The 408,726-nt window shown below is 42.2% G+C and overlaps 6 protein-coding genes and 1 long non-coding RNA gene across 17 annotated transcripts; 2 read left to right on the forward strand and 5 right to left on the reverse strand.

Moving 5' to 3' along the window:
- Positions 1–384: 384 nt before the first annotated feature.
- On the forward strand, positions 385–46,976 carry DCAF1 (DDB1 and CUL4 associated factor 1). Its single transcript, XM_021529161.2, has 24 exons — positions 385–522; positions 5,433–5,550; positions 10,104–10,180; positions 10,434–10,507; positions 11,460–11,573; positions 13,263–13,400; positions 14,199–14,699; positions 15,842–15,943; positions 17,142–17,300; positions 18,574–18,753; positions 19,945–20,154; positions 21,326–21,495; positions 22,683–22,807; positions 23,891–25,151; positions 26,025–26,223; positions 26,913–26,995; positions 27,770–27,854; positions 29,184–29,417; positions 29,912–30,005; positions 30,465–30,569; positions 31,264–31,337; positions 32,266–32,370; positions 43,010–43,265; positions 46,726–46,976. The coding sequence occupies exons 2-24, from the start codon at positions 5,441–5,443 to the stop codon at positions 46,782–46,784; spliced, it is 4,515 nt and encodes a 1,504-aa protein (XP_021384836.1). The 5' UTR covers positions 385–522; positions 5,433–5,440; the 3' UTR covers positions 46,785–46,976.
- Positions 46,977–52,459: 5,483 nt separating this feature from the next.
- RBM15B (RNA binding motif protein 15B) lies at positions 52,460–55,485 on the reverse strand. Its single transcript, XM_031505952.2, has one exon. It carries the CDS (start codon positions 55,483–55,485, stop codon positions 52,741–52,743), a length of 2,745 nt encoding a protein of 914 aa, XP_031361812.1. The 3' UTR covers positions 52,460–52,740.
- A 353-nt stretch (positions 55,486–55,838) lies between these two features.
- MANF (mesencephalic astrocyte derived neurotrophic factor) lies at positions 55,839–60,550 on the reverse strand. Its single transcript, XM_021529223.2, has 4 exons — positions 60,406–60,550; positions 58,014–58,141; positions 57,120–57,261; positions 55,839–56,171 (listed from the first exon to the last, which is right to left on the reverse strand). Exons 1-4 carry the CDS (start codon positions 60,491–60,493, stop codon positions 55,987–55,989), a joined length of 543 nt encoding a protein of 180 aa, XP_021384898.1. The 5' UTR covers positions 60,494–60,550; the 3' UTR covers positions 55,839–55,986.
- Positions 60,551–64,599: 4,049 nt separating this feature from the next.
- Positions 64,600–248,434, reverse strand: DOCK3 (dedicator of cytokinesis 3). Of its 8 annotated transcripts, none has more exons than XM_021529156.3 (55): positions 248,196–248,433; positions 229,104–229,187; positions 220,938–220,978; positions 219,061–219,116; positions 216,724–216,820; positions 188,743–188,891; positions 180,799–180,883; positions 173,215–173,256; positions 171,321–171,475; positions 156,353–156,434; positions 152,310–152,370; positions 150,161–150,308; positions 145,589–145,677; positions 143,358–143,483; positions 134,017–134,141; positions 129,909–130,071; positions 129,338–129,444; positions 128,469–128,640; positions 127,917–128,014; positions 126,176–126,259; positions 125,731–125,831; positions 124,396–124,477; positions 120,210–120,380; positions 116,089–116,281; positions 115,042–115,169; positions 113,990–114,094; positions 111,842–111,940; positions 109,660–109,754; positions 108,080–108,155; positions 107,099–107,199; positions 106,766–106,824; positions 105,229–105,377; positions 102,873–102,958; positions 101,094–101,120; positions 100,876–100,971; positions 99,153–99,213; positions 98,572–98,665; positions 97,741–97,889; positions 93,039–93,125; positions 91,341–91,445; positions 87,425–87,566; positions 86,559–86,725; positions 85,934–86,020; positions 85,296–85,475; positions 84,237–84,320; positions 82,886–83,002; positions 82,341–82,462; positions 80,731–80,866; positions 80,142–80,223; positions 78,107–78,259; positions 74,623–74,741; positions 73,634–73,721; positions 70,205–70,327; positions 69,556–69,638; positions 64,600–69,077 (listed from the first exon to the last, which is right to left on the reverse strand). In XM_021529156.3, the coding sequence occupies exons 1-55, from the start codon at positions 248,230–248,232 to the stop codon at positions 68,571–68,573; spliced, it is 6,255 nt and encodes a 2,084-aa protein (XP_021384831.1). In that variant the 5' UTR covers positions 248,233–248,433; the 3' UTR covers positions 64,600–68,570. The 8 variants fall into 8 exon arrangements, with proteins under 8 accessions (XP_021384831.1, XP_021384829.1, XP_021384828.1 ...); XM_021529154.3 differs by having other exon boundaries at positions 74,623–74,723; positions 113,948–114,094; XM_021529153.3 differs by having other exon boundaries at positions 113,948–114,094.
- Positions 248,435–286,324: 37,890 nt separating this feature from the next.
- LOC144246995 (uncharacterized) lies at positions 286,325–292,548 on the reverse strand. Of its 2 annotated transcripts, XR_013340713.1 has the most exons (4): positions 292,471–292,548; positions 290,913–291,240; positions 289,391–289,457; positions 286,325–287,563 (listed from the first exon to the last, which is right to left on the reverse strand). It is a non-coding gene; the product is annotated as an uncharacterized LOC144246995 (long non-coding RNA). The 2 variants fall into 2 exon arrangements; XR_013340712.1 differs by lacking the exon at positions 292,471–292,548 and having other exon boundaries at positions 290,913–292,424.
- A 1,080-nt stretch (positions 292,549–293,628) lies between these two features.
- MAPKAPK3 (MAPK activated protein kinase 3) lies at positions 293,629–343,245 on the reverse strand. Of its 3 annotated transcripts, none has more exons than XM_077786078.1 (11): positions 343,135–343,245; positions 342,020–342,386; positions 310,068–310,207; positions 309,167–309,231; positions 307,019–307,098; positions 305,462–305,585; positions 303,942–304,017; positions 303,638–303,762; positions 301,726–301,811; positions 299,004–299,084; positions 293,629–297,667 (listed from the first exon to the last, which is right to left on the reverse strand). In XM_077786078.1, the coding sequence occupies exons 2-11, from the start codon at positions 342,260–342,262 to the stop codon at positions 297,509–297,511; spliced, it is 1,179 nt and encodes a 392-aa protein (XP_077642204.1). In that variant the 5' UTR covers positions 342,263–342,386; positions 343,135–343,245; the 3' UTR covers positions 293,629–297,508. The 3 variants fall into 3 exon arrangements, with proteins under 3 accessions (XP_077642204.1, XP_021384825.1, XP_077642205.1); XM_021529150.2 differs by having other exon boundaries at positions 343,131–343,245; XM_077786079.1 differs by lacking the exon at positions 343,135–343,245 and adding an exon at positions 342,504–343,121.
- Positions 343,246–350,711: 7,466 nt separating this feature from the next.
- CISH (cytokine inducible SH2 containing protein) lies at positions 350,712–359,386 on the forward strand. Its single transcript, XM_021529151.2, has 3 exons — positions 350,712–351,266; positions 355,664–355,887; positions 356,368–359,386. Exons 1-3 carry the CDS (start codon positions 351,220–351,222, stop codon positions 356,868–356,870), a joined length of 774 nt encoding a protein of 257 aa, XP_021384826.1. The 5' UTR covers positions 350,712–351,219; the 3' UTR covers positions 356,871–359,386.
- The last annotated feature ends 49,340 nt before the right edge of the window (positions 359,387–408,726 follow it).

The raw sequence follows: 408,726 nt of genomic DNA on the forward strand, positions 1-408,726 counted from the left end.
ACGTCCAGCCCTGAGAATGGAAGAGCAGCCGCAGCTGGTGATGGTCCCGCCGTGGGGCTGGAGGGCGGATGGCGGCGTGCCCAGCAGCACGCCGCTATCGGGGCGGACACGCAGGTATCGGGGCCGACAGCTGCTGCTCGGCGGCTGCTCCGGGCCGCGGAGCCAACAGGCTCGCCCCTCCCCTGGAGCGCCTGGTAGAGCACCGACCCCTCCGCCCGCAGCTACACCGCTGGGCAATGGCGGCGCCCAGCGGGAACTACAGCTCCCAGCACCCTCTGCGGCGGCCGCTCCCGGGAGGACACATGCGCCCTGCGCGAACTCCCTTTCCCGGCAGGCCGGCCGAGAGCGTGGCCCCCGCCCCTCTCCCTCGCGGCCGTGACGCGCTCGCCGTGACGCAGCGCGGTGACGCAAAAAAGTGTGCGCCCTGCACAGCGATCGCGGCCGCCGCGGGGTGCGCGGGGCCGGCAGCAGGGGCCGGGGGCGGCGGTACCACCACCACCACCACCGCGGGGCAGCGCGCAGGTACCGGGGTCGGGCTGGGCGGGACGCGCCGCCGCCGCTTCCCCGGAGCCGAGCCGGGCCGGGTCGGGCCGGTTGGCGGCCGCGGCCTCCGCTTCGGGCAGGGGCAGCGGCGCAGGGTGGGGGAGGGGGGGCGCCTGAGGGGCGCGGGGTGGGCTGCGGGTCCGCCCCCACGCTAGGGGGCGCCCTCGGGGCGGGGGGCCCGGCCTGACCCGGCCCGTCCTGTCCCGTCCTGTCCCCCGGCCCGTCCCGGCCCCCCCGGCGGCACCGGGCCTGCGCCGCCCCGCCCGGCCCGCCCCCTGCGCCGGGCTCTTCCTCCTGCTGCCGGGGCCCGCTCGGGCGGGCGGCTCGCTGGCTCCGCGCTGCCCCGCTCTGCTCCCTGCCGGCCTCCAAACCTTGGGCCGCCCGTGCGTCCCGCCGGGCCGGGCGGTGCGGGACCCGCGGGAGCTGTTACCGGCCTCTTTCCCCTTGCCGCCGCCCGGGGAGGAATTGGTGTTGAAACGGAGCGGGGCTTTTTTTTTCCTTTTTTTTTTCGTATTTTGTAGACAGCAGAAGTTTGTTCCTGTTTTTTGGGCTTGTCCTGCTAGATCAGAACGTAGTTCTGAGTTTGTTTTGTAAAAGGAGAATTTCCGGGAAACTGAATAACCTTGTGGTTTTCCCTGTCCTTAAAATGCCTTAATAGTAATAAAAAAACAAACAAAAAACGAAAACAAAACCGGAAAAACCCTCAACAACTGAGTTCTTAAATACTTAAAATCAACAATAGGGATATATTCAGTATAACAACCAATTTGGAGCTCTGTTAAAGAAGAAGTTGAACAAACGTAGACTTCCCTTAGCGTAGGACACACCAAACCATGTTTTCCTGCTCCAGAGATTGTGAGGCTATTCTTACTTGGTGGTATTTTGTTTCCTCAAGTGAACTTCAATGTTGACAGTTTGTGATACTTTAACTTCCACGTGGTTATTTCAGGCTCAACAGTTTTAGACAAATAGCTGTCAGATACCTCATCTCTTTGAAGGATATTTGTGATGTGAGGGAGAATTTTGTTTTTTCTCAAAGTAAGGAATTCTTTGTGTTAAAGCATTAGTGTGAAAGAACCCACAAATGTACTGCTCAGCTTTGCTGGATAATTAATTAGATTCCAACTCATTAGTAGTGTTGCATTTTTACATTAGTCTTTCCCACATTTTGTCCTCAGCCATACTTTGAATCAAGTTTGGGAGCAATGTCAAACTGGACTATTTAAGCTGGCCCAAAGTACAGTTATTAGAATTTGAGTTGGCCCTATGCATGTGGAATTACAAATCTTCATGTAATTTCTGCCCATTAAATGTGCACATTAGTTTAAATGTGTAATCTTCCTACAAATTTGATCAAAATGGTGATTTTCAGGAGTTGGTTTTTTTTTTTTTTTTTTAGGTATAATTTTTTGTTTTATTATGTAGCTCATTCATTTTGCATTTAAATTGCACAGTTAGGCCTTTTGTGTAATTTGCCAAATAACCAAACTGTTGGTTTTCAGATTTTACAAGTATATTTATATTCACTTAGAGGTTTCATGCTTTCAGATGTTTATCTGTGGGAAGTCAGTGTGTTCAGAAGCTGCTGATGCTTTCCCTGAGCACAGCATCAGTCAGGGAATGAGCTGCAGTGTTGCACTTGCTGTGAGGCTCCAGTGGACAGAAGGGTGGAGCTGAATTGCTCCAGCTGTTCCAGGCACTCAGTCAAGGTTTGTGGTTGGAGGTCACTGGAATTTTATTTCCTCACTGTTCAGAGGTGTCTCACTAAGGTGACTCAAGCACTGAAGTGTCTGGGTTTCAAAAACATGAGTGTACCTTGAGGAATCTGTGTCTCAATACTCTTTGGTTTTCTCTTTTGTGTCACATTCTCACAGCTAAGCCGGAGGAGTGAAATTGGCACAGCAAGAGCAGGTAGTGTTTGACATTAAAGCAATACCACGTGTGCCAAGCACGGTGTGCTGAAACAGCCACTGGTGGGTTTTCAGTGGCAGTGGCCACCATGGTAGTTGAGACTGCAAATATTAGTCTTTCAAAGTCAAATCTTTTGAGGAAGTGCTTTATGTTTTGTTAATATTGATTCTAAATACATTGTGGCACTGTTTGGGGAAAAATCCCATTCCTTAGCTTATTAGGGGTTCAAACTGAAATCTGTAGTTGGCTGTGATTTTCAAAACTTATTAAGAGAAAAAAATTACATCCCTCTGCTCCCTTCCCCTCCCCCTCCTGAATTTCAATCTGATCAGTTTTGCTGGTGCTTGGAGAGCAATTTAAGATGGAATTTTTTCAACAGCTTGTTCAAGGGAAATGGTGCAAGTCAGAGCTGTTCTCCCACGTTTCTTCTCTGTCAGGCCAGGTGTGTTGCTGACAGTTACAGATTAGTTCATAGCATTTATGTTCTCGTCTTTTCTGCAGAGCTCTTCACTTTGATTTCAGATGGAATTCTTGAAAAAAGTGAGCACAGTAGGAGTTTTTGTGGTGCCATCTAAAATTATATTTATTTGAATAGATTGGAAGTCTTAAGCCAAGCCTGTGGAAGGGAGGAGATGCCTTTGCAAGACATTCACTGTCAGTGCTGTGTCCCAGTAGAAAGGGTGGCATTTCTATGTTATAACTTCATTTCAGCTCTCTGTCAGCACGTTATTTATTCCAATAATGAGCTTTATTGCGGCAATACTCCAGGTTTTAGGGATAGCTGGGATTTTTCACTTGATTTTGGTATAGCACAAGGTGTCCCAGAGGGCAGTGAGCAGGTTTGTGGTCTTCCTGGCTGGGACTTCGTTGACCTGCAGATATTGCTGGACCGTTTCTATCTTCCAGCAGGAACAATTAAGGGTTGTTAGAGGAAGTAAATTGTTTTCCAGATTGCAGGAGAGCCTGCACAGGCCCCGTACAAGCTCTGAGTTCACAGAGCCCTTTCTGCTGTGTCCCTTGAGTACAGAATAAAGGTGGTGATGTCTGCAATGGTTGAATGTGGGTTTGTTACAGCACTTGTATTCTGTGGCCCAGAGTGGATTTGTCTGAATGTTCTTCTGTGATATTGAAAAGCTCTGAAGAACTGCTAGCAAGTGGTGTTCAATTAATGTAAAAGGAAATGGAGCTTTATGAGCTTAGAGTAGTTTTTATTTTCCAAGGTGTTTTGGGAGTGTGTGTGTGTGTGTACAATCTCATTATGGTTTTGCCTGCATCTAGGTAGTGTTTCTTCCTAGGCAATTTATGCATTTGCATTTAATTTACTGATGTAGTTCTGAAATGAATGAATGAATAATGAGTACCCTAGATAAAATCATAATTCCTTGTGAATTAGGAAACATCATCTTTCTTCATGCTTAGGTAATTTTATTTTGTTAGCATATGCCCACTTCATACAGTACTTAACAAAACAGTGTTCTTGTAGTCACAGGTTTATCTTTTCAGTGTCTTTGGGTGATGACTTCTGTGCAGCTTCTGCCAGTTTAATCTTCAGCTAGTGTTCTTAACTTCATGTTTCCCATTTAACTAACCAGTCGCAGTACATTAAATTGAGAAGCACCTATGAGACAAGAGGTAGAACTGTAGGATTGTTCATCCATTCCCTGAGTGAGGAGAAGTTTTAAACCGATTGGAGGTGTCCAGCACACAGTTAAATTACGGTGATGTTTTTCAGAGACAACTTGGGCTATAAATGCATATGTAATCTATGCTATTGCTGCCTTTAGAGTCTGTCATTTGACTGACTCCTGAACATGTATTTCAGGAGTTGATGTGTATGTCACTGTCTTAAACACTTCTGTATTTTACACTGGTTTTAAAACTTCTTTCTCTGCGTCAGTTATGACAAATGGGTATTTAATCTCATGACAGATTGGCTATGTTATGGCTAATGAAATGCTGAAAATCTTTGTATGTTTTTGGATGTGGAGAAATCTGTTTCGCTTTGTGTACTCTCCTCTACCTCCAATACAAAGTCAGTTTATAAATTACCTTTGGGCATTCCTTCCTCCAGAAATTGCAACTCTTCACAGCAATCACAGGCTGTCAGGTTGGAAACTAGGGGCATGGCAGTATCTTGAGACAGATTTTGTTCTAGTTTAAGCTGTTAATATTTCTAGTAGGTTTTTATCAGATCGACAAAAGCTGACACCTGGAAATTTAAAGGCTTAAACAGAACCTACAGTGATAGTTCCCCTCATTAAATGATACTTCAACAAGTCACTCAATACTGTAGGAGTTTCTCACTTTTGAGGATGGGAAGATAAATCTTCTGTCAGCTGTTGTCATGCTACTAAAGGCTGATAAATCTGAAGTATGCTCCAGTGCTCCCTCCTGTGATTATCCTTCCTTCCACTGGCTGTTGGTGGAAGCCCTGAGCGAGCGGTTCTGCCCCCGCGGCTGTCCTGGGGCTGCTCCCGCTGCCCGCAGCGCTCAGGGGCTGCCTCTGCTCCTCAGCACTGTGGGCCCGAGGGGTTTGTTGGCACCTCCACCGCTGGCTGCAGGGCATTAAACTGGGATAAGGACACTGATCACAGTCTTGCTGCTCTGGCTGGGTTGGTTTTTGAGTAAATCACCACAAAGGGTAACTCGGGTCTGCTCCTGGAGTTGAGGTAGAGCTTTAAAAGGCTCAGGCAGTGAACACAGCTGTGGTGAGCTGTGCATTCCAACCAGCCTGGTCAGGGCTGGGAAGCACCAGTCAGGACTTGTGTTCAGAGATGCACATGTTCTTTAGTCTGCAGGCAGAGGACCAGAAAGAAACTTTCACATTTAAAAGCACTGTTCTGTCACTTCTCACTCCTTTTTGCTGAGTATTATTTGCCTCTTTCAAATGACTTGTAATATTTGATTTAGTAAAAGACTGGGACTTCTTGCTCATTTTTATGCCTTTTTTTTTTCCCTGGTTGTTACCTCTGCCTCAGGCTAAGCCATGACTTCAGGATCTGGGCATGTGGACTCCAAGGCTGAGCTCACCACTTTGCTTGAGCAGTGGGAGAAAGAACATGGCAGCGGGCAAGACATGGTCCCTATTCTCACCAGGTAAGATCTACTAAGCAAATCCCTATAGCTGAATAGCTGATGTTAACATGACAGCAGCTTTTACCATGTGTCTTCTTGAGATGTTTGCATACCTGATAACCTGTAATTAATTTTCTTGGTCTGGGAAATGCACTGTTAGTGTGGTATTTAAATAAAAACTTTTAATAAGAAATTTATATTACAAAGATATCTTACACTGCCTCTAAAACATGAATCTGATTCTCTGAAATAGTAGAAGTCAGGAGCATCATTAAATGTTTGAAATAACTTTGGTATCTTCACTTGAACCTTGTAAAACATTCATGGAGACAGGAAGCAAGGTGTGAGGGGTTTGAGATTGCAGTGACATTGATCAGATTAAATGAAAGGGCGAGAGTAGGATGAGTAGGAGGAGCTATATTGAGAAGGTGTTAATGAAGCTGATAGGGCATGTTTAAAGTGAAATTTTAAAACCTGATTTTAAAATCAGGTTTTTTTAAGCTGTGTGATGGTCAACTGGCATTGTATTGTGAGAAAAATTCCCTAGACCAGTAAATTATTTGGGGCTTAACACCATTAAGTATAAGACAGTATCTAGTACAAAAGAAAGATTTGAATGATGAGTTGCATTTGTATTTTCTCAAGCTAGGCTTCATTTGGGTAGACTGACATTAATTCTTCACAGTTCTGCTGGCAGATCCATGGCCTGCCTCATGTGTGCAGGACTCTGCAGTTCAGGGGCAATCCAGGTGTCCCTTCTGCCTTGTTGGGTCAGACAAGTCAGTGCACAGAGCTGGAGCTGGCACTGAGTGGAGGTACCAAGACTCTGGTGGAGCTTTTTGCTCAGGTCTGTGCTGTGCCTCACCCACTGGGCACAACTTCCTTGCTGTTCTTACTGCATTTTAAAAATAGCAGCATAGGAGGAGGAGATGAGCAACAGAAAGCCAACCCTAAACACTTAAAAATTAGTGGGGTTTTTGAAAATCATGAAACAGGTTTTGGTGTATCTTTGTATATTCTCTGGAAGAAATGTGCTATTTCAAGGCTTTTTCTTGTAGGCATAGCCAGAAATTTACTGTATTCTAAGAAATTTAAAGACATTTGAGCAAAATATGTATTTTTTTGTGCTTATAGCAGTCTGGCACTTCTTGCTCCCACTCAGCTCCTGGAGCTCCCAATATTATTTATGCTCAGACAAGTCTGATAACTTTGATTCTCAAGGTTTCTGTGCAGCAGACAGAGTGGTTATGAATGGTGAAGCCTTGGGTATTTTTGCTTTAGCTGAGATAGTACAGATTTATTTAAGGTAGCATGGGGATTTGGCCAGAAGTTAAAATCAGAAATCAGATTTACAGTGCTTCAGTTATCAGCGAGAACCATGTTTCTGTTTGTAGGAGACAGTTTTAGCTATTTAGAGTTTGCTGGTAGAGATGCTCCTGAGGAATGCTCACTGACTGGAGCTTTCATGGGCCAGTGTCCTGAGGCAGAGCAATGCCCTTGCATATTGGTTTGGTCTTAGGGCAGAGGGAGCTGTGGTCATACTTGTTGGTGAGTGATATTTTTCTGCTTCCTTCCTCCTTGTGAGTTAAATGGAAGAAAACTTCCCTGTGTGGATGGGGGCTTGTTGAATGTGATGCTGAAGCAGCACAGGTGAGAGTGCAGTAACAGGACAAGGATAGCAGCAGTAATAGCACCAGTTACAGACCACATCTGAGCTGTCTCTTCCAAAAAGCTGGATTTATAAACTTGAGTGTTAGAAGGTATGAACTGAAGAAATTGCTTGGAAAGCCTATCAGCAAACAACAGGTATTTAGTATACATGGTTTTCAAAACAACTGTAAATTGAAATGATCCTGCAATAGTGTTACTTCACAGACTGGATGCAATTCATATTCAACCACTCAGGCAAATTGTGGGACTCAGATAATTTATTGCATCCCATGAGCCTCTTTCATCAAGGGAATAAATCAGCAATTTAACATTGTAACTTCATCTCCACAAACCAACTTTATTGTGGTGTGAGATCCTAGAGCACCTCATGCTGTTGCAATCTGCTGTAAAGGCTCAAATTGGTCATTAATACCAGGTGATGACACAAAGCAGGATTAGGATGGCTTTGTTGTTCCATCTAGATTACTGGGGGCCTTGCAAAGTTGACAAACCTTTCTGTATACCCCTGTCTCTTCCTTCCCTGCTCCCAAAACATGAGCTCAGTTTGTGGCAGGTGAAAATGAGGATCTGACTAACTTTACAAAGACAGTTGTAAAGAGAAAAAAATTATAAGTAAATGGCTCTGTAAATCCTGCATCTTGTCTGCAGATTTGGAAATGGCTGCAGAACCAGTATAATGCCAAGTGAATGAAGAAAATCTTGAAACTTGAGTAAAAGCTCTGTGATTTTTGTTGATTGTGTTTTGTTACAGCCCTGTATACCAGATGCCCGTGTTAGAAGGCAGAAATGAGCTTTGGTAGTTATGTGACACTCAGTTGCTTCAATAGAGAATTGACAAAGCTGTTGATCTAGATAGATTTATCTAAGTCAAATCACAAACCACCTTTGTATGTGTTAGTTAAAAGAAGGGTATTTTAAGCAAGCTTGATTTTTCTCTTTGAAATTGTTTTTTTTAAAAAAGACAATGTTTGTGTGGTTTCAGTTTTGGATTAATTTATTTATTTTAAATTTTTTATTTTGGTCAAATAATTGTGAATAGTTGTCTCAAAACCCTCCATAATTAGCAATTCACGTTTGTCTTTCATTGAGCCTGTGATAATGTTGTTGTCCCTGAAAGCATTGGGAGCTGGCTCACTGTTTGGCTGCCTACCCAGACAGGATGCACTGGCCAGAGTGTTGTGCTCACTTTCCATGCTGCTTGTCTGTCCTTTCTGGCACATCACCAAAATGCTAATTATCACCTCAAAAGACCTGACAAGGCGAGAGTGCTGCTTCCCAGCTCCCTATTTGTCTGAGTTTCTGTCAGCAGACATCCCTCCAGCTATTAGTTCTCATGGAAAAAAATGAGGAGCTGGCAGTGGAGTATTTAAGTAACTTGCTTGTGCCAGAATTTCTTGAGAGCTCAAGCTGTGCCACCTATTATTAACAAGGGACACAATTTGCATCCTTTCACAATCAGGCTTGTAAAAGTAAATATTGGAACCCCACAGGATCAACAGTTTGTTGAAAGATAATTGTCAGATCGAAGGCAAGCAAGAAAGTTCTCTGCTCATTCCCAATGAGCTAATTTGCTGTTCCTAGAATCTGGCAGGAGTCATCCTCTGTTGCACTGGCAAGTCAGTGTAGCTCACAGAAGCAGGACTTGGTACATTTTGCCTCTAGTCATGCCTGGGAACACTGGATATTTACTGGAAAGTAACTGGCGTGGAGTAGAAGTCAGCAGTGTTCTGTAAGGGAAGTCCTCTGTCAAAGACAAATATTTTTCCACGGATTACTACAGCCTCCCAGCAGTTTTCCCTCCCCTGTGATAAACTCTGCCTAGATAACTAAGGTATTAAGACCTTGTTTTAAAATACTGTGCTGCACATAGATGCTGCCTCCCACTTTGGACCTCTGTAGAGGGGAAGGAATAATGTTTTATACCAAGGAAATGAGATTTAATTTCCTAATGCTTTTTCAATTGAATTGAGTGCTCTTTATTTCACCTCAAATTGCATATGTTTCTGCTTTAACACTACATCGAGAAAGACAGGTAATGACTATGGAATTATTTATTGTTTGACCATGAGATAATTTTTCCTCTTCTTGATCTTGTGTAAATAAAAATAATAATTCTCTTACTAGTCATTCTAAACTAATTAGAGCATAGGATTTCTTATGTCTATTGAGGCTGTTTCTCAGTTTAGAGGAAGGCATAGCTCCAAAACAACTCAATTTTGTTTTTCTGATGCAGAGGAGCATTGAATGTATTTTGAAGATCTGTGAACAGGGAGCTGGCTGAGTTTCTCCTTGTCTTATCCGTGGTGGTAGTTGACGCATGGTAAAAGGTTGATAACTGAATAGAGGTTACACAGCACTTAATAAAAGTATTTCATATTTATTAAATATTTATATTTAATTCTACAACACAGTTGAAATTTAATATGCAAAATAACAAAACACCGTGCAGACAGTTTGAACAGCTGCCTCTGCACAAACTGAACAGAGAGGAGGAGTAAGTCACCTATTCAGGACTTGCTCTGCTGCAAAAGAAAGACACTGTGGTGGTGAGAAGTACTGCTGAAGCCTTTTATTTACTCTAGTTCTCTACACTGTGTTCTAGAACACCACAAGGAGTCTAACATGAGTAAATAAAAGGTGTTGGCCCTTGAGAGTGCCAGTGTTTGTGCATCTCTGGGGTGTCACTATGGGTTCAGTCCAGTTTGGAACTAAAAATGAGATGAGATAGTAGAAGCCAGTGGTTTTTCTCTCCCCGTGTTGTGGACAGTGAGAAATCCTCTGGTGGCACTGAACACTGGGTGAAAGCTGATGGGCTGTTTTGGAGTGCTCTGACATATTGTGGCTGTGAGGAGCTGTGCTCCAGGAGTGTGAATTCTGCTCACTTTGTGTTGTTCCTGCTGCAGAATGTCCGAGCTGATTGAGAAGGAGACTGAAGAGTACCGTAAAGGGGACCCAGACCCGTTTGATGACCGACACCCAGGTAAGGTGTCCTGAGTGGTTTTGGCAGCACCAGCTGTGTCCCAGTGCTTACCTGGTAGCTCATATTCAAAAGTAAACAGCTTTTAGCCTGAGTGTGTCAGCTTCTGATCGAGGTCTGACACTGCCTTGGCACTGGGAAGCTGTGCTCTGTAGTGCTGACTCTAGAGCATCCCACAGTCAGTTTCAAGGTAGCAGTTCAATATTAATGTTGGCATCTTGTGGTAGGAAGATGAGTTCTCCTGTTTGTTCCACAGGTCGGGCAGATCCGGAGTGCATGCTTGGTCACTTACTGAGGATACTCTTCAAGAATGATGATTTCATGAACGCGGTAGGTTTACTCTGAGGACTTTCTGTGTCAGTTTCTCACAGCACCTTATTGCTTTTATTTTCTCTGTGCTGGTTGACCTTGTTACTTGTTTAATATTTTTTTAGTGGTGTCAGAATTCTCTTTTCCATAATACTGGTTTTTAAGACGGGTTTAAGAGCAACTCTTTTGCCACTGTAAAGTGACTCAAGTAAAGGGGAGTTTGTGAGCTATTGGAAGGTGTGTAGCAACAACTGAATTAGTTGTTTGCAAGATTTATCAGCCTCTTTAAAGAAAATTAGCTTCTCTAATACAACTCCAAAATGGTTATTTCTTTCTATAATGGAAATGCATACCATTAATTCCACTATTAAGTGCTTTGTTTCTGAGTGCTTGGAACTACTGGGCTGCCTGCAGGAACAGAAGAACATGTCAACTCTAGAAGACTCAGGCAGAGAATCAGGAGGCAAGAGTCTGCCTTTCCACTTGCATTGCTAAACTCTAACATGACTTAATAGCTAGAATTTTGTGACCTTTGCATGCCTGCAAGCACCTATATCAGTACATGTTGCTGGAAGGATTCTGACAGATTGCTCACACAAGCTGCAAGTGATGAGCAAATACATGTGCAATTAAAAATGTGCAATTCCTTATGTTAATTTTTTCATTATCTTTTAATGTTTGTACTGTTACAGTTTTTTCAAGGGACTTGTCTTTACAAATCAGTTCAAGATAGATATTTAGTCAGTGAACAGCAGATCAGAGGCTCTCTGCTTCTCCAAAAAGTAGTTGTTTGAGACATTTAACTTCTAAGGCACTGAGGGAGCAGGCTAAAGGCTGGTCATGTTGAGATCCAGGGCTTAGACTGGCATTCCTTACTTTATTGTTTTGCTGCCGTGGGAGCTGTAAGGCTTTCACTGCTCTAGGTTTGGTCAGAGTTGAATTTCAAACCTGTGCTGTTCCTGATCTTCTCCAGCTAGTGAATGCTTATGTGATGACAAGCAGAGAACCTCCACTAAACACTGCTGCCTGCAGACTTCTGCTGGACATCATGCCGGGACTGGAAACAGCTGTTGTGTTTCAGGAAAAGGTATCACGTGTACTAAAGCTTGGGTTTTATGCTTTCTTTATTTTGTACTCCAACAAGACTTCCCAAAGGAGAAACCAGTAAAAAGCTATATTGAAATCCTGTGTCTGAGAGCCAGTCTGTTCAGTCTCACTAAGGGTTTGGGTCTTTTTGCTCTTGGCTTGTTCAATTAATCAAATCTTGGCTATTTCATAGCTTTTTAAAGTGTGATGTGACCAAAACAGAGGAGCTGGAGTTTAATGTAATGTTTTGGGAATTGTTACTTTATAGGCCTGTGAATGGAGCAGGCTGTATAGAACATGGAGGACTTGCCCAGTAATCCCCAGCTCTGGCAGAGCAATAGATTTCCTAGAGCTAAGTGATAAGCAAGTCATACTTTAACTAAGCAGTCTAAAATCCACAAGCTTTGTAAGCATTATCTGGAGCTGTGATGGACAGCTGAATCAGACTTCACGTGTTGACAAATGAGTTGTTCTGAAGGAATGCACACAGAGTGGAAAGTGAGGAGAAAGTGAATTTCACTCAAGCTACAGTTTCCTCATCTGTAAGAATTAAGGTTTTTCTGAAGTTTGGAAATGAGGCAGTGGTGTATATTAAAGTTCTAAATTAATTTCTCTACTATTGAAAATATGCGGATGAATGCTAAAGCATGATAAAAGAAAATAATGTGCTCCCTTTGTGAAAGATTTAATTTAATTTGTGCTCTTTGTGATCTGTCCAGAAGCTGAGGCTGGGAAGCCTTGATCAAAAAACAAAACCAAAAATATTTCCCAATTTGAGGAGAATATAGCTATTTCCAGAGACCAAAGCTTTCTGTAAACTGAAATGAAATTAAGTTTTGCGCTGAGGGACTTTTTTCCTTTTGACTTGAGAATATCCAGAGCTCTGTTCCGGCATTAGGGCTCCTGTACGTAGGAGGCTTAGGGAAGAGGGTGCTGTCCTTGTCACAAAGGGGCCCTCTAGTGACGAAGGGATTTCACAGCTCATCAGTTAGACTTTTTTTTTTAAATTACATAAGTGCATTGAAATAATAATGCAATTGTCTTTAAGTATATAACAGGCAACTCTAAAAATCTGTAAGCTGAGAGTTCCTGTTAAAATGTGTCTCTTCATTATTACTTTTCACTGATCTTCTATTGTATTGTACCTGTAATTCAAATTCTGTGCAAGATGTCTGTCATGGTAATTGTTGATGTTTCTGAACCCAGTGGCAATTTAGAGGAAGCAAATTGATCTTTCATTCTAAACCGCTGTCTTTCTAATTGTCTGTTATGAATTTAGCCAAATTTCATTTTATTTGATATAAGTTCAACACAGCTTATTTGAAATTTGCTAAATTGCTGGAGATTTTTATTAGTGAAACTGGCCAGAACTTTGGGCTTGTTCATTTGGACTAATTCATACCTGTAGTGTTTTGCTGCTTCCTAGGAAGTACTTTAACTGGCCACTTTTTGCAGGTGTGCAAATCCAGTTATCTGATGCCTGGGCATAGTTTCATGCAGCTTAAAGATTTAGACTTCTTTTGTTTGTTTGTCTCCTGTTATTTTTATTCATTACATGCTTGGTAGGAAATCCAGACTGATCATTATTGTAATAAGAGAGAATTCTTCCCAGCAGATGCTTTCACTGGGACTGAGAAGTTCAAGATGAAATGTAACTGTTAGAACTGGTTTCTTGTTTTCTCCCTTCTAGGAAGGCATAGTTGAAAATCTCTTTAAGTGGGCACGAGAGGCTGATCAGCCACTAAGAACGTATGCAACAGGACTGTTGGGAGGAGCTATGGAAAACCAGGACATTGCTGCAAATTACAGGGATGAGAACTCCCAACTGGTAATGATCTCTCAATCACTTTCCCTTTGTGGAGTACAGTTACCTCTTTATAATTTTTATTTATGGGGAGCTCACATTCACGGGTTAATATATGAGTCTTAGTCATTGTAGTACTATCTGTAAGAGTCATGGTTTCCATCCTTTCCTGTCTGAGTTGGAACATGCAGCCTGATTATTCTGTTAACAGCAGTTGTATTCAAAATGCCAATGGAAACCTAAGAAGTCAAATACTTTACTTTTTAATGAGGCTCATATTCAAACTTCCCTTAAAGAAGAACTTTCAGAAGCTTTACAAATGTAACTATTGCACATTGTGATTTGCCCACCAGATAGTTTTAAAATGAAAGGTAAGTCAACATGGAGACAGCTGTGACTTCTCTTCTAAACATTAAAAGTAAAAGCATGACCCTTGGTTTTGTGGAACTGCAATTTACCAAAGCTGCTGCTTCCAAAGGGAATGCTGCCTTTATTTCAGGCTGGGCAGAGATGGTGGAAGGATGCTGCAAACTGGTATGTGGTTCTGTTAGCACCACTATAGCTCATCTGCTCCTAATGGCTTTCCAGCCACTTCCTTCTCACATGAGAGACATGGTGCTGATATTTTAGAGAATTGCTGTAGCAAAATGGATTTGAGTTCTCTCAGTCACTTTGAAGTTATTCTCTGGGCAAATGTACACCACAGCATACTCAGCACTGTATGCTATGGAGGGGTTATATGATGATAAAAAATATGGCTGAGGAGAGTTGCATGATGAAAGCAAGGGGTGTATTCTCATGAGTGCTGCTTTTCTGAAACAGGTGGCTCTGGTGCTTCGTCGGCTGCGAGAGTTGCAGGTCACCGAAATGACCACAAAACAGGAAAACAAGCGCCCCAGTCCTCGGAAAGTGCCATCAGATCCTCTGCTGCCCCTCGATGAGGAGGCTGTGGATATGGATTATGGGGAGATGACAGTAGATGGAGAGCAAGAAGTTTCTGGTGATATGGAGATCTCCTTTCATCTTGATTCAAGTCATAAGACGAGTAGCAGAGTAAACTCTGCTACAAAGCTAGAGGATGGGGGACTGAGAAAAAGCAGATCAGGGAAGCAGCATGAAAGAGATGGCTTTCGGAAGGCCAAGCAAAAGCTGGGCTTCTCCACCTCAGAACCGGAGAGGATATTTGTTGAGCTGTCCAACAGCAGCTGGTCAGAAATGTCCCCGTGGGTCATTGGCACTAATTACACACTTTACCCCTTGACTCCTGCCATAGAGCAGAGGCTGATTCTTCAGTACCTGACTCCCTTGGGGGAGTACCAAGAGGTGAGCATATGAAGGTGGGAGGAAGCACTCTGTTCTAATTCTCTGTACAAAGCTGAGTGGAACTGTGGGGGAAAATTGGCAGAACTGTTATATCACGCTCTGATATTTCCTGTCATGATTAAGACTGGTAACTTTTCCTGAGTTGTTGATGACTTCAAAACTGATGAAGTCATTAGTTTAAATATTACTTTGTGGGTAATACTCAAACCTGAACCTAGCAGATATGTGGTCTGCTAGTTGAGCATGGCTGGGAATTTTGTCCCATGTTCCCACTAAATTTAGCGCTTGGAAGCTTTGTTTGAAATGCAGACATTTTTCCTGTTTCCGATGGTGGATATAATGGAATCCTGCAAGTAAAAGTCTGAGGAAATAATCAACTTGAAATTCTAAATGAAGTGGTTTGTGTAACCTCTGTAGTAGTTCTGAGGAGAAGTGGCAGGGCCTGTTATGCAGATGCTTTTTGATAACTGAGAGTACTTCAATGGACAGAATAATGTGACTGTGTCAGATTTACCAAAGAGTGTTTCCTTTCTTTTGTTTTTTTTTTTAATTGTTTGTTTGTGGTTTACCTTAATTAGTAACAGAACAAAGCAACACAGTTTTGCCTTGTGGCAGATGTTATGTGTGTGCACATGTGTGCTTTGTTTCTGTGAGAGCCAATGAAACCATTACCCCCTAACAACCTGCATGCAGACTGGATTGTTTCATATGCCAGCAATAATAGGCTATAAAAATAGGAATTACTAGCATGAAGGTGTTACAAAGAATGATGCAAAGGGTTTTGGTCTGTTGCCCTGCTCTCCTGTTTTTTCTGTTCAGTTGTTGGGTAGTTGTCTTTGCACAGATGGAAGGTGGAGCCTCTCTCCAGGGTGGTATCTGTGTGGACTTCCATAGCCGCACTTGGAAGAGAGTCTTAAGACTTCCGTGTGGCAGCTGCCATGCACCTTGCTGCAGTCAGCAGATGTATTACAAGAGGTCTGTTAACCTTTATTGCTTCCTATGGATGGAACTGGTTACCTCTGACCTCTCATAACAGGTATCTGCTTATAGGGGAAAACTGGGGGTTTGAGAGAGTATAAACCAAAAAAGACCTTGTAATTCCCATGAAACATTCAGCTAGTGTCCCATTTTTATCTTCTCAGCTGCTACCCATCTTTATGCAACTGGGGTCAAGGGAGCTGATGATGTACTACATTGACTTGAAGCGAACCAGCGATGTGCTCCTCACTTTTGAAGCCCTTAAGGTAAATTAATTTCATAATATATAAAATATACCATAAACATTGTAAAAACATGGAGTATATGCTTGCTATGTGTCAAAGGCAAGTGCTCATCTTCTTTAGGCTGATGTCTTGCAGCATTCCCTGGGATTGGAAATGGCTTTCACTCAAGTTGAATGTCTTGCAGTTTTGGTTTTTGAAGTGTCAAGCACTAAAAATGAAAAAACAGGAAAGGAAGGAGGGAATAAAAATATCTTAATTGTGCAGGAAGGGCCATTAAGTTCACCTTTCATCTACCTATTTAAAGATGATAAAATTCCTTTTTCTGTCAAATTATTGTGTTCCTGCTGCCCTTAGATGGCATTCCTGAGTTATTCCACTGCCTGCCATCTCAAAGAACACTTGTGAGGGAGCATAAACATCTTACTCCCAGAAGCCCCAGTATGACATCTCTGAAGTCAGTGGTTTAAAAACTAGTTTTGTGTGAGTAGTCTTTAAGGTTACCTCCCCGAGGTAAAAAGCCACACAAAATAACCTTATTCAAGCCAAACCTGCCGTGCAGCAGAAGTTAAACTTTCCTGTGCATTCTTTCCCTCTTTCACAATAACTTCTCTGCCGCTGATCCTCCAGAGTCTTCCTCTCTGTATCTTTGTCATTTGAGAATTTATTTTGAAGGAACAGTGTTCCTACAGTAGCTGTAGATTACTTCAGTTGGGAGTAGAGTGGGGTTTACAGTGGCTCTTACATCATCTTAGGATGTAGGTAATACAGAAAAGCAGTGTGCAGTACACTTCAGTGCAGTTGCAGGCTTCCCTTTAATTACCTTTATAGCTAATTTTGTAAAATTCCTTTTGTCAGCAATATGTCATAATCAAAATATGAATGGAAATTTAAATCTTTAGTAGTGATAATAGAAAGTGAGTGAATTTGAAGCCAATAGAAAGACCTTAAGGTGGCCTGTTGGATAATTTCTGAGTTGCTCTGTTTTTCTTGTATTTCTTTTGCAAGATGTGTAAAAAAAAAAAAAAGTCTGGTAGTGTCTCTTTTGGTTTTGTTATTGAGATAAATACTACATTCTGGATTACATGTAATGGGAAGAGGAAGTGAGGTACACAAAGCACAGAGCAGTTGCTTTTTCTACTCTCTGTTTTTCTATGGGATGGGGATGGAATTGATGACAGTTTGAAGAATCCTAGTCTAATCTGCTTTTATGATTCCTTAGCATTTGGCATCATTGCTGCTGCACAACAAGTTTGCTACAGAGTTTGTTGCTCATGGAGGAGTGCAGAAGTTGCTGGAGATTCCTCGTCCTTCCATGGCAGCAACAGGAGTGTCCATGTGTTTGTATTACTTGTCATACAATCAAGATGCTATGGAGAGGGTAAGGGTTGTTCTTGTACTGTAACTGCAGTGATTCCCATAATTTCTCAGTGTTTCTAGCTGTGTTCAAACAGTGAATAACCATCTTCTAAGCTTAAAAGCAAATTGATATGGATGATTGATTGCTATATGCAGAGGCATTAGGAGGTATATGAATAATAGTGTATTGTTTCAAGGTGTATATTTGAATAACAGTGTTTTGTTTCAAGGATGTGGATTTCAGTTTCTAGGGAATTAAGAGAAGACCTTGTCAGCATTGTCTTAATACTTTAATCACCCTGTTCATTCTATTCTTCCCTCTTTCCCTCAAAAAATCACAACAAAAACCTCCTTCATTCTCATTTGCCTTTCTTTTCCTGTCTGTTCCAATGGACTACTACACCTGAGATTGTTTTTCTCCATGCATGGTGCCAGATGTTATCCCAAATATGTTCAGACACCAGGTAGAGCAGGTCTCTGTGGTACATTTTGGATTTCAGAGGAAGCCAGCTTCAGGGTACAGTCCCTTGTCAAGTAGTCCATGCTGGTAGGTCTGAAGCTGGTAGCACTGTATTCTTTGAGTATATCCAACACCAGCAGAGGAGAGATGGAAAACTCTGCCAACTTGGCACACAGCCCCTGGTGCCAGCACTTCAGGTCCACTTGTCACTGACCCTGACAGAGGGTTCCCAGTTCCTCCTCAGTAGAAGTAAATAGGCAAATGGAAGAGTGCAGCTCTGAGCACATGGTCTGTACATCTCAGAGGCATGGCCTGAGAGCAGAAAAAGACCAGCTCAGTTGTCTGCTTCCAGAGAAGACAGGCTTTAGTCTTGCATTTGGACAATCCTTGTGATTCCCCTAGGCTTCAGTGCTGCCAGAGTTTGCTAGTACCCCAGCATTGCATATGGTATTTGGTTTTACTGAGTAGAATTTGTGTTTCTTCAATGGAAACTTGACTACCTCTAGTGAAGCATTCTTTGGATATGTAAAAGTGGTATGGAGAAGGAATCTGGAATTATACTACACTAAGGCTGCTGTATTCATTGTGCTTTGCTCTGGGAGTGGACCAATTTTTAGTCCTACATTGCCAAATCATATTCTTTTTTAGTCTTTATTAGTCAGCAGCTATTCTTACTGGTCTGGAAATGGGACTTCTTATTTCATGTCTCAGATGTCCCAAGTCAAGCTGGGAATAGCTAATACTTGTCCTCTCAAAGAGTCTTCATTCTTCTTGGACCAAATCTCTTAAGAAATCTGTTTGAAGTCCTCCTCAGGAGTGTTTTTTTACTTTCTAGGTGTGCATGCACCCCCATAATGTGCTTTCAGATGTAGTGAACTACACCCTGTGGCTGATGGAGTGCTCCCACGCCTCAGGCTGCTGCCATGCCACCATGTTCTTCTCCATTTGCTTCTCTTTCCGTGCTGTCCTGGAGCTCTTTGATAGGCACGATGGGCTGCGACGTCTGGTTAACCTGGTAAGGGCTGTGGCTTTAAGTAGGGAACAGGGGTTTAGTGGCAGGTTTGGCACGTTATAAATGCAACTGTGTAGAGTTTTGTTCTTTGGTTTTATTTGGGGTTTTTCCTCCTCAGTTCCCAAGAGATGGAGAGGTGGGTTGAATTTTCTGAGAAGCATTCACATGCATCCTTTTATCTTTATTACTTTTATTATGATGATTATTGTCTAGAGGCTTTATACCCTTTGGGAGCTTTTTTGTGCAACTCCTGGGTTAAGTAATACTTACTCAAACAGTGGTGGCTTAGTGATAGTCCAGATGTTTCTTACCACTCCACATAGACATGTGTGCTGTTAGATGTGGGTAAATGCAGCTTTGTTCCATGAAGAGGAATGGCTGTGTGTGTGCTGCAGGAGCTATGGTACCTTCTGGGCACAAGTTCAAGACACTGTTCAAGTAGAAAAGCTGCAATGTCTGCAGGGTGTTGCTGTGCACTCCTGCAGCTTGGGCTGTGTGTAACTCAGGGACAATAGTGCTGCAGGGTGCAAGCACATGGTGCCATATTATGCCTAATAGTACTCAGCACAACACTGCCTCCAGACCTACACTAATGTAACTTCTTTAACCTGGAAAAAAGGAGGCTCAGGGGTGACCTTATCACTCTCTACAACTACCTAGTCAGGTGGGGGTTGGTCTCATCTCCCAGACAATGACTGACAGAACAAGAGGACACAGTCTTAAGCTGTGCCAGGGGACATTTAGGTTGGATGTCAGAAAAAAAATTCATTGAAAGAGTGATTGGGCACTGGAACTGTCTGCCTAGGAAGGGGTTGGAGTCACCGTCCCTGGGCATGTTTAAGAAAAACTGGATGTGGCACTCAGTGCCATGCTTTAGTTGATGAGGAAGTGTTAGGTCATAGGTTGGACTTGATGATCTCAAAGGTCTTTTCCAACCTAGTTCATTCTGTGATTCTGTAATTTCTGTCTTCATAGATACTGAAGGAGAGGGCATGGTTCAATTTTGGCTGTTAACACACACAGACACCCTTTTCTGTTTAGACAGCCTTTGTCAGCTTTCAGTGTGCTTCTATGTCCTGCACAGAAAAGGCAGTGTTAGGGTTTGGTACAAGAGTGGCTGAGAGTTGTAGATGCTTTTTTCCTGAAGACTGAGCTGATGGAACTTTTTCTCCCACACCCAACTTCTTTCTGAAGATAAGCACTCTGGAGATCTTAAACCTGGAAGACCAAGGAGCCCTCCTGAGCGATGATGAGATCTTTGCCAGTCGCCAGACGGGGAAGCACACCTGCATGGCGCTGCGCCGGTACTTCGAGGCTCACCTTGCCATCAAACTGGAGCAGGTGAAGCAATCACTGCAGCGCACTGAGGGCGGCATCCTGGTGCATCCACAGCCCCCCTACAAGGTGAGGGGCACATTGCAGGCTTTTCACATGGTTGTTGCATTTCTCAGTTGAATCCAAGCTGTAGACATGGGTAAGTACCCTTTGAAGCCAGGATAATAACTAGGCAGGCTGCAAGTGTTTCATCTGTACTTTTTTCCTGTTGTGTGGAATGGCACTGTAATAGGAAAATACAGAGGAGCCGTTGAGGTTTTTCTCAATTACATTTGATTAAACCTCTTGCTCATGTGCTGTGCCCTTTCCATCTCTCAAAAACTCAAAGGCATGTTGTTTTTGATATTTGTGAGGTTTTCTATGCTGTGAATCTCTGAAAGGACAAAATTTGTATGTATATGGAGGTATATAATGCTGAAAAACTCAGAAATAAGTTTAATTTAATAATGATAACTGAAATGTCTTTTGAACATGACTGTTTTTAGAAATTACCGTGGGATCCAGATAGATAATAATCCATAGTCTTGGTTATGATTATTTTTTTCCCGATTCCTCCCTGCAAAGCTGGTTTTGTTGATTTGTGTTGGGTTTGTTTGTTTGTTAGGCTTTAATTAAACTAGATTTTAGGGCTGCTGGTTTTGAGAAAGTACATTCACCTGTGGTTTCTGATTTAATTTATTATGATTTTCTGGAGGAACTGAAGTAAGAAAATAAGGGAGTTTTTGTTTCTGCAGAAATCGCTTATTTTCAGTAACTAAAAACGTACATAAAATGTTGCTTTCTCACATAATTAAAAATACTGAAAGGCAAACTTGTTAGGAATCTTTTTTATTCAGTATCCTTTGTAGTAAAAACTTAGAAACTGTAATTGAATATTTTCAGCAACCTTTTTAGTATTTTAGCATAGATGTGTATTGAGTGGTGGGGGTAGTAACTACTAGATTAGTAGCTTAAAAGCAGAGTAGAATTTTAATTTAATATAACTTCTTAAATTTGCTCTAGCTTTTTGAGACTGTAAAGAAACTTTAAGGATATTATCCTTAAGCTTATTGTGTATTATAGTGACAGTTGCTATGTTCTTTTATAACTGGGGAATAAACCTAGAAGTAAATACTTAATCTTCAAGACACAGAGTAGTCTGATCTTATAGATGCAGTTTTCAGTCAAATCCCAGCAGTGAGGGATTTGATGTGCAAATTTGTAACCCTTGTGATCTAATGGTGTCCCTTGGACCCTGCAGGCCTGCTCCTATACTCATGAGCAGATTGTGGAGATGATGGAGTTCCTGATTGAGTATGGTCCAGCACAGCTTTACTGGGAGCCAGCAGAGGTTTTTCTCAAGCTGTCTTGTGTCCAGCTCATGCTTCAGCTCATTTCCATTGCCTGCAACTGGAAGACGTACTATGCAAGGTGAGCTGTTTGTGTAGTGCTGTATTTGAGTGCGGCACTTGTGACTCTTGGGCAGGACATTACATTTCCAGATTTTCTACCCTGATAGTGTTTAAAACAGGCACATGCTGGTTAGTGCTGTTAGGGCCTGTGCTGTGGCAACACAGTGATTATCAAAGCTAACTCTGGGGAAAGCAGGACTAAAATTTTAAGGTAGAGAGAAGGATGTCAAGAAATTTCTGAAGAGCCAAAATGCCTCAGGCCTTTGATTAGTATGGCACTGATTTCTCAGAAAAGCTTCATCACAGTTCTGTGCCTCTTTCTATCTGTCTTAATATTTGTTTACCTTTTTTTAAGAGAAAGGCTAGAAAATGCTCCAGGAAGAGGGTGAAATTAAGACATATCTTAATCCTGGAATGAGGTGGTCCAGGACTTCCTCCTTATTTCTGCTGCCTACAGGAGCTCCTTGCCTAACTTAAATGGAAAGTCTTTGAAATCCGTTTTGCTTCTGAAGTTCCCTGTCTCCCTCCCACTCCTAGGTTGCACTCTCCTGCCTGAGTATCTTGTGTTGTTTCTTTCCTTCTGCAGCTGTTTCCTAATTGCTAACCTAATCTGCATTAACTCCTACTTTTCCAACCAGGTTAAAAATCTCATATTTTTTTCATTTTTCTGCTCTCTCACCTCTTGCTGAACATCCCTTTTCACCTTCCACACTCCCGCATCTTTCTTGAGCTAGAGCCTAAGTTGGTGTCTTTTTGGCTATTAGAGTTGTCTGGTTTACTGCTAATAGTTTCCCTTGACTTCAGAAAAACTTACTTCCCAGTTAACTGGTGACAGAGTATTTTGGACAGCAGTGTTTCCCAGCTAAGATGTGGAGTTAGATTAAATTTAGCAGCTTAATTTAGAATGGTTTCATTAGTAAGTGCTAACATTCTTATTTTTATAAATACAGAATTACTGTGTTTTTAGGAGCCTGTGAGCTGTGTAAGATAAATGTTGGCAGACTGCAGGCAGTGGTGTGCATGTGAGCCCTACCTTCTGTGGAGAACAGCCCTTTTCATTCTAAAATCAAAAGGCACCATCAAATGCAGCAGATGTGACTGGTTTATGTCAATATCTTAGAGTAGAGTAAATGGAATACTATTTTATGCTATTAAAATGACTCTGTACATGCAATTTCAAAGAGTTCTTCTGTTGCTGTCTTCCAGGAATGACACAGTACGATATGCTTTGGATGTACTGGCCATCTTGACTGTAGTACCTAAAATCCAGTTGCAACTGGCAGAACCTGTGGATGTGTTAGATGAAGCTGGATCTACTGTTTCCACTGTGGGTAAGCAGAATATGGCCCTAATGACTTGCACATTTATCAGTTGTCTTCTGCTACATGGGTTTTGGCTGCCTGTTCCTCACCTATAGTGAGACAAGGGTTAAAATAATTCATGTACTCAGAGTTACTGTCAAGGATGCAAATAGATGGGAGAGCGCACTGTGGTTAAAATCGTGTCATGATTAGCACTGTGGTTAAGTTACAAATTTAGAGGCATGTCTTTCTCTTGCACTTGTTTTCAAGAGCTCATTAAATACAGGTGGAGGCAAATATACTTTTATAATGGGACTATTAGGCTTCCTCAGTTTCTCGGAAATTTAGGTCTCCTGAGGATATGGCATTTGAGAGTAAGGAAGAGGAACAATTATTGATGTGACTTATGCTCTAACTGGTTACCTCCAGGTTCAGCATGTAAATGAGTGAGATGTGCCTGGATCGGATCCAAGGCTTCTACTTCAACTGGAGCCTCAATTTTCTTTGTGAGAAAATAAAAATAAAGGCAGGCAGAATACTGGATATAGGCAAAAGACAATTCCTTTTGTACAAAACACCTCTAGGCAAACACCAATTCTGTGAGGGTTTTGATATTCTGAAGGAGACGTGAAACTAACAGGAATTTTGTGGGGAAAAAAAGTTTCCCTAAAGTTTCTTTTTTACCTGATTCTTTTTGGAAGTTGATATGATTATTTTGTCCTCAATGACTTAATCCCCTTCCTTCCCTTAGTTTTTATTTTGTTCGTGTTTATACAAGAGAGTTGCTTCATGCGGCAGTAATCAGAGCATGTCTGTACATTTTGCTCTGTCCAGATACTTTAGATTTTTTACTCCTGGACTGTGCTTGATCAATCTAAGAGATTGTGTGACATTACCTACTGATGATGAGGTAGAGGACCAGCAGGGCAGGAAAATATTTTGCTAGGGAGGTAGAAGAATGTCTTAGACTAGTTAGCAGAACTTCAGGAATTTCTGGAATTAAGGGAAGTACCTATTTTCTTCAGATTTGTTGGAAGATTCCATTACTTGTCTGATCAACTTGTGTAAGATACGTTTTAGAGTAATAAAGAAGCTGTTTCTTTCCCTTACTAGGTATTAGTATCATCCTTGGGGTTGCTGAGGGTGAGTTTTTCATCCATGATGCTGAGATTCAGAAATCAGCTCTTCAGATCATCATCAACTGTGTGTGTGGCCCAGATAACCGGATCTCCAGCATCGGGAAATTCATCTCTGGGACTCCTCGTCGAAAGCTTCCTCAGGCCCCCAAGAGCAGTGAGCACACGTTAGCCAAGATGTGGAATGTGGTGCAGTCCAACAATGGCATCAAGGTGCTGCTGTCGTTGCTGTCTGTGAAGATGCCGATCACCGACGCGGATCAGATCCGGGCTCTGGCCTGCAAAGCCCTGGTGGGGCTGTCGCGCAGCAGCACCGTCCGGCAGATCATCAGCAAGCTGCCCCTGTTCAGCAGCTGCCAGATCCAGCAGCTGATGAAGGAGCCGGTGCTGCAGGACAAGCGCAGCGAGCACGTGAAGTTCTGTAAGTACGCTGCCGAGCTCATCGAGCGCGTCTCGGGGAAGCCCCTGCTCATCGGCACAGACGTCTCGCTGGCGCGGCTGCAGAAGGCTGATGTGGTGGCCCAGTCGAGGATCACTTTTCCTGAGAAGGAGCTGCTGCTGCTGATTCGGAACCATCTCATCTCTAAGGGCCTCGGGGAAACGGCGTCTGTTCTTACGAAAGAGGCTGACCTGCCCATGACTGCAGCATCCCACTCTTCTGCCTTCACCCCTGTTGCAGCCGCTGCCTCTCCGGTGACTCTGCCTCGCACTCCTCGTATAGCTAACGGCATCTCGGCCCGTTTGAGTAGCCACACTGCTGTAGGTTCCACTGCCACCTCTGTCCACGCTCAGGCAAGACCGTCTGCATCCCAAGGTCCACCTGCCCTTCCAGGCCCTTCTTATGCCAGCAACTCTCCTCTGATTGGCAGGATTAGCTTTGTCAGGGAGAGGCCGTCTCCCTGCAACGGCAGGAAAATCAGAGTGTTGCGACAAAAATCGGACCATGGCGCCTACAGCCAGAGCCCAGCTATCAAAAAGCAGCTGGACAGACACCTTCCTTCCCCACCCACGCTGGACAGTATAATCACAGAGTACCTTAGGGAGCAGCATGCCCGCTGCAAGAACCCTGTTGCCACCTGTCCCCCTTTCTCTCTCTTTACTCCCCACCAGTGTCCTGAGCCAAAACAGAGGCGCCAGGCGCCCACTAACTTTACCTCACGGCTGACCCGCAGGGCGGCCTTTCCGAAGTACGGAGGGGTGGATGGTGGCTGCTTTGATAGACACCTTATATTCAGCAGGTAAGGAAGAAAACTATGTTGTGATCTCTCTCAGGATTTATCGTGTGCCAAAGAGCCTTACCTGGACTCAGGCTGTGCAGTCCCACAGTGGAGTATCCTTGCAGAGTTTTCATTCACAGTGACATGAAAGAGCCTTGAAAGGCATTTGTAGTAGTTGTTCTGTTTGTCTTGTTCTTAGTGCCAACCCTTAGTATGCAAAGCACACTTTCTTTTCAGTAGCAACATTGTCTAATGAAGCTGGTAGCTCTTCGTTTTCAAATGGAAGGTGAGTATGCAGCACCAATTATATGAGAGTGTAACATAGTCTTGAGGATGGTTGGCTGACAGATGCAGGACAGTGAAATATATACTTTGCTCTTGCAACTGAATCATCAGCACCACCAGTGGCCTTTCCTGAGGTAAAACTGGAAGGTGATGTAAAGTTTCTGAAAACAAAGGTGACACATTCATGAGAGCATCTTTACAGTGAAAGCAGTGTCACTGTGGGAAGTTATGATGCCAGGGTGTTGTTTAGCTCATGTGACATCTTCTTGTGCTATGTGTTTCAGAACTGTTAGGAATTTTTTTTGCTAGCTCTCTGTACTTACCGAGGTGTTGACATTACAAGTTTTCCATCAATCCAGCTTTGAAGATGGAGTCCAAGTGCTTCAGCTTAATGATGTGCTTTAACAGAAGTACCACATAGTGGAAAACAAACACTGGAAGATTGCAAACACTGTTGTAATGCACAAGCACTAGTCTTCAAACTGACACCTGGCTTACTCTAGAAGAAAGTTGTAACTTGTACCAATCTTTAAGGGCTGGATTTAATATCACAACATTTCAGTTTTGCTTCTCTCCATTGGGTTACCCATGTATTTTTGCCTTCTCTAGGTTCCGTCCAATTTCTGTGTTCAGGGAAGCAAATGAGGATGAGAGTGGCTTTACCTGTTGTGCATTTTCTGCAAGAGAGCGATTCTTAATGCTGGGTACTTGCACGGGGCAGTTGAAACTCTACAACGTGTTCAGTGGACAGGAAGAGGCCAGTTACAACTGCCATAACTCTGCCATCACGCACCTTGAGCCATCCAGGGTAAGGAACCACAGACCTGTCTGATCTTTGGCAGTTCTCACTGCCTGAGCCCTGGGATGCTTTGGGCTCCTCTGGATTTGTACATCTGAAATGCACCTACTGGTGGCCTGCAGTGCCTGTTGTTGGAGTACTTACAATAGTTGCATGTTGTCACTCTTGTGAGTTCTACATTTAGGGTTTCTTCTTCCCAAGATAATAAAGAAGATACATAGTAGCTGTGTGCCTTCTTAAGAAATTAATATATATGTCTGGAAGTGGAAAATTGCTTAAACTGACTATTACACATTTATTTATGTGAAAGATAAAATATCAGAGTTTATATATCTTTACTGGAGAAGGAAACCTTTCAGGAGATGATTCTAGGAAGAAAGAGAAGATACAAGCAGAATAGACTCCCCTCACAGGGTATCAGAATGCAGCCATGGATTATCCTGATCTTATCTGCTGTTGACATCATAGATTGTTCCTGTTGTTACTTGTAAAGTTTGTCTACTTTGGGCTCTTTATTATATACTTGGATATTAGTACTAGATACTTAGATTTTAGCTTTATGGGAGTAGTATTAAGCACAAAAGCATCTGCTCTACAGTTTCTAAATTTATCTTGTAAGTTAAAAGTGTACAGGTAAAATGATAACCTGTTTTTCCTGATGTTCTTTTCCTTTCCTCTATGCCAATCTGGAAATTCAGGATGGATCTTTATTGCTGACATCTGCTACATGGAGCCAACCTCTGTCTGCATTGTGGGGAATGAAGTCTGTCTTTGATATGAAGTAGGTACACTCTCATTCTGCTGTGGAGTGTGCTGCAGTTGGAAGAACCATTTGATACAGGAATAAATTCTAAAACAGAATAGCACAGATCTCAAAATGTCTCTTGTGAAAAATAAAATGTGATCCCTTTCTTATGTTGGTAATTTCCATATTTTTTTTGGTACAGAGCACATTTGAGCTAAATTCTACCTGAAATCCTGTTTCATGCAAGATAGATCACTGTTACTCTTGAAGGCAAAGAAACATGTTTGTATTTTTAGTCTCATGTTTGTAAATTACCTTGGTGATCTTTCTGTAGCCAGTTCAGAGTTCGACTAGCATGGTGGTTTTCATGGTGAAATTGTCAGACCTGGACTGCAAGCTCTTTAAAATCTATTGCAGTATTTACAATTGTTCCTTCCCATTAAAAAGTGAGTGGAAAACTCTTAATTTTAAAAGGTTTGATTGTTGTCTGCTTTAGTTGTAAACAACAGTTTTGGTGTGACCTGCATGGCATCAGCGAGGGGCTTTTCTTCAGAGGAAAGGTTGAGCTCCCTCAGGCTGCACATTTCAATGTCCACAATCCACTGCTGATTTCTCCAAAGTGTTCTATTTGTGGCAGGCTCTGTTGATTCAGGTCTGAATTTGCTACTGCAGTATGATGTGGTCAGTGCTAAAGGAGGGGGTTTTCTACATTTTTTTCTCCATTTTTGAAACCTGTGCTGGAGCTGTTGGGGTTGCTTGGGTCATGTAGAAACTGCAATTCCTTGATTTCTTTACTGACTGTATCTGCAGGCATTCCTTCCCTGATGACCACTATGTGGAGTTCAGCAAGCACTCTCAGGACCGGGTCATTGGCACAAAGGGAGACATTGCACATGTAAGTACCAGGAAAGCTCTGGCATAAATATAATTCTCCATAGGATGGCTGTTAATTGATGTGAGTGCTTTGATGCTCTGTGTAACTGATGAGTTCCAGAGGAAAGCTTTGAAAGTGTCAAGTAACTTCTCCCTATTCCTGAGGATATAAAGTTGACCATAACAAGCAGTGTGTTGCCTCTGGGCAGGTATCCTGAGCAATTTTAGAGTCTGCTTTGTTGTATTCATTTGAGAGATCATGCAGGATTTTTTTAGCTCTGAAGTTGCTTTCTTAGCCTTGCTCTTTAGTAATAATAATAGAGTTCCATTGTAAACAGTAGCTCAGTCAACAGCTGTGGGAAATGACCTATTAGAAATGTTCTCCTTTTGCCCCCCACAAATTTGCAGATTACTTTTGGGTAATTTAACTTTACCATTGTATCTTCAGAGAGTATTGTTGTAGTGCTTTGCATGAATTCCTGCAAGGTGGACAGACAAGGCTTCAGAGACTTGCTGCTGCTTTGCAGTACTATTTTGCATTTGTTATAGGCCTCATCTCTCTTAAAAGAGAATTTGCATAAAAATTTTCCATTAAATATAACTTACTCAAATTATTTATAATTTCACTTGTTACACTGATTTGTTTAAGTAAACTCTCAATTCCTGTCCAGTTTTTAGCTTGGATTTAGCTGGAACTTTGTTTATCTGGTAAATGGATTTGTTTTCCAGTTCTAGAGAATATCTTCCTCTGTAAGTTTGAACAAGAGTTGGGCTCTGAAGGATGTTACAGATCAGATTTATCTGAGGATATGATCACAAACCCTTTGTACTAGTTTAAAGCCCTTTTTATATTCCAAAAGTTTATTGTGCCAAAGCTCAAATTTGCCTTTCTGTGTAAATGCCAGGAATTTTAACTAGTTTTCTATAGTTTATGGCTTTTTTCCCCTCGCTGTGTGCTTTGGAGTTTTAATGTTTGTAAATACCATCTGCTCAGTTCCATTTCTGAAATAGTTTCTGGCTAAGTGGTACCTTGTGATTGCAGATTCCCAGTCCAGTCCTCATAGTGAGGTTATTTTATTTGGAACTCATCCCGATTGTAGTGAAATGTCAGTGAACCTGCAGTAAGCCAAACACTGGCCAAAACTTCTTGTGAGGCTTGATTCCAGCTGTGAAAAACTATTAAAGGGCTTGGTAGGAAAGGTTATTTATGGAATGCTGTCACATAAAATGGGAAAATTAAATGGAGAAGAGGGTGATTCTGTAAACAGTCAAGGAAGGGGAACGGGAAGATTTTAGGCACAGGTATATTACAAATTGTGACTAATCTTTCTTTTTCTTTTTAATCTAAAAGATCTATGATATTCAGACTGGCAACAAGCTATTGACTCTGTTTAACCCAGATCTTGCCAACAACTACAAGAAGAACTGTGCCACCTTTAACCCCACTGACGACCTTGTCCTAAATGATGGTGTCCTCTGGGATGTCAGATCAGCACAAGCCATCCACAAGTTTGACAAATTCAACATGACTATCAGTGGTGTTTTCCATCCCAATGGGCTGGAGGTCATAGTCAACACTGAAATTGTATCCTTTGGGCCACTGTGGTAACTGGTACTGGGAGTCAAGAGCTGGTATGGATAAACAAGTAGCTGTTTGCAGAGTTGTATTAATGGTCTTCTGTGCTACATGTTATGTGTGGTAACAGAGTTTCTGTCTGTGAAGCAAGGAAGAGTAGGGACTGTTAGGTAGCTAATTTAAATCTAGATTCTGCCTCTGACGCAGTCTGGAGAAAATACTTACTTCACAGCACATCAGCTCTCTTCCCATGTCTTAACAAGATCAGCCTTGAAGGTACTGCAGCCACTTCTCACGTCTGGGAATGGCATTTTGAGTAAGAGCTTTCTCATTTGAGCACATGGAATGGAATTGTAGAGCCAGTGTGCCCCTCTGTTTTAATCATATTTGCAAGACAGAGGCAATGAGGTTTCTTGAATGCAGTTAGCAAGTTCTTTGCCACTTCACTGAAAAGGAAATAGAAGTTTCAATTGTTCATTGCTCCTTAGCCTGTGTTTTTTCAGTGGGACCTCCGAACTTTCCATTTGTTACACACAGTACCTGCACTGGATCAGTGTCGTGTGGTCTTCAACTATACTGGCACAGTGATGTATGGAGGTAGGACTTCTCCCCTTACATAACTCTCCTGGGTCTCCTCTTGTGAGATAAGTAGATGCTTGTTCAGTGAAATGGGAAGCTTCAGAGACTCTGTAACTCTAGGCCTTACTGGCATATGTGAACTGGATTTTTTCCAGGATATTCATGCTATATGTATTGCTGACAAAGACAGTTTTCTGTAACATCAGCAATATCACAACTAATTTGTGAGATTGAAAAGCAACCTATTGTATAGTGGCAGATCCAGTGATGCTTGAGAAAATAATTTTGTCCTCTGTATTAAGTTTTGATTGTCTGTAGTATCAATAAAGGCATCTCTGGAAGAGTAGATATTAAATGGGTCTTGCCAAGCTATTAAAGATACAGAAAATTCATGCCAGAATCTCATTTGATCTGAAGTTGATTAATGGTAGTGACTAATGGAAGGCAGATTTTTGGAATAAGCTTTCCTTGGTTCAGCTATGTTGCAGGCAGATGATGAGGATGACCTTCTGGAGGAGAGAATGAGAAGTCCCTTCGGCTCTTCTTTCAGAACATTTAATGCAACTGATTATAAACCTATAGGTAAGAGTAAGAGAGGAGCCAATGGCTTTGTCTGGAGGTTTGAAGGTATTTTGAAAGTTTGCATAGTAACATTCAGTTCTCTCTTTGCACACATGAGAAAAAACCTGCTACATCCTGTTCTGACTGGATGACATAATTTTTAAGTATCATATCCTATTCAGTGTGTGACTGCCTTACTTGCTCCTGTTCAGCAGTTCTGGCTTTATTTCCTCTCTTCTTTCCAAATAAGGCATAATCTGAGACAGTGGGTCACTTGGCCAGGATGGCATTGCTCTCGTTTCACACGGGGCTCCTTTTTTTAGCTCATGGAGCTAAGCTAATTGCTTCTGTGGACATATGCAAATGTGGCTTTTGCTGTTGAAGGGAGGCGTAGGTCACAACTCAGTCCCTTTGTTGCCACCTATTCTGAAGGACGATGTGATGTTTATGGTGCTTAGGGAAACCAATAAATGTATTATTGAGGGAGGAGGCACTGTGCAGAGCAGGTTAAGAGCTTACATGGCTGTTTTTTACAATGGTCTCCAACGTTTTTATTTTTTATTACAGGTTGAATTACCTACAAACATTCATTTCACTAGCTTCAGCTGCCTTTTCTTGTCCCAAGACTGTATTATTTGATTTTAGACACTTCTTTTTCAGTGAGTGTTAAGTAACCTGCAGTTAACTACTGAGTTTGTTCTGTGATGTTTTCCAGCTACCATAGATGTGAAGAGGAATATCTTTGACTTGTGCACAGACAGCAAGGACTGCTATCTGGCTGTCATTGAGGTAATGCAGCTAAAATAAGCCCTGGTCTCTGTAGCTGTGGTTTGAATGCACTGCTTGTTGTTTCTTTTATGGAGTTCCTGCTGTTAAATTCATGTCCTAAGCAGTGGTGGTGTTTTGATGGTGCTAAAGATGCTGTTAATTTTTTTCTTCTGCACTTCCTGCAGTTTTGTTTTGCTGCCTCTTTATTTCTTACATTTCCAAACACATTTGCTTCTCTTCTTCAAACTCTTCCCACTTCAAAATGTACAGAGATTCTCTTTCTCAGAAGCATAAAGAAAAATGTGGCTTTTTCTTATTTATATCAAGAATTTCCTATTACTGCAAATTAAAATATGCATTGTACCAAATAACTGGGAAATGCAATCTTTCGAGGACTTCCCACAGAGCCTTTCTGTGAATCACTCTTACTGTTCCTTTTATGCTTGTCTTCCTAGCAAAATCCCAGAATCTAAGGATTTGAAACAAAAATTACTGAGTTAAACTTGTGGTTTGTTAGGGATGCACTTGTTTGCTCTATAATATGTTGTCAGAACACAATTTGTTGAAGCCTGATTATGCCTGTGTAGTGAGTAATGTGAACTCCTGTCAGCTTTATTCTCTGTGATATCCCTGCAGAATCACTGACCCCTACAGACCACAAAAGCAAGTCAAGAATTTGTGGCAGGGCAGATTTCATGTTTAATTACTGAAGCTGGAGATAACAAGGGTTGTGAGACCAAGAAAATTTTCTTTATTAGGGGTCACTGGAAATGTTATTTCATGGAACATGGCAGGTCTTGAAACCACAGGGCTTCATTTTTAGTGCTAATGGCAAATGGGAGGGAAGGATTTTGGAAATGTTGCTGTGATTGAGATCAGATGTAGCATTGAATATGACCGCTGAGCTAATTTCCTGGGGTTAACTTCCATGTGGGCATCTCCCCTGCAGAACCAGGGCAGCATGGATGCCATGAACATGGACACAGTGTGCAGGCTCTATGAAGTGGGCCGGCAGCGGCTGGCAGAAGATGAGGAGGATGAAGAAGAAGATCAGGTGAGAAACATAACAGTGATCTGGGTGTTCTGGAGTAGCTGTTAGCCCTCTACATGTATTCATTTACTACCCAGAAAGTACAGAGGCCTCATTTGGCCTCACCTAGTATGAAATAGATCACTTTACTGTCAGTGTAAAACTAGACTGTCTGGTGCAGAACCTGTGTGAACAGTAACTTTGTGCACTGTAAACTAACACAATCTAAACTAACACACTGTAAACTAAATAATAGATTATTCATTAATTTCCCTAAATACTCAGCCTTGATCAGAAGCTTTGCTTTCTGTTCTGCTTTTTTTTTTTTAAGAATTTCAACCCCCAATATAGACTGTAGTGCTTGAGGCTTTCCATTTTTTCAGTTCTAATTCTCATATTTGGACTAATTTATCACTGATTTCTGAAAGAGACACAGCTTGTGACTAATGCAGTGAAAGTGCATAGTACTTCTACACAGCAAAAGGTTTAAAGAATTTTGAAGAGGGCTGTAGGTTTGCACTGGGATGTGTTGGTTTTCCTTTTCTGATCAGCTGTTTCACCTCTGGCAACTTTACAACAGAGCTCAGAACTGCAGTAAGTGCTCCTCAGGGTGCATCTGGTAGAATACACAGTAGCACAGAATGCTTGCTACAGTAAAGTGAGAATTAAAATTCAACAGGATCAGTTTTTAACGTTGTGGGTGTCAGGTGTTTTGGGGTTCTTTTTGGACAGGCAAAAGCCTTATGCTTCAATTCCCTAAAGATTTAAAATGTATTATTCTTTGCTCTTTGGTGTCTGTGTTCTAGTAAATCATACATTTGTATCTCCTGTGAGAAAAGCTGACTTCACCTTTTTCATAAGAATACTAGAAGGTGATACTTTGAGTTTTTTCCTGATGTGTGGAAAGCTGGATTTGTGCTACCCTTTCTATCTCTGATCTTCCTGTTGCTAGGTTAGAACTTATACTCCTTTAGTTCAGGAGACAGAAGAACAGGTCTCAGGAAAGAGTAACTTTCTTTGCAGTGAGTAGTTGTTATGATTTCCCTGTAATTCTGAAGATAAAGCAGTCGTTCTGCTTTGGGTATGAAGTGTACTATAAGGTTGCAGTTGAAGTCTTGACATTCTTTTGAAATCACTGGGCACTGTTTCTATCCCTAGATTTAATAGATTAGAAGAACAGAATTTCTTGGGAAGCAATGAAGAGGGAGGAAAGATTATTGCTCTCTCCTTCCTTTCTACATCCTAGCCATCCCGTGCTTGCCCTGAGCAATATTTACTATTTGTATTTCCACTTCTACTGTTTTCATTCACTTTCACTATATTTTAGTATTCATATTTTCTTTATAAAATCTCCAAAAATAGTTTGTAGCAGAAATGGGTTTTGCACTGTACAATGATTAACTAGGAGCTGTCAGAGCACTGCTTAGCAAAATGACTGGTAAGTGTTGACTTAAGGGAGATTTGTGTTTTTGCAAGGAAGTCAATGGTTCCAGGCTGTAACACCAGGTACCCAGCAGAGATAAGTGATGTGCCATCCATCAGATGTTGCTGGGGACACTTTCTGTCTTACAAATAGAGGTGGCCCCAGGCAGAATCTAAGTGTGCTAAAAGCTTTTCTGTGAAGCTGATGGAGTGTTCAAACAAAGCTGCTCCTGGATTGATTTGCAAGCTAAGAGTGATTAGTTGGTATTGCATAACTGCTGCTTTTTATGGTCTCCATTTCTGGGGTCTGGACATGGTTCCTGGACAGCAACTTTTAGAGATGGTTACAACCAAGTTTCTTTAGTAGGAGAGATTTGGTTTTAATATAAAAACACTTTTGAACCCAAATTTGATTCAAGGTATGTATATCTAGCCAAACATAAACTAAGCCCCTTGCTCTTTGTCCCACAGATGTTTTATGCTTTTTCTTTGGGTTTATTTTTGTCTTAGATTTATAAAATACACCTTTTGTTTCTGTAGAGACATAGAACATTGAGCTAGAATGGAGATTTTCCTGAATAAAGGCAGAATCTCTTTGGTACACTTGTCTGTTGAGAGGTTCCCTGTTGGAAGGAGTTTTTTTTGTGTGCATATCCTCACACATATGTAAGTGTGTATTTGCTTAGTTAGTTTCTGTGATTTAGCTTTTGAAAAATTTGGTATAACATTTCAAACTTGTTGGAACTTCTCACAGATACTCCTAAACCCTTTTGGGCTGAAAGAGGATGCTTTCTTGATCTTTCATGGAAGTGGTGGGGGGAGAGGAAATGCATATGATCAACATGAATCTGGTGTCTTTTTTGGTCAAGGTTTGTGAAGCAGAAACTAATCTGTTTGACCCCTACCCCTTCACACTGTGACTTGATGTATATTTGGGTTTTTATATGTAACCTACATGGGTCCATGGGTACATTTTTTTGCCTGTACAGAAGATACAAAATTATGAATACTCAGTACAGAAAATACAAAATAATGAGAATTCAAATAGTTGGGTGGCTGATAGGCAAGCCTTGCTCAGAAGTCATGTGAGGCACAATGAAATGGCTTTAAAATTTGTGCTAAGAGATAAAAATATGGGGAAAAATACCTGCCTTTTTTTTTTTTACTTTAAATTTTGATGCCTCACAATGTCAATTCTGACAAACGTCAGCTGATGGCTCCACAACATCTTTTTCAAAAAGCAAAGACTGAGAGTCTGTAAAACTAATCTAGCAGGATATTTGGTCTACAGATATCTTTCCTTCTGTAGTTTAACAAACAAAACATCTGTGGTACTCCTAAACCAGCCTTGTAAGATCAACTGATCTCCTACATAAATTGCCCTCAAATTAAATGACATGGGGGACTCAGTTGCTTGAGCATGGGACTGCTGCAGTGAATGTTTGTGGGTTTGTTTGGAATGCTTGAGGACAGCACCACTGTGGCCTGGCTCTTCCCTGCTGCTGTAGCAGCCTTTCCAGTGAGATCCCTGGGAGGCTGTTTCCCTAGGTATGGCCAGAGCTGTCAAGCCTTGTTAAACAGAACAAATGCTAATGAATGTTGATGCTCTGTGGTCTGTACTTACTATGCACTGAGGGAAAGTGAGGATGTAACATGCTTAACAAGAGTCTGTTTGCAAGCTCTTTGGTTGGGTGTTTTACTCCAAAAATATCAGTGTTCCTGCTTTGAACTTCCATGAGTTTTGTGAATTATTTCACTACTGGGTGAATATCCAAATGTGTCCATCAATAACCAGGAGCCTTACTCACAAGTATTTGCAAAACTCTGTTCAGCATAAAGGGAAATAGGTAAGGGTTTCCTATTTTTCAGTCTGGCTGCAAGTTTTTTCTCTTTTTCCTCCTGCATTTGCCACTGTTCTGATATACTCCTTCAGTTAGATTTAGTGAAAATAAGTTGGGTGTCTGAGCTACTAGTACAGATCTTGGGCCATCTTTTAGTTGTTAGCTTGCTTTATTCTTATTTCTCTTTCTTGCTGATTACTATCCCATTTCCCTTGTTAATCTACTGTCTTCTGTAGTGAGGCAGATGAGGAATTTCAGAGGAAATGGCACATGGCAGCTGCCATGGGCTAGAAAAGGAGACTTCATAAATATTCTGTGCTCAGAAAAGCTGAAACCAAGGGAACACAGAGTGGACTCAAAACTGTGAAACTGAAGTCTGGATGAAGTGATCTTTTGAGTGGGTTTTAGGATTTCCATTTTTACTTTCCTGTTTTAGCTTTTCTTTCCATATTAGTTGTTTAAGGTCTGTGTTTCTGTCTGTGGTATGTGTGGGTGATGTTGCATCTGTAAAAGGCTCAAGTAGTGTCCTCAGTTATTGTCATGTTCAGAGAGATTTATGGCTTCAGTAGCACATTGCTTCACCTAGCTGTCCCTGTCCTATAAAGTGTTCTACTTCTTTTGCCAGACCTGAAGAACTGTTAATTATCCTGCAGTGCTTCTGGGCTATCTATCCAAATGGTTGATGGTAGGTGTGTAATTTGTCTTTTTGCATTGATTTAGAAAATTCCAGGTGATGGGAAATAAGCTTTGTTGATAAGGCAATAAAGACTCAAAAGACAGTCACTGTTCTAACATACGGTTTAGTCAGGGTGGAGAGAGTTTTCCTCAGCTTTCTATGTCTATGTCCACGTGATCCCAGTTTCCAATTTTTCTTTTAGGATTCTCCTGCTGTGTGCCTGCACCAGTAATTCCAACAGCAATTCCACTGTACTTTATTGCTGTTGATTAATATAGTTGTTTTTTTTTTTTCATGTGAATACTTACTTGCTGGGGAAAGACCTCACAAAGCTTAATTCATATTGGCACAAATATTTGGGAATCATCACACCATGGTGGTGCTTTGCCACTATAAGCTGACTACAATGATTTTTGTCACCAGGGACCCTAAAGTAAGGGTTTGTTTTAGGAGCTGTTCCTGTAATATTTGAAGGTACAGTTTGATTTCAGATCTTACTCAGGGATAAAATGGTTTCCAGAATAATAACTGTGAATGGGTGTTTTCAGACAAATATAATAAATTATAATAAATATGTGTCTATTGTGCACCTTCATAGAAGTCTTTGAGCTTCGTTGCAGCTGGGAAGGCTGAGTAAAGAGAGGTTTCTGCCAAAGACCTTTTTATTTAACAGATACAACTTTTGAGCAGGCATCCTCCAAAACTGATATTTAAAAGAATAGTGCCTGTATTTTTAACCACATTTTTAGATAGTAGGAAATAACTGTGACTGCTTTAGCCTGTTCTGTTGTTTCAGAATCTATTTTTGGTAGCTCTCAGGCAGTGCAAACAGATGAAGCTCTTGGAAAGAGATAAGTATTTGGAGTTTCCAGGAGGGCAGACTTAGTATTATGGAGTAAAACAGCTTCAGCAGAGATAAAAACATATTCTGCCTATTCAGTGACATAAATCAAAGATATCCTTCCTCTTGTCTAGCACATCTTTATAGAATTCCCACAGTAGCTGGGATAAAAGTAAATAAAAGCTCCCTCAGCTGTGATGAGAAATGCCGCTCAGAGGCTTGAGAAAATAAAGGAGCAAATTCTTGTCCATAGAAGGGGAGTTAATTTACATGCCAAATTCTTAAGTTCCTTTATGTAGTATTGTTCTTTGTCATGGACTTAAAGAAATTTATTTTTATAAGTGAGAATATGAGATCAGTGAGAGAAAGGAAAAGAAGCATATTGATAAATTATGCCCAGTTCTGTACTCCTTATATTACCTCTGAGCCCTGCAGCACAGACAATATAATAAGTCACTTAGAACCCCTTTATCCCAAGCATTAAGGAAGATACCAGCTGTGGAATGGTGGCTTGCACATGCCTCAGAGGACAATGACTGGAGCCAGGTTGATTATCATGAGCTGCAGACAGATTGAAATGGAAACATTTCATAGGCAAAAGCTGAATTTGCTCAAAAGAGCCCCACCTGAACCTCCTGATCCATGTGAGCTCCATTCCCTTAAAGCTTGTGTTTGTCTGTATCATGGATAGTTTGTCATTCATCACAGGTAAGTAGTCATTGTTAGACAAGGTAAACCTACTTACACAGACTAAGAGATTAACTGCTTTTTATTTCTTCACTCCATGTTTTGCCTCTGTGACATTCTGTATGCTGTGTGCTGTTTCCTGTTTTAAATCTGCATATACCTACACCTGCGTAGAAGCCTATGGTAAGATTCCTTGCTTGTTACATATGGTAACTTCTGCACCTTCCCAGGCTTCTACATTTTTAGCTCTGTGACTAATGGCTATGAAGAAGTAGAAATTCTAACCCTAAGTAACCAAGAAGGTAAAAGTAGGTGCAGCCCTGTAGTGTGAAGGATATGAATACTTGGAATTAATTTACTGGTAGATAACAGGAATTACAGGTTTGCTAGCTGAGGGGAAGGATGGACACTAGGTTATCTAGGAGATGAAAATCCTTACATGCTTGACCTGGGAGTCTATTGGCTATATTTAAGCTTTTTCCACTGCCCATTGTCCAGGAGTGGTAAGAAGAGACTGGGGGGAGGGAATTGGATAGAAACTCTTAAGTGACTGAAATGCAGACATTGTCACTCTTGGGAATTGCTTTGCAAAGGCCCAGGAAGTACCAACATGGTACTCAGCAAGGAGTACAATTGTCAGAAGATAGGACTAGGGGATTGTCTGTAGAGAAAGGTAAATTACTAGAACAAGGAGAGGCTTACTCCTCTGGGTGAAACATTCTTCAATACACTTGTATTTGAACAATGATCAGATGGCCTTTTTTATGAAAGCAAAGTCCCTTCCCATGCTTGGCAATAGGGAGTAATTAAAATAATACTGATAATCTGGAAGAGATCAGATTGCTGAAGTTACAAATTTGCTCTAGGAGAAACTTGGGGAAGGAGGGTGAAGTAAACCAGTAGGCTGTTTCTTGCAAAAATTCTTTACAAATAAATTAACCAAAATAATGAGACTATGGGAAACATTAATTTCTTTAAAAAGAAAACAAACCTAGATGAAATAAACAACCGGTAGAAGCAGATGTTACCAGCAGATAATATGACTTGGCTAAAAGTAGCCAGAAGTGAATTAAATATGAGCTGAAACATTTGAAGTAGTGGGAAAAGTTTTACTAACATTGATTAGTTGTTCTGCAGATAGTGAAAATACAGGTGAAAATAAGAATAGTTAGAGTAATACCATCTAGCAGGATTCAGACTGAGACATGCAGTAGAGATTGTGTTTGCAGAGGGAGGAAGTGTTGCTGGAAAGCAGCGGGAGGTGAGAGGTGCTGATGGGAGGTGAGTGGGGGCTGGGGAAGGCGTTCATGGAGCAGTCCCAGGAAGCTGGGCAGAGCTGTTGATGTGCTGCTAGGTTTGCACTGTGAATCAGCTCCTAATAGAGGAAGAAAAAGTCAATGAGGTGTGAGACAAACAGATGAAGCTTTTTGTAACAGCTGAAACCATGTAAAATAAGCAAAAAATCAGTGACCTGTAGATCTCAAAACTGAACCAAAATTTCAAACCCAAATATCAACAAGTGAAAAAGACCTGTGGGGGTCTTCTTGTAGCAAGTAAAGGCCAGCCTAATGTAAATTTGAGACATTGTGTAATCTGCAGAGGAGAAGTCTCAAATTCTGGTCACGTGGTTATAAACTTTTGGATTCAAGAAATGTGAGAAAGCTCTATAAAAATGTCTTGAGACTACTTAAGCAGGCTGGTATATTTTTATATACTGCAGATCTGCGGTGCTGCAAGTCATACTTCCTGGAAGCATTTTGTACATACACTAATTTAATGTTAGAATACATTACAGAATTATGTTAAAATCAAAAAGTTAAAGTTCTGCTTAGCTAACATGTAGTTTGCATCAGTTTGAATAAGTGAAATACTGGATTTTTTCCTGAGCCTTTGCATGACTTGAGAGATGAACACCAGTATGTCAAGTATTAATAAGCTTTGCTACCCAAAAAAGACAGATTTGTGAATTTTGTATGTGCAAGATGATTGGTAAAGGGAAATGGGAACAAAGTCGATGATGATGATGAAAGCTTATGAAGTGCATGGCAACAAGTATCAACAATATGGCAGAAAACACATAATGCTTGAACAAGTGCAAAGGATATTTAGTAAGGTCGGAAAGGGCTGTAAAAAATAATAATATGAAGAATTAGGTCAAGTAACATTTTTTTATTCCAGTGCAGCCACCTCAGCATCTGCCAGTCCATTAGGGGATGTTGTTTAGTTTTTTCCTTTGGGGATTATAAATGGTAAATTAATTGAAACAAATCTACTCAGCGTTCTGGAAGCAAACTGGTAGTAAAGTTACCAGTAATTTGCTTTGAGAAGATATTGAGATAGTCCTTTGCTGTGTAATCAACTTTTCTGATTCTCTAAGTTTATGTCCAGGTTTTCTTGCACTATTACATCTCTGTACATTTTTCCTACATAAACCTGGGTATAGTTTGTCTTGTCTGTCCTTGTGGCACAAGAGTTTTTTCCCTCTGCTCTTACTCAGAGTGCTTGAGTCCCTAGGGAAGATGTGCCATTTTCTCTGTGTAGGGATACCTTACATGAGACAGTTGTGGTGTCTCGTGAGGATTCATCCTGCATCCTTGTGAGCAACCTGGATATCACTTACATGTGGTGGTGTTAGACTGCACCTGGCACTCCCTCAGCCCTTTGTCAGCTGTGTGTGCCAGGGTTGGGTTTGGGAGCAGCTCTGGGTGCTCTGTTTGGGGAGCTGTCCCCAGGCTCTGTGTGGAGCTGTCTGCTCCATCCAGGAGTGCTGCGCTGGCTCTGCAGAGCTGCTGCTTGCCTTGGCTCAGAAGATGAGCCAGAGTTTATTTGCCTATAGCTTAGCAGAAGCTTCACAGTGTCCTAGTGGTGTTTGGGTTCTTTAAAACATAGCAAGGTACAGGTTTCCTCCTCACTCATGAAGATGCTTCTCTTGAGCCTTGTGACACATCACCCCTCCAAGCTCTGTAAGGATGTCACTGCGTGTGTCACTCACATGTGTGACTTCTTGGAGCATGAATTACACACTATTTTCTGTTTTATGTGTCCTGGCCCTAATCACGAACTTCAGATTAAGTAATTTAAACTATAAAAGTGGAAATATTTCATTTTTTTGTTTGTATTTTCACAAATTATTTTTTCTTCATTGGTTAATATGAGCCTTCAAAGTTAATTTGCAGCTAAATATACAACCTTTCTGTGTAATTTGGCTCTTGCTCTTGTCAGCCAGAAGGGATTGTTAGCTCTATACAACTGTATTTCATTTCATCCTGCATTTGAAGGGTGACATTGGTATAACTGCCTTGCCTTAAGATTGAATTAGAATGTTGATGAAACAGTAATTCAGTTTCCAAGAAGTATGTTATATATGAAAAATAATCAAATTTAGTAGTTTTGACATTTTGAATCCTTGTGGACTAGATATTTAGGAAAAAATACTTTCAGAAATCCCACATTTGTAGAAACGCAGAGGGGACCTAACTAATTTCAGAATCCTTCAAGTTTTACCAACATGAACTCTAAATGGGTCTTGTAGACAACGTACTTTTTTGTCCTAGTATCTCCAGATACCGAGAAACTTGGTTTAACAGTTCCAAGATTTTTGAATAAATTGATAGCTCTTTTCTGCTTCAGAGTTTTTTAGACACTGGAAAAGGAAAATAAACTCTCCTGCCTTTTCAGTTTTTAATCAGCTTTTCAATTCTGGATAGAGTAATAAAATTTAAGACATTGGTCTCTGTGCAGATACTGTATAGAACAAAAAGAAATAGAAATTATTAAGGCAAAGCTTTTATACTCAATTCAGTACATTTTATGGAAAATTATACCCAGTATGGCACTGCATAAAACTGAACTGCAAGTGTTTCCTCTCCCAGTGTGTAGACAATTAAATCTGTTTATCTGAGGACTCATCGACTCAAAGTAAAGTTGTAATTTCTTAAAATAAGCACAGGCTTTAAAAGAGGTTGTTTTTAATTTTATATTTAATATAAACTCTGTCATAAATGAAATTATATAGCAAACCATTGCTTTTATACTGTAATCTGGATTTAAGAAATGGCATGTCTGGTCAGCAGTGAAGATTTGGCTGCCTTTTGCAAGTGAAGAAAATACAATTTACTCGTACTTTTTGGCTTTCCTTATGACTTTTGCCTGTGACAGATGTTGGATTTGTGTGGGTGTGGTGCTTTTTTATAGCACTGACTGAAGAAAGAATAGGTTGGGGAGATGACAGTACAGGACTTTTCTCTGTCCCTTTAGATCTGAAAATGCAGCAGTCTAAACAGTGGGAGTGTGGTGAGCTTTGAGGACCAAAGGAACCCTTGAAGTGGTTGTTAGATATCTATCTTAATTGCTTCCTAATTTTGCAAAATGTGTCTCCTCCCGAAACAAAGGAGCAATTAGGACTGAATGAGCTGAGAGTATTCTGTTAGGGAAGCAGGCTGTGGCTGAGGAGAGGTGCAGGTGGATTGAAGCTTTTCTTTCAGTCCTGGAATGCTCTGGAGCTTGCCTTGTGGTGGCAGTTTGTCTGGGAGAAGGGTGGAACTGTTACAGCTCCTTCCCACTCAGTCTCATCCACTACGCTCGGATTTCTGGATTTTGTCTGTACAATGAGGAATTCACTTGCTTTACTGAAGGCAAATTCTGATGGTTTGATAAAGATCTTGATCCACAGGTAAATACCAAAGATGAGGCTTCTGAGCTGCCTTAAACAATTCTGTCATGTGAAGCTGAGTGATTCAGGAATTGGCTTAGGCTAAAGGTATCTTTCCCTACATTTTGTACCTCATCTAAATGGCAATGACAGGGACTGATGGTGCATGTGGTTTGATGTCAAGTGGAGCTTTTGGTCCTGCTGAAACTTAAAGCAGTTTGCACAAGACTAGCAGCAAAACCGTGGATTAACAGATCTTACTGCATGTCCTTCTCCAGGGTGCATTGTGATGACATGTGTTGTTGGCCAGTCCTGGAGGGGAGAGTGAGCCAATGCTGTTTGCAGCAGCATTTTGCAGTTAAGATTTTGCAGGCCTGCAAGTGATCTGGCATGTGTGATATTCTGAAGGGTGATGGGAGAGTGTTTATAATGTCTGATGGCTGGATATAGGGAAAAGTGAAAACTATAGGTTTTCTTTAGTTACTGTTATTTCATTTTACATTTATTTTAATGTCTGCAATGGATTGGTTTTGCTACCTTTATAGGAGGAAGAGGAGCAAGAAGAAGAAGATGATGATGAAGATGATGATGACACAGATGACCTTGATGAACTAGATACAGACCAGCTGCTGGAGGCTGAGCTGGAGGAGGATGAGAACAATGAGAATGCTGGTGAGGATGGAGAAAATGACTTTTCTCCCTCCGATGATGAGGAGATTGCCAACCTCCTGGAAGAGGGAGATGAAGGTGAAGATGAAGATTCTGATGCTGATGAGGAAGTTGAGCTGATTCTTGGAGATAGTAAGTGTGTGCCCACTTTGGTGACCTTGTCCACTGCTTAAGGTCCTGAGAAAGAGGCAACATCTAAATTTCCCCTGAAATCATTTAACTGACTTGTCCCTGGCTGGTATGAGTGACAGGCCATCATCATGCTCGTTCACCTGGGACTTCTCCTAATAATCTGCTGGTAAAACAGCTCTTTTGTGAGAGAACAACTCTGCATTCTGGAAGAGGAGGTGTCTCCTTTCTTCAAGTGCTCCCAGGTGTGAGGGTGTGTGTGTGAGAGCTCCATGTGAAGAAGCTTTGTCTGATTGCTTGCCTGTCCTGCCCTTCAAGGGGACACAGGTTTAACTCTTACCTCACCTGTCCTCTCTGCCTCTTGTGACCCTCTTAAGGACAGAGAAGCACTTTTGATCCTTGGTGCTGTTCTTTCTCCTTTGTAACAGCTCAAAGTGCAAAGCCAGCATGGCATTTCACTTCCTTCATTAGACTGTTCTGAAGCTAACATAACTTTTGGGATACAATTTAAATTGTTCTCTTTTTCTGGAATTTTACACATACAGTGATTTGAAAGTACAAAGTGTGTGTGTATGTGTGCATAGAAAGGTCTGAACGTTTTATGTAACAGTAATGTTTGGAGAAAGGCTTCATAAGAAGGAAGGTGAGTAGGATAGCATGAGGCTTGGGATTTGTGACATCAGATTCTGTTCCCTTTTTTGCAGCACAATTTTTGAGTATTATATAATTTTCACTTAGCTTGAAAATTAAAAAGACGGTAAAAATGGACATAATATAGCTACCTGAAGTTAAAAGATTGGTAAGGATGAGTAATTACAGCGTGCAAGGTGTTTGAAGTCCTGTAGTGATTCCCATCTCAACTTTCACATCATTCTTCCCTGCCAGCTGGAGGATGAAGCATGCCAGGCCCCTCCATGGCAGTGATGTGGCATGCAGGGTCATCCATGTCTTCTGTGGCAATGTAGCTCAGTCATTTTTAAGGATGAGGTTGCAGAGTTATTCTGTGGGATCACTCTGCTGTTCTCTAGTAGGTTTTGTACTATAGGGCCATATAAAATATTTGCACAGCTCAGTCATCAATGGCATCTCGCAGTACAAAATTTTGGGGTTACAGGGAACCTCTTTGTCCTAGTAGTGGACAGGATCTTTGTGATACTACTTCACTCATTTTTCCTCAGGGAATGCAGAGCCAAAAGCTCTGCAGAGAGCACCTGGGGTGCTGTACCTTGAATTGTCCAAGGGGCAGCATGGCCAGGATGTTCAGGCCATTTCATAACTCTTCCTGGAACAAACCAGGGGGCTATTTGACAGAAATTTCAGGCATGCTTTGCAGAGTGCTGTGTTCTGAAGTGGCCACATCTGTACATCATTTATGGATAGAGTTACTTGAGCAGACCTTGGATCTGTATGGTTATGGAGCTGCAGCCAGCCCATCCTGTGGCTGTTAGGTTGCTTAGCAGCAATTTTGGAAACTCAGAGCAGGAAGTGCAGCTCTGCCAGGCCCTTGATGGGTTTGATGAGTGGGGTTCTGTGGAAGCTTTTCTGTGATTTCATCTGACTTCTTTCTGTTTCCCACCCAGTAAAGAGCAATTAAAATTTTCCTTTGCTTATGCTTATTCCAGAATTAAAAGTTGGAATGGTGCTGCCAGAGTAGCAAATACTGGCATGGGGTGCACTTGAAGTGTTCCCTGCTGCAGATTCTTGCTGCATTGTGAGTGAACCTCCATAACATACAGTGAGTGTTGCCAAAGCAAAATAATTCAGAGAACAACTAAATAAGAGAGTGAGTGGCATTGGTCTCTTGTGCTTTAGAAGAGGTTCTAATTCCTTTTTTAAAATAATCCATGGAGAACCTGAATTTGTCTTCCTCCCTCTTTGTTACCACCTTGGGGACATCAGGTCTGTGTGTCAAAGCAGTTCATGCATTGCGCAGGTCTTTCAAGAGCTTGCTTCTGGGCCAGGTGGGTGTCATTTTTGAAATGCATATGTGGCATAGAATGGAAGAAATATATAGAATTCTCACCAGCAGTGTGACTGACTCTTGATTCTGATCTCTCTTTTCTTCCATAATCCAAAATGGCAACTTCTAGGCATGTCTGTGCAAACTAATCATGCCAGGCAGTTAACTCTAGTCAGGTTTACTTGCATAGAGCTCAGAACTGGAAGTTTGTGTGGTGAACTGGAGAATAATGAGCAGATCATTTCTCAAAGCTTTCCTCTGTGTTAAAAAAACCTAAAACAACAAAACCCCCCTACAGTTCCAAATTTCTCAGCTTTTCTTCTCCAGAGTTCCTGGATTTTTATCTTGCTTGTGCTTCTTTCCCTCTTACTGTGTAAGTGTAGCTGCTGCAGCACTGGCTGGTATTCTCTGTCTCCCCAACATGGCTGTGGCTGCTCTGGGAGCACTGATGACCCTTCAGCTTACGTTCAGTCTGATGGATGGTGAGATGGAGCATCCCTTGCTGATCACAGTGGAAAGGCAGCTGGCTGATCTTCAGGGAGGAGGGTTGGGGGAAAGGGTTTGTGCCCTGTCTGCTTGCCTGTGATTGTTTTTCCCTAAGGATAGCATCTGAGAAGGGGTGACCCTTCCAGAAGGTCTTTCTTACCTTGACAGGCATTTTAGAGATCCACCATTACTGAGATGGCTAAGTGGAAGTCTTGGTGTCTTTTTTTTTTTTTTTTTCTTTTAAACTATTTTAACACCCAGTTATCTGCTGCATCCAATGAATTCGCATAAGAAAAAGAGCCAACATCACCTCTAAGGTAAGGCAGGAGCCCTCTTGCTGCCAGAGCTGTTACCACTTCTCTCTTGCACAACTGAGGGAGGAGAGATTTTGTGTTTGAAGATAAAAAGCAACTGTGTGTGTGTGTGTGACTGCTTCTGGTAAATACCTTCATGTCTTCATTCTGCACCACAATGAAGAAAACCAGGAAGAGCACAATTTGCAGGTCACCTTTAGGAAGTGACCTGTAGTTAAATTCATTACAGAAACCTTTGAGTTACTAGAGGAAGGTTCTAGTTTGTGTGTGGATTGCTTCCACCTTAGTGGGGTCCAACTCTCTGCACAAGGAATTACCTTGTGCACATCATACAGGGGCCAGGTTGGTGGAGCTCTCCAGTTGTGAGGAACAACTGCCACATCTGTCCAGCCTCTGGTGTGAAGAGCTGTTGCCCTTTTTTGTGCCCAGGAAGTTGTGCAGGCAGCTCTCTGCTGGTGCCCTCCCTACCTTGTCAGGGGAAAAACCTGCCAGCTCATAGGAACTGCACTTGCTAAAGCTGCTCTCCTTGAGCCTCAGTTGTAAGCAGGGAAGGAAAGCTCTGGTGCAGATTTCCTGGCTGCTTTTGAGCAGTTTGGAGCACTGATGGTGCTGGCTCTGTGTGTGCCAGGGAGCTGCAGCCTTGGGCAGGGGTGACCATCTCCTGTGTCACAAACCAAACATAACCCACGTGTGTCCTTTGCAGCTGACAGCTCCGATAACTCCGACCTGGAGGACGACATCATCCTGTCCCTGAATGAGTGAGGAGCGGCCGCGGGCAGGGTGTGGGCAGGAGATGCTCCCTTCCCAACAGAAGACCAGAGACCAAATTGGAAACTGAGCACTCCAGCCCTATTTTTCCTTGGAAAGCCTGAGATCGCCTGCTGATCCGCTGTGTTGGTTTGAGTCAGTTTGAGGCTTGGGGCTAAATCTCAATAAAGAGACCCGGGGCTAGGCCTCATTTCTCTCTGCCTTTTTTTTTTTTTTAATGTTTCATTTTAGGCTGAGATGACTCTTCAAGGAAACTTCTGAAGATATTTCACAATATATTTTCTTTGTATAAAGTTCTTTCCTAAAGAACAGAAATAGTTTTATAAAAAAAAAAAAAAAAGAGGAAAAAAAAAAAAAGGCAAGTGTTCTAGTAAAGAGGGGAGACCTTTGTATTCCTGTAGTACCTTGTACCATGGGGTAGGTTTGGGGAGAAAAATTGTTTAAAATTAAAAGAAAATCTATTGCAACTACTAAGTGAAATAAGAGGATCATGGTTTCTATTATGGTTAAGGAGTGAGAATATTTTTATTTTAAATATGATTTTATTTTTAAAAAAGAAGAACTTCAGGTGTTACACCTGCTAATGCACCAGTGTGTTCTAGATGCTTTTGTCCTCCAGGGAAGAGCCCCTGGGGTGTTTGCCAATGTCAATTTGTGCTGTAGTACCAGCTATAGTGGAAGGCTGAAATCCTGGCTGGGCCTAGTCAGAGCCTGGTATTCCTGAAGACATGGGAATCTGGGATTGAAGTTTGAGCCCTTTTTCTCCCCTCTGCCCTTTGTGGTTCAAGATTTTTAAATTTATCTTTCTTTCTTTTTTTTTTTTTTTTTTTCTTCCCTCTTGCCCTCTGTGTGGAAACTGCAAATTGAAGGCCTTTTTCTTTAATGTAAAGTGTATTTATTAAAAAATTAAATGCAAATCCTGTCTGTGTGTATGGCTGTGAATTGTAGCCATGCAAAAGCAGTGCTCCATGTGCCTGCAGGGCTTGGCTGAGAGCAGCCAGGTGTAGCTGTAACCTGTCTGCAGTAAGGAAGGGCAAAGGAAACAAAAAAGGGATTTGGGAGTGCAGCATGGCCATGGCACAGCAGCCGTGTGTTCCTGTCTGATCCCTTGGATTTCCTTATAGCCTGGAAATCTCAGTGGCATGCTCACCACACTGAGTGGGAGCTGGATGATGCCAGGAGCTGGGAGCAGCACCTGCTTGCTCCTGTGGTTTGGCGTTGCCCAGGCTGCCCTGTGGCTGTCAAGGCACAGGGCAAATCAGGTGCTCCTGTTGGGGCATGACAAGAGGCCCTGCCCTCAGAACAGGAGGAAGAAATGGCACTGGAGTGTTTGACTTCCAGTGCAGCACCCAACTGCACAGCCTGGGCATGTGCTCAGAGCTGGCAGGTGAATGTGCTCACTGCTTGCCTGGCCCAGGCCAGGGCTGGACTGTTCATTCCCAGGCGCTCAGATAATATCCACTCACCTTGTAACCCTCTCTCTGTTTTGGCCACTTTCAGCATAGGGTTTGAGGCAGAACAGGGAACTGGAGACTTCTCACTCCTTGACACTACAACCACTTTTCCACCAAGAACTGGTCATTTCAACTAAGGCTCAAAGTCTTACTGCTTGAAGAGAAGGATTTCCTTTTTAACTGAAAGAAGGGATAGTGTTTTTTCCCTCCAGCATTGCATCTACTTAATGCACTTACCCAGGGCTGCTTGTTAATAATTAAAAAGAAAGGTTCTGCTGCAACTTGTAATGGATAATTGTACCCTACACAGTTGATAAAGATGAACAAGTGACTTCTACAGCATTTTAAGATCAGCAATTGGAGCAGCTGATTAAATGAAAGGATTGAAAACAGAATCTGCCACCCAACAGCTGTGGAAGTAGCCTCTGCCTTATCAGAAACTATCCCACCCAACTTCACCATAGCAAATGTGCAGCTCAGGAGGAGAAAACAAAATAAAGCATGTACTCAGCTACTTCTCCCAGGGAGATGCAGTTCCAGATGTCCATATCTTGTTCTGGCATTAAACCCCAACTGTAATTGGCTGCATCTGCTGCTGGTTTGGGCCTGGCTGTTACAGAGGAATTTGCCAGTTAGTTTTGTGAGACAGCCAAAACACCTGGGATGGAGCTCCTGTGTGTGCATTTGACTTGAACCTGAGATGCTGTAAGTATATGAGCCTCCCTCCCCTCCCACACCTGCCCTGACTGCACTGAACCAAAGGGAGTGGGTTTGGGCCTTACCCTGTGGACCTGCAGGTCACCCCCCATAATTGCAGAAGCAGCTCCCTCAGCCCTTGTCCTGGGCAGACCTGGCCTCCCTGAAGTTAAATACACACCTGGAGAAGCTTGCCTCTACCCCATGCTACTGCCTTTGTTCTGGGGAACAGGTGACTGCACCAGCGTGGGTGCAAAGTGGAGTTCAGAACTGGTGACTAGAAGGGATTATTTTGTTTTTGTCGGGCCATAATTCTGCAGCTACTTGGGATGGGGAGAATTCTCAGCATTTGGAAAATCACCTGCCACCCTGGCACCATGATTTAATTTATCTAAAAGCATGTTGCTTGGAAAGCTATAATCTTCTGGCATACTCACAGCATGTGGCTGATGTGGAGCCATACAGTATTTCTTCTATGCAGCACTTACAGACCCTGGCTTAGGGGGTGGAAGGAGATTTAAATGTCCTGCCAGCTGTCTAAGACATACTCCTACCTCTGCACCAGAGGGGAGCAGGGACGATGCTGTTTCCTGCCATGCTGTGAGTAGATGAACCCAGCACAGCCTGTGCCCTCCTGTCAGCGTGGTCCTCATTGCACTGGGACCTGCTTGGCCCTCTTGGTGCACTGCAGCACCCATCCATGGAGCACAGCCTGGGCAATGCCCTGCCAGCACGGTGGGAGGGAGCAGCACATCCCTGCAGGGCTGGGGTTAAAAACCTCCCACAGGCCATGGCTGGGAGAGCAGGGTACAAACCTCACCCAGTGTCTCTGAGGGTTATGAATGAGGCTCCTCAGCACTGCTCAGAGCACATCTCATCCCTGTTTCAGTAGAAAGGACAGCCAGCAACTGCTGTTAAAAAGGCCTTGTAAGACAGAATGTTTGCTGAACAGGTGCTTAGAATAAAAGATGGGGTACCTCAGGCTAAGCACGAACACTCTCAGACCAACCCATCCACCGTCTCACAGCCTGTTCCCCCTTTGAGGAGCCAGACACCATTACCCTGCCATGATCACCCTACTGCCCCACTATACTGGGCTGAAAGGCACCATCCTCCCAAAAATAATCCCCAGCACTGCCTTACCCAGCACCTTTCAGCATCACCGAGGGGCTCAGGCCTCCCACCCCCATATCTTCTCCCCAGAACTGCTGCCCAAACCAGTGTACGGCCCAAGCCTTTGATGCTGTAAGATCCAGATGCTGAGTAATTTTGCTGTAACTGCCAGCCCTTTCTCAGGCCTGTTTCTCTTGGAATCAGCCTGGATGCATCTCTGAAGGGAGGAGATGGGGGCTTTGTCCTTGGCACAGTGTGTTAAAGCCATGGTGTGGCTCCCTTGCCTGCTGGGGAGCAGGGAAGGCTCAGGTTGTCGTGTCAAATAGATGGATTCTGCTGCTTCTCTCCCTGGTGTTTTTTCTATAACCCTCCAACTTCTCCTTTACAACTGATTTTAGTAGGAGGGAGATTGTTGGTCTCACATGCTTAAAACCATCAGCCACCTCTCTGGGAAGAGAAATCCCATAATTCAAATTCTCACCTAACCTTTGTCTTCTAAACAACCTTACATTACCATTTACTTGTTTCACAAGGAAAATGGGAGATGGGGGATTTGGGGCTGTTCCTTGGCTTTGCCAGCAAACAGTTGCATCTTTTATATATATATATTTTTTTTTTCTTCCCCTTCCTAACATTCACACACCGTAACACACACAGGCCACGGCACAGCACCAGGAGCTGCACCTCCCTGCCACCATCAGCCAGGTGGGCATTTCACTTGTCCTGCCTCAAGACCTCCAAGGCAGGATACTCCCATAAAAGGCTCTAATCGCTCTAGGACGGCCGCCGGGGGTATTTAGTGGCACTTGGTTTCAGATAACACCTAACCATTACAATTGTTGACATTTGGCACCGTCTGCGTTAGGGCAGCACTCGGTCAGGAGGGCGGAGTCGGTGTCCCTATAACCGTGTGAAACCGGGGCAGTCCAGTGCCACCGGGGCAGCCTGGCTGCTCAGGCAGTGGAGCTGCTCCTCTGCTCCCACAGCACATTCCCAAATCCCTCCTCTTCCCAGTGGAGCATTCAGTTCCCCTCTGATCTGTGCCTTCAGAGAAGATGCGTTATCCCCCATTCCAACAAACCAACCCACACTTTTTGATATTAATAACCCATCATCAGCTGATGATGTCCCTGCAGGGTTAAAAAGTGAAAAATGGAAGCATCATTAGGCTGACTTATGCTCCCTGCTAAATAGGTCGTGACACCAATCATACCTGAGAGGAGTTTTAGAAGGGCTTTTGGCAACCCTCAGCAAGTGAGTTGCTGGGTCACACAAATTGGTGCGAGACAAATCTGGTTCTCCCACGAATTTGTTCACTTGCTTGCTATGAGAACAACAATAAAAAACCACCTGCAAATCTAAAGAAACTTTAAAACGTAGCATTTTTAATCCCACACGATTTTCTGTAAGTCTCCTAAAATCTACAGGCATCATTTTAAAAAATAAAAATATCCCCAAACAGAACAGTGTGGATTTTAACTCGAGCTTGGACTCATTACCACATCCTTATGTTGCTGAGCACTCAAAGGCTCTGGCCTCCCAACCAACCAACTCATAGCACAGACAGCAAAGGTGATGGATCCATCCCATTTTAGAGCTCAGATTTTGATCTCAGTGGCTCCTCTGTTACAGGTCATCTGTGGTAACAGAACATTCTCAGACAGACATGTTTCTGCCTGTTTTTGTAAGTCTGAGAACAAACTTAAATTTTAGGGGGAAAAAATAGCCATTTATATTTCAATAAAATATTCCAGGTAGTACAACATGATTGATTGCAAATGAGCACCTCCAGCTCACCAACCACCTTCATGCCCCCAGCTTGTCCACATCTTATATGAGCCCAAGGGGGTTCCCCCTTAAACCGCTTTATTTTTTTCTTCTGCTTGTTTTGCCTTTTATAAAAATTGGTAATGTCAAACCTTTTTGTTTTATCCAAGAACTTCTATGACTGTGACATGTGCCAGGTGGTCTCAAACCTCACCAACTTGAATACAGCATCCACTTCTCAGCAGCTAATATCTTGCCAAGTATCAACTAATTTTTTGGTGTATATGAAAAACACTTTTATTCTTGATCAGGATTTGCTTCCTTGGTTGCTGGCTTCCTGGGAAGCTTCTATTCTCAAACAGAGACTCAACAGCAAAGCATCCAGACTCAAATTTACGAAATAAAAAGCAAACAGGACCAAAAAAAAAAAAAAAAAAAAGAACCGACCTTTAAGTCTCTGATACAGCACTAAGAACCCCCCCTTCCCCTCCCACCCTGAAGGACACGTATCAAGATGAAGGAGGTTCTCAAGGTTGGGATCTGAGAACTGAACTGGGGCCTCATCTGGCCTGGCTGCTCCTGCAGCACAGGGAACTCACCCTTCCTTCCTGGGCCAGAAGAACTCGGATACCGCACAAGTTTAGAAATCCATCAGTGAACAAGGCTTTACTGACAACTTTTCATACAGTTAAAAAATAAAAATACAGAACAACAGCGGACAGTGTCACATATTAAAAACGAATAAAATGGGCTCTATTTAAAATTTTAATAGATATTATAGGTATTAAAATTAATTAGAAACTAAAAATCTTACCACTTTGGTGAAGGTATTTTGAGCCTCAACCAAAATGATCAGCCTTAAAAACAACTGGGCTGTGTGACACACAAAGAAAACATGGAATTTGAAAAGACAGTGTGGGCTAGGCAGTGTCTTTGACTATAACTATCACCATATGTTCTTCTTCTAACTTCCCCAATGTCCTTAGTGCTGACTGGAGGTACTGCTGAGAGAACTCGCAAGGAGGGAACGCGTAAAGCATGCCTGTGCTGTCCCTGCCCTTTGCCCCTCCCACGGGCAGACTGATAACCCCAGCAGCCTGCTTCTGTTTCAAGTAGGAGACCAGATTCCTGAGAAGCCGTCGCTGCAAGCCAGGCTCTACCACAGGGAAGGTCCCCTCGGCCCCTGCCGGGGCGGACTGGGTGGCCAGGAGCACGGCGTAGCCGTTGGGGCTGCCTTGTTTGATGCGCCGGGTGACTTCATCCAGCTTGGGCTGGTCCAGCCGAAGCCTCTGAGCGATTTTGAGCTGCGTCAACTTCCCGCCGGACGAATGGTCTTTGAGGAGTCCGTTGATGACACCCACGTCTCCCTCCAGGATGTGCATAGAGGTGGGGAAGCAGCTGTTTTTTAGCACAAGAAGCCCATTCCAAGCAAGTTGCAGTGTCTGAGCGTATTCTGATAAATTCTTTAGCTTTTTGGTCTCAGATTTTGGCTCCTCGTGAGTTTTTGATTCCGATTCACCAGTTCGATGATTGCGTTCGCTGTCCCTTTTTTTGGGCTGGGGAGCATCGGCTGGCTCGCGATGGGGTTTCTCCTCGGCCGCGTGACGATTGTTCTGGAGGGAGTTGCTCTGCTCTTTCTCGGCTCCGGGTTCTGTAGTGTGATTCTCCTTGCGAGCCCTGTCAGGGCTGCGGTCTAGAGCTGGCCCACTGGCCTTTGTCCTGCTTCTGTCCTCGTAAGGCGAGTGAGTAGTCCTCCCGCGGTCACTGGAAAGACTCCGGCGTCTCCGCCTCTCTTCCCACGGTTTGGGCACGCTGCGGTCGCCGTCGCTGCCCCAGCGCTCCCCGCTCCGGCTGCGCACGGAGCGGCTGTAGCTCTCCAGGTTGTTCCTGCGTTCGGCGTTTTTGGCAGGGCTGGCCCAGTCTGCCTCCACAAAGCTCCTGTCTCTGTCCGAGTACAGGAGGTGCGGAGGAGTCCTATCCCGCACCCTCAAGTCTTGCTCCAGGCTCCGGTGCCGGCTGTAGCCGTCAGCCAGCAGCTCGTAGTGCACGGGGAGCGGCGCGGGCTGGTACTGCTGTGGGTATCTCGTCTCTTCTGCTTTGGCAAAATCCACTCGGAGCCTCCTCTCCGGTCCGCCCAAGGGAAAGCCCCTCATCTGCGCGCAGGCGGCCTGGGCAGCGTCCAGGCTCTCGTACTGGATGTAAGCGAAGCTGTCGCCCTTCACGTAGTCAATAGTCCTGATGCTGCCAAAGCGGTCGAACTCCCTGGCCAGGGCGGCCAGGGAAGTGCTAGGGCCGAGGCCCCCCACCCACAGCCGGGTGGTGGGGTTGGCTTTTCCGTAGCCAATTTTGATGGGGTTCCTGCCCACAACGCGGCCCGACATAGCCACCTTGGCCCGGTGAGCCATGTCTAAGTTCTGGAACTTGAGGAAGGCGTAGGCACCGCCCTGGCCACGTGCGGGGCGCTTGATCACCACCTCCTCGATGATGCCATACTTCTCGAAAGCGCGCCTCAGCTCCACCTCCGACACGTTGTGGTCCAGGTTGCCGATGAAGAGGTTGCGAGTGGCTCTCTGGTCATCCTCTGGCATCAGGTCTTCCTCGGCCACGATGGGGTAACTGTACGGGCGGCCGCGCTCGTCGTACAGCCCGTAGTAATCCAGGGCCCGCTCCCGCTCCCGGGAGAGCCCGATGGCGGCTGCTTCCAGCGCGAAGGCGGCAGCGGCGGCGTGGCGGGGCCGCGGCTCCCGCAGCAAGGGGCTGGTGACCGGCGACAGCGAGCGCTGCTTGTATTGGTAGGCGCTGTGCAGCGGCGGCAGATACCCCAGCGGCTCCGGGGAGGGCGCGGGGGGCGGCGTGCGGCTGCGCCGGCCCCCGCGCAGGTACACGGGCTCCACCTTGAGCGGCCGGTCGTAGAGGAGCAGCTGCCGGGCCCGGGCATGCCGGCGGGCGTCGCGGGCGTCCCCGGGGTGTCGGAAGTTCACGTAGGCGACGCGGCCGAGCTCGGGCGTGTGGGAGAGCTTGACACTGATGTCCCCGGCGCCCCCGCCCGCGAAGCGCTGGAAGAGGCGGAACAGCCCGTCCTCCAGCAGCTGGTCGGGCAAGGCCGCGCTCAGCCCGCTCACCAGCAGCGTCTTGTACTCGCAGGAGCCGGGCGGCTCCCCGGCCAGCCCGGCCGAGCCCCCGAGCGGCGCCAGCAGCAGCGAGGGCGCGGCGCCCGGCGGCGGCCCGGCCAGCAGCAGCGACGGGGCTACCACGGCGCCCGGCAGCGCCTTGGCCTTGGGCACGCCGAGCGCCCGGGAGGAGGAGGAGGAGGAGGACGAGGGGGCGGCCTGGCTGCCGCCGCGGGCGCCCGAGGCCGAGCCGCTCCCCGCCGGGCGGTGGTTCGAGTCGCCGCCGCCGCCGGCGCGCTCATCGCCGCGGTGGCTGCGGGAGCTGGAGCCGCCTCCGCTGCCGCCGCCGCTGCCGGTGGTGGTGCCGCCGCCGCCTCCGCCGCCGCCGCCGGGCGTGGACTTGTCCCGGCTGCTGCGGGAGGCGCCCGAGCTGCGGTGCGGGCCGCGCCGGCTGCTGCTCTCGCGGTCGCGATCGCGGGGCCGCTTGGCGGCGGCGGCCGCGCGTCCGCCCGCGGCCCCCGGCGGGCTCGAGTCGCGGTCGCTGCCGCGCTTCATCGCGCCGGGCCCGCGGCTCAGGAGGCGCCTCCGGCGGCCGCCGCCATCTTGGACAAAAGGGAACGAAGGCGGCTCCGGCCGCCGCGCCGCGCGGGCCCTACGTCATCGCCCCGCGCGCGCCGCGCCACAAGCCGGCGTCACGGGGCCCTGACGTCACGCGGCGCTTCCCGCCGCCCGCGCGCGACGGCCGGGCGGCCAATCAGGGCGGGCGGCGAAGCCCCGCCCCCCGGCGGGCTGAGGGGGCGCGCGGGGCCGGCCCGCGGATAAAGCGAGGAGGGGGCGGGAGCGCCGGGGCCCGGCGGGTGCGGGGTGCGGGGAGGGGCGTCCGCAATCACGGCACAGGCACGGCTCCGCCCGGTACACTCCGGCCAACTTTAATGCAAGTCCCGTACAAAGCGCGGGGCCGGCGTCGCCCCTCAGAGCCTCAAGGTCGCCCCTCAGAGTCCCCTCACAGGCCCGGTGTCACCCCGCAGAGCCCCAGGATCGGCCCGGTCTCGGCCCTCAGAGGTCTGTCCGGGCGCCGGCCGCCCTCGGCGCGTACTTGGGCATCAGTTCGTGGATCCTGCGGATGAAGTCGTACTTCTCGACACAGCCCTTGCACACCTCGCCCCAGTCATCCAGGATCCGCCGCAGCTCCTTGACGCGCAGCTTGCGCAGGTCGGCGGTGCTCAGGTCGATCTGCTTGTCTGCGGGGAGAGCAGAGTGGCACTCAGACATGCCAGCTGGGCGAGGAAGCCAAAACCCAACCGGGAGAGAGGTGCCAGGGGTGGAAGGAACGTCTAAGGTTTGGGCAGCAGATATGGCTCGTAATGCTAAAAATTATTAGAAGACAGAAAGCTCAGTTGCAGTTTAGATGCAGGAGTTCCAGAATAGCCCGGAAAGCCCCTTTATTACACGAGCAGCAACACTTCTTTACCACTGGATAAAAGAAATGTAGCAGAGTGATTTCAAGGGAAAGGTAAGAAAGTGACAACAACAAAAAGCTTTTTAGGAAGCAACACGACCTTAGTAGGAGAAATGAAAAGTACAAAGACCCACAATCTAAGGGGCGTCTCCAGGGGGTGTAAGGGCAGCTATAAGGGAAAGCAGAACGAGGCATTTCTATGCCTGTTTTTTGTATTAGTCTTTTCAGGAAGAGGAGTCATCTACGAACATGAGAGTTCAAGGAAGGTGATGAGAAACAGAGAGTGGAATGCTCTGAGGAGACACCAGAGGAGGTGAGAAAGCATTATTTATCACCCTGCTGATGGGAACAGGAGAGCAGCTGGGACTGCAGAGCTCAGGCAAGGGCCTGAGCCCTGCCACAGTGACACCCCTGCCTGCTGCCAGCACAGGCTGTACCACACACCCTCCCAAACAGCAGTGTGAGCAGTGTTTAGTGCTGTTCCACCTGGGAGTTAGTTATTCCAGGGCTGATCAGAGTCCCTGCAGAAGCCAAGAAGGGTTAGCAGTCAACAGTCTTACCTAAGCATCTCCATAGAACTCTCTAGGATGTTCATGGAGAGCAACACAGGTTGTGCAACCTAACTAGGCTACAGAACTCAGGACTGAGTATGTTTTAGGATGTTGCTTCACCCCCAGTCATCCACACCCCAGCAAATCATGGGCAAGCATCATGAGTGCAGGCAACTCACCGTATTTTAGTTCACAGATCTGACTGTCTTTCTTCTTTAGCTTCTCACAGATCTTTTCCACAGGGATGTGGTGACTCATGGGCTTTGATACCTCGTTAATGATTTTGGTGGCTGCATCACTTGTGGCGCCAATGTAATAGCACTAGAGGAAAGAAAAGAGTGAAGTGGGGATGTATGGAAAAAAGGCTTCTAAAAGCAGTCTTCTGTTCCTGTCCTCATCTGGTTTTTGTAGCTCGATGTTTGCTGTTAGAGAACCTCCCCAGGGGACTGCTAGAGCTGGGCAAAAGGAGCCTGAGCCCAGAATACTGAGCAGGTGTTTTCCATTGCAATGATATTACAGCTGCTGAGGCTGATCTTGTTTCTTAACTTTATAAAAATTGAACAGGATTAGGATAAAAGTTTTTATTCAAAGAGCCTCTCTGAAGCATTCCCCCTCTGCATGTCAGATGGTATCTCTTGTAGATCTCTGAGGAGAGTGCAGGCCTTTTCCTTGGGCCTCTTCATTCACAAATTGCCTCTGGTTTTAGTTAGGGCAATTTGGTTTTCCTTTATTTAGTTTTCAGCTAAGCAGCCAAAGAATATAAATATTTTAACACATTACATAGCACCCCAAATACCATTTAAGGGACACAGAAACCCTACAGCAAACAAAAGCTTTGTAATATCCAGTGCTTCAGCAACAATGAGATGCCAGCCAGTCCAACCACTGTTGACAGGGTGGTTTTTTCCCTTTTTTTTAAGATAGAGATTGAACTCCTCAAGTCCTTTAATAAAAAATACAGGACCTACGGTGGCCACAGAGCCAGCAAAAACAGCCCCTGGGAAGCCACATGATACAAACTCAGTTTTCCCTCACTTGCAGGAGGGAAATATTACTGACTTCCCCCTACTTACCAGGCGATTCTCTTTGCCCTTTGCTTCTTTGCAGGATTTCAAGAGCTCCTTTTCAATACTGGAAGGTGTGAATTCAACGTCATTGTCCTTTAGACTCTGGTAAAACCTTCCCAGGAATGTGACACACACTGGAAGGGAAGATGGATGGAGTTATCAGCCAGAGCAGTAATCTCATGGCACCTCTTAGAGGACATTTATAAGGAAATGGAATCGGGGGTTTGGATAACAGAACTTTTCTGAACTTCACCCATGGTTCAAAACGTCATTCAGAGCACATGTGAATCAACAACATGCCCTGGTACTTTTGGTGGGTTTATGACAATCTGAGAAATGAGATCCATGGAAGTGTCTAGGGGCCTCTGTACATTGTCCTGAGTGAGCACTGGGTCATATGGACACAAAACCACGCCCATCCAAAAATGTACATTTAAATTGTCTTGTTGCTTTGGGAAGCAACTTGTAAGAACATGGGTGTCAAACCCAGTGCTGACAGAAAACCAGCTCTGTACATAATCCTCTGAGACTCCCCGTGTGCTAACTTCAGTAACAGGGTATCACTGATTACCAGGCTGCTTCAGTTGAAATTACTTCCAAGAGAAAAAGAAATGTGATCCCATGCTATGTCCCCATGGCACCTTTCTCCTTTCATTTCCACAAGCTTCTGATGCAGTTTCAGATGGAAAGATGGAAGACTCTTAGATATAACACAACTCCCACAAGTGCAGCTGCAGCTGAGAGGACAGATCCAAGTTCATGCCCGTGGGAAGGGCTGCACAAATCGGTCATTGCTCCTTCCCTTGGCAGCAGTCGCTCCATACGTGCTCCAAAGTGCAGCAGCACCGTGTGTGGCTGGGAAGGAGGGCAGACAGCCTGTGGGATGACTGAGGGACACCCCAAGTGTCAGATTTTGGTCATTCTGCTGCTCACAATTCATCCGTGGATATCAGCATCACCTGGACAGAGCACTCTACTCCCCCTAATTCCTGCTCAGGACCTGTGCATTCTCACACCTTCCCATGCAAGATGAGTGCCAGGAACCATTCTGCCTCTAAGGAGCAGGTATGAGTTATGGCTTTTATGGAATTTGTTTACTCCAGCAGGAAGGGACTGGCAAATATTATTGTCATTAGCAACTTGTGTTCAACTCAGAACACAATGCATGGCACAGTAATTGGGTATGACAGGAAACTGAGTATGGCCATCACAGAACTGAACAGAAATGTACTCTCATGATATTAAAACTAGAACTAATTATAAGATGGGCCACCTTGGAAAACATTTTTTGTATGCATGCAGCACCCTTTTTTACCTCCCACCAGTCTATCCCCAGTCACAGACACATTGATGTTCACTGTAAGCACTTCCCAAGGAAGTGAAAACCTTGGGAAGAAAAAACTTGCTGCAGGCAGTGACACTGATGGCCACTGTAGGACAGAAACGTTTCCAGTCTAGTGCTGCGACAGCAGCTGCATGTTTTGATTTATAGGGTTCCCATCCCTCTTTCTCTCTTACTGTAGAGGAGGGATATTAGTGTCCCAAACTCCCAACCAGCTACTAGAGCCCCACCTCAAGTTCTTCTTGCTTCACTTGGGGAATCTGTTCAGTTCACTGCACAGGAGCAGCTTAATTTGCTGTGCAGCTCAACAGGTTCCACCCCCGAGGCGTTTGTATTTCCATGGTACACAAAGGGCCCGACTTGATTCGGATCAGCTGCTCACGGCTTCTGGCTGTGCACACCGAGAGGACTCCGAGCACTCCGCAGTACTGTGATGACTAAGGGGGAGTCCCGGGTGAGTAACCTCACTGGCGTTCTCCTGCTCCCTGCCCGGTCACCGTCACCAGGCAGGGACAGCCGGCGGGAGCGCTGCCCCGCCAGTGCCGAGCCGCGACAGTGCTGATCGCTGGAGACGGTCCGGTCTCCCGGAGTCGTCGCTCCTCTTTCCCGTGGGGACTCTACACTACCGCTGGCCCGTGGAGAGGGACCGGCAACTTCCCGACAGAGTGCAGTACCCTCGGAAGGGAGATCCCGTCCCTGGCGCGGGGCACGGCTGGAAGCCCCGCCCCGCCGTCCCCGCGGGCATCCCGGCGCATCGCCCCGGCACCGGACACCCCCGAGCACCGCCCCGGCAGCGGTCGCCTCCGAGCGGCGCTCGGCCAGGCCCGTCCGCACTTAGCCAGACTTGAGAGACTTTTCCTGCCGCTGGAGGCAGCGCTCCCGCCGGCCCGGCACGGCCCAGCCCCGGCGGCCGAGCTGTCACTCGGGGCTGCCACAGCCCCAAGGCTGCTCCGCGTCCCGGCCCCACAACCTCGCGGACGGGCCAGACTGCGGGAGACGGCGGCGAGGAACGGCCTCCCCCCGCCGTGCCCGCGGGCCGGGCCCGGCCGCACTCACCCTCGCAGTCCCCGTCGCGCAGCGCTCGGCCGCCGGCCGGCAGCAGGAGCAGGGCCAGCGCCGCGCAAAGCCCGTGGGCCGCCCGCATCCCGCCTCGCCCGGTAGCGCCCGCCGCACCGGCACCACCGGCACCGCCACCCCACACCGGCTGCCCCCGCCGCCGCCCCATTGGCCCACTCCCCGCCCGGCCGCCACGCTCTCCGCTCCCATTGGCCGCGCCGTCGCCTCCACGGGAGAGTTGGCGGCCGCTGATTGGGGAGAGGCGGCGGAGCGGCGGCGCGCGGAGCGGGCCCCCGCCCCCCTTCTCGGCCATCTTTGTTAAGGGAAGGGCGCTCGCGAGCGCTCCCTGACGGCGGCTTCGGGCGCCATCTTGTAAAGGGGCAGATCCTCACACCTGAGGGCGGGCGGGGCCGGCCCGCGCCCGTGTTCCGCCCTCCACCCCTCCCCGGCGGCCTGGGGCGGCGTGGGGCAGCGCAAGGTGAGGCTGAGGGGTCGCTCGAGGCTCCCGAGTAGCGTGGAGCCGGCGGGGCAGAGGAGCCGCGTGGGCAGGGGCTCGCGAGATGGGTGTCCCGTGAGGGCTGGGAGCGGTAGGTTCGGGCTCGGTGCCGGCACGGGCACAGCCCGTCACGGGTGCTCTGGGTACACCCTGTGAGGTGCAAGGACTGGGTGCTTTGAGGAGGAACAGCTGAGAGGTCAAAATGTGCACTTGTTTCTGGCTTCTTGGGTGGGTCGTTTTCCATAAAAAAATTTTCTTGTTTAATTCCCACTTAATATCCTAGTCACTGGGGCTTTCACCTTTTGTTCAGCACATAGCGGGATTCTTGGGGTTGCCCAGGGCTAGGAATTGGACTTTGGTGATCCTTGTGGGTCGTTTCCAACTCAGAATATTTTTATTCTGTTCCAACAGTCCTCACAGTTTCTGCCTTTAACTACCTTCAACAGTCCCCTACACTGTGAGTTTATAACTGAAATTCTGTTGGAGATGGGAGAGGAGCACACGCGTGCTGATAGCTCCTTGTGCGGCTTTACGAGTAACTCTGTGCATCCAGTGAAAGAAGGGAGAGGCAGAGTCACACAGCCCTGTACTACGACAAGGGAGCTGCCATGTAGCTCCGCGGGCTCTCTTGCACAGGCAGGCTCTCGAGGCAGTGCCTCATCAGAATGTTCTTACATGTCGTCAGGTGCAAGTGATAAGCTTGATGAGGTGAGACAGGCAGTGTGGGGAGGAGGAGCACCTGATTCAGGAAAGGTCACAGCAGGTGAGCAGTAATTAGGACACTATTTATCAGTGAGAGTACGTCATGTGTTTATTAGGAGATGTGGTTTTGCACATTTCTAGGTATTTTTATCTCTCCAAATGTGGTTATTAAGATCAGTATAAATATTAAGTCAGTTCCTAATGATTTCTAGAATTGATCAATATCAAGTATACTTTAGGAAGGTTATTGGCTTTTTAAAAATTATGCTCATTGCCCACTAAAGTCACTTAGGTGTGCAGAGAAGTGGTGTCTTGAAGTGCCTTTGTTTCTTATCAGGTTAGTGGCCAAAAGAACTGTGAGATGAAGTACTTAGGTGGGAATAGGGTATAAATTTGGAATTAGGAGACTTTAGGAAGGTCATAATAAGGATAGAGTTTACCTACCAAAACAGTGCAGTTATGAAACATCTTCAAACTAGAAACTTCATACATTTTTGTAGAATAGGAGACAAGTGGTTTTATTTGGTTTTGGGTTGGGAAATGAGCCTCTGTATTTCAATATGGGATCCTCAAATGGGTCTGAGGAAGAACAAGGACTCCTTTTGTATTTTGGTATTTTCCCTTCTTTTTATTTATAATTTGTTTCAGTAGCTTGAATGGATTCCTTCCATTTTACCTTGTGCTGCTTCTTGATCCATGGTGAGGTTTTTGGGGCTCTGTGTTTGTTCACCACCCTCCACGCCCTGTCTGTCTGAAGCATTAGGGATTTGTCCTGGCTGAGACCTGGGTGATGGAGAGCTTGTGCTGGTCCTCACTGCTGTTTCTTCCTGGTATCCGATTTAACTCTGGTCTTTGTCAGAGTGAAACCATTCCCTCGTGCCCTTATCACTCTAGGGCCTTGTCCAAAGTCCCTCTCCCGCTCTCTTGGAACCCCTTTAGGCACTGGAAGGTGCTCTAATGTCTGCCTGGGCTAGTCAGCCAATTGAGTGGGCAGAAGAGTTGATTTGGCTCTGGATCTGTGGGGATTGGAGTCGTTGGGAAGTGCAGGTAAGAAGAGGCTGTTCCTGGCAGCTGCGGGGGCTGGGCCTGCGATGGCTCTGCCCACAAATCTCTTACAGCCACGGGGAGAGATGAAGGGGCTCAGCCTCAGGTGTTGGGCTGTGAGGACACAGAAGTGAGTTCTGTCGGGGGGACAGGGAACAGCTTGGGAAAAGGTCATGCAGTACTGCTGTGAATGAATGCTGAATAGAAGATGAAGTGCAATAGATCTGCTCTTCCAAATTTGAGGTTAATTCATGTGGGATTGACAGTAAAGGCCATCAAAAGAGAGAAGTGGTGTGTGAACCTTCTCTTAAGACACCTGAGCTCAGAGCTCTGCCTTGTGAACTGTGTTTGTGTCGATGGCTTGTTAAGAATCATCCAGAAATGGAGGCACATTTATGCATAGGGTGTGGAAGGCTGAATCTTTCATCTGGCAGGTTAATTTCTAGAGGTTTAATTTCTCCTCTTATCAGCTTTGTAATGAAATTCATACTGACTCAGACAAGTCAAATTTTGAAACTGCTGAAGTTTTCTTATTTAGATAAGAGAGGTATTTGGACATGGGATTTAGATTTCAATCTGACTAGTGGCAGCTTAAATAAAGTATTGGACTTGCACTGAAAAAAAATTGTTCTGTCAGTTTGAACAGAAACTAGAGTATTTTTTAAACTCTTGTTTACAGCTGAGGGCTTCACATATCTTTTGTTGTGCCAAAACACAGTTTTTATTACTTGTGCTTGGTTAATAATTTTTGTCAGAATAAAAAATACAGCCTATTAACTAAGATTAATAGGCTGGCTTAGAAACAGTCTCAAGGAATCTGATTAAAGAAGGGTCAGGAACTTAAGTCCTAGGAGGAGTGGCTGAGGGTGTTCAGGCTGTGGAGGTCTGGTCTTACCACGCTACAGCTGCTTGAAAGGTTCTAGCCAGATGTGGGTCAGCCTTTTCTCCCAGGGAGCAAGTGACAAGAGAAGAGGAAATGGCCTCAAGTTGTGTCAGGGAAGGTTCAGGTTGGATATTAGGAAAATTTTCTTCACTGACAGGATGGTTAAGCCCTGGAATGTGTTGCCCGGGGAAATGGTGGAGTCACCATCCCCAGAAGTGTTCAAAAACCAAGTGGACGTGGCACTTCACAATATGGTTTAAGGTTGGACCTGGTGATCTTGGAAGTATTTTCCACCTGAATGATTCTATTCCATGACTGATACAGATTTCAGTACCCTGTTACAGTTTCTCTTCTCAGTATTTGTAATGTGGTATGTGCAAAGGGTGCCTTGGCAGTCTATGTACATCCTGGGGCCACCTGAAGTGTCAGACTTGCTGCTAAATGTCTTTTGAGACAGGTATCAGAAGTTTTTTTGTTGGTTTGTCGAGACATTGAGTTATTTTGTCTCCTGTACAATGACTTGGTGTATTAGTAGTAATAGAAGAAAATTTGAGATTAGGAGCCTGTAGAAGTCACCATAGCTCTCAGTTCCCAAATCCTGTGTTCCTACATGTCTTAACTACTATTCTTTCACACCTATTCTGTTAAAATTATCAATATTTAAGTACTATTGCAATAAGAGTAGCAGTGTTTTAGGCAGTGAGACAGTGGTGGTTTAACCCCAGGTGATAAGGAAGTGGCACCCAGCCACTCCACAGCTGTCCTGAGGGAGAGCTTTGTCTCTGAAAGTCTTGCCCCAAAACTGGCCTTGGGCTGCTGCAAGTGCCATGTCCATCTACCTGACTAGACCAGGCGGGGGCTGTACCTGCTGCTTGCTTCAAGAAATTGATACTAAATAACACTTAAACAAGGAAGCTGTTCCCTCACCACACACAAAGGCCTTTAGGTTGCCTCCTGTTTTTCTCATTCACACAAAGGTGGGAAGTGAGGGCTTTTCCTTGTCTCTTGTGAAGGTTTGGAGCAGCCTGAGGATAGCCCTGCCTCAAGGACAGCAACGACCATACAGCTGTACTGTTTTAATATCAGGTATTAATCTTTAATTCCACATCACAGCAGTCGAGTGAATGGGTAAGGGAAAGGAACCCAAAACAAACGGCAGATATTTACATCTAAAATTCACACCACTTATTTGTTGGTTCTGGAAACATGCTATCACAATATATACAATGAAGTACCTTTAGGACACTTGTACAAATTAATTTTTTCCTTTTGAATTTGATTTCCATTATAGATAAGATAGCTGTTTTCATTTTATTTTAAACATGAATACACAAAAGAGAAGTGGTTAGAGGTTTTTGCTTTTTTTTTTTTTTTTTAAATAAGCACAGAATGCCAGAGGTTAAAAACACATTTACAGGGCAGAATACCAGTCAGACATCACAATCTATACATTTTTTGCTCAATTTCCTGTACAAATACACAGCATTCAAATGGGGGTATTTACAAAGAAGCATGACCAGAGGAAATTTTAAATACCACATAATTTGTTTCCCAAAGGCTCTTGCTCTCTCCAGCCTCCCCAGTGTTGGCTGATACTCCATAGAAGGGATATGCAATATCCCTTACCTAAAAAAGGGTAATTAAGCTAAAAACCAAACAGAGGAAAATACGAAAAAGGATCTAAGCCTTGCATACAGCAATAAAACCAACCCAACTATTGGGAAAGAAAAGTAGGATTTAGAGAAATTGCTTTAATTGTTTTTCTTCTACCACTGTAGCTTCTTCTCAATTTTGTTTCAGATGGGGCCAGCAGGTACTGACGATGGAGAGATTTATAGCAGAATTCCACCAATTTTCTCAGGAATGCACATGCTATTTTCTTATGCAAAGAAACCCAATGAAGGCAAGTACACTGAGGTTTGAATTAGAGTTAGGTATAGAATGTCAAGGTCCCATTCAAAACATCCTGTTGCTGTGGTTTATACAAGGAATCTTCAAATCCTGTTGGGCAAGTGCAACTGCTGTTGCTTCCACCTACTCCAGGACTGAGCTTGACGTTGGAGTTGTACTATGCTAAAAGACACCTCACCCTACAGAGAAATAGTAGTTCCAGGCAATATTAGTTCCAAGATTCACAAAATCTTAATAATAGTCTTTCTATCTTCTGCTCCCTTTAAGGCAAACACTGAAAAGGGAGACAGAATACTTGGTATATATCAGAACAATAACAGAAATTTAACTCCAGAGAGGCTTAAATTTGGTAAATTCAGCAATTTATTCCACCTTTCTTTATGTGGACCTGCCATAAAGTAAGTATTTGTACACATCACCTGATTGATCTTCAAACTCTTGCAAATACATAGGAAAGCCAGACTCCACAAATGAACTCACTGCTGTTGTACCAGGTCTCTAATCAGAGCAGGATGATGCGTTTTCAGAGACTGATTAGAGATCTGGTGGGCAGGTTTTCCAGCTGCTTGGGACTCAGTCCCATGGTAATTGCATTCTTGGTTCTTCATTATTTGCAAGACCTGCTGGTTTTTCACATTAAGGAAGCTCGGTAAGTCACTACATTTACTACTTTTAGTCTTGCTGCCAGGAAAAGAAAGAAACTTGGGCAAGGGAGATGGAATTAAAACTTAATTATTTGAAGAATTTCACTGGAAGAGTCTCAGTGGGATTGGAGGATAGCATACGTGAAAACATTTCACCTTTTCTAAGGAATTACCTTGACTTACGTTTACTGAAAACATCAGTTGTTTTCCTGCATTTGTTCTATACCAGAGCTCCAGCTTGGTTTGTTAACATTGAATACTGTCTTAGCATTGGAAAACTCTCCTTCCTGCTAAAGATGAAACATCCACTATAAGCCAGATTTTATTATCATTGTTTAAATTGTGAAGGATATAATGATTACAAGCAGCCTGTGTTAGTAACAAAATAGAGGAAGCAAGAGAGACTTTGTTCCAGCCAAATAGGCCATTTAAGAAACAAATCCATAATTAGTAGTTTTGCATGGGCTAGAGCTTGAGAAAGAAAACAAACAAATCCTCTTAAAGTCCCCTTCATACAACTGCTGAGTCCAGACTTTATACAGCCAGACCATCTTTAGCCAGTTCAGAAACTATGTACTCTGCCCAGTCACTGTATTTAGAGGTAGTGCTAAAGGTGACCTGTAAAAGATTTATAATAATCCTTTTTTGCTTCTTTATGCTGTTTTTAGCAGGAGAAACTGAGCAGTTAGGCAAGAATTCAACACAGAAGTTGTGTGCTGTTCCTGCTTCTGGCACTAATTTTTATCGTGGAGGTTTTATTTGAATGTGCTTCAGATTTTTGAGTGGTGTGAAAGAGGGAGGGCTGTTTCCATCCTATAGGAGTGTGCTTTGCAGTCTGCAGGTGAAAGGGTTATAAGGAAGGCTAAAACGTGTGTGGGTATGGCAAGGGAAAGGAAGGTGGCTTGTTCATCTAAAAACATTAAATATTTGATACTATTCTGATTGAAAATTTCTTGGTAAGTATGAAAACAGGAATAAAAGGTTTCTTAGAACCAAGATCTTTTCTTTGTAAAGAAGAATATTACCTACATATTTTTTTTTCCTGAACTGTGCAACTACTGACAAAAAGGCATGTTTTGGGTTCGTAGACCTGAACTGTCTTCAGCTCTGCACAGTTCTGGTTTGTGTGGTGTGGCTTGGTGTCCCCCACAGTATTCTTCAGCCCTTTTTAGAGCTTATTAATAAAAAATAGGAGATTGGGGAAAGGGTGTATTGCTGCCTGAGGAGAAAAGGAGAAAGAAATTAGACTTCCAGAAGGGAGGATCAGCAGCTCTTACTACACATTCTAAAGAAGCAAAAGAGGAAACAAACTTGTTCTTTACAGGTTGCCTTTAAGGTCCCTGACTCTGGGGTGTACACTTGATACCAGGCATTGCTCAAGTCTTGGTGTTTTCTGTCTGCTCTGAGAGATTGGAGATTCCTTCTGACACCAGCTGCAGTGAGTTGTTGGGAGGGACTGAGGATATTGAGTTAAAAGGAATGAATCTCAGCTCCTGGGTGATGGAAGTTGGTGAGAATCATGATGTTCAGCCCTGAGGCAAGGATTGTTGGATATGATGCATTTAAGCCACCTTTACTGGCTGGGTCAACAACCAGCTTGTGGCATGAGAAACTCAATTTGGTTGGTTTTGTTTTAATCTGGAATAGAAATGCTGGTGTCAACAGCCTGCCCAAAGCTGGGCATGGGAAAGGCCTACAATGAGGTTGTAGCTCCAGTAGCCACCAACCTCCTCTCATTCTGTAGCACAGATGAATAACACGATTCCCATGAGAAAGCAGGTTGGCTTAGCCAGTGAAAGCAAAATTTAAGAAATGAAACAGTACATAAAAAACAAAGGAGGCAGAGTTTGTTGGAAATGATATCTTGGAGATCAGTGCATCAGCACTGCTTTAGATTGCCTCAGCACCTATGAACCAATGCAGGGAGATCACTGCACAGATATGTACAATCTTGCTCTCAAAAGAGCCAATTTCTTCTTAGAATTGTCATCTTTCCACTGCCTGCAGCTCATGCACCTTCCAGCCTGACAGTTCATAGAATCCCTGATTTCAGCAATGAGCTTTCAATTCTGTACAGCAAAGAAATATGTCCCTAGTGCAACTGCTTCTACTCATGTGCGTCTCAGAACTAGGAGGAAAGCAGGTTCAAAATCAACTTGCCACATTCCCCCCGTTTTCCCCTCCACTTAAAATTATATTTTTCAGCTTCTGCAAGTCTCTATGGCTCATATGCCGTGTGATGTGGTTAAGAAACTGCAGAAGGAATAAACTGTCCACTGCACAGAAAGTTAAAAAACATAACGGAAAGGTGTAAAAAGAAATTAAAAAGGAAAGCAGCAACCTGCCATGCTGGCCCCATTGCTTTTGTGGGCTTCAGACATAACCTTGCGGCAGTAGAAAATCGGTTTGCTGTTCCAGAGTCCTGCTCTCTCTCTGTCATATCCAGACCTGGAATGCCAACGCCAGCTGCATACCAGGAGCTGTCCTACTGCTCGCTGATGCCGTGCTCCCATGCCACCCTGGCCTGCTCTTCCTTTCCACCACTCACCGGTTGGGACACTTTACGATGCAACGGGCGGTGTTTGTCATCATCTTCAATTATCATCCCCTCCTCGTTCTCCATGTTTGGCAGCCGGGAGTGGTAAGGTTTGGGGGGTAAAGCAGGAGGGTCCATGGTGTCCTGAGGAATGACTCCAGATGGAGCAGAGTGGCTTCGACATGGCTGGGATTTGAGCGACTCCAGGACATCAGGCTCAGAGAGACTGTACCTGACAGGGAGGTAGGGTGTCTCTAGATCTTCGTCAGTGTTCCAGGCCTGGCTGGGCACAGAATCCATGGTGTCTGTGCGAGGAGGTGGTTCAGAAGAATGTCCAAAATTGCTCTCGCTCAAGGAAGAGACACCGCTGCTGGCACTGCCGGACAAAGTGGAGTTACTGCCATCTAGACCAGACTGCGGACTGGTGGGCGATGCAGGGATAGGATGAAGAGGGGACTGTTTGGAGAGAAACAAAACCAGGTTAAAATTGACAAAAGAGGCAATGCTGCATCTTGTGTGTTGATCCCCATTTCAGCTTTTGACAGTGTGGTTAACAACGGCACAGTTCCATTTATGTTCAGAATGTCAAGGATTAATGGTTTACATGTATGGAAGTGCCACTTGTGTGCAGACAAGTGCATTCAACAACACCAGAGCTGTTAGAAACAGCAGCTGAGGTGATGATCAGGGTGCAGAAATCACAGCATATGGTGCAAAAAAGGAAAAGGGAAGGACTACAACCCCTGAGTTATTTCTATAGCATTCAGCTGTGGTATAGCTTAAGAGCTTTCAGTGGGTTTTCTCATGTACAAGTTATTAGTATGTTATAAATAGAGTTTCTGTGTTCATAAGCTGTTTGGTGGGAGCAGAGAAGGGGGATCCCTTTCAGGAGCCCACTGTGCTCCTAGATCCATCTCTGCTCTCCTGCCATTACCTTGCGCAACGTTCGTGCGGGCAGTGCCGGAGGAGCATCACTGAGCTGGTGGTGGAAGGCATCAAAGTGCAGTGAGTAGTGTCCTGGAATGAGACAAGGGTCAGAAATGCAAACTTGTGCTGTTTCATTGCAGCCACAGAGCTGGGTTTAGTTCTGTAATGCCAGGTAACAGCTCCAAATGCTGCTAACACCAGCCTAGGGCTGCCTGTCTGATGGATACTGCGGAGTGCATCTGTCACACACAGGCTGCTAAAGAGAAATTAAGTGCAGAGAGAGATGTTTCACTGCTCCATTATCAAGAATCTCATGGCAAGGAAACAGGATCTTGAACAATGAACATTTGAGGTTTCATTCTGTAAGCTTAAATTACTGCTAAAGTTGGTCATTGGTAAGAAGCCACACCAAGCTTCAGCACTCTCACACTTAATTCTAGTCCCAAAGTACACACAAGTCCACATTGCTTAAGGACTGCAAGAATTTGAAGATTTGGAAAACAAAAAAATCAAAAACCTAGCAGACCAGGAAAGACTACAGGGTTTTTGTTTCTGGTTGTTTTTACAGGAAAAGTCTATAGTCAGCTTTTAGGTGGTCTGGATTTGTGTGTGTGACCTGCAGGCATTTGCAGCAGGCCTGCTGGGCACATCCTTACCATGGGGCAGGCTTCGGGGAGGCACTGGTGGGGCCAGGATGCTCCCAGCGTGGGCAGACAGGAATGGCAGCGCCTCTCGGCTTCCGCTGTCCAGGCTCCAGCTACTGGGTGCTGCTGGCACAGCTGAAGGATTGAAACAGATGGAACTCGGGTAACAGGACATGGAGTTTGTGGGGCCAGCACTGGCTTTCCAGTGTGCTCTTCAGTAGCAGAGAGACAGATGCCAGGGACTCAGTGAATGGCAGGATTGAAAGCACGGAAAGGCTACAGAGTGTTAAGTTTAGAGATACTTTGTTAAGGAAGTGAGAGTTAGGTCATTGCAGGGTTAGTCTACCCAGCTCCCCTCCATCCCTGGGCTCATTTCTAACATATCTGAAGAGCAGTAGGACTCTGGCAGGATTTTTGCAAATCAGTTTGGAGGTAAAAATGAAATCCCACCAAAGGAACGGTGGCTGGATCTCAGGTATAAGCAGTTCTGCTTTGGGGGGAGTGGTGACAAGGGAACATGGCCACACCCTCTGGAAACACAGGCCTGTGGCTGCACTGCAGGCTCGGTGAGGACTGAATAAAGGACATGAAGGAAATTATACCTCAATCTGTTTAAATATGTTGCAAAAGAAATTACTTGAGTGCTCCAATTTACTAAGCTACGGAATTGATCAAGAGCTTTGATGACAAAATATTTGAAGACAACAGTTTGGCCTCCTTATATTACAGTCTCCTGAGGAGATCAAGTCTTTGTGAATCAGGAAGTGTAGAGAGAGCAATGCTTGCTGCATTTAACAGAGAATGAATATTAACTTAATGGACTTGGTTTTTCATAGAAATAAAAGCTGCTTCTTGACATGAAAAGGAACCTTTTTCAATTCTGTCAACCTTGAACATTTATTAAAATGCACCTTCCTTCCAAACAAGATTTGATTTATTCTGAGAAGAGACATGCAATAGTTGTATGTTTATTTAAAAATAAATAAGGAATTGCATTTTCTTCAGATTAGCAAAGAAAGAAAAAAAGTAATTAATTGAGCCTGTCAAAGAAAACTGAGATAAAAATAGCTTTTTCCATCTTCAGTTTGCAAAATGGAAGCCTGGAGAAATAAACATGGAGTTTGACTTCTGAAGAGGATTTCTCCTTAATTAAAATGCCTGCAGCCATTTTTGATGCATTTCTTTCTAAAATGACTTTGAAAGGTTTCTCTTTTTTTTTTTCTTGTTTCCCTAGTTCATGTGTTAGCATGAGCATGGGCTCCCCAAGGCTTAAAATTCCCTAAAGTAAAAAAGATCACAAAGTGACAACTTCATAAGACAGAAGAAACCCCATAAAATATAAAAGTAAATGTTTGTTTTTTTTAGAGAGACTCAGCCTGAAAACCTAAGAAAGGCATATGAAGAAGAATCTTGACAGAGAACAGGTTCAAACCAGGGCCTACCTCTCTATATAAGTCATATGGCTCCAGATGGATTTTCCCTGTATGCATGCCAGAGTGTTCTAATTTGCACTACTGTAATTGGTGTCAATGGGCTAAAACAGAGGGACAAGATACAACAGCAGTGCCAGCCTTGCTCATCTCTCCTGCCATATCCTATCATTAAATGAAAAGGAGAAAAAACCTGATTTTCTTGGCCTGTGAAACTATTGCCGTGCTTGTTGTTTTGGGGCTTTTTTAAACCCTGAGATGCAGAATGAGAATGTGAAGAAGAAGACATGGTATCCCAATGAAAAATCCATTTATGCTTTCTCAGTGTTCCCTCATTCACAGCCTTCTGAGTATTTAGGAGTGCTGGAAGAAGGTGAAATGATTTTGAAGAGTGGCTGCTGCCCAGTGTTTTAGCCAAAATGCTTCAGGGAAGAACCAAAGCAAGGGGCTCCCAGTGCTGTAACTTAGCCCAAGTCTCTCTCTGTGACTGTTCAGTGGCCAAGTTTAATTAGTGGGGAGGCTACATTTGAACCATTCTGCCCCGGGCAACTGATGTCACCACTGTCACTGGGAATTACCGAACAGAACTTCTGACGTGGCCAGGAGGGGGTGGGGGAAGTCAAGGCTCTGACTGCTCACAAAATCCAGGGCAGATGGCATCCCAGCTACATGGAATGCTGAGGGTTCAGGCCTGCCAGGAGCACCCGTAACTGCATTTTGCCAGCCAGGCACAAGAGCTGGGATTCCTGACTCACCATCCCCACTGAACATCACCTGTGTATTTTGTAGCTTCTTAAGGATTGTGTCTTTGGTCTCCTGGCACTGAATACCAGAGTCCTGCATGTCATCACCCACAGATACAAATTCAAGTATTTTTTCCTAGACAGACAATATTTATCTACCTTCCTTTTTCAGATTTTTCTCCTGTCGAGTACAAAGATCTCACCATCTCTGTCATATGTTTGGTTCAAGCTAACATGGCTAAGATAGAGCTCTTAATCCCTCACTCCCCATCTGAACTCTCTAGTCATCACTCATTGTCATCAAGTCATCATTCGGCCATTTATTCAGAACTGGTGCTTGGTTTCAATCTGGACCATTCACACTGAAGTAGGGGATACTGATTTAAGAAATTATAAAATACAATTTGGATTTTTTTTTTTTTTTAAGGCACAGTTTAGTTCTGGCACAGTTACTGAAATAAAAAGACAGATAAAAATCTGAGTGCACGATGTAGGTCAGACTAGAGAGTTGCAGTGGTCTTTCCTGGCCTTAAAAATCTTTTAAGATACCATTTTTCCCAGCCATACATGATTGCTGCTTGCTTAGGCAGCCTCCTCTTCTCAGATTTTGATTGAGGAATTTTTCCCTCTTCTGCTTTTTCAGAATGCTGCCTTTCAGATAATTTTTCAGCCCATAATTTTGTCTGTGGCACCTCCTTCACTAGCTGCTCCTTTTCTCATACACCAAACAAATTCTTTTTCCTCTTTCGGTTGTTTTTCCCTTGCAGGGACTCTGCCTGTTTTTTTTTTTTTTTTTTTTTTCAAAAGAATGAGTTTAAAAAGCATATATTGCTAATGATAAATAAATACAAAACTACCTCAGAGATTAGAAGGAATGTTTGTATTTTGAGCAATACATGTGTATTAAAACCAGTATAACTCATGCGTAAAAAATACAGTTCCAGTCTTGGACTGTTCTTGGATAACTTCTCATTTGCTGCTTTGCAAGTTTGCTTGACAAAGGCTGCAGGAATTGTTTCAATAACAAAATGCTAAACTCAGAAAGCTTTCTGAAACAGGGAGGTCTGTGCCACTCCACCCTACTGTGAAGGCTCTGAAATGATGGTAGATTGGCAGAAGGCCCAGTTAATTAAACTGTTAATTAGGGAAGTGTGAGAGAAATGCACTCCACCAGGAAATGTAGAAGCCCATTTGTTACTTGCTGTAGCATGACCAGAGGAATAATATTTTAGCTAGCTAGCAGGCATGCTGAAGAGGAAAAGGAGTACCTTTCTCAGCCACAGACAGGTTGGGATCACTGCAAGGTTTGCATGGTCCAATCATTTGCTGGATGAAGGCGCGCTGGAAATTTGGAGGCTAAGAGAGCAAAAAGTTAGCAAAGAGTTAAAAAAAAAAAAAAGTTACAGACCAGCTGGAGCAACATGGGGACTTTCTGTTATTTTTTTTAAGCAAAGAAGGTTTTAAACTAAAGATTCCCTGGGAACTTTAAGCTGTGCCTACATTGGCAGTGCAAGGTGAGTAGATCTCTAGGGTGTTACAGTTCTGAGGGCCCTCAATTCCTGCACTCTGGAGGAGTTATTTCAGACTAGCTCTAGCCTGGCATTGTGCCCATTAGTAGCTGGAATACATTGTTTTCCCTCTGAAGTTTATCTTTGGTTTTGTTTGAACATTGACTTTGCATGCTTTGAGACAGCTCTCCAATGCAAGTGCGATAAGTGGGCAGGATCAGGAGATTTCTTTCAAAAGCGCAGGCCAGGGTGAGATTGAAATGCTTACATGTAGGCACACTTTTCAATTTGTCCAGGGAAATTAGGGCACAGATTTTTTTTTTAAACCATGTATCAGTATATTATTTCAGCCTTTCATGGTTTTTGATACCTCTGGAAATTATAGTTATTTAGAATAAACTTGGAGGCTAGACTGCAGGATGGATAGCCATGGTTCTAAACAAATAAAGAAAATGGTGTGACTACTTGAATTGGACCAGGGCTCACAGGACGAAGTTGGGAAGTGAGTCCATTTTCACAGGATGTATATCCTCTTTTAATAGTCACTACAGTTTGTATCACTCAACTGCCACAGTGAGTGCCTCCAGGGGTGGACTAATAGGGAAAGTTCTGCTTCATCTCTGAAAATGATCCTAAATTGCTGTGCTTTCAAAAAATAAAAAAGAAAACTTAAAGGTGTTCAAAGCCAGCAAAAATACAGCCACAGTTTCAGGTGGCTGAACTGACACAGAAAAAATCAGAGCTGCTACCTGTCCGTTTTCCATGATAGCTGTGGGATACATGGCGCTGCTCGGTCGGTCCCGGTGGGCTGGCAGCAGCATCATCATCTCCCGAGAGTGGCGGTACTTATCTGGTAGAGAGGGAGAGCCTGTAAACAAGTGAGAAAAATCACGTACACGGGACACACAACAGCCATGTCTCTGCATGCCCAGGGATCTCAGTCCTCCTGTGTACTTGGCTCGGACACACGAGCTCACAGGACTCAAGGAAACATGGTGCCGAGCCCACTAAGCAGCTGCCTGTTGGTGGGTGCATAGCACGAGGATGGAGTAAGAACTGGCTTGTTGTATACAATTAAGGACATACCACGTATAGGGTGTGTAAGATGTGTGTGTCCCTAGTTGTATGTTGCAAAGTGCTTCCTTTCAAACATAAAAAAAGTGGCATCTGTGTGGAATCAGTTGTGGCTATGCCTAATGCTCACTAGCCCCATAAAGTATTGTAGAGTTACAGAAATACCATAAAATTGTTCATTCTAGGACTGAATGTGGAAGAAAGGTATAAAAGCTTGAGATACACCATTCAGTTAAAGCAGAAATCTGTGGGAAAATACTTTATTCCTTGGTTCTACATAGAAGTAAGTGTTGCCATTTAATTGGTGCTATCTTGGTCAGTTTCCTTTTGTTAAAGCAAACCAACTCCAATAATAAATAGGATATTCTGTAAATGTGAGAGGCACTTTGCTTACAATGCTGCTGTAATGATGGTTACTATTGTGTCGCTGTACTGAGCCCTTTGATGACACCAGACATTTACCAGTGCTTAGAGTTTTATAATACGAATAATAAGTTTGATTTTTCTATTAGTTATCTGTATAGTTGTTATTTAAGATATTGGGGTATTTAATGTGACAGCTTCCTGGCAGGTGGAATTACCTGGGACTCATGTCCTTCAAGATGAGTGCCACATAACAATGCACCTTCTGATGTGCAACAGCTGACAGTGTATTTGCCAAAATAATGATTCTCATTAGTGACTTCTGAAAGCCTGACACCACTGATACGCACAACCCTTGGGATGCACAATATTGGGCAGGATTGATGTTGTGAAGCTGCTGAAGTGAGCTGTAATTTGCACTGATTGTTTGACTGCGTCACAAACACGCACTGAACAGATGGCAGCACACAGCGCATTACAGAGCCATGCCGGCTTTTGGGGAATACATGCCCCCTCTGGCAAACTTCCACAACCACACACATTACCTAGACAGCACTCCAACATATGAGCAAAGGCATTGGTGCTGGTTGATGCAGCTTTTACCCCAGCAAAAGCAAACATGCAGTTTTGGGGTCTAATATTCAGCACACAGTGGAAGGAATAATGTGTCCAGCAGAATGCAGGATAAAGTCCTACAATTGCAACATTTCCATGGGGGAAGGGGGGGAGGGGCCAGATGCCAGATTGATCTACACCCCCACTCTGACATGAACAGTGGCAGAGTATCTGCATTCTAGTCCCGAACTCATTTTCTCCCCAGACATAGAACAAAAACATAATTAGACAACATTCTTTGCTTTTATGTACAACGTTAGCTTGGAGAACACAGTGTTAACGCTTTGTGCTGAGTCTTTTCCTCACAGGTCACAGATAGTCCTGATCTGCAGGACAAATGTTAAGATGCTGAACTTTTAGGTGTGCCCAAAACTACACCACAGCACAACCTACAATGCAAACCTTCCTCATTTTATTTATCTTGTCATCCTTGCTCTTTTATATCAAAGACCAAACCACCTCTACTTGCTGTCAGTTTATATGGGATTACAGCGTCAAAAGACCTTGGACTGCAGGATCTCAAAAATCCCACATGTGCTGGCAGAGTGTACTTTAAAAAACTGGTACCCTAAATTTGTCATTAACTATAGCTATAAAAATGGTAATAGATTATGCCAAGTGTCCAGTCTGCAAGCAAAATTTAAGTATTGCTGCTTTGGACAGATAGAGAGCACGATAACTGCAGCTTCTGTCAGGGACTGGCAAAACTTAAACAGCAAAGTCAAAGAAGCTTCTAAAGCTTCCAGAGCAGACAGTGGCCATAATAAAATACTGCAGCAAAGTGCCAGGGTTTACTCCTTTGGTGCACTTGATATGTGCTTTCTAATGAGAAAGGAAGACCTGTGCTAAAGCCAGAGATAGTTTTACTTTTGAAGTTATAAATATGTTAATCCACTTGTAACAAGTATTAATTTTAAGAAATAGACTGAACATTAATGTAAACTCCAAACTCATTGAATCTCTTCTCCTGTTTCATAATTTTTATTATGGTTATGAAAAGTTTGCTCCTGCACCAAATCCTAATTTTTTTTATTTGAAAAGGAAATTTTAATGTAAGTACATGTATTCTTGCTAAGCACTGAGTAAGACACCAGGATTCATTTTCTACACATTAACAAGGGGCAGTGTTGAGGAAGCAGTAGGGATACCTTTAGAGGCCAGTCAAGTGCCGTGTGGGAATTGCATTTGAGTGCATTGGAGGAGTCCTAATTGTATTTTAAATTAAATTACTGATAAACCCTAACTCACTCCTAGCTCTTTCCAAGCCTTTTTGAGTTAGTTTCTTGCTTTCTGAACCCCGGATTGAGTAATCTTGTAACTTCAGTAAAGTTCAGCAGTGCCTCATGAGCCACCTAAATGAAGCCAAACCAACTGTATTTCCTACTGACCTTCTACACAACAACAGTTCCCTGACAGGGAAGAAACTACTCAAGGGTCAAGTCAGATGAAAACTGAGAGATACATACTTGTAATAATGAGTAACTACTAATGTCTATTGTTAGCACAGAATTAGAAAATTCTTGCAGTATTCTGAGTTCAGTTCTATCAGACTTCTGTTGTAAATTGTGTATATTATAACTAGTGTAAATTTTGATGCCTTAATCTGCAGTTCAGTGATAAAATAATTTATAATTTATCAACTTTCCTGATGACTATATTTTAAAAATTCTTTCTATATTAATAGCTTAGTTATTTTTCTTTGGACAAGCCAAAGAATCACCTGTGTTGCTATTTTAAAGATCCATAAAGGGGTAATTTTTTGCAAGTGGAGAACAATTTAAATTCCTGTTTGATTCTTAATACAAAAGGCCATGGCTTCCTTTGGTCACTGATGGAATAATTTATTATAAAGATACCCATCTTCTCAGGAAAGGACTCTGCAGTAAAACAGAGAAGGTGGTCTAAGTACCTGCATTATCATTTGAATCAATGAGAGAAGCATTTAAAAATCAGGCTAAACCCTAGAAATCCTACCCAACCACGCTCAGGTTAAAGCCACAGGTGGCAAAGATGTTAAGTTGATAAATTTAGATGGCCTTTATGAAACGAATTGTTGGCCTTTGTCCACTTCCCATCTGACAAGTGTTCAGCTGCAGCATCGTGACTCTTGTAGCTTTGTTGGCAGTCTCAGCAGAAAGGCCAAGGGTTGGATGGGTCATGGAGACTGAACTATCCTCTCACCTCTAGAGGTGGTCCCTCCAGGACAGAGATGAGGCACATGGGTGGGGGCAGCGTGGGGGAACTTGCACAGCTGCCGCCCATGCTGTATCTGCTCTGTGGGTAAATAGAGGGCTTCAGCCTCCAGTGGTGTCAATCCAGCACCTTTCACCAGCGCTAAATTAAAAAGAATATAAATAAATACCAAAAAAAAAAAAAAAAAAAAAAAGAAAAAAAAAGGAAAAAAAAAAAGGATAGAGCTGCATTGGCAGAGCTGCACATGTCATGTCTGTGAAGTACCTTGCTCCAGCCAGACACTGGTTTCATTTTCACAGGCATCATATTCACCCAGTTAAAAAACAAAAGGAAGAATCACCAAGGAGAAGAACACGGCTACATTACCACAGTGGAATTTAAGTGTAAGGGTTTTTTCTCATTAGGAACAGCTCCATTTCCAACATCAGTTTTGTAATAACCAGGACAGTGACTGGCACACTGGGAAACACAGATTGCATCTGGGACCTTACTAGAAGTGAAATCCCGTGAGTGGGTAATGTCTGAATGCTCTGCTCACCTAATTTAAAAGTGAACAGAACAGCAGAGAAGGAATGTTGTATCACAGGCTATATAAATATTTTTCAAACTCATTACTTCTCTTAATGTTTCCCATTTGAAATGTGTCTGGATCCCATCCCTGGGAGGTGCTGTTGGCTCACCCAGCAGCCCAGACCCTTTGGAGCATTCATCACGTTGGTTTCTAAGCAACAGTGAATAATACCGTAAAGAGGGAAGCTGGTGATGCTTTACAGTCATCAGGCTCAGAAAGACTGTCACAGCCTGTCACAGCCTGTCACTGGACTTCTAAAGTGGAAAACAGCGTGAAACAGTACAGCACCAAAGCCTTCAGATCCCCCCAAAGATTCACATGCCAGCTGAGGCACATCCACCTAAGGATGTCTTCCTAACTTGATAGCCTTCTCCTCAGTTCCATCTTCCCTCTCCTGTTATTCCAGTTTTACCTGGTTACTGTTTGTCATGATTTTCCTTCCAGCCTTTGGTAATTAGTGCAGCTATTTGTCTTTATTTGAAGATGTTCACTTCTCACCTTTCTACTCCATCTGATCCCTCAATTAAATCACCTTGCTGCATCTGTGTCATAACAACAGCCAGTCAATTAGGATTTTACTGGCAGATGGAGCAAAAAAGCCCCAAGACTGCTTGAGAGAAAGGGCTCTTCTCTATATTCCCTCTCCATCAGGAGACACAGAATTCCCCTGTATGGAAAAAGGGGTAAGATTTAAATATCAGCCTTTATCTCTGACTATATACAGGACACCTCAGATGCCTGTGAAAAGAGGTGTAGAACCTGCAACTGAGAATACAAAATGAGAGGAAAAAACTGAAAACCTTGAAGAGAAGTTATGAAAGTCAGGAGATCACATGGAGTGGTTTTGCTTCAGCTGAGGAAGAAAATAATTATCAGTATCAATACCAGCTACTGTAACACAAAGGCAATATGAGTACCCCCAGAGCCTGCTTTTATATTTTTCCTTTCTTCCAGAATTTCCCAGCAGGGAAGCCCTTCTTTATCTCCATTATTTAAAATTCAAATCTTTCAACATTCATCCTATACAGCTACTTTTGTGTACATATGTTTCTGCTAAACTGCCTCAAGTCCTTTTTTGTCATAATTTCTTTAAGCTTGTAAAATTATTTCTTTGCCTGTGTCTTGATGATCTCTCTTTTAAGTACTATACCAAGGACTTGTTTTCCTCTAGACTGCCTGCCACAATTTTGTGGTGGAACAATGGAAATCATTATGAAATTCAACCGCCTGAAACCAGCATGTGTTAGAGATACATTTGAAATATGGATGAAAAAAAGCTTAAATAGGGAATGAAACCATTGTAAAGAAAAAGCATTGAAGAGGTATTTACATGTCCAAAAGAGAAACAGTGTTACATGTCAATGTAGCTGGTGTTTCACCTGTAAGTCAGCAAGGTTGCCAGGTTTAGGGAACACCTGCAGGTGCTCTCCAGTCAGGGCCTGTCCTGCTTACCTCGAGTGCTGGAAGGGGCAGAGTTAATCATCTGGGATGGTGCCGAGTGAGTGGAGCTCAGGCTGGAGGTGGAAGGACTAGCCTGGGATGAAGATAAAACAGAGACATTGGTGACTGAGCTTTGGCAGCTGGGCTTAGGATAAACAAGCTGCAGGAAGCAAAGAAACCATTGAGAGAGACCGGAGCACATCAGTGCCTTAGGGATTTACCTGTCTTGGATGAGCCAGGGCAGCCTCTGCCCAGCTTCAGTGCAGGCACTGTTAACCTGCACTCAGGACTGTGGGACTTATTCCACCTCCCCAAACCAAGAGCAACACTTAACTGCACATGTTCAATGGGGCAGGTAAACAAAATGGGGTACCACAGTTACTGTACAAACACAGGAGATTTCTTCCCAAAGTTAACCTAGTGAGCTACTATCATATTTCTTGAACAGTGTTAAGATTCTACCTATTTAGTTATTTGAAAAAAATATCACAGACTGATCCAAGCATATGTAGAGGTTAAGTGAACTGCTTCTAGGCAAAACCCTCTGGAACATGCTCTGTGCTGTTCCCAGCCACCACTCCTGGCTGTGCTGGAGCTGTACCTGCATGTGGTACATATCCTCAGTAGTCTCCCCCACAGAGCTGTCTGTCAGGATAACCAGGTTTCCTGTTTCACTGGAGGTGTGTGACGACAGAGAGGATGAGGAGTGTCGGACTGAACCAAGCATGTTCAGTGGGCTGGAAAAGAAACAGACAGAGCACGGGCATATTGTTTTTTAAACGTGTTTGTGAATTCTGATTTTTTTCCAAACTAGTAAGTACCTGTTGCTTTAGGTCACCTCTAGATGTCAAGCACTTTTGAAAAGGCCAAATAAGCTCAAACAAATCCATAAATGTGGGTAAATATGAAAGAGGTGACAAGAAGATTACAGGTAAAACAGAATAGTACATAGGATGTTGAATTTCAGAAACCCAGCTCAGGATAATGTCACATCATGACCTTGAGTGCACATTTGTTTTGTTTATAACAGAACACACTGAAACCACTCTCATTTTAAACACTAAGATAAGTGGGAGCAGCTTAAAAAAAAAAAAACATTCCAAAGGAATCCAAGCACAAGACACACAGGTTAAAATCCAGTTTCCCTTATTGCATGCATTGGCCCTCAGCATTACAGTTGAAGACAATTTTGCAGCTGACAGTAAATTAATACAGCCCAGCTGGTGTGCAGGCTGTACCCTGATCTCCCTCAGAGAATGAACTTTTCTTTCTCGCTCTGAACCACACACACAAATACATTGTACACTACAGCATTTCCCTAGTTTGTCCTAAAAACTAAAAAAGCATTTACAAAGAGAGGAATTTTGAGGAAAAAAATGTTATCCCCAGACACTGTTTATCAACTGCTAAGCCATAGGAGCATTATAAGCTACTCAGTTTTAATAGCATAAAGAATGTCACCATCCTGAATTTATGGACCAACTTTCCACAGCTTTTTATGCCGGCCTTTAAAACCAGCTAAAATATACTGACCCAATAAGAAAAATAAATACAGAAGAGCAATTAGCATTTTCAAATAAGCAATGTTGGCTGGATATAAAAAACACTATTTTGTCCTTGTAATGCCAATTTTTATCCTCTGTCATTATCTCAGATTTAATATATGGGCATTCACTTTGAAAAAGCACCACAGGGTCATTTTTTGATGTACTGATCAAAATACCATGGCAGCCTTTCTTGTATTTGGCTTCTGATTTTGTCAGAATTATAAAAATAATGATGTTAACAATTTTGATCCTTCAAAATGGGTACATATTGAGTTGGGTTCTAAAACAAGCCATACAATTTTCCTTTTATGGTAGATAAGGACCCAGTTATTTGCGGTTGGTGCAACAGAAGTAGGAGAGTTTGGGACCTCTGAAGTCAGATTGTGTCGGGAGGACTGAGTGGCAGATTTCTGTTTCTGCCTCTACTCTAAGAAAAGTGATGGAGTCACACCTGGAGGTGTTCAGCATTTGCTGCAAGTTGGATTTCTCAACTTTATTATTCCAATTCTCCAACTTCAATAATTAGCACTGAATGAGGACAAAAGGCACTTCTGCTTAATTCATGCTGCCTCTCCTGCAGTAGTGCTAAGCACTCCTGAGATCCTGGAACCTTGGTGGAGCAGCGTGCAGAGCCCCTGGATGTTTGGGAAGAGGAGGGGGTTACCTGTGTCGATGCACCATCTTGATGCTCTCTGGGCTCATGGGGCCATGGGACACCAGCACGTTGCTGCGGGGGGTGCTGGAGCCAGAACAGGCCGGGCTCAGCTTATCCAAACCAGGCAACTCCTGCAGAACAAACACACTTCAGCAGGCAGTCATGGACAATTGCAAGTTTCCTTCATTCATGCTACTTCCAGTTATAGCACTTCTTTTGAAGAGAAAATCCAACACCTCCTGGTAATCTTCCTCTATCTGACATAATTTTCTGCTATATGAAATAGCAACTGAAAATTGAGCTTTACAATTGTTCTGTGATATGACAAAGAACATACAAATATTAACAATTCTTGCTGAAAGGCCAATGTAACATATTTTCTACAACTGCCTTCTTGCACAAAAATAAAGAATTCCTTTGGTGATTTGGCAGTCCAGTAGGTTCAATCAATGCTGTATCTGCCCAGTTCTTCCGTGAACCTTACTGCAACTGACATATGTTTAATCATATAATTCAAAAATGGGAAAGTGATGGGAAAGTGACTGTTGGCTTACGTGGTACAGACTGGATCGCATCATCTGGAACTGATCTATCAGTTTCTTATGCAGGGGACGCATTTCGGGGTGTACAAATTTCTCATGGACTGCCAGACCCACTCCTAGGACATGTACCTGTGCAAAAGAAAATCCAACGTTAGAAACCCAAATAAATTGTGTCTAAGAGAGAGAACAGAAGTCTGTCCTGCAATTCTGGCAATGTGCAAGGAATATGACACTGTCCATTACAAGACTGCTGGTAATTAAGCAAGCCTTGGAGTCCTGGCAAGTTTGTACTACTCCAGCAAGTATTTAAGTGTGAGACAAGTACATTTGTGTCATGTTTCATTGCTTTTCTTAGGAGATAACTGCAAAAAACCCCCAAAAAAACCAGATTCTCTCTGCAGAGTGAACAGCATTATGCCCTAACACAGATAATGCCCTGCGACAAAATCTCCTGCCAGTGCCAGGGACGGGGTCTGAGCTGCCAGCAGAGACTTCTAAAAGGAGTTTCTGATAATTGAGACGAACAGCAGCAGTCACTCCTCCTGTTCCTCATTAGTTACTTCTAAAGGTCACTTTTTCAAAGGTCAAACATATAATTTTAATGATTGAATGAGATTATATAAGGTCTCAGATGAAAGAAAATAGCAATGATAGGAGGCTTAAGATGTATGTAATTCCCTACATGATCCAAAGTCTGTACAAACAATAACTAATTAATCTTCAAACATCTCCTGAGGATTCAGGAGAGATAAGCATTATTTTACAGATGGGGAATCTGAAATGCAATTCAGTGGTTTGTTGAAGAGCAAGCCTAGTAGCTTTATTCAGATTTGGGCACATTGTTTAATGGGGTATATCTTTCCAAACTTTCAGTTAAGAGGGATGTGATTATCTGATTTCATTCCCACCAAAGCATCCCGCAGCTTTATCTCCCAAGCTGTTTCAAGGAGACACTATGGAAAAATAAAACTGCAGATAATATAAATAGGCATTAAGTTTTCATATGTGTCTCTGCCACTTTAATCTCAAGCCTGACCTGTCCTGCCTCCGATTATCTTTGAAATTTGCTAGGAAGACATAGTTAAAAGTGCCACAAATGAATGGCAGGCTTGAAAGCAGCAAGATGTCTGTTGGAGAAAACAAAATCAATGTACTTTCAGCTGAGCTTCACCTCACATCCCATAAGGTGAGTGACTTGTCATAATTGCCTTGCCCACTTCCCTTGTTTTTTGTTTGAATGTATTTAGCTCTCCTGTACCAAAAGTCTTTGCTTCTGAATGAATCAGTTGGATCTGACGTTTAGACTGACTGCTGATGAATCCAAACAATGTAGCAATGTTCTTCTGCACCTGAAAAATAGTACCTGTTCCTGCATGAGTTCCTTGAGCTGGGTGATCTTCTCTGCGTCTCCGGGGTGCTTTGTGATATAATCCTTATCAAAAAAGGCCTGCAGGAAGAAGAAAAAATAAAGTGCCTTTTGCTTATGGGAAGGTGTTTCATTATAACTTGGAGTCAAAGGATGAAAGGAAAAGGTCCAAAAATCATAGGAAAACAAAAAATATATTAAGGTAACAGCAGAGCTTAATTTTATTGGTTTTTAGCACTCTGGGATGCAGAGAAAATGGGCTTGGCAGCTGAAACGATTCTGTTGAATCATGACTCTGACCAAGTTTCCCTCTGTGACAGTGATGAGCAATACAACTAAGCCTTTTATCTTCCAGTTATTTGAATTTTATAGTTTCCTTCACATAACTGCCTAAAGCTAAAGGAATTTAGTGAGTAAATTGGCAACTAATGTAAAGCCTGAAGAGCATTCTCTCCCTGGCTTTGTTGTGAAGACACATTCCAAACCCCTGAACCATTGCTGCAATTTTTCAGTATTTTACCCTAAACCTACCTTTTGCAATGCTCAGTTTAAGTAACAGCGTGCCAGAGATTATGCTGGATAACATATTGTATTTAACATCATTTTACTTCTACAGTGAGTCTGAAATTAGCCCATCAGCAAAGATAATGGTTCAGTAGCATGAATTAGTGGTTTTTCCTGATTCCAGACCTAATCAGTTACCACCAGTCCCACAGCCTCTATTGCAAAATGAATCATAATGTAAGCAGTATTAAAAAATCTACTTCATTGTTTTACCTGCCAAGTGAGGACTTCCAGGTAAGCCAAGTGTCATCTTTGAGAAACCCCACTGTTACCTGTACCTATTTCCATGTGAGATCCCAGTTCCACCCCTGGAGCCTCCTTCATGTTGCTGTGCAAGCACTGATGCAAAATAACCAAGCAGGGGGTGTAACCCCATCTTTAGATAATGCACATGAGAATTCCTTATCTTATTAAGCCATACTGTAATTGAAACAGAAATGCAAATAAAACTGGCAAAGGGTGATACTCAGTGAGAAGCAGAGCCTGGCTCACCTCCTGGTACCGCGCAATTCCCCCATTAACGGCGGCATCAATCACTCCATTCAGACACATGCTGAGAAGATTAATGTTGCCATGCATTTGTTTGTGCTGGTACTGGCTTATCAGTGTCCTCAGCTCCTGGTTTTTGTTCTCAACCACTTGAATAGCATTTTCCAAAGGACTTACTTCAACCTCAAAGGCAATAAAATATACTTTAATTCCATGGACACTTCACTGAGATTTATTATCTTCCTTGTAATAAAATGGTACTCCAGGATTGTTCAGTGAGCTCCCTTCACTTTTACTGCTTTGTAGAAAATTAGCTACATTAACAAACTCCACTGTTGGCAGTGCTGGATTTCAGGTCACTCAGCTGCAATAATAGATGTCTTTCTATACACCGAAGACATGGCAGCAATGCAATTATTCCATCCTTTTGGCACTGTCTCCATTATACTGTTAGCTAATACAATTCCCCTGGTTACATTCAGCCATTGTTTAGATGAAGTGGTAGAAAAAGGATGTATTTAACCCCTGGTAAACACCATTTTAAACTGCAAGATTTCAGCCCAACAAGTTTTAAGCTGCCTATCTCATGTCCTCAGTAACTCATCATTTCAACTCCCAGTTATAGGAATTATGAATGTTACCAGTTCTCTTCTCTCCACTTCAAACCAACGAGAGATCCCAGGCAAACTGTGAGTCAGGGTCAGAGTGGTGCGTTCAATCCACAAGCTCTGCAAGGAGTAATTGAGGCTGTGAGGAACAATGAATCACAACCACATCCTCTGCACTCTTACTACAAGTGCAGAGGGGGCAAGGCTCAGAAAAGAATGCATTAACCTCCTGAGCATTAATTCTGTAGAAGGTCTTCCTGAAAGTCACTTAAACAACAAAACAGGAATTCAATATGCTTGAAATAACACATTCAACATTTCTATTAATTTTTAAAACTTGTCCAATCACCAGTTGTGTCATGGGACCCAAAAAGACATTGCAGACCTGTGTGTAAGTAATTAAAAAAAAAAAGTCCAGCCAAAGAAACAGTGTCTCCAGGCACTAAAATAACACACCTTTAAACTGGACAATGCTTTAAGCAGGTCAGAACTCAACAATATTCAATCAGACCATGGACTTAACCTGTTGCTTGAGTTACTGTAGTATCTTTGGCTATCAAATCAGAATTGCCTAAAGGGCTCCATCAGCATAAAATAACAAGACAGTATTCACTTTGAAGAGATGAACACTTAAACACAGCTTATTTGCTACTTCTACCTTAAATTCGTTCTCCTTGTCCTTGGGGCCCTTGTGGAAGGGTCTGTCGTAGCGGAACTTGCGGATGTTGTTGACACGGTAAAAGCTCTTGATGCGATCAGGGACACGGTCCATTTGCAGCACGTCTATATTGTCTGGGATGGGAGTCACTGCATAGATCTGTAAATCTGGTAATTGTGCAGTCAAAGAAAGCTTTATCCATGTATTAGGAAAGACAAATAGGAAACAGCAACCACACAGGAGGCTCCATTTGCTGACAGTGACTTTATGGTTCAAATCCTGCACAGAATCCATGCTGTCCTCTCAGAAGCCAAATAGTGCAGGTTCCATGACTAAGCTCTCCAAAGTCCCTGCAGCTCCCTTAAATGTGATGTGGTTCAGTCCTTAAATGCACTGAGCATTGTACTGGGTGTGCCAAATCCCAGTACAGGTGACCAGTGAGAAGAATGAAATTCAAAGCCTCAGGTATAAAAAGGTTCAACAGTTTTAAAGAAAGGGAAATTGCAAAAAAGTAAAATCCTGATGGAAGAAAAATAAGCAGAATGTAAAATAGCGCTTTGGAGCTAGTATCTGTTCCCAACAAAATAATGACCAAGAGAAGATACCAGGAATACTCCTAAGGACACACACTGGGTGTGATGCCAGTGCTGTTGGTAAAGCATTAAAACATGGATATGACCAAGCACAGCCCTTTCCCTTCTACATGGAACATGACCTGCATTACTTGCTAAATAAAAATTCACCACTCTCTCCAACACCATGTCCCACAACAAACCAGTTACTGTCTGCTGCAGACAGGTATGGTTTTGTCCATATCCAGCTCTGCCCCAGCTCCAGGGAGAGTCTGCCCTTTCACAGAAGGATACACTGGGCATCACACTGCAATATGGAGTCATCGGGGTGGTTTGGGTGCTGCATTGCAATGGCTTGGGGGAACTCGCTCAGCATCCTCTGCTGGAAGGCTTCCAGCCTCTCATAGTCATGGCCTCGACACACGTATTCTTTGTTCTGCAAGGAGGACAAGCATAAATTAGTGTCCTTAAAAGTAAGTTAAATTTTACTGACTTCTATCTCACTTCAAATGTTTCTTCAAAACCAAAGATAAATGACAGTGGCAATCTGCTAATGTGAGAGTCGATGTATTTCATCCCTTCCTTTTTCTTTACAATGTATTTTATGAAGAACTGATGAATGAGGAGACTATTCCACTGGTCTCTGAACAGCACAATGCCTCTGATTCAGGCACACCCAGCATTCAGTCCTGTGGTCCCTTCTTACCTGCTTTTCAGAAAAGGCACTATTTTTAATTGGACTATACTGAAATGTATGAACTAAAACTTAAGTCACCAGCTTGGCTGTTCTACGCTAGGAAAGCTGCTGTCAAATACTATTTATACCAGATGGATGAAAGTCCTGAGGTTCTGACAGAACAGAGGGAGATATATGTTTATCATTTTATAAGTTCTCCTTAGAAGTTGCAACAAACTATTCACAAAAATCACTGTTTAATCATTGCTGTATTATCACAGCCATACAACCCAGACCTGATGGTGTTGAACAATATGTGCTCAGGAACTCCCCTGTCAATAGTACAGTAATACAGAAAAGCTTTACCAAGAATTCTCAGTGGCCACTTAACAAACTCCCCTTCAGACCTAAAAGCATTTCCTCTTGATGAACAAAATTTCATTTCTGCTAATAATGGAAAGCTGCATTTAGATGAATCTTGAGGCATTAAACCACTAGTGCAGAGTTCTTGGATGCTTTTTGAGCCATGTCTTAACTTCAAACAGCATGATACAGTGTTTCTAAATTCCTTAGTGTCAGGAAGATTGTATTCCAGTGTCTTAACCCTCTCACACAAACCACAATTTTCATCAATATGATTATTATCTCCTAGTGCAAGACCAAGCAAAGCAGGCAAATTACCTAATTTTGGTAGTTTAAACTCTCACACATATAATAACTAGAATAACAGGGAGGGTTTTCATCTTCATAAGGTGATTTAAAAAATTATTTTGGAGGCTGCAATATATGCAAGAATGTGTTTTTAATTGCTCTGAAAAGGGGATGTGGCCAAGCAGTTCTTGATCTTGGTAGCAAAACTGAAGGGAAAGTAGCAAAACCAGAACATAAAACACAACCAAGGAGTTCAGTTATCCTTGGCTTTCCATTTCAGCTTTATGGAAAGGATCTCTTGTTCTGGCTTTGACATGTGTCACTTTGTATGCATCAGTCACAGCAACCAATGGACTGAGAGAAGAATCACATGATGAGTCTTGACAGTTCAGTCTGTAATGCTCTCACTTTGCAGTTATTATTAAATTTGGAGTGAGCCCATGTTTGAAGGTGAATCTCTTCATGACACTGCTTTCTCTGTTTTAGCTTTTGATTGAAGCAATCTAGAAAACTGTAAGCCTATAAAAAAAGTTATTGTGATTCTAAAAATAATGCCCTGAAAACACCTCAAAGCTAAATTTAATAAGACTTCAGACAGATGCCAGCACAGATCTCAAAACATGGCTTGTCAGGCTTTACTTGAACTTCTGGTAGACAGAAGATATGGACAGTTTTAATTTAAATTTACTTATGTAGAAAGGCTAGAAATAGATGCAGAATTCATAGAAACATGAACAATGACTTTTCTAGACAAAGGATCTTCAAAAATCAAAGATATAGAAAGAAGTGGTTATCTTCTGTCTTAAGCTGTACAGCAATAGAAAAATACATGAGAAAAGGGCTTGGAGTTATTTGATCACTTAAAATCACTCCTGTATCCATTTGAAGATTTTAAATCCATGTAAATCTTTTTCTTCTCTAGAATAGCTGCTTCCAATCTCTTTACAGTGTGATCCATGCTGATGTGACTGCTAATGGGCTTAGTCTGTGCTCCATAATGTGTGTGCTGTATGGATCATTAGGGAAAGAAAGGAGGAGGATGACTTTTAATGAGATTGCTACATTAGTAATCTGCTATCAGAAGTACTGCTACCAAATATAATTGCAGAATTAACAAGGATTATAATTATGTACGGTTGTGTTCGCTGGTAATTTCTCCAGCCAAGGATCTACGTTGTTACAGCACTTTGCAAAGAGCACAGGAAGCTCAAGCAGTATCAAACACCTTGGCCATGCAGGATCCCAGGTAAAAGTGAGGATCCACAAGATAAAAAGATAAGCTCCAGTCATTGACAGTACTTCAGATGTTAGGAAGGCTTGTGTGCCATGATGACTGTGTTGTTACTTGCTGAAATATTTGTTGTTAGATATAAAAACCAGGAATTGTCAGTCTTCCCTGGAGATCTTCATGGGGCAGCTCTAGGTTCATACTGCAGCACCCATCCTTTCTTTGGATTCCTCTGCAGGGTCTTCTACACACTGCTTCAGGGTGCTACATTCTAAATTCTGTAAGGAGCAGCTGAGGGAGGAGGGGATCAGACTGGAGAAAAGGAGGCTCAGGGGGACCTTCTCACCCTCTACAATTCCTGACAGCAAGTGGCAGCCAGGTGGGGATCGGGCTCTGCTTCCAGGGAACAAGGGACAGGAAGAGAAGAAACTGCCTCAAGCTGCACCAGGGGACATTCAGGCTGGACATCAGGAAGAATTTCTTTGTGGAAAGTGTTGTCAGGCATTAGAAGGGGCTGCCCAGGGGGGTGATGAAGTCACCATCCCTGGACATGTTAAGAAACAATTGGATAGGGCACTTGGTGCCATGGTCTGGTTGAAAAGGTGGTGATTGGTCAAAGGTTGGATTGATGATCTTGGATGTCTTTTCCAACCTAAATGATTCCATGATTCTCTGATTCTGGCACTGTTCTCCTTCAAATAACATGAAACCACCACCCTTTATGCACTGGTATTTCTTCTCCTTGACCAATTTCAACTTGCCTTTATTACCCCTGCCTGTGTTTCCATTAAAAGACTGTAACTAAACCCCAAATCCTTGTTTAAAAAACAAAAAAACAACTTCATAATCAGAGGGGAGTATAAGAGGGCAGCTCTCAAAATGCTGCCCTCTTTGTATGGCTTTGTATGGCTTCATCCTATGTACCTTGATTGGTGCCATCTCTTGTCAAACCATTCCTTCAAAGAGAACAAAAACCATGCACCTCCAGTCCTTGAAAGTTTCTAGTTACCTTGTCCTGTCACATTCAATAGCATCTGCCATCAATTTGCAGGCAGCTCTTGGAACACTTGTCAGATTATATTCCTTCCTTGCTCTAAACTAGCAACAAGATGCTGTATAAACAAATACCCATTTAAAGTTTGATTCCTCATTAGGACAAGAAGAAAATTTCACTTTTAAAATGGATTGGTACACCAGCAGACAATGAGTTCCAATTGAGGATGTGTCCAAAGAAGCTGTTTGGCTTCTGTCAAACAGAGGAAATTTTCACTTGCACATAAGAGTCATCAGACTGGGATTAGAATTCTGTCAAGTGAGACTTTTTTTAAAGTGTGATAATTTGAGATGATGAAAATTAGTTGTAATGACCCAACATTGCTGCAATACAGCATTTTGCTTAATATAGAGACAATTTGTGCTGCATATGCAGATCATCAAAAATTCCCAATGGTGTGAGTCAAATTTCTGATCTCTGTTCCCAAGAATATTCCCAGTGGACTGTGTCCTTCAGTTCAGCTAGAAAAATGTTTTTATTTGTGCAGGCATAAAAAAATATGCTGAATAGTAGACATCATATATCCAAAACAAAAATACAAATCCTTAACGGCCACTCTGAGCCTGGTCACTTTGTCACATCCTGTATAAGTTTGGCTTACCCGCAGGAAAAATGGGAATTTTCGACCATAAAAACCAACTCTGAAAAACTCTGGTTCTAAGCGCTGCTGTTCCATTATATTGTCATAATAGGTAGCTTCCATTTTCTGTGAAGGAAAGAGATAGCTGCTATCAGACCCTTAAAGTTGCACTTAAAACATTAACATCTCAAGACTCATTAAAATATCACATTACTCTTTTACCCCTCCATTTCTTTATGAAAAGACCACAATTCTGTTAAAGATAAAAATTATTAATTAAACCAGTCTACATGGTGGGACGGACTAGAATATCACCATACTCATTTTACATTTTAGAAGATGACATATGAATTTTTCTTAGTTTATCTTATTTTAAATTAAACAGGTCTTGCATGTAATTTTCTTTGCATTGCAGAATTAATGGCAAAGCTGAGATGAAGATCCACGTTGCCTGGCTCACAGTGTCCTATTCTCTCCTACAGACCAAAATCCATACCACTGCCTGGGAAATTACATCTAATTGGGTTTGCCTTAATTGAGTTGAGGGGCATGAAAAAGGATAAAACAAAATTAAATCTACAGCTCTGTGCACCAGAAGGTTTAACATGGAAGAAAAAGGTGGTTGGAAAGAGGAAAAGTACTTTTTTTTTAGTTCCAATAAGTAGTTTTGTGGAATTGTGCCAATAAAGATGAAGAGTGGGATTTCCAGGCCCTCTGGCAAACTGAACCTCCATTGAAAGGCTCACAGGAATTTCACTGTAGCAAAAGGTGGCTCTTCAAGAAGAACCAGTTTGACACCATTACTTCCACTGCAAGGAACCCTAACTTGCATCCTGGTTTGTGGTCAGTTATCACAAACATTAGCTCCCTTTCCAGGAAGGAGAAGGTCCCAAAGTCATTGCAGGAAGCATCAAGGAATGTGGTGGTGATGTGAATGGCACAGAGTGCACAGCCAAGCTGGTCATTTGCTCTCTTTGGGGCTGCTTTGGAGAAAACAGGTTCTTCAGAAGTGCAGCTGCTGTCTGCAGCATCAGACCTTGCTAGACAGGTGTCTTCAGATAAAAATAAACTGGATTTTTTAGAAAGAGAATTTAAACGACTGTATATATCCATGCAGCATAAATCTCAAATTTGGATACATGTATGCTACCCCAGGGGACAGGAGGAGATTAACTATTTTCATATACAGAAAGTTTTTAAATAATAATAGGAGCTTCAGCTTTTTCTGATTAAAGTACAATGGTGCAAATGTGCCCTGATTTCATCATGTTGTTTGGTTGTACCAGAGGAGCAGATCCCTGTAAACTGGTAAGAATGCCATAAACACTTGTCTTCTTCATTCTCTCTCTCGTTTATCTTATCTCACTGAGACACAAGTTGTCCTTGATCTTTTTGGAATTAAAATGAAATATGTATTAAAATTAGGATATTTTATGCAAAAATATATGTAAATATGCCGTTGCAATGGGAAGTACAGCTCCTGTGTGTGTGTGTGCTGTCTTCATATACTCACATGATTTTACTGCTACCAGATTTTGGAATTATTTCAATGGACCTACAAAGTCATCAATATGAATCAATGGCAAGGAGTCTCAGTGAATGCATGGAGCTCTATAAGGAATGTGATTATTTTTTAAACTCAGAATGCTCTGACAGGAGAGCAAAATGCTCTGGGGAGTGAGGTAAGAGTCTGCAAGGAGAGAAATTGCTGCCACTCACCCGGATCCAGCTGAGGCTCTGGTAATCATAGAGGCTCTCGTACTGGATGGCCAGTTCCCGGCACAGCGGGATGCCGAACTCCCAGCTCTGCGGGGCCAAAGCAAATCACACTCACAGCAAACACAATGCTACTGCCAGCTCAGCTGAGAGCAATATGGAAACTCAGCTCTGGGAATTCATTTGGTATGAAATAGCAGAGATTAGATGTGAAAATGCAATGTGGTGAAACCATTTCCATTAAATAGCAGATCAGTTCCTTCTAAAAGATGAGAACAGAGGCATATGTTCCGTGGAAATTACAAACATATACTGCTTGTTCTGACAGTTCATTTATGAGACTGGGAACTTATCTGGAGAAAGAGAATAAAACTAACAATTTTTCTTCATGCTAGACACCCCTTCAACCCACCCCCAACAGCTCCTTTGCTTCCTGCACTAGAACTTCCTGGAGTACAGAGTTAGGAGTTGGCTCCCCAGCAAAGTGCTCCCCTTCCCAGACTGCTCCTTCCCACTGAAAGCACAAACTGTTAGGCAGTGGGAACACTCCAATACAAATAACATCTTCAGAACTGACCTGCATTACTGCAGTGAATCAATATCCATATTCAGAAAGCCACATTCTTTTCTTCAGCTCCCAGTCCCACACAATGGATCTCTCCTAACACACCATACTCATCATCCCAGAGGTGAGGAGGGAAGAGACCCATTTTAGGCACACCCACACTGAGAGAAAGGCTCTTCTGTTACCTCAAGTGGCTTTTTGGAGAGCTCATTTTACACTAACATCTCCTCTTCCATTACCTGCACACACTGGAAACCTTTTGGGGGAGTGGCTGTTTCTTACCATGCTTATGGTAAAGGATTTAGAACACCAGTTGAACCTTTACTGGATTAAGTTTTATTATGCATTACTGGGCTAATTTGCCAGTCGTTTTACATGGGACCCTGCTGTAGTGAAAACAAAATTGATGTGTGAGTTAGACTACCCCTTTAGTTTTAAGAATATTAATAGCAATATTGTAAATTCTTGGAAACAGTCATTAAGAGCAATTATGTAAAATATCAGCACTTAATATGGAAACAGTTTTTCTGGTTACATGTACCTTCACATAAAAAAGTGAATCTCTACTGTTTGATTTATGAGGCAGTTTACAGTATTTCCCTTTAAGCTCACATTTGTAGTGTCTGCTCTCTCCTTACTACCACTTCCTTACTGCAGCTCTTTAGCTTAATTTAATTACAAAAGTTTCAATAAAAACTTTCTAAATAAAGTATTTTACCAGAATAATTTTGGATATTCTGATTGTATTTGTAGTTTGGGAGAATGGGAGGCCTGAGATTTATTTCGATCAATGCAATAGACACAATAGGAAAGGAACTGAAAGACCAGTTTCTTGACTATTCTGAATATTAGTGAGGTATTTGTGATCTCAGATTAACAGGATTTTTGCTGTGGATTGTCAAAATCCATGACACACAAACTGATCCACTGAACTGAGATCAACCATAGTCAGTTAAGTTGTTTGTATTTGCAAACTCAAACACCACTGCATTTTTTATGGTTGCAGCAAATTCTTTATAGAGATTTACAGCACATTCTTATACATAGATTTTCAGTCCTCAGCTGAACTATGTTCACTTCTAAAACATCTAGCCAGGAATAAATGGCTTTTTTTCCCACAGAGAGTGCGAGCAGTTTTACTTCCAAATGGGATGCTGTGACTAAAGCCTCCCTAACTCTCTGATCAGTCTTCTGGACAGAAGCAGAAATCTCACCAGCTGTTTTCCCTCCAGGTGATCTGAGGGATATAACCTTTTCATGCTCTTTTTCTGATGTCAATTAAATTAACAACATATAACCACATCTGATTTTGCTATATACTACCTCTTCTACACGAACCTTGATACCATTCCTGTCATCCTAACTCAGGCTCTCTCCTTCTTTCAGTTTCCACACCAAGAAATTCCACTGTGCTACCTAAGCATTCTGCAGATACAAGATGAGATAGAGAAGTGAAGAAAAACAACGTACAGGTAACTTCCTAAAGAGAAAATAATTTGTAGATATTCAAAAGAAAAAGGAATGAATGGATATCCAAGTCACTGGAGCTTCAGTTTTAAAATCTGTGATGCTAACGAGTAGCATCTTCACAGTACAGATAATTAATGTGTAATTCCAAGTGACATGCAAGTGCCACTTCCCTCTTCAAATAACTTCCTGATATCTCCACTGATAATTTTCCTCATTAGTGCTTTCTGTTTTGCTGACCTGTGATGTGTTTGCATGTTGTGTATTACTTGAAAGCCACATTCATAGGTCATTTATTGTAGCTTTCTCCTATGGCATCAGCAACTCTCAGCTGACTGCATACAAGGGGGCACAGGTAGAGACAATCAACCCCTCTGAATGCCAGCCTGCATTTACTCACATCCCAGTGTGCAGACTTCTTCTGGAAATGATTCCCATGAGGGTACACAAGAGAAATTATTTCAAGTGTTGGGTATGGGAGCACATGATCAAAACTAAGTGCTTTGGGAGTGCTGCTTTGGGTCTCTGTGTGCACTTGGCTGCACTAGGGAGAACAGACCCAGCACTGCCATGCTGGGAGCTGCTCAGAATCACCAATTAATCAATCCAGCAGTGAACTGGACAGAAAAGGGCTGTGTAGATCCAGGCTATTGCTGTGCAGAAACATGATCAGTCGAGTTCAAACTGTTCCATTCACGGATATCTTCAACCAGAGAACTTTCAAGTTTTAACGGTCAGTTTTAACTGAGGGTTAAAAATATCTTCAGTTTAAATTATGTACTTGCACACACTGTCAGCTGAGCCACAAACCAATTCACAGCATAGCAGAAATCAGCAGAAAGGGGCACATGACCAGTGAAGGCTAAAAGGGCTTTGGAACACCGTGTTCCTTCCCAGCACAGGGCTGCTGCTGATGCTGCTGAGGGTGGGAGTCAGTTCTGCCCCCACTGCAGCATCCCAGGCCTGCCACAGGCTGTGCCACTGGCATGTCACAAGACATCCTTGTGGGCAGTTTTCCTCCCATTCCTGTCCTGAGAAAACTCTCCTATAAACAAATGCAGATTTTTTACAGTCTGCCTTGACAACCTCACTTGGTGGGAGACGCCAGGAGCAGCATGAGAAATGGAACTCTGGAAATGCAACTGAAGGACAACAACAAATCCTGCTCTGCAGAACCTGAGGAGGAACCATCTCAGGATAGTGCAGAAAGAAGCTGACAGACACAAGTAGAGGGAAGCAGGTTTCTTCCAGTCCCTGAGCTGCTCCCTGTCACAGAACAAGAGTGCTGAAAAGGAGGATTTGGCTTCTCAGCATCTTTCACTTCCATAGTCTGAGTGACATACATACTGCTTAAGTGGATTAGTTAATCATTCAGCTACCATTTGTAATAAAGGAGGATTAAAACACAAATCAGTTAACTCCAAAAACATCCAGTGGGGAGAAAACTCAAGAGGTTAACACTCTATAATCTGTTAGGAGTTTTATAGCCTAATGACATCAGTCAATTTTTACTCTACTTCACTGTGTATATGGATTCCCTGTTGTTGTCAAAAATACAGGCTCACTGGCTTTCCATAGTGCCTTCTATCATCTTTGTCTAGTCAGACAGTACAGTACTGCAATATTTGCACAAACCAGTTATTTGTTTGCAGTCTGAAAATCCCTGAAAATTTCTGAAATGAGAAAACCATATGCAGTGTTATCACAAAAGAGCAACTCTGGCAGACACACAGCAAAAAAAATCTAAATCACTTCCTCATAAATGGGCCATTTCTTCCGTCACACAGGAATCTGACTTCCTTTTGCAGGTTCTTTAAAAATGTTCCTGCCATATGCAACTCCTATTTTCAGGACTAGGAATGAATTGTCTGAATGGCAGTCCCATAAGAACCAACTCACATTTGTATTTAATGCCATGGTCATTGGCAAAATCAAGGCACACATACAGATATTATCTCCCAAGAACATAAGCTGTAGGAATTTTCCTAGAGAAGGGAAAAAATTGAAAATACTCCAACAGATGATGTCACTTTTAAAGTTCACCTCTGAAATGTTGCTAAACCCCATGACACAAAGGACTAAAACATCTACTTCTGCAGTAATTGAAAAAAAAAATTAACTGTAGAAAACCCATACTCAATATATGAAATTGAAATGGATTGATTTTCTTCTCGTGCAGTGGATGGAATTGCACTTTAATTGAAAATCACTTTAAAATAAGTGACACTGAAAGGACTTAAGTATTTTTCAATAAAGAGACCCCTATAGCATTTGCCTGCCATTTCTGTCTGTAGGTTAAGCACAAAACAAGTTCTCAATTGAGTCATAGCACAGCAGTTTGCACAGACAGCTACAAAATGCAATCCCGGTCCCCAAAAGCTGAGGAACAGCACTCTGCCACATCAGCTGATCCAAGGCTTGGTTTAAAGGTTTAAAAATGTTCTGGTGTTTGTCCTGTTGGCCTCCCTAATCCATTCCAAATGCCATACAAAATGAAATACCTTTTCTCATCTGTTTTTTTTTTTTTTTGTCCAGAGAGCCAATTTGTCATGCTATAAACCCTTTTGATTCAAATTTACTTCCAGACTACTGAACTGAGATGATGGCTTGCAAGCCCTAAGTCAGTGAGGAAAAGGGAAGGAAGCTGCTGGAAGAGAGAAGAAGTTGGCATACCTTCCCTTTGTTGAAGTAATGGATAATCTTACGGCACAGACCTTCCTTACGTTGCCACTCTGACTGAGATGGGTAATGCAGGAACTCTCTCAGAGGTCTGTCCTCCCACTGAAGCAACTCACAGTACAAAAGCAGTGTGAATGCAGCCTCTGTAGGAAAGGCAATTATGGAACACTGAATCAATGACAGCAAATAAACACAGCCAATACTGAAAGGTCACAGACCTGCTTCTGACACAGTCTGTGATTTCTGATCTATTGTTTGGAAAAAAAATCTCAGCTCTTACAGGACCATTCAATTATTCAATTACTTAAAATAGCAGCACATGATTTTTAGGTACAAATCTATCAAGTTTCTTTTTACCAGCTTCTTGATTTAAATGCACAGTCAGATGTTCAGATCTGTAGCTAGATTTGGGGCCTGCAGCTGCAAACAGAGCTTGGCCAGCACAGCATTAGAGTTCATACACGTTCCAAGTGCTCCCTCAGCACTGCAAGGTGAGGAAATATGACAAGTGATAATATAATGGTGCTTTTGCTAATCTTCCTTTAAATTTCATTCCACTGTTGTGATTTTTTTTTAATCCATCTTCTTCAAAGAACACTTTAATGTAAAATCTGAAGTGTAATGCAATATTCGTGTGGTTGTGCAGGCATAAACAGACATTATTTAACTTGAAGAAAGGAGCTGGGCCTCAGCTTCTTGCCTTCCCACCTGCCATAACTGATTCATGCAAATTATTACCAAAAGATTGAGCCAGATATTATATAACATCACGAGAGTTAAAAATGTAATGAGAAGTTCAAGCAGACTGTATAATGTCTCTCTCACCTGTGTAGTTCTCAGCCTGCAGGTGCATGTCACAAAGTTTGTGGATATAGCGGATGTACATCTCCTCCTTGTTAATTTCAGATTTGTAGAAATTCTGTGAAAGAAAAAACAGAGCCGTAACTCCAGCAACTCTCCATTCAAGCACTCAGCAGCATCTGTGGATGTGAAAAGTTATTGAAAGAGAACACATTCTTAGTGGAAAAGAAAGAGTAATAATTCTTTTCACACTCACACTGATCTAACCCACTAATTTTACTGTGGCATGATATTTTTTTCAAAATGAGGGTAGTCAAAAGCTGAAAGAAGAGGTGAGAGGAGTTGTAGAACCTGTGTCACAGGGATACAAAGAACTCAGCTGGACACAGCCCTGAGGAGCCTGACCCATCTGGCCCTGCTTAAAGCAGTGAGTCAGATCAGAGGCCTCCAGAGGATCCTCACAATCCTCATCATTTTCTTCTGTCATCCCAGTGCTTGGATTCTGAAGCCACACTTGCCTGACACAGATTCCTATCCCAGCCTTTCCCATCCCAGTTTCAATGAGATTGCACAGTATCACAAAGAGATGAAGGAAACATCTTTACCATTAGGTTAACAGTGCAGCCAATCTTCTTGTTTTCTGTTTCATCTCCTTTCATACAGTCCCTAAGAAAGCAGAGCAATGTTGAAACAAACATCTGCAAAAACATTCCTTTTAAAATAAACTTGAAGCTATCTTATCTTCCAGACTTTCCCTGGATGACAAACAACAGATAATCATATACTTAATTATATAAAATTCCTCTAAGAAAAATTTCCATATTAGGGCTTAGATGATGTGAGATCTGAGTGTCCCCTTACAAGTTTGTGTCTGCGAACAAGCACCTGAAATGACTGTTCCTTCATTTCTTATAAGAATCTGATAAAAAATCAGATAACAGTGGTCAAAAATAATCCAAATACAAGGTCTACTATAAAAGTAAAAAACTCTTATTTATCCAGATGTAAACATTTAGTCCTAGTCAAAGGGTTGGCTTCCATAAATGCAGCTCTGCAGCATGGTGTGGCACACAAGGATACAACCTGAGGGATTTAGATTAGATTTCTAACTTTTGCATAGGTAAGTTAAATCACAAAAGTTATCTTTGGTTTCTGGAATATTTTAGAAATTATTTCTATTCAAATGGTACAAGAGACTACATTTTTAAAGCAATGACACAGCAAAGCATTTTGAGAACTACTACAGCTACTGACTGGCAGCTGTACTCTAAGAAATGCCTGTGTATTTCCAAATTTCAATGCCACATTCCAGTTCCCTGTTCAGGGAATGACAAATCAGCTGCAGATTGAAAATCAATTAAAAACTAGTATGTGTTTCTCAATTAAGCATGGAAATCTGTGTGTCAAAGCTGCCTTGCTGGCAGCTGTTTATCATTAAAAACCAAAATAACAGAAATCAAAATCACATTTACCCCCCCACCCTGCCCCCAAGCAGCTCCCCTGCATTCCCTTTAAATGTGTCTCCAGTACCTGGTTGTGCACAGTAGTAGTAGAGCAGTTGTTGCCAGGAAAAAAACAGGAGATTGGATCAAGGAGGTAGGGATAACAAAAAGAGCAAACCAAAAAGCACAGCAAAGGATTTGGGACTGCAGAACACCCAGCCTAGTCAGAGGGTTTCACCTCTAATGAGCAGCAGCAGAAGGAAAAGCTATTTGAACTCTTGTCAGTAGGCTAAAGATAGAAATATCTGGGGCAGTTCTATATAGGTTCAAACTGCCTATTATTAAAATAAAACCCTCTGTGTGTGTATATATAAATCTAAAGTTAAAATATTTCCTTCTAACTAAGTCAAAGCTCAGCTGCATTGACACAACAGTCCTGCAAACTTCAGTTTGAAACTAAATGAAGGCTGCCTAATTTATAGTGAAATCTTGCTCATGAGCCACCAACTGATGTGTCAGAGTTCCCAGATGGAAGTTTTCCAGCTCTGCAGGCCTGGATGAGGCATTCAGCACACCATGGTTCAATGAGGCTTTGGAGATCACTCTTGCATTTAACATCTATTTCGTTGAATTAGGTGAGATCATTTCAGTGATAGAAGGAATTAATGTTTTAGCAACCTGAATAAACCTCAGTACAAAACTATCAGGAACGAGCACACAAGAATGAAATGAGTATTTGGGATGTTTGCTCAGAACCCAGCAGTGATGCATTGGTTTGCATGTATGCAGCTTGACAGTCAATAAAAATATTCCCTGTAGGAATTTGGTACCATGTCTTATGACAAACTTCTTATGCTTAGAACATGTTCTTGCTGCTGCCAGATACCTGTAGTCGAGCAGACGCTCCATGAGCCGAGTGACAGACGTGACAAAAGAGATTCCAGTCTCCCGCCAAGTTTCCTGCTCAATCTTCTCCAGCAAACTGTTTGGAGATGGGAAGACAGCAGGTGAGGCTTCCAGGGAAATGGTACAGGGCATGCAGACTGATACAGACAACTTGGTTTTGCCCTCATCCAATAAATTCCAGAAGAATTAGCATCTTACCTGGGATAAGGCCCAAAGAGTTGGGTTCTACTCCAGGCAGCATGAAGTAAAGACAAGGAAATTACAGAATTGACAGGAAAAGGGAAAATATCCCCATACTGCCATTTGACATATATGAAGAAGAGCAACACTCATGGCAACACTTGATTTCCACATTATTACCTGTAGCTTAAATACCACTAGCAGCAGTCAGAAACTGAAAAGGAGTCCAAACCTACTGCAAATATTTCTTCTTTGCTCATCCCTCCATAAGTTTTCATCTCTAATCTGCAACCAACCAACCCTGAATCACATTGTATTTAAACTGGAAATAAAAGCAATCTGCTCCTGCCTAGCACTGGCAGTACAGTGAGCACCCATGTCACAGAGTTGTGAAGGAAGAGAGAAGGCTGGAACAAGAACAAGGAACATTGTGTTTCAAAAGTGAAGAAAGAAAGCAAATTTACATGCCAGTTTCCCTGAAACTGGATTTCCAGTCAAAGAATTTGTCACTTCTAGGAAAGAAATTCTATTGGGTGTCGCATCCTCCAAAGAGGCAAACTTCAGTAGTGTGATGATTTACAGCTGAGGGATCCAATTCCCTTTTCAGCAGTATAGTTGAGACAGTAGAATTCAGGGTCAACTGTTTTTTTCACACAGCATTTACCAATTTGTGGAATTTTTTCCTCAAATTGTCTTCTCATATTGTTTTTAGACAACTTGGTGGGAAATATAAACTAACTGGTTGCTGGAATTCCAGGCTATGTTTCTTGGTAATGCATCCAATCACTATTACCTAAACATGAGTAAACAGCTACAGCCCTTGAATTCTTAACATTTCAGGTAATGAATGTCTTCAAGTATAGCAAAGGCACACTATTCCTCTTGCCACGTGAATAAGAATAGGTATTTCCTTTATCCCTGAAATAGACTTACTTTGTCTGTACACATAAGATCCAAGACTTCCCAAGGCTGTATATACACAAATCCAAACTGAATACATTTCCATACTTCCTGAGGGATGGGCAGGCTTATCTAGCTTGAAATGAATGAATGTGCAATTGCAAATTCAGAAACAGAATTATTGATTCCAGCAAAACAAAGGTTTATGCCTCAAACAGCCAGTGTGCTACTGGGGGCCACGTAAAATTGGAGTATGGCTAAAATTCTGCTAATGATCTCTGTGGCTCACTAGAGTATTAAAAAACGTGGGTTAACTGCTCTGGACTCTCAAGAGTTTGAAATAATTCCTTCTGAAATAAACAAGTAACACTCAAAATGAAATTTGGAGAGAAATCAGTAATCAAAAGTAGTGAAGTGTAAAGTCAGACATAAAATCTTCATGTTTATCCTTCTGAGTATGAACTGTTGGTGTGAAAGGAAGTGTCACAATGGAGGAAGCAACTGGCAACTGTTGAACCAACCAAAACATGGCCTTCAAAAATAGGAGGAAAGAAAGGAAAATGCTGAGGAAAATCTCCTTTGCTCTGTAGATAGTGTCTCTTTAAACAGTCCTCAGACCAGGATCTCACTCCCTGCTATGGAAAGAGAAGGGTCCTAGCTCCTCCAGCAAATGAATTTTTGATAGGAGGATGATAACCTTTTATTAGATGTCACAGAGTGAAGACAGAGAAGAATTTAGGTCTCTATTACTTCCAGCACTACTTCACTGAGCCATTCCATGGAAGCCTGCCAGCAAGCCCTTTCCTGCCCTCCCAAAGATCTGGGGCTGCACAGATCAGTGCCTGACTCTTCCAATGGCTCTGCACAACACAAGGAGCATGAACTGGCAAAGCTTACAGCAGGCTGAAGAGTTCCCTGTAGTTCTCATCACCTTTTCCTTCGGACACCAGGCTGTCCAGCTTATCAATCAGCTCGGCCTCCACCTGCAGGAAGGAGACCAAATCCATCACTCAGAGACTCCTCCAGTGAACCAGCACATCAGGTAAACTGGATCCTGAACTACAACAGAATACCCAGCACCACTGCTCTGCTGTGCTGCTTCTGCTGGTGGAATCGATTTGCAAATACCCAGGCATCAGTATATTAGAAGATTATTTGTTCATTAAACCCCACTTTTTAAGCCTCTCTATGATTATATAAAATTTTTGCTTTTTCTTTCACTTGTATAAAGGGCCACACCAACATCATTATGTTTCTCTTAGAAAAATTTTGAATACATATTAATTCCCACCCTCAGTATCAAGTGTGATATCAGATATTCTGATAAAATTGATTCAAGTGCAGAAATTGATGTATGTAACATTGAACAAAAACAACTTCATGAAGTTAGAAATTTTGCAGAAGACAGTTTCACTACTAGTGAAGACAGAGGTTCCTAAAGGCTGAAACTATTTGCAGAAATATGGCTTACTTTTATTTAAAGACAAGCATAGTTTGAACATCTCAACATTTTTCAGCTGCCAAATTGCAAAGGAAGTAAAGATGGGAAGGAAAAACAAATCAGCCAGTGGCACACAAATGGACTTGGTGCTCTTGCTGCTGAAATCATTAAATTGAGACCTGATTTCATCCCTGAATCAGACTGTATTGTTATCCAGCCTTGCTGAAAAAATAACCTTGTAAAAACATGAACTGAAGAAAATTATAAAAGGGCTTGAAAATTAATTTTCAGGGTTCTTATATTTTCTGGCAAACACCTGAGTATTTAAATAGTGAAGAGGAGCTCAGAATTAAAAAAAACAACAAAACTCCCTGTGTTTGTGATCTACAGTGACAACAGAAATCAGTAATGTCTTTGTCCAGCTGTCCAGCATTATACTGGAAAGCAAATAACTGCCTGGTTCCAGCAGATAATGTTAATGAGGTCTATTACCTCCTGGAGTATTTAACTATTTATTTAATCACTAATACAGATGATTATTTCATCCTTAACCTTAGAAGGTTACAATATCTGCTTCATAAAACAGTGTGGAAATTTGCTCCACAGGTAATTTAAGAAATATTCTTGGAGCTGTAGTTTAAAATGCATTAATGAGTATAAAAATTAAATGAACATTACAAAGAGTTCATCTTGATAAAGAAAATATAAATAGACCCAGGAACTCGAAGGTGACTGTAGATGCTTATTACTGTAAATTCCAGTGAAAGACTGTTCTATTGTTATGCTAAAACCAGTAAAAAGAGCACTACGATCAAAATGCTATTGCAATAATAATAATAGTAAATAATAACAATTGTAGCAATCATGGGAGGTGAAGAGGAAGAAAAACAAGCTCCTGGTAATACTTTTCCACACAGCCTATAATAGATCAGGTTATGGGAAAGGTCTGCTATTCTCTTGGAATGATAGATTAGATCTGGCATTTTAATGACTGTGCAAATAACTAATCACATGAATTATGATAATTTAATGGTGATTTACTCCTTCAGAGCACTTCTCTGCAGACACTGGTCCCCAGTATTGCCCCAGCACAATGACAATGAAACACTGTCATCCCAGGATCCAGACCAAACCCATCCTTCATTAGCAATGCTCTGCACTTCAGGGATCTGGTCTGCAGTGAAGAACCTAAGCAATTCTCTGACCATGACTGGGAAACAATGATGAAGATTTCTCTCCCTGATTTGCAATCAGAGCTCACAGCAGGTAGAAACTGCAGAGCTCTTGTTGGACTTAACCCTTCCCAGAGAGCTGCTGCAATTTCTGCAAATGAAAACAGCTACAAAGTCTGTTTCAAGGCATGGTATAATGATTTAATTATACAATACCACTTCCTAGCTGCAAATTGAAGACAGAGAAGCAGAGAGCATTGTTTTCACAAAGACTGGCTAAATCTTTACATCTCCATTTTTGGTTCTCAGTCTGACCCATTTAATGGCTGACTAATAATCTAAGTGAAACCACTGGGAGCAATGATAGCCCAGCACTTGCAAAATTCTTTTCCCCATCTGTAATGTGCTGAACACATCCCTCCTCTTCCCCATGTTCATGGGGAATGCAGTTTGCACTAAACAATCTTGGAGGTTTTGTGATAGTTTTGTGAATCAGGTCTTGAATTTTCTATTTTATATATATATCTTTACATGACATATTCACAGTCAGAAACAAAACAAAAAATAGAAACTCCTTGCTTCCAGCTGGACACTGCAGACAGAGAGAGCAAGGAAAGGAGAGCTTGGGAAGTGCCCTCACCTGTTTGAAGTTGCCATTCTTTCTCTGCTCCCAGTCCATCATGTCATGGAAGATTGGGATCATGATATTCCGGACTTCTGGTTGTGGAACAAGTGTAACACCCAAAAAGGGGCCAATCATTCCCGGAATAAAGTGAATTTTGTGCTCACCTGTAACAACACAAAAGAATTGTAATTAAATAAAAGCCTTTGATATCTGTCACTGAGAAAATAGGGAACCCTTGCAATAATGATATTTACATAGTAGTAAGCATGAGAATTACAAAAGCAAACATTATTTTCCTGAAAAGGAATATCAGTATTTGCTTTACACCATTTCTTGCAAAGTCTCTAAGAGCATTTTTAATTTCACTGTTAAAGCCTTCAGCAAAAAATGTCAGTGCTTTTTACTTTGCAAAGGAATTCAAACTGTCAAAAGTAACCCAACTGAAACATACTAACTGGGGGAAAAGAGGCCAGGGTACTTCCAACTCATGAAGATTTCGAAAGGGCTGGTGAGAACAATGGTACTTAATAGAGCACTTCTAGATTTCAAGGAGCTACAGAGCTCTTGGTCCCCACTGCTGTCTTGATGTCCTAACTGCCCTTGGCTGGGACCAAGTGGATCTTCTGCAGGAGGGACCTGAGGCACTTTGCTGACAACCTCTTCTGAGCCACACTACTGCACTGTTGCAGAGAGAACTCAACAAAGCCTGATCTGAAACAGCATCCAGTGAGAAATGTCTGCATCTACACATCCAAAACTGGCTTCTTGCTTCTCAGCTGAGATTGTCCAGTTTCTTTTTCTGGGTATTGGATCTCTGTTACCTTGGAGGGCCTTCTATTTTCCACAAAGATCCTTTGAACTGTGACCAGTTCTGGCTGTATCATTTCAGTTGTACAAGACAAATCAGGCTTATTCAGTTTTCTTGCTTCTGTAGTCTTTCTGACTGTTGTCTGAACTTGGTCCAGCTTGTCTTGCATTTATATTCTTTTGTGCTTTGTTGTTTCTTTTAGCTGTAAAAAGCAGGACTAGGCAAACTAATCTAGAATCAAGTGCACTTAGGGAAAACACTGTGACAGTAATATGGTCCCTCTTCTCTTACTCCAGATTCTTACGTATTTTCTCAGAGATTACAAAATCTCCTTTACTCATAGCATTTTACAGGGAGCTCCCCTTCAGTCGAATATCAGACAACACTTGTCATCTTTGTTTTTTGAATAGCAGCTCCTACCTATATTCCTACACATAAAATGTTTGCATTTGCCTTGGTGAATATTTTGTGGCCACATTATTAAGTTATCCAATCTGACCTTTGTCTGTTCTTTTAGTGATTCACCCCTTCTCATGTCCTTGTATTTGTGATCTCTATTGGCAAACATTTTGTTATTCTCCTCTAGAATACAGTGCAGAAGAGAGTTTTGGTGCGAGAAGTGCTTCTCTCCAGAGAAACAAAGGATTCTGTGATGCCACAAACAACTAAAAATTATTTTAAAATCTGACAGAAACAGGGATTTCCTTTGGCTTTGGTCATCAAGTGAGAGAGGGAGAGGCTTACCCAGGTTCTGCCACATGCTGAAGAGCTCATAGGCCATCATCACTCTCATATCACCATACCTGAGAGAGAACAGAGACACAGCTGCCCAGGGAACAAAACTTGCAAGGCCATGATGTGAAAAAATAATCAAATGGTTAAAAAAATTCAATTCACATTTATGTCAATGTAAGAATATCAAAAAACTTGACTAATCACTGATTGCTATATTGGGAGATCTAGTTATTCATTTCCCAGGCATTTCCACATCCCAGCTTTCATAATAAATCACAGAGACTTCTGGTGGGAAAAGAAGGCTCTTTTTTGAGGTGGGAACCAAACAAAACATATCCTTACTTATCCAGAATCTTCTTCCTCTTAGGTGGTGTGGCATTTTCTAGTTGGAGACTTGGCTGATTTATAAACAAAACTGCCAGGCTGAAGTAAGAGTTCCACACCTGCGACAAGCAAAGGAATTTCATAACATTACACTCCAAGAGGAAGTTTTAAATAAGTGGAGAAAGACATAGACTCCTTTCTGTAATCAATGGGTAACTTCAGCAACATGTCTCTTACTCTGGAGATACAAATTAACTCTTAAAGGCACAAATAGATTATTTAAACCCTTGTAGGAAGTGAAATTAAAGCCCCCACAAAAGCAATGCCACTGGTTTTTCCTCTTTGCACCAGAGCTGAAGAATTAATAAACTTGGTGATATTAGCAACCTTTAAAATTGTTTTTCTGTAGGTTGAACAGATTTTATCTGTCAAGAATCCCCAGAGATCAAATTATATCATGAATAGGACCTCTGTAATTTGGTCTGTTTTCCCAAAGAGATGAAGTTTTTGCCAGCTTGGTTTGTGCACTTGTCCCTACGTTCATGTCTGGCAGCTCTTCCCAACACTGAACTTGCTGCCCATCTCCAACTACATCAGACACAGTCCCTAGGATTGTGTTCCTCCAGGTTTTGTGTCTTCAGCCAGAGAGACCTCTGGGAGAGGAAGTTCATGAATGCCCCAGCTTCAGGAAAAGCATTGCCTGAGTTTACACTGCATTATCCACCAGACAGCATGCTCCATTAGCCCCATGCTTATGGAATTACTAGTTTCCTTTATGAGGGAATTAATTTTCCTGATTTGATCTTACACTGTATCTGTTCTACCTCCCATCAATTCCAGAGCAGATTCCATTCCTGTCCTTTATCCATTAGGTCATCTTCCTGACAGACACTCTAATAAATGCTGCAAATATCATCAGCTAATGGAGAGGGAAGCTCCTGTTCCTTCGTTACTGCTGGTTTGAAAAGATGTCAGAACATTTTCTGAATCAATTCTTACTTTAAAATCGAAGTCCGTTTCTGTGAAATTCTTATGCAGGGCAGAAGACAAGTACTGAACTGTTGTAACTATGATACTGCAGCCAAAAACAAAGAAAAGAAAACAAAAGAGAACATTTGAATCTGGATACAGCATATTACAGTGGTTGGTGGTGCTAGTTTTACTACAGGTACAGAGAAGTACATTCTTTGTGTAATCTCTGTGGTATTTACACAAGTCACTGTTCTTTTTTTAATGAACAATTTGTACTAATTAATACAAGATTATGAACTTTCACTAATACTGTACCTTCTAGAATTTACACATGAGCATTTAAAATCCTGTCTATTTTGCATGGCTGGGCCATATGACCACCAGGGAAATGGAATAATACACTCCTTTTCCTCCTGTTCTAAGCAGAATGTTTTTTTCCCCAGAGAGAATAACTCAAAAAGTTTGAGCTGTCCTTGTTCTTGTCTATACAATGGTCCTTTATCTCAATCTCATTCAGCTCAACATATTTGTATTTTGCTAATATCTGATTTTGTGTTATTTTTTCTTGGTGACTTACATACACCTTATTGAAAGGCAATGAAGGCACATGAGAGATTCAGGAATTGATAAATGGCATGTAGATAAGGCAACCATAGTATCAAAAGAAGCACATCTCTGATTCACATGCAAGCAATCCTTCAGCAGCACTGCTAAATGTGTCAGTGTAAAGCTTTGTGGCAAAAAGATGCCCAAGGGAACAGGTAACCTGCAGCATCTGAGGGAGCTACTGTTTCAGGTGAATTTCTTTTTTCTTACAGAACTTCATAGAATCTTTACACTTGAATTACTGAAATCCACTTCTTTCACTTCTCATTAGCAGGGTGGACTCGCAGAGCATTCAGCTCAGCTGAGCAGGCAGCCTTGAGGAGCATTTCCATGCTGCTTCCTCAGAGTGGGAACACTCCAGCTGTCCTTCAGCCAGTGGGAATTCCACAGCTAGTTCAGCTAAGGGAACTAGTGGATAATCCCAGCCACCCTGTGTTCAACACTGCTGCTGATCTAAAGGGCACAGTACTTAACCCAGCAGAAGCAAGAAACTGAGATAAAAAGGAGCATTAAAATGGCAGATGAGAACTGAATTGAGAAGGAACTCTGTGTAATGCTTTGGTGTCATGGCTGGGGTTTGCTCCCCCTTTTCCAAAATACCCGAGAGCCTCTCCTTGCCCGGCTACAGAGGGATGTTCATGGGAAGAAAAAGATGTTCAAGGCAGGGAGTCCCTGACAAGGGAGGGAGAGGCTCATGAACAGCCCTTGGTGTGGGGAGCTGGGCTCACCCTGTGTGCTGGAGCTGCTGGGTCACTCAGCCCCTCACCCTCAGGGCAGCTCCTTCAGCTCTGCTTTTAACTCCTGCCTCTGAGAATGCTGCTGGAGTTTAACAAACCCATGAACACTCAGGTTTGGTCTGGAGTGTTAAAACAACAGCAGAATGAGGATGAGTGCTCCAGAATTCCTGGCTTGATCCTCACATCTCAGTCTGAGGAAAATCACTGCCCCCAGGCTATAACAGCCACAGGATGGCAACATTTTATACCTGCTCCTCTACTTACTTGCTGGTGAGCAACCTCATCACCATCCAGTCTCGAGGAAAGACACTCATCTTCATCAGGTTCCGAAACACACAGAAAATCTTCAGGAGGAACTCCTGTCACACAGGGAAAAATATGTAAAAGTCAGCAGCAGTTGCAAGTGAATCTATTTTCTTGATTGTAAGAAGGACAATTAAGCTAAGTGTGCTCTACTTGAACTTTCTGTTGCAAGGCCATTCACCTGGAAACATGAAAAGCAACACACACTGGAATATGGCTCCATTCCTTTGTTTGAGTCTAATATACAAGTTCCAGCTTCTTTAAAATCTTCACTTCTACAGGTAGATGAAAATCTTCCCTATGTGCATAATTGTATCTGACTTCTCATTTTATCACCCAGAGTTCCAGTGTCAATTTGCAGCTATTTTCAAATATACTGGACTCATAATCACTTCTTAATGCATTCATTTTATTAATTTATCTGTCCAAATTTCTTTGGACTTACGTCACAATTTAAGAACTAACCACAACCCCAGCCCAATAAAACTCCCACACAAGCTTTCTAAAATAGTACTAGAAAATCCCATTTCTGGCAATGCACAGCAGCAAAGAGCTCTTCTTAGACACATTCAGCTGGCTGTTTGCTTTCCAAAAAAAAAAAAAAAATCCCCAAACCTGAAGACATTTCTGGTTTTTGACTACCTGCACCTCCATGCCTATACAGAGCAAGAGCAAAGATCAAACATGACAAATTTTTGGCCTCGCAAACTATGATTTTGTTGTTTTGTTTTCCTTCCAGAAAAAAATCAAAATAGCAGAGAAATTGGTAGACCATGGATGCTTCAAAACCATACCAGCATTATGCCTTAAAGGAGGGTGGGTGATTAATATCTTGGTGCAACTGAGCTCAGAGTAAAACATTAGAAGCTCTTTGACTTTTGGCCTCATTTTGCCCAAAGTGTAACAGTGGTGAATAAAATGCCTTTCCATGCCAGAAATAGTATTGAAAATATTATAACAGCCACATTCTATGGGAGAATAGAGTAATACATAAAATCTTCAGCCTCTCTGGTACTCTTGGAACATACTCAGATTATCAGAGATACAACAGTTCTTTTGGGCATAAAGATAAATTTTAGTTCAATGACCTTTCCACAAGTCTGACATAAGAACTATAGTTTAGATGGCTTTTAAAATAGCTATTAAAATTTATTATGAATTAATTTACCAAATCATTTTCCTGTGAGCCATTTGAAAGTTATCAGAAAGGCAGCAATCTCAGATAACTATCAACCTGAGATACACCAAACCCTGCAACCTAAAGATAAGAATTTTATCATCTCAAATTCATCTCCCTGATTTATTCAGCTTCTCTATATGCACACAAAACATTTCAAAGCTGAAAGTCTATCCAGAAAGGACTCTCACTGTTTCTCCATTCCATATGTTAAGGTAACAGAAGTTCCTATCATATTACATTGTTCTTATTGTGCATATTTGAGTGCCATGCTAAAAAAATTGTTTTAGATAAAAGCTTGTCTTTATTGATAGGATTAGTCTGCCTTTTAAACAGAAGTTGCTGGAGATACTCCTCTTCCCCATTGAAGTTAAGAAGTTCTGCTGGTATGAAATGTGCCATTTCAAAATGTCAGAGGTCTGTGCCCCTCACCAACCCTTGCTGTTCATGGAGAGCCATAATTTAAGCTGATGTTCACAAAGAAGCATGCAGGAAGTGGAGTGGTAAGGTTACAGCTTTCCCAAAAAAGATTTCATCTGCTAGAGACATTTGTAACCCCCAAAAGTCTTGAAATTCTCTTCTGGCATAAAATCAATGTCCTTTGTAAGAAAGCTCCAGTGCATACTGATCGTGTAGCAAAATGCTATACAACAAGTGATTTCACATTCACAGGATTGAAAAGTCCTGTTCCTCTGCCTGTGTTTTATATGTAACAATTACAATATCTTTTATGTCCGATAACATCTATCCTGGGACTTTATTTGCTGTTAAAAAGATAATTCAGTGCCTTGCAGTCTTAAATGTGTTTTTGCAACACTACACCAATGATTGTAAAAGTGAAAGGAAGGTCCCTGATCAGAATGCCAGTGGATAGGAATGATTAACAGGGCAAGTGATGCTGGAGGGATTCCCCTCTGCTGTCCCATTCTGAGGGAATCACCCTACAAACATCACATCCTTCTGTACCTTCAGTTCATCCTTGCTTTGGAAGTTGTCCAGTAAGTGCTGGAAGTGAGTGTCTGACATCTGACGAAGCAAAGATAAAAGGCAGGAGACATATTCTCCCTGTTGACCAAAGGAGAAACTCTTTCATTCAGACAATCTGAAATTTCACAGGTACAAAGCTTAATCTGGGGGAAGGTATAAAGGGAGGGGTCTGAAATGGCCCCGATGCCTATGAGGGGACAGCTGACATGCACAGAGATTGAAATTACTGCAGGTTAACAGTCCCTGAGTTACTGTTAATACAGGGATACACCTCCAGGAGGCTCCTCCACAGATGCCAGTTTTAAAGATATTTTAATCAAAGTTGTAGTCTAAACAAAAATAATTTAAAATTATTAATACAGACATTAAAAAGCACCCTCCAAGCATGCAGGTTTTGACAATACCTTTTTCAGGTACTTAATATACAGTGTCTGTCAGAGGCGTGACTGCAGCTCATGCCAATAAACCAGCAGTTATTTGAACTAAGTGACTCTGACCTGTAAAGCAGTGACAGCTTGGGATCAGGCTGGGCTACAGAAGGAGACTGGAAGCTTGTAAATATATAGCTTATTAGTGTTCACCAAGTTCTGTGCTGTCAAAGCTCCAGTACTGACAGATCTGAAGTCAGATTTCCTGAGCACAGTCTGGGTAAGCCTACATGAGCAACAATTACATTTCTGTAATTCTGCAAAGCAGATGCACCCTAACTAGTTACCACAGCATCCCAAAGTGTTTTCCAAAGAGGAGCTCCCCCATTTTACAAATCTGAAAGCAAAGCACAGAGAAGTTAACCAATCTGTTCAAGAGAACAAGCAAAGTTGTGCCAAAAACATCAGGACTGGGTCTGTTGACTGCCAGTCCCGTGCATAACACTATTTTTTTTTTTTCAACGGAGAAACTAATTTGGAAAATGCACAAATCTAAGCCATATCTAATAAGAATCCATATATCACTGTGCTGTGAAATGTAAATTGAGGAGCAAATACAAGGGACTGTGCCTTCCATTTTATTGTTGCTCTAAATGGCTCAAGCATATACCCAGAAGCTTTGACATGGGTTGTTGCAAGAAACTTTCCAGGGCTGTACTTCACTAGGAAGAAAGATGTGCTCTTCTGTGTGAGCTGGCATGAGGGAAACAGCAGTAAGTCAAATGGCAGCAGTAAAAGGAAACTCAGCTATTACTGGACATTTGCAAGCCAGTGCCTTTCTTCTGTATCAAAGCACATCTCATTAACTGAGCTAACAAGGAAAGATCCAACCTTCTCTCTTGTGTGAGAAGTGCACCTTAGTGCACATCTGCCCCCCACAGCACTGCTGAGGTTTCAGCCATTTGCTAGAAAAACAAGTCTAAAAAAAGGATGTTCTGAACAGCAACTTAACATCCTCCATTGTGCAAAAGCTGCATTAGAGACTCTGACAAACAAAAATAGGCCAAAATAGGCTAGAATAGAAAAGGGCAGAAATCCAGGAAAGAAGAAGGCTGAACAGCAAAATTATATTCTTTTTCTTCTCTTCCACTGCAAATTATTTTTTTTTTCCCTGTGGCTAAGGTTGGCAGCCTGGGTAAAGTGGTGGCTTCCCCCACCAAGCTCAACAGCTCATTTGACTCAGTGTCTCTTAATTTTTTTTTAAGAAGTATGTTGTGTTTCATTTACATGAAATAATCAGTGACCCTGGGCAGAAGCTCTCCAGGGTGTTGAATAAAGGGATTTAACCACAGAGCACTGTCATAGTCTCAGCTTTGGGGATCACAGCCTGATATTCATTACAGCCCTTGGTGATATCACCTTAGGGATGAAGCCCAAGGCAATTCCCTAGTACCTCAAGTCTTAAGCAATAACTCTCAATCACAGCTGTAAAGACAAACAAGAAAATAACCTGGAAATCCACTAAAGCTTCCTGAGCTCCACTGCTTCCTGCAGCCCTAGTGCAAGGAGGAATAAATGGGTTTGTGGCTTATTAAGGGAAAGAGACAAAGCCCTGGGCATTCATGCAGCAGAGATGATGATGAGGTGCCAGTGGTGGTGAGGGACTGAACCAGAGGTTAGAGAAGCAGGAAATAGAAACTGATTGTTAGTTACTAACAGTGATTTCTGCTGTGCACTGCGGGCAGCGCTGCCCTCTTACCGCCTCCTGAGACTGCGATTTACTCATGATTGTGAGCAGAGTTTGTAACAGCACGTCCAGGAGGCTCTCCACCATCATCTCAACCTCCTCCACGACATCTCCCTCCTACAGCAAGTGGTGAGCAAACACAGTTAGGAACTGGAGAGATGGAACTGGTAAAGACAGTTCTGCTGAGTCAGCCATAGCACAGGCTCCCTGGCACAGAGAGCTCTGTAACAGGCTCACAGAAGTACAATCAAAGTCCTCATTGTACCACATCCTGTTGTTCTGTCAGTGTGTGTGTTACCTTGACAGTCTCTGACGGAAACATTCAGCGTCACAGCCATAAAGGTTAGTCTATAATCAAAGGTCTAGAACACAACAGGAGCAGATTATGTTCAGGAACCTTTACTCCATGGCAGTATTATTTTAGCTTATTTCCATGATGCCTTTCATCTCATTCCTTCCACACAGAACCATGACTTGTAATTGGAAATACACATTGGTATGAATTATATTTAGCACCATGAGCTTCCTACTTTAGTCAGGTGGGGAAACTTCACCACCCCCTCTTTGTGAGCATTGCTTTACATGATCTAGTTACCATTTGAGATGAGAGTATTATGACCATCAAAGCTGGGTGTTGAAACTCAGCAGCAGTTTCCAGAACTAAGTGGGAATTCATTGATTGGATAATTTTAGAGTATTCTTTTAATGTGAACCACAAAGTGCTAGTTACTGTCTCTGGCAGAACTGAAAGTATTTGAGCTATGTAGAACTTTTAAACTCTACTGACATCTAAGTTCTGGGCTTCCATGAAGAAAATTAAACAGTGTCAAAGCTGGTGAGGGTGTATGTGATCCCCCCTCCTAACAGCAAGCACACTGTGTAATCGGGATGCTCTGAGTCACACACAGAGCCAGACTCTCATTTCACATGTTCTCCTGTTACAGCACAATCTTGTTTTTAAAAGGTTCTTTGAAAAACCTGTATTAACCTATAAAAATTTCTCACTCTTCATTTTACTAAATCAGTGGTGCAAATAAAAAATTTAAATAATGTAGCAGATTTACCAAAGAACTGGTCTTGATTATGGAGAAGATACTACTGAGGATCCCAGAGCAGATAAGCAGCTCCTTCTGCTGTCGTAGGTGAAGGTGAATGTGGTGAAGGACTACAGGCAGCAGGATGCGCCGGGACTCTGAACGAAGGAAAATCATTACAAATGTAAGGAAAGAAAATATTTACAAACAATTACAGTGGATGGTTTCAACAAAATTCTGTGGTGTTATTATTCTCACCTTGTACTGAGTGCAATGATTTAAATGCACTAATTTGAGGTTCTCACTACAGGAAAGAGAAACCCAGTGGAGCTTTCTATCTTCCACTTTACCTTCATAATTTCTTTCATTCAGACCTTTATGTATGAAATACACTCACAATCTTCAGCCATTTTCCACTGAGTTCTTAAAGATTTTTAAAAATTCTCTTTAAAGTATATGTAAGCAATAATATATTTAAGTAGACTTTTAAGAATTAAAGAGTTACTAATGTGTTGAGCTAAAGAAATATCAAAGTTACAGCAGAAAGAATAAAGATACTTTAATGCAATGTGGTGAGTTTCTCACACAACTATCCCCCCTGCTTCTCAGGCATAAGCTGGCTGGAAAGGAGGTTTTTTTCCTGTCCATGGTAAGACCAATATAAAATGTAAAGTGAGATTTGGCAGTTTTAATAATTAAATAATTTTTTAATGTAATGTATATTAATCAACCTTTAGTAACTATGATGGATTTATAAACATTTCCTACCACAGTGAAACTTGTAAAGTATTTGTATTGAACAGAATTAACGGAATTACTGAATATTCCGAGTCGGGACAAACAAGGATCATGGAATCCAGCGCTGAAGTGAAAGCCCTTGGGAAAAGAGGGATCGAACCCACAATGTTGGCTTTATTAGCACCCTGCTCCAACCAGCTGAGCGAATGAATACATTTATCAATGACGCTGCCAAGAGAAAGAGCCACCAACATTACTGGCGTTCAGCAGGGAATTATTTGCAACAAAGCCACTGCAAAAGCACCCAGGGTGCTGCTGCCCCCAGTGAGCCCGGCTCACCTGAGAAGGAGAAGAGGCGGCTGTCCACCGTGCGGGCGATGGACTGGAGCTTCACCACGTCCATGGACTGGCCGATGTGCACCGTGCTGGGCATGCTGCCCAGCGTGCCCCGCACGAACTCCGCCACCTCCTGCACCGTGAACATCTGCAGCAGCTCGTCGAAGATGGCGGGGAACGAGTTCAGCAGGGCAGCCTGCGGGTACAGGAGGGAGCTCAGCTCCTGCGGTTCCCCACCTGCAGCTCAGTGCAGTGAGGTGGGAACAACAGGAACACTGAACGAAGGGGCTGCACGAGGCTACCACAGACTGTGCTATGGCTGGTGCTCATGGTTTGTGGTACCTGGAGCTCAGAGTGAACAAGTCACATGGAGCATAGAAAAATCAAGTACTGCTGCAATAGTGAATCTTAGGATGAGTAGAGCACATAGATCTAGCTTCAAAAAGCTGTATTTTAGAAGACAGCTTATAAAACAGAAGAAAAATTGAGATAGACTATATAGTTCATTTTTGTTGATTTACTTTTCTCAAGTAATACAACACTTGCTTCTGATTAGAGAGTTCTATACCAATTGTTTGTACTAAGCAACTACCCTAAGACAGTTAGAACTCTTCAGAAAATATTCTGAAGTGAAGAACCTGCTGACAGACCCTTAACCAGCTCTGCCATGTGACATTCCAGGATTTCTGCAGCAGGGGTGGGGTGTGAGTCCACGTGAAAGAGGCATCACATCATGCGAGTGTGCATGTGATTCTTGCAGTAACAGGTATTTGCAGTAAGCTGGAACTATCCTTGAAAGTGCTTCTTGAATGCAGAAATGGTGTCAGCACAACACCAACAAAAACCTCTTCATGTCTCATTTCCTATTCTTCAATTAAGTTTTTTGCAAGAGTAGAAAATTCCATGCACCACCCCATGCTCAAGTTCTACACACTGGTGTCCTATCAAACAACTGCCACCACTTCTAATGTTTTAAAATTCTTCCCTTCCTCTACATCCTACCCAAGCTTCACACCTGCTTCCTCATTGTAACTATTTTAATTCCCAGATGGTTGCTTTCTTGAGTCAGCCTCACCTCCAGTCTTCCCTTCCTGCCATTCCCACCTCTCTTCCCTGAAGCTCTCCACACAAACCCCTCAGTGATTTCCTGCACAAGTTCAGATTTACCAGACTTCACTGCAGATCTCTGTTCAGCTTTGCCCTTCCAGAGTCTCACCACTGCCAGTATTTCCTTTTCCTCAGAGATATTTTGTTTTCTCATTGCATAAACATTTCTTTATCTCTTCCATACTGACATGACTCTCCTAATCCATATAATCCCAGCCTCCTTCTTTGCCAAGTCTTTTTTCCTTCAACAGTGAAATCTATTTAATAGTATTTGAGCAAAATCAAGTTATTTGTACAACTAACATGGTAGAGCTCATTAAATTATTCTGAATATAAATCTACCTCCTCCTTCCACTCGTTCTCTCTCAAAATCTTATTTCTTACAATCAACTCAGATTCCACAACCCCCATAAGGCCTCCTTAGGTGTTGTCACCTATTTGCTCCTGCATACCTACAGTGTACTAACAGAATAAATAAGTATAAATTGTTTTACTAGCTCCTGGTACTCTTGGAAGGCAGTAACAAATCCAGTAACAAATCCAGCCACAAATCCAGTCACTGTCTTTATCTTTGGGGTAATACAAGTGAAATTACAATATTGGCCTAACAAATCCTTACAGGAGTTTTCCTAAACTTTCTGTTACTTTTAAAGCAGAAGGATTTCTGTATAACCCTTAGCAATCCAAGGTTAGGAATGGGATCTCTGCAGGAAGATTTGGAGCTGTCCTGAGGCAACATAATTTCAACAGTTCCTTGAAGGGTCCCATTATTGCTCAACACCCTAAAATATGCTGGAACATTACTCATGTCAAACTAATTGCCTGGGAGGAAGGAAATCAGTTTTACTCTCATTGCTGGAAAAAACGGAGATACTGAGATCTGTCACATATCCTCGAGAAGAGGACAAGTGTGAGGGAAATTATGTTTGCCAGGGCCTTGAGCATTTCTGTGGGTATATATATATACAATATAACTATTGTCCAGATTTCCAGAACTAATAATCAAATAAGAAACAAATGCTTGGCTCCCCTGAACAATTTGACTTATATAATCCTGAGTACACCCTCCGTACTGTCTTTCTGGAGTGTGGAGGCTATAAACTGGTCCGTGAGTAACTGAAATATTCCACATCTCCAAGATTTAAAGTACCGGCCACTTAAACATCAAACTCTAGTTTATATGCAGGAAGAGTGTTTGGGGTAGGGAAAGGAGAGTAACTGGGAACATCCACAATGAAACACTGGAGCAGTCCTGGGGATCATTACTTACAGAATTAAATGTCGGCCTTGTTGTGCCCCCACATTTTTGTGGGGCACCTGTCCCGGCTCCGCTCGCCTGCCCTCCAGGCTGGGGGGCCTACGGGGCAATGGGATCAGGGGGCAACACAGTGGCAAGGGGGAAACAAAAAGTAAACTTTTCAAAGATTCAACAAGGACAGGCTTTACAAATTACAAAAGTCCAAAGTAAGAAATACCACAGTGAGAGAAAGGAAGAAAAAAACTGAGAAAAAAACGAAAAAAAGGAAAATCCCCCAACCTCAAAGTGTCTCTCCTTCTCTATTTGCAACCAACACAACTAGAAAATATTCAGCAGATACTGCTTCTATTCACCATCACTTTGTCTGCAAAATTCTGTGCACTGATTTCTCTTGTTCCTGGCTCATCTTATTATACCCACTAATGGGTGATTAAATAAAACATTAGAGCAGCTGTTCTCAAATCTTTCAGAGCAGCTCCTTAAGAAAGGGATCACTCCATTGGCAGCTTCCTGAACCAGCAGAGTCACTACTTGGCTGCAATGTTCACAGCAGCTGCTTCTTTTGCAAAATACAGCAGGTGTTCCAAACATCTGTAATTCTGCCTTAGTGATTACAAACAACCTTCCCATTAACCAGGAAGATCTGTGTACTCCATTCTGACATTCTCTGAGCAGAGGCATCAAACAGCATGTTTAATATTTAAAATTTAAATGCAGCAGTATGTAATGCAGTATAGTGGCCTTTAAAACTGAACCCAAAACTCAGCAGCATCCTTACTTACTTCAAGTATTGTCTTCAGCCCACATGGAATCTTCATGAAGTCCCCTGGGCCATATTTAATGATGCATTAAATATGAGTATGGACATCACAACATGTTTGTGGTCAGACTGCACATGTTTCTGACTGTAATTTTAGTTGGAATTGTTCACATGAGTGCAAATACATCAGTTGAACTTCCCACTGTAATGCTGCTGTGACTGTAAGTATTGATCTGAAGTACTATAATGAAGGATTTAGAAATTCTTGAGGCCAACTGTTGCATACAAGTTGTATATTGTAAAAGAAAGGCGTTATAAAATCAGGCCTTGCTCTGCTAAATTACCAGCTGGCCTGTTATTTCTTCTAAGTGCAGCTAGCTAACTTCCCATGTGAAAAATCATAAGAGTGAAAGCAGTTAACACAACAAGCTATTCTGGTAAGAAAACCATTTGCACCTGTTCCAAACAAGAAACCTGTCCCATAAGAATCACTGAAGAAAATATGTAAACTAGCCACATATAGAGAGATTTGATAGATGTACACCCTAGCCATTTACCCACGAATAAACTGAGTGTCAGTATATTGCTGACCAATTAGGTTTAACACAATGCCTTCTGATATTTCCTACAAAAATGAACTATGTAAATAAAGGATGGGCTTTTCCTGCATGAAGAAACTGAGTCCCATGTGCTTTGTTGCAACACCCAATTATAAGACACAGGAATGAGGAAGACTTGAAAACACAGTTTACTTTTCTGAACAGCAAAAATTGCATTCTCATGTGAGAAATCACTTCCTCCTGGAGTGCCCCCAGTCCAGCTCACCTGTGCAAAACTCCTGTCTAATGCCATTAATGGGTGTCTTGTTTTCCAGCATCAACAGCTTGTTGTGGGGGCAAACTCCCCTGACCTGCATTTCACCCCATGTGCCCACACCTCCTACCCGCGCAGGAACAGCTGCCTTGTGGTTTGCCAGTGGGAGTGGAGGAAATAGCAAACCTGTGTGAAGATGAGAGTCTCAGAGCTCCTGCTGTCCAAGCTGAGCACAAATCTGATGGACTGGAAAAGCTCCTGGATGCTGGAGCGGAACTGCTCCTCCTCCATTCCACAAGTAGCTCTGGAGTAAAGGATCCGAGATTGGACAATGAACTTGAAAAGATATTCCAAGGCCTTAAGGAGCAGGAGAGGAAGGAGAGCAAGACAGAGAAAAAGAGAGAAAGAAAAATAAAGGAGCTTTAAAGAGAACCAGGAAAGACTCTACATGCATAATAACTAAATTCTTGAGCTTTAGAAAGGAGAATGAAAAACAGGCTTTATAAGTTACATAATTCAGCTAAGAAAGAGCTTCTCTTAGGCAAGTACCCATTCTCAACCAATAATCTTTGTTACTTGCATGTCCCACTAACAGAAAAATTACGCATTTACATCAAGGAGACAAATCGGAGTTACATAATTTGAGGAAAATTTTGGTCAAGGTAAAAAAGTTCTGGTTTTCTCATGACTTGGCACAATGAAGTGTCTGAAGAAGCTATTCTGTTTTCTTTCAAAATTTTTTAAGTGGCATTATTTAGAACTGCACTGATTTGGCAGCAGTGCCCATGAAGAAGACACATTGTTCTGAGCAGCTGTAACAAGTCACTGCCCTATCATCAGTTCTGAAACACCAGCCCAGCAAGGTGACACTTCACACACTTCCTTGATACTGACTGTGCACAACTGGCAATGCCAGAGTGTACCAAATATCAGGGACATCACTCCTGTGAGTACTTAACAGGATTCACCAGCAAAGCAGGATTGAGGGAAGACATAATTCATGTTTTGATAATATCCTCAAAACCCAGCACAGGAAAACAACAGGCTGGAGATTCAGCAATCACAGGCTGTATAGAAATCTTAGTAATATTTCACTGTATTCCATGGAAAATATTCTTGTCTCACTTCAATGTTGGGAAACTGGAAGTTAATTCAAATACAAGTTTTGCTCCCAAGAGATATTTTTGCACCCATAAGAGTCCCTCACTGAACCATCACACAACATGCACAAGTATGCAATGTTATGTTGTAAGCTTTAGAATGCCACAGCTTTAAGGATATAGAATGGGAATGTGAAATTCCTCATAAAGCTATCATGGATTTCAAAATGCCATTGACTCTTACAGCCTTTCCCCCCCACTAGAAATGATGGCAACTTTGGTAATTAGCAGTTATTATTTATACTTCTGTACTAAACCATCTCCCAGTGAAGCTTCCCTACACCAGAGAACTTCATCAGGAAATATCAGCTGTGTTCCCAACTCCTTTCCAGACAAAGGCCACTTGGTTCCCAGTCAGCTCTCCAAGGCTGACAGCTCTGTGCCAACACCAAACCCAGCACATGCAGTGCTCGTAGGAGCTGCTTTAGGCCTTCAGTACACACAACCATGGTTCTCATCTGAAGGCTCGTAACTTCAATGTGAGGATTACGTTTTGCAGTGAATCAGAGCATTTGTGTGTGAATCTCCACAATTCCCTGTGGAAGGTGAGATAGCAGGGCTCAGAACACTGTACTTCTTTAGCACAGACAATGAGCCCACACAGGCAGTGAACCAAAGGTTTCCCAGTATTTGCACACGTGGCTCGGATGCTAAAAACACAAACCAAGTCTTGGTAGCACAAGTCAGCACCAGGACCAACTTTGGTTCTTGCTACCTACAGCATCACAAATATGATGTGTATTTGTGCCTAAAGACATACAAATGTACTGAGATAAAACCCCAGCCTTCAGTGATGTTTGCATCATATAAAGGCTCAGTGTCAAATTGAAGAAGGTCCCTTACCAACACAGTCTGTGTGCAGGTTCATGTAACACATGAGCACCTCTGCCCTGTGACCAGCAGGGAAGACTCAGGGAAAACCTCCTGAGGGAGAAAATCCCTTGCTGTTGGTTCCTTAATCTAGGCAAAACCCACATACAGTTCTGCTGGAAGATAACTGAAGCTGGAAGGGCATTTCCTTGACACAGTTCCTTAGTTCTTAATTTCCTCAGGGACAGCAAAACTGGCTGTGAAGCCATTCATGGACACTTGGTTACACAAATCCCCTGGGAGGCACAGGCAGCTGTTCCTGGATGGAGCTTTGTATAGGGCACAATAAAGGAGCGTGATGCTGTGTTCTAGGTAGAAATGTCCTTTCAGTTACAGCTTCTCCAAGTTGCACAGAAGGTTTTGAAAATTAAGAGCAGTCTGGAGGGAGGTAAAAAATTTTAGAAGTCCTCTAGAACTCTCTTTGCTAATGCCAGGGTTGGAAATCAGAATCCTATGAGACATCTGCGTGTCCATCACGAATGTACATAAGCAGTCAGGAGTTGTAAGAGTGCAGAGTATTTCAGCACCAGCTTTAGGGCACTACACTGAACAGATAATTCAGGGGAAAAGGGATATAGAGCTATCCTGTTTCCTCAGTCAAAGAACTTCTAATGCAAGGAGTGTGGTGAACACATAAAAACCACAGAAATCCCTAACAGTAGAATCTGGTACTAGTAACGACACATTAGCAATGAGAATGTCTTTGGTACAAACTTGCTCCAAATGCCTGAATTAAAATTCTGGAAACAAAGAAGGAAATCAATCACTTCACTGTAATGGGAGAAGATAAAGACCTGAATTTGGGCCTGCAAAAGATACCTGCAAAGGCAACTGTCTGAATAAGATGTGACAGCAGTGTGGGTGGCAGAGGATGTGCTGTCAGGTCTGCACAAACTCTGCTTGTAATTTTAATTCCTGTGCTTGGAAAGGCTTGGGCTGTCAGGTCTGCAAACTGACCTCCCTCACAGAGGGAACAGCCACATTCCAGGCCAGCACTTGAGAGCCTGGGTAAGCAAAGAGCTACACTGGAGGCTGAGACACAAGGTACCATATTCACAAACTGACTTCCCTAACCCCAGCTGCTGAAAGACATTCCAGCATTCCCGTCATTACTATTTCCAAACAGGACTGCTATGAGGTTCAAAAAAGAATCACATAGGGACAATATCCTACATCTCTGTTGCCCTGCATAAAGCACTAATGAGTGGTCTGAGAGAGAAGAAAACCTCCTCAAAGTCATTTCAGCTGGAGATCTTCCTCTCATCTCATAGCTTTAATAGCTTTTTTCTCAATTAAAAAAAAAAAGGAAAGATAATGATAAAAAAAAGGATTGAGAAAGTTCCTAAATCCTTGAAAAGGCATCTTTTACCTATTTTTACCATTCCATATGAATCTGTGGTTGAAAATTCCAAAGAAGATGTTCTTAAGAATGTCAATATCTACAAAGCCAAAACAAGTACTGGTGTAATGCCCTTGTATTACCTGAATAGGATTTTAGCAGGGGATGTGGAAAGTGAGAGGATGACACTGGCAGTGTCTTTCACCTGGAAGAGGTTACACCTATTTGAACTGACAAGTGACAAAATCCAAGTGCTGATCACTGCCACTGCTTCCAGTTCTCCAAGTGCCCAGGCTCAGGTGTTAGGACACCAGTCCCCTTGGAGGCAGAAGGTGCAGGTGGGCATTCACTCAAAGAAAAAACATTTTCCTGCAAATGTTGGCATCTTGTATTTATGCACTTGACACACTGACTTCCACGCTTACTAATACACATGGTAAAATGACTATTTATTCTCTGATTTCTCTGCAATAGCACCAAAACATTCCTGATGTTTCTCACAGCTGTGCCTCCCTGGGACGTCATGCTTCCATCACAGAACCATAGGTCAGGTCCTGTGCTACTTCTGAGGATTTTCATCCAGTTAAAAACTCATTTATCTGCTGCTTAAAATACTCCAGGACTTCAACCTGTGGTACAATGGAGCTGTGTCACAGCCAGAAATGAAGAGTGAAAGTTTGATCCATAGCACCCATGCCTGATACACTCAAAACTACTGCTGCTTGGAGGGCAAGGTGTAGCCCACATCAATGGAGTATTTATGCACTGGCCATGGATGTAAGTCCCACTTAAATTCTCCACACTGTTGCAAAAGGGCTTAAAGGGACTTAATTCTTTCAATTTTTTTCAGCACAATCTCCTCCTAAAACTAAAACTGTGGCTATATATTAAAAAATCTGGTTAAACAATTATAGGAAAGCAGTGTCACACTACCCTTGATTCCATGTACAGCTCTCCCAGCCCCTCTGTGGCCCCAGAGGAAGCAGTGCTCCCTTATACCTACTCTCATTGCCTCCTGGATGTGGTCCTGGCGCACCAGCTCGGCCGAGCGGTCCATGTACCACTTCAGACAGCGGATCAGCTCCCTGCGGGGACAGCGAAGAGCAACCTTCAGCACCAGCTCTCACAGGCAAACATTTCCATTCTAGGGAGAGATCTCTAAACCAGTCTCATTTCTCTTTACTTCAGTGGTCAGTTACTGCTGTCCTTGATACTGAATTTACATAGTATTCACATTTATTTAAGTTTTAAAACCAGAAAATTATTTCTTCTCTGTAATTGACTTGGAGGAACATGAGGAACACTAAGAGCACATAAATAAGATGTTATTAGAAAGATAGCTTTGATAAGCTATGGTTCTAAGAACAAAATATACATTTGTTTTAACAAGAAATCCCAGCTCTCAACTTAGTAAGAAGCTTTTAGAAACTGAAATCACAAAGAAAATACCTGCATCTATTTTGCTAAGTACACGAGACCATCTGGACTAACCTACAAAGCTGTATTAAACCCATGTTTTATTTCAGACATCAGATTACCAAAAAATATTTGTTTTGTCTGAAAGAGGTCCTAATTAACACAAAGCAGAACACCTTTTTACCCTCTGAACATGACTATGCCTTCCAGTGTTGTATGCTATCTATGGAGTTTTACCTGCCATTGATAGAGTATTTTTTAAACTTATTTTAATTACACAAAAATGTGAATTGCTTAAAATAATCAAAGGAAATTATTAGCTGTTTTTTATAGTTTACTGTGGCCAAAGACAGAATATACTCAGATATACAGAAGCAATGGTCTAAAAGAAAAACCCAAAACCTGAAGGGTAACTGCTTTCAATAAGTCTGTCTCATTCTCTTATGCAAAACTTTTTTGAATACCAGAATATAAGGCAGAATCAAAGTAATAGTGAAATTTAAATTTCTGGTCTACTGAAATTAAATTGTAACCAAATAGAACAACTTATGTGAATATCTGCTTACTTTAGAAGTTACAATTAGTTCTCTAAGCTTTCACACAAGTCATGTATCCCACCATCCTTAAGACGAGTAATGCATTTGCTCTTGGGAGCTCATTTGTATAGACTACAGACTGATGATAAAAAAAAAAAAAAAAAAAAAGAAAGATTTGCCAGATTTGCCAGTCCAGAAGGGAAAGAGAAATGCCCAACCATGCTCAGCCACTGGTGACATTTGGCAGCTTTTCCCTACGGCTGTGCTTCCAGGTTGAGTAGCTCTGCTTCTGGGGACACTGCTGCCAGAAAGGTTGTGATCCTGGTGGTGCCACCATTCCCAAGCTTGGTGATGCCACCTCTCAAAGGGGGGAACACAAGACCTACTTGTAAGCCAGAGCTCCTGCAAAGTGCTTCTGGATGTAGGTGTCCATCACGGGGCGGAAGTGGAAGTACTTGCTGTCACGGAGCAGGTTGATGATGAACACCTGGGGACACAGAGACAGGAACCCAACTCAAGGAATTGCACATTGCTGCCAAGTGTCTACAAACAAGTGACCCAAGGTAAGGAGCATTCAAATACATGAGCTGCTTTAAACAGTTGCTGCTGTGTTATCAAGTATTGTTGGTTGCTTCTCCCACATGACAGTAAATACTGCTGGCCCCTGCATGTGCTGAACTCAGCCTGCCCTGCTCACCCAAGACCATTACAGAAAGCATGGCTGGATCCAGCTGAGCATTTCATATTTGACAGGAGTACAGTACTAGTAACATGATCATAAGAAACTTAAAACTCACTGAGCATGAGATAAATAACAATCCAGCAGCTTACCAGAGACTGAAAGACCAGCAGACCATATTTCTCTGTGTTGTCATCCAAAACTACAAACAACGTGTCCAGAATATCTTGTAGGAACTAAAATGACATGAACAAAGAATTTCAACTTAAACTGTATTCAAAAGGTTATTTCTCCCCTGCTTTAATTAGTTCATACATGTTAATATCATTGTGAAACACCTGCCAGGGATAAATCACTTCAGGTTCACCCATATGATGTGATATATTTTAATTTGATTTTACAAAGAAAAATTTTTCTCTTTATTCTGCGAGGAATATTTTCAAGCAAAAGTGACAGAAAACCAAAAAATAAGAAATATGTACTATATACCTGATATTAAATTATGACTGAGTGTTCCTCTCACTTTTAGCTGACTGGAAGTGCTGCCTGACACCAGTGGCAAAGGAACTTGCTCTCATTCTCAAATCAGTGGAGTTTCAGGTACTGTTCAGCATCAAATCTGAAGCTGGGCAGTATATTAAATTATGTTTAATACTGAAATTTTTGTTAAATGACAGAAAGTAAAGCTTTTCTAACAAGCATTAATTGGGGCAAGTTACATGTTGCCAATTGCTTCTTTCACCCTTAACTCCACAGCTTGTTGAGCACTGACAGTTCAGTGATTTTCCTTCTGAAAGCCAGTCTCCAAAACGATGAGTGTGAAGGAGAGTCCTGGAGATCATTAACTGCACATTCTCTCATGATTTTTTAATCTATTCTACTTAAATTTCTGATATGGACAACAAGAAATAAATTATAACAATTTATGAAGTCTCTGAAATGATAAAATGTCTTTTTTTCTGAATTATTACATTCTGTTCTTCATATCCCAGTGCCAAATGACAGCTGATTTATGGGGAGAATCAATTACTTCTCCCCATGCAATAATTCAATCCATATCTTTCCTTTTCTTTCTCTATAAAAACCAGATACTTGTACTGCCCTACAAATGAAGTGTACAAAACATGACATTCTTGAAGAATTCCAGTATAAATGGGATTTGTGCTCCCCTGTTACTGTTACCAAATTACCACAAAAAGTAACATTCCAGATATGGCAGCACTCAAATGAGTTACAGTGAAGTGGCTTTAATGATAAACTACTTATTATGCGATAGGATTTGTCTTCAGTTTCTATTCCTTGATTATTTGTGTTAGAAAACAGCTTTTACTTCCAGATTTATAGAAATAAATTCTAGAGAAAGTTCTCAGCACACCTAAGATTATCAGAGGCATATCTGGAATGAACTTTGTTTTGCTGTGACCACAAGTATTCAAACGCAGTTGGAAGTTCCTGGGCCCTAAGGAAGCCAAGGCCACACAAGATTATCATGTAGAGCAAGAGTAGCTACAAAGCCTGGTGAAATGATGAGCTGGCAGACAGAAGACTGGTGCACTGCTGGCTGGATGCACCAGAGAGCCCTTGCCAGGGTCTGTGTCTGCACCAGCAGCTGTGTGGGACTGCAGACTGGAACCACCGGTGCTGAGGACCCAGCACATGTGGCTGAGAGAATTTAAGGATTAGCTCTGGTTTGATCCCACAGACTGACTGTGCACTAATTCTCAAGCGTATCTTCCTGTCCAGTTTCACATCATAAAATCCCAATTCATACAGGGTGGAAATTCACAATGTGAATCAAAAATCACATTAAGAGGCAGCTTTCAGAAGTGGCTTGCAGGTCTGAACTCACTGCCTATCACAGACACATCCAAAGACTGTTATTTCATGTAGTACCTTAACAATCTCCTCGCCACTGACATGTCTCAGTCTTCCCAGAATATCCATCACTCGATCTGGGTAAGCTTTCCATTTGAGCAGGGCAAGCAGATCCACTGCAGAGAGAGGGAGGAAGAGCTAGAACCACACATAGAGGAAAGAATGGCAACCCCAGACCCATCAGAGACTGATCACCTTGCACTTCACCTCTTGATGCAGTCCACGCTTCTTGGGAGATGACATATATATACATATAATGGAAAACAAGAAGTACAATATGGAATGAGTCAATGCTGCTAATGGAGAAAGGAATGGAGGAATGGTAAAGGGCTTTGAAAAGAGTAAAGGCTGCATTTTCCCCTATGTGACTTGACACCACACTGTGGAAAATCCACTTCTGTCTGCTTGTGCTTTAGGGATGTTGCTGTAAAAAAATCTTATTTACTCAGCCATTCTTTAAAAGCCAAGCAAAACAAACTCTGTATTGTGTAGAAGAGCTAACAATTAAATTTTTTTCTCTCTTTCCTAATTCCTGCTGCCTTGGGCAGTTCTGAGGGATCAGCAACTCACCATTCTGGGTCAGTTTGGTAGAAGAGAGCTGTGTGGAGACTGAGAAGGTCTCTTTGGTGCTGCGCTGGAAGATGAGGCTGGAGGGGATGTTGGGGCAGCCGTTGTAATCCTCCTTGCAGCAGGGCAGCCCCAGGTAGAGCGCGTGGTTGTTGAACGTGCTGTTCTCATCGCACTGCGGGGACAGCACAAGAGATGGAGTTGCACCTTGTCCATCCCATCCCACACACCCAGAGCCTGCCAGCAGCTCCCCAACAGTGCCTGTGCTGGGATTGTTGTGGGTGTACACAAACACTTCTAAGGAAAAGCTGTGCTTGGGGGCCTGGACATGCCCAGAAGAGATCAGCTCTACAGTGATCTCCAACCACTGCCTCATTAGAACTCACCAGATCTTCCAGAGGTAAACTTAGTGCTGCTGCCTGAAAATTGTACTAACAAATAAACCCAGATGAATCAGCAGGAAAGAAAAACCCCAAAGCCCAAATCCCAAATCTCTTGCTGCAGGGCAGCCAAGCTGTGGGACTGCAGCACAAGGCATTTCAATCCAACACAATGTCATTTTACAAAGGCACAGAGCAATGCCTTAGGCTGGTAGATATGCTGAATGCTCATGAACACCAGCGTGTTTGAAGCCCAAATGGATGGGATTAATAGCAGATAAATCATTATCATCAGGATGGAAAAGGTAAGCTGCACCTAGAATAGGAGGCTCTAGCCAAACCATGTGATTTTGAATGTATAAAATTTTGAAACTGCTATTAATCTGTTCCTCACAAACTTCTAATAAGGGGGAGATGGATAATGCAATGAACATTACTCATTTAAGTAATGCAGTAGAGATGAGCAATGAAAAGTCTGCAGAGAACCGGTACCTTATAAACATAAAGCTCATGGATATCATCTGACAAGGTCGTGCCATCATCTCTCATCAATGGGGTGAATGCAAAACCAAAAAGCTTCTTTTCTCCCTTGTCTTTTGCTGTAGCAAGAGACAGAAAGAAGGAATTGTATTTGTGCATACCCTGTCAATATATATAAGATTACTCACCAGCTTCTCCACATGCCTGAAAGAAAACAAACAGCTACATAACAAACAACTTTTCTCATTCTAATTCTAATTTCTTTTTTCTAATTCTATGTAAAGGACCGACAAGCTTCAAATCAAACACAGACATGCCAAACATAGCAAAATCTAAACTGCTTATCCTGCAAAGAAAACATTCTACAGAAAAACAGAACAAAAGAACAGCAGGGACAAACATCTACAAAGTGCTTTGCCCTGCACTGATCGTTCACCATGTTTTTAGTGCGCTGTTTGATAAATTCAGTAAAAGGTTGCTTAGCAGAGCCCCTTCACTGTATTTCAGGCTGGCCTCCCCTTCCTGCCTTCCAGCCAGCGACGGCCTCATGCAGATGGAGCTGGCAGTGGCCAGGGGCACTCACTGGAGCAGTGGCGGAACTCGAAGCGCAGGTGGGAGCCGCGGAAGCGGTCGATGGGGATGGGCAGTTTGATGATCTCGCCCCAGCGCGGGCTGTTGTTGTGGTACAGCACGAAGGAGTGGTACGCGCTCCGGCTCGGCTCGCCCGAGCCCAGGCTGATGCAGTCCTGCCACCGAAGGAAACGACCAGCATTAAACACCACGTCACCCACCACCTGGGAGTCATTTTATCAGCCAGTGATAACCTTTATATGATTCATGGCTTTCTGTAGAGTCAGAAGCAGAAATTCAGACACAAAAAGAAATGTGAAATTTTTTAGGAGATCTCGAAACTTTGGTTTGGGTCAAAGGGTCAACTAAGAGACCTGTACTACTGGATGAATCCCAGTATCTTAGGTTTTTATTTAAGCTAAGTGTTCCATCAAGTACTGAGTAGATACAATAAACACCTAAGTCCAAATATATAAAACCAAGTCCAAGAAATAAGACATAGTAGGACCATCACTTATAATATCAGCCTTCTGTGAAAAGATCCTTTAACCAGATTTCTGCTTCAGTATCTCAGTTCAGAAGTGATAAGTCACCTTTCCAAGCTCTTTAAAAATGTTCATCTTTCAAAACTACAACTATCCAGCCTCACCAAGTGTACCAGAAACTTCTAATCAAGTTACTTCCTCAGTGGTAAGCAAAGAATTTCTGTGTAATACTCATCACCTAAAAACATAACTGGATCTAAATTTCTGCCTTCAGATCTGACAAACTCGGAGATCTTGCCCAATCTACGCCTTCAAAAAAATATACAGATGAAGAAAAACATGAACTTATATTGTTCAGAAAATAAAAAAATTCTTAGAATACAAGTGAAGGAAAATAAGATAAATATTGAAGTCCTGAAATAAGCACAGTAAAAGGTTCCCATGCTCTAGACCCAGCACTTGCAAAGAGATGCAGGAGACACAATATCTCACAAAACCAAGCAGAATAAAGACTGTTTGGAGATTCTTTACTTTTAGCATGACCAAGGATAATGAATCCAGAAAGAAACAAGCTAAGTAGACTAAGAATAAGACGTGTAATATAAATTCTGATGGAAAACTCCCCCATGGAACAATGTGATGACAAGAACTGCTACTGGTCATTTCTCCTAGGCATCTATAAATTCTAACCCAAGAAAATACCAGAAATGTTGATTTTTTTTCTGTAACCATCTCACTGCCCAATCAAGAATATCCCATTAACCAAACCCAGGTAGTTCAACATCTGGCAGTAATCTGCTGTCTTACAGAAAGTTAAGAATCTATGAAGGAGCCCAAAAGGGAAGAAATGTTCTCTGGAATTCAGGGATTCAATGCAAGGACAGACTGTTGACAGGGACTCACTGCAAAGCTTCTGATCCAAACTGAGTGACTGAAGGCTGAACTCACACAACTTCAGTCCTCTCAAATAATCCTCAGCAACCACATAACCCCACATTTTTTTTAATACAGCAGCAAGAATTAAGTGTTGTAGATAACAACAGGTTAGTAGAGAGCAGTGCCAGTACTGCAACCCAGAACACCTGTAAGATCCCAGTTCTATTCTATAGCAAGAATAAATGGTTGGACTTCAACAACGCAATTCCAAAACCTCATTCTGCATTAGGATGCAAACAAAACAGTATTTCTATTTTCTCTACAATGTACAGTAAAAATTCAAATTTTAATGTGAGCTTTTTTTGTCCCATCAAGAAGCCACCTGCTCTAGCTGACAAACTGCCAGTCTTTGAATGCAGTTGCATGCTATGAACTTCAAATAAATCAATAGTCTCTTCTTCTGGTTGTTAACTTTGTTCCCATGCAGTTATACTACAATCTATTTCTGAGGGGGGCAGACTGGTAAATCTTTAATTCTAAATTGCGATCTGCAAAATACAAACATCAGACTAATCTCCAGATACCTGGTGACCCTGAGACCCAAATATACAGGGGAATTAGAGGGCAGAGGCAGGGATGGGAAACTAAACTAGAAAAATTATCAGGAAATTTCTATTGTTGAAGGTGTGCCTTGCAATTCATAGGCTACTCCTGCTACTGGAATAGAAAGAAGAAAAAAGTGAGAAATGTGTCAAAGGATTTTTTTTTAAATTTTTCAGACTATATTGAAAGATAATAACAATTGAGTAATATCATTTTGAGAAGGAAATACTCATTTTCATTTTGAACAGCACTACATTCTAGAGGTAATTTTACTCCTTTCAATAGGACCATTTTTGGATCAAAATACACTCGGCAGCAATGAGGACCTGAGAAAACTCTCATTAATGCTGTGCATGGTTCTGCTAAAGGTTTCACAAAGGCACAATTCAGATTTGGGTTGTGCTGCTGGTTGGGACAAGTTTAAGTATTTTACTGTAATACAAGATGAAAACTCTGGCCACTTCCCCCATTCTGTGTAACTGCACACAGTGTCTCAGTTGGCAGCTCTGCTCCAGAAAGGCCATGGGGCAGGCATGGTGGAGGTATTCCAGCCAGGAGCAGCAACCAGGATTCCAGCCAGGAGCAGCAGTGCTCCAGGGTCAATGAGCTCTCAGTGTTCTGCCCACATTCACAGGCACCATGAAACACCAGGAACCAAAGATCACCCAGACACAAACCAAGTGTCTTTACTGCTGCTTTGACTGCATCCACACAGAGGAGCAATGCCATAAAAACTGGGACAGAGTTTCTTTTAAATATGTGGCCTAACTTTTAAAACCCCACAAAGGTCCTTTATGGCAAATCCTAGAATGGTTTGGGTTGGAAAGGACTTTAAAGCTCATCTTGCTCCAAGCCCCATTGGCAGGGACACCTTCCACCAGACCAGGCTGCTCAGAGTTCCATCCAACCTGGCCTTGAGCACTTCCAGGCATGTGACAGCCACAGTTTCTCAGGACAATCTGCTCACCTGATTTTTTTCCTAATTGGACTGACCATCCTTTCCAGTATTTGTGCCATGCCTGTCCCAGTCTCCCATGTAAAGCCCCAATGTACTTTCCAATAGAAATAACAGGCAAAGACAAGGCAAAACCAGCTTCATCTCTGTGAATGACCATTGCAACCAAAATCACCCAAGTTAAGACTGATAATGTCTAGAAATTATCTGGCTTTTGTATATAATCGTTAGACACCATTATGTGTCAGCATTTGAAGATGCTGATACTGCAGTTTGAGGCACTTCTCTTTGTCCTTGGCAGACTGAAATCAACTGATGATTGTAACTTTGCCACTCAGTTTGAAAAGCTTTAGCAGAAAAGGAATCTGATCTTCCTGCAGCAGCTCTGGGCACAAATGAGTTCCTTACAAGAAATACACTTTCTATTTAATGAAACCACAAGCAGTTGTAGTAATGAAAGTTCTCCTTTCAATTAAAACCAGAAGATAGTGGCAATGTATTTGGTACACACTTCTAGGTGTATAGATTCTCCACAGTAATGGCTACAAAGCCCATTTTATTGCAGTGGAGGTAAAAGAAATTTCAGGGGGAAGTTAGTTCTGATAGCTGCTCACACTGAAATACTTCCTGTTTACTTCTCTATATTCACAGCCTCCCACCCACCTCCTTCTCTTCAATAAAACTAAAACAGAGGAGGTAAAACAGGAAACATAAACAATCCCCATTCCCAGCTGCAATGGAGCCAACCCAGGGCGAAATTTTATTCCAAGTTATTTTCCAGAACTGCATTCAGTTCTGTAACCCAACAACTCAGATTTAAGTCTCCCTTGGAATCACATTTCATCATGTTGTATGGCACATATTATTTAATTTTAGATATGCCTATACTTCTTAGTTCTGATTACAGTTACTCTATTTTTTTTTTTTACTTTAGCCACTGACATCACCTTTGGAAATCACACAGGCTTTTCAGTTTATGAGTATTTTCTCCAAGTCTTCTATCCCCATATAAGGGAAGTGCTCCAAATCCTTACAGATTTATAACTGACCATAACACACAGCTTACAAACATCACAATAAAAAAAAAAAAAAAAAGAGAGAGATAGCTTTATTTTAACTCTTCCCTTGCATCAGAGACTCTGGAACAAGAGGTAGTTTCCCTGCAGGGAGCAGCTGAGGCTCTCAGGGAAAGGAGCACTTACCTTCAGGATTTCTCCATCAGCATAGAGCACGTACATGGTCACCTCGATGTTCTTCTGCACACTTTTGCCACCCCTTTCGAAGTCCCCCTTCTCCAGGGTCAGGTACAGGTCATTCCTGATGTCACCTGCAGGGACAGAGCAGAGCCACAGCCTTAAACTCCACAGGGGACAGTGGGGCCATCCCAGCTCCATTCTCAAACCGTTCTCTGTGTTCTGCAAGACGATGGCTGATGCCCAAACCATTCCAAGCAGCAAGTTAATTGTTAATAAGGATGAACAGTTTAATATCAGTGCATAAAATCAGACCATTGTTAGTAATGCCTTTAATAATGTGAGCTCAGGATCAGTACTGGTTTTAATTATGTAAGTGGGGAAGGGAAAAACCTCTTACTGCTATACTGTGCCTTGTTAGCTGAGCTGGAAGTGTCAGGCTGAGCCTGACAAAACATCCTTAGCTTCATGCTCCCCATTTACAATATATTTAACAAAAAAATAAGTATTTTTGTGACGATCACAATAACATTATATTCAGTTAGCCCTTCAAGCATTTTCTATATTTTCATAATTTCTTTTTATCATAACAACAAAATAAAAGCAGCCTGTTTGAGAACCTGATCACAATTCAGTTCTGATGGATTAGAAAGGAATTCTGAATGTAATTTTTGCTAGATTTCTGGCTGGCCTTTGGCATCCATATGCATGGCTGTATGAAAGCAGGCAGTATGGACACTTGCCAGCTTCTCACTACGTCATTTTCAGGAGCTTTCAGACCAAATTACTATATTCAGAAATAGAAATGCTTGTGCCTCAGCATCTTGTTATTCTGAATTTCACAGACTCTATCTCACTTGGTTTGGTTTTATTTTAGAATCTGATTTGGGGAGCTGCTTTCAAAACTAATGTGCTCAGTTCTAAGGCCTACACCAAAAGGACAGCAGGTACCACCTATTTTTCTGGAAGATTTAGTTACTGTCACCATCTTATGATGGTTCATACATAACATTATTTTTATCTACTTGCCAGAACGGCAAACATACTAAAGGGCAATAAACAAAAATAACAAAAACAAACAAACAAAAAACCAAACAAAAAAAATTAAACCCTTTCAAGGGAAGTATTTTGTTAATCAGCCCCAAGACACTAAATAACAAAGTAATGCAACAAAGCAGAGATTACTTCAATGTCTAACTTCTTCCACTTGGAGAAACTGATGCAGTTAAATCTCTGTATTAATCAGAAGCACAATGAAAAAAGGCAGAATTTGCTCTCAGGCACTGAGGGACATCCTTTTGTGCCCCTCAAAGCAGCGCTTCAAATTCTTCCTGAAGTCTAAAACCCCACAGAACTTGTTCCTTAATTTACTGTAGGGATAAACAATAGAAGCTCTAAGTCCTGCCTTTGCTTTCAGTTTTATTTCTGGAGATAAGAACAACTCTTTCAGCATGGAAAATCCAGCTCTGTGGCTGCAGTCAGTGCTTCCTGCTGGGAACTCTCTGTGAATGGCAATCTGTGCAGAACGTGCTCCTTTTTCCAGGAGCTTCCCCCTGTGTTGGAACACACCCCCCAGCCAGAGGCTGAGCTGCCAGGGGGCATCAACAGGGAAAAGATGACAGCAAGAGCTTGGTGAAAGACCTCAGGTATTGGATCTGGTTTGGCTTATTAAAGCACAGCATCAAATACAACACTCTACAATAGAGAAAATTGTCTTGGGGATCAAAATCAAGCTGATATACCTCTATCCTGATTATAGGGATAGCAAGGAAATACAAAATTCATCACAAAGTATGGTTTAAGTTGGGCCTTTTGTTTGGAAAATCCTCCTGCTTAAAAGACTCCATTCCTTTCTCTCAGCAGTTTGCTCAATTAGGAAAAAGGGTTTCAATTTGTATGCTGTAAATCTTAATAGAAATTAATTGTACTCACTATAATTATCATTTCGGAGCTCCCTACTTATGACCTCTTTTCTGGAAGGCAGTCTGGCTACACAAAGTCCAATGTCAGATAGCAAATCATTTTCCAGCCTAAATTAAAGGCAGCATTTGGTTATATATAGAATCTTATCTTCTATTAAGCTTAACAGGAGGGATATTACTCCACTAATTAAAAAAAAATGCCTTTGGGGTGGGGTGTAGAGGGATCTTAAAACCAGTCGATTTGCATAAAAGTTAAGGGGAAAGATGGGAAAAGGTATTATAGTGAAATATGACAGTGTATCTTCTATTATAAAAACAGTCTATTGGATCTTCAAAAAATAAAAAAGATCACTACATACAGTAAAAATAGGAAGCAAATGTATCTAACAAAGACAAAAAGCATTTAACCATCAGGTAGGGTGATTATTTTGTTGGAAATCACCTTCCTACAAGGAACAATCTCAACATATCAGGTGACCCAAGGCCTCACAAGCATTTTGTCTTTTTCCATTTGCCTGTGGTTTCGAGGGATTTGAGCTCTGATACCCCAGTGGGTGGCACAGAACCCAGAAGAAATGCTTGAGCACAGAGCAGTTTATTGCAATCTCTGCTCTGAGTGTGCTCAGAGAGAAAGCTGAGCCACATGTGGGGCTGGGCACGCAGGGACACCTGGCACGGGACTGCACCACGGTGCCATCAGCAGGACCAGGAGTGCCCCCTGGGCACACGGGGCTTGGCCAGATTAATTCCATTGGAAAGAGACAAGGAGATCAGTAATGAACTTAAGATGTCAGACCATTCATGCAAATTACTGCACAAACAGCCTTGTGCTTGTGACAGCAAATCTTGCATTTTGGGGGAAACCAGGCTGAGTAGCTCAGCTTGGACCACAGAGGCCTCAGACCTTCCCAAACAGCAGCACAGAGCAAAAAACTGGGTGAGCTGTGGCCTCCCACCATCAGAACAGGAATAAAAAGTACTACAAGGCCAGTGGGCCACGGGTATTTATAGAGCAAAGCCTGCTGATGTCATTTTAAGCTGAGGTCCCTGTGCTGGATGGCTGTCAAGGATGAACTGAAAACCTTAGAGAGTTTCCAGAACGGGATTTGTTTCAAAGCCCACCTCTCTACAATTGTTTTCCAGTTAAAAACAATAGTAAACTACTTCTTAGCATAATCCATGTGCTTTTTATACACATGGTTACTGACATTAATCCTATATCAAATGCCTTGAAAGACAGTATTTGCCATTATAATATAAAAAAAAATTCTGATATTTTTTGGGGCTCTTTCTTTATCAATTCCCTTCACCTTTATTGGAGTTTTGTTTTGTTTGTCTGTTTTAACCTATTTACGAGGCCCAATGTCCACCATACAGTTGTTTAAATTATAAAACATAAATTATAGTTTGGGGGAGCTCACAGCTCACTTGTATTGACCTCAAACTATTTTAATGGTAATGGGGGCAAAAAGGAGTGGTGGAAAAGGCTATATGAGCCAAATATTGATTTTGCATTTGCAGTATAAAGGAATGTACTGGAAGACTTCCAAATAGTTATTTATCATTTTCAAGACTTAATAACCTGGAGCAACCCAACAGTCACTCTTTGTGCAGTCTCCAGCAGAAGAAATGGGAGTTTATCCTGACAGGGTGTGTAGGTTTTCCACTGTAAGACTGACCAGGTACTTATACTGCAAAACAGTAACAATTTACAGGAACTGTCTGTATTCAATCAAACACTTTTTATTCAGGGATCCTAAAGATTTTGGACACTAAGGACAGGAATGGTCCCTGTTTTGTGCAGAATAATACTACATCAAAAAAGGGTACATAATTCACAGAAGTTTCTGCAGGAGAAAGAGACACAAATTTCTGGTCACTCAATTCTAACAACTTCTTTTTCTGAGCTTGTATATATATCCCTTGCAAGAGGGGGAAAAGTGACAGCTCCCAGAAGTCAGCGTGTGTAGGCCTTGTTTCAACTAAGTAAAATAGCTATTTATTCAGAGAATATTGGATTTCTTAAGGTGAAAGTTTAGTCTTTTACAATTTAGGCAGCCAAGGCAGAAAAAAAATCAGCATATTAATGTTTAGGTCTATTTTTATGAAATTGCTGTGCTGGTCCTATTCACTTAGGGCCCCACACTGTCCTACACTGTCTGCTGGACTCTCTAACACCCCTGGGTTTGGCATCTCTTCAAAAAAGTGTCACTTCACAGAAGAGTGAATGGGCAAGAAAGTTATTCAGAGTATCTTCCACAATGGCTTCTGAAGAAAACCCAACCCTGTGCATTTATGTCCTGTCCATAAATGAACAACCAGAGCCAGCCAGCATCACCCCAGTGACCTGAGCCAAGTTACAGCAGCTCAAACTGAGGACTTGGCCAGCAAGGAAAGCTTTGAAGCAAAGCATAAAGTGTAGAGGATTTGTGTTCATGTGCAGTGTTATCTATCACATGTTCTGGCTATTTGTTTGAGCTCCCTGAAGGGAACTGCTCTGCTTCCTGGCTGAGACTCTCACATTTTCCTGGCCTTCCTGTCTGCATGGCTCTTCCCAGGAAGCTGCTGCTTTGGAGGGGCCAGTGATGGGTCCCTGACCTCAAACAGCCAAACTCCACCCTCCCCTGGAGGAGCAGCTGCCTCCAGTGCACACACACAGCGACCTGTGAAGGGCAGGGGCACCAGCACAGCTGAGGCTGACAGGAGCAGCTTTGTGCTCATCACTTCACTCCTCCAAACCAAAGGGACAAGGACAAATTGGCCAGGGGTCAGTGGGAAGCAGCCCTGTCCAGCTTTCTGGCTGCCCCACAGGACTTGTTCCTCCCACTGTGTGACTGTGCCTGGCTTTAGCAGTGCCACCCCCTGTGACAGCCCTCTGCAGCCCCTCCATGTTCCCCATATTCCCACTGCCTTCCTGGCACAGTCCCACTCTGGGGATCACATCCCATCCACTGCAGCAGCTCATTTCTCTGGCCCTTCACCAAACAGGCAGGTTTTTTTAAGGCCTATATTCTTGAAATAGTTACAGTGAGCAACTATTAACATAATTGTGAGCAATATTACAGCAACAAGGGGAAACAAAGCTTTTATCTGCTGCCTCTATGGCAAATTAAATTAGCTTTTTTTTCCTCTAAAGAGAACATTATGCAAGTTTAACTCTGTGTGCTTCTCCAGCTTTCACTGAGCAACACAATTGTTTCAAAGAAAAAGGGACAAGCAATACTTATTAGGTTATTTGCTACCCATTGTTTGACTTCTATATATAGAAAAGAATTTATACAATGCCCTTTTTAAATGCAGTGATTTCCCTGGAATAGTTGCCTTTCAGTAGTAGGAAGTTGTTCTTTAATGTTTTTTGTCCCTGCCAACTTTCAATTTCTACAAGTTTATTTATGACAATAATACTTTTTATTCTCTCAAGAAGTAGACACTTTTTGGTGATAATTATTACATAATTATGGCTTTTGGTCTCGTTAACACTCTTGCCATGAACACTCTGAGAATGGCTGATGGATTTTACCACATCCTTTCCTAAATGCATTTTTGCTATGACTTTGTGCTCACTGACTGAACAGATGCTGAGATGTTTCTCACCTGTTTCTTACTGATTCACCTGTCACAGTGACTAAATTTGTCTGAAACCCTGTGGTACGAAGAGAGACAAAATTTTCACCTCCCTGTAACCAAAGTTTCTATGTGATGTCATGATTTACTGTCTTTATCAATCTCAACATTCCATGGAAGATATGAAAATGGAAAAAAAGCAAGCAAAAAGCAGACATTACACAGAAAGGCAGAAACTTACACCCAACAATCTTCATCTCTGCACCAGAAACAAAGGGGAGAGAATAAAGGGAAAGGAACAGGAGAGAAACCAGGAAATTAAGACAAGGAGAGAGAAAAAAGAGAAAGAAACATCACTCACAAGTCGGAGATGAAGCATGCACTTTTCATCAGAGGATCAAAGGAAAAGACAGAATACTTATCAGCACATGGGCAAGGGGAAGGTTGTCCTTGGGGGACTGACAAACACCAAGCCTGTGCAACAGATTTCTGCTCAGCAAGTCCTGCACAAAGCCCAGCTGCAATCCCCAAGGAGCAGCACAGGCCTCACTGCTCTCAGCTCTGGGAAGGTAACATTGGCACCATCAGATGCATGGCCTTAAACCCAGGAACAATTTAGAAAAGGAATAAAAATCATCAAACTACAAATGAACAAAACCCCACCATAACTTCTTCAGGAGGCTGGTTTGACCGAGTCCCCTCTGAATTTGCCAAAAAAGATAACTGAAGTCTTTATGATGCTCTTGTCAGATCACAACACAGTAGGAAACAAAGAACACTTTATCTTTACAAAAGTGGGCAGGAAAGGTTGTTTTGTACAATATTAAGCTTGTTCTGCATAACCATGCAAGATACAAACCCATAAAGACCAGTTTCACTTTGTTTCTTAATGATGATCAGCTACCACTGATGTTGCTCCTATCTGAGGGACAGAAAAAGAGGACTTGACACAGGGAGCTAATGCTACAGCTTAGAAAAAAAAAGGGATTGGAAAACAGTAATGAAATACAGCTCCAAAATTTCAATAGTTAAGATGTGCACATGTGAGAGGATTTCCTGTTAAAAAATAAAATTAAAACCTTCAAACCTATGACCAAAAACAAAACCAAAAAAAATTAAATTGAAATGCTAGAGCTGTTTACTTTTTTAAAAACAGATTTCTTGGTTCATCAAAATGATCACTGCTTTTTTTACAAGTACTAGGTGACATAGTCTTTATTTATTCATAAAAAACATTTTTAAACCACACTGTCCTGAAAAATCTGTATCCACTTGCAAAATACAAGTCATGAACTTTCTGTGCTGTTTTTTGGAAGAGGAAACCCTGTGTTTAATGATAAACAGCTCTGAAGCAAAGCAAGGAAGAGGTAGTTTGACAAATACCATTAAAGCAGCAGACATGGCTGAGAACTGCTAATGTGCATGACAGGCTTCAGTCTTTGGTTAGGGCTTTTAGTTCCTTTTTTTTTGGTCATGTCTGTCCCCAGTGAATTATTTTTCAACTTCAGACAATTCTCATAAAGCTAAGGAAGAATATTTGAACCTGGCTGTAGAAACAGAAGCACAAAGTCTATTGAGAGACATTCCTTGTTCATGCAGCTGGGTTAATCCACCTGAAAGGTAACACAACCCAAATGTTCTATCCTGATATCAGGCAATCTCCAACCCCAACTGTCTTGCTAAAAAGCAAAGAAAAAGCAAACAATCTGCTAAAAAGCTGATCTGTGTTAAAAGCAAACAACAGGCAAATATATCCTGTCACTTGAGTGCATCAAACATAGTTTGATTTCAAAAAAGCCCTGATTAGTAATTAGACTGAACACTGTTTCCTGCATCAGTGGAGTTCTATTACATTTCAATCTCCTCATTTTCCAGAGATTTCATTATTCTGGGGAATACCCAAGATAGTGAAAGCCTTTGTTTGGAGCCCCATTCATGACTATCCCTCTCTTCACAGCTCCCTCTCTACTCTAGCAATGTCCTCAGTTATAACTACAGTTAAAACACTTCCTCAACTGCTTTGCTTTTCTTACCTGGTGTTTACAGACATGTACAAAGTGCCTTTTCTCACAAATAGAAGCATTATTTTTGCAATGCCTAAAGCTTTGCATCTAAACTCAATATATGAAAACCTCTTGTAGCATACCTGGAAACAAGAAGTTCTGTGCCCAGATACTCTGGAGAGGCAGGAAGCATTTAATAGCAGAATGGTGATCCTTTCACACATTTGTTTCTATCAATCAACATTTTGAGCATATATATATATATATGTGTGTGTGTGTGTGTGTGTGTGTGAGACAGAGAGTATATAAATGTATATGAGTCCAATTCCAATCAGGTTATCATTTTAAAACCCCAGTGTCTTTTCCAAAAAGAACTGTGCATCTCACAAAGAGAATTTGGAAATTTGGATTAGCTGCTGTGAACAAAGAATTTTAAAAGCTTAGGGCAGGAGTCCTTTTTGTATGAGTTCTGCTGACCTGTTTGCTCTAGCCCTGGCCCAAAGCCTTTCCCAAAGCAGCAGATACAGGGAACACATTGTGCACTTTGCAGAGGGGCCAGGGCCCAGAAAACAAAAAAACCACTTGGGAACACTGAGGACATGAAGCTGTTCCTTCAGCTTCATTGGCCTGAAGCACCTGAGGTACAGCTTTATCCACAGAAACGGAGGATCAAGCAGTTCTTGCAGGACAATCAATTCCCTTGCACAGGTGTGTAAGTGTGGCACATCCAGCTGTGATCTCAGTTACAGCAGATCACCTTGCAGCTGCTGTGTCTGTACATCAGCCTGCAATAATTCATCTTTTCCCTATTTGATTGCTTTGGGTTATGCCTGGAACTGCTATATAAGGTCATTAAGAACCAAAACTTCTAATTGGTTTTATAGCCCACATCATCTGCTGCTCTGTTACCACCATTTTCAAGTTCATTAATAAATATACACACGTTGTTCTAAATCCTTTGACTCTTTAGTTTTCTAGAAATGCTTCCCACCTACTCCCTATTTTATTGTGGTTTCTGAAGAGCTTCCATAACAAGGCTACAACTACTTCTGGTACTGATGTCTCACCGTAGCCTTCTGAGTAATAAAATCTAATGCTTTTCCCATTATGCTTTCACCAAATCTCCCATGTCTGTCAAGTCATCCTTGGCCTTGCTCATCACAGCAATGAAGTAATAGTTCAAATGCTACTAATTAGCAAACCCATTTCTTACCACACTGCAAAAGTCAAGCCACTGTAACACCATGTTTTATGTGGTTGCATGACTGCCCACATTCTGGGTTCTTCTCTAAATGAACTCTTGGCTGTGCTGGGGCTGCCAAGCCAAGAAGCATCTCCAGCTGCTGCTGCAGAGGTGAGGAGCAGAGGAAGCACAGCAGGGCTGCAGCCAAGCCAGTGCCTGAACCAGCTGCTCTGTGAGGCCAGAGGGAAAATCTGATCAGGTCTGCACCTTCTCTGCTTCTCATTACAAAAGGATCACCCAATTTCAAAAACATCAAGGTAGCAAAGTGGAAACTCATTTTTTCCAGGATTTGGCTTGTTAGGAAGAAGAAATTTCATGCATTTAAAAAGAAACATCTCTATGCTGAGTGTACAAGAGGGATATTAATTGGCAGGGGTTGTGGGGAGTATCAGAGCAATCTTTCCAGATCCCCTTCTAGCCACATGATTTTAATACCTTCTATCACTGTAATTCTGCTCCTGACAATGTTTTAGCATTTGCCTCCCCAAATCTGGCATTTATTGATAAATAAGACAACTCTGTTACAAATTCCACTCAAAGTGCCCATTCGGTTGCACTTGATTGGGAGAGTATGAGAAAAGAATGACCAATATTTTAGCCTGGAGCTGCTCTGTTTACCTGGCATTATAACATCAGGAAATCCCAGCTTCCTGGTGACAGAAACGCCTCTGTTAAAGATCATGGGGTTCTCCCTTCGGATCTGCTCCATGTCACCACGAAGGAGCTGAAGAGATATTATAAGTCCTGGGAAAAAAAACCAAAGAGGTTCATTGTTTCTGACCTAAGAATTAGATTCTGCATGTAAAAAGCATGCAGGTAAAATAATGTTTTGCTCCACAGTTAATTTAATACAATATATAAACACAGAGTTCTTTTCTCCCTTGGAGTAACTGAAAATTGAAATGGAGGAAACAAAACTCTCAGAAGGGATCAGTGAAGAACACAGAATTATATTAAAATACAACTCCTAACAATCAGAATACTTAATTTTGCAGACATGTCCCAGGTACAGAAGGTACTTCCATTATTTCTTTTCCTCACATGCAGCAGGTTACGACACATGTACGAGCAATGCCACTTCTGTCTGAGGGACCACCAACCACACAAAGCTCTGGAACCTCTCTAAAGTACCTTTAATTCTGCTTTATACCATGAAAAAAACTTAAATCTCCAAGTGTAACTGTTCCACTAATTTCTTTAACTGCTTCATAGAGGGCTGATGATTTTAATGAAATTCCCAGTAGTTCCTCAACATGTTTCAGAGGTGCCAACTGGCCAAACTGACTTCAGCAACCAGTTCTGTTGTTCAGTGGATAACCTGAGCATCTGGACTAGGAATAATTACACACTTAATCTCAGTCCAGCTGTTTACTCTACTTGCTTTTAATTTACAACACAGGAGAGTGTACTGGTAAAATTATTAAGTCCAGCATTACCATATGAAAAAATGCCAGGATTGAGCTCAGCCATTCAAGCCCAGTCTCACCTGCTGAGCACACACTACCAGCTCCACACATCCATGAGAATTACCTGCACAGAGCAATTTTCCACATTCTTTACCTCCTTCAGTGTCTTGGTCAAGAGTTCTTTCTGTCCTCTATGTTCACTGCCCAAAACAACACACACCAAACCCTGCCTTGGATGCACATTTTTGCACAAGCCAAAGTCCTGCTCTTTGTTAAGCTCAATATCTGTGCTTTGTGACCAATATTTAGTCACCATTTTCTCAGACAAGTTACCAGGGAAACAAAACCAGGAGTATCATGTACCACCCACCCACTTCCTGCCTTCTCCATTTGAAATAATTTTCAAGCCTGTTGTTTGGCTTCAGTCATATTTGGCAAATAAGTAGATACCCAGATTACATAAAGACTGTATACATTTAATGAATAGTAGGAGTTGGGATGAAAAAAAAAGAGCATAAAGCCTTAAAATAAAGGAAAAGGGAGGCCAACCAGCCAGCTGGACAGTCAGCATGTATGTACTCAAAAGCTGCCAAAACATGGACTTGCAACTGCCCAGCTGGGTAGGCAGGAGAGCACTGCAGGGAAAACACAGGCTCTGAAAGCATGGAAAAAATCCAAACCCTTTGAATACCATGTATGAGGGTGTCTGTGTGTGCAGAAGGTTTCACAGCACACAAGAGACATGTTCATTAGAAATGAGCCTTGACTATTTTTGCCACTTACAGGAAAATGTGTTCATTTTATATCCTTGTTTGCTATTAAAAAAGTAAACCAATGAAAATAAATTTTAAAAATTCCAGTGTAAAAGGAGTGGATCAAATTTGGAAGTTCAGACATGTTGCTCAAGTTTTCAAAGTTATAAAGAATTTAGGAAGATCTTTTAATGATGACTAGTGGATAACTTTAATTGTAACAGGAGGAGCAGGGAATGAAACCAGCTTTACACACAGTAAAATTCCATTCCTACAGAATGTTTTGTTTGCTTAATGTTGTGCTTAATCTCTTCTATGGGAGTGTGCACTGCATACTCCACTACAGTGTCTCAATATGCAAACAAGCAAAATTAAGACAAATTCAGTTCTTGGACATCAGCATGATTCAGGCACTTGGTAATGAATGCAGAACTGGCTGTAATGAAGCTGAACTGTACTCTATCAGCTGCTTCATTGGGAATGGGAGAGCAGTGATATCTCTGAATTAGAAACTAAATACTTCATTACATGAGGTAAACAGATAAGACAGGTTTAACTTTCCCCATTTATCTGTCATTAGCTACGAAAGGAAAACCTTGCATCTCAGTGAATTTCTCTGCTACAAATAATCAGCTGTTTCCTACAGATGTTCAGCTGTTGCTCTGACAAACAAGCCCAAGGAGATATTTACCATAGTTGGAGCTTGGGGCTGTGTATTTGGTGCTGGACTTGCGGATGATGTTTTCATGGATCTGGCACCATTCGTTTTCATTGTTACACCTAAAATAAAAGAACACTAATTCAAGTTTAATGTTTTCACTGAACCATCTTAGAACATAATAGTCAACTTTGCTGTAGAGATAATATGAAAGCTTATAGGGTTTGGATAAATGAGAGAAATCCCACATAACTCTTATTTTTAAAAGTGGAAGGAAACAAAATAGTCCCTAATAGTTATGTCCTTTCAATGGACACTTCAGAGGTGGTGGTGACTCTTCTGTCATAAAAGCCATTGTTCCACTCTTCAGATTATGACAGAATGAAGAAATCTCTGCTCATTCTATCTGAATTGTCCTGTAGAAAATGAGTGCTACACTTCTGTTCAGGATCCAAAGCACAACATGCAGAAATTGAAGTGCCACTGAGACAGGAACCAAGGAAACCATCCCCACATTCTGAGGCCACAGGCTACTGTCCTACAGGATGGGAGAGACCTCAGACTGGGGAGAGAAAGGCAGAGAACTGAAGTGATTTTCTTTGTCAAGCTTTTACATGAACAATGAGCCATATAATCTTTCCCATGTGAAAAAAAATGGCACCTCTACCACAAACAGTGCTATTGGTTAAAAATAAAGGAAAAGCAGTATGTTGCTCAAGTCTAACTGCATTTTAAATACATCTGTGCTTTACTCAAATCACAACGGCAAGATTCAATGATTCCCCATGAAGTCAGCAATTTATAACTCAGCAGCAATAGTGAATCTCATTTCTCCTCAAAAGCAATTGGATTAAACAATTTAATTAAACTTCCGTCCTATTGACTCTTAAAGGTTAAAAAAAAGGGAAAAGCTAATACTCCAAGCTTTCAGCTCCTAGGAGTTTTGAGAAATAAACCACTTTGTACAACTTCTCCAAGGATATTTCAATTTTTTTTCTTTTTTGTTTCCTCCCCAAGAGTACAACATGTCAGCACAGCCAGGGTAAGACACACAGCAGCGCCTGTGAAGACAGTGGGGATGTTTTTGTTTGCTGCATTATATAACTGAAGAACAGCATGGCAGAAGGAATTCAGGCTATCTACAAGTAGGAACTGGTAATTTCCTACAGCTTCAATCTTGCAAAACCATGTGCTGTCAAGAATAATTAGGTAACCCCTAAAGCCTGTGATGGCACAATTACTGACACCCCCAAATGTTCTTAGAACAGCAAAAGGAACAGAGACAACTTGGAGCAAATGAAATACACAGAACATTTCACTTGCTCTACTGCCCACCTCCTGTAAGTACTATGTCCCTTCTGGGAGGAGACACCAGTTCCCACACAGTCACACAAGGCAGATAGCCAGAAGTGACCTAGCAGAACTTCACAGGATTATAAATTGAACTCCCCAAAACAATTCCTCAAAACCAAAACGCAACAGAGCTAAGGCATTAATGTACAGCACAAACACCCTGCCAATAATTGTGGTGTTGTGTGCTATTTCAGCTCACTCATCAAGAAATAGAAAAATTATCTTCACATTGTCGACACATTAGGAGTCATTTATCCTACTCCAAATAATACTCTCCTAAAAGTAGAGAGAGAACCTCTATACCATCCTCCCTCCTCAGTTACAAACAAATATCTAACCCGTGGTGATTTTTTAGTTGCTGCACCAGCCTATGGAGTTCAAGTTAAAATAGGTTTTAGCCTCCAAATTAACCTGCAATTAAGTTACCCCAAAATCAACATAAAGGCAGCTTAAATCCAGTTTGTACCAAGTGCCAGTGGAAGCTGCACTTTGCGTTTCCTGGGTGCCAGGAAGGAAGATCTCCCAGCTTTACAGGCTGGCCTGGAAACACTTGGAATGTGTCTTACTGTGCTCACATTTTACTTGTCCAAATACCAAGTATATAAAAGAATCTATTTCTCCTTTAAATAAGAACTCTCTCCTGAGCCATCCTTCACCTTTGAGGCTGGCTGGTTGAGCAGCAAATGCACATTTGGAATGTTTTCCATCCCACAGCAGCCCCCGGTGTCAGCAGCTGGGGACAGCAGTGGGATGTGAGCTCTTGTCCAGCTGGGCAAACAGTAACAATGGAACAGCAAAAGGGAAAGGCATTCAGGCATTGATGGGTAAGAATTTCAAGATCTAGGGCTGGAGAAAAAGGAAAAAAAATTGAAAGAAAACAGGACAGAAAAAAAAAGCCCAGAAAAAAAAGTGAGTATGAAAGAGAAATGCATGAAGTTTTCAGGGGAATTGTAAAATTAATACAAAGAGTAATGTTCAATGAGCAAAAAATTTCATTAAAGATAAAAATTAATATAAAATATTAAGTCATTTCAGAAAAAAGGGACTGAATTTAACTTCCATCTCACTTTTAAATTATTTTACATATATATTAAAAAGAATAATAAAAGTAAACCTTTATGCTTTTGCATAATGAGCTTATAACTACAGCTGTGGTACTCTATCCTCTTAGGGAGATTTTAACATGACTGGGATTAACAAAGAGAAAAATCTCAATTGTGAGAAAAAATATTTTTCAGACATAAATCTTTAACAATCATAAGGCAAGCTGAGAAAGACTGCCAAGTAAATTGATTTTTTTTTCCCCTCCCATAACCATTCCCTTGTGGATTTCAGAAGTCTCCATTTACAGACCATGTATTTGTTTCAGCCTTTGTTAGGTTTTCAATTTTCAATTTTTTTCCAGCTTCTCCCTGTGAAAAGGCTCTTCTAGCTGCCTCATTTGTTGCAGCTGTAAGCTTTAGCCACATAGTGTATAGAAGGAATGCTTTTTACTGCTTCTTGAAAAATACAAATACACCTCTCTCCTTACTTCATCTTTATGATGTTTGGAGCTGGCCTGAGGCATTTTAACAGTAATCAAAATGAGAGCAGCAGGTAAGAAAATCAGTTCAGGGCTGTTAAAGCACTCATATTCAACTTTAAACTTCCAAAGGACAAAACCCTGTCATTTCAATTGTAGCCAACAAACAGGAAAAGGCAAGTTAGATAAAGGAGAAGATGCACCTGTGACAACTCTGTCATGAAAGACCAACAGCTATCAAAGCTGCAAAGGGAATGAGCTGGTGCCCCTCAGATATATCCATGTTCCCCCCTGAATATTTCTGCTGGAGGTTTACAGAGAACACTGCAAACAGCAGCAACATAAAAAAATGATGTACAAGCCTTACAGCAGCCCAGGAGAGTGAGAATAGTGATAAAGAATTACAAACATCTGATTACAGAGCTGAATTCAGCCAGGGGCTGTCCCTCCCCACATGAGGAACAACTGGTGCAAATCTGCTGAGGAATTTGGGCAGAGAATGTTGGTGCTCTGGGGGCTGTGAAGGGAATCCACGTTACCAGAACACTGCAGAGTAGCAGGACGAAAAGGCAAGCTCTGTATCCTGTGATTTTTATTCCATCACTGTACCAAGACTTTGGGTTGCTCTAAAGGGCTGTGACTCCACTGACAAAGTCCAATGTTTCAACAAGTTTTTTTCTGTTATATTTTTCAGAAGTTAAAGAAACATTAAATGGGCAACAAAACAGAAATGTAATAATCAGAATGTTCCGTTTCTGTAAACATTCAAAATGTTGCAGTTGCAATACATTAACACCATATCTACAAAGCCAATAGAACTGCTCTGAGATAAGCTGAAACTGAATGTGACAAAAGGCCAAGACTGGCCAGATTCTACTGACAGAGAGAAGAAAGATGACCATTTTCTCCCCTATAATTTGACATTTTTGCTACAGTTTTCATAACTTTTGGCAAAAGAAGAATGAAAGAGCTGACTCTGAGAGACTTTTGTTTGGACTTAAGAGATTTCTAATGCATGAAGAGACATTCAGGAATCTTCAGAGAACAGTAAAAGACATTTTTTCATTTAGTTTCACTTGAAGGTCACATTTTCTGCTGCTGAATGCACTTCTCAAAGAATGAAGAAGTTCCATAACCCACCAAATTATTTTATTACTCTCAATAGTGGCCACAGACCACAAAGCAGTGTCAGCTGTGCCTCAGCCCATCTGCAAAGCAGATTTTGCCAGTATTTATCCTCATTGACAAGGGATTTAAATATTCCCTGCAGTCTCCAGACAGTTTGTCTGTGGCCTCTTTATTACAACTGTGAGAGCACACTTCATAGTAAGAATGTTAGTTTGAAGTTCAAAACCACAAATAACTGAAGATGGATTCCTGCTCAAAAAATGTTGAATTGTTTTGAGAATTTCGGTCACACACTGTTGGCTTTGGTTGTTTTCTACTTCTTTTGTTGGTTACCATGAGTGGTGAGGAATAGCAGATGAGGCATGAGTTATTATTCCCTTCATCAGATGAAATGCAGCACACTTCTTTGGGTTTGAGCTCAGCAGATTTTAAATAATTCACATTAATAAAAGAGCAGCTTTGCAAGTCACATACATTTGAGCAGTATTCAATAACTTTTGAAGCATTTCACACACCTGAAACATCTGTGGTAATATTAATTAGTTTCTATGAGCTGCTGGAATATTAAAGAAGCAAAAAACTTCCTTCTAGGAGTTACTCACGTGTAAACTTTGAGCACAAAGTCCTTCTCCTCCTTGATTTCCGAGATGGACTGGAGCACATCCATGATGCTGAGCACGGCGCAGCCGTAGGGGCGCCGGTAGTGCAGATGGGGGGGCCCTTTCTTGGAGTCATTGAGCAACATGCGGCCTGCAAGGAGGGAAACTCACACATCAGGGATGGACAGACACCCACATCCGTCCTGCTGTGCTCATCACACCCAGGACTTTCAGCTGCAGGCTGCAGGTGACACTCCTGCCTGGCTTTGGAGGAGCTGGAGTTGGTTTTGTCCCAGTCCCACATGCCGGGCTCTGCTGGTGCCAGCCCAGGGATGCTGGGCAGGACTGGCACAGTACCAGGGCTGCCCCTGCAACATCCTCCTCTCCAGGAGCCTGGGGGACAGGTCTGGGAGGAGACACAGCCAGGAGAGCTGACCCACACTGGCCAAGGGATGTCCCAAACCATGTGACATTTGCTCAGCAACACAAGGGAAAGGAGGAGTGGGGACACTGGTCACTGCAAGGTTTGGCTTTATACAGATGGAAGCCTGGCTTCCTGGGAAGTGACTGGACATTGATGGCTGATGGAAAGTAGGGAACAAATCTTTTGCTTTCCTTTGCTTCTGCTCATGGCCTTTGCTTTATCAGACTGCCTTTATCATCACCCATGAATTCTCTTCCATCTTATTTACTCCCCAGCCCCAATCTGTTGATGAGGGGAGTGACAGAGAGGCTTGGAAGGCACCTAGTGTCGACCCACCACAGCTTTTCACTCAAACTTTTCAAACCCAGAGGTCCATTTGAACCTACACCTCACTCAGCCAAAAACAGCCAAGGGCAAAGTGAAAAGCATCATGTCTGGCCAGCTTTGATTTGCAGCTCCATGACACATATTTGCATCCAGCTGGGCTGACTACAAATCCTCTGTGGATGAGCCAAGAATATGGCTGTACTCATCAGTCTGACCCACCCAGAGATTCACTGAGCTCCTTCCTTGGAGTGCACTGTTTGCACAAATTCTCATTTTATTCAACTGCTTTAAGGGAATGTATTATATATAGTATATAGTACATGTAACATTATATATTGGTTGTTTATCGTGTTTGGATGGTTCTTTCTTGGAGCACAGGAAGGAAAATTCTGAGGTACAAAGCTGCTCGGTGATTAACGTCCTATTACTGAGGCAGTTTTAAATAGAGCAAAAGATGCCAAGGCCAGAAAAATCACTGTGATAATCAAAGTGAACTTGTAACATTACACATAATAATTTGTCCAGCCCTAGCATCAAGGTTAATACAGCATCTTTCTACAGGCTTCATTTATCACCTCAAGTGGTAACAGAGCAATTCTGACGTGCAGCCTCTTATGACACAGGAAGTCAGATAATGAAACCCCGACCTCTCTGACACATTCATGGCTCTGAAGGCACACTGCCATTCCCAGCACAACACACAAAGCTCTGTTTAGAGCTGCTGTACTTAAGAAAAGGTGCCTGTGGCTGGTAATGGGTGTGAGCAGTGACTGAGTTGGCAAGAGGCTTAAAAACCCTTTCCTTACAAACACTGCCTGGCCATTGTTCAGTCACCTGAAACACACAAATGACACTGCATTTCTGACTTTACAATAACACAGCTGAGGAAACTGTCTCCGCTGCTCCTACACTGTTAACATTTTAGGCCTAAGATTTAAAATAAATTATACTTAACACAGGTAAAATATGTACTTGCACCACAGACTCCTACAGCAGCAAACAAATTTTGACATATATTTGTCTAACAGTCTCTGATTTATTCAATGTGGATGGTCAGACATGCTGATGTCCTGCCCTGTAACCCAGCTATACCAACAGTATAAAGATCTCATTTTAAATTTTTAAGCATTAAACAAAAAGCCTTTTTACTTTGTCCCTCTCCTGTAGATTTGGTGTTTAATCAAAAATTCTGTTTCAGACTCAGAAAAACAAAATCTCTGTTAAACAGTCATCAGTAACTTTCTAACACTTAGCTCCATATGGTCTGAATGTCAATCAGTCTGTGACTGAGTTTTCTAAATGCATAAATCATTATAAAGTCAGCTAATTAAAGCATACATTTAAAAATGCTCTAAGACCCGTGTTTGTTACATATATTTCAAGTACTAAATCATACTGTACCTATTCGGATTACGTGGGCAACTATGTACAAATCCCTCTTCATGTCCTTGCTGCTGAGATCCTGAAAGATTAGAAAAAACAGAGACATTCCAATGTAAGTGCCTGCAACTATAAATGTGGATGAAACCTCTGAAATCCCATGTTACAGAAAAGCAGGCCAAGACTTTTCAAAATAAGCTTCATGAACAGCCAAACAACAGGAAAAGGAGAACCTACAGAAGAGCAAAAGGAAAGCTGAAGTTAATGAAGACATATAAGTGTTATTGACTCTGAAAATGATTTAAAAATAAAGAAATAAATGAACAAAATACACATAGGATACTTTCCAATAACTCATTTCTGCAGCATTTTGCATTCACATGTCAGAAGCCACCCTAATTGCAATTTCTTTGGTATGTTGTACTTTTCACTGATAACTTCATAAACAAACAGCAACATCTGAGACATTCCTCCTGCCTTTTTTTTTTTTTTTTTTTAGTTATAGGAAAGGTCTAAGAAACATTTCTTCCTAAAAACCAGTTTTCCCTATGCCACTCACCTCCCAGACAAGTCTTTAAACAGATATTGTGTACCGAGAGAATATTCATCCCTGTTTTAGATGGATGCAAAAAGGCCCCTTGAGCTCTACCAGCAACAGCTGCTGCCTCTCTCTACTGAGGGCTGTCATCTCACTGTCAGGTACTACTTACACAAAAATTAACTGGAGCTGTCTCTGATTCAGATAAAATCTCTTGGTTTTCTTTAAAAAGCTCCTCAACTACATGGTATTATAACCACTGTAAAAGGAAATAATTATATTTTTATATAAAGAGAGGAAGAAATTTAAACTGTGAACATCTAAGATCTGTCAGCCCTAATCGGAACCAATTTAGAATTAAAACCTGCATTTTGCTGAAAGCTAAAACATGAACCTTAAATCACACAAAACTCTCTCATGTGACTTGACAACCCAAACCTTAACCAGTGAGATTTTGATGGCAATGCAACTGCAGACTACGGTGCCACACAGCACAATAAAAGCTGGCACAGTGACTCAGAACTAGGCATAAAGGGAATTAATCCTAAGAAGTTTCAATCCCTTCCCAATTGTGTTAAATTGCTACATTACAGCAGGCAAGTAATAAATTCATGGCTGTACCTCCTTACTCTCTAAAAGCAGCCCTGTATTTCCCAGAGCAGAATATGCAGGGAGCTGCAGAACCACTGTTTGGGATGCTGCTAACCAGCAGATCTGTCTCTCCAGAGCCAGAAAATGAAGCTACATAAACCATCCTTAGCATTTCCTCCTCAGGCTCGATTTTGAGCAACATGCACTGCTGCACCAAGAAGGGAACACACTTTCTAGGCTTTCTCCATCACCAACACACCAGGGTAACATATGGTAGTCTTTATCTTGCATGTCTTGGAGACATAAGTTCCACATTTAAAGGGATTTGACATAGTTTTAATCTCAGAAATGCCTGACAAGACTTTTCAAAAACCAAAAAAAACTTGGAGGTAATAATTAATGCTCTAGAGAGCAATAGATTCCTGGAAATATCTGTGCTTTGACAGGGGGAATTTTATTATACCATCAGATTACCAGTTCTAATTAACAGCAATTTAAAGAACTATTTTTTCAAAGGGCAGCTGTCAGAACACCAGAAACTGGCAGGGCATGAACATATTGATGGGTTCACACTTTAGTTGCTTTTCCAATTTCACAAATATAGTGTCACAGGCAAAAGACAAAAAATGTGGGCCCAGATGGCCTTGCATTTCAGTTTGTACAGCACAGCCTTTTTACAAGGCAAGAAATTTTTACTATGACATGGACCAAACAATCAAAAGCCCCAACCCCTGTGAGGAAGTTTTCAGATAATTCGTCTGCAGAGAATCCATGTACATCTCCTAGGACCAGGAAAGGATAAAACACATTTACTGGTTATTCTTAGGGCTGCATCCACAGGGTGGGTATCTCCCACATCCTTCTGAGCTTCCTAAATGATACTGACTAATACACAACATAATTTTATTATAATTCTAACTGAATGGCTTTTTAGAAAATCACTCCTAAGTCTTCCCACCTATACTGGGTATGGAAGAGAGTTACTCCACAACAATGGTTAGTTCTTTATAATGCTGGTTTTTAGAAAGGTCTGCTTGTGTGTTAGAAAATCCAAACACCATCACAACAACCCCCAAACCACTGGAATCAAAGATACCTGTCTGCCAGTAATAAGCTCTTTAATTCAGCTGCCAACCTCATAGGCCACAGAGAATAAGGTATTTAACAAAAATAACAACCTTATACAGTGTAGTTACGTTTTAATTCAGACCCAGGAATTCTTCTAACACGTGCACAGGCTGAGGTTTTCTTCAGTGAGCTTTGATCTCCAGAGCAAGCAGTTTCTCACCTTTGCTATGATATGACAGCAGATGTAAAACCCAAGCCTGGGTAGTTTTGATATCTTACACAAGGAGACAGCTGAACCCTTAGAAGTAACAGATAGCAGGAAAAGACAGGGATCCCTTGACTTATCTAAGATTTGGGCTGCTTGCCTTGGGGAAAGATGAGAGTTTTACAAAGATACTATGGTGTGGTGAGGGAGGGCAAGGAAATGAATAAATAGATTTAAAGTCAAGATGAACACGAGCTTGGAAGAAGACCTGAAAATCACAGAACTATCTTATCTTAGAAGCATTTAATAATTAAGAAATTATTATAAGATAGAACCATTATCAGATAAATAACCAGCAAATATTTATTGCTCTTTTACTACACACTTTAGAAAGTGCTTTGAACACATTGATAAAAAATACTGTTTTAGAAGTGTAAGATCTTTTGCACAGATAATTTTTCCAATTAGAATTCCTGTTACATAGAGTATGCATTCATTATAATTCTTGTTATGTAGAATACACATTCTATAGCAGATGAGCAAGAGTCTAAGCACCTCCACCAGCCAGTGACAGAGTCTGAGCACCCTGGAGAGCTGAGACTGCAACAGCTTTGGTATTTTTGCATAGTAATAAGAAAGGGGGCTCGGGAGGTATCTCTGGTCAGGATTTGAGCTGCACTGGCAAATGCCTGCAATCCCAGGGCTGCCTGCTCTTGGACTACACTGACACCTTACTGATGGTTATTCAGCTGGCAGCACCTCATTGATGGTACCAAAACCAGAATTGCTACTGATGTCAACACCCAGGTCAGTGCTACTTTTGGACTGCATCTCTCAGATCCTGATGGAGACAGAACAGAGCATCCTTACACCTAGATCTGTTCTGTTCCCTAAGAGGAGGAATTCTGCTGCCTTCTTAATGGAGAGAAGGGAGTGGTGCTGAGGACCATGCCTGGTTCAGTGTCCAGCCTTGCCTGACCTCAGAGAATGTCACTGCCAGAACCAAAGCTCTGCCATTTTTCTTCTTCACTGAAGGTAAAAATACTTCTGCTACAGAGCTTCCAGCATGTGGACTAACTAAAGGTGAGTCATGATGGAAGGTGTTTATCACACTTGGGATCTGAGATTCCTTACAGTTATTCTGTGAGGAGCTGTTAAGTTTCAGTGTCTCTAGATTTTCATATTCTTTCTGAGAATTAGTAGCAGATAAAATGATGGTCTGACACCTGATTCTGAGGGAATTTTAAACACAACTGAAGACCAGCGCAGAAGTGACTTCTGACAAGGGCACGTAGGGACAGGACATGGGAAAACACTAGTCTGATTTTCATTCAGAAAAAAGTGCTTTGTTCCATGTTCAGGCCATCACAGCCTATTCCTATGCTCTGTTATCAAAGAGCACAGCATATCCAATGGAAATATTCAAAATTTCACACTATCTGCAGGAACAAATTCAAGTACTTCAAAATATTCACTTAGCCATAAAAATAATTTAGCAGTACCTTCCCTTTCTATGTTAATGTTTAGTCAAAATCATAACAAAACTTAGAAATTATTTCTCTTCTACTGATTATATTGGAGAGAAAGGACTGGGTGTCCTCCCCCCCAGGAAACCTCCAACCCCACTCCTGTGAGGGGAGAAGAAAGGGAACAGACACGTACTGTGAAAAGCGCACACATTCGATCGATCTTCTCCGGATTCCTGGGGCCTCCGTTCTTGTTTAACCTCACCATGAACCTCTCACTGTAAAACAATAGTAAAAATGCAATCAGCTTTTCCTGTATATACTTCAACAGCAAAATACAGATAGATTTGGGTTTCATTAAAAAAAGATGCAGTGGTTGCTATAATTTCAAAGTCTATAAAACAGTATTCACTGGTCTATACAAAATTACATGGAATAGCACAGATTTCTAATAGTAAGTAGTCTGCATGTGAAAACACTGTGTTGATGCATATTCATGATGCAATAACATTAAAATAATGTGAACATAAGAAGCACAGAACCTGTACACATTACAACTCCTCCAGGCAAAGGCTAAGACAAACTTACTGAGGGGTACACTGCCTTTGGTAAATCTGAGTTCATTAAAATCCACTCAACACTAAAAGTTACAAGAATACCAATTAAGCAATCTCCTTCAACATAGAGCATTTCTAGAAGCAAGACACTAATTCAAATACATTAAGATTCAATTGATATAACTCTTACCCATCAAATTAAGCAGCCCTTTGATGAATAAAACCAGCACATTTAGCCAGACTGCAAAATGAACAATACTCTCAATGCATGGTAAGATGTGGATGTTCATATTACTTCTTAAGACAAGAATTTATGTGTAAAAGTAAGTTTGATGAGCATTTTTCCCCTGGTGTGCAACAGTCCCCTAAGACTGACTGATTGACCACAGTTTTCATCCTAGATTTTCACAGAAATAAAGAGAGCAATTTAATCATTAAATCTTCCAATAATCACAGATCCTTTCACTCCTATCCAGTACAACTGCATCAACTCCAGTGACCTTCATTTGATACATCTGCCAGCATATTATCCACCATTGGCCTGAAGAAAATGAAAGCACAGTGTCCACACTACCTCCTTTGGCAGCTTGCTCCAAGGGCCACTCATCCCTGCTGTTAAAGCACATGGGCCAAGGGAAATGCCTGATTTCAGTGCACAGCCACTGCTTTTTGTCACCCTTTTGCATTAAAGAGCCCTTTAGAGAAACTTGTTTCTTGCAGCACAGGGATAGCAATATATCCCCACATACAAATAAGCAATTTAACACTGTTAAAAAATCCAAGAAAAAGTGCTGGAGTAACTTTGTAGAACTCACTCACTGTGACATTTTTTCAACAGCATTTCAGGAAGAGTTCTAAAGCTGTAAAATTGTAACAGTCTGGTACTGAGAGCACCTGCACCATAAATACACACACACCTGGGGGTTCCACACTGGTGAAGCCACTCCTGCTCAGCCTGTGATTTATCAGACATCACCTCTTGGCCCTTCCACACAGCTTTATGCTGTGAGTTCATATGACCTGTCCATTATAAACACTGATATATTTTCAGAATTATTACTTTTGTTGAAATGGTCCTTAATTCTCAAGCATGACCCATACATCTCATTATACACCTTTGCATGATAATTTATGTAAGTAAATGATGCTCAGCAATCCAGATCATCCCTCTCTGTCTGTTTCACTCTCCCTGTCACTCACTATGGCTCCAATCTCCATGTAACCCATAACCCCATTCAGTTATAATTTTAATTAATTTGCTATCAATGCTTATAACCTCAGAGACTGCTGAAATGCCACAAAGAAATCCATAAGAAACAGATATTTGATGATTCTTTCAAGATGTCAGCAAACTAAGAACATTTTACCAAGTGCTTTAATGACATGGTAAAATCCATTCTTTCAGTAATTTTGTGATGTGTTAAGTGGAGAGCAGGACAATACTGGAACTTAACAATATTATGCTGACAGTAACATTACAACAACATTACATCTTCACAGCTACTTTTATCCACCTAACACATAAATCAATGTTACATATTGCATTTTAAATTTCCAGTAAGATGTAGTCTTGAACTTTCAAAACAGTGATTTTTTAGGTTTCTTTTTAATTATTACTTCAGCTCCAATGAGCATTTCATTTTCATACAGGAGCTGAATGCAATATTGTGTGCTACAAAATTCTATGCAGACTGTCCCTCGGACAATGGCAGGGAAGGGGCTGCCAAGTCTTTGAGCTGAGCTGCCTGTATGGATTTCATTCATTAACAAAAGAATGCTTAGTGTACTTTTAAAGCACCCAAAGAGGGATATTCTGGAGATTCACTTGATGGTCTCTTACATGGTTTTCCTCCATTAATAAGTGGAAATCTTTAAAATTTGCAATTCATCTTTTCCTTGTTAAAGCCATGGAGAAAATCTGGTTCCTGTCCCCCTATTCCAGTGCTTTTCAAGAAATGAAGCAGCCACCACCTCTCTCACCTGCCTATTGATCACCTGTTCCCTTATTCCAGCACCACTGCAGTAACAACCTTTACATTCCTTCCTTTAATTTCCAGTCCTCCCTTGAGTCCTCTTGAGCTTGTGTGAATTAATAATTAAAGGAACTCTGAGTCAACTGCAGCATTTGAGAACTGTGGGACAGGAAGAGGCATTTGGCCAAAGCAGATCCAAGGACAGGAGGCAGAGAGTGACAGGGCAGCAGTGCCAAGAGGCCACCCCAAAGGACCAAGCCAGCTCCAGTTCTCCCTCTTTTCCTTGCACATCACTTCTCCTAAACTTGTGGGTTTGTTTCTCATCTCCAGCATTCCTCTAATCTTTGATATCACTACTGATCAAGAACAGTTTACTACTATTCTGCTGTTCTGTTATTATTCTACTAAGGTCTCAGTGGTGCTGATACTGTCAGGGTCCCTGGAATAGGACTGGAACCTTTTTTACACTGGTGACCCACATAATGAACTAGTTAGTCAGCTGCTTCCCATTTTACAACTACAAATTTATTTCTATGTCAAAGCAAATCTGGAAGAATAACCCTGTTTCCAATGACCTGAAAATCCACTGCCTTCATCTATCACTGCAGGTCTGTTTTTAGACAAAAATACATACATTTAGGGTCAAGAAACTTAATGGGAATTCAGTATCTTAATTTCTTCTTTTAAGAGCTATGTCCTTGGGAAAAGTTGAGTCTCCAGTGTGTCTTTTCCTCAAGTTTATCTTCTGCAGAAGGATGAGAACACGCACAGAATCTAGGCAACAGTAAGTCCAGTTTAGTAAAACTGACATATCAAATCTGAACAAACTCCATGTGGAAATTAATTAAAACCCCAGCAGTTATAACTAACAAATGTGGTGGAAATGAAGTACGGGAGGTACTGAGATGCAATCTGACTCCTTAATCCTACTGCTGCCCAAAACCAAAACAACCCTCAGGACACCCACAACCCAAGCCAACAACCCAATAGAAGTTTTCAACTATTCTGAATATCCACTAAAATCAGTTAATTTGCATAAAATTGGAGATAAAGGCATCAAATCAGAGAAAAAAATTAACATTTTACCCTGCTGAGCTCAGACCCAAGACGTGCTACATAAGAAGCAGTATCTTAAACAAAAGCTTATTTATTCCTTTCCCTCCTATATGCTATAAGTAAGCTCCAATTACTCTAATTGCAGCATCTCCTCCTGTGCTAATTCACATCATAGTGAAACCACCTCTTGTGCAGCACTAAGCCAGGGTTTACAATCACTCTCATGATTAGTAATTGCTACAGCTACTCAAATATAAGAACCACTGCTCTGACAAGCAAAGCCAAACAGCTTCTTGTTCGTTCATTTGAAAAGGAGAAAAATGAAAGGAGTGTAGTGTCTCATTTCTTGGCTTACCCAAAGTGACTGAAAAACAGAACCATACTGAACTCTGCAGAAAGGAAGGAAGACATCACTGGTTTGGGATATTACATTTTCAGCATGATGAAGGGGGTAAAAACAGGGACAAAATTTACTGGTGGGTGAGCAGGAGTGGCACTGTGCCCCCAGGGAGTTTTTGTTACTGAGGTTTGTTTGGGATGTTCTTTGCACAATGTGTGAAGATGACAACAAAAGGAAAGAGCTGGCAAAGAGCTTGGGCTGGACTGGTGAGCGCCCTGTATTCATTCATGGGCACCTTTCATTACTGGGGGAGTTTCAAGGCAAAAATCCTGACTGAGCATCAATTTGGGAATGTAGGTACAGCATTAATAGATGCATAATGCCCAAGTTGTGGAGGTCTGCAGAGAGGCTGCAGACCAATTTTCTTTTGAATTGGAGACTGACAATAAAGAACATGGACTAAAAAAATTAAATCTATAACAAAGTATAGGAGATTGGTTTTCTGACACAGGGACAGCAGCACATTAGGGCTTCAATCTCCTTAGGCAGAAACCTCACATCTCATACCCTTCCCTTGCCTTAAATAATGGTCCAGTAGCTATTTTTCTCAGAAACAAAACCTTCTTCACCCTCTCCATTCCAAATTGTCACTGAAAGGGAAAAGGTACAAATATACAAATGCTCCCTAATTTTTCTTATTCTCCTCAGTGCTTGTTATTTCCAGAGAAAAGCAGGGGAACACTGAAAACCCCCAATATTATTAAAAACACCTCAGTTCTTTATCAAAACTTGTATTTAATTGGGTTTTCAGAATTTAGCATATGGCCAACCCCTTCGAAGAAGATAGGTATTCTAAAAATATGTATTGGTCCATGACACACATAGAAGTGTTCATGGAAGGGGTAACGTGGTAGTGGAAAAGATCATATAATAACTTGTATTTTAGACTTTGATCTTCTCTTGGTGTCTCTCCAGGTTTCTTTCTGACACTTTTAGTATCATGTAAAACCTTGCCTGCATGCAATATACATACTCGGGAACAAAAATCTAAATATGCTGCCACAGAAGGCAGAAGTTTGCAGGAATAAGCTACAAACACTTGCCTAGGACAGTTCACTCCTACTGGTTAAAAAATAAATTATAAGCACGATAGTATTTCATTTTTCCTCTGCCCTCCTACCTGAAAAATCTCTAGCCTTTTCTTTAAAGAATGTTAACCCTAACATGCCTGACAATAATTCTAGACTAACATTTGAGTTGGCATATGAGCACCATAAACATTTGAAGATGCTACTGGAAAAGCAGCGTATTTTGTCCCAGACAAATCTCAAGAAAAGCTCCACATAGGCCATCCAGGAGAGTGCTTGGGATGAGCTGGTCACTCTATGGCAATTAAACCTTGCCAACAATTCCCTTCAAAATATCCCAGTCTTGTGCACACCACATTTCAGGAAGTTTACTTCCAAAGTGCATCAAACACTGCACTCTTCCTGCCCGTGTGTGTACAAGCTCTACAAGGACAATATGTTGACCAGATGAATGGAATTATGTGAGGAAATACTGGTATAGGATCAAAGCATTTTCTTAAAGCTGCAAAAAAAGAGCTCGTTTCAAAACATGAATTAAGTTGGGAGAGAAATACCATGAAAGAGATCCCTGGGGCTTGGTGGGAATGGGGAGAGAAAAATGAACTACAGTCTCAAAGCCATACAGTTTGGTCAAGCTAATATTTGCATGAATTAGCTTGGGAAGCTGTTCCTGTAGCAAAGAGGAAGTACATTGACCCAGCAGAGCAGAAGTTTTAAAGCCCCAGGAGAGTAGCATTAACCAGTTTTCCAGAAAGCAATTACTGCTCCCCACCATCCTATTTGAAGGCTGAGGGAAAATCAGGCTCTACTGTCCTGGCTTTCCATTTGTGCTGCACCCTGCAATACAATTAATGATAACCACTGATGCTTCTCATATTTGCTTGCACAACTTCAAACAAGAAAAAAATAGACTTTTATTTTCATTCCATTGGCCAAACTGGAAATTGGAATTTGGAAACTTGTTCAAATCTCTTGAGTTTGTCAACTGCAAGAACATTACCACAGTCAGTGACTGAAATGGTCACATCAGGACAGCACTGCAGCCTGATGCTTTTGAAAACATCCTGAAGGAACTTTCTAAAAGGTTTCTAAGAGTCTCACTTTAGGCCTTCTGAACTTTATTTCATTAGCATGGTCTCATGTTCATGAAGAAAGCATGCATCTATATTGACATTTTAGTAATTTCCCATTGTGAAAAATAATTGGTTTTTACTCTTGAAAGATTATTTAAGCAGTAGTAATATCCTCTGAAAAAGCTTTTCAAGTTTATTTTCTGTTCATCATGATTATCTCTTAGAGTTGCTAATTTTTGCTCACCCTCTTGGGAAAAAAAATCTAGGTCCTTACAGCTGCTGTAAGACTGACCCAATAACAAAGTCTCCCAGAGCTCCACAGAATGAGTCTCCATTCTCAGTGTGAGTGTGACAGGAAGCTGGAGCATATGCACAGAATGGACTCATGTCTGTGAAGAACTCAATTCCCACTTCCAGTGTAAACCAACAGCATGTCCCAGATGCCAGCAGTGTGTGAGCAATCCATCACCGACAGCGGTCACTGCCGAGCCCTGGGACAGGAGCATCACCCCTGCCAAACTTTCAGTTTGCTCAACAGTGACTCAGGGACTGTTTAACAATCTTCCTTTTCAGGCAAGTGCTCACAGAGTGTGTTTAGTTTCTCCCTTTTTCTTTTGTTGGGGGAGGCAGGAGAGTTCTTTCCTGAGCTGTCTTATCCAGCAGTTCTGCAATAACCCCGCTTTCACAAACAACTGAGGCACAGTACACTGCTTTGGTTTATGGAGTGTATTTTATAAAGACATCCTAGAGAAAAGAACACTGAATCTGTGAGGGAAATGAATCTGGCCCTGAGAAAATGGCTCCAAGCAACACAGTTTGGTTCCCAGCAAATTCAGGCTTAATGCTCATGAATTATTAAATTACCACATTGGCGAGAAGCCCCAGGGGAGGATTACAGAGCTTACAGTAAGACTGTTACTGCAAACACTGTGTTTCCATGGAAACAGAAAATAGTGAAAATAACTACCTGTCATTTCTCTTGCCACATTCAAGGGAAAACCACCACAATGTTAAAGTGTTATTGAGGCTTGCAGGGGAAAGGGAGCTAAGCACCAATTACATTCTCCTTGGCTTCTCATGACTCTGTCACACTTGAACATTTGACACCATCATGAGGATTTTTCTGTTATTTCCATCATGAAAGGTACATATTTTTGCTTCTAAAATGAAATTCTGTCAATTAGAAAAGTCTTCAATTAAAAAAAAATAAAAAAAAAAAAAGATAAAAAAAAAAGAGAGAGAGACTTCAGTCATCCAGTGCAATTCCCCAGTGATGGTGATTTTAACCAATGGAAGGCAAGGCAGACTGACCCTGCCAGGTGGCATGTGAGGAAAGCTTTGCAGGGAAGACTGCTAACTTTGGATTACAGATATTTTGTAGAATAAGGATTTTATCATCATCTCTATCTACCCTGGGAGAAGCTAATGGTTCTGAGGTCTGATACAGCAGTTGTCACATTTAATTCCTACTCTACAAGAGCTTTGCACATGACGATTTCTGTCAGGAACACAGACCTGGCTTTTGAGGGGAATTTCCCCACAGAAAGAGCTCAAGCACGAGAGGATTCCATCCACTGAGCCTTCCTACAGACAGAAAATTACTTGGAAGTGCTTTCTTTGAGCTCACTTACACATTTAAACAACACATATTTCCCCAATGCCGCTCAAGTGAGCAGAATTTCTTCCAGTTGTTTGTGTTCATGAGACATTGTCAATTCCTCCTGAGCAGGAAAAGGGAAGAAGTTCCAATGCTTGCAACTCATTGAGTTCTTCCTGTTAACAACTAAAAAATCAAAATAACCCTGTAGAAAACTCAACTTCCCTGCCTATTTATACATCATACTTGATCCCCCACCAAAAAAAACAAAAAATCCACTTGTGGGATAAGGAGGATGGTGGTGGTGAGAGATACAAAATAAGATGGATATTTGAAAAAGCTCCTGCTTTGGAATAGCTACATATATTAATAATACCATATGAAATATAGTAATTTTATAGAAAACAATTAACATATTTAATAACACCACTTGCATCTCTTACAGCAACTTTCATACGCAAATCCAGACAGTAGCAGTTTCTTTTGCATACACTATTAACAAAACAGAGAATAGGAAAACCAAGCAAATGCAGATTCCATAGAGAGACCCAGGGAATGAAAGTCAGCTGAAGCAACCAATACAGAAAATGAAGATGCATCACTTCTCCTGTGGCCTATTCTAAAAACCTACCCACCAAAAAACCTTATAAAATATTCCACAGGTTTTGTCTACAGTGATGACAAAACTTGTGTTTTTCAGAAGTTCTGTATTCTACCAGAAAGGCTCTTTGTCCCAGCTGTCTGTCTGTAGCAGACTTCAGACACACAGATTTTCCATGGTCACTGCTGTGACCAGAACAAGGCCATTGCTGTGGATAGCAATATTTCTTAATGCTTGCTTAGCTTTTGAGGAAGTTCACCTTGAGCAGGATGAAAAGGTCGTGCTGCTCCCATTACTATTGTTATGAATTATCTATTGCACAAAACTCAGAAGAATAGTCCCCTTGAAATACTAAAGCCACAGCAAACTGAAGTACAGGAGGAGCTGATGGAGGATTAGCTATCCCAACAGATCCGATTGCTAAAAGACGGGTAAAAATATAAAGATGGGTTTTTTCATGACTAAGCAGAAGGAAAAAACTCATTAGTTGGTAAGGTTAATCCCTAAGGAAATTTTCTGAATAATAAAGAAATAATTCAGAGTGATACAAAGTTATTTTTTCCCAGAAGACAAATCATTATACTGACAGTGAATGAGATAACTTTTCTATTTTAAAATAGCTATGCTATTAAAAACATAACAAAAGGAAAATTTAGTACATATTGCACAATAAAAGTAAAATACAATTTTCTACTTCCTTACATAGCAATTGGCAATAAAGGAACATGATAATATTTTAAAGCAATTAACTGGGGATAAATGCCCACACATTGTCCCAGCCCTCCCAGAGCCATTACTTGAGAGAGAAACAATGCAGAAAAAGGATCTTCAGGTCAGTCCCATAACCTGGGAGAGAATGCAGTCAGGCTGCTTTGACACAGTTTTTACTGCGGATCCTTCCACGTCAATTAACAATTTCTCTTTCAGCTATTCAACTTCAACCATATTTATCTACCAGTGACCCTTCTTTCCTTTTTCTGGCTAATGCCTGTCTTACTCTTTTTTATTTCACCTGCCCCTCTCTCCACTCCCAGCTGCCAAACCTCCCTCTGCCCAAGCAGAGTCTGGTGTCCAGAACGTGTACAATTTCTACAGCCTGGTGTGGGCAGGTAGGGCTGCTCTGTACAGGTGTTCCTGCACTAAGGATGCTCATCCTGCACATCAGAGCTTTGACAGGACTCAAACCCCTTCTCAGACAGGACTTGTGGGAAATTTGCCATTGCATTTCACATGTTGGCTCAGTGTTTGAAATGAAAGCTCCTGAGAGTGGCAATTGTCTGCAATTAGCAAGTGCTACAGGAAAATTATTCAAGATGGCATGTGTAAGCACATTGTAATTTTAGCTACACTGTTCCTGCTAACAATTTTTAGCAGCTGATATACATTCCTATTGATAGTTAAAAAAGAAAAGGGAAAAAAAAAAAAGACTAAATGATGATGAGAACCATGGAGCTAATGGCCATCAACAAATACAAACAGAGATGAGGGATTCCTGTCAAATTTGTCAAGGTAACCTTCAGCAGCTTGATACAGATTTTGTATTCTGACGTCTGAACCAGGAATACTGTGTCTCAGAAACTCCTACTACAGAAAGAATGAAAATCAAATTCCCTACAAATTCATAATTTCTAAATCTGGTGTTTCCAAGTGGTGCATTTCATTCTACTCTATCTAAACACTGGCACAAACATTTTCTTTTTACATCCTCCCCTGGCCACTCAAGTGCAGTATGGGGACTTCTACAGGACCAGGTTATACAAATGAGTAGCTACTCGAGAAAGCTTCCAACACTCACACACTGGTTAAACCAAATCCAGTTTGGTCTTGCCCCAGAAGTTTACTTGTTTACAAGGACACATTTAAATTGATAACAATGTTCGCTAATATTTTTAACCCTTTAGTCTCTTGAACTATTTACATGCTTGTCTGCTGAGTTTTATAATGGAAAATAATTTGGTTGAAAAATTATTCAAGATCTAGAGACGAGTTACAAATACGAAATCATGATCTCCATCACCTCTGCAGAGCAATACTAACAGTCAAACATTTGCTACTTAACATTTGACTCAGCCTTGAAAAATAGGGGCAGATGATTTCATGTCAGATGACTTTTGAGCAGCTGAGTCCAACTATCCTGCTGTAGACCCTGGGCGTTTTTTCAGTCCATAATTATATTTCCAAACCATGTTTCTCTCCCAAGAACTGCTTTGTCAATGGTGCTAAATCCTTAAGACAAGACTTGGGACAGACTGTACTGCTCACATTCTCCCCATCATCCACCCACAAACTGAGAACATTTCCACAAAAAACATCTTTCTGTATCACCTATTAGCAAGAGCTTTAAAGAGCAAGCTTATATTTTTTCTCATTTTGGCTACTGCTTTTAAATTTTAACACTAAAATAGATGTTTCCCAACCAAATTCCTAGCCTATGTTGCAGTGTTTACAATCCTGTCTCACCCCAAAGACATGGCAGATATTTAAAACAGACACTGAAGAGAACACCTGGTCTCTGAACAAAGGGTTTGAACACCTTCTGTATGAGAAATGCCCACGTGGACTTCCTCAGTCACTCCCATGAACATCACCACAGGCACTGAGCACATCCAAACCCCCAGTCACGACGAGGTCGTTGCTATAATGGGAATGGCAAAGGCTCAGTAAGTAGGAGGAGGCAGGTGGAGGAGTTACCAGCAGAAATATGCACAACACCATCTCCCATGCATAATTACTGCTCAGGCCCCCAGATCTTCAAATTCAATCACATCAGAGTTTCTCTTTTGTTCTATTCGGTCTCCATAATTAAGGATATTTCTAGATGACAAGAAAATTTTAAATCCCAGTGGTGTGCAAAATAGGGTAACTGGTTGAAGATGCAAGCAGAATGAAAAACATTCACATGTTTAAATAAACGTTATAAAGAAAAAAAAAAAGGAAATGTATTTATCCTTTTCCATACTCATTAGGTTGAGAGAATTGGGATTGCTCAGCCTGGAAAAGAGAAGGCTTCAGGGGAAGCTAACTGCCCCTCCCAGAACTTGAAGGGAGCCTACAGGAAAGATGGAGACACTTTACAAGGGCTGGAGTGAGAGAACAAGGGGGAATAGCTTTACACTGAGAGTGTATTTGGATGAGATATCAGAAATAAATTCACCCTTGTGCGGGTGGGGAGGCCCTGGCAGAGGCTGCCCAGAGAAATCCTGGATCCCTGGGAGTGCCCAAGCCCAGGCTGGACAGGGCTTGGAGCAGCCTGGGACAGTGGAAGGTGTCCTGCCCATGGTAGGGGGTGGAACGAGATGGCCTTTTAGGTCCCTTCAACCCAAACCATTCTGGGATTCTATGACAGCTGGAATGGACTTAACAAGCTTATTTTCAGAAAAAATCCTGCTGTCATACTTCTGAATGTGTAATTTTTCTAAGCTATGCATAATTCCATGCATTTTCCCAGAAAAAATAGTTATTATACAGGTATCTAAACCTCACTGCTTTACTGGATTTAATTTATTTTCACTCACCAAAATCATGCTAAACATGTCAAGAAATGTAAATATATCTCTTATCTGTTGAATCCTTCTATCACAAATAACATTCTGAATCCTTTTGTCTACTAGTTTCCAGCTCCCTTAGAGTAGTTTCATCCAGACTGCATCTCTTTATTCTATCAAGTTTAATACTTCTCTTCTGTTGAGGCAGGAGATACATTCCCATGTAACAGAACAAAATTAGTTGGCTCTGATGTGATTTGTGCCTGACAAATCTATGTTGACTTTTACTTACCATCTTGTTAGCTTCTTAGTGCTAACAAGTAGTTTATTTGTTCCACAACTTTTCACATTTGTCATCGGATTGCAGCTGACCTTCTTAAGGAGATTGAGGCAAAACAGCTATTAAATACTCTAGCTATCTTGGAAACATCTGCTCATGGCTTAATGTCCCCTTTAATCTGTTCAGTTATTTCTTGATTTTGCAAAAAAAAAAAAAGCTTTTTTGCTGGTAAAGCATTATAGAATTATTCTTTTGGTTTTTTGTCCTTGATGCCATTTGGTAGTTGTATTTTTTTCCACAAGTTTCTGTCTCTTCCCATCCCTGTTTGTGCAATTTCATCTGTCCTTTTTTATACTACCTACAGATCACGATACAGGCTTTTTGTCGTCCCCATATATTTAATCTTTCCTTCATACTGAAACAATTTGCTTTTGTGCTCTTCAACAGTATCAGTCAGAAACAGACAACTCTCAAAGGTCTTTTCTCCATATCAGTTTACCTATCTCTATTTGATCTTTACTGACACCTTCCTTACTGAGTTCACCATCTTTACAGTAACATTTTCTTTGTTGCCTTCTTGATGTTACTTTCAACTCAATCACACCATGATCATTCATCCCAAGGTATATTTCACAATGGGGTATAATTACTGGCTATAATCCAAAGTAGATCAATTGTCACATAATTTTCTAGTAACTTCCACTCAGCAAACAAACTGAGATACTAAAGATGAGTCATAAAGTTGCTAGACTAGTGGATTTTACATGCAAGAAAAAAAGAAATCACAAATACCGTAAAACAGACAAATCCCTTTTTTATCTGAGCCTTCAAGTTCTATTTACTTTACAAGCATTACTTATATTTGTCAGACTGAAAATGAAGTAACTTTTTCCTCGTGTTTACCTCTAGGTGTGACCCCTCTGATGGCAGTGTTGTTATTCCTGCTGTCCATAGCTCCCCATTGTCATCCTTTGTGTCTGCTCCTCCTTTGCTGACAACCATTAAACACAGGAACATCTTTGTATTCAGAACCTGGGAACCATCTCAAATGTTATTTCAGCTGCTGCTCCAACCTTCTGATTGCTAATCCACACCTGGTGCATGCTGCTACTTCAGCCCTTGAAAAACACTGGAACCTTCAGCAATTCTTCACTTAACCTCCCTGGGAAATAACTCTTGGCACCAGCAGGTTCAGGGAGGTTTGCAATCCAGCACATGTCCAAGGCAGTAATGCTAAAGCCACTCAGCCTCCAGCTGAACTGCTTGGGTAAGAAATTTATCAACCTCCAAACCATTTCAGAAGTCAATTTGTCCCTTTCATTTAGAATGTAGTGTGCAGAAGCCTTGCTTGGGTTTTTTACCTTAATGTACTGTTTCCCAAGAGGAAAGAAAATGTTTTAAAGTTGATATAAAAACATCATTCTAAATTTGTAGCAATGTGTTTGTCTGTTTCCTGGTTTCTTCTCCAAACAGAGCTCAGCCTCATTACACATTTCTTCCCCAGCATTCTTTGGGATGTAAGAAAATGTAAAAATTATGCTGTTTTCACTATAGCAGACCACTGATGCTTAATACAAAGTGCTAAGTAATAACAACTGTTTGCACAAAAAAAGCATTACTCTATATATATTGAAATTTGCTTGAACCACTCTTTGTGCTTTTTTTCATTATAACTATTATTTCATTTTTTTCCACTAGCAAAACCCTTTCCTTAAGGCCCTCCACCCAACATTTACACACAAACTGCAGCCCAAGACCATTCATCTCCTTTCAAAGCAATTTCTGGTGGCAGCAGCTTGTCCACCTGTCCCTTCCTCCTCCTGGCAGCTTTTCTCATCTGAATTATTTAATATTTTACTGCTTTGCAGTAGGAACTAATTGGATGTATTTTTTCTGTTTAGTTTTCCATTTTCACCTTTCCCTCCTAACAGCTATTTTCTGGTAATTCTCTCAAGAGAGGAATCATAGGCACATGCTAAACTACATCCACTGGAGTGTCCAAAGAGCTGCAGAGATGGGAAGGGTCTGGAGGAGAAGCCTTGTGAGGAGCAGCTGAGGGCACTTGGTTTGTTCAGCTTGGAGGAGACTGAGGGGAGACCTCACTGGGGCCTTCAGCATCCTCCTGAGGGGCAGGGGAGGGGAGGGCACCAATCTCTGCTCTCTGTGCCCAGGGAGAGTGGGGAGGGGCTGGAGATGTGACAGGGGAGGTTTAAGCTGGATATCAGGAAATACCATCAAGTCATCAGAGCTTTCTGATACAGATAATTTTTAGTGGGATGTACTCTGAAGAGTTACAAAACTGTTCTCACTCTGAGCTTTCTTCCAAAGACAGGATAGAACATTCTGTGGCTCTTCCCTCACCTTAAAACAAATCTAAATCTAATTGCTGAAAACTAGGAGAGTTTTGACTACAGCAGCAAATGACTGTCAGGACACACTTTCACCAAAACCCAGAACATTGCACAAACATGGTGTTCTTCAGATCAGCCCAAGCTGCATTTGCTAAACTTCCAAGACACAAAATAAATGCTGCAATGCTCTTCTACATACTCTGATGTTTTCAAAACACATGCTTGTAAGAGAAAAAGCCAGCCCATCTCATGTTTGCTAACACAGGTACCAACTATTTCAATAAACTGAGAGCACAGACATAGGCATGAATGTTAAGAGTTTATGTTGAGACCAATACAGTGACCAAAAAAAACCCCTATTTTGTGACAGGAAGGAAAGCAGTGGAGGACAGTTACAGAGGCACACAGCAGCCCCTTCTCAAACCAGCCCCACAGCCTGGCCCTGTCATTATTTGTGCTCCTTAACCAACAGTCCTAAGGAGGAAGCTACAAGACACCAAGACCTTCTGTAATGTCTGGAGGCAAAGTCAGAAAACTAAAAAAGTCAACCATTCTGTGCCTTTAACGCTTCACTAAATTTCCTATGCAAAGACCAGTACTTCTGATATTCCCACCAAGGATTGCAGGGCCAGCAACTCATGATCTACCAGCTCTGTCCTTCCAGCTGGCCCACAAGAACACACCATGTGTTTATCTCCAATGTATCTGCTCTGCTCATAACTCATTTCCTAGGAAGCTTTTTAGCTGCTTGACAAATTCCTACCTGATCTGTTTGCCTTCCCGGACATCATACAAAGAAAAAAAGACATCTGTGTCCTCTCCAATGGTGTTGTAGGTGAAGCTCTTCAGGCTGAGGAAGAAGTGATGAGGCACTGGCATCCGACAGGCTTCCCCGTGCCGCTGACGGATGGTGTCCACCTGAGTCAAACCAGGGAAAACTATTGGCACTTCCTCACAAAGAAAGGACACCTGGCAAACTTGAGCATTTTAACAGAGATCCTGCTCTCCTCTCACCCTCAAGTAAGAGTTTCATCTCAAATATATTTTGCCTCAGAGATAGGTGCTAGATTAAGTTTCTGCCTCTATTTTTAACGTTTCTAATTTGAATAGACTGATGAAACTGTGACAACCAAGTAGATACAAAACAAATGGTTTATGCATTAGAAATCTGATTTTATCAAGTAAACCAAGTCAAGCCTATTTCTCAAATTTTGCTTTGATTCTGGAACTGAAAATGAATTATAAGACAGTACTGGAGTGAGTCCTTATGATTTCCATTTAAAGCAGGTGGACTTCAAAGCACTATTAGTAAAATTTGTTACATTATTTCATTTGAGCAGCTGCAATTCACTTACAGAGGTCATTTCTGCAGCCAGCAGGACCAGGGCAGTGATTGTCCCCCTGTACTGGACACTGCTGAGGCCACACCTCAAACCCTGGGGTTTGAGCCACTCACTCCAAGGAAGAACTGAGGTGATGGAACCTCTCCAGAGAAGGGAACAGAGCTGGGGAAGGGTCTGGAGCACAAGTCAGATGAGGAACAGCTGAGGGAGCAGAGGGGACTCAGCCTGGAGAAAAGGAGGCTCAGGAGTGACCTTATTTCCCTGTCCCACTCCCTGAGAGGAGGCTGTAGCCAGGCTTGGTCTCTTCTGTCAAGGAACAAGTTGTATTGGGGAGGTTTAAATTGGATATTAGGGAAAAATTCAACACTGAAAGGGTTGTCAGGCACTGGAACAGGCTGCCCAGGGAAGTAAGTGGTGGAGTCACCATTTAAAAGATGTGGCACTCAGGGACAGTTTAGTGGTGGCCTTGGTAGTGCTGGGGAAACATCTGGACTTAATCTTAAAGGCATTTTCTATTCAAAAACAATCCATGGCTTAGAACCAGGCCAATTTGTCCTGCAGGTATAAAAAAACTTAACAAGAGCTGATAACATGAGCAACCAATCAAGCCAAATTGTAGAAAGGTTTACATTTTAGCTCAACATATCAAGACCTATTTACAGCAGTGAATGCTGGGGTGGCCAAAGGAAAAAAAAAATAGTATAACCAAATATATGCTTTCAGTTTTTACAACCCTTTACATCCATTCATGTTAATTTTAATAAACGGATTGCATGAATATCCTAAGTTCCCTATGCTCATCTCCTCTGAATGCATAGACAGGTACAGTCTAACCAAAAAAATCTTAAATTTCCAGACACTTACAATTCAGATTTGTACTGGTTTAAAAAGAATTCTGTTCTGGACTTTAAATTAAATCCAAGGAAATCCTCATTCTTTAAAGACAGGTACCTGTGGAAGCACAGATCTCTGTAGAGATCAAAGCCAGATTCCATGACCAGGACTGGATTATACCAGTACAGAAAGGATGTGTGAAACAGAAGCCACTAAGCCACATGTTAGCAGGTAGACAGAAGAGTCACAGGGGCAGAATGATGCTTTTGATCTCACTCACAATTGTATCTTAAGAACAACAGTTACAAGCTCAGGAAAAGAGACCTAAATGGAATTTGAAGAAGGACCTTAGTGACTTAAATACTTGGGAATCTTCTGAGGAAGTGTTCTGTGGGTAAGGACTTACCCAGTAATCTCCATCATACCTTTACCTACATTACCAAGAACTTAATAAAAAAATTAAATGTGGATGGTATTTACCTGTGATGTGCTCTGCTGGACACTGTGTCTACTTGACAAATGCTGTGGAGATACAAAATAGTAAAATTTAAACCTTTTTGAAAGTAAGAAATATTTACATTATATTCATGTAGCATTAGAACAGTAATTCTAAAATATGACTTTCAAAATGATTCCAGCTTTTCATGCCTTTTTTCAGTGTATCATCACTCACAAGATCACTTGCTTTCCTACAGGTTTTTCCTCAGTTAAGCTGTTTCTTTACCTAAGAATTTGAATTTACAGGGAATATTTACCTTAGCTTTTAAATGGCTGTCACGAGTTAGACAGAATTTCAAAAAGAAATGTTATTACAGTGTTGGAAAATTTCATTATTCTGTATAATCTCTGCCTTCTCCTGGTAAATGGAAAGACACCTCACCACTAATCCTCATCTACTGGTATGTTGTCTGTGGAAAGGTGCACTTGTTAAAAATCACAGGCATCTAGAAAAAAAAATTGATTTTAGGCATTATTAAAATTTTTTGCTCTAATAAAAAAATTAAATCCTGAAAATTGGTTAAAGACTCTTCCACAATTTCAGCTGCCCAATACCTGTAAAGAAGAATCAGTATAAAGAGCTACATGCCTAAAAACTCAGAGGATGATGCTGTATTTAAAGCCTTTTATGCTAGAATGAGATGTTATAATCAGAAAATGGACTGCAAGACTCACTGAAGCCATTTAATCTCTAAAGGGAGATTTGAATACTAATCTAAATTGAAAAGGTTTCAGAGAGCTTTAAAAAAACCATCATTAATGATTCTCCCATGCCTTTCCCTGCACATCATCTTAATATTAGCATTTTAAACTAAAATATTAACATTGACACTGCCACACATTGTTAAATACTCTCTTCATTTGCCCCATCTCCCTCCCTCTATTACAAACCCAGCATCTTATTCTGACCAAACATTTACACTATATCAGAATTAGCAGATATATTGACAAACATAAAGCTTCAAAAGAGGTGAAAGTAAAAGATTGTCCACAAAATGTATTTGACAATACTCAAACTACAACGCTGTTGTGTTCACACAGAACACAAGAAAGACTTTTTACTAAAAAAGGAGAGATATTCTTCACAATGAGAATAAACCAAGGAGATGCTGGGTACTGGGGGAGCTGGCAGAAGTGCTCACTGAGCCACTTTCAATCCCTCAGCAGCAGCGGGCCCAGCTGGCCAAGGACACCCCTGTATTTGACACAGGTGATGCCACATCTCAAATCCTGTGTTCAGTTTTGGGCCCCTCACTACTGGATCAGCTATTGGGCAAAATTTTGTCACCTAAAGGTTGTCGAGCCTCAGAACAGGGCAGTGGTGGAGTCCCCACCCCTGGATTTAAAAGATCTGTAGAGCTGTGCTACTTGGGGACAGGGGATGGTGGGGCCCTGGCAGTGCTGGGGCAATGGTTGAGGTCAATGATCTCAAAGGTCTCCTCCAACCTAAACATTTCTGTGAGTCTAAATGGCATATTTTGACATCTCTTAACATTCACAGTTATAAAAATGTCCTCTTTGACACTCTCAGTAGAAAAATAATGATCTTGAGCTCTATTGTTTGTCTAACTATTGCATCATTTTCTGAATGTTAAAAGCCTTCAAGTTGGCTGAGTTGCCTATTCATCTTTTTGTCACCTGCAACCACTCAGAATCAGCTGGCATAGAAAAGACCAGTTATTTAAGCTATTCAAGGCGTCCCGACTTCTTCTGATTAAATTATTCTCTAAATCCAAGTAAGAAAGTGAGACACTCAGGCAACACAAATATGAGAGGTGGTCTGAAGAGATTTATCAGCAAACACTGCTGCTTACAGAGCGTATGCTGAGGTAAATCTATGACAATAAGTGGTAAAAACCTCAAGTTTTAAATTTATCCACAACCAAAAGGTTAGATTTGACTAACTCTCTGCTTTCATGCTTCAGGACCACGTTATAACAATGCAATCACTGACTGAGTTAATTTATGTGCCCTTGCCTCTGGCCAGGCAAAAGTGCCCAGAGGGTACATGCCATTTTTGGGTACTTGGATGGGAGGGTGACTGAAAATAACCAACATGGATTTATCAGGGGTACATTATGCTGGATCAAGTGATTCCCCTGAGGTAAAATAACCAAATCAGTAGATGAGGGAAGATTAGTGGCTGCTGTGTTTCCCTAGCTCAGCAAGGCCTCCCACAGCATTCCTGTACCCAACCTATAAACTTGCATCTGCATGGACAGACCCATTATTTGTTAAAAAAATCCAAAATTCTTAGGCTCCAAAGGTAGTGGGCTGATGGTATGCATTCTTCAGGAGTCTGTCCTGAAACCTATGTGGTCTTAAATTCCCAGATGATCCTAAATTGGGGGCAGCAGACTGGCAGGGTACTACTAAAGCAAGTCAAACAGAAGTCAGGGGAGCACTCAGGCAACAGGCACATTTAACAATTTACTGTTTCTGTTACCAGGAATGGAGCCAGTAAACTGAGAATAACATTTATTCCTTTTTCCTCAGCACTGAGTAAACTACAGCTGAAGTACTGCATTCAGCAAAGGCCAGTGAAGCAGCACAGGTGTTTGAGAAGGATGCAGGGAATGCAGCATTTGAGGCTGGAGAACAGAAGGTTTGTAGGTGACCTGTGGCAGCCTTCCTGTAACCATGAAGCTCCCAGCACAAAGAGGCAGCCAGGCTCTCCACAGAGCTGCACAGCAGATTGGCCAAAATACTGTGGTCATCAACTACAACATGGGATATCCCAACCTTCCAACAAGGCAAAATATAACTCCATCAGGGCAGCCATTACAACATTCAATCCTTTCCTTTGAAGAATTTCAACATCCAACTGGACAAAGCACTGAGCAGCCGGGTCTGAATTCAGTATTGACCTTGCACTGAGAGCAGAAAGTTTGACTAGGACTCCCTGAGGCCCCTTCCCACCTGAAAAGCCTTCCAAAGTGATATAAAAATAGGACTGTTAAGAAACTATCCATCTTCATTCTTAAAAAAAAAAAACAAAAACACAAAAAACCAAAACAGTTTTACCTTTATTTTTTCCCCAAAAGATAGATGTCTGCAAAGACTGTGCAAACTTTCACAGATACAATGTTCACTACATCTTTCCTCAAAGCGTTTTCTGATGCTTAAATTGATTCCTTGCTATTGTAACCTAGGCCTATTGATTCTTTTCTTATCCATCATTAGGATGAAAAGATTAATTAATTCAGCTTGTGATTCCATTATAACCTCAAATCTCCTCTACAAAACCACCTAAGCTTGTAGTGTCCCCATATGCACTTCAGAGCCAACAACTGACTACAGGAGTTAAAACCTTACATTTATGATTCTCCCTGGTGTACTACATTTCTCACATAATTTCTTAGATTTCTCTCTATTATGTGGAATTCTAATCCTTCACTGAAAGAATCAGAAATACCATTTCCAACTTTGTATATTTATATATGGATTTTGTATATTTTTTAAGCAGACTCCTTATTTCAGCATCTAATCCTTAATTAAACTTGAAGTACTACAAAATGGAGGATGACCCCAAGTCATTAATCAAATTATTGACAACCATTCAGGTTTTTTTTCGGTATGGGTTTTCTAATTAGCTCTGTGTTTACATTACAGTAATTTCATCTAGAACTAATGACCTTTGGAGAATTTCAATTAAAACAAACATTTAAAATCTTTACCAAAATGTAAATATGGCATCAGCTGCTTCTCCTCTATCCACTAGACTTACCTATGTTCTGGAACTTTTAAAAATTGCTTATTCTGGACAAGTTGCCACTCACTATTACTCATGTCCTTGCTGCAAGTAATTATTATTCTATTTTATTATTATTATTATTATTATTTTCCAGAATTTTTTACAGGGAGAGGAAAATTACTAGCTCCTTCTCCATCACTTATTCTTAAGGTGTGAAATTGGTTTGTCCTTTGCTGGTATTCTGGAACTTTATGCATCTTCCCAATGATTATCACTAACATGTCTGATATGGCTTCTCCAAAGATCCCAACTGGAATGTATCTAGCTCCAAATCCCCTGGAACTGTAAACTTCTTGAGAAAGTTACCACCTTACCAGAGTTCAGTGAGGCAAGAAGGACATTAAGTGCCACATTATTTTTCTGCATCATGTGCCAATTGGCTTTTCCCAGTATAAAAACTTTATTTTAGCTTCACAGTTAATATGAGGTTATTTATATAAAACTGTTTCTTGATACAATTGACCATATTTGCTTGTTTTATTTGAATTTGTGCATTGCCTTTCTAATTTTTCTATTTACCCACTTGTGCTATTCTATTATACGTCTCTATAATTCTGTTCTTGTAAACGAGCTCTTGGTAATCTCAATTTCCCTTTCACTCTAATGCCTGGAGGAAATGAAGAATTCTTAATTTATCCAACTTGGCCTGTTAGTGAGCATCTTGTGGTTTTGTTCTCAATTTACTGAAAGAATTATCAATTCTCCTTACCTCCATTTTTCATCCAACCTCTTTCTCATGATCTCTTATCTATCAATATCAGTTTTCAGTGTTGTTCTTCCTCATTCCTTCCCTAACAATGCCTGGTGAGTGAATCCCCTCATTCCCAAGTCAGTCTTAAACTGCTTTCTGTCTTCATATTCTCAGCTGACTTTGTATTGGGCTTTAGAACCCAATTTAAACAGGTTTGTTTAGTACACAAACCTATTCCCTGTCAATCTGCTTTATTTTACAAAGAACAACCAAGAAAATAACAACAAAGATTTCATTATCTTTTGTCCAATTTTTGTCCAGTTGTTTTCCTTATCTAGAAGTGTTCTGGGTAAGTGAATTTTTATTTTCTTGGCTATTCCTTACTACCAACCACATTTACCATTCAAATAAAGAATAAACAGTTATGAGGTGATGCAGCATTAATTTGAAACTATTTATTTAGGAACTCTATTTTTTTTAAATTAGGAGTTCTGGTGAACTCATGGCATTTCTCTCACACAGTTGCAAGAAATGCCTAAACGGCAGCAGCTACACAGACAGAAGCTGTGCTTTTCATACACCTCCTGAACTTGTCTTGAAGACACATACCCACTTCATTAACTTTACAGAAAAGGTAAATGTAATTAATCACCAGCTTTGAATATTTCTGATCTCTGAAACCACTTCAGATATTTGTGTCTTGTAACCCTTCCACTAAAATGTGCCATCCAAGTGTTCCTGACGTCCTGCAGGACTTTGTGCTCCTAAATGACAACTTCAGTGCAGTGGCACCTCCAGCACTGAGCTCTGTGGCAGAATTCTGAGAACGTATTTTCCCACCATTCAAAAGTAATATGTATTTTTAAAAAGTGTTCTGTCATATTGGTTAAAGTCACAAACATTGTCATAGGGAAAGGGCAATTTGCTTTCCTTCAGGAGCAAAGCAACAATTCCTGACAAGTGCTGTGCATCCTGCTGCCACTGGCATTTAGCTTCAGAATGAGTAGCATGGAGAAGCAGGATGTGCAAGGAGGCCTCAGAGCACAACAGTTCTGCCAAAGAGATGAATACAGCATCACCCAGCAGCCACACACTTAGCAATGAAACATGAGAGCTAAAAGAGAGGCTCAAATCTAACAACTTACAATTTATCAGCAACAGCAGTGCCAACCCTAATGACTGAGTAAAAAGTGCTTCAATCTCTGTTGTCACAGAGAGAAAAATCTCATGTGTTATCTCACCTACTGCTCTGCTAATGAGTGTTTCCTATGTTACATTTAACATCCTACAATCCTGAAAATATAAGAAAGTAATTTGGCTCTCACAGCTATTCCTGCAAGATTATTTTACAATGTAAAACCTCACTGCTCATTTGAGAATCCATAAAGTACTTAGCCACAAGTAAGGAGGATTCTCTCCATGGGTTTTTGTTAAATGATAAAAACAATCCCCAAGCCACATTAAAAATAACAGCCTAAGTCAACAACATACCTTTCCTTCATTTTTTATGAAATTTAAGGTAAAAAAGAACAGCTTTTCAGCTGCATTGGTTTCTGAAATTGCCTCCTGACTGTGAAGAGATGTGATTAGACAGCACTGTCCTCTTGCATCTACAGACTCCAGCAGCAGTGAAGTGTGAAGTGTGTAATGGTACTGGTCCTGAGCCCTGCCCAGGATGGAGCAGCACAGAAACAGTCACAGGACTAAGGGGTGACATAATCAGGCTGCTCAAGCAATTAATATTGCCTATTTGCAGTACTCCAAGTATTCAGAGTAAAAAAATGTACAGAGTAAACCCCAGAGTAATAAACCAATCCTTAGTTAGCAACTGATCTCACACCCTGAGTCTTCACTGATGAAATTTGCTACTGAGTAATTTCCATGCTGTACTGAAGGAAAACTCTCCTGTACTGGCACCATGGAGCATGGCAAATTAGGAACAAACTTTAAAAATTAGCACTACAGATTGGTGTACATTCATATTTCTTATGCAATAATTCTTACTTCTTTCCATGAAATCCACTGTTGCACGGTGCAAATAATCCAAACCAGCAACAGTACCCAGCTAATTTACAAAACATGCCTTTGGTTTAAGGAAAAGTCATATCTTGCATGCCAAACCCATCACCAAGCCATGGATCTCTCTGCCCCTGATCTTAAATGGCTGAAAGTCGGAACTGTTTTAAAACAGGAAATTAAAAGCTTCCTAGAAGTAGAGTAACACTGTAACAACATTATGCAGAAAACAACTATTTTCTTTGGACGATATTAAGTGAAGAAGTTGTACAAAATAATTGCCGAGGCTTTTTTATTTGGATTTTTTTTTTTTAGATAAAACAGCATCTGAGGAAGGGTTTTCATTCACTTTTCTGAATTTTACATGCTGTTTCTCCCTCTACAGTTACATCACAATCCAAACCAAAATTATCTTTATTAGTCCTATTAACAGAGAATCGAAACACAGCTAAGTTGTAAAATGCATGAGTAACTTTACAGTTCACTAATGGCACAATTAACATTTCCAAAACAACTTCAAATTCATTATGTACAAACAGGACTGTACAAATGACTAATAATAACAGCATTTGGAACTCACTCCAGTGAAGGAATTAGACTACTTCACCTGCAAATCCAAATATTCTTATTCAAATGCACTTCATGCTTTCTAAGGAGCACTGACATTCAAGGATTAGTTTTGCTAAAATGAACTTATGCATTGGACTCCCTCTTATCTCCCCTTCTTTTTTGAGCTCAAAAAGTCTTTGCAACAGGACAAAGATGTTTATTATCTATGCAACCACAAACCCAGATTTTCACTTAGGTATTCTTCATCTGCAAATCTGCTCAAAGAATCAAATAATGGCTCTCACAGACTTTCTGCACTCAGAGAACCTTCCAAGAATTAACACCACATTACTTTGCAAATGGAAATAAAAATGCATCAAAGCATGCCACTGCTTAGGATAGGAGAGACACTGTTATGGTGGGTCAGGGTGCAAATGAAGAAGGCATTGAACTTACAACACCACTGGAAACAGAAAAACATGTAAGAATAAAAACATTTTCCCTCCTTTCCCTCCCACAGTGAAAACTCAGAGGAAACTCCCACAGAATTTCTTACCATTTTATAAAGGTCTGAAACACTGATCTGATCTGAATCCACAACTTCAAAGTCCTTCCGTGGAACTAAGTCAAGGCCCAAATGTCTGCAAGAGAAGGAAGGAGCAGTGTCAGTGAGGCACATGAATGGTCACCAGCACCTCCTGCATGTGCCTCCTCCAGGGCAGGGACACAGAAATACTCAGCTATTCCAGTCTTACTGCTATTGTTAACCATTAACAATTAAAAAGAAAAATTTAATGCAAATATCAAAAATTCCCTCTACAAACTTGTTACTTTTTGTTCCCTGACTTCAGTGGAGCGCTGGAAATTAATGCAGGGGAAGCTTTTGGCCAATATGTTGCTGCAGTACTCAAAACAAGGTAATTTTGTACATGGAAATGTAGCAGCAAATAAAGTTCATACTCAGTTTGCTGTTGAAGTATTTGAGTAAGATCTTCATTACATAATGAAAGAGTTCCATTAATAGTCCTGTTCAAATGTGCCAACAGATTCCAAGCCTTGGGAAGCTGCTTTGATATTCCTGGTGTTCATAAAACTTCATCCCCGTGTAAACACAGTAATTTTTGTTAGTAAGAAACAGTAACTGCAATAACAATAATCTTAATCTGTATTTGCAACACCCATAAAATGTTCTTAATTATTCTGAACAGAATTAATATTTTGGCTTAAAATAAATATATAAACTGATGAAAAAAAAATACCAGTGCAAAGATGACTAGTTAAGGAATTCAGCTGTAGAGAAGGCAGTTCAGGTCACAGCTCTACAGGAGTCGCAGACAGAATAAGATATTCTTTACCCAGACAAATAAATGCAAACTGTTAATGAATAATTAGTAATGGTAGACTGCAGAACAAGACAACCTTAAAGGTGACAAACCCCAAGTTTTGCTCCATAGATCTTCAGTTTCTGAGGCACAAAGAGTTCTGAGCATTACAATGGAAAGCTACACTAAACACACATTAGAAGTACATTTTTAAAAAACATTAATTAACCATTTTCCTGCTTTTGCCTTATATAACTTTGATACTTCACTTCCAGACATTTTATATCAAAATTCTCAACAGTCTTAAAGAAAAAAAAAAACAAGCAGAAGAGGTGCCCTCACAAATTACTGTGGCACTCCTGTCACAAACTATAAAAGAAAAGCAGAAGCCAATTTAATTTTGTAATCAGAGAGGGAAACATTCTGCACAGACTTGTTCCTGATGGCAAATGAAAAATTTTATTGAGAAAAACCTCTCTGGTACTGTAGAGTAATTGTGTGGAGCAATAACAGAAGGCTCCAGGCAATCCAATGTCTCTTTCTGAGCAATTGGCTTAAAACAACAGCTGGGGAGAACCAGCGGTTTGGAGGCAGCTCAGCTACCTTTGCTCACCACAGTGCTTTTAAACACTACCCACAAGTTTCCAAACTTCATAACTCTTTTTTTGAATCTTTGCCTAAGCAGGTTTTCTTCTTTATTTATACTCCTAAACCATCACATCTCCAAAATACAGCTTAGCTCTGTTAACTTGCTCTGGCAGCACTGTATGATCATTGAAACTCCCTGCTGACCAACTGGAATTTCCACATTCTCAGTTCTTTGCTCAATCAATTATATTTTCAATGGAAAAAAGGGAGCAGCTTTCCTTCTCCAATGCAGTTTCATGTCAAATACCAAATTCTAAATTCTAATGCTACATTGTGAAAGTCACGGTTTCAGACTTTGATTAAACCTATCACACACAAGTTATCTGTGGCCCTGGACCAGTATCTGAAAACTGCAGCTGCAACAATGAAAATGACTGCATCTATTTACCAAATGAAAAAGATTAAAATAAGGACACACTAGATAATCCTTACCTGCAGCTGCCAGTTGAGTCTACTTATCACAGAAAGTAAAAAAATATAATAAAAAAAATTGTAAAATCAGTTAGAAATCATTGCAAAGGTATTTTTTTAAAACGCTAATGCTCATCAAATTCATTCATAGAAGCTTTCCTGAACGTGAGTTTCTAAACAACCTTCAAAACACCCTGTCACTCACATGTGTGCACACTCCCACCCCTACAGTACCTTGATAAAGGGATTTCCCCTCAGCACACATATGAACAGATTATTCCCTACTAACATTTTCAAAGCCATTGTGTGTGCACTGCAGTTCCAGGGCAGTCACAGAGCTCTATTAAAGTTCCCCAGGAAAACCTGGCCACACCAATCCCAGCCTGATGAGGTTCTGTTCACATCATTTCAGCTCTCTGGAGAGCTGGGGTGAAGCAGTGCCTGCACTCATTACTCAGAACATGACAAAAGTATTATCTTCTGTTTAATAATGTTCAATACAACTGCAGCAGCATCCCTGTGAAACTTATCTAATATCCTATTTTTAGTTAAATCCCTTAACACCATGGATTTTCAGCCCAGAAGATTCTCATTCTCTAATACTATGTTAATCCTGCACAACACTTGCTCCCAACAAATAAGGGTGTCTTGGCTGGAGCACAAACATGCAGCCTTTTACTGTGCAGGTGGAAGTTCAGGTTGGTACACTCAATTTGTATCCATTATTTTTTTGCCTGTGAAGGACTCACAACATAATGCTTGAGATGGTAATGACAGTCAGTGGCCCACTTTCCCTCTCTATTATCAAACACTGGGGGAATAGAAGAGCCCCAGCTGCCAGGCAGTATTTCTCCAAAACAGAACATGCATAAAGATTACATAATGTGCTGGTTTGTTTATTTGACAGTTCCTGTCTCCACAATACTTTCTTTTACAAGCTAATTCTTGTGCTCTTTTATTCTGCCTTCACACTGAACTGCCCTTCAAAAATATTTCCCAAGTATACCTACAAAATATTCCCAAGCCTATCAATTACCTCTTGATTGCACCTGTTTGGGACCCCTCCAGCTGGCATTTAGACATTCTTCCTCATCTACATAAAAGTCTTCACAATTTTCCTTTCTTTGGGGGATAAAAATTTTAAAAACCCACCATCTAAAATCTCTAGATAATTTTCTCTCAAGTAATATGAAATCAAGCCAACTTACAAAAATACAGGGTTTTTTAATAGTGAAAGGGATGAACACACAACTCAAGGTTACCTGGGCTTCTAGAAAAAATCACCTAAGGTTTAATGGTGATTTTGAGGAATAGTCCTAATTTCTAGTACATTCACTTATTTACAATACAAACATGACAGCATTTAGAATTCATAAAATCACAATTCACCACAACAAGAACCTTGAAGAAATATGGAAATATGCCATTTGATGTAAAAAACCCCAACAACATCTTTCAGATGCAAATCAGTCCTGAAGAACAGATTAGGAGAGCTCAACACATCTCTGGAGGGTGCAAGATCTCATCCCCATTGTTCCAAAAACATCCACTTTACCTCAAATTTTTCAGCTTTAATTTTGCAGCTACCACTTTTTCTTTCATTCCTTCTCTCAGTATATCAAAGCCTCACTTAATATAGTTTGCATTTCTCTCACACAAAGATGGTGAAGGGAAAGAAAATTATGCTAACAGTGATTCACAAAAACTATGTACAGACTTTAAAATACTTTGAAGGAAATACAATACAGAAGTCCACAGAAAATAAAATACATGAAAACACCATGTTTGTCAAAATGAGACTCTGCTAACACAACCCAACAGTTTGCTTGGACAGAATTAAGTTATACAAAAAACTGCAGGGGTTGCAATCTACAAAGAAATTAGTAAAGTAGTGATATAATGCTACATAGGAAATTATTTCTTAAAATGAAGATGAGATGATCTTAGTAAGAAACTGATAAAAGGGAATTGCAGCAAATATTTCTGAGCGTGGCAGTATCAGGCTACAGGGAGAGGTTATTCGGGTTTTCCTCAAAGACTGAATTTCAGCAAAGCTCCTTACACCTTCAATCCAAACTCAATCATTACTCCAAGCATATTCAGGAGAGGGAAAGATGCTGGACATTCAGACAGAAATGGCAGCTGCAATTCTTAAAGGCATTTCTTCATGATTGCATAAGTTGGTCACTCCTATTTTTACCTCCTTTGATGTAATGATAGCTACTGCAAAAAAACTGCCTTTAATTCTCCAAACAGGTATTATCTGTACTTCTAATTCTTATATCCAGATGCATTTTACTAACTTTAAGCTTATTGTTACAACACCACCAAAAAGTCATTCCTTTTATGTCAAGAGAATATGACAGGAGGCTAAATCACTCCAAGCCCCAAAATAATCTAAGAGCGTGAGCACTGAAATTCAAGGCTTTTTGAAATTCAAGACTGTGCTGACTTCACTAGATCACACAATTCCTGCCCTCCACAGTTATGGATGTCAGTAGGTACTAACCAGCTGCTACAGGCTTTCCAGCTGCAATTCTGAGGTAGAAAAAAAATCATGACCTTAAAAGTGTGCTTCATTTTCTTTGTATGACAGTTTAAAAGATTTATTGCTAACATTTTGCCCTTTGTTTTTCTTCTTAAACACTCATTTGTACCTTTTGGCTACCTGTGGAACTTTCTGTGCAGAATTTATGGCAACTATTCGGAAAATTTCTTTTAATGTAATGATTTTAATAACATTTTATGGGAAAAAAAAAATAACCTTTGACTAAAAAGTAATAAAAGCCTACAAACTCATCTTGTTTATGGCTTTTATCTGTCAAAAATATCAAGGTATTGGTGGCTCCCCCTCCTGTCTCTGTTTCTGACCCAAGACATAGAATATATATTCGACATTTATAGGGAAGGAAGTGTCTTCCCTGGGTATGCAAGGAGACCTGGATGCTTTCTGGTAATCTCCTGACAGATGATACATTAATCTGAAAGAATCAGTCCTGAAGATCAGGTGAGGTGACCTCTGATTTTCAAGCTGAGTTACTTTGAAGAAAGCTTCATCTGCCTTTCTGGCACACAAGGTATTGCACATACTGCTGCAATTAGCTTTTGGCACTGAAGCAGAGGCAGAGCATTCACATTTCAGATAGAAGCTCTGTCAGGCAGATTCCTTCATCTGTTTTTGATGCAAAAGTCTCCACAATGAAACTGCTCTTCATCAATGCAGAATGCAGCAAAAAAGCTGCATTCTGGTTTCCCATCCTAAGCAATAGTAAAAGTTGAAAGACTTAGCCATTCATATAGAAGCAAAAAACCTAAAGAAAAATTTCAAAATCAAGTATCTATTTTATTTGAAACATGATAGAAAATGTGATGAAGAACTGAAGATTCAACTTTATAATGTGACTTAAATGAGATTATAAATAGCAGACTTCAGCTTTATAACATTTGTTTCATGCTTTACAACTTTTTCCTTATTATTCACAGACCATTGGACACTTCCAATAGCATTTCAGACTTCCATAGATCAATATTATGGCCAATTGTATCAGAGTGAAACACTGCTAGAAAGCAGAAGTATTTGCAATATTTTGTATAAAACCCAGCAAGATGAGCAGGAAAGAAAACAGCAGATAAGATTTTGGCTGTGCAAAAATACACAGAGAGATGCTTAAAAGTGCAAGTCTAAAACCAGTAAGGTGCTTATCTGAAGGTATCAAATTCTGATTGGGAAATACAGTATCAGCCCATCATGTGTACAAATCTAAGCTACTTGGGGGTAAGTGGAAAAAGGAAGAAAGCAGGAATCAATGAATGAAAAAAAGGATGAGTCCAGGATCTTCCTTTTGTACAGGGGAGAAAGAATGTGTAAGCAACAGAAAATGGAATGGCTATAGGAAAGGGCAATCAGTGTTGTGTTAGAAAAACAGTTAGCAACAAATAATTAGCAATACAGGGGTTTAACAGCAGTTCTTGTAAAATAATATTACCACATTTTAATAGGCCAAACTACAGAGCAAAACTTCTTATTATTTACAGCAAGCACACAAGACTAAACAAATAGAAGGTTTGAAAACAATCTAAAGGAGCTCTTTCACAAAAAAAGAAATGTGTAGCTATTCATTCAAGGAGGATATCTGTCCCTTGATTTCTACCAGCTCCTACCAGGACACAAGGGATGACTTCCAGAGCCACTGCCAGTGTTTTTAAATAAAAATTGTACCAGTTTAACAAAGTGAAAAAAAGCAGTAATTGGTGATGACAAGAAGTATGAGTTTCATGTTTCCATCACTCCTTCCCAAATAATAGAATTCATTAATTATCAAGGTCAGAATAAAAAGAGTCTCTGACTAAATAAGAAAACGTGTTACATATTAGATGTGTGAGATTACTATTCCTGAAAGCTGCTTGGCAATGGAATATCTCCTGTTACATTGCACTGTCTTGAGAAATTACAGCTCTGCTCAGACTGCAGGGAACTCAATCTTCTCAGACAACATTAATGCACATTAATAACACTTTTAATTTCTTTTATTTGCAAATCTCAAGTAAGACAGAACAGCAATTAACACTATCATAATACTTGAGAAAGGTCAGTACTGTGTTAATATGTCTATGAAAATCATTAATGTTTTTAGCAGATTAACACAGGTAGTAAGCTTCATGCTAAAACTCATAGAGGGGGGGATACAAGAAAGTGGCAGAACTCTTCTAGAAATTCTGTGGAAGAGAGTGATGTTGCAGAAACACCCCCAAAGTTCCAGACATTTAGATTTAAATATTGCAAATATCTCTGATAGCATGCATCTCTTTCTCTAGGGAGTTCAATACCTGCAGTAAGAAACAGAGGGGGTTTTTTTGCCCTAAACAAGCATCTTGAGTAGATGAATATAATCCTGAACATATTTATGGATTTCACTGAGGCTTCTTCATAATTGTCATGCATTAGATTTACCTTTATAGTTCAAATTACCTTCCTATTTAATGGTTTTACATCAAAAAAGGTCTACAGGCACCTCATGGAACAACCTATTCTCTTCAGTGCACTGCTCTCCGCTCTCCTCAACTTTTTCTTCCTCACAGCATTTTTCCAGCTTCTTGTTGCTAATTTGATCCATAAACTCTGAGCAAAACCAGGCAGACATAATGATCAAAAGCAGTCTCCTGGTTCCCATTTACTCTCCTGAGAATAAGAACGGAAAATATCTGTAATTCTGCAGTGCAGAAAGACTTGATGCAATCTACTGGTCTATGTCCTTCAGAGCTTTCTTTCAACAAGAGAGAAATGAAGTGCAGCAAGGGGGCTGCTAAACCTTTACCAGGGTGTTCAGGTATGTCACTCAGAGGGGGTTTTGAGGCAGGTGACCACAGAATGGAATCAAACAAACGCAGCTTAATGACAAACATTGGATTTTCTCATTAGCTGTGAACTTACAGACTCCTCCCCACTCCCTCATGCTCCTTAGCACTAATCCCACTCCCAGTGGGGAAACTGTTTGCCTGAGAGTGAGTGTCATGTGTGTCATGCACAGCTTACCTCTCTGATCCACATGCCAGGACACACAGATCTGGCCAAGGGCTGGTTTTTGTCTAATGGCAATCATTTCTGTGTGAATGAATCACAGTTGTCTTTGCCTTTAAAAGAACCTCTCCACAAAATCACCATAGAGCTGACCAGGGAAACCAAACCTCTGAGAAGCATCATGATACAAAAAGTCTGAATATCACAGCCTCAACTCCCATGTCCCTAGTTAACTGTGAGATTCTCTACTTTTTGCACCAACCATTAAAATACTTTCTCAATGGAAGGAAAATGTGTTTTAAATACCTCTGAACACATCCTCACAGGCCTAATATTCTATAGGTTGATACCAAATAAGTGAAGTGACCTAATCCTTTTATATGTGTAGGGATCCCTTGGAAAGGTCTCCTGGTAAACAGCTCATTTCACACCAAGAGCAAAACTCCCTGCAGAAGGCAATGCATTCAGGAAAAAGCTATACTTGATTTTCAAATAATCCCAAGTTCTCCCTGTGCACAAATACTATTGGAAAGGAAATGTGTAGGGTTTTTTGTTAATAAAAGTTACTTAAGAATTAGAAGAAATAGGACCCAGTACTTACTCATTGCCCCAGTCCAGCCTCACTGTGAGGTGTCTCTTGACCTCTCGCACCTGATCCTGTGTCAGGTGCCCCGAGAGCAGCTGCCTGCGGAGGTCTATGAGCTCATTCATCACATGCCGCAGTTTGTAGAAAAGATCTACCTTATGTTTCTGTAAAGGCACATTTTTGGGGGGAGGGGGGAAGAGGGAGAGAGAAAAGGAAAGAGGCAAGGAGGGGGGAAAATGCAGGGGAAAAAGAGAGAGGGAGAGAATAAGTTTAGAGAGAGAAAATGTGAGAAAGAGAGAAAGAGAGATTAATAAGTTACCCAATTTTCATTTAATTACCGTAGAGGAACATCAATCCAGTTTTTTGTGAGCCTTAAAATATTTACATCAAAAAGTAGTGTTAACTGATGCAATTCATACTAAATAACTTCTTATTCCTGTGGTTTAGGCTCAATCTGCTAAGAGCCCCATTTTCTGATGGAACCTAATGCTAAATAAAGAGGATTCATTAGGCACAGCAGGAATCGCTTATTCCAATCATATAGAAAATGTAAAATTTTAGATTTAGAGTGATAGAGGTGAAAAAGTTTACTTCTGTCAGCACCTAGCTGGATGGCTCTGAGCAGTCAGCAACAATGAGTCACCACAACAAAAAAGCATTTTTAAATTATTTGTGATATTCCAGTTACTGAAGTTCAGCCAGGTATGAGAGAAGGTGGGTGTGTAAAAATTCATTACTTGGTACTCTAAAAAGGACTAAAGCAATTAATAATAAAATCCACCAGGAAAACTACTTTGAAAGAGAAAAATTACCATAGACAATATAACCCTCTCATCAGCAAAGACAAATAAGCAGAAAATACCCCCCAAAACTTCCACAACTAACACTGTAATACTTTTCAAAAGAACTAGCATTACTCAATTATGGAAAAAAACCCTCTTCACCGAAACCAGACAGAAGTGGAAATACATTTTTACCCTGCAGGAAATAACTATATGTGAATTCCCCAAAAAGGAAAGTTTGAGGCCATCAACCAAGACCACCCATAAGATAAAATAAGGACATGTGTCCAAACTACTCCACTGGGTCAGGACTGTGTGTCAAGGGGGCTCGTCTCCATCCCGTCCCCAGTAGTGCATAAAACAGCCAATGTGCCACGAAAGACGAACCCAAGAAGGAAAACAAGGTCTCCTGATACAGCTGGATGCTGTTCTTTGAACAGCTGAGCTCCATTCCCACTGCTTTGCAAAGCTTGAAGGGTCTGAATCTCACTTGGGAAAACACCAAGTAGATGGACTGACATGGAGACTTGATCACATCTCTGCTTGTACATGAGTGGGATATAAAAGCCCTCTAAATACAGACACCTGCATCCACCAAGATTACATCTGATAGAGGAACATCCACAAAGAGAAACATAAGTGTTTTCTGTTGCAACACATTATTAAAACAAGTGTTTTTCACTTGATTACCAAAAATAGCTGAGATGAGATGAAAAAAGAACTTCCACCTACTTGAGTTTATTTTCCTATAAGACCACTAGATCTGCACAACTTAGGAAAACAGACATCAATGCAATCCATTTTCATAAGCATTTTTAAAATTTCTCTGAACCTTATTACACATCTGTTTTGCTGAAGCAGGTTAAGCACAGATGGCATCATCAGTTGTTCCTATCAAACAATTTCAAGATGAAAAGATGCACAATCTTTCAACTCTGCATCAATACTGGTTCTGGTCCCACTTGAAAGAAAGAAAAACAGACACCAGACCTAACAGAAAGACATAAATTTCTGGGGCTGAAAAAATTTATGCAAGGAAGATAATCATGCATAGCTGATAAGCTTAAAATTACTCAATTTTGGTTAGGTTTTATTAGTAAATATAATCACAAGTAAATCCTATATAAACTGACAATGACTGTAGGTGTGGGAAATGTCCATTTTTATATGCTATTTATGTGGACAATAAAAGGCTGCCACTTTTTAAAAACTCAAGATGAAAACAATTAAGTTTGGTAGTATCAAAATAGCAAATTAGGTCTATTTTAACAATAAAACAGTTGGGAATGAAATTATCATGAGAATCAGGTCCCAAACCATGATATTCAGACTTCTCAGCTAAACCTGCTAAGAGAGCCACTTTCTCACTCCTGTAATGATGGTTCAAGATTATCAAAAATATCTGGACCATAGTCCAGAGCACATGCTGGGTAAATTACAGTGTGTTCTATGGTTATGTTTAAACAGTCATTTTATACAAGCCAAGGAGTATCAGAAGTACTTACTTTAAATACAAGTAAAGGAGACTACAGAACACAAATGTTTCACCTGCTTTAAACTGAATGCACAAGTATTGAGAGAGAGCTAAACACCAGGTGTCCTTCCAGAAAATCCAAGGTCCAGGGCAAGGAAGGGAGGAAGAGAAAGCCAACAGAGCTGCAGCTGTGATCTCAGGGAAACTGTTACGAAGAACCATAGATGCAAGATCCATAACCGTGAAGGAAAATGCCCATGAGAGAGAAAGGAGAGCTAGAACATAGTTGAAAATGGCTTAATTCCAGGCTTGGAGGCAAAAGGGAGTTTGAAGCAGTCAAAAATCAGTTTCTAACATCCCTCCTCACACTATAGGAGCCCAGGGACTAATGAGCTTCACATGGGAGAGAGGGAAGGAAGAAGATACATTTTAATGACTACTCTCTTTCAACATAAAAAAAAGCACCTCTTCAAAATTTAACACTAAGCTAAATTAATCAGATTCCTACCCCTGTGTAAAAAAAAAAAAGAAAAACAGATGGCCCTGGATACCACAATTAAGAAACACCTCTCCCTCCCCCCTCCCCCAATTTTTTAGTATTAAAATACTTCCATTTTAGTTAGAGTAGCAGCATAAAGAAACCTGAAGCTTCATCATCTTGTTAGTAGTTAAATAAAAGATGTGCAGGTCAGTCTGATGTGTAAACATTCATTCTGTTTCACAGTAAATTTTCATACAACCTGTAATCTCTCAGTTTTTCAGCTGGCTTTATCACAAGCTCCCAAGCAAGGAGCACCTTATCAGTCCACCCAGAATGACCTGCTGCGTGCATTTCTAAACATATTTGGTAAATCTGGAATATAAAAGTAAGAATTTCCACCGAATTTTTTGGTAATAATTAAAATTAGTCACAAACAAAGAATCTGAATGGCTTTAACGAATTGGGACTCTCCTCACAAAGCAGCACAAGTCCTCTAACATGTCTTGCTGCCTCATTTTACTATCCCCGATACAAAAACATTTGCTGTATTTCTTTAATAACGAACAAGTCACACTCACGCTAATCAATGTTTGGATAGTTTGAGCTGTGCAGCTATGCATCAAAAAGTGGAATTCTGGCAGTATTTTTTTTTCCTCTTTTAATGACTCCTTATTAACTCTGTGGAGTTCAAAAGCCAAAAGATGGGTTTGGTGTGGAGCTTCCCCCACTGCCCCTCTCCAACAGGCCGGGGCAGGGGGAAGAAATGACAATATCTGTGGGTGGAAACAAAGACAGGGAGCTCGCTCACCACCATCCCAGCACAACAGAACTCCCTTGGGGAATTTATTTATTGCCTATTTCCACGGAGTTGGGCAGGGAGATACAAAGACACAAAGAACCCTGTCCTTAAGCACCCCCTTCCCAAGCCCAACATTTTTTCCCTTTACTCCCAACTCTTCCATCCTTCACAGAATCATTTCCTCCGCACCGTTGCAGGAGAATGGAGGGGCCAGTCCATGGTAGCTCCTTGCTGCTTCTCCCTCCTCCTCCCAGTTTTCCCCCGTGCCAGGGCGGGTTCTGCCCACACAGATCCCAGTGTGGATCCCAGTGCCGTTGCCTGTTCAGGTCCCCCCGCTCGGCTGCAGGGTGTGTGGGGCTGTTTCTCCCCGCCCCAGCGCTGCTGCCCCCGAGCCCCCCGAGCTGGGATCGGCCTCTTCCGTCCCTCGGGCCATCCCCAGGGCCGACCCCCGGCACAGGAGCTGGGGGTCCCGACAGAAACCCCAGCACAGCCCAGCACGCAGCAGGCCCCGCTTCCCTGCGACCCCTCAGGGGCTTTGGAAACACCCCGGCCGCCTCTGTCACTCTCTCTAAATAAATGCCACATAATGTGAAAATACGTAACAGACCGGTATATTACAGCAGATGACCTGTTTATAGTCATTTTCTTACCATGAGTTCATTTACCACCACTGTACAGTCAGGATTTTGCCTCTCTCAAGAGCAGTCCCTTAAGATATTTCCTATAAAACTGCCTTAAGCTGTAATGGGGGAGAAGGGCACAAAAATTATTTTCCTTATAAAAGTAAGTGAGTAGCTTTCCCTAGGTTCCTTGTTATGGATTTTGCTATCTACATTAGATATTAAAGCCTGCAAGCACCGTCAGCACATGAAAGGAAATACTACAGCTAGAAACAACACAACAATCCTGCCTTTTTTCTCAGTTTTGTCAGGATGATTTTAATTAAGCAATTTACTTTATATTAGAACTCTGCTGGAATTTAAAGATCTTTGCAATATTTATAGCTTAGTCTTACTTAAAATCTGTAGTATTATTACCATGAAAACCTTAAACTTCACCTATCAAATTAGAGAGTATTCATCAAGTGCCTCTTGACCAATAAAGATCAGACTACAGGTCAATACAAAGTTGTCACAAAAATAGAAAAGAGATAAAAATTTGTGTGGGAGATGTGGACAGTACACAGGTGTCCTGACTGGCACCCACAGAAAAAGCAATTTGAGAACACAATTAATACTTGCACATATTCATCAGCTCTCCATATGTGCCTAGACAGCTGCTCCTCTTGGATTAGAGAACTAAAACGGACTTTAAAAACTGTTAAAAAATACAAACAACAAATAAGTGAAAATAACATTGAACAAGACTAAAGTTCAGAAATTACAACTTCTCCTAATTAAAACTACAAACTTCATTTACAAAGGGTTGAGGCAGCATCCTGGGGTTTTCACAAGGGGCTGGGTAGAAGCTTACCCTCTCTCACCATTGAACACCGAGAGTCACTGAATCATAGAAATGTTAAGGTTGGAAAAGGTCTCTATGATTGTCAAGCCAAATAAACACCATTAGTCTTCCAAATCAAGTAACAGACTGAAAAAGGCATCTCAGTTTAGGTTTATTTTCATTTTTTTATCCTGAAAGTCTCTATTTATTAGTTCTCAATTTATTCATAAGGATGCATGATTGTATTTATTTTGTCTTATGAATATTCATAGCTCTCAGCTTCAAAGAGAAATTATTTATTCCAATAAAAATCTACCTAAATTGATTCTCTACTGTATTCACAGAGGGCATTTCAATTTATAGTCTGTAATAAAGCCCAGTAAATAAGAGGGACAGAAAAAATAAGTTCTTCAGACTTTTGTCATTGAAAATGAGTAAAATAGCTTAAAGTACTGACATGTGACAAGGGAAGAACTTAAGGAGTAAAAAGAATGATGTAACATCAATAAAGAAAGAAAAAGCAGAGAATAACTGACAAAACAAAGCCTGTACAAGATAAACAGAGATGTTTCTACAAGCTTTTCCTTTATATTAGATTAAATAACCTGCCTGAATTACCATATATCATACTTCAATAGTAATTTTTTTCTAGATATACTGTCCTTATGCTTCTTCCAAATAGCTCAAAAGCTGAAAGATATATTGAATTAACATCAGTAACTTCACAAAAACATTCCTTGCACCCTTGGCAACAATCCAAGGAGAAACCAACAATCCTGGCTTTCCCTGAGCTGCAAAATAAAACTAAATTCTCAGAAGAATGAAGCCTCTGATAGGAAGCCCTAAATCAGAGTAGCTGATTGGATACAGGCACCTCACACTAGCAATGTATATACAAACTTCTCACCCCTCCTTATTTCCCCCATTTCTCCTAAATGTATTAGAAATTCCATTTGTGCAGTGCTTGTGCTGACCTCCCCCTCTCCTGAGGAGCATTTCATATGCTTTACCAGAAACCTTGTGCAGCAAAGCAACAACTGGATTGCCTCCAAAATAATTTCAGAACTCCATTGGATTGGATTGCACATTAAAAAAAAAAAAAATTAAATGCATTCAAATTCTTTACGATAAACCGAAAACAACAATGGTTTGTTCTGCTCCAAAATCAAAATGGTGTATTTAAATCAAAGCTATCAGCCAATACATCCAAAAACATGGTGATATCTTTTATCTGCTGCCAACCAAACAAATACTCTACAGCCTTTCACAGCTTTAAACCCCTTGCAGAGGGAAGCCCAGGTAGCACTGCAGCAATAGTGGCACTTAAGGAACAGCAGGGCACAATCCTCACAATGGCAGCAAAGCTCTTTTGCCTTGAAGAAGCTTTTCCTCAGATCTGCTCTGAGGGACAGTGGGTAATATTTAACCCTGTTGTCACAATGCTCTCTATTTAATAAATCAACCCATCTCAGTTCAGAGCTCTCTACACATTATTATGAAGAAAAATGCTTTTACAAAGGGTTAGTCCCAATCTATTGCTCTTCTTCAAGAAGAGTTCTCCTATTTGTTTGTATCACCTCACAGACCTTAAATGATTAACTCACACTAATGTGCAATTGAGAGCCTATTTTTATTTATAGTAACTCAGTATAGTACAAACAACTTCTCCACTCCAAACATCAATTATGCCACACATGTAAATAGATCTGAGTACAAGTTATTGCACTCCCTGGCAGTCAAGATGTGCATCTTGACTCTCATATCTCTTCCTTATTTACAGCTTCAAATGCCTGAGTTGTCTAATGCAGCAACTTGGGACAAGTACAAGATGACGTTTAACAGTTACAGAAACAAGTTAAAACAAATCTAAGACAATTCTGATGTCTGACACTTCCTACTATCAGTATTCATATGCTGTTGCTATTTTTAAACATAATTATGAGGAAAAGCACCTTGGCCAGCATGAGACAGGTATTCTGGGGTTAATCAATGTTGTTTAGCTTTGTTCGTTAACAGAAAAAATAGGATGCAAAGAAGGGAGACTGGTCTTCTCCAGGAATAAATGTAAGGGGCTCTGTGGGATAATTACTGTGAGAAGAGGAAAAAATTGGTTGAAGAAATACCCTAATGCTGCCCTCTGTCTAAAGCCCAGCCCTACCCTGGCTGCCACTGCTGACAGCTGAGGGCTGCAGAAAACCCTGCCTAACGAGATTGTGGCACAGCCTGCAGCTTACCATTGCTTTGCTGAGATTGAATTGAGTTCCTAAATCTTTAGGAGTGACAGCAACATTAACCTCCTTTCCTAACATCATCATAAACTTTTAACAAAGCTTATGGAAATGGAATTGAAGGGGATAAACTTAGAGGTTTAATTCTTCATTTCAATAATACTGCAAAACAAGTGACATTAACACCCCTTTTCAATCCATATTACATTTATTGAATTCAGTTCCAAATCCTTCGGATATTAAATGTACTTGTTTTTATATTGTAAGAACATCTTGTTCTAGACATCCTTAAATATAAGAATGTACAATTTAGGATAAAATTCCATTCTGTGGAAAAAAAATATGCATGCAAAGTTTTTGTTGTTTAATTAAGGATGATTCCCCCCAGTCTTGAATGCCTCCATCATGACATAGATGTGTTAGGACACATGAAGGCAACAAATTCTACTTTATCATATTTCTTCAGAAGTATGACTAACAAGACAACACACCAAGGAAAGAGCCCAAGAACAGGAAGAGGCTTCTTTTTCCCACTGTGATCTTTTTTCAGGTTGTTATCCTGCTTTTTGTCCTGCTCCCGCCCTTCAGGATCCTGAGCACTCCCATCTCAAGGTCACTGCTGCTAAGGACACCTCTGACCTTCACATCCCCGAACTGACCTCCCCTTTTTGTAAACACAAGGTCCTAGCAATGAAGGAGCTTTAATAAGCAGAACTAGAATTGGTACCAAATGTTCCCTGCTCACATAATCGCCTTCCATTTTCCTCATAGACTTGTGTCTCCTATTTACATTTAAACCACAGCCATAACGGACCTTTCCTTTCCAAAATACATTTGCTGAATCATGTGGGATGTTTCAGACGGAGAACTGATGGTCTTGAAATACAGCAAAGGTATTTCTTCTCCCGTCAGAAGTTCTGGTCCTACAACGCTTGGAATATTGGTAAATGTGGCTGGAAAAGGAGCACTCCCAACCTCCTGCTGGGCTCTCACCACAGCCATCCAAAATGCCTCCTGCTGGAAGCACTGGGTGTCAGCAGACCCCAATTACCCTGATGGGCTGGAACAGGGAAGCTGTGTGACCTGCACCTGCTGAAGATCTAAACCTGACTTGAGGAAGACACTGCATTGGGTACTAACTGGTGCTATTCACCTGTAGGACAAGCAACAAACAAAAACATTCTGCTCTAAAAGAAACTGAAGCAGTATTGGATAAGTGTGGATGCCTCTGTATTTCACACTTTCAGAAGACTTTTTACTATCATTTTAATGCAAAAGAAATGAAGGCATTCATAAGAAAGCTTCCTACCCATAACTAAATGGCTACATTCTTTTGCAAATACAACATATCCCTCCACAAAAATCAGTATTTTAAGGTTGTTTTCTGCATGACAGAATTATATTACCTTTCACATCAGTTTTAAAGTAGAGCTAAATGCTTTTGTTTACACTTTGAATAAACATGACATTTATTGAAGTGGTCTTAATAAATAATTAACATTCAAACTAATTTGATAATAGTCATTCTAAGTTAGAACTTGCATGATAAATATCTTTGAAGAAATTCAAATTGATTACAGTGTATTACAAGTTCTGTCAGATAGTTTCCCTCTACCAGTGCCTTACTGTGCCAAATTTTCAAGTTGAAAAATACTTTCTCCCTTAAGCATTTCCATTGCATTTAAATCAAACATCTGCTCTTCCAATGCTATTTACATTCTTATCAGAGAACTTCACATCCAGTGGGGTTCAAGGATACAACCTGATATTTTCACCCTTTTCCCAGCTCCTCTCACACATTGTCCCACAGGGCACAAAATTAATATTCTCCTTCACACATTGGAGAGCTCTAGAAGGAGTATTACTGCTTTGGACCTGACAAACATCAGTTTTTCAGAGAAAAAAGCTCAAAAGAAGTCCCAGAATCTGTAGGACTGGGTCAGTACGAGTCATCTTGAACATTTTTAACAATTCTTTGTCAGGGTCCCTGCAGGTCATATAACACAAGCTCATTATGTTAGAGAAGATTTTGCCAAAAGCCACTTTAAAGTAGCATTAGGGGCACTTAAAACACTAACAAAGAAAACCACAAGCAAAACACACACCATTATTCCCACAAAATACAGAACACAGACCATTATTTGCAAACTGGTTTGATTAGTGCATTTTGTAATTAATGATCCTGGGCATGGTGCCACCATTTGTCTTCCAACATTTCTGTGAATCCCTAAAGAAAATTGCTGACTGGATTTCAGTGGTTTTCCAACTAAACTGTCTAATGGAAATTCAAAACAGTAAAGGCATTTCAACTATGCATCTCGTAGACAGGTTCCAGTAATTTTCAGTTCTCTAAAAGAGACAATTTCAGCTTCAAAGGAACAGTTCTAAGGTAAAAAAGTCTGGGGGGGGGTTTGCAAAGTCCAAGATCACTGCCCAGCGGAGGAAAATCCTTTACAAGGGAATAGGTAGCACACTTATCCAGCAGTTTCAACAGAGATTGATGCATTTCTACTGCTCCACACAGATGTTTAGTACAACTCTAATCCTTCCTGGAAGCCCTAATTTTGTCTCTGTAAAATAGACATATAAAATAATAACTTGGCAGCATTTAAAAAAACAGTACAACTGTTTTCTAAGATTAAGACCAAGATACACCGAAATTACGTACACCTTACTTGTAAGCTCAAGATTTTTTCAAAGGGAAGCTGGTCACCCAAGTTGTTTTCTAACTTAAAAATTCTAAAATTTCAAAATTTTCTGGATTTTATTGTTCATTATAATGCAGTTATTTCTGTTCATACATCAGATATGAAATATGAAATTGTGAGAATATGAAAATTAAAATTGCCTTACACATGAGGATTTTCTCATTACTGAAGGAATAATTCTTTATGGCTCTTTGAACTATTTCAGTATATGCAAACTCCTGTTGATTTATCAACAGTTTTAATACTAATGCTCAATGGTAGCTCAGACACATTTTATGCCTCCCACCATTACATAAAATATATATATATAAAATAAATGCAGGAGACACAGCTCATTTCTGCAAAAAATCTCCGAGGTTCCTAATTTGGAGCATGACAGGAGGAGAAATGAGGTGCAGAATAAAGGGATACACACACTTGAACCAGCAGCTGTTACCAGTGACTACATAACTGTTCTCTCCCTTGTTCAATTCTGGATTTTAGTGTTTATACAAAATGAACAAAAGGTTTTTAAATAGGAAGATCCAGAGAATACCAGCTGTGGCAATGACCAGCACCATTTTACTACAGCCTCGATCTCAGAGGGGTCATGGACACAAAATTTGTGAGAGCAGGAATATTTGGGAAGCCAAGACAGCCATTTCTGAACCTTGCAGGCAGTGGTGGCTGTGCTCAGGTGCAGAAATCCCAATGTTTTAGGGATGATGCCTCCAGAGAACAAATAACAAATGGAATTGCGCTGTATGATCTACTCAAATACTCCATGAGAAGAGAGTCTGGGTTTCAGAACAGCCAAAAATACTGTTAGGAAGAGCCAGATCCATCAAAGTAAGATTTATATAAACAAGTCATTTCTTCTGCAGCTCCACACATGGCCTCAGGAAAAATAATGGGAAAATAATAACTGATTCAAATGCAAGCTAAGCTACTTCACCCCATGAAAGAACATGTGAAGCTGAGGAGCTTTAAACTCTGGCACTGAGCTGATAACCATCCCATAATACAGAAGGAGTGAAAACAAATTACAATTTAGCAGTTAAACAAAAAGCACAAAAAAGAAAAGCAGAATGCAGCAAATAGGATGTAAATTATAAATAAAGCCTGTTTTTAAATATTTGCTTTCACTCATCTGTCCAATATTCCAGCTTTTGGTAAATAAAAAATTAAAATAGTTCAAAGATGAGAGGCAGAATTACACATAAAAAGCTATGAGAAAACAGGTAAAACTTCCAGGATAAAGAATTAATTCCAGCCTCTTAAGTTTAAGAATGTTTGTTTCACATATGTGACAAAAGCAGTGCAAATATTTGTAAAGGGACTTGTGGCTGGCAGTTTTTAAACCTGTAGATTTTAAACAAAGATCCCAATAACACCAGAACAGAAACATGTTTTTTGATTTTGGGCATCTCATTATTCTAAGAAACAGTACCAAAACATTCCTGTTAGTGTGGAGTGCAGGTACCTCCTGAGCTTTTTTCCATCTATTTTAAATAGGGTCACCTTCTGAGGTGGAAGTTGGGAGTTGTCACTGAGGCTCAGGATGCTCCACAGACAGAAGGCAAATAGAAAGAAGAAAAACATCACTGCACAGGGAGAATGGTGAAAAGCTCCAGTTAATAAATGACAGCCAAGCAGTGTCAGCAGTATTATTTGCTGCCTAGCACGTCTGGCAGAGCAGGGCCCTGCAGGACACAGCTGATTCCCAACTGCCAAACCTGCCTGAAAGGCAAAGGAACCAGTCCTGATTCACCCTGACACCTTTACCAGGCAACTGAACCATTTCTGGTGAGCTCCCACTCGAAGATATCCAAAATATCTGCTGTTCCCTACAGTGTTTGAAACGTAGGAAAGCCCAAAAAAAAGGTATTGAATGTCAATCTTTTCCACAGTTTCTATATAAATAGCCAAAAAGCATGTCCTCACCAAGGAGATAAGTCATCAAAAACCACAGAGAATGTGTTTAAAGGGGTACAAGAATTAGCACTTCATCTCTGAAAGCCATTACTAGACAAAGACTCCTAAAAAAACATTAGTCTTTTGCATACGACACTCTTGCCTGAAAGAATATAAAATACATCAGTGCAGCACATCCCTTACCTCACAGCATATTTTTTTTGTATTTTAGTAATGCTGTTTTTCAACACAGCTGGTCCTGACTAAACAGATTTAAAGATTCATCCATTCCAAGACTATAAAGGATTATTGTGATTATCTATTCTGACTTCCTGCAGGGCACACGCCACAGAAACCTGCTCACAGATTGTTGCAATGTACTTCCTCCAGGATAATGTGGCAACAAATCATTTAAAATACAATCCAGTCATGTTTTAAAGATATCAGTAATAAAGAAACAACTGCTTTCCATGATTAATCTATTGCTAATCACTCTAATTATTAAAAAGTGCCTTTAATACTATCCCAAATTTGCATGGTTCTGCTTTGTAAATACTGGAATTTATCTTTTTTTTTGAGAGAGAGAACTGACAGATTGTTGACAGATTACCACAATTATCAATCAGCTACCTGCAACCCTCCTCCACATACCCATTTATAAGTCACAATAGGCTGACTCCCCACTCAACTTCAGCAGTTTGTCTGAGCAATTGTGCAAAGTAATCTCTTCACTCTGTCGGGTTTCTGTTGGAACATTATTCTCATTTTTATTTATTTAATTATCTCTATTTTTATCTATTATACATCAAGAAGACATAGATAAACAATAATTCCTTCAAGCAATAATGAGAATATCCAGAAAACATATTTTTTAAAAGGTTGGATTTGATTCTGACTTTTTAGTCTAGAAATGACAAAATTACAAAAATAATCTAAATCAAAACTTGCGGGAAAGAAATCAAATGAGCTCTTCCCCTTGTTCATGACAAACAGGAAAAGGAATAACAATCAGGAGAGATGATTGAGCACAGGCTTCAGGAAAAACTATAATTCATATGGTCCAAAAAGTACTGAATTTTTGAGAAGCTGCAAAATATCCACTGCTGCAGATAGATTTTTTGAAACAGGCAACACAAGCACATGTTGAAAAGCCATAAATGGACATTAACTTGCTGTAAGTGGAGACCCACTCCAGGTTCCTCCTCCTAGGACTCGCTGCCATCATGGATCACCTTGGAATCTTTCTGGCTGTTCCCCATCTATTCTGAAGAAGACACTGCAGAACCAGTAGCAGCTGCCCAGCAATCACTTCATTAATTTATACAGAGAATTTTTCAATTATTCTCCCACTTTGCAAATCCAGATGCCCCCTGTCTAAAAAGGCAAGACTTCTTATCCTCTTAGCTGTCAAAAGCAAGGAAGAGGCTGATGTTGGATTGGTTTGCCATAATAATGTCTCATCATGTTAAGTGTCACTGCACCTCAGGACACAAACACCATCTGTGGGGCTTTTCTATATTTGGATGTGTTGAAGTGGGTGCTGTTTAAATGAGCCAAGTATCTGACAGAAACCACACAATTTCTGAACTAATCATTGTTTAACTTCCTATTTCTGCATCATCAGCAATTTCTATGTCACTGATTTTTCCTGATTGCTTTTAATAAGACTAGTGAATAACAGACTAGAACACATCCCTGAAAGTCTTACTACAACCAGAAGCACTGAATAAAAATTCTCCATTTTCAACTGCTTTCTTATCAATTAATCTGTTTTTAAACCACTTAGTAAGTGCTAGATTTAATTCTACACTTAATTTCTTTAATCATTGTATCAAGGGAAGGTTAGTTAATAGCATCAGATACTGGAAAATCCAATTAGACAAAAGGAAAATGTTTTTCCCTTGTGAGTGGTCAAAATCTAGAATAGACTTCTTCCAAGAGATGTTATGGGTTCCTCAAAAATATTCAAAACTCAGCTGCACAAAATCCTCAACAGTCTGCTCTAACAGAGTCTGCTTTGAGGAGGAGGTTGAACTGGAGAGGCCCAGAAGTTCCTTCCAATCTACCCAGTTCTGCAATTCTTTGCATGTAAAACTGAAGACACAGCAAGCAGTAAAACTCCCTGTGAGCCAAGTGAATATTCTTCATCTAATTCTGATTTTTAAAGCTGAAACTCCATGATGGAGATAACAAGCACAGCAATAATCAAAGTTCCACAATAGAAGAGTCTGCAGTTAGAAAAATAATAACTCTGCGATTAGACTATTACCAATAATATAAAAACTCTTTTTCTTGGTAACCACTCAGTTATGACATTGAAATTTAACACTGTGGCAGCAGAGCCCATTTAATCCACCAGAAATTCCTGTCTGAATTCCCTTCTGCTTCACAATATGGATGAAGTTGCACTGCAATCCTTCCCACGACAGGAGCTATAAAATCACATTTCTTTCCTCTACACAGCCACTTATATGCAAGAATTTTTTTTTTTGTTAGACTGAGTTCAAAACTAGCAAAGAGGTTCAACATCACAGGGCAGAGGGGTAGAAGAAATCAGGAAAGAAAATGTAATGCTCAGATTATTCAACCCATTAGGAGGTCCTGACCAAGCCAGCTTGAGGACCTCTAGCAAAAGATGTTCCGTAAGGCACAGCTCTCTCATTTCCTCTAATAAAATGGAGGAACTCAATTAGAAAATGGTGCCATCCACAGCAACATAATGTTCTCAATAGAGCAGCTGAGATAGTACCAGGGTTTTCACTGAAAAGCATAAATGTATAAATTATAAACATGGAGTATAAATGGTTCAGCCTATTGTCCATGTGTAAGAGAATTCTGGCTTTTCTTTTGCAAAGCCTGTCAACTACCTAGATATGCATTTCCCATATTTACTGACAAAAAAAATCCCCTTGGAAAATAGTGGAATGTGTTAGAGGTGTTAAAAAATTTTATCTTAAAACAGGGTATGGCTTTTCTAGGATAAATAAAACTGACAACTAGAAAAGATTTATTTTAGATTGCTTCACACAAGAGACTTCTTTTTAAAAAAGCAAAGTACACAATGTCTGTGTTTCCTCTTTCTGCAACTATTTTAATACCAGCATTCTGTTCTTTATCTAACATAGCAATGCAGTGGCTTCAAGAGAAATATCAAATCATAATTATGTTCCTCCCAGAATACTATGCTGTTAACAGAATAACTGTTAAACAGAAGTCTTGCATTTAGCTGTGTTTCTAATGTAGATTTACACGATGACAGCACCAGTATCACAGTGAGAGCTGACAAGCCTGGCAATTATTGTCAGATCCCAGACAGAACATTCACCAGCTACTTCAGAGTATGACACCAAAATCCAACAACAAGCCTAAGTGGCTCATTAAAATCATCCTCCTGACTCTAAACTTGTCAGTGATGCTGCTAGTTCTCCAAAAACAAACTGCCATTCTGTTTCTGTTCTGTGACACAAGGACCAGATAAAAACTGGCAGAAAACTTATTGTTTGGTTTGTATCTTCTTAGCGCTCAATTGGTCACAATATTTTCCCCTGTTGAAAGGCAACTGGATATCCCCATTTCCCTATCCCTTCTGCCTCTTCAAAAAATAACTGCAACATCTCTTGACATCATTCCTTGTCAGCTAAACAAATTGTCTACTTAAATTTTTAATTGCAGGAAAAACTAAGTCAACATTTTTCTTATTGTCCTCTTTCATAATAGTTAAAGTAAAAACTAAACAACAACAACTGAATTATTTAGGAAAGCAAGAAGTACCCAACAAAATTCAGGAAATAAAAGAAAACACAATCAAGTTTCACCAAAATAAAGACTGGGATTGACTGGGAAGTGTCTGAGAGGGAACCAGGGAAAGGGAGACAAGAAGTTAGTGAGAAGCTCAGATTTCGATCCTGTATAAAAATGAGACAAAAAGGCACAGGTGATGGGAAACAGGTGCAAGAAACGGGGTAGCTGAGCTTACTGCATAAAAGTACAAATCAAAGTTTCCCAATATTTAGGGCAGGGTTTTTGTCTGTTGAATATCTGAGGCCACTGAATAATTGATAGGAGTTCTGACAGACTCAGGGGACTGGTCCTCAGAGCACAGTGATGAGCTAGCCTGAACTGAGCTGCCACCCTGCACAGGGCTTTGAGTGCTCCACAAAGGTGACAGGGTTTGATGTCTTCTATAAAAGCATATCTTATGTAATAGGCACCTCCCAATTCAAAGTGACAGGTTAGTTCCTTTTTTTTTAAAAATTATATTTGGGAAATATAAAGATATACTACATCTTCTAAAAATCCAGCATGTCCCATAACTTCCAAGACCAAAAGTTTCCATCATCACATACATTTAAATGAAATTAAAATACTATTAATACCTATATACAATAAAGTTGTTTGGTTGTTACAAAAAACCCCAAATCCGCACAGTAAAATCTTATTTTCCTCTTCCCTCTCTTCCATTCTAACAACCATTCCATAATTAACACTTTTGTTTACAGTAATTTCATTAACTCTATGAAATGAAAACCTGCCACACACCTGTTTTTTTTACAGCATCCTTTTCATTATGGAAGACACAGTCAGAAAGATTAAAAAGAAACCACTGCTGTTCCTCTTTACCTGTTTACCCAGAAAAGAGGGAAATTTTCTTTTAGTATTGTGAGCCACTATTCTATGCTACACTTAGAAGTTTGTTAAATTCCATCTAAGCAGCTTTCTGAGCATGTCCCTTCAATTAGAAAATAACAAGTCCATTTGACAGTACCAGTAAAGGCATTTACAGCACTAGGCACCCACTGGGCAGGGAAACTGCAGTGGAAGGTAACTGGCCACAAGCGCTTCAAATTAAACTTGAGCTATTCAGGTCACAACAAAAATTCTGATACCAAAAATCCTTAAAAGTGGTACTGAAGTGGTACTCCTTAAAAGTGGTAACTTCTCTGTGTAACTACCTTTAAAGTGGGAGCTTCCCTGTGCACTCTGCACAGCCTGCCAGGTCACATACAGGCCAGAAGGACTTTATTGATTATTACTTTAAGTTCTGAGACTACATGAAAAAAAAAAAAAAAAACCCACAGAGAAAGGCAGAAATGGATTCCCAATATAAAATTACTGCCTTCAAAACTTTACTGGCCTACCCTAAAAAATTATTACATTATGTCAGTAATAGATGTGGAAATGTACAACACAAGGATAACTTGTCAGACTTTAACACCTGTTTATGCACCTGTACACAGTAAAGTGAGCTTAAGCTAATTCAGAAAAGAAAGCTGGAATAATTATTCTTAAATTAAAGAAACACTTGCAGTAATATCACAGTCAAAAATCTGCATTTTTGATAAGCATCACTGGGAGGGCACTGAGCACAAGACCAAACTGCAGGGAAGCTCAGGCTCCCAGCCAGCTGCCAAGTGACCGCCCAGGGCCACTCTGTGCCCACCCCATGGCTGCTTCCTGAGGGGCAGGGTGGCAATGTCACAGGCAGGAGGGGACAGCAGGGGACAAACCACCTCTCTCAGCAGCAGTGCTGCCTTACAGCAGTGTGAAGAGTCCAGAGAGGTGTTAAATAAGCATCCCTCTGCTTGTGACAGGATGCAGGCTCAGCTCTGTTCCTGAATGCCTCTTGCACACACTACAGAACAGGCATTCACAAACTCCCCATCAACTCTGAGGATGTATCAGAAAGAATAAACTGAAATCTGCTCCATCAACCACAATTTAATTTAGATCAAAGAGCCAATGCTTGAACAGCAAAGAACATAAAAGACACCACTGTTTGCCCTGCTCTGTAAAGGGCTTTGAACTCAGACTTCTGTTGCTTTGCTGAAACAAACACACACTTCAGATAACGAACTCAGGGCTCAGCATCTTCCAGATTTATGAGAAGCTCTTTCAGTTCAGGGAGATTGCAAAACTCGCACCCAGCTCAGCAAAACACAGTAAAAAGAAAGAATTAATATAGTTATATTAGCCCTAGGAAGCCCTGTGCCAAGTCAAACGAGCACACAATCTTAACTGCTGTGGGTAAGACTTTGACCAAAGAGTAGACCTTAAATACCATTTCCATAAACAACTAAACTTCTTTGAACCCAAATCTATTACTTCTACCCCATGCCTACACTAGGAGAGGTTCCTGGATTTCCTGGGTCTCTGCAGCTGCTGTTCAACATCCCAGAGCACCTCAGGCACAGCCCTGGGGATGCAGGGTTTGGCTGGGCAGAGCTCAGGCACCTCCAGCCCTCACTGTGCCCTTGGCAGCTGCAGGTGTTGGTGTTGCAGCAACACAAACCACAGACCACATCCACAGGAAGGCACTGATACAAAGAGCTACATGTATATTATCAGAAAATAATATAACCCTACACATGATTTATGTTTTCCATTATTCCAGTGACAGTTTTTCCTGTAATACGTATTGGATCTCATCTAAACACTCTGGATCTTGACCTATTAGTGGCAGTGAGCACTGGCAGTAAAAAGAAATGAGTATTTGTTTTATAAACTGTTAGGGTGCCCTAAATACCTTTTGGAGTTAATTCTTCATATAATCTGATGGATTTTTTTTTCCCCTCAAAGGCAGTATGATATTTTCAGGGATAAACATACAATCAGAGTATCTTTCTCACTAAGCAGTACAGTGATGGCAGTGACAGCAACTAAAGACTTTGAAATCAAACTTGGCAATCAGTATTCTTTTGATATTTAATCAGCTTTTATGACTGAACCCAAAGCTGTATCTATGACCAACCAGCAAGCACAAGGCTCTACACTAAATTAAAAACAAAACAAAACCACCATGGAATTTACGGGAAGATGAACACAAAAAATGTGAAAAGCTAAGTCCCAGTACTATCACAGAAACATCTCCCAATTTTTCTTATTTTTCTTTCTTCGCATTCCTTCTATTTTAAGCAATATCTATGTGTAAAACATAGCATGATTAATTTCTATTAAGCAATAAAGCTTTAGGAAACAGACAGAAGAATTTCTGAAAGGAGAACACATTTCTCCAAAGGTCATTAATCACCATTAATTTAAAAATAAGATGTAACAACAACCATTTAAGAAATTATGTGAGCAGTTTCCAAAAATACAATTTATATTAGTTTTCCCCTTCATTCCAACAGTCACCAAAAAACTGTTATGAGAAGTCTGCTCAAAGAGAAAGTCAAGAACTCAAGAAAATGTGGATAAACAACAACTGAAATTAGCCTTGCTTCCTCTATCTGTGCTTTACAGTAGTTTTTGATTGCATGACCACATCCAGGACCTCTCTTTATTTTGACTGACCCAGGAACAACCAGAGTTTCACTACCATTTGCAGCTCAACATACAGTTCTTAGGGCTTAGCTCACTAAAATTATTCAAACCTTACTAGAAAGGTAGATATTTGCCATTCCTAATATTTCTATGCAACACTGAGCATCCCAATGCTTTAAACCTACAATATTTTTATGAAAACATATGCAAGACTAGAGATGTATTACCTTGGTTTTACAGAGAGATTGACGTTCTTATCAGAACCCTTAGGGACAAAGTAGACTGGACTGGTTTCTCTGGTTCTTGGATGTTTGCATTTGTCACCCTGTTTATACCTCTAGAACAGTTTTAATTTACCAATTATATTATAATATATCAAATCATGTGGATGCTAGCTGAAATAAGAACGAAGAAACAGGTCTTCAATTATCTTAAATATTTTCATTTCACCTTAATATGTTATGTAAAATTAATTGCCTATCCATTTGCCAGGCTTACTACTGAGTTTTTAAACTGAGATGCATTTTGATTCCTGTTTATCAACCATTGCCTCCTCTCCAGCCAAATGCAACAATGCAGAGTAATCAGATTTGGCAGCCCAAGTGCTGACTGTCCACTGCTGCAGCCACAATGTTTGCTCACTGTCACTCCAGTCACAAAGGATTTAGTCGACTTGTGCTACACTGATCCATATAACACTGATTTTTCTACCCCTCTCACCTGTGAAACTTTCTGCTACCCACTCCTCTTAGAAAACAAATAGAATTTTGTTTTGTGTATATATATTTAAATTACAATAACTATTAATCACTGAAATTGTTATATGCTAGTTGCCTTTTCCTTTGTCCTAAGGATAGAAACAGCAGAAAGTGGCATAAATCAGGATAAGACTGAAGGACACTTCTTGATACCACATGGACCACAGTGCCATCCAGGCTGCCAAAAGGACAGATGTTCTTTGCTTTTCTACTGAAAAACAATTTCTGTCTTCTATGAAATTAAATCCAAACTGCCTTTTTAGTTCCAGTAAACAGCCTCTAGGGATGATCAGCCTTTTCCTTTGCACAGCACCTTGCTCACTCACTCCAAAAAGCCAGACTGCCAGTCTCTCCCCCTTTATCCCTCTTAATTTTCTGTTCTTTAAAAACTGAACCAAACTGCTGTGTTTTCTCAAAACACATCTCCGGAATATTAAACTCCAACCACACTACCACTTGCCTGTATTTCAAATGCAATTCTGTAACATCAGCAGACTTAGACCAGCTCAGATGATTTTCTCCAGTGACAGATGAAGAAACTCTCAAACTTCTGTTCAGTTTTTTGATTAAAACCTTCTTTCCTTTACTTAATGCAATTCAACATTCAATGTGTTCACAGTGCAGAAGAAACTGTTTGAAATCATCTGCAGGTCAGCCACTGGTGTCCCTTGAGTAAATTCTGTTTCTTTGTTGGTTTTTCCCAGCTGGTCTTAAAGCAGCATTCAATAAAATTAAATTCCCATGTTTTAATATCACACAAATACTTTACATGTGTGTTGTAGCACTGTTTGCAGCATGCACACTGGATACTATTCAAAGAGGCAAGAAATCTTTGTTAACTATAAACCAGGTAGTACTTGAAAAATTTAATCTAACAAACCCTCTTCATATCCTCATAAAATTTGCTATGAATCTCAGCATCAGTAACACAGCTACTGTTTTATTTTCCAAATTAAAAGAGCATATTATAACCTCCCATATCAAGGACTAAATAACATTCCCTACAAAGCAAGAGGCTATAAAATGCCCTGCATGTCGTTTGTCACAGTAGGACTTGTAAAGGACAGCAGAAGGTAACTTACATTTAATTCTGTCTTTACTTTTAAAATCTATTAAAAATCTATCCATCTCCATGGTAACTCAAAACATATATTCCTCCCACACAGTTTGATTGATAGGTTGTAGTTTTTGTTTTATAGTCAACCTTTTGTTTGTTTGAAAATACATAAAAACCATCTAGATGATCCTATAATCTTAAATAATATCATAAATCTGTATGTGGCAGTAAATGAAAGGTACTGCATATATGGCTCCTTGTTATACTGGTGTTTAAACCCAATCAACTGCCATAATATCCTGTGGTCTTCAAAGCAAAGTAACTTTCAAATAAATTAAAACGGATTTTTGGATTTTCATGGTATAAGACTTGCTTACAAACAAATTTTATTTTACTCTCCTAAAAAATTACATCTAATTCTAATTCCTTAGAGCTCAGAGTCTTCCACAAATCAGTATGAGACACTGACTACATAAAATTTCTTAAAATTAAGGAAAGAAAATATAATAATTATGGGAACCTGTTATAACCTTAAAATATGAAGCACTTGAACTGAACTTCAGCAAGTTAGTGCTAAGGGGAGAAATACTGAAATGGGTTGCATTTTATAGCAGGAATCTAATAAATATTAAGTGTAATTTCTACATTAATACTGCTCTTCCAAGGAAGAAATGTAGAGAGAGGTCATGACATCCACTAAAGACCTCCAAGAAACCAGAGCTAATAAATTGATGTAAAAATCAAGCCTCAATTTGACAAAGTAAGAGAAGGAACTCTACTCAAATTTCCAACACACCTAAGCAGCACAAGTCTCTGATTTTACCTACAAAACCTTTTAATTGACTAAGATAATGAGCAGATATAAATCACACTGTGACACTTATACAGTGAGGTCTTTATTCTGGTCCCCAGAACTCAAGAAAGATTGGACAGACTGGAGCAGGTCCAGGGGAGGGGCTGGAGATCCTGGCCTGTGAGAAAAGGCAAATGCAGCTGAGTCCTTTCTCCCTGTGCATCCCATCCAGTACTGCAGTACCAGCACAGCCTCCCTAAGAGGATGGAGGCTCTCTGTCCACAAGGATACATATGGAGAAGACAAAGGGCAAGGGGTGGAAATTTCACCAGGAGGGTTTTTATCCCAATGTAAGAAAGAAACCCCTTTCAATAAGAACAACCATTCACTGGATTTGGGCAGGGTGCTGCATAATCCCACGCAGGATCCTTTTCCGACAAAAGGCTGGGCCAGATAATATTTCAAGGTCACTTCCAACCTGTAACATTCTGTGGTTTATCTCCAGCTTCCCCCTCCATGAGCAAAGATACTGAATTATAAAAATATCCACCATACAATGCTGAAGTGTTCATTATTCTGCATTCTCCAAATCATTCTGCACACGCCCATCACAACCCAATCAAGAAAAATCTTCAACTATTTTCTAGTAATCAAATAACAAATCTGCTAAAAGCCTCAGATTCAGTTGCTAAGCAATGAGACGATTTCTCAGTGCACTGTTCCCTCTGAGGAACTGAAGAACTAGATGCTCCTGGAAGTGGAAATATTTACTCCTAGTTTCCCTTATATGCTGTGCAGCACTTAATGAGACTATCAGCTGCCCCAAACACCCATCTGAGTTCCTGGTCACTCCATGACAATTCATCCTTCACTCCAAACACAGAAAGATATAAAAATATCCATACCACTGCTGAACACTATCATCCACAGCCCTGTCTTCTAAAGTGATAACTCTGAGTCTCTCTGCTAATGTTAACTGAGGCCAGACAAGCTCTTCAGATTCTTTTAAAATTACTCTCACAAACCTGAACAATCATCCTAAAGGAATATTCCTTCAAGGTAACTTTGAAAATGACATGAAAATGAGAAAGAGGAAAGAGGGCCATGTATACAACCAATACTGTTTCTGTACATCTGTCTTGGTACAAATATTCTCATCTTTCCAGGAGTCTGCTTGCACAGAATTTAAGAATGTATTTAATATGCTCAGCCTCAACTTGAAGAAATTCTGTTCCTTGAAGGGAGACCTTCTGATACAGCACATCCATTTTAGGTCATGTCACATTTTCTTCTGCCTACATACTTCAGAAAATGCATCATGTTTTATCAGATGTGAAGCAAAGCACATCCCACTGAATAAAAATGTCTCCTAGAACACTCCCCATAAGAGTAAACTACCTTAGTGGTTCAGTGAATGGCATTTTTCAAGATTAGTTTTAACTAGTGCTTCAATTTTAAGGACACCCAAAACCACCAAATCACACAGCTGCAATTGCACCACGTCCTACTACCCACTCTGTTCCTTAATAGGATCCCTCAGGAAATTTAGAAGGAGCCAATGGAAAATTGGTTTCACACTGTGCTGGCAAAAATTCCATCTATTCCCACACCATTAGGTCTTACACCTGAAAGAGGACAAGAAGTCACCCCACACATCCCCTGCTCCCCTTTGCATAAAAGTAGTAAATTAATGTTATTGATCTGACCAAACTCTAAATTAGGCAATTATGTTTGGTCTCTCCACAGTCATCTGCTCTCTCAACAGAAATAGTTCTCACATTACATCTTAGACTCTGAGGAATTTTTTTTTACAGTTAAAATAGCTACTGTGCACCAACAGTGAGTTTCAGTGATCTCCTTAGCTGACTTAAAAACTCACAGGAGCCTTGTTTGACCTAATTAACAAAAGCTTACAGAGAACTTGCAGATCCTTTATTTAGAAGTAGTATAAAAATAACAAATCTCATCAACACATACAGGGTAAGAGAGAAAGTTAACAACCTTACTGGTATCATTTTGCTGTCTCAACAGAAGTCAGTAGACTGGTGTGGGCAACTACCCAGGAGCTGCACACACCCATTTCACTGTAACAAATGCAATTTTGCATCTTTATCCACCTTTGTGCCTAAACAAGTCTCCCCAAGGTTTCTTCTTGCTCTCTCTTCCTCATCCTTTCAGAGTAGGCACAAGAACAGACTCAGCAGCTTACAGTGGTACACTAATAATGTCACTTTTCCTTTCTCCTCCACTCCAAATTAAGTACAGGACTGTGGAAAGGAATCACTGGCATCTTTCGCCTATTGCCTTTGCAATACTGGGAAACAATAAGTAAAACCCTCTCCTACATTTCTTAGGCTTTCACAGAAGGACATAGTTATGGTGTCCAAATGAATCTAAGGAACACCAGAGAGTATTGGAGCCAGGCAAAACAGCACCACAAGATACTGGATCAGTTAACCTACTGACAGTACTGAAACACATGAGTGTGTGCAAACACACACATCTGGCCAGCTGTGGTTAGCAGTAACCCTGCCTACATTACCAGCAACTCCAGTGGTTATGTAGCAGAGATTTTAAATACCGAGATCCACACTCACCGTGAACTCCCTCCTAATGATTTTTACAATAGCAGTGAAAGTAGGAAAAACCAAACCAAGTGGGTCATATAGAATAGGGGCTTTTTTTGCCAGAAAGTAGCTACTAAATCTCATTGTTTCAGTGCTCATCTCTGAAGCCTGGATACAGGATACAGCCTGGATACACATCAGAAGGCAAAGAACTGCTTTCCATTTTCCAGCAGCATGACATTGCCTTGTCTGCACAGAGATTACATACTGAAATAGGGGAAAATGTGCTCTTCACATAGAATCACAGAATGGTCTGGGTTGAAAGGGACCTTAAAGCTCACCCAGCTCCACATCCTGCCATGGGAAGGGACACCTTCCATTGTCCCAGGTTGCTCTAAGTTCCCCTGTCCAACCTGGCAGGGATGGGGCAGCCACAGCTTCTCTGGGAAACCTGTGCCAGGACTTCACCACCCTCACAGTACAATTCTTTTTTCTTTTATCTAGTCCAAATCTGACCTCTTTTCATTTAAAAACATTGCCACTTGTCCTACTGCTATGGGCCCTGCTAAAAAGTTTGTCTCCAGAACCATAAAAGTATTATAATCTTTACTCATTTAAATATTTAAGTTCTATTCCTGATCACTCAATCTATTTAAAAATAGATTATTTTTCAGTAGGCATAGAATTTTTAACAAGGTTAAAGTTTTTTGCTAAAAATCCCATCCAATATAAATAACAGATTCTGATAGTTTCCATCCAAGTTTTATTCGTATTGCTTTCCAATTGGGAAAAAAACTCTGGCATTTTCAAATAAATTTGCTGTTTTGTCAGCATTTAAAGAGTTGTATGATCAGAATCCAACCACTTGAAGCATAATTTGTTATCACAGTAAAGCAAACAACACATCATACATCTTTCTATTTCAAATTCATTTCAGGCACAGCCCTTTCTCTATGAACTCATTACGGACAAATGCCTTTTCCTCCTCAGACTAAAACTTGGCTTTCACCTTGATAGCAAGAATTTAAAGAATATCACAGCCCTGTGTAATGCAATGATCTCAGGCTAACCTTTCTAATATATATTTCTCAGAAATCTAAACTAAGATTGCTGCACAACTCCTGTAACTGAAACCCATTCAAGATTCCCCACGCACAGTTTATTCCCAGTACTAGCATGGGCTCTCTGTGGTCTGAAGAAAATGAGGAAGATTCACAATATTTTACACCAACTAATTTTCTGCAACTGTTTCAAAGCTGTGCTTTACTTCACCCTCTCATTTCTCACTGTTCTCCTCCTCCCTCCAATTTTCTGTCAACAGAAATTCCTTATCTTGGAACAACATAACATCCCTCTCCAGGCAGTGTTTTAGTCACTGTAGGCTTCCTGAGTATTACACCCCAGCTCCCATTGTTTCACTGAGAGACAAACACAAACCTTACAATGCACCTCAACAAGGTAATTGCTGGGAATTTTTAACTGAAACAAACTTGGTCTTTCAAATCATAATCCAGGTAGGGAGTTCACCAAAAAGCATGAGGTGAACATTTGGCCTATTCAGAGATGTTCAGAGAGGCTGCTCACGTTGTTTGTCAGCCCCACTGACCAGTGAAGGGCCCTTTGCTGGCACTGACCTACTGAGATGTCTGTGCAACAACCACCACTTGAATTTCCTCTATAGTAAGAAATGTTTCTACAAAGCTGACTAGGCACAGCAGCATGATAAATAACATCAATTATATTTCTTAGATATTTTTATTACAGTTTGGGAATAATTAAAATTTTGCCTGGTGCTGATCCAACAACAAACAAGGATTTCCATTTAATCTTTCAATATATTTTAAGGTGTGTCCTTACATAGCTTCCAGCATGAACACCAAGGATAAAATTCTAGAACCAGCTCGGCCACAGGCACCTCAGTGCATTTCCTCAGGCTTCCAATGTACAGCCCACAGATGGGACAAATGTCTGTTACCCACTGAACAATGTAAATTGTTCTGCCACAAAAGCTGTGGTACTGTATCAGTGGAGATAAGAAATCACTGAAGGTGCTCAAACATTGACAGCTTGGCCCAGGAAGGCTGGGGAATCTCCATCCAGAAGGAACTCAAAACCTGGCTAGTGCAGTCCTGTCAGCCTGGCACTGACCCTGCTTGAGAAGGCAGCTGATGATCTCAAGAAGTCTCTTCCAATCTAAACAATCCTGTGATTATTTCTATATTAGAATTTTTAACTTTCTGTAAGTTTTTGGGAAAGAAAAAAAAACACAACACAGAAAAATGTGTTTTCTGCTCAGAAGCTGTGCCAATTTCTTCATCATGGAGCAGATGCCTCCTTCCAAAGTTCTATGAGAACAGTAAATTCTTTCCCCGGTTATTTAAGAATACAATAATGTTTTGTGCAGTGTTATAAGAAATATAATGAGCTACAATAGAAAGCAGTCCCAGAAAGGAAAATCACTAAATGAAAGTTTATAGCTAGAGCTTTCTCTCTCCTTCCCCTCAAGGAACTGGTGTTAACAATAAAAAAGAAATACTTTAGTAGAAAGGAAGCTTAGCTCATTTGTAGGTAAAATGGTTCCCCTTTTTCCAATTTAATGCCATTGCCAATATTACTGTTGTCATCCTCAGCTGACACGGGGGAGAGGGGGAGAAAAAAAAAATCTTACAGGATGAAAACAGAAAAGATCACTTTATTCCCATACTTAGGGAGGTATGGCTATACAATGGAAGAATGAGAAGTACTAGGTGTAAAGAGTAGTATAAAACATGACATATACCATGTTCCCTGCCCCTCCTCCATTAGATCAAATGTTCCTTTCCAAGAAAATGCCTCCAGGGACATCTGGCCCCATAGAAGAACAGGACCAGTTATGATTTCATAAGAGTAGGTTGATTTTTGAAGCACAGAACGCAGCTGGTTATGCTGGAGATGCACTAGACTCACTCCACTGGATCATTCCTGGGTTGGTTTCCTAGACATGTAACTGTTGTCACTGAAGGTTTAAATGAGGAAACAAAGCTCCCTGCAGCTCTGTGTAGAGGTATTTCTCTAAAGGAAGGACAGGAAGGAAATGCAAGCGTAGAGCACCTACAGTTCTTGATCCTAATCCTACAGTTAAGACTTGTAATTACTAAAAGCCAGGAAAAAATACCTTCAAATGCTCGAGTTTTTTATCTACTATGACATGGGCTTTGGCTATTAAAATGTAAGAAAAGAAGAGAGATGAAAGCAGAAGTAGGAGACATTATGTGGCAGCAATTGAAAATTATATAAAAAAGATGTGTATAAAACTCAATACACTTATCCTAGTGTCTACTTCTAATTTATGGAGGAAAAATTGTACAAAACTTCCCATAGTTTGAGTTCTCTTTTTGGACTCTAGACACTAAAACAATTATTTACAAACTGTGCTGAATAATTTTTGAAGTCTGTGATGGGACTTGCAAAAGTATTCTATTCTATTCTATGTTATACTATTTCTTACATACTTAATAGCCCTTTAAAATTGTTGCCTTTTTTTATAACAATGAAATTTTCAGACCTGAAGGTAGAATTTCAGAACTGCAGAAAGTTCCAGTGCAGTCCACGTGACTCTCACATGATCCATTATTCTATATTTAAGGAACCCTCATTAAATACAAGGAATTCAACAATTCTGATATTGATTCTGATGGATTTTGAATGCACAAAGGCAGGCAACATTTCTCCCAGGATATTAGAGATGTGCAAGGAGAGGAGCATTGCTCTTACCACATACAGCTGCTTCCAGAGCACAGCCCATTCCTGCAGTGTTGCTGTGACTTCAGTCACCACAGAATCTTCAAGAGGAACAACTGTTTCATATTGCCTGTAGAAAAAGAGGGGGAAATTAGGAAATGTACCCTGGAAAAAGTAGAAAAAGAAATATGATGGCACAGTAATTTGTAGAATTCCAGATCTTGAATTTGTTCAAAATAAGGAGAATATCTTAAGGAGATCATTTTGTCTGTTGTAAAACTGAAGCAACTCCAGAGGCATAGCTACTGTTCCTCCATTACCTTCCACAAGATTAAGCTTATGTGAAGCATTTTCTGGTTACCTGTTCAAAAGACATAATTTCATTCTAGTCAAGGTCAATGAAAAGTTTTCATTACTACAGCATGTTAAATTAACTTTCCTGTAAAGTGGGGTCCTTCACAATTTGGGTCCCTTCCTTAAGCCAGTCCACCCCTTTTTCCCCCCCTTCAAAAATGTTAGCCAATATCAAAACTACCCAAAATGCCTGCTCTCTACTAACATGTCCTATCCAGAAAGCTTTTCAATATTGCAGATGAAATCTAAGGGATCCATCCTCTAATCAAAAGAAAAAAAACTTGTTCCTTTCTGGTAAAGATTTTCCAAAACAGTTAAAGGAGAACCACAAGAGTGGTTTGGACTGGAAGGGACTTCAAAGCTCATCTCATTCCACCCCGTGCCATGGGCAGGGACACCTTCCATTGTCCCAGTTGCTCCAAACCCCACCCAACCTGGCCTTGAACACTTCCAGAGATGGGGCAGCCACCACCTCCCTGGGCAGACTATGCCAAGGTTTCACTACCCACAGCTTAAAATATATGTTCTTCAAATGTAAACCCATCATCATCCCCTGTCTGATTCCTACAGACCCTGCAAAAAGCCCTGTCCCCATCATCTTACAAGCCCCCTTTAGATACTGAAAGGTCACAAGCAGCTCTGTCCAGTGTTCTCTCCTCTCCAGGCTGACCAACCCCACCTCTCCCAGCCTGTCCTCACAGGAGGGTGCTCCAGCCCTGGGGACAGTCCCTGTAGGTCTCTAGGGATGTTTGGGGCAGTGAGCAGGTGGCTGTGTGGTGTTCAGCCACCTGCCAGCTTCAACACATGCTCTGTTATTTCACAAGTGCTTATAATGGCACTTGAAATATATTGTGAAATAAAGAATTTTCAAACAAAACGTGAAAGAACCACACCCCTCTGGTTCAGAAGTGCATTATATTCTGTTGTGTCAAGTGGTGCATGAGGCTTTGATACTTTTAAACAGTATATCAGCTTTCCTAATAAGTACCTGAACTGGTTTGCCCTTCACAAACCCTAAACTAATGTCAAGGACTAATTAACTGCACATCACAGGGAACTGCTCCCTCCCCTAAAGGAAGTACACATTAGGAGTGGTCATTCTATGCAACATACATAATTTTATTACACCCCAAAATTATGAAGCTTCACTATTACAGCTCCCCTTACTGAGGCCCTTTGGGAACAAATCTACAATTCAAGACTATCAGAAGTCTCCTGTTTTTCTGCAGGTAGTTCACTAAGTGTCATTTAATACATTTTATCTTCCACATTTAATTTGTTGCCTCAGGTCACTGTCTGAAACACTGCAATTATAAATCTCCCCACAGCAGCCTTTAGCTGGAATATGCAAGTAAAAGCAGCGGTGAAAACACAAGGTATTGATTTCAGGAGTCACAGTCAATCTCACAGGAAACTTTGCAGGTTCCAGAGCCCCCAGTCAGTAACTTCCCTGAAATGACATTGCCACCAGTGCTGCTATCCACACCAACTGATATAAACTCACTGCCAGCAACACATGAATACAAAGAGAAGGGCAGAAGTTGTCAGCAGTGCACTTCAGTCACTCTTTGGGTGAGGTGGAGAGGGCTGGATCCTTTGGAAAACATTCAAGGTAACATAGCTCTGACTCTGAAAATCTGTAGGTAAATGAGCTAGGCTGTGTACTGACTGCTGCCTCCATAACAAATAGGAAAATACAGTATTTTGCCAGTGAGACAAAAAGCAGAAATGGAAGAATATAAGCAGAGTTCTTTAAATGCATGTGTTTCAGATGATACCTCTAAAATTGCAATTTTATGAGCCAAAGCAAACAAGAGTAACCATCAGACCTGATTCTTGCTGTATTAAAAACAAACAAGCCAACCCCCAGCTCTGTAAAAGTACATTTAATTTTCATCCCTCATACACAAAAAAAGGTACAACAAACTAAAAAATCTCTGTAAGTTTCAATAATTATTTCTTTCCCTTCTAGATAAAAAGCACTGTAGCTTCTAAAAAAGAAAGAAGAATACTCACCCTCTGTTACTGACAATTGCCTTTTTCAAGTGAATATAATTTGCAGGAAAAATCCCCTGCAAGAGAAAAAATTCTGTCCATTAGAAAAATACATTTGCAGTTTTCAGCATTGGTAACCTAAAGGCACAATAAATAACTGCCAATTTATCTATTAAGAGTCCCCCAAACAAAGCTGCCAGTCAAAAGTCTACATTCAGATTATAAGCAATTAATTATTTTAGTCTTAGACCAGGACACCACACTGGACCAAACCTCCACCTGGGAAGATCAGAAAAAGTGACTCTTCTGCACTTCGCAGCACAGCACCTGCAGCTCCCAGAGCAGGCTGATGCTGATTAGGAGTGACACAGACAGAAGCTTAAAAAGACAAATTAAACAAAACCTAAAAGCCCATCATCAAATTTGCATTGAACCCCCAAGGACAGAAGTATTCTATTACTTGCATACCTGGAGCTATCAGTTCTTCTCCCTTTCCAAGGAAAAGCTGTTCAAACCCACTTGGGACACCTCCAGTTATTTGTCTTTTGCTACTCCCATGAGGGCTGGACTCTGACCTTGCCTGTGCCAGTGTGCTCTTGTGTTGAGACATGGGGAAAAGAGGTAATTTAATCCAACCTTTTCCCAGTGTTCCACATTCTCTGTAAAGTACATGGCCCTGAATCCTAACAGTAAAGTCTGTCAGTGTGTAAGAACAGCAACCTGCACTTCACTGGGAAATACAGTAGCAGCACTGGAAATCTTTGGATTAAAAACCAGCTGACAGCCTCCGACAAAAATGTCAGCAATCAAGTGTGGGCTTTCACTTTTTAGAGCTTTAAAAACATACAATTTCAAAAGAAAAATTTGGGGTTGAGGGTGCAGGTTGGGGCAGGGGCAGGTTCCTTATCATCTGGGAACTCCAAATGCTAAGGAGAATTCCTTCTTGTTCATAGGCAAGACTAAAATTATAGAAGGAAAAAAGCTGAATCTAAGAGGAATGGCTTCATCAGGAAAACAGTAAATGTGCTTGCTTTCAGCCACGTGAAAATCCAGAAAGCAAGGAAATTATACTTCACTTCCTTGTTTGGTTCACTTCTAGTTAATGCTGCTTATTTCTGGTATCTAAGAAACCAGGGAAGGTTTGAAGGGCTCTCCTATCAAAGCTGAACATATACACAAGCAGGAGTGACAACACAATGACTGCAGACATTTCATTGGGAGAGTATTATAGTCATGACAATGTAATACAGGTAATTTTATATTCCATAATACATAGGTATTAGGTAAACATGAGGGATCTGGTACTATTCTCTCTTTAAATACAAGCAATATTTAAATCAACAGAAAATAAAGTGAAGCTCATATAGAGGCACCCATTGGCATGTTTGGATACAAACATTTTAAAAAAACTTAGATGCCCTCACAAAAACAATCATACCAGAACAGTCAAAAAAGTTCTCCAAGAGCAAAAACAATGGAAAAAAAATGGCAAATAATCAAATGGTTAAAATACAAAAATCTGAAACCACCCCCAACAACTTATAAAATCCTCTTTCAACAGACTTTTTTCAAAGTTGTCTTAGATTAATAACTCACCTTATTAAATGTGCTCTTTAAAATGCTGCATTTAAGCAGTGCAATATCACCCACCTATGCTTTTCTTAGGGGAGAAGGGTGGAGAGGATCAAACTGGATGAGATTTATAAATGTTGAAAAAATTACATGTTACATGTCAGGAAGGTTTCTGATCCTTTGAGTGATTAATGAGTATCATTCAATTTAAAAAGAAATCCAATCCTCCCACAGGAAAAAAGAGAAGGAAAGTAAAAAGTTTACTGGATTGCAACAGTAAAATAGATTTAATCTGCCATTAGATTAACAAATGTATTCATGCTTACCTTGACACTGGGCTTCTTAATGGAAACACCTCTGTACCAACCTGAAACCAGATAAAACACATTATAATTATTTGTGGCACTGCTGTCTTTACACAGAAGCAAAATGACTACAGCTATGCAGTTACTGAGATAATCTAAAAAAACAGCTGTGCCTCACATAGGTGAAATTTTTAAAATATTTTTTTATTAGGGTGTTTTGTAAAAATTACTTTTATTTCGCTCTGCACTATTGACAAACCCTTAACAACCAGCAATGCTTCTGTTTTTTCCCACCAGGAATAAAAGCAGATTAGCTAGTTCCTATACTAACAATCCTTAGTCATTGTGGCAAAGATTCATTCAGCACTCAGGGAAGAGTCTGCACTGAACACTTCTTCCAGGCTGGCACATGAGTCTTGTTGCAGTGTTTATCTTGACAAAATCTCCAGACTTCAGAAACCTGTAAAAGCCATTATCATACATTTCTAATGTGCTTTAAACAAATATAAATTCTTTGCATGTGTCTGGTCTTACGTATGTCTGAGGAGAGAACAGGCTTTAGGATCTAATTTACACAGCCCATTATTATTCTTGTATTCTCCATCAGGAAACAGCTCCAGACAGGACAATAAATAAGAAGTAAAACACAAAGCTGCTAAAGCTGCAAGTTAAACAGAAGAACCCAGTTCCTGCTGCTTCCCACAGGTGACAGTGGTGTCACTGCAGGATTCGGCTGGGACTAAAGGGGCTGGAAACCTCACCCAGCTGAGGAGTGGAAAAGCAGCACACTCTGGAGCTGGGCCAGGAACAGCCCAGGACTGCAGGGGACAGTGGGTACCTTTCTGGGGAGGGGGCCTGGCCCTCCCTGGCCACCCCAAATTCCTGGGCAAACCTGGCCAGGCCGAGCCAAGCTCAGCCCCCAGAGAGCTGCAGCCAGTGTCAGCCAGGCACAGCCCTCACCTGCCAACAGCCAGCACCTCACATCAGCTAAATCCACTTCCCACCAAAAGTCATTTTCACACTGACTTCCTACTTACTTTTTCCCTCCCTTATTTTAAATTGCACTGGCAAAACCTGCCAGTAAGTTGCTATGGAGAATAGAGAAGAACAGAAGAAAGGAACTGGGTATTTTGTCTCTCTTAGAAAAATGACTTCAGATTTGGCTGATTTATAATAAGAGTCTCATTGAGAGGATCAGATGTGGGGAAGAAGGCCTTGAATTCACTTTAAAGACAGTCTAATAGTCTTGAATTTTTATTTTGTTTTAAAAAGGGAATCTAAGTCAATATGAAATAAAAAACAGATGAATTCAAGACAACTGCAAAACTTAGTACAGAAAAAAAATGTAAAAATTAAGATCCATCTTTTTCATTACACATTTCTCATGAGATAGGACATAACGCAAAGATTTGTTTTTCTAGGAAATCATTGTTTATATTTTAAAAATAAACTATTGTTGTTTTGAATTAATTTTAGTTGATCAAACTTTAGGGCAATCATATCAATATAAACATAGATGCATAAACAACACATACAGATCCTTAACATGAGTGATTTCTAGAACTCCACACAACTGTGCCCACACCTGCTTTTGAGCAACAGATGCTGCATATTTTTAAGGTCACAGAAAAAAATAAATGCATTTATCCTGTGATTCACTGTTACTAATATTAAATACAGTCTGCACCTCAGAAATAACCAGACATTTAAGCTCTAAGACAAACAGAATTACAAACTTCTTAGTAAATGGGGAAAAAAGTGGTTTTATCCAAGTTTGTGAACAGACCTGTAAAAAAACAAAACCCAGTAAAGGGGGTGACCATTAATAATCTAGATCAGCAGGGTAGTAAACAAAAACCTAGCTAATTTCTAAAGCTTCTGTTCTTCATTCCAAAACAAATTTTCAAAGTTTACAAGCTCTGTGTTTACATAGTTGTGAAAAACAGGCAAGGAAGGACCCTGAGAAATTACCCAGCTCATCCAAGCCATGTCTCTAAATCTCTCCTCACAGTGAGTCTGGTTTGAACAGTATCCAATAATTTATTATCAGGGCTGAATAACACTGCACTCCTTGGCTGTGGAAAATGACCCATACTCTATAAAACCTAGAATCCAAGGTATTTCTGCACCAAATTCCAAGGAAACTCTATTTCTGCTACTCCACACTGACCAGTTTGAAAGCAGTGGTGTTGCACAGGTGACTTTTTAGAAGAAACCTTTTTTACAGATCAACAATGGCCAGGAAAACTGCAGGTAACCTGTGAAATTTTGGTACAGTACTTGGAAATCTGGCATATTCATGTCAAGTGGAGATGGCAAATCATCACTGGACAACCTATTTCAGTGTTTCAGACAACATACATTCCCTTTACAACCTGAACTTTCTTTGATTCTATTTGAATATTGGATGTTTTTTTCTTTTGAGTATCATGGAAAACATTTTGTTGACTTCCCTCTTGCAGTTTTTTTCATATATTTGAGAAGTTGTTAAATTTCCTTTAATCTTATAAATTGTGCTCTCCAGATCTTGCTTGTTCTTTTATTTTTATCTTTTTTAATGTAGTATAATTTTTTTTAAGTCACCCCTCTCTAACTCTGTTCAAATAAGAGACAGTCAAGGAGCTCAGCAGAAGCTGAAAGCCCCACACTGTAAAATGCACAATTCATTCTGTATCACAAAGTAAAAGCTATGGGGAAAAGTACAATGCTTTTTTTAAAGGCACATTTAGAAAATTGCATTACATTATTCCCTAAAATGAACTAAACCTGCATTCTGGAATTAGTCTTAAACACATTAATATTGATGTAATAATTTATCTTCAAGAGCATTTGTTTTGAAGGATTTAATGACAATAGTCATCAAGCTGAGGAAGGTGCTTCAGCTAATTGTGACCCCAACAAGCACTGACCAACAGCTTTAGGTGTCACTGCACTGCAAATAATAATTGCAAATAATAATATTTCAGAGTTATGGTATGCATTTAGTGACACATGGTCTTCAGAGGGTACTGACTACACAGAAATTGTGAAGAAGATGGGATTTAAGATCAAGAAATGGAAAAACACAGCTATAAAGTGACAAGAATTTTGTGCATAAATTAATATGAAACAATGATCATGCCTGCAGTGAGGCTGGGAAGGGACACAGCTGAGATGGCTGACCTGAATCAGCCAAAGGGATATTCCATATCACACACTTGGTTTTCTTTCATTTGGTGCAAGAAAACCAAGAATTAGTCTATCAGAAATGCCACTCTAAAACTACCTGTACCTGTGGAAATCCAGTGGGGGAACTTGAAGTCACATTAGAGGATCTGTAAACTGTTGGACAAAGACTGAAGACACCTCTTTCCAAAGGTGTCTCACAGTCTCAGCAATAGTGCAGCCCAAGTTAAGTGCAAAAGTAGCTCTGGGGCAGTCCTGCACATTTCAACCTCTTCATTTCAGAGACTGGAAGAGCTATCAATGATTTTTTGATCTTTACTTGAAAGTGTGTTGAACAAAAATGGATATTCTTTCTAAAAGCCATCTCAACCTTTTTCAGATTTCCACTTAATCCACAAGAGGTCTGTCCGTGGAACAGCTCATCCCTTTAGAGGACACAAAAAAGCAAAAGGGTCCTAATCGAAAGATATTGATCTACTTTTCAGAAAAATAATGCTCAAGTATCAGTGTTAAGTAAAGAATCATGAGCTGCAGACTGTAAGAAAAAATAAATTCTGCATATAACTTCTTGACAAACAAAATTCTGAAAATAAATTATGTAAGTATTTATGGTAAATCCTAAAGCTAAAATTTGTTCTTAAATAAAGTACTGCTAGTAGAATCTCCTACAGGAACTCAATCATTCTTTGTGCTATAAAAATAAATGTACATGGCAGTAACGTGAGTAACCTTCACACCTGGAGCAAAGCGGTCTTTTGCACATACAAGCCAATAAACAATTGCTTTTACCTTGTTATCTGCATGTGAACTGCTTTGCAGAGCTGAAGGCGCCCAAAGTGACTCAGGAGAGGGACAGGAGCAGTGCTCAGCACAAGCTTCCCAAGCCGGGAGCGCTCTGTCCCATGCTGGCAGCTCAGCTCGGGCAGAAGGAGCAGCAGCTGAGTCCCTGGCCCAGCCTGCCTGCACCACGTCAGGGAGCAGCCCTGGGCCAGCAGAGCTGCAGGAACGTGCTGATAATGCTGCCAGGGCTGCATTATTACCACGACAAAAGGCAAAGAGAGATGGGATGTGTTTTATTGTGGCATTGGCCAGAGGGCTGTCAAGAAGCTGCTCCTGGGCTCTGAAAGACGACTTTCCTCGCAGCAGAGGTGTGAGTCTGAGAGGCTTCACTTCCATGGGCACAGTCCACAAAATGCAAAGAGGGAAAAAAGAATGAAAAGGAGGGGGGGAAAACCAAGAGGAAAATGGATATCTCAGTGGAGACATCTTCCTCGGGCCAAAAACAAATTACTGGGAAGGAGTCACTTTAGCCCAGACAGCCACAGGTGAGCTCCTGACTCAGATGGGAGGAAACCTGCAGGGCTCCCACAGCACTGACAGCCTGGAGTGGGACTCCTCCCTCATCTGTATGGCACAGCTTGGAAGCATGGCAAAGGCATCACTTCTCAAGCACACTGAATTCATCAAGAACTTTTTAAAAACCCTCATTGCGAGTTATATCTGCTGTTTATGTGTCCCAAAGACCAGAAACACTTATTTTGACCGTGCCATCACTGCTGGAATAACTTTAAATATATTTTATGCATGGTTTAAGAACACAATTATTAATCTACACACATGAAAACCATGTAGATAAATACTTGTGTGGATAGCAGAATTTGCATGGGCAAGATAATATTCTTTTAACTAGTGCTTCAGGCATCAGCTGGTGTTTCCATTCTTCAGTGAATATACAAAATTCTCAAGGTAATAATTACAGTTTCTGAAGTATTTTAATCTAAAGAAAATTGCCCTCGAGCAATAAAAACAAATGGACAAAACAGACATTTTAAATTTAGTCTGAATGCCACTAGTTACTGACAGCCACTGCCTGTGGCAGGGCAATGGCCATGTGACTTGAAAGACAGAGTGCACTTCAGAATGCATAGTCCAAATGTATATTTCAAACAAGGAATGTGCTTATACTTTGCCACTTGACAAAAGAAAACTCCATCTTTCAGCATTTTCAGTGCCACGCTCATGCCCCTAAGGCACAGCAGGCAGAGCAGAGAGCTCCACTTGGTGTTTCAGCTCTCTCTCGGTGCCAAGATCACAGTGGAGGGGGTCAGAGAGGAGAAAGCTGTGAATGACAAGCACAGGTCCAAGTGGTGCCTTGATGAACATTTCTAACCTTTGAGTAAGACCAGTGGAGGATCTGAGAGTCCTTTGTGAAAGCAGTAAGTATAAAACCTCCCTGGTAAGACCTTGTGCTTTGCAGACGGTGTGTGCTTGATGGAAACACGGGAGAAGCCTTTGGCAGCTGCAGAGGAGAGGCAGGTACCAAGTCCATGACTTTTATTTACTGGAATAGTGGGCAGTGGGGGGAGGGGGAGGGGGGTTGTCAGACCTAGGAAGGGTTAAAAAACAGTGATTTAGATATTTGTGGTCTGGTATGAAGGCACACAGAGGGGCAGGAACACAAATTTGGGGAAATCCAACATTTCAAGCATGTGAACAAGAGCCAAACTAAAAAAGACGACTATTTCACTCTATTTCATTTAAAGAATACATAGATAGCCACAGTATTTTTTAACATGTTATCAGTTGGTAGTTATGTTCATATTTATTAGCCTTAGAGATAAATACCTGTATTTATGTATGGGTGTGGGTGCATGCACCTACATTTGTTTCTTTACTCTGCAAATATCTATAAAACTTAGCTGCAGTGATAGCCAAAATCTTGAAATAGGAAATTACCTTCTCTTTCATTCAATTGCTCTAAAAGCAGGGACTGCTTCTTACACCAATCACTACAGAAGAACACTTTCTCTTTTATAATACAAATACAGTTATTCAGTAAATTATTATGATTAAAAATAAGCACATTCAGAAGTATAGATACTCTTTGAATCTTTGTCAGCCTTGAATTCTCTGAGACGAATTCTTCAGGCAAGTCCCTGAAATCATAGCTCACATCACTAAAAGTTTTTGTGTATGTGAATCTTTTCAATCCAGACTGAAAAATCCCTGCTGCAGACAATTATACATAAACTATTCAAGAAGTGAAGCTGAAACAGCAATGGATCTCCTGTGACTCTCACAGCAGTGACCCTTATTTTGTGTGGGTTAACATTACTTTAACCAGTCTGTCTACACAAAAGAATCCCCAACAAAGAATGCAGAAGTAGAGGACCTTGTTAAACAACCACTTAGACAAGAATGCTTAAAAAGCAACTGGGTTTTTTTCCCCTTTTAAGAGCCTACTTTGCACATTTAGTGTGCTTTTTTGCATAATTCACACATGCAAGAGCTGTAGCACAGACCATCTGAATATTCAGATGAGTTTCACAGTGTGGAGTTCCAGATGTTATTATCAAAATTAATCTTTTTATACACAAAGCCCATGGTAAAGGCACCTCAACCAAAATGACAGGATGGAGGGCTTAAAATACAAAACCAAAAAAATTCTGTACAAACCATCTTCCATCCAGGAAAACCCTGTCTGAGGACCTCCTTTCTCAGCAATTTGAAGACTAGCATGAATTGCTCTTGAGGAATCATCCCCAAAACTACCAGCAAAGGAAATAGTCAAAGCCTAATTATTTTAACACTGTAAAGAAAAGATGGATTATCCATTTGCTTTTCCATAAAAAACCTGCTCGTTGGAGATCATGCTTTTATCTCCCAGTTTTAAAAATTTTCCAGAAATGGCTGTAAAATACCATGACTGCTTTCAGCAACATACAATGTTTAATTCCCTTAGATGTATCCCATCCTAAGCAAAGGGATACTTTTTTCCTGAGCTAGCACCACGTTCTAATTTTCAAGACCTGGTAGAATAATTACAATCTGCCCTTAGTGTGTGAGCACGGCTTAGCCCATAATAGCACTTGTGGTTTTTAAAAAAACATGGGATTCTTTACAGCAAGCTTCTTTGTGGGTAGTTTTCTCCACTGCACTGCAAAGCTCTCATTCAACAGAATTTTTACAAATGTATGTTACTAGAAAAATAGCATAGAGAAGGCAACTTTTTTGTGACAAGTTAAGTCAGTGGGAAAACAAACACCTGAGTACAAGAAAAAAGCATCAAGACCAAAAGACAATTCTAAGCATGAGAGAGGCAAAGCAGAGCCTGCTGACAAGCATGCAGAAGGTCTGGGTAGCAACATCACAGTGGAGAGGAAAAATTACTTGAAACTGAACAAACAAAAAACCTAATCTACAACTTTGTGGAATGTTGATTTGGAATTCAAATTTGTGGATCTGGGCTTTGAATTTGTTCAACACTTCAGGAATAAGGTTACATTATTCCACCTCAGACTACAGTGAAACAAGTACTCTTACTGTATCTTGTCAACCTACTTCTCACCAGACACTTTTACAACACTTGCTTGAACATTAGGATAAGAATCATTCTCCTTTTACATATAACTTCAATCACATTCTTCATTGTGCATAAAGCAGAGTATTAGGACATTTGATTTATTCACACAGAGACATCTCCAGCCACATAAGAACTATAAAATTTACAACGGCATTTTGCTTTAGGTACAAAAATACACATCAAGATAAATGCAAAAAAATCTCCCCTAAACCCATATTTTTTACATTTTTTCTGATATTGCTAATCTATTTAATAACCACTATTTTTCACCTGTTCAGATGTTTCTAAGTAATTAATCTGGTACACTTAATAGAAATGCATAACAGTAACACTGAGAAAATATAGTAAAAAAAGATACTAATTCTATACTTTACATGATGAAAATTCAGTGTAAGACCCAGTTACAACACAACAATCAGGTCAGGGTTCAAGATTTTCTGGACAGATGGTTAACTTCAAACACACTGACCCCCTATCAGACTGGATTAGTGCCAGGAGCATTCAGCCTTTCCTACAGAAAGTGGGTCAGAGTAGGTTTTATTCAAGTGCTCTGATTTGATGCATCATGATTTCCAAAGAACTTATTAAAATCTACTAGATTAAGATAGCGGCATATTCTTACATAGAAAATGGGGTTCCCTCTTGGACATCACACTTACCTTCACATTTCTCCAGGATCTGGACAGTTTCACCTAGTTCCAGGACCAAGCCTTGCGGAACAGTTCCTCGGAAGCTGCATATCACTGGAGGGTGGGGAAAAAGAGAGAGAGACATATGAGGCTTGGATCTTTGTGTGAATTTTCTTCTAAGCATAGCCCTTTAGCTCACTCCCTGCATAAAAATAGCTCTTACATAGCTGCCCAGAAAACCTGTCAACTTTTCCTGATCAGGTGTGTTTATTCCGGCCCTTATTAGAAATTAAGCTCAACAATACAATAATAAAAGCTGAGTTTTTAAAAAGATTTTTAAATTAAGCAAGGCTTGTAATCACTTTAATCAGCATCCTGTGATTTATATTGCATACAAAGATTTCCTTGTCTCTCAATTCTTACTCTACTCCACAACCCATCAATGGAACAGTCTGCCCAAATTGCAGAGATTACAATAGGAAATCAACTCCAGCAATGATTTTTCTCCAAGTTGAAACTATTTCAAATATCATCTGTGCATCTAATAGACTACAAAAATCCTATAATACCATAGATTATATTTAAGCAGACATACAGAAGAATGAATAAGAATCTGTACTTTTCATAAGCACTAACATGATAACACATCTCACTTTTCCAGGTATCTTTAATTTTCATTAACCAGGGAAAATAAGAACCCATCTCAATGTTTCAGAAAATATTAATACAATAAATAAAAATATTAAATGAAACTCGATTTTTAAAATAAGTTTTAAAAATTCAGAGTGTAGAATGATATATTCTTCAGCTACATTTACCAAAGTACAACAGGGACATGAACATGAGTAGTTCCCTCAAACATGAGATGTCAGAACCAAGGGTGAATTGCAGGTATGGTCATACCTCCCCCCAGGCCCAGCATTAAAAACTTCCCCAGGCTATTCAGATTTAATGCAGGCACTCCAGCACCTTGCTCCAGGTAAACACACACTCAGGAGATCCTGTATGTCACCTACACACCCCCAAACATTACAAGTGGAATTCCAGAGTTGAGACAGTGACCCCCAGTGGGCACCATCCTTTTCTCCAACTCAAGAGAACACTCACTCCCCTCGGAATGCAAACACTCCAGCTGTGGCCAAGATGTTCCCACGTGATGGAGGCACATTTCACAGAATATTCTGAGTTGGAAGGGACCCACCAGGATCACTGAGTCCAACTCAAGTGCATCATAGAGGGATCAAACCCACAGCCCTGGAGTTCCCAGCACCATGCTCCAACCAGCTGAGCCCAGCTCCTCCCTAAAGATCTTCCCATGCCAAAGCCACGAGTCCCTTCTGACTGCACGTGAAGCAAACAGGCTGAAGTCCAGGGGAAGAACAACACTGAACCCAAGAGTCCCATCTGTACCACGTACCACAAGGTAGGTCTCTTGAACCTTGAATTTCTAAGAAATAATGAGAAACAGAGAGACACAACTTCCACCAAAACAAAACTTCATTTTAACCCTTTGCACACACTTCATAATGGGCAAGGGAAACAAAGAACAAGCTATACCCACCAGGCAAACATCCAGATGAGGCCAATACAAGAAAGAATGAAAAAAAAATCTAAAGGGAACAAAATGGCATCAAATGCTTGCATTTCCACCGTGATATTCAATGCAGGATTTAATCCCAGGAGTTAAAAACTCAGAATTTCATCAACAAACCTAAACTGCTCTCTCATCTCTTATGGCCCAGCAGAAGTCACTGTCAGTTAAATGAGGCTTTAAATTCTTGTTTACATCAGAGGCGGGAGAAACACAACAACTGGCTCCAGACTGGAATAATGCAGACAGCACAATCCAACAAAAACTAAGCTCATCAGCATTCCACATCCATTCTTCACCCATGAAGAAATCATAAATATGGATTTCAACCAAAGAAAAACTACTTAAAGCCTCTCCCAAAGTGCAGAAACACTGACAACTGAAATGATGAACTGGCAGGACATAATCAAACCTCCAGTGGCTTTTCCTTCTTTTTTTTTTTTCATTTTGGTTATTTTTTTTGTACCTTCAGTATTTTAGATAGCTGGATCCTTTAAATACAGAAAATGTTCTCTTTTTTCTAATTTGCAATTTTACCAAATTAAGAACATACAAGTTGATTTGCAAAATACCACAAAGTCCTGTATTAAAATGTGATTTTTTAGTTCAAACCAACAAAGCCACTAAAAACTTCACATATGTCTCAATAAGGGGAATTTCAAACACCTTGGGTAACAAGGTACCTTTGAAAACACCAGAAAAAAAAAAAAAACAAAGAAGCGTTAATACAGTAATAAGATATTCATTTATGAGAGTAATTTTAGATACAGTCTTAATTTTAAGAATATAGGCATGATAATATTAAAAGCCCGTTTCTAGACCATTTTCATCTTTTTTGAACATGCCATGGACCTTGTGACAGAGACACCAGTCATGGGACATGTGGGTGTTAGTGGCTGTAGACAATAGAAAAGTTAAATCATGGAGGAAAAACAACTCTACTGGTCTTAGTCAAGCCCAACAAGTAACTCTGAAAAGTATTATTGCATGTTAACACTGCATTAGGTGCTCTGAATTAACAAACAGCAGCTGACTTCCTACGACAACTATTTACTATATTAAAGCTACTGAATCAAGGACGGGGCTGGGACAGAAATTACCAGTTCTTTGGCCATCAAATAGCTGACTATTATGTAATAATAGAGGTGAGTTTGGAATAAAAGCTAAAGGAGAGGTATCAGGAAAAGACAGTACAGGGTTTTTTTTCAATTGCTGATAGAATAATTTTTAAAAATATGGTCAGGAATGGTGACTTAAATATATTTTCGTCTTATAGGAAGTAATTCTAGTTCTCATACAAACTTAACACCCTCCCCCTTCATTCTCAATACAACAGTACAGAATCTAATTCCTTTTTTAATCATCAATAAATTATGTTAGCCTCTTCTGTTTGACATTTTTTATAATCAGTCTGTAGGATCAGTGAATAGCAATACAGATATTATCGAAACAGTGGAAGCCAAATCTCAAGAGTAAATTATTTTCCAGCCACACTAAATCAAGGTCAGGAAAAATTAAAGAATACAAATAAACTGACCCAATAGATCAAACTGTCTTGCTAAACTGTGTAACAAAAATAAAATTTAACATTTCTGAAATAAAAAAGAATGGTAAAAGCAACATACAATTATGACATAATCACAGAAATTTAAGGCACTTTTATAGTCTAATTTATTATTACAACAGTTACTTCCAAAAAAGTTATGGATGTTACTCATTTGTTAAGCTAGATATGCATTATGGAAGACAATCTTATTTATAAAGTCCCGTTTAAGGTACACAGTTCTTAGCAGCATTATTTGAAAAATATGATCACAAATATAAATGAGAAATAGAGTAATTCAATTATTCTGAAGAAAACCATTTACAGAGAGAACTCTGACAATTGATTTCTTTCCTTTCCACAGAGAAATTCTTTACCCAACATTATCACCTACAAACTGTCCATCAATCCGTAAGCTTCCATCATTTCTTACAAGATCCATGTCCTCAGTCACCAGAACATACTAGCAACACATCATCAAAATAGGCACAAAGTGAAGCTTTTACCCACCAGTTTACAGGTCTGACAGATCCCTCTTGGATTCCAGGACACACTGCTGAAATATTTAATATCCATTTCAGATAGGAAGCCCCTTGCCATCATTCAGGTCTATAAGGAGGTCGTAGTTCCCCTCACAAAGTCATTTCAGCCAGCAGTTAATGCTAACATTCGCTAAAGAGGAAAGCTTTGAAAAAGCACCACATGCCATGTGATACAGGAATTATCTCCAAGACTGAAGTCCCTTATCTGTGGTACTTAAACTGAACCACAGTGAAGGAAATCCCTCTTCACCTCTGGAATTTATCAGTAAGGAAGGCACAAATCAGTTCACACAGCCAGTGACCCTCACTGACCAGAACATATGAAGGAATTGTGGGGTACAACATATAAGAACAGGTGGCCTTGGAATAATGGTTTCAAAAGTCAAGGATCCAGGAGATGACAGATTTTTCCTTGCCCATAGATATGCCCTGACACAGTATAATATAAACAGCTGCACTGCAAGTCACCCTCAAAAGATAAACAGGACCTGTTAAGCCAATGCATCTTTGTGCACCTCTGATTCCTCCTGTGCTCCACCTAAAGCAGCTCCTTGCTATGTAAACAAAGAAGATCCAATTGATACAATTCAAGAGGTTTTACAAACCATGTTCTCAAACAGCCCCCCGTCAATAGCTCTTGAAAAAACTGCACCCGGCTGTGATAAAGTGGGATAAAGTGGGAAGGAGTTTGCATAGATAAATAATCAGCAAAGTGACGTGAAATAAAAAAACCATTTCCCTTAGTGAGGACAGGTTGAGCAGCAAGCTCTGAAGGGATCTCTGTTGGAATCTTTCCTGTTTCAAGTATTCCTAAATAATCCAAAAAAGCTCATCGTTTAGAGAAGCCACAAAGTTTGTAAGGCCACTCAGGCTATTCAGAGTAATAAAGAGCTATAAATGGACCCAAGCTCCACAAGCAGAACTGGCAGATGAGCAGTGTTCTGTTCACTTGTGTGGCATTCCATGAGGGATGAACAGTCCTCACCTCACACACAAAATCATTATCTCCCTTGCCACACTGAGTGGAATGTCAGAGGCCTTACCATAAAACTCAGTGCTCAGCCACTGTCAGAGACCACCCCACATCACACAGAATATTGTCTTGGGGAAAAAGGGAAGACACCATTACCCACAGTACTGCATAAAATTCCCAATAAACCCCATGTTCTAGTTTTCCCCTTTGTCAAAAAGAACTGTACAGCTTAAGAACAGGTAGAAAGAAGTGAGAGAGAACATAGCAAGGACTGAATAAGGACTTTTATGTGAATGATTGTTAACCAAGATGGGACTTCTGTACCAGGAAGGCTGAAAGGGTGAAGAGGGGATAAATGACAGAGGGTGCACAGGGAACTGTTGCTATTCACCTCTTCCAGTTCAAAAAGCAGAGCAGTGTCAAATGAAGCAGCAAAATTCAAAGCACAATTAAAGTACCTTTCCACACAGTGCACAAACTGTGAAACTCCTCATGAGATACTGTGAGTGACAGCAATTAAATAATCACTCAAGCCCCAAAGCCAAGAGGACAGATGTGTGCATGTGTCCCACCCTCGGCTCTGTAAGGCCGTGTCCCAGGCAGCGCCGGAGCCTGGGGAAAGCTCCAGCCCCGCCTGCAGCCGCAGGACACCGGGCATGGGACGGCGCTGGAATCCCGGGATTATCAGGGAGTCACCGCCCGAGTTCTGCCGTCCCGTGCCAGTGACTGCTTTGGGAGCTCACCTGAACACCGGGATGGCAAAGAGGAGAGCACAACGCAGAGAAACGCTGAGTCAGCTTTCACCCTTTCACCGGTGTCATTGTTTCAGTTTGTGGTTTCAGTTTTGCGATGATATATTTTAAAATGTATCTTGCTCTTGTAATTCTTTCCAATTCATGTTCCTGTGTCCCAGCCTCCCCACCCAGTATCATCTGGGCTGCAATGCTGCCACTGATCATTTCTGTTCCCAAATGCATGTCAATGCCCTGATAACCACAGTGATAGAAATGTGTCACAATTGTCACAGCAACGGTGGGAAAACTCAGGACAACAACAGGGAAACACCAGAACTACCCAGCCCAACACATCCAGCTGCTCATTCCCTTAAAACATCTTTTTCTTAGCATTTGCTCAAAGTTATGCAATGAACTGACAGGACTATATGGCTTCTCATGCACTTATTTTTTTAACCTATTTCTACACATTTCACTGAAGACTACAAAAATATTTTGATCTTGCATAATACTCTATTTACACTACACAATATCAGTTCAGCTCATGAGTAATTTGTTTATTTTCATAAAGGAACAGAGCCCTTTCCCTCCTCACTGTTCAAAATGTAACAATGAAAATCAGAAGAACTTATTTAAGTGAGGGCTGAGAAACAAAATCAGTTCAAGAGCTTTCCATGTTTACATTGTTTCTTTTTCTTTCTCCAAATCTAAACTATGTGTCTCAAAATCATTAAATAGGGCTTTTAAAAATTTATTATTTATTTCCCAAGTTTTCACATCCACAATAGAAATCATTAACACTGGAACAGATCCAACATGCTAAACCACATTTTGATTTTTCTTTCTCATAAGATGTTGGTAAGGCCATGATTTAATGGACTCTATGGGTTAATCGGGGAGGGGGGGGGAGCATGGGGGGGGGGGCGAAATTGTAATTTTTTGAATTTTCAACACATCTCCATTTACGAAAGATAGATCTTGGACTTCATGGCAGTTTTTTCCAACTCATTGTTAATATTATCTGCCTTATTAAAATTCTGGTAGCTTGCAATATTTTTAGATGACACTTGCAGAACATGAGTTTCAGGTTAAAGTATGTCATTTAATTTTTATAAAAAATTACTGAGTGTACTACACTCAGCATGCAGTTATTCAGATTATGCACTGACCATCCTCAGTAGACCTTCAATTAAACCCATTTCAGGAGGAATGGCAGGGAGAACACAGGGGAGAGGCACAGCTGCAGTTGTAGTGCTCCTTACCCAAAATACCTTGACAAGGTAATCACACTGAGCAGACAGTGAATTGTGTTCTGTGCTACAAACGTCAAAGTTCTCAAGTTCTCTGATGGGTAATTTATGCTTTGTAACACATAAGCATGTTTTAAACTCACACCTCTACCACACCAGCTAAGAATTTGGAGTATGTGTTTTCTTAGGGTAAACACAAACTCTGAAATTTCACAGTCCTTATACAGCATTTTGTATTCAACTACTACTCATTGTCACCAGTTAACACAGAACACAAGTCAGTCCCTGAGCTTAAGACTGATTAGTATTAAAGATTTAATTAAATACTAGATCAATATTAAATTATCTAGTATTTAATATTTAAGAAAATAATGTAATTACTCCAAACTGATAAACTAATATTATGATATGCATGTATCTTTCCCAAAAATAATTTTTCCATTAATCCAGCTAATAACAGTGCCTAGTATGACACAACATATGCTAGGTTTAAGAGCTGAATAAGATAAAGTTTATTTTCTTCCCTGTAATATTGTCCCTAGATGACAATAAAGGCTCCATGTAACCAAGAGCCACCAGGTGAGACCAAAGATGGTTCTAAATCCAATATCTTTTCCCTAACAGAGGCTAAAACAAGGAGGGGAAGGAAGGGTATTAGAACAGGGCAAGGATGTGGCTTTCTCCAACTTGAGACATCTGTGGACTGGGCCTTCCTAAAAGAAGGTTTTTATTTGTATTAATTTTATATATGTACTTAGTAGTATTTTCTATATGTTTTCTTCTATGGAGCCACCCAAATGTTGTGGAACCACATCAACTTTTAACAGCCCCATCAGCCCAGAACTCCACACGACTCTTCCATCACACAGAAATGGGGGTTCACTTGTTTGGCTCCTATGTCACCAACACTCCCAGGAATTGTATTAAACAAGTGAACCAACAATTTTTACTCCATGGTATTTGTGTTTTGAGAATTTTCGAAGCTACCTTTGCTTAATAATGTATTTTCCAAGAAGAGCAGATGTGGAGTTTTTGCATTTAAGGATGGCAGAGGGAACAATCTCCAGGCTAGGGCAGGATGACCAGGCAGAAAAACCAGCACTGACACAAATTATCTCACAGAGGACAAGAGAGAGGTGAGATTTAGCTTTACCTTTCTGTGAGGCAACCGTGTTGCACAACCACGCCTACGGGCAGCACTGAATTAATACTTCCCAAACCTCCCCATACCTTCCAGTCTGGGCCCCTCTCAGAACCACAAACCTTTTCCCAGCAAAATGGAGTAGTTCTTGAACACAAAAAATTGTGGGTTTAATAATTTAAGCTAATAAGATGTAGTTTATGATGAAAAAAATCCTTTCACATTTTTATAACAAAGCTAAAGGCCAATATGATTAATTTTTTCCTTTGTGGAACTGCTTGATTAAACCTGGCAGCTTCACAGACTGCACAGTTATAGTCTGATAATATTTGACAAGGGAACAGAACCATGAGGAAATTAAAAGAAAAATATATCCATTTTATTCTACAAATACCTACAATAATGGTTTCACCCTCACAATACACCTTCCAAGTATTTAAATTATTAATTGTGGGTGAGGGTTTCAATTATTTGCCAGAAATTAATCAGAGACTTGCAGATTTATTTGCAAGTCCAGGTCTCATTCAGTTAAGTATGTTCAGAAAGAACACCAGGAACAGACCCCAGGTCCAGCACTTCTAAAACATTCCTCTGTTTAAGCAAGATGACAACATGAATAATTTTGATATGGAAGAGAGGATATATCCAATTACACCTTAAAAACCAAAATAAAAGATGATTTTTTTGCGGAAGGGGCATTTTTCGCAGAGTGTACTGGTACACATGACAAAGAACAGGGCTCTAATCCGATTGGAATTGCCAGGCACTAATGTAATACACACACACAAAAAAGATTATCAAAAGCTGATTAAAAGCCATCCAAACATTACAATCGAAGAGTACAGATTAAACAAAAGACATGATTTAGAAGAGGGCTAAATTTTTTTTGACCTTATTAATGGTCTTTATGAACTTTTATGCCAAATCTTGATGAAGAAGAATATACTTCAGAACTGAAAGCAAGGGATTACACTTTGGGTTCTGTGTATTGCAAAAATTACAGTACAATTAAGCAAAGGTATTTCAGGCTGCTTGGGGAGCAGTGGCAGTTGCTAGGCAGCATCTGCTCCTGTCAGAGATGCTTCTTTCTTTGTGCAGTACAGAACCTCAGCCAGGAATACTGCCACCAATGGATTATTCCAAGGCAGCTTACTGCCATCACATGGCATCTGCAAAGTGCTCACCCGCTGCCTAGCAACACCGCCTCTTTCTACTGAGTCATACCAGCACCAGGACAATATTCCTGCAAAAAAAGAAACAGATGCCTGAAAAGAAAGGTGATCATTCAGTAGCAGAGCAAAGGATTGCAAGCATCCTTCCACTGCCCTCCAAGATAAAAATAGAGATTGGACTCAAAAATCATGAGCTGTTTAAAATAGTTTTGCAGGTGGCAGGAGGTGGGAGAAAAGTAATGGACCAAAAGCCCACAGTATTGTCCACTGCCTTAGCTGTGCTAAGGAACTGGTCTCGAGCTCCCAGCTTCACCAGGATCTATCCTGTTACTTCATCCTCATCCTGTCACTCTATTCCATCAGTTCATTCACCCATACATCATTCCCTCTATGCAGGAAGCAATGCAGCAGGCTTTTTCTCCCTTTTAAAGAGAGGCAAAGGCTGTTTCAGTTTCTGAAACCCTCTCCCTCTTTCCAATATGCAGCTGGCAAAGAGAACACTGAGCACACTCTGCCCAGAGAGGTGAGGAGCTGCTCTGCACTGCTGCATTCCACACGCTGCAAACGTGAGCCTGTTGAACTCTTAACTGTTCAACACCAGGAAACAAGGGAAGAAACCAATCAGGTTTTGACTCTCCTGAAGGGTGGAGATTGCACCACCCCTCCAGGCACCCTGCTACAGGGCTTTCCCACATGCACTGTGGGACTGGAATTTGCCCCCACGGCTCCTCCTTTTACCCTGCAGCTCTGAGAAGTGCCTGGTCCTGTCATCTCTGTACCTCCTAGACAGCAGCTATCCATGAGCCAACCCTTTCCTATGCTCCACTTCAAAGGCTGTACCACCTGGATGCTACAGACCTTCCTCTCATTCCCCTGTGTTCCCACCTCCTCACCTCACCCCTTGTACTGCGAGGTGCAGCCCCAGAGCAACTGAAGGAGGAAAAGATAATTTCCATCACCACGCTGGTACAGTCAGGGATGTGGCTACCTAGAGGAGAACACCACTGGCTCATGTTCACACGTGCAAAACCTAAGGGATCACTCCACAGCACCTTCCAGGCCATCCCATTTTGCACAGGCTACAGAGTGAGACTTTCAGACCTCCTGTCTATCTGTTAAATAGGTTCTTAATAAAGCTACCTGGGCATTTATGGTCAGTTTGCACATTTTCCACGAGCAGCAGGAAGGGAAGGATAGGGCAGATTTATAAAAGTATATTTACCAGCATCTAGCTCCTGCATTTTAGCTGAAAATTCTATAAATAGGGCCAGCCTATACAGGCTGTCACACAAGAACTTTGCTGAAGACATCTATGAAACCTATCAATCCACCCATAAGAACTTTGACTTTTTTGGTTTGCAACTAAAATACAAGAAAAGACAAATAGCATTTGAAGATGCTTTCTTTTCATGATTTTAACTCTTCCAATCTTGACTGAAGCAAACATGCATTATTTAATGCTATCAACATCATATGAGATGTTGGGGAAATCCTCCTTTTCTCTTTCTGTGTCCTCCACACAGGTTTATTTTATTATTATAATTACTGTTTATTTTGCTATTATTTGTTTTTAGTTAATAAACTATTTTTCCCTATATAAAGGAGAATATGGTCTTCTGGCAGAAAGATAGTCACTCCAGTAGTGGGGAGACAAAGCCAAAACAAAACCAAACAAGCCCAACAAGTAGTTGCAGTTTGGGCCCTTGCTGTAATGAAGGGAGAGAAGCCTATTTCCTACCTCCTCTGCCCCAGAGTCCAAACAGAAGCTGCTTCTGCAAGACCAGTGCTTGAAACACAATCTTCCTTGGCATAAACCCCTTGGACCACAAAGATTACCAAACACTTACCTGTTAAAAAGAAAAACAAGTGGCTCCTCCCCTCAGATCAGTGCACTGGGAAGGGCTGAGCTGGAGCAGCAGGCAGGAGGATGGATGAAGGGATGTGTCACCCTGATTCTTAAGACTTTCTAAAGCCTTCTGAGTTTATATTCTTTTGGAGAATTTTCCCACACAATTTCTGTAAACAACATATTGTTTACATTCTTTTATGGAGGTAAAGAACACTTGATGTACTAGTGGTTTATCCAATGTCTTTGGAGAGGTGGCCCATTCACTCTCCAATCCAATGTCACCTTTAGGAAAGTATAAAAGACGGAGTCAGAGAATAAACTTGCTTCTTTACCTAGCAAATAGCAGGTGGCTCACGTCGTGCTTTCACGTGTCCTATAGCAACAGGGATGGGTGGGTGGATGGAGATCACTGTGCACTGCCAGGGGAGCTTCCCCAGCAGTCAAGTTTCCAGTGGATGTTCTGCACACACAGCCAAGCCAAGCACAGCAGTGCCAGGACCTTTCCAGGTCTCAGGACAGCTCCCTCCACTCGAACAAGGCCCTGCTGGAGGAATGGCCTCACAGAATCACCTTTAAACAGAGGCACAAGCATGGAGAGGATTCCTCTCATTGCTCATCATGCCAGGCCCATGGGTAGTGTCCAGCTCCATTCTGACAGCACCAGATGTCAGGGCAAGATTATGTCACAAAAACATTCATCCTCCTCTAACAGGTCCAGCAGAACTACACTGTTGTATCTATGGTTTATCAAAATTCAGGTTGCCAATCATTCAGATTGTGTGCATTTAGAGAGAGAAACAAAACGCAAAGATACACCAAAGTTCAAACTACAGTTTTCAGTAACCCTTTTTTCCAGTAATTCATATATTTTTGAATTACTTGTCACACTCTGGCTGAGCCTACTCTCTGTCCATACAACACAGACACACACACACACAAAGCAGTGCCTAGGTGAAGTGGGCAGCTTTCTAAAGATACTTCCACAGGCATTTTTCTCCACAAAGGAAGAGGTGGGTGAAACAGAAACATCTCCTCCTATCCCCCCACATCCAGGCTCAGTTACTGGAAACACACATGGCTCCTTACAGGGAGTATCCAGCACTGAGATATTCTCCTATGAAAGGTTCTCTGCTCCCTTCACCCCTTGTTTGGGAAGCCCACATCGCACCCAACCCAGCAAAGCAAAGGACCACACGCACCGACACCCCAACAGTCACATATTGCTTGCAACTGCCTTCTATTGAACAGTTCTGGGTTTCTCTGACAGGAGTCCAAGGGTTCCTTTATCAGGTTCAGAAGACTAAAAGTGCAGGTACCCATAAGCGTCTTGTTCACAAACACTTTCAGAGGGAAGAAGGGTCCTGCTGCTCAAAAACACAGCCACAAGAGGTTTCCAGAACAGTGAGGCACCTGCCAAAGCACTCTGTGCTACACTCAGGCACCTTGGGTAGCTCAGGGACTTGCATTCAACAAAAAGAAAATAATTCAGCACTCCATCAACTGCCTACTGCCAACACTAAAAGCATTTAGTGCCCAAGCTTCTTTGTACTGAAATAAAAATAAAGGTTTGTCTAGATGTTTCAGAGAACATCAGCTTACCTCTGAAAGCACAAAGGCCTGCTTTTAATCACCAAGAGTTAGCTGGCACCACTTGTCATAAGCTTTTCTTAAGGCTTAATATCCAGAAAGACTCAAGAAAAGAAAAAGTAGTTAAAAGCTGAAGAGGGATGGAGGGAAGTCTTATCCCTGGAATAAGTAATCACCTCACAACTGCACTGGAAAGCACTCAGGCTGCTCAAAGCCTCAGTTCCCAGCCTTCCAAATCCATTCCCTAAGTTTGGACTAAGGACTTATTTTTTGAACAAAACTAAAACATGTCTAAGAGGAAGGAATTATGACCAAAAAACTTCAGAGATGTTTCTTCAGAGATCCTTTCAGGATCTCAGAAGACCTCACAAAGTTCATTTTGACATGGAAAAACTTGAACAGAGGTTTGATTCTAACATCAGGCACTTGAGTGAGATACTTTGTATTGCCTTGATGTTCAGTGAGCAGACAGATTTTGAAACAGAACAAAGGGAGAAATGTTGTGAGATTAAGGTTGATTCATAACTTAAAAACAATCAGTGGAAAGACCACTGTCAATCACAACTGGTTTTGGACCGAAATCCCATGGTATGCTTCCTTTGGCCTCTTCCCACATGCATAGTACAGCTGAGAGAAGAACACAACAAACTTAGTAACCACACTTATTAAAAAAAAATTTCTCTGGAGAAGGAGGGAAAATTTGCATCAGTCTCTTCAAGAGCTAAATCATTTTCCACAGACTTCCTGTTCTTTGGTGTTTTCACACCCACATCAGAAAAGTGCTCCTATTTTTCAAGAGAACAAATCTATGGAATACATATGGCCACCAATAACACCAGTTGCTGGACCCATCAGGCAGTTACAGCTCTTCTGTATGAGAACCACTTCCAAATAACTGTTTGATGTGTTAATCAGAAAAGCTAGTCTATCTACATGTCACTGTGCATATGAACATAGAAAACTTCCTGATTCCCAATTATCCCCCTCTTTTGGGTTTTGAAATGCCAGCAAATACATGGTAGAGAATTTTATAATTACAAGTTCTGGTAATAGTTCTTACATGCTTCCCTGATGTCTGAGTTGTTAAAGGCAGAATTGCTGCAAAAAAGGCTTTGCAAGGATAGTGGGACTCAATTCCAGCTGAGCTATGCCACTGGCTGTGCCCTAAGGAAGTTGCTTTCAGAGGACTAATTAAAAGTCATCCTTCCTCTATTCCCACATACAGCTGCAAACCACAACCTACACCCTCACCCCATACTCACACCCAACTTTCTACCCCCTACCCTAAGTGGTTCAAAAGAGAAATTATTTTAAATTTCCTCACTAATTTCACTCTGAACACTTGAACAATGAAGTTAAACCCAAAGCACATGGGAAACACCTGATAGAACCTCATTAACCTTTTTTTTTCATCAAGTCAGAAACTTTTAATCTGCACTACTATGCACAGAAATTCCAGTTTCAAGTTCTTCCCCACTCAGTCCTGTTTCCATTAAACAAGCAGGAAAAGTTGTCCAAGTTTGCCAACTCACATCACCAAATGTCGCTTGTTACTGGATGCATTGTTAGGTGAGGGCAGAAAGCCTGAACACCAAAATATTTTCACCCTTAGAAAATCATTCTAAAAACAAAATCTCTTCTGTGCTGGGGATAAGCTTGAGGAGGAAGTGCTTTTGTCCCCACCCTGCTGGCCAGTGGCTGAAGTCTTGCAGGTCTTAACTGAATACCTAATACAGCACAATAACAAAGAAACAGAAAAAAACACATCAAATCATCTAAATTTAAACCCCACAGTGCACTGCTATCACTTCTTACTCCAGGATCACCCCCACACTCCCATACAAGCCATGCAATGAACTGTCAAACATACACATCTCACTTCTTGCCTTTGCGAGTAATTTGCCTCTCAACTTCATTCCTCCTGTATTTAGAAAGCTTTGGCTAATTTCTACTGCAAATGCATTTGTGGACAACTAGTATTTGGATAATCTCAAAGTAGACAGGTTAATTCTCATCCAATTCTGCAAATCAGCTCTTCATGAGAGCTGGTCTAACCACAATGTCTTTGGCTTAGTCTCTTCTGGGACAGACAAGCCAAAATATATTAATTTCTTGCCACAAAACAGGACATTTAATCTCCAAGTTCTATCAGCACCCACAGAATTCCAGATTTACCCTACTCTGGAGCTCACCTTGCCCACCACATTTAATAACACTTTGGTAACCTCTCCTCTCTGTATGATAGTATCCCATCAGATGCATCTTGGGAGCTGCTCTTTTCCAGAGACATTTCAAGGTGTGATTCATTTCCCATCCAGTTAAATAACACATATACATTTCCTTTATGATCCCTGACTGACAAATTCCTTTGCTCATTCTTAAGGCCTACAGGTAAAAAAAAAAGGCCCTTAGGAGTAAAGTACTGAACAGAAAATTACTCCAATCCCTGGATCATCCCATTTTCCTGAGCAAGTCCCCAGGTACCTGTACCACCTCCCAAAGCAGTGGAGCACAGAAGGTTTCAAAGTGCATCCCTGCACGTAGCTTTGGTTCCAAGACAGCCCTGAAGAATATCCTTAGTCACCTCCCTCCTGCTGCCAGACAATTACATCCCCTGGCACAGGGACACAGGAGAGAAAATGAAATATAACCTAGGTCCCTAGCACAGCACCTGATGCAAGGATTGAGATTGCTTCCCATATAAAAACAATGAGCATTTTCCTAATTTGGGAGAGGGACTTTACCTCTCTGTAACTTTTCGTTTTTAAACCTGTAACAAACCACTCAAGTGAGCGAGTGAAACCACAGTGCCACTCATAACCCCCTTCAGCAGCTGCCTCTTGTGTGAACAGCTAAGGCAGGGTCTTGTGCCAAAAGCCCTGAGCAAGGAAGGCTTTCCTAAGTTCTGCAGTCCTGTTTTGATGAGCATAAATATGAACTGGAAGTGTGCAAGCCAAGGTTTAGTGACAAGGGGGGAAAAAAATAAAATCAAGATACTGATCAAAAAGCTGCAGTACAAAACCGTAACTAGGACATTGTGATGTTCCATCCCTTCTTAGTAAGAACAAGGGAAAGTTTAGTTGTATGTACTTATGCTTATGGATTTATTTTTCATTGTTACAAAGTAAGCAGTGGAAAAAAAATTAAAAAGCATTTCAACAGATTTTAACCCTAAATCTTTGAATAAACTAAGAACAGATTCTGTTGATGCAGGCAGGTTCTCCTTCTCCTCTGTGACTTAATACATATATATTTTATATGTTCAGCCATACAAACTGGCTTGTTGATACAGCATTACATTTAAAAAAAAACAAACAAACAAACAAAAAAAAAAAAACCAAAAAAGCTTTCCTGAGAGCCACTTAAATGTGCTCCTTGCACAAAAATAAAAGAGTAAAAACTGACAGCCTACTGACATAATCAGCTCTTTAGTAAACAACATTTGGCTATTGTGTAAAGATTTCTATTTAACTTTTTCTTTTAATATATGAATCTTTAATACTTACTTTTCAAGACTAAAGTAACTAAACAGATCACTTTAATAAATATTTTCTTAGAGACAGACTGCTTTAAAAATACTAAAACACTAGAGGGCTAGAGAGCATTTTCTTCAATAATCAGTTCAGAATTCTTATTAATTGTGTTCATAATTGGCCATCTTAAGCACCTGTGGAAGAACTGTCTGCTTTGCTTCAGCTAGTCTCAAGTTTTAAAAGTAGAGTTAGGATTAGAGGCACTGAATATAAGTATTTCTAAATAGAGGGGAATTACTCACAACAGCTACCAGGTAGTTGCTATAGCAGCTGAGAAATAAAATCAAAGATCTTCAAGGTTGTTAGGAGAGTGTTTAATTTATTTAGAAATATCCTGAGCAATCTTTTAATATCTTTGCTGCAGATGCATGCAGTGATTTGTATGAGAACTGGGCAATACAATGGTGTTCTACAATGCAAGTGTGGAAAACTTCTCTTGATTGCAGGTAGGCACAGAGAACTCCAGAACTGGCCAAAAGGCACCAACGTTCCCATCAGGAAATTTAACATATTCTCCTGCAGCCAAGAGCCTGTGGCAGCACATGAATATCTGCAAGCTGAGGGGCCCCAGCAAGCAGAGCAGAAATGCCTTTGATACTCCCTGGAAGCCAGTGCAGAACACAAAGCCCTTGAGCAGACAGGTGTGGGAGGGGAAAGTGGTGTCTTTCTGAAGGATCAATTCTGCAAATTATCACCTCTGAGCCAGCTACCCAGGTAGGGCAACAGAGCACAACTTACTTTCAACAAAGACAACAGCATCAGGATTAACCATTTGAAATGGCACTTTCCCTTTCCTTGGTCCACAAGAACAGCTATGCCTAGGGCCTGGATGCCCTGACGTTCCTTTCTGTTCCACCAGAAACCTCTTGGTGGTATTCCAGTTGCAGAAATAACTGATTTTTCTCCAACTCAGCTCACATCAACAGGGACAGAAAGTTTATTGCCTTAACCCAAAGGCAAATCTTAAAACTTTGCATGGTTTAGCAGGAGCACAGATAAAACATGCAGTGTTTTTTTGGACAGAGGCTCTAACCAAACCCAAACTACTAAAGCCCAAAGGCATAAGCTCAGAACAGTGAGTCATGCCAAGATTATTTTTGTACATATTACTTGTGGAATCAGGATAATTTACACTGCTATTTCTTTGCCCCCCCCCTCTTTTTTTTTTTTTGCTAGTGCACCTCCCAGCAGCAAACCCTCAGGTCCACACTTTCTGCAGACTATTTGCTTCAAAATACACAAAAATAACCCTTCCAGCCAGCAATGACAGATCTACTTTTGAAAGACTGATATGCCACTCTTCACTTGTAGTAACTAAACTCCAGATATAAGCAGCATTTTTCACCTATTTTCCTTCTCTGGAGGATTATCAACAAATTTCAATTACAGGAAAAGTAATTAAAGCTACTCAAGAATAAAAAAAGCTTGCCTAGAGATCACCAAAACTTGCACAGCTCAGCCCTACCTACAGGTGTGTTGTTTGCAAAATAAAAATCCCCATCCTTAGAGGAATATTCTCCAGCCCAGGGAACATCATTGAAATCACACTTGTTTTCATTCACTGCTCTCCCTTCCACATGCCTCTTCCAGACTTGTTTACAACCCGACTGGAGATTTCCCAGCTTTTCATTTCAAATATCTGCATAAAAAAATTAGTTCACCTGTTTTTTTGGATCAAGGTAAAACAAGGATTTTCTTATTTGAGCACATGGGCCAAACACAAGAACAAACACTGAATATCAAACCCTGCAACACGGCAAAGAAAAACAACAGAAACGTACGAAAACAACAAAGATTTGGAAGACAGGTAATGATTTTCTGAAGCATCCATTACAACTATAGCAGACAGAGGTGGCCTCTGCCCAGCAGATGAGGTATGAAAAAAGTAAAAGCATCAACTACATTAAAAAAACCTCAGCAAAATAACACCTTCGTATTCCTGAAGCATCCAGCTGGGATGTAACAGGGCTTGTTAACTTCAGATACTCCCAGTGACCAGACACAACAACAGGATTGGAAGCAATGACTTCCAGGTGTTCTTTTCTGCCACTTGTTTATATTACCCTACACTTACAGGTTCTCATCTGATGCTGCATTTGATTTTATTTTTAAACAAAAGTGATTTTCTTCATCTCTCTTTACTATGAAGACAAGTGGGATGTACTAAGCAAAATATTTGCTGTACAAGATGAAAAATTAACAAGACGGGTTTTTTTATTATTAAAGTAACAAAAAGCATTTTAACAAAGAAGCATTAAGGCTTCTAATTCTCACGAGTTAATTGCCAAAATCCCACTTTAACAGTTCTGGTTAACAGATCATGTAGCAAATTTGTTGATACTATTTTAAATATTTTGTAGAAATCAATCATCACTACACACGGTGGAACTTAAAAATCAATACGCACAACTGATAACTATAAATTTAATGAGGCGTTTAAGTAACTAATCAGGGTAGCAGTAGTAGCCTTTATTATTATAAAACAAGTCAACAGTTAAAAAAAAATTAAATCGAAATGAGCAAAAGCAAAGTAAAAGGAATTCTGTATCTTCCACTTCATTAGAGGTAACATTTCCGCTCTTATCAGGGATTTATACGCTAAAACAACAAACCAAAGCCGCCAACGGCGATGCCTCAGATTAGAGCAACCACGATGCCAGACGCCTGTAAAATCTGCTTTGCCGAGGCGAGGAGCAAGCAGCGCAGCCCGCACGCTCAGCGGCCCCGCCGCAGCCCCGCGGCCGGGCAGGTGCAGCACCGACGCCCCCTAAAGACACCGCGGCGCCGCCGGCCCCTTCCCAACTCCATCCACGCATCGCCTCGCTCCGCAGATGGAAACGCAGGGAAAAGGGAACCGCGCGCTTAAGTAGATTAAGGGCTCAGCAACTCGTTTTCTGATTATTCCTGCGATCCCGACCCCAGCGCGGGCCCCCGAACTCCGCTTGTCTCTCGCTTGGCCGCGGCGGCGCTCGGGGAGATAACGCGAACCGAGGCACACGCAGAGCGCATCCAGCGGTGCGGGCAGGGCAGGGCAGGGCAGGCGGCGCCCGCAGCCCCGCGGGCAGCGCTGCCCCATCCCGGCTCCCCCCGAGGGGCAGCCCCGGGGAGGGGAACGGCCGGCCCCACAGCCCAGCACAGCCCCCGGGGGCCGGCGGGGAGAGAGAGGAGGGGGTGCGCGGGGCGGGGGAGGGATGCGGCAGCACCTACCCACGCCGTATTTCTCCTCCTCGGTGGGACTCCACATGCTGCTGGGTGGCTCGGCCGCGGCCGCCGGTCCCCGGGCAGAGCGCGGCGGGCGGGGGGGCGCCGCTCATCGAGCGGGGGCGGCTTCTCCTCTCCCCGCGCTCAGCGGGGGCGCCGCGCCGGCAGCCCCCGCCCCACGCTCCGGCCGCGGCTGTGCTCAGGGGTCGCTTCGCCGCTGCCGGGGGGCGGGGGGAGATCGCCCCCCGCCCGCCCGGGCGGTACCGGCCGCCGCGCCGCTCCCCTCCGCGGCCGCTCGCCGCCGGCCCGGCGCCTCTCCTCGCGCGGCCCCCGCGGGTTCCGGCCCTGCCGACGCGGCGGCCCCGCGGAGCTCGGCGGCCCCGGGCCCCCTCCTCGTCGTTCCCGTTCTCCTCCTCCCGAGCCCCCGCTCCCGCCGCCGCCGCCTGAAGGACTCGGGGCTGCCGCGCCCCCCCTCGCGCTCCCGGCGGACCTGGCGCGCACGCGCGGCTCGCGCCGCCCCCCCTCCCTCCCCGCGCGGCCGCACGAGGCGCGCGCGGGCGCGAGGCGCGGGGCGGCGCGCGGCCTCTGAGGGCGGGACGGGGAGCGGCCGGGCCCGGGACATCCTCCCGCGCCCCAGCCCATCGCCGCTCCACCCCATCCCCGCCGCACCTGCCGGGAGCCCGGCCCGCAGTGCAGCACCGCGCCCGGTCGGGCTGGTCGGCAGCGGGGCCGGCCCGACCCCCGCCCGGCGCCGCGGGCTGCCCGCGACACGGCCCGGCCGCTGCCCGCCATTGCCCGAGCCCCTGGCAGCGCTCAGCTGCCCCTCGCACCGCCAGTCCCAGGCACCGCCAGCGTTTAGATCGAAATTGGGCTGATACTGTGCTCCGTTTTCTTGTCGGTATTACTAATCTCCAGAGCTTCTAAAGAGCTGGTGAAATTCGTACGGTTTCCGCAATGAGCACGTACCCAAAACGGGACACAGCCTTTAGATTTCATCTCCCAAGTTCAGCTTCCATTCCTTCCATAAAAACTGAATTTGAATTCTTCACAGCAAAGGAAAAGCTGAAATAAGTTATACAAAAGTTTTCCTGCAACTGAAATTTTACTCCCTGCAATATTCTGATGGACCAGTGCCCTTGCCCTGGTCAGAGCCTCTGCCAAAACCCTTTTTATACAGCCTTTTCAGAAACCTTTGTAAACAACTTGCTTGATTTGAAGTTTTAGGATTGCACTAAACTTTTTAACAATATAACTTCAGATGTACTCAACACTTTTAATAGAATATCTGTTCTCTGATTATATAATAAAACAGAATGGAAGTCATCAACTTGCTTTACAGAACTTGGGTTGCTGTGGAAACCTTCATTATTTATTTTTTTAACACGTGCAACTACTGTTTCCCCACCGAGCAGGGCCAGGTTTCTGTTTGGGTTTTGGTTTGGCTTTGGGATGTCGGGTTTTGTTTTCCTGTGTGGAAAGCAAACAGCAAGTGGCCAAGAACTGAGTGTGCTTGTACATTATTCATTTTAAAACACCAACTTATTCTATCCTACCTTAATTCATATTCACATTTAGGCATTTGTATTTACAATAGCTCCGTTCCTTCCCTTCCTGAGGCACTCCTACAGCATGCAGAAATAGCTTTTTGAAGGGACAAAGCATGACAAAGTCATTGAGTTGCATCTGTTGGAGATAGGCTGCTCCAGGGTTTGACAAACTGTTTTTGGTTTTTTAACTCTGTATATGTCAATGATAAATACCTTTCCATCTCTTCCAAGTACTTTGGGAACAGAAAACCTCTGCAGTGATAGGAATTGGTTAATTCTTCCAGGCTCTTTATTCCACAGTCTCAGCCCTTCAAGGATTCTTCTTGCTGCCAAGCTGACCAGTACTTTAACAGATATTTTTCTTACTTAAGAAAAAAAATACAGCATATTTTTTTTCCAAACTAAAACCATATCTGAGTTGGCTCTTCCCTTAAAATAAACTCAGAGTGAAGGTGAATTTAGGAACTGAGACCCTTCTAAATTTAGCAAACTCTGAGGAGGACACCAAAACAGCTGAACAGAATAGGACCTGCCAGGACCTAATAGCATACAGAAAGCACTTTAAAGGCCATATGTATGGTCATGGGCATACAAATGACAGCATTAGCAGGGACACTCACACTGATGGCAGATTACTTGTATTTGAAACACAACACATATTATTGCATGTTTATTCCTGACCCTTTTCTGCACTGCTGCTGGTGATTCCTGTTTTCAGAGAGAGTCAGTAGATGGCCGTATGAGCCACATGACTTCAGGAAGAAAAAAAGTCAATGTACTTAGCTGTGGAGTCAGTGGAATGCAAGTTTGCTTAAGTTAAAGTTACCAAATATATTTACACCTGTTCCTCTGATCTCTGCATCCACCCATTTAACGAGGCTCCTGTCACCTCCACAGAAATACTGATTGCTTTAGTAAACACTCCTAGCTTAAGTGTAGAAGGAACAAACATCTCATCCTCCAACGGAGGCAGAGCCACAAATCTCCCAGGCACCAAGCTGGAATTCAGGATTACCCACGTGCAAAGGAGAGACCAAAGCAAACAGCCACTGCTGCAGAACAACTGTTTCTGCTGTCTCTTCTCTCTCTAAACAGAGCTCACTCCTGCCAGCTTCAATATTCATACTACTGTGGAAAGCACAGGAAAAGCAGAGAAGTACTGTAGCAAGCAAAACCAAGAAATTCTCAAGATTATATGCCCCAGGGTTTTCTTTCTTTTTCTTTTCTTTTTTTTTTTTTTCTAGAGTTGTTTTTGTTTTCCTTTATAAAGTTTGCACATTGAAAACACTACACAAAATTGGAATCCAAACCCTACTTCTAGTAAGGTTTTGTTAAGAAGTTTTTAAAATTGGCATCAGCAATCAAACTAAAGTTTAAAATCTGATGTAAATGTCAGAGCTCCTACAAGAAGAGCTTCTGTTGGTGGACATTGTGGATCCCAGAATTAATGGTTTTCAGAGAAAAGGGGCCTCCCCTTGCAGAAGTCTTTGAGGTGCTGTTCTGTCACTGAGCTCTTGTGTTGCACTGTACTGAAATAAAGGCAAATACAAGCTTCAAGACCTTATTTAAATGAACAAGTCAAGTCAGCAGAAAAGCACATATCTCTGAAAAACACTGTGTAAAGTTACTCAATGTCCACTGTGCTCAGGAGTTGTCCTGTCAGAGGCATTGTGAGTTGCTTATGGTTCTGCTACTGCAAACACAGTTGTCCTTATCTGACGTTCCCCCCCTCACACAGCCCCCTGGATATCAGGCTGGCCCAGAGGTCTGAGGCTGTGAGGGGAGGAATATCAGGAGATGGCAGAGATTCCCAAAAGAGGCTCTTACCCCAAAATACGTTGGTTCAGCTCTCTTTATTCTGTGGTGTCCAAGGGGAGAGCGGGGCAAAAGAGAACGAACAGGAAATGTCAGGGGTCTATACAGACTTTGGACAGGGTGGGCTTCCCTGGCTCTCCACCAGCCCCGTTGGGGCAGGAAGGAGGGGTCCAGGGTTATCTTGATCAGAGTCACAGGGTCCCGGGGAAGGGGACACAGAGTGTCCATGAGCTCACTGTAACACTTATCCAAACAGAGCATGCAGCAATGTTTAACACAGTGTTAATTAAAATACATTAGAGAGTTCACCCTATATTGTCCTGTCTTACCATAATATAGATGTGATCTGAAAGACAGCTGGCTTGGGATTGGAGAGATTTGACACAGTTTCTTTCTCTTAAATAGATCAAGGGAACTGCACAATCCTTTCAAATGCTCTGCAAGGGACAATGGAAGGTCAGAGTGCAGAAAGCAGAGAGATTCTTTCACCTCCCTGCAAGCAGCCTTCTCTCAGTTATCCCAGCCTTCAGGTACCACAGAACATATCACCCTCCTGCCCTCTTTTTCAGGGAAGTGCAGCCCTTTCTCTCCATTCTCAGGCCTACGGTTGCTGGTAACTTCTGTTATTACTTCAAGCCTCAGTTTCAGTAAGATGGCCCAGGACCCTTGCCATCAGAAAAAAAAAAAATCAGAGATGAATTTCAACTCCCTGTGACAGACCAGACAATTTATTTGATTATATTCCATCCTTTTCTACAATTGAGGTTCTGACTTTTTATTTTTGTTTCTTTCCCCTGTTGTTACGATGAATTAAGCCACTGAACTTTACTTTCCCATTAAATTATGAATTCCTCACCTTGCAGGGAGAAACAAAGAGATGCAAAGCAAATCCACTCTATCATCATTTGTGATGACCTCACAGGTCCTTTTGAAGCACCAAGTGTTTCTACTTTATGCCTCAAAAGGGATTCTGGTGTCCCAAGAACTGAGCTATTCTTCCTTTGGTGAAGTCATCTTCTAAAACTTTTAAGCAGGAGCTCTCAGGTTTTGATGCACAAACACAAATTCTATTTTTTGTCCTATTGCACAGGGCCATTTCTTCCTTATGAGGGATCAAACCAGCAACTTAGGAATCTAAATGCAGCAAATGACAGATTTTCTCTCAAAGCATCACAGTGTGTGTGCCCCACAACTTCACACACCTTTAATTGGGATGATTTCTGACTAGTACTCAGGGGAGGATGTTAAAGTCCATTCTCTTAAGACTTCTTCCAAATTTTTAATTCAGAAGGAGTTCTTTATAAACAAATCTGCTCCGAGCCCTCAACATTTCTCAGAGTGGCAGGAAAGGAAGCAGAATTCCACCCAGCAGCAGCATTCCCAGCATGGTGCTGTCACTCCATCATTTATTCCTTACGGAGTGCTGGAAGCAGCAGCTCACGGCCAACAGCAACCAGCACACAGTTCACTTCACCATGTGAGATGCAGCAAGCAGAACTTTCTGATAAACCTGGGAACATCTCAATTACAACAGTTCTGCTCTTCCATTCCTGAATTTTTCTTTCACGCAAAATGGAAGTCAGCATAAAATATTACAGTACTTCCCCTATTTTTGCTGTTGTCTTCCTCAGAGCAAAGGGAATCTAAAGTCATGGGGGCAGAAAAGGAGGTGTTTTCATATCCTTCCAGAACATCAGACATGTGGGGTTAAGCCTCACCTAATGAAACTCCCCATAAAAATGTCCACTAAAACCAATCTACACAACAGTTACAAATATAATATTAAAAGTTACTTTCACTCTATTTGTAACATTGCTATTGAAAGCAAATTATAAAACCAGAAAAAAAAAAAAAGGACTTGCAGAAGGACAAATATAGATTGATGTGGTTGTGCCAGCACCTAAGTTTATAAATTGCTTGCATAGAAAGTATCTGGATTAAATCAGGAGAGTAATACAGATTACTTTTTTTTCAGCACAAAAGTTGAGAATGGACTGACTAATAGCTTAGTACCAATATGTCAAGTATGACTACCAAAAATTTACAGTGCAGGTGGTAATTATTTAGTCACGTGGATCTTTATGTAAAAAATATTACAGATCATGCTGAACAAATGTTTTCCTGGTACTAAAGAAACAGAGTATTTTGCCCTTCAAATATTAAAAAAAATATATTTAAAAGATTAATTTAAAACTTCTTGTACTATGAATAAATGAGAAATTTGAGGAAAATACTATTGCAGCTTCATTCTCACTTATCCTTAATGCTCTCACTACAGCAAATTACCTATTAAAAGGGTGAGAAATCATAGGATGTTAATTAGCGCTGTTTTGACAAATTTATACCTTTTCCTATTAATTTCTTTTAATGTTCAGTATATAAGAAGCCCTATCACAAGTAATAATTAACTCCTGTCTTATTTTGTGAAATGAGAGTTCAGAAGCATTGTGAACTCTCCTGGTATGTTTTTCCTTTTTTTTTTTTTTAATTTCATTTCTGACCTTATGCATTTCTTATAATTTATGTATTTATTGCGGTGGAAGAGATCTATTTCATGCTAAGAAATTTATACTATTGAAAGACAACATCAGAGAAGTGGTTTCATCGCTCATGGAAATGAGCATGTTGCTATTGCAGAGGCTGATTAAGTGATTTGAGCTGTCACACAACCAGCCCTCAGCCAAATCCCTGGCAGGGAGGGCAGGGCTTGGCTGGCGATTTTTAAGCGCTCTTTCTGATGTTACGGCTTTGTTTCAGGGACAGCAGAACCTTGCTTTGTGCCCAACATCTGACACATCTCAGGGAACGAGGGCTGAGCATCCCGGAGTCCTGCGCTGCCCTTTGCGTGCGCTGTGCGTGTGAGGGGTGACAGAGGCAGGGCAGGAGCCCCGCGTCCTTCCCGTGCTGTCCTTCCCGTGCTGTCCTTCCCGTGCTGTCCCTTCCCGTGCTGTCCTTCCCGTGCTGTCCCTTCCCGTGCTGTCCCTTCCCGTGCTGTCCTTCCCGTGCTGTCCCTTCCCGTGCTGTCCTTCCCGTGCTGTCCTTCCCGTGCTGTCCCTTCCCGTGCTGTCCTTCCCGTGCTGTCCTTCCCGTGCTGTCCCTTCCCGTGCTGTCCTTCCCGTGCTGTCCTTCCCGTGCTGTCCCTTCCCGTGCTGTCCTTCCCGCTCTGTCCCACGCCAGCCCCGCAGCCTCGGAGCTGCTTTAATCCCCGTGGTTAAAGCAGCTCTGAGGAGCTCGGCGCGGCCCCTCCGCTCCGGCTCCCCGCCCGCTGTCCCTGGTGCTGGAGCCGCACCGGCCGGGCCCCGCTGGAGCTCGGAGCCTTCCCCGGCAGCGGAGACCTCCGGCCGAGCTCCCGGAGCCTTCCCCGGCAGCGGAGACCTCCGGCCGAGCTCCCGGAGGCTCCCGGCAGAGCGGGGCGCGCCTCCTGCTCCCGCCCCTCGGCATCTTCCAGGGAGCGCCAGCCCCGGGCACGGGCAGCAGCCTCGGCTCCGGCCGGTCCCTCAGCAGGGAGCACCTTGTGGTCGGGAAACAAAACCAGCCCCGACACAAGCAATCGGTAGAACTGGAATTTAGAACTACTGAGATGGATAACTTGGAAGTCATGCTGGGCCTATCTGGGTTCATCCCATTTTCCCTTATGGGAATGCTGGGGCACACAGTGTAGCTGTGGGCACAGCTCTACAGCTCAGCTAATGATTACAGAAATACACAGTCCTGGCAAGGTGCTCAATACCCAAGGAGCACTGGTCAACATTTCTGACTATTTTCCTGTCCATGCTAATCACATATTTATATTTGAAAAGTAAACATTCAATGTGTTTATCTGTAAAATAATTTTCATTACTTTTAGCTAGATAAACCCATCACTGTACATATGTACAGTCAAAACAAACAGTGCATTTTTGTAGTAAAATAAATAGTGTCTTTTTATAGTACATAAATGTTACAAATCTTAAGTAATTAAATTTTGTTAAGATGTGGACAATTGAACTGTCATTAGTTTGACAGAGAGCCAAAACAGGTTTCCAACTCCTAGTTTCATGTGCCCAGAGTGACAAGTAGTTGACAGTTAAGTGCTCATATAAGCTTCATATTCCAAAATTAATTTGAAATATATCCTTGTGAAAGGCATTACTGTATTCCAATGTTGAAGAAATATATATCCTATATGTGTTCTCAGCATGCCAAAACCACTTCAGTCTCCTAGAAAGCAGACTTGAAATTTTGTCATGCATGCCTCAATAGAGCGACATCCAAAGACACCCACATGTGTCACTTAGGTTAACTGGGGGGGAAATCTGACAGGAATTTATTTTTAGAGCTTTGACCTACGTAATGAAACCAAATCTTCCTGAGCAGAATAAAAGAAAGCAGAATATTTTGTTACCTGACACAGCAGAACAATGAGTCAATTGTAGCAATTCTGCAGACTGGCATGTCCCTGAGTAAAAAGGATGAAGTTACTGTAAATCCATCCAAATACTCACATCCAGCTCTGGGAGTGAATCAGCACAAAGTGACCAGCAGCTGATTCATCTAAATAACAAAAGCCCAAACACCTCAGCTGTCCCCACACAGAAGTAATCAATAATCACACAAATTCACTCTCCTGCCATAATGTACTACAGCACAAGAGTTCTTAAATACACCCAAGTGGTGTCTTCTGCTGAGGAGCAGAGGAATGACACCCACACATCTCCACGGTGTTGAATATTCCCTTTTCCTTAACACTTCCTGACACTCCAGCAATACAATGAGTACAGTTGGGAGAGTTGCTCACTGTGCAAAAAGCACAGGGAGCCAGGTCCCCCAGGCCAGCAGCAGCCCCAGGCACAGCCCAGCAGTAAGGATGCTGTCTGCCTGCCTGCTGCAGACACACAAACTGCTCATTCCTCTGAGGTATCTTCCTGCAAACCAGCGAGCTTTCCTGATGCCTTGAAGTGACCGAGTCAGGTGATCCAATCAGTCAGCAGGAGCACAAGCCTGAATTAGACAGGTGGGATCCACATGGGGGAAAATTGCCATCTAAAATTGCCGTGTGTAAAGGTGAGGATGTGTCCTGAGTCTCCTGTAAAGCTGTGCAATCAAATTGTAATTCTTTATGTTCTGTTAACATACTAAACAAATAGAAAGACAAATCAACATAGCTGCCAGGAGCAGGAGTGCAGAGCTCTCCCCAAACGCCCTCCCAGAAACATTCCCCATGAGGGCAGGCCACTGAAAGAGGGAAGTACATTCACGTTATAAAGCACTCAGTGACAGGCACAGCATCTCACACACAGGGAAAAAAACAAGGAAAGCAGTTTAAAATGATCCCTCAGAGACCAGATATGACCCAGGTACTGTTTCAGCCACAAAAATTGAAGTTTGCAGACATTTTAAAATCCATTAATTCCTTCAAAGTGAAGGGAAGGCCTGGAGAAGAGTCTGCAAAAGCTATTTTTTACAGACACACTTTTACCTACAATGTGACACAGATTAAAGGATGGATTCAGTAAGAAATATATTTTTTATATCTGGTTCATTAATTATCCACCATCAGGTGGAAGACCACCAGGGTCTGGACTGGCAGTGACCAGTGCAACTGTCCTACAGAGAGTGAACAACTGTACATATTTATTTAGTATTAAACCCAGCAACCAATATAGAAATAACATGCCTGGGAAGCAAAGTGCAAACATAGACTGCAAACAGATCTCTCAACTAATTGAACCTGCTCAGATTATGAAGATAAAATTCAGACAATTTTTAATAATTCATTTTTTCTCCCTACTGGTAATAGAGAAGGGTCTCCAAGAGTTTACACTCAGCAAACACTGCTACAAATGTGCTACTGTTTAGAATTAGAAGAGGACAGATTCTGATGTAACTTTTACCTTTTACTATTAATATGAAATCTTTTGGCCTCTGGTGCACCTCTCATTCCCTCCTGCAGTTCAAAATGCTGGGTTGTTCTCAGGGTGCTTGGCCATGTCAGCTTGAGCTGAAGCAGGACAGCTGCTCCCTGTCCCTCCAGACTCAGCACAGTGATGATTTCAAGCTGCTGTCTGGAGGAGCTGAGGGCAGGATTTCCAGGATCCTGGTAATCTTCCATTAATACTAATTCCACTGCAACCTGCTAAAATCTGTTCTTCACCCACTAAAGAAATTCCCTGTTCCTTGCGAGTTTGTTTGGAACTCATATTAATTGTTGCAGTTTGCAAACTGCTCACCACAAATAATGAAAAAATATAGGTACCTTTTATTAGATCAGCTCAGGTAATTTTGAGGGGAAAAAATTGGACACTTTTCGGTGCAAAAGCCACTGAAGAAATAATGTTATTAAAATCACTACCAATGCATATAAACAGGAAAAGACTGCAATTTATTACATAAATATAACATTTTATAGTTGGAATTATGCAATGCAGCCTTTTCCTGAGGAGTGTAAAAATATAACTAATAAAAGGAAAAATAAGTAATATATAGCAAGACCATGTAAAAGAAATATTTTACTGTTGTGTGTGAGATAGCTGTCTGAATAGCTAATAATTAACCTGCATGTCTAATGCATCATTTAAAAGACCCTGATGAAAACATCTAAGGAAAATTGTAATGAAAAGTGATAAAAATAAATTACTGAAATAAAGTTCAGAAATACAGATTTTCTTGTGTTATGAAGCAAAGAGAATAAAAATGTGAGCAGCATGGACAGAGCAGAATTTGACTGAGATTAAGTAACTTTGGAAAATGATGAGCAAAAAATGAGTTTGCTCAAAATTTTCAAGAGCATTATAATAGTGGATTTAATGAGAAATCTTTCCAATTGTATTCCTTCTAGAAATTGTGTCAGGATAGGAATTAACTCTGGACAGCAAGGGGAAACAAAATGTTCCTGTTGCTGGTAGCATTCACACTGTCATTAGTGTGAGAGCTGCCACGTTTCTTTCCAAAACATTTAGCCAGTTCTCATGGAGTGATGCCAGTGTGGTACCATTGGGATCTTGATTTGCAACAAGTAGACCTGACCAAACAACCTTGAGCAAATGCACGTGAGATGATTCAATTTAAATTCAACAGAATGGTGAACAAACATCGGGCTCAGTCTTGACTTCAGGAGACTCTTTGAGTAACTATGGTAACTGTTTACTGAACATAATTGGACTGAAAAACTTTTGAAATTGAACATGAAGGTTTAGAATATGTAAATAGATTACTATTTCTAAAATGTGAGTACCAAACAAAGAGATCTCAGTAAAACTGGGCTCCAAAGGAATAACCACTCCAAAGGAGGTTAATGGTGCAAATGAGGATCTTAAAAGGGCTTTTACAAGGTATGAATCGGAGAGAGAAAGGTACAACTTACAACTGCAAAATGTGGAGGGAGAAAGTCGGAACTTCCAGTAATCAATCTGAACTACAGGAAGGAAAGAACAATAAAATAAAACGATTTTTCAGACCCACTATTTTTTTAAAGGCAAAAATGGGAGAACATCATGAGGAAAATGACACAGAGCTTAAAAGTAATCTGGAAAATAAAATCCCCTTCTTTTACAGTTTTCTATAGGGTGTGAGGCAGGTTCATGCTGCATGGCAAATTAACCCATTTGTTGCCCACATGAAAAGATTCATGGGGAGGAGGCAAAGGTTGAAGAGTTCAACACAACTGGGAACAGCCACTCTATGGCTCAGAATGCTAAAATATCTGATACCTTAGTGCCCTGTTCTGAAATCAGAAATTTGTTATATATTTCACCTTCACATTCCAGTCTTGAAATGAGACAGATTCAATACTTGCATTTAAAAGGAAGAACAAGTGATCCAAGCAACATCCACACTGTTGAACAATGATCAGAAGACACAGCTGCTGGTAGATCCTTGCCAGTCCAATGTCCAACAAAAAGATCTTGTCTTGCAGTAAAAACTCTGCCTTCTATGAGATTGCTACTGTAATAAAATAAATATTTTATTCAGAGCATTTCCCCCTGTTTTTTTACTAAATAAAGGTATCACCATTTTCTTTCGGAGAGAGGAATAATTACATCTCATGTAAGTAACCATGATAAAAGCAGACAAGAATTTAACATAACCTGCCTTTTTGCTGCTGTAACCTGACAGAGATTAGGCCCAGGAGCCAAAACATGTACCCAGAATGAATATTAGGGAGCTTGTATGGGGGCTGTCTTGTTCTTCCCAAACACAGAACATGACTGATGCAAACAATACCCTCTCATGGACATTTCTGGAGAAATTTAACACAATATTAGGAAAAGATTCTGAAGCAAATAAACCATCTTCTGATCATAGCCATGAGCAGTTGCAAATTTTTCTTAATATACAAATATTATACTAGAAGAGATCCTATAAAATGAGAGTGAACTACAAGAAATCTGTACTCAGTGTGGTTGCTTACAAAGATAAACAGAAACTAAGAAGTCCCATTTTTCTGTTTTATTCTAAATACATGTTTATGGGAACTGCAGCCATTTGATTCAGGGGGCAATCAAGGCTGTGTGATTCACTCGAGCAAGCTATAAAATAGTGACGGATCCTACACAGGCAACTTTGCATTCCGAAGTTGTGAGGCATCTGATAAACTCCAGGAAATTATTTCCACCGATTCAGACCTTTGCTATCCACAGATGTCTAATTTCTCTAAGATTATTTGCTAAAATATTTGAAAAATTATATTTACGACAAATATGAATCATAGGAGGCTTTCCACTAAATGCCATCTAAATGTGTTAGATAAAGTGCTTTTGGGACAGAAGTATTATAACACTGAAAAACATAATGGTAATTGTCATTGCTAAAATCCCATTGATGTGTGTCCTGGGCATTCCTGATCTAATGCAGATTAATACAACACCCTGGAGATTTCACTACTGCTAGCAGCAGCAGCTCCGGCCAGAAAGCTCTAATGAAGCAACCAGAGCCTGAGCAGCTCCATAACTGAGCACCACAAACCTCACACTGCTCCAAGCCTCAGCAAGGGCCACATGGGGCTCAGATGGATTCAGATGAATAGGAAACATTTCCCTCTAAGTGATTTGCACAAACCTAATCCCACCGCAAAGTTTTTCATCCCTCTCATGTTGCAGCATACTGTGCCATCTCCTGATGTCCACCCTTCCCCATAAAGCAAACAGAAACAGTTCGGGAAAAAGAGCCAAAAGAATATAATCTGAGATCTGGGGAACAAAAAAACTCCTAATACAGAGATTTAAAGAGATCAACCTCTTTAGCTCTGTTAAAGAAAAGAGTAAGGTCTGATATGATCATGTCTATAAGCACATACACAAGGAGTTTTCTGACTCCTCTTCAAATCTAGCGAAGGCATTCTAAGGCTCAAGGCTGATGAACTGTTCAGACTGGAATAGCTGCAGTTTGTTAACCATGGGGCTAAGCCACCACAACTTACCAGAAGATGTAAAAGACTTTATTGCTTCAGCCTTTCACTCTAGGTTGGTTGTCACTGGGAGAAACATCCATTAGCTCAGCATGAAGGGCGGTCTTGAGGTAATTCTTAGGTGACATTCTCAGATTCATGTTTTTCAAGGGAAGTTACTGTTACCACTTTCTATAGAACAAATTATTAAGCAGGTGATCTTAACAAAATTTTATTTTAATTATTGAAAATAAAAATATATTTATATTAATATACTAGTACTACACGTATTATTTTTAACTTACATCACTAGAGGCTGCATATGAATTTTTCCATTATTAAGAATTATGTTATGAAACAGACATTTTAACATTTCTAAAAATGAAAATAATTGTTGATTCTATTTCCATAAAGGATCCCATTTGTGCCTGAGTCAAAGGAGAGAAGCCTTATCATTTATTGCCTGAAACAGCCCAATGATAGAAAAGATCATTACAAAACATGGCTGCTTTGGCATTTTCACAGCCAGGAAAAAATAATTTAGTTCTTAGGATGCTGTCACTTCTCTTATTTTTGTGGTTCAAAACTTCCTTCAAGACTTAATAAACCAAAAGATGCTACAGACATGACAACTCTCACTGGGATATCCCTTGGTCTCAGTGGGCAGTACCATCTATGCCTGGTATTAAAGAGAGACCTACAGCTTCAGCTGTTCATTAGGAAATGCAGCTGCTTGAATCTGCCCGGAGATTTGGAATAGCTCAATAAATCCCAGAAAGGATGGCTTGGCAAACAGGGTATCAGTAAGATGGTCAGTACTGACCACTAGAATTCACAGGTATTGGCAGTTTTTAAAATACAGAAATCAAATTATACCCACTCAATATTACTTATATTTGTTTTGTTATCTGGCTGTCTACAAATTTGCTCTTTCCTCTCTGCCATCAGTCCCCAGTGTCCTCAAGCTTCTCTTTGCTTAGAGAAAAGGACTTCTAACACTGTAATTTCTAACAACTTTTCTAACCACGTACAGCTCTTGAATCATACAAGCCTTGACTCAATTACCAAGTGGCTCTGACTCAGATGTTCAGAATTTTTCCAGTAAGATCATGACTTTGTGCACTTTCAATACCAAAGTGACTTTGTGATGCTAAAAGCAGTCACGGTATTTTGCCATCTGCATACTTGCCCCAGTTGCCAAAGGGATAGTGACAAACAGACCAAGGTTTCTGAGGAGCAGCTCCCATGGAAAACCTGGAAAATGCTCCACTTGGAGCAGCCAGTTTTGTTTCTTCTCAGTGTTGGCTTTCTGAAACATGCCAGGTGTAGTTCTACTTGCTGTGCACAACATTTGCATTATGCCTTGCTTTTCTGATGATTCACTGGGTCAGCTCATGCAATTAATGTTCTCAGGGATTTTTTTCAGATTAGGCTGAACCTGCCACAGTTTTATCATGTCAGCAGTCTCTACCAATTACTTACAGTGCTAAACATTTGCTGTAGCAAAGGCCTTGATTAAAATGCTGAAGGAAAAGGCCTTGTCTCAGGGATTTGGAGCACCAAGTTCATTTTTGTGTGAGATTTTCAATACACAACTCCATGAACTCAGCTTCCTGTGGAAAAGAATTGCTTGTGCTTGTCACTGCCCTAGAGTGAGGAAAGCTCAGATGCAGAGGATTAAATCTGGGTAGACAAATGTTGCATTTTCTGACAGTAGTTATATGCAGCAAGGTTTGTAGGGAAGCAGCAGCTTTGGGAAGCACCTGTGGTTCCAATCTCCTTCCTTCCTCGGGGGTCTTTCCAGCTGAGTATGACTAGTGATTCCTGGGAGCTCTAACTAGAGAGACTTCAGCTTGGGCAGACACTGCAAAATGAGACTGCAAACTGCTCGTGTGCCCCTCCTGCCCATGGCCCCAGCTCTGGGTCTCAGATCAGGGACTGGTCTGAGCCAAGGCAGAGCAGCACAGCTCTCACTCAGCTCAGCTGCAGCAGCTGCCAAGGGCCTCAGCTCCTGAGCACAGCAGGCACAGAGACGGGGAACAGGGCAGACAGGAGTGAGCTGAGCTTTTTGCCTCTAATCCTGCTCCTCCAGTGGACTTCCCAAAACTGGGGCAAGCAGGAGCCTCTCAGACCATGGCTCTCCTTTTTGTTCAAGCTTTGCATCTCCATCAGCTCAGTGCTCCTGAGAAGTGAGACAGGAGAACAACTGCACAGCAAAGCCCTTGGTGCTGAGGACACAGACTCTGCAATATGTGTCACTTTGGTTAAGCTCTGGTGTGGACTGGGAGCTGACATTCTCCAGCTACTTAATGGACATCTACAGGTGTTCCTAGAGTCCATATTCCCATAATAATTTAAATAATTTTAAGTAATTTTAAGCAGAAGGAATTGAATCTGTGTGCTCTTACACACCACTCAGTGATGTCAGGCTAGGTGCAGTAAATGGGAAGGACTGAAAGATTTGCTTCAAAACAGCATTGCAGGTATATGCACTCTGTGGTAAAAACTGCATTTCAAGCTTTTAATGAACATTGTCTTGTGGTAGACTCTGATATTTAAAAAAAAATCAAATAAAAAGCAGAGAACACTGTTTTGGAATAAAATGTGAAGTAGCTCGAAATTTCTTAATTTAGTGTAGAGAATTGGGCTTTGCTTTGAAGGTAACTTGACAGATATTAAACAACTGACATGAACCTTCTCATAGAAAGGTACTTTTACCACAGTGAAGGGTGTGCTAGAAAATCCTGCCTGTCTCAAAGAGTGAACACATTCCCCTGTGCTCTGGGACAAAATCAAGACTCAGTGAGGTAGGATAAGGTGCTTCTGTATCCTCCTTAGATTGCAAAGCCACAAGGTATGGCATAGATAGAAGGAGATTCAGCTGTCCTAGGAGCAGCTCTAATAATAATTGAGTAGGGCATTTATCACAGAAAACAGAATGATAAAATAGCAATTTACAATTAGTTCCAAATCAGGTTAGAGATAAAAATATCAAGCTAATTGGCTTGCCAGGCAATACTGAGTGGGAGGATCCTACAGGATTTCTGGAGCCTTGGTTCCCAGTGACTCTGTTGCTTGACAGAGTAAAGCTGGTTTATGTGAAAAATGTCCTTCAAGAACCTCATAGAAAGGAACAGATACAATGAAATTCCTCAAGGAAATAAATCACAGCTTTACTACTACCAGGACAATCACTCACATGGCTAAAAAGTAGTGCAGTTTATTTAGGGATGACTGTGTTGCCAGACTAGCCAATAACAGGAGAAATTGCAGTCTGAAGTTCCTATGAAAAGCCAATTTTCAGGGGCTGTGGTTCACAGCTTTCAATTTCACCCCTGCTGTGAAAACTGATGTTGAAAAAATGATATCAAATTCTGAACTTGTATAATTGCATTTCAAATGACATACACAAGTACACAGCTGACTAGCAAAATGGTCTGATACTTAACCTCAAAAGCTTTAAAGAAGGCCACTTTTTGTAATTTAATCTCAAAATTTGTTTCATAGGCAATTTCTATGTTTCTCTTGCTGTTCCAGTTCTAACTTTGCCATTGCTGATGATCCACATCGGCAAGACATGACCCCAAGAGAGATTTTCAGAAGTATTCACTTCACTTCAGAGCTATCCAGAGCCTTGTTACATACTACAAAAGGACTCCTCATCCCCCAGCTTTGAGAGAACTTGAGGAAATAAACTCCTGGAATTGACTGCATGGCTCCACACCAGCAACTACAGCCAAGTCTTCCCAAACATTTCACTTCCCTGCAGAAATGAGCACTGATGGTGCTTGCACAGCAAACAAGCTTTGCAGAAAACCTGGTTTGGGACTCCAGAAACCTGATCAAATCAGGGAAGAGTGCTCAGAACTGAGACAATAACTGTGCTGGTACCTGAGGCTGCTATAAGAACTAATTTAATTAAAGGCAATAGCAGGCCATAAAGGAGATGTGAATCACATTTTAGGGATTATCTAAATGGGAAACTAAATAATTGTGGTTTATATTGAGATGGGAAGACAAAAATGTAAATTTTACTAATTTAGGTACAATATTGAGGCCTGATTATACAAGTTTTAGAGATAAAAAGACTCTGAAGGTGCAGCTTTAAGTAATGCCTAAATCTCTTTTAAAGTCTAGGGAATTATATGAATATGTAGCTGTTTAAATATTTTGTAATTAACTTCATAATTCAGATCAGATTATCTGAAATATTTAATAAATGCACTTTAACAATACACTTAATATACAGTATATACCTCAGGTCCATGAAGTTGATGAAGGCATCATAAGGAACACATTTATTTGAACCACAGGAGCTGCTGCTGCCACCCAGGGGAAAGAGACACGAGTGTGGCACTATAATTAGAGACAGTGTGATGGCAGAGGGACACGGGGAAAGGACAGGATGCAAGATACAGAGAGTTCTCCTGAGGTGTCAAGAAGTCTCACTATAGCTCAAGAAACAGGGTGGGAAGGGAGCACATAGAGCTATTATGATATAAAGTTTAGCTGCAGAGAGCTCAAGGGACAAAACCAGATGAGATTCTACTGAGAGCTCGTGACAGGAGTCCCCAGTGAGCCAGAGCAATCCATCCCTGTGCATTTGGGTTTCTGTACATGGGGAGAAGAAAAAAGAGAATCTCTGGTTTCATTGATTGGTATGAGCAATTAAATGTACACAAACCCAGGGTACAGTGACACACACACAGGAGGGTGTTGGAACTTTCAGAAGAAACAGAACAAGATTTGGGAAAAGATGTTTCAGCACCACACCTAGAGAGCAATTTAAAAATTCCAGATACCCATGAAACAAGATTGGAACAAAGCAGTCTTATTCTACCACTGTCAATGTGGATAAGAAGCAGGACTTGCAGGATTTCCCTCTGTCTTCTAAGAGCTGTGGTCAGAGGCTTCATTAGACCATGAGTGACCAACAGCTCCTTGGAACAGCAGCCACCATGTCATTCAAATTCCAAATGTAGATTAACATGCTGCTGCAACAGAAAGCAAGCTAAAACATGTCATTACTGGCCTTTCACTGATGTAATTTAATCAATTTGCAGCTTCAGAAGGAATGAATATAATCCCATGGACATTGCCAGAAAGCCTGAGCTATGTACAGTGTTTGGAAACAAAAGGTCCATCATATTTCCCTTTTAATGTGCTAATGCTTTGATTTCCAAGCTGAGGATTAAAACTCCTTAAATTTCCCCAGGTAACCACATTCTGCATGCTCCATGTTTATTTGCTAACACTGAGTAAAACTCACTGATAGCTGTTTCTCTAATTTGGCAACTCCTCTAAGGCTATAATCACTTCAGCCACTTTGCAGTGGAATTGCTCTTGAGTGGCTCTGGGTCCCAGAGATGGGCTCTGCTCGGCTGCCTGGGCTCTGGCTGTGTGCAGATGTGCTGCAGGAGCAGCAGCACAGCTCCCAGACCTGCTTCTGACAGGAATCATCTGCAGGCCCTGCAGGCCCAGCTCTAGTGGCAAAGGGAGCAGAGAGAAGGAGCTGAGTGTCTCGTGGTGAGTGAGTCCCAGAGAGCTCAGGGGTCCCAGATCCCAGAGTCAGTGTGTGCAGGCTCTGGAACACCTTCTCAGCTGCCCTGCGTTACAAACAGGGGCCACACAAACTTCAAAAGCTCCGTTTGCAAGAGGCAGCGCAGCACTGAATCAGATGCACACACAAGAAGGAGTTTCACAAAACTCTGTGTTTGAGCATAGCCACAGCATGTAAACAAGGACCCAAGGTCTCCAACCCTGGAAAATTTCGAAGGTATAAGCATGGTGGTTCTCTCTGTTCCTTCCTCACCCCACCGATCTGCTGAGAGAGAACAGAAGCACATCACAGCCAGCATCCTTCAGTGTGCATTTGCCTGTATTCCTGATGCATATACTTTTAAAAGTTTCACTCTGTGCATACTGGCAATGAAAGAAAACATTCAAAGATGAAAGAGGCAAAAAGAAAATGGAAGAAAAATCTATAGATTGACTTCCTTTGGAGTTGGATTATGTGATCTCCAGAAGTCCTTTCCACTCCTAAGAATTTATGCTTTAACAAGTTACGTTGTTATTCACATATCTTGATTCTTCTGTCCTGAAAGATCATTTCAATACAGAAATATGTAAAAATATAATTGCTTTTCTAAACTAGGCTTCTTCATCATACTCAATGCTTGTTTTCCCAATGTCTCAGCACATTTCCTGCAATCCATATCCTTCACACATCAGCAACACACACATTTTTGATGTAAATCTGTTTAGCTCCATCCAAATAATTACTAGCAGAGGATCTGGCCTAATAAATTCAGTAGATAAATTGTCTTCAACCAGACTACAGTGTCTTCAAAGCTATAATTTATCTGCACATTCTACAGAACAAGGTAAGAGTCTCAGGAGACATTTTTATCAAAGAATCCCATCCCCAGTCCCTCCATTCTGCCCCCACCCAAAAAAAGAAAAAAAATATAAACATCTAAACTTCCCTTTTTGTACAGAATATTAAAAACTTACTGAAGACTTCATGTGGCACATGGAGGACAATGTTCTGCATTGTTGCAGAACTGAAGGGATGAAAAGGGGACAAAAATGAAAGGTCAGAATTTTAGAATTGTTAGAAAAGTACATTATTTATTTGTTCAAAAGACTACGTATAGGAAATAGTTTCTGGAAATCACATGTGGAAAAATAATTAATCCACTCTGAATAAACTGATGAAACTTCTGTCTTTCACCAGATATTCCTAAATTTTCTCAAAGCAGTATTTCTTCTCCTGTCATTTTTGTGTACTGTGGAAACACTTTTGAATACAAACTAGTCTGTTCATTAAGGCAAATTAAATATAGATAAAAATCTTGTCTCAGGCAGTATCTGCTAAGTACAGCCACCTGCCTGTACTGAAATCTTCTTGCATACCATACCTACTATCATTCCTAGCAATTTGTCCAGCTTCTCTTTCTTATCCAAAAATAGACCAAAAGTATGAGCACCAGCCTCCTGCAGTGCTGCCCCTGTCCCAAGAGCCAGGCTTCCTCAATCCTGGGAATGGTCCCACTTGGAATCTGCACCAGTGGGTCCCTGAAGCTGCACACGCTGTCAGGAGTGACGATGAGCACAGATCAGCAGGCGTGGCACTCACAACAAAGCCCTGCTAAGCTACCTTGTGCTGATGGATTGGAAAGTTAAAAACAGGATTATTCAACTAAAATGAGAATTTGCAGTGACAGAAACATAACATGCACTTTCCTGTTAAGGCAAAATCTGGGACTTGGATCAGCACGAGAACAGAAGGAGAAGAGGCACAGCACAGCTAAACCAAGATGGTGCCAGCAGCACGTCCTCAGACACAAACATGACTGAGGGAGATGACGACAGCTTGGTAGCCAGAACTGTGAAAGAGATTGCACACAATCCTACCCTAGTAACTGGGAAAGAAAAGTTTCAGGGTTTCTAATCCTCTCTAACAGAAACCTTTACTTGCAAAATTCAGGTAGCAGAATGAAAGTGATAAAGAATTGCTGTGCAGTTTGGAGGGTTACTTAACTACAGCAGGTATGTGAGGAGAAATTCCAGCCACTCTTAAAAGAGCCACAAGAGCTTAAAAAATTATGAAAACGTGACAAAAGGGAGAAAATACTTGAACTTGTGCATGCCTTTCTGCATTGAGCTGCCTCTGCAGTGCTGCTCTGGTTTGCTGCTCCGTGGTGAATGGGAGAGGCAGCAGGTTCTCACCTGCCAAGGCTCACTGGGGGCAGCCAGTCCCAGGTACCAGGTCTGGCTGTGAGATCAGAGGCAGGTACAGCTCCTCTGCCTGCTGCAATAAATACAGGGACTCCACTGCAAACAACTGCAAGAATCACTGGTATTTCTGCAAAACCAAACCAAAGCACCTAGGCCTCTGCCCTAGAAATGATGTTGAAGACACAGACACAGCTCCAGGTCTGCAGCTGTTCCCAGGATTTTGTAGCTGAGAAGAACAGAAGAACTTTGTGGCACTAGTCAAAGACCTACTCTGAAACTGCTTCAAGCACTTGGCACAGAGAGACATTTTCTAAACATATACTACCAGAGAGAAATGCTTCCATAGCACCATATGGATTGGTATTTTATATATATATATATGTATGTATGTATGTATTTTTGCTATTGTCTTGTATACTACAATAATTTAGAGCATGCTTAATCAGCTTCAGTGACAGCTTCTGCATTGAAAGCAAGTGTTAGGTTTGTTTTTAGCCAAAGAGAGGGAATAATTTTTTTTGTAAAATTCTGCCCAAGGCTTGTAAATGATATCAGAAAATGATGTTTAGGAATATATTTGTTTGGTAGATGAATTCAATATTCATCAATTAATTGCTTATAGATTATATATTTCCCCCCAAATAGACAAGAATCTTCAGATAATGCTATCCTTAAGGTTTCATCATTTTTTGATATAGACCATATGGTTATATTGGGTCTAAGCCTCATTCTTGGCATATAAGAATGAAAATGTTGCAGTATCTAAAGAGAAAAGGGAAAGCAAAAATTTAAGGGAGAGAGAAGGACAGGGTCCTACATATCTTTCAAATTAATTACGGTTTTAGAGAAGAATTATCCACTCTAAATAATAAGCTCTTCCACTGCCAAACCTCTTTTATGTCCTAGCCTCAAGGAACAGCTTTTTATTCAAAACAAACAAATCCAAAACTTCTCTGAGCAAAGCAAACAACCAGAAACCCAGGAGGCTCTGCTTTGGTACCTCTCCCTAATCAGAAGGAGGGGAGAGGAACTGGGAGGAGACACAAAGCAACATCCCTGCTTCCACAAGGCTGCTGAGCCATGTGACAGGCAGCCAGCTCTGCATTTCTGTTTTGTCCTGCCACGTTGGAATGCAGCACGAACATCATATGCTACTAAGATCAATATTGCTGGTATATTTTCATCTCCCCCAAAGCAACATATTTTCCACAGTTTTTATTTCAAGTTTGACTGAATTACAGTGATTCCTATAAGTTATCATCCTTCTAATGGCATGAGCTGGCACTGGGGCTGCAGGAGCTGGGGCATATTATGGACTATTTCACTTCGTTAGCTGAGGAAATCCATTTAGACTTTTATGCTGAGTAGTGCAATACTAACACAAGGAGACATTTAAACAGGACAAGAAAAACACCTCTGTTTTCACTTTCACAGACATTAAACAGTGTTTATTTCCTTCTAGGACTCACTAAGATTCTGCTATAAATGTGATAAAGCAGAAAAATACTCTTCACTAAAACTGTTCTGACACTTGACATCAGGAGATGCAGTTTTTAGTTAGTTATAATTTTGCCAAACTTGACTCATTTAGTCTGATCATTCTGGTGCTGAATATCACCTGCAGGGCAATTTATTTTCTTCCTTTGCAGACAGATGGTTTAGGTGTTGTAACAACAAAGACAATGGAAAATTGCTTTACTAAAATACAAAATAAGTTCAGGCAACTTTTTAAAAGCAACCAACTCCATTTTCACCAAACTTTCAGTGCTGGGCAATGTCCATGCTGCTACTGAAATCCACATTCCAAGTCCATTCACTTCCTCACTCCATCTTGTCCCAAAGTTCTCAGGCTGTTCTGCTTAAAAGAAGCCAATGACCACCTTGTCATACATTTAGAGAGCAGTCTCCAGAGAACTGCAGAACACCAGACAAACAGTGGGCTCTAAAAGAATAAATTAGAATGATCTCCTGTTTTAGAAGAATACAGAGACTCCAGAGCAAATAAAAAGGAATGCTCTCACAGTGAAAATAGCTCAAAACTTGAGTAATGAATCTTACCTGCATTAATTTTTATGCATAGAAGCTTTGCATAAAAGAGAAGACTGGTCACTCAAGTTAATCCAGTAGTCTTTATGCATAAAATATTATCTCTATTGCACTTTTCTGCAAGGATATTTTAATTTCTTTTTGATGAATAAATTAATTTCCCATTGGAAGAAGCCTTCTTTGTTTACTCCATATCTTAAGCAAAACCAAACAAAATAATCCTGCAGGCATTCTTTACTCTTTCTTTATGTTATTATTGTATCTCCTTCACAATAAAATTCAAATCGAATCAAGTTCCAGCTGAGAAAGAGCAGAGAGCATGAGCCTTGTCAAAGGAAGGGGGGTCCCAGGGATGCAGGGACAGTGCTGGGAGGTGCCACTGGAGTCAGGTGGAAGGTGTTCACTGGGACATCCCAAGAGAGACAGGGAAGTTTGTCCTGCCCAGTTGCTGGCTGTGCAGAGCCAGTGCCAGGGGCCTGGAGAAGAACCCCTGCCCCAAGGCAGAGCAAGGCCAGATGAGGTGATGGGGTAGAGCTGCACTGAGATCCCTCAAGGAAGACAGAACTGGGAATTAAACATCAAACCAGGCCATTTTCCCAGGCCAGCAAGATTCTCAGACATGCTTACAAAAAGGGAAGAACTCCTACAAAACAGGCCTTTAGGGATTTGTATTTTAAACTCCTGGAGTCAGAATTTAAGGAAAGAACAATTGTGCAGGGAGAAGCCAAAGTTTTGTGAATATTCAAGAGGCTCTTTTATGTCACATCACACCCACATAACCGGCCATTAGAGATGGCAGAAGGGTTAAATACACCTCTCTGAAACAAAGGGGAAACGTCACTACTGGAGCCTTTTGCCTGGTGCTGGATCCATTTTATTCTGAAAATAGCATGTGCTAACTGGCAGGACTTGCCAGCACAGCTGAATTAGTCAGAAAAGCTGTCAGAGAGGTGGGAAATCTCCAAGTCTCTTTGCGTGCACCAGGGCTTGTTTCGCCGTGGCACAATTACAAATACACAGCTGTAGGATCTGCTGTGCTGCTGGCTCTGAAATAACAGTTCAGGGTCTACTTTTTTATGAATTTGGCAATTAGTGTTGACAAGAGCTGCACACACACACAGAGGAAAGCACAGACTTAGTTTTCTCCCAGGTAAAAAATTTCACACAGATGGGCTGTGCTTAAGGATAGAATAAGTACTTCAAGCATGCAAGTTCCTATAGCCGGCTGATTCTTTGAAGCCACTGCTCTCCTTCATTGCACAGTTATAGTAATAAATTTGTTATTGCATTACAGACAATCCATAGATTAATATATGGGCAGATGTAAACCTTTACAGGATATTCACACAAAGGCTGGGTAATTACAGCAGAGAAACCCATTGTCTTGCCTGAGGTCCTGTCAGATTTCACAGAACTGACCACGTCAGGCCAAGCAGTCATAGACAGAAATTCAAAAATCAGGACTCAAACCATGGTAAAAGGGATTCTGCAGATGAAAATCATGAGGTTTGAGCTAAAATGGCCTTTGAAACCTTTAATTACATATGCATAGTCTCTTTGTACATAAATTATACTGCATATTCTTTCCATATCTTTTGCATAAAAAGTAAAAAGAGTTTGTGCATTGAGACCTTGTGGTTCCCAGATTTCTATTTAGCAAAGGGTCTGGGGAATTCTTAAAAGAGAAAAAGGAGAATGCAGGAAATAACTGCAATGACAAGAACATGTACATGGAAAAAACATGATGAGATCATTGGGCAACTTTAAGGAATTAGCTACTGATTAGTTACTAATCATGGGTGTTGTTCTCACCACCTCTGTCAGAAGCCTGGTGGTGTAACATTACCAGCAGTAACCACTCACGTATCCTGTTCTGTGCGTTTCTGGAATTAAATCTTTTCTGATTCACCCTGAGGATTTTGCTCCCTGGGAACAGACCAGATGGGCTCTCAGAGATCTTGAAGTCATGGGAATAATTCCTAAAGCTAATGAGACTTATGAAATGCAAAGGTTCTATGAAGGTAAAATGCATCTTAAATGACCAATGAGCAATTTTGGAGGCTCCAGATATTCCTTTCTTCTCTTCCTTTCTCCAGGCCTTCCAGGAGAAACAGGTGAAATACCTGGGGCACTGCTATGGCCAGACTGAGCTGTTCCAGCTCAACTGAACCCAACAAAGCCTCCACTGCCTGACTGCAGGTAACAAAAGCAATGCTACAGAAGTTAAAGTTGCCATAACACAATCCAAACCAGCCTTTCCCACTGGGGTTTGAGAGGGTTTAATACCCAACAAATCCATGTTGAGGGACTCTTGCTTTACCACTATCAATAGCTCAGTCCTTAGACTTCAGTCTGAGCAGTACTTGGGGCACCTGACCTCAATGCATTGCTTCTTATGCACCCTTCAGGTTAGACAGCATCTTCTTAAATGAAACTAAAATATTCTAATATCAGCTTTAGACTTTGCCTTCATAACTGGTGGGATAATTTGCAGATATACTCACTTGAATTAATTTGTTGTTTCAGCTAAGCTGAATCAGTTTAGTTACTGCATTTTTCATCTTTGAGCAACTTAATTTATGCTTATTCTGTTTTCAATAAAAACTATTAAAAGCATGGAAAAATTACATTTCCTAGATTATATGATAGGCTATGAAAACATTGGCATAGACAACCTCAGATAAGAAATCTCTAAGGCACTTGGCTTTGCTCATAATGTAAAATGTATTTCTATCTAAAGGCAGCTATGACCTGAATGCCACAGTCTGTGCCTGTGAAAAACAGACAATATAGAATCAGATGAGAAATAATGGAATTATGAAAATGGTGAAGGGACCAGTATAAAAGCTGTAAGATTTTTTTTGTTTAAGTGTTCTGAATAGGAAAATGCTGTTCATAAAGATGATCACTACTGGTGTTCCTCAGCTGCACATCTGGGACCATGTTTATTTAGTATTTTAATTAATAGTGTTGGTTCAAAAAGTAGAGGAGCACTTGTGGGAGCTCCTGATGACTGAGGGAGGCATAGTCAGCATATGCTGAGGCTAAATTATATACAGGAATTTCATTTGTTGAGGATCTTGTTTAAGAGAATAAATAAGGAGGATAAAAAATTTAATAACACATAGCTACTTCTAATAAAAATAAAAGGTTACTATGAACCTTAGCTTTACCTGTGGCCAGTGACAGAGGAAAAAGCCTTCTCTTTATTAGGAAATCTGAAACTGATCCCCAAGTCCCCTGTGTACCATGGGCAGGACATGGAGTGCACAGCTGGGGAGAGAAAGGTAAGGAGGAGGCAGAGAAGTATCAACCACTGGGTGATTTACCTCCTCTAGAACTCTGGGAGTGGGGTTTTGTAAGGAATAATCTCCTCAGCGAGGTCAGTTTGAGGGACCACTATAACAAGATGAGGAATTGAAAGCCTTTTTTAAGGAGAGTAGAAGAACCAGCTTGTCTAAAAAACGGTGAAGAAGAGAATTATTATTTGTTTTAAACACTTTAAAAGGGCAACTACTCAGACAAGTGAGGAGGAAAGGCTAAAACATCTGCATCCCAAATCAGTGGCTGGAAACTGGCTGAAGTAAAATGAAAGCTGGAATAAGATTCTGCTACAGTCCTCCAAGAAGAGCTTCAGGGCAACTTAGATTTCTGAGAGTAAGCCTAATCCACTTGCCAGGAGGGTTTGTACTGATATTATTGCTCATGATAGGAATGGCTTGGACTCTTGACCCAAGTGATGCCTCTTCCTTTTATTCCCTTGGAGCTTTAACAGAGAGTGGATTTCCTCAGGGCTGGCTCAGTATCACTGTGTGTTATCAGACAGAAGACAATGTGCTACTTCAAATCTGATGGCACATGGCTGGAATTTCAATTATACACTGCCATTTTAGAGGGCTCCTAAACTCCTTTCAAAAATCAGGCTGCAGTTTTTTTTTAATGGATTTGAGAGAAATTTGTCAGAAGTGGAATATTTAAAATGACTACTCAGATTTCTTTAATTTTAATCCTAAGATTAATTGAATACCAGTTAGTTGGTAAGCCCAGAGCAGAATTTCTGGCATTTTGGTTTCCCCTTAAGCAGTGGTTAGCAAGGTTACTCTCAGCTGATTAGAGTCGTTGCCAGTTTTAGGTTAACTAAGTATTGGTCATGGTGTCTTCCTAGTATAAGACTTTGAGGTGATAAACATCAATTCACCTTACAGGTGAATATTTCAGATGGAAAACCCTCTGGGGTTCTTCAGATAAAAGCTGTGTTAAATATGATCTGTCATGAGATTAGTACAGCTTGATTTGGGGTGCAAAGTAGGAGTTATTTGCCACTTGCATTTTCCTTGCTGGATCAAGTAATGTTTCTGCACTTTGGTGTCAAGGATTTTATAAGGTTACAAGTCCTCAATAATTAATCAAACTATTTTAAAAGTTGACTTTTCATGACAACTGTAATAAATGGTGTGCATCTTCTGAAAGAAAGGCATTTATGAAAGAGAATTACACTTGCTAAACTCTTGTTGTCAGAGATGTGTTTGAAAACTGTCCAGAGTAAATAAACCTTTCTGCTGTACAACCCCCAGCAGGGAATATAAATGGGCAACAAAAACCTAAACAAAACAAAGCCACTTTCCTGCAGCTTAGGAACTTCATTGGTTGTGCATATTCACATTCATTCACATAATAAAACAATTTCATGGGGAGAAAAAGAAGTCATGTGATTACAAAAGTCATTCCAAGGATAAAAGCATCTTTTTGAGCTTGAAAACCACAGTTTCAGAAGGAGGCTTTGGAAAGAATAAAAAGTCTACTTGTCCAATGTTCAGAGTCTCCTAAGCATGAAAAAAATAAAATTACCTCTGTTCTTAGTGAAATACAGAACAAACACAAAAAAAGCCAAAACCCAAACTCCATTTAAATCTCAAATTAGGAAAACATAATGAACAGGCAATTTTAATCAGTTTTTCCATCAAGAAAATGAACCACAAAACCAGATTTCTCTTGAAACACACTCTTATCTTTTGGCTTTTCCTTTTGTTCCACCCACAGTCTCTGGATTGATTTGAGCACACAAATCCAGATCCTACAAATTCACAAAACAGGCAGTTTGAAGGGAAAACACTGATGTAACACACCTTCTCAGGACAACAGAGTGAGTTCTGATAAATAAAGACATGGAAAAGAAAAATTGTTTTGAATCTGCACCACATTAGATACTGGGGTCACTCAAGTGATATGTGAACAAGAAGATAATATTGTTATTAATATCAGAGCTTACAGAACTACCTCTGTCATGTCTCAGTATAAATTAGCTTTTTAATAAAATATTGCATTTAAATGTACTTTTAGACAATTGCAAAACCCACATCTCACTATGTGATATACAATGCAGCCATAATTTAATTCCTGCAGAAATAATTGACTGATTTTACCAGCAGGAGAGATGCTGATAAAAGTACTCAGTGGTCTAGGCCCAGGTGAGGACAGCTCTGTGTGGGATAGGGAGGGTCTTCACCCTGCTCCCACTTGGGATCAGCCAGCTCACACCTGGGGAAGAGCTTTCTGCATGATTCACCCAGAAAAGTCAGGCTCCTAAAAGCAGGTGTGACAACAGAGCATATGGAGGGTGGTGGGACACTTCAGCCAACCAACAGTAGAGACTGAAGAGTTTTCTCAAAAATCCAATCACCCCTGGTCTAACACATGGACTTGCAAAGACATTTCAGACCTGGGATTAACCTGTCTGGTTTAAGGATAAACCTGCACTGCACTGAGTGAAGAGCTCAGTTAGTGCTGGAACTGGAAAGAGCCAAGGGTTGCATGAATACTAATCAGCTTTACTGGGGGAAAAGTAGTTATGGATTTTATCCTCTAAGAACACACCAAGTATCACCAGCCCTGAAGTGAATCTCAAACCTTGCATAGATGGCCTCTCCATCACACTATGAAGTTTTTCTCCCTCATTCTCTTCAGCTTCCTTGATTTGTTTTTTTTCCCTAGCCACTGGCAAATTTGTAATCTCATGGCAAGAGCTCTTCCCTGGCACAGGAGTGACAAAGGTTTGAAGTCCATGGAGCCCATAAGAGACAAAGAACCAAGATGTCTCAGTGCCATGTGGGGCAGTGACCACCACTGCTCCCTCTCAGCTTTGATCCTTCTTCATGCTGATCCAATTGGTGCCTCTGTGTGTGTCCCACCAAGGTCGGGCACCTCAGAGGCCAAAGATCCCTGAGTTTATTAATCCCAAAGGGAGAGACCAATACATACCAGGGCACTGGTCAATTATTTTGAATTTCATGGAGTTCTCTCAGGAAGTCAGAGGTCGACACATAATTACAATCCCCTTGCCCTACTGCTGTCCTTTTGTAAGCAGTGGTGTCTCAGGAACACAGGAAAGTGTCTGGTTTTTATATGCATTGACATTCTGAACATGCCATGCAGAAAACCAGGGGATCAGTAAAAACTGTATTTTAGAATAAGTTATACGGTTTGCTTTTCCCAGCTTCCAAATAGGAAACAGCAGTTTACAGAGGAAGCACTCTCTTGTGTTCATATTAACTTTCTGAAGCTGTACTATGCAATGTTCTTGCATTAGAGCTCAAAGAATACTCAATGTCATCTTTTAAACATCCTTGGAATTTGGGCAGATCTTATGGGAGGTTCAGGTTCACTTTAGGAAAGAAACACAAGTACAAATTTACACATTGAAGAGTGCAAAACCACATCCAGCTATGTCACAAGAAATGCCCAAAGAATCCAACTTTCTTATTAAGCAGTAGTTCTGCAAGCAGGAACAAAAGGTGTTTTCCTTCTCCCTGCTCCTAAGAAACCCTTGAAGCCAATTCTTCCCTTGTGCAAATCACCTTCCTCAGAGCAGCCACCCAGGCCCAGGTTCCAAGCTGGAATGAACTCAGCCAGGGCAAAGGGAAGAGCTGTTGTTCCCAGTGGCCAGGAGCCAGGTGCCCTGTGAATACTTCTCAGCTCCTGAATTGATGGAGCTCCTGTTTCTCCCTGAGCATAAACATCCCTTCACCAACACTCTCCTGCACACTGCTTACAGAAATATTTTACAATGCAAATATAACTCTGAAGTTCAATCAACAATAGCCTTTAACTGTTCTTTTAGCAGTGTCCTTAGAAACTGTCCTTAAACTCCCTGGAAAACCCAGATCACAAACTGAGTCAGGAAACGTGGTGTCTGTCTCTAGAAACCACAGGCTGGAGACCTGGGGACTGAAATGGATTAGAAATTATTCTTTTCCTCCCCACACAGCCCTTCCATTTACCCATTGATTTAACAGTGAATAGTTGCTTTGTTGCTGGACTAACTTGCACAGAAATTTTAAACTGACCACTATATTCATCTCTTAGTGTGCTCTGAACAGAAGGTTAAGTGTAAGTAATATCCATAAATTTACTATCAAATAAGGGATTTTCTTACTTAAAACATTCTGTATAAACAGAATGCACACAAACCAGATGGGTTCTTGTTGCAATTTTCTGATGTCTTTTCTTATTAAGCTCTTCCAGTGGCTTTCACTGCACTATAAAAGCTGGATTTGGTTCTACCACTGTCTGAAGTCAGGGGAACCTGGACTTCCAATTCCCACAGTTTTTATCTCAATTGCAATTCCTGTTTTAAGTCATCTCACTGTGCTCCCTAGGATGACTCAGAGTTGAGACCCATCAGCTCTAGCTGCAAACCTGTAGGGTCAGCTCTACATTCATATACCAATTTTTCATCCTTTTTTGCTTTGCAGTAGGACAGATAAAATATATGGTACATAATACTTGTTGGGTTTTTTTATTGCCATATGGACTTCAGTTAATAACACAGAATTTGAACCATAAAATTTCTTTAAAAGTCCCCCCCCGCCATGTACAGAAATTGAACTGTCTGCCCAAATGTAGAAGAAAAAATGATAAATTTCAATCACACTTGAAGTTCTTTTCTCTTTTTATGTGACTTAACTGGAGGAGAGCTTATACTATTTTCCAGGAACTATTTTGGAGAAACTAAGTTTCATCCAGAACCTCTATTTTAAATTTGTGAAATTGCAATGAAATCAACATGAATAAAGGAAATTCTGAATGCCTCAAAACTTTACTTTCCCTGACACAAGTCAAAAGCACTTTTAAGACTTTATGAGAAAACTATACAAGAAGGGACCTCTTTAACCATAATCTCAATTTCTAATGGGGAAGAAAGGATGAACAGACACAACCAGCTGCTTTCAGGACCTACAGAATTGTTAGGTTTTAAGTTAAAATGTCACCTGTTGAAATAAAAAAAAAAAATAATCAAAAAATCTGATTGTGAAAATGCCATGTGGGGCACAGTGGGCAGAGGAAGGCCTGGAGATTTATTAGTGGAACAGGACTGAGCTCTGAGCTGAGGCTGTGCTGAGGAGGGGTTTCAGTCCTGAGGATGCTGCTGCAGGGCCAGGGGAAGGGCAGTGCTGCAGGGCACGGCCCTATCCCCGGCCCAGGCTGGCCTCGCTAAGCCGAGCTCATGGCAAGGCTTGGCTTAAGAGCTGTGGCTGAGTCCACTCCAGCCATGCCCCAGCGTTTCCAGCGGCTGTGTCCCGCTGTGTCCCTGAGCAGAGCCGCAGCTCTGTGTCCAGCTGTGTCCCTGAGCAGAGCCACAGCTCTGTGTCCAGCTGTGCCCCGCTGTGTCCCTGAGCAGAGCCCAGCTCTGTGTCCAGCTGTGCCCCGCTGTGTCCCTGAGCAGAGCCCAGCTCTGTGTCCAGCTGTGCCCAGCTGTGCCCCGCTGTGTCCCTGAGCAGAGCCCAGCTCTGTGTCCAGCTGTGTCCCTGAGCAGAGCCGCAGCTCTGTGTCCAGCTGTGTCCCGCTGTGTCCCTGAGCAGAGCCACAGCTCTGTCCAGCTCTGTCCCGCTGTGTCCCTGAGCAGAGCCACAGCTCTGTGTCCAGCTGTGTCCAGCTGTGTCCCTGAGCAGAGCCGCAGCTCTGTGTCCCGCTGTGTCCCTGAGCAGAGCCACAGCTCTGTGTCCAGCTGTGTCCCTGAGCAGAGCCACAGCTGTGTCCAGCTGTGTCCCTGAGCAGAGCCGCAGCTCTGTGTCCAGCTGTGTCCCTGAGCAGAGCAGCAGCTCTGTGTCCAGCTGTGCCCCGCTGTGTCCCTGAGCAGAGCCACAGCTCTGTGTCCAGCTGTGCCCAGCTGTGTCCCTGAGCAGAGCAGCAGCTCTGTGTCCAGCTGTGCCCAGCTGTGCCCCGCTGTGTCCCTGAGCAGAGCAGCAGCTCTGTGTCCAGCTGTGCCCAGCTGTGCCCCGCTGTGTCCCTGAGCAGAGCCACAGCTCCCGGCGCTGCTGAGTGCCTGGCAAAGGCCCCGATCCGAGCGCTGCCCGCAGCGGGTGCACAGGGAGGGAAGGAAAGGGAACGCAGGCACAGAAAGAAAGATGAGGAAGCAGCAAGAAAAGAGAGACTTGAATCACAAAATGGAAGGTTAGGAGCAGATTTCTAATCCTGGGCTGCTCACCAAACTTCCCCCAAGAAAAATTACTTAATTCTAATTTCATTTGCCTCATTGGTGCATGATTTGCACTCTACAAACAACTTACTGTTCCTCAGAGTACTCTGAAGCTACTAGAGGCTTATTAATAAAGATGAGACTGAGTTACACTGAAGGAAGAGAGAAAAGAGAAAATTGTAAGAATAATTAGAATAACATGGGAAGAATTTGCAGATTATTTGAGTTACGGTGCAGCAATAAGAGAAAAGCTGAATTAAATGGATTCAGAAAAATTATCAGCAGAGTCCTTCCAGCCCAAGCTGTCTGCAAGACTGACCACAGAGAGGTTTGTAGGCGACCTGCTGGTGACCTTTGAATCTTTGTCATTCACAATAAAGGGTTATTTTCCTAATCCTAGTTCATTTTCAAGCACAGCAGATTAACAAGAAGGGATCACTATCAAGCTGAATAATCTCCTATCTCTAAATAATCACTGAAAGAGGAGCAGAAAAGGAACCATAATAATTTTCTTTTAATTTTATGGATGAGGAATATGCAAAAAACTAACACAGAAAGGTGCTAGCATGCTGTATTTTCATAACAATAGGGTTTTTTTATCCTAAAATGAACCCAGTCAAATTAAAAAAGTGGTCTTATTTATTTCACCCTACAGTGTTACCCACATACAGAATTATTCAAGATAAGGAGAAAATTATTGGTTGTCTATCTAGCAAGTTAAATCAGATTAAAATATGGTATGAATTTTAAACAGAACTGTTCCTACACACACTTATTTCAGGGGAATTTAATTTACTTAGAGAGAATTAAGCTAAAAGAACCAGACTTGCTGAGTTCTCAGTAGTGGGGTGCCCAAATTCAGCTATGCTGTGTTTTATGGCTACTTTTCAAATTTTCTTAGGCCCTGGAAGTCACCTTCCTTTGCTGAACAGCAAACACAGGACACTCACATGCTCCTACAGCTCTTAACTCAGTTTCTGCCAGCTCTCATACACTTCCAGCAAGTATTCAACTCTCCATTTTTTTATGTGTACATATGTGTGCACACAGACATACAAACACACAGTTTCCTGAATTTAACTGAGAGAGCTACAACACAATCTAAAATCCTAAATTCTTAGACAATTAAAATGGAAACCATAGAACAGAATGGGAAACTTGGCAATTTTGTGTTGCATCAGAGGAAGATAAGAAGTAAGAGATTTAAGAGGAACAATATTGCCCACGTTACACAAATAAACACCTGAAATGTGTGAAAAACAAAAACATACTGGCCAATATCCAAATCAATGCACCTGTTAGCAACAGGCATCGTGTCTCTTAGTCTAACATCAGGAACATGTTTGCTCAAATCTCATTAAGTGCCCCTCATTACTGCCTGGCTTTTTAAAAAATCGTGTTTTTAAAAATTAATGCAAGTTCTAGAGAATTTAGAGGAATTATTTTTCTATTGCTTACAGCATAACTCTCATTAATCAGCACAAGTTTTCCTTCCTGTGAGCAGGAGCACAATCTACCAGAGTGGAACACAACTCTTCCTCTGATTCATTGGTTAGACAAGGTGGGGAGAGAGCAATTGGCAACCCCTTCTGTTCCTAGGTGATGCTGCAAGATCACTGCTCAGGGTTCCTAAGCACACAGATAAATCTTCCCCCTGACACAGCAGGGAAAGAGTGAACCAGGCATGGAGGAGTCTCCCAACTTCACCTGTCAACAAGACAAACTGAGCAAACCTTGTTTGCTCCCTCAGATTTATGGGATATTATTTACAAGATTTGTGTGCTGTTACTGCCTGTCCTGGAATGTTTTATACTCATCTGGTCAGTGAACACTCCTGTTCTGTAACACACAACTCCAGGCCAGCAGGCAGCCAGGGGAGAAAAGCCATTCTAATCAGAGAAAACAACAGAGACATGACAGAGTCATGGATTTTAAACTGTGGCACAAGAACTAACTTTAAAATATTACTTCTATGAGTAATTTTACCCCCAAATCAAATGAAACCAAAACAAAATGAAAAACACAATAAATAAAATCTCCAAAAAGAGTAATTTTGAGTTTGAATACAACTCTAACAATACCAAAGCATGTGTGTGAATCAAGAGAAGTGACAGTCATAGGAGCTTCTTGAAGGTAGCAGGGAGTTTTCACCATCACTGACATGCACTTGGTGCTTCCCCACAGAGCTCTACTGCTGTGTCATCATCCTCCCATCTCCTTCCATGTCCAGCATGTCCCTAATCCTTTTCCTGAGGAACATGGATCTCTCTCCCTCACTGGCAATGCCAGTCTGCTGCTCCATGTGTCACCCATGACATCGGGATCTGCTGTGTTTGAGGTAAGAGCTCCCTGCCAGGACCTGCTCTGCACAACTTGCCAGGGGTATCCCTGAAGTGTTGGCTGGATTGCTGTGCTACCAAGGGCAGTGTTCATCACTCAACACCAACTTCTTGTTCCTGCTGCACACCATGGAAATGCATTACCTACAGGTGAATTAAAGTCACAGTGGTACTTTAGCCAAGCAACCATCTAGACTTGCTTTAGGATTAATTCAAGTCTCCCCTTTATTTTTTTTTTTTTATTTCCTTCTAATATCTGAAGATGGTACCTTGTCCTACTTCTGTGATATCTTTCTTTTAAGATTGATTTATGGTAGCAATTTTTTCCCATCTGCTTATCCATGCAACCTGGGGACCCTGCAGCAGAGCATAAACTCATTCTAAAAATAAGGTGGCCTCACAAAAATCTGAAGCCATAACAGAATAGCACTGGTGAACCATGTGCACATCACAGACAGCACAACAGGGACCCTGTGGCACATAGCAACCCTAAACTATTCTAGGCACAGTTTTATCTTTAGCAAGCAGATAAAAGATGACTCTTGGTTTTCAATCTCTAAAGAATTAGAAGAAATTCACCTTGGATTAGAGTAGGGACCATGTATTAAAAGAGACAAGTCATTTCTCTATGGGAGTAATTTTTTTCATGAACTTGTTCTGATATTTCTGTGACTTTCTGGTTACTCAAATTAAAGATTTGTGACTGCTTTAAACATTTGCAGTATTAACTTATTGGATCAGAACCAAGGATTTATGGCTTCCTTTGGGGAAATCAGAAAAAAAAAATCATCCATCAGCATCTGTGTGGAGGTCTTACAGGTTTTATATTTTGTTTTGGTTGGGGGCATGTCCTATGTGTAAATCACAAATAATTATCCAGACAAACTTTTAAATAACTTACCAAACATGCAGGTACTGATAATAAAGTGAACAGAAAAGTTCTAGTCTACAAGCTACTAATACCTCTTACTTCTCAAGGGGAACTGGGCTGCAAACTCCATGTATAGGTGTGCCTATGGGTAGAGGGAGAGGATATTCAGAATGGAAGTGCATTCCCTACCACAGCTGTCACCCTCCCACAAGGGAGATGTGAATGCCAGTGTAGAGAGCTCCTGACACAGCTCCTGGATCATGGATGCCACAACTCCAGATGCCAAGGTTGGATGTGGAATTCAGACATATTTTACACCAGGAATGAGTTTGAAGGGTCTTGTGAAAGTATGAGGTAGGGCTGAAGAAGACAGAAGGAAGCTGTTTGCAACAGCTCTGCCTTATAGCCAAGCAAAGGACAGCTCACTGATGCTGAGTCTGCTTCTTGCACAAGCACTAAGTTCACATGATTTAACTTCCTTTTAAAATTTATTTTTAATCCAGGAAAAAATGCTCCTGGGCTTTGGCATTACAGGGAACTGAGGAAACCCTTCTCAAGGCTCTGATCTGTTAGCAGAGCATGCACAACCTGATTATTTTTAAGAACTCCAGGAATAAACATAATTTAAAAATTCCCTAATCTCAGAAAGTTCATCAGCATAGTGTTAAGTTCATGATTAGACATGGCAGAGGTTAAGAAAGCATCTGCCATGAAAGGAATTAAAAGCCTGGAAGAATTTGGTTTGGTTTTAATGCACTGTGTATGGCTACCAGTTAATGCAGAGTATAAAATTCAACTATGTGCAGAAAAGCTGCAGAACAGAGTCTGAGAACAGATGACCTTGGAAAACTTGTGCTGGCCAGCCTATTTTAACTCTGAGAAATGGTGATTTTACCTTTTGTCATCTCCATGCAGAACTCTCAGTGAACTGAGAGAAGGCAAACTGCTGCAAATATCACTTGTGTTCCCACTGTATCTCTTCCCTCTTTCTTTTCCTTAAACCTGAATCTAAACACAGAATCAGAGTCATTAGGTTGGAAAAGACCTTTAAGATCAGCTGTAAACCTAATGCTGTCAAGGCCACACTAAACCATGTCTGCCAGTTCTGTCCTGCTGCCCCAGACACCAATTCCTGAGATGCTGTGACCCTCAGGGCAAAGGAAGTCATTCCTGAACAAGGCTCTGGACACTGCATCCTGATCAAATCCACAGGGACAGAGGAAAGGATTAAGACAGTCTGCCTAGCTAAGCTTGCATACAGAATAATGTAGACAATTTTCAATCCAGATCAGTCTCTACTGGTATTTTCTCTAATTTAAAATAATAATTTAAAAAATACTCCTTAAAAAATGAAATAAAAATAAAAGGCTGATAATTGTAATAACTTTGTTAGATTGCTTCCTTTGCTAAACCAGCTAAACCAAAAAAACTTCTGTAACTTTCCTTCCTATCTAGAACACAGCCTTTGATTGCTCATGCATGAAGGTGGCTTGTGATTATTGGAACACTCTGATATCTGGTAAGTCAAGTATTTTTACAAATAAAATTCTATGCATGGCAGGGACACCTAGAGAACCACCCTGGGCCTCTGCCATCATCTTTGTGAGCACAGAAGATCACACTATTAGATTGTAATTATTAGATACTTACATTCACTTGGCTCAAGATACTTTTGTTATTTAGTGTCAGTTTAAATTTTAGGATGAAGGCAGGAATTAGATCAAATAAAAGGGAGAAATTATCTAAATCAGAACATCACTCTGATGTGATGCAAGGTACCACAGATAACCAGCTCGGGCCTGTGATCACCTGAGATGGTCCCATCTGCAAATCTGTAGGGCCATGGTCTCTGGATCTCTCAAGTTTCCCTCCTTCCTGCTTCTTTTTATTAATTTTAAGTTACTCCTCCAAATTTTCCTTTTCAATCACCTAAGAAAGCCAACCCTTCTGAGTATGCTTGTCCTTTTTCAGCCCTCTGGCCTCCGGGAACAACAAAATACTTCAGTGCTGCTCTGAGAAGGGAAAAAGTGCAGGCGGGACCCAAACCCCTGTAATCCAGCAACAGGCTCTGTGCAGAGAAAACAGGGAGCCAGGGAGTGTTTTCCCTCCATCTCCAAGCAGCAAGTGACACCAGTTGCTTCTCTTTGCAAAAGCAGTGAATGAATTTCCATTGCTGATGGGCTCTGGGCTGCCAGCCACATCCTGCTCCCTGGAGAAGGAGGTGACACTGCTCTGTTGCTCAGAGAAACAGGGGACCTGACCTTACCCTGCCTGCTCGAGAGTGAACCTCAACTGCTCCCTCTCTGCAGTTTATAAACCGTGCTCCTGCCTCCCATGCTGACCTAAATACTGCAAAATGTTTGGTTTACAAACATATCAAGGGAAAATTGGTTTTGCCCTTGCCCTACATTTCCCCTTCTCTTCCCAGTTTAGTATCTCTAGCATATTTCACTGACATAAACTATGGAAACTTGTTTTTCACATAACACATTTTAGTAATTTGCTGGAATTCATAAGCTTGTGAGGGGACTCCATCTTCACTGTTTAGGTGGCCAGCACTGAATCAATTTATATTAAACATTTAACAATAAAAAAATTAAAATGCTCATGTTTTGATAAAAGTTTGTAAGGTTATTTTAAAAAAAATTCAGCCTGTTACGGAAAGTTTCTTGTTACAGCTTATAATGCACAAAATAGAGACTCACCTCTTCTGACATTCATTTTTTGTTTCATCAGACTATTCCCTCTGCACACCTGCTCTATCTCCATTTGTCTGATTAATTATCCTCACTTCCTCTCTACAGGCTTTGACAAGTTCCTCTTCCTTCTCCAGCTTCATCCCTGTTTTTCACCTTGTGTGGCTTAAATCTTCACCCTAAATATACTGGCTCCTCTCAAAATGAAACAACATAGTAACTATCAACAAACAGTTTGAAATAAACAATAAATAGCAGAAGGTCTCCTCTATAAACCGATTTTTTGGGAATTCATAAATTAAGCATTTTTTCAGAGCAGGAGCTGGCTGAGGGCTTTAGGTTTCCATGTGATCAGTATTCCCATGCAGAAAAAGTCAGAACCAAAGAGGTCTTTAGGACAGCATTTCACAAATAATTTCCCTGAGATGACAAAGATTCTGAATTGATAATAATTTCTAATACAAATGCTGAGCAGCATTTTCTGTATTTGAAAGTATCACATAGGTGCATCTCAGTTTATTTTTTCCAATATCAGATTTGCCTGGTGGTATCTGCTATAAATTATTTCTTCTCAGGATTCCACAATTATTATTCCTCTCTTGTCCTGCTTTCAGTTTGTTGAACCTTGCAAAAAAAAAAAAAAAAAAAAAAAAGTGCTGTTAAACTAAAAGATACCTGTGCTTCATTGCTCATGCAACTTTTAATACGGAAAATTTTAGATTTGTAAATAATTGAGAAGCAAATATATCACCTTCACAAAGATGGGTCTGAGTGTTCTTTGGGAAGCTGTAGTGGAGAGGACTGAGATGGTTGGGTATTTCAAATGCATCTGTGATACCTTGTTCTGTGTTTGGTTTCCTTCTCTGCCCAAAATCCATGTAACCTTTCCAAGTCTTTCAGCTCCAGATTCTCCAAGGACAGTGAGTTCTTGAGTATCTTTGAAATCAGAGCAGTCTCACTATTCTCCTTTGACCATTTTGTGAGACTGGTGCAGGTTTGAGCATCACCATGGGGTGGGACATCAGAAGCAGAGAGGGAGTGAGCGGCACCACAAAGGCAGAGCCACAGTGGCTCAGTTGTGTTGTGCTGTGTTGCTCACCTGTGTGAGGACCTCTGTGGGACATCACACACACTGTCCCTACTCTTGGGCAGAGGAGAACAGGGTATGAGAAAATGCCAAGTTGCACAGAAACATTTACAAGCAATTGCAGAGCCTCACATTCCACCAGCCTGTTCCTCCACACAGATCTAAACCACTCTGCACATTTTAGATGCTCATTTCATTCTTTTGCCCTGGAGTTTTGGCTATGATTAATTCTCTACATTTAACAAAGAGAATCAGATCACATATATAAGGTGAGTTGTGGGTGTCCTGACAGAAGGATTTGGCCTTATACATCCCACCTCCAGATATTTCTATTCTCTTTTTCTTTTTTTCCCCTCCAAGCATGTTGTTTCTGTCCATGAGTCATTTCATTAATCTGGAAAGAAGGCCAGAAAACAAGTGAATAAATACCCTGCTTCACAACCTTCTGCTGCACTGTTTACTTCTCTGCTAATGAATGAACAGCTGAAAAACAAAATCATCCTAACTGGGGACATTCAAAGGGACATTATCTCCTCTTTGTCAATGGCTGGTGCCTGGCTCAGCCAGTGACTGCACTGCAGGATCAGAGGATGATCTCTGCGTGCTCCTTATAACTCTCACACAGTGAGTGCAATGACTGTAAATCATAGAGCACACAACAGTCTGGGTTGGAAGGGACCTTAATAGCAGAAACAGTGGAAAGGAACATACATGCAAGTCAAAAAAGAAGAGCACAGGAATCTTTTACCTTTCCTATTAAAAAAAAAACAAAATTAAAAACAGTGTGAGAAACACAAAGATCTGTGATGCCAGACACAGGGGGCCTGCCTGCAGCAGCACAAGGTCAAATCTCATGTGAACCAGGCTGGAACTCAGCCCATGTTCTGAGTCCTGGGGTTGGCTCTGTGCACATGGCCAGGGCTCTCCATTTATCATGGATATGGCTGGCAGCCACCTGAAATGTCCTGCTCCCCCTCCAGAACTGTCAGAGCCATCCTATCTCCAGTGACATGAATAAAGACAGAAGATCAAGGACTAAATGAGAAACAAATTAGTGTAGTCACAGTTTTGCCCTCCCAGTTACAGTAATTCAAGGTCTATCTGCCATCATGGAAGCCTGGGTTTGACTGTCCCTTGCAGTCCTGCAGCTGCAGGTACAGATGAGCTGCACTGCTCAGTGCAGCTCACACTCCATCCCAGCTCATTTGGGATTCACAGAATCAATGAGCCTCCCTCAAAAGCACAGACAGAGCTAAACCTTAGGACCATAATTTCTAACACCATAAGGTGTTTAGTAAGTCCCTTTCAACTTTCAAGGATAGGAATGTTACCCTCATAAAACAAATATTTGATGACCAGACATGGCACCCTAAGAAACATGCAGATTACAATGAATTATTTTCAAAATAAGGCATAAAGCTAAGATTGTGCACTTTACATATTCTTTCCCCTTTGTTGCTATATGTGCTTGAGATTTTGGAATTTAGTTTAATGTTTATATTTCTGCACTTTGATGCACAGTTGAGCATACCCTGCTCTGATCCACTTTCAAAGAGAATCCATTAATTTTTCTATCAAGGAGGTGATGTTCAACCTCTCAGCTAAACACACAGTCCAACAGAACATGAAATTCAACATTTGATGACTTCTTTTCCTGCTCCCATTGCGTATCAGCACAGCAGCTTGTACATGACTCCTCATGTGAGTGGTGTATTTCCATTTTTGTGACAATTGGTTGCATGTGAGGTTTTTGACCCAATTGTACACAAACAGAGGAATCTGCCTAAAATATATCCCTGGTCTGTGGTATTGTCACAGCACATTGAGTTGTGTCACCTGGACTTCTCAAGATTTATAAAAATGGACAGAGAGCCTCCAAACCTATCTGAGACAGAATGCTGGCATCCTCGTGACTGGCAGCATTTGAGATTGAGTCACTATTTCGTCACATTTCTTGATGGCTTGTGACACAGAAACCAACACAAAGCTGGCATTCAGCACATCAAACAGCCTTTCCCTAATGTAAGACTATTTTGACAGAGCATAATTTTCTTATAATTCAATTGTTGTAAAAAAAACCAGAAGAAACCCCAAATATGACATAGAAGCGGTCATGATCTGCCAGGCAGCTTCCCACAATACTGAAGTTTCCTGCAGAGCCGAGGAACAGATACTGAGCAACATTTACAGACCCACAACATCCCATCCTGCCAGGCCTCACCTTCATATGCAGAACAACACAGGAAATTCCAGCCAGGGCTCTTCCCTCTGCTGCTTTCCTCCTCTTCCTTGGACAAAGTGATGGCCCATGGCAGAGGGGAAAGAGAAAATGAGAAATGGAACCACACAACATTCACTCGCAGAGAGAACCCTACCTGTGTGATGCTGTGGGAAAGGACAAAAGGGAACTTGACAACAAAATTTTTGGAGGCTTTGTGCTAGAGTACCTGCTTCTATGTCCATAAATATATATTTATGCTTCTGAATTGAAAGCATTCGAGTCACAAAACTTGAAATACTTCTGTTTGTACATTACTGTAGGATATAGATCTTCAAAGATCAAAGCAACACGAAAATCACTCTTGACATGGACATCATCATCATCCAAACAGAAAATTAGCATGGGGTTTTTTTAATCATTTAGGCAGGATAGTATTTCTGATTAATAGAAATTTGAATTAAATTTCTCCTTTCATGTACACAGCAGTTAATTCTAATCAAGAAAGCTCAAGGTCTTCCGTTGCCTGGATAGTACTAATTAAATTCTTCCACCATATGACTTCATATGCATCCATACTTGGCATACAAATATCAACTTTCTTTTTAACAAATATGAAGTTTCCTTTCAAATTCTCACTGGAAGTAAATTTCTGGTGGTGGAAACAGTATCTGTTCCAAAGGAAAATACAAAATTTCAGGAAAATCCTACCAAAAAAAAAAAAAAAAGTATCAGGCTTAAAAGAAAATGCTTTGAAATTAATTTACTTAGTACAGAACATGACCACCATGAAGATTTTACACAAAAATAAAAGTAACACTTCATGTGGGACTGTGGCTTTGGAAATAAGGTTTGATGTGTGTGTGGCTGCAGATACCATAAAACAAACAATATTAATAAAGTGATGACTGATGATGGCTGAGCTCCTGCTGGCCAGGCATGTCACTGTCCAACGGGAGCTGAGGGAACAGCAGCAGATGCCTTGCGACACAGGCGTGCACCTTCTGAGCTAATCACTGCTTGCTAGTGGCTGTTCCAGGATCCTCAAGGAACAGCTTAAAAACTGACTTTGTGCAGGAATGACAAATCATTGAAGCAAACATCTGATAGCTCTCCCAAGTGCCAGCCAAGGTTTGAGCTGGATGCAGAGAGTCTATTATGAAAGAAGGAGGCAGACCGAGCTGAGTCACTTTAAATCAGGAAATGCAATTCCTTCCTACTCCTCAGATTTAAAATATCCTACAGCATAAAACTTCTATAGGATTTTTTTTTTTTTTAGGGAAGAAACAGAAATACTGCAGTGAGGTCTCTCTAAAGGAAGCACTCATGACTTCCAGGCAGTATAAAATACACCAAACTACTGAAATCAAGGAGCAGAAGAAAATCAGAGGATTTAAAAGGATGATAACCAGACCACCTCATTTTACACTTTTTAGTTGGGTGCATTTCTTTGTAGAGACCTTCTCTTTTCCTCAGAGGGTGATTTTTCCTAAAATTAGCCATTACTTAGAACTTTCCTCCTTACCATTTTACAGACAATGAAGTTTTTTGCTTCCTGCCAGGTAATGGGATTCCTAGAAACTCTTCCAATTCTTTACACCACACTGAGTTCAGAAATAAAGAAGTGGTGGTACAACTGCAATTGAGCTAAGAAAAGAGAAAAAAACCTTGCATCATGGAATGGTACCATTGGGACAACTTATTAGAATTTTATCCAAGACAAAAGTCAAACATGCAGTGGTAAAGTGCAAGACAGAAATGCAAAATTCCAAAGGCAAAAATGAAAGGTAACTTCACCTTCAAGCTTTTTGCAAGCAGCTTACTCAGGCAACTTTAGGAGAGCAGGAGTTAATCTGCAAAGATTATTTATTCAGTTATTAGGTGCTCTAAAAAAATAAATCTGTATTTATTTGGTTCACTACCAGCATTTACTCAAAAGTTTCATTTATAAACATCAAGCTGATCCTTGCTTTAGACTAACTCAGAAAAAAACCTTTGAGTCTGTACTGTAGATCTATCTTTAGGAAAACATAATTATTTCTGAATCCAGGAACTGCTCTGGGTTGGAGCAGCAGCTAATATCCTAACCAGAATTTCCTTGATCATTACTCAAGCAGTAGCATTTTTATTTTTAAAAAAACCCTTGTCCTCCTCCCCCACCAGTTTCCCCATTTCTCTTCTAACACATTCCATTCTAATTTTAGTTATTTGAGAAGGTTTTTTTCCAGATCAACCCACTCTTTTTCACATTTAAATAATTTTCAGCTTTTAAAAGAGCTCAGTTTTAGCAGGTGCTTCAGTAGCTAGGCAATAAGGAGTCTCTTGGGAACATCTTCCATGTTTCCCAAATGGATTAGCCTGGAAGTTTGGGGAGAACACATTAGACAAAATAACCATGCTGTTTAAGAGTTTCATTCCAGCTTTGAAATTCAGAGAAAGAAATGCAGTCTCCAAAAGAAGCATTTGTGCTCCATGTTAAAAAATGAATAAACAGCTGCTACACTGGCAGTACTGGGATGGACCTTGGAGGCAGGAAAATTCAGACAGACTCACAGGCCAAACATGACAGCAAACAATGCAGCTCCTCCTTTTTGGCATTATTCAGCTTCAGTGTAGCCCCAGGACCAAGAATTGTCCATGGTTTGCAACCATGGCCCCAGTGAGAGCATTTCCCTGGCTCACAGTGGGAAAGGCCCCAGCACAGTGTCAAGGCTACAGAGACTTCAGCAGGGCTGCAGCCCCACACAGCAAAGGCATGTTTGCTACCAGCAGCTCTGGGAACTGAACTCAAGGCCAAGATACCTCTAGGATACCCCTCCCCTGATAAAAGAGAGCCTGGCCCTCTCCATCATCTCCAGCTATTTGAAAGACACCTTTTTCCTCTTTTGGCTCCTGGAAACTGCAGTACATTTTAGCAACTGCTTCTTCTTGTGGTCCCAAATTGCAGGAGGAAACCCACTGACAGTGATGCCTCTATGCCTTCATGCAGTTAGAGCAGACCTGTGAGACTTTGGCATCTGGCAGATTCATGAGGCAGGAAATTTAAAAATAAATTTAATGCTAGGCATCATTTACAGATTTACCAGAATAGATGTTCATCTACAGTCACAGGGTTATCTTCCACATTTCCCTAGAGTGCAGCAACATCCTCCTTCTCCAGTGCTAAAAAAGGCTAATAAAGAATTGAATCTATCTTGCTATGTCTGTACAGAGGTAGCACCTGCAGTAAAAAAATAAGTTGGAGTAGAATACAACAGCAGACATTTCTTATCTTACTCTTCAACATGACATATCATCCCCCATTTCTGCTCCCTTTGCTCCATTAAATTCCTCTAACCACACAAACTGAAAAGAAATAATCCTATTTCAAAGCTGGACTTAATTCTTGAAAAGAATTTTCTTACCTGGTGCAAAGATTTCAGGGAAACATTTCCTCAGCAAATCTTATTACCTAGATTTGCTCTAACCTCTAATTTCCACAGGTGAGGTACATTTCAGTACAGAGATGAGGACTTGCCTGTTTGCTTGCAAGAATTTTTAACAAGACTTTTTTGTTTTGAGTGTGTGTTCTTTGCCTCTCAAGTTTGCTTCATTGCCTTCATCCTTTTTAGGCTCTCTGAAAGAGAATTAACCCTGTCCATTCCCAGCTTTGCCAGCTCCACTACTGAGGACAGTTGGGTGAAAAGGGGAAATATTGGAACCTAAAAAAAAAAGAAAATTCTGATATTTCCAGAATAAAGGCCCCCAAAACATTTAACCTTAGGAAAAAGGAATTCTCCTGCATGTGAAGTCATTCTCTGCTTGCTTCCTTCTCTTTGTCCCTGAGGTTGGTGAGCTGAGCTGGCTCCATCCTTGGGCTAAGCAAGAGAACACTTCAGAGCAGTTGAGCACACATTAACACCTCCTCCCCACCTGGCCCACAGGTCTAAAACAGTACAAGTGCTCATGATCCCCTGCAAGTAATTAAAACCTTTGGCTCTCTCATCCTCACTAAACCTTCCTCTGCTCAAAAGCACCTCTGTCTAAACATGGGCCAAATAAAGTGTGAATTGAAAAGAGGACAGGGAAATTAGATCAAACTGAGTATGCAGCATTCTCATTATCCCTCATGTCAGACAAGTCAGAAGCACTTATGTAATTGGGCCTCCAGACTCAAGGCAGTGAAGTGTTAAGACTGAAAAGCAATCCCAGGACTGCATGCTGGGTTTTCACAAATAGAAAAACACAGAATTAGGCCAAGATCTTATCATTAATGTGAGTTTTTAATTGTACCATGTCAAACCCATGTTCACCATGTGGCACATGTGGTCAAGGAGGCAAGAAAGTGTGTAGTGCAAAAGCTGGGAAAGTGAGGGAGGGAATTTCCTGCGTGCCTGGGTACACATTTGTGTGTGGATCAGAGCAAGAGCACTGGTGAGAGCACATGAACCACGTGTGTGAGGAGCACAGTGCAGGGAAACACAAGGGGAGGCAGTGGCCCATGAGCAATCGCTGTGAAAAGGGATGGGGGTGGGGAATTGTGCACAGTCCTTTTTTTAGTTTCTGCTGTAAAAAATAAATAGACCTTTTAATATGTGTTCTCCTTGAAGCCTTCTCTATTGACCATTCATTTCTTCTATCCCTTCCCAGCTCTTTACCTCCTCTATATGGCTGATGAATATGCAAATGCATAATCAGTTCTGTAATAGCCTATCCGTTCTAAAAACAGGCTATAAATTTGGATCCTGAGCAGCAGGTTCTAAAAAGCCTATTATGTGATATGGCTGGGGGAAGAGGCAAGACCCAAACACCACTACGAGCTGACCAGGGCTCTTTATAATGTGTGAATGCAGGGAGGAGGAGGGTCGTCCCCCAGAGCCTTGCTGGCAGCCAGAGGGACAACACCTTCTGCAGAGCCACACACCCAGAGCAGGGCCTGAGATGCTGCAGGGTTTGGGGAGCTGATGGCTGATTCAGGTTTGGGGAGCTGAGGGCAGGTTGTTTTTGGGGAGCTGAGGGCAGGCTGGATTTGGGGAGCAGAGGGCAGGTTGGTTTTGGGGAGCTGTGGTCAGGCTGGATTTGGGGAGCTGAGGGCAGGTTCATTTTGGGGAGCTGAAGGCAGGCTGGTTTTGGGGAGCTGAGGGCAGGCTGGTTTTGGGGAGCTGAGGGCAGGCTGGTTTTGGGGAGCTGAGGGCAGGCTGGTTTTGGGGAGCTGTGGTCAGGCTGGATTTGGGGAGCTGAGGGCAGGTTCGTTTTGGGGAGCTGAAGGCAGGCTGGATTTGGGGAGCTGAGGACAGGCTGGTTTTGGGGAGCTGAGGGCAGGCTGGTTTTGGGGAGCTCTTGGAGCCATGGAGCAGGGGCCAGATGGAGTGTCAGGCCCGGGCAGAGCTGAGTTCATCGGATGCTCTGTACATCCCCACATCTCCATGGAGCACACAGGCCTTGCTGGGGAAATGCCTGCACCCCAGATCCAGTCCCTGGCAGCCCCTCCCAGCTCCAGGAGATACAGAGCCAGGTAAAACACAAGCTGTCCTGCTCCACTGGGCTGCAAAAGGCAGCAGTGCCTGGAGCAGTTTGAGGCTCCAAATACTGCAGGGCAGCTGTCTCCCAGCTCCCATGATTCTCCCCATTCCCTCTGTGCAATAAACACAAACCCTTCTGTCCCATACTTGCATACACTTCCATGTCTGCCATTTTGAGGCCCTCCTCTGGTTTCTGCAGGGCTTTACAGCATTCCTGGGTGCCGTTGCTGCAGGTTAGAAGGCAAGAACTGTTAGTCTGAGTTTAATGAGATGGGATTGTCCCGCTACACAGGGACAGAAAGCTGAAGGTGCTGTGCCAGGTGCCTCAGTTCCAGCTCCTGATCTCCAGTAAATATTGGAACCCTACAGGAAGGAATCAGGCCCAGGTGTGTTTTACAGGATTTTTACAGAAAACTACCCAGGAACGGACACATCTTTGAGCTCCAGACTGAACTGACAAGCCAGGAGGTACCAGGTGGGAAACTGAGAGCTCCTGCTCAAACCTTGGCCAAGGCACAGGAAAAAAGCTGGTTTGCAACAGTTTCAGTGGCTCTGTCCTTGAGACAGACAGGACAGTGCACTATACACTGCTTGTCCTGGGAACAACCACCACCCTGATGGGGCACAGAGATGGAAAGGAAGCAATAATGTACATACATCCCTCAAAAAAAAATTAGATAAAGGGACAGAAACTTGGATCTGGCTCTAATTCCAACTGTTGCATCCCAAACACATCACAACTCTTCATTTGCAGTATTCATCTGCAGGTAGTGAATAATATTTGCATAATTCATTGGAGTAATATGGCAAAACAAAAACATACAGGACATGCTATAATCACAGATACCTGAAACATGAAATAATTTAAAAACATGACTTTACAGAGAGTGATATTTAAAACCAAAACCTTGTGATCTTATAAAATGTTCAAAGTTGGGTAACCTTTGAATGTGGACATCATGGAACACTTTCCTTCTCCCCTTCCCTGTCATCTTCATCATAATGTATCTTGCAAAGCAATGCAAACTCTGCAACAACTCAACAAAAACAGGGATGACAGGAGGAAGGAATGTTAAAAATTGATTTTAATAAATCATGTTACAAAACCCTAGGACCAGTTCACAAAGGAGAATTGAGGTCTCGTTCACCACTCTGAAGATGGGAACTGGGCTCCTCAGATGAGGTCCAAAGTCTTGAGCTGAGCTTTGCTGTGTGTCACTCTGATCTGACAATTCAGATCCCCTCTGGAGCCCTGTTTTCCTTTTTGCCTTTTTACATTCTTGCAAGCCTATTAACACACCAGTACTGTGTGCCTACTTCAAAGGTGTATTTGCCTGCATCACTGGAAGCACATCATAATCATCCCAGACTCTGATAACACTTTCACAAATATTTGCTTCACCTAAACTAAAAATAAAGCCAAACCCCAAAATACAGTGAGAGAAAATATTTTGATCACAAAATAAGACATACCAGCAAACCAAGGCCAGGTTCCCATGAAAAAAGGAGAATCAAAATAGGAAAAAAAACAATGGGTGGATGTACTTAAAAGTAATCTCCCTTAAGCAGTGAAAATCTTTGGATCCTGAAACACCACCAAATCACCATAAATAAAGTAGCATCCTTCTCCCTCCTGACTCCAGGAAACAAACCAACCCCAACACCCCACAGTTTGCTGTGATCAGCACATCTTAGGCACAGGATCTGGAGATAATTACCAGAAAGGATGCTGGCAGACAGCAGGGTCCATTCAGAGAAATGCATTTGCCACTTCTTCCCCGAATTTCAGAAGTCTCTTTTCTAAATCTATCCCTTGCATGTCCAGCTGCATGCCCTGGAGGTTGTGGGTTGTGGATCCAAGGAGAACAGCAATATTCTCTGCAGGATACTTTCAACTACTTAAATCCTGACTGAAAGTCTTCACATAAAGTACCAGTTAAATTGGAAACATTACAAGAGCGGGGTCTGACAGTGGCAAAGATACAACATAGTGGTTACAGCTCAGAAAATTTACAGGTTATCAAATGGGAATCCATGACAAACTCAAATCTTCACATGAGACTACACAGAAGACTTTAGGGAAATGGAAATGTATGGATGCTTTTTTTCCTGTAACAAGAATAACTGTTTACAGTTTAGGTGATATTCTGTAACTATAGGAGGTAAGTTTGGAAATATAGACTATCACCAATTCTACTAAACTACTAAAACACTCTTAGCAGAACACTTGGCACTTTCCTATTCCCCAGTTTAAAACAGCAGCAGAAGTTACTCTTGTAGATGGCTGTTAAAGCCTCAGTGCATTTATGTGCTGAGACTGCCTCCTGTTCTCTCCTCTTGTCCTACACAGCTAAAGCCAAACCAAAAACCTTTCTGGTAACATTTCTGGCATTACTGTATCTTCCCTTGCAATATGCAACAGAATGATATCAGATCCATTAGCTTCAAAAGCAAAGCCCTGATTCAAGTTATCAAAACGTTATCACACTGTTCCCTCTTTGCAGGACAGCATCTCCATGGTCTCATTGCCTTTGTGGTGTGGACTGAGGCGATAATGTGATTTGAAATTGCTCTGTTTAACTTTTACCCTCCACCCACAGGTCCCTCTTGGCTTCTGCCCTCACTGGTTGTTGCAGCCCGAGGCCGCAGAGGAGGCGCCCGCCTGCTTCTGCTTCTTGCGGCGCTTGTTCAGGAGGCGGTTGTTGGACGTTTTCAAGTCTTTGATTTTCACCTGGTCATAGTCCACCCTCATGGTAGCCAGAGCACTGGTCATCTCCTCCTGAAAGCAAGCAAGCAATGCAGTGAAGCCACGGCCACCCCACCCCACAGGAGCCCTCTGTCCCCCCCCGGCCAGCAAGAGCTGAGCCCTCTGTGGGCACTGTACCAGGAGCAAGGGTTCCTTCACCACGGGCTCAGCCAGCCCGAGCTGAGCTGCTCACGCAGCCTTTCACACGTGAGCACACAGGCCCATGCTCTGCTGGCCTAAATTCCACCTGTCCCTGTGCCCAGCACTTCTCCCTGGCTGGCTCTGTGCCTCCACACAAAGGTCTTTAAAAGTAGGTGCTTAAAATTCACACACCTTCTTAGTTTGAATTAATGCTTAAGTATGGGAACATTTTAAACTTTTTAATAAGGTTGTAAAGAAAAATCTGTTTAAGTAAACAAATGTCTAAGCATTTGGTTCAGGAAAAGAAAAACAATTCAATATCATGGGTATGTTGGTAGCTAGAGGGAATACCTCTGGGACCTACACAGAAGCACAAGCATAAGAAATTATCAGAAATATGGAAAACAAGGCAGCTAAGTGAAAATATCTGCATGATCTCTGACTCAGAATGTAAATGTTGCCTAGGTCCTAAAAAGTTTTACCATTACATAGCTCAACAGCTGAGAGTACAGATCAGTGATTTAAATAAAATCAGTAATCAATAAAATACATTACAGGAATGTTGCAATTGTCAAAATTCTAGAAATTTGAAGTGTAGAAAACTCAGAATTAGTTGCAAAAGCATGCCAACCTGTTAAAAAGCCAGCAGGAAACAGTTAAGACTTTCAGTGTGCCCTAGAGTTTCACTTTGCAGGAAGCATTCAGCAGTCATTGGTACACACAGCAGGTGAGGCATCTGCTTAGATGAAGATATTTTTTTTTCTCTCCTCTTCCCCGCCACCAAATGTCATAACAAGACAAGACTAAGGTTATTCAGTGTTGTTCCACAATTCAAAAGCACTGCATTAAACCAGAATGCAGCTCAGCCCTCCCACCTGTCCCCCTACGTTTTCATCACATTCTTCACTGTAATGAAGTTTAAACTGCCCCAGCAATGTCCTTCTCCTCACTGGGTACATGCAGTGGCCCAACAGGAGCATCATTTATGCCTTTGATCATAAACACCATCCTTGTTGATATCTGGTGCAGCTGTAAGGCTGCTGATGAAGCTCAAAGAGCATTCCTTCTTTTTTTAAACAGTTATTGTATACACTGCTGTTCTAACCAAGACTGTTTATGCCATCCTTGTTTGACATGATTATATTCAAAATAGCCACAGTATCCAAGGCAGCACATTTCATCTCCTATCACACTTGACTTAAAGAAATCTGAATTTGGATTGACTCACTTTAACTTCATCCCAGTGGTCTTTGTCCTCTTGCAGGACCCGTGCAGTGTGAAGAGGAGTTGGTGGCACTGACATTGATCTCTGAGAACAAAGAAAAATACCAAAAGAAGTTCTTTAAAACAACATTTGGGAAGTGATTTCTTGCTCTTCTCTGTGTATGAAGGGCATAAAATTTGATCTAATGTCCTCCAATGGCCCTCATTACTCCTGTGTCCAATCACCCCACAAATGAACTCATGTGTAGAAAGGACTACATTCTGAACACAACATTTAAAGAACAAAAATAGGGAGAGAAATCAGTGATGAGCTTCTTTCACTCTACTCCTTTCCAGTCCAAACAATTTATCCAACCAGTGTCGGATAAAATTTTATGTATGTTTTAGATTTTAACTGTCATTTCACTATTCATTAGTCAGTATCTTAAAGTAGTTAATTTGACCTTTATCTCCTAGGAATTGTTGTAGGAGACATTTTCTTGCATGTATGCATTAACTGAGATTACCACTTCATCAGACTAAGTGAGCTTCAAAGAGGAAATGACACAATTCTTCTGAGCAAGGCACAGCTCAGAAGACAGTGCATCCACATGAAACTGAGATCTCCGCTCACCTGCCATGAAAGATCAGGAGATACTTTACATAGAATAAGGGACAATTTCTAAAGCACGAAGCACAGTTCCCTGACTAAACTCAGCAAGAATCATGACAATTCTTGCCAGCCCATAACCCAAACAATAATTTCATTTGGATACTCCATTTTCCTTATGCTTTCTACCCAAACTTCCTGTTTGCTGCTGTGGCATCCTACAACTGCATGTCAACAAAGTCTAAGGAGATCCCTGTAAATCAAACCCGACACTGGAACCAGTGCTTATGTTCCCCTGAGGTCAGAGCAGCAGTCACAGAAGTGAAGCAGAAATCCTGACTCCTGCATCCTCAGGATAAGGACCCCAGCTGACCAGGGTACAGTTTTATCAAATATAGCTGAGACAAGAGAAATGGAAAACAAGCAGACTGGTTTCAGTGGTGTCCCTGTCCCTGCTTCCCTGTGGAAGGTACCTTTCAGCTGTGAGCTGCTGCTTTTTAAAAAAAAAAAATCTTATAGACAAGGAACTAAATGAGTCTGTGCTCCACCTAAATTGACAGTTTTTGCCTACTTCACAGTAAAACACTTGTGTCATCCATCTCAAAAAAAAAAAAAAAAAAAAAAAAAAAGGGGAAAAAAAATACACAGGCACCCTCCTCCACTGCTTGTGCAACTCCCCAGACATGTTTCCATTTTGGGATTTAGGAAAAGGGAGAACACAGACATTCACTGTATTGGTTTTTCCCTCTCCCTCCCTCTGCCCCCTGTGAGCAATAGGTTCAGCAGAAAAGAAAGCCAACCTGCAGCTTTCTTCCAGGAAGGGTATTGTAGCAGGGCTCCAGTTGGAGCAGGTGCAGCAGAGTCTGCAGACATTGCCTCTAATCTCCTCCTCATTAATTGGCTCTGTGCATATTCCAAGTAACAAGTGTCACTGTAGGTGGCAGCTTCCTTAGCTATTAGGCACTCACTCCATGAAATTCCTCACCTGCTGACTTTTTGAAACACCTTCTTGGGGCTTCAGATACTCAAAGCAGGAGGTGTTTATTCTGAGCAGTGATTATATTTTTATTTGGTTAAAAAAAACTCAGAAACATTGTCTGGGGTCTCTTCTACGGAGTCTTTACAACCTCAGTTTCTCAACTCTGAATGACAACATCTTTCTACTTCATCAGGACAAGTCCTACAGCTTCATTTCACTTGATTCCAAGGGCTTTCAGATGCTGCAGCAGCCATTGTAGGAATGGGAACAATCAGCCACACCTATGCTTCTGCCCCATCCTTTGAGGATCAGCACAGACACACCAGCACTATGGGAACAAAGGGAATTCTACAGCAGAAATGATTCTGTTCCTGGCTGATGATTCTTGGGGTAGTGAGAACAAGACTGGTATTTTTTTAGACACAAATGTGAGAAGTATGACCTACTATTTTGAGGGACACCTACAGAGCAGAGATGGTATCATGAAACTCAGACTTTTAGCTTCTGGGATTTGTCTCTCTTATTTGAAATAGTCCATGTTGTATTAATAATGTATTTTTTTTCTTTTTTACCAAAAAAATTACTTTTAAGGAGAAGTAAATTCAACCAAGTCATAGTATGAAACCTGAACTGGGACCATTAATAGCTCTGTGTACCACCCTACCTGGCAATCTCTCACATGGCAATAAGAGACCTTTGCTCCTCCCCCATATATTTCCAAACTCTGCCAAGGATGAGAATTCCCACTGGGCACAGGAGCATGTTCACCCTAACACAGCTATGCACAATGGTGCCTGAGACCACTAATAATAGCTCTTTAAATCCTGCACAGATGAAGTAAGCATACAGAGTTTATTTTTATATTTTTAAAGAGAGTAACACATGCATATGCTGCAGAGTCAACAGAGACTGCCTGCTCACAGGATATAGAGACATTTTCGGCTGTTGCTTCCAAGGACATGACTGTGGGTGTCTCCCCTTGTGTGTCCTCTGCTAACAGCAAGAAGAATTGTGGTTTTATGGTCAGGTGACCCTCTGTGGAGGGCAGAGGAGGTTAATTAAGGGACCAGAAGCAATAACAGCCCTTCTCTTGCTGTGTGCACCCAAGTTCTGCATGTAAGAATCAATTTGTGGTGTAAAAAGGGATCTAAGACTCACATTAATCCAAGGGTGATTCATAAACTGAGAGACTGTCATCCTCTCTGTTGGGTCAGTCTTCAGTAAATGGCGAATGAGTTGTTTGGCTGAAAAACAGAACCAACAGGGCATGGTGTAGTCTAGGTCTGCATTCCCAAATAGCCTTGGGAACACAAGGACCTGCTGAATGAAGAAGCACAATTTTGCAGACTTGAAAACACCTCCCAGTTCCTGTGACCGTGTTAAGAAGCCATGTACAGTGGGACAGGTTACTGTGTTTAAAGGGGAAAAACAGGAAAACATCCAAAACAAGAGGCAAGAAGAAAAGACAGGGAATTCCAGCTATGCTCTCTACATCACCAAATCAACTGCTTTGAGAGCAATAGCTGGAGGAAGAGAGAAGCACAGGAACAGAAAGCTGCTAAGCTGCCTGCCTCAAAGATGGCAACAAGCTGGGCATTATGGGCTGAATGAACACATAAGCTGATGTTTTGAGAAATGATGCAGGACAACAACTAGCACAGGCTGTGGAAAAAAGGGACAATGAACTTTGACAACTGAGAGGCCACTAAGAAGACAAAAAAAGTCAAATAAACGGATTGTACAAACTGGCTTTGCAGCAGCTTTCTGTGAACATGGGATTTGCCAAAGCAAGATGAGATAAGAGATGGTGAGAAGTCAGACAAGAGTTTCATTAATGTGGGTGGACAGACTGGAAACACTGTATCCAAAGGAAGTTATTTAGAAGGATTTACACAAAACTTCCTTAGGAAACCTATAAGAACTTCTAAATTACAGTTCTCTTTTAGGAACATCACATGCAAGATGACTAAACGCTAGTAAGAAGTTGCCAGAGGTACAAGTTTAATTTGTTGAGAGAGGCTGCAAAATATAAGGACAGCACAGGGGAAAAAAAAGCAGCAACCTGCTAAAGGTGCCTCATCAGCCTAAAGAACACCCACAGATGAGATGATCTTAATAGGATGGAAGGAAAGGGCCTCCATCCACGCAAGCATACAGAAACCCTACACACAGCCCAAGTGCATGTTCTCTCACTGAGCTCCTCTAGCCTGCTTTTAACTGCTGGAATATGAACAAGACTCAAAGCAGAGAAAATATTTAGCCAGAAACCCATGACTAAAAATTTCCTTCAACAATGTTCAGCAGGCTGTGCTGCACACAGCCACAAGATCCAATGAGGGGTGAAGATGCCACAGAGCACAGCAGGGTCCAAGGATAATTTGTTACTGCTAAACAGCAGACAAAACCAGGATCACAGCAATATAAAGGGCTTGTAAGAAAAACAGATAAACCCCGATATTGCTGGCCTTTCTCTTTAATATGACAGGCAGGTGAGACTTCCAGCTTATGAGACTGTCAGGATAAGAGGGAATCAAAAATACCCACTTTCAGGACACTGATTTGAGCCCAGAAGCTTTTGATCAATGACTTATATAAAATAAATTGTTGACCTTGATTTAAGTGGTGGTTGACAAATTCCCACATCCCAAAAAGCTAGCATGAAAACTTGCCATCCTTGCTGGCTGGATCACCAAGGAGGGCAAAGACTGAATAAACTCTTAAAACAGTTTGCCTTTCTTCCAGCTCAGCTTGCATTGGAGCTGTCCAGGCTGTCTCCTTTCTTGGGATTAGAGACTTCAGTTTCAAGAGGGCTTAATATCAGCATTCACTAGCACTAGCTGGATTTTGAAAGAAGGTTTTCAGTGGTCATTTACTTTTTGTAGCACAGAGGTTGCTGGCTGGTATCTGAGCTCCCAGTCATTCTCTGCAGCATCTTACAAAAAATTGATTTAAATTGTAGAAGAAAGGGAAACAAAAGCTCAGAGAGATTTTTAGAAATAGTCTCTTTGTAAGCACTGCAGCACTGCACACCACCATGCTCACACTCCTCAGCACCAGAGAGGATTTTTACCTTCCTCTGATACTTCAGCCCACTCTGGATTGGGAAATCCATATTGCCCCATCCGAATTCTTCTCTTCATCCCTGGAGAAATGGCTTGACCAGTGTTTGAGTAGAATGGAGGGAACCCACACAGGCTGTAAGAGTGGACAAAAGAACTTTCATAACTTGGGAAGTCCTTTCACTTCTTAAAAAGTTTTATTCAAGCTTATATTCTACTTCAGGCTGCATGATCCCAGTGAACAATTACTTGTGTGTGCAGATTTAACAAGGTGTGATTTCTTTCTGTTCACCAAGTTCCTTCCCAAATACTTACAGAATATATGTGATGACACCCAATGACCACATGTCACATGATTTGTCATACTTCTCAGGACCAAGGACTTCTGGGGCTGGGGAAGATTAAAACCACAAGTAAACAGAGGACCAGTCTCCACCACCTTGTAAGTAGCAGCACACTTCAACAACAGGTATCAGAGGCATTAAAAAACCACAACTCACTGCAGGAACTGGATAGCACTTTCAATTGACAAGTTCCTAAAGGCATCTAAACTAGCTTTAAAAAGGAGGAACAGAGCTGGAAAAATGCCCTACTCCTCACCTTGGTGTCTCTCTGCTCAAGGGAGTACTAAGATTACCAAAAAGCAGAAGGAGCTACAGCTAAATATGTGCAGGGAGACACTGCACTGAAAGAGGCAGGAGCATATGTTCCAGCAATCAGAATAGAAAGGCCCTACTGGAGCTGTGATAAAATTTTGAATGATACCTGGGAGGTGTGTTTAGCTCCAGCAGCTACAGGGCACTGTATTTTTCTTTGGCCTCCAGAGCATTATATTTTTTCCACTAAGTAACAAAATTAGACAGAGATACATTTAGAGGGGATTTTTTTTTTTGTCCCCTGGGGCAGGTAAACTGCCAGGGAGTTTTATTTTCTAAGGAAAATTATTCTTTAAACATATGAGCAATCATGCTGGTTTATAAAAAGGCATTGAGAAGGGAAATGTCAGCTTGTTTATACACAAATATAAAGGTATAAAAACATACGTGTGTAAACTCCTTAACATTTTACCACTAAACCCAGCTCACAAAAATACAGAAGAAGGCATCCAAAAAAGAGTAGTGCTAATGTGATTATCTGCTCCCAGTGAATAAGTCTCTTTCAATACAGAAAACTACAAACTTTTATCAGAGAAGTAATTTTTCAAACAAATTAAGTCCCTTTTCCAGCAAAGAAATTCCAAGCATGGACTACGCCAGTCAAACCATATGATGAATGACTATTAACTCAAGACTAAAATGAGTGCATGAAGGACAGTCTGCTGTGGCATTCATTACACAGTGCTTCAACTTTGGACAAAATGAAGGAAAAATTCTGCTGCAATTAAGTCATGTTGGTTCTTTATTACTTATTCCTCAATTTGCCAGCTTAAAGAAGTTTTACAGATGAGGCAATACTTTTCTCTCTAATTGCCTTAATTTAAGCTATGGGAAGTTTTGCACAGAAACACCCAAATATCATGAAGCTCAATTCAAATTCTGGCTTTTATTGCATCATTCAGAGGAAACATCAGGATTACTTCAAGTGTAATCAGAAGGAATTCCCTCTCTCTCCTGTATATCCTCATTTGTATCTCCTGTGAAGGGTTTTTCCTCTGCCACCAAGGCAGAAAGTAGGAGCATTGAACTGTACTGGAACCAGACTTTAGGTTTGGATTGGATCCCAGTTTAAATTCTGGAGGCTAACACTTCACATTACATCCACAGTAGAAGATTTCCCACCCACTGTAAGGAAAGGACTGACTGAAACACAGAAGAAATGTGCTTTGGATAACTCACCCACATAATAAGGAGTGTAACAGGGGGTCTGCAGTGCATTTACAGTAGTTTCTTTGGCAAAGCCGAAGTCTGTGAGTTTGAGCACAGTGTCTTTGTCTTTAGATGTGTAAAGCAGGTTTTCAGGCTGGAAGGCCACCAAGAGAGGATAAACAGGACAATGAAGAGATATCTCTAATAAGCTGACTGGTCAAACCCACCACCATAATTTAGGTCTTCTTACTTCTATCACAACCCCACCAAACAGAGAAAGTTCTCTCCAACATGCAGCACTTTCCATCAGACATCAACATCCTTCTTAGCAAGTTTATTTGGGAGAGCAAACCACAAAACCCTGTCCAATGGGCATCCAGTCTGGCTTCTTGAACCTCTCCCAGTTCCCTGCACTTCCTGGGACTGATGTGTGTGGTGACAGCAGCTGATCTGCCATCACAGTGTGCCTCAAGCACCTGAGGGGCAGGACAAGGGAAATCCTCAGCCAAAGCCCCCATGAGCAACTGATACAGCTCCATCAAAAGGAACTGATTCAGACACTGTATCTTTGCTGCTCTCCCCTCCTCTGTCTCCTGAAACCTGAGTTAATCTCACTTTTGCTCCACACTCCACACAGAGAAGTGGCACAGAGGAAAATACAAGCTCCTGTGCCCAAGAACAGGGACAACAGGGTATTTCCATTATCTCAAATTAGTTCAACTCACTTCCCAGTTTACCCCCTGCTTAAACAATGCTGTGTCAGTTCTCCCTCCAGCTAAACACACAAACATCTGTAGAAAATCCAGCAGCTCAGAGCAGTGGAATTGATCTGATGCCTCAGTCTATCATTACAAGCCCTGCTCTCCTGCACATTCCATCCCTTGCTGTGTCCCTGTACTGGAAATGCCAGGGTGCTACGAGCTTGGCTATGCTCATGCTGTGCACTTCAGAGCATAAGCACAAAATACAGCCCTACAAACTCTGTCAAACCCCTACAATGACATTGGGGTTCAAACTTTACCTCACTAAACACTGGCAGTAACTGAGATATTTCTATTTTCCCAAATATCCACACACTTATTGAAGTGGGTTCAATGCATGAAATTGATATTATTTCTCCCAGAAGTTTTCCCTTTTTCTGAAGGGGGTTTTGCTGTCTGGGGTGTTTTTTTTTTTTTTTTTGGTTTTTTTTTGTTTGGTTTTTTTTTAATACAAGTATGATGCTGAAAGCAACTAATAAGTGGAAAAGACTGTACATAGAGGCATCTATAAGTTATAGGTTCTCTTGAAGGAGTGCTATTTTCTTGCTAATTAATGGATTGCAAGTGGGCAGTACCTCTTTAACTAAGCATCTGACTATCATGAGATTTTTCTGCATTCCGTACACAACTGGAAGGCATTAGCACACATGAATATTCCAACCTTGGACTAGTTGCAAACTAGTGAGCAAATCCCTTCTCACACTGGCAGAGGAACAGGGACACTTTGACCATCTGACTGCATTGCCAGTTCTGTTAAAATCACTGCTGCCCAGGTTGTTTTGCTGCCATAAGTTCTATTCCCCATCCCACACGCCTTGGGCCTCACCTTGACATCTCTGTGTGCAATGTTCATGGAGTGCAGGTACTGGATGGCTGTCCCAATGTCTCTCATTATTTCAGAGGCCTCTATAAATACAATTTTAGAGAAAGGTCACATTAACATTCCCACTGTAATTCAGGGACATGCTTGGGAATGCTTACAGCTTACAAACAGCTTGCTGGAACATGGGGCAAGCGTCAAGACTAGAGAAACCCTAAAATTAGCCCTGACAGCTGTGTTTTGGGTTTGCAGGCACCAAGCCCCTGACTGCCTGGCTGCTCAGTCTCCTCCTGAGCAGGCGCTGCAGCCCAACAGCTCAGACTCCTCAGGAGCTTGGAAATTCATGCTTTAATTTGCTCACCAAAAAAAGCAGCAAGAACAGAGCAGGTACACAAGCAGCAACTCTTTAGGAAAGGAGCCCAAAAAAGAACCTATCTCTAATTGTCCAGGACATGTCCTTGGTTGGTTGAGACAGAAATTTAACCTTCAGCTTCTAGTTCAGGGGGATGATCTATCAGATTTTCTAAAAATAGAGCAACATAACAATATAGTAATTTTAAGATAGGTCACATCTTAATTGCTCACAGTCTTTAGAAGTTTTCCATAAAGAGGAATAAAATCAACAGTTCTATTCACAAAGGCCAAACTGCCACCTTTGAAATAATAAGTTTGAAAAATTTAATATAACCCCAGTGGGAATTTCTAGTGGTGGAGTTACCTTGCAACAGCAGTGCTCTGGGAGTCTGGAAGGGTTCAGTTACACAGGGAAGAATGACATTTTCATGTGAGCATTATATCACATCTCCATTGACAGGGAAACAATAGAAACTTCAACCTGATCCTCTGGGCTCTGCCTAGGCAGAACTTGTACTGCAACCTGGAATCCTTTTTCACGTGGCCTGAGAGCAAAACTGTACAATCTCAGACACGGACAATCAGAATGCAGAAACACTTCTATCCTTTGGAGAAAACCTTGTACAACCTCATCCCTCCTGGTCCTATTGGGGAAGCTGTGGCTATATAAACAGGCAGTGAACCTGGGGAGTCCAGTGGCACAGGGCTCATTTACCTCAGGAAAGACTTAAGGTGGTTTTTGGTTTAACCAGGTGATTTCTAAGTATTTATGTTATACAATGCTATATAATGTAGAAAGATAATGTTTTCAGTAGAGCACAGTTGCTAAAATTCATGGAATCTGTCTTCTCCTTGGAATTTGTACTTTAGAGAAGAACAAATAAAGTTTCTAAAAATGCTCATTTTCCCTGCACAAGTCTCTTATAGGACTAGAAAGGAGTCACCCCAGGCTAGAAAACACATGAGAGGAAAACAGACATGCCTCTACACCAGACCTGCAAAATAAGTCACAATAATTTACAAGCTCAGGTGTGTAATTTTCTGCTTCTAATAATTTTGTCAGGCCAATAGTTACAAACACTATCACCTTACAAACATTAATGGCTTCACTCTGAGCAGAAATGAGCTCTTGTCTGCTGTGAGGAGGCAAGGAGAACCATGGTCAAGCAGACCTGTCATTCTCTGCCAATAATAAATAGCAAAGACAATAAAAATTGCAAGACTAGTCCAGTGCAAGCTCTGTCCCTGCCTCATGGCAGGGCTTTACCCTTGTTCATTCCCTCCTACAGACAGGCAGGTTTGTTTACAGTGTGGGTAATAACACTTCCTTTCAAGTAGTGCTTTAAAACCCTTGAATAGGAGATGTTTCATCAGATGTGATTTGCTCATTATACTCATGATCCAACAGTGTGCAGTGATGTGCTTGAGGGACAGTCAGAGAGAGATCCCAGCAGGAGCTGCACTGATCACAGCAGAGGTGCTCTGGCAGAGGACCAGGGATCAGAGGAACAGACGCTCTCATGGTACAGAAATGAAAAAGCTGAGCAGATTTGTAGAAAGATTTTGCTCTAAACCTTCCACATTTTGCCTGAACTTGACCAATTCTCATAATTCCTGGTTCTCAGGAACTTTTCAAAATCACTCTTAACACACAGTAGGATAAATAACAGTAATAAGAACAACAAATACCACCACAGATAAAATCAAAGAAAAATTCCTAAAAGGAAACAGGGGACAAAGAAATGGAGAAGAAAGAAAAAATCTTTCACAAACTTTAAAATTACACTTGCAATGTTTTACCTCTCTCAGTGAAAGCTTGGTCTCCTCTCTCCTGGATCCTGCTAAACAGCTCTCCTCCTTCCATGCTGAAACAAAGAACACAAAAAAACCCACCTTATATTAGCAGGAAGGATAAAATTAACACCTGACTGTGCATCCATATAATCTCATAGAACCACAGCAGGAACAGATAAACATTACAATCTGCATCCTATGTCAGTGCTTTCTAAACATCACACTCACATCAATGCAGGAAACCATTCTGATAAGGCATAAATAGAAAACAAAATAAGACCAGAGAGTTCTGATTCTTTCAGTTTAAGGTACCCTGCCCCAGGGAACATGGCACACAAAGATGGGAAGTCAGATATGCTGGCATTGGGAGGCCGACAATAATATTGTTTCATGTAAAGGGTGGAGAGAAAGAAAAATAAAGAAGAAAAGACATTTAAAAGAATTATTAATTTGTTGTCAGTGAAAAGGACTATATATAACTGTGGTATTGAAGACTAGGGAGAGAATAGGGAAAGTTAGAGTCAAAATAGTTACAACAAGACAGATCACAATGGATCATTGGATTTACAACTGAAGCTGGAAGCTGATCACAACCAAAGGAGAATGTATTGGTAGAGACATTTTTCAAAGGTGTATTAATCAGTTAATGCTTTAATGAGGACAATTGCTATGGAGCACAATGAAAATTTATTTTCTGGTAAAGGTCCCCCATTCTTCCAGCACACAGGATGGCTGGAGCAGCTGCACACTTCCTTATCAATTCCATAAAGGGAACAAGAGATTTCCTGTGCAAACCAAAATTGTGCTGCCGAGAAATCTCCCAACTGCCATCTAAGCCAACACATTCTGCTACTCCCTCCATCCCTCCAAAGGCAGTGCCTGGTGAGGGGCTGCTGCTGGTCCATACCATTCCATGACAATGAGCAGGCATCTCTTTCCATTATGGATATTCTCATACACATCCAGGACATGGACAATGTGAGGACAGCCCGAGGCTCGCCAGTGATACTCGACCTCCTGCCGGGCTTTGGGGTTGTCGTACAGGAGCTGTGGAGAAAGTGCAGAGCAAAGTCAGCGAGGCACCATCGTCCTGCTACCAACTGGCACCAACCTGCTCTGGGGCTCAAAGATGAGCTCCAGATGAGAAAACCTTCTCCAGCCAAAGGATGAGAATCCATCATGACATTTTCACCTTCTCTGGGCTGTCCAACTTGTTACACTGAGGAACACAGAAACAATTGGTCCCTTGGAACAGGAAGGGCCTTGAACGACAGTGAGGAGGGATTTTGAATCTGAGATGGAGACAGGTCTATCTTACCCACTTCTGGGTGGGAAACAGCAAATTTTTCTTACGTGTTTGCAAAACTTTTAAACAGAGAATCTCCCTGCTAAGGACAATAACTCTCCCACCTGCCCTGAGCTGCTGTGATAAGAGACATTCAGGTGGGTGCATTGCAAGTCCTGGAGGTTATGTGAGATTTGAAACAATGAGGACTTTTACAGTGACTCTGAATGTTCTTCTTAAATACTACATGCACTTCTGGCCCCACCAAATAAGAAAGGGACCTTTGGCTATCTAGATGCTTGAACTTTTTTCTATTGCCTGCAAGGCCAGTTTATTTTAAAGGCACTGATCTCTAGAAGGGCAGCAAGAGCTCATCCTTCCTGACCCAGCAACCTCTGCACAAGAAGTGTGTCCCTTCCTGTCTGAAGCACTGCTCTGTACCCGACACCACAAGTGAGCTTTGTGCAGTAGGAGCACATGGCTGAATCGTGCCTGTTCCTCTCTGCCTCGGCTCTCCAGACACCACTAATACTTTGTGACAGAGACTCTCTTTACTGCACATTTGTACAGCTCCTGCACAATGCAGCTGTGATCTGAGTTTGATATGGTAATAATCATGGTGATGATGGAGCAGCAACAAAACTGATGCTATATAAAGCATTGTTAAATGTAGTGAAACAGAATAAAAAACAAGCAAAGAACAACCACCTCTGATATATTTGTGTTAGAAAAGGCCCACAACAACTATGGGGGAGCATTCAGACAGGCAAATAAAAAGTATCACTGATGCACTATTAGGCCTTAGCCTGAAGCTCTTTCCACTCATGCTTGCTATTAGTTTCCAGTGAAAACACAACTGCATGATAATTGCTGAAAAGAAGAATTAACATGTAACCTGTCATTACGGACCTATGAATCAGACCAGAAAACTGTTTCCATCCAATACCCAAGTTAAGCCACAAATGGTGTCACAGGCACCTTCAATACAGGCAAACACATTTTTGAAAGGTCACAGGAACGAAGATGCAAATTCTGTTTTCTTTATTGACTTAAATAAAGACAATTTACATCACTGGGGGAACAATCTTACTCTTCTTTGCTGCTTCAGCATCCCTTTCAGCAGAGCAGACAAAGTAACATGGCAGGAAACATCTGTAGCCCTTCATACAATGCTGGGGAAATGCTTGGGAATGACTAGAAAGAGGGTAAATGCTTGTCTTCTAGGCCGGGAACAGGAAAAGGGTGACAAGTACTCCTCTGCTGAGTGCACATTTTTGGTTTTGTGTGAAGCATTGGAAGGCTGCAGGAGGGGACAAGAGGGCTCAGGAGGGCAGCTGGACCTGCAGCTGAGTGTGCAGCTACACCGTGCCCAGCCCAGGGCCTCAGTTGGGCTCCAAAGCTCCCACATGGCACCAGATGTCCAGCAGAACAGGGGCTGGAGGAGCTCTCTGGCCAAGGTCATTGCCCTGGCAGCCAACCTCCTTCTCCACAGCTGTCATTCTGCATCCAGAGCACGCCCTTCTGAGATCACTGTCCGCCTCTTCCTTCCTGCTCCAGCCTGGCTCTGGCCTCATTTCCAACAGAAATAACTTCCTAAAGAAAGAGATGGCTCCAATTTGGACAAAAAGCCTGCTAGTGAGTCCAAGTGCACTTGCTTTGCTTCTTTCAGCCATCAGCCCATTCAGCAGCCTTTTCTTCACAGCCACTGTGTTCTAGCTCAGTAGGACTGTCCATCAGAATTTTCCCCTCTGGCCTTCTGAGTTTGGGCTGTTGCCTAGAGGTCTCTTCAAAAGTTCATTATATTACATGTGCCACAATAAAGCCTAAACACCCTCAAGACTAACCAGGCCTTCCAGTGTTCATTGTTTGGATATTACTGGATTAATGCCACTTCTGGGCAGAACGCTTCCAAAAGCTTCTCCTCTATCCTGTGCTACTGATCAGACATTCCCATTCTCTGTACTAATGTAACTGCACTATCATCTGTGTCTATTGTGCTTGCACAGTGCACAGAGATGCTATTTTTCAGGTTTGTACTAAGTGCTTATGAAAATGGCTTCAAAGAATTTAATTCTCCCTCTGAAGAGCCTTTACAAGCACAAGGATGCTGCAGTTTCTTTTCTCCACACTTCAAGTAAGTTTTGTACACTTCTTCATGCCAAGATTGAATGTACTCGTGTCAAGATGACACCTGGAGGAGTAGAGAAAGGGAAATTCAAAAATAAAGAGCACATACACATAGCAAGTAACATCTGATATACCAACCAACTGTTAACCTTTGGATTTCTCCTTCTGAACTTCAAAAATAAATGAAATCTTCTCTTTATATCTAAAACTGGAAGGCAGAACTGTACCTTTTAAGACATTTTAGAGACACAGACACTTGTAAAATGAAAGCCGCGTAGGGCTGAAAGCACCAATTTCTGCAAAATTTAGGTGATGATTTGGAAACACAGTCTAAAATTTTAGACTTGTGATTAAATATCACAAACTTGCAAAGAATCTAAATTGATATTTTGCCATCTTCCTGAGCTCAAAGAACGACTGTACTTTTATTGCTGCTGTAGCTTTCATAAGACTTCAGTCAGGTTCCCTGACACTGTGCAGAAGTGCAGAGGCAGTTGTGAACAAATCCAGATCTTCAGATCAGTTTTCCAGTGCTACTGGTTTGAGGGAAGAGCAGCTTTTGGAATAGGAACCCCAGTCACTGTCCTAAAGCTCCCCTGGGGTTCAGCTGAGTCACAGCATGTCATGATAGGCTGTGGGCAGGATCATGAACCAGCCCAATTTCAAAAGCACACAAACCCCAAGAGAAATGCTCCATCTCCATCTCCCATTTTCTCATGAGACCAGATGACACAAAGCACAGCAGCCTTTGCACAACTCCATGAGTGTGTGGTCAGAGAACACAGTTTGCACCAGGAGCTGCTCAGTACAAAACTGGAGTTTTGCTGGAGCTCAGCATCACCAAACCACTGCCTAAAAGCAGCAGATGAAACAGGGAGGTCACTAAAAACAGGGTGATGGATGGAAGGTAGAAAGTACAGGATGTGATTCACACGACTGACTTCAATATCTGAAAAAGCTGAAGAGGGAAAAGAGCAGCACAGTGGGAGTGCTCAGCCTGTTCCTGAGGAACAAGAGGGCAGATGCCAGCAGACACTCCAGGATGTGCTGCCAGTTCAGGGCCTGGGCAGTGCAGGGAGGCCTGAACTCTCATTCTGGGGCATTGGCCTAGCTGAGGTTGGGGAGCACCTGCCAAACAAATTCTAAACTGCAGCTTGAAGGCTGGCTTGCTGGCTCTGTGGAATTTCTTCCTGGGCAGAATTTCTTGATAGAAATGAAAAAAAAAAAAAAAAAGAAAAAGAAAAAGAAAAAAACAGGCAACACAGTATCTTCTAATAGCTTTTCCATTGATCCACTGTGGTATACACAAGGAAGGACAGCAGCAGTCCTCATACCTTAATGGTCTGATCTATACAGGAAATAACCTCAGGGCTCCAGGGAGTGGCAAGTGATCTCCTGGACTCTGAAACTGTAACAACTGAGAGAGAAGAGATCCATGGGCATGGGTAGAGAACAGGCTGAGGACAGGAAACAACCACTTCTCAGTGACTTTCTCTTTAATATGCACTGCCAGATTACACAGATTCCTGTTAGACCTTCTATCTGCTCCCTACATAGGAAATCAAGACCTCCACTATGCTTTTTTATTTATTTTAAACTTCAGCAGTTCTTCCTAGTTCCAAACAAGTGCTGTGTTTGACTTAGAAGTGTTACAGGCTCAGTTCTCATCTACTCCATGTGCTACAATAAAGCAGCATCTGACACTGCAACCATGTCTTTCTTATAGGCATCAATTTCAGAATCTGAACTCCCCTTTACAAGACAATCAGTTTTATAATCTCTATGCCATCTTCCTCAAAAGAAGGCTTCCCATTATTAAAACAGAAATGGAACCTGCAGAAATTTTCAGTCCTAAAGGTCCTCAGCATCCAATACTGACATATAGGCACTTATATCTAGCTTGCAAATAAAAGGTCTAAAGGGCTAAATGCAGGGGCTTTTTGCTTGCTTTCCTCTCTGTGTGGCTGTTACAAAAATGCTGAGTCCTACAAATAAGCCTTGGGAACTGAATTCACACTGATGCACAGAACCTGACACCATTTGCAGCAGAGCAGTTCTTGCAGTCATTCTTTATTCAAGAGGGGTAGATGGCAGAAAGAGACTTGGATAATGTTTCTTTTATCCCCTCCCTCCCCTATGCTACTAAAAGAAAAAGGGGGAAAAAAGGAAAGAAAAAAAAGCTATCAGTATGGCTTTGGATGTTTTGTTTTTTATTGCATCCTGATTATTTCCAATATATCTTCTAATTCAATGTTAACAATCTTTATCTGTTTCCAGGTCTCTTCAGAAGGGATAAAGCCATCCTTTGTGTTAGAACACTCAAGGAATTGAAACGATCAAGGTTTCTTTCCTCATGTATCAGCAGTGCCCGTCAGTCGAGCTGCAGCATGAGCCACGTGTGTGCCTGCAATGGCAGCAAGTGGGGAATCCACTCCTGCAAATCTCCAAGAAAGCACCCATTCTTTTCTTTAAAATGAAAACAATACAACACACTTCTGCTGGAATTATTTAGCACTGAAGCATCAGTCTAAGGGCTAAAATTAGGGCAGGCACAGGTAGAGGGTCATCTGTAAACCTTTCACTTTTCTGCTGTTATTTCAAATCCAGCTTAAGCTATTGGAAATTAAACCTGCTTGGAGGCTTCATTGAAACAAACAGTCATCCTGATTCCTGCAGAGCTTCCAAGCTGCCACCACAGCTGGCATTCCCTGGCCTCTCCATGGGGCTCAGACACACAGCCAGTCCCAAAGGTGGGCTTCTCCAAGCTAATAATCAAGCAACAGTCGAGTAGCACAATTTTCCATCCCTCCTGCCTGTGGTATCAAATCCCTTCCCTCACCCTACTGAGTGTCAGGGTTATACTGCCTGCACTGATGGACCATTCTCTATCCACCTCTTCCCCCCACTCTTCCAGTCTCTACTCAGCTAATCCGGGAAATGGCAAAAGCTGCAGCAGATCTTTGGGGTCTTGCCAGCACAAATGAAAGTGCAAAGTACACGTGGCGTCAGAGCCACGCTGAAATCAGCTCCTTGCTGACACACATGACTTCAAATTCCTTACACACACGCTTTAAAGGGAAAACAGGAGAAAAGAGTGGAATGGACAAAGAGAAAAAGAACAATTTAACAGAGAGATTTTTGGTTTTTTTTTCCTAAGAGTCTGAGCACTAGACGTACAGCAAGTCTGCTGAAGAACTTTGCTCACTCCTGCTTCTCTATCCCTAGAGAGCCCACACCACATAAATACTATTTTGCTCCAAGCCTCTCTCCTGCAGTGAACCAGGTCTCTCAAAAATAACTATGGTGTGGTTTCTGAATTTTATTTATTGTAGCAGTACTCAAGTCACCACCAGGCACTTGCTATGACTCTACAACCTGTGGTAAATAAATGAGACATAGCACTATTAATGCTCTAATTACACATGCAACTAGCCATTCACTCTGCAAAGGTCAGCTGTCTTTGCTCATAAATGTTAGTGGAGATACAGGGAATGCAACTGGGATGGTAAGGCTGGGGGCCAGGATACATGTCAAAGGTATCCCCTTGTACATGTGAGGTTGACATAAAAGGAAGCACAAAAATGAGCCAAAATGCCCACTAAGAAAAGTGACTTTCTTGATACTCTGATAATTTTACATTAATGTATTGGAACTGCAGTGCCAAACATATGCAATTGTACATTCAATACCGTGGGGTATATAGAGATTTAAATAAAAAGCATGCTATGTATTTTACTAGAACCATAATATTACTTTGTATTTTAATACTGTGCTTGTTCTGTGTGGATGGAAAAATATTCCTACTGGCACTGTAAGATTCCAGCTATTCTCAGTTGTGACAGGCTACAAACCAGCTGCATGTGGCTTCTGTTGTATTCAAAACACTGCAAATGGATTTTAGAAGAAAAATAACTCACCAACAGCTACTAATATGCTGCTACCAGACAGGAACATCCTCAAACACTTGTTTATACAAGAATGCCAAGAAATCAGCTCCTCTCTCTACCTTCTCCTGATGACAATTTCTACCTCAAAATGCTGTTTAGCCAGCACTGACAACTGCATTCAACACCTTCAGTCAATATTTAGCAGCTGGGGAGACCTGCTGTAAAGCCCTTTCCAAAACCCAGACATACTAATCTGTGATTAAAATAAAATAATCTCTAGCTCTGTCACTATTTTCACTCCTCCTAAATTTCCAAATTGAGGAAAAGGAAATCCCAGCTGGAAATTATGACATTTCTTACCTTGTAAATTCATTCAAGTGTCTGATATAAGGTTTGCCTTTGAAAGGGAAAGAAAAAAGGAGAAAGAAAAAAAAAAAAAAAAAGCAACAAAATAAAACAAAAAACCCACCCCTCAACACAAACTTCACTCCTGCCAGCCACAAGTTCATAAATTCTGATAACAAGGAGTCAGCTAACTTGGCTTCAGTAATTTATACAGCTCAATCCTTGGCTGAGCAAAATGAATGGACCTTGCTTGTGCAACTTTGCTATGTAAGAAAATGTCAGCAGTACAAAATACTGTGGCACTTCCTCACATCTTCAGCCAATCAAACTTTCCCTCTCCTATGACTTTAGCTATTCATAGGACACTGAAGTAAATTCAAGACTACAGTCTTGATCTTCCAGATGTCTAAGGTCTTTTTGCCTTGAATGAAAGCAAATAAAGGATCACTTAAAACTTTGAGATGTACCAAATAGCAAACAGCTGTGACACCTGCCATAGTGAAATCTCCCACAATGAGGACACATCCTGCCTGTCCAGGACTCAAGAGTTGCTGGGGCCAGTCTGAGACTGAGACGCAGATTTCCACAAGAACTATGACCATCACAAAAAACTCTTTCTATTTTCTGAAGTGCCAGTTTTATTTCCTTACTTTTGATGTTCTGTGCAAGATTGTGATGCAGCAATACCTCCAGAATACACCAGCACTTTTTGTGGCCATGAAATGGGCTGGAAAGTGCCTGCCAGGATGTGACCCTCTCACACACTCCCCGTACTGACAGTCACAGTTCCTAAGCTCCATTTAAACCATTCCTAATGCCCCCTCCTCCCAATAATATGTTATCCCATGCTCTTTCTGTTATATTTTGCTATATTTTTGTCTTACACCTCTGTTTTTCTTTAATAAAACCAAAACTCCTTTACAGCTTACCTAACTGGTAGTAACATTCTACACACATTTTCCACAGAAAGAAGGGGAAAGAGCAAATATAGATGCTATTCTGAGTGCTATAATTTCAGTTTTAACTGCCATGAAAATCACCTGTATTGTTGTGTGGGGCAGGAGGGCAATAATACCAACATTAATAAGCCATGGCACAGTTTTGCTGTGTGGCAGGATGTGGCAGAAGGCACTGAGAAGATCCAAGTCTGATGTTCTCTTTCTGGCTTTCTCACTAATCAGCAGTAAGAAAATTAACACAGATGAGATAATACTAAACAAGGTAGAAGCAGAAATTAGGAACATGTTTAATCTCATTAACTACAGATAACAGTGACTCTGAGAAAAACCTGAGCTGTCCCCCTAGCCTTTCTCTGTATTTTTTGCGTGTGTGACTACAGTCATGAAGATTAAATCACTCAAGAGCTCCCAGGAAGACCTTGACAGGTCTTTGGGTTGCTTGATGGATTTCTGCTGTGGTCATTTGCCATGTGTCTGTCTTTCCACCCTTCTCTGCACACCAGGCCCATTTTGGGACAGTTGACACCTTAATGAGCTTCCCCCCACACCTGCAGCTCTGTTCTCCTCCATGGCCCCACCATTTGGCAGAGAAATTCAGAACTGTCCTGTCATACCACTGCCCACACACCCAAACTCCCTTTTAGCTACTTCCTATCCCCTTCCACAGGAATTTCAGGTTGCCATCCATGCATGCAAAGCTTGGCAATGTGCCACCCCAGGCCAGCTCTTTCTCAGAGCTGTTCTTCCTCGACATCTCCTTCCTCTACACCCACATTTGTGCATTCAGTCGCATGACCAAGTAGTGTCCCTCTCCTACTGCATCATCTGTCTCAAGTACTCCTAAATCATCCAAAGGACCTAGAAATAAACAAAAAACTCTCAAATCTTCCTTCTCCCATTCCATGGGGCTCATCTACTTTGTTTAAACATCACCTTAAGGGGAGACTTGCTAAATCCCTGACATCAGTGGCACCGATAGCAACTCCACGTCACATCTCTTGCAGCAGAGATACTGAGATTTGACCCAGTTCTTGGGAATCTGACGAGAGTGACTCTGGCCAGCACAACATCAAACACTCAATCCTAAAAGCTGTCACCTGTGGCAACTTAACTCCTCTGCAAAAATGAAACAAAGCCCTAAAGCCTTCAGCAAGGACATCTATAAGATTTCTTTAGTGCTTCAATCCACTGCTGTATGTTTTCACATTCGTGTCAGTGCACGCTCTGCCGTCGGCATTTTCAAGGAAAGATCTGGATCTGTTTCTGAGGCACAACTCAGTACATAGCTCTGTGCATGGAAGCTTAATGGTCCTCCAGGCATAAAGATCCCTGGAACTGCTTATTGTGTACAGCCACGACATGACAGAGAATAGTGTGACTGTGAACAGAAACAAAACTCTGCGGCATTCAGCAGAGCTAGAAATGCAAAGGAAGCCATTAAGAGAAAAAGTAGATTGTTCTCCCAAGAGTTGCTGCCCTTATTTTGTCTGAATATATGTTCTAAAGCTAAGTAAACCAGTACACAGGAAAGGCAAGGAAAGAAAATAAAAATACTCTGGGAGGAGGGGGAATTCAACAGATAGAATAAACACAGGCAAGAATCAACACTGCAGTAAAACTGTTATTTATGTTACAATTCTCATTGATGGCTTTTGCTGGGTGCACTGGCTCAGCCACCCCTGGTTAGAGCTCTGCTTTGTCACAATGACAGCAGACTCCAGCACAACTTTCCTTTCAAGCCCCACAGCACACTCCTGCAGCAGCTAATGCCTTACAGAACTCATTATTGATTAAGGACTCTTTAATATCCACAATGCTGGAAAACTCTTCCTGGGACACAGCTGGGATCTGCTAGTTCATACAAAGCCATACACCCCTTCACACTTCCCTTCAGAAACCTTAAACACCCTGCCAGCCACCATTAATTAAGTAGATGCCCCATCCTCCTGACCACAGCTCCCCTTCTCCATCCAAACCTGGCATCTGCCCAGCCTATCCAGGCTCCCACCTTGCCTGTCTGAGAGCCCAAGCCCTGGAGACTCTTCTGCAACAGCTGAGAACTCCTGCTCCTGGTGAGTCACAGCTCCAGCTACTCCAGGCAAGCAGACTTTATTTCCCAAGTCATCCCAACGGAAGGGATTATCTTTCCATTTTGCTGCCCACTTGATTTCAGTTTTTAGCCACTTTGCCTACTCTAAAGATTTTCTCTGTACCAGGATATGCAGTGGAGTGAAAGGTGTGAGCAGAGGGCTCCTTCCCTAACATTCATGTTCCATTTCTTTGACAGAGGTTAGAGAGGAATGGTCCACATTCCCTGCAACCAGCTGACAGGAAGCAGTCAGACACCACAAAGGTAGAGCAGAGCAGCTTAAATGGAAGGATGTTTTTTTGCCAAATCAAGAGCATTTCCTTCCCATTCCTGAATAATTTCCCCTCTTCCTCCTGCCTCATGACTGTACATGAAAAAGGAAGAGGAGGAGGATCTCAGGAATATTTGGAAGTCTGATGTTTTGATGTCTTGTCTAAAGCAGCACCATGCTGAGAGGACTGCACAGGGGTTAGAAGAATGAGATGTAGCAAAAGCACTGATGAAAAACAATAATCATTTCAGGAATTAAGCAATTTTCATCTTTCCAAGCTGAAGCATACCCGTCTCCCTTTCTTAAGGCACTGTCCTACCCCTCCTCTCCCTGCAGCAGTAGCTGCCTGTGGTACACTGCAATGTTGGCTCACTTCCAGAAGTCAGCATGTCTCAGAGAGAGTCTGGGATGAGGCAGGGGGAGGAGGGAGTGACAAAGCTGGGGCAACAGAAAAGAGACTCAGGAGCCACCTGCCTGCTTCCAGCTAACATCAATACCCTGGAAACAGCTGCCCCATGGAAGTGCTCCTGACTCCTGAGGCGATGCTTTCACAGAGGCAGCGTGTGTTCGTCCAGTCTCGTTCTCCTGGATGTGACCCAGCAGGGAAACAGGAAAATATCCCTGCAATGAAGCCATGTTAACAGGAAAACAGATTGCCCAAGCATGCAGCTGCTGCTCCCTCCACAGAGCTGCTCCAACACTTCACAGCAGGCAGTGGCAACGGAAGAAGGCACACAGCCATGATGCTCTTCCCTCTGGATGGGAAGACAGATCCCCAGGTGGAGACTGCAGGGGTAAGGGGAATTTGCAGATTTTGAACATCATGCCACACCCCAGAAAATCTGGATGACACCTGCTTAATATGCAGGATTTTGTCCAAGACCTGTCAGGTGGTGGTAATTTCAACTTCCATGGGCTAATCCTTATTCCGTCACCAAAAATGCTTTATGTTTCTTTATATATGACCATGTAACATTTTCCCAAGCAGGGGCTGCTTTGAAAATCTTTAGAAACCGTCTCTTGATCTATCATTACTATTTCATAACCAAGGGAGGGGTCATTTGCTTGTCAATTTAGACACACGTTTGACCCTCCTGCCCCCCATTATTCCCTAATGGGAGTTACAAGGGCAGCTCACAACCAGCAGGAGACCACCTCCAAATATCATCCCAGTGTGCCTGCCACCACAGGCTTCTCCACCCCCAGAGCTCTTCCGTGGGCGAGGGAGGAGAACCCCTGAAGGTCTAGGGAAAGAACATCAAGACAGTGATACATTGTTCTCATCACACAGATCTGCAGGGCAAGCTCAACCAGGTCATCAAATGCGATCCCTTTCAAACACTTCTTAATACTAAATGATGATATCAACTACTGCAGGAGCTGGAGGCATTTTTCAAATCTTAATGCATTAAAACTCAAAACTCCTGAAGTCTCAGTTTCTTCTTAGAAGTGACTGTTCCAAACTAAGAGGCTGTGATATTTTGAACATGGGGGGTACTCTGCCAGAATTCATAATTATCACTATCTGTATTTCCAACTGCAAGATTATAACTATTTTAGTCAAAACTAGAAGTTTCCACATGAAAATATACAGCAGATTGGTAGAAAAGCATTCATAGGTGCTGGACAGAACCACCATAGAAAAGCACTAAGAGACCCTGGATTTCTAGATCAGATAATGCACAGCAAAATTCATATGAAGCCTGGCTGCAGAAATCTGCTTCCAGATCCTTGCTCTGCTTGAATTAGATGAAGATCTTCCACTTTACTACTTGAGTTCTTCCAGCTCTTACAGAGAACTCTTTGCATGCCTACAGGGTGCAGTGCCTCCCAGTTTTCACACCTGGAACACAAGCTGGCAAAATAGGGACACAGCCTTGAATTCCTCAGAGCCCAGCTGAGGGGGAACCAATGACTATTTTGGGAAGAGTATGGATATTCTCACTTCTTGTGAGTAGTTTTAAAAGGTCCTGGGTGTTTCTTAGTGCAGGGGATACAAATTGTTGTATTTGATAGTTTTCATGCAATCACAGTGCCATTTTCTGCTCAGTTTTAAGGGAGGTGTTTCCAAAACCAACTGTCACACAACAAAAGAAAAGGTGAGCCTTAGCAAGAAAACCTCCTCAGGGATACATGGATTCATTACAGGGTGAGGGGGGCTCAGAAGAGAGCCTGTAAAAGGAAGACACCCCTAAGGCAAGTTTCACAAGAGTGGTAGAAGCAGAGAGCTGCACCCAGGACTCAGGGGATGCCAGGCCAGAGCTGCATTTACTTTCTAGATAATACACTGCCATAGCAAGAACTACTGGAAAAACACTCCTGCTATTTCCCAAAGGACTGTTACAGAAATATCTGTTTCACTCATGCATCCTAGGGAACCTTCTATGAAAAGACCACAAGAACTGGGACTTGGAATGTGAAAGTGAAGCCTCTTCATAACTCTGTAATGTGCTTACCCAGGCAATTTCTAATAAAGGGTGATTCAGCCTCTGAATCAGAAAGAAAAATTATCTTGCCCGTTGAGAAAGATGGAATAAGGTTTGGCTGCAGGAATAGGACTGAAGTCTGGATGCTTAACTCAAATGACTAAGTGCCTATTTTTCATGACCCAAATTCTGGCTACCCCAGAATAGCATCAAACCCAAAAACCAAAAACAAAAACAAAAAAAAAAAAAATTAAGTTTCATATTACTATTAAGCAATTATTTAGAGAACCTAAAAGTTAAACAAAAAAACAATCCAAGAATGTGAATCGAGTGAAGTGAGCCACAGAACCTGCCATGCTACTTTAGACATGTCTGGAAACTTGAAATTCTAACATTTACCACAACCCCACCTCTTGCTCTTCCCAAAAGAGGTCTGGCTGCAACTTTTAAAGCTGCACAGTGCCCATGTCTTTGGAAGCTTGGAATTAAATTCTCCCCACCTTTGAGCTCTGTTCAACTCTGCAGGCCTTGGCCTTGAATTTCTGCCTCTTTTGCAATCTGTGCAATAACTTTGTTCTCTTGGATACAACCACACAGTTATCTTACATACCTTGCAACAAAGGTCAGATATCTGGCAGAAGAGAAAGATAGCAATATATTTAAATCTCAGTGCTCTCTGGCACTTGAAAGGTGAAATTTAAAGGTTGCATTCTGCAAAGATACCATCAAATGTAAATATTACAGATTTATAAATAGTTTATAGTGTTGCACATTCTTGCAATATTTCTCAGTCCAGATTTCATCTAGGCCACATATAATAACATTATGTCCTTTGACTATGCAAACCTTTCAAAACACATTTGTTCTTGCCTGTCCTAAAATCCAGGGCACACAGTCAATAGTCACATTCCTCACCCTATCTTTCCCATCTTCACACTCTTTGCTTGTTAATACTGTTGATAGATTTTCTTATTATCAATAATCTCTTGTGTTCAGTGGGGATTTATTATTTCTTGTGCATTTAGGTCAGACATCTTGTTTCCAAGTCTTTATTATTTGGATAAAGTTAGAATAGAATTCACAGTGGTAGCTACCACTCCAACACATGGAAGAGAGCAGGCATCACATCCACAATCCCACGTCTTCCCTCCCTCTGTTCCAGCCCTGGAGCCTTCCCTCTCTCCTGCAACACCCCAAAAATGATCCTTTGCATTGCTCAGGGCACACAGTTCCAAAACTTCAGAAATGTTTAAATTTTTCAGATACATTGATACTCTTTTACACAGTTGAGCTGTTAATCCCAGACCAGTAAGAATTGGAACAGAAAACCCAGCCTGTACAGTTTATTTTCCCACCAAGGCCATTTGCAGTGTGTCTTATGACCACTACACACATAGAAGTAACTGCAAAAAAAGTTTGGGCAACTCAAACCCCTGAAGTTCTGATCCCGCTTAGGCAAATGAGGTAACTTTTGTAAATAAAAATGAAGTAAAAACTGAGTCATCATCTTTGCATGATCCTGACTAAGAAATAAATCAATTAGCAGTAAAGCAGATGAGGCCCAGGTTGCAGGTTTCACTGGAAAGGCTTCAGAGGAACAAAGGAAGAACAGTGAGGCTTTGTTGGAAGGGACTGATGGCAGCATCAACAATAACCCAAGCACCACTGAACTCCTGAGCAGTGTTCCTTGAAGGCTGCTGTGTGATACTCTCTCCATGTGCCACTGACTCCAAGGTTCCTGCAGCTCACAGCCCTGGAATTGCCTGGAAGGCTTCACCATGGATTTTTCTGGCAGGATAATGTATTTACAGACAGGCAGCCCATGGACTGCTATGGCTTGGTCAAAAGCCTAAGCTCGTGCCAATAAGAGACTGGAGTCAGGAATCTCAGGTCCTTTCCTGGGTCACAGACTTCTTTTGGGACAAAACCTGTCTTTGGATCTCACTTTCTCACGTTTTACTGCAGTGGGGTGCTTTGGCGTAAATTATTTGGCAATCTTCAACAGAGATGACAGAAACTGTAATAAATCCTAATAATATAAATTCTGTGCACACAGCAGAACTGAGCAATTCCATCAGTTCTGCTGTTTCTCTAAATTGTTTTCTCTGAACCATTTAATACCCTTTCAATAAATACATAATAAATAAAATGTTACGGAAAAATAGAGAACCATTTGTCTATCTTCTACTTGCTAAGAATAGGTCTTTGTGATAATTACCAAAAGCAAAATACATATTTTATAATATGATTTAAATGGTCTAACATAAGTGAACTTCAGGATTAAGGTGCTTGAGTAACCTGAATATTGTTCCCTTTGTATCTATTAAACACAATATTATTACACACCTTTCAACACACCTTTTTTACACACCTATTACACCTAATATTACACACCTCCCCCTTTAACTTGTACACCAGAGCACAACCTGAACGCAGTCAGGATGCAGGCTGGGATGCAGAGAGACAGGAACTGCCATCTGCAGCCCTCCCATCTCCTCTGGATTCTACACAGGCAGTGCAAAGTGCAGGATAAGAAAGAAGTGTCTTGTGGTTGAACCACAGCTGAATGCTACTCTGAGGATTCTCCTCTTGCTCTTCCTGAAGTCTCATGCAGTGCTCAGGAAGTCACCTGAGCCACACAGGTACTCCCTAATTGTTGTTCCTCATTTCCCAGGGCCTGGACTGAGCTGGGATTTGCCAAAGTCCTGGGCCACAGCTGGGGTTTGAAAAACTCGACTGAGTTCAAGAGCAATCTGTAGCTGTAGCTGTGGGGGAATGAAACCCAAGCCACCCTCATTGGAGATATTCCACAGGCAGCTCACTAAATTCAGTGGAATTTTACAAGTTTAACCTCTTCACCTGATCCACATACACAAAGTAGAGACAATGCAAACTTATCTTACAGCCACGTTGTGAAAATAACAGTGATCCAGGCATTAGAGTGAAAACACAACCAGGAGAAAAATGAACAAAAACCTGAACCCTGTTTTCAGAGCAGGTCTAAGCTAACCTGAAATATAGAAATCCATACACTGAACAAGGACATTGAAACCAGCTATTGAAATCAATCACTTACCACTCCAATATTTTTGTCTGTGCACTGAAAAATCCTTAAGTGGGATAAAAAATACAGAGTGCAAGATAGTCAGAAGTATAAACACAGCACAGATCCTGACATCTCCTACATCTGAATGCTCAGTTTACAATACAAAAAAATGCTATTTATGAGGGAGCTTTGTGTATGTGAGAGCAGACTGATCATTACAGATTTGCAACTTGGCATGATTTTAAGGGTGAAAGGGCAAGACACGCCCAGAACAAAATGCACCCCTCAATAAACCTCAAATCCAAGTAACTGGCAAATTACTGACACTACATTTGTATTTTACATAGTCAAAACAACTTTTTCCTTTAGTCTTATTACAGGAAAAGGTTGAAAAAATTCTGCCCAAACAACTCCTGCAAAACCTTTTCAGTTCAGCACAGGAAAAGCCATCTTTCAAATCTGTCAAAATACTAAAACGTGTGAGGCCATGCAGACCAAGGCAATCCCACCAGGAAGCAAAGTTCTTGCTCCAGCCCAATTCTGCCTCTTTCCAGAGGCACACTGGAGGTTCCCTGGAAAGAGCACTCATAGCATTGACCTCACAATAGCATAATTTTTCCTGACATCTATTTTTATTTCTTTTTACTTGAGATTTATCACATTAGTCACAGATCTGATGTCTTCACCAAGATAAACCACTCTCTCAGCTTACAGATATTTTGCCTGAGCAAGGACAATGACTTTGGTGGTTATTTTTGTTTCTTTCCACAATGAACTCTGATGCTGCCCTAGAGGCTAATTACATCAGGAAAGCAATCAGTATTTTGAGATGCCTTTTCCTGATGCTGTCTTCAAACCACATCTATTCAGCTTTCATCACTGCTCTCCCTTCAAACACCCCTTATCCAGAACAATCTGCTTTGGAACAATTCAGATGGTTGATGTTTCCTTGATAGGCAGTATCTGTCACTTGATGGTGAGATTTGCAGGCTGCAAAGGCAGTTCCATGCACACATTAAATGGTTCCAGCACTATTGTAGCGAATCAGATCAACCCTGATGCATCAAATATAACTGAGGGTCTCCATAGAAAGTTCTTTAACTTCTTTAATGCCACTGAGCTGCCATTAATTAATACCCAGAAGGGATAAACTCAAGTATCTGTATGCATTAGGCTTAATATTTTACTTCTGCCTATTTCTCTAAGTACATGTCTTCCACTTTGTTTTGATTTTGTAACATTGTATTGATGACTTTACTGTTATTAATCTGTACCTCATACTTCTGCTTGAAAATAATATACAAAAGCAGAGGAATCAATTACTTTACACAACCCTTAGCATCTTTTACTGCAACTTCTTCATTTGCTTTGCTCAAATACAGCCTAATTTTTCTGTGTAGTAAAGAATCAAAGACTTGAATAAAAGACTTGAAACCTTTATTAATGTCTGATTGATCCAATAATCAAAACTAGGAATTATCTTCATTTCAGCATTATATTACATAAAATTGTGCCACTAAACTGCCTTTAAAAAAAAAATACATAATTTTCTACCATTCTGGTTTTATTTTAACTGAAATAATAAAATCAATAATTCTTAAACTCATTTATCTGATTTTTCTCTTTTTTCAGGAAGGGTCATTATCTCCATGTCTTTCAGCCCCACTATACTTATTAATTTATTTTCCTCAGTTCTACTGGGCTATATCAGATCATTTGTGTACCTTCCTTTTTTTAATCTTACAAAATCTATGGGTAAGTAATTTGCTGCCTCTTTTTCTACCATTTCGAGCTATCAATAAAATAGGTAAAATTAGAAGATACTTATTTCACACTTCCTGACTTGTGGGGCAATGAATAATACATTCTATTTTAGGAAGAGAATTTTAAATAAATGTAATCAAACTAAAGAAGCCTGACACTGTTTGGCCAATTCCATGGCTTTTATTACACTTCTGTCTCTTGCTCCAGCAGAGACCCCAGTCCAACAGCAGTGTCAGGGAAGGGGAAGCAGGCTGATGCACAGTGCACAGAAGCAGCTCTGGGAGCAGCCAAGGCTCCTGTGAGCCATGCAGTGCTAACAGCTGGATCAGGATTTCAATCAGCCAGCTACAGACACAAACCCTTGCTGTCTTCCCTAAGTAAAGGTTACAGACTGAAGTCTGACACCAATGTTGGGTCACACCTCTCGTAGCATCAGAGTATCCTGAGTGGGAAGGGACCCACAGGGATCATCCAGTCCAGCTCCTGGCCCTGCACAGACACCGCAACAAACCCCACCCTGTCCCTGAGAGCATTATCCAAACGCTCCTGGAGCTCTGACAGCCTTGGGCCCATTCCCTGGGGAATGTCCCACCATTTCTGGGGGAAGAACATTTTTCTGATATCCAACCTAAAGCTCTCCTGACTTCCTGTCATTCCTTCGAGTTCTCTCACTGGTCACAACAGTGAAGAGATCAATTACCTGCCCCTCAGGAGGATGCTGAAGACCCCAGTGAGGTTTCCCCCCAGTCTTCTCCAGGCTGAACAAACCAAGTGCCCTCAGCTCGTCCTCATAAGGAACACTCAGCTGAGAGACTGAGTTGGGCCATCCTCAGCACCTGTGGGGTCATCATCCACATCACCCTGATCAACTCAGCTGCTCTCAGCCTTGGACCTGGTCACCTCAGCAGAGAAGTCATTTGGGAGGTGGTACTGGAGATGCCTCCTGAGTGGAATGCACTGGGGAAACAGATACACACATCCCAGAATACTCCTTGTCCTCATGTAGTGAAAGCCTGTCCTTTCCAAGGAGTCCTTGTGGGGCAGTGATTGTACTCTTCCCCCAGAACAGCTCCATAGGCAGCAGCCACTGTGCAGAGCAGCACAACTCAGAGCCCAGCCTGGAGGGAAACAGCACAGGGAACATCCTCCACTGCTCCCCCAGCCTTCTAACACTGCATGGAAAAGTAACAACTGCATGTAAAATGTACTTTGGCCAAACAGCAGAAATACTAAACATGCCTCATAACTCCTCCAAGTCTTCCATGGGAACACTTGAACAAAATTACGAGGTGAACTTTGGCATATTCTGCTGAATAAAAGCCTCATATATCCAAGCTTTTTCTACTCATATTTTTGGCAAATTTTAAGATGTAAAAATATAATTCTGTGTGGAGAGACAGGAAGATGTAAATGTTGAGCTTGGAACACAGACCTCATGGGGACAGCATTAGATGGAAGAACCTTGTGCTAGTGGAGGGTCAGAGGCACAAAGACAGCACAATTACATGGAATGGCAGCAGCACCATCTGCTTGGGGACTCCTCTCTCCTATATCCTTGATTTACAGAATGTACAGAAACCTGAGTATTCCCCAAAATGCTTATTGACTTCTACTTTCACAGTCAGTGAGCAAACAAATAGAGCTTCAAAACTGAACTCCCAATTCAAGCCAAACTCCAATAGGCTTTTCAGGAAAAAGGCAGAAAGGCATCTAACACTTTTGGTTTAGTTACTCATCCTACAAGGCAGGGTTTCTTGTATATTTGCAGTTACTAACAAGCCTCTAGTGGGCTAGCGTTCCCAGTAATTAATGATTATTTGTTCCCTTTTTTCTGAATAATACCAATTTTGGCTCTCATGTTCTTACACAAATATATATACAAACAAGAAAAAAAAGGGCAAACCAATGTATTTCATTTTGTGCTAACAAGGTCCATGACTTCAGAAAATAAGAAACATGCAAATAATATACCAGAGCTTATATTTCTATATAACTAGTAAAAAGAAGAAAAAATTAGGGGGAAAAGCCTCACTGAATGGGAAGCGTATCAACTGTAAAGAAAAAGTAGAGATAATACAGTTCTATCTTGCCTCAGAAAAAGTTCAAGTGCAAATTCTGGTTTTATTTTTAAAGCAATTTTACTTTTTCTCTTCTTTAGTGCCTTATTTAAAAAGTTATATATTGAAAACACCAAATTTAGTAGTTTGGGAAAAAAACAGCAGCAAATTTAATCATATTTCAAAACTACAATTTCTATTTATTGACTGCTAAATGAATTTAGGAACAAGGGAAAAATGTATAGAGTGATGTTTCACAGATTACTTTCCTCTCATAAAACTTTTAATAAAAATTTTGAAGTTTTGGGGTGGAAACAAAAGTTGACATTTACTGACATTTAGTAGTTAAAATGTAATCCTTCCAGAGAATGAATAGCAGAAAAAGGTGGGGGTGGAAGAGAAGGGAATCAACTTCTGCTCTGATTACACAGAAGAAAAAAGTTAAAAAGCGTGGCATAAACTGAATGAAAGCATAAAACCACGAGTATTTGCAGATGAAGGTCTCCCAAACAAGGGGGAGGATGTCAGAGTTCCCAGGAATACTGATTTTGGGCTCCCTAGAAATACTCCCTACCAAACAAGCAGTCAGCTCTGGACCATTAATGGCCCTCAGTCCCACCAAAGTGGGAGAGATCCCTGCTCCTGATGTCTCAGCTGCGGGAATCAGTGACCAACACACAGTGACAACTCCCAGTGTGCTCAGGGTTCTATTTGTGTGGTTAGCAAAGTGCTTTATAAATGTAATGAACCCATTTCCTAAAAGTAAACAGAAAATTAGAAAACCCCCACAAGTTTTGAAGCAGGGACATGATTGCTCTATGCAGACACAAAGCACCAGTCAAGAATTCTGTATTATCATGCAACAATATGTGCACAGGAATCTAAAGATTGCTACAGTCCACAGGTAGAAGGTATTTCAATTAGTAACTTGCAGATTTAGATTAAATGTGGTATGAAAATGTAAACTACCTTATTAAAGCTAATTTATTTTTTAATTAAAGTTTAAATATCATTTGAAGGCTTGAACAGACACCTCAATGCAGCCTAATTTCTTAGTAGGGTCACTGCATTAGAGAAGTTCCTCCTATGAATGGTTTCAAGTTAAAAAGCTGAAACTGAGGGAGTTCTATCCTGGTGTGCTCTTTTGCAAGAAAACCCAAACCTGGTGGACTTGGGAGCTTTAAAGGATACTGGTCTTCAGAGAAGGTGAGGAGCCCTTGGCAATAAGAAGCAACATAAACCAGAACATTTATATTAATAATATATTAAGAGTGTTAATCTCAGCCAAAGAGCATTTAATGCTCTTGTGCACATAAAGAGGGAATGACAAGCAGTAGTCTCCTGGTAATCCCCTACACAGCAGGAAACCAAGGGATGATGGGACACATTAATGTTATTAATTTTTAATATAAAACAGAGCACTGCTCCTCGGTGATGAAGGTGGTGTGCTGTGCACATGAGAAGTTGGTGACCAGTGGTGATAATAACAATACTTCCCCCTACCAAGCCATCCCTATTTTAACTTGCTCAAATGCAGATGGAAGATCGAGTTTAAAAGACAGAAATTTCCCTTTTGGTCTCCCAGTCACAGCATCCTCAAGAAGCAGAAATAAATATCTGGAACTTGCATGACTGAGTTAGAAAGCAGTTTTTGAGCACACAATTACAGTCACAGCACTCTGAGTGACCTCTGGTGTTTGAGTTTAGAGGGTTTACATAAGCAAAACCAGAAAACACCAATCTCCTCACAAGCTTTGATGCTTGGGATAGATGGGAAAGAAGACATGGGAGAAGCTCCACACTGAGCAGGATCATGGATATTTTCCCATGCTACCCTCAGATTTCTGTCACACAGCCCTTTCTCACACTGACTGCCCAGCCTCCAAGCTTGAGCCATTCTCCTCCTCCAGAACTGCCCTCCTGTGAAGCTTGCTCCCTTCTTGCAGGACCAAGGAAAAATCCTACTTTGGTTTTAGACCCAAGCAGTCCTACACAGTTATTGCCTCATATTGCCAAAAATGAAGACTGCCACAAACAGCAAGAACCATTTAACAATAAATTACTATTGCTGTGTTGGATGTTTCATTGAACAAACTCTTGTGAGGACTTTTTCCTTATTTTCCCTGGGAGACTTGGCTTTTGTGCACACAACACAGGATTCACCCTCCCTCACACCTCCACAACTGATTCAGACAGCAGAAAGGTGGGAAAGACTCAGAACTAATTGCTCTTGTATGAAGTGTTTTATCAGTAATGTACACTGCTGTTTTCTGCTCCTCCCGAGTGCAGCAAGAGGTCAGTGTTTGCAAATCTTGAGTGTCTTGTCCCATTTTTCAACAGTAACAGGCAGAGGCCCAGCCCAAGCCAAGGCAGTCACACAACAGACACACCCTGGCAAGCCGGGTTCCTGAAATCCAGCTGGAAAGGAAAGTTGCCCTCACACTCCCTGCGCCTTCAAGAGAATTTTAACAACAGCATCTCAGCACCAGGAAAAAGTTATTACAAGGCAAAGAGACTGGAGAAAAATTCTACTTGATACCAATCCACCAGAACTGGAACTGTTTCTAAATTAATTGACCTTTCATGCACCACTCTCACTTTGGCAGTCTGCTTCCCTGCACCCTAGTGCCAGAAACCTTGGGAGATGCTACTTTGTAGGTTTTCAAACATTTTAAAAAAATCAATTTTAAACCTTCCCAACTAAACATGATAAACATGGAAAATCACCTAACTCCAGTACAGAAGACAGCTATGCAGATATTTTGCCCTTTGTAAGCATGAACTCTGATGCAAAGCCATACACTTGTTAAGAAAGCGAAATGAAGAGTGACAATACAACCAGCTACCAAAGTAGTTTGCAATTCTATTCCAAGTTCCAGATAGAAAGCTTAGACTTTAAAAGTCAATAGAGACATGCAAAAATTGAATTAAAACCTGCATTGGGGTGCATGATTTCATCATATATTTAAGCCAGTTTAAAGTATTAACTACCCATGTCTGAGTTTCAGCTTCTGGTTTTAACGGTCTTTAGCAGTTGGGTTTTACCCTAATTCATATTAAATGTGAAAATAAGAAGCAGAATGTGCCTGAAGAGAACTTTCACTAACATTACACTGTATTTGCACAGGTCAAGTCTCATAAAGTGCCTTCCTGCCCTGCTCTTCAGAAGCAGGGAGGGGGGAAAGGATCTAAATATGAATAGCTGTTGTAAAAAAACCTATTTCACCTTATGTTTACACCCAAGTTTGGGCAAATACAAGTTGCTCTGGAAGACTCACTCTTAACATGAAACTATTGTGCAAGGGATGGACATTACCCAGAGGCACAGCCACCAGCAGAGCTGAGGCCACAGCTCCAGTTCCCTCTCCTTAACACAGGAGGATATTGTACCCCTGAAGCAGCAGTACATTTAACACAAGAGAAACAATAATATACCTTCTGAAGCTCAAAGTTTCATTATTTATCCTGACAGTTTTGTATTTATCAGATGTAACAACAGGATCTGGAAGATCACAGCCAAATTTGTAGAGTATATTAGAACTACAGGGGGTTTCTTCACATTTGAAATGCTCAGAGAAGCTCTGTTTTCTTTCAAGACCTCCACAGCATCACAACCTCTCAGCTCCTGGGGCTATGAATTTCACAGGTTAACTGTGTTTTAGAAAATCCCTTTCAAGAATGCAATATTCCAAGGTCAATAGCAGTGAGGCTCAGTTCCCACCCTAAGGAAATGGGTGCCTTGGAAAACCCAACCAAGCAGGTTTAATTTGAGCAGGTTTCACATTACTGGGCAAGGAGAAAGGATTGACAATTTTTCGTGTTATCATTCACATGCAGACATTGAACATGGGTCAGAAAGAATAGTGCTCTGCTCCCCTTTATCACAAACTTACTGCTAGAGGGTTTGTATGTATGCAAAAGCCCTATTTTGTCCACAGAAAAACTCTTTAAAAAGCAGAGGACACAGCAGCACCCTTACAACAGAGGCTTGAAAGAACAGGAAGCTTCAAAGCATCAAGGAACTATCAAGCCCCATCTACCTCCCAAGTGTCAAATTTTGACTGTAAATTGATTGGAAAGGGAAGAGTAGAACAAAATGAAAGGCCTTTACTCTTCAGGAAGACAATGAGGACGTTGTGCTGTAGCGTGGCTGCAGCAAGGCTGGTACCGTGGCACAGCAGCTGAGCCAGAAAATGCAGCCCCCTCCCCTCCCCACCTTGGATCTCTGACATCTTTGGTGCTAACAACTCGTTGCTGTGGAAACCAGACTGCTTCTGACAAAGCCACATTGACTAAAAGCAACATGTGGGAAAATGGAATAAGGCCCTGAGAGAAATTAATCCTTTTACACAAAAAATAAATACAATTTTGGTTAAAAATTAAGCAAGTAAAGGGGAATATTTCTGTGTTAGAGCAACAGGCGAGGACAACACTGGCAAACACCAGGCCTTTTGGTACTGGGAAGGGATTTTAAGGACATTTCATCCCTGAAATAGATGGTGTATTCAGGGCTAAGGAGTACACAGGAGCCCAACACAGAACACAGGTGTGTGAGGCAGCTGCTCCCTATCCAGTTTTTAACTGCTCTCCTTTGAAAACAAAACTACACCCAACCCCACCCCACAATACAACAGAAGCCAAGGCTGGTACAAGCCAGCACTGTAGGGCTTTCGCAAGGCCCAGACTGACTCACACCTGGGCAAAACACCCAGCCAAAACCTCAGCACAACGGAGGCCTGGCCGTGGAGTTCTTGAGTTGCTCCACGCCCTGCCATTCCCAACCTGTTTATGTATCTCAGAAATGCCATCCAAAAAACACATAAACAATCAATTTTTTTTTTTCTGGTTTCTTCCCTTACCACAGTCTCAATAAATCTGTCCTCAGCCCTTGTTGACTCAGATCCCAGGAGCTGCTTTAGGGCCTGTTACTTGGAATGCCAGCATCCTTAAGAGAGTATTCAAGAAAAAAAACAATCCTGGGAAAAAGCCCATGGACAAGAGCCAGAGTTTGAACTGGCAAGACTTAAGATCTGTGCACAGTGCAACTTTAATAAGACTGGCTCCTTATCCAGATCATCTGAAATTAGTCATAAAGATGGCACACTCAGAGTGATTTGTTTGGTTTTTGGGGGTTTTTAAAACAAATTCAGCAAGCAAACTTCTCTGGAGGAAAAGTTAACTTTTACACAAATCTAACGTTTGGGTTTTTTTTTTTTTTAATACAGGCCATGAAAACTCCAGTGCAAAATGCCAGGTATCACAAAGATTCAGGAACTCAGAGGCCACTCGTGATTTACATGCTGAGCAAGAATCCTCTCCCCCTTCACTCCCGAGGTATTAAAATGCTGCAGCGTTACAGCTTAATCTCATTTACGGAGCTTTGAATCATTTTAAGTACTTAGGAAGTCTGTGTAAAATACCACAATCCCTGCAGTTCATACACCCTAATCCAGACAGACCACACCACCAGCTTTCACTGCTGCTGATGGAAGGAGGTTCTCACGGTTTTCCAATTAGTTAAGCAGGTCATCTATTCGCCACCTCCAGCTCTGGCCACCTCCCTGCCACTTCCCATCACTGTTGCTGTGTCTTTGGAGAGTGCAAGAGCCACAAGGACTTCACACAACTCTACAGGACCGAGTTAAAGACATAAAGCTCTGCAGACAGCTGTACTGTTACTAATAGAATATTACACACCATCCTAAAGTCTGCTGTTCTAAAGACACATTTATCATGGAAAACCTCCCATACAGGGAAACATATTCAGGTTATATAAGAAATGGGAACTTCTTCAGGGTCAAGCAAAGACCAACTGCAAAAATATTTAGGGATGCAAAATGCTGCATTATGGTGAAAATAAATCAAAGATTGTATCATTTTTAAAAGGAAAAATAAATCACTGTATACAGTGAAGGGATTAAAACAGAACAGTCTTCATAGCTAAGATATTAATCCACTAACTTCCTCAAATTCACATTGGCTCTTGCTCCCAATAATGGTGACACTTCCATCTCTGTGCTTCCCATGAATTAATCACAGCATGAACATAATCTCTATTTTCTGCTGAAACTGAACTGGCACAAAAGACAACAAGAAGCTGTTTATTCTCAGGCCAGGCCACTCTTAACACAGGGTGCTACCACAGACAGAGGAAAATACACTAAAGAAAAAGGGATGTGTGTGAGTCTTGACATTCAGGTATGGACCTGATTCTTCCCAAATGTTATCAGATTTTGCCAATCTGGGAATCTCTCTACATGATATGCCCATAAGTAAATACATCTGAAGTACACTTGTGTTGTAAATTAAGTTTAAAACTCTTGCATCTTGCTCCTTTGCACTTAAGCTGATTTGCAAAATCCAGTTACCTGTAACAAGACTCCCACTGGCACAAATCAGCGAGGTTTTCCTTCGGTTAAATGGCACAGGAGGATTTATACTACAATGCGAGGAGGGGAGACAGAGAAGAGCCTTCTGGCCCGAGGAGGGTGTCAGGCGATCAGTGGTGTCTGACCGAGGCACACACGTGCTCTGCTTTCAGCACCTTCCCCGCAGCTGAGTAAGACACTTATCTGGAACTTTATCAGGTCTTTGAACCTGGAACACGCCTTGATCTTGCCGAGCTTTGTTGCCACACAAGTCAGGCTATAGCGTGTGCCAGCTTGCTGAGAGACTGGGGAGAACAGAGAAGGTGCAAAGTAGCATCAACATAGTTTTGCTTTTTCAAGATGACTTAATGGTTTATAACATTTGGCTTTCTGTTTCTGCTTCTTAGCCTTAATTAATTACCATTGAAAAAATTAATTTATTACATATGGTTCCATTATTTCAGACTGAACCCATCTTTTTTTTTTTTAATTATTTGCTATATTTCAAATAAAGACCAGTCAAGAATGTCAGATCTTCAAAGTAAATTGATAAGTCCTCGTTTTTTAAAAATTAACTAATCCAACTGACACTTTGAAAGGTGCCAGTCTGGCCCCAATAAGTACAAAGTGCTCAAAGACTCTGGTCTTGAATGACTCACTGGTTTAAAAACAATTCTTGTAGCAGTAGAAACGACCCACTTTTTAATAGACTGGAAGTTATTTTAGGTATTTTATGCATATTTACATAATAGTCACCAAGATTGGCACTGAAGGATAAAATTCAAGGACCAGTCTGATGCTATCCATATTTTAGGCACTCCTCTGTAGACAGGGCTGCCATTTAACTAGAACTCTTCTGAACTCCTATTCATTCTATGCTGTATCCAGCTTTGATCTACAACACAGCTCCCGGACTTTGTTACTCAGACTATGCTGTGTTACTGACACTGTATTTACTGTAGCATGAGATAAACCAGCATAAACACTCTGCAGGAAACATGGTAGGGAAGAGGGGAGTACAGAATACTTCACTAGAAAGTGCTAATTTCCTCCAGAAACACACAATCATTGCAGAAGAGCTGCTTCAACCTGGATAAAACCTAACCAACTATTACACTCGGTTTCCCAAACTGTCATCACAGTTCTAAGCTTAGCACACCATTATTCTTCCTAATGCCAAAAATGTTGAAATGTTTCATTCCTAATCTGGCATAATTCTCTCCTAAAAATGCAATCTGCAGCATCTAAGAAGCTTGTTAACATTTCCTATTCCACAAGCAATCATCAGCCTAAAATAACCTTCACTTTCACTGTGTGCAGTGCTTTCTCCACTGCTGCATCATTTTCCTTGGTCATCATCTTACTTCAGGCAGCAAGCAAGGTATTTTACAAGCACCAGCTATTTACATAATTTGCAAAACAAATACTTTGGACTGTACAGTCTCCTGTTTGTGAGCAATCATGACCTAGCTTCAGGGTAAACTAACTGGAAACAGACTATCCCAATAAAAGCTTTGGTCACGTAGAACTATTTAATATAATCAGAAACATTAAAATTGAGTGAGAGACAGATATGGAGCTCAAAACTAAATTAAACTGAGGCAGAATGCCTGTCTCTGTCCACAGCAACTAACCTATGAAAAGCAGAACAACATTCTCTAGATAGTCTTATGTCCAGGTCCCAAGAATAATTTTGGGAAGGACTTATTTTGCAAATTTTTTTTCTCCATTACCTGCTTTCTCTTCTTCTAAGAAAGTTATGCTAATACTTTTCTACGTAACAGCAGAGACTCCTACTCTACAATTATTATTTCTATAATTCATCAAACATTCTTCAAAACCAAAAGGCAAGGAGGGTGTTCAATTTTGTGTTTGCTTTTTGCTTTATTTAACATTTGGGCTATGCCTATTTGTCTTCAAATCGGCAAGTTACAGTCACTTTTCTGCTGGCACTCAGCAGCACAACACATTTTCCATGAGGCAGGGGATGGCTTAACTCAATATTTATTCTAGAAGATAAGGTCTGTGTGTAGATGTGGTACTTGGGGACATGGTTCAATAGTGGGCTTGGAAGTGCTGGGTTAATGGTTGGACTTGATCTTTAACATTTTTTCCAACCTCAACAATTCCATGGAGCAGCAGGTCCATTCATACACACTTCACCTGAATCTGGAAGTGTTGGGTGGCTGGAGGCATCTACAGTACACAGGGGATGTGCCCAGTGCCTAGGGGAGAAGCATTTTACCACTGCTACTCAGGAGTTACTCATCCCAAAAGCGCCAATGCATCCATAACCAAGGTACTTAGCTTTCCTGAAGTTCAAAGAGTCTGTCTTTGATGCCTGAATTCTTCTTCCTTTTCTTCTGGAAAGAAGCACCATCTGTTTACTGAAGATGAATAGTATGGCAATGATGTGAAGCTGCAGTTGCAGGGAAGCCCCAGTACCCTGCAGGAGGCTCTCTACCTCTCTGTTCTCTCTACTTTTATTATTTCTTAATTCCAGCTCTGAGCCCTTCCTACCATCTTCCACAAAAATAAAGGAGATCATCAAATACATTGAAGTATTATTTTGACACCACTTGTAAGTAATTTGTGCCAAAAAAGAAATGAGGGAGAAGGAAAGAAAGAACAAGAAGCTGCAGGTTGGGTTTCTTTTTCATGGAAGGCAACCCCCAGGAGATCATATTTATCCTCACAGATAACCAACTCTTTTGGTTTCCTTCTCTCCCTAAAGACAGTGAGGAATCCAAACACCAGCAGAGAACACTTGGGCTGATGTCAGTGTTAAAGAAGTGGAGGTTAAACTTGCCCTAAAGCCCCAAAAGGTGAAGTGAACAGAAGGGGGCAGGCTGGCAGAGAGGAGATAAAAATAGAAGAATGACTAGACTTCACTTGACAGCTATTTCTGGATCAACTATGGAAAGAGATCTGAGAAGATTTCTATTTGTAAGGGAGACAGAGACCAAAACATAGCTGCCTTTTAGAATGCCACAGTCCTGCACAGCAGTTTTGTTTATGCTTCTACTTTTCTAAATCCTCATGTTCTCACTATTTGGAAACAGTGCTGTTCAGCCAAAACGTCATTATGTTTCTAAGTGGGAAACCAAATGAGATTTTCTGGAGCAGGACAGCAATGCCTGTGGCATTTCAATTTAACAGAAACAAAGCTGACAGCACATTGTAAACTGGGCAGCAAATCACAATGCCAAGCAGAGTAAACTAAGCCATACAGTATTTCAGGAAAATAACCAAAACTGTGCAGTATCTCCAAAAGGATGTCTTGTGTTTTCCCACTCCAAAATGATTAGTGAAATTCTAACCTATTTCAGTTATGGATATGGACTAACAACAACAACAGGAACCTCCCAATTACAGCATGGAGCACTTGACTGATGTATGGCTCTGGGGATGAATATTTTTGCTTGTTCAAGCCCTTTCCTCTTGAGTACCTCTGCTAAAATTCCTTCCATTGAGTAATTTCTATCCAGATCCTGGCTGTGCTGGCTCTGTTCCCATTTAAAAGAAGACCTGCAGGCAGAAAGCAGTGCCATCTGCCCAGTCAGGAGCTGCTTTAATGGGCAAGTTTGATGTGAAGGGGAACAGCCTATTACACTTTATCTTCAGCAGCAGGAGTGATGTTCTTCCTTTCCCAGGAGCAGGTTACAGCAAGCACTCTCATGCCTGAAATATTTGTCCACAAATATACATAAATCTCAATGGATATGTGCAAGCAACCTCCAGAAAAAAATCCATCTAGCATCCCTTTTTTTCATGTTCAACTTGCAATTCAGTCTTTCAGTTTCTCTTTACCTGTCATACCAGTTGGGTTTGCTCTGTAACAGCTTCATCAGCCTCCACTTTCTATTCCTGTAAGTGAATGATAACCCTGCCATCACACCTGAGAAGAACGAGCAGTGGCAAGGCCCTGTTGTCCCTACACGAAGAATTCTGCTTTGAAGCTGTTTCAGCGTATTTTTTTTCCTAAGCTTCTTGTCCCTTTTACGTAACTGCTTTGACGGAATGATTTGCTCTGAACTGTCAGCCGGAGCAGGTCTGGGACTTGTGTGGCCCAGTTCAGGTTTCACAAGAAACAAAGGAAAACTTCCTCTGAATATTTTTGTCCTTGCAAGTATCTTCAGGGCTGGGGAAAGATCTTTCTATTCTTGCAAATTAACCAAGCAGAGTTTTTATCCCTCCTTGTTGGGTAATCTTCTCACAAGACCATCTTTGCAGAGAGCAGCGGATTCTCTCTGGGCTGCTGGCAGTTTTACTTAATTGCATGTTTAACTTTTTATTCAGCACTTAAACCCATAACGATGAGAAATGCACATATGCAAGCAGCAAACTATTATCTGCCATTCAAACTCCCTAGAGAACTTATAAACATCTTAATATTGCTGCCATACTTCTGTCCCCTTCAGAAGAAAAGAGCACACATTCCACAGCTGGATGGGAAAGAGGATGACAAACACATTTAGAGGGTAAGTTGAGTGATGACCGGGAAAGTGGACATTTAGTCCTTAATATATATTCAAAGTTCTAAAAAATAATCAGCCAACTCAACCAGTGCTAAATACAAACAGGTATTAGAGATTCCACCATAGGTTCCTCCAACCCATCAAGCAGAAGACATTCTATCAGAACACAGCAATTTCCATTCTCTTCTCCCTCTCCCCAGCTCTGAGGGCTAAAAAAAAAATAGTTTCCAGATGCTAATATACATTGGAATATATTTCCTACTTCATTCCAGAGTTACAAAATTTGCTCTGGAACATACTTGTTGCTACTGGATTGCTCTTTGGAAAGGCAACTTCTGTTTTAAAATGCTTCCAGCACTTAAGACTGCAAACCTTTTGAAGTATGAATGATCTCTAACCAGCAATAAAGCCAGTGAACTCTTGAGAAACAGGAGATCAGCTTCAGCATTAACTATTAGCCTCCATCACAGTATGCTAAGTTTAGAAATGAATGTTGCTAGCACTCCAGAAAGACCTGATTAATGGATCATCTCAGAGATACAAAGATGTGACACTCCCCATGGCAGGTGCAAAACCTCAGTACCTTCAGTCTGTTGTCAAAACCTCCAGTTTCCCTGTGATAAACTTCTGTGAGTCAGCTATGTGAAGCTAATACAAAAGAGTGTGATAAACTATATGAGAGCATTGGAAACATGTGAATTAATCAGCAAATTATTGTATTATAAGCTTTTCTAGTTCCTCTATTATTTTTTTTTTTTCAATACCCAAAGCTGCTAGGTATTTCCAGGCTTCTCTATCATAATGCAAAGGCTCTGGTGGGGACAGCAGTTCTGTTTGCTAGAGACCATCTCCAGTTGTTGGCAGAGGCTCCAGCTGACCACTGGCAAATCCACTCTGCTCCCAGCACACATGGAGTGTATTTAGGGAAAGGAAGGATACCTGAAAGCCTGTTGGACCTACCAGATTAACACCAGCACAGAATCTGTAACACTCATAAGCAATTCTCATGACAATTACTTCAGCTGCTTTTAGTCTTCTGGTACTGAACCATCCTGGTTCTCATTTAGGCTGCTTTTTTCCCCAAATAGTGTGGTTTAACAGCACCAAGGAAATTTTCAAGTTTAAAAGCTGCAGAACAAATGGCAAGTAAGCTTTATGCTCTGTAATGAATGGTTATTGCTCCATTTATTTAAGTGGTACTTACCACCACAAATGTCTACTAAACTCACGTGCCATACTGGTATAACCAGTGCTTTCCCAGGAAATATCCTTTGATAAATTGATCACAAAAATAAAGTAGGAAAATAAATTAACAACTAGAAATGCTCCTTAAGAAAAATCTTCATACAGAGGAAAGACTGAAGATCAATGAACATTTAAGTATTTCACAGCTTAGGCCTATTCACTGCACAAGATCCAAAATAGATCCTTCGTGAGTATTGCATAATACGTTCATTCAAAATCTAACAAGTTTTTTCCCAGAACACACCAAGACACAGATCTCTCCCCTGCTTTCTTGTCTTTTAAATATGAACACGAGACTTTCACAGCTGATACCATTATTCTGGAAACTACACAGAATATTCTGGAAAAGGCTGAAGCTGGGACTCCAGCATTGTGATAGCCAATGTTTCCACATATTCAGATTCTTCATGCATCGCTCTTTGAGAAAGGTAAGCACAGAACAAGCAGCTTTTACAGGGAATGAACTTTGGCCTCCAAACCATAAATAAGGAAAAAGCCCAAAACACACATACCTTCAAAGCACATTTCTGGCCTGTCTCCTTGTTGAAACACTCCAGTACTTTGCCATTGATTCCTAACCCTAGCACGCGTTTGGAAAGTTTGTAGTCATCTGTAACTGCATGTTTTTTTATCTCTAGTTTGACATGGGCTGTTCCCCCAGGCAAGGATTTCACGCTGCTCTTGCTCTCCACGCTGCTCTTGCTCTCCACGTGACTCTCTGCCTGAGATTCCTGTTCACCTTCACTTTGTTCCATATCAGGGAAGAGTCTGGGGTGACAGAGATACCCGACAGATTCCTGTGGGGTATCTCAGAAGAGCCCCTTCTCTTAAGCAATCAAACCCAGTGCTTCAAGCAGTCCATTCGCTCGCCATTTAGTCCTGAGTAAAAACGTAAACAAGTGTTAGTAATTGATGTCAACTAACTGTTGTCCCACCTCACCGCTTTTCTCTTAACAAGATGACCAGGTGCCAGAGAGACCAGAAGTGAAGGGTCACCTCAGGAAAGCACACTTGAGCTTCACAGACCAGTCACCCCACTTGCAATACACACAGCTCTCCCTCTGCAGGTATAAATCGCTGCTTTTACTGCAACAAAAAGTAACTGAGTAACTGCTGAGTCTTGGAGTAACACTACAGCTAAGAACAGAGCTTCGATCTCATAAGCCCGCATCAACCACTTGTTGCCTCAATGTTTTATGTAGAAATCCTCACAATGGTCCCCTGCCTCATCCCGACACTCCCAAATGACGCAAGAGAACCACGAACACCTGGACTGAACCCCAGAGTGGCACTGCCTGGGCAGGCACCGAACTCGGGGACTGTGTTTTAATTGCCTGGGTCCACATCCTAGGGACAGGCACCACCAAACCTCCCAAAAACTCAAGTCCGTGGAGATGCCATGGCGTGGCTCCCGAAGCCGAGAGGGTCCCGCTGGGGCCTTGGGGGGATCCCCGGGCGGGTCCCGGTGCCAGCAGCCCCGTTCCCACCAGCGGAGCGGCCGCTCGCTCGGCGCCCCGCGCTGAGGCGGCGGCGGAGGGCGGCAAAGCCCTGAGGCGAAGCCGGGAGAGGGGGGATGGCGGCGGCGGAGCCGGGCGGGGGCAGCTCCACGCCGGACTCGATTACCTGCCTGTGGCGGCGCGGCCCCAGCCGAGGCTTCCCGGAGCGGCTCGGGGAAGGCGGGCTCTGCCTGGGTCCGCCCCGCCGCCCCGGGCAGGTGCGCGCCGCCTTCCCGCCCCGAGCCGCGCCGGGCTGCCGGCGGCGGGACCGGCCCGAGCCACGACAACCGGCCAGGGCCGGGCCCGAGCGGGCAGCGCGAGTTGCCTCGTGTTCGGGTTCCACCGCTCGGCTCCCTGAACAACCCTGCTGGGGAACAACCCCGCGGTGATTTTAAGGTGATCTAGGGCGGTGATCTTAAGCACGATGTTAATTTATTGGGGCTAGCGGCCCTGACGGAGGGGGAAGCGAGGCTGCGGCGGCGGCTCCGGGCTGGTACCGCAGCGCGCCCGCGCGGTGGCACCGCCGGCCCTTCCCCGATGGCTCCTGTGGGAAGCGGAGAAGCGCCACTTTCGCTCCAAACCCTGTGTTAAACAGGCTGTTGCAATGAGACACGACAGCGGGCAGTGATCCTTCAGGCGCTTGGCTACCGAAAGGGTGCTCTCAATGCAGTCGCTAAACGCGACCAAAGACACGGTCAGTGTTTCTCGGCGCTGTCGGATGCACAGTCAGGATACTAAAAGACATGGTTCCCACAGCAACTGTCGCTCATCACTGGTGCACGGAGTGTGGTTCCAGGGATGTGAAATGCTGAGCTTTTTTTCCTACATGTGAAGATGAGTCATGCATCGAAATGGAGCTGTATTCGTATCACTGGAAGGAGCTTAAAGTTCACATGCTTTACAAGTTAAAAATACATTTGTCATTTTACGTAATATAATGGCATCTGGAGTTCTAACAGATAGGAAAATAATTAACAGGGCTAATGAGCCCTTTCTCCAAGGAATAAAAGTAGTTCAACTTAGCAGGATGCAGATCTGCAGTACATCACCATGTGATGTGATGCTACAGCTATTCTGCCTCAGGTTTCCCTTCCAGGCTTTCGGCAGTTCAGCTGCTGGAGGGCCTGCTCCCCCGATTCAGTTCACTTATTCTGGGCTAATCAAATCCCTGAGGAAAACAGCTATTTCCAATCTTTTCAGGTTTAGCTGTCAGCCGTCTTAGTCTGCATCACCTCCCACTGCGGTAGTCTCAGAGAAATGTATATGTAACTGTGAGCTCCCAGCCTGCAAACCTTCAATATCATGGTTCTGCGGTCACCAGCTTGCTCTGATTTTCTTTCCTATGGCTTCTGCCTGTCTTTGCTTTTCTGTTTGTTCTCGATGGTAACTTCCTTCTCTTTGCAACAGGTAACTATTATTCCTCTTCTCTGTACTCAGTCACTGGAGGCCAGACTCTTCAGAAAACTTCTAAATCTCTCCACTCCCTTCTAAATTTTTTATTTTGAAAACCATAGTTGCTCACACCCATCTGTAGCTCCCTTTCTTGGCCCCACTTTGGATCTTTCCATGTAACTCTCACCCAAAAGCTATGGCTGCCCAAAGCAGGCAGGAGTTACACTGACTAACACATTGAAGCTCGTAGAAGGCAATTTATGGCTCTATTCTAAGAAATATTAAATGTTGCAAAAATTCCAAGCAGATGTCTACTTAAGGGATTGCTATTTTCTTTAGTGTGTAAGAAGTAAGAAATTTCATTAAGAAACTATGACTCTAACTATTACAAGAATGAGTTTCTAAAAAAAATAAGCTGTACACAGAAGCTAGGAGGAAAGATGAGGGAATGAGACAGGATGTGTGAAATCAGTTGGTTCTACATGTCTCAGTTATGAGCCATCTCCTGATGAGAAGAGTTAAACTGGGACAATAAAAACCACATTTTACAAGTCAGAGGAGTATCTCACTGGATGAAAAGCTTGTTTGGGTTCACCACCTGATGTTGCCTGGATATGCTCTTGGCAAAGTTCATCATTTTACCAGCAGCCAGTAATAAGTTTAAACAGGGCAAAACACCTAAAAACCCAATGTGAATCATGGTTAATAAGGCCTTACTTCAACTCTCTGCTAATTTCAATTACCATAAACTCCCCAAAAGCCTTTCTAGCATCAGCCCAAGTATCAGGCAGCCTCGCTCTATGCAAGGATGATCCCAAAATAAAAAGCAGCTCCTGAAGCCTCTCTTGGTGCTTGTGGTAGATGAAGCTCCATTAGCATCCTCTGGAGATGCTTATGGAGAATACACTGACAGGTCCACTGCAGTTCCTTGAGCCAGGGGATGTTTTTCATTCAAACAGATGTTTTTATTTATTTATTGATGTTTGCTTTTTGAAGTTTAAAAAAAACCCCAAAACAGTACTATATACTAAGTACTACTGCAGCAGGCTAAGAGCCTGCTACAGCAAAAGTTCTTTCATCTTCACAAAAATTCCTAACAGTGTAAATTAAATATTAATCCTACTTTTACCAGAAGTCCCCGACAGCAACAACATAGAGCAACTTAAATTTCAAAACAGAATTTCGTATAACTCAGCTATACCTGCTTTGTCCCAAAATAAAACACAGCTTACAGGAGAAAACAGCAAATATTAAGGTCCTGTTCTTTAAATAAGCTTAAGGGCAGCAGCCCCTTTCCTCTAACCAGTGCCTTAACCTGGTGAAGCTTTTTATTTTAGCCAGCACACAGATTGGATATGTTCTCCTTGGTTTTATCATGTCTTGGATAGCACGGATACCTGCTTTACAGACAGACAGCACCACTCTGTTTAAACAGAGAAGGTTAATTTTGGCTATTTCACTGGGTATTTTCATTGCCTCTTTGTTGTGCTGTAGCAGTTCAATAACTGGGATCAAAGACATTTCAGACTGTCAAATGTCCCATTTCCTAATAAAAATGAAATGAACTAACTGAGTTTGCTGTCATCTGGAGAGCAAGTAAAGCTGATGTCATCAAATGTTCTCTGAGGGATGGCAGATCTTGAGGAGTGATACCTGAATGGTACAGGGATCTCAGTTTCCTTGTATACAAAAGTGATTTGCTTGGTGGTCAGGCCTTTGATAGCAATGTCTCATGGAATTAGCTGTGATACAGAAATTACCAGCTGAAAACTAGTGACTTGTTTTTCTGAAACTTTGCTTTGTCTGAGTAACAGCTCTCTATTTTTTTCTGCTGTTATGAGAAATCCACACTCAGGGGATGCGTTATATAGATGCGTTATATAGATGTCACCAAAGAGAAAATCCTCTGTGGTGTCAGGTTGAAGTGAGGACATGGCTTTGTCTGGTTGGGCGGTTGCAACAACCTTATTAAATCCCCCAGGAAGTTCTTCAGAAATTGTATCTGTGGTATTAAAAGAAAGAAAGGGCAGCTCTACTGACTAACATTTTGATATGAGGGAGAACAAAAGGATCTTGTAGGATCTTTAGTTTAAACTGTCATGTACCCAGTGGTCTGAAACACAAACTATATGCATGTTTTCTTGCCTGTCTTTTGGCTCTGCTCTGGAGGTGTCTGTCTCAGACTTATCAAAAAGGCATGAAAAAAAAAAAACAATCTCAAAAAGCTCATCAGCAAACAGCCTGGCTCTTTTCTCTCCTGGCTGACACAAAAACAGGTTTATAAAGCTCTTTCATAGGCAATGATCTTTACTGAATCTTTGTTGCTAGAACAACTTCTCTTTTATTCTCAATACCCTCTGTCCTTGTGTCCATGGGATTATAGCATGGTTTCCAGGAGGAATTAAAATTCTGTCTATGAAGCAGCTTCTAGTTAAGGAAACAGAAGTCTCAAGAACACCACTATCACCATCTGGAGAGCCTGTCCTGTACCTGACTTTGCTCCTCAAGATTAATTCCTCCATGTTAGCTCATAGCAGGTATTTTCCTATAGAAATACAGACGAGGATAGAAAAGCTGCTTTTTTATGCCTGGCTTCAGACACCCTATTATAGGTACCTTGTCTTGGTCATTGAGAAGGTTTTGGGAGGCTCCATCAATGTTCCTCCACAGGTTATTGATGGGGGTGTCAGAGAGATACCAGCTGGACATTTCCCTTTCAGCAGACATGAAAAAAAAAAAGATACCTTTTTCTTAAACAGAAGACTCATAAATCAAAAGTATAAAATAAACTTCTAATCTGTCCACAGGAGATGGTGCTTCATTTTATGCTGCAGTGGAGCAGAAGAAATTAATCTCTTTCATTGAAACATCCTGCAACTAATGGGTATGACAGTATTACCTGGGAGTCCTGGGGTGGCCTTCCAGACCACTCAGGAATACAATTTTTGCAACACTCAAATCAAGCAGCAAAACTCCTATCAGATGCCACACTGTATCACCTTCTAGGTCACCATGTGCCACAAACCTCAGGACAATGAATATGCTGATCTCCTTATAATAACCCAAGGTATTTCTTCACAGCTTGAAATAAAACTCATTCCTCTCTGAACATCCCACTTCTCATGGAACCAGCTCAGATATCCCTGTATCCATGGCACAGCTCACCCACACCCTGGAGACTCCTCCATTGTTACTCACAAGGTTGGGAAATCAAAACCACAACATTAAATGCACCACCTGTTGTTGATTACAGGAAGTTGCTGTGTCCTACTCGCATAACGAGCTGGCCCCTCTGATCAAGGAACAGCTGCTTCTTGTTGGTAACGCTGGTCACTCCGTGCGGTTCCTTACACTACGGCTCAGGGTAAGGGCCAGGCAGCAACCAAAGGGGTGACTTACATTCAGTCTTCCAAGTCTTTCAGTCTACTAGTGAAGATAAATCCAGTCCCCAGGCACACAGACTCCTCTCAAGAGTTACCATTTTGGATGTCACTTTTCATTTACACCAACTCTCCAAGATCACAGGAATGTCCAAATGCCCAGCAGAAGTCGTGTAATACCCGCAGTGGGAAGGGACTCTTGCCACTGGTTTTCCCAAGCAGTCATTTAGCAGCAGATGGTGCTGTTGTGTCAGTGAACTTTCCTGAGGGACTTATTGCCTATTTCTGGATTTTATTCCCTGACTTTATTGTGAGCTTTGGGCTTTCTTTGATACCTTTCATAACTAAAGCCTAGCATTCAATGATATCACTCAGCAAGATTTCTTGCTACTGCCTCTGTAATGTCTTTATTATTCAAGACAGTACTCTGGAAATACATTTATATTAATATAATCTTGGTTAAAATAACTGATTTGTGTGAATGCCAGCAATTTATATTGACTGTGCAGGGCCTGGGACACTGGCACATCGGGCACACTGTGGTGTTCCCCTCTTGGGGCATTGCCCTGTGCCCGAGGAGTGCCAATGAGCATAATGTTTATGTCGGGAGATGAAGCACTGCTGAGTGCTCCTGACTTCAAACCAATCAGAGATTTTTTAGATAAAACAGCCCAGGCATTAGCCTGAATATTTTTTTGGGGTGGTCTCCTAAGGAAATTTCCAATGCAAATGCAAGCTCCTTTCACTGATGCCCACACCCATCACTACTTCGAGACAATGCTCATCTCTCCGGGTCCTGCAGGACCGTGAGCAGAAGGGCTCGGGTCCGGTGCCTGCGGCTGGAAAACCAGTGCGGGAGAGCGGGACGGGCACTGGGAGCAGCCGCTGCGGGCACAGCGCAGACCCGCTGGGATGTCTGCGGTGATATCTCCTCTGAACAGCACTGAGCGTGCCTTCCCTGCGCCGGAGACACAAATGGCTGCACAGCCCCAGCACAGAACCTGCACAAAAATCCTCCTTCAGGCGAGGATCACTAGATGGAGCCCAATTCTAAGTGAAAAAACCATGCAGACAGCTCCTCAATGCCGGCGCCGCGCTGCAGCGCTCCTGCCGACGCACCAAGCTGGGATCTCAGCGTCCCCCCCGAGGCTGACGACGAATTAAATACCTTCTGAATGTGCAGGTTCACTGTGGTTTGCTGGAGACAAGAGCTGCTCCCACTCTGTAATCTAGATCTGTTCAAATCCATCGTGCTGCTGCACCACTGACAGAAGGTTTAAACAACCTCGGATTTAGATGTTGAAGGGGCACAGGCACGCAGGTGTCCTCCTCTGCAACCCTGAGCCAGGGCTACAAAAGGCCCTCCGAATGATCGTCTGAGTGTTGTGCTTGCTGTGCACAGGAAAGGTGAGGATTGAAATTCCTCTGCCAGCCCCTCGCCTCCCCTGTGAATTGACACACGTTCAGAGGAAGTGGTGAGCTGAAGTCTGTCAGGCTCAGAAGCAAACTGGTCAAGGAGTGCCTGCAGGATGACATTCCCACCCCTTTGAGATGGCCCTTAGAGTACTTAGATGGACGGATGGTTACTCAAGATACTTAGATGGCCCTCAGGACCTCTCTCTTCACATAGCTGGGTATTATTAGCAGTACTCATTACGGCACTGCCCCTGATTCAGGACAGAAAACGGATGGAAGTGTGCAGGAGGCTGAGCAGCTGCCAAATGAAACTGTAGGGAGTGAAAGCCTGAGTCAGGAGCCGAACATAGCCTGCCTGCTCTCAGACTCATTCCCATGAGAGGAACACCCTTCTAACCTCACCCTTACCAGCATCCTGCCTTCCCCTCTGCTCCCGGCCCCATCCACTTCTGAATGTTCTGAATGGCACAATGGTTACTAATATTTTTAAGTATTTGACCTACTCCAACAGAGATGGCAGACAGACCACTCTCATTCCCTCTTATCTCTAATCGGGAAGAAGTGGCAACTCATGGCAGGAAAAGACAAAAGCAACCAAGCTTTTGTTATAAAGTGTTCAAAAATAAAAGGTTCAATAACCCTAAAAGAAACCGAAATATTTCCTCGTGGGTTGCCAGATTTTAACTCGACAATGTTCTATAAATGCAGGACAAAACGGTGGTGATGTAGCCTTTTCCAGGAGACTGCTGAGCTGATAACTGATTCACAGGAGGCACCCAGGTGACCAAGACAACCCTTATAAGACAACCTATGCAGCGTGACAACCACACATTCGCTGCCCAGAGCAGCAGACCCTGCAGCACATCCTCCTCCTACTCCCCAGGTTTCACTGGAAATTGTCCCCAGTCCCCGTTTACCCCTCCAGCCCCAGGGCCTCGCCCCTCCCCGAGCACCCGCTGCGAGAGGCGCTGCCAGCTCGGGGAGGATGCCGAACAGCCGCGGAGGGGAGGCATGAAACGACACCGCAAAACGACAAATGCTTAAAAGCAAACGGAAGGAGAGTGGCATACGACTGCGGGAAAATCAAAGGGAGCCGTGCACAAGGGCGGGCAGGAGGCGGCGGGCGCGGCCGGCCCCGCCCCGGGCGGGCCCCGCGCATGCGGCGGCGGCGCCCATTGGCAGCGCCGGCCCCGCGTTCCTGGAAAGTTCTTGGAAATGGATCAAAGGCGTTTCCGCGAACACGCGCGGCGGCGGCTCCGCACGGCTCCGCTCCCTCCCTCCCTCCCCTGCCTGCCCACCCACCCGCCGGGAGGGCTCCGCTCCCCTCCCTCCCCCGGCCATGGCAGCATGGACGCGGCTGTGCTGGACACAGCTATTTATACCTTCTCTCTTTTTTTTTTTTTCCCCCTCCTCCCCTCGTGGCTGATATAGGAAGAGTGATGCGAACACAATACGATTCCAGGAATTCCTCACTTCCTGGAACAGATTAAAAGGGACACACAAAAGATTACTAAGGAGGTTTGCCTTTTTTTTTTTTTTTTTTTTTTTTTTTTTTTTCCTCCGTCCACGGAGCTTCATTTCTCCGGAGCCAGCGCTGAGACAGGTCGCTGCTCCGGCTGTTCCCGCAGCACTCGGGGAGATCTTATTTATTGGTACCTATTTATTATTATTTCGGAGTGCTCTAAAGGAAGATCAGTTCCTCTTTAAATATATATAATTTCCTTTTTCTCTGGTTATTTTTTAAACTATTTTTTGTTGCTGTTTTCTGAAAAGCAGAACAAGAATACATTATTTTTTCTAAAGCACTGAGATTGCACGCATTTTCTTGGCCAAAGTTGCTGAAGTCTTTGTCGGACAGCTTGTCTTCTGCTTGGCTTTTCCTGTGTCTGAAACAACCTGCCGAAGGGGTTTGCTGGGACTCGCCACCCTTCTCTCACCGTGAACCCCAACTGAGGCTGAACTCACTGCTTCGGGGAAGCAAAGAAGGCAAGAAGAGAAGAAATAATTTCTCACCTTCTTGAAGACTTAATGCTTTTCCCTTGGTCCGGGAGTGACATGATCCTCTGTGTTCAGGGGTAAGATACTTTGCAGCCTTCTGTGAAAAGCTGTGCTTTGATAATTGTAATTAGGAAGGTTCTCTGTGACAGTTTTTCAGCTCCTGTGTATTACCGTGTGCGACTGTAATGGAATGGGAATGACTTTGGCCAGCCAAGTGCTGAGTTCTGTGTGTCTGTCCTGTGTGCCTGTGATCTAGATTCCAAGGCCAAAATCATGGAACCATAAGGTATTCCTGATTTCCATGCTTTCTAGCTCTGAAAAACTACACGGTATTCAAAGTGTTTGGGAGAGTAAGAATAACTTGGAGCGTGTTGTTCAGTGTGGTGGACACAGCACCAGTGCAGATACCAATCCAAGACCATAGGTGTTTTCTAAATTTCTTTTGGAATCAAACTGCTTACAGGGAAAAACTTCCCTGGAGTTTAGGTGGTTTGGTCTTTTTGTTTAAGGAAGTATTTATGCTAAATTAATGTCAGTTTTGTGTAAGTTTAAGTGTATCTGTATATACACACAGCTTTCTGTAGAGTGAGAGGCACAAGGGGCACATGGATAGTTCCACATCTGCCTTCAGGAGAACAGGTGACATCCAAATGCATTCTCTGGTATCAGCACTGATGTATTGGCACTTCAGTGTCCCTGTGACCAGCTTAGTTTATCAGCTGAGGAATACCTGTCTTCCTTGTCTGCCTACAGTGACTGAACCACGGGGGTTTTTCTGCCATTTCCCCCCCAGAAATCTGTTCCACAGACAAGGAGAGTTTGTGTTTACTTTCCTACTATTATGAGGTGTTTGTTTTCACTCTTATTTTCAGTCTGCAGCTGCAGTTCCTATAGCCATGGCAAAGGGAATTCAGTTTTCAGCTTGGCCTTTGGGAAACCCTTATCTGAAGCTTTTCTTCAGGGTCAGCATACCAAAGCTACAGCTTCCCTTACCCACCAAGAACTTACTTGGTGAAGCCAGATGCGTAGATGTTTTCCTTTTAATGTCTATTTTGAAGGCCATTTATTGATCTATTTTTATTATCCTCTAGGATTTCTTATATCCTGGACTCCATACTTTCCATCCTATTCAGACCAAGCTCCCACTGGAGTGTTGGGCTGTGGCTGATGGAAGGGAGAGCAACTCTACACTGTTTCTTGTAGTGTTTATACTGTGTTATAAAGTTTAGCTGATCAGCACAATAACTACAAAGCCAGCACTAAATGGTATCAGACATATCTGATTCTCCTGAATTTTCTTGCTGTTCCAAGGCTTTCTGAAACACTAACTGCCAAAGCATAGGGAAGTTCATTGGCTGTTTCTCTGGAGAGTGCACCCAGACTCTGAGCTAGACATGCCAAATTTTATATGGTTGTTTTCTTCCTCCTCACAGCTGTTGTATGAACATTTTGCTCTATTCAGTCCTGATTCTCCACGTCTTTCCTCTGCTTTCTCTCTTACAAGCACTATTTGCAAATCCTTTCTTTGCCCCCACCAAAGGGCTGACTTTTTCATGTCAGCAAACCTTTTTCAACCTGTCCTTATCCCAGCACACTCTTCTTAACTCTCTTGCAAATGTTCTTGCATTAAAAGTTGTAGCCTGCCATTACTTGCTGATCCCTATGCTCTCCCATTCCTGTGCTTGGAGCTGCTCTGTTTGCTCCCAGCAGCAGCTCTCCTTCCTTCAGCCTACGTACGAAGTTGTTTTGGACACCAGCGCCTCCCAGTCTGTTGAAATTTCTAATCCTTCTCCTCTCTTCCGCCATGTTCCTTTGAGCCCACAGCCACACTGGGAGATTTTGTAGGGGCATAAGGGCGGTGGATAGAAGGAAACGTGTGAGCCTGGCCTTTCTCTGGCTGCAGTGGAGGGATCCCCACAGTACCCGCATGGGGTCTGGGCTCCTCCAGCCTCCCAGGGAGCTAAGCGTAAGGCAGCAGAGCACAAGTAGAGTGAGAGAACTCATCTCAAGCACATGGGCTCTGTAAAAGAAATCCACTGACAAATTCACACAATTGGTGTGGTTTTTGGAGGACCAAACTATGAACTGGTACAGCCCTTGAAATAAGCAACTTTCCTCCCGATTCATGGCAGACATTTCCCTGTGTAGCATTGTATCTCTCTCTTCCTTCCCCGCCTCTCAGGCAATTCCTGATTCCCTCTCTCAAGTTGGTATATAAAAAGAAAAGAAGTTGCACACTATTAAAAGTTTTTCTTATGTTCCAGACCTTTCTGGAAGGGTTGGCCAGAAAAATTTTCCAGGAGAAAAGTTCAGAGAGATTTGGCACTTGGACTGCAGTATTCAAGTCCTGGCGAGTGAATGGTGCGGGACTGATTTTCTTTAGTATCAGTCACAGTCATTTTCAGCTTAGGAAACAGTTGGTATGAGAGACACTCCTGTGCCAGCAGGCCCAGGACACCCTCCCTGCACAGCACCAATTGGTAATTAGGTTCAGCACAGGCAAGGATCAGAATCACAGAACATTCTGAGTTAAAGGAGACTCACATGGATGATCAAGCCCAACTCTGAATGACCCATATAGGGATCAAATCCATGACCTTGGTGTTATTTGCACCATGCTCCAAGCAGCTGATCAGCTTATGGTCCTCCTGCGCAAAAAGGGGGGTAATGGAGAATTGGGAATCTCCTTTCCCCAAGGAGACAGGTAGCTAGGCATTTGTGAAGACCACAACATTAAGAGGGAGACATCCAAATATCTTGAAAAATGGAGCCCTCCACACCTATAAATGTATCTCCAGGAGGATTTAAAAGAGAACTCAGAGCTTTCCCAACAATGATCTCCAGGTATAAAAATATATCCAGATGTACAAAAGCCGCTGAAAATGCAGGTCCTGCAACCAAAGGTCCCTGGTGAGGACAAGGGCCAGCAATCATTTTTATTCAGCGTGGCTTCTTACCCATTAATAGAAATTAAGAAACATCGATTAGATACCATGAAAGCCAAGCAGGTATCCTTCTTCTGAAATGTGATTTGACACATAGAAAGAATGTTCTTTCTTAAATACCAACAGAATAGCAGGGGTTTGCTATGTATTGCAAGAGCAAGAGTGTCTCTCTGTAGATTTAAATTTACCTTACTCCAAACCTCCATGGTTTGTTTAGAAATGGAGAGATGTGGAACTGGTCATGGTTCTCACAAGGTGTGAAGGTGCTTCCAGGTTCTCTCTAATATACTTTCTTTCCTCATCTCTTCTTCTTGTTCTCTGTCCCATACTTGAGTCTCAGCAGTTTGAGGTGGTGGAGTGCAGCTATGATCAGGTGCAGAGCAGTTTACAGCACATTTATTTATGTACCTGAAGTGTCCCTGTTCACACAGAGCACATGGAAGGAGGATAATCCAAAGGAAAGCACTTAGGACTTCAGAGTCTTTCTGCTTTTCAATTATGTGGGGAGGTGGCTCTACCCTGTGCCATCACTGTCAGCTCCAGTGGTGCTGTGGCAGTGTCACGCTGAGGACCGAGTGTGTTTCTCTCAGCCATCTTTAGAGTGTCTGAAAGACTGGTGTTTTGGGGATGGTGGGGGGATGTAACACAGGACATGCAGCAGGATGAGGGATACAGAGGCAAAGAGCTTACACACACTGGGACAGAAACTAATTTTTGCTCAGGGGCTTGCCTGGGAATGAAGACTTTCCTGGCCTCTGACATCCATCCTCTCCTAGAGATCGGCTTTCCTTTAGAAATCCCTGTGCTGCTCAGGAGGAGCACCTATGAGAGCTCAAGGCTCTGTGAAAATGCATTTAGATGCTGAATAGCTACACCACTTAGGCCACAGGGGAATACAGGTTCTAGCAGCCTGGCCATGGCAGAGCCTCCTCCTGCAGTCCTGCAGGGTTTACGGCCACACTGACTCCTCCATCAAGCTGCTGAACAGTGGGGTGGGTGTAGTGCACAGGCTTGGCTAAAACAAGAATTCCCATTGTCCTCCTACATGATCAGCTCACTCTGAGTTCTGACAGATTCATTTAGGATCAGGTCATCCTTGAGCAGAAAGTGGGTAGGACAAAACCCAAGCTATTCCCAATTCTGCTTCTAATTATATTGCAGTAAATGACAATCTCACTGGCAGAAACAGAAATGCTCCAACATCGTACTCATGTAACTGAAGCCGTGATGCTCATAAACCTTACTGCCCCTGAAACTACATATTAAAAAGCAACATCTAAAAATTTCAGGTTCAAAATCATCCTAAATCACAAGACCGACCCTATTCTATAAGGCCAAAGAGGCAAACTCACTGTCCCTGTTTCTAAGGGCTCATCTTTCGCTGTGTTCCTTCCTCCTCCCTTGCCTCTCTCAGAAACAATGGTGCTGAGGATCTGTTTGTAGAACATAACATGTTGTACAATGTAGCATGCACTGAACAGACCCTGCAACTGATGTCAAGGAATAGCAGAGTGTGCCTTTCATTTCAGACCTCATCCTTTGCTGGCGGAGGAAAAGATCAGGAGACTGTCACTCAGGGGCATTGAGGAATTGTCAGAGCCCATCATGCAGCCTCTCCCAGTTATGGCCTTCCAGGAGGAGTCTGCACCTGCCCTTGCAGCTCCAGTTCCAGACAGCAACCCACCTCAGACACGGGACCCTGAAGAAGACCTTCTCTGCATTGCAAAAACCTTCTCCTACCTGCGAGAATCTGGTAAGACACAATTTCAAAGTCACAGGGTCAGAAGGGTGCAGGGACCCAACGCCACAATCTGAGCACCAGGAAGAATCTCCTGATCCAAAGTCAGACAGGAACCTGGTTCTGTCACAGCCATGACTGGCTCCTGTGCACACACCAAGTGTGTCTGTAGTCTCTACAAACTTACATAATGAACTAATTTATTGCTTTATCTTTTGTAACTGAACTGGGAGAAAGAATTGCAAAAAGCAAATTGCCTTTTCTCTGTAAACTGCAGCTGCTGCAGCAGCCTCATCCCGAGCCCTAGCACAGCAATCGAAAGCATAGGCAGGAAACCTTTAGAACTTGGTCTTAATTTATGAAGGTCTTGCCAGCTCTGGCTCTGGTTGCCTCCCAGGCCTTTAATGTGATTTGTCTTCAAGGCTTCCCTAAATGTACCGCCAGCCCTAGAATACGTTCTTTCCCTAACAAATTCTTTCTCGGATGTTCTTCCAGGCTGGTATTGGGGTTCCATCACTGCCAGTGAGGCCAAGCAGCATCTGCAAAAGATGCCTGAGGGCACCTTCCTGGTGCGGGACAGCACCCACCCCAGCTACCTGTTCACCCTGTCCGTCAAGACCAACCGAGGGCCCACCAACGTGCGCATCGAGTACACCGACAGCAAGTTCCGCCTGGACTCCAACTACCTGTCCAAACCTCGCATCCTGGCCTTCCCAGACGTGGTCAGCCTTATCCAGCACTACGTCTTGTCCTGCACAACAGAAAGCAAGACCGAGGCTCCTTACCCGCCTCCGTCTCCTCTACCTCCCCTGCAGAAAGAGCTGGCAGCAGCTGCAGTACACTTGAAGCTCATCCGGCCGCTGGGCCGCAAGGACAGCATTCCCAGCCTGCAGCACCTGTGCCGGCTGCGCATCAACAAGTGCACGGCCAGCGTGGAGCAGCTGCCCCTGCCCCGGCGGATGGGGGAATACCTGAAGCAATATCCCTTCCAGCTCTGAAGCTGCTGCTGTTCCCTTCTCTCTTGCACCAAGGAGAGACACAACCACGAACTTTGTATCTCCGTCCCGCTAAAGGCGGGCACAGCAAAGACCTGATGATCAGCAGGGACTGCATCCATCTTTCCTCTCCCCTTCTCTTCACCTCCATTCCAGCCCCAGGGAGGAGTGGGTTGTTTCAGTGAGCAGCGGGGCACCAGCTGAGCTCTGACCCTCGGGCCGTGCCGGCAGTGGCTGGGAGAAGCTCTGTGGGCATGGCCACACTACTTGAATGTCAGAGTTGCTGTGACATCGGACATGTTAACGTTGTTATTTTTGCTATTTATTTCCATGGCAGTTTCTCTCCTCATGGTATTTTTAAAGCACCTTTTACTTTATTGTTTTTTTGTTTCTTTTGTGGAATTAGAGATAGCATAAAGGCTTCCAGCCAACTGGCAGCTGAATCTCTGTGGGAATTTGGATTTGGATTCACATCCAAACAGCTTCTGTTTGAGCCTGTCCCTTTGACAGCTTACAGAAGTCCACATCCAAGCTCTCCTAGGCTTCTGGGGTATGTGAGACTCAGATGACTGTATCCAGACCCACCTCTACAGAGGTAAAGACTATTTGTTTTTTCTTCCTTAGCTACAGAGGGTATCACAACCTCAGAGCACAGTGGGAGCTTCCAGAGATTTGCTGCATCACACGTGGACAGGAGACTTCTTTGAGGAAGCCCTTCTTTCTTGAGAGCTCTAAGCGGAGATCTGGATAGGGAGGTTGGGCCAGGGAGCACTCATCCCATTTTTTTCCATCTTCTCCATTTCCAAAGGAAGTTTGTGACAAAACATTTCAAAACAAGTAATTAGGAACCAAATGTTGTCATATGCAGGCAGAAGGATTTAATTTCAGAGCACCCTGTGTTTGGCTTGTGTTTTTAAAGTGCTGTTCCCTGACCTTGCCCTTGCCTGAGACACAGGACAAGATCAGGGTCTCCTTGAGCAGGGCCTCAGAGACAGCTTTGCTGGGCTGCACCAGCCACACGCACAGCTTCAGGATCTTTATTTATTTATTTCTGGGGTAACACTTAGAGGCACCTCAGCCCACAGAGCTGTCCTTGCTCCCACGATGCCAGACTGCTGCATGCTCTGCTCCTGCCAGCATTAGCTGCTGGCCACGCAGCTTCTGCCAGCTCCAGGCTGAAGCACACACTGGAAACCACAATCCAATGTTTCTGTTTGCCAGGGTCCAGACCTCTCCTCCCCCCTGCTCTGACTTGCATGTTTTTTGTTCATAATTAGGCTTTTGGCTCTGGGTTTCCTTCTCACACCCCATCCCTTTCACCCCCTGCAGATGAGGCACAATGGCTTTTCCCCTGCTCTTTTACACACAGGAGGGACAGACAGCAGATGGGATCTGCCCCAAACCAGCACAGACAAGTTGCCCCTTCCTGTTCATTTGCTGAATCTCATCATCATCTTCCCAGCCTTGCCATCAAGTGAGAGTAGAGAGGGAACAGACAGGTCTACAGAAATTACCATGTGGCTTATTTTGCCCCTAAGAGCCCCTGACTTGTTCTAGCATGAACAAACATGAAGGATTCCTTGTTCATCCCTCCCTGGGACTCTCTCTAAGGCTCTGTAAATCAGAATGGACAAACCTCCAGCTATAGCTGAGTGTTGGAAAAGAAGATGGAAAAAGATGGGATGGTGACCCAGGAGACAAGCTCAAAAAATGGGTGAGTTTCTTCCACCCTATTTTAAAGCTGCCAAAAGGGACAAGATGGCCTGATGTGCTTAGTCAGTGTCCTTTTTTTTTCTCTCCACATTTATACAAGTTTGTGCTGTTGCAAGCTTTGTTTTTGATACTTTGATGATTGACAGTGTGCATGTGTGATGTCAAGTTTGCTTTTTGGTATATCCTTCCCCCTTCCCCTCTATGGCAGCAACCATGGAAAGGTATTGAATGAGAATGAGAATTTAGAACGCAAAAAAGAAAAATTTAAAAAAATAATATACATGATAAACCACTGAAAAGGCTTCCTTTTTTCCAAACACCTGTATCTGCCTGAGGACACTGGGAACAAGGAAACCATGGCTCTCCAAGGAGCAGCAGTGATCTCAGGAAGCCCACACAGCTCAGCCCCAGGCCTGGTAACTACAGCTTGGGAAAAATCAGTTGGAGAAGTGTACAGCATGAAAGGGCAGGTTGTTCAGCTCTCTGAAACTTGCCTTTTACTTCATCTGTTCTATGTTGGGGGTATGGGAAGGTCAAGCTGTGGGGTTTGACTCACTGCCCCAAGAGAGCCCAGGAGCTCCTGGCTGACCCCAAACTGAAGGCTGTGAGCTCCCACGGGCAGGGACCAGCTCTGTTCTGTGTTTGTTCTGCATTTAGCACAGTAGGGATCTCTAGGTGCTACTGCAATACAACAAATAAACAATACAGTTACTCCAAAAAGTCAGTTTCTTCTATCTTGAGACAGTTTGTTAAAAATCATTTGACTCTGGATTTTAAATAAACATTTTAAATATACTTTAAAGCCACTCAATGTAAAAGTCTTTGGTAAAATCCAAATGGATTAATTCATTTTCTGCTTAGAGAATTCCTCCCCAAGAACACAGGGCAATCGCTTGACCATTTTTTTCAAACAAGACAAAAAGCCTTTTAATAAAAAAAAAAAAAAGGCCCTTTAGACACCTGGGAAAATAAACACCAAAATCCTCAGTGTGGGCCTGGTTCCTACTTCACACAGATGAGCAGCAGCAGATCCCAAGTCCCAAGTTAATAAGGACTGAAGGCACATTTTTAAATTATGTGGGAGAGCACAGGAATGATTCTTGCATTGTTTCTGTGGGCCATAGAAAACCAGTACAATGCAGGGGAAAGAAGGCAGAATATAAATAGGCAGATGATGCTTTGGATGGGAGATCCAGGGCAGATCCATTTTCCCCTTTTCTGGGGCCATTGGGCTGCAGTGTCCCTGTACCTGTGGTCTGACCCTACAGCCTTTCACATCACCTTAGACACCAGACTGCAGATGTGGATCTGCCCTATAATGTCAGGGAGACAGAGGACACCCCATGTGTCCAGCTGCTGAAACACAGGGAGCACACTGAGGCAATGCCACTCCTGGGAGGTGACTCCACATGGTCCCTCTGTGCTCCTCTCCCAGGAGAGATGCCCAAGAGATGTCCCCCCATCCTGCCCAAAGCAAACATCATGTGCCCCCAACCACTGCAAAATGGAAAACACGCTCAGAAAAAAAAGAACACCAACAAACAGAACTCTCCCATCCTTTGCCCTCTGTGAATCTACTGGCTTCAAAGTTCAAAATACTGCTTTAAAGTATTCCTGAAGCATGTGCTAGGCTTCCTATGCCAGCCATGGAGCTGGCATTCCCTAGCAAATACTGCTTCCACAATCTCATCAACGTGAGTCCATGGGTAGATTTCTATTGCACACCAAACCAGGAACTGTTGGCAATGCCATAATCTGTTCCAGATCAAGTTAAACAAAAACAATCACATCCCTCTTGGTTTAACAGGAAATACGGAAAGAGAACTACACAGGGTAGAAGCAAAACACAAAATAAGTGGAAACATGAAAACAAAAGAAGGAAGAAAAGAAAACAAAAGAAGGAAAAGCTGCATCCATCTTTAAAAAGAAACTTTGCAAAACCTGGAAAAACCTGGAAAGAAAAATGTAATGTTTCTGACACATTATTGAGCGATTTCTTAATTTCTTAGCTGGGCTAAACTCTTCCTCTGAGTACACAAAGGAAACCCTGCTGTTTCCTTTCCACAGGCTGAAGGTGGAGATGATTACCATGAGCCAGGCTGGTCCAGAGCTGCAATCCCACACGGTTTTACCTCATCAGTTGTTACCTTAACAACTCCCACTCCTACACCTTCAGCACATTTTGTTAAAGAAAACAGGTTCATATTCTGAAAACTCTTGTGCCAAACCTCTGAGCTGACTTTTACAGTTAAGTTCCACATCTCTGGAACCAGGACCATTCGTAGCAAAGCATACTGGCCTTTATCAGCACTGAAGTACAGCTGCAACTCCTCTCCTAGTCACAACCTGTATGGTTTGTTGAGCCAATGCACAACAATTTGGATTCTCTCTTGGTTTACAGTTTCTGTCTGCAGATAGAAACATGGGCGTGGAGCCCTCACAGAGTGTGAAAAGCAGACTGATAGGATATGGAATAGAAATCCCAGTCCATGAGTGAAACCACACTCCCATGGCCCACTGCCACAGCAGAACTCCCCTGCAGTTTGTCAGGCACATATGGTATCATTTTCTGTCTAAATCATCAGCCTTCTGAAAAAGCAACACATGCAAGGGTGAAATAACCAGCTCACATGCACATATCTCTATCTTTTCTAACTTACTGAAATCTTAGTCCTTTCCCCACATCCTCTCAGATGCCCAATATCCCCCAGTCCCAGTCAGGGAAACCAGCATCAAATCAAGCAAACCAGCAGAGTGTATTTACTTCTCTTAGGACAGATACAGTCAGGTATTTCTAGTTACTGACATATTACATGTAATTTCTAGTCCAAATTCCATTGTCAGCCTTACCTGCAATTTATGAAATTAAGGGAATTAAAACCAAAATTAACTGGACACTTTGTGTAGCTGTTCTGCTATCAAATCATGTTCAATATCACAGCCCTCTCCTATCTGTCCCTAATAGTTACTGAGACCCTTGCAATCCTGATGGAATTACGATATCCTCTTCCCCAGCCCAGAAATCATCAGTAGTCCAACTGTCTGGAGCAGAGGGTAAAGCAATATCCAGTGAAGATGTGCCAGAACAATTTTGGATGCCATATAACATCCTCCAGCTCCCTTAGTTCTGAACAGCATTGTCACAACATTCACATCATGCTGTCAGTGCTCCCCACCCATCATTCACAGGGGAAATAGGAGGAAAACCCATCAGTCTGGGCAGCTCCTTACAAAAAAAACTAGTCAGAGATAAAAATAAGGTATCACTTAGAGATCTGCCCTGTCCTTGGGCAGAAACGTTCATCCTCTGCCTGCTCACAGCAAGCTGGCTTTGACTTTGGAAGAGGGAGCCTGTGGAAAATAGCACGCTCCAGCATGGTGTAGATGAAAGGAGGCAGAGATCTCTGAAGGTTGCTCTTGGGGAAAGAGGTTTATTGGGGGTGCAGAAGGTCCTGCCTCGTGCTCCCAGGCGCAGCACGTGGCCGGGCCTGAGAGGGTGGCGGAGGGGAGCGACAAAAGGACGGTCTAGGAGAGGGGAAGCTCCAAGAGGGGAGGAAGCTCCAAGAGGGAAGGAAGTTCCAAGAGGGGAGGAAGTTCCAAGAGAGTGTGCGGCCCCTCGAAGCCTCCTTATAAAGGGGCTTCTAGGTGGGTTGGAATAAGGCATTGCCAATGGGGTTACAGAGACTTGATGTTTTAAGGGAGGGATAGAGGTGCGGGGTGAACCATACATCTTTTGGGGGGTGGGATGGAACAGTCCATTTCACCCCAGGACCCATCCAAAGGCAGGGGTGTCATCCGGCCAGCTGGGAGAACTGTTCTCATCCTAGCTGTATTATTTATGAACAATCATATTTATCTATCATCTGCAACAGGAGCCCAAGGGAAGGCAGCGCTGCCAGCGCTGCCCAAGGCGCGGCAGCGAGGAGGCCCTGGCACTGCTCTGAGTGTTGGTAACGCCTTCCGACTCAGACTTGTCTGTTCCCTGCCCACACCAGGCCTGCCTCTCTGGGCTTTTTAGAATGCTGGGTGCCAGAGCCAGGGAACAGGAGCACGTGGAGGCATGGCTTTACCTGGAGGCTAATGCTGCCTGGAATGAACCTCGCATTGATCTCCCACTGCGGCTTCCCGAGAAACACAAACCATCATGTGGCTCCTGCCGCTCACGGCACAAACAAGTGCAGCAAGCGGCCCTTGGGAGCAGGCACAGCATCCATTTGACATCTGTCATCACCTCTGCTGTGCAGCAAAAAACAGCCTCAGGGAAAAATTACAAAGTGGCCCTAGCAATAAAATTAGAGTCTTTCAGTGTTCAATTATGTGGACTGAAGAGTCTACATAAACATACTCTTCCAAACTTTAGCAAGAACCAGTAATTTTTTCTACTTGAAAATAACATATTGTTTAGGAAAAAAAAAGGCTATTGGTAGGCAACATGTTGACCAGAGAGAAGAAAAGTAATTTTAAGGGCTTAACTGTTAGCCTGGGCACTAAATTTCAAAAGAAAATTACGGAAATTAAATTACAATTTGGACTTTACATCATAACAATCTTAACATAATTATTCAGAGTGGTTTTTTGGATTTGGAAAGGGGAGGGAAAGTAATAAAGTTTCAGAACTCCAGCTTATATTCACTACAGATGAGACAATAAAAGAGGAAGTTTTATTGCAAACCACTGCTGGCTTAGTCCTTCAATTCCCCTGTAACCAGTTGTGGCAGTGGTCACAGCTGGAGACAGGCTGTTGGCCCATCAATCCCCCTGTTGCAAAATCCTCATTTGATTATTTTAAATACAGGAAAAAAGGGACCCAGAGGAAGCAGCCTGGCCCAGCAAAGGAAAGGCTTCAGTCAGAACTGCTCCAGCCTGACATGCCAACCTAGATTTGCAGAGGAGAGTTCCTTTCAACAAGAACTACCTTCTTCCTGTTGCTCCTCTTCCTCAAACTCACTAGCAGGGTTTTCCCCTCAATGCCATTACTTCCTAAATGCAGTGTAAATGCACTTTGCAGCAGCTCAGATTTGAGTTGCAAAAACTGAAAACAATGTTAGTTTTTGTCAAAACAGCTATTTTAAGAGAACACTCTCTCTAGCCAGGAAAGGCATTTGTTTTAATGTCCCCCATGGTACTGCAGTGACAATAAAAGCTTGAAATAATATGGGTTACTGCAGCATTAGATTGCCCAAACAGATCATCAGAGACTTGGTATTTCTCAAAAACCTGATATAAATATACCAGATGGAAGGACAAAAGAAGAGCTGGTCAATCAAAACTCAGCAGCAGAGCTCAGCCAGGACTGGAGTTCCTTGGACTCTGGCCTGGCCAGTAACTCCATCATGCGACTGTCTTGGTCTGGAAGATACACTGCAACTCTTCAGCTGTGGCTCTTGGAGAAATGCTGCCTTTGCTGAAACAGCCGTGCCATGGAAACCTGTACAACACAATGGGCTAAATCCAGATTCCTTTCCCAAGAAGTGGAATGGGAATTAATTTACTTCAGGGCTGAATTTGGTTCACTTCATAATCCTAGTTTTACAGACAAGAATTTTATCCCTGGTGAAATTCTGACACAAATTTGTCTTCAAGGGAAATTGTAACACTGAAGTGCTGCTGATGTAACACAAGAAAACCCTTCCCTCACACACTGTCTCCAGCATGCAGAAACCCAGCACGGAGGTTTTTCTTTTAAAAGCAGAAGGAAAGCCCATGGTGCAGTTTACAATTAAGTTCTAACTTTCCTGAATTCACATACATTCTAGTCAGAACATGTTCAGTGCCACTCTGGGATGTAAACATCAGCTTGTGGAAAACTGAGCAGCCAAGCCTGAATTGATCTCAGCAAACTTATTTCACCTTGGCTAGGATGGAGCTCTCTGTGATGGCAACTCCTAAAAACAACAGATCTGGATTATATCTGGGACAAAGAGACAGCAAGATCCACTGCTCATCTCCTGGGTCACCCTTCCCTGCCTGTTCCTTGCGGGCTCACACAGTGCAAATGAGCAGAGATTTAATAGCTAACCATAGACTGCAGAGTCTTTAATGTCAGAGCTCTTTCCTCCCTAGAACAGCAACATGGTTTGAATGTAGCTTACAGAAGGCAGAGCTGTGTTTATACTTGTCAGAAGTTACCCAATTTGGCAAGGATTCTTCCCATCATGCAAGTGTCACCACAGCCATTGCCAAACACTGCAGAGGCAGAGTTCAAAACACTACCTCCAAGTCTGGAATTATGATGAAGAAATATATTGCCCAGTGCATATGCTATATGTTTGCACTTGTCTGAAAGTGCTCAGCACTAATAAAAGGTGTTATTAAAATTAAAACAGAAATCTGACATAGCCTAAAGCGTGACCTAATATTATTTATTATTTCCAGGGAACATCTTGGAAAATCTCTCTAACTTTTTGAAAATACTGACTCTCTTCTAAGCCCTTGGTTTTGGAATACTCCTTACATTCTTTTAAGATTCTTTGTAGTTCACCTCCTTTAGTGCTCTTCCCTCCAGTCCCGTGCCATGGAAATCACCTTGGCTGAGAGGCACTGGGCAGCATTTTGGGAAGAACAGGACAAAACAGCACTGCAAGGCTGGGATGGATCAGCAGGGGCAGAACATTCTGGGTGTGGGCCAACATGGAGACTCCATGTTACTCTTTTCTTTCCAAGAACACAGGAGGCTGAAGGCTTCCCATGCATGCAGAGCCTTTTGTTGCTGATGAAAGCCTTGGGAGCGGGGTTAGCGCGACCCGCCAGGCTCTGAGTCGGGACTCTTGGCAAACAGCCGCTCAGCCGCAGCGTGCAGGTGTGGGAACACCTCCTGTGCCCTGGCACACTGAAAGCCAGCTGGGAGGAAGAGGCTGCCATGGAGCTTGCAGGGAAACACTTTGGTGCAGAAGGTGTACATTGTGTTATGCAGGAAATAGCTGCACTCTCTACAAACCAGTCTGGGCTCCTGTCCCCACGACTCCTTCAGTCATCTCTCTTCATCCACAGCATCCATCTGACAGGCTCATGCACCTCAGGCTGCACACAACCTTTTAGCTTTGCTTTGGGGTAAGGAGGAATTTCCTGTGCCTTGCCAACCCACGGCAGGCAGGGAGGAGGCCTGTTCCACACCATGGGCCCCTCCTGTTCGGAAGTGCCACGAGATGAAGGAACCTGAAGGCAGTTTTGGCATCCCTTAGCTCTCTCCTGCCTGGCTGGAGAGCACAACCTGAAAGAGGAAACTTCACTACATAAGTCAGAACAAGTCAGGCACACAGCTGAAAACAAAATAACTTGTGCCAGTGTCAAGTGACAGTGTGACACTGACTGGTGCAGTAAGTGAAGATGTCACATGCTGGCTTCTGCTGTTTCCTAAGATAGAAGTGCATTGGCATTAACAGAAAATATACATTGATCATCATGTTGGTATTAGTGCTTATACAAACCATCATTCCAAAGGGATGGTTCAGCACAGCTATTGGAAGTGGAAATACTCCACCCATCTTGGATGAGAATAGAGGTGGGTTCAGAAAAGTCCACTCTATAACGAGACAACCCCATCACATGTTATCAATCCCAACCTACTTGACTAATAAACAGTAAAAATAATATATTACTCTCCTTATGCTTCTCTACCCAGTTTGCAGGAGACAGCAAGCAGGATTTTGCATGTTAATTTTGCCTTTTTTTTTGTATGGCCTACAACCGCTCCATATAAATCCTTCTTAGTCTCAGCTCTTAGAGGAATTAGCTGATGGAAGAATGACACTCCTGTCAAAGAACTTCTTAAACCAAGGACAATCTTTGTTCTATGAGTCAAAAGAAACATTCTCTTCTTATGCTTGTGTTAAGTGAAATAGGACTGTCAGAGAAGCTGTTTTTCTCTCCTCCCATTTCCCACCAGCAGCATTGCTCTTCAGCCTATTACTTAGGTGAGTTAAAACCCAAAAGGCCTTCAGGAAATACTGCATATCCTATAATGATCCCTATAACTAGCATAATGAATTCTTACTGAAGCAGAAATAGAAAGCTCTCAAAATTCCCAGTTATTGACAAAACAAATGCCCTAACGCAAAGGAACACGTACATTACAGGCACTGGTGGTTCCAGGTAACCCTGGATCTCATGGAACAGCCCAACAAACACCGTGTGACGCAGCCAGCTGAGGTCACACTCCTCACGGGGTTTACCCTGCCCAGATCCAGAGATATAAATATTCCCAGTGCTTGGCTCTTCCAAGGTGTTTGCTTTCCAATTCGGGCACTTCAAACAATGATGTCACGGAAACCAAAGTATAAAGGAATAATTTTTTTTACCCTTTCACTCCAGCTTTCCTAAGGCTGATATAATCAGTGCAGCAGTGCTTGTTTGGAGGCAGCTGATGATTAAAGCCTATAAAAGGAAGCACTTCAAGTTCTGTCAGGAAACACAGACTTTTCATGTCTCTTTTTCCTTGTAGAGATTGCTTTTTGATGCAAAGGGAAATAAGTCAAATGAGGTTTATATGTTATGCTGTCAACCAAAGGAAAAGGGGAAAACCCAGGCCCTTCAGCTTCTCTGCTGTTAGGTATTCCAGTGCCAGCTGGAATTGCTGCCAAAGAAAGAACCCAACTCATTACTGGGGAAGACACTCCCGAAAGTCCACCTATGTGAAGAATACCAGTGAGCAAAGATGGTTCCCACAGACCCACTACAGCTTCATCTCCCAGCCCCTGTTTTAAACCTTGGGACCACTACATATGTCAAGATGACTATGTTAAAAATCAGCATGAAATGTGTTCTGAAGTCCAGCCCCATGGACACAAACTCCTTAAATTGACCCTTATCCTGAATGAACCATGGCTGGGATACCTTCCAACAGCAATAAGGAAAAGGAGAGTGGTACAAGGATAGAAGAAAACCTGTAAATAGTTAAAGCAATGATTATCAGTACAGCAAAATGTCAGACACTGACAATCTGCACTGAAAAGTCTCTGAGTTTTTAACTTTTTGATTGTTTAGATCTATGAACCTCAGCAACACTTCTTTTACTCTTTTTCTCCTCCTTTCTCACTTGAACTATGTGCATGTTCAAGAAACACAAGGAAAATTAGCAAATAGAGGAAGTTTCCTCTTTGGTTCCTCTTTCTGTTTTGCAGAGATGTTGGGCCTTTGTGTGTCCTCCCCATGACCTCCGGTGGGGAGGCAGGAACAAAAAGGCTGAGGACACCAGGACCCAGTGTTTATCTCCTGCATGGTACTTGACAGAAGGGCTGAATGGGTGGAGTTTTCATGGCATTCCTCGCTTCTGTTCCCTGTGCTTGTGATTCTCCTCCACATTATCCAAAAATACCTCAGTGATACAAAATTATCAGTGGTGACCAGCCTGCCCTTGAGGCACACAAAGGCAACCACAAGGTTCAGCAGCTGAGGACAAACTGGGATGCTAAAGGCACTTCAAACCCTACACAGTTGCCAAGTAACAATTTAACTTCTGTTTTCAAAGGCCATCTGTCTCTGCCGAAAGTGGGTCATTTCTTCTACATCAAAGTTAAAGCAGCCCTACTGGAGCTGTGTTCACTCCAACCAGTTATTCTGTCTGTACCAGGCAGCTCCTACTGCTGTCTTACACTAAAAGCAATCCTGTGCACCTTGTCAAAAATCCTTTGAACCACCCAAGAACAGAGCTTGAATCATTCCTTTATCCCCAGGGATGACACAGGGCTACATGAATGCTTCCCGTTGGGTCAGTGGGTTTACCAACAGTGATGTGGAGATGGGCAGCCTAGGGAGGACGCTGGGTGAGGGGCCAGGAGACCAAAATGTGCTGAAGTCCCCCAAGCTGCCTCCTCTGACCCAGAAGCTCGCTGGCGCCTGGCTGGCGCCGCCGCAGCGGGAACGGCCTTTACGGACAGTGGGCAAAGCGCCCGGCGCCAGAACAGGCAGGGCTCGACCCAGGCCTGAAGAGTCTCGCCCAGGGCAGCTTCCAAACAGCCCCGCCAGCAATCCCAGAGAATTGCTTATGGCAGCACGCAAAGGGGTTGGTTCTCCACGCCGCCGCCTCCGCTGAGCTCAGCCCCACACCAGCAACCTCGACACAAAGCGAGCCAGGCCCAAAGTTACTCTGTGCAAAGGTGACTCTTTCTTCCCCTTGCAACGCTGCCTCAATTCTGAGCAAGAGCAATTTGTAAGTGACCCAAGCTCCCCTCTTCCCTGCACTGCCAGAGGAGACAAGTGCATTGGAGGGGTAGGACCATAAAGGAAAGCACCACCAGCTTCCCTTGTCCCCAGAGCAATCAACGCCACGTTTCTGATCCTGGTTTTACGTGCTCAGGAGGCAAAGCTGTCCCTGGCTTCTCACCATAGAAAGTCTTCCCTTGGTCCTTTCCCTCTCAGACTGCAAACTCTGGCTTGACCTCTGATCCCAGAGCTCGCACCCTGTGCTCTGTGCTCTTGCACAAACCCCAGTGCTGTGCTCCGTGCTCCCCACTGTGCTGGAGGCAGCTCTGCTGACCAAGGAATCACTGCTGCTCCCTGGCAGCTCACCCTGATGGAGCAGAGGCAGGGCAGCTCTGCAGTACCTGAACAGGCCTGACTCCGGATAATAAGCTTTTCGTGGAAAGTTGGATTGTGTTACTAATTACATCTAGTTACACACTTCTTATGAGAAACATCTCATACACCCTGTGTTTACTTGACAGAAGAGAGTTAGGAGGATTTGTCTGGAAAGGAAACAACTACAAACCAGCATTTCATCATGCTGTCTTCATACAACATACCTGATTAGTTTAACTTCCCTGTGCTGTTAAATATCGTCCTTTTGTTATGAGTATTAGACTTATTTATCTCTATATATCTATATTTATATAGATATATAGATATATATGAAAATATATACACACATATATACAAGTACTATCCTTATTGAGTCTCCAATACTGACCAAATGAGCTTGGAAAAATAAATTATTAATTGTATTCAACCCCCTCCTTCTTGAAAAAGTACTTTTTGCCTTTTCTATATGGTGCACTAATATTTTGTAATGTATCAAGAATTTCTCCTATGTTGTGGAAAACGTGGTGCAGCTGCCAGCTAAGTCACCCAAGTTTTTGGGAAAGGGCAGTTCACAACCACTCTGTGCAGCAGTGGCTGCAGACAGCCTAACAAAAAAGCTTTGATGTGGGAACAGAGGAGCCAGTGGGGGAAACTCAAGTTCCTGAGGCAAGAAACAAAAACAGGGTCCTTTCTGATTTTCCTCTAGCCAAGGAGCAGGGTTATTATATTTGCTGCTGGTTGAGCACAATCCATGAATCAAGTGTGACATCAATAGCTGTAGCTCCGTCTTCTGCTTAAACTCTGAAGAGCCACCTGTGAAGGCAAGAAAACTTTAAATCTTAGTGCCAGTGCCACCTGATGTCTGAGGTGAGGCTCGCCCTGCACTACAGGAGTGGGAATCCACCCTGAGCAGATAACTTCTCAGAGCAATAGTCTGTCCTGCTGAGAACCCAGCAGAGCCTGCAGGAGGCTGGCAAGTCCCTGCACCTCAGAGCACCCCAGATCCCCCATGTTCTGCTCTCAGTTTCAGACACAAGGTAATTAAGTAATTTCAGTGAGTTATGCAAAATCAACCTCTCGGAAGACACCGAGTACACAGAGCACAAGCACTTGAAATCCAGGCACTGCCTTGGTTCACTCTGACTTCCTGACAAAGACAAGCTCCTGAGCTCAGGGCAGCTGAAGCTGTAGGTTCCAAAGGTTTGCAGCCTTCAGGAATGCTCCCATGCAAAGCAGCATTTTCCTACATGGCAGGTTCAGTCTGACAGCACCGAGGCAGCAGCCCCTTCCCATGCCTGCTCATACCTCAGGCTGCACCCACAGGACACTGCACCCAAAGCAAGCTGGGGTGGGAAGAAGCTTCCAGATCTTTCCACTGTTGTCTTATTTCCAGATTGTAGCACAGGCAGATTTTTCATTTAATATGAGCTCCTTAGGCCCCAGCCATAAGGATTGAGGTGGAGTTTTTCCCTTCTTCCCTGGTTGCCCTCAAGCATGAGGCAACAGATATTTAGTCCAGATTAAACAAAAAACATACCATTGATTCTGTAAATATCAAAACATCTGTGGGATGACTGATCCAAAAAGATCAGTTCAGACCCTATCATCAGCTCAGCCCAGAAGTACAAGAGAGGAAAAGGTTAAATCACAGCTAAAAAAATCTGCAATTCATGTTTGTTCCTTTAAAAGCAGAGAGGCGGAAACAGTGCAAGTAAAATAGTGAAAGGTGAAGGAAAACATCATACAAATGGGAATATAATGTAGAATTACAAATCTCTAGTGTAAGGAAGGAGTGGACAAATTTATCTACTGAGCCTTTGGGTCTCTGAAGATGAGCAGGATGCTGACAGCCCCCACAGGGTGCCTGGGGGCACAGAACCACAAAAGGATGTCCTTACTGCACAGAATGCTGCATTAAGACCCTACTGATGTGATTGAAGCTGTGTGTAACACTGTCACTCCCTCCCTTTCCCTGTCAGGCTGCAGAAAGGCAACTAAATGAGCTCTTAAAGCCATCCAGGCTCAGGCAGCCCTTCCCCCATCAGTTTTCTGTGGAAAGCCCATTGCTCCCTGGGGTCATTTCCATTGCACTTCAGCTCTTCCAGGAACTGAGCCATGCTGACAGCAGTCCCTCCTCTGCCACATGCCCAATCAGCACACCGAGGGAGGGATTTCTAAGGAAAATAATTGAACAGCTTTATCACAAAGAGGAAAAAAAAAAAAAAAAAAGGAAAAGACTCCACCCAACAAAAATCTACTGCTTTGTTCAAAGAGCAAATTCTATGAAACATAGAAAACACAGAAAGGAAGATGGATCAGCTGGGAATATTGGCTAGGGAAGCACACAAAGCTGAAAATGGACTTCCCCCCAAGTCTGGAAGGAACCACGCCTGGCCTGCACCTTACACTGATAAGAAGGGTCTCAGTTTGGGAAACAGTGCCCAGAAAGGAGGTAAGATGGAAGCCTCACACACTTTTAGTGAGAGCTGTGGGGCAAAAATCCACTGATAATTCATGCTGTGACAGGAATTGCTGCTCACTGTGCAAACCCATCTCGGGTGATCACACAGCGAAGTGGGGGAAGGACGGCCAAGGCCACCGAGCACACAGCCTTTATTTGTGGGGCTCCAGTGATGTGTGCGCTCCTGCTCCAGGCAGCTGGAGCAGATGGCTCTGAGCTGTGCCACTGCAGCACCTCCTGCCAAACTGGGGAGTGAATCGTGCAAACTTCCCCCTTTTGTATCCTGGCAGCTTTAGGGGCTCAGTGTTTCCAGCTGTGGGGTCAGGGAGGGCTGTGCCAGTGGGGCATCGGCCCCTGCATTACCCTTTACTGTTATCACAGATGGTTTGTACAGCCTTTGAGCTGCTTAAACATCCCATTGGGACTGAGAAGACAGTTGATAAGGACAATTGCTAATGCCTTATTCCAGGAAATTGTGTTGTTTCTAAATGTTTCACCTGCTTCTGCTCCCTTCAGCTTTCTCCCAGACTCGTGCGACAGGAGAATAAACTAAAAAACAAGAGGGCAAACAAAGAGGGAGAGATACACAGTCTCAGGAGGGAATAAATATACTGGCACTACATCATGTTGCAGCCATATGGTGCTGTGAATGCCTCTGGAAGCTTCCTATCCACTGCTGAGCAAGAAATCTGCACAGGCCTTCACCAAACCCCACCCAGGAGCCAGTTCACAGGGAAAACCCTCTTCCAAGGACAGCACTAATTTCAGGTTGGACAGATGTCTCCCCTGGCTAATGAGTCAGGGAGTGTCACGCCTTCTGCACCTCCTTTAGGACACTACAAGAGATTAGGACAGTCCTTAAACATTACACTGTAACTATTCCCACTTGGCTCCAGCTGCTCCACACTCCTTGCTGTGCCAGCCCTGGCTGTCAGTGGCAGTTCCAGAGCCCAGCAAGTGGGATTTTCCACTGAAAGCCGTGGAAATCAGTTCCACTGAACACCCCAGACGAGGAAGGGGTGGCACAGAGAACACTCCAGAGGAAGGGGGGCAAAAGCTGCCTTACCGTAGGAGCCAAAACAGCCCATGGCACAACCCAGTTAGCCAAAGGGCCGTAGGCGGGCAGTCCAGTCTGCAGGGGACACAGCCATGCTCAGTGTCCTAATCCCAGGCATTGCTCATAACTCACAAGGAAACTTGCTCAGGCAGGAACTACCTCTGCATTTAATATCTGCAAGAAAGGGGGTTCTCTTACAGGACAGAGGAAGTATTATAGCAATAAATTAGTGTGTTTAGGGAGGGGGAGGACCTGTTTACTTTAGGACTCCAGTTTCCCATAAGAAAAGTAAGCTGAACATCTTCCTTATCCTTCAGATTAGGTAACAAATTTATAAAAAAATAACTCCTTGACAGCTCCTCTGAGGAATCATTGCACAGCTTGTTTGAAAGCAAGCAGCCAGAAAAGTTGAGACTTGTTTCACCCTTTGCAGACGCACATAACAAATGAGTTACGTGCAAACTTCAAAGCAAACCTTTGCTAGAAGGAAAGTCAATAGAAAATGCAACAATGCATGGATCAAAAATCCCTCAAGACTTCACAGACAAACAATATAATTGCTCTACTTCTCTGCCACTGATCTACAACAACAGCAAGAAGTTTCTGTCATCCAATCACCCCTCTTTCTTGGCAGTCAGCAACAGCTGAAATGCAGGGTCTATCCACATAAGCAGCAGCTGATAACTGAGAGAATAATGACATGGAGCACCTGCATCAGTTGTAGAAAGGGAACATGAGATAAGAAAGAAAATATACCCCCCTCCCCCATTTTCATATAGAATTTTCTAGTTTCCTCTCAGCTTCATCCTGTCTCTTTGCTGCAGCAAAGCAACAAGTCACAAACCCAAGGAGTCCTGTGTATTTTAAACACATGCCTGCATCCAGAAGGAGAATATTTGGTGAACAAGGGAAAAATGTAAACATGAAAGAAAAGCTACTTCTGCTGTTTTAGCTACATTCAGGCTCAGTGGAGATGCTCTGAAAGAACTGGGAATAACTCCCCTAAAGCAGAGCATCTACAAACAAAGCAAATGTAATTGATCTCCCAGTTCCTCAAGGACTTTGCATGAAAAAGTAACAAAAAGGGAACTGAATCTATATGGGGAAAAAGGAAGACTCCAGCTGAAGAGTTCACAGGCAATCTCTTTTTCAACAGCTTTATTCACTAGCACATGCATCAACCACACACCAGCAAAAACTTTGGGGGACCAGGAAGAAGCTGTGCCAAGGAATCACCTTCTACCCAGCACTCACCTTTCTGGTATAAAAACACAGCAGGGAGAGGGCTTGAGGGAGGGTGGGCTGGAGGAGCTGAGTTCAGGATTTCAGGTATGTCCAGGTGAGCAAGAAGCGAGAGAACGCCCTGCGAGCACGGGCAGGAAGGATGCTCCAAGTGCAACTGGCAGAGCTGCTCCTGCCTGTGGCACCTGGAGACCCCAAGATCTGGTGAACACCCCACTGTGCCCTCCTTCCATGTACCCCTGATGGCAGGGGGTCTCTGCAGAGCACAGGAAGTTCTTAGAGGGACATTATCCTAGCACAGCACTGAAGTCTTTTGTTATCTTTCTAGGAAAGAGCTATGCCTTTTGATCTCGTACCAAAAACTGAAAAGCAAATTAAATGTTAATAAAACCGTAATAAAGAGCTACTCTTATGCATTTTAATCAGTTGTTCATAGAAACCAAACACATAAAATAGACTAAGAAAATGAAAGGCAACAAGGAAGTTGCTATGGCTTTGATGAAACAGCTACTCCAGCCTCATAATACTGTGAATGCATTAAGGTCTTTTACGTGAAGAGCAAGAACAGCTGCCTCCCCCACAAATACAAGCATATGCTTCTTCCCAAACCCAGGGCATATGTGAGCTGAAAAGCCTTTGTTGGCTGTCATTTTGTAGAAGTTTCTCCAAAGTGGAAAAATACAGAGGAAATAACAAAGAATGAAGAGGAGGAAAGACTTAAAAGCAGTATCAGAAAGTCTGATCAAACACTGGAAGCAGAATGCCAATAAATAAATGGGGAGAAAGAGGTTTTGGGGCTGACTGGTACCTGAGAAAGGCACTAAATGTGAAAGTAAAGAAACAGTCTGCACTAAAGTCTAGGGGAAAGCTGATGGCATTAAACAAACAGCCCCAGAGGACAACACACTTGGTAGCTGGAGCACAATGTGACAGTGTTGTGGTTGTCAGCACAAGTCAAAAAAGAGCAGCAAAATTCAGGGTCAGAATTGGTACAGAGTTCACAGGTCTTCAAAGGGTAGGATTAGGCTGGAAATAGTGTGTGAAATGCTAACTTCCCAATGAAATTCACAGCACTGATGAAGTAAAGGCCTGGGGGATTCATCTGGTCTGCCCAGAAGGTTAGAAATGTGAGTCCTTCCCTCCTGTCTTGGAGCAACTCGTGGTAGGTTAGCTCACCGCTCCAGGAGACAGACCCCTCCACACGTGCCCTACCCAAAAACTGAGAAGGCAGGCACTGTCTGCAGCATTGCTACACTGACTGAGAAAAGTGCTTTGGAAGCCAATATCCGACTTAACAACTTCCTCAATTCCCTGCTAATTTGAAGTCAACCCAAAGCAAATCAGTAACTGCATGTAAAAGATGTGTTTAAAGCCAAGTGCTGTGAGAAATTCACTCCTCCCAGGCTGCCAGCAGCATGTAAAATAATTTTAACTTCTAAGTGGGCAGCAAAAATAACATTAATTTGTCAGTGTCATGCTGAGTATTTTCCTTAGAAGCTCTGCAGGGCTTTAGAGAAAAGCTCCCATCGTCTCCTGCTTTGGAAGAGGGAGCCCAGGACAGGCCAAGGACTGATGAGTCGTGGCACTGGGAAGCACAAAGTGTGGGACAGCAGCACCAGGCAGTGGAACTCAATCTGTCTTGCTTGACTTATTCAAGGCCACGTGGTTGTGGGATGTTTCAGGGTCCCAAAATCTCTGTCTGAGCTTCTGGCACCCTCTCTGACTCCTACCATGGAGATGATGACTGATGGTGGGAAATTTTGACCTTTTAACTCCATATCCCTTTTCTAAATTCCTGTGGTCACCACTGCCGTCTCTTATGTAGCAAATTCTTTTTCTCGCTCCCTCAAGAAGCCAAACAACATTCTGTAGTAAAGAGCTAAGCGGGGCATAAATCTCCAGCCCCTCCAGTCTCTGGTAGTCTTCCCGCTACCGTGGCCCGATTCCAAACTTTTGCCCCCGGCCACGGGGGAGCCTCAGGTCACTGGACGAGCTCTTTGCCACGCTTGGAATGGCAGCGAGAATTCCCTGAAGCGTCCCGCAGGGCCGGGGCCGCGGTTCCCGGAACTGGCGCTGCCGAGCTGTTCCTAGAACCGCCGGGGCTGCGCTCCCCCGGCAGCGGGGCAGCCACGGCAGCGGCGAGGCCGCACCGCGCACCCCGCCAGCTCCCCAGACACTCCCCCTCCTCCTTCGTGCCAGGCCCAGAAGGATCGTTCTGACCTGCTTTTCTCAGTGCTGGCAGCGCGGCCGAGCCCAGCTGCAGCCTGTCTGCACTGGCAGCCGGCAGCACGGCTCCCACCTCTCCCGCAGCCCCTGCCCCTGCCATAGCCCAGCTTTGCTTTCAGCAATTCCAGCCCCTGCGACTGAAAACGACTCTGCCAAAGGCAGCAGCCACGCCTGGGCATCGCACTGAGAATCCCGTCTAGCGTCAGCACACATCGTACCAGGAAACGCCAGCGATAATAAACATCGCCAAGATGGAAACGTGCCATAGGACGGCGAGGCCTGAACTAGGCTGAGCCTAACACAGGCAATCCAGGCTGGGCATAATCTGCAGTACCAGCTGGGCAGCTGTGCACAAGGACCACACAGCAGGGAGTCCTGGGCCCTCATTTCATAGAGCACCTTTTCTACCTCAGGCTTTTTCAGGAGCTACCTTGGCTCCTAACTCTGCTCCAATCAGCCGTGTGCACAGCCAAGCACACACCTAGCTATAAAATTTATTTCTAGATAAACAGATGGCTATAGCATGAGCCAAGACATGGCTAGGACCAAGTTCTTAGCTAATCCCATGCAATTTATCTGGTTCAAGAAAACTGTGCCAAGCCGATGGAGAAGGAACCTGGCCACAGTCTGGGTTCCCCCAGCACAGCATTTTAGCTGCAGACATTTAGAATTTACAGAAGGAAGCTCGCTGAGCACCTGGCTGACAAGTAACAGCCAGAAAACATGGTGGATGAAAATCAGGAGCTGAAGGAAAGTAAATAAACTAAATGGATTTCCCTGGTGTTGACAGCACATACTTTTCCTTCAATCATCTGCACTGCCATGAAAGGTGATGGTATTGCTCCATTTACTGCGTTTTTCCTGGCCTGTCCCCAAGGCCACAAGACTGTGTGTTTATTTAGTTTTTCATAAGGTCAAAGAAGCATATTGGGGTAAAACAGAAAGTTTACTATGGACTTTCACCTTTGGGACCTTAAACCAAGTGTGACAGCTGCAATGAAAAATATTTACAGCTGTCTACACATATTGGGAGTTAGGGCTTTTGGAAAAAAGAAGGCTTTCAATCCCACATCCTTCTCGACACTTCCTTAAATATTATTTATTACATGCAAGAGGAAAAAGAAGAAAATGTTAAGATTTAGACTGTACAATGATCCCAGAACACAGACTGTACAATGGTCCTTTTAAGCCATGAGTCAGAGACCAGTAAGGCACTGGTCTGTGTGGAAGAATTCCAGCAATAAGCACTGTTGTTAGAGAGCAGGTACCTGGGGCCCTGTGCTCACACAGCTTAAAGGGGTGGGCAGAAAGTGGAATAAGCAAGTGACGTGCAATACCGCTTTTTCCATGGCATCCAAAGAAACACCGGCTTGCCTAATCAGCTTACTTTCCTTGGAAACCTCAACAGGCTGGAACTTCACATACTTGTACACCTTGAGATGTGGTTTGTAAAATCAGGCCATTGTAAAATCATGCACAGTGCCCAAAAGGCACTCTGGCCTGCTCTTCACAGCCCCATGGTCTATCTCATGGACAGTCCTTTTTCTGGTTGTAGTGGCCAAGGAAACAGCCAGAAATCAAGAGGACCATGAGCTTGACACTGGTCCACAACTTGGTCTCACTTTTCCAGAACTGCAAACAAAACCATCCCTTGCTACACAAGTGGAGAACAAACAGCAAAAATCCACATTCCATGACACCTTGAGAGGTCAGAACATGGCAAATGGGGAAGGCTAGGAGCTCTTGCTAAGAACCCACTCACATTGACTCTGGATAAACCTGCACTGGCTTTGACCCAGCAACACAATATCTACAGTGATCCCATGGGAATGCAGAGTCCGACTTCCCACAGATCCAAGCCTCTTTCTGACACAGAAAGACATAAAATACATACCACCATCACTAGAGGCAGCTGTCTTAACCAGTGGCTGTTAAGCTGCAGCCCTTAGGACAGGGGAGTTTCCATGGATTACTGCTGCCATCCACAAAAGATGACTAACTAGAGGATACCTACTGCCAGAAGGACTTTCTGGTGGCAAGTCTTCAGTTACTCAGGTGGAATGTGTTGACAACCAGTCCCCTAATGATGAGTGGCAAACAGTTTCCCTGAGTCTTTGAATGCCTTGGGTGGGAGCTGACAGGTGATGCTCCTCTTCTTCCACCCATACACTGATTTATATTCACTCTTTCTTAATTTAGCTCCTTGTCTTAAATTCCAAGTAGCTTCCTTGAGCAGTCATCTCTAAAACTGAGACTAAAATACAGCAGGTCCAGGAATGTGAAATAAGTTACAGACTCATCCCAGATATGTGAAAAGGTTAGCCATGTTCATAACCCCCTCAGCACCAACATCATATAAAGAAATACCTCCTTTTCTAGTGGCAGAATAGCAGCATCAGATGAGCTGGGCAATAGCTTTAAGGAAAATTCTTTGGAGGTGGGAGCTGGGCCTCATCAGCTCTACCATGAGGACCCTAGGAGAAAATGACCTATTAGGTATTAATGTATGGTTTGTGTGGGATAAACATGCAGTAGACAGTTACATAGAAAACATCTCCAATCTAAGTTACAGCTGCTGCAGCTCAAACTGCTAATAAGTTACAGACAATACAGCAAATTTAACTCTCACTCAGGCAGAACATGTGAGGTGATTTTATTGATACAGGAGAAGAAAGATGCAGGAAGCACTCCAAAAAATAAAACCATCTTTTTTTTCTTTCTATTTACAAACCCAGCCATTATGTTTCCTTATTCCTCATTCCAATTCTGCTAGCCAAAACAGTGAAATTTTGAATCCCAGAAAAACAATCCCTTATGCAATTCCACCCTTTTAGCAACGTAAAACTGCACAAACGGAGTACATAACTCTCCATTTATATATTAACTTCTCAATACAGTGTGTACCATCACTGCTGCCAATCTGCACACACAGGGTACTCAAGCCTGATAAATCCTTGTCCTTAGTTCCTTTTCCATAACTTTGTGCTGCTGCTTTGTCTTGCCTTTGACAGGACCTCAGAGCTTCCACCTTTTCTCAGAAAACAACTGAATCAGCTGAACAAGATGTTCCTTCTTTACTTCTCCATTCTGGATGTACTCTTTCTGAAGCCATCAAGGCACAGCTATAAGCAATATTTACCCCTCAGGATGGTGATGAAAGTTGCTCATCACTGCTACAGCACCAGACACCTGCCTTGTACCCTCATGGGATGGGAGTATAAGAAAAGAAGCATCTAGGAGAGAAGAGCTGTTCTCCACATCCCTCTTTAGTACTTTTGGGTTCTCAGAGTTTAAGCACAGCACCAACTCTAAGTCTGTTCAAACAGCCACAGCCCATTTCTGAGAGAACTCCTTCGGCCAGCACTTGGGTAACTGCTGAATTTTTCCAGCAAACACTGGTGCCCCAGCTTCACCTCACAGGATTTTCATTCTATACACATCCCCAGCAGGTCTTTCTGCCCAGACAGCATAAAATGTAAAGTCATTCCCCACAGTGCTGGTTTCCAAACATTTGGATTGCCAGAATTTGACTTCATCAATACTCAGAAATTCTCCACTTTTCATTCCCCAGCTACACCTATCACAGCTGGGCAGCCATGAGATTTATCACACCAGTTTATCACCCCTCTCCTGTGATGAACTGCAGTTCCCTGCTGGGGTTGTTGGAACCAAGACTTGGGCAAAAAACCTTGAAAGCTCGATCCAAGCAAATTGCATCAATGCTCAGCGCTGGCAGTGTGCCAGTGCTAATTACTTCACTGCCAATCAGTTTATCAGGAGCACCCAGCCAGAGTGCTCATCTTTCCAGTCCTTTCCTGTGTCTCCAAGCGCTCCACCTTTCCTTCCTCCCCTGATGAAACATCCGGGTGGCACCCAGAGAAACACCTTCTCTTCTCACAGGGCAGTTTATAGAGACAACAAGGGCTCTAGGGAACAGACTGTAATTAAATGCAGTGGAGAACAGAGAAACCACAGCATAAGTGTTAAGATGCTTTAAGTCCAGACTGGAACATCTTCTCTGTTGCTCAACATAGAAAATGGAGCTAGTACCTATACAGAAGGGTAGGAGGCAGCTGGAACAGAGCTGCGTGGGAGAGATGCATTCATTCTCCTCCCTTTCCTAGGAAGGCTGGGGAAATTAAATCAGGTCCAAGAACTCTTTATTCTCCATTAACACTCATCCATCACCACCTTTTTTGCAAGACGGTCCCTCCCATCCTCCGCACTGCAGTCACTTCAGCCAGCAGTCAGGCTCTTCCAGGAAAGCAGGGAAGAGCAGAATCCCTCATCTGCCAACCACCCAATCAAGCAATGGGGCAAGAGATGGTAAGAGGAAACACTGTTTAAAAAAGAAACTTCTTACTGTTTCTTGGGATTTGGCTTCTGTGTAGAATGACACACAAAGAAACTCTTACAACACGCACAGTGAGGAATTCAGATTGGAGAAGTACAGACAGAAGCAGAGACAGCTCTGACCCAAGCTTGAAAACTTGCACATCCTCAACAGGCTTGTGCTAGGAGCTAGAAGGAAAAAACAACCTCTGTTAAATGTTCCTACTTGAGGAGCTGCTGAAAACTTGGTTTAAAGTGTTGGGATTTTTTTTGACACAGACAATCTCCATGCCTGAATTTGAGGTGGGAGGAGGAAGTAAATGGCTGCCAACATAGCAAAGCAAGTCAGATCTCACCAGGGACAATCCTGAGTAACTGATCCTGAATGGAAAAAATGAACTCATGTCTTCTAAAGGGGTGACTTTAATTAAAAAAAAAAAATTTCAAAACCAGACAGAGCTCTAAACTCTATGCCATTAATATCTTGTAAAGTATTTTCAACACTTCTCATCCATATGGTATGTATACATGAAAAGAGGAATTATGCACTTTTGTGAGCTTAAATCTTGGAAAGGTTGAACAAGAGCTGGTGAAAAAGTCTCTAATTCTATAGTCTGGGTAGCAGTACTGCCAGTGCAGCAGAGGGAATGCTTATTTACAGCCTGCAGCCAACCTAAAGAACAAGTGATCAGGGATTACAACTCACAGGACTCTGGCAAACTTGATTAGATTTATGGAGTGAAGCTTTCCAAAGCTGGTCATAAAATTCCCTTTCATCTCCCCCTGGATCATATGCAGCCAAATACAGCTACACCTGAGGGTGCCTTTGCCATCCTGCCCAGAAGCTGGGATTCAGCCTAAACTTCCAAAAGCACAGAGTCCCCATTGGCACAGGGGGCAAACACACACTGACCTGAGCTGCAGGGAAAGATGAAAAAACAGAAAATATGGAACAGTTTACTATAGGTTTGATCTATGACTCAACAATTTGTACAGTCTGCCCAGGAAAGGCTGGCAAGCTGAAACTGATATAAAAATAGAGCCTTTTAAAATAATTCCAGAATCAATCAAACCCATGTAACAAACCCACTGAACATCAGGTTGTCACCACGCTGTCTTGCAACACTGTGGTACTTCCCAGAAAAAAACTTCTGTCCCCAGGACAGAGCCACTTGTGCAAAGCAAAAACAGCCACTGCTGTCACACACAGAATCCTGCACACACACACACACAGAATCCTGCACACACACGGCCACTGCTGTCATACACAGAATCCTGCACACACACACACACACAGCCACTGCTGTCACACACAGAATCCTGCACACACACACACACAGAGCCACTGCTGTCACACACAGAATCCTGCACACACACACAGCCACCACTGCTCCTCAGCAGGCAGGAATGGTACTTGCTGGATAATCTGCACAGAGGTGCAGCCATACAGAAACAGAGCAAACTGCATGTGCAGGTGTTTATTGAATTGTACCAGCAAAAGCTCCAGTAAGAGATATTTGCAGTAATGAACTCAGCAAATCAAAGAAACAAGAATAAATATGCAGTATTGACGTATCCCTCTTCAGGGAGGGGGTTTTGAGAACACAGAGTCTGCAGATTCAATTTTTCCTGGGCTCTGATGACTTTTGTGGTAGAGACAGGTGAAGTGAAACCTGAGTACGGTAACTCTAGCCAGAGAGTGAGATAGAAATAAACAATATTATTCCTGGAAAGAAGGGATAGTAGCTGTCCCTCTGCCAAAGTGCACTCCAGTCCAGAGCCTATTAGCTGCAGATTCTTTTCTGGGCTCCACCCCCAGTGTCAGGGCAACAGGCCCAGGTCTTGACGTCAAAGCTGCCTTTTGTTGGCTGCACAGACTTTCCCCTTGTGCAGGTTTAGCAGATTGAGGCACTGCAGCAGATGAGCAGAGCTCTGCTCTGGCCAGATCTGCAAACTCAACACAAGCCTCCAAGGAAAGTCCCCTTCCCACATTACTAATATCAACCATTCCAGAGGGGGGAAAACAAAATAGTTCAGAATGTCTAATTTATTTTACATCTGAGCCACCCTTTTGCTAACCTTTCATTTGACTTGTGCCCTGGGTTTTATCTTGCATTATTTAGACTGCAAGTGCTGCCAAGCAAGGACTTTTACCATAAGTATAAGACAAGGCTGTAAAACTATTTCCTTAGCTATTCCATATATTATGAGAAAATCCTTACAGACATGGGGGATAAACTCCCAGTGTTCCAGAGAGCTCGGGGGAGGGGGAATGTCAGAGGGGTAATAAAGAATGAGACCAGGTTTTATCACAAAATTTTTCCACCCCTCCAAACCTAGGACAGCTAGAGCCAAACTGGCTGTTTTCCAAAGTCACAAGAGCAGACTCCTCTACTCTCCTGCAGGGTGGCCTGGACACACATGGAGTTTCTTGTCCTTTCCATCCACCTGACTCCCTGCCCCCAAACACAAGCTACCCAGTGGAAGCATAGGGGAAGAGGGACCTGCAGTAGAACTTGCTGTGTTAGGTCAGGCTTTCCCTGCTAAAAAACCTTTAAGATACACCTATAGCAGTCACTGTAGGATTATACCATTCCTAATATAAATTTGACACTTTATTAGAACCTCTAGCTTTTCTTTAAAAAAAGTCAATAAACAGGAGACAAAAAAATTAAAAAGGAGCAGTCACATAATGCACACAGAAATGGGCACAGTAAACACCTGCTACAGATTTCCATGAGGAGATGCCAGTCACCTCACATGCTCACAGTTAAGATGTGACCGTGACTGTAGCTCCTCCTTTGGACAGCAGAGAACCTGAAATTGGCTGGAACATTCCACAACACAGCTCTTCTATTCCCCTGCCACTGAGCATCTCCAGACTATCTCCCTCCACCTAAAGCAGAGGCCAAAGCTCTTACTCCTGTTCTCCAGACACAGATGTGCTCAGAGGCTCTCCTTGTTCCCCCTTCTGAAAGCTGGGAAACCTTTGGTATATCTCAGTCTTGTAAGACACTTCAGCTGGTGCTTTGTGATTCTTGCAGGAGTGCAGTTACTGGCTTACACACCTGTAACTGAGTGAAAAACATGACTATTATCTCTGGCTTAGGCATGGGGCCTGCACTGCTGGGATGCAGCATTCCGGGGCTATTAGTAGCTAACAAGATGAGCAGCATTTGCTCCTGCTAATGAACACAAAACCAACAACAACAAAAAACAAACAAACAAACAAACAAACAAAAACCAACCAAAAAAACAACAAAAACAAAAACAACAACAGAAAGAAACCAAACCAACAAAAAAACCCAAACCCAACTTTCTATGATCTCTGGTGTCAAAACAACAGAAAATTCTATGCTCAACCCAGGCCAAAGCATTTCATCCCTTGTAGAGCATTGTTTTGGGAGGCAGAATGCAGTCCTGGTGTTTCAATAGTCTGGTTGGCCATGTTCTTCTTCTGACACCTGCACAGGAAGCCAAACTTCTCAAAGAACTAACCCACATCCAGTTCCCTGGGACAAGCTATTCATTGACTAGTGTGAGTAAATCTTCATTCAAAAAGACATATCTTGGGTAGGAGGAGGGAGTCCTCACACAGTCACACTTCCCTCCCTTGCCAAGCTACAAGCACACAAACACAGGAACTGGGTGTCACATTTATTCTCTTTTCAGCTCCTTCCAGTGTTTTCAGAGGAGTCATCTGACACAGAATGGAAAGGCCTGCTCATTTCTACTTGCCTTCTACCAGCAGGGAGACACAAGCTGGACGTCAGGAGGGTGATTTCCTACTACTGACACACAGGTGGTGTTGGGGGCAGCTATCAGAAGTCCAGCAGCAGCTAGAGCCTGATCGAGAGCTCTGCAGGGCAGTGCTACACCAAACCAGGATCTAACTTTCTATCAGCATGTCCTAGAAGCCCACACTGCCAGGCAGGTCACAGTGGAGATAAGCAGGACTTCTGAGACCTCATAGGGATCTTTCTCTTATCATAAAGGCTTGACAAAATTGAGCCTTGGGGATGACTGGCAACCTGAACTTATTTATGTCACAAAGTGCACTCTAGAACTAGGCTGTGATGCAGAGAGAGAGTATTTCCAGCTGCTGAAGAGGCAGCTATTTCAGTAGCTCAGCAATCCCCTCCCACTCCACTGAAGTAGGTGAGCAAGTGCACAAGGCTTATTCCAAGTGCTCTCAATGCAGGAGTCAGCTCTCAAGAACACAATAGAACAAATGCTCATAGTTGGGGTGTCAGGGTGGAGCAGCTGCTTGGGACTGGTTATTGGCCTTCAGGCTGCTGATCCCGCAGAGTCATATTTTCCAAGCCCCCTGTCACTACAAGGGCTGAGAATATGCTCAAAAAATAAAAGAAAAAATAAATCATCCTAAACTATCTCATGACAAGAAAGATTTATAAATCCAGGGGCTTGAAGGAAAACAGCAACTGATGCTGGAGACTGAGAGCTGGCACCAGCCTAAACTAAGAGCCAGCAGGAAGGCAAGCCCACCAGCATTGATTAGAATATCTGGTTTCAGTAATCAGCAGGCTCCTGGGCAGGATGTGTGCCACAGCAGCTCTGCCCACTCCCAACTCCTACACCTTCTCTCCATTCCAGACTCAGATGATGCAAGAACAAATTGCCAGACACAGAAGGATGATCACTGGTGCATTTAATTTGTAGATATATGATGGGGTGTTTCCAAATGAAATAACAAAAACCAGCCATGTAACTGAAAGTACTCAGCTACATCCCAGCTGTCTCAGGGAGCCAAACAAAATCCTTACCACCTCCTGACCAGTGAGTGGCTCTCCATACACTGCCTGCTGAGCAGAACTGCCTTCCCACCCCAGCTCAGAACACACAAGGAGCACGGGACAGGCACTTCCATGGCTGCCTTGACTTCCCTTTCTCTGTCGCTTTTCTTTTTTTCTTGTGATGTTGGTGAAAAGACCTAAAGAAACAGGAGACCTAGGAGGAAGTGAGTCAGGAAACCTGTACCATGTTTCAGGGGAAGTGTGACTCAGAGTGCTGGGAGCAGAGCTCGCCTCTCCCTGGTGTCCTGGAGGAGGTGATAAGATTGTGTAATCCCCAAGATAACTTGCTGCACATCCTAATTCTGCTGATCCTCCCAGGGGAGGGGTTCTTCTGCCGAGTACTGTACATTAGCTGATTTCTTAGAATAAACTGTGACAGCTCCCTGTGAGCTCACTGCGTGGGAGGGGGTGCTGGGCTCCCTGCCTGTGCTCTCAGAAGAACCAGGAGCAACAGAAACACCAAATTTGTGAAGAGCACAGCAAAGATCTGGCAAAGCTTGTTTGGTCTGCTTGTTCTTCTCGGGGACAAGACTACTTGACAGACACAAAGGAACCAGCTATAAAGTGGAGGAAGGATAAGAAAGAATTTAAGAAAGAACAAGACAAATGTGGTGGACACAAGAAGAGCAGTCTGCGCTGCTCAGGACTGGGGAGGAAACAGTCAGGAGCATAAGATCCTGGAGGAAAGAAGCCAAGAGTGCAGGCCAAGCAAAGGAAAAGAGAAGGGCAGGGAGGATGGAGATAATATCACTGGGAGAGTCCCTTAAGAGTGATGAGGCAAGTGCAGTGATAACAAAATGCCCCTGGGATGGAGACAGCAAAGAAACCTCACACTGAGGGAAAGAGGCCTCTTTCCCTTCTGAGTTCTCAGTGCACACCAGAGCCAGAGCTGGTATTTGTGGGTCTCTGCTCACCTCTAAGTGCCATTCCTGAAAAACAACTGAAGCCTTAAAGCCAGGGGATGCAACAAGATACAAACCATCTCCTTTCCCAGCCATACAAGATTCTCTCTCTTTCCCCCTGGCAGAGCAGGGCCAGCCCTCCCAAACTGTGCCACTGCAGCACCTGCTGCAAAGGCTCTAGGACACCAGTAGGCTTCTGGAAAGTTCTGCTGTACAAGTAAAAGCTCTCAGGCACCTTTAGGAGCTTGATGGTAGCTGAACTCTCAAACTCTAAGCCTCCAAGCTTTCTGGAGACCTACAAAATTGTTTGGCAAAGAAGCTACTGAATATGACTGAAGAGAGAAGGAGCCAACAGTGACCAAACCACCCATTTCAGAGACTTTTATCCCTAGGTGAGAGGCAGCAAAGCTGCTAGCTGAGACTCAGAAGAACTAGAGTTTATTTCCCTTTCTTCCCAGACCTGTTAGCTATCCTGAGACAAACCACTTGTGCACCCTGGACTTCCAGGCCCCCTTTCCCCCTTTATTTGCCTCACTGGTATCAAATACAAGCTTCCTGGGAGATGGCTTCCTGTAACATTAGCGGCATCCCAAATTGCAATGTGCTCAATGGGTCTGTAATGGAAATGATGATGAGCACTTTAGGTTTCAAGCCTCATATTTCTAGGAAAATTGTCACAGCTCATATGACCAAACATCCCAGGACTAGAAAGCCTGGGAAGAACTGTGGACAGGACCTGTGTGCAGGGGAGCCACTGACCCTGCAACTTCTGGTTATAAAAGAGGAACATTTTTATCATAAAATGTAAATCAAAGAAAATTCTCATTCTTCACCTGTGAAAATTCTAGACTGCTAGAAAACAAATTCGTTGGAAATTTGTGAGTGTTATCATAGTTTCATTCCTTATTTCACTGTGATCAGCCTGTTACTCAGAAATAGGATACTGCCATTTTATTCTTGTGGGTGGTATCTGCAAGGCCACAGTGCAAGGACCAAACCCATCACTATCATGCCGGTAATCGTGTGTTAGTTATCCTCCAGCCTGAAAACACTCACCCACTTTGTGAGCACAACATAGGGATGGAGCTGTGTCCATACAAGCAGATACACACAGATTTCTGTTTAATGATGTTTTGTGGGCCTGACAGCTGCTGACACCTCCTCACCACACAGGATGCCTGCAGTCTTTTGCAGCAGATCTGTTTTTCCCTTTGAATCTGTGCTAAAAGGAAAATATCAGGTGGAAGCTATTTTTCTAGTTAGTGTTTTTCAAGATGCTGCCTGGCCTAGATCAATTCCAAGAACTGAGGCAGTCAAACAAAGAAACCCTTACAGGCTGATCAGCAGCATGAGCATTGCTGCTCTGGCACCTTCCCACGCTGTAAGAAGAATGAGCACAAACCAAAATAAGACCACACACAAGAGAAGGGCTGAGCTCTGCACTCAGGGAACTGCCAGTGGCAGCACCTCCACCCCCTCTGCACACCCACAGCTCCAGCACTGTGCCCCTGCTTCCCTGGAATACAAACTCCAGGAGAAAGCTGCTGCTCCAGGCAGCTGCCCAAAGCACAGCAGGTGTGGGAGCTGCAGGTGGCCTTGGTTATCCAGCTCCTTCCCAGAGGCCAGACCATCACCAGGGATCACCCCACAGCCTCTTCCCTGCCTCACAGGACTGTGAGATGCTGGCTCTGAAGCCTGAAATTCAACTGAAGATCATTGTCCCTTTAGGGGACAGGATGGGGCAAAGCTGAGTCTTGTAGGAGCCAAGTGCTTCAGCCCTTCTTCCTTCACCCTCCATGAAAGGGCAAAAAAAAAAAAAACCCAAAAAACAGCCATTTCCATGAACTCTGCACAGGCACAAAAATCATCTCAAGAAGTTGTCTCATTACATGCAGCTACCAGAAATGGTGGTTTTGACACCCCAGGTTACCCCAACACCTTCTCTCCTTTAGGTGCCCTGTGCCAGATGCCCATGGTGGCACTCATGACAAGTTTTTCTTTCCCAGGTTACTGCAAAGAGGAGCTGACATCAGGGGCCAGCTCTCATCAGAGCTCCACTGAGAAAGTAAAGTATCAGTGATGACTAGTGTCAGTTGAGAAGTCTAAGCCAATTTGAAGTACAGGGAAAGAAACAGATTTTTTTTTTTCTATCCCTTGAATAAAGACAGCAAAAAACATTGTAAAAGGAAAACTTTTGGACTACTTCTATTAATTGCATTCATGGAAGTAACACCAGACATGCCTACATCTGCCTGCTCTGGTCACTTTAAGCTGTTTCCTGATCCCATCAGACTCAGCTAAATTTGGCACTGGGGCTATGGCTGTGACATTCACAGCTGGGGAATAACAAGCTTTGAATCAGTCTAAGTAAAGAAGCAAATGAACCAGTGCATTTTCAATCTGGTAATAGATTGTGTTTCTGGAGATCTCTCTGCCTGGGGACCCCACGGGCACTAATAAAATCTAAGGATGCCCAGCTGAACCACAGTATCAGTATATCCTACACTACTCAGGAAACTGAGGCACTGGAGAGCCCATCAAGCAACAGAATCCAAATCACAGGATCATAAACTATAAACTCCTCCTCCCTATCTGTAACCCTTATAAAAGCAGTTTCATTTAACTGTCTGGAATTTACCTGATGGCACGGTTGTTACATGGCTCTAAAAGCACAAAATCAAACATTCTGTGCATCAGTGCACAGCATCAAGCTGGAACTGCCTCTCAAGGTTTTTTTTAACTAGGGCAGTTATGGGGAAATCAGTGGCTGAGTTCTCTGCTCTGCAAAAGGCACTTCCCTCACTGAGCACAGAGGAGGACATGGCCACTGGTACAGCCTGGCTGAACTCTGCTTCAACTCTGATGGGCAAAAAAATCCAATAAAAGGGTCCCAGCATAAACCTGGACAGCCTGAGTTACATCAGGGATGCATTTGCTGAAGGTGTGACACTGCATTTCAGAGTGGCTTCCAGACACATGGCCCTTTCTGAAAGGGCACATTTTGTAGCCTGTCTTGGTGCAGTGAGGGTTAATGGTTAGTGAACAAGCAGGATCAAGATCAGCTCATCTTTTCCATTGAAGCAGGGAGTGCTACAGAAAACGCTGGTTTCTTGATGCTTGTTGTCTCAGTGACTTCCAGGAACAGTGAGCTAAAGTCAGCTGTTCTTCCCAGCACCAGCTGAGGGGGCGGCAGGGGATGGAACATAGCCTGTTCTTGGAAGGCAGGAAAAAATAAGGCTCTGGCAGAGTTGTGCAAATTCTCCTTTCTCCCCCCTCCTTTCCCCAAAAGATTCTTTTCAGCATCTCTTAATGCCTCACAGTACAGCTGGGTTGGTTTTCCTTTTATCATCAAGCTAATATAAGAGCAATGCAAGAAGGCAATTCTCAGCCAGAGAGAGGTTGAATTAATCAAATAAATAACCAATAAGCTCATCTCCATGGGCCCCCACATGCCCCATGATCTTGCTCAGTTTAGTCCATGACCTACTGTACTTCCTAACATTTTCTTGCTAGATAAACACAGAAAGTTATAGAACCATCCAGCTCATAGAACCTATTTTTGGCTGCTTTATCTTCAAGCAATATGAATTCCAAGGGATGATTGGATATTTGGACTTCTCCCAGCCTGGCTGACTGTGAAGGGAGCAGACAGTAACCTCATTGCTATTCTTCTGTGGAAACAAACATCTTTTAGAGATGACAAGTATCTGGCTTGTAGGTACAGCACTCTGAAGGAGACTCAGGGAAATGGAGCAGTCACCAGCTGTGAGGAATGTGAGAGTAGCCTTGAGGCAGCGAAAAAAGGAACCAGAACGAGTTTGTTTCAGGGTTCCCCACAAGCTGCCCTAGAAATCCAAGGCAGAAGCACATGGCTATGAACAGAGGAAGAAATCCTGCTGCAAAGTTTGCAGTCAGTGGGACAGCTGGCTGAGAATTCACACAGCTTTTATAAAAATTCAAGCCTGATCTTGCTGGAAAATACAAGAAATCCTGTGCCAGCTGTGCTGGGAGGTGGGACACCCGTGTGCCTGAGCTGGGCACTCGGCAGCCCGGTGCCCAGAGCCAGAGCCGGGGGTCGCAGTGAATGTCCCCAGCAGCAGCTCCGAGTGGCGCTGCCATCCCGGGACAGCGCCTGGCCCGATGCCACCAGGGGCTGCCCAGGAGCTGCTCCCCGAGATACAGGAGCTGCTCAGCTCACAGATAAGGCTCTGTCTCCACTGCAATCAGTCCCTGACCTACTGCAAGTGCTCCATGCTCTGGCTTTGTGTCTGCTGGGTGTTCCTTTCAGCTGCTGCATGGAAGGAAAGTTCCAGTCTGCCTGGTTACATGGGATGCTGGAGGTCCCTGCCATGCCAAGGTGTGGGAGGCAAGCAGGCATCATTGCTATCTTACATGGATTTTAGGGATATTAAAAACCCACTCTGGGAATAGCACAGAAAGTAATGTAGAGAGAGCAGCAAATCACAAGACCAGGTTACAGGCTGTTGAACATTTTCCTCTCTCTGATTTTCAGATTCTCAAGCACCAGCTTAGAGATTGAAGCACCCTGCTGTCCCTCCAGGACTTCTGAACTCCACAGCATGACACACCATTTATCTCTGCTCCCTTCAATTAGGAGCAGGAAGCAGAGAATTGGGCACTGGGCTCATTTTTAGCTGTGCCAAACTGATGACCCAGCTCCTTGCCTATAAATCAATGTAGATGTGCTCATTTATGCTCTGTGAGAAATCGGTTCATTAGCTAGAATTAAACAGAGGCCCAAATCATGCCATTTAAACTTGAACAGTGCTCTTGAACACCCTGTTCTGCCCTGGATCTGGGATTTGCTTGGTGCCTTCCTATATTTAGCATACAGTAATGTAATTGAAGCAGTAAAATTAGACCCACAAATAGACTGGTTTCTCAGTACTTAATCAAGGACCTTTTCCTAGAACTGCAGAGGGCTGAAATTAAAAGAAAGGAATGTGTGGTAATCAGCCCCATGGAGAGAGGAGGAAACCACCATGAGTTTAAACTCCAAACACACACTCTGGCCAGCTGAATGTACCCTTGTTTAAATTAAATGTGGCTTTACAGTGACCCAGGCAGGGTCACACTGCACAAACCCCTTGAGAATGCACAGCCCACGTACAGGGAATTAGTGAGCAGATACAAATCATGGTCTGCGAGTCAATGAACAAAAAGAACGCTCCTGGAACCCCCATCTAGAACAGATGAAGGAAACAACAGCTCCAATAATAGGTACCTCTGCAGCAATGCTAAGCTGTCAGTCCTGCCACTTTGTGAACAGCAACGGGTAAAGAAAGAAGTGACTGAAAGACAAACCCAGTGTGCAAACTGCAAAATGCATAAACCAGGCAGCAGTCACACTGCAGCTAGAAAAAATGGCAGGAGCCTGCAGCACAGCATTTGTTCAGATTCACTAATAAGAGGTCTTAGAAGATAAATGGGAAGACTTAATTTTCTGGCCTTTCCTTCTGAATAATACATTTTTTTACTGGCAGAGTGCTAAATAGGAGAATTACATTTAAAAAGGATTATTTTCTATTACCTATTTTCTTGTGATTATTAGGGAAAATACCCTCTTCACATTCTAACCTATAAACTGCTAAAAGGATAAGACAAAGAAAATACTCTGTAAGCAGAAACAGAGTCAGACATTTAAATGCTGAAATGCTTCAGAAACTGCAAAGTTTATGGCTGACATCTGGAGCTTCACTTTTATGGATTTCTACAATATCAGTACCCCAAGCCTCCAGTGCCAGTTAGGACATGCAAAGACTGATGCAGAGCTAACATCTAAGGAAGTATTTTAAAATGCATTTCCAAGCTATATTTTCCAGCTTTGGTGATACCCTTGAAGAGGTCAGTGGTACCTCCCCATCACTTCTGCTCACAGCCTACGACTGTCCTGCAAGGAACCTCCTGTCACGCTCATAGTGTGCTCCTAAAAACATCCTCCAAGCAGCTTTTGCCAAAGAAGTTTTAGGACTGAAGTTACTTCCCAGATGTAGAAGCTACTGATTCCTGGAAATTTTTTTCTGCATAACACAAGATCTCTGATAGATCAGACAGATAATGTAGAGAGATTAAGAGTTTCCCTGAACTGGCTTCATTTACTGCATTCCCACCCCCAGAAGATAAGGACAAGCAGGGCCCCCAAGCTCACTCCCCTCCCTTAACCTGCACAGAAAAAGCAGCACTGGGCTCTAAAACTGCATCTAAAAATCACCTACTGAAAACTCCAGATACTGAGAATTGATTATATAAAGCTGCACCAGGAAAAGCATTCCTTGTATGGTGCAGATCTTTTCCAACGCAGGTCTACAAAACATTACAGCATAATTAAGCTTCCATAAATAATAAATAATAATTCCATTTGTAATTAAATTTCTAGTTCCTACCATTCATCCGATGATTAATATTGCTTTTACATCAGCATTACAGATAGCAGCCTGATAATAGGAACAAAAGATTAGGCTGAGAAGCTCATTTGTAATGAATGGAGATGAATAATACCAGGTGCAAAGTGCAAGAGTACAGAAACTGAATGCCCCTCTCTCAGAGCTAACTGAACACACAAAGGCCTCTCTATATGATACTCACAGGTACTGGCATTTCCTAGAAGACTGAGAAGAAATAATTTACTCTTAAATTATGAAACACTCACTGGAGATGTCAGTACATCTCAAAAATACACATTAAATAGCAATTCAGGGGAAAGCACTCCAGCATTTTAAGAAAACCAAATTACCTTCCTAGCAAGGCAGCTTTAAGAATATAAAGTGGAATTACCACCTCTGCCATTGTGGTGAACCCATCCAAGCAGAGGCACAGGAGAAGCTGAGAGACAAAGCTGATGGGGAAGTGGGGGACTGTGCATATATTTATATATTAAAAATACAATACATGTTTTTAATCATACAACTGAAAGCAGAATGAGCATATGAACAATGTAATGTTTCATCCTTAGCCTTGTCTTCTTGGCAAGGGAGACAAGCAGACACAGGCTCTTCCTTTGATGAGGTTTCCCTCTCCTGCTCCACCCTTTTGCAGTGAGGAGCTCAAAGGCCTTGGCTTGGAAGCAGCACCCAGGCATGTCTGTCTTGTATCTTTGAAGCCTCCCTGGGCAGCATTTCACCTTTTTATACTCCAGTTTGTTATGCAGGAACAGTCTGTGCTGCCAGATCTCATCCAGGCCTCCAACCCGTAGCAGGGAAGCCCCCGGTAGTGCCCACTGGGGACACAGCCAACACACAGAACCTTCCTGGAGTTCATCTTGGAAATCCTGTCCTGGGGCAGGTACAAAGGTGGAACAACTCCCTCAGTTCCCAGGCTGCTCCACAGAGCATCCAAGCCCTGCAGCTGGACAGGCCATGGCAACCCCAAAAGCAGACCTTTCCTTCAGAGGGAGGCTCTAAGCTCTACAGACTCTTCCTCACCCATCAGAGGAGGAATTACTGTCTTCAGCATCTGTATCATCATTCAGAATAGTTCCACAGGAAATGAATTCCTATGTAAGCAGGAGCTTAACTCACTGGTGGACAGAATACCCAGGAATAAACAGCATGAGACTACCTCCACTACCAGTGAATCCAAAATCCACATTGCTTGGGGAATGGTGGCCTGAAACCTAAGCCAGACCACTTGTCTCTCAAGTCAGCAGCACTTTTGGGCTTTTCTTGATCCAGAGCCTTATAAAAATTTATTTGATTCCATGACTCCAAACAACCTGTTCCTAAAGAAGCTGATCTGTCATTCTATCCTGTAAGAGTCAGGAGAGGCTGTAAATGCAGCAACTACACAAAAGGATCATCTCCCTCAGGGCTTCTCCCTAAGCCCACAGAGAAAGAGTGAGACAGGGAAGGAGCCCTGTCACTGTTGACCTTGCTTTAGAGAGACAAGACATTCTTTTCATAGAGTGAAAAAGGTTTTTTGTTTATTCACACATTCCTCTATATAGAGTTCTACAAATGTCTCGTGTCTATCCTCAGCTGGTCACTAACAAGCTGTTACTCTGTAATGACTGGTCAGTTCACCCGAGGTGTTCTGAGATATTGTTTGCATTCTTCTGGTTTGGAATAGTTGATGCAGGTGGCAAGTCACAGTCCCAAGCTAAGAATTCTCTCTCAGGGAAACAAACTGGTTTTCACTGTTCCAGGATTGTATTATCAGAAAAGGCTGGCAGCTTTCTTACAGCTATGTCAGAATTCAGTTTGGGAGGCTTCTACAGGCCTGCTGCTTAGCACCACAGAGTCCTTCACTCTGAACTCCCCACACAATTGTTTTGCTTGGCTAATCCAGTTTTCCTTTTGGCACATTAAAACCCCAGTGTCCTGGATTTCCCCAGCATTAAGACCTGGCACATGCACAGCACCTATCCTCTCAACAGCTCTGATGGGACTCTTGCCTGCATGTTATCTGAACATGTCCTTTCTAAAATTCTTATTGCTAGTTAGTATTTTATAATACTTTTCTTTTCCTGGTGACTAATAATTGAGAAATTAATTCATTGTCCTCCTGTGAGTCTAGTGTATTATTCTGCTGTCATCCAAACACGGATCAGAAATCCTTACTAAATGCTTCTACTTATTTTCATCATCATTAACAATTGCAGCATTTCCATTTCAAAGAGACCTTATACAATTCATTTTTCTGTTTCAAGCAGAGTTGTTTAAATTCTTTAGTGCCCTTGAAGATAGCAGCCAAGGATAATTTTACATTTTCCTTTTAGTTTCTAGTTTTCTGCACTTCATTTCTAATTTATATTAACTGTGCTCAGCTCACCCTCCCTTTCTACATTGCTTTCACATTTTTGTTCCTAATGCTGTCTTCACCACTGAACAATGTTCAGCTTTTATGAAGATAACTCTTTCCTGAGGGCAAATCACACTTTTTTGCACTGTTTTAAAATAATACCTAATTCTAAAATTTCTTACACAATACTTGCCAAGTTTAACTCAAGAAGTCTTTTAACTTTGCTTAAGTTACATTTTACAGTATTAGCTGGGAGAGTCTTTTTATTTAGGTTTACATTTAACAGGGTCACAGTCATGCTGCCACTACCAACTCCCAATCCAGCTCTAAAATCCTTTGCTCCCACATGTGCTGGGTCTGTTAAAACATTATTTAATGGTTTCTTGGAGTCCACACAGCACATGAATTCTTCCACTTGAAGAAGCAGCACCTGCTGATCTGTGTAACCAGCCACCACATGTTTATCTTCTCAGGATGCACATTCCTGAACTCCCATTGTCCCTGAGGCACAAGGGAGTAACATGTACCTTCATCCCCAGCACCAGGTCAGGACACTGCTGCTCTCCTTGGCATGCAGAGCATCCTCCCACTGCTCTCACTGGTGCTGGACTTAGAGTTAGACCTTAGAAGTGTGCTCCAAAAATGGGTGTGAAGGAAGGGAATTAAAATATTATGGCTGGAAATTGCAAAGAGTGATAAAGTAAGAGCCTGAATTCTGCACAGTGCTGATCCTGACATAGGTTGGCAGCTGGGGATTGAGATTCCACTGCCTCAGGGGGACTGAGGCAAGGACAAAAGGAAAGGCAAGGGAAGAGATCATCAATGAAAAGAGTAGAAATCTTCTTGGATGCCTTTTGGCACAAAACCCTTCTAGGTGGAAGCAAGAGGAAAAAACAAGAATGGAAAAGGACCACATGAACAGCAGATTTCCTGAAAAGCTTTAAACTCCCAGGACCATGGGTATCTCATGCCACCCAAGAAGAAATTAGTGCTCTGTCTTGTCAAACTGTTTCCTCCTGGCACCTTCACTGAATCCTCCTGTGCAAAGACAAACCTCCTGGGCTAGTCAAAACCAACTGCACAAACATCTCCAGCAGGCTGCTGTTAGGCCCATCAGGATTAGAAAAGCACACAGTGGGAGGAAGCACATGACACCAAAGGCACAAATTCCTAGAGGTATGAAACAGCCCCTTTGCAGCTCTGCCCTTGCCTCCAGGACTGATGACAGCTGTCACCAATACCTGTGGTGACTGTTCCTGCTGCCTGTGCACTAGAGCAGCACAAATCTAGGAACCCCTGGCACAGCTACAACCACAGGCAGAATTCCTCTTTGCTACCACTTAAGCCAGGAGGAGTTCTGAGAAACTGCTGCCACATGTTCCCTCCATGACTCAGTGCTTAACCAGCTCTTACTCAGTGCTGGCTTAATTTTCAGACTGATTGCAGTGTAGGGTCCCACAATCAAAGCCTTGAATAGGAAACACCAGAGCTCGGCAACTGTGGCAATACTCATGTCTATGAAGACATCTAAATATTCTTCTGGCTACAAATGAACAGGAACAGTGGTACTCAGGGATGAGGTACTCAGGAGGGTTTCTGTCCTTTAGGGTCCCACTCAGCCCCCCGTTATCTGAAAAAGGTCTGTCCCAAAGCCTTCAAAAGCAGCCCCCCTCATCTCTGAGACTCTGGTGACAGCCTGGCTTTAGCAAGCAGCCACCACTGAGGTCAGTTTAGCTGTCTGCCACCTCAGCTGTGCCATGTCCTCACTCACAGTGCTGTCACTCTGTAAGGGGTGAAGGGCCACTTCCCCCACAAACCCACACGGCACCTTCCCTTCCCCTCGCTGGCCATGCCTGGTGCTGGAGGTCACAGAGGTCTCCAGCAATGATTCACTGTTGACAGTCATCAGGGAATTCTGTGCTGATTCCCAGAGTAAAAAGGTGTCTTTGTGGATAAGTTTTTGCAGATCAGCACCCTGACCCTCCATCCACGAGAAAGGGACTGAAATTCTATGCTCTCCCTTCCATGCAGAGGGAATATGGAGGAGGAGTGAGAGTGTTTGGCATAATGGGAAACAGCTTTGAGGAAACCAAGGGAGCTTCTGTCCCACTTCCTTGTTCTCTTCTGATCAAATCTTATATTACCCAACACAGGTAAAGCTGGATTTGTTTCCTTTCACTACACATGGAACTGAGAGACAAAACAGTAATAACCCTGTGAAGTCAAAGCTTTCACCTATGCTTAGGTTAATGGGGGAAGGAACACTAGGAAAAGGAATATATTAACTTTTCAAAGAACTCTACAATTAACTACACCACTGAAAAGTAATATTAAGCACAATTCTCCACTTCTTTCCCTGTGCACACAGAAACAAACAGTGCTGTTGAGGAATAAGTATTTGGAATGAATCAACACAAAGCAAATACAGCACCATTTTGCTGCAAAGTGCTGCAGCATAATCCCCATTCTGTGCTGAGCAGCACAGATCCTGCCAGTGTCTCTACCACTCTGTCAGGGAGGAAAATCAAACAGATGAAAAATTAATCACTAACTGCTTTGAGACACCTTTACTCTGTCAGAGAGATGTGAAGAAGCACTTTTGTAAACCAGTCCTGTGCCCAAGCTGCACCAAACACCCTCTGCAGGTGACTAACTCCTGATTTACACCCACCACCTGAGAAACACCTGCACCAGAGCAAACACTTAACAGCCCTCAACAGCCAGGAAAAGGCCAGTGGTCACAGGTGTCCCCACTCACCACACATTAGTCATCAAATATTTCACGAAAAGGTCAACCATCCCCAGCGTGGGCCAAGCTCAGTCCACAACACTGGCAGAACCCAAAAGCAAATAAGCCAAAACCCAAATAATCTGGTCATAGTTTCTACTGTCACTTAAAAGAGAATGAAAAAACCACCATACTCTTTGATGCCCCACAACCTATGACATTGTGTGTTACATAAATGCAACTCTTGGATCTCTCTCATTCAGGTAGTCACTGAAAAGCCCAGCAACTTGATGTGAGCTGTCAGCTTCAAATGAGATGCTGCCAGCAGAGCCAGGGGTGTGGAGACAGCACCCACACAAGCTGGTGTGATCAGAGCAAGGGATCCTCTAAACAGCTTGGCAGAGATTTTATCAGAGCTGGGCAAGTACCAGTCATGCCTGAGTCACTTGGCAGGAGCCACCTACCATTAACCCCAGCCAGCAGGGATTGTAGGTGGAAAATTACAGGTGTGCTGCAGATCAAGGCTGTGTAACAGGTCACTCTGAGGGGTTGTGCTGCAGATGCTTCACCAGGTGTCAAAGTGAACTGTGAAGGTATAAAGCCCTCAGAAAATGGGTAAAAGAAGAACTAACAGGCTAGAGGCACCTCACACATATATCACTGTGATCTTCCATGACATTTGCAGCTGAACTTAACTTTTACCAGATGATGGCCTGTCTCTGTGTGATAGCCCTTACTGCGAGCCACTGAAATGAAAGGCAAATGCCTGCAGGGACTGCACTGCTTCTCCTGGCCAGCAGCAGCCCAGAGGAGTCAGAACAAAAGGCACAACACTGAGGCTGTAGTAGTTCCTGATTTGTATAGCTCTTTTCAGGGTATTACATCATGTTAGTTCACTTCCTTGAGCGGATTTCCCCTCCAAGGTCTGGCACCACTGCCCTGAACACAGATTGCAGCATCATACACAGATCCCTTCCTTCTTGTCCCTCCTGATTGTTCAGCTGCATTTAAATCCCACCTCTGCACCCTGCTGCCTGGACTCCCTTGCAGTCAGATGTACAAAAGAAGTGTCAGTATCCCTAATCCTAGACAGAGAAGTGGACATTAAAATCTACCTCGTGCTTAGGAGCTGGGCACTGAGCTCTGTATTACCAAGACTACAGAATCCCAGGTGTAGCCAGGATAAGGAAAGATGGGGGTAATCCCCATTGCCTGCTGCCTTCTTCCTCATTTCATTAATGCATCTTCTAATGCCTATCTGCTCCTTCTTTTGGTTTGCTGCATCCTCACAGAGACTGCAAGCAGTGATTGAACTGAGCATGGGAGACCCTCCATGTCCAAAATTACCAAGATATTTGCCCCTTCAGATATTCTTACAACCCAGTGGTACAAAATCTAATGGCATGGCACTGGTTATAACTGACATATTTCAAGAACAGGCTCACTTCCCTTGAATCTGAACCAAGTCAAAGAGTTGTGCCAAGTTCCCTCCTGCCACATTCCCCATCTGCTGTATGGAAGGGTGTTTATAAATCCACATAGCTGGCTTGTCTTTCCGAGATAGTGACAAGGTCCAGTCTACTGGGTGTTAGAATTGTGCACTGCACCAGAAACACTAGGCTCCTAATGCCTTATGGATAATGGCATAGCCCGTTTTAGTTCTTCACCTTTCCCTCAGAGCAGGAAGAAACATCTCAGCACAAGTTATCAACCACACTGACACAAAGAACAACCTCAGCTGCCAAGCTGAGTGTGGAGACAGGAACAGCTGGTGGGAGCACAGGACAGGAGATGGGTGTCCTCTGCACCAGAGCTGCACTAATGTCCTGAGACACAAATGGGTGCCAACTTCTAGAATAAAGGCCTTTCATTATTCAGTGCAGGGATTTTATCCCTTTAATGGAAACATCTTGACAGTTATAGGTAGGAGCATTCAGGTTACAGGGCAACAGTAGCAGTGGTTTTTACTTTATCTTGTGCAACACACTCCAAACTCTGTTCTGACTGAAGAAACTGTTCTGAGTCCCTTCAAGGGGATTTAATAACACACCTTTGGGCATTCATGTACTGCACCCTGCATTATTACTGTCCAACTGAGGCTGATGCAACCAGAGGAGGAGAAGCTCATTGCAATGACCCTCACGTCTCTCACCAGTGAAAAGAATCAAACAGCTTGAGGGAGGAGCTGAGCAGGTCATTCTGACAGGATTAGCAGGAACTGTGGTAAAATGACCCCTTAACTGGGAAAAAACACCTTGAAATTTCTTTCATCCCAGTTATGGGTACAAACCAGCAAACACCATTCACCTTCCTTCTCTTACTGGAGAAGTCTGCCTGGGTTGCTCCACGGCTGTCTCTCCATCCAGCTGAGGGTGGGGTCTGACACTCACTGGGATGGCTTTCACAAACTCCCAGATCTGTAGGGCAGCCCTGTGGTTGTGTAAACCAGGCTAAACAGGATTTTGTGACTCAGTCCTATGGGCAGCAGAGAGATGTGGCAGTGACACAACATAAAGAGACACAGAAAACATTTTCCAAACATCTTCCATTATTCCTTAGGCACTGCCACTCTGGAACATCCATAGGTGAGGGATTCTCTATATGATTTACAGAAACACACAAAACTCTTGAGGATCCACTGTTCTCAGCTCAAACACCTGCAAACCCTTGAAAGTTTCAAAACTTGCCCTGAGTGTGTACTCAGGGCAAAACCCCAAGTTTACAACTACTAATTTTTCAGAATTCTTTCAGTCCTCTCTTACATCCACTACAATTGATTACATCCCCTGCTCCAGTTTGAAGTGAACAGTAACAAGAAGGGAAAGCAAATGAGATTTGAGTCCTTTGTTTCTGTTACTGCTGTTTGTTGAAACCAATAAAATAAAAATAGCCCCTCAATGGGCAAAAGTTTTTTACATTAACTAAGATAAATACAAAGAAAAGGCATGAAACCAGTACAACAAAATCACCTTTCTTGGTTTCATTTAAGATGTGAGGGAAAGAAGAGAAAGAATGGAGTGGCAGAGGAAGAAAAAAAACATGGAAAGAAATACAGAAATTTGTGTTGACTATCCCCTCTACAGACTATTCTCTATGTTAAATTGACAGTACAAAAGAATTTGGGGGAAGTCTCAGAATCCATCTTAATTATGATTTCTCAAAGCTTTCAACTTCTTAGGGAGAAGCATTTGTTGTAGTCCCCTCTTCTATTTGCCAAGAGAGAAGCCTCTGTGTAGGCAGCTTCTCCAAATGTCTCTGTGTTGCTAAGGCAAACATCCTACGACAGCTTCAAAGATATTCTTGTCATAGCTGAACAGGCATTGTTTGGACAACTGAGGAGAAAACTTTTGTCTCTATAGAATGATAAGTCTCTAACTCCATTTTTCAATTACTGCAGAAAAAAGCAAATTAAAAGAAAATCCCTTCTCCCTGCAACTACAGATGTAGGACTCACAGAATCTAACCACTAGATACAGTCAAAAACAGATGTCTGCAGAGCTCAGCTACTCTGAAACTCCCCTCTCCTGAAGCTGATTTGTACCTTGGCTATTGACTCCTGATTACAGCTGCTTCATCTGCTCCTGCAAGTCACCCTCCTGTCGGGACTGCTGGGCCAGGCTGTCTAAGGCATCTGCATGCATGACATGAAATGAGACTGTGTCAGAGAGAAAACTTGTTACTGCAGGCTCCTTTACAAAGCTCCCTTGGTTTCCATGTCTCCCTTTGAGACACTGCTCCAGAATCTCACTCCAGTGGTTGAAAATCTAATTTCCAGGCTAAGTTTATTAATAGAAAACTTGTACCACTTTGTCCTTGTGCCAGCATTGATCTTTGTAATAAAGGACTTTTTGTCCCCTCTAGTATTTATTTGGCAATTGTTTACAGAGAGAAAACCCATTCCTTCCCAGGCTTTGTTTCATAGGCAAAACAAATTTCTCTCTTTTGGTTTTCCCTCATTTGCCAGGCTTTCTGAACCTCATTTCTCCTCCCAGCCCTGTTCTGCACCTGCTCATTTTTCAGACTGAACCCCACGCAGACTTCTTGGCACACTCCTGCAGCTGTGTTTAAACTCCCTGTTTGCAGCAGTGCTGTCTCCCTGAACCCATCCTACAGCCATGTGAGCCCTGACTCTTCTCCACCATACATTCCTTCTAAATCTGGAGCTTTTCTGGCTCTGCCAGTGGTGACAGAAGGACAGTCTCCATTAGACCCTCAAGCCTCAGACCTGTCCTACTCACAAGTTTACAGCCTTTACCTGACTCTGCAAATTCTAAAATACAGCTGAACACATACATCCACTAAGTCCTTTCTGCTGCCATGAACAATGGGAACATTCTTCTCCTAACAAGGCTTGGTTTCCCTCAGGCTTCCCTGCTAATGAAACATCTGTTCCCTGCTCATGGGCAAACTTCCTGCTGCCTGCACTTCACTGAGGGTTCCCTGCAGTTTTTAGGATCTTGTACATAGCTGTGCTATCCCCCAGATCCCAGCCTTTGCCATCCCAAGATCCACTTTCTGTATAAACCCAGGCTGGTAACAGTGGCATATGAAACAACAGTTAAGAATAAGCAAAGGCATTTTCATACATGCTTAAATAATCACTTTGGACATAGCTAGACCCAGATGTTAGCCTAGGAAACTAATTCTTCCATAGTCCAGATCTGCTCCTCCACTGTGGATGCTACTCCCAAATAGAACATATTTGTTTATAACAAACAAGTTGTTTCTGCAGTATCTGTTCACTTTACCTTAACTACACAGTGTAATAGCTGCATGAATTTAAGACTCATACACGCTTCACCTATACTGGGATCCACACTGGAACTGGGTTCCCAGCAGTATCTGCAGTGACAAAGGCTGCAAGGTAACCACAGAAACACCTTCCTCCAGAAGAACAGCCAAGGCCCACCCACCAGACATCCCATTTCAATGTAAAGCAGGACAGGAAAGGAAACTCTGGCTCCATTAATTTTTCCCTCGCAGTCATGCAAGCCATCTTCCTGTTGCAGAACATGCCACAGCTGAGGTGACCACCATACACAGAGTATCCCCAAACAATTTCAGAAAGCTTCAGCCCAAACAGAGTAACACCAGATCACTTCAGAAAGCTTCAGGCTTCTGCCCATGCAGAGTAACATCTCATCACCTCAGAAGGCTGCAAGGGTCTGCCCTTCTTGTTCTTCAGCCCAGCCTTTTACCCCCTCATGTTCCTGCAGTGCCCCTGTGTGCCCCCTGTTCCCTTTGGTGGTTGCTCAGAGCACCTGGGCACTCCCTGGCTCATTGCTGCCAGTGCTGCTCACAGCTGTGACACTGGGGATGAGGCTGGGCCCAGCCCCACTCCCAGTTACCCCAAATTCTGTGCATACATCTTCCATGCTCAGGACATCCTGGGTTTTTTTGGAACTTATTTGTGCTGAATGTTTGAGCAGCGCTTTGGAGAAGAGAAACAGGCATTTGGCATTTCCTGCAGGTGGAGGAGGCTCCGTGAAGAAGTCCAGCAGGGAGAGCAGCATGTCCTGTCCCCTGTGAGGGGCAGGAGGAACACAGCTGAGCAGCACATTCCTGCCTCAGGAGAAGGAGGATTCCTGAATTCCCTCCCACCTGACACGATGTGCCACAAGCAGTACAGAGACAGGGAAGGGCAGCTGGTGCAGTGAGAAGATTTTCAGAACTTTCACTATGGAGTCTTGGGTTTAAGTGAGCACATCCAAGATTGATGCACTGTCAGAACTCAGGAGTGCAATGAAGAGGCCTTTCCTGGGACAGGACAGCAGAAAAACCCCAGCAAAACAATTTCTTGGGAAGAACTTCTTACAAGAACAGGCCTTTTCTTTGATTTGTTTTTTGAAAGAACATTGATAAAAATTCCTGCCAAAGCTCCTTGGAACAGCCTTGCTTCTGGCAGCTCAGAAGCTCCATTCCATAACTTCCAAATTTTATCTTAAGAGATCTTTATCCCACATGCATCATTATTACCTTGTCCTAACATGATAAAAACAGTGAAGTATTTTATTACTTTTCAGATCATTAAGATAAATTGCTCTTTACTCCATTATAAAACATTACCCAGTGTTCTAGATTAAACTATTTCTGGGTGTTTTAACGGCAGTGCCAGATTCTCATTACATTGCAAACAAGGCAGTTCTTGTTCTAGGGAATGAGATGTTTCAATCATATTAAGCAGCTGCTGTTGTTATTGATTTTAAAAAGTAACTACCATTTTTTAATATAATACATGTACTGTGACCTGCTACTAGGCTTTACTTAGCAAATCAACAGGAAGCATAAGCAGTACCACAACTTAACATGGATATAACTAAAACAAGCATTCAGAAATCCCAGAGAAAAACACTTCTAAAACTCAAAATCTGGGACACAGTGTCCTCATAGGAAATTTTAAACATTATTTCATTCAGATTACAGGGAAAAGAAAAAAAAAAAGCCAAACAATCTTTACAGCGTCAGAACTTCCCAGGAAACAGCAATTCTGAGTTAGACTCATGTGCTTTAATTCCAAGAAGCCTGAGCAGGATTTTCTGCTGGGAACAAAGTCCAAGAGGATCTGGATGGAGGGAATTCTGCAGGGATCCACAGCACAAATAGGGAGGTTACAGCAGGGCAGGCACAGCTGGCCCCAGGCTGAGCAGAGCCTCGCTGGAGCAGTGAGGCACTGCCAGACTGGAGAAGGAAGGAGAACAGGGGTTCCCTTCACCCCTCTGCCCTCCAGCTGCACGGAGCAGCAGGCCAGACCTGGACAGGGAGAAGTGTCGTGCTCGGTGTGGGATGTATGACTCCATCCACATGGGAATGCTCATGGCTCTATTGGCAAGTGCCCACAGCTTCCAGAGGGGCTCAGGAAAAGGCCCAGCATGAGTGAGGGATGGGGCCTCCCCTCCTGCCTTTCCAGACTCTGCAGAGGAAGGTGCCAGCAAGCACCAACCCCTGCTAAGATGGGATTCCAAGCAGTTGTTTTGTAGTCAGCACCCCAGCACACTACAGGACATTCATCTAGACACCTTCATCTTTTAATTTTTGTGCTCATGACTACCCTGACCGTAACCCTGTCCCTCTTCAGCAATAAAATTACATAATTACTAAATTAAATATTTAACTTAAGGCTTGACTAATGCTATTAAGTTATCCAGCTTTCACAAGTTTCCAAGACCACCTCTCTACAGACAAAATTTTCCCTCTCATAGGACTTAAGTTTTTTTTTTTCCCCACATAGACAACAACCATGGATGGAAAAGCCAAGGTAAATGAGTAAATAACTACCTCTATACTGTTGGCATTGTTGCTGGTCAATAGGGCACACAACCAAGCCCTGAAGTGGAGCAGACAATATATTTGCTGGAGTTTATTGCACGACTCAGGACCTGTATCACATGTGTGTGTGCGTTGCTGAGGTGGAAAAAGTTGTGCTGCTGAAAAAAGGGCTACTCTCTGCTGACACAAACAAGACAAAAACCCTGGAAGTTAAAGTATAAAATCTACTTTCAGCCTGAGTGCCTGCTGCCCATCCACATTAAATGAAGAAGCCTTGTTTGAATGAAGTATGAAATTTGCTCTTTTCAGGCAGAGCACATGCCAGCACCAGGACTCCACCCAGAAACCCCACCAGCTGCCAAATTGCTGAAGGACAATGCAAGACTCAACTGCATTTTAGAGGGGGATTTTTCTGTCACAAGGTTACTCCAAATTATCCAGCATCAAGACATTTATCTATGCAAGCCAACAGCATTGACTGGGGGAGAGTTACACAAGATACTGGTGGGGGAGTAGAGAAGGGAAAACTTAAGAGAGAAATGGAGCAACCTGTGAGGAGTTTCTAAGCACTGTGGCAATACAAACACCACAAACTGCAAAGGCTCAGAGAAGGGCTCCAGAGAGGCAGCAAGCTCAAAGTCAAAAGGTGTGGTGAGAAGGTCACTCCCAGTAAGTGGCACAGCAATCAATACAGGAGAGGAAAAAAGATTAACAGCTTAAGAGCCTCCAGTCCCTGGAAAGACTTAAATCAATGACTGGATGCTGGTTTCACAGAATACAAATACCACACAGCACCAGGTGTGCCAACTGGAATGACTTTGATGACTCCATTGAGGTCAACACAGTTGTAACAGCTTGTTCTGGGTTTACATCTGGAACACCACAGTACTACGCAAACCTGGGTAATTAATCATCAGCCAAATGTCAGGCCAGGAATTTTATAATAATTCAAGTCTTTTTCAGCAACCCAAGCAACTGTGCTCACATTCCACACAGTCAGTCTCACATGAGTATTCCAATAAGAACAGAGAGGATGGCAGAAGCCACTCTCCCACCAGCACTGCTGGGTACTGCAGCTTCTGCAGCAGCTCAGGCTGCCAAGGTAAGGACTCCATAGCCACAGGCACTGCGCTACAAGCTGATGGACATGTCCCACTGTGAGCATGCTGCTGTGCATATGGAAAACATGGGAGACAAGCTGACCACCCAGAAAGGAAGAAGCAGCAGGTGGGGAGCTAAAACTGTAGGCAGCAGATGACGTAAAGTGGGAATCAAAAATCTCCCACTGCTGAGGACATGCCTTGAGAAGTTCTGCCTCCCCTATAATTACACCCAGCCTGGCAACTTCCATAGAAACTGTGCTTATAGAAACTCAGGCCAGTGGCATCTTGGTGACACTCAAGAGTGCTCTGCTCCTGATGAACAAGAGTGCTGTGCTCTGTCCAGTGTTGCTTGCCATCACCTGTGGCCCACCAGGAATCCATCACACTGCAGAAGGGGCTGCACACACCTGCTGAAGTGCAGGCATTGAGCAGAAATGCTCAGTTTGCCTCATATATACAACTTGCACCTTATAGAGACTCAGTCCCACACTTCTACTTAGGATTTCAGAGTGGCAAAGCAGGAATGTGGCAGCACAGGCCTTCCCTCCTAAAACCTCAGCTTCATTTTAACACATCTGTTCCCAAGAATCTTGTCTTCCCTAGATGAGCTTCATGTAATGTTTTCTTCACCTCTCCCTTCCTCCAAACAATCTGCTATCTGTGTGCCTCCAGGTCATGCAGCATTTAGCAATGGCTGTGCCAGTAACACACTGTGAAAATTACTCTCCTGTCACATCCCAACACCACGACTCTCAAAATCAAACATTTCCTGGTAACACTGTCCATCAAGGAATAACAATCACTGCTTTCTGCTCTCGAGGCACCATCATCCTTCCAAGGAACAGCTGGGATGGACACTATTTAAAATACCAGTAAAGGGAGGAAGATGTACTGCTATAGCTGGGTTTGCCAGAACTGCCACTAAGAGCACTTGAGCTCTTGCTGTGACTCTGCCATGGCTCTTTTTCTGTGCCTCAGTTTCTCATCACACCTGTTGCCAGTGGATATTTGGATGGTAAACTCTTCTTTGCCATGTTGCAAATTTCAACCCAGGACCTGAGAATCCCTGCCATGGACAGGATGATTTCCGAACTTCCCAGCTGTCACAAAAGAAAGGATGAAGTGTGAAACTACTTATGTAGACCTTTGGAGCAAGCCGAACACAGAGCAAACATTGAATAGAGTCAAGGCTCCTTCCTCCCCAGGCAGCAGTTTGTTCACATGCAGTGGTTCTAAGGCCCTGGAGTAACCATGCTCATGGTTATCTCTATAATGCTGACACAGGGCAGTTGCTAATGAAATCACATCCATGCTCACTCTGCCCAAAATGCTGAGATGAGCACACAAAACACTGAAGGGTGACCATTCCGGTGTGCTGGTGAAGCGAGCAGATGAAGCAGATCTCTAGAGCTAGAAGTTGTCATTTAAACAAACATCAGCCACACTAAGGAGACGAGCCACAGAGACCACAATATGTGGCAGCACTTCTCTGCACCTGTCTGCTGCACAACGTGTTTGACACTCATGCACTGTCAGAGCAGCAGTGGCTGCTGTGCACAGGATGCACCTTCCCAGCCCTCTGCAGCAGCCCCTGTCACACTCTCATTGTGCTCAGAGTGGCACTTGCTGCAGAGAAGTGACTGCTGGTGCTCTGCTCACTCTCACATCCTCTGGGTTTGCATGGGAAAGCAGCAAAGCCAATCTGATTTTTTACACTGCAGCAGGGTGCTGAGTCCTGCCACCAAGCAGCAAATGAGATGAATTTCATAAAAGTGTCCCTGTGCTCACCAAAGACTGGATGGACCATACTGAGATTTGCCAGCAGCTACCAAGGAAAAGAAACAGAGAAGAACTATGACATGACCCTTCACAGAATAACATCTGAAACTTCTGACACTGAACTCAAAGCATGCCAAAACATCTATGGAAGAGGAAATAACCTGGAAGTGGGATTAAATCTCTTTTGGTACCTCATTTTATTCTTGAGTGTGAGAAAGAAGCCTTCTTATTTTTTCATCACGATTGTATTTTACTAAAACTTAAATACACTTTTTGGTAACTTTCCCAGACCAAAAAAAAAAAAGTTAATGCAAATTTTGGCATGGTCTTCACATGACTGCTCTATAACAGGGTGAGTTCCAGCAGCTTTATAATCCTACTCACCAGAGGCACAAATATTACCTCTAAAATGTCTGAAGCACAGATGGTCCCCCTTACATTTCACAATCACGGAAGGAAGGATGTGCATGTCGCCTACAGAAAGAAGTGCTGGAGTTATTTGTCTCAGAAATGAAGACTGTGAGGAAATATGGGAACAGACTACCACGTGGAACGTGCTCTAAGGAGAGAGACAGCTGTTCTCCACCTCAGAACACCTCAGAAGTGCTCAGCTTTAGCCACAGCAAAGCTGCCATGACAAAAGAAAACTTTCTAGCAGATAGAAGCACAAAGCACCAGGACAGATTGTGTGCTAAAGTCCTTACCAGCAATGGGAGCCTCTGGGTCAGGCTGGGCACACATTTATCAGGAATGATGTAAGGCAAGTTGATGCTTACTTGGATGGGGAAATTGGGCTACATGACAGTCAAGCTCCCTTCCAAGCCATTTTCATCTGTGGCCCTACCTGAGGAACTGAGTGCTGGCCAGTAATCCACACACAGAGGTGTGGACCCCAGAGATGCCCTGTGTCACCCTAATGCAGTTCCCCTGTTTCTGTCAGTTCCTCTCATGGAAAGCAGTCTCA

This window comes from Lonchura striata, chromosome 12, assembly GCF_046129695.1.
Source record: "Lonchura striata isolate bLonStr1 chromosome 12, bLonStr1.mat, whole genome shotgun sequence".
Taxonomy (NCBI): Eukaryota; Metazoa; Chordata; class Aves; order Passeriformes; family Estrildidae; genus Lonchura; species Lonchura striata.

Bases quoted from the DNA above. Each gene is read 5' to 3' on its own strand.
- DCAF1 (XM_021529161.2), top strand. From the start codon at position 5,441: ATGACTTCAGGATCTGGGCATGTGGACTCCAAGGCTGAGCTCACCACT. The intron at 21,496-22,682 runs GTGAGCTGTTTG...GCTGTCTTCCAG, and splicing joins TGGAAGACGTACTATGCAAG to GAATGACACAGTACGATATG. The intron at 22,808-23,890 runs GTAAGCAGAATA...TTCCCTTACTAG, and splicing joins ATCTACTGTTTCCACTGTGG to GTATTAGTATCATCCTTGGG.
- RBM15B (XM_031505952.2), bottom strand. From the start codon at position 55,485: ATGAAGCGCGGCAGCGACCGCGACTCGAGCCCGCCGGGGGCCGCGGGC.
- MANF (XM_021529223.2), bottom strand. From the start codon at position 60,493: ATGCGGGCGGCCCACGGGCTTTGCGCGGCGCTGGCCCTGCTCCTGCTG. The intron at 58,142-60,405 runs GTGAGTGCGGCC...CTTCCCTTCCAG, and splicing joins GCGCGACGGGGACTGCGAGG to TGTGTGTCACATTCCTGGGA. The intron at 56,172-57,119 runs GTGAGTTGCCTG...CTCTCCCCGCAG, and splicing joins GATCTGTGAACTAAAATACG to ACAAGCAGATCGACCTGAGC.
- DOCK3 (XM_021529153.3), bottom strand. From the start codon at position 248,232: ATGTGGAGTCCCACCGAGGAGGAGAAATACGGCGTGG. The intron at 125,832-126,175 runs GTAAGCTGCTGG...CTGTGTCCCCAG, and splicing joins TGCTGGTCTTTCAGTCTCTG to GTGTTCATCATCAACCTGCT. The intron at 101,121-102,872 runs GTAAGCTTTGCC...TGCCTGGAGTAG, and splicing joins AGGGAACTCTTCAGCCTGCT to AACCCAACTCTTTGGGCCTT.
- MAPKAPK3 (XM_077786078.1), bottom strand. From the start codon at position 342,262: ATGGAACAAAGTGAAGGTGAACAGGAATCTCAGGCAGAGAGTCACGTG. The intron at 305,586-307,018 runs GTGAGGCCCAAG...GTGGCCTTCCAG, and splicing joins TTGCACACAGAGATGTCAAG to CCTGAAAACCTGCTTTACAC. The intron at 304,018-305,461 runs GTGAGTTATCCA...AATCTTCCCCAG, and splicing joins TTACACTCCTTATTATGTGG to CCCCAGAAGTCCTTGGTCCT.
- CISH (XM_021529151.2), top strand. From the start codon at position 351,220: ATGCTTTTCCCTTGGTCCGGGAGTGACATGATCCTCTGTGTTCAGGG. The intron at 351,267-355,663 runs GTAAGATACTTT...CTTTCATTTCAG, and splicing joins ATGATCCTCTGTGTTCAGGG to ACCTCATCCTTTGCTGGCGG. The intron at 355,888-356,367 runs GTAAGACACAAT...ATGTTCTTCCAG, and splicing joins CTCCTACCTGCGAGAATCTG to GCTGGTATTGGGGTTCCATC.